Source organism: Mustela putorius, unplaced genomic scaffold (genome assembly GCF_011764305.1).
Source record: "Mustela putorius furo isolate JIRA1106 unplaced genomic scaffold, ASM1176430v1.1 tig00000827_pilon_pilon_pilon, whole genome shotgun sequence".
Taxonomy (NCBI): domain Eukaryota; kingdom Metazoa; phylum Chordata; class Mammalia; order Carnivora; family Mustelidae; genus Mustela; species Mustela putorius.
Genome location: NW_025421489.1, coordinates 198,743 through 664,050, shown reverse-complemented (window position 1 = coordinate 664,050; position 465,308 = coordinate 198,743). Strand labels below are relative to the sequence as shown.

Sequence of the window (465,308 nt, the reverse complement as noted above, 5' to 3'; positions counted from 1 at the left end):
TAAAGGACGGCCCAGGGAAGGGGTCTAATTGCGAAGTTTCCCAACAATTCCGGCAGGTGGCGCTATATGGTGACGCTAAAGAATAAAATCCTTTCCCGGAGAAGGCTGTGAAAATTGGCAGAATTTGCTTGATCAGGTAACGTCAGTGAATCAGAGATACCAATTGTGATACGGGATTAAGAATAGCTAGAACATGAAGAAATCCAAATATTTACTTCCTCTGTCTCTTAGACATAAGACTCTGGCTTTACTTTCTAAACTTCCTATATCCTCAAATTTTCATTTAAAATTTAGCATTTATCATTGACAGTTCTGCACCAAGCGATGTACTAAATATTGGGGTATGAGTTGAACAAGGATACTCCGTACCTGTAAAGACTTGCAATTTAAAAGTAAATACACATTTCAGTGTTACCCGTCCTAATCGCTTTTTCTTGGACTCTTCTTTGCAAATCTCTCCCTGAAGTTAGGTACGCATTGTTCATCTAGGCTACACAAAATCCTTTTATCTCTTTTAATCAACTGTTTTGTAATAGAGTAAAAGGCCCTATATTTCAATAGTTTCGTTTAACAAGAACATTAAATGCTTTTGATATAATGAGCTATGAAAAGTGGTGTTCAAAAGCCGAAAAGCAAACTAATTTAAAAATCATTTAAAAATCTACATTTTCAGCTCTCCACTAAGTAATTTCAAATCATAATAACTATAGGAATAATAACATGACCCAATCACATTTTTTTTAAAGATTTTATTTATTTATTTGACAGACAAAGATCACAGGTAGGCAGAGAGACAGGCAGAGAGAGGGGGAAACAGGCTTCCCGCTAAGCAGAGAGCCCGATTTGGGGCTCGATCCCAGGACCCTGGGATCATGACCCGAGCCAAAGGCAGAGACCTTAACCCACCGAGCCACCCAGGCACCCCGACCCAATCACATTTTTAAAAATTGACCCATCATGTAAGCCTGACGATTCACAGACCTGTACCCCTGGGGCAAATAATACATTATATGTTAATAAAAATAATTAATTAAAAAATGACCCATCAATAGGTATTTATTAAATATTACCTTTACTAGGGGCCATAAAATGTTCAGTTGTAAAAGGAAAGTCTCCTACATGAAAAAGAAAACTACCCCCCAGCCACGGGATTCCCAGATCCATAAATCAATAAATAGCTTACTTTCCATAATTACCTGGAATAGACATAATAGTCTTTCTTTAATATTTTCATTAATCCAAGCATTATTTTATCCGAGTTCTTGAAATGTGATATATTTGGTGTCCAAATGGGGTGTCTCTGCATCAGATGGGGGTCCCCAAATGTGGGGCCACAATCAGGTGGAAGCTACTAGCAGCAGCAGTTAAAGAATTCACCTGAGGCAGATAAAAGGAGATAGAAGTTTATTGAATACCCCTCAAGGGAGTGGGGGCAGGACAGCAAAGGAGAGGAGGCTGTCTGCAAGGGAGCAGTGGGTTGGGGCTGTTTTTAGAGGGGGAAGGTGAGGAGGTATGGAGACATATGGAATTTTCCCTTTTTTGAAGACTGTGTCCAGTTGTAAGTAGTCGTTTGGTTAGCTAGGGCCTATGGATATTTTGAAGTGGGTCTCCTGGTGGGCTTGTCTGTAGATCTAGCCAGGTGGTCACTATGCCCTTTCTACCTGCCATTGCTCAAACCTTTTTGCCTAAAAACAGCCTTTACAATAAATTCTTTTTTTTTTTTTAATGGGATATACTCTTAAATTTGGTCTCCACATGAACCAGATTTAACCACAGACATCACTAAACTTGCTTATATCCACAGATTGACATCTTTCTTTAAGCTTGTTTCTTTGGTTTTTTGTTTTAGCAATCTCTATACCCGGCAGGGGGCTCCAGCTCAGGACCCTGAGATCAAGGGTCACATGCTCTTCTGACTGAGCCGCCAGGTGACCCCATATATTGATACCTTTCAACAACACGGGGGAGGTAAACAGGTGCCCTTGCTTTCCTATTTTTCAAAGTACTACCAGATTTCTCTCATGCCACAACACTGAGAGATAAATGACCTAAAGATTTTTTTCTATATTTACCAAATAAGGAAATTTAAGCTTAGACAGCAAAGGGATTTAACTAAGGACACTGAAAATAATAATCAAGTTCTCTGGGGCACCTGGGTGGCTCAGTGGGTTAAGGCCTCTGCCTTCGGCTCAGGTCATGATCCCAGGGTCCTGGGATCAGGCCCTGCATCGGGCTCTTGGCTCAGTGGGGAGCCTGCTTCCTCCTCTCTCTGCCTGCCTCTGCCTACTTGTGATCTCTGTCAAATAAATAAATAAAATCTTTAAAAATAATAATAATAATAATCAAGTTCTCTGACTTGTAGATCTGTGCTCTTTCCTACTGTCCAGTTAAAACTGTCTGTCCAAATACTCGTGATTCATATAAAATCCAAAGAAGTTATCCCTCATATCTTTAAGGTAATTGAGTTGAGTATGCTATCCTTTGTATTTTTTTTTTAAGATTTTATTTATTTTTTTGACAGAAAGAGACACAGCGAGAGAGGGAACAGAAGCAGGGGGAATGGGAGAGGGAGAAGGAGGCTCTCCACTGAGCAGGAGTGCTCCATATCCTTTGTATTTTTATTAAAAAAAAAAAAAAAAGCTAGTTCCCCTAATAATTATAGTTTATAATCAGGCAGTATTTTTTTTAAGATTTTATTTATTTGAGGGGGGGGGGGACAGGGGAAGAGGTGAGGGAGAATCCCAAGCAAATTCCAGGTTGTATGTGGGGCCCGGAGCCGGGCTCTATCCCATGATCCATGACATCAGCCCCTGAGCTGAGACCAAGAGTTAGGACACTTAACTGAGTCATCCTGACACTCCCTAATCTTGTCTTTTGATAGGACCCAGTCATACTAGATTAGGGCCATAACCTATGACCTCATTTCATCTTAATTATCTATTTAAAGACTCTATCTAAGGGCGCCTGTGTGGGTCAGTTGCTAAGCATCTGCCTTCAGCTCAGGTCATGATCCCAAGGTCCTGGGATCAAGCCCTGCGTCAGGCTCCCAGCTCAGTGAGCCTGCTTCTCCCTCTGCCCATGGCTCCCCCTGCTTGTGCTCTCTCTCGCTCTCTGTCAAATAAACAAATAAAATCTTACAAAATAAATAAATAAAGGCCCTATCTCCAAATACATTCACATTCTAAGATACTTGAGATTAGGGTTTCAATACATGAATTTTGCAGGGGATACAATTCAGTTCCTTACATGTCATTCTAGGATTAACTGACATCCTAGGATTGTACAACCCTCCATTATACACCTCTCTTTGCTTCTTTGCAAATTAACAATACCAATCCTCAGAGAAGAAGGAGGGTGAATGGAATGCTCTGTTTAAACAGTTTAGCAAAGGGACGCCTGGGTGGCTCAGTTGGTTGGACGACTGCCTTCGGCTCAGGTCATGATCCTGGATTCCTGGGATCGAGTCCCGCATCGGGCTCCCAGCTCCGCGGGGAGTCTGCTTCTCCCTCTGACCTTCTCCTCGCTCATGCTCTCTCTCGCTGTCTCTCTCTCAAATAAATAAATAAAATATTAAAAAAAAAAAATAAAATAAACAGTTTAGCAAAGCCCACACAAGCCAAGAGGATTTCAGGAGAGTGAACAGATTGCAAATCTTCCTTCAAATTTTATTATAGTTGATTGTGGAAATTCTTTGATATAGAGTCATCGTATTTGTAGCAGGCCAGACCTGCAGGCTAGTTTTCAGGCAAATCTGATTGATTATTCCTTTAACATGGGGGGAAGATCTCCCTTAGGCACGTTAAGTTAAGGCCACTGCAGAATGCCAGTATTATTTTAGAGTGGAGCAAGCTGCTTTCATGAAATACTTAAAAATTAGCAGTGGCTAAAAATGCAAAGTACCTGGAGTCCCGTGGGGGAAAATAGAGCCTTTAAGAGTAATCTCATGTTGTTTTTTCTCCTTTTCCGGAAGCTGTAATATTTCCAGGACGGTTTGAATGAACTAAATTACTTGTTAATTTCGGAAGCTGCTGAATCAACACAGCCTCCTCCACCTCTCCTTTCGAACTTCAGTGAGATGCTGCCGGCCTTTGTGACAACAGAACTGTTCCCAGAACAGTTGACCCCACCAGCAAAAACAAATATCTCAATCTTTGAACCTACCCTCAAACTGGCTAATCATGGCCCTTCTGTGAATTTTGTCCTCCAACCCTTCCAATGATTTTATAAATCCCTTAATATTGGAAACACCTAGAGTCATTTCTCTTTTCTTGACAAATGAACTAAATCATATTTAAAAGTTCTAAAGACAATTGGCAACCCATGTAAAGTCAGTATTCCTTCGGTTGGGAGTTACAGAAAACAACACCCAAGGCAGCATTAAGAAAGAAAAAGACAGGGGTGCCTGGGTGGCTCAGTGGGTTAAAGCCTCTGCCATCGGCTCAGGTCATGATCCCAGGGTCCTGGGATGGAGCCCTGCATCTGGCTCTCTGCTCAGCAGGGAGCCTGCTTCCCCTTCTCTCTCTGCCTGCCTCTTTGCCTACTTGAGATCTCTATCTGTCAAATAAATAAATAAAATATTTTAGAAAGAAAGAAAGAAAGAAAAAGACAGAAGGGGAAAAGAGAAAAAGAAAAAATAAGTTCTCATTATGAAAATTCAGGCTCACTCACAGAACTCAAAACTTCAAATGCAATCAATCAGTCCTAAGAAAATTCTAGTGCAAGCCATTGGGAAGGCCAACAGGATTCCAGGCAGTACTCACATTTAGTGCCCTGTTTCCCTGCAAAGGTTTTTTTGTTTGTTTTGTTTTTATTTATTTGACAGACAGAGATCACAAGTAGGCAGAGAGGCAGGCAGAGAGAGAGGGGGAAGCAGGCTCCCCGATGAGCAGAGACTTGGGACTCGATTCAGGGCTCAATCCCAGGACCATGGGATCATGACCTGAACCAAAAGCAAAGGCTTTAACCCACCAAGCCACCCAGGTGCCTCTCTGCAAAGGTTTTGTTTTGGTTTTGCTACCCTTTGTAAATGGCAGAGACCATGGCAAATTTGTGTCCCAAATTTTTCATCTCGACCATTCAAGAAGCCAATCATCCTTTCAAATCCCACAGCTCCAAATCCACATTCCTCACAAGGAAAATCTGATTAGTCCACCTGGAGTTGGCTCTTCTTCATCAGCTTTGGCGAGGGAGGCATGTTCAAACAGCATCCGCGTAATTACTTGAACACCCTGAGACTGGTGTGGGAAGTTTCCAGAGGGAGTGAATAAATAAAGAAACCATGAGTGTTAGGTGTTCACTACAAGTGGGGAAGCTTTTGCAATACATAGACATGTGGCCTGGGTGCTACCTCTACGATTGTACAAGTTACTCAAACACAAGGACATCGGGATTTCTCCCCAGGATTTGATGCCATTCTTGTTTGTTGTTGTCATTTGTTTGTTTAATACTTTCCTGAGCTAGTTCTGTAATGTCTGTATTCTTTGTCATCTGTAGCCAGGGAAGTCCCTACCCAGTGTCTCAAAGTCTTCTGGGCACGTGTACAACTCTGCATATATTCGTGGTATTCTGGATTTCCAAATATATATGTTGCTGCTTTTCAAAACCCTCTGTGGATATCTCATTCTCCAGATTTTCCTTTAAAATTTGTTTTCAATGTCTTATTTGCCCTGTTATTTTTGCCACAGCCACTGCAATGGTAAACAATGAAAACTATCCCTGAGGATAGAATTGTTGGTGCTAAGTGAGTTCTGAATCACGCGAAAGGTAAGACCTGAGAATGGGGCTTTTCCAGGGAGCTGCCAGCAAGGTCAAATACGATAATTCTCCGGGGATCGGAGTTTTGGGGGCTTTCCCAACTTGTTTTTCCCCCCTTCAGAAGCTGCTAGGATGATGCTTTTCAAAGTACTATGATTTTAAGACAGTTTGTTTTCAAGACTACTGCAGAATTACAGAGAAAGGGATAGAAATTAGGCAAGTTCAAACACTACAAAGCTTACGGTTTTTACTGAGATTTAGCTGTTTTTCAAGATTTATTATGTGAGGCACCCGGGTGGCTCAGATGGTTAAGCGTCTGCCTTTGGTTTAGGTCATGATCTCAGGGTCATAGGATCGAGCCACACATTAGGCTCCCTGCTCAGTAGGGTGTCTGCTTGTCTCCCTCTCCCTCTGCTGCTCCTCCTGCTTGTGCTTGCTCTCTCTCTCAAATAAATAAAATCTCAAAAAAAAAGAGAATTATTTATTTGAGAGAGAGTGTACACACAAGAGAGGGAAGGGCAGAGAAAGAGGGAGAGAGAGAATCTCAAGTAGACTCCTACTGCGCTCCAGCCAAGAATCCAGCTGGAGGTTCAAGATCATGACCTGAGCCGAAATCAAGAATCCAAGGCTTTACCAACTGAGCCATCCAGGTGCCCCTCAGCTTTTTTCTTGAATCAATGCTCCTTTATTTCCATGGTTAATTTTTTTTTTTTGAAGATTTTATTTATTTGGGGGCACCTGGGTGGCTCAGTTGGTTAGCGTCTGTCTTTGTTTGGCTCAGGCCATGATCCCAGGGTTCTGGGACTGAACCCCCACACCAGGCTCCCTGTTCAGTGGGGAGTCTGCTTTTCCCTCTCCCTTTGCTGCTCCCCCTGCTTGGGCTTTGTCTTGTCTTGAGCTCTCTTCCCAGTATCTGTTGAATGGATAAATAAAATCTTAAAAAAAAAAAAAAAAGCAACTGCAAATACAAGAAAAATTGCAAGTGACCACACACGCCCAGGGAAAGGCTCAGAAAAGACTTGAAAAGACATTCAGTTTATACCTCAGGCTGATCCTCAGCACAGAGAGCCTACAAGAAACAATCAAGAAACAATAACAATAAATAAAAACAGTAACAAAAAATAGGAAACCCTAGGGACAGGGGAGAATCTGATACCCAGAGTTATAACATTATTAGATTCAAATGCCCAGTATTCAATAACAACAAAAAAATCACAAAGCATACAAAAAACAGTAAATATGGCCTATGCAATGAAAAAAAACCCACAATGGCAAGTATCACTCATAAAGATCTAATTAATGGAGCATATTCTAGAAAAAGATTTTATTTTTTTTTTTTAAGATTTTATTTATTTATTTGACAGAGAGAAATCACAAGTAGTCGGAGAGGCAGGCAGAGAGAGAGAGACACGGAAGCAGGCTCCCTGCTGAGCAGAGAGCCCGATGCGGGACTCGATCCCAGGACCCTGAGATCATGACCTGAGCCGAAGGCAGCGGCTTAACCCACTGAGCCACCCAGGCGCCCTAGAAAAAGATTTTAAAACAACTCATTTCAAAGATGCGAGAAGAACGAAGGAAGAATGTGGAGAAAGTAAAAAAAGCACTGTGTGAACAAAATGAAACAAAATGAAAATATCAATAAATAGAAAATCTAAAAAGAAACGAAAAACAACTGATTCACATTTCCCTATTGATTAATGATGTTCAGAATCATTAATGTGCTTACTGACCATTTGCATATCTTTTTTAGAGAAACATCTATTCAAGCTTTTTGCCCATATTAAAATTTGATTTTTTTGTTGCTGTTGAGTTATGGGACCTAATATTTTAAGAGGAAGCACTTCAAATCAGGGGGGAAAGATGGATTATTCAATAAACATTGGAGGGCAATTAGGTAAAATTCTATAAAAAATTTTTAAAATTGTTACAAATTTCCATGTTTGTGTTTTTTTCTTAATATTATTTATTTATTTATTTATTTATTTATTTATTTATTTATTTATTTGACAGACAGAGATCACAAGTAGACAGAGAGGCAGTCAGAGAGAGGAGGAAGCAGGTTCCCTGCTGAGCAGAGAGCCCGATGCGGGACTCGATCCCAGAACCCTGAGATCATGACCTGAGCCGAAGGCAGCGGCTTAACCCACTGAGCCACCCAGGCGCCCCCATGTTTGTGTTTTAAAGGGAAATGAAATATTTGAAAAAAAAGTAGACCTTTTATGTACCATAACCAGTCCCTCCACCCACCAAGGCAATCACTAGCATAAATTTATTTTCTCTTTTTATTGAAAAGTAACTTGATATACTAAGTTGGTATAGACAATTTATAATTGTTTTGTGTGTTTTGTATATTCTAAAAATTTAGTTTTATATAAAATATATTTATATAACATAACATTATATTCTCAAGAGTCATATAGTCTAGTGTAGTTTATTCCTTTTCATTGCTATATAGTATTTCATCACTCTTGTATTCCACATTTCATTATGTATTCTCCATTTGAAGGTGTTTGGGGTTTTTCAAACTGCTTAATACTACAAATAGCTCTCTAATAAATATCCTCATATCTGTGTCCATGCAGACATGGGTGAAAGTTTTCTAGAATTTATGCTAGCAAAGGAAATTGCTTCATTATTAGGTATGTGTATTTTCATTTTTAGCAGAAAATACAAAATTGGTCTCCAGTAGGTTGTATCAGTTTACATTCTCATTAGGAGGGTATGAGATCTGGGCACCTGGGTGGCTCAGTCGGTTAAGCACCTGCCTTCAGCTCAGGTCATAATCCCAGGACTCCTCAGATGGAACCTGGCATTGGGCTTTGCTTCTCCCTGTCCTGCCTGCTGCTCCCCCTGCTTGTGCTCTGTCTGTCATATGAATAAATAAAATCTTTTTTAAAAAAGTTAAAATAAAAGGGCTGTATGAAAGTTCCATATATTCGTATTCTCGCCAGCATTTCATATTGTTAGACATAAGATCATTAGCAGGACTGAGGAATAAAAACTGGTATTTCATTGTTGTTTTAATTTGCATTTCCCTGATTACTAGAGTTTATCTCCCCATTTGTGTTTTTGGCCATTTATTTTTCCTCTTCTGCTATGTGCCACTCTTTTCCCTGACCCATTTTTCTATTGAGTTTTTTTGTCCTTTGGTTTTAATTAACTGGAAGAATTCTTCATTCTGTACAAAAGGTTTTTTGTCTATTACAGATTGTTTCAGTTAGAAATTCCATTTTACTTCAAGCAATAAAACCATACAGAAGGACAATTGTGTATATTTTTCTTGGATCAGATTTTGCGCAGATCATGCTAGGCTGGTTTAAGTGTTCATGAAGCTACCAAGGACCCAGTCTCCTCTCCTCTTTCAGTTTCTACCAACTTGGTGCATGACTTTCATCATTATGGGACAAGATAGCTGCTATACTTCCATCTATTTCAACATTTCAAGAATAAGAAAGGTGAAAAGGCAAAGGATAAAAAGGGCAAAGTAGTGCTCTAGCTAAATCCTTACCCATTAAAAACCTTCACGGAAACACTGTCCAGGAGTGTCTATTATATACATAAGCCAGAAAGGTGACACATGGCTACCTTTAGCTGTAGGAGAGCCCAGGACATTGAACTTTGGACTTTTTATAATCTCCACAGAGACAATGGAGAAGGAAGATGGATTTGGGAGACTGTATCACTCCACATGTGTTGAAAGTACTCTCTCGAAATCTATAACATACTTTAATTTTATATATGTATCTTCTTGGGGTGCCTGGGTAGCTCAGTGGGTTAAACCTCTGCCTTTGGCTCAGGTCATGATCTCAGGGTCCTGGAATGGAGCCCCGCACTGGGCTCTCTGTTCAGCAGGGAGCCTGCTTCCCCTTCTCTCTCTCTCTCTCTCTGCTTGGCTCTCCACCTGCATGTGATCTCTGTCTGTCAGATAAATAAGTAAAATCTTTAAAATATATATACATATTTTAATATATATATGTGTGTGTATACATATATGTGTGTGTGTGTGTGTATACATATCTTCTTCCACACCAAAGTTTTCCATCTGGATGTAGTCAAAAGTGTTAGTATGTATTGAATGTATTTATGTCTACTATAAATTCATATCCTAAAACTCTTTTCCCCAATGTTAATGCTGTTTGGAGGTGGGAACTTCCAGGAGGTATTTAGGCTTAGACTAGATCATGAACCTGGGACTCTTACTAAGATGAGTGCCCTGAAAAGAAGATGAAGAGACAGATCTCTCTTTTCTCTCAAGGAACATGCATCACATCTAGGAGAAGACATGGGAGAATACAGCAAAAAGAGGCCACCTACAAGCCAGGTAGGGGTCCCTCACCAAGAACAACACCCTGCTGGCCTGTTGATCTTGGAGTTAGACTTCAGAATTATAAGAAATAAGTAACAGTCCACCCAGTTCATAGCATTTAGTTATTGCAGCCTAAGCTAAGAGAGGTATCTGTAGTTTCTTTTTGCAATTCTATTTTGGGGGCTTAAGTCATCTTTCCTTAACACTTAATCATAAACAAGATCATTGTGCTACTCAACTTCCGGGGGCACTAATTAATATAGATTACAACGTGAATGGCGTACCCTGGAGTTGTGTAATGCGGAAGCTCTATTTTTCTTCTAATGACTTTAAAGATGCACCTTATACATTAGGGCCTTAATCTGTGCCATCGGTGTGGAATTTATTATGTGTCTATTTGAGATAAGGATCTCATTATCCTTGCTTTCTATATAGTTTTTTCTGTTGCTATTTATGAAATAGTTCATACTTTCTCCAGTAATCTTTAATTCCTGTCTTTCTCTGAGTCCCCTCTCCTGTCCCATTAAGCTAAGTGGCTTTTCTTCAGTCAGTATCACACACTTACTAATTACTAATGATTCCTAAGTATGCTATGTGGCGGGACTGATCTTTTGTGGTAGAGACTGCCATTTGTTCACCAAGTTTTCTTCTTCTCTACAAATTTAGCTAGACTAGAATTTCTCAGTCTCGCTTGAGGTTAAGTGGGACCAATGACATGCTGGTGGAGAGCAGTCTTTGCCACTTCCAGACCTGGCTCCTAAAAATCTCCCTTGAGATTCTCCATGCCTTCCCTCTAACCTCTTCTTCCAGCTGGATGCAGCAGATCCAGTCAAGGACTCTGAGGTCCTATGGGATGAGCGAGCCACAAGACAGAGGATCCTGCATTCTTAGAAGACTCAGCGGAGCAGAATCTGTCCTCCCTTTGCTCTTCTGCTACTGACTATTACTGGACTGTGATCTGAATGAAAGACAAACTTTATTATGTTAAGCTTCTGAAATACAGTAGCTGTTAATTGTAGCTGTTAGCCCACCCTAACATTCCATCCGATTCTTTTGGGAATCATCTTGACTGTTCTGGGCTTTTCTTTAGTTTTTTTTTTTTTTTAATATTTTATAATGTTTTTCGGAATCCTACAGGGATTATAATTGGAATTGTATTTATGGAAAATTTGGGAAGAATTTTCATCTTTATAATTCTGGATATGACTATCATATGTCTATCTATTCAGATTTTTTATGTCCAGATAAATTTTATAGTTTTTCTCCATAAAGATATTATACATCTTCTGTTAATACTTTGGAATTTATTGCTATTGTGAATATTTTTTCTATTACATTTTCTAATCTATTACTATTGTTTTAAATGATCATTATTGATTGATCTTATGTTCAATGACCTTGCTGAACCCTTTCTTAGTTGTAATACTACTATTATTACAACTAAGAAAGGGTTCAGCAAGGTCATTGAACTTAATAAATAATAAATAAATAAAATCTTTAAAATATATATATAAAAATATATATAATATATTTATATGTATATATAAAAGATATATATATCTTATATATATAAATATATAAATATATGTATATATAATATATAAAATATATTTATGTGTATATATAAAAGATATATGTATCTTATATATATAAATATATATATAAAAGATATATTTTTTTAAAAGATTTTTTATTTATTTATTTGACAGGCAGAGATCACAAGTAGGCAGAGAGGCAGGCAGAGAGAGAGGAGGAAGCAGGCTCCCCGCTGAGCAGAGAGCCCGATGTGGGGCTCGATCCCAGGACCCTAGGATCATGACCTGAGCCGAAAGCAGAGGCTTTAACCCACTGAGCCACCCAGGCGCCCCTATAAAAGATATTTTTAAAGATATTTTATATATATATAAAAATATATTTTATATATAAAATACATTATATATATTTTTAAAGATTTTATTTATTTATTAATTATGTTCAATAAATAAATATTTAAATATATATAATATATTATATATTATAATATATAATATTATTATATAATAATTATATTATATTATATATAATTATATTATATATAATATTTTATATAATATATAATTATATATAATTATATATTATATATAATATTTAAAATATAATTATAAAATATAATATTTATATAATATATATATAATTTTATATATAATATATATATAATATATATATCTTTTAAAATATATATTTTAAAGATTTTATTTATTTATTATTTGACAGAGAGAGACACAGTGAGAGAGGGAACCCAAGCAGGAGGAGTGGGAGAGGGAGAAGCAGGCTTCCCACTGAGCAGGGAGCCAGATTCGGGGCTTGATCCCAGGACTCTGGGATCACCACCCGAGCCGAAGGCAGATACTTGACGACCAAGCCACCCAGGTGCCCCTATTTCCCTTAAATTTTCCATGTGGACAACTTATCCACAAGTAATGAAATATTTACTTTTTCTTTCCTGGTTCTTTTTTTTTCTTGATTCTCATATCTCATTCATTTTTCTTTAATTCTGTTGCATTAGTTAAGACTGTCATATCTTCTGAAAGTTTGTAGTTTTGGGTGGCCTGCATGGCACAGTTGGTTAAGTGCCTGATTCTTGGTCATAGGCGCCCTACGTTAGAATTTTTAATGTTCACCTTTCCGTATATTTCTGGAATAAACTCTGGTAACTCTAAAAGTAGAAATTAGAATGGCGTGCCTGCATGGCTCAGTTGGTTAAGTCTCTGCCTTCTGCTCAGGTCATGATCTCAGGGTCCTGGGATTGAGTCCGACATTGGTGAAAAAAAAAATCCCTGCTGGGGTGGGGGGTTCTGTATCTCCCTCTCCCTCCCAACTCATGCTCATTCACTCTCTCTCTCAAATAAAAAAAAATAATAATAAATAAAAGTAAAAATGAGAATAATTGTGGTGAATTTGCATTGGGTCATTATTCTTAGAGAAGCTACAACTCTATCTGCCAGAATTCCCTTCCTTGTATTGTTCTAAATTAGGGTTGACCAGAAGAATTTATATGAGATTTGGCAGGTAGGAATGAAGCATCTCTGAAGGGTACCAGGCATGGAGTAGCACCTTGACCTACTTTCCTAAGTCTTAGGTCAGGCATGAATTCAGCTTCATGAAGACTGGTATCATTTTGTTCTGAAGGCCATCCAATGTTATTGACTCTAAAGGCAGTGACAGAGAACATAGGATTCAACTTGTCCTCATTGCTTTCAGTTTGTTTTTGTTCTTCTCTACTTCATGTAAGTTCTTGACTATAAGACACACTGACCTATAGCAATTTTAAGCTCCCCTCCAGACACAGAGGCAATAGTTTTCTAAAGACTCTTCAGTAGCTCCCACAATTATATAGTAATTGATGTCTGATACCACATCAATCATAATGGTTGTGCTTTGTGTTCATGCAAAAGTATAGTGTCTTTACAAATTTATAAATAGCATGGCATGTATATGACCTTTGCATGGCATGTATATGACCTTCGAGTGGCCTCAGCCAAGTTTTCATCCAGTATCTTGTCCCACCTTCCCTCATATGGATGGTCCCAGTACATGAACAAACGCTGCTTATCACATATGGTGTGTTTTAGCTTTTTTATTTCCTCATCTCTGTCACATAGATTTAATTAGTCTATCTTGTTCCCATGTCATATACAATTTTTTAAAAAGATTTTTTTTGTTTATTTACTTATTTTTAAGTAGGTTCCATGCCCAACATGGGGCTCAAACTTATGACCCTGAGATCAAGAGTCACATGATCTTCTGACTGAGCCAGCCAGGCACCCTTAAAGATTTTATTTTTTTATTTCTTATTTACTTGTTTTTTTTTTTTTTTGAGAGTTTATTTATTTGACAGAGACACAGCGAGAGAGGGAACACAAGCAGGGAGAGTGGAAGAGGAAGAAGCAGGCTTCCCACTGAACAGGGAGCCGGATGTGGGGCTCGATTCCAGGAACCTGGGATCATGACAGGAGCAGAAGGCAGACATGTAATGACTGAGCCACCCAGGTGCCCCTATTTTTAAATATTTAGATTTCTTAAATGTGGTGATAGATTATGAAGGTTAAGAGCAGTATATATACAATGGAATATTATGCAGCCATCAAAAACCGAAATCTTACCATTTGCAACAACGTGGATGGAACTAGAGGGTATTATGCTAAGCGAAATAAGCCAATCAGAGAAAGACAATTATCATATGATCTCATTAATATATGGAATTTGAGAAACAAAGCAGAGGATCACAGGGGAAGAGAAGAAAAAAATGAAAAAAGAAGGGCGCCTGGGTGGCTCAGTGGGTTAAGCCGCTGCCTTCGGCTCAGGTCATGATCTCAGGGTCCTGGGATCGAGGCCCGCATCGGGCTCTCTGCTCAGCAGGGAGCCTGCTTCCCTCTCTCTCTCTCTGCCTGCCTCTCTGTCTACTTGTGATCTCTCTCTGTCAAATAAATAAATAAAATATTAAAAAAAAAATGAAAAAAGAAGAAACCAGAGAGGGAGACAAACCATAAGAGAATCTTCATCTCAGGAAATAAACTGAGGGTTGCTGGGGGAGGGGGGAAGGGGTGGAGGGAATAGGGTGGCTAGGGGATGGAGACTGAGGAGGGTATGTGTTGTGGTGAGTGTTGTGTATTGTGTAAGACTGATGAATCACAGATCTGTACCCTGATAATACATTGTATTTTAAAAATTAAAAAAAAAAAAGGGGGTGCCTGGGTGGCTCAGTGGGTTAAGCCGCTGCCTTTGGCTCGGGTCATGATCTCAGGGTCGTGGGATCGAGTCCCGCATCGGGCTCTCTGCTCGGCGGGGAGCCTGCTTCCCTCTCTCTTTCTCTCTCTGCCTGCCTCTCCATCTACTTGTGATTTCTCTCTGTCAAATAAATAAATAAAATCTTTTAAAAAAAAAAGATTTTTTATTTCCTTTCTCCTTACGCTATTCTCCTTTTTTGGAAATCAGTACTACCTGCAAATGGAAATTCCACATAAATCACTGACAGGAAATTCCTATTCATCCCGTACCTAACGACCAACATGCTATACATTTGCTTAATACTTAATGAAGACTTGCCAAAATGAAGACTTAGAAATACTAACACCCAAGCCCTTTTTTAAGTAGGCATGACTGAACAGATTGGAACTGAAATGAATATAATAATAATAATAAAAACCATAGAGGAGAAGCAGCAGATATTAAAACAATTAATTCTTCCTAGTTTGAGTAAATTACAAAACTGTTAGTTTCTTAAACTTGGGCGTCAGTCTAAGATGTAAAGTAAGAGTTTTTTGGACGGACTCCTGGCTCTGCTACTTACTAAACTGTGGGACCTTGGGCCAATCAGTTACCGTGAGCCTCCATTTCCTCATTCGTACATACCCTACAGCGGTTTTGGAACATGTTATTCGCCTGGCAAACACCTGGCACATAGGAAAGCGGTAGTCTTTATTACCTACACGGCGCCTGCCTTCCTACACCTGCCCCCAAAGCTACTAAGCAAGCAGCAGCAAAAATTAGACCCCAGTTTTCCGATTCACACCCGGTCACATCAGGATACCTCTGAAGGCACCCCGGAGGGTCTCTTTTGCTGGGAGCGGTTGTGGCATTGTGAATTCGCCCCACAGCGCGACGCAGCGGGAAAGAAGGGATTTCCGCCGCAACGGCCGCAGCGGCGGCGGTACGGAGAAACCGAACCGGAACTGGTGGGAAGAACGCCAGCCGCCCAGGGAGGTATCCGGAAGCGCCGCGGAGGGGGTGGGGGAACTACATTTCCCACAAGTCCACGGGGGCAGGGCGAGGGGCGGGCGTCGGGGACAATACCGGACGGGCCTTGCCGGGTAATGCCAAGGTAAATGCCGGCAGTGCGGCTCGGAGGGAAGAGTGGCTTACAGTCTGCGCCTGAATATCCGCTAGTAACGCTCCTAACCCACCCCGAAGTGACAGAGAGGCCCTGGCAACTCGGGGGTTTCCGGGCCGCAGGACTCCATCCCTGAAACCCCTGCCTGTCCCCTTGCGGTGGGGCTGGGGGCTCTTCGAGGTGCCTGAGGTCGCGGGGCGTTATAGCAGACAACCTTTTAGAGTTAACAATCCGTAGTGGGTCTTCAGTGCTCTCTCCCCCGAGCCCTGTGGCCTATTAAATCGGGCTGAAGCTGGGCCGTGCCCGGCTCCTCGGGGCAAGATGTTAGTGGTGGTGCTGGGGAAGGTGCCCTCGCTCCCCGCGGCCCCGTCCAGGGGTCGGCAACCTTCCCACACACCTTTGGTTACTCTCAGACGTTCTTGGCTCGAGGCGGCTAAAGCTGCCAAACAATCGCGGCCCGAGCACTGCTGAACACTTGGACCCAGCACCTCAAATGCTTCCATCTACTCTTTAGGACACTGTCAAGATCGCCAGAACTCGAATGGCAGAACATAAGGTTCGCACTGAGCCTATCCTGACCTAAAGCCCTTTCTTAGGTCCCATCACATTCCTCAAACCTAAACCTAAGAGGGCAGTCGCTGTGGACCTCAGGGCCCTGTCGCAGGACCCAACCCCGCGTCCCCTGTCCCCCGTCCGGCTGCACCGACGCGGCGGTCCGGCCTATTCAAAAAGCGAGAACCTCCCCCCCCACTTCCCCCACCCCCCCCAAAAAAGCGAGATCCCGATCCGTCCGCATCTCTGCCTCTCCTTCCTCTCTGGCCCTACCCAGGCAACCCACAGCCGCGCGCGTCGTCGCCTCGGACGCGGGCGGGTGGGTGGAGTCCGCTGAGCGGCCGCAGTGGCGGCGGCAGCTAGTGGGTCCTTTAGAGGCTCTGGGGCGGGGCCGTGGGGAGCGCGCCTGCTGACCGACGGACCCCGCCGGGATGGGGAGTGTGGCTGCTCCGCTAGGGTCCTGCGGGTGCAAGAGCGGCTCCGAGATCACGGGTGGCCGGAGCCCCTCGGTGTTGTGCTAGAGATGCTCTTCCTCTCGGTGAGTTGTTTTTGTGTGTCGGCGGGCCGGCTTCTCGGCCTAGGTCACGCCCCGGGGAGGAGGAACGAGCTGGGCCACCTCGTTCTGTGTGTCCTGGATAGGGCAGGGCGACGGGGCAATGACCAGCTGCGTGGGCCTCCTCCCTTTGGGCATGTTGATCCGCGGCTGCGCTCCATGTTCCAGTTTCATGCAGGCTCCTGGGAAAGCTGGTGCTGCTGCTGCCTGATTCCTGCCAACAGACCTTGGGACCGGGACTGGGGCCGGCGTTGGCGGCTGGAGATGGCGGACACGAGATCCGTGCACGAAACCAGGTTTCAGGCGGCGGTGAAGGTGATCCAGAGTTTGCCGAAAAATGGTAAGTGCGCCGGGCCCCCACTCCTGCAGAGGCCCGAGGCCCCAGTTTCCTAACCTCGCCTCCTTTAATCTTCTTTCAGCTTGTAGCTTGGCTAAATACAGCCTCCTCGGTTGCTGCGGTTGAAAGGAATGTAATTGGAGGAAAGGTAAAGGGTGTTAATTACCTGCTGATCTTTCAAGCACAAGACAAATATATTACTCCGATTTTGAGCAGTGTTTATTGCTGAAAACAAAAGTCTGTTACTTAATGACTGCGGATTTGGATATGTTAAAAACAAAACAAAACAAAACAAAACTGGGTTGGGGATGCTTGGTGCCGCATCCTCATAAAGAGTACTATTTGAGCCGTTCAGAAACTTTTGATGTGCTATATTCATTTGTAAAATTATTTTTTAATAAATACATATTTTTGTGACTTTTTTTGTGTGTGCTAATCTCTTGTTCTCGTGCTCTCTTTCTTATTCTTACATTGGGCCTTCCTTGCAGCTTAAGGAAAAAGTCCTTCCAGTTGTTCCTTTGTATTTAATGTGTCATTTCTCAGACTACCTTTAATTCTTTTATCATTGGCTTTTAGCAATTTGACCGTGATGTGTCCAGGTGTGTGGTTTTCTTCAAATTCATCCTGTTTAGCGTTTACAGAGCTTCTTGTAATTTTATGTGTTTGACCGAAGTTGGGAAGTTTAAAGCCATTATTCAAATATTTTTTTTTTTTTCCTGTGGAGAGGCTTGGCAGGGGGAACTTTGATCTTTTACTTCTTATCCTTCATAATATGAATTATTTTCCACAGTAAACTTGTGTTTTTTTTAATGATGCTTTTAAGCACGATTACTGTGCCAGAGCATAAAACTCAGTGAATGCTCACGGAATACACCGTTATTGCAGCATTTAATATGTTCTCTATTTTAATTAATCATGAATTGACTTGGTAATGAATATTCAACACTTGAATAAAAATTCATTAATTGCAGATTCAAAAGGTTTTGAAAACATATACACAAAATAGTATTCCTTTCGTAATCTCAAACATAGAACAAGGGGAGGACATATGAAGGGGTTGTTATTAAGAGTGAATGAACAGGGGTGCCTGAGTGACTTAGTTGGTTAAGCGTAGGCCTTTGGCTTGGGTCATGATCGCTGCATCCTGGGATCCAGCCCCAGGATGGGGTTCTCATATATTATGTGAGAGCACCTTGAGGACAGATTGTACTTTATCTGGTGTCTTACTCACAGAATATATACAATATGTTATCAGTTTTTGCTGTAATCTATTCTAATGTATATGTCACTCACCTTAACAAATAAACTTTTAAATCCTATTTTGATTTACTGAAGATACAATGAGATGAGGCTCTTGGTGTTTCAAATTTAGTTTGTTTTATTTAAACAGGTAACCATCTTAAAAATATTTTCTCAAAACTTTATTTCAGACCTTAAAAAAATAGGTAACCATTTTAACTGTAATTTCCCCATTTTTTTTTTACCTCTTACATAAAGGAGGACCATATTATTGAAATAATATATCTGATACTCCAAAAGGAGCATATATTATATATAGATCTTTGTTACTGTGATTTTGGACTTAATTATTCATTCTTGGCCAAACCTGAAACACCAGCTTTCAGCTTCTCTATGTTGTAATTTTCACAACGTTTATAAACTACTCATTTTTGATTACTATACATTATCTGTTTATTATCCAATCTGTGAAGTTTTTTTTTTTTTTTTTTTTTTTAAAGATTTTATTTATTTATTTGACAGAGAGAGATCACAAGTAGTCAGAGAGGCAGGCAGAGAGAGAGAGAGGGAAGCAGGCTCCCTGCCAAGCAGAGAGCCCGATGCGGGACTCGATCCCAGGACCCTGAGATCATGACCTGAGCCGAAGGCAGCGGCCCAACCCACTGAGCCACCCAGGCGCCCCCAATCTGTGAAGTTTTAAAAATATCTTTTTACAGTTTTATTTTTATACTGATTATGGTATAAAAGTAATATACAAACACACCGAATATCAAACATTTTAAAACACAAGTAAGCAAAAAAGAAGATAAAAATAATCTCTGTGCTTACTATCTCCAGAGATATCTTCTTCAACATTTTGATGCATTTCCTTCTATTTGCTTTTTAGGTACATACTTATTTTGCAAAAATGGATTATACTGGATATGCTATTTTTAAACTACTGTTTTTTTCTCATTTTATAGTAGGTAGTGAAACTTTTCTCAAGCCATTGTTTATATTTTCATACCATATAATTTTTAAGGGCTGTAGTTATAAACTATCCTGTTGTATATATGTATCATAATTATTTAGGTAGTTATTATAAAACATTTGCATTCCAGTTTTCCATGTTCTTAAGTATTGCAACTTATAGTACTCATGCATACAATTTGAAAAAAAAATTTTAAAGATGTTATTTATTTATTTATTTATTTGAGAGAGAGAGAGAGAGAGGATGAACAGGGGGAAGGGGCAGAGAGAGAGGGAGAAGCAGACTCCCCACTGAACAGGTAGTCTGATGGGACTGGATCCCAGGACCTTGTGATCATGACCAGAGCCAAAAGCAGGTGCTCAACTGACTGAGCCACCCAGGAGTCCCAAGAAATCTCTTTTTCTTGGATTAACTCTTTTTCTACCACAGCACACACTGGTTGACTTTAGCAAAACTTCTTTATTCATCAAGAAATTGAAATTTGGCCAAGAGGAAATTTGAATTTCTTTTTTTAATATTTTATTTATTTATTTGAAATAGACAGAGATAGTGAGAGGGAGAACAAGTGGGCAGGAGGGGGAGAAGCAGAATCCTGGCTGAGTAGGGAGCTTGACCCAGGGCTCCATCCCAGAACACTGGGGTCACAGCCCAAGCCGAAGGCTCAACTGACTGAGCTACCCAGGTGCCCCGAAGAGTTGAATTTATTAAGATTGAGGTTTTCATAAAACAGAGTGTACATTTAACTTTTTCATTTGTTTCATTCAGTTTGGTTTGTCCAGTCTTTGAATAAAAATACCTCATTAAAAAATACCTTATTAACTTGGGGCACCTGGGTGGCTCAGTGGGTTACAGCCTCTGCCTTCGGCTCAGGTCATGATCCCGGGGTTCTGGGATCGAGCCCCCCATCGGGCTCTCTGCTCAGCGGGGAGCCTGCTTCCCCCTCTCTCTCTGCCTGCCTCTCTGCCTACCTGTGATCTCTGTCTGTCAAATAAATACATTAAAAAATCTTAAAAAAAATACCTTATTACTTGAATAAAAATACCTCATTAAAAAATACCTTATTGGGCGCCTGGGTGGCTCAGTGGGTTAAGCCGCTGCCTTTGGCTCAGGTCATGATCTCGGGGTCCTGGGATCGAGCCCCACATCGGGCTCTCTGCTCAGCAGGGAGCCTGCTTCCCTCTCTCTCTCTCTCTGCCTGCCTCTCCATCTACTTGTGATTTCTCTCTGTCAAATAAATAAATAAAATCTTTAAAAAAAATACCTTATTATATTCTGTATTTTCATATATTGCTTTTTTAAATGACTTTTGCCGGTTATTTTAGTTATACCTACAGCATATTTATTCATTTATTCTTTTATTTATTGAGCTATGTTGGGCATTGTTATTAAAGTGTAAAAACCTCAGAGTTTTTTTGTTTTTAAGATTTTATTTGTTTATTTCAGAGAGACCATGAGTGAGAGAGAGCATGAGAGGGGAGAGGGTCAGAGGGAGAAGTAGACTCCCCACTGAGCAGGGAGCCCAGTATGGGACTCCATCCCAGGACTCTGGAATCATGACCTGGGCTGAAGGCAGTCACCCAACCAACTGAGCCATCCAGGCGCCCCTCAGAGTTTTTTTTTTAATCAAAGGAGTATAGTTGGGTCGCCTGGGTGACTCAGTCGTTGGGCATCTGCCTTTCAGCTTAGGTCATGGTCCCGGGTCCTAGGATTGAGCCCCGCATTGGGCTCCCTGCTCAGTGGGGAGCCTGCTTCTTCCTCTCCCACTTCCTCTGCTTATGTTCCCTTTCTCACTGTGTCTCTGTAAAATAAATAAATAAAATCTTTAAAAAAATTAATCAATCAAAGGAGTATAGCAACTAACAGAGCCATAATGTTTGTTTCTATATCACAGAAATAAATGATTATCTGAACTATTAATGAAATATTTAAAAATCACTATTAGTATAGCTAAGCTGATTTGTAACCTTATATTATTGATTGTATTCTCCAGGTGATCTGTATTTAATATGTTTCCAATAGGTTCATTTCAGCCAACAAATGAAATGATGCTCAAATTCTACAGCTTCTATAAGCAGGCAACTGAAGGACCCTGTAAACTTTCAAGGCCTGGATTCTGGGATCCTATTGGAAGATACAAATGGTAATTTCATATAGAGAACTATGAAAGGAATTTTACTTTAGTGACATAATTATCATATGACTTAATTATGTGGTTATGTATAATTCTGAGCAGAAGTGTTCTAACATGCTAGATCCAGTTTTTATCCTCCATGTGCTTTTAACACAATTTCATGCAAATAGAAAAGTCTTGGAGGGGCGCCTAGGTGGCTCAGTGGGTTGGGCCACTGCCTTCAGCTCAGGTCATGATCTCAGGGTCCTGGGATCGAGTCCTGCATCGGGCTCTCTGTTCAGCGGGGAGCTTGCTTCTCTCTCTCTCTCTCTGCCTGCCTCTCTGCCTACTTGTGATCTCTCTCTGTCAAATAAATAAATAAAATCTTAAAAAAAAAAAAAAGTATTGGAGAAGAGAGGAAAACAATAAAACCAAAAAGTATATCAAAGATTAAAAAAAAAATCACTTTCAGTTAGCCATTCCTGATGGAGTTTTTTTCATTTCTTGTTAGAAGAGAAACTCCCAAAGTCAATTAAACAAACAAATTCTCTTGCCTCTCATACCTACTAAGAAAAATAGTGACTTGACTTGCCAAGTGACAGTTTGCTTTGAGCATTTAGATGATAAGTAACTAGGCACATGACTAAGGGACTGCGATGCTAACTTTTTATCTAGGCTGTCCTTCCTGTTACGCTGTACTTGAATAGAAATTTGATTTTTTAAAAAAGATTTTATTTATTTATTTGACAGTCAGAGATCACAACAAGTAGGCAGAGAGGCAGGCAGAGAGGAGGAAGTGGGCTCCCTGGTGAGCAGAGAGCCTGATGCGGGGACTCAATCCCAGGACCCTGGGATCATGACCCAAGCTGAAGGCAGAGGCCTTAACCCACTGAGCCACCCAGGTGCCCCAGAAATTTGATTTTTAATATACTTAAAATCATAAAATAGCCAGAGATACCTCTGTAACATAGATGGTACATTATGAACAGAGTATACTAATTGGTTAAGCATGTCTTAAAAACCACACATTTTGATGGTTCAATTTCTCTGTTTTTTTTTTTTTTTTAATTCCATTTATTTATTTGAGAGAGAAACCACACAAGCAGGGTGAGGGGCAGAGGGAGTCTGATGTGGAGCTCAATCCCAGGTCTCGGTGATCATGACCTGAGGTGAAGGCAGATGCTCAACCAACTGAGCCACGTAGGCACCCAAAGGCTAAATTTCTTTACACTGAATTGGAAGTCCTTAAACTCCTTTGAGGACTTCTCAGTACTGTACTTTCCTCAAAGTGCTTTATGAACAGTCATAGATAATAGGTTAAATGTAATAGCAGTATGTTATTTAATCTGTTGTAAGAAAATTGATTTACTTTATGATTTTTTCCTCAGAAATGACCATTGGTGGATTTAAACTGCTTCTGGAAAAAATATGTAAAAAGAAAGGTTTTCATTTTAGGCAAAAATTTCAAAGGACTCTTCTTATTATCTATGAGGTTAAAAATGTCCTGTGCCTCACATTTTTTTTTATTTTTAAAAATTTTTTAAAAGATTTAATTTATTTATTTGACAGACAGAAATCATAAGTAGGCAGAGAGGCAGGCAGAGAGAGAGAGGAGGAAGCAGGCTCCCCGCTGAACAGAGAGCCCGGTGCGGGACTCGATCCCAGGATCCTGAGATAATGACCCGAGCCAAAGGCAGAGGCTTAACCCACTGAGCCACCCAGGCACCCCACATTTTTTTTTTTTAGAGTAGGAAACCACTTTTATTTTTTGTGTGTCAGCTAGACTCTTGTTTAAATTAATGGAAACTTTTTTTTTTTTAAGATTTTATTTATTTGACAGAGAGAGAGAGAGATCACAAGTAGGCAGAGAGGCAGGCAGAGAGAGAGAGGGGAAGCAAGCTCCTTGCTGAGCAGAGAGCCCGATGCAGGGCTTGATTCCAGGACCCTGGGATCATGACCTGAGCTGAAGGCAGAGGCTTTAACCCATTGAGCCACCCAGGTGCCCCCAAATTAATGGAAACTTTTTATTTTTATTTTTTATTTTTAAAAGCTTTTATTTATTAATTTGACAGAGAGAAATCACAAGTAGACGGAGAGGCAGCCAGAGAGAGAGAGATAGGGAAGCAGGCTCCCTGCTGAGCAGAGAGCCCGATGCAGGGCTTGATTCCAGGACCCTGAGATCATGACCTGAGCCGAAGGCAGCGGCTTAACCCACTGAGCCACCCAGGCGCCCATTAATGGAAACTTTTAACCAAAACTTCTGTTCATTTAAAACATGGCTGTGATAGTTCATTTCATGCAGAGTTCTAAAATGTTCATTTCTATTACTGTTCTTTTTTTTTTTTTAATATATTTTATTTATTTATTTGACAGAAGGAGAGACCACAAATAGGCAGAGGCAGGCAGAGAGAGAGGAGGAAGCAGGCTCCCTGCAGAGCAGAGAGCCCGATGTGGGGCTCGATCCCAAGATCCTGGGATCATAACCCGAGCTGCAGGCAGAGGCTTTAACCCCCTGAGCCACCCAGGTGCCCCCTGTTACTGTTCTTTATAATATAAAGTTTTTGAAGAGTTCTTAGCAAATATTTTTTAACAGTCTATAGTGTTTGCTCTACAGTGTGTATAATATAGTCTCTGTAATCTATAGTCTAAATTTTATAGATGGGCTATATGATTACTAGTTTTATTTTTTTTTCTTTATTTTTTTTAAAAAGACTTTATTTATTTACTTGACAGAGAGAGATCACAAGTAGGCAGAGAGGCAGGCAGAGAGAGAGGAGGAAGCAGGCTCCCTGCCGAGCAGAGAGCCCGATGCGGGACTTGATCCCAGGACCCTGAGATCATGACCTGAGCCGAAGGCAGCGGCCCAACCCACTGAGCCACCCAGGCACCCTGATTACTAGTTTTAAATACTGTTTAATTTGACAGCTTATTTACTTTAATACTTTTAAGATGATATATTTAAAGTGATCCTTTGAGAGCATAATTTTTTTTTAAAATATTTTTATTTATTTATTTGACAGAGATCACAAGTAGGCAGAGAGGCAGGCAGAAAGAGAAGAAGGGAAGCAGGCTCCTTGCTGAGCAGAGAGCCGGATGTGGGGCTTGATGCCAGGACCCTGAGATCATGACCTGAGCCAAAGGCAGACGCTTTAACCCACTGAGCCACCCAGGTGCCCCAAGAGAGCATAATATTTTTGTGTAGGCTTTAAGAAGAGAGACTGTTTTAAATTAATGACCCTATAGCATTTTGACATAATGTTGTATTCTGGGCAATTGGAAAACGTGTCTTTTTGTTACTTGGATATTCTCATTTCTAGGGATGCTTGGAATTCATTGGGTGATATGACCAAAGAGGAAGCCATGATTGCATATGTTGAAGAAATGAAAAAGGTAAGGAAATCATTCACAGCAGAAAATGAAAATATTTCATGGGACACCTGGGTGGCTTAGTCAGTTAAGTGTCTGATTCTTGGTCTCCGCTCAGATCTTGATTTCAGGGTTATGAGATTAAAAAAAGAAGGAAAATGAAAATATTCAGAGCAGCTCTAATTTAATTTGTTATCAAGCAAATTAGCAAACAAAGAGATTATAATATATTAGAATATAAGATCTGTGTTATTGAATTTATTAGGATTTTATCTGTCTCCTAAATGTTCATCTTAAGGTAACTGTTTTTTCTTTGAGATCACATTGTAATGATGTGGTTTTTTTTTTTTTTTTTTTTTTTTCATTTTCCCTGTCTTTCTCCATAGTGAACTTCTTCAGAAAGTTGTAGAAATAGGAATTCCTTGAAATATTGAAGTCCCTTTCTCAGGAATCTGGGAAGTACCTTGGCTGTCTTGAGAACATTTCTGCTTTGGAACTTTTTATTTAGGAGAAACAGTTAACAACCCTGGCCATCAGTGTTCTCATCAAGTTTGACCCACAAATTGAGATATTCCTGTCATGGGACTTTTTTTTTTTTGGTCATGGGACTTCTTAGTAACAAGCATTTTGCTGTGAATGCAGAGATCTCAGAAGCAGAGTAAGATAAGGATGCTTTTAATTTCTCTGGTAGTTAGTAAGGAGGGCATTCCTTTCACTAGCTCTTTTAAGTCCGTTCAAGGGATTGTTTTGAGGAGCAAATTTCTGAAGAAATCTTGGATTTTAAAGAACTCTTAGTATCTTTTTATATCTTTTATATTTTGGAACTGGATCAGAAATTGTGAAATTTAGGTCCGTTTGGTAATCTTTTATTTTTTTTTTTTTAAAGATTTATTTATTTATTTATTTGACAGAGATCACAAGTAGGCAGAGAGGCAGGCAGACAGAGGGGGGAGCAGGCTCCCTGCTGAGCAGAGAGTCTGATGTGGGGCTCGATCCCAGAACCCTGGGATCATGACCTGAGCCGAAGGCAGAGGCTTTAACCCACTGAGCTACCCAGGCGCCCCTCCGTTTGGTAATTTTATATAAATGATCTGTGAACATAAAGAAAAATCTGTGAAAAGGAATAGTTCTTTTGCCAGATTGTTTCACAGTGTTCATTTCTAGAAGTAATTTCTGTTTAGTCAGTTGAGATTCATTTATTTTGTTTTATTTTGGTATCTCCTATACTGTTCAAAGTTGTGCCCTTTGTTAAATTTTCGCAGTTTTTATTTAGTGGGCCTAGTTCATCTATGACATAAGTCAGAATTTAGTCCTTTTGGCTTTTAACTATATCAGTAGCACAACAAGAAAGGAGCCTTTCAAAAGCAGAGAAAATCTAAAGCCTTTTTAGTTTGGTAACTATTCCTTTTCTTTCTTTTAAATATCATTCTAATTTTTAAGACACACTTCCATCATGTAAAGTTGAATTGACCCATTAGGTGAAATTTACCCATTTTCCCTATTGATTAATTAATGATGTAGCCACAGTTTAAAGTGGGAGGGAGATGGATTTAAACTAACTTGCTGCCTTTTAGCTGTCTTAAGATACTTCTACTGTACCTGTAGATTCTATAACTACCTCTCTGAAAGACTAAACTATTTCCAATCAGACTTTTAAAATTTCATTTTTCATCTCGTGAATATAATAAAATTTATAGGAACCTTTTAGAGATAAATCTAACACTGTTAGGATTGAAAATTTGATTAGTTTTTGAAAATAGTTTTAGAGATTTGCCTTCTGGATATCAGCAGATAAAATTATATGCTTTTAAGTGATGATGTGGCAGCAGGTGGGAGGTACCTGACTGGCTCAGTTGGTAGAGTTCTATACTCTACCAACTGAGGTTGGTAGAGTATATCACAGGGTTGTGAGTTTGAGCCCCAAGTTGGATATTTCTTAAAAATATATCTATATATTAAATAATGGTGTTTGGTAGTATATTGTCCCAAAGATTTGATTACTGAATTTGGGAGATTTTTTTTAAAAGATTTTATTTACTTATTTGAGAGAGAGAGAGAGGCAGAGGGAGAGGGAGAAGCAGTCTCCTCGCTGAGCAGGGTGCCTGATGCTGGACTAGATCCTGGGATCCTGACATCATGACCTGAGCTGAAGGCAGGCAGATATTTAACCAGTTGAGCCACCCAGGCTCCCTGAGACTTTTTCTAATTACAGTAGTTCACTAACTGAACCATTTGTTAAATTATATTTGTAAATATAGTTCATTGTGCTATTGCCCTTTAGAATTACTCTTTTAGTATAAATCTCATTCTGTGCTTTTGCATTCAAATGTTTAAGGAATTACCAGTTTATTAAATCTTACAATAGATAATGTTCTCTGGAAAATTGCTTTTTGTAATTTATAAACTATCCAGTAAAATATCACTGAAAAAGTTGCTGGAATCAAAAATTAGAATAATTTTTAAAAATATTTTATTTATTTATTTGACAGACTGAGATCACAAGTAGGCAGAGAAGCAGGCAGAGAGAGAGGAGGAAGCAGGCTCCCCGCTGAGCAGAGAGCCCGATGTGGGGCTCAATCCCAGACTACGGGATCATGACCTGAGCCAAAGGCATAATTCTTTAAATAAAGTTAATTTTGATTCAAAACCAAAACATAATATAAAATTCTATTTTCTGTACAATTTTACAGGCTAACTCTTTTTTTGTTTTAAAGATTTTATTTTTAAGAATCTCTACACCCAGTGTGGGGCTCGAACTTAAAACCCCAAGATTAAGCGTCGCATGTTCTACTGACTGAGCCAGCCAGCCGCCCCCAAGTTATATAGGCTTTCTAAATGAGGATTCCTGGAGAATTAACCAGAACTTGAATAATATGCATTATGTCTGTTAGATTTATGGAGAGGTCAGTGTACTCAACTCTGGCTACACATTGGAATCACTAGGGGAAACTTGTTAAAAAAAAAAAAAAAAAAAAAAAGCTAGTATAACGCCAGACTAATTATTTCAGGATTTTTTTTTTTTTTAAGATTTTATTTATTTGTCAGAGAGAGCGAGCGAGAGCGAGCACAGGCAGACAGAGTGGAAGGCAGAGTCAGACGGAGAAGCAGGCTCCCTGCGGAGCAAGGAGCCCGATATGGGAATCGATCCCAGGACGCTGGGATCATGACCTGAGCCGAAGGCAGCTGCTTAACCAACTGAGCCACCCAGGCGTCAGAGGGAGGATTAGAACAGACTCTCATAAAGGATGGAACCTTTAAGTTACCATGGCTGAGGGTCTGGTCCATAGCTCTATAAGTCCAGAACATTGGCTTTCTCTTTTTAAGGCTTGACTGATGATAATCGTCTTCTGGAAATGTAGAGAAAAGCCAGAATGCCAATTTTTTTTTCCTCAGAACGCTAATTCCTTAGCTTACAGTGGGTGTTCTACTCTTCTAGTGCACAGCAGGCTCAGAATTAAGATGTAGGACACCCTTCAAAATGTCAGAGGCACTTGGGAAACTGTAAGATTGTCTATAGAACAGCATAGGACGCTGAGATTTGGGTGACATTAAGAGATGTGTTCTGGATGCCTGGGTGGCTTATCAGTAAGGCATCTGCCTTTGGCTCAGGTCCTGGAATCGAGTCCCACATTGGGCTTCTTGCTCAGCCAGGAGCGTGCTTCTCCCTCTGCCTGCTGCTCCCCCCTGCTTGTGTCCTCTCTCTCTGACAAATAAATAAAATCTTTAAAAAAAAGATGTGTTCATCTGACCAAAACAAAACAAAACAAAACCAAGGAATTTAATCTTTGCTTTATAATACTGTGTATCTGTACCTTTGACAGGATATTTTCATCAGACAGAATTGATATTTCTTACCAAGGAAATGTGCTGGAGAAACCTAGAAAAATTATTGTACTTTGGATGCTGCTTTGAGAGTCCTTGTAGCTCACCAGTCTTCATTTGGATAGGTTACAGTCCAGTTGATTTGATTTAGTTCACTTACATTGTAAATAAAATCTTTGTGGTTAAGGAGTAGTTACCTAGACTGAGATTTACCTGGCTCTGCTGGTCTTTCTGTGTCTTTGTCTCTGCTGATGATCTCGTGTGTGTGTGTGCACACGCACGCACGCCCAACCACCTGCATACCATTTCTTTGATTTCAGCATTGGAGTGAAGGAGAGAATTTTGCAGAAGGTCATTCTTCTTGGGTTTTGTATTTTTAAAGTTTCTTCTTCAGAGAGTAATCTCTTAAATTCTGGGTGTATCTTGCTGTGACCATTATGTGTCCCAACTGTATTGACTACTGAAATTCTAGCTTATTGAAAGAAAAATTACTCTGCTTAGATTTGCTTAGAAATGCACACACTACATTTATTTATTTAGCTAGTTAGTTCTGCTCTTTGGAATCCATAATTCAGTCCATTACCTATGCGATATGAGAAACCGAAGCATTTGAATAGCCCTACTTAAGGACAAATTAGAGCGACTTTTTGGGAGTGACTTGACATTGAGAGATAACTAAAAGAGATCTGGTTTGAAAGAGGAATCAAAGAAGGTGTTAGTTGGGGTCAGTCAAGATGGAATGTATGGTTGGCTAACTAGATTCTGTTAAGTCTTTACATACGTACACTATCTCAGTACAGGATAGGGTAAAGGGTGCTGACCTGTGTTTGAATTATATCTCTGCCATGTAGTAACTGTGACTTTGGTCACGTCAAAGTAAACATCACCAAAAATAAATAAATAAATAGAAAAACAACTAAAGAAATAAATAAACATTGCCTAATAGTTTCAATTTTTGTGTCAAATCTAATTCTTAGAATTATTGTTGTAATCCATACATATTACAGATCATGTTTATATAATAAGCTATAAAAATGCCCTCCCTAATGGCCCCAGCCTTGCAATAACAAGTACTTCCTTCTAAAAAAGACATTTTATGGTTAAAACAATTTTTTGCCCTGCTATCCATTGAGAGGAGCAGCAATTAGATAATTTACAATGAGCTCTAAAATTGTAATCACTACCACCAGTTATTTTTAGCATAGTTCATTCTGTATGATCTCTCAACACACCCCCGCCTTGTTTATTAAATTCCTTGTATGTACTAGACACTGGAAATACAGAAGTGGTCAAAACAGATGAAGGCCTTGTTCCACTGAGCTTACATAGTGTTGCAAAAGATAGGCAGTAAGCAAACAATAAAGCAGGGAGAGTGACTAAGTCTGAGGTTCTTAATTTTAAAGATGTAAGTGGCCACTTTAAACTGTGTAGAAGCTGAAAAATATGCAAAAATGATAGAGGATTTTGATTGCTTAAAGTAATAAATGTGTTCACCTTAGTGATAGAAGTAATATATGTAAATGAAAAAAATCCAAACATCAAAAAAGTATAAAACGAAAAGTGAATCTTCTCCATTCCCTCCATTTTAATTGTTTAAGTGATAATTATTTTTAGTTCTATTTTGCAGATTGAGGAAACACATTTATTTATTTATTTATTTATTATTTATTTTTGAGGAAACACATTTATGTATTTATATCTATATCTTCTCATTTAAAAAGAGAAAAAAACCAGTAATGGCATCATACTGTTACTGTTTGCTAACTACTTTTTTGCCTGTAAAAAAAAATTCAGATGTTTTCCCTATCAGCACACACAAAGCTAACCTTAAATATCTGCAGAGTATGTTCTGTATGGAAATATTTCCTTTTATCTCTTACCAGTTGGTTGCTACTTATATAGTATGCCTTTTCAGTTAATTTACCTTGCTCTTTAGGGACGCCTGGGTGGCTCAGTTGGTTAAGCAGCTGCCTTCGGCTCAGGTCATGATCCCAGCGTCCTGGGATCGAGTCCCACATCGGGCTCCTTGCTCCACGGGGAGTCTGCTTCTCCCTCTGACTTTGCCTTCCACTCTGTCTGCCTGTGCTCGCTCTCCCTCTGAAAAATAAATAAATAAAATCTTGAAAAAAAAAAAATAATTTACCTTGCTCTTTAAATTTGGTGATTCTAAATTGGCCCATAGGTGTGAAGGTGTCTGAAAGTGATGACTACCTTAAAGTATAGACAGAATAATATTACTCTAACCCCAGAATTTTCTATTGTATTTAACATTAGTGCCCTCAGTTTTTAATGTACAATTTATAGGTGATTGGGTAAAATTTCAAAAGGAGCTTATGTGAAACAGACTTCAAAATTAAGACACTTAAAAAAAAAAGATTTTATTTATTTATTTGACAGAGAGAGGGGGAACACAGCAGGGGAGTGGGAGAGGGAGAAACAGGCTTCTTGCCAAGCAGGGAGCCCGATGAGGGACCCGATCCCAGGACTCTGGGATCATGACTTGAGCCAGCCAGGCGCCCCAAGGCACTTTTAAATCTTTAATATACATTATACTTTTCTAGGAGAATATACACTTTAAGTATGTAATTAATACAGATACTTTGGAGAATCTATAAATGAATATCAAATCTCAAAAATATTATTGGGGCGCCTGGGTGGCTCAGTGGGTTAAGCCTCTGCCTTCGGCCCAGGTCATGATCCCAGGGTCCTGGGATCGAGCCCCACATCGGGCTCTCTCCTTGGCGGGGAGCCTGCTTCTCCCTCTCTCTCTGCCTGCCTCTCTGCCTACTTGTGACCTCTCTGTCTCTCTCTGTCAAATAAACAAATAAAATCTTTTTTTTTTTTTTTTTTTTTTTTTTAAGATTTTATTTATTATTTATTTGACAGAGAGAGATCACAAGTAGGCAGAGAGGCAGGCAGAGAGAGAGGAGGAAGCAGACTCCCTGCTGAGCAGAAAGCCCGACATGGGACTCGATCCCAGGACCCTGAGATCATGACCTGAGCCGAAGGCAGCGGCTTAACCCACTGAGCCACCCAGGCGCCCAACAAATAAAATCTTAAAAAAAAAATTATTAAATAAATTGTAAATATTATATTATGTGGTACTAGTGTAGATCCGATTAGTAGTTTATGATTTCACAAGATTTGTTTCTTTTGATTACAGATTCTTGAAACTATGCCGATGACTGAGAAAGTTGAAGAGTTGCTACATGTCATAGGCCCATTTTATGAAATCGTAGAAGACAAAAAGAGTGGCAAAACTTCTGATTTAACCTCAGGTTGGACTGTCTTACCTTGTTTTTAATCCAGCAACTGATCTATCGTGTATGCATTAATATTTGTATGTCTAATTTGTTTTTTTACTTTCACATGCCAGTCCGACTGGAGAAAATCTCTAAATACTTAGAAGGTAGGAAAAATGACATCCACTTAAACATTTTGTTTAAAATTTACATGCCAAAAGGGTTTTGCCCAAATATAATCCTCAAGAGTTTTTATTCCAAGCAAATACATTGCATAAAATTCAAAAATATTATAAATGCTGAAGTTTTAACCCTTCAGTTATTAAAATATGACAGGTGGCTCACTGAGTATATACAAAATTATAACAGAATTCATGATTTTATTTTGATAGATCAGACTTTCTGGTTCACTTTCTGAATTACATTAACAGTGCCATGGCTGAAATGATTTTTAATAAGGATATGTTTATAGTATGGTTTAACTATATAGTGTAGCAACCTAAAACAAGAAATCAGTGAATTCACTTAGCTTGGTCTTTTTTTTTTTTTTTTTTTGGATTTTGATTTTGTGTTCTCAGGAAAGAATTGAAAGGTTTATTTTTTTACATATGAGCAGGAGTTGAATAATAGGCAAATTTCCTGGCTTTAACTATAAACATTTGCTCTTTAATTTTTTTTTTTTTTAAGAAAGCAGAGTGAAATGAGCCTGTAAGAATTACTTCAAATGAAAATTATATATGTTTTATTTTCTTGGCATCCCTATTTACAAAGTATCTTTTACTAATTGATAGAAATTAGAGGTTTCAGAACTGTTACCTTCCCTGAGGTCTGCAGTTTGTGTCTGCGATAGAAGGCCCACTGAGCGTAACACTCATATAACCACACCCCCATCACTGATCTGCTTGTAGGAACCAAATTTTAACAAATAATTTTCCATATGAGTCATGCTAGTCAATGCAGAAAAAATATCATGTCCTCTACGTGAAGCATGTTTCCAGGATTCAGAGGGGAATAAATCTGGACCTGTTTTTTGTCGTATTTAAGCTGGCTGGAGGCAAATGTTTAAACAACTAATTATAAAGACAAGGAAGAGTGAATAACGATAATAAAGGCTCAGGTTCATAATCCCTAAGCTATAATTTAAAAGTTCAAAAAGCTTGATGAACCAGATACTGTTTTGACAACTCACTTGAGAGCAAAACCTTTACTTTAAACAACCAAAATTCTCTATCACTTTTGCCCGTTTTTCAGCTTATACACAATTTTAATGTGGCCTCTTGTGTCTTTAAAATCTAAGAACTGAATATGAACTAATTTAGCAGTAGACCCTGACCTGAAATGACATGAGGCTATTTTAAATAAATCTTTATTCTTTTAGAGTGACTATGCATACATTTTGCTGTAAAAACTTTATTATTGTTTTTTAGCGGGAGCTGCCTTAAACTCTGTTGAAAGTGTTACATAATGTGTAGTACATTTAGTATATGACATTTGCAATATTAGAAAACTGGATTTTAAATCATATCTGGATTCAAGGGTAAGGGATGTGGACGTGTACCATAATTTATTTAACCTATAACATTCTAATGGACATTTAGATTGTTTCCTCCTTTTTTTGTATTAAGTTTTTAATTTTAATTTCAGTACAGTTAACATACAGTGTTATATTTGTTTCCTCTTCTATCTTCAAAGAATGCTGCTGATGGTAACCCTGTACAAATGTCATCTAATATATAGGAAGGTATATCTGTAAGAAATAATATTAGAAATCTAATAGCCAAGGTCAAAATATATGGGTGTTTCATAGTTTGCAGTCTTGACTTTTCTTTTAACTAAGAATGGTATTAAAAGTAGCCACTTAGGGGGGCGCCTGGGTGGCTCAGTGGGTTGGGCTGCTGCCTTTGGCTCAGGTCGTGATCTCAGGGTCCTGGGATCGAGTCCCTCATCGGGCTATCTGCTCAGCAGGGAGCCTGCTTCCTCCTCTCTCTCTCTGCCTGCCTCTCTGCCTACTTGTAATCTCTCTCTCTGTCAAATAAATAAATAAATAAATAAATTAAATCTTTTTAAAAAAGTAGCCACTTAGGCCCAGTAGAACAGATGTTATCTGTGTCATATGTACTTCTTCATAGTATACATAGATAGTAAGTTTTGAAATCCAAAAGTATGAACTCTCCAACTTTTTCCTTTTTCAAGATTGTTTTGACCATCCTGGATCCTTTGCATTTCTCTATGAATTTTAGAATCAGCTTGTCAATGTTTTGCAAAAAAGGTCACCAACATTCCAATAGAGATTGCAGTGAATTGTGGTGCATTTTGAGGAGTATTGTCATCACAACAATATTGTCTTCCAGTCCATTTATTTTGTTCTTTAATTTCTTCCAACAGTGTTTTGTCATTTACACAGTGAAATACATATACCTTCTTTTGTCAAGTATACTGCTGAGCATTTTATTCATTCATTCTATTATAGATTATTTTCTAATTTCATGTTTGGATTATTCATTGTTAGGTTGTAGAAATATAGTTGATTTTTGTTGATGGATGTTGTATTCTGCAGTCTCATCAAACCTTTTGTTCTAGTAGTTTTTGTTTTTATTTTTTGTAGATTTCCTAGGATTTCATGTATACAAGAGCATGTCATTTGCAAACAGACTTTTTTACTTTTTCCTTTTCAATCTGCATGTCTTTTATTTATTTTTCTTGTTTAATTGCTGTGGCAAGAATGTCAAGTATCATATTAAATAGAGATGGCAAAAGCAAACATTTTTGTCTTAATATAGGAATAAAAAAAATGTTCAGTCATTCAAGATTAATTTTGATGCTCATTGTGAATTTTTGTAGATACCCTTTATCAGATTGAGGAAATTCTCTTGCATTTTTAATTTTTTCAGCATTATTATCATGAAAGTATTTTATTTTTGTCAGATGCTTTATCTGCATCTATTATGATAATCATGTGGCTTTTGCCCTTTATTCTGTTAGTTTGGTATACATCATTAACTGATTTTTGGATGTTGAGTCGGGTTTGCTAGTAATTCTGTGTGCTTTCTACACCTCTCACAGAACTGCTGTGATGATGCTTTTGCTGTGGTCAAGTAGTTTTGCTACAACTATCCATTTGATGGGGGTTTAGGAGATTCCCTGTTGCTTAGTTTTATTGTAGATGTCCGTGAGTGGTAGGCCTTTTTGTTTCTCGTTTTTTTTTGTTTGTTTTGGTTAGCTTTTTTTCCCCTTGTTTTTTGTTTTGTTAGTCTTGCTTTTTCTGGTTATCAGGGGAAAAAACAAGGAGGTTCATAAACCATGATGCTGCATGGTTCTCGAAGAGAGAGTAGAACACAATGGCAATGGTGGAGTTGAGTTCTTACTCTTTTGTTCCTGTTTAAGATGTATGGAGATTTTGAAATTTGATGTTCTTTGGGATGCAGGGAACCATCCAAAATGCATTTGAGTAAGTAAGAATGAGCCCAAAAGTTTATGGAGGGAGACCACTGTTCTTGACCAGTAGCCATGTAGAAGGCCTTTATTATCTTAAAGAGTGATGGAAATGGAATTCCCTGTATCTCAAAATGAGGTCCAGTAACCAACAGTATTGGCATCATGGGAAGCTTTACAGAAATGCAGAATCTTACATCACTTCAGACTTACAGATTCAGAATCTGCATTTTAACTGGATCTCCCATGCATGTTAATGTTTGAGAAGTTTTGATGTATTTACTCTCAACATATGACTGGCCAGTAGGACAATGTATGTGCCTTTTTAAGTGATTGATTGTATTAACTGATGCTTTCAAAGAAAGATAAATATAAAGCCTTAGAGGTAATAAAAGGATAAAAATTTTTAAATGTAGCTCAATTATAATATTGGTGAGATTATTGTATTTACATTTTCAATATGTCAGCAACTGTCTCTTCATTTACTATGTATAAAGAAGATTGCTCATCTCTAACTTTACTATTTTGATTGATAATTATCTTAAAAATAACATTATGTTCTGTCTTGTTTAGGAAGAATTTAAGATAGCCTTTTTGTAAACTGATTTTTTTGTTGTAAACTGATACTTGAATAAGTTTATTTATGTAATATATGTATACTTCTAGTCAAAGAAAAGAATACTGGTAATTATATGTCAAAATTTTAAGTCTTCAAAATTATTGTAGTAGTTATTTGTAAATGACAGTATTATTTGTAAATTACAGCTTTCTACTATGTTAGAGCACTAGCGATTAAGTCATCATTTCGTATTTTAGATCTTGGTAATGTTCTGACTTCTACTCCAAATGCCAAAACTGTTAATGGTAAAGCTGAAAGCAGTGATAGTGGAGCTGAATCTGAGGAAGAAGAGGCCCAAGAAGAGGTGAAAGGAGCAGAACAAAGTGATAATGGTAATCTTTGGATGATGAGCTAATAATTTAACAATATGGAGTGGTTTGGGCTGATCTGGTGTTGTATGAGAATAGTGTGTATGGTGGGATGTGGGCTGTTGATCTTATAACCAAATTCTTTGGGGGCCAAAAGTACAGGGACAGTCAGCCTCATGTGTAGACAGAATAGATGGACTTGAACACTAACAATAATAGACTACTTCTCTAAAGGTGCTGCCTGAAACGCTGTGTTAGAAATGTACTCATTTTATGGAGGGCCTGGCTGACTCAGTCAGTAGAGCATGTGACTGCTGATCGCAGAGCCCTGAGTTCAAGCCCCATGTTGAGCACAGAGTTTACTTAAACAAACAAAAAGAAATGTATCTGGGATGCCTGGGTGGCTCAGTGGGTTAAGCCTCTGACTTTGGCTCTGGCCATGATCCCAGGGTCCTGGGATCGAACCCCACATCGGGCTCTCTGCTCAGTGGGGAGCCTGCTTCCCCCCCCCCTCTCTCTGCCTACTTGTGATCTCTCTCTCTCTGCCAAATAAATAAATAAAATCTTAAAAAAAAAAAAAAGAAATGTATTCATTTTAGGTATTTTTCCAAATATGACTATCTATACATTACCAAGGAGAGGAGACAGGTTAAACTCTCAAGACCTTATCAAGAATAGAAAGGACTCTGGGGTGCCTGGGTGGCTCAGTGGGTTAAACCTCTGCCTTTGGCTCAGGTCATGATCTCAGGGTCCTGGGATCAAGCCCCTCATCAGGCTCTGAGCCTGCTTCCTCCTCTCTCTCTGCTTGCCTCTCTGCCTACTTGTGATCTCTCTCTCTCTGTCAAATAAATAAATAAAATATTAAAAAAAAAAAAGAATAGAATGGACTCCAGAGAATTGGATACAGGAAGAAGTTTTGATGAAGAGGGAACATTGGAGTCATGGCGTACTGCACTGGGGGGCCTTGTTAGTAAGAGTACCAGTAATTCTTGGGAAGACTATTTGAGAAAGGGGAGGCAGGAAGGCACTAAAACAAATGGCACAACTTAGTTTTGCCTTTACTTTCTAGTAAGATGTGACAAATAATACCTTCTTTGAAGGATATTTTTATTGACTGCTTTGTACTGCTGCATCTTGTAGGGCAATTTGCCTATACTTGAGAGAGTGTAAAGATCTTGAGAGGTTGTTTTAGGGAAGCGTCACTGGCTCAGTTGGTAGAGCATGTGACTCTTGATCTTGGGGTTGTGAGTTCTAGACCCATATTGGGTGTGGAGCCTACTTAAAATAAAATAAAATAAAATAAAATAGCTTCTAGAAGACTGACAGGGAACTGAAGCAGTTTTGAGTGTGCTCTCAGCATACAATAAACTCCTTTTCACAATAAACTCCTTTTCATAGAGTACGCCATCTCTCTGATCCAAGTCGGAAACTGATCAAAGGGATTATGCTGGGTTGGAGAAATGATTACTTGCTATTAGGACATGTATACAGAAGTTGACCTGCTATGAATTTTATGAATCTCCCTACTTTCTTATAGTAGATAAGAAAATGATGAGGAAATCTGCAGACCATAAGAATTTGGAAATGACTGTTACTAATGGCTATGACGAAGACAGCTCTGCTCGGGATACACAGAATGACATTCATGCCGGTTCTTCCTTGAGTGGCAGAAGTGCTGAAGAAATAAAGGCTGTAGATGAAAACTTGGAGCAAACTGGAAAAACTGCTGTCTGCATTCACCAAGGTATTGTCCCATAATAGTTATGTGTCTAGCCTCTTTCCTGTGAATGGCATATTGTTTTCATGATATTAGGATGTTTAGGAGTAGTTTTGAATTTAAAAACCTCTTATTCAGGGGGGAGCTGAGTGGTTCATTCATTTGAGTGTTTGACTCTTGATTTTGGCTTGGGTCTTGATTTCAGGGTCATGAGCCCACATCGGGCTCTGTACTGGACATGGAGCATATTGAAGAAAAGAAAGAAGGAAGGGGGAGAGAGAGAGAGAAGGAGGGAAAGAGAGAGGAAGGGAGGAAGGGAGAAAGGAAAGAAAAAATTCCTATAAAAAACTCTTTTTGGGGGCACCTGGGTGGCTCAGTGGGTTAAAGCCTCTGCTTTCGGCTTAGGTCATGATCCCAGGGTGCTGCTCAGCAGAGAGCCTGCTTCCTCCTCTCTCTCTGCCTGCCTCTTTGCCTACTTGTGATTTCTGTCTGTCAAATAAATAAATAAAGTCTTTAAAAAAAAAAAACACCTCTTTTTCAATAGTGTCTTAGGGATTATTAATATTATAAGGGTGAATAGCTTTGAAAGGTAATGAATTAGGGGCAACTTTTATATTTATTGAGACATTTGTTATTGTGTTTTCATATGGCATTTTAAAATAAAAATTTGAAATTATTTTACTTTTATTCCTGATGTTTCTTTTAACCTAAACATATGATGCCTTTGCTCTCCATTCAGCAAGATAAGTCATAGTCTTTTCATATCTTAGGACTCTAGAAGTGAGCCTATGGTATGTATTTGATGAATTATGAACATTGCTGCAATTCAGTTAAGAAAGTGGAAATATACTCATCGACTATAACAACTGAACTTGAATAGTTGCATACCAGTTTAGGCCTCCTAGCTGGTAGTCAGTTTTCTCTTACAAGGTTATTAAGTTTAGTATGATTCAATATGGACAGTAATTGCATGATAAACTACTTTATAATCTTTTCAAATAAAAGTTATCAACTAAATTTAAAGTTTTGTCAAGTTAAAAGAAAAAATATGGCTTAATAAATCAAATTTGTCTCTAGTATGAAAATAAGAGCTGATAAATTTTGAGAATGGAATAAATGCATTTTTCTTCAATTAGAGAATAATAATTCCACCTGGACATTTGTTCATTTTTAGAAATAAATGATGATCATGTTGAAGATGTTTCAGGAATTCAGCATTTGACAAGTGATTCAGACAGTGAAGTTTACTGTGATTCCATGGAACAATTTGGACAAGAAGAGGTAAAAATGACATCTTTTAATTGGTAAATTATCAAAGTGATATATCAGAATTCAGTGCATAACTTCTATTATTTATTTATTTATTTAGAATTTTTTTTTTTTTTTTAAGATTTTATTTATTTATTTGACACAGAGAGATCACAAGTAGGCAGAGAGGCAGGCAGGCAGAGAGAGAGAGAGAGGAGGAAGCAGGCTCACTGCCGAGCAGAGAGCCTGATGCGGGACTCGATCCCAGGACCCTGAGATCATGACCTGAGCTGAAGGCAGTGGCTTAACCCACTGAGCCACCCAGGCGCCCCTATTATTTATTTTTTAATTCTAATTTTAATTTTTATTAAAAAATTTTTTTGAGAGAGAGAGGACACATGTGCTAGGTAAGGGGAAGGGGCAGGCAGAGAGGGGAAAGAGAGAACCTCAAGCCGACTCCACACCCAATGCAAGCCCGACACGGAGCTCAGTCTCACCATCTTTAGATTATGACCTGAGCCAAAACCACGAGTTGGACCAATAGCTGACTGAGGCACCCAGGCACCCTGTATAACTTCTTTTAATAGCACAGGTACATGTTCTTCGTCACTTTGAAAATAACCCATAAAATATTTAAGCATTTCTATTTAAATTATTTTTGTGACTTTAAAAATACATAATATTCCTGAATATTCAAAAATATTTAAATATTATAATCTGTAACATATTTGTATTTTAAATATTCTGAGGGAGGTGGGATCGGGGAGGCAGAGGGTAAACTCTTAAAACTAGTCCCTATGTTTGAAACGTTGATTGACAGTCAAGAAAAGTGCATAGGTTTCAAATAAATCTGTCCTTCACCCTGACTTTTTTTTTTTTAAGATTTTATTTATTTATTTGACAGACAGAGATCACAAGTAGGCAGAGAGGCAGGCAGAGAGAGGGGAAGGGAAGCAGGCTCCCCACTGAGCAGGGAGCCCGATGTGGGGCTCGATGCCGGGACTCTGAGATCATGACACGAGCCGAAGGCAGAGGCTTTAACCCACTGAGCCATTCAGGGGCCCCTGACTTTTTTTTAAAAGTGTAATTATCATACAATACTATATTAGTTTTAGTGTACAACATGTTGATTCGGTGATTCTATACATTACTTCCTTGGTGCTCACCATGGTAAGTGTAGTCACCATACAACTCTATCACAATATTATTGACTCTATTTCTTAGGCTATACTTTCTACCTCTGAGACTTATTTATTTTATAGCTGGAAGTTTGTACCTGTTCATCCCCTTTATCTATTTCACCCATCCCCGCCACACCTACCTCCCCTTTAGCAACCACCAATTTGTTTTCTGTATTTAAGAGTTGTTTGGCTTTTGTTTTTGTTTTTGTTTTTTAGATTCCATACATAATTGAAATCATGTGATATTTATCTTTCTCTGTCTGACTTATTTCACTTAGTCTGATACCCTTTAGGTCCATCCATTTTGTTGAGAATGGCCAGATTTCATTCTTCTTTAATGGCCAATAGATGTTCCATTGTATGTATGTGTATATATATACACACCATATTTTCTTTATCCATTCATCTTATTGGACATTTGGACTGCTTCTGTATCTTGGCTTTTGTAATGCCGCCATAAAATAGAGGTGCATATATCTTTTCAAGTTAGTATGTTCCTTTTCTTTGGGTTAATACCCAGTTGTGGAATTACTGGAATGTTTGGTATTTCTATTTTTAGTTTTTTAAAGAAACTCCATACTGTTTTCCATAGTAGCTGCACCAATTTACATTCCTACCAACAGCGCACCAGGGTTCTCCTTTCTCCATATCCTCACCAACACTTGTTACCTCTTGTTACCCAGCCATTCTCATTGGTGTCAGGTGTGTAGTGCTTTTTGGATACAGTAATGTTTGGATACAGTAATGTCTGTCCTTACCTAGGGTGTAAAAGCATTGCATCTAATGGGTTTAAGACCTCATGCTTTCAAAAGACCTCATGCTCTCACTTAAAAAATTATTGTTTGAAAGAAAGTCAGTTTTTTATTTCATAGTTTCTGTTTTCAGTTCAGTTTAAATAAGTTATATAGCTTATAGATCCCTTTCTGAAAGGTTGAAATTTTGAAAGATTGAATAATTGCTTTGTAGAAGCTAAAAATAGAAAATGATTCTAGAATAGCCATTTAGTGGAATAGAGATTAGGTTGGAAGTGCTGTTCTGAAACTGAAAAAGGTATTTGAGATAGGAAATATTTTTTATATATACATATACTCCTGACATCATTGCAAACAAGCAGACCAATACAGACAGGTTTACTTGGAATTTTGTTAGGTGGATTAGATTTCCAAGATTCTTTTTTTTTTTTTAAGATTTTATTTATTAATTTGATAGAGAGAAATTACAAGTAAATGGAGAGGCAGGCAGAGAGAGAGAGATAGGGAAGCAGGCTCCCTGCTGAACAGAGAGCCCGACGCGGGACTTGATCCCAGGACCCTGAGATCATGACCTCAGCCGAAGGCAGCGGCTTAACCCACTGAGCCACCGAGGCGCCCCTCCAAGATTCTTTTTAATGGTAACAAATGTTTTATTAAATTTCCAATACGCTATGTACAACTTAGAAATATTTGCCATATACATCATTCTGATACATTCCTCCCTTTGTATAATACCTTGATTTCAATTTTTTCATCCTCTTTTGACCCCTTAAATTTGGTGTCAGGGATATATCCCTAGTTACTACTCCCTTGCTTTCTGCCATCAGCCACATGCTGCTGATTCTAAACCTGTTATCTCCAACATATATCTCTGAATTCTAACTGCCCTATTAAACATGTTGCCTAAGCACCTCAATTTATAATTATCTGTAACTATACCATTATTTCTTTCTGTTCCCCTGAAACCTCTTTGTCCTCTGTATTCTTCTCTTGGTGAGGATCACAAAACCATCTGGTCTTTTCCTTTCCCTTACTTCCCACATTCAGTCTTCAACTCCTGTTGATTCTGTAATCTCAAAAGTTCTCAAATCACCCTCTGTCCTAACACTACTCCATTGGTACAGGCTGACATCATTACTACACCTTCATATCATTTCTTCAAGGAAGCCTTCACTTAGCCCCAGGAGGGCACCCCTCCCGTGGGCTCCTGTAGCAAACACCCCTTGTCTATCTTTTTCGTAACACTTAACCCAACTATGCTGTAATGATCTGACTTCTTTCACTCCCTTTTCAAGACTAGGAGCCTCTTGCAGACAGAGATTTTATCTCTTTCTCCATATTATCCTTAGAGTTTAGCATAGGAAGTAAAATAAGAATCGACAGGGGCACCTGGGTGGCTCAGTGGGTTAAGCCTCTGCCTTCAGCTCAGGTCATGATTTCAGGGTCCTGGGTTCGAGCCCCGCATCAGGATCTCTGCTAAGCAGGGAGCCTGCTTCCTCCTCTCTCTCTGCCTGCCTCTCTGCCTACTTGTGATATTTGTCTGTCAAATAAATAAATAAAATCTTTAAATAATAAAAAAAAGAATAAGAATCGACATTTAAAAAAAGTCTTTTGGATGAACACTGACCCATTAGAAGAGTTCATTGCCAAAATTCCTCACTTCTTTGCTCATGGGTAAATAATTTCTGTCCCATTTCTTTCCTATATAAAAGGCAGAAGATGAATTGAGTAACTCTTTAGAAAAGTATTTCCTGTCATAACATGAAAAAAGTTTTTTTTTTTTTTTTAAATATTTTATTTATTTACTTGAGAGAGAGACAGTGAGAGAGAGCATGAACGAGGAGAAGGTCAGAGAGAGAAGCAGACTCCCCATGGAGCTGGGAGTCCGATGCGGGACTCGATCCCGGGACTCCAGGATCTTGACCTGAGCCGAAGGCAGTCGTCCAACCAACTGAGCCACCCAGGCGTCCCAACATGAAAAAAGTTTTATAAGAACAGTAATTCTTCTATTATCATAGAAACTTATGTTTATAGCTTTTAACTAAGTGTTGTTTTAAATCTGTAGTCTTTAGACAGCTTTACGTCAAACAATGGACCACTTCGATATTACTTGGGTGGTGATCCCAATCAGCCCTTGGAAAATTCTGCTTTTCCTGAAGAAGGATCTCCTGGAAATGGCAACATTGGGGATATGCAGGTGGTAGCAGTTGAAGGAAAAGGTGAAGTAAAGCGTGGAGGAGAAGATGGCCGAAGTAACAGTGGAGCACCACACCGAGAGAGACGGGGTGGAGAAAACGAGGAATTCTCTAATGTCCGAAGAGGGAGAGGTGTGTATTGTTTTCTCTTCTCACTGAGTCTCTTTATAAACTATAGTAAAACGGGAAAAAACGGGAAAGTTTCAGGTAGGAGAGACATTAAAACTATCCATTTACAAAGGGAATGTTATAAATTATCCTTACATAACATCTGACCAATTTTTCTTAACTCCTAGTTCTCTCTTTTGACTTTACGAGGCATAATATTTTGTCTCTGAAGGTATGAGTTGAGGGGCAGGGAATATTCCTATTGCTACATGTTTTACACAGTTTTTTGAGGTAGCCATCTTTATGTTCTGTCACTCCCTCTTCCCCCCAAAAATCACTAATTGGTTCCTCCAGTTGCATTTCTGCTTTTATTTGCTACTGTAGGTAAAAATGTGAATTCTGTCTTTTCCTCATTTCCCTACTTAAATCAAACTATAGCATTTAAAGCTAACAAATCAAGTAGTAAAAATAAAAGAACATTTTAACAATACGAAGGTAAACATTAAGAATAATGGGATCAGGTAATAGAATAGAGTTGAATGGGGAAGAAAAGTAAGTATATATTAATTTAGAATTGTTCATAGTTAGGAATGAATAGGTACTGTCACAAAAGAGAATTAATAGAAAGACAAATACCATATGATCTCATTTGTAGAGTCTTAAAAAAAAGACCAAGCTAAAAAAAAAAAAGAAGACAAGACTTATAGAGGATAGATAGATTGATGATTGCCAGAGGCAGAGGTGGGGTGGGGGGATGTGAAATGCATCAAGGATCAAAAGGTAGGTTGCCTGGGTGGCTCAGCTGGTTAAGTAACTGCCTTCGGCTCAGTCATGATCCTGGAGTCCCGGTAGGTATCGAGTCCTGCATCCGGCTCCCAGCTCCATGGGAGTTCGCTTCTCCCTCTGACCTTCTACCTCCTCATGCTCTCTCTCACTCTCTCTCTCTCAAATAAGTAAGGAAAATCTTTAAAAAAAAAAAAAAAAGGTAAAAACTTGCAGTTATAAAAGAAATAAGTCATAGAGATATAATGTACAGCATGGTGACTGTAATTAATCATACTGTATTGCATATTTGAAATTTGCTAAGATAGTAAATCTTGAAAGTTATCATCACAAGAAAAAAAATCTGTTACTGTGTGATGACAGATGTTAACTGGATTTATTGTGATTATTTTGTAATATATACAAATATTGAATCATTATGTTGTACACTTAAAAAAAGGAGAATCTGTATATAATTTTATGAGGTCATAAAATGTTGAAGGATTATCTGTGCATCTGGTTGAAAAAAATCTATATAAAACAAATGAAGACATGGGGGAAAAAAGAGAGAATTAATGGTATTAAGGAAATTATCATTTAGGACACCTGGGTGGCTCAGTTGGTTAAGTGTCTACCTTTGGCTCAGGTCAGGATCCTGGGGCCCTGGGATGGAGTCCATGCTCAGTGGGGAGTCTGCTTCTCCCTCAAGCTTTGGCCCTCCCATCTGCCCCCCTCCCCCCTGCACCCCTCTCCCCTGCTCTTACACTTTCGTGCACACACTCTCTCAAATAAGTAAATAAAGTCTTTAAAAAAAAAAAACGAAAATTATTGTTTAAACAATAGCCATTTACACATGCGCCAAATTGTACATATTTAACAAAGAAGAGAAAGATCACAACATATTTTTAGAGCCTTGGATTCAAGTGCCTTCCCTTAAGCAATTTACCAAAATTGTATGTGTGAAGGGCTTCCTATTTATAACCTGACTTCACCCAACCTATAAAACAGCACAACTCCAGGCAAATCACAGGGGTCCATAAAGTGCCAGACCCTGAAGTTAAACTTCATGAGCTTCGCAGTAAATCTGCCTCAGTATTGAAGAAATATTGAGCTGTTCTGTGTCAGGCTCTGTTCTGGGTTCCTGGGGATGCTGAAGAGAATGAGACTGTCTCTCCTTCCACAGAGCTCCTATTCTAGTAAAGGGGAGCTGACAGTGAATAAGTAAATAATTCAGATTGGTTGCAAATGATGAAAAGTGCTGCGAAAGAAAAAAAATGAGTAACTGGGTCAAATGGCTGGAGGTGGAGATTACTGTAACTTGGGAATGGTCTGATTGATCCTGTCTTTGTGAGGGCTGGTTTGAAAGCTAATATAGTAAAGTGAGCAGAGACGGGAGTAATTCTCTAGGGTCTTGCATAGCCACCGACAGGCCCTCACAGAATATCTTAATCTCTTAAGGATGTAGGAAAAAAACCAAGCCTCTGATCAGATTTCCCACTTTTTTCCCCCTTATAAATTCCATTCCCTTTCTTGAAGAACCACTTCAAAACTTACTTCCTTTCAACACAAGAGTAGAAGTCTTCTTGAAATGGCATCAAGCACCTCAGTGTTCTCTTGGGGTTTAACCTGGCAAACAGCCCCAATTCTGTTTCTCTAACAAGTCCACTTTTACAAAAACACTGCTGGATGCAAGCTTACCTTTGGGAATCCTGCTTCAGGGCAACGAGATAAACAGGTTCCTCTTTATTGTTTAAAACAAAAGGAAACTGGGTGCCTGGGTGGCTCAGTGGGTTAAAGCCTCTGCCTTCAGCTCAGGTCATGATCCCAGAGTCCTGGGATCGAACCCCGTTTTGGGCTCTCTGCTCATTTGGGAGCCTGCTTCCTCCCCTCTTTCTGCCTGCTTGTGATTTCTCTCTCTGTCAAATAAATAAATAAAAAATCATAAAAACAAACAAACAAATAAACAACAACAAAAAACCTCTACAAAGTTGTCATCCTTTGACCCAGTAATTCTTTTTTGATTCTCTTTTTCCTAAAGAAGTCAGTAGAAATTTGGGCAAGAATTTATATAGAAAGGCATTCATGACAGTGTAATCTATAAGCACAAAAATTGGAATCATCCTAATTATCCAAACTTGGATAATAATTATGTAAATTACTTCATGGTCTTATGGGGAATTAATTTATGTAGCTGTTGTAGTGTTTTTGAAATAAAATTTAATGATGCAGATAAATGTTGATGATTTTTTTTTAAAAGAACCCAAAATCTTGTGTTAGGGGTAATATCATGCCAATTCTATAAATATATGTAGAGGAAAAATAACGGATGGTTAAATAACAAAGTCTTAATAGTAGTGACAAGTAGAATTTATAACAAGAAAAATACATTAAAAAACCTCTTGAGAGATTTACAATGCAATAAAATAAAAAATGACCAAAAAGGAAAATATAGCTATTTAGTGTAGCTTTTAATACTCTAAAAAAGTAGTCTTCAGGGACTCCTGGGTGGCTCAGTCAGTTAAGCATCTGCCTTCGGCTCAGGTCATGATGCCAGAGTCGTGGTATTGGGCCCCTGTCGGGCTCCTTGCTCAGCAGAGAGCCTGCTTCTCCCTCTCTCTCTCCCTGCTGCTGCCCCACTTGTGCTTGCTCATGGTCTCTCTCTCTCTGACAAACAGATAAATAAAATCTCAAAAAAAAAATGCAGTCTTCAAATTTTTTCCATCTTGTTACCTTATTAGTAAGGAATTTTTGAGAATGCACCCCAAATATGTAAATTATGTGTGAATTATATGCATTTAGTCATGTACTGGTGTACTAAGTACATTATAAAACCTTAGCAAGGAAAACTTCGGGTATATCAATATAAATAGAAGCTTATGTATCTACTATTTTGCTCCCGGTATTTTGTGTACGTCCTGATTGCTTGTACTCCGCTTTGGAGATTTAGACCTCAAAGAAATAACAGAGGAAAATGAGTAAAGTGCACTGCTGCTTCTTTTATAAGAATTATTTAAGGCTACCTTGAGGCTCCTGGGTGGCTCAGCTGGTTGGGCATCTGCCTTCGGCTTGCGTCATGATCCCGAGATGGATCCTGAGATGGTCCCGAGATAGAGACCGCAGCGGGCTCCCTGTTCACGGGGAACCTGCTTCTCCCTCTCCTTCCTGCTCGTGCTCGCTCTCTCTCCAATAGATAAATAAAATCTCTATCTCAAATAGATATCTTTAAAAAATCTTAAAGAAATCTTAAAAAAAATAAAACTACCTTATTTTGCTCTCTTAAAATAGGGCATAGAATGCCACACATGAGCGAAGGATCCAAGGGTCGGCAAGTAGGAAGCGGAGGTGATGGGGAACGCTGGGGCTCCGACAGAGGGTCAAGAGGCAGCCTCAATGAACAGATAGCTCTTGTCCTCATGCGCTTGCAGGAGGACATGCAGAACGTCCTTCAGAGACTTCATAAACTGGAAACGCTAACGGCTTCACAGGTGAGCTTTCAAATTTGTCTTCTTTTACTGCTGATCCTGTAAAATACCATGTAAGTGTAACCTGTGTTGATCAGATTTACACAAATCAATGTAATGTAATGATTAAAAATAAAAAGGCCCTAGGGGCGCTTGGCTGGCTCAGTCGGTAGAGGATGCAATGCTTGATGTCTGGGTTATAAGTTCAAGTCCCAGGTAGGGTAGAGAGATTACTTCAAAAAAATAAAGTAATTTAAAAAATTAAATAAAAAGGATCTACCTTTGAAAATATTGTTTACTTAAGTAAGAGCCTGACCCGGGGTGCCCATGTGACTCCTGATCTCAGGGTTGTTAATTTGATCCCTATGTTGGGTGTAGAGATTAGTTTTAAAAAAAAAGTCTTGAAAAAAATAAGACGGGCCTGGGACGCCTGGGTGGCTCATTCGGTTAAGCATCTGCCTTTGGCTCAGGTCGTGATCCCAGAGTCCTGCGATCGAGCCCCACATCAGGCTCCCTTTTCAGCATGGAGTCTGCTCTTTCTCTCCCTCTGTCCCTACCTCTGCTTGTGCTCTTTCTCTCAAATAAATAAATAAAATCTTAAAGAAAAAAAAAGGATTTTATTTTCAAGTAATCTGTTCATCCAACTTGGGGCTCGAACCCTCAACCCCAGCATCAAGAGACCAACACTCCAATGACTGAGCCAGCCAGGGACCTCTTATCAGCTCTTTTTCTCTTATTCTTCCGATACTTAATACTCTACTTTGCCTCCAACATAGTTACTGGTAATTTTACACTCGAAAAATTTTCTATTAAGTGGCACTTAGCTTTTGGGTCAGCCTTTAAAAATTTTTTTTTCCCCAGATATTATTTATTCATTTGTCAGAGAGAATGAGTGAGCAAGCAAAGCAGGGGGAGTGGCAGGCAGAGGAAGAAGCAGCCCCTAGTCTATGACTTTTTTAGAGTATTTTGTAAATGTTTAATGTCTCTAATGGTATTGAAATTCTGCTAAAAATCCTTTGGATTTTTTTTTCTTTAGTTTTCTTTTATATTCTTAGCTTACATAAAGCAATTAAAAAAAAGATGCTCACATGTTAAGGACTTTTCTCCTAAAATTTGCATATTCATTTGGATGAATAAAAGAAATAAATTGATAGAACTAAAAGAAACTTAGTTCAGTACCCCTAGTTCAGCAGACAAAGAAGGTGACATTAGTGGCAGAGCCAGCTCTGTAACTAAACTTTTCAGATTTCTCATACAGTGCACTTTCCATCACAGTAAGCTGTCTGAGGTTCATTCACTCAATAAATATAGTTAGACATATAAATTTTTTATAAAGATTTTATTTATTTGGCAGGGAGATAGCACAAGTAGGCAGAGTGACAAGCAGAGGGAGAGGGAGAAGCAGGGTCTCCGCTGAGCAGGGACCCTGACGTGGGGCTTGATCCCAGGACCCTGGGATCATGACCCCAGCTGGAGGCAGATGCTTCATTGAGTGAGGAACCCAGGCGCCGCATAAATAGTTGTTGAATGGGTACACGCCAGATACTTTCCTAGGCAGTAGACATGTAAAGGAAAGGGGAGACAGCACTATGTGGCAGAGCTTGGAACAAACTACCTGCATTCAAATCCTGGCTCCACTGTGTGGTCTTCAGTCAGGTTTCTTTACTTCGCTGTGCCTCAGTTTCCTTATCTATAAAATGGAAATACTAGTGATGCCTGCTTCATAATGCCTGTCTCAAAGTTCAGAAGGTGAAGTAAAATGCATAGTACAGTGCCTGGAACACTCCTGTGACATTTACATATTGTCCCATGAGATAATGACTGTGACCGTAATAGCAATTATACCGTAAGCCAGCATGGTTTTTTCTTCCCTCAGGAAGTTCACAGCTTGAGAGAGGTCCTCACTTAAATAATTCTCTGTCTTCATATTTTCTTTGCAATGGTTACAGCTATCTGGGATTTTTCCTTTCAAAAATCTTTAAAAAAAATTCAGTAATTCTTACTTTAATCTAGCAATAGAATGGTGAATAGAACATCTAAATTACGTGAAAGCCAGTGATACTGACAAAGGTTCATTGCTCGACGGAACTTGAATCAGACTCCTGAACGTTCCTTAGGCCCGTGTCTTCTCTTCTTCCATGTACAATTCGGTTTTATCAAGAACCTTGCCCAGTCAGTTTAACCAGCTGGGCTCCTCATCCTCCACCAGCTCTCTGGTCATGTCTGAGATCACTCTGGCCCGACTTCAGCAACAATCCTGTTAGGTCGGTTTAGCTAGAATCTACCTTACCCCTGATGTTTCTTATTAGGAATTTTTCATCCACTGATCCCAGCCCTACTCGCTGACATGGAACTCCCCTAGCCCGTGCTGCACTGGGCGTTGAGCCCCTTCTGTCTCCTACCGTAGAAGCCCCCTGTACCCATGAAGAAAGTCCCTTGAAGAAAGTCCTCTGTACTGTGCTTTCACACGTGTCACTGACTTTTTTTTTTTTCAACAACATGTATGGATAAATATCATTAAAGCAAAAAATCACAATGCTTGTTACACAACTAGTCCCAGTGCTACTTAGATGGAAGCAAGGGTCCTTAGGAATCTTCATTTGCCTTTCAGACCTTTTATTACTTTGAAAAAAAATCTGCTAATAGTTAGCATTTAATAGTTCTGGCTCTACCTTAGTATTTGTTAGTAATTGCTGCTTTTTTTTTTTTAAGATTTTTTATTTATTATGTATTTGACAGAGATCACAAGTAGGCAGAGAGGCAGACAGAGAGAGAGGGGGAAGCAGGCTCCCCCGATGAGCAGAGAGCCCGATGCCGGGCTGGATCCTGGGACCCTGGGATCATGACCTGAGCTGAAGGCAGATGCTCAACCAACTGAGCCACCCAGACACCCCTCATACCATTTCTATTAAATTATAATAAATGGAGAAACTAGAGTAATACATTTCTAACAATTAGTGTAAGGAAACTTGTTTTCTGGGTGAGCCAAGTTGGAATATAAGTTTCCTAAATTAATTTGAAAATTTTCTGCTTAGTTTATACATCTAATTAAAAAACCGACAGTTGTTTCTCCCCTCAGAAAATGTAACTATGTGAAGTGAGGAATGTGTTAATTAACTTGATTATAGTAATCATTTCACAATGTATATATGTACCAAATCATCACATATATATGTATTAATTATAGCTTAAATTATATCTTAATAAAGCTGGAGAAAATTTAAAAACAAACCTATAACACTAACAGTTCATTTCTCATATTTATCATACCTCTTGTGGTGTAACTTAACATGAATTTTCAAAACAGATCTTCAGATATGATTTATAAATTTCATAATAAGGCTGTGGTTCTCAGATGTGTTTGTAAATTGGTAATTTTTTTGAAATTAAAGAATAAGAAAAATTGACTAGGTAATTTAATAACAATATAAAAGAAGTAATGGTTTAGATAAGTTTGAGGTTTTATTTTGATAATTTTATATAATTTGAACTATTAATATAAAATGTCAAAGGTGTTAATTTGGCTAGCAATTTAGGGACCTTGTTATTTTGCCAGTATGGGTTTCAGGACAACAAAGCATGGTTCACAGAATGAACTAATATTTTAGCCTTTAAAAAAAAATTGGAAATAGAAAAATTAATATTTTTTTCTCATTATTGTCAAAGCTGAATCACTTTCATTTGTATTTATAGGCAAAATCATCAACATTACAGAGCAGTAATCAGCCTCCCTCACAGGTAAGAAAGTCTTTTCTTAAATCTAAGTCCCAAGGTTTCAAATAACTTAAAATGAATTTAGATTATATGAGGTTCTTAAAGTATTCCAAATGAAATCTACCCTGAAGAGCTTTGAAGTGAAACTATATTTGCTGTGTGTTTAAGTCTAAAGTATTCCTGAAAGTCTGCTTACTGAATTATGCTCTAAGATACAGAATATCTCCCTTCTGTTTAGCAGGACTGAGGTTTGTTATTAAGTTTTATATTTTTAAAACTAGGAAATATCTATGTTTTTATGTTTATACATGCAATGTGTAATAGACTTGTGACTAGCTTATTTTATTTCCTCAGAGACCATCTTGGTGGCCCTTTGAGATGTCTCCTGGTGCATTAACTTTTGCTATCATATGGCCTTTTATTGCCCAGTGGTTGGTGCATTTATATTATCAAAGAAGGAGAAGGTAATTTAGTTTTATAATTGACAATAGTGTGCAGAGTCTTAAAGTGTATAGCAGACAGAGCTTTTAATAGCAGTGAAGAAGATCGCTCCATATGGATGTTGTCATACTGAACATTCTGTACCAATCCTGAGACCCAAACTATCTTGGAAATGATATCTAGTGGATTTCTAGGTATCTGTTAGGCTTAAAAAAAAAGAAAGTCTGATGCTTATTTTGGCCCTTTGCTAACTTTAAAGGATTATAGACAATGGGTAGGGAGACGAATAATGCCTGGATGCATTATTTCATTTCATTTCAGAGAATTTTTAGCCTGATGGTTGACTATCTAGAAATAGACTTTTCTTTCCTTTCTTTCTTTCTTTCTTTCTTTATTTATTTACTTGACAGGCAGAGATCACGAGTAGGCAGAGAGGCAGGCAGAGAGAGAGAGGTGGAAGCAGGCTTCTGCTGAACAGAGAGCCCGATTCGGGGCTCGATCCCAAGACCCTGGGATCATGACCCGAGCCAAAGGCAGAGGCTTTAACTCACTGAGCCAGCCAGGCACCCCTAGAAATAGAGATTTTTCTAACTTGAAGGCCAAAATTCCAGTTTGGGATGCCAGGAGATGCCTCAAATAGATCTGAGAACATACTGGGACCCTTGAAAGAACTCTTGAGATTGCCTAGGTTAGGAATAACCTGAGGCTCAGTCTCTTGGGTTCAAGAAAATCCTTAAAGCATTTTTTTGAAGACACTATGTAAACTGAATTACTTCACATGGGTGGGCATATTGATCACCGTACCGCTTAACCCACTCCTGGCCTTACTTCCTTTTTGGTGATTTCATCACTATTTCCCATTAAGTAACAACAGACAGGGGAGAAGAAATGGGATATTTGATCATTTTCAGTGCTCTCTAATATATGTGCAGTCAAAACCCATTTTTAAAAATCTCTAAGTTTAAATAATTATGGGGAATGTGGTTCTTCTACCAAAGAACCCAGCTCCCTAGTTAACTATTAACTGTACTCCCTACCAAAAGCCAAAAGGAGACATCTGCCCTTTTCTTCTCTGAAAGGGATAAGCAGCACACTAGTTAGTGCTAATTAGTTAAGTGCTCCTGTGATAATACCTGATGGCAGAGAAACCAAAATGCATCGGGGTTTGGGTGAATCCTTTCAGTCTTCCTGCTTTCTGCTTACGTTAAGACAGTTTGACTTATGTTCGTAAGAGAACTAAAGTTCCGTGGTACATTCACGTTCTTGGAATACACACGCCCACTTGAAAAAACTTGAGTAGGAGTTCAGAAACAAAAACTGCTCTCACAGTGTTATTTACCTCTTTTCTAAGTCATTTGTATAGCTGTCATTTAAGCTGTGTGGAAGGTGGGTGTCAGGGTTCGATAAACCTTAGTCTAAGTCCTTTCTTTTCTTCTTTTCACACATTTTACATCTCCCATGATGGTTGGGTTTAGTGATACACTGTGTTTTTTTGTTTTGTTTTAAGATTTTATTTAGGAACACAGAGAGCATGGGGGTGGTACAGGCAGAGGGAAAGGGAGAAGCAGGCTCTCCACTGAGCAGGGAGCCCGACATGGGCTTGATACCAGAACCCTGAGATCATGACCTAAGCTGAAGGCAGATGCTTAACCAACTGAGCCACCCAGGTGCCCCTCACACAGTGTTTTAAATTTTAATTTCCCTGATAAATAAAGGGAAAAAGAAGCCAGTCTCTTTTCACTATGTAGTAAGAGTGCTAGACTCAAGCAGCACGACACAGTGGCACTAAAGTTAGGTGTTGACATATTTTGCAATGTATTTCAAAGTGCCTTTTCATGTTTCCTTTGTTGAAAGTTGAGGATTGGAGACTAGAGGAATTTGGCACAAGACAAAAACCCTGAAGCTTACTTGGGTTAATAATTTGTGTTAGGCTAAAGTTTGTAATAGCTTGTCACTTTATTAAAGACAGAAAAAACAAGGACTGCTTCAGCAGTCACCAAAAACTATGGTTTTTCTGTAAGCATTCTTTTAAGATCCTCCTTACTGATAGACATTTATACCATTTCTCCTAAGTATCCCTTTCAGTTGCTTCCAGATGTCTCTGAATGGAGAAACTCTCCCTATTAATATTCTACTTTGTTTTCGTTGAATCTTCATTAAGTTTTCAATGTGTTAAGTGTTTATTTTATTTTATTTTTTTTTTAAAGATTTATTTATTTATTTGACAGAGATTACAAGTAGGCAGAGAGGCAGGCAGAGAGAGAGAGAGGAGGAAGCAGGCTCCCTGCTGAGCAGAGAGCCCGATGCGGGACTCGATCCCAGGACCCTGAGATCATGACCTGAGCCGAAGGCAGCGGCTTAACCCACTGAGCCACCCAGGCGCCCCTCAATGTGTTAAGTGTTTAGTCTTTCCAAATTACCAATTATTTACCACTGTGCAACTGCATTTTGATGATAGTTGTTTTTTTTTTTTTAAATATTTGTTTATTTGAGAGAGAGAGCACGCAGAGGGGAGGGGCAGAGGGAGAAAGAGAGAATCTCAAGCAGACTCCCCACGGAGTCTGATACTGGCCAGTTGAGCTCAGACCCTGAGATCATGACCTGAGCCAAAATCAAGTCTCTGATGCTCAACTCACTGAGCCACCCAGGTGCTCCCGATGAGATAGTTTTTTACCTATTTGTTTATATACGTAACAAATTAACTGGGGTTGAAGGTAGAGTCATTGATATGCAAATATGTTTCAGCCTTGAGGGGACTTAGACATCTTTTCATCTGAAAGTGTGTAGCAATTTTTTAATCTGACAGTTACAGGAATGAAAAATAGAAAACAGTGTGTATGGTTTGGAGGAGATGGGTTCTGTGTTAGAGATGAGGAGAAAGATCCAGAAATCCAGTTAGAGTGGCAAAGGTGTGGAAAGGAGTGGGTGTGCCCTATTCATAATAGGGACCGTCCTGTGCCTCGACCTCTCAGTGTCTGGCATGTAGTGGGTTCTCAGTAAATGTGTGCAGAGTGCTTGGCTGAATGCCCACTATTTGTAGGAGTTCACATTGAAGTACTGTATGATATAGAAAGCTTTGTTTTATTTAATTATTTATTTATTTAAAAAAATTTCCCCCCATTTTATTTAATAAATAGGCATCTGGGTACAGGTACCCTGAGAATGTTCCATATATATTTAAAATAAGCAGCTGTCTATTTGTGGTAAACTTTTTGAAAAGATTTTTTTTTAAATATATTTTATTTATTTATTTGACAGAGAGATAGATTATAAGTAGGCAGAGAGGCAGGCAGAGAGGCAGGGGGTGGGGAAGCAGGCTCCCCGCTGAGCAGAGAGCCCGATGCAGGACTCGATCCTAGGACCCCGAGATCATGACCCCAGCTGAAGGCAGAGGCCTAGCCCACTGAACCATCCAGGCGCCCTGAAAAGATGTTTTCTTAAATATCAAAAGTAGTGCGTGAGGTCCACTGCTTGATTTTCTTTTCTCCCCAGTATAGACAAATCTAAATTCAAAGTAAATTGCTCACAGGGTGCCTGGGTGGCTCAGTCTGTTAAGCGTCTGCCTTTGGCTCAGGTCATCAAAGAGGGTCCTGGAATCGAGTTCTGCCTCGGGCTCCCTGCTCAGCGGGGAGTCTGGTCTCCCTCTCCCTCTGCCTGCCGTCCCCCTGCTTATGCACCCTCTTTCTCAAATAAATAAAATCTTAAAAAAAAAAAAGTATATTGCTTGCATTATCACTCTGCAGTGGATCAAGAAAAAAAAAAAAAACCCAAAACCAGAAAAGACATTTTTTCTGAATGTGGCATGAACAGTAGCACCTGCAGACTTGTTCAGAAGTTGGCCCTGCGGAGCCTCCTGTGTTTCTGCCTCTTCCCAGGTCCCCAGCCTGACCATTCTAGTAAAATTATCCTAAGTAAAATACTAAAAGCCACCCTATTAAGTCCAAAAGACTACTCTTGAGCTATTACTTTGAAGGGAAGGATGTTTGTAACCACTTTTCTTTTTCATTCTGCCCAGGTCCGTAAATACACATGTAAAGTCTTTGGAGCACTGAGCTTTCAGTAGAGAGGTTCTAGAAACAGAGTAGGTGTAGGGAGGATCTCTGCATGAACACTCTTCAGGTGGAGCTCAGGGAGGTGGTCCTGCCTGGAAAAGTCAGGCTTCTGCTTCTTAGGAGGGGAGAAGACCTCATCAGTACCGCCAAGCAGATCCTTGAGCGGGCCGGGCGAAAGGCATGATGTTTCCTTCTACCCTTAATCAGGTGTTTTCTGTAACTTTTCTTCTCTTATCACACATATCCTACATTTTGCAATTTCATTTAAAAAGAAAGAAGGACACAAAGATCTCAGGAAGAGCCTTGAAAAACATTCGAAAGTTCCGAAAATACGGATGGCGATTTGTGTCTATTTCCTTATTACAGGAGAAGATTGAGGGTTCAGAGAGTTGTGTGCTTTTTTGTAAATCTGCAGAGGATTTTGCTTAGTAATCTACATCACATGGGTTCTTAGTAAGTGTTGCTAACTGTTCACCTTCCTGCTAAGGTTTCGCTAAAGCCTCCCTCAGGCTCTTAGTCTTTGGAACCAATCCGCAATTCTGGGGGTGCCTGGGTGGCTCAGTCAGTTAAGCATCTGCCTTCAGCTCGGGTCATGATCTCGGGGTCCTGGGATCCAGTCGCAGCCCCATTTGGGCTCTTTGCTCAGCGGGGAGTCTGCTTCTCCCTCTCCCTTTGTGCCTCGCCCCAGTTCAGGCATGCACATGCTCTCTCTCTCTCTCTCTCAGATAAAGAAATAAAATCTTCTGGGTGCCTGGGTGGCTCAGTGGGTTAAGCCGCTGCCTTCGGCTCAGGTCATGATCTCAGGGTCCTGGGATCGAGTCCCGCATCGGGCTCTCTGCTCAGCAGAGAGCCTGCTTCCTCCTCTCTCTCTCTCTGCCTACTTGTGATTTCTCTCTGTCAAATAAATAAATAAAATCTTTAAAAAAAAAAAAAAAAAAAAAAGAAATAAAATCTTCAAGGAAAAAAAAAAAAGGGCCACGCACAATTCTGTTCTAGCTCCAGGGGCCTTTTTTTCCCTTTCGTGCCTTGAGGGCTCTCCTTATGTTATGTGAAAATTGATCTGATTATTTAAAATATCATGCCCGCCAAGGAAGTATACCTAAGAGACTTTCTACAGAAGATAAGGGATGATGGTATTATCTAAAATATTACTCCCGCCAAGGAGTTGCATAAGAGCATTTCTCCCAAGGTGAGGAATGAATGTGTGCTGAGAACGTTTCAGCCATTTTGGCATCTTGAGTTCTGAGGAGGGAAGAGAGATTTTATAGCTGTGGGACCTTTCTCAGACTTCCGATCATACGTGAATTGTTTCGACTCGTGCTAATACGCCTAATAAGCCTACCCTTCTCCAGTCACTCATTCACTCTGCTATCAATAAAACTGTTATACTTTGCCTTCCAAATTGTTAGTTTTTATGTCTCCTCCCGACCCCCAAGCTAACCTGAGAGCTCTCTTGAAAGTTGAGAGCCTGACTGACTCATTTATGTTTGAATCCCTAGTGCTTGGCACAGTGCCTGGAAAGTAACAGACACAAAATATATGTTGATTTTTTAAAAAGATTTTTATTTATTCATTTGACAGCGAGAGATCACAAGTAGGCAGAGAGGCAGGCAGAGAGAGAGGGGGAAGCAGGCTCCCTGCTGAGCAGAGAGCCTGATGCGGGAATTGATCCCAGGACCCCGAGATCATGACCTGAGCCGAAGGCAGCGGCCCAACCCACTGAGCCACCCAGGTGCCCCTATGTTGATTTTTTAAAAAAAAGATTTTTATTTACTTATTTGACAGAGAGAGAGAGTGCATCAGTAGGGGGAGCGGCAGTAAGAGTGAGAGGGAGAGACAGGCTCCCCGCTGGGCAGAGCACCCTATCCGGGACTTGATTGTAGGACCCTGGGATCATGACCTGAGCTGAGGGCAGACGCTTAACTAGTTGAGCCCCCTACGCGCCCCAGTATGTGTCGATTAAATGAATAGTCTAGGTTATACATCTATCAGGCTTTTGTAATCTTATTCAGCTTTTTTGTTTCACAGCGTTTTCAAGTTATAAAATAATTCCCAGAACTCTGAATTGCATTAAGCAAACTTAGAAAAGGATGAGAAGTAATTTCTTAAAGACTGTTGGTAATTTTATGGTTTGCTACTGAATGTGAATATTATTATATGTGATTGTTCAGAGAATTCTCTGGCATGGATGTGTTTTGTATTCAGGTTGCATTTATATTTATAGGAAATTGGTTTTTACTTTCTTTTAAAAGAAAACTGAACTGAAGGAAATGGTATTTTACCCAAGAAGACTACTGGGCCTGAATGACCTCAGAATGAAATGGAATGTGGAGCTCACGAGAAATCTCAGTTTGTGATGATTACACTTCATTTTGTCGTCCAATAGTTTGGTTTGTGTACATATATACATATATATATTTTGCACTACACAAATGATAACATTTTAAGGACTAATATTGCTGATACTTGAATAATTAATCTCAACTAGGTTATAAGTAGCATACATAGATTTGCCCTACCCTTGAACTTGAAGGACATTAAATTATTAATTATTGTTTGGTAACATGTTTACCTGATTATCTCCCATAGAGAACTATAAGCTGCTTTTCCAAGGTACAGTTGTGATAATGAGATGAGATTTATAACTGGATATTTTTAATTTTCTAAATTAACTATGAGGAAGAATGCAAACCAGGCGTGAATTTCAAATGAGATTAAATCAACTTTCTATCTTAGTCACTGAATTGCCATGCCAAGGAGTAGAAAACTGCTGGAAGAATGTTCTCCACATCCAGTCTGTGGGCTGCCCCTCATCTCTCCTGGCATTCATAGTGCTGACTTAGTGTTCAGGCATCGTTATTATAGAGTAGAGCCCTACGTACGAGGCTTACTTTTTACACATGAACACAAACTAGACATTACTCGCTGACAGGGATGATGAAGAATTGGCTTCAAGTAGGTCTGAAAGTATACTCTGAGCCTGTAGATCATTGATAAGATTTTATTCTATCATATACATTTATTCCTTTGTAATTGCTTTTCTTTAACTGAGGATATCTTGTTTCTGCTTCATAGGGTGCTTTGAAATATAAAATGAAAACTTATTTATACTGTTTTTACAAAGGTCAAAAAGGAAACACATGAAAATCACTTTTCTGCAACTGGCAAACTACACAGACGGGACTCTTAACCTCCTAGTGCCTCCGTTTTTCCTTCGGGGTATAATATTTGAGATACACCTATTTCACAGGGGTGATGGAAGGATTTGCAAGTTGACAGGCTCTGTGCTTCCATATGAGTAAGGCACACCCAACTAATGTAAACCTAAATGTCCCCCCCACCCCATTTAGACTAAAAAGACTGTACTTTAGATCCGTGAAGGCTTTGTTTGGGATCACTCCTCCTGTAAACCTTCCAAAACTCCACTCATTTAGATGTACCTTGTACCATAAAGATGTCTCTCATTCGAAGGCATAGTAGCAAATAATTTTTAAGCATTCTCGGTATGTATGATGTTGGGTTAAGCATTGTGTGTTCAGAGTGTTTTCAATAAGAAAGTAATCCATCCCTAGGATAGAGGGTGGTTCTGTGTTTGCTTGAAGAAAAAAGTATAAGAATACAATTTGCTTTCCCCAGACTCTTTTTCCTTATTTTTTTTCATGTAACTTGGTATTTTTAATTTTTCAGTCACATCTTGATTAAAATGCATCTATCTAAAGGGATTACTAATATTTGCTTTTTAAAAACTGTTCTCTAGTTATTTAGGGGAAAAAAATGAAGCAAGTAACTGAGTTATATGTAAAAATAAGATTTAGACCTGTGGATCAGGGATTATTTTAAAAAATTAGATTATCAATTTGGTATCAAAATGGTGGCTTTTCTCATTAGTAAATAAATTAACTAAATGTAAATTAAGAATGTAAGCAGTTGTAATTTATTACAGGCAGTGGGAGGTGACTAACTTCTAGGGATAACCATTTGTATCCTATTCCAAAGTCTTATTTTATAGTTTGAACAGCACTTTGCACACAGTTCTTATATATATAAGTAAAGATGTAATTATAGGATATAGCGTTACTGCTTTGTTTAACAAGAACCTCATTTAAAATTTTAAATTGACAGCTGGTATTTTTTTAATGATCTACTTCTTTTCTGTTTCTTTATTGTAAAACTATGTTAAAAATAAAAGGTTAATGAGAAATGTCATGGTTTTTATCGCTTGTTACTGGGAATTCATAGAAAGTAATCATGCCCTTTCAGAATAGAGCCACGCGGGGGTATAGCTCAGTGGTAGAGCATTTGACTGCAGAATAGAGCCACGCTATTAGATACAATTTTATAAAAGTCCAAAAGTGGGATAAAGCAGAACTCCTTTAGTCATGTGGTTGAGAGTGTTATTGATCCAGTCAAAACCTTAGTTTCCGTTCTTTGACCAAATGGATGGCTTCCACCAGCCACTCAGTGCACCTGTACTCAGCCGAGGTATCTTAAATATAAACAGTTGGTCCTGGGTAGAATATTTTGAGAAGATTTGTGTTTTTTTGGTGTGTTCTTTTTTCTTTAAAGATTTTATTTATTCTTTTGAGAGAAAGAGCACAAATGGGGAGTTGGGGGAGAAAGAGGATGGAGAGCAGGAGCCCCAGTGTGGGGCTAGTCCCAGGACCCTGGAATCCCAACCCAAGATGGAGGCAGATGCCTCACCAGCTGAGCCACCCAGACACCCCTGTGTTTGTTTTTTATAGAATTCTTTTTTTTTTTTTTTAAGATTTTATTTATTTATTTGACAGAGAGAGATCACAAGTAGGCAGAGAGAGAGAGAGGAGGAAGCAGGCTCCCCCTGAGCAGAGAGCCCGATGCGGGACCCGATCCCAGGACCCTGAGATCATGACTTGAGCCGAAGGCAGCGGCTCAACCCACTGAGCCACCCAGGTGCCCCCCTGTGTTTGTTTTTTAAAGATTTTATTCATTTATTTGATAGAGTGAGAGAGAGAGAGCATTAGCAGGGGGAAGGGGAGAAGCAGATTCTTGGGGGTTGATACCAGGGTCCTGGGATCATGAACTGAGCCAAATGCATACGCTTAAACCACTGAGCCACTCAGGTACCCCAGGATTTGTGTTTTTAATACAAATACATAACTTACAACTTCTACAGATGGTGGTAAAAGTGATGTTAGCTATTTGTATCATTTAAGATCCCAGCGTTCTGCAGCACGTCCTAAAAACTGCAGTGACTCTGGATTTTTTTCTCATATATAAGAAGTACACAGGGCACCTGGGTGGCTCAGTTGGTTAAGCATTTGACTTGGGGTCACGTCAGGGTCCCTGCTCAAGGGAAACTCTGGGCTTCTCCCTCTCCATCGGCCCCTCCCTCCACTCATGTGCTCGAGTTCTCCCACCTCCTCTCTCTCAAATAAATAAATAAATAAATAATCTTAAAAGAAAAAGAAAAAAGTCCAGAGGTAAGACAGGTCGCTTCCACAGTTCAATTAGGGACACAGCTTCCTTCCATTGTCCTGTTCTGCCCTCTTCTTCATGTGGCTCGTGTCATTCTGCTTCACAGATGTCTGCTGCCTGTTAGGTCTGATGTCTGTTGTACAGGCAAAGGAAGATCTTTACCTGATCAGGAACCAGTAACTTCTTGGAACTCACACAGGACACTCTGTCTCCCTATCATTGGCTAGAGCTGGTTTCCTATAGTTACACCCGCTTCTCCCCATGCCTGCCAATCCCCCTGCTTGTTCTCTCTCTGTCTGACAAATAAATAAAATCTTAAAAAGAAAAGAAAAGAAACTGCCAAAATGTCTTCTGGAATGGCTGTACTATTTTGTATTCCCACCAGTAAGGAAAAGAGTTCTTGTTTCATGTCCTTACCAGCATTTGGTGGTGTCAGTGTTTTGGACTTAAGCTGTTCTTAAGTGTTTGGATTTAAGCTGATGGGTGTGCTGTGGCATCTTGTGATTTCATTCTCTTTCTCTTTGAATTATAGCTTGTAAGTTTGATATGGTAGAGATTCTGGGTCATCTGTCCTGCATCTTGGAGAAGGCTGAGATAATAAGGCCAACATCTGGACCTAAGAACTTAGACCCGAGTCACAGTGAATTCAAGTTAACTCTGAAAACACTACTCTTTTCTTAATACAATTTGCTTACATGGATTAATAAATTTCCCTCGTTACTCAAGGTAGTTTCAGTTAGGTTTTGAACATTTGCAGCAGCCAGGGGCCTGACTACTATAGACACCTCTTGTTTCTCCAGATGGATGTGGGGTGCAGGCTTTGGAGCCGCACTGTCTAGGTTAGAATTGTTGTGTTTCGGTTTCCTCATGTATAAAACTTGGATAATAATATCATAGGGTTAATACATGTAGAGAACAGTGCTCAGGATACAGTAAGTACTTAGTAACTGATAGCTATTGTGATGGTAATACCATTTTTGATCATTTCACTATCAGTCCTTTTATACAAGTAGGACAAGAAGACATAAAATCCAATTCCTGTTCACAGGTTTTGAAAGTGCTATAAAAAAGATAGACACTGCAAATGTCAGTGCAAGGGTACTTTTTTTTTTTTAAAAAACAAGAGCCAGTCTTCTTCATTTATCCTCTGGATGTTATCCCTTTCTTCAAGGATTTTTACCATATTTTTCTTCCCTGGAAGCAGCTATTTTCATCACTTTTGGTTGATTTTTTTTGGAGGGGTACTTACCTCCAAGGTTCTAAATACTATTTTTGAACCGGTACTCTTTGATCCTTGTGTGAGGAATTATTTGTTTACTTTCCACCACTGAAATCGAAGATCTCATTGTTTTTCCTTCCTTTACATTCATTGTATGTCCTTTTCATTTCCCCACCTTTGAAATATAGCTTGTCAAAACTGAAGGGTCTAAGATTGTGTGCTACTTGGAAGCCAGCAAGTTTGCCTGGCACAGGCTTAGGGATGCTAGTAGAGCGAAGGAGGGTTTATTACACAGAGCAATGTAGCAGCGAGAGTACTGGCATCTCAGTACTGGTACTCCCAGCCCCAGCCTCCACAGGGCGACACGGGAGGCCATGTGGCACCTGTACATGCAGTGGGCGTGCTTTACAGGAGGGGAGCCCTGACTTGAGGGAACCCGAATCTTTTGTAAGGGGTAGTAAGCAGGCCTGAGCTTTACTCCAGATAGAGACCTATCTTTATTATATTAGTAACTACTCTGCATATACTGCACAAGGAGATACAATCTCTGTCTTCCGAGGCTGTTCGGCATACAAACATCCTTGAAAATACAGTCCAGAATAAAGGGCGTTTCTCATGTCCTTATTCACACGACATGAGAAATGCAAGAGCCATGGAGAATTTTGGTATTCTCACACCTTTGTATTACAATACATTTGTACTACATTACATTTGTGTTATAATTATGGTTAGATCAGTATTTATGGTTCACATTATTAGGACCTTATCAACGTTTTTCACAGGTGAGCAATTTATTAAACTGTGATCATTTTCCCTTTCTTGCACAGCTTTTTGTTATTGCTGGAGATAATAGTCTTATTTTTAAGTAGGTTCCATGCCCAATGTGGGGCTTGAACTCATCACCATGAGACTAAGAGTCACATACTCTACTAACTGAGACAGCCAGGTGCCCCAATAGTCTTCCTCTTTCATTTGTTTAGTTTTCTTTATGTTTATCAAAAATTCAAACCCCCAATTCTTCCCTAGTTGTCTAAATAACCTTCAGGTACTGAAGCTGAAAGGCTGTGCCCTATGCCTGGCATACAGCTTTTATCCCAGCCTCACACTTGACCATCATCTGTGAGGGGCCATTTTACTTCTCTCCTCTGTTGGATAGTTGGCTTCCCCTATTCCATGTGTTATCTTGGTTTACCACCCCATTTTGATGGAGCATGATTTCCAGAATCTTCCTGAGAAAGGGTTCACAAGAGCTAAACATTTGGAAACTCTGTACATGTGAAAATGTCTTTATTCTTCTGTTTCTAAAGTTTGAAGACATTGCTTGGTTGACTTTTTGTTTGCAGTTGTAACGATTAAGAAGCTTGAAGACACGTCAGATGCTTCCTTTTTTCCCCCACTCTCACACCCCTACTATGCTCACAACGCTTCTGACACAAGCTGGGTGTCCTACAATTGAACTCAATTCTGACTTGTTCTCCCTGGAGGTTGTGTCAGATCCTGCAGCATAAGGGCTCAATCCCAGAAGACTGCCTTCCCCCTTCCCCTTTAGATGCCAGTCCCAAGTCCCAAGTTGACATCTGTGCTTCAGAGTGTTCAGCCATAAACTAGACATTCCTGTGACCACCTCCTCACCTTTGATTCATTTGCTAGCACAGCTCACAGAACTCAGGGTAACAGTTTACTGCTTACCAGTTTATTATGAAAGGACATGGTGAATATACAGATGGAAGAGATGCATAGAGGACAGTGGGAAGGGGTACAGACATCCCACGCCCTCTCTAGACATGCTGTTCTCCCAGCAACCACCACGTCTTTGACCCAGAAGCTCTCTTGACCCTCTACTTCTGAGATTTTTTTTTAAAGATTTTATTTATTTATTTGACAGAGATCACAAGTAGGCAGAGAGAGAGGAGGAAGCAGGCTCCCCGCTGAGCAGAGAGCCCGACGTGGGGCTCGATCCCAGGACCCCAGGATCATGGCCTGAGCCGAAGGCAGAGGCTTTAAGCCACTGAGCCACCCAGGTGCCCCTACTTTTGAGATTTTTATGGAGGCTTCACTATATAGCCATGATGGATTAACTCCATTTCCAGCCCCTCTTCCCTCTCTGGAGAATGGGGGTGGGACTGAAAATTCCAAGCTTGTAATCATGGCTTGGTCTTTCTGGCAACCAGTCCTCACCTAGGAGTCATCAGAACAGAAGACACTCCTGTCACCCAGGAAATTCTAAGGGATTTAGAAGCAAAAACTGGGGCCAAAGACCAGATACGGGAACAAAAGGTGCTCTTACTGCTCTTATCACTTATGAAATTACAAGGATTTTAAGAGCTCTGTGCCAGGAACCAGGGACAGTGGTCAACATATATATATTTTCTATTATTTCACACCAGTCTTATGTCTTCCTTTTTTTTTTTTTTAAGATTTTATTTATTTATTTAACAGAGAGAGAGATCACAAGTAGGCAGAGAGGCAGGCAGAGAGAGAGAGGAGGAAGCAGGCTCCCCGCTGAGCAGAGAGCCCCATGTGGGGCTCGATCCCAGAACCCCAGGACTCTGAGATCATGACCTGAGCCGAAGGCAGAGGTCTTAACCCACTGAGCCACCCAGTTGCCCCTTATGTCTTCCTTTTTGAATGCTTATAAGGTCTTCTGCTCCAGTGTCTGAAATTTCATTGCTATAACTTAGTATCCAAAGGAAAGGTATTTGCTACAATGATGCTGTGTAACAAATGACCCCAAAGCTCATTGCTCTATAAGCCTTTTTCTCTTACTCATGGGTCTCTGGGTAGGCTGTGCCCAGGCCAGTGTCATTAAAAAGGTTTGTCAGAGCAAGGCTTTGGTTTGAGTTCAGTTCTCTTCCATGTGCCTCCTCTTCCTACCTGGACCAGCATGTGTAATGTCTACTAACCTTCTATCGACCAAAGCAAGTCATGTGGCCACGCCCAGTTTTGGAGTAAATTTATTCCAACCCCTGTAGTGAGAACACTGCACTTTTACATGAGGAAGGGTGTAGAGTGGATTGGAAACAATAATGCAATCTACCTCAGTAGATTGTTCTTTCTTTGTGCTGGGCATTCGCTCTCCCAGTCTACAAATTTATGACCTTCAGTGCTGAACATGTTCTTGGTTGATTTCCTCAATAATTTCTTTTCTATTTCTCTGTTCATCTCTCTGGAGCTCCTATTATTTGGATATTGAACCACTAAACTAAACAAGTACTTGAAATTTATCGTCTCTCCTATTTTCCATCTTTATCTTTTTACTGTTCTGGAAGATTTCTTCAACTTTGAACTTTTCTATTTAGTTTTTATTTCTACTCCCATTTTTTTTTTTTAAAGATTTTATTTATTTATTTGACAGAGAGAAATCACAAGTAGATGGAGAGGCAGGCAGAGAGAGAGTGAAGCAGGCTCTCCGCTGAGCAGAGAGCCCGATGCGGGACTCGATCCCAGGACTCTGAGATCATGACCTGAGCCGAAGGCAGCGGCTTAACCCACTGAGCCACCCAGGCGCCCCTACTCCCATTTTTTTTTTTAATGCTTTAAATTATTCTTTTCTTTATAGTATACAGTAAGCCATATCCTTTAAAAATCTCTCTGGGGATACTAATGATAATACTTTTAAAGTTTTCTCTGTTTTTGTAGACTGTTGCCCTAAATACTTTTTCTCCAAATTGTTTTGGTCTATATATTTAAAAAGACTTTCCTCAGGCATCCAGGAATCTTTGGTGGTTTGTTCATATTTGTAAGAGACTAAAAGCTGATTAGAGGCTCTAAGTGGGGCTTAGATACAGTAGGGTTTCACTGAAGGGCTTTCTGTATAAGCTGTTTAAAGTTGGGGAACATCTGTGACACATCTTTGGATTTCTTTCTTTCTTTTTTTTTTTTTTCAGTAAGCTCTGCATCTGAGGTGAGGTTCGAACTCATGACCCAGAAATCAAGAATGCTCCACTGACTGAGCCAGCCAGATGCCCCATCTTTGGATATTTTTAAAGATCTCTTGAGATGGTTAAATTCCCGAGAACACTCTACTAATCTACTAATCTCTTGTCTAGAGGTTTAGATCCTTCCTGTCTGCATTCTGGGAGCTGACAGAGTGTTGGGGTTAGAGGGCTGGGGCTCTTTTTGTCTTTTTTTTTTTTTTAAGCTTTTATTTATTTGTCAGAGAGAGAGAGAAAGAGAGAGAGCATAAGCAGGGGGAATAGCAGGCAGAAGGAGAAGGAGAAGCAGGCTCCCCACAGAGCAGGGAGCCTGATGCTGGGTTCCATCCCAGGACCCAAGGGTTATGACCCGAGCTGAAGGCAGACACTTAACTGACTGAACCACTCAGGTGTCTCACGGGCTGGGAGGTCTTGGCATTTGGTCTACGTGTTTGTTTAAAGCCCATTTTAGTAATATTTTTGTATTAGATGCCCAACAGAAATGGCAAATTCATTTGGGTATGTTGAGGAGAGTATTTAGAAATAGGCTCTTAGTTAGAGCAGGGCATAAGGAAACCACGAGAAATAGTTTAGTACGATACCAGTTTGCTAGGGCTGCCACAACAAAGTACCATAGGCAAGGTGGCTAAAGCAGTAGTAAAGCAAATTTAGTAGTAAAGCAAATGTATTTTCTCACAGTCTGCAGTCTACAAGTCCAAGATCAGCATATGGACAGGGTGGTTTCTTTTGAGGTCTCTCTCCTTGGCTTATAGATGGCCATCTTTAACCTGCAACTTCACAGTCTTCCCTCTGTATCTGTCCTAATCTACTTTTTTTTCTTTTTTTAAGATTTTATTTATTTATTTGACAGAGAGAGAGAGAGAGAGATCACAAGAAGGCAGAGAGGCAGGCAGAGAGAGAGGAAGGGAAGCAGGCTCCTGCTGAGCAGAGAGCTCGATGCGCAGTTTGATCCCAGCACCCTGGGATCATGACCTGAGCCGAAGGCAGAGGCTTTAACCCACTGAGCCACCCAGGCGCCCCCTAATCTACTTTTCTTATAAGGATGTAGTCATTTGGTACACGGCCCACACTAATGGCCTCATTAAACTCAAGTATCTCTTTAAAAGACTTAAAATACACTTACAGTCTGAGGTACTGAAGGTTAGGACTTCAACATTTTGGGATGACACAGATCAGATCGTGTAACAGGTACCTTGGGAGGTTGTAATAGTGGGTCTCTGTTGCTACCCCCTAGGTCTCCAATGATGAGGGGAAGGGGCATTATCAGATGCCACAGACAGACTGGGACTGTGGAGACCATTAGTTTATACAAGAGGCAGCCAGCCGACCTGGACCCACCTGTGGGAATTGATATTCCAACCTCGGTTTCTTTCCCTCGGTTTCTCCTGAGATACTCCCAGCAGCGAAATCTAACTGGAAACCAGAGTCTAGGGGAGTGTGTTGATGTAGTCAACACTGGTCAGCTTCCCAGGACATAAGCAGGCTGGAGAAGGGTGCCAAGGGATCTGGAGGGGCAAATGAAAGATCTACAGCACAGTCGGTACCTCTCCTGGGCATGCTCCGTATCCTGTTTACCTACAAAGAGGAAAAACCTACAATATTTGGCAAGAGGGAGGGAGGGCATATTCAGAAGGGTGTGTGCAGTTGTGGGGGGGGGGGCTCTAGTATTCTGCTTCTGATATGGAATTCAAGGAATTATTTTAACCATTCCTTTTGACCGTTACTTTGAGATGTTTCTGGTCCCTACTCCTGACTGAACCTATTTGAGGACTTTTGTAGTGTAAACTGGATTTACTTTTAGCTATCTCCAAGACTCCCTGAGGATTTCATTTCCTATGTTTTTACTACTCACCCATTTGTTTTAAAAAATTTTTATTCAAATTCCAGGTAGCTAACATACAGCGTAGTATTAGTTTCTGCTGCACAAAGTAGTGATTCAGCATTCCCATTCATCACCTAGTACTCATCAGAGCAAGTGCCCTCCTTAATCCCCATCACCTGTTTCCCCATCTCCCCACCCATCTCCTTTCTGCTAACCAGCAGTGCGTTCTATACAGTTTAGAGTCTGTTTCTTGGTCTATCTCCCTTTCCCCTTTGCTTGTTTGTTTTGTTTCTTAAATTCCACATATGAGTGAAATCATATGGCATTTGTCTTTGACTGAGTTATTTCAGCTAGTATAATACTCTCTAGTTTTATCCATATCATTGCAAGTGCCAAGATCTCATTCTTTTTGACGCTGAGTAATATTCCTACACACACACAGGCGTGCGCATGCGCACGCCCCCCTTCCCCACCTCTCGCATTCATCAATAAGTGGACACCTGAGCTGTTTCCATAATTTGGCTATTGTAAATGATGCTGCCATAAACATAGGGGTGCATTAGCCCTTTAAATTAGTATTTTTGTATTCTTTGGGTATATACCTAATAGCACAATTGCTGGATCGTGGGATAGTTCTATTTTTAACTTTTTGAGGAACCTCTATACTGTTCTTCAGAGCTGTTGCACTAGATTGCATTCCTACCAACATATAAAAGGGTTCCCCTTTCTCCACATCCTCACCAACATGTTGTTTTAGTGTTGTGATTTAGCCATTCTGGCAGGTGTGAGGTGACATCTCTTTGTAGTTTTGATTTGCATTTCCCTGATGATGAACGATGTTGAGCATCTTTTCATGTGTCTGTTGGCTATCTGGATGTCTTCTTTAGAAAAATGTCTATTTGGGTCTTCTGCCCATTTTTAAATTGGATTATTTGTTTTAGGGTACTAAGTTGTATCAGTTCTTTATATATTTTGAATACTAACCTTTTATCAGATACATCATTTGCAAATAGCTTTTCCCATTCGGTAGGTTGCCTTTTACTCTTGTTGATTGGTTTCTTTGGTAGGTTGCCTTTTACTCTTGTTGATTGGTTTCTTTGCTGTGCAGGTTTTTATTATGATGCAGACCCATTAGTTTATCTTGTTTTTGTTGCCCTTGCCTCTGGGGACATATCTAGGAAAAGTTAGTACAATGGTCATCAAAGAGGATACTGCCGATGTTCTCTTCCAGGATTTGTATGGTTTCAGGACTCACATTTAGGTCTCTGTTCCATTTTTAGTTCATTTTTGTCTAGGATGTAAAAAGGTCCAGTCTCACTGCTTTGCATGGTGCTGTTCAGTGTTCCCAACACCATTTATTGAAGAGACTGTCCTTTTCCCAGTGGATATACTTTCCTGCCTTGTTGAAGATTAGTTAACCATATGGTTGTGGGTTCATTCTGGGGTTTCTATTTTATTCCATTGATCTGTGTGTCCATTTTTGTGCCAGTACCAGTACATGTTTGATTGTAATATAATTTGAAATCCAGAGTCGTGACGCCTCCCACTTTGCTTTTCCTTTTCAACACTGCTTTGGCTATTTGGGGTCTCCTGTAGTTCCATTCATATTTTAAGATTGTTTGTTTTAGCTCTATGAAAAATGCTTTTAATATTTTGATAGGGATTGTATTAAATGTGTAGCCTGCTTTGGGTAGTGTAGATATTTTAACAGTATTTGTTCTTCCAAACAGTGAAGATGGAATATCTTTCCATTTCTTTTTTTTTTTTTAAAGATTTTATTTATTTATTTGAGAGAGAGACAGTGAGAGAGAGCATGAGAGGCGAGAAGGTCAGAGGGAGAAGCAGACTCCCCATGGAGCCGGGAGCCCGATGCGGGACTCGATCCCGGGACTCCGGGACCGTGACCTGAGCCGAAGGCAGTTGCTTAACCAACTGAGCCACCCAGGCGCCCTATCTTTCCATTTCTTTGGTAATCTTCAAATTAATCAGTTTTGTAGTTTTCAGAGTATAGGTCTTTTATCTCTTTGTTTAGGTTTATTTCTAGATATCTTTTTGTCTTTGGTGAAACCGTAAATGGAATTGATTCCTTAATTTCTCTTTCTGTTGCTTTGTTATCGGTGTATAGAAATGCAACAGGGGGCTCCTGGCTGGCCCAGTTAGTTAAGCATCTGCCTTCAGCTCAGGTCTCGATCCGGGGTCCTGGGATTCAGCCCCACTGGCTGCTCCCTGCTCAGCGGGGAGCCTGCTTTTTCCTCTCCCTCTTCCCTTGCCTGTGCTCTCTCTCTCTCAAATAAATAAAATCTTTCAAAAAAATTCATTTTTACTGCTTTTATACTAGCACTTTTGATCTCTCCTTTCCAATTAGGGTACCCTTTAATATTTCTTTTTTTTTTTTTTTTAAAGATTTATTTATTTATTTATTTGACAGAGAGAAATCACAAGTAGATGGAGAGGCAGGCAGAGAGAGAGAGAGGGAAGCGGGCTCCCTGCTGAGCAGAGAGCCCGATGCGGGACTCGATCCCAGGACCCTGAGATCATGACCCGAGCCGAAGGCAGCGGCTTAACCCACTGAGCCACCCAGGCGCCCCCCCTTTAATATTTCTTGCATGGCTCGTTTAGTCTGGAAATTCTTTATCTCTCATTCTATTTTGAATGATAGCCTTGCTGGATAGAGTAATCTATTTTTTTTTTTAAACATCACAAATAAGGTTTTTTATTTGTCACCATTAAATGTCTGAATTTTAAACAGATTCCTGGACTGGTAGCTCATATCCATCAGCTTGTTCAATTTGAGCACCTGTATCATCCCCAGTAGCTTTTCCAGAACTACTACCTTCATCATGAAGCTCCATGTGCTTTCCCAATTCAAACTTGGGCTTCTTCGGCGTTTTTTACTTTTTTAACGAAGACATCATGGAGTGGATAAACAGACTGACAACGTTTTTCTCTATCTTTTCCAATGCTGTCTGGAATCAATTTATTGACCACTACTTTCAAGTCATTCGTCTGAACCTCTTCAGTCATGATCTCCATCATCTTTTTCCGAATTTGGCGGACCTGTTGGTGCTGAGCATAAGAGGTCTTCTGAATCTGATTATTGCGTTTTTTAATAAAATCAACACAAAACAGATGAAGTAAATAACCATTGGTAGTCTTGACATCAACATGAGCTTCAATCATGGTCTGCCATTTTTTGACCATGGAGCACATTTTGTCCTGGATGAGATCCGTGCCATGGAAATTGGGCAGTTTTTGCCCTGAACATCCTCAGTAATTAGCTTGAATTTTCTAAATGCAACTTCATCATTCTGCAGATCAGTAAGGCTCACTTCAAAAACACGACCCTTGCAGCCATCAGATACAATTACGTTCCTTGAGTTCTTATGACTAATGTTTTTCCAATATTTCTTATATTGAACATAGCTGGTGCTTTCACCAAATCTTTCTTAGAAAACAGATCAACCACTTTCTTCCTGGCTCCCTTTTTGCTGCCTTTTGTAAGGCGCTTGTTCTTCCCGACCACTAGGGCACTGCTCAGGGTGGATAGTTTTCTTGACTGCAGATTTTTCTCCGTTCAGCACTGGAATATAGCACACCACTCCCTTCTGGCTTGCCAAGTGTTTTTTTGGGAAAATCTCTGGCTACCCATATGGGTTTTTCCTTGTAAGTTAATGACTTCTTTTGTTTTGTTGCTTTTATGGTTTTGCAAATTTAATTACTGTATTTTTTTTAAAATATTTTATTTATTTATTTGACAGAGACCACAAGCAGCAGAGAGGCAGAGAGGCAGGCAGCGAGAGAGGGAGAAGCAGGCTCCCCGCTGAGCAGAGAGCCTGATGTGGGGCTCGATCCCAGGACCCTGAGATCATGACCTGAACCAAAGGCAGAGGCTTAACCCACTGAGCCACCCAGGTGCCCCTAATTACAGTATTTTTAAAAAAGATTTTATTTATGACAGACAGAGATAGTGAGAAAGGGAACACAAGCAAGGTGGGGGAGCTGGAGAGGGAGAGGGAGGCTCTCCGCTGAGCATGGAGCCTGATATGAGGCTCAATTCCCAGGACCCTGGGATCATGACCTGAGCTGAAGGCAGATGCTTAACCGACTAAGCCACCCAGGCACCCCGTAATTACAGTATTCCTTGATGTGGGGCTCCTTTTATTGATTTTTTAAAAAGATTTTATTTTTTCATTTGACAGAGAGAGATATCACAAGTAGGTGGAGTGGCAGGCAGAGAGAGAGAGGCAGGCAGCGAGAGAGGGAGAAGCAGGCTCCCTGCTGAGCACAGAGCCGGAGGGGCTCGATCCCAGGACCCTGGGATCATGACCTGAGTCAAAGGCAGAGGCTTTAACCCTCTGAGCCACCCAGCGCCCCTCCTTTTCTCTTTTTCTTCTGGGGATCCTATAATACAAATATTATTACATTTGGTGGAGTCAATCAATGAGTTTCCCAACTCTATTTTCTTTTTCTTTTTTTTTTTTTAAAGATTTTATTTATTTATTTGACAGAGAGAGAGATCACAAGTAGGCAGAGAGGCAGGCAGAGACAGAGGGGGAAGCAGGCTCCCTGCTGAGCAGAGGGCCCGATGCGGGGCTCGATCCCAGGACACTGAGATCATGACCTGAGCCGAAGGCAGCGGCTTTAATCCACTGAGCCACCCAGGCGCCCCCCAACTCTATTTTCATTTTGCATAATTCTCTCTTTTTGTTCAGCTTCCTTGCTTTCCACTGCTTTGTCTTCTAGGTCATTAATTCATTCCTCTGCTTCTTCTAGCCTTTTAGAAGCACATTTCTAATCTCATGGATTGCACTCTTAATCTCTGATTCTTTTTTAACTTTTCTCTATGGTAAGGATCACACTGATGCCTTCTATTCTTCTCTCAAGCCCAGTGGGTATCCTTATGACTATTGTTTTAAATTCTAACGGGCATGTTATTTTTATCTATTTTGTTTAGATCTTTGGCGGCGGCCTTACCTTGTTTACATCTGGGATAGATTTCTCTGACTTCTCATTTTGTCTAAGTCACGGCCTTCTTGTCTGTGTTCCAGTTTAGGTCTCCTGCTCCTGACAGTAATGGCCTTATGAAGATGTCCCATAGTGTCCACAGCCTGGTGCTTCAGGGAGTGTCTCTGGTGTGTGTTGTGTGCACTCTGCTGTTGTATTGTTTTGGCTGCTTTGTCCTTGAGACCAGTCATCTGCAGAGGCTCTTTGCCTGCTGTGGGCAGTGTTTGGTACCATGTGGTGAGTTTTAACTAGGTGGGCTTCGGTCTGCTTGTAAAACGAGCCTCCACTGGAACTGACGTCCTGCAAAACTCTGGTCGGGAGATGTGGCATAGGCTGGGCTTTGTTCTGGTCTGCGGAGGCGGGGGGGGCCCACAGTGGGACTCAGGCAAGCGTGACTGAGAAGGGTGGTTCCACCAGAGTGCAAGGGGAAGGTGCTTGGTGTAAGCAAGTTACGTAGTCAATATTGGTGCCACAGTGCTTCCTGCGGGGGCTCGGCTCTGTGTATATGCTGGGCTGGGGGTGGGGGAAATGGCACTAGGTGGCTCCTCTGTCCCTGGAGAGGTGTCTCCATGAACTCTGCCTTTCAGGGACAGCTCCAAGGAGAGGGGGTGTTCTCCCCACCATGTGCCCCGGCGCTCTTCAGATTGCTCTTTTCAAGCTCTCTGCTCCCGGGGTTGTTTGTCTTCCCTCGAGGAGCAGCACAGTGCCTTTGGGCTCTATCCCAATCAATCCTGCTGACTGGAAAACTCCAGGCTTTACGGCCTCCTAGTTGCAAGAACTCATGAAATTCAGCCCCCTCTTGTTTTCCAAGCGAGTGGCTATGGGGAAAACTTCTCCTTGTGCAATCTAGTGTACTCCTCTCTCTTGCCCTACTCCGTGACCACAGCTCCCGCCCCTCCACAGCAACCAGGATCCATTTTCTCTCCTAAACCTTGTCTCCATACTTCCTAGCTTCTTTGATGTGGCTTCTTTTCTACCTTTAGTTGTGTAGTTGGTCTGTTCGTCTTCAGGTCTATTTCCGGGGTATTTAGGATGATTTGATAGTTATGTAGTTCTGTTCACGGGACAAGGTAAGATTAGGGTCCTCCTACTCTGTCACCATCTTCCTTTGTCTCTGACTACTCACTCACTCACCGCTGGGTAATGAATTATAGTGAAGTTGAATCTTAGTATGTAAATATAATTAATAGAAGGATATTGACAGATAATATACTTGAAGTATTACATTTATTAAGCAAAAATAAATTATTTATTTTTAAGGATCAGGTTGTTTCTTGTAATGATGCATGTGTTTTAAACAAATTCTTTTAAGATGTAAACAATCACATGTTTTATTAAAATTGAATAAACTGTTAAAATTGCTATAGCATATCACAACTTAAGCTCTCCAGTATAGTTTTAAGCAAATATATATCATAAAGAAAGAACCAGAAGCAGTCAAGGCAGCAAGACTGACTTGCTGTAAGACTGTTTCATAGTAAAGTAAGCTAAAGCCTCTATCCTTTTTATTCCTCATTCCCTAAAGGAGTTACACTACCAAGTGAAGGAATTTCCCAGCCGCAGTTTTGAGGCCACAAATGCAAGCTTAAATGATTGCTCTTGAGACTTCCACTTTTGTAGGCAATCATGTCCACATAAATTACAAAAAAACAGTATGATTTTGTTATTTTAACACCAAAATGAATGGTGGACTGAAATCAACATGTGAAAGAAAGGCTCAAAGCTTGTTCCTCTTTTAACAGAGTAGTGTCATTCTAGTTTTACTGATGCATTAATTTTCATAAAGTGCAGCAACAAAATAAATAAAGTGAAAAAAGTTTTGAAGATTTATATACAACTCTGAGATTAAGATAAATTACTGTGTTCTTGCGAGACTTTTAACTCTGTGGAAGCTCATTGATCCAAGTAACATAATGATTCTTTTTTCCCCTTAAATCAATCTGCTATGAAGGAGTATATGACAGCTCATAAAACAAGATTAGATTAAAAGGAAAATTTATGTGCTATAGACTAAATCCAGATACGGTCAGGTGCTGAGCATTATTTCTGGCTTCAAAATAGGAAGTATCTGTCTCACCATCTGGTTGGGGTATGAAAGGCATAGTTTGATGTTGCAGATTTTCCCAGTCCACATCACTGAAGAGAGGATGACATCTCAGCTCTTGGGAAAAATATAAAACAAAATAGATTATTATGACACCATCACCTAAGTAAGTACTGCTTTACACATATGTCTGTCTCTCTGCAACCATGTATTACATATTGGCACACATTGTCATTTTGTCTAACACTTGACACATGACAGGTGCTTGGTCTGTATTTGTCAAATGAGTGAATGAATAGTTTGCCTTATCTTTCTTCTCCGTACTCTCTCCTAGATGTCATGATGTCATGGTTGTATCTCATTACCTTAGGTCTCTCCCCTAGAGAGTAAGTTGTACAAGCACATGGATTTTAGTCTGGTTCATCCCTAGGGTACCTCCAGCACCACAGCAACATTGCCTGGCACCTAGAAGTCACTCTATAGGATTTGTTAAATAAATAAGAAAACTGTTAATCTTATTAGAGGGAACACCTAGAAGCTGATACAAGTGACACATTACTAAATCTCATTTTTCTAAATACCTTACAGCACATAGAAATGCATTTGGGGACATAACTCCTTCTTTGTGTCTTTGTATACTTCATTACAAAAAGGATTTTAGGGCAGCTGACATTAAACCTAATTTGAATCTAAATTAAAGCCAATGAGTTCTTCTAGTTTCAAAATTGGAGTTTAAAATACGCCTACATTGGTAAAAACTATTGAAGGGTCATAAATATATCAGATTTATCTTATTTGAAACAATCTAGCAACTGATACATTTCTTAGTCAACAGTGGTATCAGAAATGAAGCAGTAAGATATTTCAGAAGAGAGTTTTTATAAAAAAATTTCCTCTGTTGGTCAATGAATAACTTTATCAGGCTTAAAAAAACCCAAGACACTGACAAGATAAGATTGCTTTAAGGTACCTGTTTGAGATTAAAAGAATTAATGAATATTAATTCAGTGAATGAATATCCTAACCTGATATACTGAATTTTAATGCAGAATAAGGACAAATATATCAATGCATATTTAGCGGCAAAAGTAAACCGAAGAAATGTTTAACCAACTTAGCAGTCAGATTGTTTGTAGTATTGTATTAGTACTTGGTATCATTATTACCATTCTTTTTTTTTTTTTTAAGATTTTATTTATTTATTTGACAGACAAGATCACAAGCAGGCAGAGAGGCAGGCAGAGAGAGAGGAGGAAGCAGGCTCCTGCGGAGCAGAGAGCCCGATGCGGGCCTCAATCCCAGGACCCTGGGACCATCTCAATCCCAGGACCCTGGGACCATGACCTGAGCCGAAGGCAGAGGCTTTAACCCACTGAGCCACCCAGGCGCCTTATTACCATTCATCTTAAACAAATCAAGGATAAGAGTTTGTTAACACAAAACCTTACCTTTCATTCCAGCTCTCTTTGCATTATCAATAGTTAAAAGTATTTCTACTGCATTTTGAGCATTATCAGATAACTTTTCTTCACCTTCAGGCCAAGGGATATCTATAAATACAAATAGCTTGTTAATCATTGTTCAAATATTACACAGAGATAAATACATCTATCTTAATAGAAAAAGAATCACCTCTTTTCAGAATATTCTGGAATACTTGTTGTGGTGTTTCATCATTGAAAGGAGGAATTCCTGTTAGAAACTCAAACAAGCAAACTCCAAGTGCCCACCAGTCTACTGCAGCACCTGGAATTTAAGAAGGAGTAGTTGAACTTGTAAGCATTTTGTACAAATATTTCATCAACTAAAATGTTAATATATGGATATTTGGGCACAGTCAAGGCATTCATTTCCTAAGGGTTTCTTCTAGCTCCATAAGGTGCAAAACCCCAAATTATCTTTATTTCCGTAACATGGCAATTACTTTCCTTCTCTATTCTCCAAGAAGTTTAGATTAGTAATTATCACTAATTACTGGGTGTAGCTCAGTGGGTTAAGTTGCTGCCTTTGGCCTGGATCATGATCTCAGGCTCCTGGGATCGAGCCCCGAATCGGGCTTTCTGCTCGCCAGGGAGCCTGCTTCCCCCTCTCTCTCTGCCTGCCTCTCTGCTTGTGATCTCTCTCTCTGTGTCAAATAAAGAAATAAAATCCTTAGAAAAACACAGCTAGTCAAAGAAAAGTTAAAGCTATCTTTCCTTTGTTACTCACTAATGACCTCTGGTATTCTGGATATTTACTTGTTCTAAATCCTAAAACACAACAAAGAAATACATTTAATCTTAAGATTACTCTCTAGGGACGCCTGGGTGGCTCAGTCAGTTAAGCAGCTGCTTTCGGCTCAGGTCATGATCGCGGGGTCCTGGGATCGAGCCCCATATCAGGCTCCCTGCTCAGTGGAGAGCCTGCTTCTCCCTCTCCCTCCCACTCCCCTTGCTTGTGCTCTCTCTCTCTGTCAAATAAATAAATAAAATCTTAAAAAAAAAGATTACTCTCTAAAATAGAATACTTGTCAATTTCAAATGGAGGAGGATAATAACATTTAGATGATTTTGTACTCCACTAATTTCACATGGGTATGAGATGAAGTAGAATATTTATACTATTTGGAGGACAGCCTAGTTAACAAGGGAAAACCTTAAAAACAGTGTTTTAATGTTCCCTTACTCCTTTCAAAAACAGAGAAGGGCAAATTAGTTTAACAAAAAATATGCACTTAAACTGGCTCGAGAAGGTAATTAAGAGGTAAATCTTAATAAATACGTAAAACTGATTTCTAAATAAGATCTTTACTGGAGGCATCATCTATACGCAAAGATGTTTCAATCAATTATTTTAAACATGACCTTATAATCTGTTTTTTTATATGTTTGCTTCGTTCTATGAAAAAGTATTTCCTAAGCAAAGCTTAATTTTAGTCAAAAAAATATTAACTTCAATATAAACTTAAAATAGGGATTCTAGTTTAGTACTAAATGTGTTTGAAAATTACTCTCTAAAATGAATTTCATGGGATGCCTGGGTGGTTCCATCAGTTAAACTTCCGCCTTTGCCTCGGGTCATGATCCCAGCAGCCCCATGCTGGCTTCCCCACTCAGCCCGGAGTCTGTTTCTCCCTCTCCCCCATTGCCCCTCTCCCCTGCTCGTGCTCTCTCTGCTTGCTCTCTCTCTCTCAAGTAAATTTAAAAAGAAATCGAATAAAAAAATAAACTGCTATAAAATCAATTTCACAAAATTTATCACTATGGTTACGTAACTGCCACCAGTTTATTTATTTATTTTTTTTTAAAGATTTTACTTATTTATTTGACAGAGATCACAAGTAGGCAGAGAGCAGGTAGAGAGAGAGGAGGAAGCAGGCTCCCTGCTGAGAAGAGAGCCCCATTCGGGGCTCCATCCCGGGACCCTGGGATCATGACCTGAGCCAAAGGCAGAGGCTTTAACCCACTGAGCCACCCAGGAGCCCCTACACCATTCCATTTTAAAACAAGTAGGAAAGCACTGTAGAATCTGCCATTAGGAAAACAATCGCATGCATTTACAGTGTGTCTTCATTGTAAGCCATGTAATCCCATCTTCCCTAAGGAACAGAATATAAATAGTCTATACATTTCTATTTTTTAATAATCACTATAAAAAAACCCACACAAACCACCTCAGTTAGTAGGCCTTTTAAGGAGCACTGAGAAAGAATAGATAGTGTAACCAAATAACAGAAAAGTAGGGGAGAAGTCAGGAAAAAATATCCATCTTCATTATTTTACTCAGGTTAGAAATTAGAACCCTTTTCCCAGCTCAGCCAAAATATACTCATGTCAAAAACTTCCATGATTTCTCCATGGATATGTCACACATACCCATATATTTGAGTCAAAGTCTAATAAGATCACATATGATGATAAATTGTAGGAATTATAATACATGCCATTAGCCAGAAAAATAGAACAAACTTGTTTTTCACTATCGGTTTTCTAATACAAAACCCCAATCTGTAATTTTTCCATTGGTACTGTTATGCCTTTTTGTTATCAAACAATAATGGGATTAAATGAGTAGGAAAATTTAAGCCCTTTTGTTGGTGCTAATATTAATATTTTTTATTAAGCCTGTTTTCTGGGTTGCAATAAAAAGGCTGTATCTTTACGCTCTGACACTTGAAACGTTATTTTAAAAATGCTACTGCCTACATGTGTTTTCATAGAGAACATTCTCTCTGGATGTCCTCCTGCTTAGAAGACAGAATACATTTGGTATTTCCTAAGATGAAAGGGAAAAATTTTTTTCATGCAATGTGATCTAGTTATACTTTGACCAGTTTAATTTGCTTTGCCGTATTACTTTATAGAGAAGCTTACTCACCGGAAGGCAGAAATCCTGCACAGTAAGAAAAGAGTAGTTAGGTACATTGTATTAAAATCATGAGTTCATTCTCACATCATTCATCCAACTAGATCCTAAATATTATGCAAGACACAAGGGTCACAAAGATAAAGAAGAAAGAGAGCTTTCTTCCAGAAGAAAACACCCTACTCAAGGAGGGACAAAACAGATAATTTCGACACAATGTTAAGAGAAAAGAAGTAAAAACAGCCTAAAAAGCCATGGGAAACTCTGGCCAGAGTTCCTAAGTAATTGGCAGTGGGGGAGGGGGGAGACCATGGAGGGCTCAGAGAAGTCTTAGCTGTCCGCAGCAAGATCTTTAGAAACAGAGAGGTGAATGTAAGAAACAAAGTTGTTACAGAGACTGCCCTTGAGGCCTGGGATTTGGGAAAGAAGTATAAAGCAGTGATTTTTCTTTTTCAGTTATAAATTGCTTTGTACTGGGCTCAGTGGGTTAAGTGTCTGCCTCTTGATCTCAGCTCAGGTCTGGATCTCAAAGTCGTGAGTTCAAGACCTGCGTTGGGTTCCAAGCTGGGTGTGGAACCTACTTTAAAAAAAAATTGCTTTGTATTATTTGTTGTTTTAAGAATGGTGTATCAAATATTTTATAGAAAATGAAAATCTTAAAATAAATCACTAGATAGCTGAGATAACTAGATGTCCCATTAAAATAGAGGCAAGATCCTAAAAAGCAAATCTTTATACTTGAAGCTTACTTTTATACTGTATCCTAAGCAGAGAAAACATATGTTATAGGAAATGAGCTAACAAACCTGTGACTTAGCAACAGAGACACTGTACAAAAATCAGTTAAGTGCTCAGAGGAACTTAGTTGCTTTGGCTGATAAAGGGGAATTTGAAATGTGTCTCAACACATTTAGAGATTATTAACAGTTTTTAGTGAGTGCTACCAAGGAATCCTTCTGGATTCTCTCGTCTTGAGAAATTTTCTTAAGCTTTTATAGTGGAGACAAATATAATAACATAGGTAAAATGACATATGCTTTAAACAGTTTCTAATAAAGTGACAGAGACTTGAACAACTGCTTCTCCATAACTGACCAATGGATGCTCTGTGAAAAAGGTAACATTTGAACTGATGATGAGATGAGAAGAAATTTAATGGGAAGAGGATTGGGTTCTGGCTTTTTTCAACTAAGGCAAAATACTTGCACAAAATAAGGAAAACCTGAAAATAAATGTGTCTAAGAAGTGGAATGGGAACATAAGACCTATAAAGGGATTCTTTGAATCTGCCTATGCCTCAATCGTAGACCTCCCAGACTCCAGAACTATGTGTGCGAAATACATTTTTGTTCTTTATAAAAGAAATAGAGATTCCTTGAGAGACAAGGCTGGTATAAGAGCTGAGAGCCTCCGATGCCGTGATCAGTAATCTGGATTTTATTTTGCAGGTAGGAAGGAGCCAACATGGTTTTCAAGGAGAGTAGATGGACTGACCACTTTATGTTTTAAGAGGGAAAGTCTGGTGGCAGTGATTAGAGACAAGAGGATGAAGTTGATGGCCCAGGAAGAAAGCTAGTAAACTAATGAAAGGGAAAGAGGACATTCTTACAGAGGATAGTGGCAGAGATGAAAAGATGAGAAGAAATTCTGCAGGGACAGAACCGACTAGATTTAAATGCTTAAAGGTAGGGGCAATGTCTGTGTCATCACAAAGATGGCAGATTTGAGAGAGTGAACGGAGGAAGAGCAAGCCGGACCTGTCCCATTTTGACATACAGCACTGAATCACCAGTGAAATGCTGAGTAGGTGCTTTCCCCATGTGTATGCAGCCTAGAGAAAGTCAGGAGTAGAGGCAGGTCTCTGGGGAGTATTGACAGGGTCTGACGGCTGAAGTCATGGAAGAGATGACATTGACCGGAAGCGGGGGTAGGGAAAAAAGGGAAAGGGCAGGATCATGAAGAATCTCCATATACTGAAGAGCTAAGGAGGCGGCAACAGAGGTAAAAGGAAGGAAGGAGACTGAGAAGAGGCTGGTAGATGTGACAAGAATGACAGCATTGATGACTGTTAAAAAAGTGCCAGTTAGGGGCACCTGGCTGGCTCAGTTAATAGAGTGTATGACTCTTGATCTTAGGGTTGTGAGTTTGAGCCCGATGTTGAGTGTAGAGATTACTTACAAATAGAAATTTTGAAAAAAAGAAAGTGTCAGTTAAATAGTTGGGATAACAATCAGATTGCCAGGGCAAAAATAATTAGGCAAAGGAAAAAGTCAACCTTTGAGAAGTTAGGTGGTAGGGAAAGACAAGGGTGGAAGCCTATTTGCAAGCTAAAGAGAAAAGGCAGCATAGAAATAAAAATAGAAGAGGCGTGTGTGTGTGTGTGTGTGTTTGTACACGCGCGCGTGTGTGCGTGTGTGGGATGGAGGGGTGGGGTGAAGATGAGACAGTTGGATCACGGGAAGGAGCCCCAAGAATAGGGAAGTACCTGACAAGATCAAGAAGATGACCACATTATGGACTGAATTATGTCTGCCTGAAAAGACATGTTCGAGTCTTAACCCTGAGGTCCTCTGAGTGTGCCATTTGGAAATATGGTCCCTGCAGAGATCACAAGGGAGTAGGGTGGGTCCCTAATGCAATATGGCTGGTGTCCTTATAAAACACAGCCACAGTGACCATGGAGCCAGGGGGAATGCAACATGTTGGTTAGAGTGAGGCCCCTGCAAGCCAAGGGTTGCTCGCAAACCAACAGAAGCTGGAAGGGCAAGGTCGTTGCCCTACACATTTCAGAGGGAGCATGGTCCTGTCAACACCTTGGTGCCAGACTTCCGGCTTCCAGAACTGTCAGGCAATCAATTCCTGTTGCTTTGAACCATCCAGTTTGTGGCACTTGATGATGTAGCCCTAAGAGACCAATCCAGTTCACTGCAGACAGCAGGAGGGGAAAATTCTTCAGAGAGAGAAAGGGGAATAAAGAGGCTAGGTAGAAATGCCATCCTGGTCTTCCTCTGCTGCATCCCGAAGATGGCTCACTTCTGGCTTGACCTTTGTGGTGAGGGGATAAGTGAGGGTAAGCTCTAAACAGGAATGCGCTGCTGCAGACTGAACAGAAGTTCTTGTTCAACTTTGTATTCCCAAGCCAAAGCTGGTGAGATGTTTTGAACTAAGATAGCAGAGCCACTGGATGGTGGGGCTCACTGAGAGTGAGCAGGAATGCAAAGGACAAATGGCTGCATGTCTTCTTTTACCATAAGAAATGCCATATTTATGAGAAAAACAGTATCACATGAGTTCCTTTTCTTTTACTCTCTACAGGTAATCCAAATACCAAAGTAATTTAGAATAATTTTACCTCAAAAGAAAATGTAGTGATAGAGAACACTTCAGAAACTCAAAGACATGGAAGCCTTACCATGGGCCCTGGCCAGTAAGAGCTCAGGTGCGAGGTAGTCCGGTGTTCCAAGAATCCGCCCATCATCCATGGGGGCCGCCCCTCGCCTCACACTCTTCGGAGTTCGATATGGAGTTCCTGATTTGACCTGTTTCGGGGTCTGCTAATTTAAAAATAGTTTACAATAAATATCTTCTTTCCTCTTCCAGTGAACAGAAATGCTAAAAACAAAATCAAAGCTAGGCTGCTGGGCATAAAAGACCTACGCAAATTCCTGATCGGTTTTGAAAACGGACTCATGACTAATATTTCGAACAGTCTTGATATCTGGTGAAATGAAATAGCTTAGATAAGACCAATTATTTCAGTAACATCTAGATATGCAAGAATGAATGAAGAAATCCGTAAGGAAAATTTCTTTCTCAATAGCATGGACTAATATGAACTTCAGAATGGTCACTAAGGGATGATGTTGTGGCTTACAAATGATTGAATTATTGGGACAACACATCAGCTGGTACTAAATATAAATAACTTCTTGTGCTAATTGGTATTTAAGTTTTAAAAATATTCTGTGGTTGGAGCGCCTGGGTGGCTCAGTGGGTTAAGCCTCTGCCTTCGGCTCAGGTCATGATCCCAGGGTCCTGGTGTTGAGCCCCGCATCGGGCTCTCTGCTCAGTGAGGAGCCTGCTTCCTCCTCTCTCTCTCTGCCTGCCTCTCTGCCTACTGTGATCCTCCTCTGTCTGTCAAATTAAAAAAAAGAAAATCTTTAAAAATATTCTGTGGTCTTACAAGGATTCTGTGAGACAAGCAGAACAGGTGTAAGCATATTCTACAGAGAGATAAGAAACAGGCTCTGAAGAAAAGGGACTTCTACATCACTCAGCATCTTCTGAATAGAAAATCCCAACTCTTGTGACCCTAAATCAGGGTTTGTACTTTCAATTTTATGTTGCCTCTCCAAAAAAAAAGGGAAAAAAATGAAACTTTGGGTTTATTAAGATAAAGGTTTAGAAAATAAAAACAATATAAGATTTGAAATATCTATTTTCCAACTATTTTCTATAAAGAAAAGAGATAATCTATGAAAGTCCTTAGAAGGGACTAAAGATAGAGTTAACTTTAATATTGTATTTTAGAGTTGCTATTTTCAAGTGAAAATACGTCACTGTAAATATGTAAATATGTGATTGAAAATATGTGAAAGACTAGGGTTCCCTGGGTGGCTCAGTCAGTTAAGTGGCTGCCTTCAGCTCAGGTCATGAACCTGGGATCCTGGGATCAAGCCCCAAATTGGGCTCCATACTCAGTGGGGAATCTGTTCCTCCTCTCCCTCTGCCTCTCCCTGCTGCTTGTACATGCATGTGCTCTCCCAAATAAATAAATAAAATCTTAAAAAAAAGAAAAGAAAATATGTGCAAGTCTAGAGCACAAATGAAGAAGGTGCTATAGTTAAAAATAATAAATTGCTACCAGCTTTACCTTTCTCCAGCAAAACCTCCAACAATCCAAAGATTCCCAACCAGCAGAACAGAAAATCTCAGATGGTCTAGGTAAGAAGATAAGTACCTGGCCTTTATAGTTTACTGTCATAAAATCAATAACAAAGTGTTAGAAAGGGGTGCTTGGGTGGCTCAGTGGGTTAAGTGTCTGCCTTCAGCTCAGGTCATGATCCCAGGGTCCTAGGATCGAGCTCCGTATGGGCTCCCTGCTCAATGAGGAGCCTGGTTCTCCCTCTCTCACACCCCTGCTTGTGCTCATTCGCTCTCTCTCTGTGTCAAATAAATCAACTTTAAAAAAAAACAAAACCAAACAAAGTGTTAAAAAGTTGGAACATACCTGATATGGCTTATAGGATGCTCCTTTTTGATTAGGGGTTATAGCCATGGGATATGAACCACTATAAACGCAGGAAATATCCATTGCATCTAAAGAGGTAATGCTCATTTTGGATGGTTCTGAGTTATTGGATGCATTGATATGGCTGTTAAAACTTCGAAAAGCTACAGCATTTCTTTTAGATAAGGTTAATGTTTTCAGCACCTCTGAAGATGGAGCTAACATTTTTTGGCTACTATCTTGGACAACAAGATTCTCATCGCCTTTTGGCAAGGTATTTTCTTGCCAGCTGGGTGATACGGTAAGTAGGTCTTCAATGTTTGATTCTTCAAAAGAGGATTCTTTAATGCTTTTATCTGGATCCAAGGACTGCCTTTCTAATGAACTCTCCATGATAGAAATTCCAGGAAAAGATGAATCGGAGTCCATACACATACTTTTAGAAGCTCTCTCGTCATCGGAACATAGAAAACTCGAACTTAGGAGGTCTTTCTTATTATTCTTGTCACAATCCTCATCCAGTTCACATAGAAGGTTTTTTGCTATCATTGGGATAGGTGATTTTTCTGGGGTTTGTGGTTTATCAGTGAAAGAATTGACCATGTTCTCCTTATCAGCACAGTCACCTTGCTGACCTCCGCACTCTGATAGCTTCAGGTCTTGGACTTCCATTGTTATGCCTGTCCTTTGGTTTATATAACCATCGTTCATTTCATTTCTAGACTTATGCTCTATACAGTTTTTTTTATTCTGTATGATGGTCTGACAAGGACTAGAGTCAACTAACTCAAAAGTTCTTTTAAAACTTCTTTTTTCAAGGTGCTCTGCAGTCCTATCACCAGGATCTACAGCCCACTGATCTGACTGGTGAAAACCAGAGTGTGCTGGGTCAGTGGCCACATGAATATTATTTATATCCAGTTCTCTTGCTTGCCAAGAAACTTCCTTGGGGAGGCATTTTTTGGCCAGGTTTACACAAGAGCTTCCAGTCTCAGAAATGGTACTGCTGTTATGAATGGGAGAAAGGGCTAACTCAAGATCCTTTTTATTGAAACCTTGGGTCTCGATGGCATTGGTTGATTTTGTACATGAAGGCTTTTCTATTATATTCCAACTCATCACTGTAGAGCCCGGTGCATTGTCACTTTCCTGAGAGGGAGGAAAAAACACTTTTTTTAGTGTATAATGCTGAGATTCTTGAACCTTTTAAAACCTCTGTTGACTTAGGTTGAATAAATGACCCCATAAACTACTATGCTACCTAGTCCCACTTTCCCCTGGAACAAAAGAACAATAACAGAGAATTAAAGAGCAATATAAACAATTAAAGCATGTTTTTATATATATTTTAAGTGAAACACTAGTCTAGAATTCAAATAAACTAGTCTTTAATATGTCTTTTCATTATTTAATATGTATCTGTATAATATGTATTTGATATCCTAGAATACATATTTGATACACATTCTTTAAATAGGACAAATTAATAGGCAACATTTTCAGGCAAAATCAAGGGTAAGGCTATATTATGTTTATCTCTGCTTTGCAATAGGGGTATAGATGATTCTGTTTTGAATTACAAAATGCACAGGACTTAAAATATAGTTAATGGAAAATTACAGACAAAAATTTTGTTAATATACCTTATACAAGGTATCACCTTGTATAAGTATAATAAAACCAAACTGATAAAGATGAAGCTAAATTAATCATAATTTATAGTTAAAACTCCAAAATCATAGGAATTAAAATCCACTGTCAACAAGATGAAATGATGCATTAATGACAAAACTTTTTTTTTTTTTTTAAGATTTATTTATTTATTTGACAGACAGGGACACAGTGAGAGAGGGAACACAAGCAGGGGGACTAGGAGAGGGAAAGCAGGCTTCCCCCGCTGAGCAGGGATCCCAGGATGCTGGGATCATGACCTGAGCCGAAGGCAGACGCTTAATGACTGAGCCACCAAAACACTTTTCTTAAAATCTGTTTGAATTCCAACTATCTGCAGGTGCTTTTCTGTGATCAGAGCTTTTTACAGAGTATCAGAAATTGGTGCATGGTAATCAGGGTTTTTACAACATTACTCAGTAAGAGTGTGTCTTCAATAAACTCTAACCCTGCCTGTTTTTGGTATGTGAAAAATCAAACTTTATTAACTTACTTAGTAATAATAAGGAATGCTTATTAATGAATAACAACAATCCCTAAATTACAACTTATAGATCTACAGACAGAGACCATCCAGGGATAACGCCAGGGTTTAGAGGGTCGGGTCCATTCTCACTCCCTCATCATAACTTGAGAAGCACCACTATACTGCAATCATTGCATTCCGCCTGGATACAGAAGTAATAGGGAGAAGGTAAGGGTATGTGTGGTTTGAAATATTATATAATATGCTTTCTTGAACAGGAAGGAGGTGAAATAACAGTATTAGGAAAGGAAATCTGCTTATCATGTAGCATGTATTACCTGTAGAGCAGCCTATAAGAGAAGGAGAAAAGATCGAGAAACACTGCCTTGACTAAAAAATAATCTGACCTTACTTCTAGAACACAAATATCCAACAATGAAGAAAATCATATTACTGAGAATAAGGAGTAAATACAATCCAAATTATTCACTTGAACAGAAGGTTTATTCTTTGTGTATTACCATTATTCTAACCTAACATTATTTTATTTGCACTCTATGAAGGAAAGTTCATAATTTAAAACCTCAGTTCAAAGGCACCTGGGTGGCTCAGTGGGTTAAGCCTATGCCTTCGGCTCAGGTCATGATCTCAGGATTCTGGGATCCAGCTCCACACTAGGCTCTCTACTCAGCAGGGAGCCTGCTTTCCCCTCCTCTTCGGGCCTCTGCTTAGTTGTGATCGCTCTCTCTGTCAAACAAATAAATAAATTAAATAAATAAATAAATTAATTAAATAAGTAAAACTTCTGTTCCTCTCATCTGTAATACTTACCAGTTTTAATAGCTTAAAAAAGGCAAAAGCAGAATATATACTTAAGTAAATAACTTTAAGTAACTCCATTCACTTAGCAAGCAAATGTCCTTAAAATAAATACTTTTAAAGGCACACATACATTACCCTGTGGTCTACAAGTTATTTCTGATCTGAAAGAGTTATCATTCCATTAAATGAGAAATAGGAGGAATACCGTATAGAAGGAGGTAATATAAGTTTTAAAATAATACTTTAAAAAAAAAGCACAATAAACTAGTGTTTATGTCATGGTAGGGAATTAAAAAAAAAAAAAAAAAAAAAAAAAGACCATCTAGATGCCCTGAACCAAACGTTTTCTATCAATTTTCTGCAAGCTCACTATATATTAATTATGAATAATTCTGCATTTGAATGTGAAATGAAATATTTAAAAATAATTTGACTGCTGGGTGATATACCAGCAATCAAATTATTTTTAAATATTTCAAATTATAGTTATTATAGTCAGATAAATAGAATATACAGGCAAATAAAGACTACCTTCACTGCCATTCATGTAACAGTTTCATTTCCTTACAGAATTTACATGGCAAAGTGTAAAGCATCTCCATTGTAAATGTGATATACGAAACTCTCACCTGGCAGTCCTTCTCCCATCTGGGACTGCTGTGGCTCTCAGACTCCACACTGGATACGAAGGTATGCGACTGGCTGCTGGTGCTGGATGTAGCCAGCCTTCTCCTGGACTGCAGGAGATTAGACGTTAGGCACTTAACGGGCATCCCGGGATTGGAGGCAACTGTTTCCAGACCTGCAGGGAAGAAAAAATATTGGAGCAATGTCACATTTTTCTGAGTTCCTCACTGAGCCTGAATCTTTCTGGATAATTAGGCAAAGTCTTAAGTATTGTACATCAGAGTTCTGTCTGTGCAAATATTATCCAATCTGCAAGGACAGCTCAGATAAACATTCATACATACAAGTACTTTCATGGATATTTAGGGAAAAAACAAACCTACCTCAACATTCACAAGTGAAAATGAGGACAAAAAGGAACTAAGTTATAATTAGGAAGAAATTCATTATCTACTTAGAAACTCCTCTTGATAACAGAACATTATTGATAGGCTATATCCAGATATGATATAAGATTGGAATGTGACTAAATTTACTCAGTTCAATTTGTATTTAATTAAAACCATTGCTTTAGGGGCACCTGGGTGGTGCAATCAGTTACGGGTGTGACTCTTGGTTTCTGCTCAGGTCCTGGTCTCAGGATTGTGAGATGGAGTCTTGTGTCGGGCTCCACGCTTAGCACAGAGTCTTGAGACGCTCTCTCCCTCTCTCTGCCCCTCCTGCCTGTGCGCTCGCTCTCTCTCAAATAAAAAACATAGCTTTATTCTAATATTGAGGTTTATGTGCTCACAAGTATGTTGTGTTTTATACTACTGGGTAAGATACCTAATAGTGAATTGCTAACAGCAGGCCAGGACAAGAAAGCAGCAGCACCTACATGATACATGTGTATCATATAATGATGTTAACAACTGTTGTTCCTGAACTTATGAGACAAAACAGGCAATGATGCTTTTATGAAAGATCAGAATATGTGCATATATAGATTTTCTATGTATATAAAAATATGTTTATTTTATTTTTTCTTTCCCTAAGAGGGTGAACACACGACTTTAATTTCAAGTAAATTCCTACAGTTTTTTGATTTAATGAATCTTGGAACTTTAAAACTAGAAATAGAATGTCAGTGGCCATCCAGAACGTTTTTTTGATACATAAACCCTCTCAATGAAATTCCTGAAACTCACTGGACACTGACCTTGATATTTGACTAAACTGCTCAGCTTGCCTCCCCCTAGTAATATGGAAATTTGTTTCTACCCCAATGCCATGTGCATACTGTATATTGGCTAAGGAGTTCTTTCTATATCAGTGATATGATCAGACCATTCCTTTCTTTGGAACTTGTGTGTGTGTATGTGCATGTGTGTGTATGTTTTAAGATTTTTTTTTTATTTGACAGAGAGAGATCACAAGCAGGGGCAGAGGGAGAGGGAGAAGCGGCTCCTTGCTGAGCAGGGAGCCCAATGCAGAACTCAATCCCAGGACCCTGGGATCACGACTGGAGCCAAAGGCAGATGCTTAACCATCTGAGCAACACAGGCGCCCCTCTTTGGGACTTTTGATGATTCCCTACAGCTTCTCGATTCCCTGTAATGACACTTGATCCTTGCCCATCTTCTTGCTAAGCTTCCTTTCCCATTGCACATGCTTCCCATTCTCACATTACACATTTAGTCCCCATTGTCTGAAGATTGAATACTTCCAAGTGTCAGTGCCTTTGGTCATAACTCTACCTAAATGCCCTTTTCCAATACACTTGGAACTACTACTATATCTTTACTGAGAACCATTCCTGATTTTCCCAGTTAGCATTTAACACTTTCTGTGTTGTATCACAATATCCTCCTTATGATTTTATTGTAGAGGCTTGCTATTGTTATTCCTTTACACATGTAATCAACACAGAATTATAAGCTCTTCTGAGAAAAGGACTTCTCTTACTCATCTTGATATCCACTGGGTGACCAGTGCAGCACCTTGCCCCGGTTGACTTGATTAAAAAAAAAAAAAAAAGACTAAGGGAGATGTAATTATTTTCACTTAAGAGTAAGGCTATAGGGACGTGTGGGTGGCTCAGTTGGTTGAGCGGCTGCCTTCAGCTCAGGTCATGGTCCCGGCGTCCTGGGATCGAGTCCCACATGGGGCTCCTTGCTCGGCGGGGAGCCTGCTTCTCCCTCTGCCCCTGCTGCCACTCTGCCTGCCTGTGCTCGCTCTCTCTCTCTCTTTCTCTAGCAAATAAATAAATAAAATAAAAAAAAAGAGTAAGGCTATTAAAAAAAAGAGTAAGGCTATAGTAACACCTGCATATTCTGTATTTTAGTAGTTTTGTATTTATCAAAGATATATATGTTTTTCAGCCATTTTGATTTCCACAGAAGTGATTTTGACAGAAGAATTAAGACTCAATGACTTTGGAAGAAAGGGTCAATGGACAGAAAATTGTAGTTGAAATCAGGGATTGGCTTTCTCACTTACTAGTGTAGAACTAAACATTTTCAAACATTAGTTTTCTCATTTATAAGTGAGATATCCTGGATATGTGCGGATTTGAGGACCAAACTGAAAATGAGGTAACATCCATGAAAACATGTAACCCTAATTGCTCTATAAAGCATCGTTATTCACATTCCCAAGATAAAGAACATTAAGTGCAGGGAACTAAATCATCCACCATTGCTAAGTTATGAAAGGGGAAGTTAAGTGCTCTCCAGATGTCTCATTCTCTTCCTCTATTACTTAACTTCTGTTTTTTATTGTGTCCTAATGAAAAATTTTATCTTTACTTCAACTATTTTATTTCAAAGTCTTTTGGAAATAATTTTATAAAGACAGACACAAAATATTATATATATATATATATATATATATATATATTCTCAACATAAAGATTTCCATAGACCCAGTACAATGAAACTTACCCAATGGTCATTCTAATACCAAGCTAACGGAAGAATCTCTCATTAGCTAGGGATTTTAATCCATTGACTTAAAGATCTAAGTCTTTAAGTCTTTAAGCACCACGCTGGTTCAGTTAGTTGAGCATGTGACTCTTGATCTTGGGGTTATAAATTCCAGGCCCATGTTAGGTATAGAGATTACTTAAAATAAAAATAAAATCTTTATTTAAAAAAAAAAAAAAAAAGATCTGTAACAATCTGTGTCAAAAATGGCATTTACATGAGGAAATATAGGAATGCCACAGATTGTTCAAGTATTTGTATCTCATACCTATACTAGAAATTTAAAAGTTAAAAAATACTTTTTTCCTCAAAAGACACATTTAATGGAATAAACTACTTTTTCTTTTATACTCACATGAATTTAGTAGTTTGCTAGAGTAAGGAGTAGCATCCCTGTGATCTACAGACATAGGACAAACTAGTCCTTGAGAAAGCTGCGATGTTTCAGATACATGGGGTGAAAGAATATTTGCAGAGTCTTTGTTTTTTTCTGCAACTGGTGTGTACTATTAAAGAGAGAAAAACAAAAACAAATGCTAAGATTTACCTCTACAAAAACACCACTTAAATACATAAACTGTTATACCACCTAAGTAGATAATGTTAAAGTAACTCAACATGCTTGATACTTAAATTTATTTTGAACATTTATTTTAAAAAAGGATTCAGTTTTAAACGGCAATCATGAAAGGGCATGTTATGTGACTTTTTTTCTAATCAAGTACTTACAAATCCCAAAGAGCTGATGAGAGATAACACTTGTCCTGGGGTTCTTGAGTAGTCTTGTCTAGGTTTAGCCATTGATGGTGTTGTAAGGATATCCATCATATTGATGTCTGTGTATAGAAAGAAAAATATATGAAATTCTTCAAAAACTTCAATGTCATTGACTTACTAGTCGAAAATCATCTATTCAGAATTTTGTCCCCCACAATATCTATAATACTGCTTATGTAAGATGAACATATCCAGAGAAGCCACCATGCCACAGTATAAAAATACACAACCAATCAGAAAGAGAAAGACAAATAATGTATGATCTCTATTATATATGGAATCTTAAAAAACAAAACAAAACTAAGCTTACAGGTACAGAGAACAGACTGGTGGAAGCCAGAGGCAAGAGGTGGGGACAGGAGAAATGGATGAAAGGGGTCAAAAAAAAAAAAAAAAAAAAAAGAAAAAAAAAATTTTTCCCTATTTAAAAAAAAGCAACTGATTGAAATCATGAAACTTTGATAGAACAGAGTCTTGCTCTGGAATGACTAGAACACAGTGTAATGACCTAAATTAGGGAGTACTCAGTCACTAAACAAGAGTATTAGCTAACTGGCAAAAAAATAATTCTTGATAAATCAAATACTAGAAGAGGATGCGGTAAGAAAAATTAAGAAGGAATATTAGGAATATAAATAAAATTCCAACATCACAATCTATTTAAGGAATTAGTACAAACTACGGGCTCCCCTGTGAACTAACATGTGCAAGTATAGGTCAAGATAGAAACTGATACAGAATTTTTATCAGTTTCAGTACATAACTTTGTAAAATAATTCAACATTCACACATAAGGTACTGTTTTCTCTAGACATCAAAAATGGTGGGTGTTGGCTGGCTCAGGCAGTAGAGCACGTGACTCCTGATCTCTAGGTCATAAATTAGAGCCCTACCTGGGTATAGAGATTACGTTAAAACTTTATATATGTATTTATTTATTTACTTCAAGATTTTTAAAATTTACTTGACAGAGAGAGAGAGAGGGAGAATATGCACAAGCAGGGGGAGTGGCAGGCAGAAGGAGTAGTGAGCAGGGAGCCTTATTCGAGGCTCAAACCCAGGACCCTGCCCTGGGATCATGACCTGAGCTAAAGGTAAATGCCCAACTGACTGAGCCACCCAGGCACTCCTTAAAAAATAATTTAAAAAATAATCACCCCACCCCACGCCCCACAAATGGTAGGAAAAGTGTGATATTCTATGTGGTGTCAGACTTTTTTAAAAAAGGATTTTATTTTATTATTATTTTTAAAGATTTTATTTATTTTTTTGACAGAGAGAGGGAACACAAGCAGGGGGAATGGGAGAGGGAGAAATAGGCCTCCTCTTGAGTAGGGAGACTGATGCAGGACTGGATCCCAGGACCTTGGAACCATGACCTGAGCTGAAGGCAGATGGCTAATGACTGAGCCACCCAGGCATCTCTAAAGATTTTATTTTTAACTAATCTCTACACTCAATGTGGGGATTGAACTCACAACCCCAGCATCAGTATCCTCCACTATGTGGAGTCACTATGAAAAACACAATAGAGGCTCCTCAAAAAATTAAAAATAGAATCACTATATGACCCAGGAGTTCCACTACCGACTATATATAGGTAAGAATTGAGAGCAGGGTCTATAAGAGAGATTTATACACTCATGTTCGTTGCATACTTCACAGTAGTCAGGAGAAGCAACCCAAACGTCCACTAACACATAAATAGATTTAAGAAGTGGCATATATACATGTAACAGAATGTTATTCAGCCTTTAAAAAGAAGGAAATACTGTTACCTGCTATGATGTGGATGAAACTTGAGGACATTATGCTAAATGATATAAGTCAGTCACAAAATGACAAATAGTCTATAATTCTACTTATATGAGGTACCTAAAGTAATCAAACTCACAGATAAAGAAAAAAGAATTGTGGTTGCTGGGGCTGGGGGGGAGGGGAATTTAGGATATAGAGTTTCAGTTTTGCAAGATGAAAAAGTTCTAGAGATCTGTTGCACAACAATGTAAATATAGTTAATATAAATATAGTTAATACTACTGAAATGTATACTTTTTAAAAATGGTAAATTTTATATTATGGATTTCTTAACACTATCAAAAAAAAAAGGACAGGGACGCCTGGGTGGCTCAGTTGGTTAAGCCGCTGCCTTTGGCTCAGGTCATGATCCCAGGGTCCTGAGATCGAGTCCCACATCGGGCTCCTTGCTAGGCAGGGAGCCTGCTTCTCTCGCTGCCTCTGCCTGCCACTCTGTCTGCTTGTGTGTACTCTCACTCTCTGACAAATAAATAAAATCTTTAAAAAAAAAAAAAAAAGGACAAAAACCAAATTCAGAATCTGTATACTTAAAATGTTTCTCATATTACTATTTATAGTAATACAAATAGAGAATTATTTGGGAGGCAAATTTTATTTTATTTTTATTATTTTTATTTTTCATGTAAGCTATCTACTACTCAGTGTGGGGATTGAACTCATGACCCCAAGATCAAGAGTTGCGTGCTCTACAAACTGAGCCAACTTTCCTATGGGAGCCAAATTTTAAATAAATTATCAGGTAGGAAAAAAATAAAATAAAAAATATTAAACTGTTATATCACCATATAAAATTTATCGGATATCACCACAAAATTTATTGGATTTATGACTTTTTCAGTATCTTACCTGAATCCCAGGGGGTTATATTTGCCTCACAATTTTAAAATGTTTAGATTTTAGAAAGGGAAGGTGATGAATATATAGTGATCTTTTTAGTTTTTTTTTGTTTTTTTATTGAGATATGACACATAATTTTACCTTGGTTTCCGGTGCACAACCTAGTGATTCAACAACTCTATATGTTATACCATGTTTGCCACAAGTGTAGCTACTGTCTGTCACCATACAATACTATTATAATATTATTGTCTATATTCACTATCCTGTACTTTTCATCCTCATCACTTACTCATTCCATAACTGGAATAATGTGGAATATATATCCATAACTGGAATAATTCCATAATGGAAGCCTATGTCTCTGACTCCCTTTCACCCATTTTGCCCTTTTGCCTTTTCTCTCCCACAATCATCAATCTGTTCACTGTATTAATGGGTCTGTCTCCACTTTTTTTGTCTGTTTTGGTTTTTAGGTTCCATGATATAAGTGAAATCACAGGGTACTTGTCTTTCTGTATGACTTCATTCACTTAGCATAATACCCTCTAGGTCTGCCCGTGTTGTCACAAATGACAAGGCCTCATTCTTTTTTACGGCTGAGTAATATCCTAGTGTGTGGGTCTGCACACCATATCTTCTTTATCAATTCATCTATTGATGGACGCTTGGATTTCTTCCCTATCTTGGCTATTGGAAATACTGCTGTAATCAACATAAGGATGTGCCTTATCTTTTCAAATTAGTACTTTTGTTTTCTTTGGGTAAAAACCCAGTATACTGTATAGTAAGGAACATCTCTTGTGGCATCTCATCTAGCCACCTGTACTAAAATATTATTATTGCTGCTGTGAAGAATCTGAGTAGTTATGTGAAATGGGACAAATAAAAACCATAAAGAGCCCCCATCAGCTCAGGTCAAATTTTATCAAACTAAAAGAAAATCCTTAGGTATTCAAAACTTTTGAAGTGTGTACTTGCAAATAAAGAATTATAGGTGTGTATTTATTTTCCAATAATTATAATCCTATGGTTTATAATTTATAAGCCCAATTTTGTGCTCTCCTGTTCATTTATTTCTATCTGCTACCATTTTAATAATTTAATATGCTACCAAGTCGGTAAGCTCTCATAGAAACATCTCCATGTTTCTATGATAAACTTAAGGAATTTCTAGTTTCTCCCTATTAGAAACAATCCTGCTACAAAGTTTTATTCATATATTTTGTTCTCTTGAACCATTTCCTTAGAAAAACTCTAAGATAGACTAACTAGGTCAAAAAGAATTAAACTCTTTTGTTTCTTTTCTTAAATTCTTAATTTTATTTATTTATTTGAGAGCAAGAGCGAGAGCAAGAGCGAGAGAGAGAGTATGACAGGGGGATGGTCAGAGGGAGAAACAGACTCCCTGCTGAGCGGGGAGCCCGACAAAGGACTCTATCCCAGGACTCTAGGACCATGACCCAAGCTGAAGGCAGTCACTTAACCAACTGAGCCACCCAGGCATCCTAAACTCTTTTGTTTCTTAAAACACACTGGTTGATAACCTTTGGAAAGCACTGTGTTAATTTACAATGGTTCTGGAAAAACTAACTGTGGTTTTGCAGTCTCATTAATTTTAGATCTTCAGTTCTCTCTCCCTCTCTCTCTCTCTTTTTTTCTTTTTTTGCCTAGTTTAACAGTGAAATGACTCATTTATTATTTTTTAAATTAGCATTTCTTTCATTACCTAGAGTGAAATTAATATACTCCCATATACGTGTGTGTGTGTGAATTGTGCTCATTTTCTTTGCCCTTGTTTATCAAGGTCTTGGTTGTGGTTCTGTCAGTTTGAATAAGTTCTGTAGGTATCACTGTTTATCATTGTATAGTTATTTTAGTCACTTTACTGATGTTTAATTGGTCAAACCAGTTTCGGTAGACACAAAGTCAGAAGAACAGAAATTTTGACTTCCTCTTTGAGGATCCAAAGAACTTTGAATGTCCTTGATGATTTAGGAATGATTATTTCCATTTCTCATCCTTTCTTTCCCCCATTTTTCTTTTTTTTTTTTAAAAGATTTTATTTATTTTAGTGACAGGCGGAGATCACAAGTAGGCAGAGAGTCAGGCAAAGAGAGAGAGAGGGGAAGCAGGCTCCCTGCCAAGCAGAGAGCCTGACAGGGGCCCAATCCTAGGACCCCGAGATCATGACCCAAGCCAAAGGCAGAGGTTTAACCCACTGAGCCACCCAGGTGCCACTTTTTTTCATTTTTCATCTTCAGTTGAAAGGAAATACCATTATACCTTTCTAGTCTCTTTTGAAACAAATAATCATCAAATTTTAGCATTATAAGCAAACAAAATAGTGTAAGTTAATAGTAAGTAGTTGTTGGGTTTTTAAAAACGTACTTACCTCCTGTTTTTCTTACCTCTATTCAAAGTAACTTTGGAAAGGCCAAAATCTGTTAATTTAATATGACCTTCATTAGAAATAAGCATATTGTCTGGTTTCAAATCCCTGCACATACAAAAAACAAATAGTAGACAATTAAAAAAGAGCTAGTGTTGATGTAGAATTAGCAGGGGAAAACCCAGAAATTTCAGAAGACTCAATCTCTATTTATTTTCACTAAAACAAGGCACTTACTGCTGGCTTTGAGAGTGCAAAAAACCACTCTCAAAAGTAAATTATCTTCTGTATATTTGAACCAACGAGAAAGTTAACCAATTTAATACTAGATTATCTTTGGCATTATTCAGTAGATAGTCCATTATAACAAATAAACCTCATTAGATAAAAAACAGTTTCAGGCTACACCAAATTCATATTTACCTCTTTCATGGAGGGTAAGATTAAATCTTAATAGAGAAGAGCCACTTAGAACATGACTTCCTTTGCACAGAGTAAAACACCGCAAATCAGTTGGCATTATAAAATACAGCACTTTTTATTTAAATAAATAAATTTATTTTTTATGATTTTATTTATTTGAAAGAAAGAGAGAGAGAACAGCAGGGGGAGCAACAGGCAGAGGGAGAGAGAGAAGCAGGCTCACTGAGCAGGGAGCCCAATGCAGGGCTCAATCCCAAAATACAGATATCACAACCTGAGCCAAAGGCAGATGCTTAACAACTGAGCCACCTTGGCACCCCAAAGTATAACACTTCTGTATGATGGTAAGGGGGTGGAAAAAAGGTTCAATATTCTTCACAACAAAATGGTGTACCCATGTTCAAAGCAACATATTCAAAGCATAGGGAGGGGGGAGGAAACAAGAATTGATGGAATTTATACATTTTTAAAAAACTTAGTGCTTTTATTTACTCTTTAAAGAAAAGATTTTATTTGGGCTCCTGCGTGGCTCAGTGGGTTAAGCCGCTGCCTTCGGCTCAGGTCATGATCTCAGGGTCCTGGGATCAAGTCCTGCATTGGGCTCTCTGCTCAGCAGGGAGCCTGCTTCCCTCTCTCTCTCTCTGGCTGCCTCTCTGCCTACTTGTGATCTCTCTCTCTCTGTCAAATAAATAAATAAATAAAATCTTTCAAAAAATGTTATTTATTTATGAGAGAAATAGAGAAAGAGAAAGCACGAGCAGGAGGAGGGGCAGAGGGAGAGGGAGAAGGAGACTCCCCACTGAGCTGGGAGCCTAACATGGGGCTCGTTTCTAGGACCCTGGGATCAGGACCTGAGCTGAAGGCAGATGCTTACCTCACTGAGTTACAAAGGCGCCTCAAGCTGATGGAATTTTTAAACTCACACTAGTTACTACCAAACTTTACATGGGCAAATGCTTATGCAAACATTTCAAACTCAAATATTTAATACATAATTTGATTAACTGTGGTTTTAACTAATAGTTTGTAAGAGGCAAAGGATTTATACTTAACTAATAGTTTGTAGAAAAGTCCGTCTTTACCTGTGGATGATTCCATGTCTGTGAAGGTAGTCTAGAGCCAAGGCTACTTCAGAAATATATTTCACGGCCATCTCTTCATCAAAATAACCATATATATGTAGGAGAGACTTGACATCACCACCAATAAGATATTCCATTACCTATCAAAAAGGAATACAAATGTTATAAAATAAAAACAATATGGTTTGATTACCTCAAAAATAATTTTTGAGTATTATAGTTATCTATTTTTAGCATGGCTCTGTAATAGATACATTTTCTTGATCTTACTCAGTACACATTAATATGAAGTTTGCTCATGTTGCCATATCTTTTTTTTAAGTTGAATTTGAACTGCTTAATCTGAATAAAAATTCAGACTTCCAGAAAGGTATAAGAACAGTCCCTTGTACTCTTCATCTAGATTCACCACTGTGAGCATTTTGCCCATTTGCTTTCTTCCTCTCCAAATGTATGAATATAAAATAAGTGTTTGTTAATAACATAATTATATTACATAATAAACAAAGGAACATGATTATTAGCATAAATGCATGATTTTTATTCAGACTAAACAGTTTCAAAGTGTGGCAACATTAACAAATGATATTTGTAGCTTTAACGTTTTTACTAAATAACCAGAGAATAGAGTTGAGATCATGACCGGTCGCCACAAAATTCTTCATCGTGTCTCTCCTAACAAGAATATTCTTACCTAACTACAGCATAATAAAATTCAAGGAATTTAACACTAATACTATTATCTAATTGATAGTTGTATTCAAATTTCTCTGAGTATCTAAATAAATATCCTTGGTAAGATATCTTACCACCCTGCCCTAGCCAGGACCTCCATGGCATTTAGTTATCATATCTCTTTAGTCTCCTTTAATCTGGGACAGATTTTTGCCTTGTAGAGGGGGGCAGTCTTTCCTGACATCCGATTATTTCCTCACTATTCAATTCAGGTTTGCATTTTTGACAGGAATTCTAGGTAAGTAATGTCGATTCGTTCTTGGAGACACTCCCACTAGGTGAGACAACTACTGTCAGCATGTTCCATTACTGGGGATGTTGACTTTGATCACTTAGTTCAGGTGGTGACTTCCAGATTTCTCCAATGAAGTACTTTTTTTTTTTAAGCCCCTGGTAATTAAGAAGTAATGGAGGAAATATGTTGAGTGTACGTAAATAACCTGTTTCCCAACAGATTTCAAGCACTGATCTTAACATCATGTGACTGTAGATGATTCTTGTCTAACTCCAATATTGCTAAGTGGTTGCAAAGCTCTACTGTTCCTTTTACATGCACTGTCATTATTCTTAAAAATCTGTATCGTTTTTAAGATATAAAATACTGCCTAGTAAGACCTTCATAAAACAAAGTCCTTTCTTTCCTCTTTAGGTCAGTAGTTTCCCTGGTATATAGAGATTAGTCAGTTTTTGTTGATGACATCAATCATTAAAACATTTACTAAGCCCCAAGTCTGTGCTACACACGGTGCTAGCACTGGAAATATAAGCAAAAATAAAATGTCTCCTCAGTGAGTTTATAATTCAGTAGTACGTAAATAAATAAGTAAACATACTGCACTTGAGCTCATGAGAATGTTTCTTATGTCCTCATCAACAATAATTACTGATCCTTTCTCTCTTTGTCAATCTAAGAACAAAAGGACTTGTTTAGATGTTTATTGACTTGTAGGGAGATTTCGGATCTTTACACTTTTTTTTAAGATTTTATTAAGTAATCCCTACACCCAGTGTGGGGCTTGACCCCACAACCCCTAGATCAAGAATCACATGTTCCACTGACTGCGCCAGCCACGTGCTCCTATTTTTGGTCTTGCATGTATCTTTTGTGAATCACTTCTATTCTTTGCCCATTTTTCTACTTGGGTATTTAATTTCTTCTTATTGATGTATAAAATCTGTTTACATAGTAGTAAAATTAGACTTTTCTGTATTTTTCTGAACAATATTTTCTCCAAACTTGTTATTTGACTATGTAAATGGTATTTTGTATCAAAATACCATTTGCATTAAAACATTTTGATACAAAATGTTTTATTTTGTACTTAGTAAGACCTGTATCAATTTAAGATTATAAAAATATTCACATCAATTTTCTTCTAGTACTTTTTTTGGGAAAGACTTTATATTATTTATTAGAGGGAGCACATGAGAGAGAGAGAGAGAGAGAGTATGAACAAGGGTAGGGGGAGAGGGAGAAGCAGACTCCCTACTGAGCAAGAAGCCAGATGGGGCTCAATCCCAGGACCTTGGGATCATGACCTGAGTGGAAGGTAGACGCTTAACTGACTGAGCCGTCTAGGTGCCCCTTCTTCTAGTACTTTTTTTTTTTTTTTTAAGATTTTATTAATTTACTTGAGAGAGAGAGAGAGAGAGATCACAAGTAGGCAGAGAGGCAGGCAGAGAGAGAGGGGAAAGCAGGCCCTCTGCTGAGCAGAGAGCCTGATGCAGGGCTTGATCCCAGGAACCTGGGATCATGACCTGAGCTGAAGACAGAGGCTTAACCCACTGAGCCACCGAGGCGCCCCCTCCTTCTTCTACTACTTTTATGGATTCTCTTTTTTAAGTAGAAATCTATGATACAAAAGGGGAACAAATGACACTAGCACCATCTCAAGTTTTATAACCAAGCAGAAATGATTTCAAGTGACTTCAAAAACCAGAATTTTAATACTATATCCCAAGGACAAAAAGAACAGGAAAAAAAAAAGTCCTAAATTGACTCTAGTTGTTTTAGTGTTAGTAAAACAATATTGATATTTGTTATTTTGAAAATATTAAATATATAATGTTATAAGTTAAAGCAAACGAGGGGCACCTGGGTGGCTCAGTAGGTTAAAGCCTCTGCCCTCCGCTCAGGTCATGATCCCAGGGTCCTGGGATCGAGCCCTGCATCAGGCTCTCTGCTCAGCAGAGGGCCTGCTTTCCCCTCTCTCTCTGCCTGCGTCTCTGCCTACTTGTGATCTCTGTCAAATAAATAAATAAAATATTAAAAAAAAAATCAAATGAGTATTTACATTAATGTTTTTAGGAACCCAGATTGTCAGGGTAAAAGAATACATTGTTTCCAAAATATTTTTATATGTTATACATTTTTTTTAAAAGATGCTGGATAAAATTCTATGATTTCCCACTGAATTGGAAATTTCAGCATCAAGAAGAAAGAAATTTCAGCATGAACTTATGTTATATTTTTTCTTTCTATAAAGATGTTATGGGGTGCCTGGGTGGCTCAGTCAGTTACGTGGCCGACTCTTGGTTTCAGCTCAGGTCATGATCTTGGGGTCGTGAAATCGAATTTGGTGTTGGGCTCTGTGCTGGGCATGGAATCTGCTTAAGATTCTCTCTCTCCCTCTGCCCCTGTCCCCTCTAAAAAAATAAAAAGTTATAAAATACTTAAGTTACAGGGATGAAAAAAGTATAACACAGGAAATAGAGCCAATGACACTGCAATAACTTTGGTGACAGATGGTAACTAGACTTATTGTGGGGCTCATTTCATAATGTATAAAAATATGGAATCGCTATGATTTACACCTGAAACTAACAGGATATTGTTTTAATCCTTTAAGTCTTCCTGGTGCTCTCTAATGCCTTTACTACATACTGTTCTGTATGCCGTGTGTGATTAAATAGTCCCCTACCTTCTTTGGGAACGGAATATGTCAGTGTTTCCTTCTTTTTCTGTGAAGAGCCAGATAGTAAATATTTTAGGCTTTGCAAGCCATATGGTCTGTGTGGCAACTACCTCAATCTTCTGTTGTAGCCCAAGAGCAGCCATAGACAATAAGTAAACAAAGAATGTGGCTGTATTCCAATAAGATGTATTTAGTCACTGAAATTCAAATTTCATATAGTTTTCACTTATCACAAAGTATTATTCTTCCTTAGATTTTTTTCAACATTTAAAAAATGCCAAAACTATTTTCAGCTCACAGGCTGTGCAGAAACAGTGGACTAGATTTGGCTTACCACAGGCTTAAAAAAATGGAAAGTCAATTATTATTATAGTATTTGGTTTTTACCTTCTTACTGCTACTCTATTTTTTTCAACACTCTCAGACAGTGAATCGTCCTATAAAAAGTAGACCCACATATCTGGGTTTCTTAGAACCTAGGCGGTCTCCTGAAGGGCTGCCCTTAATGTTGTCCTGAGGGTGAATTCCCTCAATACAAATTTGTATCCTTGCTCCAATATCCTTCCCCATAGTATTGCCAGGTCTTGTTGCTTACAGAGAAGGTCATTACAACTAGCTACTACCATTCATGCTAAGCTATTCGTTGGACTGTTGTTTATTTTATTTTATTTTTTTGAGTATTGTCTAGAATAGTCAAAGAACCCAAACCAACTCATTAATAGGGCGTTTGTTATAAAAATTATGGAATTCCTTAATAAATCCATATAATTCTGTGTAGCCATTAGAAAGGATGTGGTCACCAGTATAGAACAATAGTATAATATGATCATAATTCATGTACTTAAACTGTGTAAAAAAACTTTTATTGATCCTGAATTAGTCCAAATGAAAAAAAAGTGCTCACCACTCTCCTAGAAAAACCTCTTATTCTCCAAAGTTTTCTAGTCTTCCCATTTAATCTTTGAAGTCACATTTAATGTCAGTCTAAATATACTCATAGATTTTCTGAAAGGCTAAAAATGGATATAACCATGAGGTACCAAAAGAGTTTTAGACTCTATTTTTATAATCTACCCTGAATTTTCAGGTGTACAGCTTGAAGCTGGATATCATGTTCTGTTCAGTTTCAAGCTTTTGATACAGCAAAAAGTTGAAGTGTCCCACAATTATATTCCACAGACTTACAGAAAGCTTTAGCATATCAAGGATAAAGGTATTCCACTCCTGAAGGCAAATCATTATGATGAAATGAACATTCTGTTGATAAACTACAAATTCAGGGCCAAAAAACTACATCCTAAGGCCAACCATCCATAGAAAACCATTTGTGCATACTGAACAGAAGCTATTGGAGACGCTAAACGTTTAATCCACACTACCTCAGGAGTCAGATCTCTATAATTTGTAGTTAAAATATCCTCACCAATTCTCGCTCCTGCAAATTCTTCATTAGAAATGAAAAACAAGCAACTCTCAAAGTCCGCCTGCTCAAAATCCACCACTTCCCAATACTTGCCTTATTATACACCAAACTTTATAGTATTCCTAGTATATATCCTTTACTTACCAAATATTTTTAGCACTATGTGTCAGATATTATTCTACATGCTTTATATTTACCTATTAAAATTTTATAACAACCTTTGAGGTAGGTGCTATTATTATCTCCATTTTGCAGATGAGGAAACTAACATGGGATAGTTAATTTTATGTCCCATTTGGCCAATCCCTAGTACTCAGAGACTTGGCGAAATATGAACCTAATTGTTGCTCTGAAGTTGTGTTTTAGATGAGATTAACATTTAGGTAAACTTTTTTCTTTTTTTTAAAGATTTTATTTATTTATTTGATAGACAGAGATCACAAGTAGGCAGAGAGGCAGGCAGAGAGAGGGGAGGCGGGAGAAGCAGGTTCCCCGTCGAGCAGAGAGCCCGATGCGGGCCTCCATCCCAGGACCCTGGGATCATGACCTGAGCTGAAGGCAGATGCTTTAACCCACTGAGCAACCCAGGCACCCCACATTTAGGTATACTTTAAGTAAAAGCTGATGACACTTCATAATCTAGGTGGGCCCCATCCAGTCAGTTGAAAGCATCAAAAGAAAAAAAGATCAAGGTGTTTTCCTCCATACCCCCTATCCCCACCCCACCCCAAGGAGAAGGAATTCTGCTTCTACACTGCTTTCAGTCCTGAGTTACAACATCAACTCCCTGGGTCTACAGTCTGCTGGCTTACACTGCAAGATTACAGACTTGCCAACCATGACAATCCCATAGAACAATTCCTTAAATCTCCACCCTACACACACACACACACACACACACACACACACACACACACACACACTGTTAGTTCTTGGCCAAAGTCATAAAGCTAGTATGTGCAAAAGTTGTAATTCAAACCAAAGTACTCTAAACACAGAGACTGGATTCTTTTTTTTTTTTTTAATATATATTTTTAAAGATTTATTTATTTATTTGACATAGAGAAAGAGGGAGAGGAAGTGTACAAGCAGGGGGAGCAGCAGGCAGAGGGAGAAAGAGAAGCAGGTTCTCTACTGAGCAGGGAGTATGATGCAGGGCTTGAACCCAGGACCCTGGGATAATGACCTGAGCTGAAGGCAGACACTTAACCCACTGAACCACCGATGCATGCCTTAAAAACTTATTTTGGGGGTCCCTGGGTGGCTCAGGGGGTTGAGCCTCTGCTTTCAGCTCAGGTCGTGATCTCGGGGTCCTGGGATCGAGCCCCGCATCAGGCTCTCTGCTCAGCGGGGAGCCTGCTTCCCCCTCTCTCTGCCTGTCTCTCCGCCTATTTGTGATCTCTCTCTCTGTGAAATAAATAAATAAATAATCTTTAAAAAATTATTTTTAAGTACTCTCTACACCCAGTGAGGGGCTTGACTTCACAACCCTGAGATCAAGGGTTGGATGCTTTCCTGGCTGAGCCAGCCAAGTGCCACCCCTGCCACCTCAACAGTATTCTTAATTCAGTGAATTTGGTGATTGCTAAATGACGAAAAAAATGTAAAATTAATTACTTACCAAGTAGACATTGTTTGCTGACTGTAGGGAATAGTACAAATGGACAATGAAAGGACTTTTGCTTAGGGCTAAGGCATCCCTCTCAGCTTGTACCTGATGAGTCATATTTTTGTTGATCATATCGGCTTTTTTGACAACCTATGGGAGACAACATAACAATATATTCATTTTCTTTTTTTATTACAAGAGTGTTCTCAGGTTTCAGAGTTGCCTTTGTGAAAACAACCAGACATAGAAAGAACATAGATGTCATTGTCATCGCCCTCAGGAAACGGTCAGAAAAAGAGCTAATATGGTAAACAGAACTAAAATTTCTTCAGAGAACTGCTTATTTTATTTATTTATTTATTTTTTAAAGATTTTATTTATTTATTTGACAGAGAGAGATTACAAGTAGGCAGAGAGGCAGGCAGAGAGAGAGGAGAAAGCAGGCTCCCTGCTGAGCAGAGAGCCCGATGCAGGATGATACAGGACTCGATCCCAGGACCCTGAGATCATGACCTGAGCCAAGGCAGCAGCTTAACCCACTGAGCCACCCAGGTGCCCGAGAACTGCTTATGTTAGCATCAAGTGGCATCGCATCCCTTTTGAGAAGGAACAAGAAGTAAACACATGCTCCCCTAGTGCCCTACATTTTAGTAGAAAAATAGTTCCATCCTACTAGTCTTTTAACAAATTCAAAGGTAGTAATGTTCCTAACAAGCCCCCAGATAATCAGGAACCTAGGCAAAGATAATTAGGAGCTAATAAATTTTCTTTAACTTCTGATTCTTTGATGGGTGGGAATTGAATCAGAAAGAGGAAGAATACTGGAAGTTTGTTTGCCTAAGAAAAAAACCTTAATAGTTAAAACTACTGAAAGTTAACAGTCTCAAATGCAGTCTTACAGAAAATAACAAGAAATGCTCTTTTCAAGTTGACAGGTAACTGGTACAGAAGCAAAACTGTAGTATAATCTATATTAAGATTGGAGCACTAAACTGAACAGACAGTAACATTGAGATCAATTGTCAGAAAGATTACTAAAAGACATATTTCTTCCAGGGACTCATTAAGAGTAATAAAATCAATATTAATGTGTATAATTAATACACCATAAATTCCAGCCTTATATACTTTCCATAAGAAAACTGAGGGAAATTGACAAAGCCAGTCTGTAACATGATTTTACCTGTCATTCCACTAGATTGGAAGCTCTGTGAACGCATGTTTGTGTGCAACACTGGACCCTAGACCCTACACACAAAGGGGATACTCAACAAACATTCATCGAAAAAATGAATTGGTATTTTTATTTCGACAACTAATAATGACTGATTAGGAAACAGAGTAGAAAGAAAAGCAAAAAACTGGTGGAACATATGAAGCAAGGAAGAATTAATTTCAATGGAGTGGGTCTTAAAGGTCAGGTAAGGTTTGAAGAGGAGTGAAGCGATATTTGGGACTCCCAGGACTCCGGGATCAAGACCTGAGCGCTCAACTGACTGAGACATTTAGGCGCCCTATGATTGTTTTTCTAAGAAGTTTGGACTTTAGCTTGCAAGTCACAGCCTAAGGAGTGGATGAAAAAAGTAGCGATTCTACTTAGGGGTTTACTCCAATAGTCTAGGTATGTAAATGAAGGTCTGATGAATCTCAAAAACACTGGTAAAAACAAAACCAAAAAACCTAGATGCAAAAGACTATCTGTTGTAAGATTCCATTTACATGCAATGTAGAGAAAAGGCAAATCTGTAGAAATAGAAAGTAGATTGCTGGTATCCTGGGGCCAGGGGTGTTAAGGGGGAGGTACTGAAGACAGGCAGCAGATCTTTTTAGAGTGATGGATATATTCTAAAATCGGAGAGCGGTGATAGTTACCCAAACTGTAATTTACCAAAAGTACTTTTAAGGAGGAAAGAGGGAGGGAAAGTAGGAGGGAGGAAGAAAAAAACAAAGAAAAAATGAAGTCCTGTATTTGGGTAGTCTTCGGAATGGAAAGGAAGGGATGGTAAGAAGGAATAGGAGATAGAATTGACAGGACTAGCTGAGACACTGGTTATACAAATGAAGTAGAAGAAAGTTAAAATGACTCAAGTTTCTAGCCTGAATGACAGCGATGAAGGTGATTTTACTAAACGGAGAGAGGAAATACAGAAGATTCAGTGTTGAAGCCTTTAGGCAGAGAGTACTGTTCAAAGTCAGGCAAGTACAATTCCAAGAGACCTGACAGATATTCACATAGCAAGGAAGGTGAAAATGCATCAGCTCTCAGCCTGCCCGTTTCTTTCCTTTCTCATGTTCACTCAGTGCGGAAATTGAGAGTAATCCGAAACTATGGAGTGGGTGAGGACCAAGGGAGGCCAGGAGAGGCTCAAATACACTGAAAGCTCTTGAGTGCTTTCCTAATGATATATGCTGCTGCAAGGATAAAGGAGTGAGATGTTCTAACATGTTTCAGTCTTTATTTTATTTTTTTTTTAAGATTTTATTTATTTATCGGGGGGCGGGGAGAGCGAGCACAGGCAGACAGAATGGCAGGCAGAGGCAGAGGGAGAAGCAGGCTCCCTGCTGAGCAAAGAGCCAGATGTGGGACTCGATCCCAGGACGATGGGATCATGACCTGAGCCGAAGGCAGCCGCTTAACCAACTGAGCCACCCAGGCGTCCCACATGTTTCAGTCTTTAAATAATTGTTTCAAATTTAATGTTTCGAACTTAATCCCGGTAAAGATCAAGATGGTAAACATGATTCAGAAATCCTGGCTTCTCCTCAGCATTGGCGGAGTGAAAGGAAGGGAAGGGCGGGGCAGAGGCGAGACACCCAGCCTGCCGGCGCTCAAGTCACCCCAAGTAAGAAGTCATGTCACAGCGCTCTATAGGCTCCTGCGGCCCTGGGGCCTGCCCAACCCGGAGGCAGGAAAGAGGGCCGAAGGTCCGGACTCTTTCCCTTTCTTTTCTCCCCGACTTCTTACCTTCACTGCGTACAACTTGCCGCCTTTCTGCCCGAGATACACTTTCCCAAAGGCGCCACGGCTGATGGGCTTCACTATGGTGAATTCCTCAATGGAGGGAGGTCTTGGCACTGGGATCCTATTCACGCACTCTCCTGTAACCGCGTCTTCTTCACACTCCTTCTCGCTTCCCGCAGTGGGCTCCATCGTAAGCCAGCCCGGATAGAAGCCTGCAGCATCAGCCAAGGCCCCTTTGCGAGCCACAACTCCCGCCAACTGAGTTCAAAGTAAGACCCCGCCCACGCACTCCGCCGTCAGTGACGCCACCGCGTTGCGGCGCTTGCCGCGCCGAGCCCAGCGCATCCCCGCCCCCAGCGCATCCCCGCCCCCAGCGCAGCCCCGCCCCCGTCGTCTCTGGTTTGTAGGCGCGGGCGGGGACCTTGGGAAATTCTCCAACCAACCACAGACTCTTCGAGGGCGGGGACCGCGGCCCAATCACTTCTTTTGTAATAATGGGGGAAGCACAGTTTTTGGTCTACAAGAGAAAGGGGCTACTCGGACTGGAATCTCGATCGCAGACCTGAGGTTTCTCCTGACTCTCCAGTCGAGGTTGACGGGACCCTGCCCTCGTCTCACTTTTGCTTTCTTTGTTTGGTTTTTACTCCTTCGCGACCTCGCACCCTGGCGGGAAATGTCAGCCAGTTTGGTCTGGCTAGTGCAAATCCGAGAATGTGGAGAAACTGGATGAGCAGGAAGCCAGTGGCTGGCCCTGTCATCCGACATAGAAACACGATGTAACTTGCCGGACTGAAGCGGATTAGAACGAACAGGAAGAATTTTCGATTTATTGTGGGGAAGATAAAGAGCACCAAATCGTAGCAAAAGAGGGAGGTGATAGTTACCCAAACTATCGTACCGTCCGGCCCCGTCGGAAAAGGAGACTAGACTGGAAAGTTTGATAAATTCGGTGTACAAAGAAAGACTTAAGAGGGTCGATGCCGTCGCCCCTTAAGAAAGAAATACGGCCAGAGAGCTTGAGGATCCCGCACTTGTATCATTCAACGTGGACATCAGCTAGTTTCGGGGCCAGGGGACCTCAGCTGCGGCAGTAGATACGTCAGTCCGGGAAAAGGGAAGCGGCAGACGTACGCCCCCGAGCATTGCCCACCTGCCCCGGAAGTACTGGTGCGTTGGAACCTTACCTTCCGGGGCAGATTGTCTGTCGTTGCAGCAGCTGTGAGAAGGGGAAGCCATTTTCTGGTTCTAGGAAGAGTAAGGGGTAAGGGGAGAGGGGAAAAGAAAAGGAAAGAAGGGCTCAGCACCTCCCCGCCGAGCCGTGGACAGAGGGGCACTTTCGGCAGGCTGGCGAGGTAGCTGAGAGCCCGGAGGAGATGTTTTCCCTGTCGAGTACGGTGCAGCCCCAGGTGAGTCTGGCATCGGTCCCTTTTTTCCTCCCTTCTTGCCCGCGGCTGTTTGCCGTTTGCGTTCTGTAGAAGCTGTTTCTCGTTTGGGATCCTAGGAGGGAAGCCATCTACCCAAAGCGAGTCCTAGGATTGAGAAGGGATCCGCGGCTACGCTGAGAGTAGAAGGCGGACGCTGTAGTAGAGATCGGTATGATGGAGACCTTGGTTGATAGCGTGATAGCGTGGAATTTTTCCTAGAGAATCCATTAGGCATTGTTCAGCGCCGGACATTCTGGGGTGGGGGGTGCGGAGTGAGGATGGAAACGCCTTTGCCTTAGATGTAAAGGGAGCAAGTAATGTTTTCTATCTTATCACCTCTCCGGAGATTTACTGTAACAACCCCGATACCCAATTCTTTCTTTCCTTTTTAAATGGAATTTAACTCAAACACGTTGTAATAATTTGAGTACCACGAATGCTTGCTTGCTTGCTTTTTTTTTTTCTTTGTTTGGGCCAGAAAAGACCAATAAACACATTTTTAAGTTATTGACTGCTTGCGTTACTATTTTTGTTTAGCCCCTGTCCCGTTTTTTTCATAAAGCAAAAGATAGGGCAGAAAAAAAGATTCCCAGGGTTCTTAATTATCTTCTTTCAGGAGTAATCACTTGTGACAATGTTTTGTCTTTGGTTCATTTAATCATCTTTTTTGGATGGTAACATTTTGATAGGGTTTTTGTTTGTTTGTTTGTTTGTTTTGTTTTTTGGGGGGGAGTTCTCAGTTTTGCAAATAAACAGGTTTTGGACATATTTAGATTTTAAAATAATTTTAATACTTTCAAGTTTCAGGAACGTATAATTACGTTCCTTTGTGTAATCCCACTCTCTTGGTTTTTTGTTTGTTTGTTTTTTGGCTAGTACTGGCTGGATAATTGAAAATGAAGTGATTAGCTATTTATTGAGTATCAGTAATGTGCCTGTCAGGTGGAGAAGACAAATGTGGAATCCTGATGGACATATGAAGAAAAATGGAATGGGAGTTAGCCAGGTAAAGAGTGAATGGAAGAAAACAGTTATCCCAGGTATCTGCAGGTCCTGAGATAAGGAAGAGCTTAGCTGATTGGGGGAACAAAAATAAGGCCAGCGTGGCTAGAATGTAGTGATTAAATGGTGTGATGACAGAAATGAGGTGGGGGAGAAGCAGTGAGGCAAATCATAGAGGAAGTTATAATAAGGTAACTTACCTTTTTTTTTTTTTTTAAGATTTTATATATTTATTTGAGAAAGAGTGAGAGAAAGGGGGAGGGACAGAGGAAGAAGGAGAAGCAGTCACCCCCACCAAGCAGGGAGTTGAGTAGGGAGCCCTGCCATTGGAGGCAGGGCTTGATCCAATCCAGGGCTCCATCCCAAGACCCTGGGATCATGACCTGAGCTGAAGGCAGATGCTTAACTGTCTGCTTATCCAACTGAGCCACCCAAGCACCCCTAATAAGACGGGACTTTGGATTTCATTTTAAGTTTATTGGGAACCATTGGATGTTTTTAAGCACAGAATGCTATGATCAGATTTACATTTTCAGTAGATCACTCTGGCTTCTGTGGAGAATTAGAAGGGCAAGAGCGGAGGTGTTTTCAGTTAAGGATGTTATTGCAGTAATCCTGGAGGGAGGTAATGTACCACTAAAGTGGGGACAGTGGTTATGGAAAGAAGGGGATGAGTTAGGTTTTGTTTTTTGTTTTTTTGGTTTTTTTTAGAATTTTTATTTATTTGACAGCACAAGCAGGTGGAGTAGCAAATAGGAGAGAGAGAAGCAGGCTCCCTGTTGAGCAAGGAGCCAGATGTGGGACTCCATCCCAGGACCCTGGGTTCATGACCTGAGCTAAAGGCAGTCGCTTAACCAACTTGCCCCACGAGTTAGGGATTTTTTGGTTTGTTTTGTTTTGTACAAGGAGTAGAATTTAATGAGAGATTGGATATGACGGATGATGGAAAGAGATGTTTCTGGTTTGATCAGCCAGATGCATGGAAATGTTATTTACCAATATGACAGTGTCCGTGTAACCAAATTCAAGGGGTTTGCCACTTGAGATGCATCAAGTTGAACACAACTCAAGGAACTGTTGAAAACAAAGGACTTGATTACTTCTTACAAGTAAGGGGACAGACGGCGCTCTGTGGGATTAGTATAGGGAAGCTTTTATTCAGTGTGTTAGGGGGTGGGGCAGGGAGCACTTCAAGTCAGTTGCTCAGGCCCAGCATGTCAGCATGCTATTGCACACATTGTATGTTCAAAAAAATGGTGAGAAGTTCAGCCTCTAGGGGATCTTGGCATTATCATGTGCTAAAGGTAACTTCAGGACAGCTCAGAGGGGCTTCAGGGAGACCCACCTAGCAAGGGGCTCACATAAGGGGCTGTCAAGGAGACACACCTGGCAAGGGGCTCCCAGGTGAAATATGTCTCCTTGGCTGGAATTGTTGGTTCTATAAAACAAAACATATTCCTTCCCTGCCTTTGTCCCTTTCCTTCCTCTCTTCTAATAGCTTTCTACCCTCTTACTTGAGTAACTTCCTATTGCATCCTAGCTTACATCTAGAGGAATCCTACCAGTTATTTGAAAAAGAAGTCTGACTTGGCCTGTTGGAAACAATATTAAACCCTTTAAAACTGAAGTTCAAGAAGTTTGTATCAAGAAGACTCAATTTTAGGAGATTTATCATCAGCTGGATGGAGAGTTAGGGGTACATGATGTTGGTAGAGATGGTGAAGGTATTTTGTGTACTGTAGGCAAGCTTAACTGGGCTCACAGAACCCTTACACATTTTACGCTGTGAAAGATGGTAAGCATTTGTAATTCCTGGCTGCTTAATCGGTGGAATATGCCTGAATTTAAACTGTGAAGTAAGGAAAGGTACAAAAAGTTAACTTTTTCATTGAGAAGAGATCAAACCATCATTTAGTAATTTTTTTTTTTAAGATTTTATTTATTTACTTGACAGAGATCACAAGTAGGCAGAGAGGAAGGGAAGAAGGCTCCCTGCTGAACAGAGAGCCTGATTCAGGGCTTGATCCCAGGACCCAGGGATCATGACCTGAGCTGAAGGCAGAGGCTTTAACCCACTGAGCCACCCAGGCGCCTCCATCTTTTAGTAACTTAAATCCATTTTTGAATGAGAAGCGCTATAACTAATTGAAATAAAGCTTTTCAAAGAAATAGGCAGAAAATACGTATCTTAAAATAATTTTGTTCCTGTAGTTTTAAAAGAGCTTATTGTTTCTTTCTCATCCTAAAAATAATACATGCTCACTGCCAAAAATGCTGAAAAGAATACAGATAAGAAAATAAAAATCCGGAGCACCTGGGTGGCTCAGTTGGTTGAGAGGACTTCAGCTCAGGTCATGATCCCAGGGTCCTGGGATCAAGCCCCACATTGGGCTCCTTGCTCAGTGGGGAGCCTGCTTCTTCCTCTGCCTGCTACTCTGCCTGCTTGTGCGCTCGCGCTCTCTCTCTCTCTCTCTCTCTGTCAAATAAATAAATAAATATATTTTTTAAAAACTCCATAATTTCATGGTGCAGACATTGTATTTTAGAATATATTCCTTCATACTTCTTACCTCGATACAAATATGTGTACGCATGCTTTTTTAAAAAAAGATGTAGTTTTACATTTAACAATTTTTTAAAAGATTTTATTTATTTATTTGACAGAGAGAGATCACAAATAGGCAGAGGGCAGGTAGAGAAAGAGGGGGAAGCAGGCTCCCTGCTGAGCAGAGAGCCTGATGTGGGGCTGGATCCTAGGACCCTGAGATTGCGACCTGAACTGAAGGCAGAGGCCTAACTCACTGAGCCACCCAGGCGCCCTTACATTTAACAATTTTTTTAAATTTTACAACATATTGTCAATTTATTTCTGTTTCAGTAAAAGTCTAATTGGAATCTGGAGTCAGCGTATCTTGGTTAGAATCTTTGTTCATACACTTGACTTGTTGAGTGTGACTTTGAACGTGTCCCTAAGCCTGTCTAAATTCTTAAATGAGAAGTAAAAATATTGTTTATGCCTGTTTTAAGGATTAAATGAGATGTTATAAATGAAGCGCATAGTACAAAACCTGGCAGACAAGCATGCCCTGAAGATACTTTGGGTTTGGTTCAAGACTACCACATTAAATAAAGCAAGTATTAACAATAACAAAAGTCAAATGAATTTTTGGATTTCCCAGTGCATCTAAAAGTTATGTTTGCACTATACTATGATCTATTAAAAACAATGAAACGATGTTATACTTTAATTAAAAAATACCTCATTGTTGAAAAATGCTAACCATCACCTATGCTTTTTATTTTTTTTTAAAGATTTATTTATTTGACAGAGACACAGAGAGAGGGAACACAAGCAGCGGGAGTGGAAGAGGGAGAAGCAGGCTTCCCGTCAAACAGGGAGCCCAATGCGGGGTTCCATCCTAGGACCCAGCAGATGCTTAATAACTGAGCCACCCAGGCACCCCTGTCCCTGTGTTTTTAAAATTTTTTTATTTTTTGTTTGTTTTTAAAGATTTTGTTTATTTGTCAGAGAGAGGGGGAGAGAGAGCACAGGCCGGGGTGGAGGCAGGCTTCTTGCCGAGCAGAGAGCCAGATGTGGGATCATGACCTGAGCCAAAGGCAGACACTTAACTGAATGAGCCACCCAGGTGTCCTGTGCCCTTTTTTTTTTTCCCCCTAAAGATGTATTTTAGAGATAGAGTGTACACACACACACACATACACACACGCACACACGGGAGCAGAGGGAGACGGAAAGGGAATCTCAAGCAGACTCCCTGCTGGGTGTGGAACCCCATCCTGGGCTCCCATCTCTTGATCCTGAGATCCTGACCCGAGCAGAAATCAAGAGTTGGACACTTAACCTACTGAGCCATCCAGGCTCGCCTATCATCTGTGCGTTCATAATCTTTTTGCGGATGGAGGGTCTTGCCTCACAATTGTTGGCTGGTGACTGATCATGGTAGTGACTGCCGAAGGTGAGAGGTGGCTGTGGCAATTTCTTAAAATAAGACAACACTGAAGTTTGCAATATCGATGGACTCTTCCTTTCATGAATGATCTCTCTGTCGGATGTGGTGCTATTTGATAGCATTTGACCCACAGTAGAACTTCTTTCATTATTGAACTGAATCATCTCAAACCCTGCGCTTCCTTATCAACTCAGTTTATGTAATACTCCAAATTTTTTGTCATTTCAATAGCCTTCACAGAATCTTCACCAAGAGTACATATCATCTCCAGAAACCACTTTTTTGGGGCACATGGGTGGCTCAGTTGGTTAAGCATCTGCCTTTGGTTCAGGTCATGATCCCAGGGTCCTGGGATCGAGCCCCAAATTGGGCTTCCTGCTCAGCGGGGAGCCTGCTTCTCCCTGTCCTTCTGCTTCTGCTCCCAGCTTGTGGCTTGTGTGCCCTCTCTCAATCGCATGCTCGCTCACACACACTCTCTCTCAAATAAATAAAATCTTAAAAAGAACCCACTCTCTTGGCTCATCTATAAGAAGCAACTCATCCGTGTTAGTGGGATCATGGAATTGCAGTGCTTTCCTCACATCTTCAGGGTCTGCTTCTAATTCTCGCTATTTCCACCACATTTACAGTTACTTTCTCCAGTGAAGTCTTGACCCCCTCAAAGTCAGCCCGTGAGGTTTGGAATCCGTTTCTTCCAAACCCCTGTTAATGTTGATATTTTTACCTCTTCCTGTGAAAATGTTCTTAATGCCATCTGAAATGGTGAATCCTTTTCCAGAAGGTGTTGAGTTTACTTTGCCCAGATCCATCAGAAGAATCACACTCTGTAGCAGCTGTAGTCTTTATAAAATGTATTTTTTTTAAAAAAGATTTTATTTATTTATTTGACAGACAGTGATCACAAGTAGGCAGAGAGGCAGGCAGAGAGAGAGGGGGAAGCAAGCTCCCCGTCGAGCAGAGAGCCTGATGTGGGGCTCGATCCCAGAACCCCAGGATCATGACCCAAGCTGAAGGCAGAGGCTTAACCCACTGAGCCACCCAGGCACCCCAAAATGTATTTCTTTAATAAGACTTGAGAGTATAAATTGCTTCTGACCCATGGGCTGTAGAATGAATGTTGTGTTAGCAGACGGGAAAGCAACATTAATCTGGTTGTACACATCCAGTAGAGCTCTTGGGTAATCAAGGACATTGGCAATTGGCAATGTCCTTGATTACTCAGTACTGTACAGTGAGCAGTAATATTTTGAAAGAATCATTTTTTTATGAGCAGCAGGTCTGGTAACAGGGGGCCTAGAGTATTGACTAAATCATATTCTAAATAAATGTGCTATCAACCAGGCTTTGTTCTTCCATTTATAGAGCAGAGGCAGCGTAGATTTAATACTATTCCTTTTTTTTTTTAAAGAGAGAAAGTGACTTTCTCTCTTAAAAAGAGAGAGAGTACACACACAGGCAGAGAGGCAGGCAGAGGCAGTGAGAGAAGCAGGCTGTCTGCCAAGCAAGGAGCCCCATGTGGGACTCGATACCAGGACCCTGGGATCAAGACCTGAGCCAAAGGCAGTGGCTTAACCAACTGAGCCACCCATGCATCCCAATTTAATACTATTCTTAAGGGCCTAGGATTTTCGGAATGGTAAATAAGCACTGGTTTCAGCTTAAAATCAGCTATCATAGTCCCTAACGAGAGAGCCAGCCTGTCTTTTGAAGCTTTGAAGCCAGGCATTGACTTCTCCTCTCTAGTTATGAAAGTTCTAGATGACATCTTAGACTAGAAGGCTGTTTCTTGTACACTGAAAATCTGTTTTGCATAGTTATTCATTAGTCATCTGTGCCATCTAGATCTTCTGAATAATTTGCTGTAGCTTCTGTATTTGCTGTTTTACCTTGTGCTTTTACGTTATGGAGACGACTTCTTTTTTTTTTTTTTTTTTAAAGATTTTATTTATTTACTTGAGAGAGAGCATGAACGAGGAGAAGGTCAGAGAGAGAAGCAGACTCCCCATGGAGCTGGGAGCCTGATGCGGGACTCGATCCCGGGACTCCAGGATCATGACCTGAGCCGAAGGCAGTCGTCTAACCAACTGAGCCACCCAGGCGTCCCTATGGAGACGGCTTCTTAAACCTCATGAACCAACCTCTGCTAGCTTCAGAATGTTCTTCTGCAGCTTCTTCACCTTTCTTAGCCTTCATAGATTTAATACAGTTAGGCGGTTGCTCTCAGTTAAGCTTTGGCTTAGGGGAATGTTGAGGTTGGTTTGATCTTCTAGCCAGACTACGAAAACTTTCAGCAAGAAGGCCTCATTTTGCTTTTTTATCATTTGTGTGTTCACTATAATGGTACTTTTAATTTACTTCAAGAACTTTTCTTTTGCATGTACAACTTGGCAAAGTACAAGAGGCTTAGCTTTCAGGCTACCTTGGCTTTCGACGTGCTTTCCTTACCAGGCTTAATCATAAATAAATCTTGATTGGAAGGGAGAGATGTGTGACTCTTCCTTTCCTTTGAACACTTAGATGCCATTGCAGGGTTATTAATTGCCCTGATTTTGATGTTGTGTCTCCGCAAATGGGGAAGCCCAAGGAGAGGGAGAGAGATGGGAAGGACCCATGGGTGGAGCAGTCAGAAGGCCCACGACAGTTACTGATTAAACTCAGTGTCTTATATAGGTGTGATTCATGGCATCCCAAAACAATTACAGTATTAACATCAAAAATCACTAATCATAGGTAACCATAACAAATACAATAATAAAAAAGTTTGAAATACTGTGAGAATTACCAAAATGTGACAGAGACGTGAAGTGAGCAAATGCTATTGGAAAAATGGTGCCAAAGACTTGTTGGATGCAGTGTTACCGCAAATCTCCAATTTATAAAAAATGCAGTATTTGTGAAGTACAATAAAATGAGATATGCCTGGATGGTAAGAACCCATTTAATTTATTCATTTACTCAAGAAATATTTGTTTGGCGGGGTGCCTGGGTGGCTCAGTGGGTTAAGCCTCTGCCTTCAGCTCAGGTCATGATCTCAGGGTCCTGGGATCGAGCCTCTGCTCAGCAGGGAGCCTGCTTCCCCTTTCTCTCTGCCTGCCTCTCTGCCTACTTGGGATCTCTCTCTCTGTGTCAAATAAGTAAATCTTAAAAAAAAAAATATATATATATATATATATATATATATATATATATATATATATTTGGCATCTACCATGCGTTATTGTTGCACTGGGATACAGTATGAATAAAACAAAAATAAAATCTAAAGTATGTAGTCATGTAAGTATTGTATAAAAACATTTTGTTACTGAAAACTGGGTTTGTCTCTTGGTGACTATCAAGCCAAAAGATACAGCCAAGTCAAAGAATAGGAAAAGGTCTTGGCAGCAAATAAAGGAGAACACTAGGCTTTCCCAGAGAAATGTTTCCCTGAATAACAAAATTGGGAAAGTTTTATGCTAAGGTTTGTACATATTCATGACGAGGCTTGTGGGATGGGGAATACATCATGGAATTGAGGCAAAAGTTGTCTTAAAGTGCCTGAGCCCAGGTCAGTGGGGGGGGGGGGTGGGGGGGTACAGCAAGGGATAGAATCAGCAGTTTTCTGCCTCTAGTTGGTGAGGGCTAAAGGGATTTAGATCCTGAAAAGATAACTGGAGATCTTACCACAGATTTATTGCCCCTGACATGATTAGGCTTCTGGCCTGAGAGTGGCTGTTTTACATCCCCCCCCACCTAGTCCATTTTATGGGGCATTAGACAACATTCCCCAGTTTTTCTCAGTTGTGACATGTAGATGGTGTTACGTTGTTTTTGCGGTCACCCATGCTGAGCAAGGTTATTCAATCTTCAAAACACTCTGCATTTCACATCAGTTCGTAAGTCCAAGTGTATCTTCCCATTTATTGGAGTTGGCATAGATTCCCTTCTAGGGAGAAAGGTAGAGACGAAGCCATTATCTTTAAAAAACAGGTTTGTTCGCAATTTCGTTTATGCCATAAAAATCAGATGAGAGCACGCTGTTAAACTGTTTTATATTCTCTCACAAGATGGCTGGGTGCCTTATGTCAAGAAAGCTATGTCTGTCTTTTTCCAGGGACACCTAACTTTGTTAACAGTTTTACATTAAATAAGTACAGAAATAAAATAAACTAGAGAAAAAAAATCCCTTGCCACATCAAACTTAGATTTTAGTGGAAGACTGTGGTATATAATAAAAGGTAAATATTTGGTCTTTGTTCCCATTTCTTGTCATGAAGCTCCTAAAGCCCTTGGAATTTCCCGTGTGGTAGGAGTGTGGTATTTCTGAGGCACCCCTTTGGATCACACCTGGATTTAGTGCTTATGAGGTGATTTAGGATAGGGTCTTTGGACAGCCTGAAAGACCTAGTGATTAGAAGGTGGGAACTCTCAGCCCTAACTCCCCAGGCTTTTTGGAGGGGAGGGCTGGCCTAGGGATTGATCTCTTTAGAAACCCTTAAGCAATGAGATTCAGTGCAAAGACTCACCATTCAGAAGGGTGATACACTCCACATCTTGGACCCTTCTGGCTGTACCTATTCATCTGGCCCCCTTCCTTCCTTCCTTCCTCTCTTCCCTCCTTCCTTTCTTCCAAAAGATTTTTAATTACTTAATTGAGAGAGCGTGAAAGCAAGAGTGATCACAGAGGAAGAGGGAGAAGTAGACTCTGTTAAGTGGAGAGCCTTATGCAGGACTCCATCCCAGGACCCTGAGATCATGACCCAAGCTGAAGGTGGATGCTTAACCGACTGAGACACCCAAGCACTTCCCTTCTTTCCTCCTTCCCTCTTCCCTTCCCTTCCCTTTCCCTCTTTCCTTTCTTTTCCTTCCTTACTCCCTCCCATTGTCTCCCTACCTCCTCCCCTCCTCTTCCCTTCCCTTCCTTCTTTTCTCCCTCCCTCCCTTCCTTCCTACTTACCTACCTACCTTCCTTCCTTCCTTTCTTCCTTAATAGACCGGTAAATGTAAATTATATTCCTTAGTTCTGTAAGCTGTTCTAACAAATTATCAGACCTGGGGAGGAGATTGAGGAAACCCAGATTTATAGCTGGTAGATCAGAAGTATGAATGGCTTAGAACTTGTGACTGGTATCTGAAATGAAAACAGACTTGGGGGGCGGGGCTGAGCCTTTAACTTGTGGGTTCTACACTAACACTGGGCAGTTAGTTTGAGAATTGGATTGTTGGACAACCAGCTGGTGTCAGAATTGGTTGAGAGAGAAACAAGAGAAACAATGTATAGATAAATAAGTAGATTATGTATAAAGTATGTTAGAGACCAGAACTGTCAAGAAGAGAGCATGGAGGGCGCCTGGGTGGCTCAGTGGGTTAAGCCGCTGCCTTCGGCTCAGGTCATGATCTCAGGGTCCTGGGATGGAGTCCCGCATCAGGCTCTCTGCTCAGCAGGGAGCCTGCTTCCTCCTCTCTCTCTCTGCCTGCCTCTCTGCCTACTTGTGATCTCTCTCTGTCAAATAAATAAATAAAATCTTTTAAAAAAAAAAAAAGAAGAAGAGAGCATGGAGTAGTGAAAAGGGTAAGGAATATTTTTTTAGGGGAGGGTTGTTAAAATTTTGAATAGGTTAGCTAGGGAAAAGAGAAGATGACATTTGAGTTAAGAACTAAAGTCAGAGAGCAAACTAGACAAAAGGGAATAAAACAAAGTCCTTGAGGTGAGAGCTTGTTAGGTGTTGTTCCAAGAACAGGAAGGAGGCCAGTATGACTAAAATAGAGAGAATGAAGTAGAACATGGTGGTGGGTAGATTTGGAAAGGTGATAACCGTAGAGGGCTTTCTGTGTCATAATGCTTAGGACTTTTGCTTTTATTGTGAGTGAGAAGAGAAGCTGTTGGAGGGTTTTAAGCCAAGGAGTGATGAGATCTGACTTTGTTTTTAATAGAGCAGGTTCAGAGAGAGTAATTAGGAGGGCTGTTGCAAAAGTCTTTGTATAGATGATGGTGACTTAGAATAGGGTGAGAACAGGATGGTGCAGTGAGGAAGTTGAGAAAAATAAAATTCTGGATATATGCTTACTTTTTTTTTTTAAAGTCTGAAATATTTCATTTTGTGGTGGTATCGTTTATTTAGCCCACTGTCTTAATGGTGGGCATTTCTACCTTCTGCTGCTTTTTAAATGTTTTAATGAAAATTGTCATCTATGCATATACAAGCACTTTTCAGATTTTTTCCCTTAGAATAAACTACTAGGAAATAGATTAATGGGGAATAAAATACATATTTTTAATACTTTGGATTCATATAGCCAGAATACTGTCCTGGAAGAATTTACCTGGTTTTTTCTTACTAGCAATAAATCTGAGTATTTATATTTTTTAATATATAGTTCTGATGCACAGTGCATTTTTTTTTAAGATTTTATTTATTTATTTGACAGACAGATCACAAGTAGGCAGAGAGACAGGCAGAGAGAGATGGAGAAGCAGGCTCCCTGCTGAGCAGAGAGCCCGATACGGGACTCGATCCCAGGACCCTGGGATCATGACCTGAGCCGAAGGCAGAGGCTTTAACCCACTGAACCACCCAGGTGCCCTGTACAGTGCATTTTAACTTTTTACAAATCCCAGATCCTGATGATAAAAAGATTTTTTTCTGTTTTAATTTTAAAAAGCACACTACTTAATTTCAACTTTGATCTTCTTTTAGGTTACAGTTCCTCTGAGTCACCTCATCAATGCTTTCCATTCACCAAAAAGCACATCTGTTTCTGTCAGTGCGTCGGCTTTGCAAAACCCCCATCGAGATGTAGTTCCTGAGCATGAGGCTGTTGGCAGTGAGGTAATAGTTTTTACCCTGATTATGTGAGAAACAGTGTTTTTGATTTAGTATGTTGTAAAAATGTCTGAAATGTCTCTCTGTGGATAGACAAGGTCTATCCTTGTAACAAGGTCATTTCTATCTTTAGCTTATGTCCTTTATGATTAAAGATGTCTAATTCTGGCTTTATTGTACCCTTTTTTAAGATTTTATTTATTTATTTGACAGAGATCACAAGTAGGCAGAGGGGCAGGCAGAGAGGGGGTGGAAGCAGGCTTCTGGCTGAGCAGAGAGCCTGATGCGGGGCTGGATCCCAGGACCCTGAGACCATGACCTGAGCTGAAGGCAGAGGTTAACCCTCTGAGCCACCCAGGCACCCCAGTCCATTGTCTTTCTACTGTGATGATAAGCCTCTCCCAAATTATAGTCCAAGAGAGCCTGCATGATGAAAATACATGTATCAGAATTGCTGCCTACAGCAATATTGTGTTACTTTTAGGAATTTTGGAAAATACTGTATGGGTGGAAGAAATAAAATTCTCCTGTGATCCTGTTCCCCAGAGATAATGCTATTAACATTTTGTATTTACATGTCAAGTCTCTTTTTCTCTTACACTTTTTTGGGGGGGGCTTGAACTCACAACCATGGCATTGAGACCTAAGCCAAGATCAAAAGTTGGATGCTTAACCAACTGAGCCACCATGGCGCCCCTGTACTTTTAAAATTTTATGATTGGGTCATTATGTATATGCTGATTTAAATTCTGTTTTGTTCATTTAATGGTCTTCGTGGACTTGTTATGCTATACATTTTCTATATATATATGTTTTTTTGAAGATTTTATTTATGAGAGAGAGAAAGAGAGAGTGAGCGAGTGACTGCACAAGCAGGGGGAGAGGGAGAAGGAGAGGGAGAATCCAACTTCCCGCTGAGCAGAGAGGCTGACTCAGGCAGGACTCAATCCCAGGACCTGGGATCCTGACATGACCTGAGCTGAAGGCAGATGCCTAACCGACTGGGGCACCCAGGAGTCCCCTTCTATATTTTTAATGACTTCCAAGTGTTTATTGTATGCTATCCCATTGTTGGATATTGTTTCCAGAATTTTGTTGCTATAAACAACATCACTTTTACTGTCTGTGTTGCTAAAGAGTATTTCGTTAAGTGAAATTGCTAGGTCAGGGCCTTGAAAAGTAACTAAAACTCTAGAAGCCAATGTTGAGCTTTTGAGTAATGGTCTCAGATAATAGAATTGGGGCCCTTTTGATACACCCTCATTAGTCCTATTTGCCTTTAGTGAGTGTTCTTTATTGCTTTACAGAACTTTTTCTTTCTCCTTAATTTCTCCTCATCTCTACTCTCTACTCTTAACCTCCTTTGCTATGTGGTGGCCTTGCTTTCATCAGTCAAGTCTTGCTTATCCAAATATCCACTCCACAATGTAATTTTGTTAATTAATTTATTTATTTAAAAGATTTTATTTATTTATTTGACAGATAGGTGTCACAAGCAGGCAGAGAGGCAGGTGGGGGGTAGGGGGAGGCAGACTCCCTGCTGAGCAGAGAGCCTGATTCTGAGCTGGATCCCTGGACCCTGGGATCATGACCTGAGCCGAATTCAGAGGCCTTAACCCACTGAGCCACCCAGTCGTCCACACAATGTAATTTTAAAAACTCTCTTTCAACTTCCTTCAAAAGCTACTGACTTATTTTCCTTTTGATTTCAGACTTCTTGAAATAGTCGTTTGAGCTTGTAACTGTACTTGCTAAACTTTTATTCTTATACTACATATCATCATAGTTTGGCTTACTTTGTACCATTTTATAGACTTATTTTGCCAAAGTTATTGATTTCCTTTATGCTTCAGTGCAGACCTTTTTAAAAAGCCACATCTTGTTCAACTTACCTTAGCATCTGGTCTTGCTGAACATTTCCTACTTTAAGAATACTCCCTCGTATTGAGTGATGTTACATTGAGGATGGTTTTTCTCTTTCTGTTTTGCTGGCTTTTTTTTTTTTTTTTAATTGTTGTTGTTGCTAGCCCCTTAAATACTTGGTGTGCTTTGCATTTATCCTTGATCTGATATTTGTTAATGCACATTCTCCCAGGTCATGTTACCCATTTTCATGTATGTATGTATGTAAATGTGTGTATGTGTGTGTGTGTATAATATGCTGATGACTCCCAAATATATCCCCAACCCTAAATTTACTTTAAATCTTTGAAGTCACGTATTAATGCCTTGATAAATACCCCTCTGAAGGGGCACCTGGGTCCTGAGTGGCTCAGTGGATTAAAGCCTCTGCCTTCTGCTCAGGTCATGATCTCAGGGTCCTGGGATCAAGCCCCACATCTGGCTCTCTGCTCAGCAGGGAGCCTGCTTCCCTTCCTCTCTCTCTGCCTGCCTCTCTGCCTACTTGTGATCTCTGTCAAATAAATAAAAATCTCAAAGAAAAAAAAAAGTTAAGCACCTTGAGAAGAATGTATTTAAAAAAAAAACAAAACCCGCTGAAGAGAATTTCAGGGACCTCAAAATTAAGATGTCCAAACTTGGCTATTCTCACATTACATTGTATTTGAACTTGCAGTGGGTTTGGCCCTATCAGTCTGGTTCCAACCAGGATAGAGAAACCACATAGTTATAATGCTAAAAATTAGTGTAATTTTTTTAGTTTAACATTTTTAAAACCCTGTTTTTTTAAGGGATTGGAATAGCTAGGAATTGGCTAGTAATAAGTAAACTCTAAAACACAGAGTACTAGCAGATTTAAGGAGTAGCTAATACTCTTAGGACTGAGATGGCGCAATGGCAGGAAGAGTTCTTCACCCACGGCTGAGGTCCTGACCTTCTTGGAAGAGGGCATGGCTTTGGCTCATCGACTGGCTAAGTTGGTGTGTCACGCTAGCTGCACTTGATGGAAATCAGTCATGCAGGGTAGCAGGGAAAGCTGTTCATGGGAATGTCTCTTACTGGAAAAGCTACTACTTGTTTACTGTAGAAGCCACAGTTTACTGTAGAAGCCAAGTTTTGGAGAAGCCGTACAAGTGGCAGGCAGATGCTAGAAACATCATGGGTGCTGCACGTAGGACCCTGCTGAACGAGCACACCGGAACCAGATACAAAAACACTTTTCTCTTACAGTGTCTCCTGTGCTCTTTACTGACAAAGTTTACATTGTCCCAGCTGGCAAGGGAAAAATATTTAAAGAGCCCAGATCATTGTTCATGGAGCCAACAAAAAGGATGAAGAGGAGCTATGAGATAATAAATTGATAGAGTGTCCACCCAGAAGCCTTCTTCCTCTCAGTCCTCTTGTTGATTTTTCCAAATGTCTGTTGTCCATGATTTGTTATTTCTGTCTTTCTCTTGGGCTTGGTTCAGGCTCATACCATTTTTTCTCTTGTTCCGTCAGCCTTTTTTCATCCAGTTTATTATCTTTGTCTTCTATTTTCTAGCTATAAAACAAAACTAATAAATTAGCTATGGAATTAAATTCAGACAGGCTTTTTACAATTTGACCTTAGCCTATCTAGTTCATTCTGTCATCACTGATCTTTGGACTACTTCTGAAACATTCCAGGTGCTTTGATGACATTTTGTTTGTCCCTTACCCTCAGGTTTCCCATATTTTGGAAATAAGGTGTTACCTTAGTGAAGCTGTATCTGACTTTGGAAATTAGTTGCTCTCTGTTCTCTCTCTCTTTTTTTAAGATTTTATTTATTTATTTGACAGACAGAGATCACAAGTAGGCAGACAGGCAGGCAGAGAGGGGCGGGGAAGGAGACTCCCTGCTGAGCAGGGAGCCTGACGCGGGACTCAATCCCAGGACCCCGAGATCATGACCCGAGCCGAAGGCAAAGGCCCAACCCACTGAGCCAGCCAGGCGCTCTTTACCACTTTTTGTTTTAAATATCTCTATAATAGCAGTTATTATGTTGTATGATAATTGCTGTGCTTTTATGTACCTTATTCTTACATTTCAAGGACCTGACAGCTAGTAAGTAAGGGAAGTAATTTTTAGTTAAGAATCTGCATTTCCCTTTTGAAGTCTTTGCATTATAAATAGATGTTTTAGCTTCCCATTTTAAAAGATAGCTTTTGAGGAGCACCTGGGTGGCCCCGTTGGTTAAGTGTCCAACTCTTGATCTCAGCTTAAGTTCTGATTTTAGGGTCATGAGTTCAAGCCCTGCACAGGGCTCCATGTCAGACTCCATGCTGGGCGTGGAGCCTATTAAAAAAAATAATAATAAAGGATAACTTTTGAAAAGTAGCTTTTGACTATTATAGTGCTGTTTTCATTGTAATGATACACTTTATATTGTGTAGTTTTTAATAAAGAGCACTTTTAAATATTTTATTTCATCATGCCTTTAACTATGCTTGCCTTGGTGTTTGGATGTCAGATGAGCAACACGTCATCTTTTCCATTGATCCATACCACCTTGTTGTGAAGTTGGCAGGGCATGTTTCATAGGCATTTTACTAATGAGGCAATTGATTCTGAGAATATGAATGACTTGTCCTAAAGCTAGTAGCTGAGAAACCCTGGACATCAGTCCAGAACTATATAATCCATGGATCTAACTTCATTCATTTATTTTTGCATGTGTGAAATTTTTATGAATCTAACTTCACATCAGTCATCAGAAGCTGATACTTTACTTGTTCTGTTCATTTTTGCTTCCTGTGCTAGAACTTCTGGCTGTCTGGGGCTAATTTTTATTTGTCTTTCATGACAGCTCCTTTGGACAAGAAAATAACTCAATTCTATCCTATTTGTAGTTAGTTTAGAACTATTTTAATGCGAGTTATTTTCTTCCCTGGTTTTCACACATTTCTTTGAAAAATTTTTATTTGACAGAGAGGTCACAAGTAGGCAGAGAGGCAGGCAGAGAGGCGGGAAGGGAAGCAGGCTCCCTGCCGAGCAGAGAGCCATCCCAGGACCCCTGGGATCATGACTTGATCCGAAGGCAGAGGCTTTATAACCCACTGAGCCACCCAGGTGCCCCCACACATTTTTTACTTTGTTCAGTTTTCCTCTTTATTAGATAAGTTAGGTATGTGTAATTATAGAACCTCTCAGTTCAAAGTAGGATCTCAGGAATGAGACCAGAGGAGTGAGATGTCCTTTGGTAACAGCATATCCCCCCTTTTTAAAAAATCAAATGTGCTTTTGTTTATGGGCATTAGAGACTGAAGGAAGCTTTAAAAGTCCATAACTTAGAGGCACTATTGGGAATATATTTTTAACCTTTGTCAAACCTCATATGACTAACCTCCATAGAACCAGAACTATAAAAATATTTGCACCAGGGATGCCTGGGTGGCTTAGTTGGTTAAGTGTCTGCCTTCACCTTGGGTCATGATCCCAGGGTCTTGGGATCCAGTCCCAAATCAGGCTCCTTGCTCAGCGGGGAGCCTGCTTCTCCCTCTGCCTGCTGCTCCCCCTGCTTTTGCTCTGTCTTCTCTGGCAAATAAATAACGTCATTTTAAAAATAAATATTCGCTCCAATTTGTTTTTTCTTTTTTTTCGAATTTAGTTTTTAAATACTAGAAAAAAAGGACTTAATACCTTTGTTAGATTTTTTGAATCTATAATTTTTCAACTAGTAAGAACTGTTTTAAGTTAAATATCTTGTTATTAATTGCTAACTTGGTTGACTCACTCTTTTATAGCCTGTACTTAATTTAAGAGACCTTGGATTATCCGAATTAAAACTTGGACAGATTGATCAACTAGTAGACAGTCTACTTCCTGGATTTTGTAAAGGCAAGCGTGTTTCTTCCCATTGGCATACATCTCATGTCTCTGCACAGTCCTTCTTTGAAAATAAATATGGTAAGTTGGCTTATTTTTTGTTCCAATTTAAGTAAGCCGTTGTAGTTACTAAAAATTTAACAGATAGCATTTATTTATGCTTACTGTGTGTTAGCTTCTTTCCTGAGTTCTGTTCATTCCTTTCCTTTTTCCTTTTCTCTTTCTTTCCTTCTTTCCTTTCTTTTCCTTTTCTTAATTATCTTTCGTATTGGAGTAATTTTGGATTTACAGGAAAGTTGCAGAGATAGTACTGAGTTCCTGTATGCCCTTCACCTGGCTTCCTCTGATGTTAACTGCCTGCTTAAACATGGTGCATTTGTCAACACTGAGAAAATAATATTGGGACAGTACGTTTCACTGAACTATAGACTATATTTAGACCAAATGAAATTTCATCTTCCTAAATTACTGGTTTTTCCACACGAGGCTTCTTTCTTTGTCCCAAGATCTACTATAGCACATTACATACATTGTGTAATAGTGGAATATTGTTTTAATTTTAGGTGACAACTTTTATTGGATTCCAAGAATCATGTTAGTTTCTGAAAATACATTGAAGTAATAATCATAGTCCTTTTTTTATTTTTATTTTTTTAATTTTTATTTATTTATTTATTTATTTGACAGACAGAGATCACAAGTAGGCAGAGAGGCAGGCAGAGAGAGAGAGAGGAGGAAGCAGGCTCCCCACTGAGCAGAGAGCCTGATGTGGGGCTCGATCCCAGGACCCTGAGATCATGGCCTGAGCCGAAGGCAGAGGCTTTAACCCACTGAGCCACCCAGGTGCCCCAGTCCTTTTTTTAAAAAGAATGTATATTTTCTTATTTAAGTCTTGTAACAATCTGGTGTTAAAATAAGTTGGTAGTTTGTAGAAGGGGTTTCACTTCATGAGTTTCTTTTTGGATGATGCTTAAACAATAAATGTTAGAACTTATCAAAATACTTTTTTTTTAAATGATGGAAGAGCAGATTTAAATAATCAGTATAAGCTATAATAATAGCCCAGGAACATGCAAATTTAATTCATTTTGTGATAACGTTTTGATTGAAGTCATACTTTGTATAAATTTAATTCATTTACTAATTATTCTATTGCTTTTTTTTCATATATGGATTGTAGTATAAGTAAAGAATTCAGGAATGAGAAAAATGAAGTTTTTGAGCTTGGGGGCTTGGACTGAAAATCTGCTTCTATTTTAATGTTATACTGCCTCCTTCCTGAGAGAAGTCCTCAGGCTGAGTGGTTAAGGGTGAGGAGTAGACTAGTATCAAACTCATTCCTGCCACTGAGTGGCTGTGCCATTTACTTTAGTCCCCAGACTGCTGTTTTCTCATGTGAAGCATGAGGAAAAACTCCTTTTCTTACTTTGCAGGATCAAATGAAATAGTCTAAATAGTTTATTTAGCCCATACTGTGCTATTTGGCTCATAGTAAGTGTTCAGTAGAGTAAAATTTTTGTTACTCTCATAGCTGTGTAGTTCAGTAGTATTACTGTTGGTCTTCTGGTCGGCATATTTACATTACCTTTTAAGGTTCCTTGCCAGCTGTTTTCTTGGCTTAGGCAGGCAGAGGTATTAGGATGGGCTGTGTTGATTCCTAGGAAAATCCCCGCATTCTGTCTAGGGTATTGGGATAGAGGAGAACCAGTTTCTGTTGGTCCTATTTACTTCCTCCCGAGGATCACGAATGTAAAGTAGGATGGGCCCCATTAGTCTACTTGGGGAATTCGAAGGACCACCAAAGATGATGGCTTCCAGTTATGGGAGGAACTGTCTTCGAACCCAGTGATCAGAAGCTTTGAGAGAGAAAGATGACTGCTTCTGGTTTACAGTGTTAAATCACATTATTTATTAGCATTTTTAAATGGTCCCTAGGAAGTAGCAGTTTTTCATCTCTTTGTGCTCTCTACTAAAAGTAACTTTAGGTAAACATGTGTCTTTTACCTTGTCGTTTGAATTTAATTTCTTTGGCAGCTGTGGTCATATATCAGATCAAAAAGATAATCTGTTGGACAACTGGTAGATCATAGTAATGCGATGAAGAACTGTAATTAGATTAGCAATATTTTTAAAAACTCCTAAAAGCAAAGCCATATGAACAAATAAAAGGCTAAGCTCATACTTTTGCTTTCTAATATTTGATATAATTATTATATTTTGTGACCTTTTTTTTAGCTGGGTAAATGGAAAATTTATTTTTCTCAATTTTCTTCCAGGTTACTTAGATATGTTTGGTACTTTACGTTCCTCTTGCTTATACAGACAACATTCAAGAACTCTTAAAAGTATTTGTTCAGATCTTCAGTGCTGGCCAGGTATGAAACAACAACTGCATGTATTTTGGGAAAAAAAAATAGATTTCTTTAACAGATTCTTATTTATCTTTCTTAATCATATTAATGTTTATAAACAGTCATTTATAGCTCATAGTTCACAGTAGAACTGATAGATTATTTGGAGTCAATTAGTTTGGGTATGTCCGATTTTTGGTTGGGAAAATACGTAGTAGCTGAATTTTGAATGTGAGTGATAAGTGCCACAGTAAATCAAACTTTAGGGAATTTATCTACACCTTCAACGTAATTAAGCGTGTTTGTTTACTTCCCTGTATTCTTAAAATTTCATTTTTAAAATTGTTCCAATCAATTGCAATGACAGAAAAAAAATTTAAAGTGTAGGAAAAGTCAGGGCAACAGCAGAGGGGTTTCATCAGTGGACCAGAAATTTGAGAACTTTCTATTAGGTAAGAAATAGATGACATCACATTGATAGAAAAATCAAATATGCATGCATTTACATTTATTTAATACCAGACACTAGTGAAAGCTGTTAGGTAACAGTGATAATTGTAGATGAAAAAGACATATGTTACCTACCTTCATGGAACTTAGTAACACAAAAGAGGTGTGTGCTATTATTTCCAGTAGAAGTTAGGGAAAAAACCCATTTCCAAGTCAGTAATAGTGGATGATTTGTGAACAGTTGAACTGAAAGATTGCCAAAAGCGGGCCAGTCCCAGAATAGATTGGGCTTGTAACATTTATGCCACAATTGGCAAAAGACTTGTTGTTAATAAAGGGGGTGTGTGTGTAGAGAAGTCTGTCTCTGAAGATTGTGTGTGAGCATTGAGGCCAAGGAGAGAAATAATGGATTTGAATTAGGCACTAAATGTACCCTACTCACTCATTATAAGTCCATATTTTGTAGTATAAATGTATTGACCACCTAGCTAGTTTTGAGGAAACTTATCTACAGTCAGTATTGATTACTGTATTTTCTTTGCAATTATAACTGGAACAGCAAGATCTTCACATGTTCAAGAAAACTTGTAGCATGAAAGAGAGGTGCCACGTAGGGCACAGAGACCAGTAATGCCCTAAAGAAATGGTCAATGCAGAAGACAGAAGAATTCTTAAAGAAGGATGATATATTTTTAAATATTCATGGAAGACTTAGAAAAACTGAGCATTCATTAGGGAATAAGGAGGCTCTTCATTTTTAGAAAGTTATAACCCAGGGTCAGCTGCTCTGATCATATAATATTGAAATCAAATAACAGAAAGGATAACTTAAAAAATTCCCAATTCTATGGACATTTAAAGATACTTTTGTAAGTGTCTTGTGGCTGAAGGAAAGAGAAACAAATTACAGACAATTAGTAATGAACCACAGTGAAAATCAGCATCAAAGTCTTTGAGTTGAGGGCCAGCTGATGGCTGAGGGCATTGTGTAATTTATTAGGATGTAAGAAAGAAAATAAATCGATTAAACATTCATTTTGAGAATACTCTAAATAAATTTAGAGAAATTAAGATGTATAAAACAAATGAATACAAGAGAGTTTTACTTAGTTAAATGAATAACAGATTTAATTTAAGAAAACAAGAGAATAGAATGGTCTAATTAAAAACACTGAGAAAATGTTAGAAGTGTTAGAAGTAAAAAAAAAAAAGTGATAACAGCCACATATAGGGAAGATTTAAAACTTTGAATAGTGTGTATAAATAAAAATGTGTTGAAACAGCAATCCAAGTTATAAATGAACAACACTGACTCAGGAGATAAGACAGTAACTATGAAATTTGAAATATAATAGTGTCCCAGAGGCACTTCGGCTCAGATGGTTTTTATGGTTTATGTTCTGTTTTCCAGGACCAAAATCAAGAAAAAGGTAGAATAGGTTTTCCTGTTTATTCCACGAGATTAGTAATACTAAAATGTTATCGTAGAAAAGGATATAATAGATTGCAGTTTCACCTAATAATGTAAATACAGAAATTGTAAATAAAATCTGAAAAAGGAATTATAGAAATGGGCTTGAAAATATGATAAGGAATATGAGTGATTTAATATTAGGAAGTATGTTAATTTATGTTAATAGATTAGAAAAGAATAATACTATTTCAATGTATGAAAAAGGCATGTGATAGATTTTAATGGTCACACCTCCTACAAAGTTGTCAAGAACTATAATAGAAAGTTTTAAAATTTATTAAGGAACTCTATTAGGATCTTAGGAATACAGGAAATAAGATAGTAGTAGCCTGTTTTTGTTGAGGAATTTGGAAGTTTTAAACAATATAATTAAAAAGGAGTTTAGAAGTTTCGGGACAAAATTATGATTGTTCTTTGTTTACCAGGTAATATGTTTCCAGAAAACTTTAAAAAATCAACTGAAAGGCTACTCTAGTATCACATAAGATAAATGCATAAAAATCAATATCTTTCTTATATTCTAGCAATAGCTTTTATTTATAGTTTCTTCCAAACCCATTTAATCTTTGTCCTCACAAGAAATATTCAACATAATGTACATACATATATGCATGTGTATACACACATATATGTGTACATACTTGTATACACATATATGTATACATATGTGTACACACATACATGTATATACATTATGTTGAATATTTGTATCAATATTCGAGTATTATATTGAATGTAATATATATACATATGTTTGTGTGTGTGTATATATATATGCGCACCTGTGAAACTTCACAGAACAAAATAAAAGAGCTAGGTAAACTAAAATGAGAGAATACCATAATCCTCTTTGAAAGGACTCAGTACTATGATAGTTTTAATTTATGCCCAGATTTATTAATTCACTGCAACCTTGTTCAAAACCCTAAACACTTGCTATGAAAACCAAGAAGTTGATTTTAAACTTGACAGTAAAATGGGGCACCTGGTTGGCTTAGTAAAACATCCGTCTCTTGATCTGGGGTTGTGAGTTCAAGCCCCAAGTTGGGTGCAGAGATTACTTAAAAAAATAAAATAAAAAAATAAACTTGGACATAAGAGAATCTTAATTTAATTTAATTTAATTTAATCTTAGTTTAATCTTAAATAAGTCCCAAATAGGTAAAGGTCTGAACAAAGTTAAAAGTCAGTAGACTCCAGGGCGCCTGGGTGGCTCAGTGGGTTGGGCCGCTGCCTTCGGCTCAGGTCATGATCTCAGGGTCCTGGGATCGAGTCCCGCATCGGGCTCTCTGCTCAGCAGGGAGCCTGCTTCCTCCCCTCTCTCTCTCTCTGCCTGCCTCTCTGCCTACTTGTGATCTCTCTCTGTCAAATAAATAAATAAAATATTAAAAAAAAATTAAAAAAAAAAGTCAGTAGACTCCATTTTTTTTTTTTTTAAGATTTTATTTATTTTATTTGACAGATAGAGATCACAAGTAGGGAGAGAGGCAGACAGAGAGAGAGGGGAGGAAGCAGGCTCCCCGCTGAGCAAAGAGCCCGATGCGGGGCTCGATCCCAGGAGCCTGGGATCATGAACCGAGCCGAAAGCAGAGGCTTTAACCCACTGAGCCACCCAGGTGCCCCCATTTTTTTTTTAATTGTTTTATTTGGAGAGGGAGAGAGAGAGAGAGGAGGGCCAGAGGGAAAGGGAGAGGTAGAATCTCAAGCAGACCCCAAGCTCAGTGTGGAGCCTGATGCAGGGCTCGATCCCATAACCCCGAGACCAGGACCTGCGCCAAAACTAAGAATTGGACAACTTAACTGACTGAGCCACCCGGGGGGGCTTCTCTTAAAATCACAGTTTGGGGGTGAGGCGCTCTAATCAATACAGTGCAGAAAACACTAAAGATTAAAAGATAGGAATATTTTAACCTTTAAGTTGCTGTATCAAAAGACAAAGACATTAAATATTTCAAATATATGTGACTTAAAGTTAGTTTACATAACATGCATCCTTTTTATACATGAAAATGGGAAAGGTTATGAGTGTTGACAACTAAAGAAAATATTGAATAAAAGTGGAAGTTTTTCAGAAATTACCCCCATTTCTAATCTGAAATGCAAATTAAAACAAGACAGTGCTTTTTGTCTATCTGATTTGTACAAATTAAAAAATTTATAGGGATGCCTGGGTGGCTCAGTTGGTTAAGCTCAGGTTGTGAACCCAAGGTCCTGGGATCGAGCTCCGCATTGCACTCCTTTGCTCAGTGGGGAGCCAGCTTCCCCTTCTGCCTGTCACTCCCCCTGCTTGTGCTCTTTGACAAATAAAATCTTAAAAAAAATTTTTTTAATTAAAAATTTTTATTAATCTGATTGGAAAGGAGGTGGAGAAAAGGATACTCCTTTTCATTGGTGGTGTATAAATCAGTAACAGCCTTTTAGAGGGCAGTTTCTTAGTGTTAAATAATTCAGACCTCACATTTCACTTTTAAGAATTCAGTCTACAGGGCGCCTGGGTGGCTCAGTGGGTTAAGCCGCTGCCTTCGGCTCAGGTCATGATCTCAGAGTCCTGGGATCGAGTCCCGCATCGGGCTCTCTGCTCGGCAGAGAACCTGCTTCCTTCTCTCTCTCTCTGCCTGCCTCTCCATCTACTTGTGATTTCTCTCTGTCAAATAAATAAATAAAATCTTTAAAAAAAAAAAAAAAAAAAAAAAAAAAAAAAAAGAATTCAGTCTACATGTGCTGAAAGGTGATATGTATAAGAATTTTAACTGAAGCATTCTTAGCAATAAGAAAACAGGAAACAACTAATGTCCATGGTAGGAAAGTGTTTGAATATTCAAATCTGATAAATTGGGAAAATATTAACAGCCATTAAGTTGAATGTAGTCTGATCTGTTCTAAAAAATGTCCATGATATATTGATTGTTCAGTGCAAGAAGATAACTGCAAAAAATTATGTATTATTTTTGTAGAAAGAGCATGTATTTAAATACATAGAAGTTTAGTCATGAAGTTATTTTCCAAAGCTTTCATTCTTTTATTTTTCATTTTTTTGAATTAGGCTCTATGCCCAGTGTGGAGCCCAATGCAAGCTTGAACTCAAAACCTTGAGATCAAGACTTGAGCTGAAATCAAGAGTCGGATGCTTAACCGACTGAGCCACCCAGGCGCCCCAGTCATGAAATTAACAGTGGGCACTTCTGGGAAGTGAGATTGGGGTTTGAGGAATTAGACACTGACTTTTATTTGATATTCATCAGTGGGTGTTTTTTTCTTTTCACATTTTAAAATTACCAAGAGGCTATAAATTATTTTGTAGATTCAATCCATTTTAATGACTTTAGTGAAGTGTCAGATGAAGAACTATGTTAAAAAGTGAGATAATAAACTTAGGATGATGGGCTTGGAGTCAGTTTTGAATCCAAGGTATTTTTCTTATAAGCATTTGCAACGGGGAGTAAATCTGATACTGTTCCATTCAGTTTTCATACAGTCTCGGGGTTTTAAAACTTTGAAATCAAGAACTCGACGTTTACAGTCCACCTCTGAACGATTGGCAGAGTCACAGCATATAGCACCATCATTTGTGAAGGTAATTAGACATTTTGTTGTTTGAAAAAGCAGTCTTTTAAAAATTATTAAAATGAGAACATTCAATATCTGATTTCTTTTACTGGTCAGTTGATTTTCTGAAGGATTAATAACCTATGTAATCATTACACCTCCAACTCTCGTGAGTGTCCTAGTCATGTCTCTCCTTTGGCCTGTTAGACATCTCCTTTTGTTTTTTGTCCCTACACACGTACCTGTGTGTTCTCTGTGTTAATGAGTAGCATCTGCCCAAGCTAGAAACCTGGTAATCAACTTGGATTTGTTCATCTTTTCTCTCCTGTCACATCCATTAATCACTAAGGTCCTATCCATCTAGCCTCTTAAATATTTCTTAGATCTGTCTCTTTTCATCCCCAGTTCTACTGCAGAGATAGACTGTAACAGTTTCTTGCCTTAAAGGACTCTAATAATCGTTCATTTAGCCTCTTGCCTTTATTTTTTTTGAAGAATTTATTTGAGAGAGTGTGCGTGGGAACGCATGCTGGTGGGAGGGGTAGAGAGAGGAAGAGAGAGAATCTCAGGCAGACTGCTGAGTGTGGAGCCTCATTGAGCATGGAGCACAGCGGTGAGGCTTGATCTCATGACCTTGCTGTCATGACCTGAGTGGAGGTCGAGTTGGCTGGTTAACTGACTAAGCCTCCTTAGCCTCCTGGTTACCTTTAGTCCAGCCTCCAGATTGCCACCAACCCAGCATCTGTCTAAAATGTTTTTATTAATAATTGTCTTGTCAGTTTCCTGCTGTAGTATCCATTTGGCCTCTGCCAACCATTTTTCTGTTCTCATCTTTAAATATGGCACCCCCTCTGAACCTCTACTCCGCTTGTTTCTTGGCATGTAAAGTCCTGTCATACAAGATCGCTTGCCATTCCCGACTTCTAAGGCCTGTTATTTCATGGCTCTGTCAGATTGTTTACGCTTTGTGTTCTCTTCTCTGTGGTTTAGAAATCCTATTCTCTGGGATGCCTCTCTTGACTTCTGAGGTAGTATTTATTTTACCACCAGACCTAGAACCTCTTTTTTTTTTTTAAGATCTTCTTTCTTTGAGAGAGAGAATGCATGCGACCAGATGAGGAGCGAGGTGGGGGAGGGAAAGAGAGGGGAAAGAATCTTCAGCAGACTCCTTGCTGAGCTCAGAGCCTGCTTGACCCCATGACTCTGAGATGATGACCTGACCTAAACGCAAAAGTCGAATGCTTAACCGACTGCGCCACCCAGGTGCTCCCAGACCTAGAACTTCTAACATAATATCAAAATGATTTCAAAAAATTAATTACTTGTTTATCTCTCCCAAGTAGACTGAGGACATTCTTTCTGATCATTGGTTATTTATCTTTACATTTTCACAACTTACACAAGTCCAAGTTTGTAAAAGGTACTCAGTAAACATTTAATAAATTAATGAGGTTTTTCCTCTAGTAGAGATAAAGGAGTGTGAACATGAAACCATTGGAACCCTGAGTCCACAGGCAACCTACTGTTTTCAGTATAGTGTTCTTACAGAGAGTTTCTTTCATAATCGACTGATGGAAGTGTGAATTCCAGGGTTAGTTTCCTTGCCATTGATTAAGTAATTTATTTTTGAGTCTTAGTGTAATTCTTCTGATAGTCAACAAAAACTAGAAATTCTAGAATTTTTGAAAGGATTTTTTTTGGTAAGTGATCATTATATTATTGGGCAGTGTTATCTATATAGTAAGTCAGTACTGATGCCTTGTTTGTGGATTTAGGGGTTCCTGTTGCGGGACAGGGGATCAGATGTTGAGAGTTTGGACAAACTCATGAAAACCAAAAATATACCTGAAGCTCACCAAGATGCATTTAAAACTGGTTTTGCAGAGGGTTTTCTGAAAGCTCAAGCCCTAACGCAAAAAACCAATGGTAAGTTGATTGGACACCATCCATATTTGGGAATAATACCTAAAAGGAAGTCCTACCTTTAAGTGGTTACACATACTTTTTCTAACACATATGCACCTTTTCATTGGTTATATTCCATTATATTTGTAACTTAAGCTGTGTCAAAATGGAAATACCTGTTGACACTCTCCCTTTTCTCAAATGAGAACCAGAGTCAGGGACAGAAACAAGAGTGCCTTCATGAGGTTTTTGATAACAGGGTGCTGAAAGGAAATCATGGCAACTATACAAAAGAATGTCAGGTTCCAAAATTGCATTTGATGGAATATGATTACCGTCAATAACCTAATTTTTGCTTTTCATCAAGGTGTCATTTGTCATTGTTGTTATTTGATTTAAGTTTTTTTTTTCCTTTTCCTCCTCCAGATTCTCTGAGACGAACTCGTCTGATTCTCTTCGTTCTGCTGCTGTTTGGCATTTATGGACTCTTAAAAAATCCATTTTTATCTGGTAAAGGCTCTTTTTATTTATCTGACTTTTATTTTTAATCTTTTAAATACGCAACTTTTTTTTTTCATAGTCTGCCTTAGGCAGGAGAGAAGAAGCATTTTCTGTTTTGTTTTTGTGTTTTAAAGATTTTATTTATTTATTTGACAGAGAGAGAGAGAGATCACAAGTAGGCAGAGAGGGAGGCAGAGAGAGAGGGGAAAGCAGGCTCCCTGCGGAGCAGAGAGCCTGATATGGGGCTCCATCCCAGGACCCTGAGACCATGACTTGAGCTGAAGGCAAAGGCTTAATCCACTGAGCCACCCAGGCACCCCAGCATTTATTGTTCTGGTGTGTAGGCCTTTCTTTCCTAAGTCAGCACTTCAGAGATTGGGTCAATTTGAGGTGGTTTTTTTGCATTGAAGTAGAAAAGTTTTAATCTGTTAGGGTTACATGCCAACTGCATTATCACGGCTCATTATATTTACATTGCTTTGTGGGTTACAAGAAAAGTTCCTTCAGACACTGTACGAATTTCAAGTTTCATTTTGAGAAAATAATATTTTGTTAATGTTCTAAGGATTATGTTAGAGCAAAAATGTTAGCTTAGCTTCTGTTAATGGTTGGTTTTCCAGACTCCTAGAAAATTACACCTGTCCAATTATAAAATTTAAAAAACATGTGGAATAATTTTATAATAGCAATACAAAGTGAAGTAGTCCCCTATTTTAAAGACACACTAGTAAATTTATGAAAAATTTATATATAATACATAAATATATAAAAATTTGGGGTTCCCGGGTGGCTCAGTTGGTTAAGCATCTGCCTTCAGTTCAGGTCATGATCTCAGGGTCCTGTGATTGAAGCATCTGCACCGTCCCCCACTTGTGTGCTTTCTCTCTCCCCCTCTCAAATAAATAAAATCTTAAAAAAAAAATACATATATACACACATACACACACACACACACATAAATTTAGTATACAATTAAGAATTGCCTCAAGCAGTTCTCATAGTTCTCAGTTTACCAGTCTAAAATGAAGTAATAATGCCCATCCTAAGTAGTTCCTGTTGCTTTCTCAGCTATTCAGTTTTTACCTCGTGTTTTCTATGTTCTTTATGATTGGTTACCTTGAGAGAAAAAACTGATAACAATTAAAGAATAACAGTTTGTCTGAATTAGGACTTCATCTCAGAACTTGTGTGTTACCCCAGATATTTTAAGTTTTTTGTGGCATCAAGCCTTAGATGAGATTTTAACATCCAGGAATAATCTTTTTTTTTTTTTTTTCTTAAGATTTTATTTATTTGACAGAGAGTGAGTGCAATCATGGGGAGCAGCAGACACAGGGAGAAGCACGCTCCCCATTGAGCAGGGAGCTGGATGTGGGGCTTAGTTTCAGGACCCTGAGGTCATGACCTGAGCCAAAGGCAGATGCTTAACCGACTGAGCCATCCAGGCACTCCCATAATACTTTTTTTATAGCTAGAGTCACCTTCTTTTGTCTCCTTATTTTCAAAACACAACCAGTGTAGGGACACCATATGATTGATATTGGAGGGTTGGGGTTAGCTCTGGCTATTATTTTATGTTTCTTAATTTCTTATATTAAACAAAAATATATATCAAAATGTGAAGTGCCTTGCAATTTTTATAAGGTTCAGGTGGTTTGTCTATAAATTAATTTGCATAATTTATTAAGTCCCTCTATGTAGATCCTTAAATAAACAATGTAGTGGGCTAAAACTTAGTGTCCAGTGTAGAGTTACTATATTACATTTGCTCTGCCAACTTTTGTATTCTTGGTATGTTAAGTGTTTTCAACAAAACTCTAGTTTTGCTTACTGATCTTTTTTTTTTTTTTGCATCTAAATTTCTGTCTTAAAGATAATATTTTTGTCTTTTTCTGAGGAAATTAGAAATTGCTCTGTTTACTCACTTACATCTGTTCAGTAGGGAAGTTTAACCAAAAGGAAGAGGTTTTAAGAAAGTTTTGTAATAGTTCCCTGTAGTTGATCTGAAGAATTTTACTGTCTTTGCAAGCTTTCGCTGTCATTCTTAATGATGTCATTACTGATATATATCATCTGAGGGCAAGTAATAACAGTCGCTAGAGGAGGAGGCCGCATGAAAAGTGAAATAATCTTTTTTTTAAGGTTTACCCTTTTTTAAAAAAAATGCTAGTGCCAGTTTTTATGCTAGATTTAAGGCAGTGTATCTCATGGTGTGCATCCCTGACTAGTTGTATCAGGATAATGGAGGGTGATTGTTAAAAATATAAACTGTCCTGGGCCTTTTTCTAAATCTACAAACCAGAAGTTCTGGGCCATGGCCTGGGAGCTTGCATTAATACATTTCTGAAGTGATTTTTATGCAGAGTTGAGTTTGAGAATGATTGGTTTAAATTTCTCTTATTAGGGGCGCCTGGGTGGCTCAGTGGGTTAAAGTCTCTGCCTTCAGCTCAGGTCATGATCCCAGGGTCCTGGGATGGAGTCCCACATCAGGCTCTCTGGTCAGCAGGGAACCTGCTTCCTCCTCTCTCTCTGCCTGCCTCTCTGCCTTACTTGTGATCTCTCTCTCTGTGTCAGATAAATAAGTAAATAAATAAATTTCTCTTGGTAGATATTATAGAAGAGGGAAATAATTTTTCATTTTAACCAACTGAGCCACCCAGGTGCCCCTATAATTTTTCATATTAATTGGAAGGTGTAAAGATGTCATTTTAGGGCCGTCTGGGTGGCTCAGTCGCCAAGCGTCTGCCTTTGGGTTTGGTCATGATCCCAGAGTCCTGGGATTGAGCCAGTATCAGATGCCGTGCTCGGCGGGAAGCCTGTTTCTCTTCTTCCATTCCCCCTGCTTGTGTTCTTTCTTTCGCTGTGTCTCTCTCTGTCAAATAAATAAATCTTAAAAAAAAAAAAAAAAATGTCATTTTAATGTAAGTCATTTATTCCTTGAACATGATCTAGAAATCTGGAAGATGTAGTTTTTTACTTCATTATGAATTAACATATGTAAACTTAGATATAATTTTCTGTACTTTCCTACGTCTGAATAATATGGTGGTTGAAATTTTATGTGAAACCATCAAATATATAAACAATTATTTTTTTTCTCCTTAGTCCGCTTCCGGACAACAACGGGGCTTGACTCTGCAGTAGATCCCGTCCAGATGAAAAATGTCACCTTTGAACATGTTAAAGGAGTAAGTTAAAAGTTTACCCTGCAGTCTTCAAGTATTATCTAATTATATAAGGCCAATATTTGATTTTAAAGGTATAAAATAGAAAATATATATATTGATCTCTACCTCCAGTACTAGACACTAAAACTCTTGTAATTCCCTAAATGACAAGAGTACTAAGTGCATCTTTGCTTCTGCAGTTTGGTCTTTGATGCTGATGTCTGACACAGGGCTTCTAAATCCCCAGGAATTTCCTGGGCGATGGCACTGTCATTTGTATGAGGCCACTCTGGTGGGCTCCTGGGTGGGGCTGGACCCTAGAAAAAAAATGAAGCCGTGATTAGAACCTTGGAAGTTTTAGCTTCACTGCGTATTCTCCAGCCCTCTTTTAGGTATTGGGACAGAAGAAATAAATCTCTGCTGTCATTTCTAACAGAAACTAAACCATGATATTTCATATAAGGAAATAATATGTATGTTCAAATGTGATGAAGTCTTATGGGAAAAATATGGAGTGGCGTGAGGAAGATTGGGAGTTTTGAGGGAAAGATCACAGTTTTAAATGGGGATATTCAGTGTCTCATTGACTGAGAAGGTGACATTTGAGTGAAGATTTGAAGGTGATGGAGTAAACCATGCATGTAATTATTTTTTTTTAAAGATTTTATTTATTTATTTGACAGAGAAAGATCACAAGCAGACAGAGAGGCAGCCAGAGACAGAGTGGGGGATGCAGACTCCCCGCTGAGTAGAGAGCCCGACATAGGGCTCGATCCCAGGACCCTGAGATCATGACCTGAGCCGAAGGCAGTGGCTTAACACACTGAGCCACCCAGGCGCCTCCATGCATGTAATTTTTTTTAGGATTTTATTTTTAAGTAATCTTTACACCCAACATGGGGCTCAGACTAAACCCTGAGATCAGGAATCACATGCTCTACTGAATGAGCCAGCCAGCTATGCCTAAACCATGTATGAATTTGAGCAAAGGACACTTCTAGCCAGAGGAAGAGAGAGCGCGCAAAGATCCTGAGAATTAATGTGCCTGACTTGTTTGACCAGTCAAAAGTCCACTTTAATATGGAGCAGAATGAGAGCACCTACTCTTTCCACATTCTGTTCCCTATCTATGCATAAATATTTTCCACAACCTCAACTATTAGGGAATAAAGTATCAGGAGTCACTATGATAATTTTATACCAAGTAGTCCTTCCCTTCCATTGGCAATTTAAAAAGCTGTGAACCGTGTTGGAATTGTGAAAAGAGAATAATTGAGGAAGAGGTTGGTGCGGTGAGTATTTGAAAACTGATGAGTGCAGAGGGCCCTGCCCATTTTAAGATGCGCAGTCAGCCTGCTCTCCATTGAACCTGTGCTGAGATTATGGTCAGTGAGGCGTTCTTCCTTTCTCCCTGCAGTGTATATACTTCAGTACTCAATAGACTACACTTCTTTTGGAATGAGTCCAATTCTGATTGTGAAGCTAAAGAAGATGTATTGATAATACTAGAAAGGGCTCATCACAAAGTTTATAGATTATCACAGTTTTCTGTGCTAATCTAAACAAACATTATAATTACTGTTTAAATTTTATATTGCTATCATCGCTATAGAATCTAAATTTATATAGAACAATGTAATTTATAACATTTACCAAAATAGGTGGATCAGTAGGTGGTACCTGTGATCAGTTTTATAGACTCTTAAAGAGCTAGTATAGGAATTTCATTTCCTTACCTAGAATTTCTGGTTATAGAGGAGTAATTTTATATATAGTTGCCATAAAAATACTAATAAGGGCATTTATACCTTCATTTATTGCCTTGATCCCTAAACTATATTCTTCTGTATAGATTTTATATACCTCAGTTGGGAATTTTCTTGACACAAAGTTTGGGCAGAGGAAGTATAAGTTTAGTTTTTACCTTGACCAGAGGTCTTTGGCCTTCTGTTAGTATATGGATATCTTTGAATATTTAAAAAATGTATTTTAATAGATAAAGGGCCAGGTATCTTTTTATATATGTAATTTTTTTTCTATATTTTGGAGAGGACGTTACCTTTTTTTAAGATTTTATTTATTTATTTGACAGAGATCACAGGCAAGCAGAGAGAGAGGAGGAAGCAGGCTCCCTGCTGAGCAGAGAGCCCAATGCAGGGCTCGATCCCAGGACCCCGGGATCATGACCCAAGCTGAAGGCAGAGGTTTTAACCCACTGAGCCACTTAGGTGCCCCAAGATTTTATTTATTTATTTATTTGAGAGAGAGTGTGCGAGAGAGTACAAGCAGAGGGAGAGGGAGCAGCAGGCTCCCTGCTGAGCAGAGAGCCTGATGTAGGGCTTGATCCCAGGATCCTGAGGTCGTGACCTGAGCTGAAGGTAGCCGCTTTACTGACTGAGCCACCCAGACGCCCCCCAGATCTCTTATAAACATAAATTTTGAAGCTTAGCATTTACACAGAACTGTACAAATCACAAATCTGTACCTTAGTAAGTTTTCACACAGTGAACTCAGTATATTATTGGCACCCAGCTCAAGAAATAAAATATTACCAGAAACTTCCTAGTGTTCCTTTCTTCCTACTGCAAGAGTATCGTTGTTCTGTCTCATAACACACATTAATTGGCCTGTGTTTGAACTTTACATAAACATAATACATGTAGTGTATATGGCTTCTTTCATTCAACATCATGTTTATGAGATCCATCCATGTTTTTACATGAAGCTTTACTTCATTCATCTCCATTGCATAGTATTCTGTGAATCACAGTAGTGTGTATTCTCCATTAGGTAGACATTGGGTTGTTTCTAGTTTTGGCCTAAAGGGTGGTCTTGTGAATATTTTTTATGTTTCTTGGTGAACATATGTATGTATTTCTCCTTAGGGGTGGACAGAGCTTTACTTAAAAATGTTAACTTTACATTTTATTAAGTTTTAATAATTTAATCAGTGTCTTTCGAAGACCATTCTAAGCTTAATTAAAAAACTCATTTACTCTTTGATTGTATACTTCCTAGAGAAAGTCCTAGAAAATGATCTAGGAATCTAAGAGAGTCATGAGTTTAATTCTGAGTTTTCATAATGCCCTTCAGCCCAGAGATGTTTCATGTTTTAGTACACTTTTTGTCAGGTAGTTTCTTTTTAACCGTGACTGATGTACTTGAGTTCTTTTTTCCCCCACTGAGAACTATTTAAAGTTGTCTAATATAGTGTTGCAAATTGGCTGCAAACCTATTATTACACCAGTGTCATTTAAAAACATGAAAGTACACACATAAATGTGCTTTTAATTTAAATTGATAGCTAACATTTTTAATGATGTCTGGTTTTGTTTTGTTTTGTTTTCCTTGAAAAATTTAAGTTTGGAACACAAGGTCTATATTCCGTGGTAGAGCCAGTCAAGGTGGGTTCTCCTCTCTTAAGGGTCTTTGCTTTCCAGTTCAGCATACTGCCACCACTATTATTTAATATCTGGTCTTCTGCACTCATCTTTGATACCATTTGGCTCTAGATATTTGTATTTGTTACTTCTTATTGTATGCTAACTAATTTCTGATAGGCAGCTTTTTTTTCCTTTTAAGATTTTATTTATTTGAGAGAAAGTGAGCAAAAGACAACTAAGCTGGAGAGGAGCAGACCTCCCCACCGAGCAGGAGCCAGATGTGGGAGTCAGTCCTGGGATCCTGAAATCATGACCTGGGCCAAAGGCAGACGCTTAACTGACTGAGCCACCTGGACAGCCCTGACAGGCAGCTTCCTTAATCTTAAATCAGAGTTTTTAAAGTTGAGCTAATACTCTGCATGCCATCTTTGTTGACCAATTTGGGCTTTATTCTTGCGAGAGATCTTAATTCTACATGATTTCTGTATTGGGGGTATTAAATCTTTTTTTTTTTTTTAAGATCCTATTTATTAGAAAGAGATACACAGCAAGAGAGTAAACACAAGCAGGGGGGGTGCAAGAGGGAGAAGCAGGCTTCCTGCTCAGCCCCATGCGGGGCTTGATCCCGAGATGCTGGGATCATGACCTGAGCTGAGGGCAGACGCTTAATGAATAAGCCACCCAGGTACCCCGGGATTAAATCGTTTAAACTTTTTTTTTTTTTTTTGCTACAACCATTTGCAAAACAATATCCGTACACTATAGCTTAATTTTAGCTTAATTACAGTCTCCATCCTTTGACATTTTAAGGAACTAAGTCATTTTACGATCTAGTCGTAATTCTTTATAATGAAAATAATCTAATAGTTAATCACAGAGTAATGTTATAACTTAAACACACAGACTCCCTTTTCATTGATATATATTAAGCCCACATAATTTGCCCTGAAGCTTATAAACCAAGTCAAAAGTTCTGGATTTGAAACTTATGAGTCTTTCTGTTTATGTCAAATGCTGCTGACCCATGTAACTGGAGTTGTGAATGTAAGTCCTTGTTAACTGGGGAAACACTGTTTCGCCAACAAAAATTTTTTTTTTAAAGATTTTATTTATTTGACAGACAGAGATCAAAGTAGGCAGAGAGGCAGGCAGAGAGAGAGAGACGGAGAAGCAGGCTCCCTGCCGAGCAGAGAGCCTACTCGGGACTTGATCCCAGGACCCTGGCTGGGATCATGACCCGAGCCGAAGGCAGAGGCTTTAACCCACTGAGCCACCCAGGCGCCCCTGAAAACCCTTTTGTGTATGCATTTGTAAGGGAATCTTCTAGTTAATTTCCAGTTCGATTTAGTATTTTCAAAGAGGAGGACTTGATAATCTAATCATTATTTATAATTTGATAAATTGTGTCATTTTAGGTGGAGGAAGCTAAACAGGAATTACAGGAGGTTGTTGAATTCTTGAAAAATCCACAAAAATTTACTGTGCTTGGAGGTAAACTTCCAAAAGGTAAGGTCCCTTCCCTTTATCCATGACTTGACATTAGCAATGGAATATAGTATTTTTTTTTTAATTTAATTTTTACCAACTTAAAAGCTTAAAGTTTAGTTCTTCATGGCTATTTTACAAATAAGTCTTCATTCTGAACATAGCATTGTATAACCTGTTTTTGAGAGGAGGAGGATTTTGAATTTTATTACAATTTCAGATTTTAAATTGTGAGAATAGTGCAGAGAACTCTCTGTACTCTTAACCAAACTCAGTAGTTTTTTAGGACTTTGTCTCATTTGCTCACTTTCTTAAATAAATGTATTTTTAAACTGTTTAAGAGTAAATCGTAGATATCATGCTCCTTTAATCCCAAATACCTTGTTATGTATCTCCTAAAGTATAAGAATATTCTATTACATAACTCCAGTATAGTTATTAAAATCAGAAAATTTCACACGGTTCCAGAACTAATTATGAAATTTAGTTATATTCAAATTTCTGCATTTCTCTTATTAATACCTTTTGTAGTGAGGTCCTCCTGTCCCCCACCCCAAATCCAGGTTTAAGACTCAATCCAGGTTTACACATTTAGATTTTTCTTTAATCTTTTTGAAAAATCTATTTTAGAGAGGGAGATAGAGGGAGAGCAGGCAGTGGGGAGGGGCAGAGGGAGAGAGAGAATGAGAATCTTCAATCAGACGGATGATGACCTGAATCAGCATCAAGAGTTGCTGCCTAACTGCCTGGGCCACCCAGGCACCCCTTGATTTTTCTTCAATCTGAAAAAGTTGTTTAGCCTATTCATTTATTTACTTATTTATTTATTTGAGAGAGAGAGTGTGAGCATACGTGCAAGTGCAGGAGCCGGTCAGGGGGAGGGCAGAGGGAGAGACTCTGAAGCAAACTGTGCACTGAGTGTAGAGCCCCACGCTGGGATCAGTCTCACGACCCTATCATGAGGTGAGCCGAAGTCTCATGTTTAACTGATTCAGCCACCCAGGCTCCCCTCCTCACTCTCTTATGGGAGTGGGTGTGGATCTTTCATGACCTTAAAACATATTAATTTGTGGAATAGTCCTGTTTGTCTTTGACGTTTTCTCTCTTAATGACTGTTGTGATTTATGTATTTATGTAGAAATACATATTTAGTCTTAGTCCCATTGCTTGTAGTGTTATACTGATGACAGCAATAGATATCTCTTCCATTAATGAGACGACTTTTAGAGCACACCTAAGGTTAGCAGCTGGTTGCCAGGAGAATCGACCATGTGATAAGAGGGCCGGAACTTTCCACAAATAAGTATGTGTTCTTCAGTCTTTTGGAATGAAGTCCTTAACTTACTATATTTGATGCTATCTCCAGGTGGGTAGCATCAGAATTGATTGGAATGTTAGGGTGCCTGACTGGTGTTGGAGAATTATTTGTTGGTGTGAGGGAAAACCATATGCTGGAATTGGGTACAAGATTGTAATGACTTTGTGGTGTTTGGACTATGTGATCATGCTATACTGTAATCACTTACATTAAACTTTTACGGTTTCCAGTGTTTTGCAGTTTCCAGTGTTTTGTGGTTAAAATTAGCAGTGTGAGGGCTGGGCAAAATGTATGAAGAGGAAACAGAAACATGCTTTCAGTTGTCAAATGAGTAAGTCAGAGGAGTAAAAGGCATAGGAAATACCGTCAGTGATACTGTAATAGTGTTATATGGTGTCAGAGGGTAGCTACACTTGTGAGCACAGCATAATTAAACTTGTCAAATCACTATGTTGTACACCTGAAACTAATGTAACTGTGTGTCAACTATACTCAGACATTTTTAATTAAAATAATAAAATCAGCACTGTGGTAATCATCTTATTATCTCAAGGCTTTGCCTACATCCTTAATTATCTCTTTAGAATAAATTCTAGGTTAACTCATTTATTTAGTCATTATTCTGGATTCTAATTCTAGAAATGGATTTGGTAAGTTAAAGGTGGCACTCATATTTAAGGTTTGTTTCTAAACCGCCCACTATCTCTACCGACAATGTTCAGCAATGTATAAAAGTGTTGGTATAAATCTCTGCTAAATTAGGATTCATTTATTAAAATCAGTGCCATAACATCAGAAAGTTAAAAGTTTAAAGTCGTAGAATAGTTAAACACTTTTATTTCTAATCACAAGGGATATTTTATAAAATTGTGGGAAAATTCTCAGTTACAATAATATATTCTACCATTTAAACCAGTTAAGAATGACAACATGGCAATACAAGGGTAGTCTTAAGGGTATTTTTCAACAACTTTCCTTTAAAAAGGGTTTTTTATGTTAAAATATAGCAGTAATACAGGGTTTTTTTTTGCCTTTTTAAATGAAAAATGAAAAGTCGTGGAGACCAGAGAAATCGGTTATTCCAGCTTATGAAAAACGTACTGCTGTTAAGAAAATTTTTGAACATAGGAAAAGTTACAAAGGTGTAGAAATGAACTACTTTACCTCTGCATACTTTGTTTTGTGTCACCTAAGACTAAGGACATTATCCTAAAGAGAATAATTTATCCTACCAAATAAAATTAAATACTATTTCCTTAATATCTTGTACTCTGGAATTTTTTCAAATTTTCATCAGATGTCCAAATCAAATTTTCATCAGAGTTTCTTAAATATGTTTTTTATGGAAGAACGTGAAGTCAAGGGGTCATGTGTCACATTTGGTTGCTTAACCTTTTAATCTGTGTTTATGTGAATTTTATCTTACTTGTTTAATGACAAGTTTATTATGTTACATTCTCTCAAGTTATGAATGGTAGAGGGAAATTAGTTTTGAAGAAGTTCTGAAGTGAATCATAACCAGAGACATGTTTTGCTTTGTTTCAAAATAATAGTCATGTGCTTTCAACCTCAAAACTATGTATACATTAATTAATAGCTATTTGTTTCATAGGCTCACATCAGGTTTTATTTTTATTTTTTAAGTTGAATCAGTGAATTTGTTTTCTCTTTTAGGAATACTTTTAGTTGGACCACCAGGGACAGGAAAGACACTTCTTGCTCGAGCTGTGGCTGGAGAGGCTGATGTTCCTTTTTATTATGCTTCTGGATCAGAATTTGATGAAATGTTTGTGGGTGTGGGAGCCAGCCGTATCAGAAATCTATTTAGTATGTTTTAAAGTATCTTTCATACAATACAAAATTTTGTTAATTTTAGGGGAAAAGGGATTCTTACCCTTTATTTCCTATTCAATTATGAGTGATAGCTGACCTCACCATTGTGGGGTTTTGGTTTTAGGTAATTTAATGTGTCATCTAAAACAGAACTGTACCTACCCCCAATAGAGGAGCTAGAAGTGTTAGGTGAGGTTGGGGCCTGTTGAAAAGCTGGGTTTTCTGTTGTTGTCCTTTTTATCTTATTCATTAATTCAGTAGTATGTAATTAAGGAATAGTTAGCCTCACATCTGATTGTGGCTTATACAGTTAAAAGAATGAATACTCAGTTGTTTTTATTATATATCATTTTGTATGGTACATTTTTTTCCCTGAGGCTACCGTTCTTAAATCAGTTTTAAAAGAAAGAAAGAGATATCATTTTATGTACTTTCTCCTTAATGAATGTCTTTTGTTGCCTTTGACAGTCTTACAGGTTTTTAATACTTACATGATTTTGTTCAAAAAACATTGATTTCATTAAACTTACTTGTATCTTTTCTCTTTTCCTAGGGGAAGCAAAAGCAAATGCTCCCTGTGTTATATTTATTGATGAATTAGATTCTGTTGGTGGGAAGCGAATTGAGTCTCCAATGCATCCATATTCAAGGCAGACTATAAATCAGCTTCTTGCTGAAATGGATGGGTAATTGAATCTTCATTTGTCTTTGGGATATGGTAATATATTTGGGAACATTCGAGAAATAGCGGGGCATCTGGCTAAGTCAGTGGAGCATGCAGCTCTTCCTCTCAGAATTGTACATTTGAGCCCCAAGTGGGGTATAGAGATTACTTTAAAATAAAATCTTAAAAAAAAAAAGAAAGAGGAAAAACTGTAGGCAACAGAGTAGTCCCTGTGCAGGATGTCAAGACAAGCTGGATTCTCTGTATTATGTTTCCATTCCTAATGGGGTGACTGAGGTATCAACTCTTCTTAATTGGTGATCTCTATACCTTTTTTTAATTGATGGTAGCACGATAGGAAAGTGATGGTTCCTACTGAGAATACTAGTCTGGAGACGTAAAGAGTGTTTGCTGGTTCCTACAGTTTATGACTCGATTTTAGTGTTGTGGTAGATTAAAAGTTTCCATCAGGGGCTCCTGGGTGGCTCAGTGGTTTAAAGTCTCTGCCTTGGGCTAAGGTCATGATCTCAGGGTCCTGGGATCGAGCCCTGCATTGGGCTCTCTGCTCAGCAGGGAGCCTGCTTCCCCCCCTCTCTCTGCCCGCCTCCGGCCTACTTGTGATCTCTCTGTCAAATAAATAAATAAAATCTTTAAAAAAAAAAAAACCCTCTAAAAAAATAAAATAAAAGTTTGTATCAGTTCTTAAAATATAAAGAGCAAGAGGTGGGGTTGCTTTGAGAGAAGGAAGGACTTCTTAAAACCACGTATGACCTTTTGGAACCAAACGGGAAGTCTAGGAGCAAATAATTTGAATTGGTTAGCTTGAGAATAATTTTTCACAAATTAGTCAGGTTCCCTAGCCTTTTCTGTCAGGTCATGTCTTCCTAAGTAGAACAAATACCGTGAAGGAATGTAATCATAGATGACTTTGTGATGTATTGTTAGCAGTTTTATTAAAGTGTACTAGCGTAGTTACATTGTTCTTAGTAAAAAATAGAGATGTCTTACCACTTTGAGTATAAAAAGGATCAGTCGCTTTTCTTTACTGTTACTAAATTTAATGATAGTTTTGTGTAGAGCATTTCTAAATGTGTGATGTATTAATTTTGAGTGAAATGTTACTTTTCTTCTTTTTTACCAGCTTTAAACCCAATGAAGGAGTTATCATAATAGGAGCCACAAACTTCCCAGAGGCATTAGATAAGTATGTATTAAAAGACTTTTTTTGACACGTACCAGTGTGTACTGAAACGTAGATGAACTTTAAAAGAGGAGGCCCATCACCAAACATCACATATGATTCTACTTATGTGAAATGTCCAGAATAAGCAAATCGGTAGCCACAGAAAGTAGATTAGTGGCTGCCAGAAGGAGGGAAGAATGGAGAGTGACTGTTGGTGGCTGTGGGGTTTCTTTTTGGAGTGGGAGAATAAAAATATTCTTAAGTTAGATTTTTGGTAATTGCACAACTCTGACTATATTAAAAACCACTGGATTATCTACTTTGAAATCTGTTATGTGTGAATTAAATTTAAAAGAATCTTCTGACAACTTCATATCACAAAAGTTTGGGGGTGGTGGAGAACATTTTTAAAATAAAATTTATTATAGTTTTAAATTTTTGATTTTGCCATAGAAAGTATTCATATTTTAATTTGATCTAATAGTTTTTTTTTTTTAATCTTTGCCTAAGTCTGTGGTTTAACATTCTGTACTTAACAGCAGTTGTGATAGGAAGCTATCAAAGTGTAGCTCTCATAATAGACTGCTGTAGAATTATTGTTCCTAGAGTGACTAGCTTGCATGTTTTTGTTTATGAGGGTTGCCTGCTATCTATCTCTATCAACCTTGTTCTGCCTTCCGGTTATTGAAACTGTTACTTGAGCCATGTTTTACAAGGAGTTCTCTGAATATTTATATTCAGAATGCCAGTCTAGGCTGGAATAGGTGATGGGGATTAAGGAGCACACTTGTGATGAGCAGTGGGTGACGTGTGGAATTGTCGAATCACTGTACTGTACACCTGAAACTAACATAGCACTGCATGTTGGCTGTCCTGGAATTAAAATAAGAAACAAAACTCCATCCAACTTCTAGTTGCCATTATCTTTCCATCTTGTCTTCAGAGCATCAGTCCTATTTAACTTGACCTTCAGTACTCAGAGTATTAATTTGTATTTTCTTCTCATAATCTCCCTTTAGTGCCTTAATACGTCCTGGTCGTTTTGACATGCAAGTTACAGTTCCAAGACCAGATGTAAAAGGTCGAACAGAAATTCTGAAGTGGTATCTCAATAAAATAAAGTTTGATCAGTGTAAGTCTAATTCTAGTAACAAGCTTTATTATTATCTCTATGTAATGGTAATGTTTCATTCCGCCCTATTTGTGGTCCTTAGTTGATGTCTCAGAAGACCAGTTTTTTCTATGTCCTCTTTTCTCTCCAGTTGTATTTTCTTTTTAAAAAGTTTATTACTTGATAATTACCTATGGTAGGACATTCTGTCATTTGAATCCCCATTCTAAAGGATGTCTTCTGGGGGCTTCTGGGTGGCCCAGTTGGTTGAGGGGTTGCCTTTGGCTCAGGTTGTGAGGGTCCTGGGATCGAGCCCCGCCATTAGGCTTCCTGCTCAGCAAGGGAGTCTTTTTGTCCCTCTCCCTTTGCTCCTGCTCATGTGCTCTTTCTCGCACACTCTCTCAAAAATATTTAAAAATTTTAAAATTAAAAAATAAATCTAATTAAATAGGTAATAAATTTAAAATGATTAGATATAAATAAATTATTATAAATAAAACTATTATAAATGACTAGATATGAAATAAGTAAACATAATTAAAATAATAAATTGAGTGAATTTAATTAAAAATATAAAATTTTAAAAAATTCCTTTTTTAAAAGAAAGAATGTTTTTTTGAGAGTTTTCAGATAATACTTGCAGGTAAATATAAGTGTTTTTAGATGAATGTAAAATATGAAATAGTAGAAAAAGCCCATAAAATATCATCACATTGGGCCCAAAAGAGCCAAACTGTAATACAAACGTACGAAAATATTATGGACCCACTTGAGTAATAAATGCAGCTATTAAATTAAGCTGTAGTATTTTCAAGGATAGGTGAATCATTTTATAAAACCTGATATGTTGGGGCTCCTGGGTGGCTCAGTTGGTTGCCTTCAGCTCAGGTCACGATCCTGGAGTCCCAGGATTGAGTCTCAAATCGGGCTCCTAGCTCCATGGGGAGTCTGCTTCTCCCTCTGACCTTCTTCCCTCTCATGCTTTCTCTCTCTCTCTCAAATAAAAATAAATAAAAATTTAAAATAAAAAAACCCTGATATTTCCTCTAATAAGGGAAGCTTTGATTAATGTACATATAATACTAAATACTTATGTATAAAGTATTTCAAGATGAAATTCAGAAACCAATGTCTATGAGTATACATTCTCAGTTGTCCTTAGGCTAGTAACAGTTTAGGTCATAATTTGAAGATTTATAAATCATGTCTGGCAACTCTGCATTTTTAAATTTTTCACAAAGTTATTTAAATTTAAGAACTTTCGTTGTGATGTATCCCAGTGGGATTTTAATAATCTATTTAATGGCAGTTTTGGTTTTCCTTTAGAAAAAGTAAGTTTATTTTGTAGTTATAGTGATGTAAGTATTTTAAGTTCTAGTTCAGGATAGCTGTTTTCTGTTTGCTTTCGGAATATGAGTCATTTGTGAAGAGTCATTTTGGAATTTTAATATTATTTTTATCTATGTAGCTGTGGATCCAGAAATTATAGCTCGAGGTACTGTTGGCTTTTCTGGAGCAGAGTTGGAGAATCTTGTGAACCAGGCTGCATTAAAGGCAGCTGTTGATGGAAAAGAAATGGTTACCATGAAGGAACTAGAATTTTCCAAAGATAAAATTCTAATGGGTAGGTTTTCTCTCTCTTTTTTCTTTTCCCTTTCTTACACTGTTCATTATGCTAAAGAATATCTTTTTGAGAAAAATGTTACAAGAAAGAAAGGTACAGGAGCAAGAATATATTTACTCAAAAGTAGCCACACATTTGGGCCTCTTACAGAACAAATACAGTTTATATGATTATACTGTTTGGGGGTAGAGGGTACCGTACCCTATTTTACTCTTACCTGGTATGGCTGATAAAAGAATAATTATACAGATAAAAGAAAAATTTTGCTAATTTTCAGTATTTGATTTTAAATCTTGAATTGGCTTCAGAACAATTTATCTGTGACATTTCTTGTTTAAATTTATTTTCTGAAAATAGAATTAAACTTTCCTGGTTGATAGTAAGGAGTAAGAGGACAGATCTTACAATTTTGTTGTCAGTTGGCAAGTTATTTTGGTTTAAAATAACTTAATAACGATATTAAGTCATGTCACTCTAAGAATTACTTAAAGGCAAGTGGGTTTCATTCATCTAAACATGCCTTCCTAATGGAATAATTTTATTCAATAAATTTTTATCCTTAGGGCCTGAACGTAGAAGTGTGGAAATTGACAATAAAAACAAAACCATCACAGCTTATCATGAATCCGGTCATGCTATTATTGCATATTACACTAAGGACGCAATGCCTATCAACAAAGCTACAATCATGCCAAGAGGGCCAACACTTGGACATGTAAGTATCTTTTTTTTTCTTTTCTTTCAAATAACACTCTCCAAAAGGTTATATAGGAAACTGTTAAGGAAAATAATTAAAAAGAAAATTCAACTAAGTCCTAAGATTGCTGATAACTTTCTTCTTTAATGTTCTGAACCATTGTGAGATCAGAGATACTTGTGAAACTTACCTGCTAATAAATACTAATAGCTCAAATATTATATATTTACATGATGAAATTTAAGTCTGGAATGACAACAAAGTATCATTCTTAAATATGTCACTGCTTTTTTTCCTTCCACAAAGAAACTAGGTTAGTGGTTCAGTAGTCTTTCTAAGGTTTTTCTCGCTGAACACAAGTTTCATTTTCTTATCTTCCTTTTTTTTTGTTTTTTTAAAAGATTTTATTTATTTATTTGACAGACAGAGATCACAAGTAGGCAGAGAAGCAGGCAGATAGAGAGACGGAAGCAGGCTCCCTGCTGAGGGTAGAGACCTATTCGGGGCTTGATCCCAGGACCCTGGGATCATGACCTGAGCCGAAGGCAGAGGCTTTAACCCACTGAGCAACCCAGGCGCCCCTTCTTATCTTTCTAACGATAGACATTTTAAGCCTTTCTTTTTGGCACCTGGGTACAAGTCCATCCTATTGCAGCATTATCCTATTGCAGGGTTATAGAGCTATGACATGTAAAATGAACTTTTGCTTTATAAAGAATTTTTCTTCCTTTGCATAATGCCAGTTTTTTCGTTAGTCGCCTGAAACCACCTCTACAAAATTCTTTGAGCTGTCAGCATCATGACATTAAGTGCTATAGCAAGAGCCAGATGATAATTCTGATCATTAATGTAAATATTTCCAACTGTGTCTGGAGTTATTCTTTGTTTCCAATTGTCTAGGTGTCCCTCTTGCCTGAGAATGACAGATGGAATGAAACTAGAGCTCAGCTGCTTGCGCAGATGGATGTTAGTATGGGAGGAAGAGTGGCTGAGGAGCTTATATTTGGAACTGACCATATCACAACAGGTTAGCTGTAAAGAGTGGCATTAGTTCAGATTGTACTTGCTGATATAAAAATATTTTTAAATACTGAGTCTATGTATATTTTTAAATTTTAGGTGCTTCCAGTGATTTTGATAATGCAACCAAAATTGCAAAGCGGATGGTTACCAAATTTGGAATGAGTGAAAAGGTAATAGCTAATTTTACCCCTCCCTCATGTATCAAATGATGATTTGCGAAGTGTCTCCTTATGAGACAGGGTTCTTTTTTTATTCTTAAGACTTTATTTTTTTATTGGAGAGAGCGAGCATGAGAGGGGTTATGGTCAGAGGGAGAAGCAGACTCCCAGCTGAGCAGGAAGCCCAGTGCAGGACTTCATCCTAGGACTCTGGGACCATGACCCGAGCTGCAGTGAGTCTCTTAACCCACTGAGCTACCCCAGGCACCGTAGGAGAGAGGGTTCTCATTATAAATTGGTAACATTTACTTTTCTCCTGTCTCATTCTGAGTAGATTTGTCACAGCTCATTCGAAACTAAACTTTTTTTTTTTTTTTTTTTGAGTGCTAAAGTATAATATTCAGTTTCCATTCTAGCTGCTTGGACAAAAATAGTATGTCATGAATTAAGCAAATGATAAGATACTCCATTTCCGTTCATATGACCTAAAACTTCTGTTTGCTGAGCTTGCTTACTTTGCCCTTCCCATGTATTTCACTCTCCTACGTTATCACTGTGGCATCACACAGCACTTCTAATACACTACATTGTGGATTTCTGGATTTGGAATAGTGGCAAAGGTTTTCTAAGAAGGTACTCAGAACCATACTGTAGGATTTTTTTTTTTTTAAAGATTTTATTTATTTATTTGACAGAGAGAAAGATCACAGGTAGGCAGAGAGGCAGGCAGAGAGAGAGGGGGAAGCAGGCTCCCCACCGAGCAGAGAGCCCGATGCAGGGCTCAATCCCAGGACCCTGAGATCACAACCCAAGCCACCTGAGCCGAAAGCAGAGGCTCAACCCACCAAGCCACTGAGGCGCCCCCATACTTAGATTTTAAAGTTTCTCTCTTGTTCATGCTTTTTAGTCTTACACTTTCAGAAGAATGATGAAATTTCTATACTGAATTTCTTCCTTGCCCTTGATGAGGTTTTCTTACGTATAGGATAGTACTTGCTCTGTTTACATTTATGAGTGGCTTGGGGTGTTTTTGTTCAATTTCTTTTTTTTCGTTTGTTTTAGCTTGGAGTTATGACCTACAGTGATACTGGGAAACTGAGTCCAGAAACTCAATCTGCTATTGAACAAGAAATTAGAATCCTTCTAAGGGTAATAATTCTGTTTTTCTGTGCTTATTCATCTGTCTAGTCATTAATGTGCCTAAATAGTTAGGTGCTACCAGAAGATAATAGTTATCCCCTGTGTAGAACTGTCGTTATATATAATCAAGAGAATGAGTGCACCATTGATGCCATGATTTCAGTATGTAGTTGGGAGCCTCTGGTCATAGACTGAATCTTTATTTTATTCTGGCCATAGGCTAGGAACAGTTAGTATCAGTAATTATAAATATTCTACTTCATTTATAAAACCATAGTGTTGTTAGAATAGGGAGGATATTGATTATTTGAGTCTTGATTAGTTTTTCACTCTGACATACATTTTATTCCACAAATATTAGTTGTTTTGTGCCTCGCTGTGTACATACGCTGAGAATGAAGCATAAAGGTCTTTGAAAACAAAAGTCTTTTTGATTGCAGGGTCCAGTACAGAGTATGTGAACGTCGATTCAGTGAGATGAGTGAGTAGGTTCTGTGGAATCCCCTTAAGGCACAGCAGATGCTGGATTAGGGCAGTGAGAGGGGAAATTGAGGAAAAATAAATGCATTCAAGAGATGCTGATCTAGTGGAATCGAATGCCTTTCTGATATTTGGGTGAGAGTGCAGCTAAATTAAGTAACAAAGCTGTGTTCTCGATTTCTGTCTGGTGCAGCCATCTAGTTGTGTGTGCCGTTGACTGAGAAACCACTGATGATGGCCCAAGGTGGGGAAGTGTGTAGATTATAAGCTGAGTTTTATACATATTGAATTTGAAGTGTTTTCTTTTTTTAAGGTTTTACTTGTTTATTTGAGAGATAGTGAGAGAGCCTGAGCATAAAGTGGGGTGGGTGAAGGGCAGAGGGAGAAGCAGATATCCCTGTTGAGCAGGGAGCCTGATGGGGGGCTCGATCCCTGGTCTTTGGTATCATGACCTGAGCTGAAGGCAGATGCTTAACCAAGTGAGCCACCCAGGTGCCCCTGAGTTTGAGGTATCTTAGTGAAGATTTCACATGGGGAGGGATACGTGGGTCTGGTGCTTAGTGCAGAGGTTGGATATGTGCATTCCATTTGGATGTACATGAAGGCAGGTCTTAGAATGGAAAAGACTGAGCTAAATGGCAGAAAGTCTAGTGAACGAGAACTGGAATTAGGGTTGTAGATGGCCGAATGAAAGATGTTGAAGTCAGATGGTGTAAACTTCAAAGGAATCATGCTTTATAGAAGAGGCTCATAAAGTAATCGTCTGTCAGCGGTGAGGGGAGCAATGGTCTCACCTCTTTACTCTGAAAGATCTGGGATAGGAGGGAATCAGTAGCTGTCAGTCGAGGGATTCGGAGTGTCCCTAGGAGGGCCAGGTTTTGATTAACTCAAGGAGGTAAAAGCTTTAAAATCATTACGTTTATGAAAATTTTATATGATGGAAAGGTTTAGAAGGTGTTTTACAAGAGGAAATCTCTCTCCCTTGCCTGAATCTTCATTCTTTTTTTTACTATTTATGTTATCTTGAGTAAATTATCTCTTCTAGTATTAGAGCATTGGAAATACTCTTTCTTTGCTCTTAATCCTTTTCTGAAATGTTAAGCTTGCGAGGGCGTAGGTACTCTTTCCACTAGATGGCACACTTACATTGTTATTAAGGAAAATGATGCTTAGCTAGTATACATTTTAGGTTCAAATGTATATGAAACTTAAAGATATAAAAACCTTATCATAGTCTTACTTGTTACAGTGTAAGGGTTTCGTTCCAATGGAGTTTTAAAAATTAATAATAATTTATCCTTGGATATTAATTTCAATATTCCATGACATATTTATAATACTTAATATGTTTTCTTTAATTTGTTATTTCACTTGACCATAACAGTTTTGTTCAGAATGTCTAACGATGTTTTTTTTTTTAAGATTCTTTATTTATTTATTTATTTGATGGAGAGAAATCACAAGCAGGCAGAGAGGCAGGCAGGGGGGGGGGTAGCAAGCTCCCTGCTGAGCAGAGAACCCCATGCCGGGATCGATCCAGGACCCTGGGATCATGACCTGAGCTGAATGCAGAGGCTTTAACCCACTGAGTCACCCAGGTGCCCCACGATGTTTGTTTTTAATAGTTGTGTTATTTTTATATGACGTGTGCTTCTTGGTGTTGGTAAACTCATTTTACAGTAGTATAGTTTTAACTGACTGACAGGTAAGTTGTTAGCAAATAAGAGAATAGATAAGTAGATCTTTTCTGGCCATTTACAGTGAATAAACTGGTGAAATCTCACAAGGCAAAGGGAGCAAACCTGCCTTTCCTTTTTTACATTTATATTGAATAGAGAAATAGATTTTTTTTGTTCGCAGACCTTATTTAAAAAGCAGATAAGTATAATATATACTTACATATCTTTAAGTATAGCTGCCCAAGTAGTCCTCACTTATCCATGGGATAGATTTTGGGTTAAAAATAGAACGTTCGTAAGTATGAAACTAATCTTTGAGAACCAAGCTTGCCTTATCAATCAATCAATCAATCAATCAGTCAATTGGGTAGGCTCCATGCTGGGTGTTTAAAAGCTCCATGCCTTAAGAGACTCTTAATCTCACAAAACAAACTGAGGATTGCTGTGGGGAGGAAGGGGGAGGGATGGGGTGGCTGTGTTACCGATATTGGGGAGGGGAGGGTAGGTGCTATGGTGAGCACCGAGAAATGTGTAAACCTGATGATTCACAGACATGTACCCCTGGGGCAAATAGTACATTCTATGTTAATTTTTTTAAAGAAAGCTACATGCTTTTTTATCTTCTATAAATAGAAATGAATATAGTTCACTTTTTTTAAGGCATTTACTTTTTATGGTTTTTGCTTCTACTACGTTTTCTGCCTCTTAGATACCTGCTTTTTTTAATTTCAGGACTCCTATGAACGAGCGAAACATATCTTGAAGACTCATGCAAAAGAGCATAAGAATCTAGCAGAAGCTTTACTAACCTATGAGACTTTGGATGCCAAAGAGATCCAAATTGTTCTTGAGGGAAAGAAATTGGAAGTGAGATGAGAACTCTTAAAATGGATGCATTGCCGGTTTTGCTGCAGGAATATATAAGTAGCATTTCAGTAGTTTCTTTTTGCGATGCTTTTCTCCCATTCTTGCCTTGGTATCACTCAAGAGTGTGAAACACTTTGTCTCTCTTTTGTCACATTTAATCTCATTCTGTTTATTCTCATGATGGCACCTATGGTAAATTATCAACCTAGCAAATATGTTAAAGAAAATAAAGAACTATTAGGATTGGAAACAGCTTGTTTGAAAAATGTTAATCAGTTATTCACTTGAAAATAAGTAATGATTTTATGGTTGGTTCCTCTACTAGATGTGAATAAAAATTGTGCCTTTAGCTCTTGGGAAGTACTTTTACTTGGCAACGTAAAATTATCGAAGGATTATCTTTGTTTTTAGATAGTACCATTTATCTTTGACGAAGAAATGCTGCCGTTTGGCTCAAGTGAAGCATATTTCTATATAGGTCAGTGGAAACTTCATTAAGATGCACTTAATTAATGTGCTCCCGATTGTCCATACTAAAATAGTTCTGTTTTTGTCTGTCTAAGAGAGAATTGTAAATGTACAGATTTAATCAGAATTTAAATGATTACAACCTCTTAGAAAAGCAGCTTGCATTTTCATGGTCTTTTTTTTTAAAAAAACATCATCATTCTTACTAATGGAATTTATTTCAGAGTAGTAAATATTTTGTTAAATAAAAAGTGAGTCACTTCAAAATCTGAATAACTATATAATTATGCTTGTTATTAAAAGAAAGATTAGCCTCAAGTCTCAGTCCTTTCAAAGTGAACTTTGAATTACCCTCCTGGTTTTGCGAAGTCATGTTTGCTTTTCATTCAGATTTTGTGAACATGAACATGTTGTTACAGGATTTACAGATGACTTTATTTAACTGAACAGAGAATTATTTTAGAGCTCATTGTATTGGCTTTACAACCAGATTATATTCTTGAAGTGATTTTATTAAAATTACCTACAGTTTTCTAATAACTTTTAAGCTGTATATGGTCTTCATTGAAGAAGTTGATAGAGGGAGTTTGCTATACAGTATCTTGCCTCTAGTTTTTTTTTTTTTTTTTTTTTTTTTTTGGTAATTTTAAATTTTGATCTAATTTCAAACTTACAGAAATGTTACTTGAATAATACAAGGAACACCCGTGTATCCTTGATCCAGATTCATTATCCCATTTTTTAATTGGCCACTTCCCTTTCCCCTTTCTCTCCTCTTTCATCCTTCCCTGTCCCTCTCTCCTTCCTTCCTTCTCCCTGTGTGTATACATGTCTTTGTGTGGACGCAGGTTTTTATTTTTCCTAGATAGACTTCTGGGGTAGAAATTGCTGGGTCATGTAGTAAGTTTCTGTTTACCTTTGTATGGGCCTGATGAAATGCATCATTCTCCATATCTTCTACAGTATATTCTTAGAGTCTTTTTGATAAAGTCATTCTGGTGTGAATGAAATATTATCTCATGGATTTACATACGTTTATCTACACTAGTGATTCCTCTTCAGTTTTATTGGCCATGTGTATATTTTCTTTAAAGAAACGTCCATTCAGAGCACCCTCACTGTCACTTTTGGGTTCTTACTATGTGGTGTAAGATACCATATATTCTGAACGCAAGTCCCTTTTTTTTTTTTTTTTTTAAGATTTTATTTATTTATCAGGTAGAGATCACAAGTAGGCAGAGGGGCAGGCAGAGAGAGAGAGAGGAGGAATCAGGCTCCCTGCTGAGCAGAGAGACTGATGTGGGGCTTGATCCCAGGACCCTAGGATCATGACCTGAACCGAAGGCAGAGGCTTTAACCCACTGAGCCACCCAAGCGCCCCTACTTTGGTTAATTCTTAAAATCATTAGCCAATGTAATAGGAATAGCAAATGTAATAGGAATCTGGCAATTTGCGGAAAGCTGATTTTGTATTAGCTGTTGTCATGGGTCTACTCCCATTCCTGTCTGTCTGCTTCACCCACAATATCAGGTATAGTCCAGTTGTAATTACTGGATCAAGCACCACATTAAAAGGATTTTCTGTAGACTCTCAGTATACAGCCCATATGTATATATGAGCCACACAGCCATCTTGTTTGCATTTTACTTGATTTTTTTTTTCAACTGCATCATACCATTCTTTAATATTCGTTCTTTCTGGTGAAATCTTTACCGTCCAATTTGTGCCTTCCCTAAGTAGCTGCCAGAAACTGCCAACTTCTGTTAACAAAAGTGTAGCTTAAAAAGTTCTTCACTCTTTTGCCAAATAGATACACAGATATCAAAACAATAACCATTTACAAATTATAATGGAAAAATATGCTATCACAGTAGAAAAATGAAAGAGCCCAGATATAAATATATCAAGAAGTATGCAAAAAAAAATAAGCAGGATTTATATAAGGGAAAAGACTACCCGGAAGCTCATAAGACTTAAATTGAAAAACATAATATGTATCTAGATACACTGAAATGGAAAGACGTAAGAGTTAAAAAATTGAGAGACATAACATGTTTCTAGATACACTGATTCAAGATTAATTCTGTTAAGGTTAATTCTCTTAAACCAAATTGCAGACAGATTCTCACTGTGAATTGTTTTAAATATGATATAGTGATGAAAAATCCATCTCAAATAATGTAGAGGTAAATATTGCCAAGACAATACTGAAAGAGAAGATTAAGAAAGGGGACGATGGACTTGTAATGGATTTTTTTAAAAAAGATTTATTATTTATTTGACAGAGATCACAAGTAGAGAGGCAGACGGGGTTGGGGGTGGGGGGAAGCAGGCTCCCTGTTAAGCAGAGAGCCTGATGCGGGGCTCAATCCCAGGACCCTGGGATGTACCTGTAATGGATATTAGAACATATTTTATAAAGAGGTTAAAAATAGTACAGTAGGGATACAAGAAGAGTAATAGTCAATTGAACAGAATGTTAAACCCAGAATCCGGGAAAAAAAAAACACCTGAGAATTTAATTAACGATGAAATGGTATTTTAAACTAGGTGAGAAAAGATGGATTAGTTATGACAAGCAAATAACCCTTTTTTTTTTTTTTTAACTTAGTTCTTAAATGTTGGGGCACATGTGTGACTCTGTGTGTTAAACTCTGATTCTTCATTTCAGCTCAGGTTATGAAGTCAGGGTCCTGAAATCATACCCACCCCTCTGCGCTTGGGGTGGAGCCTGTGTAAGAGTCTCCTCTCTCTCTATCTCATTGCCCCTTCTCCCCATTATCTACCCCACCCATCTCTCTCTAAAAAAACAAAACAAAACAGGGGCGCCTGGGTAGCTCAATGGGTTAAAGCCTCTGCCTTCGACTCAGGTCATGATCTCAGGGTCCTGGGATCCAGTCCTGCATCAGGCTCTCTGCTCAGGGGGGAGCCTGCTTCCTCCTCTCTCTCTGCCTGCCTCTCTGCCTACTTGTGATCTCTGTCTGTCAAATAAAGAAAAATAAAATAAAATCTTAACAAAACAAAACAAACCTTAAATGTTGCACCATGCTCCAAAATAAAGCTTAAAGATTTAATTGGGAAATAACAGCAAAAAATAAAAGTAAAGAAAATATAAGTGTAAGGGTGGGCCTAATGGGAGCATTAAGACGCAGGCAGAAATGCATTTTCGTCTGGAGAACGTGCCTGGTTTTCCCCTCATAAGTTTGCACTTGATACACATTCCCAAGTCTCTGACCATGAAAACAGGTATTTTAAAAACTTATTTTTTTGACAGACAGGGAGAGGGAGAGAGAGAGAGAAAGAAAAAGAGAGAAAAAAAAGAGAAGCCCGCTCCCCGCTGAGCCAGGAGCCCAGGATCATGCCCCAGGGACTGCAGGCGCCCAACGAACTGAGCCATCCAGGCGCCCCTGAAAACGACTTTTTATTACTGCATCTGCTCAATTCCTTGGGAGACCAGCTGGGACCCGGAGGGATATAGAAGAGGAATAAACTAAGGGATAGCCTTTTTTTAGGGACATTTTCTGGGGGAGGAGGCATTCAGCATCCTGAAGTTTCATGCACTCTTGACCCAATATTATATAAGGACTGCTTTTCCACACCGGCGATTCTAACCTCTGCGGATATAGTCAGAAAGGGTCAGCCAACTCCCACTAACGTTTGAAGGGAACCCTCCCCGCGTCACTGAAATTTGAGAGATTTAGGCCTCGCACATGCGCTTTGCGCACCTTGAGTCGCCGGCCCTTTCTATGCAGGCGCAGGCTCTGCGACGCGGGATTCAGAGGTGCGCAAGCGCATTTGTGCTTGGCGTCATGGTTACGGTTGTTAGGTGCTCCAAGATTCCAAACCCTGGCGAGGTCGGTTTGGCTTATCTCTAGCGCTAGTGTTGGCGTCTAGAGGCGGCGAAAAGCCGAGCGGAAGGTGAAGTGTTGGTGAAGCCTCTAGGCTTTGCGATGAAGAAGTTTTTTGGTTTCGGGGCTGGGAAGGGGCGTTCATCCCCGACCTTTCGCACCGAGCCGATGAATGGCTTGCGGGCCCGGGCTGACAAGAATGAAGAAGTCAACAAGTCGCAGCGCGGGTACGACGTCCGCGTGAAAGATCTCAAAAAGATCCACCGAGCTGCCGCCGTGGGCGACGTAGCGAAAATGCAGCGGTTGCTACTGCTTGGGAAAGACGTGAATAAAAGAGACAAGATGAAACGGTAATAGGGACTTGGAAGCCGGCGGCGCCAGACGGCGGGGAGGCGTGGGGGGACCGGGAGAAACGCGCACCTTCCCGGGCTCAGCCCGTGGAGCGGAGCGGTCCTGTCACCGAGGGCGCTTGGCGGCCTTCCCTCCTGAGGCGGGCAGCAAGGGGTCTAGCGCCCAGGCCGGCTGTCTGAGCAGCAAAACAAAATCCTCAGCTGCCTTTGGCCCCATCGTAAGTGTCCGTATAGGTCACTTAAGAGACAGCTTTGACGTGATTGAACCACATTTCAGTAGTGTTAGAAAAGAAATGAAGTATATAAAGTATTTTACTTTATTTTTTAAGATTTTATTTATTTGACAGAGAGAGGGAGGGAACACAGCAGAGGGAGTGGGAGAGGTGGAAGCAGCCCCCCCACCCCCAGCAGAAAGCCCGATGTGGGGCTTGATCTTAGGATCCTGAGATCAGGACCTGAACCCAAGGCAGATGCTGAATGACTGAGCCACCCAGGCGCCCCCAGTATTTTATTTTTAATGGGCATCTTTTTATACGATAATGTCATTAAGAAAAGGTCTATTCCCATAATAGATCAACTTCTGGGCTACAAATTGCTTTGATAAAATCCAATATATAATTTTTATCTGTGTCCACTTTGTATGTATGTTATTTACTGACTGGCTGTCGAGGGAAATTTTGAATTGGGAAGATGGTTCTGTTCGTGATTAGGAAGATGTATTTCTCAACATGTGTACTCTTCCTGTATTTATGGACATTCCATAAAGCAAATAAAATCATCATGGTTTTAAGAATTTTGGGTTTCACCTGCTCTCTTTTATCATTGTGATGACATTAAGCAAATTTTTGGAATCACCATAGTGTACCCCTGAGAGTAATAGAACACTGCATGTTAACTGGAATTAAAAGCTTAAATTTTTATAAGTAGACAGATTTGCCCTTCCAGATACCAAATGTATCTTAAATTTCCACAAATTACATGGTTACTAATAGCTGAAAAAAGACAGATGAATTAATGGGGCATAGTAGAAAATGCCAAACACCCAAATATGGTGACATTTCATATTAGTAGGAAAAGGTGAATCATTCATAAGTCGTGGAGAAATATCTGCTATTTATTTATTTACAATAGTATTGATGAAGTTCCAGAACCTAGGTGAGGTTCGGTGGGGTGAGGTCCGGAGCCGATGACCAAGAAAGAATTCTTGAGTCATCTTTGGTGCAAAATGGTGGTTTATTAAACAGGACCCGTGGACAGAAAGAGCTGCTGCATCAGGGATGTGAGGAGTGGCTGATTATATTCACAGGATTGGGTAGGTGAGGACAAAGGGGCTGTTCAGAACAGCTGTCAGGGTAAAGAAGACAGGATATTGAAGGCCTGGTGTCTATCAAGCCAAGGCTGTTTTTCCCTTTAACGAGGCACTAGCATGAAGACAATTGGGAGTTTCCTGGTGGAATGTCACATTCCTCCTATCAAGCATTCTTGTTAGTGAGATTTCCTTCTGCTTTAGCCTCCTTCAGTTTTTATGGACGGGAGGGTGATGTTAGGGCTTGAGGAACGGAGTTATGTGCCTCTGGAAATTGGGCTATTGATAAGGTAGGACATTTGTAAACCAAGGGAGACTCCTGTCTTGCAGGATTGTGATCTCTGCAAGTTAACTATTTGTTTTTCTTTTAGGGCAGTGGGGGTGCCTGAGGAACGTCACACATATTACTGAGGGGAGTTGGTGGAGAGGGGGTGCAAGGTGCCAGCTTTTGCTTTGTCCTCAGCCAGCCTCCTGCTCCCTCATCATTCCCCCCTGAACAATTTTGACCCTTAAATCTTTAAGGTAGTTGAAGGTGGAAGGTCTCATCTTCTATAAGTTCTTCCTGCTGAAAAGGGGCGTTGAGCTGTCCCTACCTACTTGGGTCAACATTGATCAGTTGAGGAACGTATAGGGGAGTTACGAAAGACGGAGGCAGCTGAATCCAGCGCTGACAGTGAAAAGGTGTCTTTGCGCGTGGTGAGGATCATCTGTTGTGAAGTAATTGCAGTAATGGAGTTTTGGCACCAAGTAGAGAAACATTGAATAGATTAATAAGGCTATAAGAATAAGAAGCCCAAAAAGGGAGATTTTTAATTGTTGGCCATAGTCCTCCTTTAAGCCAGGAACTTAACCAATCACTGGAGAGAGAGAAGGGTCTTGTAGAGCCTTAATCTGTATATTCATATCTTTTATTAGTCCTGTGACATTTTTGTGATATCTGGGATGTACACGCAACATTCTGCTTTGATAATTGCACATGTGCCACCCTGTGCTGTCAGGACATCTAAGGCCATTCTATTTTTAGGACTGTCTTGCATATCTGAGAGACTTCGATATTAAGTAAGGAGATGCTATTTAGTGAATCATTGAGTGCCTTTGCAGTATATTTATTAAGGACTTCTACATGCCACATGATACCCTCTAGTCCCACAGATGGAGCAAAAATGGATGTTAAGTGATCATACCATTTAAAAACAGATCATGTCCATCTTTGCTTTAAATTGGGGAGATTAGCTGGAGTGGTGATGGTTTTAGTAATGGGCCCATGAGTCCAGGCAAATCCTAAGGTAAAGCAACTTATACACCCTGGAGGAAGTCAGGGCCACAGGTTAGTTCCACATATCCAGTGAATTCTATTTGGAGCTGACCATCTAATGCCAGGTCGCCTTACCCAATCAGTAGCAAACCAGTCAGTAGCCTGGAGTATTATTATTTGGGAACACATTTTTAATGATAGCCATCCTAGATGTCGTGTGTTATTTGCCCAAGTATCATATGTATGATTTTTTTGTTCTGGGCATTAAACTGCCTTTCGACTGAGCTGTCCAATAGTGGGTGTGAGCCACAAATATGTATCCCAGATTTGATATATGCCATCCTCAGTATAGCGATAAGGAGGGTTTTGTAACTTAGGCCCATATTTGATTGGGGAGTTATGACTTGACAGCAATCCCCTTTCCTTCCAAATAGCTCCATGAGCATGTAGTACCAGGAAGTCATATTTGGAGTCAGTGTTAATGTTTATTTTTAGGCTTTGGCAATTGCAAAGTGCTAGTGAGCACTATGGCATACCTAGCTTTTCTTATTCTTTTTATGAAAACTATTGTCACCAGTAAACCAACTGTCATTTGTATTTTTAATAGGAGCATCTTAAATCTGGCCAACTAGAGTAAGCAAGACTGATAACTTCTGAACAGTTTTGCTCTATAGAGAAAGAAGTACAATGGTCAGGTTGAGGCATTGGGTACCTAGGTTTAAAGTTTGACAAGATTTTAAGGATTATTTTTGGCATATCTGTAAGTGTAGCCCAGTATTTAATAAATTGGCCTCCATCATCCATTGGTGACCTTTGGCTTTTAAGACAAATCTAGACCTGATGTGAAGTCATTACAGTCAGGGACTGTCCTATAGTGAGCTTTGAGGCTCTTTTTATGAGGAGGACTGTTCTATGCTTCGCTAAAGCATTTGTTTGCAATTGCACTTCAACAGAGGTGACTTCTAGGAAAATATGACTAAAGGATGAAACCATTAAGAAGCCCTTTGAGTCATGATCTCAGGGTCCTGGGATCGAGTCCCGCATCGGGCTCTCTGCTCAGCAGGGAGTCTGCTTCCCTCTCTCTCTCTCTCTGCCTGCCTCTCCATCTACTTGTGATTTCTCTCTGTCAAATAAATAAATAAAATCTTTAAAAAAAAAAAAAAAAAAGAAGCCCTTTGAGTGGTCCAGGCTTAACAATATCCTGTACAGAGGATCATTGGCAAGTGGGAGAAAACTTGTTGAGAGACAAGGGGAGTTCCCATGCATCATCCAATCCAATCGTAAAGAAAGTGGAGTCATCCATTATCTCCACAAGTCCATAGTTAATCCTATGAAGTGCGGTATACTGGCTTTTAGGCAATTTCATATTCCAGCCACACACAAGGTGATAGTTAAGTTATACAGTTGTTGGGGAATCAATCCCATTTTCTAGTTGTTTAATCATGTGCCATGGAGTCTTGTTATTATCCCCTCAGAATAAAAAAACAAGAAGATGGTCTAAATGAGCTATTGTGCAACTTTTCTGAAGTTTACCTCAAATTGTCTAGCTTAAGTAAACAAATATCTAAAGACAATCAAATCTAGAATTTAACATCCATAAAGGTATGTTATTAAAACATAATTTTTCTCTCCAAAATAACCCTCATTTCCAGAGATAGCCAAATCAGGACTAATTTATTTGAGAGACAAGTCCAGTTTTAACAAACTTGGCCTAATTATTTACATAAGCTCAGCAAGAAGAGTGAGTGTGATCATATATATCTTTTAGAATCTGCACTGCTGGAACTTCTTATAAGGAATCTCTAGGTTGAACTTTTAGTAGCGTCTCCAGGCCAGAAGAAGGCTCTCCATGCCATCAAACATGCCTGCAATACCTGCTGATTTGGGCAAATTCCTCTTCCTGAGGCTCTGCACCTACCAGGGAGTGACATTCTTTACTCACCTGGTGAGGCTGCTGAGAACTCTGTAAGCAAGGTCTCAGGCCACAGTTCCAAGTGGCTTTACGGCTCCAGGTTTCATAAAGTCAACCTTAGTTCTTTTAAAATGTCTGGTCATATCTGAGTCTATGCATGTCTTTCTCAAATATGACATTCCAGTCAAAGCCTTGGTAAAATAATCCATGTTTCCAATGGTGTCCTGTTACAAGGAGAACAGATTCTTATTGAACTTATGCAAATGACTGATTGACATGGAAGAAAGAATACTTACTGAGACCTTTTGATTTTCAGGGTGCTCAGATAGAAAAGTTGAATGCTTTGATTTGTTTGCAAATATTTTTACATTTCTGTAAGTCACAGACATCTTAAGAAAAAAGTATCCCTAGTCTGGAAGAGCAAACATTAGAGAACCAGCAATGTTTAAAATAAGACAAAACATTAAGAGACACAACACTATAATCTTGTAGTTCATTTAGTCCCATGTTACTAAATCTGGTGAATTCAGCTTCAGTTAGTTCTGGAAATTCTTACCCATTTCAGTTTTAGGATTTTCAAGTATATCAAATATCTGTATTTGTCTTGAAAGTCCTTTATATGAATCTGCTTGAAGAAAAAACTCATTTTACAAGAGAATTAAAACAATTATAAATGACAAAAACTCAGAATGGATATGGTTAGAGCTGATGAGACAAGAGTTTACAATTTAGCTGGCAAGGAAATCAGGTGATTTCTGTGACACATAACACTTCCATAATTACAATATCAAGTGATGATTTATCAAAACATTAAAACTTTAGGAAATGCATAGAATCTCTTGAATAGTTATAGCATTTACCCAAATGAAACCCAAGGTATATCATTGGTTTAGCAATACTTCATGAGTAACTTAGTATACCAAGGAAAAGCCCGAGTTAAAGAGATTTACAACTTAAATCTTGTCAACATTTGCTAAAATCTTATAAAGTTTTAAAGCACATGCCGAAATATAATTAGGGATATACTTATCCCTGATATAGGCAAAATGAGAAAGTGGTTTTTCTGGACAGGAAAAGAGAAAACCATTTACATTTTCTTCTTCACAGCAGATCAATTAATCTAAGAAAACTTTGTCCTTTTTGAACAGAGAGAATTTCAGTCCTATACCAATGTACCTTTAAAACCCATTCATTTCAATCTTAGTCCGTCCTGACCCTACCTAAAATTCCTCTTCTGAAGATTTCCCTTCACAAACCTTCTACAACTTTCCTTTGCATTCAGGTTTTGTCCCAAGCCATTTCCTTCCAAACAACCATTTCATTTAGGACAAAATTACCTTCTTTTACTTTTAAAAAGATGTATTCTAATTTTTTATTTTTTTACATTTCTTCTACTTTCCTACATACAGAGTTGCTTCTTTTATTTCCATCAGTCTTAGTTACACTTAGCATTTTGTACTCTTAGAAAGACCTTAACCTCTAGTCAGTTATTAACCAATTGTGGATGGTTACAACAGAATTCTTTAGATGCCAATTTATGAATCAGTTAAGCACAAAACACGTTTACCAACAGATTTAAATATTCTTATTTTCTTTGTTGAAAGAAGTCAAAAACACAAACCTACAACCAGTAATTAATGACTTAGCATTTTATCCTGTTTGGTTAAGACCTAGATGTCCATAATTTTTTTTTTTAGATTTTTTTTTTAGATGTCCATAATTTAATTCCAACCAAAACTTTAAAGTTTCAGGTTACCAAAGACTTTGAAAGCTATCTCAGCAATTACCCGTTAAAACTTTGAGACAGACAACCATCAGTTTAGTCATCTCTTTGCTAACGGATTTTAACAAATAGCACGAGCTTATTTGACTTTCAATAAACTTTAAAGTTTCACATTTACTGCTGATAACTTAGAAGGCATGTCTATCTTAATTAAACCAACAGACTTAACTTAGCTCAGATACTGATTTACGTTCCACCTGGGCCCACTCCACTTTGAATATTTACCTGAGACGCGGGTGGAAAGATCCAGAGTGGGGGGTGTTGGGTCCAGGGACTGCTCTTCTTGCTCCTTGACAGTGTGGAGAGGAGGAGCCACTGTGCATGATCTAGAGATTAGTCATGCAGGCTGCATGCACGTTGGTGCAGAAACACGAGAAGGGGGAAACAGAAGAAACAAAGTGCTGCCAGGAGGCAGAGAAAGGACTCCCGGTTTTAGAGCTCATCAGCCCCAAGAGAGGAGCAGATGCCATGCTTTCCCACCAACAAAGGGAAAAGGCTTAGGCAGTCCCTGTCAGGCCAGAGAAAACAGGGAATTTCCCTGAAACAAAGGGAGTTTCGGCAGCTGCTTGGAAATATTCCTTAAGGTCTCTGTCTCGAGTTAGACTAACCCCAGTTGGCTCCAGTTATAGCCATTAACACGGGAAATGAGTGAGGGAGAAGCCCCCACATCTATTAGGAGGAACAGAGAGAGATAAATTCAGAGTCCCCTTTGCTAGGGATGGCCCAGCAACCTGGGTTTACTAGAAGGCTTATTTACGTAATTATCATCCAGTGTGTCAAGAGGAAGTTTACTAGCTGACTCATTAGGGCAAACACATTCTGCAAAGGCTCCTTAGTTCAGGGTCCTGGTGTAGAGCACTGAAGGCCTAGGTGTGAGCAATGAAGGTATCTTAGGTCCACTTGCCCTGTTTGCTGCAGAGGAAATCTAACTGATAGTTCCCTTTGAGGCCATGCAGTGTTAGAGCAGCTCAGTGCTTTCCTAAGTTTTGCAATTCAAATTATTTCCAGTGGGTTAAAAGGCACCCCACGGTAGAGTCCTTGGGAACTGAAGAAGCCTACTGAGGCCATGCTCCCAGAAAAGGAAAGAAGGTCCATTACCAAATCCCCCCTGACTCCTGGGTAGTGTCCCACGCGGGATATGTCAGAGGTTCCTGTCTGTCAAAAGCGACCAGAAGCATCCCTCAACAAAAATCGCTATTGATCACCATCCTGCCTTCCCCAGGAAGGCATTCCTGCTGTAAAAGGCCCTGGAGGGGAGCCGGCGTCCCTCCTCTTCCCCATCGCGTCCTAGGCTGCTGATGGGTGCCTGGTGAATGGACCAAAATACTGTGCCATGCCATGCCATCGTCTGTCCTGAAAATTTCATACTGTTTTGCCATTTTAATCCATGGAAATACTAGAAAAGTTTGGCAAGGGGGAATTACCCAATTTTGTAGCTTTAAGAAGTCTGTAGAAGACACTGACAAGAAATGGTAGAGACTGAAATCCATCATGGTCTATGCGACATTCCAACACATGTGGTCCTTGCAGTCAACTTCCCCAGGAAACGGTCCCTGGTTGTATTTTAATTCAACTTTATTTATAAAGTATTTGAAATTTAAAAACCTGTATATAAAATTTTTTAGCCACAAAACATTTATTTACATATTTATTTATATATGTAATAAATAATAAGTACTGAATTCTATACATCAAGTCCTGTCAACAGGGAAGCAACTCCAAAGCCAGGGCAGGGAGAACTAGAGAACGATGAAGCCCACGGAAAGGGCAGAGTTCTGTTTCCCAGCCGCCCTTCTACCCCAGAGGAGAAGCTCCCCATTAGTGCTTGGGAGTGGATGGTGGGCTCAGAGCCCACAAAGGCTTGAAGGCCTGAGGGGAGTGAGGTGATGCTGGAGGCTGGGTGCTGTGCAGGGGCTTAGGAAACGGGTGCAGCTGGGAAGGGGTGGCAGACCATGACCCAGTGGGGTAACTTGGGTGAGTGCGAGTGGGAGGAGAAAGCAGCAGGTTGCAGGCCCCGGGCACTGCAGGCCCCAAGGTTCTGAAGATGAGAGCACGGGGATCGGGTCATGACATCCTCCAGGGGCATCTACTTGTGCTCATAGCCACTCTGCCTGCCATGTCCCGCACTGGGGTCTCCCATTTCACAGAGTAGTTCCTGCTCAGCGTTGTGTAGGTCCTCAGGGGGTAGTAGCTGTGCATGGGGAGTCGAGGGGGACCGCACTCACTCTTCCATTTGTTATTTCTTTGACATATCTTACCTCCTACCACTGCCCTTAAGGAAGCACTGTTGTTTGACATAGATAGGGTCAAATTTTCAAACGTAGAAGCTCGAGCTTTCCCTGAATGCAAATATTTTGAAATAACTTCATTGTCTAAGATTTCACTTTATTTTTATTTTATTTTTTTGTTTTTCTTGAGAGTACTTTTTGGAAACACACTTTTGTCGGGACTGTAAAGAAAGAAAGCAGGAAGAAAGCACATACACAGACTTATAAGAAGAGGAGCATGTTCTTCACATAGCAAGAATTTTTATGCCTTGACTTCTAACCCAAATAGTAATTCTGAGTAATTTTACATGGAATATGCCTTATTCTGCTCTAAGACCATGATCTAGTTATAGGGATAGAGAAGTGATCTATGTCTCTGTGATTCAGTTGATATTAATACTAGTCTTTGATTCATTTTCATTCTTAAATGCAGCAATTATCTACAATTGATTATAATTAAGTTTTCATTGACCCAAGTGTTGGTTTTCTTCAAGTTTTGAAAGAGATTAGCTTTGACTAATGGTGCTGTAAACTGTCAAGTCAGTTATTCAAAGTTTTAAGATTTCACTTTAATGAAGTTTTTTTTAAAAGAAAGATTTTATGTATTTGAGAGAGAGCGTGAGAGAGAACACACATGACTCGGGAGGAAGGGCGGAGGGAGAGGGAAAAGTAGGGGAGCCCGAGGCAGGGCTGGATCCCAGGACCCCGGGAAAGCATGAGCCAAAGGCAGATGCTTAACTGACTGATCCACCCAGATGCCCCAGAGCTGCTCTTTTAATTCTGAGTCCATCTCCTTAGTGACCATTTGGAGCAAGAGTGCTTTATGTTGACATGTGGGATCCTGATACCATTGAGAGAAGAGAATCAAGCATGTTGGTATAACCTGGAGAAAAGCTTCACCTTTATTGGAAAGCTCTCGACACTGTATCCCTGAAACTCTAATTTCTGAAATGTTAATGTTTGCCACGAAAAGTCTTGTCAAATGGGGATAAGCAAATTTAAACCGATTTCTTTTGCACTAGAGATAATGTGCAGTTCTGTAATATTACTTAAACATAGAGGATCATTGAATCTTTCTGTTGAGGCACAATCCTCCCCTTCCAGCAAAGTATATGTTCTTTGGAATATAATTTAAGAAACACTACTGCAGAGATAATCATGTAGGCTGTTAACTCAGTAAAAATACTTTAAGCTCTTCCAGCTATGTTTTAGAGTTTGGAGATATAGGGATAAAAAATAGTCCCTTCCCTCAAGAAACTCTTGGTTTCGATGGGTGCAATAAAATAAGTGGAGTATACAGTGATAAATGCTGTGCTAGAAGCCGAGATTCTTGGAACCAGTCAATGTTTGAAGTAAGTTTTGGAGAATGAGTACAGTTAATCTGTTGAAGAAGGGGAGAAGGGCTATTTAAGTAATTTAATTTATTTTTTTTAATATTTATTTATTTGAGAGAATGAGAGTGGAAGAGAGAGCAGGAGCAGAGGGGTGGGGCAGAGGGAGAAGGAGCAGCTGACTCCCCACTGAGCAGGGAGCCTGACCTGGGGCTGGATTCCAGGACCCTGGGCTCATGACCTGAGCTGAAGGCAGAAGCTCAGAGGGAACCACCCAGGCCCCCTGAGGAGGGCTATTGTAAAGATAAGGAGCAGCTGGTGAAAGCACTGGCGTGGGGGGTGGGTAATGGGAGTTATGGGGAGGATGGGGAGTGGGGAGGTTGTGGGGGGTGAGTGTACTTATATATGTGCTTAGGTTTAGAGGATCCTTTATAGGTTTCGATTTGGTCCTCCGTTTTACTTCCATGCTTCTGCCCTACAGAAGCATGTGTGCCTGTGTGCCTGATCCCCTCCACCGTGAGGGTATAGAGCATTGTGCTGGTTCAAACCATTCCCACTCGTGTCATTCTTTCCTATAGGGAAAGTACATACTGGTAGTACACTTTCTCATGACTACAGCTGATCACTTGAAATTCCTATTTTCAACAGAAAAACGAGTGGGCATCTCTACTTGATTAAATTTTAAAATATTTATTTGTGTGCCAAACATAGGAGTTGGCACTAAATTTCATAGGGAGTCGGTGCCCAGAGAGTTGTTATAGGTATCCTCTTTGTTGCCAGACTTTTTCAACATAAGCAAATTAAGTAGCTCAGTCTCCAACCTGGGACTCACGTGGGGACTCAAAAGCCCTCCGGTGGGAAGGAGGTAGGCGGTAACTTAGCATCACCCCTCAGATCCTTGCATGTTGGGGAGCCAATGTTGGGAGACTGCCAGGGATTAAGACCACTACATACTTATTTCCTTATTTATATTTTCTGATTTTTCAACGATAAATTGTGTGTTGCTTTGCACATAGTAATTTGTTTCTAGTTAAAATAATAAAATAGCTTTAAGTGTGTTTAAAGATTGGGGCACCTGGGTGGCTCAGTCGGTTAAGTGTCTGCCTTTAGCTCAGGTCAAGATCTCAGGGTCTTGGGATTCTTAGGGTCTGTGATCAAAGGAACAAGACTGACAGAAAGCGAAAGTCAAGCAAAGCTTTATTTCGCGCCAAGCATTGAAAATCAAACTGACCAGTTGGGGCTGTCTCTTATAACGAGGCGATGATGACCAGGACACTGACCCCAAAGACTTCCCTATCCAAAGATTCCCCTTCGTGGCAAGACCACTCCCTGGCGATGCTCATGACGCTCCCAATGACCCCGACGCTATCACTACTCCTCCCCTGCCTCACAGACTAACCTTTATAGAGGTGGTTGAGCCCGGCTCACACACAGGTGGCCAATGAGACTGCAACACACATGGAAAACTGCACAGTCATGCTTGGTCAGCAATACGGGTGGCCAATCGAATTCCAATTCACCACAGCAAATATATGCGCGCCCCACTGATTCGATGTCTCCATCAGGCCTGGCCCGCTCCCATATCTGGGGCCTGCAAGCAAGTTCCTCCTGAAGGGGCAGGGTCAACCCAAGCTCACAACAAAGTGCCTCCCTCTGGCCAACCTGGCCCTTACAGGGATTAAGCCCCATGTTAGGGTCCCTGATCAGTGGAGAGCCTGTTTCTCCTCCTCCCTCTGTCTCTCCACTATAACCTCCCCACAATACTCTCTCTCTCACTCACTATCTCAAATAAAAATCTTAAAAAAAACATGTGTTTAAAGGTTAACAAAGGAAGCTTTCAGCATTAGATAATAAAGTCTAAAATATATAACTCACAAATCTTCCCCATTGTTACAATTTATGTAAGTCTTTTTCAAAAAACAAATCAGCATTATCCATTTAGAGAAATACTTCCCACAAATTGAGCACAAATTCAAGATACCGCTTTTGTGTCACAAGTGATTGATAAAACATGTTAACCATATAATCAGTTCTAAGAGACCAAAAGCTCTGGTGGATAAAACTACACTGGGGACTTGGGATAGGCATGAGTAATATCTCACATTTGGACATAGTGTATTTTCATGAAGCCTAAACAAGAAAAAATTAGTGAGCAGAACCTACCTACACACTTTTTCCTTCTATTTATTCCTCTAATAACTCTTCACATTTTATATAAGAAGATCTGAAGATCTTTTATAACACCAAGAAGCATTAAACTTAAGCATCTTAAAATCTAACAAAAAATTTAAAAACTATACAAAAGGCATTAGCTTATGTGGAGAGAGGGTACAGGCAAACACGTCTGCCTAATTTCCCAAACAGGAAAAAAAATTGGTTATATGATAAAATATATGATATCAGCTGCATAAATTCTGAAGTCTGTCGTTTTCTGCTATAATAGCATGAAACATGATTTTTCCTCCAAATTTTTAAAAATTGAACCTTTGTCATAGCAGAACTAATACTGGCAATTTGCCATTCTAACTAGTGAGGGCTGTGTTTCCATATCCATGAAGATTTTACACCAGGCTTCACATTAGTTGAACCACTAATTTCTTATCATCGCTGTCATTTCATATTTTTTCCAACTGATTATGGCTTTTTAGCTAATTGTGATTATTTCAAAATAAGAAAAAAAGTCTCCCTTTTGTTCTTCTTCTTGAAAATCCTTTAGCTACCAAGTTCTCCAAATACCTTTCTATTTTGTCTCATTTCCTTACTTCTGACACCTCTACCTTTGTCAGCACCTAGTTCCTAATTTCTAGGAGTTACATAGACATAACATCTCAGGTTTAAGAACAGTTGGTCTTTAACATACTTTCAGGACTGTGAAGGGTGGCGAAATTTGAGGTGAGAGCCTAAAATTATTTCTGCAGCACAAAAAGGATAAAACATGAAGGATAATCTCATCAAGTGAAATGTATTCACTTAAACACAGTAAGATGGCAGCTCCAGAGAGGCTCTCACTATACATCTGTTTCCTTGAGAGTTCATGTGATGTACACTTAAAAAAAAAATATTTTATTTGTTCATTTGCCAGAGAAAGCAGAGCACAAGCAGGGGGAGCAGCAGGCAGAGAGTCCGATGCGGGACTCAATCCCAGGACCCTGGGAATTGTGACCTGAGCCAAAGGCAAATGCTTAACTGACTGAGCCATCCAGGTGTCCCACACATACTTTTCTTTTGGAATTTTGGCCATATCTCTTTACACCCAGGACCTATTCAGGAGATGCCCATCTATCACAAAAACATCCTGATTTATCTGATCACTTGGTAAGTTCACAGGATAACATAAGAGAAACAAAGGTTCTGGAAAATGGGAGATTTTTCACTTCTTTGTAACAACAAACAATCTATTTCATTATTTTTAACTCCCCAAAATGACTTCATCTGATTACTAATGGTACAATTCTCCCCAAGGGAAAATAAGAACACGGTCACACACTTTACATGGTCCTAACTCATAATTAATGGAACCTGTGGCTTTTACTTGTGCGAGCATGGTGAGTAAAGAATTTGGCAAGGATGCGATTAACTACCAGAGAAAGTATTTTTTTAATATAGGAGAAGATATTTAATTTCACTCCATATTAATTAATGAAAATGCCAATTACAGCTCCATTATAGTACGTCTTTTAAAATCTGACATAAAAACATCAACATTCTAAAGACTGGTTTTGCAGTATGGCATTTCCTCAAGATGTTAAAAATAACGACCCAATGACCCAGCAATTGCACTACTAGGTATTTATTCCTAAGATACAAATGAAGTGAGAAGAAGCTCCATGCCCAGTGCGAGGCTTAAACTCATAACACAAGATCAAAAGTAGTAGTCTCTAACAAATGAGCCAGCCAAGGGCTCCTACTTTGGTTAATTCTTTTTTTTTTTTTTTTAAGATTTTATTTATTTATTTGACACAGAGAGATATCACAAGTGGGCAGAGAGGCAGGCAGAGAGAGAGAGGAGGAAGCAGGCTCCCTGCTGAGCAGAGAGACTGACGTGGGGCTCGATCCCAGGACCCTGGAATCATGACCTGAGCCAAAGGCAGAGGCTTTAACCCACTGAGCCACCCAGGCACCCCTACTTTGGTTAATTCTTAAAATCATTAGCCAATGAAATAGGAATGTAATAGGAATAGCAAATGTAATAGGAATCTGGCAAGTTTGGGGGAAGCTGGTTTCGTATTAGCTGTTGTCATGGGTCTACTCCCATTCCTGTCTGTCTGCTTCACCCACAATATCAGGTATAGTCCAGTTGTAATTACTGGATCAAGCACCACATTAAAAGGATTTTCTGTAAACTCTCAGTATACAGCACATACATATATATGAGACACACAGCCCATCTTGTTTGCATTTTACTTGATTTTTTTTTCAACTGCATCATACCATTCTTTTTTTTTTTTTTTTAAAGATTTTATTTACTCTTTGGCAGAGAGAGAAGGATCACAAGTAGGCAGAGAGGCAGGCAGAGAGGAGGGGGAAGCAGGTTCCCCGCTGGGAAGTGAGCCCAATGCAGGGCTCCATGTGGGGCTTGATCCCAGGATCCTGGGATCATGACCTGAGCCGAAGGCAGAGGCTTTAGCCCACTGAGCCACCCAGGCACCCCGCATCATACCATTCTTTAATATTGATCTTTCTGGTGAAATCTGTACCGTCCAATTTGTGCCTTCCCTAAGTAGCTGCCAGAAACTGCCAACTTCTGTTAACAAAAGTGTAGCTTAAAAAGTTCTTCACTCTTTTGCCAAATAGATACACAGATATCAAAACAATAACCATTTACAAATTATAATGGAAAAATATGCTATCACAGTAGAAAAATGAAAGAGCCCAAATATAAATATATCAAGAAGTATGCAAAAAATGCAGGATTTATATAAATAAAAAGACTACCCAGAAGCTCATAAGACTTAAGTTGAAAGACATAACATGTATCTAGATACATTGAAATGGAAAGACATAAGACTTAAAAAATTGAGAGACATAACATGTATCTAGATATACTGATTCAAGATTTATTCTGTGAAGGTTAATTCTCTTAAACCAAATTGCAGACAGATTCTCACTGTTTTAATTTGGTATATTGATGAAAAATTCATCTCAAATAATGTAGAGGTAAATATTGCCAATACTGAAAGAGAAGATTAAGAAAGGGGACAATGGACCTGTAATGGATTTTTTTAAAAAAAGATTTATTTATTTGACAGACAGAGATCACAAATAGATGGGGGTGGTGGTGGTGTCGGGGGTGTGGGGAGGGAAGCAGAATCCCTGCTAGGCAGAGAGCCTGATGCGGGGCTCAATCCCAGGACTCTGGGATGTACCTGTAATGGATATTAGAACATATTTTATAAAGAGGTTAAAAATAGTACAGTAGGGATACAAGAAGAGTACTAGTCAATTGAACAGAATGTAAAACCGAGAAACAGGGAAAAAAACACCTGAGAATTTAATTAACGATGAAATGGTATTTTAAACTAGGTAAGAAAAGATGGATTAGTTATGACAAGCAAATAACCTTTTTTTTTTTTTTTTTGGTTCTTTAATGTTGGGATACCTGTGTGACTGACTCAGTGTTACTCTGATTCTTCACTTCAGCTCAGGTTATGAAGTCAGGGTCCTGAAATCATACCCTCCCCTCTGCCCTTGGGGTGGAGCCTGTTTAAGAGTCTCCTTTCTTGGGACGCCTGGGTGGCTCAGTTGGTTGAGCAGCAGCTGCCTTCAGCTCGGGTCATGATCCCAGTGTCCTGGGATCGAGTCCCACATTGGGCTCCTTGCTCGGCAGGGAGCCTGCTTCTCCCTCTGCCTCTGCCTGCCATTCTGTCTGCCTGTGCTCACTCGCTCTCTCTCTCTCTGACAAATAAATAAATAAAATCTTAAAAATAGAAGAGTCTCCTTTCTCCCTCTCCCATTGCCCCACTCCCCAGTATCTCCACACTCTAAGAAACAAAACAAACCTTAAATGTTGTACCATGCTCCAAAATAAAGCTTAAAGATTTAATTGGGAAATAACGCAAAAAATAAAAGTAAAGAAAATGTAAGTGTAAGGCTGGGCCTAATGGGAGCATTAAGAGGCAGGCAGAAATACGTTTTCCTCTGGAGGACGTGACTGGTTTTCCCCTCATAAGTTTGCGTTTGATGATACACACCGCCAAGTCTCTGACCATGAAAACAGATTTTTTTTTTTAAAGATTTTATTTATTTATTTGTCAGAGAGAGAGTGAATGAGAGCGAGCACAGGCAGACAGAGTGGAAGGCAGAGTCAGAGGGAGAAGCAGGCTCCCTGCGGAGCAAGGAGCCCGATGTGGGACTCGATTCCAGGACGCTGGGATCATGACCTAAGCCGAAGGCAGCCGCTTAACCAACTGAGCCACCCAGGTGTCCCAAAAACAGATTTTTTAAAAACGTTTATTTTTTTGACAGACAGGGAGAGGGAGAGACAGAGAGAGAAAGAAAAAAAAAAGAGAGAAAAAAAAAAGAAAGAAAAGAGAGAAGCCCTTCTCCCGTTGAGATGGGAGCCCGACCTGTGTTCCACCCCAGGGCCCCAAGATCATGCCCCAGGGAAGGCAGGCGCCGAACTGAGCCACCCAGGCATCCAGGCACCCCTGTAAACGACTTTTTATTGCGGCATCTGCTCAATTCCACGGAGACCGGCTAAGACCCGGAGTCATATAGAAGAGGAATAAACTAAAGAAGAGCATTTTTTAGGGACATTTTCTGGGGGAGGAGGCATTCAGCATCCTTAAGTTTTGTGCCCTCTAGCCCCAGTAGTATATAAGGACTGCTTTTCCACACCGGCGACTCTAATCTCTGCAGATACTTTAGAATGGGTCAGCCAACTCCCACTGACGTTTGAAGGGAACCCTCCCGGCTACACAAGCGATCACTGAGATTTGAGAGGCTTGGGCCTCGCACATGCGCTTTGGGCACATTTAATCACGGCCCTGTATGCTCAAGCGCAGGCGCAGGCGCAGCGACGCGGGTTTCAGAGGGGCGCAAGCGCATTTGTGCTGGAAGTCACCGCCTGGTTACGGTTATTTTGTGCTGGAAGATTACGAACCGCGTACCTTTGCTGCTGTGATGTAGTGGCGAGGTCGGTTTGGCTTATCTCTAGCGCTAGTGTTGGCGTCTAGAGGCGGCGAAAAGCCGAGCGGAAAGTGGAGTGTTGGTGAAGCCTCTAGGCTTTGCGATGAAGAAGTTTTTTGGTTTCGGGGCTGGGAAGGGGCGTTCATCCCCGACCTTTCGCACCGAGCCGATGAATGGCTTGCGGGCCCGGGCTGACAAGAATGAAGAAGTCAACAAGTCGCAGCGCGGGTACGACGTCCGCGTGAAAGATCTCAAAAAGATCCACCGAGCTGCCGCCGTGGGCGACGTAGCGAAAATGCAGCGGTTGCTACTGCTTGGGAAAGACGTGAATAAAAGAGACAAGATGAAACGGTAATAGGGACTTGGAAGCCGGCGGCGCCAGACGGCGGGGAGGCGTGGGGGGACCGGGAGAAACGCGTACCTTCCCGGGCTCAGCCTGTGGAGCGGAGCGGTCCTGTCACCGAGGGCGCTTGGCGGCCTTCCCTCCTGAGGCGGGCAGCAAGGGGTCTAGCGCCCAGGCCGGCTGTCTGAGCAGCAAAACAAAATCCTCAGCTGCCTTTGGCCCCATCGTAAGTGTCCGTATAGGTCACTTAAGAGACAGCTTTGACGTGATTGAACCACATTTCAGTAGTGATAGAAAAGAAATGAAGTATATAAAGTATTTTACTTTATTTTTTAAGATTTTATTTATTTGACAGAGAGAGGGAGGGAACACAGCAGAGGGAGTGGGAGAGGTGGAAGCAGCCCCCCCACCCCCAGCAGAAAGCCCGATGTGGGGCTTGATCTTAGGATCCTGAGATCAGGACCTGAACCCAAGGCAGATGCTGAATGACTGAGCCACCCAGGCGCCCCCAGTATTTTATTTTTAATGGGCATCTTTTTATACAATAATGTTATAAAAAAAGGTCTATTCCCATAATAGATCAGCTTCTGGGCTACAAATTGCTTCGATAAAATCCAATATATAATTTATATCTGTGTCCACTCTGTATGTTATTTACTGACTGGCTGTCGAGGGAAATTTTGAATTGGGAAGATGGTTCTGTTCGTGATTAGGAAGACGTATTTCTCAAAATGTGTATTCTTCCTGTATTTATGGACATTCCATAAAGCAAATAAAGTCATCATGGTTTTAAGAATTTTGGGTTTCACCTGCTCTCTTTTATCATTGTGATGACATTAAGCAAATTTTTGGAATCACTATAGTGTACACCTGAGAGTAATAGAACATTGCATGTTAGCTGGAATTAAAATAAAAACTTAAAAAAAATTTTTAAAAAGGTTTTATTTATTTGACAGAGAGATCACAAGCAGGCACAGAGGCGGCCAGAGAGAGAGAGGGAAGCAGGCTCCCCGCTGAGCAGAGAGCCCGATGCGGGGCTCGATCCCAGGACCCTGAGATCATGACCTGAGCCAAAGGCAGCGGCTTAACCCACTGAGCCACCCAGGCACCCCAAAACTTAAATTTTTATAGGTAGACAGATTCTCCCTTCCAGATACCAAATGTATCTTAAATTTCCACAAATTACACGGTTACTAATAGCTGAAAAAAGACAGATGAATGAATGGGGCATAGTAGAAAATGCCAAACACCCAAATATGGTGACATTTCATTTTTGTAGGAAAAGGTGAATCATTCATAAGTGGTGGAGAAATATCTGCTTTTTATTTATTTATAATAGTATTAAATACTAATATTGATAATTGGTAATTCTTGATTTTCATATGATCTAAAAATCTAAATATCTGGGGTGCCTGGGTGGCTCAGTGGGTTAACCCTCTGCCTTTGGCTGAGGTCATGATCTCAGGGTCCTGGGATCGGGCCCTGCATTGGCTCTCTGCTCGGTGGGGAGCCTGCCCTCCTCTCTCTCTCTTTCTACCTGCTTCTCTGCCTGCTTGTGATCTCTGTCAAATAAATGAAATCTTTTTTTTTTAAAGATTTTATTTATTTATTTGATAGAGATAGATCACAAGTAGGCAGAGAGGCAGGCAGAGAGAGAGGAGGAAGCAGGTTCCCTGCTGAGCAGAGAGCCCGATGCGGGACTCGATCCCAGGACCCTGAGATCATGACCTGAGCCGAAGGCAGCAGCTTAACCCACTGAGCCACCCAGGTGCCCAAATAAATGAAACCTTAAAAAAAAAAATCTAAATATTTAATAAAATGAGAAAAATAATTTCATTTATCATTTAATATAATGTATATAAAAATATATAACAAAATATATAAATATATATTTATAAGATATATAAAACATAAATATATAAACATATATAAAATACATAATGTATAAAAATAAAACTGTTCCCGTTTATTTGAATCCTGCGCTTCCTTTGGCTTAAAGTTTCTTGAAAATCAGAGTGAAGAATTACTTAAAAAGAATTCTTTCTTATTTTAGTCCTCTTTTCCCATAATTCTTTCAGAACTAAAATTTATTTAAATGCAAACCATGTGACCAGAACTGCAGTCAAACTGTTGTATGTACATAACATCATTTCATTTAATGTAAGGCACCATAGATTGTGTGATGCCCCACCATTTTATATACGAATAAGAAATCTTAAAAAATTCTCCCAGTTATAGTTGTAAGAGATTTTTAATTGCAAATCGCATTCTAATGTCAGAGATATTAAAAGGTAACAAAATGACCCTCCTAGAATCATTGAAATATAGTATTCTTATGAATCCTTAAAACGTATCTGAGAAGTAGGCATAATTGGATCACTTTACCTAATTGGAGTGTTGTCTTTGTACGATAGTAGCAAAAGTAATAGTTATAATAATAATATGTAACAAACTTTGCATAGATCCTCATTTAGCATGGTGCCGAGGTCTTGTGAGATAACTATTCTTTATTTTAATTAGTTTTTAGTAATCTCTATAGCCAACATGGGGCTTGAATTCATGACCCTTGAGATCAAGAGTCACATGACCTTCAAACTGAGCAGGGCAGGGGACACGAGATAACTATTTTTATCTCCATTTTTTTGATGAGGAAATTGAGGATAAGGCTGAGGGATAACTATTAAGTGACAGAGTTAAGTAGGATTTAAACCCAGGTTGAGCTGAATCCTGAGGTCATGCTCTACCTGGTCAGATAGCCTGCTCTTTTACTAGTATGGTGATAATCACTAATACATATTGTTCTTTCTTCAAAAGAAAACGAAATCTTTGTTTTTGAGTCAAAGGAATAAGATGCTATTTAAAATTTACAATTACATGAATTAATTCCATGTTTTGAAATAGTGCACTATAATTTCCTAAAATGTTTTTTCACTTTCATAGGACGCCTCTCCATCTGGCCTGTACCATCGGCCATGCCGACATGGTGACTCTTCTTGTAGAGAGGAAATGCCAGCTTAACCTCTGTGATAGAGAATGTAAGACTCCTCTAATGAAGGTGTGTGGTAGCAGCTGTGTCTGCCTGAGATGGATATGATTTAATTACTTAGTATGAAAATCTATTGCAATTAAGTGTAACTAATTGTTTGTAGCAGGCTTGCTTTTAATTCCCAGAATTTACACTCTGTTTCTTGGGATACTACTGACAGGCTGTACAATGCCAGGAAGAGGCATGTGTAACTATTCTTTTAGAACACGGTGCTAATCCACATCTCACGGATAACTTTGGCAATACTGCCCTCCACTATGCTGTTGCTGGTGAGAACACATCAATAGTAGAGAAGCTGATTTTATTCCATGCAAATATTGAAGCAAGAAACAAGGTATGTCAACTTTATTTATAAGGTATTTGAAATTTTAAAACCTGTATATAAATTTTTTTAGCCACAAAACATTTATTTACATATTTATTTATATATATAATAATAAATACTGAATTCTATACATCAAGTCCTGTCAACAGGGAAACAACTCCAAAGCCAGGGCAGGGAGGACTAGAGAACTATGAAGGCCACGGAAAGGGCAGAGTTCTGTTTCCCAGCCGCCCTTCCACCCCAGGAGGAGAATCTTCCCATTAGTGCTTGGGAGTGGATGGTGGGCTCAGAGCCCACAAAGGCTTGAAGGCCTGAGGGGAGTGAGGTGATGCTGGAGGCTGGGTGCTGTGCAGGGGCTTAGGAAACGGGTGCAGCTGGGAAGGGGTGGGAGACCATGACCCAGTGGGGTAACTTGGGTGAGTGCGAGTGGGAGGAGAAAGCAGCAGGTTGCAGGCCCCCGGCACTGCAGGCCCCAAGGTTCTGAAGATGAGAGCACGGGGATCGGGTCATGACATCCTCCAGGGGCATCTACTTGTGCTCATAGCCACTCTGCCTGCCATGTCCCGCACTGGGGTCTCCCATTTCACAGAGTAGTTCCTGCTCAGCGTTGTGTAGGTCCTCAGGGGGTAGTAGCTGTGCATGGGGAGTCGAGGGGGACCGCACTCACTCTTCCACTTGTTATTTCTTTGACATATCTTACCTCCTACCACTGCCCTTAAGGAAGCACTGTTGGTTCACATAGATAGGGTCAATTTTTCATACGTAGAAGCTTGAGCTTTCCCTGAATGCAAATATTTTGAAATAACTTGTCTAAGATTTCACTTTATTTTTATTTTTTAATTTTTTTTTCTTGAGCGCACTTTTTGGAAATACATTTTTGTAGGGACTGTAAAGAAAGAAAGCAGGAAGAAAGCTTATATACAGACTTATAAGAAGAGAAGCATGTTCTTCACATAGCAGGAATTTTTATGCCTTGGCTTCTAACCCAAGTAGTAATTCTGAGTAATTTTACATGGAATATGCCTTATTCTGCTCTAAGACCATGATCTAGTTAGAGAAGTGATCTATGTATGATTCAGTTGATATTAATACTAGTCTTTGATACATTTTATTCTTAAATGCAGCAATTATCTACAATTGGTTTTAGTTATTAAGTTTTAGTTAACCCAAGTGTTGGTTTTCTTCAAGTTTTGAAAGAGGCCGGCTTTGGCTAACAATGCTGTAAACTGTCAGGTCAGTTATTCAAAGTTTTAAGATTTCACTTTAATGAACCTTTTTAAAAGAAAGATTTTATGTATTAGAGAGCGTGAGAGAGAACACACATGAGTCGGGAGGAAGGGCAGAGGGAGAGGGAAAAGTAGGGGAGCCGGATGCAGGGCTGGATCTCAGGATCCTGGGAATCTGACCTGCGCCAAAGGCAGATGCTTAACTGACTGATCCACCCAGATGCCCCAGAGCTGCTCTTTTAATTCTGAGTCCATCTCCTTAGTGACCATTTGGAGCAAGAGTGCTTTATGTTGACATGTGGGATCCTGATACCATTGATAGAAGAGAATCAAGCATGTTGATATAGCCTGGAGAAAAGCTTCACTTTTATTGGAAAGCTCTTGACACTGTATCCCTGAAACTCTAATTTCTGAAATGTTAATGTTTGCCACGAAAAGTCTTGTCAAATGGGGATAAGCAAATTTAAACCGATTTCTTTTGCACTAGAGATAATGTGCAGTTCTGTAATATTTCTTAAACATAGAGGATCATTGAATCTTTCTGTTGAGGCACAATCCTCCCCTCCCAGCAAAGTATATGTTCTTTGGAATATAATTTAAGAAACATTATTGCAGAGATAATCATGTAGACTGTTAACTCAGTAAAAATACTTTAAGCTCTTTTAGCTATGTTTTAGAGTTTGGAGATATAGAGGGAAAAAATAGTCCCTTCCTTCAAGAAGCTCTTGGTTTTGATGGGTGCAATAAAATAAGTGGAGTATACAGTGATAAATACTGTGATAGAAGCTGAGATTCTTGGAACTGGTCAATGTTTGAAATAAGATTTGGAGAATGAGTACAGTTAATCTGTTAAAGTGGTGGAGGAGGGCTATTTAACTTAATTTAATTTATTTTATTTTTTTAAAAAAATATTTTTTTATTTGAGAGAGTGAGAGTGGGAGAGAGATAGTGAGCAGAGGGGTGGGGCAGAGGGAGAAGGAGAAGCTGACTCCCCACTGAGCAGGGAGCCTGACATGAGGCTGGATCCCAGGACCCTGGGCTCAGGACCTGAGCTGAAAGCAGAATCTCAGACTGAGCCACCCAGGCCCCTGAGGAGGGCTATTGTAAAGAGAAGGAGCAGCTGGTGAAAGCACAGGGGTGAGGGGTAGTGGGGGGTGGGGGAGGATGGGGGAGGGGAGTGTGGGGGGGTGAGAGTACTTATTTATGTGTTTAAGTTTAGAGGATTCTTTATAGGTTTTAAAATTCAGTATGGAAATATGTAATTTTATAAATTATAAATTGTTTTTACACTTTTACAGTTCGAACTCACACCTTTTTTGCTTGCTGTAAATGAAAACAAACACCAAATGGTGGAATTGTTAATTGGAAAAAAAGCAGATGTACATGTGGTTGATAAGTCGAAAAGGTATAGTAGTTGTTTTTTTTTAAACCTTATATTGTTCTAGGATGGTAATAATTTAGTCAGAAGGATTAACTTAATAAGAAGAGGATTAATTTATAATTATATAGTGAAAAATGTCGACATGTCATCAGTTAGGCAGAAAGCAATTATTCTGATGGGGCAACATGAAGAACAGTATACGCAGAATTTATATTCCTTCCTATTATTGACTGATGTGATCTGTAGTCCTTTTTTTTTTTTTTGCCATGTGATTTTATGTTAGCTAAATGGGTTTCATTAGTTTTATTACAAAGTGTGGACTCCTTTTATTTTATGAAACAATACTGAACTTCTTAACCCCTTTATAGTTTTTTTGGAAACGTCTATTTCATACATATTTTCCTTAAAAGATGCATATTAAACATAAATAGGAGTTGTTTTATCTTTTGAATGATTCCTTGCTTTATTTATTTATTTTTAAAAAAGATTTTATTTATTTATTTGACAGACAGAGATCACAAGTACAAGTAGGTAGAGAAGCAGGCTCCCTGCTGAGCAGAGAGCCTAATGTGGGGCTCAATCCCTGGACCCTAGGATCATGACCTGAGCCGAAGGCAGAGGCTTTAACCCACTGAGCCACCCAGGCACCCCTAATTCCTTACTTTTTTTTTCTTTTTTTTTAAAGATTTTAGTTATTTATTTGACAGAGAAAGATCGCAAGTAGGCAGAGAGGCAGGCAGAGAGAGAGGAGGAAGCAGGCTCCCTGCTGAGCAGAGAGCCCGATGCAGGACTCGATCCCTGGACCCTGAGATCATGACCTGAACCGAAGGCAGCGGCTTAACCCACTGAGCTACCCAGGCGCCCTATTTCTTACTTTAAATTGCCTTTTTTTTTTTTTTAAAGAATGCTGATGTTAGATGATCCCTAAGTGATTATTAATTACTATTATCAGATAGTGTGGGCTTATCATCCTTTTTCATGTTGCATATATATATATATATGGGATATATATATATATGGAATATACATATATGGAAAAAATATATTTTTCCATTGGTAAGGGTGAAGGATGAAAGATAACTTTAATTGAATTGATTTTACTTTTAATGAGGACAAATCATTGGTGGGTGATAAAGAGAAAAAAGATGGACTTTAGATAGACACAAGACTAGGTTTAATTCCTTTCCTACTTGCTGGGTATGTGACTCTGGAAACATTATTTATCATCACCAGATACGTTCTCTGATATGAAAAGGAGGATAATAGATCCTTCAATGGTTGTTGTGTGTAAATAATATCTTATATATATAGTATTTAATTTAATGCCTTACACATGCTTATCTTATCATTAATTGCAACTATGACTCTTTTATTACTGTTAGTATGAATACTGTTATTTTGAGACTGCAAATAGCTTTTTTGTTTTCTTTCTTTTTTTTTTTAAGATTTTATTTTTTGAGAGAGAGAGCATGGGCAGGGCAAGGGGTTAGAGCAGGGAGCCAGACGTGGGGCTCAATTCCAGGACTCTTAAGTTCATGACTGAGCTGAAGGCAGACGCTTCAATGACTGAGCCACCCAGGCACCCCTGCAAATAACTTTTTATACAGACCTGTCCTCTAGAAGGCTTGGAAGTATACTGAATCAGCTTAAGGAAGAAACGGGGAATTCTTTTTTAAAAGAATTTAGCAACTTTTTACACAGACCTGTCCTCTAGAAGGCTTGGAAGTACACTGAATAGCTTAAGGAAGAAATGGGGAATTCTTTTTTAAAAGAATTTAGCATAGTTTCTTGTTCATCAGATGACTTTAAATTAGCAACTTCTACTATCATACCCAGGTGGGACAAGAGGCTTCTTTTTTGTCCTTTAATTTTAGCCATGGAGGGAATTTACAAAGATAAACACTTGAATATGTTAATGGTCAATTCTGTACCGGCAGGCAAGATATTAACCTGGTAAAGTATGTGAAATTTGCTGTTTAGATACCTCTGAGTTCCTAAGGGTGAAGTTATGTCTCTGTTATTTTAGAACAGCCCTCATGCTTGCTGCAACTTCTAAATCTCCAGATGTAGTCAGGCTTCTTCTTCAGCAAGGTGTTAATACCTCTTCTCGAGATGAATGTGGATGGACAGCAGAAGACTATGCTGTTTTTGGTGGATTTGATGTGTAAGTGTGTACATTAAAATGTTAGTTATCACTAGACTGAAGTTTAAAATAATTTAACTCTTAGTTCTTTTTTTTTTTTTTTAATAAAGATTTTATTTATTTATTTGACAGAGAGAGATCACAAGTAGGCAGAGAGGCAGGCAGAGAGAGAGAGGAGGAAGCAGGCTCCTGCTGAGCAGAGAGCCCGATGCGGGACTCGATCCCAGGACCCTGAGATCATGACCTGAGCCGAAGGCAGCGGCTTACCCACCGAGCCACCCAGGCGCCCTAACTCTTAGTTCTTATGTAGTGGTTGAGAGTTCATAGTTTGATTTGGGCAACGTTGGGATGGCAGTGAGTTAGCCCACGTCATTTGCCAGAAACCAAGACAAAGGCTAGACTAGTTAGCAATAACAACGGGTGCAGGATTCTTTATCTCAGGACTATTGAGACATTTATCTTTAGGGTTATCTTTACTGTATTTGTGTCATTCCAAGGATAACTGTTATGCATGGGGTACAAAGAATGTTACCTTTGGGGTTTTTTTTCCTTCCTGTTTCCCTCCCTCCTTCCCTCTCTTCCTCCCTTCCTTTCTTTGTAGATTTTATTTATTTATTTCAGAGATGGGCAGGGTAGGGACAGAGGAAGAAGCAGATTCCCTGCTGAGCAGGGAGCCTGACATGGGGCTCAATCCCAGTCCCCCAAGACCGTGACCTGAGCTCAACGCAAATGCTTAACCAAGTGCCAAGTGAGCCACCTGGGTGCCCCAACATCCGACATCTTCTTTTTTTTTTTTTTTCCTAACTAGTTACTTGGGTCTTGAGATGTTCAGTTTAGTAGAAAACCTTTCCCTTGAGGGTTATCTCCTATACTTTCCCGCTTGAATTTTCCAAGAACCTAAGGAGTTCCCTAAGACCAAAGAGACCATCCTCTTTGGCAAGTCATTTGGAGGGAAAAAAAGGACATTCTTATCGATCCCTTGTTTCCTTTGATTCTGTTGCTGCAACATTGCTGTGTAGCACCTTGGTGACTCAGTGGTTATGCGACTGTCTTTGGCTCAGGTCATGATCCTGGAGTCCCAGAATCGAGTCCCCCAGCTGGCTCCCTGCTCAGCAGGGAGTTGTCTTCTCCCTCTGAACCTCCCCGCTCTGTTTTCTCTCTCCCTCTCTCATGCTCTCACTCAAATAAATAAATAAATAAATATCTTTAAAAAAAGAAAGAAAAATGAAGATTTTATTTTTTGAGAGAGAGAGTGAGAGCATGAGCAGGGGGAGGGCTTAAAGCAGGGAGCCAGACGTGGGGCTCAATTCCAGGACTCCAAGATCATGACGGAGCTGAAGGCAGACACTTAAATGACTGAGCCACCCAGGTACCCCTGCAAATAACTTTTTATACAGACCTGTCCTCTAGAAGGCAATTTTTTTTTTTCCTGCCGTCTGGTTATGATTGACCTTTGCTCCCAGGAAGCCCTAGCTGATCCGCATTCCTGTCTTCATGGTGACTCACAATGAGACTTCAAAGTTACAACATTTTTTAGTTTACAACATATGCTTATATGCTCAGCTGCTATTCTGTCCGCTGGGCCCCCTGACTTTAGCCACACACACCCTTCCCTTCACACTCAAAAGTCTTACGTGAAGCCCATATGTTCGTGCAGACCTTCATAATGAAGTACCACTTGAGGATTTTGCTTGTCTATCACGCTAGCAGATGATAGTTGGGACCCTTCTAAGCTCTTAAAGAGGTTCAAATAATGCTACAGGAAGAGCCTGGACTTTCCTTTCTCCTTTGTTACTAGGCCTGTATCTCAAGCCTGCTTTAAATCCTGTGGAGTGCCTTTTCTTATGAGGTGATGAAAGGTCTCATACTGACCTTCCCAGAGTGGTGGGCGTCACCTTTCCCGAGAGGCCATGTTTTGGGTATAATATTTCATTAAATCCTCTTAACAACCTTGTTAAATAAGGCAGTTAGATGCCTGTTTTATAGAGGAAGACTTCAAGCCAAAGAGAAGTGGCTCGTCCAAGAGCAAATAGCTGTGGTTATAGAGTTAGGACCACTGAGTTCAAGACACGTTCCATTATGGCAAGCTAACACTACTAATTGCTAAATTACTACTTCATGACTGGTTCACCTTACTTTGAAATATATGGGGTAATTTAAGTTTTGATATTAGCTCTGATATTATTCAAAATACTCTTATGAATTTTATATATTTGGTAAATGTTTTTCATATCAGTATTAAAATAGTAACATTGTTTATCATCCCTTTTTATATGTAGCAATCGCCAAATAATTGCCCAACATAGAGAAGAAAGAATTAAAAATTTTTCGCAAAATAACAATCCAGGTAAGACTTTTCAGAGTGAAGTACTTTTGGTGGTCACATAGATGAAGTCAGAGCAAGGAAGTTTTGATTATGAAAGAGCAGTGGGAAAAAAAAAAAACCCATTGTGTAAATTGCATAAGCTCACTTTCTTGCTTTCTTCCTTTCTTTCTCTCTCTCTCTATTTTATTTATTTATTTGACAGAGAGAGTGAGAGAGCACAGGCAGAGGGACAGGGAGAAGCAGGTTTCCCACTGAGCAGGGAGCCCCATGTTAGATTCAGTCCCAGGGTCCAGGGATCTTGACGTGAGCTGAAGGCAGATGCTTACCCAACTGAGCCACCCATGGGGCTCTATTTTTTTCTTTCTTAATTTCTTTCTTAATAGTCTAGTATTCAGAATTATTTAAGAAGTTCAATACTGTCATGAACAATAGGAACAAATCCATGAGAGAGACTGGACTCCAGGAAACAAACTGAGGGTTACGGAAGGGAGGGGTTGGGGGTATGGGGGAACCGGGTGATGAGTATTAAGGAGGGCACGTGTTGTGATGAGCACTGGGTGTTATATGCAGCTAATTAATCATTGAACACTACATTCGAAACTTACGATGTAGTATATGCTGGCTAACTGAACACAATTAAAAAAAAAAGGTACCTCAGTGTGAACAACAACGAAAAAGGAAGTTAATTGTAGGTAACTTAAAATATAAGACATTATTGTCTGAAAAGGAAATTTATTATTTTAGTTATGACCCCTAAAATCCCTTATATGTTTGTGTAAATAAGAGAAATTTTTAAGTTAGTATGTTTTATGTTTCCTCTATAAGCATATTAAAACAACTTGAACTTGTTATGAAAATGGATCTTTTAATTTTTACAAGTGGATTACATTTAGTAAGTATTATTACATACTGATTTGTCTCAAAAAAAAGGAGCTATCCTTAAAACTGGGAACTCTACAATACCTTCCTGGTACCATAGACAAATGGCAAGCAAAAAGAACTGGAAAAGTTAGCTAGTATGCAGCACTACCAGTGAGACTGTTTTTTTTTTTTTTAAAGGTGACTGTCTGGTACAGAAATCAGAAAAGAAATGCCTTGAGAAACATAGGTTGTTTTACATATTGTTATGTCAACAAGATATCACAATTAACAACTTCATTTCTCATTAAAGAGAATGAGATATGTTGACTTTATTAGAACAACGTTTTCTTCTGTTTGTTGCACAATTGTCATAATACGATAATTTTGTTTGAACACATTACTCTGTTGCCATTAGTAAAAAGATTATCATAATAAAAATTCAAATGGGGCAACTCTGAGGCTCAACAGATTATAATAAAAGCAGACAAATGGTTCACAATAACAAAAATGCTACCATTGCTCCCTAGGTGTGGCACCTAGTGCATTGTACAATCTGAAATGTATGAAGAAACCTTTAACTTAGTAGACTTTTATCAAAGAAAATCTGTATCAAGAAAATCTGGTTTGGTTTTGCAATTTACTCATTTTCATTTGTTCACTTAGCAAATAACTATCAAGTATCTTTAGCTACTGTCACTCTGATGTAGAATACAGACATTCAAAAAACACAATCCTTGCCCTCCAGGAGTTTGTTATTATCATTGTCATTTTATTATTTACTCTATTTTTACTACTTGATTTTTATTATTTACTTTACTTTATTCCATGCTTACTATGTGACAGAGTACCCTAGTGCTTATAATTATGATTGTTATGTTTTTATTGGTACTTAATATGTAAGTTGGTAGTGAGGAATTAGAGTTTTAGGAGAGTGGGTAGAATTGAAGGTAAGTATGCAGACTGAGTAGTAAGTTTGCCAGGTAAAGAGGCAGAAGAACCATGTTTGGAAGGAGGAATGTCCATCAAGATTACATGTTTTGCAGAGGGAACAGCAGTGTGGACGCTCAGATGTATGAGTGAAATTTGGAGCACTTACGAGCAGTTCAATTTTACTGGTGCAAAAAGTGTGCTATGGGAATGGTTGGAATGAGTGAATACTTAGCTAAGGCAAGCTAATGAAAGTTTTTCAGTACCATAGAAAGGTGTAGATCTTACCATGTAGACCTTGGGAAATTTATCAGGTCAAATGCTTTAAGCTGCAAATAACAGGTGACTTATAATAGTGACTAAAACAGGGCCGCCTGGGTGGCTTAGTCAGTTACACGTTGACTCTTAGTTTTAGCTCAGGTCACAGTCTCATGGATCATGAGATCAAGCCCCACATCCCACAGGGCTCCATGCTCAGCATGGAGTCTGCTTGATGATTCTCTTCCTCTGCCATTCCTCCCATTTGTGCACTCTCTCTTGCATGCGTTCACTCTCTGTCAAATAAATAAATCTAAAAAAAGCAAACCAAACCAAACAGTGACTAAAACGGTAGGAACCAGAATTGGTTTTGATGGTTTAGTGATGTCTCCAGGATCCCAGTTGTCTCTTTTTAGCTTTGAAGTTGGCAATATTTTATATGCCCTTTCCTGATTGGCTAATTAGCAACAGTTCGAGGCATATTCTCACATGACAATATCCAGTGACTGGAAGGACTGTTTTTCTTTATATGTTTCTTTTTTTTTTTTTTAAAGATTTTTTTTTAAATTTATTTGTTAGAGAGAGAGAGAGAGATACAGAGCGCAAGCACAGGCAGACAGAGTGGCAGGCTAGAGGCAGAGGGAGAAGCAGGCTCCCTGCCGAGCAAGGAGCCCGATGTGGGACTCGATCCCAGGACGCTGGGATCATGACCTGAGCCGAAGGCAGCCGCTTAACCAACTGAGCCACCCAGGCGTCCCTCTTTATATGTTTCTTTTCTTTTCTTTTTTTTTTTTTAAAGGTTTTATTTATATATTTGACAGAGGGAGACAGGCAGAGAGGGACAAGCAGGGGGAAGTGGCAGAGGGAGAAGCAGGCCTCTTGCTGAACAGGGAGCCTGATGTGGGGCTGGATCTCTCTGCCTGCTTCCCCCTCTCTCTCTGCCTGACTCTCTGCCGAATCATGACCTGAGCCGAAGGCTAACGCTTAACAACTGAGCCACCCAGGCACCCCATATGTTTCTTTTAAATAGGAAGAAAACTCAAGAGGCTTGCAGTAAATTTCCTCTAATATCTTATAAGCTAGGTTATATCACGTGCATGTTCCTAAACCAGCCGCTGGTAAATCAGGTACTGTGATTAGCTTAGAATGATAATTTCTCCTTTTGAAGCTGGGGTAAGGCCACGTTCTTCATGTTTGGGCCAATAAATATCTAAATAAAGTTGTGGTTCTCCAGCAAGAATTAAGACTGTGGCATGGTTATTGGGGAGTATTTGATGCAGGGATTCACTGGAGAATGTGAAGCAGAAGGGTAACAAGATTAGATTTGAATTAGTGCCTTCTGGTTGTGGCACAAAATAGGCATCACCAAACTTTTTCTCTAAAGGGCCAGAAAGAGAATATTTTAGGCCCTGTGGTTTTTCAACTATAACTACCATTATAGTGTGAAAGCAGCTGTAGCAATACGTAGGTGAATAGCAAGAGCCAACCATCTGGTTCTGTAAATAAAGTTTTATGGGGGCACAGGCACATGTGACTGGTCCAACTTGGCCTGTGGCCATAGTTTGGTCACCCCTCATGTGGAGGATAGTCCATTATGAAATGTTCACTCTTCTATATTGAAAAAGTCAGGAGGCTCAATTTATTCAATTTACAATGTTGTTCTTTTTCTAGACCTTATGTGTTTTTTAATTTAAACCTTAATTTTAATTTAAAACTTTTAAAAAGATTTTATTTATTTATTTTTAAAACTTTTTAAAAGATTTTATTTATTTGAGAGAGAGCACAAGTAGGGCAGAGGGGCAGAGGGAGAGGGAGAAGCAGACTCCCCATTGAGCAGGGAGCCTAGTACGGGGCTTGATCCCAGGACCCTGAGACCATGACTTGAGGTGAAGGCAGACGCTTAACTGACTGAGACACCCAGGTGCCCCCTTTCTCATTTTTTTTGCTTAAAAATTTTTTATCCATTTAATAAATAACAATATTAGTTGGTGGCTTTTTTTTTTTCCTTCTGGAAGTCATCACTTAAGAGCTCATGTTTGAGTGGGGCAGTTGCAGGGGAAATATAAAGCAGAGATAGAAAAGAGGTATAGTTAGTACAATTTCATGATTATTAAATGTATAAAGGGGAGAGAGGGGGATGCCTGGGTGGCTCAGCCATTTAGTGGCTGCCTTCAGCTCAGGTCATGATCCCAGGGTCCTGGGATAAAGCCCTGCATTGGGCTCCCTGCTCCATGGGAAGCCTGCTTTTCCTTCTCCCACTCCTCCTGCTTGTGTTCCCTCTCTCACTGGGTCTCTCCCTGTCAAATAAATAAAATCCTAAAAAAAAAAAGGGGCACTTGGGTGGTTCAGTGGGTTAAATATCTGCCTTCAGCTTAGGTCATAATCCCAGGGTCCTGGGATCCAGCCCCACATTGGGCTCTGCTCAGCAGGGAGCCTGCTTCCCCCTCTCTCTCTGCCTGACTCTCTGCCTACTTGTGATCTCTCCCTCTCTCTGTCAAATAAATAAAATCTTAAAAAAAAATCTTAAGAAAAAAAGGGGAGAGAGGAAATCTTAGAAGAGTTATAAGTTTCCAGGTTGTACACTAACATTTAAATTGGCCACAAAGAGGGCGCCTGGGTGGCTCAGTGGGTTGAGCTGCTGCCTTCGGCTCGGGTCATGATCTCAGGGTCCTGGGATCGAGTCCCGCATCGGGCTCTCTGCTCAGCGGGGAGCCTGCTTCCTCCTCTCTCTCTCTCTCTCTCTCTGCCTGCCTCTCTGCCTACTTGTGATCTCTCTCTGTCAAATAAATAAATAAAAAATCTTAAAAAAAAATAAATTGGCCACAAAGAATGAGTAGGGCTTTATCGGAGTGCAGTGGGAATAGGGAAGACCAGGTATTTTCTGTATATGTTGAATTTGATGGAATATCCATGTAGTACATTGTATAACCAATGTAGTATATTTTCAGTAATTGGATAATTGAATACTAGGAGTTTCTAGCTGGAGATAGAGCATCAAGTTTGGAGGCGCTGATTTGAAATAATCGATTAGAATAATTAGGCAAAGTCATAGCTTGGACAATGATTGAGCTTGTCCATGATGGAAAAGATATAGAAAGAGATGAAGGCCAGTGAGCAAAAGCCTGGGAATACCAATATATAAGGGGTGGATGGAGGTGTAAGACTTAGTAGAGAAGATTGAGGAGTGGCTGGGGAAACATAGGAGAGGAATTAGAGGAAATGTTTTAGAAAAATTAAAAAAAATTTTCAATACCAATTAATTTTATCAAATCACTAAAGTAAGTTGGATTTAACTTTTAAAAGCTCTTTGGTGGTAACCTTTTCAAAAGAACCATTTTTGAGTTGTAAGTTCTGTTATTTATGTGATTGGTATGTTCTTTGTCCAAATGTGGAAAAGTAACACATCAAGTAAGGTCCTCCCTAACTTTTTTGTAACTGCAGTACCTACCTGGACAGGGTCAAGTCAAGTCAAGTGGAAATGGTCTAGCCTGGTGAGTAGACTGGCCAACATTTTTCCATAATTGTCAAAACCTAGGGGTCAAGTGTGAGGAAAAGTGTTGTCTTTCTTACCTGTTTCGTGTAGAGATAGTTGAGCCTTTCTTCACGTCCTTGGTACACTCTCCTGAATGAATACTAGAACAAAAATCTGGAAGCAATAGGCAGGAAGCCACTGTCAGGCCCTATCTCTGATATGGAATCATGATGCAGCTATATTTTGACAGTTAAAAATTTTTTTTTTTAATTTTTTATTTTTTATAAACATATATTTTGGGCGCCTGGGTGGCTCAGTGGGTTAAGCCGCTGCCTTCGGCTCAGGTCATGATCTCAGGGTCCTGGGATCGAGTCCCGCATCGGGCTCTCTGCTCAGCAGAGAGCCTGCTTCCTCCTCTCTCTCTCTCTGCCTACTTGTGATTTCTGTCAAATAAATAAATAAAATCTTTAAAAAAAAAAAAAAACATATATTTTTATCCCCAGGGGTACAGGTCTGTGAATCACCAGGTTTACACACTTCACAGCACTCACCAAATCACATACCCTCCCCAATGTCCATAATCCCACTCCCTTCTCCCAAACCCCCTCCCCCCGGCAACCCTCAGTTTGTTTTGTGAGATTAAGAGTCACTTATGGTTTGTCTCCCTCCCAATCCCATCTTGTTTCATTTATTCTTCTTCTACCCACTTAAGCCTCCATGTTGCATCACCACTTCCTCATAGCAGGGAGATCATATGATAGTTGTCTTTCTCTGCTTGACTTATTTCGCTAAGCATGATACGCTCTAGTTCCATCCATGTTGTCGCAAATGGCAAGATTTCATTTCTTTTGATGGCTGCATAGTATTCCATTGTGTATATATACCACATCTTCTTGATCCATTCATCTGTTGATGGACATCTAGGTTCTTTCCATACTTTGGCTATTGTGGACATTGCTGCTATAAACATTCGGGTGCATGTGCCCCTTTGGATCACTACATTTGTATCTTTAGGGTAAATACCCAGTAGTGCAATTGCTGGGTCATAGGGCAGTTCTATTTTCAACATTTTGAGGAACCTCCATGCTGTTTTCCAGAGTGGCTGCACCAGCTTGCATTCCCACCAACAGTGTAGGAGGGTTCCCCTTTCTCCGCATCCTCGCCAGCATCTGTCATTTCCTGACTTGTTGATTTTAGCCATTCTGACTGGTGTGAGGTGATACCTCATTGTGGTTTTGATTTGTATTTCCCTGATGCCGAGTGATATGGAGCACTTTTTCATGTGTCTGTTGGCCATCTGGATGTCTTCTTTGCAGAAATGTCTGTTCATGTCCTCTGCCCATTTCTTGATTGGATTATTTGTTCTTTGGGTGTTGAGTTTGCTAAGTTCTTTGTAGATTTTGGACACTAGTCCTTTATCTGATATGTTGTTTGCAAATATCTTCTCCCATTCTGTAAGTTGTCTTTTGGTTTTGTTAACTGTTTCCTTTGCTGTGCAGAAGCTTTTGATCTTTATGAAATCCCAGTAGTTCATTTTTTCCCTTGCTTCCCTTGCCTTTTGCGTTGTTCCTAGGAAGATGTTGCTGCGGCAGAGGTCGAAGAGGCTGCTGCCCGTGTTCTCCTCAAGGATTTTGATGGATTCCTTTCGTACATTGAGGTCCTTCATCCATTTTGAGTCTATTTTTGTGTGTGGTGTAAGGAAATGGTCCAATTTCATTTTTCTGCATGTGGCTGTCCAATTTTCCCAGCACCATTTATTGAAAAGGCTGTCTTTTCTCCATTGGACATTCTTTCCTGCTTTGTCGAAGATTAGTTGACCATAGATTTGAGGGTCTATTTCTGGGCTCTCTATTCTGTTCCATTGATCTATGTGTCTGTTTTTGTGCCAGTACCATGCTGTCTTGATGATGACAGCTTTGTAATAGAGCTTGAAGTCCGGAATTGTGATGCCACCAACGTTGGCTTTCTTTTTCAATATCCCTTTGGCTATTCGAGGTCTTTTCTGGTTCCATATAAATTTTAGCATTATTTGTTCCATTTCTTTGAAAAAGATGGATGGTACTTTGATAGGAATTGCATTAAATGTGTAGATTGCTTTAGGTAGCATAGACATTTTCACAATATTTATTCTTCCAATCCAGGAGCATGGAACATTTTTCCATTTCTTTGTGTCTTCCTCAATTTCTTTCATGAGTACTTTATAGTTTTCTGAGTATAGATTCTGTGTCTCTTTGGTTAGGTTTATTCCTAGGTATCTTATGGTTTTGGATGCAATTGTAAATGGGATTGACTCCTTAATATCTCTTTCTTCTGTCTTGCTGTTGGTGTGTAGAGAAATGCAACTGATTTCTGTGCATTGATTTTATATCCTGACACTTTACTGAATTCCTGTATAAGTTCTAGCAGTTTTGGAGTGGAGTCTTTTGGGTTTTCCACATATAGTATCATATCATCTGCAAAGAGTGATAATTTGACTTCTTCTTTGCCGATTTGGATGCCTTTAATTTCCTTTTGTTGTCTGATTGCTGAGGCTAGGACCTCTAGTACGATGTTGAATAGCAGTGGTGATAATGGACATCCCTGCCGTGTTCCTGACCTTAGCGGAAAAGCTTTCAGTTTTTATCCATTGAGAATGATATTTGCGGTGGGTTTTTCATAGATGGCTTTGATGATATTGAGGTATGTGCCCTCTATCCCTACACTTTGAAGAGTTTTGATCAGGAAGGGATGTTGTACTTTGTCAAATGCTTTTTCAGCATCTATTGAGAGTATCATATGGTTCTTGTTCTTTCTTTTATTGATGTGTTGTATCATATTGACTGATTTGCGGATGTTGAACCAACCTTGCAGCCCTGGAATAAATCCCACTTGGTCGTGGTGAATAATCTTTTTAATGTACTGTTGAATCCTATTGGCTAGTATTTTGGTGAGTATTTTCGCATCTGTGTTCATCAAGGATATCGGTCTATAGCTCTCTTTTTTGGTGGGATCCTTGTCTGGTTTTGGGATCAAGGTGATGCTGGCCTCATAAAATGAGTTTGGAAGTTTTCCTTCCATTTCTATTTTTTGGAACAGTTTCAGGAGAATAGGAATTAGTTCTTCTTTAAATGTTTGGTAGAATTCCCCCGGGAAGCTGTCTGGCCCTGGGCTTTTGTTTGTTTGGAGATTTTTAATGACTGTTTCAATCTCCTTACTGGTTATGGGTCTGTTCAGGCTTTCTGTTTCTTCCTGGTTCAGTTGTGGTAGTTTATATGTTTCTAGGAATGCATCCATTTCTTCCAGATTGTCAAATTTATTGCCGTAGAGTTGCTCATAGTATGTTCTTATAATAGTTTGTATTTCTTTGGTGTTAGTTGTGATCTCTCCTCTTTCATTCATGATTTTATTTATTTGGGTCCTTTCTCTTTTCTTTTTGATAAGTCGGGCCAGGGGTTTATCAATTTTATTAATTCTTTCAAAGAACCAGCTCCTAGTTTCGTTGATTTGTTCTATTGTTTTTTTGGTTTCTATTTCATTGATTTCTGCTCTGATCTTTATGATTTCTCTTCTTCTGCTGGGCTTAGGGTTTCTTTCTTGTTCTTTCTCCAGCTCCTTTAGGTGTAGGGTTAGGTTGTGTACCTGAGACCTTTCTTGTTTCTTGAGAAAGGCCTGTACCGCTATATATTTTCCTCTCAGGACTGCCTTTGTTGTGTCCCACAGATTTTGAACCGTTGTATTTTCATTATCATTTGTTTCCATGATTTTTTTCAATTCTTCTTTAATTTCCCGGTTGACCCATTCATTCTTTAGAAGGATACTGTTTAGTCTCCATGTATTTGGGTTCTTTCCAAACTTCCTTTTGTGGTTGAGTTCTAGCTTTAGAGCATTGTGGTCTGAAAATATGCAGGGAATGATCCCAATCTTTTGATACCGGTTGAGTCCTGATTTAGGACCGAGGATGTGATCTATTCTGGAGAATGTTCCATGTGCACTAGAGAAGAATGTGTATTCTGTTGCTTTGGGATGAAATGTTCTGAATATATCTGTGATGTCCATCTGGTCCAGTGTGTCGTCGTTTAAGGCCTTTATTTCCTTGCTGATCTTTTGCTTGGATGACCTGTCCATTTCAGTGAGGGGAGTGTTAAAGTCCCCTACTATTATTGTATTATTGTTGATGTGTTTCTTTGATTTGGTTATTAATTGGTTTATATAGTTGGCTGCTCCCATGTTGGGGGCATAGATATTTAAAATTGTTAAATCTTCTTGTTGGACAGACCCTTTGAGTATGATATAGTGTCCTTCCTCATCTCTTATTATAGTCTTTGGCTTAAAATCTAATTGATCTGATATAAGGATTGCCACTCCTGCTTTCTTCTGATGTCCATTAGCATGGTAAATTCTTTTCCACCCCCTCACTTTAAATCTGGAGGTGTCTTCGGGCTTAAAATGAGTTTCTTGGAGGCAACATATAGATGGGTTTTGTTTTTTATCCATTCTGATACCCTGTGTCTTTTGACAGGGGCATTTAGCCCATTCACATTCAGGGTAACTATTGAGAGATATGAATTTAGTGCCATTGTATTGCCTGTAAGGTGACTGTTACTGTATATGGTCTCTGTTCCTTTCTGATCTACCACTTGTAGGCTCTCTCTTTGCTTAGAGGACCTCTTTCAATATTTCCTGTAGAGCTGGTTTGGTATTTGCAAATTCTTTCAGTTGTTGTTTGTCCTGGAAGCTTTTAATCTCTCCTTCTATTTTCAATGATAGCCTAGCTGGATATAGTATTCTTGGCTGCATGTTTTTCTCGTTTAGTGCTCTGAAAATATCATGCCAGCTCTTTCTGGCCTGCCAGGTCTCTGTGCATAAGTCAGCTGCCAATCTAATATTTTTACCATTGTGTGTTACAGACTTCTTTTCCCGGGCTGCTTTCAGGATTTTCTCTTTGTCATTGAGACTTGTAAATCTTACTATTAGGTGACGGGGTGTGGGCCTATTCTTATTGATTTTGAGGGGCGTTCTCTGAACCTCCTGAATTTTGATGCTCGTTCCCTTTGCCATATTGGGGAAATTCTCCCCAATAATTCTCTCCAGTATACCTTCTGCTCCCCTCTCAGTTTCTTCTTCTTCTGGAATCCCAATTATTCTAATGTTGTTTCGTCTTATGGTGTCACTTATCTCTCGAATTCTCCCCTCGTGGTCCAGTAGCTGTTTGTCCCTCTTTTGCTCAGCTTCTTTATTCTCTGTCATTTGGTCTTCTATATCACTAATTCTTTCTTCTGCCTCATTTATCCTAGCAGTTAGAGCCTCCATTTTTGATTGCACCTCATTTATAGCTTTTTTGATTTCACCTTGGTTAGATTTTAGTTCTTTTATTTCTCCAGAAAGGGCTTTTATATCTCTCGAGAGGGTTTCTCTAATATCTTCCATGCCTTTTTCGAGCCCGGCTAGAACCTTGAGAATTGTCATTCTGAACTCTAGATCTGACATATTACCGATGTCTGTATTGATTAGGTCCCTAGCCTTCGGTACTGCCTCTTGTTCTTTTTTTTGTGTTGAATTTTTACGTCTTGTCATTTTGTCCAGATAAGAGTAAATGAAGGGGCAAGTAAAATACTAAAAGGGTGGCAAGAACCCCAGGAAAATATGCTTTAACCAAATTAGAAGAGATCCAAAATCGTGAGTGGGGAGAAAGGGGATAAAAAGATGTTCAAAAAGGAAGAAAGAAAAAAAAAACAAAAAGAAAAGAAGAAAACAAAAAGAAAAGAAAAGAAAAGAATTTTTTAAAAAAGAAAACACCTAAGAAAAATGTAAAAAAGAAAAAATATATATATTAGATAAACTAGTAAAAAATCGTTAAAAAAGAAAAAGGTAACAGTTAAAAAAAAATTTTACCCGAAGGCGAGAAAAAAAAAAATGAAAAAGAAAAAATTAAATTAACTGCAAGACTAAAAAAAATCACAGGAAAAAAGCCATGAGTTCCGTGCTTGGCTTTCTCCTCCTCTGGAATTCTGCTGCTCTCCTTGGTATTGAAACCGCACTCAGAGATAGTTGAGCCTTTCTTCACGTCCTTGGTACACTCTCCTGAATGAATACTAGAACAAAAATCTGGAAGCAATAGGCAGGAAGCAACTGTCAGGCCCTATCTCTGATATGGAATCACGATGCAGCTATATTTTGACAGTTTTAAATTTTGATCAGATATACTTTATACAGACCAGCAATTTGGGAGAAGCTGACCACTTTTAAGTATTTTATTGCAGGAAACTAGTATAATATCAAGGAGAAAATACAAGGTAACATGCTGAATATACTAGTTCAACGTTGCTAGGGATTCTGTGTCAGTAAAAAACGTCAGTACTGGACTATTTTTGTTAGTGCTGTCTCTCTCCATCCTCTTTCATTTGCCTTCTTCTGATATCTCCACTTTTACCGCTTTTTTCTGAATATCATCTCTAAAGAAAGTGCTAAGGAAAACTGTCTTGGAATCTATCACTATTGGAACATATTTCTACTATATGTATATTTCCTTGTAACAGGCTACTGCATCTAAAATGTATTTCATATTTTGTTGTTTCTTATGCTAAACTTCTGTCACTGTACCACAGTGACAGAGTTAGTGATGATGTTTGGCCAAGATCGAAAGCATTTTCTGGATTGTCAGAAATTTTTACCTGTTAACAGTTTTAATGTGACATGCTTTTATATTTTTTCAGAAATTGGTAAACTGTGGCTTAACAAGAAGATGTGGCCAATTAGATTGACAAGTTTTTAATCCTCTCTCTATATAAGATAACTTCCTTTGTTTTCCCCCAAATGAGTACTGTTGATCTTTAATGATCAAATCCACTATTTTCAGAGTAGAGTGGATAACTCATCCTACATTTTGAATGTAGTATTTCTGACTTTTTGACCAGTTTGTCAACCAACTGCCTTTAATAGGTGAACTGTTTTTAATTCTATACGAAATTAAGAAAAAGAGTCGAAACAAAAAACCTCTATAATCAATAGTTGTTATTATACTGTGTATGATAGTTACATATTTTTCTATAATTATCCCAGTTACCTTAATGATTCATAACCACAATAAAAGTGAATTAAGCCCTATTTAGTTGGAGAAAATTTATGTGTCCTTTTAGGTTTTTTATAGGAAATTTTATACTATAGAACATATTGGTAATCATCAGAATTCTCTTTTTTTCCCAATTAAAAGAAGATTGTTGCTTGTTTCACATTATTTTCTGACATTATTTTGTCTATTCCTCTTAAGCCTTTATTCAAATGGATAGAGAAATACAGGAATCTCCCAGGCACATCCTAAGAAAAACAGATTCAAGGAAAGGTGTTCTGTGAAATAACCTTCTAACTGTAATCGTGTGTTAATACATCAACCTTAATCATAAAAATTGCATATGATGCATTGGTATTAGTGGCTCCCAAAATGACACCCAGGTTTGGTTATTCACTGGAGGAACTCGCACGTCTCAGCATATTTGTACGCATGCCTGCGGTTTATTACGGTGAAATGATACAAAGCAAAATCAGCAGAGAAAAGGTGCATGGAGTAAAGTCTAGAGGAAGCCAAGTGCAGGCTTCTAAGAATCCTCGGCCTATGGGTGTGCTTAATTCCTCCAGCATTAAATCACGACAACTCGTGTGAGATGTTGTCTGCCAATACAAGAATCTTATAGATACTCATTGCCTGAAGTTTTCTTTAATTGATAATCATGTAGGCATCTTCTCCCTAGCATATATCAAAATTCCAGGTTCCCAGAAGGAAATCAAGTAATAAGTACTTGATAAATCACTTGGTTTGTACCAACACTTAGCAGTCTCAATGGATACCTTTTTTTTCCTTCACAGTAAATAGACCTTATTTTTTACAGCATTTTCAAGTTCATTGCAAAATATTAGCAGGAAGTACAGAGTTTCCATTTACCGCATGTTCCTCTACACGTGTGACCTTCCTTGTTATCAACATCCTGAACCACAGTGGTACATTGTTATATTTATATTAGCTCATCTTTATCATCCACAGCCCATAATTTACATCAGGGTTCATTCTTGATGTCATACATTCTATGGGTTTTAACAAATGTGTGATGACATGTATCTATCATGTGGTATCACATAGAATAGTTTCACTGCCTTAAAAGTTCTCTGTGCTGTGCCTGTTCCCCTTGTCACAAGCCTTGTCTCCTAACTTAAAAAGTTTTACTTTTACCAGAATGTCATATAGTTGCAATCATACAGTGGATATCTTCTTGAATGTTTAAAAAATTAAAATTCTGAGGTAATTGAATATAGTGATTCAAGATAATCTTTGTCCTTTGTTATGTTCATCAGTATAGGATCTGATGACATATGCCTTATAGACTGAAAAAGTGTGATTTCTACAAACGTTTGTCACGTAGTGGGGAGGGTTGAGAACAATGACATCATATCCTACTACCTAGCACTAATCATTGGTACCATTCTGGTCTAAGAGGTAGATCCAGATAGACTCTCCAGTAATGAAAGTAGGTTGTCTCAAGAGGTTATACTTTATAGAACCAGAATCACTAAAAGCTTTCATACTTACCTTGCAATTGGAAATAAGGCCAGACAGAGTCTGTTTGTTATGTTTTGCCATGCTGCAAAGTAGAGTGGCTGTAGACCAAACTTTGTGACGAGGTGTTTCACCCCAAACTTAACAGCCCCTGCTGGAGATCTGGAGAAGTTCTGTTGTGTTACAGCAAAATAAGTATAGTCTCTTTTAACTTTGCCTCATAGTAAAAGTCCTGAAGAATCCAGAAGAATCCTGACATTGTCAGTCTATGATGATGATTCTGCTAATGACACCATTTTCTGTCAGTCCCAAGGGTTTGGTTAAAATTGTGGTCATTATAAACATCCACTTGTAGGTATCAAATTCTGATGGATACCATTCTTTTCTTCCATTTGGTAAATGTAGAGGAGAAAGTAAGATTTCTTAGCGAGTTAATTGCCTACCAATAGTATAATTAATATTCACTCCAGTGTGGTTGCCAGATTTGGTCCCGAAGAATACTTTTTAACACAACATCAGTCTTACACTTTGAATATTCTGTATTTTTCTGTTGTTGATTTAAAATGTACTTTGCTTTTTTCTTTAGTGACAAATAAGAGTTTTGAAGAAGACTCTTTAAGCAGGTAGGATTTTTTTTTTTTTTTTTTTTTTTTTTTTACAAATTCTTTGTTAACAAGGGAATGCAGAGAAAAGCATTTGTTGAGAGTTCTACTGTGTGTTAGGCACTATATTATATGCTTGACATTTATTACTTATATAGTCATTACAATAGCATCACAAAGTAGATGTGCTGTTACAGTCTATTTTTTCATTAATTAGCTGTGGTTCAGGAATTTGATTAATTGACCTATGATTCTATAGTTAAAGAGTAACAGACCCAGAAACTGCCACTGCTGCTAACAAGAGCTTGAACACTGTGAATTTTCGGTCTTTGAGGGGGCCATGGTGCCCCCCATGAGGCATAAGAAACTAGTCAGTTTGAAATTTCTGGCAGCGATGATGACTTTGTTTCTGCAACCACACCTTTGAATAAGAAGCCCAGAACAACACCAAAGGAGTTAATACTAGAAACAAGGAAACCTAAACTGAAGAATGTCCAGAAAGAAGATATCCCACTACAAGAGAAAACCCCTAAAAAAGGATGGCTTTAGGTGAGGAACTCTACCAGCGAGACTTAGAAGTGGCGCTAGCTTTATCAGTGAAGGAACTTCCAGCGGTCACCATTGATGTGGGAGAGGCTCGAGATACAAGCACCAAAAAATGTGGCAGCAGCGAAATTGGGATAATGACTAAGGCTCCCCATCTCTCCGATTGCAGTGTAGCCAGTGATGATTTAGATTGAGATAAGCTTACCGAGGGAGATGATGTGTGCGGTGCTCAAGGGAAAAGAAAAGCAGCATCAAAAGCTGTGGTACAGCAGAGGAAGAGTCTTTAGGAAGGCAGTCATGGCGGTAGTGCTGACGACTCTGAACCAACCTGCTGGTGGAGAGTCTGAGGATGAGTCTGATTTTAGGGAGTGTGAAGATGATGATGTGAACTTCACTCTGGGAGAAAATAAAGTGGAAGAAATTAAAAAGAAAGAAGTGAAGGTAAAATCCCCAGTTGAAAAAAAGGAGAAGAAACCTCAATCCAAACGTGATCCAAAGTCACTTTGGAAGTGACTTCAAGAGACTGTGCTCCAGCTGCCCTGAAATCAGAATCTCAGCCTTTACCAAAAAAGGCTTTATCAGTGAAGAGGCCATTCGGAAACCATTACAAATATGCAAACCTTCAGCTGGAAGCAGAAAACCTAAGTAGATGCCACCAGCGCTGTCTGGAAGCAGCAGCAGCAGCAGCAACAGCAGCAGGAGCCCACTGGCAGGGGTGTCTGTTAAGTCTCCAAATCAGAGTCTCTGCTTTGGCTTGTCTAGATTAGCACAAGTGAAACCTTTGCATCCAAATGCTGCTAGTAGCTAAGTGTGGTAGTCAACAAAGGTTTGATTAAGAGAATAAGAGTTTTACAAGTGTGTTTATTTTTGAATTGTGTTTCTGTTTAAGAAGTATCATAATATAAAGGATTCCTTTAACGTAAAAAAAAAAAAATGAGTAGTAGACCCACGATTTGACTGTCAGCCTGCGTGACTCCCACATCAATTCTTTTGTCCCTCAGCAGCACTGAGGTTAAGGTACAGATCCTAGTCAGACCAGCTCAGAAAGTCAAATTTAGTTATGTGTTTGCTGATTTAGAGTTTTCCTAAGAAACCAGGTTAGTCCAAGCATTTGTTCTAATATATTTGACAACTAGTGATAACTAGGGGTAATTAGTGCAGTGGCAACTAGTCTCTTGTTTTTACTGTCCAAGATTTTAGGATGGCTCTCATTACTTATGGCCATAGTATATAGCTTTTACATAAGCAAGACCTAATCAGGCAAGTTCTTAGAGATAGAGATGTCTGCTCTCCTTGAGATGAATGCTTTTTCCAGAAGTGATGGATATGTAATCTAGGTGTAGGCCATGATACGTTAATTAATTTTATCATCTATTTAGAGGATATTTCTAAATGGTTCTCTATTTACTGACTTCCCATTCTAGTTTTCCCTTTAGGCTAGTTCCTTTGACCAGTTCCTTGAAGTTTTTTCTTTTTTTGTAGATTTTTTTCCTTTTCTCCATTGACTTTTCTTGTTCTTTTTTTTTTCTTTCTTCTCTGCTTTTCTTGATGTTCTTTTATTCCATTAACTTTTTCCCTTTCTGCCAGCTAAGTATTTTCTGTTTTTCTATAGACAAAATCAAAAGCACATAGAATTTCATGATTTTAGGGCATCTTAGAGATGAATTAATCAAAATACCCTCTGGTACTACAACCTGTGTTTAACATCCTCACCAAGTGATTATTTAAATGGAGAATTTGAAATGCAAGAGAGATTAAAGTGACTTATTTGGATATGATAAGTGACAGAAATGAGATTTACATTCAAGTTTTTTCCTTTTTTTCCTTATCTTAATAGGTGAATGTTTTAATAATAGAAAGATGGGGAGTGGGTCTAGTGAACACAATGAAGGTGCGTAAGGAAGGAATTGGCAGGAGTGGTCGAGTTTCAAGAATAACGACACTGGGTTGGATGGGAATAAGAGTTTTAGAAAGGATGTCAGAATATTTGGGCTTACGATAAGTTAGATCAAGATGTATTACAGAAATGAAGGATATACACACACAGAAAGGAATGAAGGACACAGGATATTGGGAGTTGTTTAGAAAAGCACATTAAAATAAAGGGTTCAAGAGAATCATGAGCAGTTTTTTTGTTGATTGGTTGAATTGAATGAACTAGCATACTTCAGGTTTTCTGTTGAGAGGTATTAAAATCATTTGAGCCACGTGGAAGGCTTTTTACAGCATATAGGAATGTGATATCATCTACTTCCAGCCCAATCTTGGCTTAGATCCTCTCGAGTAATGGGGGAATGGAGATTCTGAACCACACAGATATATGGCCCAAGGTAGGGGTCTCCTCACTCCACCTCTTTTTCTAATTCTCTGATGTCCTTCCCATGTACATGTTGGGTTTGGTGGGCTAGGACTGGCTATCAAATCAGTAACAGAGCTTCATTTGGGTAGTTGGTAACATGTCTACATTGAGATGATTACATGGATGACTTTCAGTTTAGCTTGTCCTCCAGGAGCAGGAAATGGCTCCTACTCTTGGTCATTTGATACTATGCTTGTTTTGGGAATCTGCTTTCATAGGCTAAAGATTTAAAAGTTTGGAGGGTACTACTAAGCCCTGCAAAAGAATGATCTAAGAGCTCACAGAAAGAAAATATTAGGCTGTGTATAGGGAAATAGAGGCACAGCTACCAGGACTCTATTTTTATAGCAGTCTCTCTTCTTGGGTATCTCAGTGCTTATGAAGGTTATTAAGGTCTTGCTAGTTCATATAGACCTAAATAAGGCAGGACCTGTGTAGGGGAAAAAGTTGGACCCTATAGTTTTTAATCTCTCTGGGAACAGTATTCCCACTAATAACATAAATTTGTTCATATTTGTTTGTTTATTTATTTAAATTGAAGCATAGTTTATCCATACTGTTACGTTGTGTTTCAGGTGATTTAAGAACTCTGAATGTTATACCATGCCTACCACAAGCGTAGCTACTATCTCTTACTGCATGATGCTATTACAATACCGTTAACTGTATTCCCTATGCTGTACTTGTATCCCTGTGACTTACTATAACTGGAATCCTGAACCTCCCATTCCCCTTTACCCATTTTGTCCATCTTCCCACCCCATTCTCTTCTGGCGATACAGAATTCTCTGTATTTCTGGGTCTGTTTCTGTTTATTTTTGCGTTTACTGCTCTTGCCTCAGGAGCAATAAAAGCAAAAACAAACTGTTGCGACTACATCAAAATCAAAAGCTTGGCTCACGTGACTGGTTGGGCGCCGACGTGGGCAGCAGCCCCCGCGGGCAGCAGCCCCCGCGCCCGCCCTCTCGCCTGCCCACTCGTCCGCCCTGCGGACAGTCCCTGCACTGTCCACTCCCATCGCCTGCGCAGAACCAGGTCCGTGAGCTGCCTGAGTTGCCGGCGAGGGGCGAGCGGGCTTCAGCGAGCCCGAGGAGGCGCAGGCCTGCCCGGGCCCCACAGGTCTGTCTGTCTGTTCCCTGCACTCTGCAAGGCTTTCTAGAAAAGGAGGAAGAACCTGTTTAGAATCCCTTCAGGACAAGGAAAAGAAGGGAAAATTCAACATGGAAAATCGCTACAATGAAAATGAAGGAAAGCTGGAAGTTGAGGGAAAGCCTGAAGATGAAGTAGAGGCTGACGATGAAGGAAAATCAGATGAGGAAGAGAAGCTGGAAGTGGAGGAGAAGCCAGGGCATGAGGGAAAGCTCCAGAATAAGGGACAGCCAGATAATGGGAGACAACCAGAAGATGAGCGAAAGCAAGAAAAGCAGGGCAAGTCTGAAAATGAGGGAAAACCACACAGTGAGGGCAAGCCAGAATCCCTGGCAAAGCCTGAGAGTGAGCCATGGGCTGCTGAAAAGTGCCCAGCTGAAGATTATGTGCCCAGGAAAGCAAAAAGAAAAACAGACAGGGGGACAGATGATTCCCCTAAGGACTATCAGGAGGACTTACAGGAAAGGCACTTGGGCAGTGAGGAGATGATGAGAGAATGTGGAGATATGTCAAGGGCTCAGGATGAGCTAAGAAAAAAACAGAAAATGGGTGGTTTTCATTGGACGCAAAGAGATGTACAGGATCTGTTTGCCCCAAGGGGGCAGCGGGGTTTCAAGGGCATGAGGGGCGGAGGTAGGGGCCAAAAGGGTTTACATGATATCCCATATCTTTAATGCCTTTGGCCTTCAATTTTAACTTCTCTAATGAGAATATTGCTGACCATGCTTTCCCTGACAGGCATTTGCCAGGCTATGTGCTTTAACCTTAAGCTCATACTTTGCTTTAGGTGTCACTCTTGTTACCAGCAGCCTTTTGATACAACTACAATGTTCTCTGTCTTTCAGTAGGGAATTTTCACCCATGTGCATGGAAGAAATGTTCATGGTACACTGTAAAATAACAATAAAGAAAATACAGTTTTCAGAACCACACACACAAAAAAATCAAAAGCTTTTACACAGTGAAGGGGTCAATCCACACAATGAAAAGGCAACGTATCGAATAGGAGCAGATATTTGCAAATGATATAGCCAATAAAGGGTTAGTATATAAATAAAAAGAATTGATAGAGCTCAGCACCCAAAACACAACCCAATTTAAAAATTATCAGAAAACACGAACAGACATTTTTCCAAAGAAAACACAAAATGACCAACAGGCAGCTAAGAAGATACTCAGCATCACTCATCATTAGGGAAATGGAAATCAAAACTACAATGAGATACCACTGCCTACCTGTCAGAATGGCTAAAATAAAAAACATAAATAACAATGTTGGCAAGTATGTGGAGAAAAAGGAATCTTCTTGGATTATTGGTGGGAATGCAAACTAATGCAGCCTCTGTGTTAACAATATGGCGTTTCCTCCAAAAGGTAAAAACTGAACTACCCTACAATCCAGTAATCATACCATTGGGTATTTACCCCCGAAAATATGAAAATACCAATTTGAATGGATACATGTACCCCTATGGTTACTACAGCATTAGTTACAATAGTCAGCCCGTGTGTCCATTGAGCGATGAATGGATAAAGAAGAAGTGGCACATATATATACAATGGAATATTCAGCCATAGAAAAGAATGAAATTTTGTCATTTGCAGTGAAATAGAGGGAACTAGAGAGTATTGTGCTAAGTGGAATTAAGTCAGAGAAATACAAATACCATATGATTTCACTCATATGTAGAATTTAAGAAACAATAGAAATGAGCAAAGAAAAAAAACAACAAAAAGCGAGAGACAGACAACCAAGAAACTGACTCTTAACCATAGCGAACAAGTTGATGGTTACCAGAGGGGAGATGGGTAGGGAAACAGGTGAAATAGGAGCTAAGGGTTAAGGAATGCACTTGTCGTGCTGAGCGCTGGGTGATGGAATTACCAAATCATTATATTGTATACATGAAACTAATACAGCACTGTGTGATACTGGAATTAAAATAAAAACTTAATAATAAAAACAGAGGCTAAAGTTAATTACATCAAGAAACTTCATTCAATAAATAAATAGATGACCTTTCACTTGATTTTTCTTTTTCATTAACTTGTTTTTGTTGTGTATTTTTGCTCTAAAGTATTTCCATTAAACCTGGTGATGATAATGCTTCATGGCCTACATCAGATGATGAAGACTTAAGTTTCAATATGAAGGTAATTTACTCTCTTGTGAAATTAATTTTTCTGCTCTGAACGTAGTTTTGTGTATTATTTACTCTTAAAATTTAGCAGTGGCCTGCCTATCATCATTTTATGTTTGAAGTGGAAAGTTGGTCAGAACAAACCATTTTATAGAAATATGACAAATTGAATTTTTTTTAAACTCTGTTAAATATCAAAGGTAGAAATAATGGGCTGGAAATATATAATGACAGGAAAATTATATTGGGAAAAGCTTTCCCATGATGGAGGAAATATGGCATTTGGTCAAGGATAAGGATTCTTACTGTGAGTTTTAAATTATCATGACTTTTCTTTCTTTTCTTTTCCTTTCTCTTTTTCTCTTTATCTCTCTTTTTCTTTTCTTCTAACATGACTTTTATAATACTCATGCCTAAATGAATCTTTAGTGGACCCAGTTATTTATTACAGATTGTTTTTTCTTGGACATTTTTAATTTTGGTAGCATACAGTTTTATGAAAGAAGATTTTTTTTTTTTTGCTATTTCTGTCCCTTGTTCTACATTTAGACCAAAATAAGATCGGAAATTGTGGAAATTTAGAAATTTAAATTGCCTCTCAAAATTTATATTGCAAAGGCATTCTACTGTGTTTTCAAAATAATTCCATAAAGAGTATAGTTAAAACTCTTTATCTAAGTGAAGAATACATGTTTTGCCTAAAATAATAATTAACACTAGAAGCAGAGGCTTTTCACACCCATATGGTAAAATGTCTAATTTCAGAAATCTTTTATATTATAGTTTTTAAAAAATATCTACTCGTAATCTTTGTATCAGATTCTAAGATTCAAACTTTTTTTTTTTTTTTAAAGATTTTATTTATTTATTTGACAGAGAGAGATCACAAGCAGACAGAGGCAGGCAGAGAGAGAGAGAGGGAAGCAGGCTCCTGCTGAGCAGAGAGCCCGATGCGGGCCTCGATCTCAGGACCCTGAGATCATGACCTGAGCCGAAGGCAGTGGCTTAACCCACTGAGCCACCCAGGCGCCCTAAGATTCAAACTTTTATTCACTTTATATTTATTTAAATATTCATGTTAAAGCTCCTGCATCATTATAAGCTATTGGATGTTAGGAAACATAATTGTGCATCTCCTAGAACACCTAGAATAAAACCTTGCTTGAAGAAGCAATTTTAATATTTTTTGAATGTGAATTAATGAGCAGACAGATGGAATTCTGTATAATGGAATGTTATAAGTAATGTAATGTGCATAATATGTCATAATTAAATATAAAAAATTTTTGAAATACATAATTTAAAAATTTATATTCCCTTTTCATGTTTAGGATTTACAAGTGCAAATGAATTATGTTGAGGAAATAAATAAGAAAGAAGGTTACAATATATTTCTAACTATCCTTTAGCTGTGAGCTTAGAATTTTAGATAGAGAGACTGTCTTTTTTCTCCTGTATTTTTTTTCCTGCTTTGTTTATTTGACCATAGAATTGAAGGTCCATATATGGACTCTATTCTGTTCCACTGGTCTATGTGTCTGTTTTTGTGCCAGTTCCATATGTTCATCATCATTAGCCATCAGAGAGATTCAAAGCAAAAACACATTGAGATACCACCTTACACCAGTTAGAATGGCCAAAATCAACAAGACAGTAAACAACAAGTGTTAGAGAAGATGTGGAGAAAGGGGAACCTTCTTACAGTCTTGGTGCAAATGCAAGTTGGTGCAGCCACTTTGGAAAACAGTGCTACCCTATGACACTGCAGTTGCACTACTGGGCATTTACCCCAAAGATACAGATGTAGTGAAAAGAAGGGCCATCTGTACCCCAACGTTCATAGCAGCAATGGCCACAGTCGACAAACTGTGGAAAGAACCAGGATGCCGTTCAACGGATGAATGGATAAAGAAGTTGTGGTCCATATACATTATGGAGTATTATGCCTCCATTAGAAAGGATGAATACCCAACTTTTGTATCAACATGGACAGGACTGGAGGAATGCTGAGTGAAATAAATCAAGCAGAGAGAGTCAATTATCATATGGTTTCACTTACTTGTGGAGCACAAGAAATAACATGGAGGACATAGGGAGATGGAGAGGAGAAGGTAGTTGAGAGAAATTGGAAGGGGAGAAGAACCATGAGAGACTATGGACTCTGAAAAACAATCTGAGGGTTTTGAAGGGGCGGAGCGTGGGAGGTTGGTTGAGCCTGGTGGTGGGTATTAAGGTGGGCACATATTGCATGGAGCACTGGGTGTGGTGCATAAACAATGAATTTTGGAACACACACATCTCTCATAATCCTCACCCCAGGAGAAAATGTAGGCTAGTAAATGGCAGAACTGAGATTTGAATCTACATTTGAATGATTCCAAAACCCATGTTCTTTGTGTAATGGTGCTCATTTGACAATGGTGAATATTATAATTATTTTACCAAATGTGTTATTTGTAATCCTTAATACTATTAATTTTTTTCCAGAATACCTCAAAACCAAACTTAAGAAAACTAATGAATGTTTCTCAGCGTTTCAAGAACTGTAAGCTGTTTGAAGACTTGCGTTATGCACTGATTTTTGTCCATTCTTATGTTAGTAACTCGAAATTACAGCTATTTTCATATACTCTTTATTTTGTTTTTTACTAAGTGGAAACAGAACTTGGCCTTGTATCACCACAAGATGAAACTTTATTTGAGGATGATAATTCTGATAACAAATGTGAAGATACGTTTGGCGTTCCTTCCAAACCATCTGGTGACATCTGTGACTCTTCTCCTCCTGCTTTGCCATCGCCTGATTCTATTCTAAAACCTCCTTTCACATCGTTAGGCCTTGGTCTTACAAAGGTAAGTTGTTTCATTTTAAACTTTTTCCCTATGTTTTTTCACATTTCATCCTCTTGAGCTTTCTTTCTTTCTTTCTTTCTTTTTTTTTTTTTTTTAAGATTTTGTTTATTTATTTATTTGTCAGACAGATACCACAAGTAGGCAGAGTGAGAGGAGGAAGCAGGCTCCCCAGGACCCTGGGATCATGACCTGAGCTGAAGGCAGAGGCTTTAATCCACTGAGCCACAAAAGCGCCCCCTCTTGATCTTTCTAATGAAAAGAATCTTAGGAAGAAAGGGAAGTCCTCAAGATCATAAGAGAAAGCAGTGTCATACTGGTAGAGAGGTAATTGGATTGAGATTTATAAAGGTTGGTGGGAGTGAACAGTTCTTAGGTATGCCATTATGGGAGGAAAGAATTACAGAGCAACTGGAAAGAACAGCTATAGATGGAATATGAAGATGAGGGAGGAGGTGAAGGGAAAGAATTCATTTAAGAAGGGCTAGATGACTGTAAAGCTTGCAAAGTTCAGAGAGATTATTATAAAAACACAATAGCAGTTGTGGGGCTACGGGAGAGCAGATACTCTACATTATAAAATATGGTAGAAATTATTTTAAGTGCAAATTAAGAAAATGGAGTCAGGTAATAAAAAAAATGCTCACTCATCTGAATGACTTACAGCTTATTTCTATGAAGAAGTGGAAGAAAATTTTATTCTTACTTTTAAGTTGATGAAGTGTGATATTGTATATTTAATTTAGCAAAACCTGTGGTTATAGATTAGCCTTAATCAGATTTATTATGAATTTTGAATTTTGGCCATTATCTTTCTTGTTTTTTTTTTTTTTTTTTTAAGATTTTATTTATTTTTCTCTGTGTGTGAGAGAGAGTGTAAGAGCAGGGGGAGGGGCAGTGGAGAAGCAGACTCCCTACTGAGTAGGGAGCCTGATGCAGGACTCAATCCCACAACCCTGGGATCATGACCTGAGCTGAAGGCAGATGCTTAACCAACTGAGCCAACCAGGTGCTCTTTCTTGTGGTTTCTAATTTATTTACTGTGCGGTATAATCTTGGTAAGTTTTAGATCTTTTTGAGAATAAAGAGAGGAGATAAGTAAACACCTTACGTAGTCTTTTCATTACTTAAAACTGAAATTTATGACTATGTAAGTGAGGTTCTTAATCTTTATCCATTAAATGAAATAAATTTTAAGCTGCAACACTCTTAAAGAAAAAATATAAATTTTTTTTTTAAGATTTTATTTATTTATTTGAGAGAGATCACAAGTAGGCAGAGAGGCAGGCAGAGAGAGGAGTGGGGGGAAACAGGCTCCTTGCTCAGCAGAGAGCCTGATGTGGGGCTCGGTCCCAGGACCCTGGGATCATGAGCTTAGCTGAAGGCATAGGATTTAACCCACTAAGCCACCCAGGTGCCCCTAACATCTTGTTTTTTGATTCTGATTTATTTTTAATTGTATCTGCAATAGACACATACACACACATCAAATGAATGAACTCACAATTTATAGTTTTTTTCCTAATATGAACTAGTTGTCATTATAGAATCGTAAGGAAGGAAAGGTTGCTAACAGAGTATACAGAATTATTTCTGGAAGATGATTTTTACTTTTTCAAATATCTCCAACAGTGGATACATTTTATATTATCAGGAAACTTTAGTATTCATAGCTATTAGTTTTGGGTTTTTTTTTTTTTTAATTTTATTTATTTATTTGTCAGAGAGAGAGAGAGGGATCACAAGCAGGCAGAGAGAGAGGAGGAAGCAGCCTCCCCGCGGAGCAAAGAGCCGGATGTGGGGCTCGATCCCAGGACCCTGGGATCATGACCTGAGCTGAAGGCAGAGGCTTAACCCACTGAGCCACCCAGGCACCCCACTGGGGGGTTATTTTTAAATTTAAAAAATTTTAAGTAATCTCTATACCCAGCATGGGGCTTGAACACACAACCCTGAGATCAAGAGTCACACTCTCTTCCCACTGAGCCAGCCAGGAGCTCCCATAGTTGTTAAATTTAACACGCGGGGACGCCTGGGTGGCTCAGTTAGTTAAGCAGCTGCCTTCGGCTCAGGTCATGATCCCGGCGTCCTGGGATGGAGTCCCACATCGGGCTCTTTGCTCAGCAGGGAGCCTGCTTCTCCCTCTGCCTCTGTCTGCCATTCTGTCTGCCTGTGCTCGCTCTCTCCCTCTCTCTGATAAATAAATAAAATCTTAAAAAAAAAAAAATTTAACACGTGAATTCTTTCATATCTGAAATTCAGAAATACTGGTGATTTAATTAATTAATTAATTAATGTCCCTTTCTTCTTTCCTCATGTGAATATTGGGTCCTACTTGATAATGACACATGTATTTGGAGACTTTAAAACCTTCAACTTGGATGATCATGATTATTTTTTAATACTAGATTCTTTCTCTGGTCACTACCTACTGGTGAAATATGCTGTTCACAGTGGAATAAGAAAACCATGTGAATTTTAAAATAGAGTTTTATATTTTTCTCAGATATCATAGTAGTAATTAAAAATGCCTCAGAATTTTAAAATCCCATATTTCTCTTATATAATAGAAATCTTTTAAGATTAATTTTTAAAAATGAGTATTCCTACGAAAATCTTGGTGTTTTGCAGTTAAATATTTATTAATCTTTTTTTTTTTAAAAAGATTTCATTTATTTATTTGACAGACAGAGATCACAAGTAGGCAGAGAGGCAGGCAGAGAGAGAGGTGGAGGCAGGCTGAGCAGAGAGCCCGATACTGGGCTTGATCCCAGAACCCTGGGATCGTGACCTGAGCTGAAGGCAGAGGCTCAACCCTCTGAGGCACCCAGGCACCCGATATTTATTTTTTAGCATCATGAGTAATGTCAAATTAAACCCACTGAGCCACCCAGGTGCCCCTTGGGTTCCTTTATGTTCATCTCTACATTGCTGTCAGAGTGACCTTTCTAGAATATATTTGTGGTGATGTAACTCCTCTGCTTCTTTAGTGGATGCCCATTACCTGAAGGAGAAAGTTCATATTCTAGCATCACACTTGCCTTTTTTGTTTCAGTCCTGGTTTTCCAATTCTGTCTCTCTATCCCACTCCCAAAAATTGTGTTTCAGTTTTGCCACCTTCTGTAGCTATCGTCACTTACTGTGTTATTCCATACGTCATCCTTTTGCTCATTCTACCTTTTCTAGAATGCCCTTCACACTATCTTTGTGTAGTCTCTCTCTCAAGATACAGCCCTACCTTTGCAGCATTTCCTGAGCTTCCCATATACAACTGTTTTCCCCTTTGTGCCTTCACTGTGCTTTATTCACTTCACCTGTAGAACTAGTAAATGATACTCTTCTGTTCTCGTTTTTGTCCATCTCTACCCCTACTAGTATACATGGCAGTCTCTTTTATTTATATTTCCAGCTTCTCCCAGGATAGTGCCTATGACTTGACGGACGCATTTGTCTTTCTGAGTGAGTGGGTGAGCATGTGAATTGATGTGATGTTTTCTGAAGTCGGGTTTTTGTTTTGTGTTGTTTTTATAGGAAGGAGAGGAGCAGCCAGTGATTGAAACAAAGGACGATGGTATCACTGAAAGTGTTCCACAAGCGCAAACAGTTAATGACTGTTTGACTTCTGCTGACAGGGCAGATAAAAATGATAGACATGGTAAGTTAGTGAACATCTCTGCATTTTTTTTTTAGGCTTAAATGCTAGTATAAAAAAATATCACAGTATGTAGATCCAGTTATGTTCCCCATTTCATTAAGATATTTTTTGTTTTCTTTTTGCTGTCTTTCTTTTTAAGTATACCAGCTTTTTCTTCCTGAAAATTCTTCAACCTCTGAAAATCTTTACTGCTTTTACTTTTATTTTATTGAAGTATTCATGAAGGGGGGGGCTTGTATATACGTTTAAAATTCATAATACGTGTGACTATATTTTATATATCTGTGTATCTGTGACTATTTTATAGTTATGCTGTCAGCATTAGGATTTGCAGAACAAAATGAAGAATCACCTTGGGATTCTGAGGTACCATTTTATTATTATTTTAAAATAAAAGCAAGGAGTGATTTTAAAAGGGATGCTTAGACTTTACTCTCTCATCTCTGCATTTGTCCATGCAAACTATTTCCTTATACTTTTTACCTGTAATTGATAAAATATTTATGTGCTAAATATAATAATCAGCATAATACAGTTCTATTAATTTACAAACTTAACCTAATGAAAGCTGTGTAGTATTATTGCAGAAAACAGAGGCTTAGAAGTGATAAGGAATTAGTTTGTGTTTTGAAATTAAGTTATCTAAATAACCAAAGAATTACTGCAGGCCAGCTTATGGCCAGATATATGATTCTGTGGTGTATATGGATGTGCAAAACTCCTAATGAGATCTAGAAAGAGTTTGGATTTTAGTGTTTTACAAGTTGGAATTTGAAAAGATAATGCCTGGGACTTGAAAGTGTATCTATCTATCTGTCTATCTATCTATTTATCTATATATATGTATATGCATATGTATATGTATGGCTTTTATTATACACTTTTGCTATTTTTAAGTCTAATTGCTTTTGAAGTAGGAAGTTCAATAGGAGATGAGTAACGTTTTTGGGGAATCCAAAGTTATATGTGGAGTTTGGACTGCACGGCTATCAATGCCCTTAACCCTTGCATTGTGCAAGGGTTGATACCTAGTATAGTGACTTGGTACTTGAGACCTTCTCAGTGAGCTTGTTGTTGTTATTTTTTAGAGAAAAAGAAAGAGAGAGCATGTGAGAGGGGTGGGGAGGGGCAGAAGAAGAGGGACAGAAAGATTCCCAAGTAGGCTTCGTGCTCAGCATGGAGCCCAACATGGGGCTTAATCTCCCAACCCTGAGATCATGAACTGAACTGAAATCAACAGTCAGTTGCTTAACTGACTGAGCCATATAGATGCCCCCTCAGTGAGATTATTTTAGGTGTTTTGACCTTAAATATTTTTGTTATTGAATACCAGCTATGTACCAGGCTGTACAAGTTGAGGGTTAGGCTGTAGTGGTTGAAGCAGAAAAATGAGGAAACAACAACGCACTGTAAGTCACTGTTAGTGGTTCATATAAAGAAGATGGAAATGTTAGGTTAGGGAACAGTGGGGGAGTTTGCAGTTAGAATGGGGATGAGAATGCCAGTGGAATTTTGTTGGTCAGAAACGATCTGAGTGTGGCAAGAGCTGCCAAGTGAAAGATGAGAAGAACCAGTTGTGTGAAAGTCTTGGAGACCTTCTAGACATTCTAGACATACAGAACCGTGGATCACACCTATTCATCATTTCACTCTAATGTCTTAGAATGACCAGGAAGCAGGAAGATCTACCCCATTGTCATAACCATTGGTATTATTGTTGTTTGTAGAACAGAAAATGGCATACTAAAATAGTGCCTGGTACCTTTTAGGTAATTAATAAATAAATGTTCTTATGAAAGCTTATTTTACTCTTTGGAGAGTTTCATACCTATATCTAAAACTTTTTGCTATTATTTAAACATAATTTCAAGAAAAGTTTTTCTTCCTACTTTGCCATTGCATTTAACCATTAACCTGTCAATAATGTTTCCAAGTCTTTGTTTATACAAATGAAGCAGCAGTTACCACACTGTATTCTTTATATTCAACATGATCTACTCCAAGGTTTCTTATGTCAAGTGTCCTATTTTAACATGGAAAAAGGTTCTGCTGTTAGGAACAGTTTAAATTTGTAGGAAATATACTTACTAAAGAATTTATTTAAATACATATTTTTAATATCCTTTTATTTTGGTGGGGAATGCAAAGGAGAGTTAAGTGTTTTGTTAGTTACTGTTGAAATGTACTTATAAGTTAATGTTCTATCCAAGAAAATACTTACTCTGGCACTTGATATTCAGTTTACAGTCAGTGGCCAAATGAAGGTTAAACATTACACTTAATTTAGAAAGCACATATGAGGTGTTTAAATGTTTCGGTTTTTAGTACATGTTTTTCGTATTTGTGAGTCTGATTACTGTTGAAGTAGGAAATTCAGATATTTTCTTAGAAAAGGATTAGGAAATCTTCATATAACTCATTTTTGTTGTTGTCCATTTTAACAGAGTAATTCTGAGAGTCTTCCAGAGAAATATATTGATCATTTATCTGGAAATGCAGATCAGAAAGGGACAAGTCCATTAAATGAACAAGTAGAAGGTAAGAATTGTATTTTATTAGAAAGTCACTTGATAAAATATTGATGTAAAATGGGAATACTGATACATTTAAATATTTGAAGAAAATCACCTATTGAATAGATAGGAGAAAGATTGAAAAGGAGATAAGTTGAAGTCTTATCAGGTGTCAGTAATAGTGAAACTGAGGGTGCCACAGAGGAGCTAAATTAGTGGTTCCATTTCAAGATACTCTAAGACCAGACCAAAGGAACATCAGGAAATAAGTGGAAAGGATCAAAAGAGTGACTGATGAGAAAGTCAAAGATTCAGGGAGTAAATGAAGGATAATAAGCAGCTCTTAGAGTGGAAGGTGATAAAATAAAAACAATTCTTTATTTTTTTAATTTTTTTTATTTTAAAATTTTTTATTAACATATAACATATAAAAACATATTTTTTATTTTTCATTAACATTTTTATTAACATATTAACATTTTTATTAACATATGTTTTATTTTTTATTAACATATTTTTTATTAACATATTATTAGCTGCAGAGGTACAGGTCTGTGAATCTCCAGGTTTGCACACTGCACAGCACTCCCTGTAGCACATACCCTCCCCAATGTCCATAACTCCACCAAAATAATTCTTTTAAATGAGGAGCAGACTATTTGAAATGCAGGAATAATATCAGGTGAGCTTCCAGTACCAAAACCTGTCAGAGTGGGATACCAAAATTTTCCTGCTCTTACTGCTTTTCTCATGGTTGGGAAGACATTCAGGACTGCCCTGGTTGATGATGCAGAGCTATGTTCTAGTCAGCGATAAGTGTGCGTATCTTAATGGCATAAAAATGGTGGTACTTCATAAATAGTATCATTGAGTGCAAAGTAAGAGTATTGGAAGGAAGAAGGGAGGAGGGTCAGTTCGGGGGAAATCAAGGAAACTTTAGCCATGATAAAAAGTCCATTAGAAAGCTTACGACTTTTAAGACATTTCCAGTTTCGAAGAATTGATAGTGACGAACGTGAGGCTTGCTTCTAGAAGGTGAAGTTAAGGTAAAAGAATGTGGTAGCAGACATGGTATGGACTAGAATTTCTCCAACTTAAGTAAATCATTGGAGACATTGCTAAAAATGGAGATTGTGAGCAGCAGGTCTGAGATTCTGCATTCTGACCTCTCAGGTGATGCCAATATCTGTGGTCCCTGTGTCATGTGCTCTGAAGCAAGGGATTTCTATAGAGAAATCTGGAAGTACCACTGGATAGTTCAGGACACCACGGGATCAAGGAAAAGCATTATTTTGTTTTTATTTGTGAGCATGTTTTTAGCTAGAGGGGAGCGAGGAGATGCAGAAAGAGAGATTATAGATGTGAGATACTAGTGCTAAATAAAGAGGAAAGAAGTGGTGAAGATAAACACTAATAAAAGGGGAGTAAAAGCAGAACAATCAAGACCATAGATCCAGAAATAACTCTGTTTTAAGGATTTCTTTCTTTATTTTAGGGAGAGAGAATTAGAGAGACAGTGAGTGATTAGGGGGACGGGCAAAGGGAGAGGGAGAGAGATGCCTCAAACAGACTCACTTCTGAGCCCAGAGCCTAATGCGGGGCTCAATCCCAGGACCGTGCCATCATGGTGTGAGCCAAAATCAACAGCCAGATTGCCAATCCGCTGCTCTAGCCAGGCGCCCCCAGAAATTACTTATGAAGAAGAGGGATAGTGACGGGAAGGAGGGAAAAAAGAAAAGCACATTAGCTGAGAAGTTTTGGAGTTGAGGAGGAAACTCAAGAGAATTCACTTGAGATGGCCTGAGGGGTTTTGCACTAAACAGATTAAATCACAGCAGCACCACAAAGAATACTGAAAGCAGATGGAGTGCTAGACATGAGGTAAATCATAGCCACGTATTCATCCTCCTCAGGTCTACTGGACATCAAAGATATATGTTAGATCGTTATTCATTATTTAAATGAGATATGGAAGCTATAGCTTTTTATTTATTTATTTTTTAACATAGGTAATTTATTGGTACTATCACTGATTCCAAAAACCATTTAAATACTGACATTATCTACCAAATCAAACTACTTTTGGAAACAAAAGTAATCATAGGGTTGTTTCCCTACATGCTAAAATTGTTAGTATCAGTAAGTATGATACTGATTCTGAAATACAAAAGATTTTTAGTGTCTAAGTACTCTGAGGCAATTAAATAGAAATCTTCCATTTTGATAGTCATATTTCCATATTGAAAGCTTATTGTACATTATTTCTTAGATGTGTTTTATATACCTTCTTGCATGAGTGGATCAAGAAACTTTAAGATGGCTAAACTAGAGGATACAAGAAATGTAGGCCTACCAGTAGCCCACATGGGTATGGACAAAATGAGTACTTTTATTAACCATTATCCTACAAGTATATATCCAAGCCAATCAATTCATAATGTTTCTCTGATGAAAACTCAATTATTCATTCAGTTGAGCTATCATTACAAACGTGGACTGCCTAAATTACAGGACAAATGGAAGAACATGATTAAATCTTGTAGTATAATGGTAAAAAGGATTCTGCTGTACTGCATTAAGGATGTAGTGTTGCATTCTATCATTGGCTTTCATGTTTGTCCACTCAGGGTCACAATTTATTCCTCTCATTAAAAGTTGCTTTTCTCCCCATCACTCAGCATGTTAACATTGGTTTATGTGCAGTCTTCTCTATTAGTTATGCTCCTTTGAAATATCATCTGACTTTTGAAATACTAAATGCATGTTCTTTTGAGCGTATATTTTGTATTTTTGTTCAGTACTTATAATGGGTTCATATTTCTGTCTTCTCTCTGTCCTAAGCCACCTTCGTATCTCTAGAAGCGGAAAATGAAAACCTAATGTAATCACAGCCAGGCATGAAGATTCATCTTAGTACTAACTGCATGAATATTTAGTTGGCTTTCATATGTACACATAATTAACTATATGTCCCTTTTGCATTTTAGACTCTCCGGAAAAATATTCTTTCTTGAAGGTAAAACTTATACTTTTATTTAGAATTTTTAACTACAGATTGTATGATATGTACTTTACTAAGTACTAATCATATTATTTCAATACCTTTTCAGCCTACTGTCGAGGAGAAAGATTCTGTTCCTAAGAAAGGAGGAGAAATGGAAGAAAAACAAACATCCAAATCAGGTTTTTTAAAATAGAAATCTAACAATGGAAAGAAGTACATTTAAATATTTGAAATGCTCACAGTCTTCTTCTTCTGAATTATTATTATTTTTTTGGCCAAGTTTAAGTGAAGGATTGGACATAAATTAGGTCAATGTTATTGCTGATATCCATGTTAGAACAAAAGATATTCACAAGCCTAAGAAAAAGAGCTTTTGAAAAATGTAATTCTTTAGCCGAATTCTTTTAAAAGGAGGAGCAGACTATTTGAAATGCTGGAATAATATCAAGTGAGTTTCCACTACCAAAACCTGTCAGAGTAGTGTACCAGAATTTCCCCCCTCTTCCTCCTTTCCTCGCGGTTGGGAAGACATTAAGGACTTACGTGGCTGATTATTCAGAGCTATGTCCTAGTTAGCAGTAAGTGTGTGTGTCTTAATGGCTTATATAATGGTGGTACCTCAGGGCGCCTGGGTGGCTCAGTGGGTTAAGCTGCTGCCTTCGCCTCAGGTCATGATCTCAGGGTCCTGACGGGCTCTCTGCTCAGCAGGGAGCCTGCTTCCTCCTCTCTCTCTTTCTCTGCCTGCCTCTCTGCCTGCTTGTGATCTCTCTCTGTCAAATAAATAAATCAAATCTTTAAAAAAAAAAAATAAAATGGTGGTACCACATAAGTAGTATCATTGAGTGCAAAGTAAGAGAACTGGAAGGAAAAATAGAGCAGGGTCAGTTCGGGGGAATCAAGGAAGCTTTAGCTGTGATTTAAAGTCCATTAGAAAGTTTATGACTTTTAAGTCTTCCAGTTTTGAAGAATTGATAGTTACGAACGTGAGGCTTACTTCTAGAGAGTTAAGGTAAAGGAATGTGGTAGCAGACACAGTATGAACCAGAATTTCTCCAATTTTACTGAATCATCAGAGACCTTCTTAAAAATGGGCATTGTGAGGGACACATTGTGTGTGGCTCAATGCATTAAGACTCTGTCTTCGGCTCCACTCATGATCTCAGGATCCTGGGATTGAACCCTGTATCTGGCTCTCTGCTCAGCAGGGACCCTGCTTCCCCCTCTTTCTGCGTGCCTCTCTGCCTACTTATGATCTCTCTCTGTCAAAGAAAGAAATAAAATCTTTAAAAAAATTAAAAAAAAAATGCACATTATGAGCAGCAGGTCTGGGATCCTGCATTCTGACCTGTCAGGTGATACGAATGTCAAGGTCCTGGGTCATGTGCTCCGTAGCAAGGGTGTAGACTTCCACAAAGAGACATCTGGAAAGGCCACTGAATACTTCAAGACACCATAGGATCAAGGAAAACATTATTTTGTTTTATTTGTGAGCATGTTTTTAGCTAGAGGGGAGCATGGAGATACAGAAAGAGAGATTATAGATGTAAGATACTAGTGCTAAATAAAGAGGAAAGAAATGGTGGGGATAATCCCTAATAAAAAGGGTGTAAATGCAGAGCAATCAAAACCATAGATCCACAAATAAGTCTTTTTTTTTTTTCCCCCACAAATAAGTCTTTTATTAGGGTTTATTTTCTTTATTTGTTTTAGGGAGCCAGAATGAGAGAGACAGAGAATGATCAGGGGGAGGGGCAAAGGCAGAGGGAGAGAGATTCCTCAAACAGGCTCACTTCTGAGCCTGGAGCTCGATGCTGGGTTCAGTCTGAGGACCCTGCCCTCATGACCTGAGTTGAAATCAAGAGCCGGATACTCAATCCACTATTCCATCTGGGTGCTCCCAGAAATTACTTTTTGAAGGGGCGTAGTGAAGGGAATAAAGGAAAAGGGAAAGGCACCTTAGCTGGTAAATTTTGGAGTTGTGGAGGAAACTCAAGAGAATTCACTTTGGATGTCGTGCGGGTATTTGCACTAGAGCAGATTAAATCACAGCTGCCCCACAAAGAATACTGAAAGCAGATGGAGTGCTAGACATGGGGTCAATCATAGCCACATGTTCATCCTCCTCGTGTCTATTGGACATCAAAGATACAGGTTACATCGGTATTCATTATTCAACTGAGATACAGAGGCTATGGCTCCCTTTTTTTAAGATAGGTAATTTTTTGATATGACAGTTTTTTCCAAAAACCCTTGAAAGACTGACATGATCTACCAAATCAAACTACGTTTGGAAACACAAGAAATTATAGGGTTGGTTCCCTAAATGCTAAAATTGTTATTATCAATACATATGACACTAATTCTGAAATACAATTGTATTTCAGTTCTTAGGAATTCTGTGGCCATTAAATATATTTTTTTCCATTTTGGTAGTCATACTTCCATGTTGAAAGTTTTTTTTTTTTTTTTTAAAGATTTTATTTATTTATTTGACAGAGAGAAATCACAAGTACACTGAGAGGCAGGCAGAGAGAGAGAGAGAAGGAAGCAGGCTCCCCGCTGAGCAGAGAGCCCGATGCGGGACTCGATCCCAGGATCCTGAGATCATGACCTGAGCCGAAGGCAGCGCCTTAACCCACTGAGCCACCCAGGCACCCCCATGTTGAAAGTTTATTGTTCATTATTTCTTATATGTGTTTTATGTACCTTTCTGCATGAGTAGGTCAAGAAATTTTAAGGTGGCTAAACTAGTGGATACAGGAAACGTAGGCATACCAGTAGCTCACGTGGGTATGGACAAAAATGAGTACTTTTAGTAGCTGTTATCCTACAACCGTATATCCAAACTGATCAGTTCATAACATTTTCTTTGATTAAAACTCAGTTATGCATTCAGTTGAACTATCATCACAACTGTAGACTGCCTATCATCACAACTTTAGACTGCCTAAATTACAGTACAAATTGAAGAAGGTGGTAAATACTTAGAGTCTAATGGTATAAATGATTCTGCCGTACTGCTTCAAGGATGTGATGTAGCATTGTACCACTGGCTTTCACGTTTGTCCACTCAGGGTCACGATTTGTTCCTCTCAGTAGAAATGGCTTTTCTGCCCAACCCACTTTCCTGTCCGCAGAAATAGAACACTAAAACCTAATGTAATCTGAGCCAGGCATGAGGATTCAGCTTAGTACTAACTACATGAATGTTTAGTTGGCTTTCCTATGTACCTATAATTAACTATATGTCTCATTTGCTTTTTAGATTCTCCAGGAAAATGTTCTTACTTGAAGGTAAAATTTACATTTTTATCTTGAATTTTTTACTACAGATTGCATGAACTATTCATTATGTCTTAATCATATTGTTTCCATACCCATTCAGCCTGCTGTGGAGGGGAAAGATTTTGTTCCTAATGAACCTGGGGAAATGGAGGAAAAAGAAGCATCCAAGTCAGGTAAGTTTTATAATACAAATTTAATGGTGTAAAGAAGTCCAGTAAAATATTTGAAATGCTCACAATCTTCTTTTTCTGACGTCTTTCTTTTTCTTTTAGCAGGGTTAAGTGAAGGTTCTGACATAAATAACATAGGTGTTATTGCTTATGTCCATGTTTGAATAAAAGTTATTTACAAGCCTAAGATAAAGGGCTTTTAAAAAACGTAAGCTTTAGCTCAATTCTTTTAAAAGGTAGAGCAGACGATTTGAAATGCCAAAATGATATCAAGTGAGCTTCAGGTACCAAAACCTGTCAGTGTAGCATATCAAAAATTTCCCCCTCTTCCTGCTTTCCTCACAGTTTGTGAAGACATTCAGGACTGCCATGGCTGATGATGCAGAGCTATGTTCTCGTCAGTGATGAGTGTGTGTATCTTAATGGCATAAAAATGGTGGTACTTCATAAATAGTATCATTGAATGCCGAGTAAGAGATGGGAAGGAAGAGAGCAGGGTGAGTTAGAGGGAATTCAAGGAAGCCTTAGCGGTGATAAAAAGGCCATTAGAAGTTTTATGACTTTTTGGAATGCCTGGCTGGCTCAGTTGGTTAAGCGTCTCCCTTCTGCTCAGGTCGTGATCCAGGATCCTGGGATCGAGTCCCATATCAGGCTCCATGCTCAGCAGGGAGCCTGCTTCTTTCTCTGCCTCTGCCTGCCACTCTGCCTGCTTGTGCACGCTCTCTCTCTCTGACAAATAATTAAATAAAATCTTTTTTAAAAAAGTAAAAGAAAGTTTATGACTTTTAAGACATTTCCAGTTTTGAAGAATTGATAGTGACGAACCTGAGGCCTGCATTTCGATGCTTAAGATAAAGGAATGTGGCAGCGGACTCAGTATGGACCAGAATTTCTCCCATTTTAGTGGATCGTCAGAGACCTTGTTAAAAATGCACATTGTGAGCAGCAGGTCTGGGATTCTGCATTCTGACCTGTCAGGTGATGCAAATGTCAAAGGTCCTTGGGTCATGTGCTCTGTAGCATGGGTGTAGACTTCCACATAGAGACACCTGGAAAGGCCCTGGATACTTCAGGACTCCATAGGATGAAGGGAAAACATTATTTTTTTATTGTGAGCATGTGTTTAGCTAGAGGGGAGCGTGGAGATGCAGAAAGAGAGGTTATAGATGTAAGATATCAGTGCTAAATAAAGAGGAAAGCAATGGTGGACATAATCCTAATAAAAGGGGTTAAAGCAGAACAATCAAGACCATAGAAATAACTCTGTTGTAAGTATATTTTTCTTTATTTGTTTTAGGAAGAGGGAATCTGAGACACAGTGAGTGATCAGGGCGAGGGGCAATGGGAGAGAGAGAGAGAATCCTTAAGCAGACTCACTTCTGACCCAGAGCTGCATGCGTGCCTCTTTGTGAGGACCGTAAATTGCCACGTGAGCCGAAATCAAGAGCCGGATACCCAATCTGTTGCTCCATCCAGGTGCCCCCAGGAATTACTTTGAAGAAGGGGGATAGTGACGGGAACAAGGGGAAAGGGAAAGGCACACTAACTGAGAAGTTTTGGAGTTGATAAGGAAACTCAAGAGAATTCACTTGTGATGGCCTGAGGGTATTTGCACTAGAACAGATTAAATCAGAGCAGCTCCACAAAGAATACAGAAAGCAGATGGAGTGCTAGACTTGGGGTAGATCATAGCCACGTATTCATCCTCAGGTCTTTTGGGCATCAAAGATACAGGTTACATCGGTATTCATTATTCAAATGAGATATGAAAGCTATGGCTTTTTTTTTTTTAAGATAGGTAATTTTCGGATACGATAGCTGTTTCCAAAAACTCTTGAAAGACTGACATGATCTACCAAATCAAACTATGTTTGGGATCAAAAGAATTACAGGGTTGGTTCCCTGAATGCTAAAATTGTTATAATCAATAAATATGACAGTGACAAAAGATTTTCAGTACCTAAGATTTCTGTGGCAATTAGATTTTGTTCCATATACATAGTCATATTTCCATATTTAAAGCTGTTGTACATTATTTCTTAGATGTGTTTTATACACCTTCTTGGGTAAGTGGATTAAGAAACTTTAAGGTGGCTAAACTAGTGGATACAGGGAATGTAGGCATACCATTTTGTCCATATCCACCTGGGTATGGACAAAAATGAGTACTTTTAGTAGCTGTGATCCTACAAGTGTATATCCAAGCTGATCAGCTCATAAGGCTTTGTTTGATGAAAACTCAATTATGCATTCAGTTGACCTATCATCAACACTGTGTACTCCTACAACACAGGACAAATTGAAGAAAGTCGTACCTACTTAGAGTCTAATGGTATAAATGATTCTGCGGTACAGCCTTAAGGATGTGGTGTAGCATTCTACCATTTGCTTTCATGTTTGTCTGCTCAGGGTCACGATTTGTTCCTCTCATTAGAAATTGCTCTTCTGGGACGCGTGGGTGGCTCAGTTGGTTAAGCAGCTGCCTTCAGCTCAGGTCATGATCCCAGCGTCCTGGGATCGAGTCCCACAGCGGGCTCCTTGCTTGGTGGGGAGCCTGCTTCTCCCTCTGCCTCTGTCTGCCACTCTGTCTGCCTGTGCTCACTTTTGCTCCTCTCTCTCTGGCAAATAAATAAATAAAATCTTAAAAAAAAAAAAAAAAAGAAATTGCTCTTCTGCTCAACCCACCTTCCTGTCTGCAGAAACAACCCCAAAACAACCTCGTAATCTGAGCCAGGCATGAGGATTCAGCTTAGTACTAAGTGCATGAATGTTTGTTGGCTTCTATATTTACATGGAGTTAACTATATGACCCTTTTGCTTTTTAGATTCTCCAGAAAAATATTTTCACTTGAAGGTAAAACTTATATTTTTATTTTGAAGTTTTAACTACAGATTGCATGAAGTGTTCATTATGTCTTAAGCATATTGTTTCAATACCCATTCAGCCTGCTGTAGAGGGGAAAGATTTTATTCCTAATCAACCCGGAGAAATGGAGGAAATTCAAGCATGCCAGACAGGTAAATTTTACAATACAAATTTAACGGTGTAAAGAAGTCCAGTAAAAATTTGAAATGCTCACAGTCTTCTTATTCTGAAGTTTTAAAATTTTATTTATTTATTTATTTGGCGAGCTTCAGTGAAGGTTCTGATATATATAAGGTAGATGTTATTGCTGATATCCATGTTTGAACAAATGATATTTACAAGGCTACGAAAAAGAGCTTTTGAAACATGTATGCTTTAGCTCAATTCTTGTAAAAGAAAGAGCAGACTATTTAAATGCCAGAAGTGTTATCAGGTGAGCTTCCGGTACCAAAACCTGTTGGAGTAGGATACCAAAATTTTCCCCTTCTTTCTTCTCTTCCACTGTTGGGAAGACATTAAAGATGTCGTTGATTATGTAGAGCTATGTTCTAGTCAGCTATAAGAATGTGTGTCTTAATGGCATGTATATGGTGGTGGTACTTTACATATAGTATCATTGAGTGCAAAGTAAGAGAATTGGAAGGAAGAAGAGAGCGGGGTCAATTCGGGGGGAATCAAGGAAGCCTTAGCCGTGATAAAAATCCATTAGAGATTTTATGACTTTGAAGACAATTCCAGTTTTGAGGGACGCCTGGGTGGCTCAGTTGGTTGGACGACTGCCTTCGGCTCAGGTCATGATCCCGGAGTCCCGGGATCGAGTCCTGCATCAGGCGCCCAGCTCCATGGGGAGTCTGCTTCTCCCTCTGACTTTCTGCTCACTCATGCTCTTTCTCACTGTCTCTCTCTCAAATAAATAAATTAAAAAAAAAGATTAAAAAAAAAAGACAATTCCAGTTTTGAAAAATTGATAGTGATGAACGTGAGGCTTGCTTCTAGAGGGTTAAGTTAAGGTAACGGAATGTGGCAGTGCACTCAGTATGGACCAGAATTTCTCCCATTTTAGTGAATCGTCAATGACCTTGTTAGAAATGCACATTGTGAGCAGCAGGTCTGGGATCCTGCATTCTGACCTGTCAGGTGATGCGAAAGTCAAAGGTCCTTGGGTCATGTGCTCTGTTGCAAGGGTGTAGACTTCCACATAGAGACATCTGGAATGGTCCTGGATACTTCAAGACACTATAGGATGAAGGGAAAGCATTATTTTGTTTTTTATTGTGAGCATGTTTTTAGCTAGAGGGGAGCGTGGAGATGCAGAAAGAGAGGTTATAGATGTAAGATATCAGTGCTAAATAAAGAGGAAAGAAGTGGGGGAGACAATCCCTAATAAAAGGGGTGTAAAAGCAGAACAATCAGGATCATAGATCCAGAAATAACTCTTTTTTAAAGGATTTCTTTATTTGTTTTAAGGAGAGAGAATGAGAGAGACAGTGAGTAATTAGGGAGAGGGGCAAAGGGAGAAGGAGAGATTTGCCTCAAGTTGATTGCCTTCTGAGTTGGAGCCTGATGTGGGGCTCTATCTCAGGACCATGCCATCATGACCTGAGCTGAAATCAACAGCCAGATGCCCAATCTGCTGCTCCATCCTGGTGCCCCAGAAATTACTTATGAAGAAGAGGGATAGTGATGGGAACGAGGGAAGAAAGAAAGGCACGTTAGCTGGGAAATTTTGGAGTTGAGGAGGAAACTCCAGGAATTCACTTGACATGGCTTGAGGGCATTTGCACTAGAACAGATTAAATCACAGCTGCTCCACAGAGAATACTGAAAGCAGATGGAGTGCTAGACATGAGGTAAATCATAGCCACGTATTCATCCTCCTCATGTCTACTGGACATCAAAGTTATGTGTTACATTGGTATTCATTATTTAAATGAGATTAGGAAGATATGGCTTTTTTTTTTTTTTAAGATAGGTAATTTATTGCTACTATTGCTGATTGCAAAAACCGTTTAAAGTCTGACATGATATTGGGTTGCCTGTGTGGCTGACTTGGTTATGCTGCTGCCTTCGGCTCAAGTCATGATCCTAGGTTCCTGGGATCGTGTCCCACATGGGACTCCTTGCTCAGCAGGGAGCCCGCTTCTCTCTGTGCCTTTGTCTGCCTGCTTTTGGGCTTTCTCTCTCTCTGACAAATAAATAAATAAGTAAAATCTTTAAAAAATAAAAAGAGACAAGATCTACCAAATCATAGTAGTTTTCGAAACAAAAGAAATTATAGGGTTGGTTCCCTAAATGCTAAAATTGTTCTTATCAGTAAGTGTGACACTGATTCTGAAATACAAAGGATTTTCAGTACCTAAGAGTTCTGTGTGTCATTTAAATAGATTTTTTTTCCCGTTTTGGTAATCATATTCCCACAGTGAAAGCTTATTGTACATTATTTCTTAGATGTGTTTTATATACCTTCTTGAGTGAGCGGACCAAGAAACTTTAAGATGGCTAAACTAGAGGGTACAACAAATGTAGGCATACCAGTAGCCCACATGGGTCTGAATTAAAATGAGTACTTTCAGTATCTATTATCCTAAAAGTGTATATCCAAGCTGATCAATTCATAATGCTTTCTCTGATGATAACTCAATTATGTGTTCAGTAGAACTGTCATCAGAAGTGTGTACTGCCTAACTTATGGAAGAAATTGAAGAACATGGTAAATACTTAACGTCTAATGGTATAAATGATTCTGTTGTACTACCTTAAGGATGTGATATAGCATAGTACCATTGGCTTTCTCATTTGTCCACTCAGGGTCATGATTATTCTCTCATTAGAAATTGCTTTTCTTCCCAACCTACCTTCCTGTCTCCAGAAACAGAACACCAAAACCTAATGTAATCAGAGCCAGGCACAAGGATTCAGCTTAGTACCAACTGCAGAAATGTTCAGTTGGCTCTCATATTTACATATAATTAAATATATGTCCCTTTTGCTTTTTAGATTCTCCAGGAAAATATTCTTACTTGAAGGTAAAACTTATACTTTTATTTTGAATTTTCAACTACAGATTGTATGAAATGTACATTGTCTTAATTGTGTTCTTTCAATACCCATTCAGCCTGGTGTTGAAGTAAACCATTCTCTTCCTAATAAACCAGGAGAAATGGAGGAAAAAGAAACATCCGAATCAGGTAAATTTTACAATAGAAATTTAACTGTGGAAAGTAGTACAGTAAAAATATTTGAAATGCTCAAATGCTCACAGTCTTTTTATTCTGAATTCCTTTTTATTTTTGGCAATTTTAAGTGAAGTATTTGATATTAATAAGGTAGATGTTGCTGATATCCATGTTTGAACAAAAGATACTTACAAGTGTAAGACGAAGAGATTTTAAAAATGTAAGCTTTAGCTCAAGTTTCTACTTTTATGTTTTAAATTCCTAATGTTCCCAGTTTGGAACCCCTTTAATTCCTAGGGCTTCCAGAAGTTAATTATTAGACTCTAACCTTTTTCTGGTGTTTACAATGTTTATCTGAATTCTGAACTTTACTTAGAGTCTAGCTTCATTTGCTAACGTGAATTGTGTTTTAAGTTTATTTCATCTTAGTGTCGATGTTCATCATCTAAGCCAGACAGATATTCTGATTAGCATATTTGTGTGTGTGTGTGTGTGTGTGTGTATGTATCTGTGGTGTGTTTGATTATTGGAAATGCGGGAAGTAAGTAGTTTGTTTTTTTTTTGGTAGTTCTTTCTTAATATTTGGTAGACATAATCCTTTACAACAGAAATTCTGAAACTCATTGGCCTGAGGGTCCTTTTACACTTTTAAAGAATTATTGGGAATTCCAAAGAACTTCTGTTTAAGTGCGTTCCATCTGTTGATATTTACAATAGTAGAAATTAAAACAAACATTTATAAAGAAGCAAATACGATCATACTTTGTTAGCCATTAGAGCTATGGCCCATTAATCATGCAAGTTGTGATACTATCACGTATCGTACGTTCAGAAAACTTCAGCATACACTAAAGAAGGGAATGAGTGAAAATGTCAAATATCATTTATCATTGTTGTGAAAATAGTTTTGACCTCTTGGATCCTGTGAATGGATGGATCCTGGAACTCTGTGGATTCTCAGATGACCTTGGAGAACTGTTTTAAATCATGTACAGGCTTCATGAATTCAAAGTGATAACGGGGCCCTTTTGATGAAATGGGCATTAAGGTTTCATTCCTGCATTTCTTGCTTTTTACCTTCACTTAAGAGGTATAAGTCAGACAATCTTGTTTTAAAAAAAGGAAAATATTTTTATTATATATTCATTTTCTGTTTCATGGCACTGTAGTTTTTGGATGTAGTGTGGCCTGAGACTTGGCCTGTCTTTACATGGAAATGATTACATTCCCCAAGGCTTTCTTTTCTCATATAAACTTAGTTTGTCTAAGACTTAAAGATTTCTGAAGATATTGGTGTATTGAGGAAAGACAGTCTCATTGTAGTTTAAGAAGTACCATTCATTAAAAGTTTTTTTTTTAAATGCATGTCTTTGGAATAGAGAGTATGTATTTAAACATAAAATAAAGGGGCGCCTGGGTGGCTCAGTGGGTTAAAGCCTCTGCCTTCGGCTTAGGTCATAATACCAGGGTCCTGGGATGGAGCCCTGCATCAGGCTCTCTGCTCAGCGGGGAGCCTGCTTCCCATTCTCTGTCTGTCTGCCTCTCTGCCTACCTGTGATCTCTGTCAAATAAATAAATAAAATCTTTAAACATAAAATAAATGGTTAGAAATAAATTTTGTTACCCACAATTTTATAACCTGGTAAATCTTAGTCATTATTGAACAAAAACTCTTATGGAATACTGAATATGTAATAGAGCATGGTGAGTAAATTAAACTATGTAATACTAGAGAATACAAAAAATGAAAGGCAGCTAAATTCATCTGTGTGAATGGCAAGTGTAGGACATGTAAAATACAATAAGCTATGATGAGTAGTAATAAGTCTGGGAGAAGAGCAGAACATGGGACTGCTTCTCTGACAAAAGAATTTATACAAATTAGTCAAGTTTGTATTATTATTTACATTCTAATAAATCAACTTTGCTTTTTAGATTTGTCCAATTGGAAGTCTACTGGTTTGAACCAAAATAGTGCAATTTGTCAAAGATCCAGGGATTTGAAAGTGATGATAAACACCCGTCTGTATTACAGTCGGTGACCAAAATGTGGTCGGCATCCACAGAGTTTAAACAGATACCCTTAATAGATTAAAAAAAGGATTAATAAGGGGCTCCTAGGTGGCTCAGTGGGATAGGGCTTTGCCTTCGGCTGGAGTCATGATCTCAGGGTCCTGGGATCGAGCCCCACATCGGGCTCTCTGCTCAGCAGGGAGCCTGCTTCTTCCCTCTCTCTCTGCCTGCCTCTCTGTCTTGTGATCTCTGTGATCTCTGCCTGCCTCTCTACTTGTGATCTCTCTCTCTGTCAAATCAATAAATAAAATATTTAAAATAAAAGAAAAAGGATTAATAATATTGGAGTTGTGTTTATGTTAGAAAATTCTAAACTCCATCATGTGTGCGAATCACAGCTACCAGGAAACAGAGCACAAAGAAGGTAATGAAGAAGCATAGAGAATTCAACCTCTCCATGACCTCACCATAGTTTTGATATTTCAAAAATAATTTTGTGACAAAATTTACTTTGTGTTTACTCCTTTTATGCAACCTACAAACAGTCTCTTTTAGCAGGACATTTGCATTCTTCGTCTAACCAAAGCAATTTAGGAATAAGAATTAGGAGAAAGTTGGGTGCCTAGGTGGCTCAGTGGATTAAAACCTCTGCCTTCGGCTCAGGTCATGATCTCAGAGTCCTGGGATTGAGCCCTGCATCGGGCTCTCTGCTCAACTGGGAGCCTGCTTCCTTTCTCTCTCCCTGCCTCTCAGCCTACTTGTGATCTCTGTCTGTCAAATAAACAAATAAATAAAATCTTAAAAAAAAAAAAGAATTAGGAGAAAGTAATTTCTTTTAGGCTATTTTTTAACATTCACTTGAGAGTGGGTTGCAGGATTATATTTAGAAGTTTGTGCCCAGCTGAGAATACTAGGTAGAGGTCTAAAGATTGCTTATTGAAAACACAGTTTCTTAGCTTTATTTTTATAGCTTTAAATTCACAAGTATTGGTCAAATTATATTCAATGTAACTAGAAAAAGCAGCTTCCCAAACCAAATATTAAAATATTTCCTATATTCTGTATGACTTTATTTTAGAGTTGGCTTTCCCAGCAATAATGGGAGTCTTTGAGAATTTACTATATAGTACCATCTTCTCAACTGTGTATGCAGAGTCTGTCTCCTTGTTTTATTATTTTTATTTTATCTTTTTACAGAGCAAGAAAGTGGGGAGTGAGGGAGGGAAGGCAGAAGGAGAGGGAGGGAGAGAACCCCAAGCAGCAGGCTTCTTTCTTAGCATGAGGTCTGATGTGGGGCTCAATCTCATGACCCTGAGATCATGACCTGAGCTGACATCCAGAGTCAGACACTTAACTCACTGAGCCACCCAGATGCCCCTTTATTATTATTATTATTATTATTATTACTTAATGATTTTATTTATTTGAGAGAGATTGAGAGAAAAAGTGGGAGGAGGGGCAGAGGGAGAAGCAGACTCCCCACTGACCTGGCAGCCCGATGCAGGACTCCATCCCAGGACTCTGGGATCATGACCTGAGCTGAAAGCAGCCACTTAACTGACTGAGGCACCCAGGCGCCCCCCCTTCATTAAGTTTGATGAATAGGTGAAATATTGGTTTTAAGGAGTACTATACCATTTAAAAATAATATTTTCCTGATATACTCAGTCTGTTGATTAACCATATCTAATGTGTGCTCTACTTTATGTACCAGTTAACTCAGTGGCTTTTATCAGTCATATGATCAGATCGGTACTAATAAATTGTAGAGAATTTTTTTCACCCCTGTAGTTTTATGTTCTTTCTTTACTTGTAGAATTAACAGTATATTTTTCAAAAGATTTTCAATTATCTCCTAGACTAGTGAATGCAGACAATAAATTCAAAGTTATTTACCTATACAAGTGACTTGTTCCTGTTACTTCCTCATGAGCTTGGTGGATCCAAGAAGCAGGGCTTTTAAAACAAAGCACCCACAGGTTCCTGTAACACAGGAAGATATGGAACAGAAAAGTTACAAAATAAATACTTAAAACAGTTCATGTAGAATAATTCCCACTTGATGCCTTTTATAAAGTAATGAGCAAAGTTGGGACCCAAGATTGTGTGTTTATTCATTTAATATAGATTTATTCCATACTGGCCCTGATAATTTTATATCCTCAATATTTCTAGAATGATTCTGTCAGTTCAGGTGTGCTTCATCTTTATTTTGCATTAGTGCCTTCTCATTTATCTCCCATCTTTTATTACAATGCCCCTCAAATTCATCCCTCCCCACAGCATTTAGAGTGATCTGTCTCAAATGCAAATATGACTGTGAACCATTGTTGAAAATATGTTTGTGTCCAGGTATCTTAAAATTACATATAAAGCTTTCATAATTTTGAGTTCTGCTAAGCTCTCCAGCCCTTTCTACCATCTATCCTTTTCTCTGGCATTCTGAACTGCTTTTGATGTCTTCCTCTTTGATTCCTGTATTTTAGACAGATATTTACCCTGTTGTGTGCTTCTCTCCCTTGTCTTACTACGGGCTTGTATACTCCCCCCATTTTCCGCCCTTTAGCCCTTTTGAATCTGTCTGACCTCAGTGTTGCTGTCTCAGTTCAGGCATTGTCTCTACAAAATCCATTCCTGACATCTTTTATCTACATGCTTCTTTAAACCTGGGTACCTAGCACTACTGGGTACTCAGTAAATAATTACTGAGTAAAATAGAGAGTGTTTACACAGAGATGATTTATGAGATTGTCCCATACAGGGACCCCTGGGGGGCTCAGTCGGTTGACTGTTGAACTCTTGATTTTGGCTCAGGTCATGACCTCAGAGTTGTGAGATCAAGCCCTGTGTGGGGCTCAGTGCTGTGCGTGGAGCCTGGTCAAAATTCTCTCTCCCTCTTCTCCTCCCCCCCTTCTTTTTTTAAGAGAGAGAGATTGTCCCATACAGTCTAGTAACAAAAGAAAAGAAAATATATGTATATATATATGTAACTTACAGTTCAGGTGGTAAAGATACACTAGAAAAATCTGTATGGTACTAACATAGCCCCAAAGAAAGAGATCTGTTTATCTAGGGAAGGGTAGCCTTAATCAAGGATGACTTTATGTAGCAGTCTGTGTCCTATAAGATGTGATAAAATTTGTCAAGTAGTAGAGGAAAACATTTTAGGAATGTTTACACTCATCAGGTAAATACATCTGTAGGAAGATTGTACACTGATAATGGCATAAAAAATACTAGTAATTTTGGAAACCATGAATAATGTTGTAGTTGAAGCTTAGAGTGTTGTTTAAGAGGTACTGTAACAAGGTAAAGCATAGTCTGTTTTGATTTTATATCTTTCTGCTGCATTTTAAAATTTTGTTTCTGATTGTTTTGTTCATTGGTGTTAGGTGGGTGAATTTGTGAATGAGTCTTTGAGATGTTTGTATGCCTTTAACCTAGTGACATTTAGTATTTCCCAAATGGTTTGTTGAAGTTTTTGATAATGAAAAGTATTTCTTAAAGTAAATATTCAGCTAAAGATTAAGTTTAATTTAAACTCTTAATTGATAAGATGTTTTCTATTTTTATGAAGGTTATAGCTTTTATCTAACCATTCTAATTTGTCCATTTTAATTAAACATATAGATTTTTCAGCAGAACTAGACTTAGAAATGACAACAGAAGAAGAGGAAGAAAGTCTTAGTGAAAGTGAAAATAAACACCTGCAGGTATATACAAATTTAAATTTAAATTTCCAGTTTTATATTGTTTTCCCTGCTTTAAGAATGTAACATAGTTTGGGGTGCCTGGGTGGCTCAGTGGGTAAAAGCGTCTGCCTTTGGCTCAGGCCATGATCCCGAGGTCCTGGGATCGAGCCCCGCATCAGGCTCTCTGCTCAGCGGGGTGCCTGCTTCCTCCTCTCTCTTTCTCTGCCTGCTTCTCTGCCTACTTGTGATCTCTGTCTGTCAAATAAATAAATAAAATCTTAAAAAAAATGTAACATAGTTCAATTGAAATTACCTTTGAACGTATTGAAGTTGATAGATTATAATTTAATATTTAGTTTTTATAAAATTTTACAAGTTACCAAATTTAAAATATTGTTAGAATTTATAGTAACTTATAGTTAAATTTTATCTTTGGAATTGGACCAAAAAAAATTCCTGAATATTGTTTGCTTCTTTCATTTTTGTAAGTTTTTACATGCTAAAAAGGTAACATCAAATACTGAACCGTATGTTTAAGCAGTTGAATTTATGAGCAGTATAACAATGATGACTACTGACTTAGACTCATGTAGAAGGAGTGGTTCTTGGTGGTTCTTAATGTGCAGTTCTCAGTGGTTCAAAATGTGCAGTTCTGTATTGCCTGTCAGTAATGCCAAGATTAAAGATTTATTTTGCCTTGTGATCTCTGTGTAGTTGACTTCAGAGAGTAGGGTCATAAAATCAACACAATTGCCTATTGCAGAATCACACCTTCCAGGATGGGACCTTTGTAATTGGGTAATAAACAGGTACTTTTTCAGTTATTTCATTTCAGTATAGGGAATCTGTAAATATTATTTACATTTTTCTTATCCACTCTCAGTGGACGTTACAATCTAGATGCAGGCAGATAATTTATAGTGATGTATAACACTATCATAGTATATAATTTGAATTAAAATTTAGGAATTTATTTTTCTTTCTGATTGATGTTTATTGATTTTTGGCTCCTAATAATAAGTTTGCCTATTCTTTAGTTATTAATCTTTTTTTTTTTAAAGATTTTATTTATTTATTTGACAGACAGAGATTACAAGTAGGCAGAGAGGCAGGCAGAGAGAGAGGAGGAAGCAGGCTCCCTGCTGAGCAAAGAGCCCGATGTGGGGCTCGATCCCAGGACCCTGGGATCATGACCTGAGCAGAAGGCAGAGGCTTTAACCCACTGAGCCACCCAGGTGCCCCCTTTAGTCATTAATCTTAAAAAAAAATTTCAAATGCACTATTGGGGCTCACTGTTTAAGATATGGAAAGATAAAATGTTTTTAAGTTTGTAACATTGAAAATCATCTAATTCATTTTTTGGTAGATGTAACATGTAATGAATTGTTTAGCTTAAAAAAACTGACAAAGTTGTTTATGGATTTATGTTTTTCTTCTGTTTCAGGCTAGGGCAAGTTGTTTTTTGCTTCTTAGTTATAATCCAGTGACTTGGGAGCAGTTTAACATAGATTAAGAAATTTAAGTTAAATTTTAATTATTTTCTAATTTTTTCTTTGTCCATACTTGATTACTTAAGGATAAAGTTATTTTACAAACATGTATGCTGACAGAAAGGACATTTGAAAATCAAACACAGCAATTTAACTTTCGTATCTGTCAAAAATGGCTTAAGAACCAGGAATGAATAAGGAATGTGATTGAGAGGATGATATATTTTTATATTCAGAACATCCTCTGTTCAAAAGTATGAGGACATGTGGACCAAACAAGAAAATTAGAGTGGAAAATAAGTTAAAACTCATCACCAGAGAGTTAAAGCAGAAGTGTGGTGAAATTTTTGAAAAAAAAAAAAAATTACTGCTTATCCTAAAGAAGAGTCACTATATGGTCCCTTTAAAGAAGGAGCAAACTTAACGCAAATACCTTCTAATTTGACAAGTGATAGATTTGATTTTGAGAAAAAAGAGGTATTTGCAGTGCCTGTCTTTGTCACACTTCGGGCATTACCTGAACAGAAAGAGTCTAGACTCAAAAATGTCGTTCTTTCTCATTCATCCTCGGATTGTAGTTGCCGGTCATCTTCTGATCTTTCCTTAAGTGAAAATAAATCAGACTCTGAAAATGATAACAAATCAGACTTTGAGCAGATTTTTAACAAAAATGAGAGTTTTGATGGTGATAGAGAAAAAAGTAAGGAACCCATGGGTTACATTTGAAGTGAAAGAAGACTGAGAGTTTGACATGCAGATGGCAAAAAGTGTAAACCAAACTAGCACTGGTTGTAAATCAGACATTGGGTGTATACCTCAGTCTAGTAATCCAGGAAGCCGTTTTGATTCTTGGCTTGTCTGCTTCAGTGAGATAAGACGAAAGAGTCAAAAGGCACAGTATTTCTGCTGTTACAAACACTTAGAAGAAAACAAAAGACCTATTCTAGAAGCCATTATATGCAGCTAATGACAGTACTAATAACTATAGAAGTATGGATCCCAAATTAGAAAATGGGAGTTCTCCAGCATGTAGTCACAGAACAACAGAAGCGTATCTAAAGGAAGATTTACAGCAAGATGTGAAAAAGTTTAAGAATGAGATAGGCACACGGTCGCCAAATTGTGGAAAGAACCAAGGTGCCCTTCAACGGACGAATGGATAAGGAAGGTGTGGTCCATATACACTATGGAGTATTATGCCTCCATCAGAAAGCATGAATACCCAACTTTTGTAGCAACATGGACGGGACTGGAAGAGATTATACTGAGTGAAATCAGTCGAGCAGAGAGAGTCGATTATCATATGGTTTCACCTATTTGTGGAGCATAACAAATAGCATGGAGGACAGGGGAGATGGAGAGGAGAAGGAAGTTGAGGGAAATTGGAAGGGGAGGTGAACCCTGAGAGACTATGAACTCTGAAAAACAATCTGAGGGTTTTGAAGGGGCAGGCAGTAGGAGGTTGTGGGAACCAGGTGGTGGGTATTGGAGAGGGCATGGATTGCATGGAGCACTGGGTGTGGTGCAAAAACAATGAATACTGTTACACTGAAAATAAATAAAAAAATAAATAAATAAAAAAAAAGAATGAGATAGGCACGTTGCAGATAGAGTTCCTGTCTTTGGAATGGAGAAACATTGAACTTCAAAAAGAGGTAGAGGTTCACTTTGAGCTGCTCTTTTGTTCTTTTCTTTATCAATGATAGCCATTTTGATTTTCCAGTTATGAAAAGGTTCGTGTATCATATAGGGTTGTCTAAATATGTAATTGTGTTCAGAAATAGATTTCTGCTGTCTAAATGGTAGAAGTGCAGGAAAAGCATTCTTATGATTTGTTTTCCTTAAGTTTCTCTGTCAGTCTGCCAAGTGGCATATGAACTGGGAAACTAATTTAGCTCTGTACCTTGTGACTTCATGAACCAAAAACTGTAAAGAAAATTGCTTTTAAAAATACAGTTATCTTGGAGCGCCCAGGTGGCACAGTCAAGCATCCGACTCTTGTTTTTGGCGTGGGTTGTGATGTCAGGGTCATGAGATCAAGCCCAGCCTTCGGCACTTAACTCAGCGTGGAGTCTGCTTTAGTTTCTCTCTCCTTCTCCCTCTGCCCTTCCTCCTTATGATCTCTTTCCCAAATAAATACATTTAAAAAAAATATATAATAATTTCTAGATTTTTTTCTTAAGCTTAACTTATTTGAGAGAGAGAGCGTGCATGCGCATGTGTGTGCGTGTGAGAGCATGAATTGAGAAGAGGCAGAGGGAGAGAGAAAGGGAGAAGCAGACTCTCCTGAGCAGGGAACCTGACCTGGAGCTCTATCCCAGGACCCTGGGATCATGTCCTGAGCCAAAGGCAGAAGCTTAACCACTGAGCCACCCAGGTGTCCCATTTCTAGGGTTTTCATTTCTATCTATTGGCTTAAATATAAATTGCACTTACATCAACAATAAAATGGGAAAGAAACAAGGACAGGAAAGAGGATATAAACAAAAATTTCAGCTAAACCAATCTATTTATTGCTTCTTTTTATTGTTTCAGTATGTGCGGTCTTCTCTGCTTCACTCACTCTTGGAATTTAGAATTCCAACACGATCACTTTGAGATTTTTTTTTTTTTTTTTTTTTTTTTTTTTTTTTTTTTTTTTTTTTACAGCTCAAAGGCCTCACGTTTATTACCAAACCAACCCACTAGTGCAGAGCTATAGTAACAGAAAAATCTTTCGCTGATAAATGGTATCTATTGGCCAGGCAGAAAGGTGTTTACAGGGTGATGGAATAGAACACATGATCCTCAAGTAGCTTAATTAAATACGTGGTGCCAATTAGGTGTGTCATCGCATGATGTGGGACGCCTTAGAGACCCAGCTTGGTTCTCCTCCAGTGCCTCCTCTTGGAGTTGTACCTGATTTTATTACCAGTTTTCATCCGAATCCACTGGGGAATGGGACGATTCTGCTTTTGTTTCTTGGCCAGGAATCGCTTGATCCTGAAAGTCTTGTGAGAAGACATGGTCAATTAACAGCGCGCAGCACACAGCAGGATGGCGGCGAAAAAGAGAAAGGACCACTTTGAGATATTTTTAATAACAAATATTTGTATGGTCACTTTTTTTCTCCACATGTTTTTAAAACAGATTCTTTTTTTTAAAGCTTTTTAAAAAATTTAATTATTTGACAGAGAGATAGAAAGAGACTACAAGTACGCAGAGCAGCCGGCAGAGGAAGAGAGAGAGACGGGCTCTCTTCTGAGCAGGGAGCCCGATGTGAGACTCTATCCCAGGACTGCTGGGATCATGACCTAAGCCAAAGGCAGCCGCTTAACAGACTGAGCCACCCATGTGCCCCTAAACAGACTCTTTTTAAAGATTTATTTATTTATTTAGAGAGCGCATGAGCAGGGGGAGGTGCAAAGGGAGAGATAGGGAGGAAGAGAAGCAGACTTCCTACTGAGCATGGAGCCTGAGGCAGGACTCCATCCCATGACCCGAAGATCATGACCTAAGCCATAATCAGGAGTCAGAGGCCCAATTAACTGAGCCACCCAGGCACCCCCTCCATATTTTTTTCTTTTTAATCACCATTTTCACACGTTTCTGTTGAGCCAAACCTTCATATTATGTTTAATAAAGTATGGTCCATTTTGACATGTAGGATTTTTATTATGTAAGTAGCATAAACCTTCAACAAACCTTCAGTATTTAACTGGAAGGGAGAAAACTGACTTTTGAGGTGATTCGAATTTTAAAAAACAGATATAAATATAGAGATATCCTTTTTTAAAAGAAAAAGTAGCTAAGCACCTCGTCCCCAATTCAGGTATTAAATTACTGTGCCAGTGTCACACTTTTAATGTATCTGAGTAATTTAATGAATTTGGTAACTTATCTGATTCGGCATTAAAGAATTACATCATCTCTTTTGGTGCCATAAAATGCTAGGTAATGCCACTTTAGGAACTTTGGACAAATCATTAACCTCTTTTGGTTTTACCCCCACCATCAGTAGAAAATGGGATTAAAGTTGATAATTACTTTTATACCCTCTACCTATAAAATTTTATGGTTACTAAATGTGGAATTTGGGGAGCATTACTTAGTTACCAGAATTCTGCACTAAGAGCAGATTCACTCTGGTTTTTTTTTTTTTTTGGTGTGTTGTGGTGGACTTTGGATCATATATTTTAATGAACACTGTCACTTTACTGGTAACCCTAGGGACCAAATGGAGAAAGGATTATAAGAGGCAGTTGGGGGAAAGAATAGCTCAGTCCAAAAAGAGGAAAGCTTCCTGTTTGTTCCTGGAACACCAAAATGTCACAGCCTTTAAATCTGACTATTTATGCAAAATCCAGATGGTAAAGACAGAAGACCACAAATTTTGTGTCTTTGTCTTTTTATTTCTTTTTATCTGCTGATCAGATAGGGTAGGGTGGGGAATGTTAGGTAGAAAAGCATGGATGTGAATACAAAATTAAGAAAGCCCTTTTTTGAAAATTTGGAAAATTCTGCTACTTTAATTTTATTTATTTATTTTAAAGATTTTATTTATTTGTCAGAGAGAGAGAGTGAGAGGGAGGGAGAGAGTGAGAGAGCAGGTGCACACAAGCAGGGGGAGGTACTGGCAGAAGGAGAAGCAGGTCTGGACTCCAGCATGACCTGAACCGAAGGTAGATACTTATCTACCCATGCATCCCAGTTCCTCTCTTTTTATTGAAATAGAAATGAAGCAGAATTTATAAAAATTGCAGTTACTTGTAATGATAACCACAAAATATTTTTGTGAATTAAAGTTACGGCAAACTAAGAATCAAATGATATAATTATTGAAAAAAGTTCTAGGATGCCTGGGTACCTCAGTTGGTTAAGAGCCTGCCTTTGGCTCGGGTGATGATCCCAGGGTCCTGGGATGGGGTCCTGCACTGGGCTCCCTGCTCAGTAGGGAGCCTCCTTCTCCCTCTGCCGGCACCTCCTCCTGCTTGTGCTCTCTCTCTCTCTGATGAATAAATAAATAAAATCTTTAAAACATGAATAAAAAATGAATAAAAAGTTCTTTTTAATGAATAAACTAGTAACGATTATCCTTTGTACCAAACTTCCATTAAAGATTGAAGAAACGAAGAGGCACCAAAATGATGAAACGGCAGTATTAGAAAGCATATATGCTTCTGCTGCTGCTGGACTAATGCATCCAATAGGGAGTGGAAAAACTGATAACAACCTATGTCCTATTACGGAAAATGAAGAATCTGATGGGTAAGCCTATAGCAATATTTAAATAGTAGGTAATAATTATTTTCCTATAAAACAAACTCTAGTTGGAACTAACATTCATGATTAACAAATTTTATGGTTTTTAGTAAGACTGTTTCAATTTGGGTGCTAATCAGAAAAATTTAAATAATGAGATGCCATTTTTGTAGTCATAGTGATAAATATTCTATTTAAAAATTAACAACCAAAGTTAGCAAATGTGAGGAAAAGGGCATTCTTATATACTGTTGTTAAATAAAATTGGTAAATCTTTTCTAAAGGGTGATTTAGCATTGTGTTTCAAAAACTTTAAATATTCTGTCTCTTTATGCCAAGAGCTTCATTGCCAGGACTAGATCCTATAGGAAAACATGACTTGTGTAAACACACACACACACACACACACACACACATTCTAAGGGAATTTATTATATATTGTTATATATAAAAAATATGATATGTTAAGGATATTTATTATAGCATTATTTCATATAAAAAAGTTGGAGATAGTCTAAGTATCTGTCAATAGGGAAGTAAATTTTCACCCCTGTAAAACAATGTAGTATGTGACTGTTTGAAAAAATGAGTTTAGGTCTACAAGTACTGATTGTTTTTTTTTTTTTTTTTTTTTTAAAGATTATTTATTTATTTATTTGACAGAGAGAGATCACAAGTAGGCAGAGAGGCAGGCAGAGAGAGAGGAGGAAGCAGGCTCCCCGCCGAGCAGGGAGCCCGATGCGGGACTCGATCCCAGGACCCTGAGATCATGACCCGAGCGAAGGCAGCGGCTTAACCCACTGAGCCACCCAGGCGCCACATAAGTACTGATTGTTTAACAAAGTATATTTAAAGTTTTTGGTTTGATGTCATATTTTATGCAAATTTTGGAATACTTTTATCTACTTATTTATTTTTCTATCCCAGCATTTCTTTTTCTTTTCTTTTTTTTAAATTATGCTATGGTAGTCACCATAGCCTCATTAGTTTTTGATTAGTGTTCTGTGATTCGTTGTTTGTGTATAACACCCAGGGCTCCATGCAATGCATGCCCTACTTAATACCCATCATTGGGCTCACTCAACTCCCCCACCCCACTCCCCTTTAAAGGCCTCAGTTTATTCTGCAAGTCAGTCGACATGCATAAACCAAGCGTCTCATGTAGATGCTGGGAAAACTAAATGAGATAAAGGGTGGTTCTTGTCCTGAAGATGCTTCCACACTTTCCTTCCTATTCCTTGGGGTTCCCGAAGAACAGACGCGTCCCTGTATGTGTTATTCAGCCTCCTCTCTGCTGGTGCAGGTGCAGGAGAGAAGAGGCTCAGAGCAGCGGCCTTGGAAAGAGACACGTCATCACTAAACCAAAGGCCAGGATGACCTCTAACACCCAAGGCCCCCAGCTATGCCAGACTCTGATTCTGACTTGCTTTCCGCATTTGCTTCCTCTACTCATCTACTCAACAGGCCTTGCTCAGACTCCAGAGTGTGCTCAGGGCTGGGGTGGGGGAGTTGGGGGACTATGTCCCTGCCCCGGAAAGCCCCCCTGCTTGAGGAGAAGGATGCATGTGGACAGGCCTGTGATGGGCATCTCCAAGCTACAGAGGTGGGAGGGAGAGGGCGTCCTCCAGCCTAGACTTGGGGGCAGAGGGGTGATGCTAGGCGAAGTTTCTCAATCTTTAAGGGGGATAGGTGAGTGGAGTCAGGGACAGGGACAGGGCAACAGGGCAATTCAGGTGCATTAAAGAGATGGATCAAAGTAGCTTTCATGTCTTCACTGACACTCCTATTGTTAACATAATAAGAGCACTGGACCTCAGTTTCTTTGTCAAATGGGAATAATGAAGCCAGCCTCCTAGAGTAACATCCTCGAGGAGGAACATGTCATGCACAATGTAAAGCATTCTGGCAGTTCCTACTGTGGAGTAAAATGCTCAAAATGTCCTTGTTAATAATGACAATGATGATTATTGCTTCTAGCAAGTAATAGTGTTTTCCATATACATAGCAGCATGGTAAAGATTTTTTTTAACGTACTGGATTTTTCAAAGTGAGCTAAGAAGTAGCATGCTCCCAACAAGTTTAAGCTAATATCCATATCCCCATGTTTGTTCTCATGTGCACACACCTAGGAGTTTTACAAATACACATTAAAATTCCGCTCCCCCCCCAAAAAAGCCTGTTTGATTCCCAGAGTCCATAGTCTCTCAGGGTTCATCTCCCCCTCTGATATCCCCCCTTCATTTTCCCCTTCCTTCCAATGTTCTCCATGTTATTCCTTATGTTCCACAAATAAGTGAAACCATGTCGTAATTGTCTTTCTCTGTTTGACTTATTTCACTCAGCATCATCTCCTTCAGTTCCATCACATTGATGCAGATGTTGGTATTCACCCTTTTTGATGGCTGAGGAATATTCCATTTTATATATGGACCATATCTTCTTTATCCATCGTCTGTTGAAGGGTACCTCTGCTCCTTCCACAGTTTGGCTATTGACATTGCTGCTATGAACATTGGGATGCATATGGCCCTTCTTTTCACTACATCTGTATCTTTGGGGTAAATACCCAGTAATGCAATTGCTGGGTCTTAGGGTAGCTCTGTTTTTAACTTCTTGTGGAACCTCCACACTATTTTCCAAAGCTGCTGCACCAACTTGCATTCCCACCAACAGTGTAACAGGGTTCCCCTTTCTCCACATTCTCTCCAACACTTGTTGTTTCCTGTCCTGTTAGTTTTGGCCATTCTAACTGGTATAAGGTGGTATCTCATTGTGGTTTTGATTTGAATTTCCCTGATGGCTAATGACGATGAACATTTTTTTCATGTGTCTGTTAGCCATTTGTATGTCTTCTTTGGAGAAGTGTCTGTTCATGTCTTCTGCCTGTTTTTTTAATATAACTTTCTATTTTTTTATTAACATATGATGTATTATTAGCCCCAGGGATACAGGTCTATGAATCACCAGGTTTACACACTTCACAGCACTCACCATAGCATATACCTTCCCCAATGTCCATAACTCAACCACCCTCTCCATACCCCACTCCCGCCGGCAACCCTTAGTTTTGTGAGATTAAGAGTCTCTTATGATTTGTCTCCCTCCCGATCCCATCTTGTTTCACTGTTTCTTTTCCTACCCCCCGAACACCCCGCATTGCCTCTCAACTTCCTCATATCAGGGAGATCATATGATCATTGTCTTTCTCTGACTGACTTATTTTGCGCAGCATAATACCCTCTAGTTCCATCCACATTGTTGCAAATGGCAAGATTTCATTTCTTTTGGGCGCCTGGGTGGCTCAGTGGGTTGAGCCGCTGCCTTCGGCTCAGGTCATGATCTCAGGGTCCTGGGATCAAGTCCCGCATCGGGCTCTCTGCTCAGTGAGGAGCCTGCTTCCTCCTCTCTCTCTCTCTGCCTGCCTCTCTGCCTACTTGTGATCTCTCTCTGTCAAATAAATAAATAAATAAAATCTTTAAAAAAAAAAGATTTCATTTCTTTTGATGGCTGCATAGTATTCCATTGTATATATATATATATACACCACATCTTCTTTATCTATTCATGTGTGGATGGATATCTAGGTTCTTTCCATCGTTTGGCTATTGTGGACATTGCTGCTATAAACATTCCGGTGCACGTGCCCCTTTGGATACCTACATTTGTATCTTTAGGGTAAATACCCTGTAGTGTGATTGCTGGGTCGTAGTGTAGCTCTATTTTCAACTTTTTGAGGAACCTCCATGCTGTTTTCTGAAGTGGTTGCACCAGCTTGCATTCCCACCAACAGTGTAGGAGGGTTCTCTTTTCTCCACATTCTTGCCAGCATCTGTCATTTTCTGACTTGTTAATTTTAGCCATTCTGACTGGTGTGAGCTGGTATCTCATTGTGGTTTTGATTTGTATTTCTCTGATGCTGAGTGATGTGGAGCACTTTCTCATGTGTCTGTTGTTCTGCACATTTTTTGACTTGATTATTTGTTTTTTGGGTATGGAGTTTGGGAAGTACTTTATAGATCTTGGATACCAGCCCTTTATTTGTAGTGTCAGTTGTGAATATCTTCTCCCATTCTTTGGGTTGTCTCTTTGTTTTGTTGACTGTTTCCTTTGCTGTTCAGAAGGTTTTTATCTTGAGGAAGTCCCAAAAGTTCATTTTCACTTTTGTTTCCTTTGCCTTTGGAGACATGTTTTGAAAGAAGTTGCTGTGGCTGATGTCGAAGAGGTTACTACCTGTGTGCTGCTCTAGGATTTTGATGGATTCCTGTCTCACATTGAGGTCTTTCATCCATTTAGAGTTTATCTTTGTGTATGGTGTAGGAGAATGGTCGAGTTTTGTGAAAAATAGAATACTTTTAATATCTGCTGTGTTGCAAAAGGAAGTTACCTGCTATTCTGGCACTCTTATTACCAACAAAATGGCTAGTCACTAGGTTTTGGTTTTGGTTCCTAATGCATGAGTGCTCAAATGTTGGACCCTCAAATTGATCTGAGTATTACCAAGAGATTTCATATGTCAACTTGTCCCATGTTCTATACAAACATTTGATTTGATCCCTGTGCTATAAACCAAGATGTCACTAATGCATTGAATCTTCTTCTTAAGGTAACTTGCACACGTGTTATTATCCTTCCTTTTTAAAGAGAATCTATTTCTACATGTGCCACACCAAAATTTTCAATAGTGACTTCATATTATAGAATTTATGAGAATTCAGTTTACAAAATAGGAATATTTTCTGCATTCTAAACCCCTTGTACTTCTCTTACAGAATTTTAATATGACGAATTATTTTGGATAGTAGAAGATATCCTAGAGTTAGATGATTTTTATCAAGCATGAAATACTGCTGTTGGAACTTAGAGTTTTTCTGTGGTCTTTCTAAGCATAAAAAAAGTGATAATCAGATTATATAATATTATATATCTAGAAAAAAATTTTTTTTTAAAGATTTTATTTATTTATTTGACAGACAGAGATCACAGGCAGGCAGAGAGGCAGGCAGAGAGAGAGAGAGAGAGAGAGGGAAGCAGGCTTCCTGCGGAGCAGGGAGCCCGATGCGGGGCTCGATCCCAGGACCCTGAGATCATGACCTGAGCCAAAGGCAGCAGCCGAAACCACTGAGCCACCCAGGTGCCCCTATCTAGAAAAATTTTTAAGGAGTCTTTTACTTATATAATTTCATGAATTATTTAATGCCTTGGTCTGGCTTCTTTTTAAAGATTTTATTTGTTTATATTAGAGAGAGAGTTGGGGGTGAGGTGTGGTGGTGGGGAGAGGGACAAGCGGGCTTGGCACTGAGAGCAGAGCCCTGTGCAGGACTAGATCCCACAACCCTGAGATCATGACCTGAGCCCAAACCAAGAGTCGGAGACTTAGCAGACTAAGCCACTCAAGCGTTCCTTTTGTCTGGCACTTCAAAAAAACAAAACAAAACAGAGAAACAAACAAAAAAAAATTTAGTGCTACATGTATGTAATTTAAAAAATTTCAAAATATTACAAAAGTACTTGTGTAAGGATTGAACTAAACAAGAAAATTAAGTCATCTGTGATCATTCCACTTAGCTATGAAATCCTTAAAAGAACCATGTACACTCAGTGATCCTTATTTCCCTCCCATTCACTATTGAATTCTCACTAGTAATTTCCAGTCCCATTACGCCAGAATTGAGTTTTCAAAGGTTACCACTGATTTTCATTTTTTTTTTTTAAGACTTTATGTATTTGACAGAGAGAAATCACAAGTACACTGAGAGGCAGGCAGAGAGAGAGAGAGAAGGAAGCAGGCTCCCTGCTGAGCAGAGAGCCCGATGTGGGACTCGATCCCAGGACCCTGAGATCATGACCCGAGCCGAAGGCAGCGGCCTAACCCACTGAGCCACCCAGGCGCCCACATCATTATTGTTTTGATATGCATTTCCCTGATGAATAGTGATGTCGAGCCCATTTTTTGGTCCTGTTGGGCATTTGAATATCTTCTGAGGAAAGCTGTCTATTAAGATGCCTTGCCCAGTTTTTAATTGAATTGTTTTTCTGCTGTTGAATTGTATGAATTTCTTATATATTTTACATATTAACCTTTTTTCAGATAGTGTGGTTTACACATATTTTCATCCATTCTGTAGGTTGCTTTTTCATTATGTTCTTGTTTCTGCTTTGTTTTTTTAGATTTTATTTAAATTCAACTTAGTTAACATATATTGTATTATTAGTTTCAGGGGTAGACTTTAGTGATTCATCACTTGCATGTAACACCCAGTGCTCCTCACAAGTGCCCTCCCTAATGCCCACCACACAGTTAGACCATCTTCCCACCCACCTCCCCTCCAGCAGCCCTGTTTTTTTCCTCTCCTTGAGTCCTTACAGTTTGCTTCCATCTCTGTTTTTATCTTATTTTTTCCTTTCCTTCCCCTATATATTCAGCGTAAATGGAACTAGAGTGTTGCTCGTTTCTTTTGCCGTGCAGAAACATTGCTTGTTCCACTGTTTTTGCTTTTGTTGCTTGTACTTTTGATGTCACATCCAAAATCATTGCCAACATCAATGTCAGGGAGATTTCCCCCTGTTTTCTTGTAGGAGTTTTATGGTTTACGGTTATATATTTAAGTCTTTAACCCAGTTTTGGTTAATTTTTGTGAGTGGTATAAGTTAAGGGTCCAGTTTCATTCTCTGCATGTGAATATCCAGTTTTCTCAGGATCATTTATTGAAGAGATGATCTTTTCTTCCTTGAGTTTGCTCAGCTCCATCATCAATTTTAGTTGATTAGATCCATGGGTTTATTGTCCGGTTCTTGATTCTGTTTTTTTAGGGTTTTTAAATTTTTTTTTTTATGAACGGTTATCCTATTTTGATTACTATACCTTTGTAACAGTTTGAAAACAGGAAGTGTGGTGCTTCCAGCTTTGTTCTTTCCCAGGATTGATTGCTTATTTGGGGTGTTTTTTGTTCCATGTAAATTTAAGGATTCATTTTCCTATTTCTCTGAAAAACATTACTGGAATTTTGACAGGGATTGCGTTGAATCTACGAGTGGCTTTGAGTCATAAGATATTTAGTGTTGATTTTTCTAATCCATAAATAATGAGCTATCTTCCTATTTGTGTATCTGATATTTCTTTTATCAAAGTCTCATAGTTTTAGTGTATATATCTTTCACCTCATTGGTTAAATTTATTCCTAAGTATTTTGTTCTTTTTGATGCTTTTGTGAATGGCATTTTAAAATTTCTTTTTCAGATTTTTTTGGTTCATGTATAGAAATGTAACGGATTTGTATATGTAGATTTTGTATGCTTCATCTTTGCTAGTTTTAACAGCTTTTTGGTGGTGTCTTCAGGATTTTCTATATGTAAGATCATATCCTCTGCAGACAATGACAGTTTGATTTCTTCTTTTCTGATCTGGATGCCTTTCATTTTTTTATCTAGTCTGATATTGAATACGAGTGGTAAATTGGACACCTTTGTCTTATTCTTGAACTTAGAGGAAAAACTTTCAGTGTTTTGCCACTGAGAATGATGTTAGCTGTGGGTTTTTGTATGTGGCCTTAATTATGTTCAGGTATGATACTTTGGTACCCACTTTATTGAGAGTGTTTATCATGAAAAGATGTTGAATTTTGTCAAATGTTTTTTCTGCATATATTGAGATGATCATATAATTTTTTTTTCATTCTGTTAATATTTATCAAACTTACAGATTTGATTTGATTTCTGTAGGATAATTTTGCTCAGTAAAGTATTCTTGGTTGGCAGTTCTTTTCTCTCAGCATTATTTTTTAACGATTTGATTTATTTATTTGACAAAGAGAAAGAGATCACAAGTAGGCAGAACAGGAGGCCTAGAGAGCGGGGGAAGGACGCTCCCCACTGAGCAGAGAGCCCAATGTGGGCTTAATCCCAGGACCCTGAGATCATGACCTGAGCTGAAGGCAGAGGCCCAGCCCACTGAGCCACCCAGATACCCCTCTCTCAGCATTTTGGAAGATACACTCCCATTCTTCTCCTGGTATGTAAGGTTTCTGCTGAGAAATTGCTAATAGCCTTATGGGGGTTCACTTGTAGGTGACAGGATTCTTTTCTCTTGCTGCTTTTGTGATTCTCTCTTTGATTTTTATTTTCAACAGTTTTATTATAATGTGTTTTGGAGAAAATCTCTTTACGTTGAATTTATTTGATGACTGAGCTTCAAAAACTTGGATTCCAAATGTTTCTCCAAGTTTGAGAGTTCTTACCCATGACTTCTTTAAGCCTTATGTCTTTTTCTCCCTCTCTTCTCCTTCCGGTACTGCAGTAATTTACAAGTTGTTTCTTTTAGTGGTATCCCGTAGTCACATAGGCATTTCTCACTCTTTTTCTTTCTTTTTTCTTTGTTCTCCACTGATTGGATAATTTGAAAGTTTTAAAATTTAAAAACGTTAAATTCACAGTAGTTTTTTTGGATGCATTTTCATCTCAATGATTTCTTTTCTTTTTTCTCTCTTTTTTAAAAGATTTTATTTTTATTTGTTTGACACAGAGAGAAAGATCACAAGTAGGCAGAGAGGCAGGCAGAGAAAGAGGGGGAAGCAGGGAGCCTGATGCCGGGCTGGATCCAAGGACCCTGAAATCATGATGGGAGCTGAAGGCAGACGCTTAACCAACTGAGCCACCCAGGTGCCCCCTGTCAGTGATTTCTATTGCTTTTTTTCATTTCATTCACTGTATTATTCAGCTCCAGAATTTTGTAGTTCTTTTTTAACTATTTCCAGCTCTTTTTTAAAAAAGTACATATTTTATTTATTCGAGAGAGAAAGCGAAAGAGATCAAATTGGGGGAGGGATAGAGAGAAGGAGAGAGAATGTCAAGCAGACCTGGGGCTTGATCCCACAACCCTGAGGTCATGACCTGGGCTGAAACCAAGAGTCAGACACTTAACTGACTGAACCACCCAGGTGCCCTTCCAACTCTTCATTAACTTCTCATTTTGTTCATCTAGTATTTTTCTCACTTTATTAAACTGGCTTTTTTTTTTTTTGAAAGATTTTGTTTGTTTATTTATTTATTTATTTTAGAGCATGTGTGTGAGCCAGGCGAGTAGCAGAGGGAGAGGGACATGCAGACTATGAACTGAGCATAAGCCCGATGCAGGGGTGGATCTCATGACCTTGCGATCATGACCTGAAACAAAATCAAAGGTCAGGCGCTTAACAGACTGAGCCACCCAGGCGCCCCTGAATTGGCTTTTTGTGTTTTCTTGTAGCTCACTGAGTTTCCTTAAAACTGCTATTTTGAACTCTTTTTTGGATAAACTATTGATCTTCATGTGTTTGAGATCAATTACTGGAAGATTATTGTGATCATTTCATGGTATCATATTTCCTTGACTTTTTATATTCTTTGAAGTTTTACATTGCTGTCTTTGCATTTGAAGTAGTCTTTAATGACTACGTGTCCAAACCCGATTTTTTTTTTGTTTGTTTGTTTTTGTTTTTGTTTTTTTTTTTTTTTGCTCTGGTGGTGTGCTGGAACTTTACTGTATGAAATCTGGTTTTCCAAAAAGACCCTCTCTTCAATGGGTGATTATCTAAGACAGTGTTTTCCAGGGGCTCCTAGATGTGGTTGAGAGGAAGGGGCTGGAGCCAGTGTATGGCTGTATGTATTGCTGAGTCCACAGCTGGGACTCTAGTGAGTGTGCCTGTTATCTGATGCATGGGTAGACAAGAATTTTCCTAGGTCCCTTGTTAATGGTGCTTGGTTCCACAGCTCCTACAAAGAGGTCCACAGCCATTTTGTCACCACAAAGACATTGTATTGTAATTGTGTATTTATCTGACTTTGAAGCAAGGGATGTGTATTTTCTTACATATGGCTGGACTTGATAACTGTTCTGTGAAGTAATAAGTGAATTGAGATGGATAGCAGAATTTTACAAAAAATTGTTTTTTTAAAATTCTTTGCCAGTAAAATTATTAGAAAACATTGGCTTTTTAAAATTTTTTTTAAAAGATTTTTTTAAATTTAATTTTTTTCCAGTACTACAAGATTCATTGTTTATGGACCACACCCAGTGCTCCATGCAATATGTGCCCTCCTTAATACCCACCATCAGGCTCAACCAACCCCCCACCCCAACCCTCCAAAATCTTCAGTTTATTTCTCAGAATCCACTGCTCTCATGGTTTGTCCCCCCTCTGATTTCCTCCAACTCATTTTTCCTCTCCATCTCCCAATGTCCTTCATGTTATTCCTTGTGCTCCACAAGTAAGTGAAACCATATAATTGACCCTCTCTGCTTGACTTATTTCACTCAGCATAATATCCTCCAGTCCTGTCCATGTTGATACAAACATTGGGTATTCACCCTTTCTGATGGAGGTGTAATATTTCATCGTATATATGGACCACATCTTCTTTATCCATTCATCTGTTGAAGGGCTTTTTGGCTCTTTTCCACAGTTTGGTGATTGTGGCCATTGCTGCTATGAACATTGGAGTACAGATGGCCCTTCTTTTCACTACATCTGTATCTTTGGGGTAAATACCCAGTAGTGCAATTGCAGGGTCCTAGGGAAGCTCTATTTTTAATTTCTTAAGGAATCTCCACACTGTTCTCCAAATTGGCTGCACCAACTTGCATTCCTACCAACAATTTAACAGGGTTTCCCTTTCTCCACATCTTCTCCAACACTTATTGTTTACTGTCTTGTTGATTTTGGCCCTTTTAACTGGTATAAGGTGGTATCTCAATGTGGTTTTGGCTTGAATCTCCCTGATGGCTAGTGATGATGAACATTTTTCATGTGTCTGTTAGCCATTTGTATGTTTTCTTTGGAGAAGTGTCTGTTCATGTCTTCTGCCCATTTTTTGAAGTGATTATCTGTCTTGTGTGTGTTAAGTTTGAGGAGTTCTTTATAGATCTTGGAAATCAGCCCTTTATCTGTAGTGTCATTTGTGAATATCTTCTCCCAATCCGTGGGTTGTTTCTTTGTTTTGTTGGCTGTTTCCTTTGCTGCGCAGAAGTTTTGATTTTGATGAAGTCCCATTTTTGGTGAAATGATGAAGTTCATTTTTGCTTTTGTTTCCTTTGCCTTTGGAGACCTGTCTTGAAAGAAGTTGCTGTGGCCGATGTCGAAGAGGTTACTGCCTATGTTCTCCTCTAGGATTTTGATAGATTCCTGACTTACATTCAGGTCTTTTATCCATTTTGAGTTTATCTTTGCGTATGGTACCAGAGAATGGTTGAGTGTTTATTTGAGAGAGAGAGAGAGAGAAAGAGAGAGCAGGAGAGGGGGAATGGTCATAGGGAGAAGCCGACTCTCTGTGGAACTGAGAGCTTGATATGGGACTTGATCCTGGGGCGTTGGGATCATGACCTGAGCCAAAGGCAGTGGCTTAACCAACTGAGCCACCTGGCACCTGAAAACATTGGCTTTTTAATGGATATTTTAACTCGATTTTTAAAAATAGTGATCCTGCTTTGGATACAAAGGAATTAATGAAAGGGGAAAAAGAAAAACAAACATCAAAAGAATCTGTGATTATACCAAGGTTTGAGAAAGCCCCTTCTCTAACTTCTCGTCCACTACAAATGAATGATGACAGCACTTCAAGTGGAATGGATCAGGATGAAGGAAGGTAAAATCTACAAATTCTTTATTTTCCTCTGAAGGAATTTTAACACTGATTACTTTTTATGGAAATAAAATGCTATAGTGTAGGGATAGGAGAAGACAAGAAATACTCAAGTATATCAGACACATTGCTTGAAAGGTTAAGATGAGGACAAGTGATTTTGACAAGGAGCAGTTTCAACAGTCACCGTGGATGCTGGACTGTAATCAATAAGTATAAAGAACTCCCTCGAGAATTTTTTTAAGGTTTTATTTATTTATTTGACAGATGGAGATCACAAGTAGGCAGAGAGGCAGGCAGAGAGAGAGGAGGGGGAAGCAGGCTCCCTGCTGAGCAGAGAGCCCGATGTGGGGCTTGATCCCAGGACCCTGGGATCATGACCTGAGCTGAAAGCAGAGGCTTTAACCCACTGAGTCACCCAGGAGACCCTCCTTAGAGAATTTTTATGGGGAAAGGTAATAGAGAAATGGATGATAACTGAAAAAGACTGTGGAGTTCAAAGGAATTTTCTCTATTTTTTAATTTTAAGATGGGAGCTTTTTTTTTTTAAAGATTTTATTTACTTATTTGACAGCGAGAGATCACAAGTAGGCAGAGAGGCAGGCAGAGAGAGAGGAAGGGAAGCAGGCTCCCTGCTGAGCAGAGAGCCCGATGTGGGGCTCGATCCCAGGACCCTGAGATCATGACCTGAGCCAAAGGCAGCGGCTTAACCCACTGAGCCACCCAGGCGCCCCTAAGATGGGAGCTTTTAGAGTACATTTGTATGCTCCTGGAAATGATCCAATAGTGATAGACATGGTTATTTGTTTTAATTTTGTTCACATTTCCAAGTGTTACAAAGCTTATTGATTGTATTATATTCTTTTAAAGATTATATAGTAATTGTCCTTAGTACTCCTATTCATGTACTTTTTTTTAAAATTTATTTGACAGAGAGAGATCACAAGTAGGCCGAGAGGCAGGCAGAGAGAGAGAGGCAGGCAGAGAGAGAGGATGGGAAGCATGCTCCCTGCTGAGCAGAGAGACCGATGTGGGTCTCGATCCCAGGACCCCGGGATCATGACCTGAACCCACTGAGGCTTAACCCATTGAGCCACCCAGACGCCCCCTATTCATGTACTTTTGTGTGAAGAAGTTGTTTATTCAGAATTGGTTCCATAGTGGAGTATTCTCATATAATTGAATATGCATATACTATCATTTGTTGATTTTAAAATATACGTATAATAGTAAGTATACAAACCATAGGCCATTCTGAATAGAACTAATCATTCCTTGATAATTTTAGATATTCAGTGCCTTTGACAGTATCATGAATAGCTATGGTTTTATTAGATACTTTGAAGTGTCTGCTTATATTAACTTAATATTTGTTTAGATTCTGGGGGAAGGGGAAAGATTTTATTTATAATTGAAAAATAAACTATTAATCTGTCATAGATTATTACTTTTGTTTTATAAAGTTCTAAATTACAAAAGCCATGATTCCTGTGCCAACAGTGTCGTTGGCACATATATAGTGTGCTCACTAAATGTATGTTCGTGAATAAACAGTTGAATGAATATATGAATGCCCATTGATCAACTTCTTTAGAAGAAGCAAATCTTTAGTTGTTTGAAAGTAGATTTTCAATATTGTGTATGTATGGAGTCTTTTTATTTAAAAAAATTGGTTAACATCCTTAGTTCACCTACCAAGGAGTGCGGTTTCAATTCCAAGGAGAGCAGCAGAATTCCAGAGGAGGAGAAAGCCAAGCACGGAACTCATGGCTTTTTTCCTGTGATTTTTTTTAGTCTTGCAGTTAATTTAATTTTTTCTTTTTCATTTTTTTTTTCTCGCCTTCAGGTAAAATTTTTTTTTAACTGTTACCTTTTTCTTTTTAACGATTTTTTACTAGTTTATCTAATATATATATATATTTTTTCTTTTTTACATTTTTCTTAGGTGTTTTCTTTTTTAAAAAATTCTTTTCTTTTCTTTCTTTTTTTTTTCTTTTTGCTTTTTTTTTCTTTCTTCCTTTTTGAACCTCTTTTTATCCTCTTTCTCCCCACTCACGATTTTGGATCTCTTCTAATTTGGTTAAAGCATATTTTCCTGGGGTTGTTGCCACCCTTTTAGTATTTTACTTGCCCCTTCATCTACTATTATCTGAACAACATGACAAGACGTAAAAATTCAACACAAAAAAAGAACAAGAGGCAGTACCGAAGGCTAGGGACCTAATCAATACAGACATCGGTAATATGTCAGATCTAGAGTTCAGAATGACAATTCTCAAGGTTCTAGCCGGGCTCGAAAAAGGCATGGAAGATATTAGAGAAACCCTCTCAAGAGATATAAAAGCCCTTTCTGGAGAAATAAAGGAACTAAAATCTAACCAAGTTGAAATCAAAAAAGCTATTAATGAGGTGCAATCAAAAATGGAGGCTCTCACTGCTAGGATAAATGAGGCAGAAGAAAGAATTAGTGATATAGAAGACCAAATGACAGAGAATAAAGAAGCTGAGCAAAAGAGGGACAAACAGCTACTGGACCACGAGGGGAGAATTTGAGAGATAAGTGACACCATAAGACGAAACAACATTAGAATAATTGGGATTCCAGAAGAAGAAGAAAGAGAGAGGGGAGCAGAAGGTATACTGGAGAGAATTATTGGGGAGAATTTCCCCAATATGGCAAAGGGAATGAGCATCAAAATTCAGGAGGTTCAGAGAACGCCCCTCAAAATCAATAAGAATAGGCCCACACCCCATCACCTAATAGTAAAATTTACAAGTCTCAGTGACAAAGAGAAAATCCTGAAAGCAGCCCGGGAAAAGAAGTCTGTAACATACAATGGTAAAAATATTAGATTGGCAGCTGACTTATCCACAGAGACCTGGCAGGCCAGAAAGAGCTGGCATGATATTTTCAGAGCACTAAATGAGAAAAACATGCAGCCGAGAATACTATATCCAGCTAGGCTATCATTGAAAATAGAAGGAGAGACTAAAAGCTTCCAGGACAAACAAAAACTGAAAGAATTTGCAAATACCAAACCAGCTCTACAGGAAATATTGAAAGGGGTCCTCTAAGCAAAGAGAGAGCCTACAAGTGGTAGATCAGAAAGGAACAGAGACCATATACAGTAACAGTCACCTTACAGGCAATACAATGGCACTAAATTCATATCTCTCAATAGTTACCCTGAATGTTAATGGGCTAAATGCCCCAATCAAAAGACACAGGGTATCAGAATGGATAAAAAAAACAAAACGCATCTATATGTTGCCTCCAAGAAACTCATTTAGCCCAAAGACACCTCCAGATTTAAAGTGAGGGGGTGGAAAAGAATTTACCATGCTAATGGACATCAGAAGAAAGCAGGAGTGGCAATCCTTATATCAGATCAATTAGATTTTAAGCCAAAGACTATAATAAGAGACGAGGAAGGACACTATATCATACTCAAAGGGTCTGTCCAACAAGAAGATTTAACAATTTTAAATATCTATGCCCCCAACGTGGGAGCAGCCAACTATATAAACCAATTAATAACAAAATCAAAGAAACACCTCGACAATAATACAATAATAGTAGGGGACTTTAACACTCCCCTCACTGAAATGGACAGGTCATCCAAGCAAAAGATCAGCAAAGAAATAAAGGCCTTAAACGACACACTGGACCAGATGGACATCACAGATATATTCAGAATATTTCATCCCAAAGCAACAGAATACACATTCTTCTCTAGTGCACATGGAACATTCTCCAGAATAGATCACATCCTCGGTCCTAAATCAGGACTCAGCCGGTATCAAAAGATTGGGATCATTCCCTGCATATTTTCAGACCACAATGCTCTAAAGCTGGAACTCAACCACAAAAGGAAGTTTGGAAAGAACCCAAATACATGGAGACTAAACAGTATCCTTCTAAAGAATGAATGGGTCAACCAGGAAATTAAAGAAGAATTGAAAAAAATCATGGAAACAAATGATAATGAAAATACAACGGTTCAAAATCTGTGGGACACAACAAAGGCAGTCCTGAGAGGAAAATATATAGCGGTACAAGCCTTTCTCAAGAAACAAGAAAGGTCTCAGGTACACAACCTAACCCTACACCTAAAGGAGCTGGAGAAAGAACAAGAAAGAAACCCTAAGCCCAGCAGAAGAAGAGAAATCATAAAGATCAGAGCAGAAATCAATGAAATAGAAACCAAAAAAAAAACAATAGAACAAATCAATGAAACTAGGAGCTGGTTCTTTGAAAGAATTAATAAAATTGATAAACCCCTGACCTGACTTATCAAAAAGAAAAGAGAAAGGACCCAAATAAATAAAATCATGAATGAAAGAGGAGAGATCACAACTAACACCAAAGAAATACAAACTATTATAAGAACATACTATGAGCAACTCTACGGCAATAAATTTGACAATCTGGAAGAAAATGGATGCATTCCTAGAAACATATAAACTACCACAAACTGAACCAGGAAGAAATAGAAAGCCTGAACAGACCCATAACCAGTAAGGAGATTGAAACAGTCATTAAAAATCTCCAAACAAACAAAAGCCCAGGGCCAGACGGCTTCCCGGGGGAATTCTACCAAACATTTAAAGAAGAACTAATTCCTATTCTCCTGAAACTGTTCCAAAAAATAGAAATGGAAGGAAAAATTCCAAACTCATTTTATGAGGCCAGCATCACCTTGATCCCAAAACCAGACAAGGATCCCACCAAAAAAGAGAGCTATAGACCGATATCCTTGATGAACACAGATGCGAAAATACTCACCAAAATACTAGCCAATAGGATTCAACAGTACATTAAAAGGATTATTCACCACGACCAAGTGGGATTTATTCCAGGGCTGCAAGGTTGGTTCAACATCCGCAAATCAGTCAATGTGATACAACACATCAATAAAAGAAAGAACAAGAACCATATGATACTCTCAATAGATGCTGAAAAAGCATTTGACAAAGCATCCCTTCCTGATCAAAACTCGTCAAAGTGTAGGGATAGAGGGCACATACCTCAATATCATCAAAGCCATCTATGAAAAACCCACCGCAAATATCATTCTCAATGGATAAAAACTGAAAGCTTTTCCGCTAAGGTCAGGAACACGGCAGGGATGTCCATTATCACCACTGCTATTCAACATAGTACTAGAGGTCCTAGCCTCAGCAATCAGACAACAAAAGGAAATTAAAGGCATCCAAATCGGAAAAGAAGAAGTCAAACTATCAGTCTTTGCAGATGATATGATACTATATGTGGAAAACCCAAAAGACTCCACTCCAAAACTGCTAGAACTTATCCAAGAATTCAGTAAAGTGTCAGGATATAAAATCAATGCACAGAAATCAGTTGCATTTCTCTACACCAACAGCAAGACAGAAGAAAGAGATATTAAGGAGTCAATCCCATTTACAATTGCATCCAAAACCATAAGATACCTAGGAATAAACCTAACCAAAGAGACACAGAATCTATACTCAGAAAACTATAAAGTACTCATGAAAGAAATTGAGGAAGACACAAAGAAATGGAAAAATGTTCCATGCTCCTGGATCGGAAGAATAAATATTGTGAAAATGTCTATGCTACCTAAAGCAATCTACACATTTAATGCAATTCCTATCAAAGTACCATCCATCTTTTTCAAAGAAATGGAACAAATAATGCTAAAATTTATATGGAACCAGAAAAGACCTCGAATAGCCAAAGGGACATCCTTGAATTATTATTTACAATTATAGCTAAAATGGTATACTAAAGATTCATTTGCTATCAGATACTTAAAAAACACTTAAATATTACTTTCATCACATACTGTAAAACATGTGTTTTGAAGGCACATTTCCTGGATTTGAATTCTGGGTCTACTCCTGACCACCTGCACTGGCTTTGGGAAGTTACTTTTTTCTGTGCCTCATTTTCTTCCTGTGTAAAATACCTAATATAATTACCTCCATTTATAAGATTATTGTGAGGTTTAAAATACCTTTAAAACATTTAAAGTTTTCATAATAATGCATAGTATTTACACAGTAGATCCTCAAAACACTAATATCATGATTATTAAAAAAGGATTTCATTCATATAAGAGCTTAACTTGCACTTCTCAAATAGTTTTTAGAGCCAGTAAAAACTTGTTTTTATTGAAAATGACAACAAAAAATGTGGTATATTTCTTCGTATCAAATAATGCATGTAACATTATGATTTTCCTTTGCTTTTTGTCTGTTTGATCTAAATTTAATGCTCTGTTAAGATTATTAATAATATAGATATGATTTAGATATTCTTTGTATTTTAAGTATTTAATATTTGCCTGAAAAGAATTTTTTTTTTTTTAGACCTGGAAAGAAAACATCTAGTGAAGAGGAAGAGGTAAAAAAAAATACACACACACACACAATTTTATTTCATTTATTAATTTTTAAATTTTTATTTTATTATGTTTTTTTAGCATCAGTAGGTAATTCTTTTATTTATTCATTCATTTATTTATTTATTTTTATTTTTATTTATTTATTTTTAAAAAGATTTTATTTATTTATTTGACAGATCACAAGTAGGGAGAGAGGCAGGCAGGAGAGGAACAGAAGCAGGCTCCCCACTGAGCAGAGAGCCCGATGCGGGGCTCAATCCCCGTACCCTGAGATCATGACCTGAGCTGAAGGCAGAGGCTTTAACCCACTGAGCCACCCAGGCGCCCCTATTTTTATTTCTTTTCAGCTAACAGTATTCATTGTTTTCGCACCACAAATCATGTTTATCAGAAATATTATTCCATGGTAAAAAATCACTTTCGGAATGGTATAGTAAAAAAAGAGAACATCTGCCTTTGTTGTACAGATATTTACTTTGAAAAAGTTGTTCAGAAACACTAGTTACTGATAAAGGTCGTTTTGATAAAAATCAGTCCTTTTGAAAGTACCTTTTCTTTGCTCTTATAAAAAGATACGGCTGTTTATCTAATCTCTCTACACTTACTATATTTTATCAATATTTAGGGGACATTTTGAAGTAGTATTATTTATTTGTAGGTCAAAAAGCAAATTGATTCTGTGGATGACCTTGATGACTTAACTCCGTCATCTGAAACAATTTCAGAGGATTTCCACATGCCTTGCTCTAATTATATGATTTGCATGTCGCTAATTGAGCAGCATGGCATGGATTGTAAAGGTAAGACCATTGTGAAGCCTTTGTATGTACATTACTATAGTAATATGTGCACTTTTTTCTAGTGCTGTACCATACAACACTGATGTGTTATAGAGCTACTCATCTCAGAAATACATTTTATATGAAAATAGAGAAATGTTGAATACTTATAGCCAAAGAGCTGTAATTTCCACTGTGTTTTTCGTCATGGGAATGGCACACCTGATATGTGTTAAACTCTCCTCTTCTGTGCCTTCACCCAAGGTCAGGTTACCACTATATTTGTCCTAGAATACTGAAACAACCTCAGGACTGTTTTCCCTGTCATTCCACCTCCCAGAATCTTGGTCTACTCTGCAACCATAGTTACCATATATTTTTAAAAATTTATATTTCATCACATGACCCACTTGCTTAAAGCTTAGCTATTACTTCTCATCGTTCTAGGGTGAAAGACCACAATTTTCAGCTTCATCTTTCATATCCTTCTGTCTGTATCTCAGCCACTGTTTTAGATATTTTTTCTTATAATAGAGCTTTTCCTCCTTAACAGCTTAAGTTAGGGCAACTGCACATGTATGAAGTGTATAATTTGATAGTTTTGACATATGTATATGCATATGAACCATAACTGTAATTCAGACAGGTAATAACCCTTAAGTCTCATGTCTCTTTGTATTCCCTCATTATGAAACTGCCGAATGGTTTTCTAAAGTAGTTGCACCATTTTCAGTTCCCACCAGCAATGTCTGAGAGTTCTGATTTCTCCCTATATATTCATGAACACTTAGTATTGTCAGTTTTTTAAATCTTTGATGTTCCAATGGGTCTATAGTATATGTATCATTATGGTTTTAATAGACATTTCCCTAATAACTTACGATGTTGAGCATATCTTTGTGGGCTTATTTGCTATCTGTTTATCTTCTTTGAACTGTCCAAATCCTTTGTCATTTTAAAAATTAGACTTTCTTACCTGTTGAGTTTTGAGAATTCTTTTTATATTCTAGATATACATAGATATACATATTCTAGATAGTTCATTTATCACCTGTAATTTTTTTGCAAATATTTTCTCCCAGTCTGTGACTTTTCATTTCTCAGCAGTATCTTTGGAAGAGCCGTTTTTCTTTTTGATGAAGTCCAGTTTCTACCTTTGTTCTTTTATGGATTTTTGCTTTTGGTGTTCCTATCTGAGAAATCTTTGCCTAACATTAGGTCAGAGGTTTTCTCTCATGCTTTCTTTTAGAAGTTTTGCAGTTGAAGAACAAAGTTTTATTGTTTTAGATCTTACATTTAGATCTGTGATCCATGAGATCCAGTTTGTATTCTTTTTTTTTTTAAGATTTATTTATTTATTTGACAGAGAGAGAGAGCATGAGCAGGGGGAATGGCAGGCTGAGGGAGAGGGAGAACCAGGCTCCCTGCTGAGCAGAGAGCTGGACATGGGACTCGATCCCAGGACCTGTCATGACCTGAGCCGAAGGCAGTCACTTAACTGACTAAGCCATGCAGGTGCCCCCATTTTGAATTCTTTTTAAATTTATGATACAGGGTATGGGTCCAGGTTTATTCTTGAACTTGGTAAGTTTACTTATTAGTTTTAGTAGCTTCTTAAAACATTCTGTCAAAATTTTCTACATAACCAAAGTTTATCAAACTTTTTTAAACTACTGTTTTACTAATTTTTTAAGGTGGAGCTAGAGGTCATCAGTTTGAGACTTTTCTTCTTTTTTAGTACATACATTTAGTGCTATAAATGTTCATGTGAGTGCTGCTATTGCAGGATTCCAGAAATTCTAATGTGTTATAAGTTCATTTCCATTCAGTTCAGAATATTTTCTAATTTCTTTTTTCTTTACCTCTTTGACCCAGGGGTTATTTAAAGATTTTATTTATTTTAGAGAGAGAGAGAGAGAGCGAACATGAGCTGGGGGGAAGCAGACTCCCCTCTAAGCAGGGAACCCAGTTGGGGCTTGATTCCAGGACCCTGAGATCATGACCTGAGCCGAAGACAGACACATAACTGACTGAGCCACCCAGGCTCCCTGACCCAGGGTTTATTTAGATGTGTGTTAATTTGTTTGCAAATATTTGAGTATTCTCCAGAGATATTTTTATTCTTGATTTCTAATTTGATTTCTTTGTGATCACAAAACACACTCTTATGACTTTAGTTCTTTTGACTTACTCCTTTTATTATAATTTATTTTATGACCCAGAATATAGTCTTTTTCGGCAAGTGTTCCATGGATGCTTGAGAAGAATGGTGGCATTCAAGTCTACTATGTCCTTGCTGATTTTCTGCCTACTGAAATCTCAGACTGTAATTGTGAATTTGCTTGTTTCTCTGAAGTTCTGTCAATTTTTACTTTATGTATTTTGAACCTATTAATAGATGCATAAACATTTAGGTTTATTATGCTTCCTTTAGTTGACCCTTTTATCATTATTAAATGAACTTATTTATTGCCACTGATGTTTTTTGCTTCGAAATCTATTTTGTCTGGTATTAATGTAACCGCTCAGGCTCAGCTTTCTTTTGCCAAGTGTTCGTGTGGTCAGTTATATTTCTGGCCTCTTAACACGTTTGTAGTTTTTACAATTAAAGTGCATTTTTTATAGGTGGCAGATAGCTGGGTCTTCCTTTTTTTTTTTTTTTTTTAAAGATTTTATTTATTTATTTGTCAGAGAGAGAGCGAGTGAGAGCGAGCATAGGCAGACAGAGTGGAAGGCAGAGTCAGAGGGAGAAGCAGGCTCCCTGCGGAGCAAGGAGCCCAATGTGGGACTCGATCCCAGGACGCTGGGATCATGACCTGAGCCGAAGGTAGCTGCTTAACCAACTGAGCCACCCAGGCGTCCCAACTGGGTCTTCCTTTTTTATCCATTTTGACAGTCTACCTTTTCATTGAGGCTTTTAGACCATTTTCATTTAATGTGATTATTGATGTAGTTAATTTGAATCTGTCATCATGTTGTTTGACTTCAATTTGTCCTTTCCGATCTTCATTCCATTCTCTTCTTTTTCTGATTTCTTTTGGATTAATCAAGTAATTTTTATGATTTAGTTTTATTTATGTATGTATATGTATGTATGTATTTTGCTTACTAGCTATAACTCTTTAGTTTTGCTATTTTGGTGATTAGAACCTAAAGTATATGACTTAAGCCTCATAGTCCTCCATCTAGTAATGTTATAACACATCATATGTCGTTTAAGAAAATTATAAAGGTTTACTTCCTTTGCCAGATCCTTCTGGATCTGTGGGTTTATAGTTTTCATTAAGTTTAGAAAGTTTTTGGCCATTTTTTCTTTTCTTTTTTTTAAAGATTTTATTCATTTATTGGAGAGAGAGAAGGAGGGAGAGAGAGAGTGCAGGAGCCAGGGGGGAGGGGCAGAAGAAGAGGGATAGGCAGACTCCCCTGTAATCGGGGAGTCCAACACTGGGCTTGATCCTAGGACCCTGAGATCATGAGATCATGACCTGAGCTGAAGACATATGCCCACTGACGAATCCACTCAGGTGCCCCGTCATTTTTTCTTCGAATGTTTTTTCTAGTTCCTTTCCTCTGCCTCTTTGGGGAATTGTATATTAGCTACTTGAAGTTTTCTCACAGTTTTCTTTTCTTTTTTTTTTTTTTTAAAGGTTTTATTTATTTTATCAGAGAGAGAGAGGGGGAGAGAGTGAGCACAGGCAGACACAATGGTAGGCAGAGGCAGAGGGAGAAGCAGGCTCCCTGCCGAGCAAGGAGCCTGATGTGGGACTCGATCCCAGGACGCTGGGATCATGATCTGAGCCGAAGGCAGCTGCTTAACCAACTGAGCCACCCAGGCATCCCTTCTCAGTTTTCTGATGTCAAATTTCAGTCTTTTATTTTGAGCTGTCTAATATGTGTTTATTTCAGTCCACTGTCTAATACGTGTTTTTCATGTCTGACATAATTTACATCTCTAAGTGCTATTTGGTTTTTTAAAAATTAGCTTGTATGCCTCTGCTTACCTTTTTATGCTTTCTTTGGAGTTCTAGCTCAGTTAATGACAAACAGTTTGATCCTTTCCCATCCTGCTCTTATGAATTGTTAGGTGAATCCAGAGTAGTGTTCAGCCTAGAGCTCATAATTCCCCACTGCTGAGGCACGACCTACTTACTCTATTCATTGTGCTGCGGGTTATGAGTTTTTACAGCATGGATAATGGGGATAAGATACTGCCCCTGGTGCCATATGAGCTCCAGGCAGGGTTTCCTCTGCTCTTTCCAGATGGATCTTTCCTCTGGTCACAGGAAATTTCCTTACGTGCATGCATTGGTTATTACTCTTCTGATCTCCAGGATTCTTTCTTTGTTCTGCTTTCTCTCGCCAGTGCTTTGACCTCTGGTCTCATCTGTCTTAGTTTCACCAGACTCAGTTTCATCACCTGAACTTGGGGAGTCTGGTAGAATCTATCTCAGTTTTTTCACCTGTGTCATGGCCTGGAAATTGTCCCAAGGCAGTGAGCTCAGGTATGTGTTAGGCTAACTTGTGTTTTCAGGGATCATTGTCCTTCATTGCCTGAATTCCTTTTTCTTGAAAATGATTTTAAAGTGTATTTTACCTGTTTTTTGTTTGGCTTTTTTTGGGTAGGAAGATATATCAGTACCTGTTACTCCATCTTGGCCAGAAGCAGATTGCAATAGAACTTTGGCACATGCTGTAGACTGTCTTTAATGCTCTCCTTCCTCGTTTGCTCACATGCTTCCTGCTCCTCCTTCATTTCTCAGAATAGTTCCTCAGGGAAATCTTCCCTTCTTATCATAGATCAAGTTATGTTATGTGGTCATAGAACTCTTTTATTATAGGAACTATCTGAATTTATAATTGTGTTCTCCTTCACTAGACTTTAAGCTAAATAAAAGCCAGAGATCTGCAGAGCTTAGTGTAATATGTTTTGCTTTTTAAAAAATTTTATTTATTTAAGAGACAGAGTGCATAAGCAGGGGGAGGGGCATAGGCAGGGGGAGAAGCAGACTCTCCACTGAGTAGGGAGCCCAATGTAGTGTTTGATCCTAGGACCCTGAGATCATGACCTGAGCTGAAGGCAGATGCTTAACCAACTGAGACACCCAGGCATCTCAGTAATATATTTTATATTGAAATCATTCAATATATATTTGTTTAATGTATGAATGAGTGGATGTGAAAGCATATAGTCCTTCATATGCAAGAAGTACTCATATATTTTATTTCTTTTTCTTTTTTAAATATTTAACTAATTTATTGGAGAGAGAGCATGACCGGAGAGTGGGAGAGAACAGAGGGGGAGGGAGGGTAGGGGGAAAGAATCTCAAGCAGACTCCATGCTGAGTGGAGCCCGATGCAGGGCTTGATCGGACAACTCTGGGATTATGACCTGAGCTGAAACCAGATGCTTAAACCAGCTGAGCCACCCAGGTGCCCTATATATTTTATTTGCTTTTGTTTTTTCTCTGATATAGATTCTGTCAGTTTACTGAAAATCCAGGATACGGTACTTTCATATGAAAGATTAATAGAACTTAAAAAAAATCACTGTGGACAACTTAAAAGAAAAAATAAAAAAATGGAAAATAAGGCTAATAGACTACAAAAGGAGCTGTCAGAAACAAAAGAAGTGATATCGAAGTTGGAGCTTCAAAAAGTAGAATGGGAGCAAGAACTCTGCAGTTTGAGGTATGATATCTTGGTTTTAAGGAAATACTTGAACTATTTTCTTTTTCTTTTTTTTTTTTTAATAGGCTCCACACCCAATATATGTGGGGCTTGAACTCAAGAGTCGCATGTTCTACCAGTTGAGCCAGCCAGGCACCCCTTGAATTATTTACTTTTATCTACAGATGCGTAGAAGTTTTGAAATTGCTAACTTACCTTCTGGGATTTTATAGGGAAGAAAATGTCTTTAGTATTGTGAAGTATGAGATTCTTCGTAATAATACAGCAAGTTCTTAACAGTGAATACTTTTAATAATTTAATGAATATTCCAGATCACAATTTTAATGACCATATAGAAATCCACCATGTGGAAACCTCATTATTTACCAAATTGAATTTTGGATCCCCCTCCATTTTCTATACTTCAATTAATGCTTTAAGGAATGTCTTTTATATAAATCTGTTTCTACATTTCTGGTTACTTGGAATAAATTCTTCAATGTAGTGTTGTTTACTTAAAGTATAAAAATTTTTAAAGAAGGTCTTTGATCCTATTTTTAAATTGTTCTCAGGGAATTTTATATTAATTTTTATGGTCATCAACGGAGTATAAAATGGCCATTTTTCTCAAGACAGAAAAATTTTTAAAAACTAGTTTTAAACATATGCAGTGATTAAAAGGTGAAATAGAAAATGATTACTGCTAAGTTTTCTCAGCATCTCTCTTATATGTTGATGAAATTAATTCAAAACTCCATGCTGCAAACACATATTACTCTTTATTATTTACTTAATATATATCCTGTGTTGTTATAAAAGGGGTTTTCAAATGATTTATTAAATGGATAATAGGGGAAGAAAATAATACATTATATGTTAATTTAAAAAAAGAAAACGGATCAGGGGCACCTGGATGGCTCAGTTGGTTAAGTGTCTGCCTGGGGCACCTGGGTGGCTCAGTGGGTTAAGCCTCTGCCTTCGGCTCAGGTCATGATCCCAGGGTCCTCGGATCAAGCCCCACATCGGGCTCTCTGTACTGCAGGGAGCCTGCTTCCTCCTCTCTCTCTGCCTGCCTCTCTGCCTACTTGTGATCTCTGTCAGATAAATAAAGAAAAATCTTTAAAAGTGTCTGCCTTTGACTCAGGTCACTATTCCGGGGTGCTGGGATTGAGTCCCCCATTGGGCTTCTTACTCAGCGGGGAGCCTGCTTTTCCCTCTCCCTCTGCCTGCTACTCCACCTTTTTGTGTTCTCTCTTCAAATAAATAGATAAAATCTTTTAAAAAATGAAATGAATAATAATCAACAAGGTAAATTGAGAATATTGCAGAAGAAGAAACATAAAAATCATAGGGCAACAGATATTTGACTCCCTAGCCTAGTCCTGAATCACAGTAATCTGCCCGTGTACGTTGTGTAAATGCATCTACAGATGCTATCTTTACACTGCTGTACCTGTGATGTTTCGTGAAGTAGCAATCTACTTGTAATAAATTATAACTTTTTTATAAACAAGAACTGTACTTTTTAAATAGTAACTAAATTATCTTTTCTAATGGAGGAGTAATTACGAGTATGTGGAAAAAACAATAATTTTCCATTCTTTCTTGAATAATTTAAAAATTCCTTTCCCTACAATATCTCCTAGAGATGTCTCCCAGAGATATTAGTACTAAGCAGCATAATGCTTTTTCATTGCTTCTTTTCAACTATATATATATCTTTTGGAAGAGATTGAAGTGAGAAATTACAAACATGAGCCCTAGAAAGGAAAAAAAATTGAGTACATAGAAATTTCATTTGGATAATAAACCAGCATATGTGGCACGAGATCATAACATGAGATTTTTATTGTTTACAAAACAAATTTTAAAATAAGCACATTTATTTGCAGATTTACTTTAAAACAAGAAAAAGAAAGAAGAAGAAATGCTGAAATGTTATATGAAAAGATTCAGGAGCAACTAATAAGAAAAGAAGAGCAATATAATAAAGAAGTTGAAATGAAACAAGAACTTGAACTTAATCTTAGAACACTAGATATGGAACTGAGGACTGTAAAAAATGATTTCAATCAGGTAAGTCTGATAAAAGTTGCATATTTCCATCAGTATTATTTATAATATCCCTTTGATTTAATGTATATTACTTAGTTATAAAATAGATTAAAAATTGGTTTTATACTAAGGAACTATGATATTTATAGCTAAAATAATTAATTTATTGGAGTTCTTGGCTTCTCATATACACCTTATGTATATTTTCTGAATGAAGGGATGGAGGGTAAATTGAGATAAATATGCATGTTGGCTTTTTTTTTTTTTTAAGATTTTATTTATTTTTAGAGAGAGAGGATGAGTATGGGAATGTGTAGAAGGGGAGGGAAAGGAAGGGATAAGAATCTCAAGCAGACTCTGAGTGCAGAGCCTGACTCAGGGTTGGATCTTAAAAACCTTGAGATCATGACCTGAGCTGAAACCAAGTTAACCAACTTGACACTTAACCAACTGAGCTACCCAGACACCCCAGTTTTGGATTTTTTATATTAAAATAGAGGCTAAATCACCTTGAGACTATGTTTGAGCTAGTTAAATGTTTTGTAAAGAAATTTTATTTCACATACTACATCTACCTGTATTTTTACTCTATGACAAATGTAGCTGTCATTTAAGTTAAAATTTGAGTTACTCGTGTAGGATAAAAGTGCTTGTATTTAAAAAGGCTACTTCTTTTGAACATTTTTTTAAGTTCTCTTAAGCTTTTGACTTTTTTTTTTAATGGTATCAACCAAAATCCTAATGAAAATATGTCTTTAGGTTGTGGAAGAATGGAATGATACTAAGAAACAACTTTGTCGAGAACAGGATGCCAGAATATTACAAGACGGAATTCTGAACAATCACCTTTGCAAACAAAAGGAGATAGAAATGGATAACAAAAGGAGTTCTGGGGTATTTTCTTTAGTTATTTTGAAGTACATGTGTGTATGTTTTGTATGTATATATATTTGATTTCTAAAATTATTATTTTTTCTCTGTGTGTGTATTTTTTTCTCCGTGTGTGTGTGTGTGTGTATTTGGGTCTTTGTATATATATATTTTATCCATATATATATGTATATTTTTAAAACCAACACTGCAGATCATGGAAAGCATAGAGGATTTTTAAAGCATATATATCTATCTATATATAGATATGTCTATATATAAATGTCAGTGGCATTTTGGGTCCTGTGGATAAAGTAATATTCTTATTTAAATGCATTTGTCTGCAAGAATCAAATAGTGACATTCTTAATGTCTTCATCCAAAGGGAGAGGCTTTTTTTATTTTCCATAACCATAAGCTCAAAACTGTTGCAACTAACAACATATGTTTCAGTTTTCTGCAGTTATTTCCTCACCTCTCTCTCAGTAGTTTAGCTTAACACTTCCGCTGATGAACAGGAGGAAATGTATATAGCCTGTTCAGAGACTTTATTTTGGATGTTAGTCTCTTACTTTTGAGAAAAGTAGCAATTTGCTCCAAGGAGTATCCTATTTCATTATAAGGTGCCTTTGAAATAATCATATGCTAATGATAATTTATTGATGAATATTTTATTCCTAATAAAATAGCTTAGTGTTTTTCCCTATTTTGTATTTATTACCATTTTAAACATCATGATGTGGAAAAAAATTTATTGCGGCAGCAAATAATCTCATGACTTTTCTTTTTTTTTTTTTTTCTTTTAAAGATTTTATTTATTTATCAGAGAGAGAGGGAGAGAGACTGAGCACAGGCAGACAGAATGGCAGGCAGAGGCAGAGGGAGAAGCAGGCTCCCCGCCGAGCAAGGAGCCCGATGTGGGACTCGATCCCAGGACTCTGGGATCATGACCTGAGCTGAAGGCAGCTGCTTAACCAACTGAGCCACCCAGGTGTCCCTCTCATGACTTTTCTAAGAGCTGTATAAATTTTACCTTATTTACCATTGATATTTTATGTGAAATATGAGGCTTCCTTTGTCTTTATGATTTACACTGGAGAAGAGCTCCGGTTTGGTGCACGAGCACTGATAGTGGACTTAGAAGGCCTGCGGGAAGTTCTGCAGCTCACTTAATATTTTGAACCTCTCCATTCTAGAATTGTGGTAACTAAAAGAGTTCATTGATGTATATAGAAGTGTTTATAGTACAGGGCCTAGATTTGTCAGTGATCAGTAGATTTATCTCTTAAAATTGACTATAGAAATGTTAGAAAAGTAGAATTTCTATGGACTATTGTGAGGGAAAAGAATTTTAGGAAATTTAATCTGTCCAAATATATGCAGAGCTAAGGATTCTACTGTGGCATACCTGTGTTAGATGTCAGACTGTAAACTTGATTCTTAGTATAGTCAGATTTATTAATCTTTTTTTCAGGCTTTCTGGGTTTGTTATAAATCGGAGAAAGACCTTTCCAATTCTGAGAGTCTTAAAAATTTTGTCTTGCTTTCTTTTTTCCTTTCATGCGTTCCTTGTCTTCAATTAAATTTTTGAAGCTTTGGGAATTTATGCTTGTAAAAGTTTGAGGTGTGGACCCAACTTTACTTTTTTCCAGTTCAATATCTATTTACTGCAATCTAGTCATTGTATAAAAGTAGTTTATTCTTTAATTTCAGAGAAAATTCATCATAATGTCATTTTATTGTGTTACAACTAAAAGTCTCCTTTGTTTTACTTAGATTTCTAATAGTCACGAAAATGAAAAATATCTGTTGCATAACAAATACATTTTGGAGGATCAAATCGCTATGCTAAGACTGGAAATAGACACAATAAATAACCAGAGCCAGGAGAAGGAAAGGAAATACTGTGAAGACATTGAAATTTTAAAAGAAAAGCATGTCAGTCTTCAGAAGACCATAAAACTGAATGAGGAAAGATTAACAAAAACAGAACTCCAACACAGTGGACAGATTAATGCTCTGAGCATTGAGAACACAATGCTAAAGTCTAAACTGGAGAATGAAAAGCAAAACAAAGAAAGACTGGACGAAAAAGTTGAATCGTACCGTGCTAGATTAGCTGCTGCTATACAGGATTATGACCAAAGTCAGACATCAAAAAGAGACCTAGAACTTGCTTTCCAGAGAGCAAAAGGCGAATGGTTTCGTGTACAGGACAAATTGAATTTTGATGTGTCTAAACTAAAAGAAGATAATGAGCTTCTTTCTCAGAACCTTTCTGAAGCTGAAAGTAAATTTAATACTCTGGAAACTGAGCTCCATCGCACAAGAGATGCTCTCAGAGAAAAGACTTTGGTTTTAGAACGTGTACAAAGAGACCTAAGTCAAACACAGTGTCAGAAAAAGGAAATTGAACACTCGTATCAAAGTGCACAAGATAAAGTGAGTAAATACATTGGGAAGCAGGAATCCTTAAAGGAGAGATTATCTCAACTACAAAGTGAAAATATGTTGCTTCAGCAGCAACTAGATGATGCTCACAACAAAGCTTCCAGTAAAGAAAAGGTGGTAATTAATATCCAAGACCAGTTTCAGGATATTCTAAAAAAACTTGAAGCTGAAAGTCAAAAGCAAGCTCTTATAATAGAAGCAAGCAAGCAAGAGTTAATCAATGAACGTAATCTTTTAAGAGAAAGAATGTATGTGTATGAAAAGGAGAAAGTAGAAAGAGAAGTAAGTATTCAGAAAGATAAATATTTTTCAAGCTTCCTGAGAAAATTCAAAGCAATATTTGATTATGGATTATTGTTGTTAAAATTATTATTTTAGAAAGAGTGCACCTACACATGAATGGGAGTGGGTCAGAGGTAGAGGGAGAGAGAATCCCAGGAGGGCTCCACATTGGAGAGCTCCACCTCATGACCCCGAGATCATGACCTAAATGATTATAGCTGAATTTTGAATCTAGTTGAATATAAAAAATATATAGACTGTAAGTCAGCATAACTCGTATCCAGCCAATAAAAATTAGACTTGAGAGGTGCTTTAATTTGAATAAAATTGTTCTGTCTTCTATGAAAGTTTAAGAAGTTAAGTTACAAATTGTTACTAGATAGTAGGCTGATATTAATAATTTAGTCTTATACTGCTAAAATAATTTTAATTCTTGTCATCACGTTAATACCATGATGAACAGATAAATGGAAATGCTCAAAATACTAAAATGAATATTTTGAAATCGAGATTCAATTAAGCAGATTAACTTGACAGTTAGCTCCAGATTTCCCAAATGAACTGCTTAAAAAGTACGGTATCTCAGTACTTTGTATACATATATACATAAGTATAAGTATGTATTTATAAGTATAAATATATGTATATATGTATATACATATATACTTTTATACATTTATACATTTATGCAAGCTATACATGGTAGCTTTTAATACATTTTAGGTTGGCATAATTTTATTCTTATTTATATAATTTTGAATTTTTAGTCTATAATCATGTATCCTTATGACCTTTTAATCCTTTGAAGGCACTTACTTTCATTAAATCATAATTTGGGACAACTGTGGTGAGCTTTAGCAAAACTATATTTGATTTAATCTTGCCACTGCTATTTATAATTTTTAAAGCAATTTTACAAATAATTTGCTCATTTCAAAGCTCAGTTACTATCATTTGGGCCTAAGTTTGTCCAACACAAAGAGAATTGTATCTCTGTAATTTATTAATTGGGCATTGGATCTCCATTTTCAGATTAATGAGGGGTGGCAGGATTCTTGTGTAGCAGGAATGGAGGTCAGGGAGAGAGGTGAAAGCCAGGTCATCTAGGGTCTTGAAGGCCTTAGAATGACTTCACTTACGTTCTGAGATAGTTATCTATTAAAAGGATTTGAGCAGAGGATTGAACATGTGAGGAACTCTGACATTAATTGAAGCCTCTAATAAAAAAGAAGGAAAACATTTCATACTGTAGAATTTACCAATGCTAGTCCCACCTATATACCCATTTCTTTTTGAGACTTCAGTCGATTGGGAAGCTTTGGGAAAATTCACCCACAAGGAAAGGATAGTGGGGCTGAATTATCTAAGTAACAAAATACTGACTAGGCAGGATAACATCTTTTCGTGTCTTTAACCAAATTCATTAAACATCCATAATGTGTACATGTTAGGAAAAGGAGATGAATTGATGTTTGTAGTGAAATTTTCCAAGTACATAGGTCAAAGTTAAATATTGTTAACATAACTTAATAGTAAGATGATTTTATAAAACCAGTAACAGAAATGTCTTATTAGGTAGCTGTGAGACAACTTCAAGAAGAACTGGCTGATACCCTAAAAAAACAATCTATGTCAGAGGCTTCACTGGAGGTGACATCACGTTGTCGTATGAATTTAGAAGATGAGGTACAGGACTTAAAGAAGAAACTGGCTCAGATTAGGAATCAGGTATGTATGAAGTGTCATGTATCAAGTTAATCTGTAGTTGGTTAAATAATATGAAGTGTTTTAGGATGCTTACTTCCATGGACCACTTCGTTTTGTATTTTCATTATAATTAATTTAGTATAATTTTAGTATCTTCACAATGTACTTATTTCTTAAACTTTGACTTTCATTCTGCTATTTTTGTTACACATTTTTTTTCTGATAGTAGTTACCCTTAGGAAAGTTGAAAATTACACATCATTCCCCACAGAAATTGGTTTTTTTTCCTACTAAATAATTTCTTTAAAGATTTATTTATTTATTTATGGTGGAGGTGGGAGTGGAGAGGCAGCAGGAGATGGAGAGAATTTCAAGCAGACCCCTGCCCAGCACAGAGCCCCACACTGGCTTGACTCCATGACCCATAAGATCATGACCTGAGCTAAAATCCCGAGTTGGATGCTTAACCAACTGAGCCACCCAGGTGTCCTAAACAATGTTTTTTAATGACATCTCTGTTACCATGATGAGCTAAGCCATGTAAAAGCAGAAGATAATGTTTAATGGAATGTTTCAGAAAATTATCTTATTTCTCATCTTCACTTTTTTGAATGGATACAGAATCTACTGATTTCAGGATAACTTGTACAGAAAAGTGATTTCACAAACCAGTTGAACTTAGGCATTGCCTTCATTTTCTTTTCCTTTTCAATATATAATAAGTGTGCAGAAATATTTAGATCAGGTATACTTTATACATCCCAAAGAGAGAATTAAGAAAATTATGTAGGTCTTGCCATTGGATTTTTAAAAGCTTTATTGAGATAGAATGCACATTCCACACAATTCACCCATTTAATATGTGTAGTTCAGTGTTTCTGAGTATATTGATAGAGTTGTGCAACTATTACTGCCATAAAGTAGAACATTTATTTTTTAAGATTTTATTTATTTACTTGACAGAGATCACAAGTAGGCAGAGAGGCAGGCAGAGAGAGAGGAAGGGAAGCAGACTCCCTGCCAAGCAGAGAGCCCGATGTGGGGCTCAATCCCAGGACCCCGGGATCATGACCTGACCTGAAGGCGGAGGCTTTAACCCACTGAGCCACCCAGGCGCCCCTAAGTAGAACATTTTAATTACCCTGAAAAGAAACCCTTGCCCCCATGCTCAGGCAACCACCAGTCTACTTCCCGCCTCTATAGAGTTGCCCATTCTGAATATTGCATATATAGGGAATCACACAATGTGTGGTCCTTTGTGACTAGCTTCCTTCGCTTAATATTTTTGGGGTTCATCTGTGTCATAGCATATATCAGTGCTTCATTCCTTATTATTAAACAGTATCCACTGGGGGCTAAAACCCTTGTTCATTCATCATTTGATGCACCTTTGGGTTGTTTCCACTTTTTGGCCATTAATAATGCTGCTGTGAATGTTCATTTAGTTATTGTTGGGACATTTGTTTTTATTTCCCTGCCATCACATTTTTTTTTTCCTGCCATCACATTTTATCCTCTCAGTTTGGGTTGATTTCACCATCTCTCAGTCTTTTTTTTTTTTTAAATTAACATATAATGTATTATTTGTTTCAGGGGTATAGGTCTGTGATTCATCAGTGTTACACAATTCACAGAACTTAGCATAGCATATACCCTCCCCAATGTTCATCACCCGGCCACCCCATCCGTTGCACCTCCCTTCCCTCAGTTTGTTTCCTGAGATTAAAAGTTTGTCTCCCTCCCTCGTCCCATCTTGTTTCATTTTTTCCTTCCCTACTCCCTAAACCCCTCACATTGCCTCTCAAATTCCTCATATCAGAGAGCTCATATCATAATTGTCTTTCTCTGATTGACTTATTTCGCTCAGCATAATACCCTCTCTCTAGTTTCATCCACATCATTACAAATAGCAAGAATTTATTTCTTTTGATGGCTGCATAGTATTCCACTGTGTATATGTACCACATCTTCTTTATCCATTCATCTGTTGACGGACATCTAGGTTCTTTCCATCATTTGGCTATTGTGGACATTGCTGCTATAAACATTCGGGTGCATGTGCCCCTTCTGATCACTACATTTGTATCTTCAGGGTAAATACCCAGTAGTGCAATTGTTGGGTTGTAAGGTAGCTCTATTTTCAACTTTTTTGGGGACCTCCATGCTGTTTTCCAGAGTGGCTGACCAGCTTGCATTCCCACCAACAGTGTAGGAGGGTTCCCCTTTCTTCGCATCCTTGCCAACACCTGATGTTTCCTGACTTGTTTTTTTTAGCCATTCTGACCAGTGTGAGATGGTATCTCAGTGTAGTTTTGATTTGTATTTCCTTGATGCCAAGTGATGTTGAGCACTTTTTCATCTGTCTGTTGGCCATTTGGATGTCTTTTCTGCAGAAATGTCTGTTCATGTCTTCTTCCCATTTCTTGATTGGATTATTTGTTCTTTGGCTGTTGAGTATGATAAGTTCTTTATAGACTTTGGATACTACCCCTTTATCTGATATGTCATTTGCAAATATCTTATTCCATTCTGTCAGTTGTCTTTTGGTTGTGTTGACTGTTTCCTTTGCTGTGCAAAAGCTTTTGCTCTTGATGAAGTCCCAATAGATCATTTTTGCTCTTGCTCCCCTTGCTTTTGGGGATGTTTCTAGGAAGAAGTTGTTACGGGTGAGGTTGAAGAGGTTGCTGCCTGTGTTCTTTTCAAGGATTTTGATGGATTCCTGTCTCACATTGAGGTCTTTAATCCATTTGGAGTCTATTTTTGTGTGTGGTATAAGAAGATGGTCTAGTTTTATTCTTCTCCTTGTCGCGGTCCAATTTTCCCAACACTATTTGTTTTGAGGAGACTTTTTTCCATTGGATATTCTTTCCTGCTTTGTTGAAGATTAGTTGACCATAGACTTGAGGGTCAATTTCTGGGCTCTCTATTCTGTTTCATTGATCTATGTGTCTGTTTTTGTTACAGTACTATACTGTCTTGATGATGACAGCTTTGTTATAGAGCTTGAAGTCTGGAATTATGATGCCTCCAGTTTTGTTTTTCTTTTTCAGCATTCCTTTGGCAATTTGGTGTTTTTTCTGATTACATACAAATTTTAGGATTATTTGTTCCAGCTCTATGAAAGCCTTGATGGTATTTGATAGGAATTGCATTAAATGTGTAGACTACTCTGGGTAGCATCGACATTTTAACAGTATTTGTTCTTCCAATCCATGACCATGTAACATTTTTCCATTTCTTTGTGTTTTCCTTCATGAGTATTCTATAGGTTTCTGAATATAGCTGCTTTGCCTCCTTGGTTAGGTTTATTCCTAGGCATCTTATGGTTTTTGGTGCAATTGTAAATGGGATCAACTCCTTAATTGCTCTTTCTTCTATCTTGTTTTTGGTGTATAGAAATGCAACTGATTTCTGTGCCTTGATTTTTATATACTGTCTCTAACTGAATTCCTATAGGCGTTGTAGCAGTTTTGGAGTGGAGTCTTTTAGGTTTTCAACATAAAGTATCATATCATCTTCACAGAGTGAGATTTTGACTTCTTCTTTGCCGATTCAGGTGCTTTTTATTTCTTTTTGTTGTCTGATTTCTGAGGCTAGGACTTCTAGTACTATGTTGAATAACAGTGGTGAGAGTAGCCATCCCTGCTGTGTTCCTGACCCATGGGAAAAGCTCTCAGTTTTCCCCATTGAGAATGATATTGGCAAAAAAAAAATAAAAATAAAAAAATAAAAAGAGAGAATGATATTTGCTGTGGGTTTTTCATAGATAGTTTTTAATTTTTTATTTTTTATAAACATATATTTTTATCCCCAGGGGTATAGGTCCAAAAATCGCCAGGTCCACACACACCACAGCACTCACCAAAGCACACACCCCTCCCAATGTCTGTGGGTTTTTCATAGATAGTTTTTTTTAAAATTTTTTATTTTTTATAAACATATATTTTTATCCCCAGGGGTACAGGTCTGAAAATCGCCAGGTCCACACACACCACAGCACTCACCAAAGCACACACCGACCCCAATGTCCATAACCCCACCCCCCTTCTCTCAAGCCCCCTCCCCCCAACAACCCTCAGTTTGTTTTGTGAGATTAAGAGTCACTTATGGTTTGTCTCCCTCCCAATCCCATCTTGTTTCATTTATTCTTCTCCTACCCACTTAAGCCCCCATGTTGCATCACCACTTCCTCATATCAGGGAGATCATATGATAGTTGTCTTTCTCCACTTGACTTATTTCACTAAGCATGATACGCTCTAGTTCCATCCATGTTGTCACAAATGGCAAGATTTCATTTCTTTTGATGGCTGCATAGTATTCCATTGTGTATATATTACCACATCTTCTTGATCCATTCATCTGTTGATGGACATCTAGGTTCTTTCCATAGTTTGGCTATTGTGGACATTGCTGCTATAAACATTTGGGTGCACATGCCCCTTCGGATCACTAGGTTTGTATCTTTAGGGTAAATACCCAGTAGTGCAATTGCTGGGTCATAGGGCAGTTCTATTTTCAACATTTTGAGGAATCTCCATGCTGTTTTCCAGAGTGGTTGCACCAGCTTGCATTTCCACCAACAGTGTAGGAGGGTTCCCCTTTCTCAACATCCTCGCCAGCATCTGTCATTTCCTGACTTGTTGATTTTAGCCATTCTGACTGGTGTGAGGTGATATCTCATTGTGGTTTTGATTTGTATTTCCCTGATGCCGAGTGATATGGAGCACTTTTTCATGTGTCTGTTGGCCATCTGGATGTCTTCTTTGCAGAAATGTCTATTCATGTCCTCTGCCCATTTCTTGATTGGATTATTTGTTCTTTGGGTGTTGAGTTTGCTAAGTTCTTTATAGATTTTGGACACTAGTCCTTTATCTGATATGTCATTTGCAAATATCTTCTCCCATTCTGTCAGTTGTCTTTTGATTTTGTTAACTGTTTCTTTGCTGTGCAAAAGCTTTTGATCTTGATGAAATCCCAATAGTTCGTTTTTGCCCTTGCTTCCCTTGCCTTTGGCGATGTTCCTAGGAAGATGTTGCTGCGGCTGAGGTCGAAGAGGTTGCTGCTTGTGTTCTCCTCAAGGATTTTGATGGATTTCTTTCGCACATTGAGGTCCTTCATCCATTTTGAGTCTATTTTTGTGTGTGGTGTAAGGAAATGGTCCAATTTCATTTTTCTGCATGTGGCTGTCCAATTTTCCCAGCACCACTTATTGAAGAGGCTGTCTTTTTTCCATTGGACATTCTTTCCTGCTTTGTCGAAGATTAGTTGACCATAGAGTTGAGGGTCTATTTCTGGGCTCTCTATTCTGTTCCATTGATCTATGTGTCTGTTTTTGTGCCAGTACCATGCTGTCTTGATGATGACAGCTTTGTAATAGAGCTTGAAGTCCGGAATTGTGATGTCACCAACTTTGGCTTTCTTTTTCAATATCCCTTTGGCTATTCGAGGTCTTTTCTGGTTCCATATAAATTTTAGAATTATTTGTTCCATTTCTTTGAAGAAGATGGATGGTACTTTGATAGGAATTGCATTAAATGTGTAGATTGCTTGAGGTAGCATAGACATTTTCACAATATTTATTCTTCCAACCCAGGAACATGGAACATTTTTCCATTTCTTTGTGTCTTCCTCAATTTCTTTCATGAGTACTTTATAGTTTTCTGAGTATAGACTCTTAGCCTCTTTGGTTAGGTTTATTCCTAGGTATCGTATGGTTTGGGGTGCAATTGTAAATGGGATTGACTCCTTAATTTCTCTTTCTTCTGTCTTGTTGTTGGTGTAGAGAAATGCAACTGATTTCTGTGCATTGATTTTATATCCTGACACTTTACTGAATTCCTGTATAAGTTCTAGCAGTTTTGGAGTGGAGTCTTTTGGGTTTTCCACATATAGTATCATATCATCTGCAAAGACTGATAGTTTGACTTCTTCTTTTCCGATTTGGATGCCTTTAATTTCCTTTTGTTGTCTGATTGCTGAGACTAGGACTTCTAGTACTATGTTGAATAGCAGTGTTGATAATGGACATCCCTGCCGTGTTCTTGACCTTAGCGGAAAAGCTTTCAGTTTTTCTCCATTGAGAATGATATTTGCAGTGGGTTTTTCATAGATGGCTTTGATGATATTGAGGTATGTGCCCTCTATCCCTATACTTTAAAGAGTTTTGATCAGGAAGGGATGCTGCACTTTGTCAAATGCTTTTTCAGTATCTATTGAGAGTATCATATGGTTCTGGTTCTTTCTTTTATTGATGTGTTGTATCACATTGACTGATTTGCAGATGTTGACCCAACCTTGCAGCCCTGGAATAAATCCCACTTTGTCGTGGTGAATAATCCTTTTAATGTACTGTTGAATCCAATTGGCTAGTATTTTGGTGAGAATTTTCGCATCTGTGTTCATCAAGGATATTGGTCTTTAGCTCCCTTTTTGATGGGATCCTTGTCTCGTTTTGGGATCAAGGTGATGCTGGCTTCATAATATGAGTTTGGAAGTTTTCCTTTCATTTCTGTTTTTCGGAACAGTTTCAGGAGAATAGGAATTAGTTCTTCTTTAAATGTTTGGTAGAATTTCCCCGGGAAGCCGTCTGGCCCTGGGCTTTTGTTTGTTTGGAGATTTTAAATGACTGTTTCAATCTCCTTACTGGTTATGGGTCTGTTCAGGCTTTCTATTTCTTCCTGGTTCAGTTGTGGTAGTTTATATGTTTCTAGGAATGCATCCATTTCTTCCAGATTGTCAAATTTGTTGGCGTAGAGTTGCTCATAGTATGTTCTTATAAGTTTGTATATCTTTGGTGTTAGTTGTGATCTCTCCTCTTTCATTCATGATTTTATTTATTTGGGTCCTTTCTCTTTTCTTTTTGATAAGTCTGGCCAGGGGTTTATCAATTTTATTAATTCTTTCAAAGAACCAGCTCCTAGTTTCGTTGATTTGTTCTATTGTTTTTTGGTTTCTATTTCATTGATTTCTGCTCTAATCTTTATGATTTCTCTTCTCCTGCTGGGCTTAGGGTTTCTTTCTTGTTCTTTCTCCAGCTCCTTTAGGTGTAGGGTTAGATTGTGTACCGGAGACCTTTCTTGTTTCTTGAGAAAGGCTTGTACCGCTATATATTTTCCTCTCAGGACTGCCTTTGTTGTGTCCCACAGATTTTTGAACCGTTGTATTTTCATTACCATTTGTTTCCATGATTTTTTCAATTCTTCTTTAATTTCCCGGTTCTCCCATTCATTCTTTAGAAGGATGCAGTTTAGTCTCCATGTATTTGGGTTCTCTCCAAACTTCCTTTTGTGGTTGAGTTCTAGCTTCAGAGCATTGTGCTCTGAAAATATGCAGGGAATGATCCCAATCTTTTGATACCGGCTGAGTCCTGATTTAGGACCGAGGATGTGATCTGTTCTGGAGAATGTTCCATGTGCACTAGAGAAGAATGTGTATTCTGTTGCTTTGGGATGAAATGCTCTGAATATATCTGTGATGTCCATCTGGTCCAGTGTGTCATTTAAGGCCTTTATTTCCTTGTTGATCTTTTGTTTGGATGATCTGTCCATTTCTGTGAGGGGAGTGTTAAAAGTCCCCTACTATTATTGTATTATTGTCGAGGTGTTTCTTTGATTTTGTTATTAATTGGTTCATGTAGTTGGCTGCTCCCACTTTGGGGGCATAGATATTTAAAATTGTTAAATCTTCTTGTTGGACAGACCCTTTGAGTATGATATAGTGTCCTTCCTCATCTCTTATTATAGTCTTTGGCTTAAAATCTAATTGATCTGATATAAGGATTGCCACTCCTGCTTTCTTCTGATGTCCATTAGCATGGTAAATTCTTTTCCACCCCCTCACTTTAAATCTGGAGGTGTCTTTGGGCTAAATGAGTTTCTTGGAGGCAACATATAGATGCGTTTTGTTTTTTTTATCCATTCTGATACCCTGTGTCTTTTGATTGGGGCATTTAGCCCATTAACATTCAGGGTAACTATTGAGAGATATGAATTTAGTGCCATTGTATTGCCTGTAAGGTGACTGTTACTGTATATGGTCTCTGTTCCTTTCTGATCTACCACCTGTAGGCTCTCTCTTTGCTTTGAGGACCCCTTTCAATATTTTCTGTAGAGCTGGTTTGGTGTTTGCAAATTCTTTCAGTTTTTGTTTGTCCTGGAAGCTTTTAATCTCTCCTTCTATTTTCAATGATAGCCTAGCTGGATATAGTATTCTTGGCTGCATGTTTTTCTCGTTTAGTGCTCTGAAAATATCATGCCAGCTCTTTCTGGCCTGCCAGGTCTCTGTGGATAAGTCAGCTGTCAATCTAATATTTTTACCATTGTATGTTACAGACTTCTTTTCCCGGGCTGCTTTCAGGATTTTCTCTTTGTCACTAAGACTTGTAAATTTTACTATTAGGTGATGGGGTGTGGGCCTATTCTTATTGATTTTGAGCGGCGTTCTCTGAACATCCTGAATTTTGATGCTCGTTCCCTTTGCCATATTGGGGAAATTCTCCCCAATAATTCTCTCCAGTATACCATCTGCTCCCCTCTCTCTTTCTTCTTCTTCTGGAATCCCAATTATTCTAATGTTGTTTTGTTTTATGGTGTCACTTATCTCTCGAATTCTCCCCTCATGGTCCAGTAGCTGTTTGTCCCTCTTTTGCTCAGCTTCTTTATTCTCTGTCATTTGGTCTTCTATATCGCTAATTCTTTCTTCTGCCTCATTTATCCTAGCAGTGAGAACCTCCAGTTTTGATTGCATCTCATTAATAGCTTTTTTGATTCCAACTTGGTTAGATTTTAGTTCTTTTTTTTTCTCCAGAAAGGGCTTTTATATCTCCCGGGAGTGTTTCTCTAATATCTTCCATGCCTTTTTCGAGCCCGGCTAGAACCTTGAGAATTGTCATTCTGAACTCTAGATCTGACATATTACCGATGTCTGTATTGATTAGGTCCCTAGCCTTCGGTCCCAAAAAGAATTCGTTTTCTTTTTTTTCGTGAATTTTTCCGCCTTGTTATTTTGTCCAGATAAGAGTATATGAAGGAGCAAGTAAAATACTAAAAGGGTGGCAACAACCCCTGGAAAATATGCTTTAACCAAATCAGAAGGATCCCAAATTGTGAGGGGGGAGAAAGGGGATAAAACGAGGTTCAAAAAGAAAGAAAGGAAAAAAAAAAAAGAAAAAATTAAAAAAAGAAAACAATAAAGAAAAGTATAAAAAAATATATTAGATAAACTAGTTAAAAGACGTTAAAAAAGAAAAGGGTAAAAGTAAAAAAAAATTTTAGCAGAAGAAGAGAAAAAAAATGGAAAAGAAAAAAGTTAAATTAACTGCAAGACTAAAAAATCACAGGGAGAAAGCCATGAGTTCCGTGCTTTGCTTTCTCCTCCTCTGGAATTCTGCTGCTCTCCTTGGTATTGAAACCACACTCCTTGTTAGGTGAACTTGGTCTTGGCTGGATTTCTTTTGATCTTCTTGGGGAGGGGCCTGGTGTAGTGATTCTCAAGTGTCTTTGCCCCAGGTGGAATTGCTCCACCCTTACCAGGGGCCGGGCTGGTAAGGGTGCTGTACTTTGTCAAAAATTTTTTTGCATCTATTCAGAGTATTGTATTGTTCTTGTCCTTGCTTTTATTAATGTATTGTATCACACTGATTGATTTGCATATGTTGAACCACCTTGCAGGCCAGGAATAAATCCCACTTGTTCACGGTGAATAATCCTTTTAATGTACTGTTGGATCCTATTGGCTAGTATTTTGGTGAGAATTTTTGCATCTGTGTTCATCAGGGATATTGGTCTCTAATTCTCCTTTTTGTCTTTGTCTTGTTTTGGGATCAAGGTAATGCTGACCTCAGAAAATGGGTTTGGAAGTTTTCCTTCCATTTCTATTTCTTGGAACAGTTTTAGGAGAATAGGTATTAATTCTTTAAATGTTTCATAGAACTCCCCAGGAAAGCCATCCGGCCCTGGAGTTTTGTTTGTTGGGAGATTTTTGATTACTGCTTCAATTTCCTTTCTGGTTATGGGTGTGTTAAGGTTTTCTATTTCTTCCTGGTTCGGTTTTGATAATTTATATGTCTCTAGGAATGACCCATTTCTTGCAGATAGTCTAATTTGCTGGCTTATAGTTTCTCATAATATATTCTTATAACTGTACTTCCTTGGTGTTGATTGTGATCTCTATTCTTTCATTCATGATTTTATTAATTTGGGTCCTTTATTCTATTATCAAAGTCTGGCCATGGGTTTATCAATCTTATTAATTCTTCCAGTGAACCAGCTCCTAGTTTAATTGATCTGTTCTGTTGTTCTTTTGGTTTCTATTTCATTGATTTCTGTTTTCATCTTTATTAATTCTCTTTTCCTGCTGGATTTAGGCTTTCTTTGCTGCTCTTTCTCCCCGTCCTTTAGGTGGAAGTTTAGATTGTGTACTTGAGACTTTTCTTGTTTCTTGAGAAAGACTTGTATTGCTCTATTCTTCCCTCTTCAGGACTGCCTTTGCTGCATTCCAAAGATTTTGAACTGTTGTGTTTTCATTATCATTTGTTTCCATGAATTTTTTCAATTCTTCTTTAATTTCCTGGTTGACCCATTCATTCTTTAGAAGGATGTTCTTTAGTCTCCACGTATTTGGGTTCTTTCCAAATTTCCTCTTGTGACTGAATTCTAGCTTCAGAGCATTGTGATCTGAAAATATGCAGGGAATGACCCCAATCTTTTGATACTGGTTGAGACCTGATTTATGACCCAGGATGTGATCTATTCTGGATAGTGTTCCATGTGCATTAGAGAAGAATGTGTATTCTGTTGCTCTGGGATGGAATGTTCTGAATATATCTGTGATGTCCATCTGGTTCAAAGTGTCATTTAAAGCCTTTTATTTCCTTGTTGATCTTTTGCTTAGATGATCTGTCTATTTCATGGGGGGGGTGGTTTAAAGTCTCTTGCTATTAGTATATTGTTGATGTGTTTCTTTGTTGTTGTTATAAATTGGTTTATATAGTTGGCTGCTCCCATTTAGGGGTATAAATATTTACAATTGTTAGATCTTCTTGTTGTACAGATACTTTAAGTGTGATATAGTATCCTTCCTCATCTCTTATTATAGTCTTTGGCTTAAAATCTAATTTGTCTGATATAGGGATTGCCACCCCAGCTTTCCTTTGATGTCCGTTAGCATGGTAAATTGATTTCCACCCCCTCACTTTAAATATGGAGGTGTGTTGGGTCTAAAATGAGTTCCTTGCAGGTAGCATATTGATGGGTCTTGTTTTTTTTTATCCATTCTGATACCCTATGTCTTTTGATTGGGACATGTAGCCCATTTGCATTAAGGATAACTATTGAAAGATATGAATTTAGTGCCATTGTTTTGCCTGTAAGGTGACTACTACTGTATATTGTCTGTATTTCTTTTTGGTCTGTTACTTTTAGACTCTCTCTTTGCTTAGAGGACCCCTTCCAATATTTCCTATAGGGCTGGTTTGGTGTTTGCGAATTCTTTTAGTTTTTGTCCTGGGAGCTTTTTATCTCTCTTAACTTTTGATGACAGCTTAGCTGGATATAGTATTCTTGGCTGCATATTTTTCTCAGTTAATGCTCTGAATATATCATGCCAGTCCTTTCTGGCCTGCCAGGTCTCTGTGGATAGTTGTCCTGCAAACTCACTATTTCTATTAGAATATTTCTATTCATTGTAGATTATAGACCTCTTGTCCTAAGCCACTTTCAGGATTTTCTCTTTGCCTCTGAGACTTGTAAATTCACAAGATGACAGGGTATTGACATGTTTTTATTGATTTTGATGCAGTTTCTCTGTGCCTCCTGGTTACTGATGCCTGTTTTCTTCCCCACATTAGGGATATTCTCTGCTATAATTTGCTCCAATATACTGTCTGCCTCTCCCCTTCTTCTTCAAGGATCCCAATTATTCTAATATTGTTTCGTCTTATGGTATCACTTATCTCTCAAATTCTCCCCTTGTGATCCCGTAGTTGTTTATCTTTATTTTTTTTTTCAGGTTCTTTGTTTTCCATCATTTGGTCTTCTATATCAATAATTCTCTCTTCTGCCTCATTTATCCTAATAGTCAGAGCCTCCATTTTTTATTGTACCTTATTAATACCCTTTTTGATTTCAAGTTGGATAGAGTTTAGTTCTTTTATTTTTCTGAAGGGGATTCTCCAGTATCTTCTATGCTTTTTTCAAGCCAGCTATTATCTTTATAATCGTCATTCTGAACTCTAGTTCCTACACCTTACTAATGTCCTATTGATTAGGTTTCTGACAGTCGGTATTGCCTCTTGTTCTTTTTCTTCTTCTTTTTTTTTTTAGGTGAGTTTTTCTTCTATGTTATTTTGTGCCAGAGAAGAATAGATAAGTGAGAGAACAAAATGCTAAAAGGGTAACAATGACCCCAGAAAATGTATGCTAAATAAATCAGAAGATACCCAAAACTTGGGGGAAAAAGAGGGGGGAATATATCAGACTGGTGAATAGAATAGAGCCTCACACTTGATTTTGGGTATAGTTTGGTCTGTTAGAAGAAACTGCCTCCCAAAATTTTAAAGAAAGAACAAGTTATATATATACAAAAGTAAGGGTGGATATGATGAATGCGTGGAACATGAGTATAAGGATGAAAATTTTAAAAGATTTTTTAAAAGGAAATGGTATGAAGTTGCTTGAAAAAAGAAAGAAAAGAAATTAAGAAAAACAAGGAGTGTGATCGACTAGATTTAGGGTATATTTTAGTCTGTTAAAAGAAACTGTATCCCAAAATTTTAATGAAAGAAAAACACAAGGGATAGAATATGACTATAAAAATGAAATTAAAAGATTTTAAAAATATCTTGTTAAGATAAGATGTTGATTGAAATAGGAAAGCGAAAGAATTCAAAAAAAAAAAGAAAGAAAAAGAAAAAATAAAGGTGATTAAAAAAATTTAACTTTGAAAGAGTTGAGAATCATGGGGAAAAAAGCCATGAGTTCTATGTGCTGTATGTATTCTCCTAATGCTGGAGTATTTCAGTTCTCGTTGATCGTTAATCTTGGTCTTGGATGGATGTTCTTGTTGATCATCTGGGGGCGGGGCCTGTTGCAGTGATTCTCCAATGTCTTTGCCTGAGGCAGAATTGCATTGCCCTTGTCAGGGGTCAGGCTGTCATCTGCTTGGGTTTGGTTTTGGTAGCTTTTGTTCCCTGAAAGCTTTCTGTATAGCTTTGGAGGAGGAGAATGAAGATGGCAGCTTCCCATTCTCCAGACAGAAGAGCCAAGAACTTCGGTCCTCATTCCTCATTGTGCCCTCAGAGAAAAGCAGTCAACCATGCCTGTCTCCCTGGTCTCTAAGCTCATCTAGCCTATGACTGAGTTTTTATCTCTGGTGCATGGCCCCATTTGGAGTCTCCAAACCCAGTAGATTCCTGCAGTGCACTGCTGCACTTCTCCTCCTGGTGGAGGCAGAGTTGAGGGGGAGTCTCCCCAGATCTGCTGCTTGTTGGGTTCCTGTTTGAAGAGTAGTGCCCAACTGTGCCTTGAATTATGATTCATGGCAACCCCGAGCTGAGAGCCCACTCCTCGGATCTGTCTTTGCAGCTGGCTGCCCTGCTCCAATACCTGCGAGCTCTGCCACACTCAGGAACCCTTGGTCTTTCTGTGATCCAGAAGGTCCTGAGTCCACACTGTCCCTTCGAGGATTCCAACCCCCCCCGCTCCCACCCCCCAGGCCACTGAAGCCATTTCCCTCCGTGGAGCAGACTTCTAAAAGTTCTGATTTCCCACTCTGGTGTTCTGTCACTTGCCGTTAGTCGGCTGATGGGGGCTTTCTCCCACTGTGGTCTATCTTCCCAAATATAGCCTTGGATTCACTTCTCCACGTGTCATCCCTTTGAGAAAGTGGTCACTTTTGTGTTCATAGAATTGCTGCTTCTCTTTGATCTTCTATTGAGTTTATAGGTGTTCAGAATGGTTTGATAACTATCTAGCTGAATTCCTGGAACCAGATGAAATTAACCTCCTCTGCCATTTTGAGGCTAAAATCTTACTGCATTAAAAGTAAGACTGTTTTTCTAAATATGTAGTAAAGGAAGTACTAAAACATACTGCAACTAGACAGAAAATATTTGTCCTATACATATGTTACTGACGAGAGAGATTTACTCTCTTGGTAGGTAACAGCAGATTTTTCTAATGGACTAAATGTTTGCATTCTCACCTCTCTCAGCCTTTTACTCATCCTCTTCTTTCTGTCCTTTTAGTTGCCCTTCCTCTTGCCTAGTCCTACACTATAGAGACCTGAGTCATTGTCTCTCATTCTTCATGAAGCTCTTTCTGATTGTTCTGATTCCCACTGACCTTACGCTCTTCACACTTGTCATCTAGTCTGTGCAGAACAGTTTAGTCCTTTATTTTACATTGTTTTCATTTTTTTAAATGAGAGATAATTTTGTCTTTCTATGTACACATTTATCTAAATTGAGAATGTACACATTTATGTAAATTGAGAATATTTTAACTCAACAGTTTTTAGGATAAAATTAAGTACTTTATACCATATCAATAACTTCTGATTGAAAATATTGACATCACAAACTTTTATTCTAAATATATTTTAAGCAATTGAATGTAAAATTGTGAAAGCATTTAATCTGATAGAGGAGAAGTATTCAGTCAAATGCTTGTTTCTTCCCCCACTCACTATGGAAAAATAGTCTAAATTTGTCTTTCAGCATTTTGCAGCCAGAACAGGTTTACAAGTTTATAGCAGTTTACCAACTATGAAGCTCTGCAGACAGCTTTTCTTTTTTAAAGTTTGTTTGTTTGTTTATATAATTTCTACATCCGTTGTGGGGCTTGAACTCAAGACCCCAAGGTCAAGAGTTGCATGTTCTTTCAAATGAGCCAGCCAAGCACCTCTGGGGACAGCTTTTCTGATATGCCATACCACATAGCCTTAATATATTCATCAGCGTACTTGCCAAAGCAGTGTAACATAAACAGTTACTAAGGTAAACAATATAAACATGAAATGATTTGGGAACATTGATTTAGTGTCCATTAATTCCATGTCAGTTGGCTTTACTTTGCCTCTGATGGTCATGTAAATTATTTATTACTCAGCCTGGGAGGTACTATTTGCACTGTAGTCCATGAACATTGTCCATAGAATAGTATAGAGTGGAAGAAAGTTAAAAGTATTACAAGTGGAAGAAAGTACTCTTGGCTAGGGGAATTGGTAAAATTTTTTTGAAGTACTGAGGGTATACTGTGGGTCTCATGGTCCCTATTTGCTGCCACTTCTGGTGTTATGAAGAACAATTTTGGTATATCTTGTATAAGAGACCACTTTCACTGGCCTTCCATTTGCCTAAAATATCGAATGTTATTAGAACATAGCATACAGGGGTGCCTGGGTGGCTCAGTGGATTAAGCCGCTGCCTTCAGCTCAGGTCATGATCTCAGTGTCCTGGGATCGAGCCCCTCATTGAGCTCTTTGCTCAGCGAGGAGCCTGCTTCTCTCTCCCTCTCTGCCTGACTCTCTGCCTACTTATGATCTCTCTCTCTGTCAAATAAATACATAAAATCTTAAAAAAAAGAATATAGCATACAGCAATAATAATAATGCTAATTGCAGACACTTAGAATTTGTTGTATACCATATACCCTTCTAAATAGTTCATGTATATTTTCTAATTTAATCTTCCCAACATCCCAGTCTGGTAGATACTATTACTATCTTTTTTTTTTTTAACAGAAGAAGAAACTGAGACACAGAAATTTTAAATAATTTTTTCCAGGTCACACAATGGAGTCGGGAATTCAGATCCCAGGCGTTCTGGTTCTTACGAAGATGTTGCTTCTCATTCTATTCTATGAAATATATGGTTGTCACTGAAAGCATCATGTTAACTTTTATAATCACTGGAATAGCCATGGTCATTCACATATGTGAATATTTAAAATTATAGTTGATGTGGTGCTTAGAATACAAAAATAGAAATGTCTACTATAAGCTTATTTCCTATCTTTCCCCTTTTAACCAATAAATAAATTTGCTGGTTTATATGATGAAATATAATTTAAATCATTAAAAATGTTACATTTTAGTTCTAGAGAAGTCAGTAAACTATTCTGTAGGGGGACTTTATGTATTTTAAGATTTTATCTATTTGTTTGTGCGCTCGGGAGAGAGAGAAAGAGCAGTGGGGAGGGATAGAGGGAGAGAGACAGAGAAAGATAGAAGCAGACTCCCTGTAAATATTTTAGGCTTTGTAGGCCATAGGTCTCTGTTGCAGCAGCTCAGCTTTGCTGTACCCATAAATCAGTATGTGGAGGAGAGTGTGGCTGTGTCCAGTAATATTTTATTTACAAAAACACCCGATGGTGGTTTCTTACTAGATTGCCAGTACTTAAAAGTATTTCTTTCTTTTTTTTTTTTTTTTTTAGTTGCAAGATGCTCAAGAACGACATGCAGAGGCTGTAACGCGTATTGAGACATTGAAAGATCACGTGCAAAAGTACAATTTAAAGCAGCACAGAAAATAACTTGAGTATTTATAAAGCAGATCAGCGGTGTAGTATGAGAAATGTATCATTTATGATAATAAATGCATCAGTGTTAACCTGGATAAAAATTTCAGCTTTGTGCTATTTTGAAATGCATACTTTTTGCAAATTATCTTTAAATTTTACATATTAACTGCAAAGCACAACCATAAAAATGACACAATTGCCAAATCTACTTTTAAAATTTTTAAGAATTTATGTAGGGCCTTCAGATGTTTGTTTAGAAATTATACGGTGTTGGGACGCTTGGGTGGCTCAGTTGGTTGGGCAGCTATCTTGGGCTCAGGTCATGATCTTAGAGGCCCAGATCACGTTCCAAGTCAGGCTCCCTGTTCCATGGGGAATCTGCTTCTCTCTCTGACCCTCTCCTTCTCATGCTCTCTCTCTCTCTCTCTCTTAAATGAATAGAATCTTTAAAAAAATGAAATTATACAGTACTTTTAAAATTTATGTGTGTGAGAGAATAATTTTAAAATACTTTTTAGGCTTGAAGTTGAAAATGCCGAGTTAAAAGATACCATCACAAAGCAAGTGGAAAAAATTGAACAGCTTCAGGAAAACACGTTAAGTACATGTTCAGTAAGTCTCTTAATTTCTGTCCTATGGAAAAGGAATTTTTTTCTGTATTAGTAGTATATAAGAATATTTTGTGTAATATGAAAATTCTCACTGATAAAAATGTTTATTCATATTGTTGGTACTTGGTACTAGTATAATTCCTCTTTATAGGTGAAGTTGTATTAATTCACAAATTAATAATTTTTATAGTAAGATTATAATAAAAAATGTTGTGTTGTGATAGTCTAAGAAAAGAAATATTTTATTTACTTGTCAGTGGACATTGGGTTTTGCCACGTTTGGGCTATTGTTAGTAATGTTGCCATGAATTTTGTTATACAAATGTCTGAGTCCCTACTAATATTTTTCTGTATGTTTAAAAATTACCAAACTTTGAGTAATAATTTGATCTTGAATTCTGACTTTCTCTTGTAATCTAAACCCTTCAATGATATTTGACGATGGATTACTTTAGTAATTGTTATGATTTGTAATTATAAATTTTTGAATTATTGTCTTCATCAAGAATGACTAGAGGTCATTATGCATACATTTTTCTTAAAGGAATATATTTTTCTTTTTGTTAATTATGAAAAGAAAAAGAGATTCCAGTGAAAAAGTAGAAATGACTATTCAGTTAGGGCCTTACATAGTAGCATCGTGCTCCTAGCATTCCTTGTAAGTTCAGGAACTAATTTTTTTTTTCATTCACTTGAGTTAATCAGCCTTTCAGAGATTTAACAATCCAATCTCAGGAAAGATTAATATACAATCCAGGATTCCAACTTACTGATACATAGTGAAAACTGTATAACTAATATCAAGCAGAACCGGATTATCACCCCATTTATACCCTCCTTTGTAGGAGAAGCTACCAATGATTTAAGCTGAGAAGACTGCATTGTGAATCTTTTTTTTTTTTTTTAAGATTTTATTTATTTATTTATTTGACAGATCACAGGTAGGCAGGCAGAGAGAGAGAGGAGGAAGCAGGCTTTGTGCTGAGCTGAAGTCAGAGGCTTTAACCCACTGAGCCATCCAGGTGCCCCTGCATTGTGACTCTTAAGTTGGAACAATGAGGTAGATGCATGTATCATGAGTTTCTTTTAGTCACAAAAGCTGCATACTTGCAAATTTTATTCTGCAGCTATACCTCTCAAGGAAACTAGCCCATTCTGTTGACTGCTCCATTTTGTGGCCAAAAAAACACTGAAAATTATTTTTTTCTAGATTTCATATAAATTAGTCACATTTTTTACTGTACTTTTCATTGAGCAAGTAAGGTGACAATATGTAGGTAAGTGGTCTTCTGTGAATGAGAATGCCAGGAGTTGTCCCCCCTATAGTGTCAGGCAGAAATCTATTAAGGAAGGTAACAAATACTATAAAGTTTGTAAGAATATTGGTAGATAGTCTGTAGATTCCAATGGAAATGAATTATGGTTCTGACATAAAATTATTAGCCACTTTAAGGTCTACCCTGTGAAACAAAAACTTAGCTTTCAACCTACTCAGTCCATAGTCCTAACTTCCTAGAAGGTTCCTATCTCATGAATCCCCAGGCCAGAGACTACCTGGGTTAAGATATTTAATAGACACAGTTTTGAGGTGAAGAATCTGAATTGGGAAGAAGAGGTAGTTCTAGGCTGACTTAAGCTTCCGAACAATATAGTCAAATATGTGTCTGAAAAGAACTTCAGAAGACTTCCATAAGATCAAGTCTCTATGGAATAGGCAATTATTCAAAAGAAAAGAGGCAAACAATTTATAATCACCCTTGCGCAGAACCTTTGCATCCTAAAAGAAAAGCAAGACAAAATATAATGGTCAGCAACCTAAGGGTAAGGGTGCCTCATGAAATGATAAAGTAACAATAAACTCAGTAATACCAAAAAGAATCAACATGAAATGAACAAGACTAGCTATCTAGGGGCACTTGAGTAGCTCAGTCAGTTCAGCACCTGCTTTCAGCTCAGACCATGATCTCAGGGTTCTGGGATTGAGCCCTGCATTGGGCTCCCTCCTCAGCTGGAAGTCTGCTTCTTCCCCTCTCTCTCCTCACCCCATTTGTGCACTCTGTGTATATTTCAAATAAATACATTTTTAAAATCTTTTAAAAAAATTAGCTGTCTATAAGGGTAATCCACATCAGGTAATGGTTTTTGAATGTGTGGTTGAGGTTCCTTGCCTACAAGGAACTAGAAGGAAGTACAGATGACTTCAGTAAAGGGTTTAAGGCTGGAGATGTATATTAGAGAATCTGGTTTTGAAGTCTTGAGATTTAAACAACTCAGAGGATTTGAAAGGAATAGCAAGGGTCAGGGACTAAATATATGAACTTGCTGTCATTTAGAAATAAAATGGGATAATAATTCAAGCAGAGAGGGTCAATTATCATATGGTTTCACTTACTTGCAGAGCATAAGGAATAACATGGAGGACATTGGGAGATGGAGAGGAGAAGTGACTTGGGGGAAATTGGAGGGGGAGACAAACCATGAGAGACTGTGGACTCTGAGAAACAAACTGAGGGGAGGGGTTGGAGGGTTGGTTGAGCCTGGTGGAGCGTATTAAGGAGGGCATGTATTACATGGAGCACTGAGTGTGGTGCATAAACAATGAATCTTGGAACCCTGAAAAAAAAAGTATAAAAAAAAGCGCAGAGGGGGAGGGTAAAGTCATTGCTTTCAGCTGCTGCTGAGAAGTAAAGCAGGATAAGGACTTCAAAAAAAGATCCTTGATGACTCTCAAAAATTTTGAGTTTCCAGGATTGAAACTCAGATTTTAATGTAAAAGAAGAAAATAAGTGATGAAAAGATGAATCTGTGGATGAGATGATACATTAAAGAATGTTCAAGTCCAGTGAAAGGGGGGAAGCAGGGTGATAGAAAAAGCTGCAAGAGTTAAGCTAAAATTTTTATATAATATCAAGAAGACTTTATTTGACAAAAAACGTAGTTAATAGAAAAGAAGAAATTGCAATGCTTGGAGAGAATGAGAGTATCTCATCCTAAAGTCAGATGACCATCAAAACTATAATGGGGACTGCATGGGAATTTTTCAGAGATTGTCTTAAAAAGGTGTGATCTCACAAAACCCAGAGTCTCTTAAGCTATGGATGAAAAAGTTCCTAGGGCATCTTTGGAAACTAAAATGTAAATATAGCCAGTTTTAAAAAATTTTTCATTAACCCTTAGTATTAATATGGTTAAGAACCTCTGTAGTGAACAAGTAAATTTTGGCAATTTACTATATATTTCTACAAAAAATAGTGATGAAAATGTAAAACCAGTTTAAGCTGTTTGAAGAAAGGTACTTATATTTGAAATATGTTTTTATTGGCATCAGGTTTATAAAACTACCTTATATTAAATTTAAAATTATAAATTGCAAACTACATTATATAAATTTAAAATTATAATTTATAAAATTTATAATTTTAGTTTTAGATAATATAGTTTTATAAACCTTTATATAATTATAAAATTTAAAATTATAAGTTATAATTTACAAAATTTATAAAATTTTAAACTTTTGTTATGAACCTGTCTAAATATGTGTTACTCATGAATGCATGAGAAATAATATTTTATGGAAGAAGAATGTGTACTGAGATTTTTAAAAATAACTTTCTTTAAAATTTTTCTTTCAAAGTCTGACGATGAAAAGGGACAGATAAAGAAATTTATTGAGTTAAAACAATCTCTTGAATGTAGTTTGAATCAAGAAATGAAGAAAAATGGTGAATTAGAAAAAGAGATTGCTAGGTAAGACTAATATTTCAGATCACTTTAACCATTAATTACTTGATTTAACTGTAATTTTACTTTATTAAAACCTAAATACAAATTATTGCCAGAATGTTATACTTAATATTTAATGATTCCTTACAGTTCCTTTAACAGTAACAACTGCACTTTTTATTGTCTACCTTGAATAGTTTCTGCAAGTTATCTTTGTTTTTTGGTAATCTTTCCTTTTAATAATGTTCTTCCCTTCAAACAAATATTTTAATGTCGAAAAACCTAGATGTGTTTTTGTTTGATCACATCAAAAGTTATCTTGGTTTAGCTTATTTTTTTAAATTTAAATTTTATTAATCAACATACAGTATATTATTAGTTTCAGAGGTAGAGTTCAGTGATTCATCAGTCTTCTAGAACACCCAGTGCTAATTACATCAGGTGTCATGTCCGTAATCTGGTTACCCCATCCTCCTCCCCTCCTCCCCTTCAGCAACCATCAATTTTGTTTCCTATAATTTAGAGTCTCTTGTGGTTTGTCTCCTGCTCTGATTTCATCTTGTTTTATTTTTCCCTGCCTTCCCCTATGCTCCTCTGTTTTGTTTCTTAAATTCTACATATGAGGGAAATCAAATGATAATTATCTTATTCTGATGGACTTCTTTTGCTTAGCATAATACCTTAGTTCAATCCATGTCATTGCAAATGGCATGATTTTATTTTTTTAATGGCTGAGTAATATTCCATTGTATATATTTATGCACCACATCTTTGGCTATTATGGACATTGCTGCTATAAACATTGGGGTGCAGATGCCTCTTTGGATCACTTTATATCTTTGGGGTCAATCCATAGTAGTGCAATTGCTGGGTCGTTGGGTAGCTCTATTTTCAGCTCTTTGAGGAACCACCATACTGTTTTCCAGAGTGGCTGCTCCAGTTTACATTCCCATCAACAGTGTAAGAGGCTTCTGCTTTCTCTGCATGCCTGACAACATCTGTTGTTTCCTGACTTGTTCATTTTAGCCATTCTGACAGGTGTGAGGTGATATCTCGTGCTTTTGATTTGTGTTTATTTCCCTGATGCCAAGTGATACTGAGCATTTTTTCGTGTCTGTTGCCCATTTGTGTGTCTTCTTTAGAGAAATGTCTGTTCGTTTCTTCTACCCATTACTTGACTGGATTGTTTGTTCTTTGGGTATTCAGTTTGATAAGTTCTTTATAGATTTTGGATACTAGCCCTTTATCTGATATGTTACTTGCAAATACCTTTTTCCATTCTATAACTCATCTTTTGGTGGTGTCAGTTGCTCCCTAAGATGATAATTTATTTAGTATGTTCTCAATGTGAGATTGGAACAAATGAGAGATCATAATTTATAGACTTCCTTATATGATAGAACATATAATCTATTTAAATAATAAATCTTTACTCTTAAAGAACCTGACTTACTCATTCTATACTTTCCACAGATTTAAGAAACTTTTAAAAGTGACAAGAAAAAAGTTAAGTGAATATGAAAATGAAGATCTTAGTTTCCACGGAGATTTAAGAACCAGTCATGCTGAAACGGATATTCAGATTAATATGCTAAAACATAAGGTAATTTTTAATTAGTTTTGGGACTTCAGAATCACTTGATTTTGGGAAATAAGTTACTCAGTGCTTTGAGCAGTGAAATACAGATTTGTTCTATTAATTTTATATACCTCCTACATTTTTTGGTAACAACTTTGAGATAAAAATGAGCATAACATACATATTCAAAGAGTACCACCATCAATTTTAGAACATTTTGTCACCCTAAAAAGAAACTTGTATCTTTTACCTGTTTCCCTATGCTAGTTTCCCCTTCCCTACTCTTGTTAGCCCTTGGGAACCACTATTCTACTCTCTGTCTCTATAGATTTGCCTATTTTGGAAATTTCACGTCAATGGAATCACACAATGTGTGGTCCTTTGTGACTACCTTCTTTCATTTAGCATAATGTTTTCATTTCATTTCATTTCATTTCAATACCTATTTTGTAGCATGTGTCAGTACTTTTTTATTTCTTTTTATTGCCGAATAGTATCCCACTGTATGGACGTGCCGCATTTTATTTATTACTTATTAGTTGGTGGACCTTTGTGTTTGTTTGTTTTTTAAGATTTTATTATTTATTTATTTGACAGAGACAGAGAGAGAGGGAACACAAGCAGGGGGAGTGGGAGAGAAAGAAGCAGGCTTGTTGATGAGTAGGGAGCCTGACACAGGACTTGATCTCAGGACTAGGATCATGACTTGAGCTGAAGGCAGACGCTTCATGACTGAGCCATCCAGCCACCCTGGGTTATTTTGGTTTTTAGTTATTGTTGATAATGTCATTGTGGACACACATGTACAAGTTTTTATGTGAACATGTTTTCATTTCTCTTGCATATATACTTATAAATGGAATTGCGGGGTCATATGGTAGCTCTCTAACCCCCCCCCCCTTTTTAACCCTAACACTGTTTTCCAACATGGCTGCACCATTTTACATTTTCATTAGCAGTGTTTGATGGTTCTCATTTTTCCTTTTTTTTTGGGCCAATATTTGTTGTTATCTGTTGTTTTTATTATAGTCATTCTAGTGGATGTGAAATGCAATTTTGTGGGGTTTTATTTGTTCATTTGTTTCAAGATTTATTTAAATTTTAGTTAGGTAACATATTGGTGTCAGGAGTAGCATTCAGTGATTGATCACTTACATACAACACCCAGTGCTCATCACAAGTGCCCGCCTTAATCCCCATCATTCATCTAGCCTACCCCCTACCCACCTACACTACAACACTGTTTTTTCTCTTTAGTTACGAATTTTTTATGGTTTGCTCCCTTTCTTTTTTCTCCCCCTTCCCTATGTTCATCTGTTTGTTTCTTAAAGTCCACAGATGAGTAAAATCTTATGGTATTTGTTTTTCTCTGACTGACTTGTTTAGTTAGGTATCATATACTTGATGAGTTCCATCAATCTTGTGGTTTTGATTTGCATTTTCCTTAAAACTAATGATGTTGAGGGGTGGCTGGGTGGCTCAATTGGTTAAGTATCTGACTTTAGCTCAGGTCGTGATCCCAGGGTCCTAGCATCAAGCCCTTTACTAGGCTCCCTGCTCAGCTGGGGGCCTGCTTCTCCCTCGCCCTCTCCCTCTGCATCTCCCCCTGCTTGTGTTCTCTTTCTCTGTCAAATAAATAAAATGTTTAAAAACAAACAAACAAACAGAAACTTAATTATGTTGAGCATCTCATCTTTCTATGTGTGTAATTATCCATTTCTATATCTTCCTTAAAGAATGAATCAATTATTTTGCCTGTTTGTTTATTGGATTGTCTTTTCATTATTGTAAGAGTTATTTACATGTCCTATATACAGATCCCCTATCAGATATAAGATTTTCAAATCTTTTATTTAGTAGCTTGCCTTTTCACTTTATTGATGGTGATGTTTGAAGCAAAGATGTTTTTAATTTTGATGAAATATACTTAATCTTTTTTTGTCTTTTGGTGTCATATCTAAGAAACTGTTGCCAAAGCCAGTCACAAATGATACAACTATGTTTTTTTCTAAGAGTTTTATAGTTTTAGCTATTATGTTTTGAGTTAATTTTGTATATATGCTATGAGGTAGAGGTCTAATTTTATTACTTTGCATGTGGATATCCATTTGTCCCAGTACCATTTGTTAAAAAGACTATTTTTATTCCATGTAATTGTTTTATACCCTCATTGAATGTCAGTTCACCATAATGTAGCAATTTCTCTTTAGATTGCCAATTCTAATGCATTGATCTATATGTCTATCCGTATGTCACTGTCTAAACAAATTTTATGAGACATCTCCCCTAGTTGTCTTGCAAATTACCACTTATAAAATAATAAAAAAGTCACTGTAGTGGAACTTAACTTTACCTCTGTAGACATTTTTTCTTCTTAAAAAGGAGACTTTTACCAACTTATGCCTTGCTGACTCCATGATCTGATGAGGAGTTAGGCTCAGAAAGATAGAGTCCTGTTTCTTTTCTCCATTCATATCTTTAGTCTCTCACTCAGTGCCTCCCATAACCATTTTCATCAAATCTTGGTTGTAGGATCTGCTCTCTACTATTTACTTTATTATGTTTTATGAACTTGTTATAAAGTGTAGACTTATCCATACATTTCACCATCTAGGGAGGAAAAGATGAACACTGGGCCTTCAGCTTTCCTGTTTTGAAATCTTGCTAATCCAAAATTACAACTCACAATTAGATACTCTTTTAACCTGGTTCTTGTGTATAACACTGGTGTTGATCCTGTTCTTGGCAGAGATCCTACATTCTCAGAAAACACAGTTGTTTTTATCTGTCTTCTTTTAGTTTAAATAGAAAGATATGTACTTTAATAGCTCAGTATGTAATTAATGGAATAAACATTTATTACATTATTTCAAGAATACAGCTGTAAATTATCAGGTTTTATTTAATGGAGTTATCTGAGACAAATAGTAGGTAAGCAGTTTGAATTCCAAAAAAAAAAATTTTTTTCAAAGCCTATTTGTATGATATGGGAAAGCTCTGTGGCACAACATAAAGATGAGATGGTCTTACTTAACTCCCCACATAAACAAGGTTGGAGTAAGATAAAGGAGAAGTTATATTCAATTTAAATAGTGCCAAAGGACAGTACCTTTGGTTTTCTACTGAAAAGATTAAAAATGATTTCATAATATTCTCTTTATTTCCTCACTGATGAAAGTAGAATAATGATTGAGTATTGGATTGATTAAAAAATACTCAAAGCTGCCTATTTCTTTTAGAATTTCAGTTAATGGAGATCAGGTAAAAGGTCAAATTTTGGTAGTTTTTCTAGTATTTCAGCTATTATAGTTCAAATCATATTGTCTCTCTGCTTGTGAGTTTTTCTTTTCCCCTAACTTGAGGGGAAAGTCTGTAAAGGTGTTCCTGCCAGTTGTAATAATTTGAAATTGAAGGGAATCTTAGAAAAATATCTTAAGAGAAAGGAAGATGGTGGCAGAGTAAGAGGAGCCTAGGTTCACCTAATCCCTGAAGACTAATAGAAGAAAGTCCACTAATAGAGAGAAGAGGCCACATCAAAGAAGGTAGAAAGTACAGAGATGTGGTTTAGGAGAGAAACAGATCCTGGTTGCTGCAGAGGAGAGGGAGTCGTCATGGAGAAGGGCAGGAGCGAGACATGGGACTGCACAAAGAGGTTTCCCTGTAGCCACTGGCTTGGGAAGTGAGAGGAGCTTAATTTCACGAGTTCTTACAATTAGGAGGGCTTAAAACCTGGAATTCTAAAGGTCATTTGCTTGGCTGGGATAGAGCCTGTATAGGCACTGTGCTGCTCTTGGAGAGAAGGCAGGCAAACAGCAGGGAGCATACAGCAAGGAAATGGTGATCTGAACAGTGTCTGGGGTATACAGTAGGGAAATTACTCACTCTTCTCAGAGCATTTCCCTGAGAGTCAGTGTTCACAGAGATCCCTCTCTAGGAACAAAGGAACCAGCTGGTACCTCAGCACAAGTTTACAGAGCCATCTGTGGGAAGTAGTGCAGCTCGGACACTGGCTGCCTAATCTGCCGAGCACCATCCCCTTGCACTCCAGTGGAACTGCCCTGCTCAGTCATTCTTGCTTCAGTTACACCACAGCAGGCCTTTCCCCGAGTAAATCAGCACAAGCCCCTGTCACACCACATCTGACCAGATTCAGGAGGGCCTCAGTTCCAGTGGAGGCAGTGACAGGTCTCATTTCACAAGCACACCAGAGCACACCTAGTTAAAAGTAGCTACATTCAGGTCCAGGTATCAAACACTGCCCACAGCAGTGAGGGAGAGCCTCTGCAGATGTCTGGCCTGAAGGATAGAGCAGCCAGAACACAACAGCAGAGTGCATGCTGCACACACTAGAGATACTCCCCTAAGCATGAGACCCTGCGTGCTACATGACGTCTTTTTTCATAAGTCCATTACTTTGGGGAGCAGGTGACATAACTGGCTTTTCTAACACAGAGAAGCTGGTAGATACTTAGATAAAATGAGAAAACAGAGGAATTTATCTCAAGTGAAAGAACAGGATAAGGCCACGGGTCCAGAGATTGAAGTGAGACAGATGTAAATATCATGCCTGATGGAGGATTTAAAGCAGTGACCATACGGATACTCTCTGGACTTGAGAAAAGAATGGACAAGATCAATGAGACCCTTAAAGACCCTAAGAAAGAATCAGAGATGAAGAGTGGAATAAATGAGATAAACACACCTAATGAACAATGAACAGCAGGCTGGAAAAAACAGAGGAACAAATTAACCACTAAGAAGTCAAAGGAATGGAAAGCAATGAAGCCAAAGAAGGGGGAGAAAGAAGAATTATGCAAAATGAGACCAGACCTAGGGAACTCAGCGACTCCATCAAATGTAATAACATTCATGTTATAGGAATCCCAGTAGAAGATGAGAGAAAAAAGGTGTAAGAAAATTTATTTCAAGAAATAATAGCAGAAAACTTCCCTAATCTAGGGAAGGCAACAGACATCAAGATCCAGGAGACACAGAAAACTATCAAAATCAACAAAAGTAGGCCAACACCAAGACCTATTGTAATTGAATTTGCAAAATATGCTGATAAAGAAAACATGTTAAAAGCAGGAAAGCAAATCAGTAACTTCCAGGGGAAACCCCTTAAGGCTAGTGGGAACTTTTTCAGCAGAAACTTTGCAAGCCAGAAGGGAGTGGTATTATCTATTCAACGTGGTGAATGGGAAAAATCTGGAGCCAAGAATACTCTCTCCAGCAAGCCTATTACTCAGAATAGGAAAGAGAGAGTTTCCCAGATAAAAACTAAAGGAGTTTGTGACTACTAAACTAGCCCCACAAGAAATATTAAAGAGGACTCTTTGAGTGGAAAGAAGAGACCAAAAGTAACAATATAAAGGCAGGAAACCCAAAAGTAACAAAAATGAACATTTATATAAAAAATAAATTAAGGAACTCAGGAAAAAAGGATATAAAAGTATAATACCTTACCTAAAGCATGGGGAGAAGAAGAGAAAAGAATGGGGTCAAACTTAAATGACCAGGAGCTTAATATAGACTGCTATATGCAGAAGAGGTTATATACAAATTATATATCAAAACCCACTAATAGTGGTGTCTGTGTGGCTTAGTTGGTTAAGCATCTGACTTGATTTCAGCTCAGGTCATAATCTCAGGGTTGTGAGATTGAGCCCTGCACTGCACTCTATTCCAGTCATGGAGTCTGCTTAAGATTCTCTTTCCTTCTCCCCACTCCGCTTGTGCCCTCTCTAAAAAGAAAACAAAACCTTCGATAAATACTCAAAGAGGAGAAAGAAATCCAAATATATCACTAAAGAAAACCAGTGAAACATCAAAGACACAAAAAATGATCAGAGACAATCTCCAGAAACAACCACAAAGCAAGCAGTAAAATGATAAATACATATCTATCAATAATTACTTTAGACCTGGGGTAAGTGGTCCAATCAAAAGACATAGGATGTCAGAGTGGATTAAGAAAAAAAGAATAAAGCAAATCTCAACCGGTATCAAAAGATTGGGATCATTCCCTGCATATTTTCAGACCACAATGCCCTGAAGCTAGAACTCAATCACAAGAGGAAATTTGGAAAGAACCCAAATACATGGAGACTAAACAGCATCCTTCTAAAGAATGAATGAGTCTAACAGGAAACTGAAGAAGAATTGATAAAATTCATGGAAACAAATGATAATGAAAACACAGTGGTTTAAAATCTGTGGGACACAGCAAAGGCAGTCCTAAGAGGAAAATGTATAGCAATACAAGCCTTTCTCAAGAAACAAGAAGGTTCTCAAACATACAACCTAACCTTACACCTAAAGGAGCTGGAGAAAGAACAAGAAAGAAAGCCTAAACCCAGCAGGAGAAGAGAAATCATAAAGATCAGAGCAGAAATCAATGAAATAAAAGCTAAAAAAGCAATAGAACAAATCAACGAAGCTAGGAGCTCTTTGAAAGAATTAATAAGATTGATAAGCCCCTGGCCAACTTATCAAAAAGAAAAGAGAAAGGACCCAAATAATAAAATCATGAATGAAAGAGGAGAGATTACAACCAACACCAAAGAAATACAAACAATTATAAGAACATACTATGAGCAACTTTACGCCAACAAATTTGACAATCAGGAAGAAATGGATACATTCGTAGAGACATATAAACTACCACAATTGAACCAGGAATAAATAGATAACCTGAACAGACTCATAACCAGTAAGGAGATTGAAAGTCCTCAAAAATCTCCAAATAAGCAAAAGCCCAGGGCCAGACGGCTTCCCAGGGGAATTTTATCAAACATTTAAAGAAGAATTAATTTCAATTCTCCTGAAACTGTTCCAAAAAATAGAAATGGAAGGAAACTTCCAAACTCATTTTATGAGGCCAGCATCACCTTGATCCCAAAACGAGACAAGGATCCCATCAAAAAGGGAGCTAAAGACCAATATCCTTGATGAACACAGATGCGAAAATTCTCACCAAAATACTAGCCAATAGGATCCAACAGTACATTGAAAGGATTATTCACCACGACCAAGTGGGATTTATTCCATGGCTCCAAGGTTGGTTCAACATCTGCAAATCAATGTGATATCATACATTAATAAAAGAAAGAACAAGAACCATACAATACTCTAAATAGATGCTGAAAAAGCATTTGACAAAGTACAGCATCCCTTCCTGATCAAAACTCATCAAAGTGTAGGGATCGAGGGCGCATACCTCAATATTATCAAAGCCATCTATTAAAAACCCACCGCAAATATCATCCTCAATGGAGAAAAACTGAAAGCTTTTCTGCTCAGATCAGGAACATGGCAGGGATGTCCGTTATCACCACTGCTATTCAACATAGTACTAGAAGTCTTCCTCAGCAGTCAGAACAAAAAGAAATTAAAGGCATCCAAATCGGCAAAGAAGAGGTCAAACTATCAGTCTTTGCAGATGATATGATACTATATGTGGAAAACCCAAAAGACTCCACTCCAAAACTGCTAGAGCTTGTACCGGAATTCAGGTAAGTGTCAGGATATAAAAATAAATGCACAGAAATCAGTTGCATTTCTTTACACCAACAACAAGACAGAAGAAAAAGAAATTAAGGAGTCAATCCCATTTACAATTACACCCCAAACCATAAGATACCTCGGAATAATCCTAACCAAAGAGGTAAGGAATCTATACTCAGAAAACTATAAAGTACTCATGAAAGAAATTGAGGAAGTCACAAAGAAATGGAAAAATGTTCCATGCTCATGGATTGGAAGAATAAATACTGTGAAAATGTCTATGCTACCTCAATCTACACATTTAATGCAATCCCTATCAAAATCCCAACCATTTTTTTTCAAAGAAATGGAACAAATAATCCTAAAATTTTTATGGAACCAGAAAAGACCTTGAATAGCCAATGGAATATTGAAAAAGAAAGCTAACGTTGGTGGCATCACATTTCCAGACTTCAAGCTCTATTACAAAGCTGTCATCATCAAGACAGCATGGTACTGGCACAAAAACAGACACATAATCAATGGAACAGAATAGAGAGCCCAGAAATAGACCCTCAACTCTATGGTCAACTAGTCTTCGACAAAGCAGGAAGGAATGTCCAATAGAAAAAAGACAGCCTCTTCAAAAAATGGTGTTGGGAAAATTGGACAGCCACATATAGAAAAATGAAACTGGACCATTTCCTTGCACCGCAGACTAAAATAGACTCAAAATGGATGAAGGACCTCAGTGTGAAAAAGGAATCTATCAAAATCCTTGAGGAGAACAGAGGCAGCAACCTCTTTGACCTCAGCTGCAGCAACTTCTTCCTAGGAACATCGCCAAAGGCAAGGGAAGCAAGGGCAAAAATGAACTACTAGAACTTCATCAAGATCAAAAGCTTTTGCACAGCAAAAGGAAACAGTTAACAAAACCAAAAAACAACTGATAGAATGGGAGAAAATATTTGTAAACGACATATCAGATAAAGGGCTATATCCCAAATCTATAAAGGGCTCAGCAAACTCAACACCCAAAGAATGAACAATCCAATCAAGAAATGGGCAGAGGACATGAACAGATGTTTCTGCAAAGAGGACATCCAGATGGCCAACAGACACATGAAAAAGTGCTCCACATCACTCAATGTCAGGGAAATACAAATCAAAACCGGAAAGACATACCACCTCACACCAGTCAAAATTGCTAAAATTAACAAGTCAGGAAATGACAGATGCTGGCAAGGATGTGGAGAAAGGGGAACCCTCCTACACTGTTGGACTGAAAGTTGGAGCAACTACTCTGGAAAATAGCATGAGGTTCCTCAAAAAGCTGAAAATAGAGCTACCCTATGACCCAGCAATTGCACTACTGCATATTTACCCTAAAGACACAAATGTAGTGATCCGAAGGTACACGTGCACCCGAATGTTTATAGCAGCAATGTCCAGAATAGCCAAACTATGGAAAGAACCTAGATGTCCATCAACAGATGAATGGATGAAGAAGATATTATGTGTATATATATATATATATATATATATATATATATATAAATAATGTATGTATATATATGTATGTATGTATATATGTATATATATGTATGTATGTATATGTATGTATATATATATATATATATGTACATACATACATACACACACACTATGGAGCCATCAAAAGAAATGAAATCTTGCCATTTGTGACGACATGGATGGAACTAGAGGGTATTATGCTTAGTGAAATAAGTCAATTGAAGACAACTATCTTATGATCTCCCTAATATGAGGAAGTGGAGATGCAACGTGGGGAGTTTGGGAGGTAGGAAAAGAATATATGAAAGAAGATAGGATCAGGAGGGAGACAAAGCATAAGAGACTCTTAATCTCACAAAACAACTGAGGGTTGCTGGTGGGAGGGGGCTCAGGAGAGGGTGGTGGGGTTATGGACATTGGGGAGGGTATGTGCTATGGTGAATGCTGTGAAATGTGTAAACCTGGCAATTCACAGACCTGTACCCCTGGGGATAAAAATACACTATATGTTTACAAAAAATTAAAAAATCAATTGAAAAGAAGAAATAAATAAATAAATAAAATTAAAATAAATAAAAATAAAAATGATTTTAAAAGAAGAAGAAGAAAAAACAAGACCCATCTATAAGCCACTAGCAAGAGTTTTATTTTTGTCATAAGGACACCTGCAGATTGAATGTCAGGGGATGGAAAAACATGTATCATGCAAATGGATATCAAAAGAGCCAGAATAGTAATACTTATATTGGACAAAATAGAGTCTAAAAGAAAGAGTGTCATAAGAGACAAGGGCACTATATCATAATAAAGAGGACAATCTGACTGGAAGAAGAGCTATCAATTGTAAATATTTATGCACCCAACGTGGATCACCCAAGTTCATAACACAATTAATTAATGACTAACATAAAAGAACTAATTGATAATAATATAATACTAGGGTGCTTTATTTTTATTATATATGTTTTAAATGAAATTCATTGCTTTTATTCCTAATTGCAAAAGTATCCATGAAGACAATGTACAATTTGGATATTTTAGGAAGGAATAGAAATAATCAATAGTTGGGTACTTTAACATACCACTTATATCAATGGACAGATCAGAAAGCCAAGGAAACAGTGGCTCTATACTGGACTAGATGGACTAAAGAGATATATTAAAAATATTCCATCCTTAAACAACAGAATCCACATTCTGGAACATTCTGTAGAATAGATCACATATTGGGCCATAAAGCAATTCTCTATTTTTTAAAAATTTAATTTAATTTTTTTAAGTGTTCTAAAATTCATTGTTTATGCACCACAGCCAGTGCTCCATGCAATAGGTGTCCTCCATAATACCCACAAAACCGATCTTAATAATACAAGAAGACAATACAATACAATACAAGAAGATTGAAGTCATACCGTGCACCTTTTCTAATCACAGTACTATTAAATTAGAAGTCAGCCACAAGAAACAATCTGAAAGACCATAAATACATGTTGTTTAAGTAACAGTCTACTAAACAATGAATGGACCAATGAGGAAATAAAAGAATAAATTTAAAAATACATGGAAGCAAATGAAAATGAAAACACAATTGCCCAAACTTTTGAGACACAGTAAAAATGGTTCTAAGAGGGAGGTATGTAGCAATACAGGCCTACCTCAAGAAACAAGAAAAATCTACAACAACTTATCCTTCACCTAATGAAGCTAGAAAAAGAACAACAAATGAAGCCTAAAGTCAGTGGAAGGAAGGAGATAATAAAAATTAGAGCAGAAGTAGGGGTACCTGGTAGCTCATTTGGTTAAGCAGCAGACTCTTGATTTCAGCTCAGGTCATGATCTCAGAGTCCTGGGATTGAGCCCTGCTTCTCGCTCTGTACTCAGCGGGGAGTTTACTTGAGGATTCTCTCACACCCTCTCCATTTGACCCTCTCCCCACTCTCTCTCTCAAATAAATCTTTTAAAAAATCAGAGCAGAAATAAACACTATAGAAACTTTAAAAAGATAAACATAGAAGAGATCAATGAAACCAGGAGATGGTTCTTTGAAAAAATTAATAAAACCGGTAAGGCTTTAGCCAGAGTTACCAGAAAGAAGAGAAAAAGGACCCAAATAAAATCACAGATGAGAGAGGAGAAATAACCAACACCACAGAAATGCAGACAATTATAAAAGAATATTATGAACAACTATATGTCAACAATTTGGACAATGTAGAAGAAATGGATAAATTCGTAGAAACATATAAATTACCAAAACTGAACAAGAATAGAAAATTTGAACAGACTGATAAGCAGCAAAGAAATTGAATCATTAATCAAAAAACTATGAACAAACACAAGTCTAGGACCAGAGGCAAATTCTACTGAGCATTTAAAGGAAGAGTTAGTACCTATTCTTAAACTATTCCAAAAAACAGAAAAGGAAGGAAAAACTCCAAATTCATGCTATGAGGCCAGTATTACCTGACACCAAAACGAAACAGACACCACAAAAAGAACTCTAAGCCAGTATCTTTGGTGAACATGGATGCAAAAATCCTCAATAAAATACTTGCAAACTGAATCCAACAATACCTTAAAAAAAATCATCACCATGATCAAATGGGATTTATTCCTAGGTTATGGGGGTGTTTTAATATCTGCAAATCAATCATTGTGATACACCAAATTAATAAAAGGAGAATCACCTGATCATTTCAAAAGATGTAGGAAAAGCATGTGAGGGGCACCTGGGTGGCTCAGTGGCTTAAATCCTCTGCCTTTGGCACAGGTCGTGATTCCGGCGTCCTGGAATCTAGCCCCGCATTGGGCTCTCTGCTCGGTGGGGAGCCTGCTTTTTCCTCTCTCTCTCTGCCTGCCTCTTTTCCTACTTGTGATCTCTGTCTGTCAAATAAATAAATAAAATCTTAAAAAAAAAAAACGCATTTGACAGAGTGCAACATCCATTCATGATAAAAACCCTCAACAAAGTAGGTTTAGAAGGAACATACTTCAACATAATAAAGGTCATATATAAAAAAATGCACAGGTAATGACATCCTAAATGGGGGGAAATGGAAAGAAAATCTCATTAGATCTTGCTTCTAGTTATGGGCTTCTTCTCATTAGCACTGTTTGTTATTATTAAATTAATCTTAGGGGCACCTGGGTGACTCAGATGGTTAAGTGTCTGCCTTCGGCTCAGGTCATGATCTCCAGGTCCTGGGATCGAGTCCCATGTCAGGCTCCCAGCTCAGCAGGGAGTCTGCTTCTCCCTCTCCTCTGCCTCTCTGCCTGCTTGTGCTCTGTCTCTCTGTATCTCTCCCAAATGAATAAATTTTTAAAATAAAAATAATCATAACATTTATTACTTCCCACTTTAATGGAGACCAATTTCTAATATATAAATTATGTGTCTTTTTAACTCTTTCTGTCATCCATTTTTGTTTATATTTTTGTTTTTTTCTTAACAAACTCCCCAAAGTTTAGTGGCTTAAATAAATAACATTTATTTTCTTCACAAATCTACTGTTAGGAAAAGTATGGCTAGGACAGCTTGTTCTCTTCCCCTAGCTTCAGGTGGGGCAGCTGAAAGGCTTGGAGCTGGAACTGTTTGAAGATTTGTTCACTCACATCTGGTGGTGTTGATGCTGGCTATTGGTGCTGGACTATAGCTGGGACAGGCAGCTGAAACACTTATACTGGCACACCTAGACTCTTTGTGGCCTGAACTTTGAAGATGGGGGGCTCAATTCCAAGAAAGCTGCCTGAGCTGCAGAGCAAGGAGGAAGCTCTGTTGTCTTTTGTAACCTAGCCTTGGAATACACAGAGCATCACATTCACCATATTCTGTTAGGAGAAAGTCACAAAGGTAGGCCCATGGTCTTTTTTTAAAAAATGGAATGAATATTTAAAAACCTATGGACACATTTTAAAAGCAGCATGATTTACCCACCGGCCACAATTTTTTGTATTCCTCCCACATGAAAAATACACTCACCTCCCCGCCATACCCCCCACAAATCTCAGTTCTCCTGGCATTGGGTTAGGGCTTGAGTCCAAGATCTTACCATCTTAATCAGGTACAGCAGGAATAAGGTGTCTGAAGTAGAGTCCCTTGAGTGCAAGTCCTCTCCATCTGAACACTTGGGAATTAAGGAAGACAGTTCTCTACCACTCAAAATGGAACACTCTGGTAACCTGCTAAGGACTCTCCCATTGAAAGAAGATGGGAGGCACACTAGTCCATAGCAGTTTTGAAACACAGCCTGAAGCATGCTGTCAGTTCTTCAGTGAGGACTTAGGCCTAACCATGGGAATGCTTCTCCATGGCTGTTTGCTTTACTTTTTGAGCTCTTGGTTCTGTCCTTTTCATAAGGAATGACCCGTGTTTGTAGCTGCTTTTTCAGCCTGCTTCCTCCTGGTGGGAATTCTAAGACTCAAAGGACTATTTTTAGTTCATACTATCTTGGTCTCTTTTAGTCCAAGCTCGCAAACAGTGTTTTTGCTACTATAATTCTCTTAGTTTTTTGAGTTTTCCGTGAATACAATTGGATTTCATGCCATTAGAAAAGCCATTCTCCTGGGTCTTTTGAAATAAGCTTTCACCTCAGGTTTCCTGTGCAGCTCTCATTTGACAATGCCTTTCAAATTCTCACACTCTTAAGATCCTTAAAGAAATTTGAGGCACACCTTAAGTCCTTCTCAGGGCATATAAAGGGTTTATAGTTTTGGCTTCATCCATAGGCCATGTCTTCCTGGATTTGCTTTTAACCCAGAAGCCATTTCTTTATTTTAGCATTATTTGACAATACAGCATGTGGAGAGGCTGTAAATGAGGAACAGATAGGTGAACCCAGTAAGTCCTGGTTCCTTCATATTGAATCATCTTTCTTTAGCTTATCTCTCCTACCAGATTTACTTTCATGTGGTTTGTGGTACGAGTTCCTTTTCCCTCTAGTGTCATTTTCTTCACTTGTCTAGAAGCCTTTGCTGTAAGCCCCTTCAAGGGCCATCAGGTTTCCACTCACAGTCTCTTGGAAGCCCTTTTGGTTCATTCTTACTCTTCTCTACTTCTCACTCTTACTCTTCTTTCAGGTTCCACCCACCTCCTGGTTCAAAGAAAGTTTAGTTTCAGTTTTTTGGTTTTCGTTTTTAATGGCAGCACCCCATTTTAATGTCAGTATCTGTGCCAGTTATTTATTGCCGTATAATAAACCGCTCTCAAAACCTAGCGGCTCAAAACAGCATTTACCTTGTTCACAAATCTTTGGAAAAGGCTGAGTCAGGCCAACTCATTTCTTCATTTGGCATCACCTGGGATGACTGGAAGCTGGGAACTAGAATCATCTAAAACCTTGTTCGTGCACGTTTGGCTGTTGAGGCTGGCTTTTGGCTAGGATGTTAGCTAGGGCAGTCTCAGCTGGAATATTTGCATGAAGACTCACTAGGTACCCTGGGCTTTTCCACAACAGCTGGATTCTAAGGGTTGAGGTTTCCTAGAAGAAGAAAGTCAGATGGAAGCTATATCACATTTTCTAACCTCACCTTAAAAATCACACAGCTGCTCTGCTATATTTAGTTCACTAGGAACCAGTTACTAAGGCCAGCACATATGAAGCGGAGAGTTTGTCATGGGAGAAGTGTCAGTTTATAAAACCACCACATCCACTTGTCTTTCCAGTCATATCTAAAGGAAAGGAGTTCTTCCCAGCTCAGCATCACTGAGCTCCAGCAAGTTTTTTGGTTGTTTTCATTGCTTAGTATATTCTCTTATTTTGTGGGAAGTAACAAAGGATTGTAACATTGTTGAATTAAGGAATTTTTTTTTTTTGGCCCAAAAATATATGGATCATCTCACTAAATTTTTTCTCCTTACGAAATTTTTTTACTGAGAGATGTGATTTCTTAACCTTGTGAATCATTTCTCTTCAGAATGCAATTGAAATTAGCATAAAACATTTGTAATTCAGAAAAAGGCTGATGGCAATAGAATCAGTATTTATAGATTCATTAATTAGAGTCTTATTTTCAAAGTTTTATTTTGGTAAGCATTTATTGGCTCAGACCTACATAAGTCAATACGGTATTTCTAAAATTTCTTTAAAAATTATGGAGTACAAGGGCACTTGGGTGGCTCAGTTAAGTGCCTTTGTCTTGGGTCGTGATCCTGGGATGCTGGGACTGAGCCCCATGCTTGGCTTCCTGATCAGTGTGTAGTCTGCTTCTCCCTCTCCTTGTTCTTGCACTCTCGCACTCTTGCTCCCTCTCCTTCTCAAATAAATAAAATCTTTAAAAAAAATACAGAGTATTAAGATGAGGGAAAGGTCAAGAGACTTTCTACTAAGAGGTGACTTACAGTTATTTTATGGAGGAAAAATCTGAAACAATCATAGAAAAATAAAAGTATAAAAATCAAATACAAATGTGTGGCAAAGAGGGTGACAGCAGAGATCGATTTTAGCAAGTCCTGGTGGTTTGAATTTTGTTCTTGATTTTCTGAGTTATTTGAGGTTCCATGTTCTAATATACTATAGCTACAATATAGATAACATTTTGTTGAAAATGAATTTATTTTAAAATCTGAGCACCTTGCTGGAGCTGTCAGTAATGTATGTGACATTTTGGGGTTGTGATTTCAAGCCCCATGTTTAGTGCAGATATTTAACATCTTTTAAAAAAATTTTGGGTCTTAGTTTTGTGTTAGACTCTTTTCACTCTACTTCCAAACTGTATTATTTTGTTCATGCAGGTTGATGATCTTACAGCAAAACTGGAAACTCTGTCTTCAAAAAACCAGGTTCTTACTCTGGAATTGTCATCTATGAAAGAAATACAGACAAAATGTGAAAAACTAGAGAAGAATAAAAAGAAGTTGGAACAACAAGTAGTAAACCTCAGAAGTTGTGTGGAAGTCAATATGGTAGAGTACAGTAAAATAGAACAATATAAACGGGAGCTTGAAGAAAGGACAAGATTGAACATAGAAGAAAAATTAAAAGAAGTCGATCTATTTTTACAGGTTAATTTATTCATCTATAAAATGCTTTCATTCATTTCATTGCAAATTACATTTTGGTTATATGCAGTGCAGAGTTTTCCTCTACTTTCTTTATAGCAAATTGGTAAATTTCTGGAAGCATTTGTTCCTTCCCTTTAAAAATTTCAGTTTTGTTCATTATTCACACTAAATTGATCTTTCAGTGGAAAATCATTTTATTTTTTAAGACTAGTTAGTATAAAACAAGGCTATTGAGAGGAAAAGAAAAAAATGTGGTGAGTGCTGTGAAGTGTGTAAACCTGGTGATTCACAGACCTGTACCCCTGGGGATAAAAATATATGTTTATAAAAAATAAAAAATTAAAAGTAAAAAAAAAAAAGAGCTGAAGAAATTGAAAGTTGAAAATAAGAATTTTAACCACTGTGCCTTGAACAGAGGAGACTCTTCTGAATTCTTATTGAGTTGTTACCTCTATATTGGTACTTTTTTGTAATATGGGCATTCCCCTCTAGGGGCATAGATTCAAATTATGGATTACATTAAAAATATCAGAACCTTAAAAAAAAATTTGCCATGGGGTACGTGGGCGGTGCCATCAGTTGATTGTTTGGGCTCCATTCTGGGCATTCCTACATAAAAGAAATGGTACCATACTTGGATTATTCCTTTTTTTATATTAAATATTTATTTATTTGGAAAGCACGAGTGGGGGATGGACAGGTAGAGAGAAAATTCCAGGCATATTTCATGCTGAGTAGGATACAGGGCTTTATACCAGTACCCTGAGATCACTATCTGAGCAGAAACCAAGAGTCAAGCACTCAGATGACTGAGTCAGCCAGGCACCCCAGGTACCTTGATTATTCTGAAGTTGTATTGTTCACTTTTAAAAAATTTATTTTATTATTCTTTGAATTATCAGGTTGCATGAGTTCTAACATAAGAATGAACATTATTCACATTTGATTCAGTTTCACATTGATGATAAATATTTTACATTTCAGCTTTTTTTTTCCAAAAATTTGCTCTCCGAATCATTAACACAAAACTAAAAGAAAGAAATATACTGTAATTACCCAGGTTGTAACAATTTTGAAACTATGCTTTTAATTTGCTTCAGACACAAGTAGCATCTCAAGAAAGCTTGGCACAGTTAAGAGAAAATAATAATGCTTCACTAAGAAGTCAAATGGAACTCAGAATTAAAGAGCTGGAATTTGAATTACTCAAAATGAAAAGTTCTCAAGAAGATCTTACTAAAACAGAATTGGACAGATACAAGCACCTCTACCTAGAAGAAGTAACACATCGAATGTCATTGACAAATGAACTGAACAAGTAAGTTAAAACAATCATAGGAAGTAGAATTAGCTTATTAATTTGCCTCTAAACCATAATTTTTATGGAGCCACGTTCATGAGATCAGTAGTAAGTGAAAGCCAACTAGATAGTATAATTTTGAAAAATGATGTTTGTAAATGAACTTACTCTTGAAATGTTAGTCCAAGACAATTTGCATCTCTCTCTATTTTTTGGTTTTAGATGATTTTATTTTTTTCCCTTGAATATTTTCAGTTAATCTGATCTCCTAGTCTTTAAGCTAATTGTTTGAAGGTTTATAATTTAGACAGCATATTATTAAAAATTGTCAGAATTACCCTAAATAGAAATGAGTTTATTAATATTTATTTATTAATGTTAGTTCATTTTTGGAAGACTGCACCTTTAACCCAAAAGGTCAAGACAGAAAGGGCAGATTCCACCTCCAGTACCCTGGCATCTCTGTTATAACTTAATTGCCTCTGGAGCTGTTTCAGTTCTTTCTGATCACAACTCTGCCATCTACTTCTCCCCTAGCAATTGTTCATCTAAATTATTCCTCAGTGCCAAATGCTCAATTTCTCTGAGGTAATGTTTGAAGTGTACAAGAGTGGTGAAAGCCAGTGCTTGTAAAATGTCTTTGAGGGATTTATTTTTATTTTTATTTTCCTTTAAATATTTTACATATTTACTTGACAGAGAGAGAGAGACCAAGTGATTACAAGCAGAGGGGAGCAGCAGGCAGAGGGTGAGGGAGAAGCAGGCTTCCCGCTGAGCAGGGAGCCCAGTGTGGAGCTTAATTCCAGGACTGTGGGGTCCTGACCTGAGCTGAAGGCAGATGGTTAACTGACTGAGCCACCCAGACCCCCCAGGATGGTTTATTTTTGCAGCTCTAAACTGGTTTACTAAATGTAAGTATGTATCATGGCATCCCCAAGAATCTTAAGTACAACCATTCCAGAAGGCAGCAGGTATAACCTGTTAGACCATGGATATCACTGATAGCCATTTCTCTCCCTCCTTAATTTGAATTACTTGTTAGTTAGGAACCCTAGAGATACATGGACTTCTTTAGAACAGTTTTAAACCTATAATTATACATAGTAGGTCTGCTCTGTCACATTTACCATGTTAAAACACTATTTAATGGCACATTTTGTTTACTATTATGAAGACTTAAAAAAATGCAAGTAATTTAGGACTGATTTGGGGAGAAATGAAATACTAAGTATTGTGTTTTGTAATCCTAACAGGACTAGTGAGAGGCTGGCAGAGACCAGTACCAAACTTCTGGTGGAAAAACAGCAAAAGCAAACTTTGCTTGACACTATTAATATGAGGCCATCCCTAGATCTGCCTTATGGTAGAAATGTTAATAATAGTTCACTATTCAATAGAAACGTTACTCTAAGAGAAAACGTGGTGATTCCTACCTCAAACTCATGGCGTTCAAGTAAAGACATCGGGACTTTCTTGACCAAGGTTAGTTACATTATCTTACCTTTTTTTCCTTGGGTTTCAGATTTCTGATATAATTTTTGTTTTTAATTTGGTAATATTCTGAGTTGCTTAGCTAACTAATACACACTAAGTAAAAGTCATAATTATTTTTGCTGATAAAGAAATGAGACATAAATTTTGATTTTTTTTCTTTGTTCCTAGAGCTCTTACTTTCAGTAGATACCTATTATTACCTTTATTCAATAATTATAACTAAACTGACATATTTATTATTTTTTCAAGATTTTATTTATTTTAGAGAGAGAGTGTACAAGGGGGGAGAGAGTGTGAGATTCTCAAGCAGACTTCCTGCTGAGTGTGGAACCCTGCATGAGGCCCAGTCTCACAACCCTAAGATCATAACCTGAGCCGAAAACAAGAGTCAGATACTTGACTGAGTTACCCAGGCACCCCAAAATGGACACATTTTAAATTTCTTGAAAACCTACATCTAAATTCGATTTTAGAAAGTAAATATTATTGCTCACGAATGAAATCTATACTTAGATGCTTTGACTAATTTCCTGGTTGGCAATTGTTCATAACAATTTTAAAATTCGCTGTTACCCATTTTTCCCACCCCTATGTATAAGTCAACAATAAGAATCCAAACACTTAATCACATATGGGTATTTATTATTTAAAAGAATCCATGATAAATCCTTTTTATGAATTAAATAAACTTGTAATGCTAAAAAGATTAATTTTTTCTTTAGGTTGTAATTGTTGTCATTTTCTTACCTGAGAGTACATCCTTAATTGTTGTCTTACTTGAAGCTTATAACACTTCTATTTTTAAAACTTATAACACTTCTATTTCAATGTTTACAAAATGTCTTATAACACTTCTATTTCAATTTTTACAAAATGTCTTGCTGAGCAATTGTAGAGCATTTTCTAAATGGCTAAATCAAGCAAATACTGCATTTTTTTTTTTAAAGAGAGAGAGAGGGGGAGAGAGAGTGTGTGTGCAAGCTGGCGGTGGGGGATGAGGTACAGAGGGTAAGCAGGCTCCATACTCAGTGCAGAGCCTGATGCAGGGCTCAGTTTCAACGATCCTGAGATCATGACCTGAACTAAAGTCAAGATCAGATCCTTAACTGACAGAGCCACGCAGGAGCCCCACAATGGGAATTTTTAAAATGAAGTTCACATATATCTACCCTGCCATCATTTTAATGATTGATGACTAAGATGGGAATAATAGGGAGTCTTTAAGTAGCAGCTAGTTTCCATTGTATATCATTGTTATTCAAATATCCATTTCAATCAATGTACATAGGTTTATGGTTTTGAAGGTATATTCATGTTCTTACTAATGTAGAGAAAAGTAGCATAGACTCATGGTTAATGAGGCCTCAATCTTGTTCTTTCATTTGGTTTCCTTATTGTCTTGCTCTCTTCCCTCCTAATTTGAGGACTTTCTTTAGTGTTATGCTTGGTTACCTTTCTTTTTCTTTTTTGTATATTATAGATTTTTGTGATCACAGTGAAGTTCATATATAACATCCCATATATATAGAAGTCTTTTTTAAGTTGATGGCTACTTAAGTTCAAACACATTTTAAAAACACTACATTTTTCCACCCCACCTTGTTTTATGTATTTGATGTCTTAGTTTACACCTTTTTATTTTGTGTATCCCTTAACTAATTACTGTAGATACAATTGTTGTTACTACTTTTGTCTTTTAACATTCATACTGGCTTTATAAAAGTGATTGATCTATTACTTTTATTGTATGTTTGCTTTTACCAATAAAACTCTTTCTTTCATAATTTTCTTATTTCTAGTTTCGGCCTTGTCTGTCTGTCTTTCTTTCTTTCTTTCTTTCCTTCTTTCTTTCTTTTAATCTATTTTTGAGAGCAAGCAAGAGAGAACACAGATGGGAGGGGAGGGCCACAGAGAGAGGGAGAAGCAGATTCCTTGAGCACAGGGCGTGGTGTGGGGCTCGATCCTAGGAGGTCTCTTAACCTGTCCTCATTTTAGAAATTCTTTTATCTTTTTGTTTTTTGGCTTGGATGATTTCTGCTACCCTGTCTTGTAGATCACTGATCTGTTTATCTGCAGCTTTTAATGTGCTGTTGATCCCTCTGGAGTATTTTTCATTTCAGTTGTTTTATTTTTCAGCTCTGATTGGTTCTTCTTTATATTTTCCCTTTCTTGAAGTTCTCACTGAATCCATCCATTCTTCTCCCAAGTTTGCTGAGCATTTTTATGACCATTACTTTGAACTCTTATTCAGGTAGATTACTTATCTCTATTTCATTTAGCTATTTTTCTGAAGTTCTGTATTGTTCTTTCATTTGGAACATATTCCTCTATCTCCTCATTTTGTCTGACTTTCTTTGTTTATTTCTGAAATTGTTTTCAACGTTTTCCCTCTTTAAAGTATGTCACTTTGAACAATAAATAAAGTCAAGGAAGAAGAAACCGTTTCTAAATATTGTCTGATCATTTTTCTTGTTGGAGCTGTGGTGGAGTAGGTGGCAGATGACATTGCTCTTCTTTTTCTGAGTTGAGAACACAGGAGTCAGGCAGATGGAGATAAGCTTAGTAACTGTAATACATACTAACAGATTGGAGGATGTGGCTTAGGTATGTAGCCACTGCCAACTTCCTAATACTTTACTCCTTTACTCCAAATTAGGCACTTCCACACACAGTTGTAAATGGAAGGAAGAGATGTTTGATGCCCATCCCACAAAGATGAAAGCAGACCTCAATTCATGTTACTATGTCAGGCATAGCTTTTCAAAGAAGAGATTTGGAAGCATGTAGGCACTGCTTAGTGCCTTCTCCCAAATTCACCCATTAGACAAATCTCTTTTCCTGTCATGAAGAAGGTAGAGAAATGTTCTCACATGGAAATGAAGGTTTACCTATAAGTTCTGAGCGGATTTAATTTGTAATTAAAGTTAATCGTGTCTTTTGTACATGTGAACTAATGGGAAGGCTAGATGGCAAAGAGAAATCTGTTCAGTGTTTTAGATTTTGCAATAAATAACTCACAACATAGGTAACCATTTGTTGATTGACTTTGATAAACCAAGTTTTATTTGAAGGAAATGAATAATTCTTTCAAGGAAGAATTTCCTCAGTTTCAGGTTCTTTGGTTCAACCAAAGATTTTCTCCTTCAAGTTCCCTGTCCCTTCAAGTTAAAAAAATTTTGCTTATAAATTGAGCATATTGACTGTTACTAATAGGAGTTAAGATAACTCCTCGTCCTTTATTTTTGTTCATGACTGTAAAAATTTATAGTTTAGTTAGAAAGCTGTTTTCTGTCTAATACCTTAACTTTATTGAGCCACAGGACAAAGTTTTATGTATTCATTTTCTCTGAGTTCTAGTTAAAAATGCATGTATTTTTCCTGAATATGAGGAAGTAACTAAAACACATTCCTGGCCTGCAACTAGGTGGTTTTTTGACCTCAGGCAAACTACAATCTCTCTGAGGCCTTTTTGTCTCTTATGTGAAATTAGGGATGTTGACTAAGTTCGTGACTTTTATACCTCTGGGGAAAAATTGTTTTTTCCAAAGAATAGAACTTATCTTTTTTTTTTTTTTTTGCATTAAACTGTATTATATAAAACAGAGACAAGTAGAGCTGTTTAGCTAAATGCGAGATAAGACTACACCTGTAGACTTCCTTGTCCCTCAATCCTGCTGTGTCCCAGGAGACCCTTAGATTTCTATGAGCCATAGTTTGAAAACTAACATTTATGAGAAAATCCTTCGTTAATAATTCTTTGAATTAAAATTTGCTGATACATTGCATGTTGTTTTTCTGTATATAATTTTCTTATCCTATTTTTTTGATAAATGGAAAAGTATAAATAAAATTGCAAATGCGTTCTCCTTATTAGTGGACTTCAAGCTATTTCCACCATCTAAACACACTTCTCACTTGGAAATAAAGGTCACAGAAGTAAATATTTAGGAAAAGCTTTTGGGGAAAAGACAATACATCACATTGGTAATTCCTTAAGTCATGTCATATAAAAAAGTGTCTTATATTTTACATAGTATTTATTTATTTATTTTATTTATTCATTTTTAAAAAAAGATTTTATTTATTTATTTATTTGACAGAGAGAGAGAACACAAGTAGGCAGAGAGGCAGGCAGAGAGAGAGGAGGAAGCAGACTCCCTGCTGAGCAGAGAGCCCGATGCGGGACTCGATCCCAGGACCCTGAGATCATGACCTGAGCTGAAGGCAGCGGCTTAACCCACTGAGCCACCCAGGCGCCCTTACATAGTATTTATTAATGCTTTATAAAATTGCTTCAATAAAAGTTTCTCCCATCAAGTGGTATTGAGTTATTAATTTTACAAGGCTGTCTAGTAATGTTGTCATATCATTAATTTTATAAGGCCTAAATATAATGATATTGTCAAAAAGTGTTATGATTCCTCAAAAAATTAAAAATAGAAATGCAGTACCATTCAGCAATTCCACTACTGGGTATTTACCCAAAGAAAATGAAAACACTAATTTGAAAAGTTATGTGCACCCCTATGTTTTTTGAAACATTATTTACAATAACCAAAGTATGGAAGCAACCTCAGTGTCCATCAATAGATGAACAGATAAAGAAGATGTGTGATACATATACAATGAAATATTTATTCAGCTATAAAAAAGAATGGGATCTTGCCATTTGTGACAACATTGGTAGACCTAGTATTTTGCTAAGTGAAATAATGCAGAGAAAGGCATATACCATATGATTTCACTTCTGCATGGTATCTAAAAAACTAAACTACTAATAGCCTACTAGTGACTGGAAGCCTTACTGATAACATAAATAGTTCATTAACACAGTTTTTCTTTTTTTTACATTACATGTATTTTATACTATATTCTCATAATAAAGCTATATAAAAATGTTATTGATAAAAACATGAGAAAATACACTAACATACTGTATCAAAAAAAGTCCATGTGTAAGTAGAGTAGACCTGCACCCTTCAAACCCATGTTGGTCAAGGGTCAGCTGTATATTACAAGTATTCCCATCTAGAATTTTCTTACTTAGAGCTTTCTTATAAAAGGTACCCTCTCATTGAATGCCCCAAATGGGGTCTAATGTAGGGTACCGAGGGGTGCCTGGGTGGCTTAGTTGGTTAAGTGACTGCCTTTAGCTTAGCTCATGATTCCTCGGTCCTGGGATAGAGTCCCACTGCAGGTTGTCTGCTAAGTGGGGAGTCTGCTGTTTCCTCCCCCTCTGCCTCTTCCCCCACTCGTGCTCATTCTGTCTCAAATAAATAAATCAATAAAATTGCTGATATAAACATTGGGGTGCAGATACCTCTTTGGATCAATATATTTATACCTTTGGGGTAAATCCATAGTAGTCCAATTGCTGGGTCATTGGGTAACTCTATTTTCAGCTCTTTGAGGAACCACCATACTGTTTTCCAGAGTGCCTGCACCAGTTTACATTCCCACCAACAGTGTAAGAGGCTTCTGCTTTCTCTGCATGCCTGACAACATCTGTTGTTTCCTAACTTGTTCATTTTAGCTATTCTGACAGGTGTGAGGTGATATCTCATTGTGCTTTTGATTTATATTTATTTCCCTGATGCCAAGTGATGCTGAGCATTTTTTCATATCTGTTGCCCATTTGTGTGTCTTCTTTGAGAAATGTCTGTTCATTTCTTCTACCCATTTCTTGACTGGATTGTTCTTTGGGTATTGAGTTTGATAAGTCTTTATAGATTTTGGATAATCACCCCTTATCTGATATGTCAATTACAAATACCATTTTCCATTCTGTAGGTCATCTTTTAGTGTTGTCAGTTGTTTCCTTTGCTATGCAAAACCTTTTTATCTTGATGAAATCTTTGTTTCTCTTGCCTTTGGAGACCTGTCTAGCAAGAAGTTGCTTTGGCCAAAGCCAGAGAGAATACAACCTGTGTTCTCTTCTAGGATTTTGATGGGTTCCTGTCTCACATTTAAGTTTTACATCCGTTTGAATCTTATTTTTATGTGTGGTATAACAAGATGGTCCAGTTTCATTCTCCTGCTTGTGGCTGTCCAGTTTTCCCAACACCATTTGTTGGAATGACTGTCTTTTGTTCCATTGGACATTCTTTTCTGCTTTGCCACAGATTAGTTGACCATAGAGTTGAGGGTCCATTTCTGGGCTCTTTATTCTGTTCCATTGATCTATGTGTGTGTTTTTGTGGCAATACAATACTGTCTTGGTGATAACAGCTTTGTCATAGAGCTTGAAGTCTGGAATTGTGATGCCACCAGCTTTGGTTTTCTTTTTCAACATTCCTTTGGCCATTTGGGATCTTTTCTGGTTCCATACAAATTTTAGGAATATTTGTATCAGCTCTGAAAAAATGTTGATGGTATTTTTTTTTTAAAGATTTTATTTATTTACTTGACAAAGAGAGCAGGCAGAGAGAGAGAGGAGGAAGCAGGCTCCCTGCTGAGCAGAGAGCCCGATGCGGGACTCGATCCCAGGATCCTGAGATCATGACCTGAGCTGAAGGCAGCGGCTTAACCCACTGAGCCACCCAGGCACCCTGTTGATGGTATTTTGATAGGGATTGCGTTGAATGTATAGATTGCTCTGGGAAGCATAGACATTTTCACAGTATTTGTTCTTCCAGTCTATGAGCATGGAAGGTTTTTGCCATTTCTTTGGGTCTTCCTCAGTTTCTCTCATGAGTGTTCTATAGTTTTCAGAGTACCAATCCCTTGCCTCTTTGTTTGGGTTTATTCCTAGGTATCTTAATGGTTTTTGGTGCAATTGTAAGTGGGTTTGACTCCTTAATTTCTCTTTCTTCTATCTCATTGTCGGTGTATAGAAATGCAACTGATTTCTGTGCATTGATTTTATATCCTGCCACTTTGCTCAATTCCTGTAGAACTTCTAATAATTTTTGGATGGAGTCTTTTGAGTTTTCCACGTAGAGTATCACATCATCTGCGAGGAGAGAGTTTGACTTCTTGCTGATTCAGATGCCTTTATTTCTTTTTGTTGCCTGCTGAGGCTAGGACTTCCAGTACTAGTTGAACAACAGTGGTGAGAGTGGCCATCCCTGCCGTGTTCCTGACCTTTGGGGTAAAGCTCTCAGTTTTTCCCCATTGAAAATGATACTCACTGTGGGCTTTTTGTAGATGGCTTTTATGATATTGAGGTATGTTCCCTCTATCCCTGTACCATGAAGAGTTTTAATCAAGAAGGGATGCTGTACTTTGTCAGGTGGTTTTTCTGCATCTATTGAGAGTATCATATGGTTTTTGTCCTTTCTTTTATTAAAGTATTGTGTCAACTGATTCATTTGCAGATGTTGAACCACCCTTGCAGACCAGGGATAAATCCTACTTGGTCACGGTGAATAATCCTTTCAATGTATTGTTGGATCCTGTTGGCTAGTATCTTGGTGAGAATTTTTGCATCCGTGTTCATCAGCAATATAGGTCTGTAATTCTCCTTTTTGTTGGGGTCTTTGTCTGGTTTTGGGATCAAGGTAATGCTGGCCTCATAGAAAAGGTTTGGAAGTTTTCCGTCCTTTTTTATTTTTGAGACAGCTTCAGAAGAATAGGTATTAATTCCTCTTTAAATGTTCGGTTGAACTGTCCAGGGTAGTCATCTGGCCCTGGAGTTTTGTTTGTTGGTAGATTTTTGATGACTGCTTCCATTTCCTTGCTGATTATGGGTCTGCTCAGGTTTTTCTCTTACCACTTCTTCCAGATTGCCTAATTTGTTGGCAAATAGTTGTTCATTATATGTTCTTAAAATTGTTTGTGTTTCCTTGGTGTTGGTTGTGATCTCTCTTCTTTCATTCATGATTTTATTAATTTCGGTCCTTTCTCTTTTCTTTTTGCAAAGTCTGGTCAGGGGTTTATTGATCTTATTACTTCTTTCAAAGAGCCAGCTCCTAGTTTTGTTGCTATATTCTACTGTACTTTTGGTTTCTATTTCCTTGATTTCTGGTCTGGTCATTATTAATTCTCTTCTCCTGCTGGATTTAGGTTTTCTTTGCTGTTGTTTCTCCAGCTCCTGTAGGTGGAAGGTTAGGTTGTGTATTTAGGACCTTTCATGTGTCTTGAGAAAGGCTTGTATCGTTCTATACTTCCCTCTTCAGGACTGCCTTGGCTGCATCCCAAAGATTTTGAGCAGTTGTGTATTCATTTTCCTTTGTTTCCATGAATTCTTTTACTTGTTTGTTAATTTCCTGGTTGACCCATGCATTCTTTAATAGGATGCTCTTTAGCGTCCATGTTTTTTAGTTTTTCCCAAATTTCCTCTTGTGATTGAGTTCAAGTTTCAAGGAACTGTGGTCTGGAAATATGCAGGGAATGATCACAGACTTTTGGTACTGGTTGAGACCTGATTTGTGACCCAGTATGTGATCTCTTTTGGAGAAAGCTCCATGTGCACTGGAGAAGAATGTGTATTCTGTGGCTTTAAGATGGAATGCTCTGAATATATCTGTGAAGTCCATCTGGTCCAGTGTGTCATTCAAAGCCCTTGTGCCCTTGTTGATCTGCTTAGATGACCTGTCCATTGCAGTGAGTGAGGTGTAAAAGTCCCCTACTATTTATTGTATCATGCTCGATGTATTTCTTTAATTTTGTTATTAGTTGGCTTATGTAATTTGCTGCTCCCATGTTAGGGGCATAAATCTTGACAATTGTTAGATCTTCTTTTTGGAGAGACCCTTTAATTATGATAGCGTCCTTCCACATCTCTTATGACGGCCTTTGGCTTAAAATCTAATTTGATAAAAGGCTTGCCACCCCAGCTTTCCTTTGATGTCCATTAGCACAGTAAATGGTTTTCCACCCCCTCACTTTCAATCTGGAGGTGTTATTGGGTCTAAAATGAGTCTCTTGCAGACACCATATTGATGGGTCTTGCTTTTTTTTTATCCAATCTGATACCTTGTGTCTTTTGATTGGGGAATGTGGCCCATTGACTTTCAGGCTAACTATCGAAAGATATGAATTGAGTGCCATTGTATTACCTGTAATGTCATTGTTTCTGTATATTGTCTCTATTCCTTTCTGGTCTATGACACTTTGGGGCTCTCTCTTTGCTTGCAGGATTCCCTTTAGTATTTCTTGCAGGGCTGGTGTGGTGGTCACTAATTTTTTAGTTTCTGTTTGTCCTGGGAACTCTTTATCTCTCCTATTTTGAATGACAGCCTTGCTGGTAATGTATACTTGGCTGCATATTTTTCTGGTTTAGCACCCTGACTATACCATGCCAGTCCTTTCTGGCATGTCCTGAGCTGCTTTCTGGATTTTCTCTTTGTCTCTGAAATTTGCAAGCTTCACTACTATATATCAAGGTGTTGGCCTATTCTTACTGAAATTGAAGGGGGTTCTCTGTGCCTCCTGGATTTGAATGACTTTTTTCTTCCCCAGATTATGGAGGTTCTCTGCTGTAATTTCTCAGATATACTTTCTTCCACACCCCCTTTCCTCCTCTTCTGGGATTCCAGTTATTCTAATATTGTTTTGCTTTATGGTATCACTTATCTCTTGAATTCCCCCTCCCCTTGAATTACTGATCCAGTAATTTTTTATCTCTCTTTTTCTCTCAACTTCTTTATTCTCCATCATTTTGTCTTCTTTGTTATACTTCTCCTTTCTGTGTCATTTATCCTAGCATTTAGAGCCTCCAATTTTGAAAATTTGAAATAGCTAATATTTATTAGTTAATTATAGCTCAGTAAGTCTGCAAAAGATAAGTAGGGTTTTATTTCTCCATTACCCATTATGTACGTGATGAATTTTTTAGAATTTCTATTCAATTAGCTGATATATGATATATGTTTCAGATATAGTGTTCAGTTAACCATCTGTTGTATGTAATACCCAGTGCTCTACACATCACATGCCCTCCTTCATGCCCTTCACCCAATTACCCCTACCCCCATCCCACCTCCCCTTCAGCAAACGTCTGTTTCCAATAGTTAAGAGTCTCTCATGATTTGTCTCCCTCTTTGATTTCTTCCATTTAGTTTTCCCTCCCTTCCCCTATGATTCTATGCACTTTTTCTTATATTCCCCATATTTATGAAATAATATGATAATTGCCTTTCTGTGATTGACTTATTTCTCTCAGTATAGTACCCTCCGTTTCCATCCACATCAATGTAAATTGTTAAGAGTTCATCCTTTTTGATTGCTTTGTAATATTCCATTTGTAATACACCACATCTTCTTTATCCATTCATCTGTTGATGGACATTTGGGCTGTTTCCACAGTTAGTCTATTGTGGAGATTGCTTCTATAAACATTGGTGTCCAGGTGCCCCTTCAGATCAGTATGCTTGCATCTTTGGGGAAAATACCTTGCAGTACAATTACTGGGTCATATTTTTAACTTCTTGGAGAACCTCCATACTGTTTCCAGAAGTAGAACCTCTATTTTTTTTTATTGAATCCCCTTAATAACCTTTTGATTTCAACTTGGTAATATTTTTATTCTTATATTTCTCCAGAAAGTGATTCTCCAGTGTCTTTTGTGCTTTGTTCAAGCCCAGCTAGTATTTTTATACTTGTTATCCTAAACTTTAATTCTGCCAACTTAGTTATATCCATACTGATTAGGTCACTGACAGTCAGTAGTACCACCTGTTCTCTTATTTCAGGTGAGTTTTTCCATCTAGTCATTCTGTCTAGAGAAGAATAGAAAATGAGAGAACAGAATACTAAAATAACAACAACAACCCCAGAAACATATAATTTCTATAAACCAAATCTCTATAATCTCTATAAACCAAAATAAATAAATAAAATAAAAATGTAAAAAGTGAGAATATAATCAGATGATGAGAACAGAGCTATTCACTAGATTCTGGGTATATTTTGGTCTGTTTCTTAGAGGAAACTACATCCCAAAATTGTAAAGAAAGAAAAAAATATATATATGCAAAAATAAAGTTAAACACTGTGAAAGGATAGAATGTAACTATAAAAATTAAAATAAAATAAGTTTAAAAACCCGAGTTGATAAAATGAGAAATTGGTTGAAATGGAAAAGAAAAAGAAAATTAAACTTGAAAGTTTAAGGAGCCATGAGTTCTGTATAGTATTTTCCCCCAGCACTGGAGTTTTTCAGTTTTCTGTGATTGCTTAAACTTGATCTTAGCAGGAAGTTCTTGCCGATTTTCCAGGGGAGGGGCCTGTTGCGCTGATTCTCAGAGGTCTTTGCCCTGATGGTATTGCACTGCCCTTGCCAGGGGTCCAGGCTAAGTTAGGGCCTCCAGATTCCTCTTTGTGGCTTTTGTTCCCTGAAGGTTTTCCACACTGCTTGAGAGGATTAGAATGAAAATGTGAGCCTCCCAGTGTCTAGCCCTAGAGCTGAAAGTAGGCACCCTCCACTCTTCAGTGTGTCCTCACAGAGGAGCTGTCAATCACTCTCGTCTCCCTGGTTTCTGTATGCACTCTGTGTACACCCAGCCTTTGAGCATTTTTATCTCAGCCATGCAACCCCCTTTGGAGTTTCTAAACTCTGCAGTCATCTGTGGCTGCATTCATGCCACTCCTCCAGGGGGAGGAAGGAGGTCTTGCCCTGGTTTTTCTGCATGTTTGGTCCCTGCTATGAGACCCTGCATGTTTGGTCCCTGCTATGGGGTTTGTGATTAATGGCAACACTGAGCTGAAAGCCCCCTCCTCTGCTCTTTGATTGCAGCTGGCTTCCCTGCTGAAACTCCTGGGAACTCTCCCATACTCAGGCACACCATTCTGTGTGACCCTGGGGATCCTGAGATCAGGCAGTTCTACCTAGGATTCTACCCCACTTCTCCACCCGAGTGCTTTTCAAGCAGGGATGTCCCTCACCAGATTAGACTTATAAAAGTTCCTGTTTGCATACCACTGCTGTATCACTTTCTGATAGGCAGTTTATGCATCCCCCCCCCAACAGTTTATCTTCCCATGTATCACCTTGGATTCATTTCTCCACTCCACACCTCCTACCTTGCAGAATGTGGTCACTCTTCTCTTTGTAGTATTAGAGCAGTTCTTTTCTCAGATCTCAGGTTGAGTTCACAGGTATTCAGAATGATTTGAAAGCTATCTAGCTGAATTCCAGGGACTGGACAAAGCTATGGCCCCCTATGCCTCTGCCATATTCCTCTTATTCCAGAAATTATGTATATTTAATAGACCAATATTAATTGTACTTTTTATCAGATTTATCTAAATAGTGTTACATCTCTTTCTTCCATTACCTAAGATTAAAATAAGTAGGGATTTATTTTATTTATGTGATTATCTTTCTATTTAAGCAATCCCTAACTTAGTTTTAGTCTCTAATAGTGCTATTTTAAGTTCACATTTCATAAGCTATATATAATTCCTACAATTATGTGTCTTGTTTAACTTGAACATTATAAATATTTGACTTATTTCAGATGCAGCAGGAGTTGGAAAAAAATATAACTAGAGAACTAGAAGAAGGTATGTTGCCAAATTTCCGAATTAAGATGGTCATTGATTTCTGAAATAAACTATGAATGGTAAATGGCATTGCTTTCTATTGTTTGGATAATAGGTACTATATTAATTTTTTAAATATATATCTAATAAAAATGTAAAACATAAACATAATGAGGAACATACTTATTCCTCATTTAGTCATCGTTTTTCAGACTTAAAAAAAAATCTCCAAATGTCTATTTATCTGTTATTTCAAGCTGTAATCTTCCTTCACTTCTGCCATCCCTCTGGAACTGTCAACCTGAATATGCGGGCTTTCTTAAATCCTTGTTTCTGCAAATGATATAAAACCAAAATTAAAAAAAAAAGAAAAAAGCAGTCTTGTCTTAGGTGATACTTAGTTAAGCAATTATAGTTCAAATAGCTGTCACTTGACAGGTGGCATTTAAACCTCCAGTTGTTGATTTTGTCATTGATTTACCTTTTGCCATTGGGTAAAATTCCAGGCCCCATAAATGGAATAAAAACACCCAAATCAGTTTGGTTCTTGCCAGATTTTTCACCCTTCTCTATCGCTAACATTTACCCTACTTTGCTGCTTTGCTCTTGCACCTCTTCAGCATTGACTACTTGCAATTCCACAAGTGTTCTTCCTCACTCTCTGTGTATGTTCTTTGTATATGCGTCTTCCCTCCACCTGGCATGCTTCTTCCCTGCCCTTCAGATATCAGCTTACATATCCCCTCCACCAAAAAGCAGAAAATATTTATAGAAAACTAGGATTTTCCTTCTGTGTGTTCTTATGTTCAACTCTGAAAATTGCCTGTTTGATTTTTCAGTCTGTCGTACATGATTGTTCACGGGTGGGCTCTGTTATCATCTTGTAATGAGAAAAACAGAAGCTCTGATATTTATCCACAATAGCAATTACCTCAGTGGGCAACTGTGAGCAAAATATATTTAAAAGTAATCTTGTATTTTATATTGTAGCTGTATTAGATGTTTTTCATTCTTCATAACACTCATAAGGCTTCAACTTTGTTTTCTTACTAACTTTTAGTTAAGAATGAAGTATTTTAGATAAAGACTATATTTCTTTTTCTTTTCAGTTGCTGCTGAATTTGAATCAGGCTCATCTGGTGGGGCCACCTCTTTAGAATCTACTTTTGAAAGACATATAAATTGTGACGATGTACTGAAATCATACAGAGAGTACTCACAGTTTCTGAAGAAAAAGTATACCATCTAAAAGATAAATAGTAGAAATTTATTTTCTGGATGTTTATACAACATTTAATAGTTTCCTATTAAATGGATGAGGAAAATATTTTTGGATCATGTGTGTAATGAAAGTTTATATAATATTTTAAGCTATGTTTCTTGGTAGCTAATTAACTTTTAAGCAGATTTTTTTTTTTATGGGAAATCAGTATTATTGGGTTTTACATGCTTCAGGCTTCCCAAATACCAGCTTTCTAAACAGCACCCAACCAACCAAGTTTTCATGAATACTTCAGTCATGTTAATTGATAACTTTTTGGTATTTTCCAATTTTTATTACTACATATGAACCTGAAGATTTAGAAGACATTAATTTTAAGACAGTCTTAAAATTAGAAGGAAAAAAAAGAACTTTTACCCCAGAACCATTTGCAAGGCAATTGTTAAATTATGCCTGATTCCCATAGCATTTATATCCAAGTCAGTACATTCCACATAACTACTGTATAACCTTGACAATCAGACAATTAATTCTAATTAATTCTAATAAAGTTGACCCTTGAATAATTGCAGGGATTATGGGCACTGACCATTTGCAGTCAGAAATATGTGAATAACTTTTGACTCCCCAGGCACTTGAGTACTAATCTGCTATTGACCAGAAAACTAACTTTTACAAAAACAGTTAATTAGCCTTTGTTTTGTTTGTTATATGTATTCCATATTATATTTTTATAATAAAGTAAGTTAGAAAAGAAAGTGTTATTAAAATCATAAGAGAAAATACACTGACAGTACTGTCATGTATTTATTGAAAAAATATGCATATAGCTGCACCCATTCAAACTGTGTTAACTATACATTCTTTTTAAGATTTTATTTATTTATTTGACAGAGAGAGAGAGAGAGACAGAGCACAAGTAGGTAGAGTGGCAGGCAAAGGGAGATAGAGAAGCGAGCTCCCTGCTGAAAACAGAGACTGATACAGAACACCATACCAGGACCCTGGGATCATGACGTGAGCCCAAGGAATTTGCTTAATCAACTGAGCCACCTAAGCACTCTATACGTTCTATCATTTAATCATTTAATTATCATGCTCTTTTTAAGTTTTGTCACTTGTCTGTAATATCCTTTACAGCAAGGAAGGTCCTGTTCAGAGCCATGTATTTAATTCCGATGTTGTGTCTCTTAGTCTCTTTCAGTTTTGAACAGTTCCTTAGTCAGTCTTTCCCGGATTTTCATGACATTTAATTTTTTGAAGAGTTAATTCCAATAATGTAGAATGTCTTTCAGTACAGGTTTTTCTTATGTTTCCTTATGATAAAATTGAGATCAGGGATGCCTGGGTGGTTCAGGTCATGATCCCAGGGTTCTGAGATTGAGTCTTGCATCGAGCTCTGAGCTCACTGGGGAGCTTGCTTCTCCCTCTGCATGCTGCTCCCCCTGCTTGTGTTTTCTCTCTAATAATACTGAGTTTTCCAAATACTATTTTAATTGATTAACTCTCAATGTTTAAAAAATTTCCTATAAGGATCTTGCAGATATTTTTTAGATTTATTCCCAGTTATTTGATACTTTTGATCCTATTATAAATATTATTTTAAAAAGTCAATTTCATTTCCTGTTGCTAGGTTATAGAAATAAAATTATTTTGCATATGGAGCTTAGATTCACCTATCTTGCTAAACTATCTTATTACGTTGTTTCTCACAATTCTGGAGGCTGGGAAGTCCAAATTCAAGGCAGTAGCAGATTCAGTGTCCAGTGAGGGCCTGTTTCCTGGTTCATGGATGGGGGTCTTCCTCCTGTTTCTTCGTATTGCATAGGGCCAAGGGAGCTCTCTCAGGACTCCTTTATGAGTGCACTAATCCCATTCATGAGGGTTCCACCTTCACGAGTAATCATTTCCCAAAATCTCCACCTCTAAATACAATTACATTGAACACTAAGATTTAACACACTAATTTGGGAGCTGGGGGGACAGAAATATTCAGTCTGTAGCAAGGCTGTTCCTTGTTCTTTGCCATGTAGACCTCTCCAATATGGCTTTTTACTTCATGAGGCCAGTAAGGAGAATTTCCATGCAGAGAGGGCTCAGTGGTTTTTTAAGGATTTCACCTTCTTCAATCAGGCTTACATAGAATAATCCCTTTTTGATTAACTCAAAATTAACAATTAATTATATCTGCAAGATTTCTTTACAGTTGCCATGTTCTGATGGCTAGAGTCAAGTCACAGATCTTGGCTACACTTAAGGGAAAAGGATTATAAAAGGTGAGAACACCAAAGAGCATTTATTATGGGGTCACCGAGGGTCTTTATTTTACAATTATATTAACAGATCCCTTATACTACTAGTTTTCTAAGTTTTATCATGGATGAATGTTGAATGAATGTTTCTTTTGCATATATTGAGATAATTTTTTAAATTTGTCAGTGTGTTGAATTACATTATGTGCTCATGTTAAACCAACCTTGCATTTCTTAGGGAAACTGAATTTCATTCATTTCGTTGTGATTTCATTCATTTGTTTCATATATTGCTACTATTGATATGCTAATATCCTAGTGAGGAATTTCTCCTGTCCATGGATAATGTTAATACAAGGAATTTTGAATACATTTAACTCAATTTTTTTTAAAGATTTTATTTATTTATTTGAGAGAGGGACAGTGAGAGAGAGCATGAGAGGCGAGAAGGTCAGAGGGAGAAGCAGACTCCCCATGAAGCTGGGAGCCCGATGCAGGACTTGATCCTGGGACTCCAGGACCGTGACCTGAGCCGAAGGCAGTTGCCCAACCAACTGAGCCACCCAGGCACCCCATTTAACTCAATTTACTTGGCTTCAAACTTATGTGTATTGATGCTTTGTGTTTTCTGTCTTGTATCTTTAAAAAATAATCGACCATTTTTATAACTTTTATATGATACTCTCAATGTTCATTTAAATTAAACTATATATTTAAGTTTTTTCTTTTTTCTTACATCTCAGAATTTCTATTTGGGATTATATACATATGTTCTGTACATAATGTACATACTTTATGTACATACTTTAGGTACATACATTATATACATACTTTAAAATTTTCATAAGTGAGAACTGCCAGGTAATGAACCTCTATTTAAAAATGTCTTTAATGGGCACCTGGATGGCTCAGTTGATTAAATGTCTGTCTTTGGCTCAAGTCATGATCCACGTGTCCTGGGTTTGAGCCCCACTTCAGGCTTACTGCTCAGCCTGGAGTCTTCTTCCTGTCTATCCCTCCCCACTACTTGTGCTTCCTCTTTCTCTTTTCTTCTCTCACTCTCTTACAAATGAATAAAAAATTTTAAAAAATAAGTAAATGTCTTTATTTCCTCTTACTTTCGATACACATTTTCACTGCATAGAAAATCCTAGGTGAATAGTTATTTTCTTTGATCATACAGAAAATGTCATTCCACTGCCCTTTGTCTTTCATAATTGCTCTATAGAAATCAGGTGTCTACCTATTTCTCTATTGAACATAATCTTCCCCACTCTGTTCCTTTTTCCCACAATTTTTGGTTACTTTAAAGATTTTACTTATGGGGAAAATTTTTTTGTTGTTGTTTACTGCAGGTATGCTCTTATGTATCTAGATTTGGATGTCTTATTATTTAATAATGTTCCATAATTAGAATTGCATTTACAACAGCTCCAAAAACCATGATATACCTAGGAATAAGCCTAACCAAAGAGGTAAAAGATCTATACTCTAGAAACTACAGAACATTTTTGAAGGAAATTGAGGAGATGAAATCACATCCCATACTCATGGATTGGAAGAATAAACATCCTTAAAATATTTATGCTGCCCAGAGCACAATTTACACTTTCAATACAATCCCTATCAAAATGTCATAGCCATTTTTCATAGAGCTAAAACAAATAATTCTAAAATCTGTGTGGAATCAGAAAAAAATCCAAATAGCCAAAGGAATGTTGAAAAAAAAAATCCAAAACTGAGGCATCACAATGTCTGACTTCAAGCTATATTACAAAGCCATAGTCATCAAGACAGTATGGTATTGGCACAAAAACAGACACACCGATCAAAAGAACAGAATAGAGAGCCCAGAAATGGACTCTATGATCAACTTATCTTCGACAAAGCAAGAAAGGACATCCAATGGAAAAAAGATATTTTTTTCAATAAATGGTGCTGGGAAAACTCTACAACCACATGCAGAAGAATGAAACTAGACCATTCTCTTACACCGTACACAAGGATAAAATGGATGAAAGACCTCAACATGAGACAGGAATCCACCAAAATCCTAGAGGAGAACATAGGTAGTAACCTCTTTGACACTGGCCACAACTTCTTTCACGATGCCTCTCTAAAGGTAGGGGAAACAGAAGCAAAATGCACTTTTGGGACTTAAACCAAGATAAGTTTTTGCACAGCAAAGGAAACAGTCAACAAAACTAAGAGGCAATCCACAGAATTGGAGATCTTTGCAAATGACATTTTGGATTAAGGGCTGATATCCTAGATCTATAATGAACTTCTCAAATTAAACACCCAAAAAAACAAACAATCCAGTCAAGAAATGGGCAGAACACATGAACAGACACTTCTGCAAAGAAGACATCCAAATGGCTAACAGACACATGAAAAAATATTCAACTTCACTAGCCATCAGGGAAATTCAAGACCACAATGAGATGCCACCTTACACCGGTTAGAATGGCCAGAATTAACAAGATAAGAAACAAGTGTTGGTGAGGTTATGGAGAAAGGGAATCCTCTTGTGCTGTTGGTGGAAATGCAAGCTGGTACAGCCACTCTGGAAAACAGTGTGGAGGTTCCTCAAGACGTTTAAAGTAGAGCAACCCTGTGACCCACCAATTGCACCACCAAGTCTTTACCCCAGAGATAAGGATGTAGTAAAAAGAAGGGGCAAGCACCCCACTGTTCATAACTGCAATGTCCATAAGAGCCAAACAGTGGAAGGAACCGTGATGTGCTTCAAAGATGAATGGATAAAGATGTGGTTTATATATACAATGGAATATTACTCAGCTATCAGAAAGGATGAATACCCACCATTGCATTGACATGGAACTGGAGGGGATTGTGCTAAGTGAAATCAGTCAGGCAGAGAAAGACAATTACCATATGGTTTCACTCATATGTGGAAGATAATGAATAGAGTTGAAGACCACAGGGAAGGGAGGGAAAATGGAATGGGATGAAATCAGAGAGGGAGACAAACCATGAGAGACTCTGGACTCCGGGAAACAAACGAGGGATTAACTGGGTGGTGGGTATTAAGGCAGGCATGTGTTGGGATGAGCACTGGCTGTTATGTGCAACTAATAAATCATTGAACAGTACAACAAAAACTTATGACATACTATATCCTGTCTAATAACATAATAAATTTCATTTGGCTTTTTGAATCTATTATTTGGTGTCTCAAAAGATATTTAGACTTTATCTAAACTTCATATCTCTTAACCTCTTTTTCATGTTTCCATAGTTGTTTTTTGGTCTTTCTCCTTATATTCTCAATTATTACTCCTTTTTTCCTAATTGTCACCTATTATGTATCCAGGCTGCTGTCTGACCTATCCATAGGAATTTAAATTGGGGTAATTCTATTTTAAAATACATTTTCTTTGGGTCTTTAAAAAATCTATTAAAATAATTAGTTTTTCATTATTTGAGAATATGGGTTTTTTTTAATTCATTAACTGAGTTTTTTTTTTTTTTAAGAATTTATATATTTATTTGACAGAGAAACAGTGAGAGAGGGAACACAAGCTTGGGGAGTGGGAGAAGGAGAAGTGGGCTTCTCGCAGAGTGCGGAGCCCGTTGTGGGACTTGATCCCAGGACCCTGGAATCATGACCTGAGCTGAAGGCAGATGCTCAAGACTGAGCCACCCAGGTGCCTGAGGATCTGCTTTTAAAAAGAAATAAAAGTTAAGGGTAGGGACCACTAAACAGACAATAGGAATGACTATATTTTTGTTCTTTTTAAAAAATTTTTTAGCTTTAAAATGTACAGTGTGAAAGCCAAACACCCCACTAAAAAGGAGAACTACAGGCCAGTGTCTCTGATGAACATGACTAGCAAATCAAATTGAATAATACATTGAAAGAATTGTTCACCATGATCAAGTGGGTTTATTCCTGTGTTGCAGGAATGGTTCAATATTCACAAATCAATGTAATACACCACATTAAAAGGATAAGAACCACATGATTCTCTAAATGGAGGCAGAAAAAAACACTTTACAAAATACAGCGTCTGTTCTTGATAAAAACCCTCAACGAAGTAGAGATAGATGGATCATACCATAATATGATAAAAGTCATATAAAAAAGACCCTCAGCTAATATCATCCTGAATTGGGAAAAACTGAGAGCTTTCCCCCAATGGTCAGGAACAAGATGAATATCCACTCTCACCATTACTATTTAATAGTACTGGCCATCTTAGCCTCAGCAATCAGACAACAAAAAGAAATAAAATGCATCCAAATTGTCAAGGAAGAAATCAAGCTTTCACTATTTGCAGATGACATGGTACCCTATGTAGAAAACCTGAAAGAGGGTTGCCTGGGTGGCTCAGTGGGTTAAAGCCTCTGCCTTCGGCTCGGGTCATGATCCCAGAGTCCTGGGATCAAGCACTGCATCAGGCTCTCTGTTCAGCAGGGAGCTTGCTTCCTCCTCTCTCTCTGCCTGCCTCTGTCTACTTGTGATCTCTGTCAAATAAGTAAATAAAATCTTAAAAAAAAAACAAAAACAAAAACCTGAAAGACTCCACCAAAAAAATTGCTCTAACTAATACATGAATTCAGTAAATTCACAGGACATAAAATCAATATATAGAAATGTGTTGTATTTCTATACACCAATAAAGCAGCAGAAAAAGAAATTAAGGAATTGATACCATTTGCAATTGCATAAAAATAGATACTTACGAATAATCCTAAACAAAGAGGCAAAAGGTCTGTATTCAGAAAACTACAGACTGTATACAGAAAACTACAGACTGTATACAGAAAGCTACAGAACACTTATGAATGAAATTGAAGAAGACAAAAATAATTGGAAAAACATTCCATGCTCATGGATTGGAACCAATGTTGTTAAAATGTCTATGCTACCAAAAGCAATCTACACATTTAACACAATCCCTATCAAAATAACACCTGGGTTTTTCATAGAACTAGAACAAATAATCTTAAAATTCATATGAAACCACAAAAGACCTTGAGTAGCCAAAGCACTTCTGAATAAGGAAAAGCAAAGCTGAAGGCATCGTGATTCTAGATTTCAAGCTATATTACAGAAGTGTAGTCATCAAGACCGTATACTACTGGCACAAAAACCAGATATGTAGATCAATAGAACAGAATAGCTAACCTGGAAATGGATCCACAACTACATGGTGAACTAATCTTAAATAATGCTGGAAAGAATATCCATAGATATTCAACAAATGGTTTGGAAAAACTGGATAACAATATGCAGAAGAATGAAACTGGAGCACTTTCTTGCACCCTACATAAAAGTTAATTCAAAATGGTTGAAGGACTGAAATGTGAAATAGGAAACCATCAAACTCCTGGAGGAGAACATAGGCAGGAACCTCTTTGATCTTGGCACCAGAGGCAAGGTAAACAAAACCAAAAATGAACTATTGGGACTTCATCAAGATAAAAAGCTTGTACACAGTGAAGGAAACAATGAAACTAAAAGGCGGCCTATGGAATGGGAGAAGATATTTGCAAATGGCATATCTGATACAGGGGTAGTATCTAAAATCTATAAGGAACTTACAAAACTCAATACCCAGAAAACAAATAATCCAGCTAAGAAATGGGAGGAAGATATGAATAGACACCTTTACAAAGAAGACATCTGGATGTCTAACAGACACATGAAAAGGTATTCAAGATCATTCTTCATCAGGGAATTGCGAATCAAAACCATATTGAGATACCACCTCATACCTGCCAGAATGGCTAAAATTAACAATGGACAATATAACAGGTGTTGGCAAGGATGTGGGGAATGGAGAAACCCCTTGCACTTTTGGTGGGAATGAAAACTGGTGCAGCTACTCTGGAAAACAGTATGGAGTTTCTTCAGAAAGTTAAAAATAGAGCCACCCTATGATCTAGCAATTGTACTACTTGTTATTTACCCAAAGGATACAAAACTACAGATTCAAATAGGTAGAGTTCTCCTGATCTTTATAGCGGCTTTATCAACAATAGTCAAACTATGGAAAGAACCCAAATGTCCATTGCCTGATGAATGGATAGAGAAGATGTAGTATATATGTATAATGGAATATTACTCAGCCACCAAATAGAAAAAAATCTTACCATTTGCACAGATGTGGTTGGAACTGGAGTGTATTATGCTAAGCAAAATAAGTCAGTCAGAAAAAGACATACCATATGATTTCACTCATATGTGGAATTTAGGAAACAAAACAGATGAACATATGGGAGGGGAAAGTAGAGAAGGAACCAAACCATAAGAGACTCTATTTTTTTTTAAGATTTTATTTATTTCTTTGAGAGAGAGAGACAGAGCATGAGCAGGGGGGAGGAGGCAAGGGGACAAGGAGAAGCAGGCTCCCCACTGGGCAGGGAGCCCAATGTGGGGCTCCATCCCAGGACCCTGAGATCATGACTGGAGCTAAAGGCAGGTGCTTAACCAAGTGAGCCACCCAGGTGCACCTCCAACCATAAGAGACTCTTAACTATAAAGAACAAACACAGTGGTGATGGAGGGAGATCCTATGGTAGTTCTATTTTTAATTTCTTGAGGAACCTCCGTATGGTTTTCAGTGGTAACTGTAACAGTTTACATTCCCATCAACAATGAATTAGGGTTTCTTTCCTCCACATTCTCAGCAGCATTTGGTACTTCTTGGGGGTTTTTTTTTTTGTTTGTTTTTTGGTTTTGGGTTTTTTTTTTTTTTTTTTTTGGTTTGTTTTGGTACTAGACATTCTAACAATATAAAGTTATTTCTCACTATAGTTTGATTTCATTGCTCTGGTGATTAGTGATGTTGAACATGTTTTCATGTATGTGTTTTTATCTTGGGAAAATGTTCAGGTCTTTTGACCAGATTTCAATTAGGTCATCTAGCTATCTATTGAATTGCATGAGTTCCTTGTATATTTTAGATATTAACAACTTACTGATTATGGTTTGGAAATATTTTCTCGCCATTTCATAGGTTGCCTTTTTTTAAAAAAAAAAATTGTTATCACCCAGTGCTCATCACAAGGCCCCCCCCTTTTTTTAAATTTCTTTTCAGCATAACAGTCTTCATTGTTTTTTGCAGCACACCAGTGCTCCATGCAATCTGTGCCCTCTCTAATACCCACCACCTGGTTCCCCCAACCTGCCACCCCCTGCCCCTCCAAAACCCTCAGATTGTTTTTCAGAGTCCATAGTCTCTCATGGTTCACCTCCCCTTCCAATTTCCCTCAACTCTCTTCTCCTCTCCATCTCCCCTTGTCCTCCATGCTATTTGTTATGCTCCATAAATAAGTGAAACCATATAATAATTGACTCTCTCTGCTTGACTTATTTCACTCAGCATAATCTCTTCCAGTCCCATCCATGTTTCTACAAAAATTGGGTATTCATCCTTTCTGATGGAGGCATAATACTCCATAGTGTATATGGACCACATCTTCCTTATCCACTCGTCCGTTGAAGGGCATCTTGGTTCTTTCCACAGTTTGTCGACCATGCTGATTGCTGCTATACACATTGGGGTACAGATGGCCCTTCTTTTCACTACATCTGTATCTTTGGGGTAAATACCCAGTAGTGCAATTGCAGGGTCATAGGGAAGCTCCATTTTTAATTTCTTGAGGAATCTCCACACTGGTTTCCAAATTGGCTGCACCAACTTACATTCCCACCAACAGTGTAAGAGGGTTTCCCTTTCTCCACATCCTCTCCAACACATGTTTCCTGTCCTACTAATTTTGGCCATTCTAACTGGTGAAAGATGATATCTTGATGTAGTTTTAATTTGAATCTCCCTGATGGCTAGTGATGAACAAGGGCCCTCTGTAATTCCCATCACTTATTTCACCCATTTCCCTACCTACCTCCCCTCTGGTAACCATCAGATTGTTTTCTATACTTAGGAGTCTGTTTCTTGGTTTGTCTGTCTCTCTTTTTTCCCCTCTTTGTTCATTTGTTTTGTTTCTTAAGTTCCAAAAATCATATGGTATTTGTCTTTCTCTGACTGACTTAATTCACTTAGCCTTATACTCTGTAGGATTTTTTGTCTGTTTGTTTGTGTGTGTGTGTGTGTGTGTGTGTGTGTCTTTACATATATTATTTGCTTCAGGGGTACAGGTCTGTGAATCATCAGTCTTATGTTATTTACAGCACTCACCATAGGACATACCCTCACCCATGTGCATAACTAAGCTACTCTATCCCTCCCGTCCACCCCCCAGAAAACCTCAGTTTGTTTCCTGAGATGAGTCTCTTATGGTTTGTCTCCCTTCCAGTCCCATCTTGTTTCCTTTTTTTTCCATTCCCACCCCCCATAAACCCCTGCCCTGCCTCTCAAATTTCTCATATCAGATAGATCATATAATAATTCTTTCTCTGATGGGCTAATTTTGCTTAACCTAATACTCTCTAGTTCCATCCACAGCATTGTAAATGGCAGGATTTTGGGCTTTTGATGGTTGCATAGTATTTCATTGTATATACCTCATCTTCTTTATCCATTCATCTGTTGATGGACATCTAGTCTCTTCCCATAGTTTGGCTATTTTGGACATTGCTGCTATAAATATTTGGGTGCATGTGCCCCTTCAGATCACTACACTTGCACCTTTAGGGTAAATACCCAGTAGTGCAACTGCTGGGTCATTTCCCACCAATAGTGTAGGAGTGTTCCCCTTTCTCCACTTCCTCCCAACATCTGTAATTTCTTGTCTTGTTAATTTTAGCCATTCTGACTAAATGAGTTGGTACCTCATTGTGGTTTTGATTTGTATTTCCCTGATGCTGAGTGACTAAAAAAAAAAAAAAAGAAAATTGATAAGATATGTTGGTTGAAAAAAAAAAGAGGAAAGAATGTGAGCAGGCTGGAGACTAAAACAAAGCCATGTACTAGATTTAAGGTATATTTTGATCTGTTAGAAGAAACTGTATCCCTGAAGAAAGAAAAGCCTATATGTATACAAAAAGTAAGGTTAAATACAATGAAGGGATAGAATATACCAATGAAAATTTAAAAATTAAAAAAAAAGGTATAGATAAGATAAAATAGTTTAAAAAGTTTAAAATAGGAAAGAGGAAAAATATCAAAAACTGAATAAGAAGAAAATAAAATTAAAATTATTTAACTTTGAAAGACTAAAGAATCATGGGGGGAAAGCCATGAATTCTATGTATTGCATTCCCTAGATCCGAGTTCTGCAGTTCTCACTGATCTGTTAACATGGTCTTGGCTGGATGTTCTTGCTGATCTTCTGGGGGAGGGGCCTGTGGCCAGGATTCTCAAATGTCTTTGCCTGAGCCGGAATTGCACTGCCTTTGCCTGGGGCCAGGCTAACTAATCTGCACAGTTTTGGTCTCGGGAGATTTTGTTCCCTGAATGCTTTCTGTAGAGCTTTGGAGGACAGGAATAATGATGCCAGTCTCCCAATCTCTGGCTGGAGGAGCCAAGAGCTCAGGGCCCCACTCCTCAGTGTGCCCTGAGAGAAAAGCAGTCAATCTCTCATATCTCTCTGGTCTCCAACCTGTGTTCAGAGCATTTCTATCTCTGGCATAGGGCTCTGTTTGGAGTCTCCAAACCCAGCAGATTCCTGCCGTCCTGTTCCTCCCAGAAGAGGAAGGTGAGTCTCCCTGGATCAGCGACTTGTGGGGTCCATGCTCTTTGAGATCATAGTTTAAGATAACCCCGAGCTGAGAGCCCCTCCTTGGTCTCATCTCTGCTGCCAGCTTCCCTGCTTTGATACCTGGGAGCTCTGCCACACTCAGACACCCTGGTCTTTCTGTGACCACACTGTTTCTGCGAGGGCTCTAACCCCTGTTTAGCTTCTGGAGTGAGGTCCCTTAGTGGAGCCAACTTCTAAACGTTCTGATTTTGTGCTCTGTTGCTCCACCATTTGCTGGGAGCCAGCCTCTCCCCCCCCCCCCACAGTCTATCTTCCTGTATATTGCCTCAGAATCACTTCTCCATACATCCTACCTTGCAGAAAGTGGTTGCTCTTCTGTTCCTAGAATTGTTGCTCTTCTTCTCTTCAATCTCCTGTTGAGTTTATAGGTGTTCAGAATGGTTGATAACTATCTAACTGAACTCCTGGGACCTGATGATTTTAGGTCTCCTCCTCCTCTGTCATCTTGTTTCTTCTCCCTCTATACACCCTTATACTCTCTAGTTTTAACCACGTTTGTTCTTTTTTTTAAATGGCTGAAAAATATTCCATTTTATATATACCACATCTTCTTTATCCATTCCTCTATCAATGATCACTTGGGTTGCTTCCATATCTTGGCTATTGTTAAGTAATTCTGCAGTAAATATAAGGTGCATGGTCCCTTTGAATTAGTGTTTTTGTAATCTTTGGTTAAAAACTTAGTAGTGCAAAAACAAAAACAAGAACAACCCCCACCCCCCCAAAAAAACAAACCCCAGTTGCGCAATTACTAGATTGTGGGGTATTTCTATTTTTAACTTTTTGAGGAACCTCCATAGTGTTTTCCACAGTGGCTGTACCAGTTTTCATCCCCACCACCAATATTGCAAGAGTTCCTTTTTTTCCACATCCTCACCACTCCTGATATCTGGTGTTCTTTATTTTAGCCATTCTGACAGGTATGAGGTGATATCTCATTGTAGTTTTGATTCACATTTCCCTGATGATATATGATAATGAGCATCTTTTCAAATGTGTGTGTTGAGCGTCTGTAAGTCTTCTTTGGAAAAAATGTCTGTGTCTTCTGCACATTTTAAAATTGGATTATTCATTTTGTGTGTGTTCAGCTTTGTAATTTCTTTATAGATTTTGGATTCTAACTCTTTATTACGTATGTCAACCCTTTATCAGGTGTGTTATTTGTAAATTTCTCCTATTCCATAGTTTGCCATTTAGTTTTGTTGATTGTTTCTGTCACTGCACAAATGCTTTTTATTTTGATGTAGTTCCCATAGTTTATTTTTGCTTTTGTTTCCTTTGTTTCAGGGACCTATCTAGAAAAAAAGTTGCTATAGCCAATGCCAGAGGAATTATTGTCTTTGTTCTTTTCTATGATTTTTGTGGTTCCGGGTCTCACATTTAGGTCTTTAATCCATTTTGAATTTGAATTTATTTTTGTGTATGTTGAAAGAAAGTAGTCTAATTTCATTCTTTTGCATGTTGCTGTCCAGTTTTGGACACCATTTGTTGAAAGGACTTTTACTCATGGGTATTCTTTCCTGATTTGTTAGAGATAATTTAATTGGCCATATAATTGTGGGTTTATTTCTGTTTTCTACTCTGTTCAGTTGATCTCTGTATCTATTTTGTGCCAGTACCATACTGTTTGGATTACTACAGCTTTGTAATATAACTTGCATTTCAGAATTGTGATGCCTCCAGATTTGCTTTTCTTTTTCAAGATTGCTTTAGCTACTTGAGGTCTTTTGTGATCCCATAAAAATTTTAAACCTGTTTGTTCTGGTTCTGTGAAAAATACTATTTCTTTTGATAGGATTGTGTTAGATGTGTAGATTGTTTTTGGTATCAAAGGAATTTTAACAATATTTGTTTTTCCAGTCCATGAGCGTGGACTGTCTTTCCATTTCTTTGTGTCATCCTCAGTTTCTTTTATCAGTTTTTTTTTTTTTTATAGTTTTCAGAGTACAGGCTTTCACCTCTTTGGTTTATTTCTAGGTATCTTATTATTTTCATTGCATTTGTAAGTGGTATTTTTTCTGTAATTTCTCTCTCTGTTGCTTCTTTTTTGGTATGTGGAGATAGAACAGATTATTGTGCATTAATTTTGTATCCTGCAACTTTACTGAATTTGTTTATCAGTGCTAGCAGCTTTGTGGGGAGTCTTTTTGGTTTTCTATATACAGTATCATGTCATCTCCAAATAGTGAATGTTTTACTTTTCCCTTATCAATTTGGATACCTTTTATATGTTTTTGTTGTCTGATTGCTGTGGGTAGAACTTCCAGTAATATGAAGGATAAAGGTGGTGACTGGACATCCTTGTCATGTTTCATAGCTTGCCTTTTGCTTTTGTTGTGGTTTTCTCTGCTGCATAGAGCTTTTTCTTTTTTAATTTTTTAGAAAAGATTTTTTTAAGTAATCTCTATACCCAAAATGGGGCTCAAACCTACAACCCCAAGATCAAGAGTTGCATGCTCTACTGACCAAGCCAGCAAGGCACCCTTGCACAGAGTTTTTTAGTGTGATGCCGTTCCATACATGTATTTTTCATTCGTTGCTTTTGTTTTTGGTTTAAAAAAAAAAGTCATTGCCAAGACATTAAAGAGCTTACTTCTTATATTTTCTTCCACGAATTTTGTTGTTTAAGGTCTTACCTTCAAGTCCTCAATATATTTTGAATTGATTTTTGTGTATGATGAAAGGAGTCTAGTTTATTCTTTTGCATATGGATATATAGTTTCCCCAGTATCATTTTTTGAAGAGACCATTTTCCCCTATTTTATATTCTTGATGTTTTGTCAAAAGTTAGTTGACTTTAACTGTATGGGTTTATTTCTTTATTTTTATTTTTATTTTTATTTACTTGACAGACAGAGATCACAAGTAGGCAGAGAGGCAGGCAGAGAGAGAGGAAGGAAAGCAGGCTCCTGCTGAACAAAGAGCCCGATGCGGGGCTCGATCCCAGAACCCTGGGACCATGACCCGAGCCAAAAGCAGAGGCTTAACCCACTGAGCCACCCAGGCATCCCTGTATGGGTTTATTTCTAGGATCTCTTTTCTGTTTATTTAAATGCCTGCTTTTATGAACAACACTACACTGTGTGATTACTATAGCTCTATTACTACATACAGTTTAAAATCAGAAAGTATGATGTCTCCAGCTTTGTTCTTTCTCAGGATTGCTTTGGCTATTCACAATCTTTTCACCTCCTTTGTTAAATATATTTCTAAGAATTTTATTGTGTTTGATGTTATTAATGGATTTTTAATTTCTTTTTCAGGTAATTTGTTGTTATTGTATAGAAACACTACTGATATCAGGATGTTGATATTGTATCTTGCAAATTTCCTGAATTTGTTAATTACATCTAAAAGTTTTTTGGTGGAATGTTTAGGATTTTCCATATATAAAATCATGTCATCTGCAAATAGACAGAACTTACTTTTTCCTTTCTTTTTTTGTTTTTTTTGTTTGTTTGTTTGTTTTGTTTTTTTACTTTTTCCTTTCTGATTTAGAAAACTTTTAGATTTTTTTTCCCTTGCCTGATTGCACTGAGTCAGTGTGGTAAGAGTGGGCATCTTTGTCTTGTTCCTGATATTAGAGGAAAAGCTGTTAAGCTTTTGTCATTCAGTATGAAATATGGGTGCTTATCCAGTATGGCTTTTATTATTATGTTGAGGTATGTTTCTTTATCTAGTTTGTTGAGGGCGTTTATCGTGAATGGATGTTGAATTCTGTCAATTGCTTTTTATGAATCTACTGAGATTATCATATGATTTTTATCTTTTATTCTATTAAAGATGTTATTTTTTTTTATTATTATTATCATTATTATGTTCTTCTTCTTCTTGTTATTATTATTATGTTTTTTTTATTGATTTGTATATATTGAAACATCCCTGTATCACAAGGATGAATCCTGCCTGATCATATTATATGGTACTTTTATTGTGATTTGAATTTTGTTTGCTAATATTTATTGTGAATTTTTCATCTATGTTCAGAGAAGATATTGGTCTGTGGTTTTTTGTTTTTTGTTTTGTTTTTACTTGTAGTGTCTTTATCTGGCTTTGGTATCAGGACAATGCTGGCCATGTAAAATGAATTTGGGAGTGTTCCTTCCTCTTCAGTTTTTTGGAAGAGTTTGATAAGGATTGATGTTAATGCTTCTTTAATTTTTTTTAGCTTTTTCAAATCATTTTAATAACCTAGCAGTGATTCAAAATAGGAAAAGAGAATTCAAACTTGTTCCCTTAAGAGGGAGGCTACCATGACTGCTCTGCACAAGCACGACCAAGGGAAACGATGAAACCGGATTCCAAACAGCAAGGGTGGTAAGAAGGCTTCAAGGCTCATAGTTTGAAGAGTTTGGTTTCGGAAAGTCTCTGAGGGGCAGCAGAAGAAACGTGAAGCTTAAGGGACCCTCAGAGGACAGAGCGCGGTTGCTGGGTCATGAGCACCTTGAAGCATTTCTTGATGGTGATTTAGTGTCCAGAGTATTTGTCATCTGGGTATAACTGAGCAGGATGCACCGAGCAGGTCTGTTGTCCCATAGGGTCAAGCTTCTTCAGAGTATAGACTTGGTCTCCCTGCTCATTGAGGTAATACTGGAGAAACATGACAATGCTGAAAGGAGATGTTCCCAATGCTTCTTTAATGTTTGTTAGAATTCAACCAATATAATTATCTGGTCTTGTCATTGAGAGGTTTTTGATTAATGATTCAGTGTCTTTACTCATTCTTGGTCTGTTCATATTTTCTATTTCTTCATGATTCAGTCTTTATAGGTTATATGTTTCTATGAATTTATATATTTCTTTTTGGTTTCCAATTATTGCCATATAATTGTTCACAGTAATCTTTTACGATATTTGTATAGTTGTGGTGTCAGTTATGTCTCATTTTTCATTTCTGATTTCATTTAATTGTTTTTTTCTGTTTGAGTAGAGTTAACACAATGTTCTATTAATTTCTAGTGTACAACATAGTAATTCAGTTTCTCTATATGTTATGCTATGCTCACCACAAATGTCGCTACCATGTTTTTTTAAAATCACTTAAAAAAGAAAAGATTATTTATTTATTTGAGAGAGAGAGAGCAGAAGCCAGGAGGGAGGGGCAGAGGGAGAGAGGGAGGGAGACTCCCTGCTAGGAAGGGATCCAATGCTGGTCTCAGTCCCAGGACCCTGAGATCATGATCTGAGGTGAAGACAGAGGCTTAACTGATCGAGTCACTTTGGTGTCCCTGTAGTTTTCATGTTTAACTATACAATGCATAAAATTCCATTTTCCCTATGCTGTGGCTTTTATTTCCATGACTTATTTGTTCCATAGCTAGAAGTTTATATCTTTCACTCCCCTTCATACGTTTTCGCCCATCCCTTCACTCCTACTGCCCTGGCAGCCATCAGGTTATTCTCTGTATTTATAGGTCTAATTCAGCATTTTTTCTGTTTATTCATTTGAGTTTTTTAGATCCCATATTTGTCTTTCTCAGTATGACTTAATTGACTGGGCATATTACCATCCAGGTCCATCCATTTTGTTGTATATGGCAGGATCTCATCCTTTTTAAGGCTGCATAAAATTCCATTTTCTTTCTTTCTTCCTCCCTCCCTTTCTTTCCTCCTCCCTCCCTTACTTCCTTCTTCTCTTCTTTCCTCCCTCCCTCCCTCTCTTTCTTTCTTCCTTCCCTCCTTTCTCCCTTCCTTTCTTTTATGTTTTGTTAGTCACCATGCAGTCCATCATTAGTTTTGATGTAGTGTCCCATGATGCACTGTTTGTGTATAACACCCATTGTCCTCCTTAATACCCATCACCATCCCCTCACCCTCCTCTCCTCTAAAACCCTCAGTTTCTTCCATTTTCTATTTTTTTCCCTATCTGTTTGTCTCCTGATAGAAATGTAGGTTGCTTTCATATCTTGGCTATTGTCAATAGTGCTGCAATAAATATAGGGATATATATGTCTGTTCAAAATTAGCATTTTCATTTTCTTGGGCAAATTGTCGTGAAATTACTGGGTCATATGGTATTTCTGTTTTTAATTTTTTGTGGAACCTCCATATTGTTTTCCACAGTGTCTGTAGCAGCGTGCACTCTCACCAACACTGCACAAGAATTCCTTTTTCTTTTTTTTCACATCCTTGCCAACACTTGGTATTGCTTGTGGTTTTGATTATAGCAATTCTGACAAGTATAAGATGATATGTCATTGTTATTTTGATTTGCATTTCCCTGATGATGAGTGATGTTGAGCATCTTTTCATGATCTTTGGTCATCTGTATGTCTTCTTTGAAAAACTCCTTTTCAAGTCTTTTGCCCATTTTGAAACTGGAATTTTTTTAAGTGTTGAGTTATAGAAGTTCAATATGTATTTTAGATATTAACCGTTTATTGGATATGTCTCTTGGAAATATCTTCTCTTATTCTGTAGGTTGTCTTTTTGTTTTGTTTATGGTTTACTTTGCTGTACAAAAGCTCTTTATTTTGATGTAGTCCCAAAAGTTTGTTTTTGCTTTTGTTTCCCTTGCCCTAGGGAACATATCTAAAACATATCTAAAAAAATGTTGATATGACTGATATCAGAGAAATTACTGCCTGTGTTCTTTTCTAGGATTTTTATGGTTTCAGGTCTCATATCTAGGTCTTTAAGCCATTCTGAGTTTATTTTTGTGTATGGTTTTAGAAGGTGGTCCATTTTTATTCTTTTATATAGCTGTCCTGTTTTCCTATACCATTTATTAAATAGACTCTTTTCCCCATTTTGTAGTCTTGTCTCCTTTGTCATAGATTAATTGAGCTAATGAGTATAGGTCTAATTCTGAGCTCTCTTCTGTTCCACTGATCTTTTTGTGACAGTACCATAATGTTTTGATTATGGAAATCTGGTATGGTGATATCTCAAGCTCTGTTTTTCTTTCTCAAGATTGCTATGTCTATTTGAGATATTTTGTGACCAAGAAAAAAAGAGAAAGGACCCAAATAAACAAAAACAGAAATGGAAGAGGAGAAGTAACAACTGATACCACATAAATACAAAGTATTCTAAGAGAATACTGTGAAAAATAATATGCCAACAAATTGGACAACCTAGAAGAAATGGATAAAATCCTAGGAACATATAATCTTCCAAAACTGGATCAGGAAGGAATAGAAGATCATTTCTGATTTTATTTATTTGAGTCTTCTTCTCTTTTCTTCTAGTGTAGCCGAAGATTTGTTTAGTTTTTTTTTGTTGTTCTTGTTTTTGTTTTTTTTTTTTTAAAGATTTTATTTATTTTACAGAGAGAGATCACAAGGAGACAGAGAGACAGGCAGAAAGAGAGAGGGAAGCAGGCTCCCTGCCGAGCAGAGAGCCTGATGTGGGACTCGATCCCAGGACCCTGAGATCATGACCTGAGCTGAAGGCAGTGGCCCAACCCACTGAGCCACACAGGCACCATGTTTTTTTTTTTTTTTTTTTTTTTTTTTTTTTTTTTTTTTACAGAGAAAGATGACAAGCAGGCTCACTGCTGAGCAGAGAGGCAGTCAGAGAGCAGGGCAGAGGCTGGGGGCAGGGGGGCAGGCAGAGAGCAGGGGTGGGGGCACAGGAGCAGCACTCCCTGCTGAGCAGAGGGCTGGATGCAAGGCTTGATCCCAGGACCTTAGGATCATGACCTGAGTGGAAGGCAGATGCCTAATCCACTGAGCCACCGAGGTGCCCCTTGTTTAGTTTTGTTAATCTTCTTTATTATATTTCTTGTCTCTGTTTTATTTGTTTCTGCTCTGGTATTTACTATTGCCCATTTTACCCCAACATTTATTCATTTGTTGGTTTTCTGCCTGGATGGTTTATCTACTATTGAAAATAGGGTATTAAAATCTTCCACTCTTATGGTATTGTTTGTTTCTCTCTTCAGACTTTTTAAAAAAGATTTATTTATTTTTTTAAGATTTTATTTACTTTTATTTTTATTTTTCACAGACAGAGATTACAAGTAGGCAGAGAGGCAGACAGAGAGAGGAGGAAGCAGGCTCCCTGCTGAGCAGACAGCCTGATGCGGGGCTCTATCCCAGGACCTGAGATCATGACCTGAGCTGAAGGCAGAGGCTTTAACCCACTGAGCCACCCAGGTGCCCCAAGATTTATTTAGTTTAGAGAGAGAGCATGGGGTAGGGGCAAAGGCAGAGGGGACGGGGGTCTTAAGCAGGCTCTGCATTGAGTACAGAACCTGATGCAGGGCTCCATCTCATGACCCTGATCATGACCTAAGCCAAAACCCAAATCTGGATGCTCTACCAACTGTGCCAGCCAGGCGCCCCTCTCTTCAGATCTAGTAGTATTTGCTTAAATTATTTCGGTGCTCTCGTGTTGGATGCATATATGTATTTATGATTGTTGTATCTTCTTGATCAGTAGATTCTTGCATCATTCTATGATGGCCTTCTTTGTCTTTTGTTACTATTTTTGGCTTAAGGTCTCTTTTGTCTAATGTAAGTAAAGCTACTCCTGCTCTCTTTTGGTTTCCACTTGCATGGAATATCTTTTTCCATCCATTCACTTTTAGCCTATGTGTATTAAAGCTGAGGTGAGTCTTTTGTAGGAAGCATATATGTGGGTCTTATATATTTTATCTGTTCAGCCACTCTGTGTTTTTTTTTTTTCCTGGAAGAATTCAGTGCATTTTCATTTACAGTAATTATTGATAGGTAAAGACTTACTTATGCCATCTTATTGTTTCCTAGCTGTTTTATAGTTCCCTTATACTTTTCTTTTTCTTTGACTTCCTTCCTTTCTGAATTGATGATTTTCTATAGTGGAAGCTTTTTTTTTTTTTAAGATTTTTATTTATTTATTTGATAGAGAGAGATCACAAGTAGGCAGAGAGGCAGGCAGACAGAGAGGGGGAAGCAGGCTCCCCGCTGAGCAGAGAGTCCGATGTGGGGCTTGATCCCAGGACCCTGAGATCATGACCTGACCCGAAGGCAGAGGCTTAAACCACTGAGCCACCCAGGCGCCCCAATAGTGGAAGCTTTGATTCTCTTTTATGTATCATAGGTTCTCTTTTATCTATCATAGGTTTCTGCTTTTTGGTTACCATGAGGCTTACAAGAAACTTCTATATGTATAGCAGTCTATTTCATACTGATAACAATTAAACTTCAATCACATGTGAAAACTCTACACTTTTGCTCCCCTTTTGTATTTTTAATGTCACAGTTTACTTCTTTTTATATTGTGTATCCATTAATAAATCATTGAAGGTGTAATTTTTAATTTCATTTGATTTTTTTTTCAGTGTTCCAAAATTCATGGTTTATGCACCATACCCAGTGCTCCAGGCAATACGTAGCTGTAGTTATTTTTAAAAACTTTGCTCCTTTAACTGTTAAACTAGAGTTAAATGGTTAACATACCAGTGTTGCATATTTATGTGATTTCATGTTACTAATTATCAAACATTCACTTAAGTTTCAAGTACTACTTTCAGCATTTCTTGAAAGGCAGTTCTAGTGGTAGTGAGCTCCATCAGCTTTCGTTTTTTTAGGCTAAGTCTTCATTTTGCCTTCCTTTTTGAAGGCAACTTTGCCAGGTTAAGGTATTCTTGGTTGGTAGTTTCTTTCTCTCAGGATTTTAAATATATCATCCCATTCTCTCTTTGCCTGCAAGGTCCCTGCTCAGGAATCTGCTGTAGCCTCATGTGGCTTACACTGTATGATAGTTTTTTCCTCTTGTTGCTTTTGAAATTTCTTTCTTTGTCTTTGATTTAGTGAGTTACATTATATTGCATCTTGTAGATCATTTTGGGTTGAAATTTTATGGTGACTTATTATTACCTTCATTAACTTGGATCTCCAAATCTCTCCCCGAGGTTTGGGAAGTTCTCAGCCATTATTTCTTTAACTAAGCTCTTTACCACATTTTTCTCTCCTCCTTCGGGGACTCCAGTGATCCTTATGTTGTTTTTTGTTTTGTTTTGTTTTGATGGTGCCCCATAATTTTCATAGATTTTCTTTATTCTTTTTCATTCTTTTTCCTTTTTGCTCCCCTATTTGGATAATTTCAGTTAATCTCTCTTTTATGTCACTGATTCCTTATGCTGCTTTGTCAAGTTGATATTGTAGCTCTCTATTGAACTATTCAGTTACTGTATTCTTCAGGTCCAAAATTTCTGTTTGGTGTTTTAAAAAAATGTTTTCTCTTTTTTGAGCTTTCCTTTTTTTTCTTGTATTGTCTTCCCAATTTTGTTGTTTATATGTGTTTTTTAATAGTTTCCTGAACATCCTTAGAACAACTGTTTTGAATTATTTGTTGTGCAATTCTTGGATCTCCATTTCTTTGGGACCGGTTCCAGGAGATTTACTCTATTCCTCATGTTTTCCTAATTTTTTGTGATTCCAATAGCCTTTTGAAGTAGTCACCTGAACTTTATGGCCTGACTTGGGTAATATAAGACTTTGACCTCAGAGGGGGGCATGCTGATGCAGGGCACCAAGTGTGGGGTGTGGGTGGCATGGTTCTCTTTGGCTAAGGCCACGAGGGTCCACAGCATTGACAACACTGTTGTCCTTGGTAAGCCTTGAAGGAATCCATAGTGGTTTCAAGGGCACCTGGGGTCCTCAGTGACACTTCCTGGTACAATGGTTAGGGACCAGGCATGTAGTGGTTGTGGCCAGAACTTGTGGTGGCATACTTGGCTGCAGAGTCCAGCTGCAGGTGCCTGTGTCATGTCATGTGTCAGTTGGGCATGTCATGCAGTGGTGAGGTCATGGAAGGCAGCAAAGGACAGGCCCAGCTACAGGCTCACTGGCATGCACTACTGTGGCTGTTGGGTATTACCATGGGTGTACAGCAATGTAGACTCTTGACAGGATTCAAACCTGGGATGTGTGGGTGCACAGCTGGTGGGGCTAGTGACAGAAGACAGGGCCTAGTCCAGGCCCACAAGCAATTACAGAATCCCTGGCTGTTGGTGTGCTCCCCTATGCCTCCACAATCGTACTCCAAGGCCTGAAAATGTCAGCAGAGGCCAGTGACAATTATCAGGTTTGTCAGGGTTACAGTGTGTGATGGGCTGTCCCTAAGTGCACACATGTTGGTGGGGTCAGTGTCGGGGGTCTAGACTGGCATCTTACACTTGTGCAACAAAAGAGGCCTGTGCTGCCTGCTGGTGTGGTTTCCAGGCTCTTTTCACAGCCAGAGAGGGGAATTAATGGGAAGAGACCTTAATTCCATTGAGGCTATTGATTTTTTTTCACTGGCTAAACCTGCCTGGCTTCACTGCAGTGGGTCCTGCTATGTGGCTGCTATTAGTAGCTACTGTGTTTCTTCTTGTTCCTAGTCATCTCTGTATATCTTACTTTTGTTGGTCTCTGGGTGGGGTAAAACTGAATCGGGACCTTTGTGTAGTACCCTGAAAGCCTGGAGAAGCTGGTCACTCACTCTGCTTTTCCTTTTTTGGTAAGTGGAACTCTCTCTGGCTGGGGCCCTTGGCACTGAGCAGTTCCAACTTGAGGGGTGAGATGCTGCAGGCAAAATGAAATGTTCTTCTTTTCTTGTGTAATTATTCTCAAGTGTTTTTGCTTTACTGTGTTACTAAAATTTCTTAAGAGGACTCCTGAGCTCTCCCAGAGCCATTTTTATTCATGGATAGCTTTCTGATTATTGATCTTTGTGAAGGGATGGAGGTCTCCTACATTGATATTTTGGTGATGTCACTCCCAACTTTCCCAGATTTTTAAATTCACTCCAAAATTTGTGAATCATTGTGCTAGATAGTAACAGAGGGAGAGGTCAAGAACCATGTTTTATTGATCCTGAGTTAGCACAATTCCTTATATTGACAGTCATTAAAAATTTACATTATTTACTTATTATCGCTGTTACCCTTGTAATTAATTTTGGAAATAAAAGCTATAATATTTTTATTATTTCCTTTATCAAGCTCTAGAAGGCCATACCACAGTCTGGGGAATCATCAGTGGCATCGCTGTCCATCAAAGTCAGCTAGCTTATCACCAGACCATCTCAGAAGAGCAGGAGAGGCCCCTGCAGAGCATCTATTTGACTCATGTTGACCCATTAAGAGTACAGTACAAGACTCACAGCATGGGGATGTCTGCTGGAGATCCCACTGAAGTGGAGACCTTGGCAAACACCATTGGAAGAAATAAGCAACAGGGGACTCCTGTTCTGAAGGTGGTTCAGTGAAAGGCAGCAGTGGCCACACCGAATCTGCATTGGGAATAGTGGGCCTCATTAAGCTGCACTATGTAAAGATCCTTCCATATTTGCACTATTTAGACAGTGCCAGCAGCATAAACACTAAGAGTTTGAATCTGTCCATTCCAGCAAGACTGGAGGCTTGCAAAGAGTCCCAAGAATTTATCAGGGGAGCTAGGGTTAACAATTTTAGATTTGGGGGGAACCAATGTTCATGTTGTCATTAGATGGTTGAAGCAGTAATCTTACGAAGCTAAATGAAACATTTCTACTGTCTATAGGTTCAAGGAAGTTCCTATAGCTCCCAATGGAAGACATGGCCAAAGAATTTGGATAGATCCTTAATTGGCCATACTTTTATGAAGGTTTGAAAACAACTCCCATAGGTTATCTAAAGTATTGGTTTGGTCAAAAGAATCTCGACTTATTTAAAAATTCTTCAGTTGTAGCACAAAAGTAAAAGGGGAAAGTGCAAAGATCTGAGGTAACAAAGAAATATATTTAAAAAATCAAATATATGGATATATAGTAGAAAATGAAATTGTAAACTAGATCATACAGGGTGCTTTGTAGACTATCTTTAATAATTTGTGTTTTAAGTATGATAGGACATCACTCAAAGATTATTTTAAGATTTTATTCATTTATTTGAGAGAGAGAGAGAGAGAGATCATGAGAGCACAAGCAGAAAGGAGAGTGAGAAGCAGGAAGCCAGAAGTGTGGCTCCATCCCAGGACCTTGGGATCATGACTTGAGCTGAAGTTACACTCTTAATTGACTAAGCCACCCAGTCGCCTGTCATTGAAAGATTTTAAGCAATAGAGTGGCATTATCTAAATTTATGTTTTCAAACTTTGCCTTTGGGAACATAAGGAGGCCAGAATGTAAAGTGAAAGATCTTTTAGAAGACAATTGGAATTTTCCAGTTAAGGTATGTTGATAGCTTGGACTAGGGTAGAGATAAGATATCTTTTCAGGTCTGAGTCAACTAGACAGTGCTAGATTGGACTGGGAGGCCCAGGAAAGGGGGAATCAAAGATGACTCCTAGGTTGGGGCTTGAATAGCTGAGTATGTAATGGTATCATTTGCTGAGGTGGTGAGGAATAGAAAGGAACATATTGAAATGGGAAAAAGAAAAAGAGAAAGGGAGTGTTCCATTAGGGACGTAGGAAATTTGAAATGCTCGATAGACAGCCAGTTGGGGGTGTTGAGTAGTTTGGTCCATGAGACTGGAACTTGGATGAAAAAGTCTGACCCAGAAATATAAGTCAGTGTCTGTATATGGTCTTCCAAGATATGCAACTAGATGAAGTCATTTGCAGAGAATTTGTATAGGGAAGAGGACCAGAACTGAGCCCTGAATCCCTGAAGCCCTGAAACATTCATTGTTTCGGCAGTAGGGAAGCCAGCCAAGGAGCCAGGAAGAAATTTTCCAAAAGGGAGGAGGAAACCAGGACTATGTGGTGGCAGAAAGACAGTGGGGTCAACATTGAATACAGTTGAGGGCAAGAAAGTCCCCATTGAATCTGGTAACCAGGAGGGCAAAAGCAGTTTCAGTGGCTTGTTGGGGAAAGCTAAGGAGGGACAAGGGAGATGAAGAAGAGACAGTGGGGTTGGAGGCAGGCCCGTGCCTCTCTCCTCTCCTTCAGGACGCTTACAGAAGAGGGAGGGCTGGTTTACCCATCAGTGGAGGGAAGGGAATTTCAAATTATTACTTCAAACTGCTTTTCTTACTAGGTGATGGGGAGATGACTCAATTTTTTTTTTTAATCCATACATTGATAAACATTGAATGGGGCTGTGTATGTGCATATACCGCATGTTGTACATCATGCTGAGTTCGATTTAGTTTGACCAAATATTCTTTTAACTTTAAAATGTATCTTTATAGACTTCACCATGACAGTAAACATCTATTTAGTGCCTGCTGAGATTTCTTCTAGTTCAGCTAATGCTCTAAATTGAAATTGATCATAGCCCCATCTTGTGAACTTGTTTAGCGAGTGAAGGTACAACTGTGTCCTGTTCTCTGTTCTCTATCACTCTCTCTCTGGGAAGACAGTCAAGGCTTTAGTGAGCTTACTGGCTATCTGGTAAATGAAGACAAATCCAAACATTTGGCCACTTTGCTTTATTTTTGTTTGGCTTATAATTTCAGAGATTCTATGTTAAACCCATAATTTCGTGGGAGAAATAGAGGCTCCTGAGCTAGCGGTGATACACAGTGTGAAATCCAGACTCATTCCAATGTCAGGAGGCTGTAGCAGTTTCTAGGAAGTGTCAGAATTCTAATCATCCCTTGGTTTCTGAAGGTAGAAGCAGGAGGTGTGGCCCTTCCATGACACAGTCAGTTAGGGAATTTTCTGATTGTGTAAATGATTGAAACTTTTATAGAAAAATTTTAGAGATTAAAATTAGAAAATAGAAATCATTCACCATCCAATCACTTGAAGACAGTTGTTCTTATCATTTTTGTATATTCTGTTTTGGAGCATAGGATTTTGGTGCTTATTTTTAAAGCCATTGAGATCATTATATAGAGAGAGCTATGTGTTTGATTAAGATTTGAGGGCTTTGAGGTTATGTAGGAAGTTAGAGATAATCTATCCATTTCTGTTTGTGAATCAGGAACACAATGATATTCAGACCGGTTTCTCTAAAGCCAGACCATGAGGATTCATATCCTTAGGAGTTTGCAGTGGCCTATTTTGTGCAGTGAGATTGTAATAAGTTTTTGCTTTCTAACTTCTCATGGACCCTGGCAAACACTTAAAGTCTTAGGCAACCTGAGATTTTGACTTTGATGAGTCACTGTGATTTATGGCCACTCTGACCAAAGGGAAGTGGTTGTTTTTAGATGTTGGTCTTGAACTAACTGGTGGGTGGTCATGGTGCCTTGCAGGGGCTGGCTTTAGAATTTGAATTACAACAGTTTTATTTTGAATGACACTGGTATTTAATAGCTTTACATGGTCTCACTGCCTGCAGACAGGGGGCCATCAGAACCTCAGTAACAAGTGCATCTGAGCCAAGGGTCACTCAAAAGGACAAGAGCATCTTGATTGGGGATAATTATTTGCTGCTTTTACAATCTGATCTTCAACCAGGACCACAGGCCAAGAATTTAATGCAGCTAAATCATGTGTATGAGCTTGGTAACTAGCAAGCAAGGGGCTTGTGCAGGTGTGGGTTGGCTGCTCTCCTTTTGTGCTTTTTTTCCCCTTTAGATTGTATTTGCTAAGATTTTATTTATTTGACAGAGGGAGAGCACAAGCAGGTGGAGCTGCAGGCAGAGGGGAAGGGAGGGGGAGAATCTGGCTCTCAGCTGAGCAGGGACTCAAGCTCAGGACCCTGTGATCCTGACCTGATCCAAAGGCAAATGCATAACCAACTGAGCCACCCAGGCACCCCAGTTAATAGTGTTTGAACTGAATTCAGAGCCAAGGGAGGAATCTGTGGAGGGACTAAGCCATGCATATGCATGGTTTATAAAAGCCTTTAAGATTCATTCCCCACTTTGACATCTAGAGCCTGTAACATCTCAAACCCTAGAATGCGCGGTCTCCAGTAGAAATGACACAGGGATTTGTCCCACAAGGCCTCTAGAGGCACACTTCACCAATAGCCCCTTTATTTCAGGAACTTGCTGAAAGTGGTTCTCCTGCTGAAATAGTTCTGGCCATGAACATTCCCTGGGAAGCTGGGTTCACAGACCTAAGATGTTCCATACCAAGGGGCAGTCTCCACTGTGGCTCGGGACTAAAAATACTGGTTCCTGGGAGAGAGTGCAGGCCCTGTCACCACGTGGGAGCCCACACTGATGCAGAAAGATGGCCCTCAAGGGGAAGTGGAAACTGAATGGGAAGAGCTGCTTCTCAGGGTCTGATGCCAACTGCTTCCCTTGCCAGTTTAAAGGAAAAAGAGAGAGAGAGAGGATTATCTCAAATGACAATCCCTGAGAAAAGAAATGAGTGACTCCCAGCCCCTACCACATCCTTGTCCCACAAAAGTGGTAAATCTCATAGTATCAAATTTAACCTCTTTTGAGATATTCTCCCAAGGGTTTTAAAAATTGAGATATAAAAGGACTCGTTTACAAAAACTAGGCTCTGAACTGTAGAGAGCAATCAGATGGTTACTAGAGGGGGGATGGGTGGGGGGATGGGTGAAATAGATGAAGGGGATTACGAGTACACTTATAAAATTAAAACAAAAAAAGAAAATGCTTAGCGAAATAAGTCAAGCAGAGAAAGACAACTATCATATGATCTCCCTGATATGAGGAAGTGGTGATGCAACACGAGAAAGTGCACTTATGATGAGCACTGAGTAATGTATAGAAGTGTTGAATCATTATCTTATACACCTGAAACTAATTTAACACTATGTTAATTACACTGGAATTAAAATTTTAAAAAAATAAAATGATTGAAATTAAAATGACTGAGCCACCTAGGTGCCCCAATTAAAAATGAATGAATGAATAAAAAAAATGAATGAATGAATGAATGAATAAATAAATATAAATAAAATTCATGGTTTAAAAATGTACACATCAGTAATTTTTAGTATATTAACTATCACTATTGCCAGTTTACCATTAACTAAAGCCAGTAACAAATTCCAGAATATTTCCATCACACCAAAAAGAAACCCCACATTTATTAGCAGTCAGTCATATTTCTCTCCACCTCCACCACCTGGTAATCATTAATCTACTTTTTATCTCTACAGATTTGCCAATTCTGGATAGTTCATATAAATGGAATCATACAGGGTGTAGCCTTTGTGACTGACTTCTTTCACTTCAGCATAATGTTTTCAAAGTTAATCCATACTGTAACATGGAGCAACTCCCATTGGTTTTTAGCAGAATAATTTTTCATTGCATAGATGAGCCACATTTGTTTATCCATTCATCAGTCGATGGCATTGGATTGTTTACATTTATTTTTAGACATTTATTTATTTATTTATTTGAGAAAAAGAGAGACTGCAGTGGGGAGGGACAGAGGGCGAAGGTGAAGGAGAGAAGCAGACTCCCTGCTGAGCACTGAGCCTAGCTGAGCTCAGTGTAGTGACCCTGAGACCAGGACGTTAGCTGAAAGCAAGAGTTGGGTACTCAACTGAGCCACCCAGGCACCCCTGGATTGTTTGCATTTTTTTTTTTGGCTGTTATGCATAATGTTATGAACATTCTTTTTTTTTTCAAAGATTTCATTTATTTATTTGAGAGAGAGAGAGAGAATGCATGAGAGAGAAAGAGCATGAGAGAAAAGACGTCAGTGGGAGAAGCAGACTCCCCACCGAGCTGTGAGCCCAATGTGGGACTCAATTCTGGTGTTCCAGGATCATGACCTGAGCCAAATGCAGTCGCCCAACAAACTGAGCTACCCAGGGGCCCTGCTATGGACATTCTTGTGCAATCCTAATTGGTTTATTTAGGGTCATAATCATGGGCCTCAGACAAACAACATAGGTTGACTAGTAAAGTTGAAAGAAATATTTTTCAGCTCATTTTGAGTTTCTATTATGACTTTTGATGACACTAGGTGCTGAGATTTGGAGCATAATTATGTTTGGGTTAACTATCCTAAGATTTGGGGATTGTTTTATTTTTGTTAATGTGTAGGTATGAAAAACAATTGCTGTGTAATTTTATATGCTTTAGATCCTTCATAGTGAGGCTGCTGAGCTGTGTGGCAAGCAAACAGACACAAAAACTGAGGTCCTGAAGTGCAGCCAGTCTAGAGAAGGACTGTCCAGGCTGCAGCGGCTTAAAGAATGAAGACATGGAAAATTCATCTAACCGAAATTGAGCAAATGAGCAGTTAAAGAGAATGATTACTTAGACTTTAAACTGAAATTGGGGACTTTAATTTTTGGATTCGTAATGCACATGGACAGCAGAATTTTTTCACACTTTACCCCTTTGGGACTTCAACTAAAAGATTTTGGATTTTAATTTTTTAAGATTTATATCTTTTAATTATATCACTGTGAAATTAACAATGGGAGGTTTTTTTAAATTGAATTTAGGAGTATCACGGTATGTTGATATATGATTTTTGGAATATTTTAATTCAATTTGGAATATTTGATTTCATTTTAATGTTTTAGTGCTGTTATCTGACCTCATTGCAGAAGGTCTGACAGGCTACGTTAGACCATATAGCTGGGCAAAATTTGGAATAGGAAATAGAAAAGAAGTGAACATTCATCTTTAAATTCAGAACAGCCACTGAGATCATTCAATTAATATACCATTCTGTCCCATTTCAGAGCCTAGAGAAAAATCCAATTCTATTAGCAGTAAGAAAGGTCCTAGAAAGTCCCAGAGAGATCCACAAATGAGTATGGAAGGGCAGTTATTTTCTTATAACAAATATTTTCTTCACTATGATAAATGTGTAGTAGTTCTATGCTAATAATGCCTCATTGACTAATTTTTAGAAGAAATCTAAAAAAAAAAAAAAAATCAGAGACCTGCATTTAGAATACAATTTTTAAAAAACAGCGAAGTTAACTCTTCTATCCAAAGGTAAAGGAAAAATACAAGGAATGATGATTATATTATCAATTACTCTTCCCCATCTGGGAAATGGAAAATTTCTTTTGCTGTAGTTTTTAAGCAGTTAGATTACAGAGACATTCAAATGTGAAAAAAATAGTTCTGAATTTTCCTCTCCTAGCTGAATCACTGCTACTTCCACTGCCAGGAGTGTAAAAACAGTGATTGGACTTTGGCCCTTCAGTTTTTTCTCCTTGGGCCAAAGTGGAAGGTAAATTTGGCCATTCTTACAAGCATAGGCCTTGAGCCATTTCCTGCCAGCATGGGAAAGAGGATGGAAACCAGCTATGCTCTTTCTGCCCCTGAGCTGTTAGCACTGTGGCCCAGAATTTCCCCATTTACTGCTACTTTGCATACTCTTCTCTGGAAAGGAAGTCAATTTTCCATTCCTGACATTATATTTTAATTTGGTGCAAGGTTGTGGTATAAGATTGGACCTTTTGTTTGTTTGTTTCATCATGAAAGACCTGTTCTTTACTGTTTTTATTTTTTAATTTCATGTCATTCACTTTTGAGAGAGATTTCGAAAGGGATTTCAAGAAGGGCACCTGGGTGGCTCAGCTGGTTAAGCATCTGACCCTTGATTTCGGCTCAGGTGGTCATCACATGGGTTGTGATCTCATGGGTTGTGGAATTGTACCCCATGTCAGGCTCCATGCTCAGTGGGAAGTCTTCTTGAGATTCACTCTCTCCTTCCCTCTCCATCTGCCCCCCCCTTGCATGGATGCTTGCTTTCTCTCTATTTATTATTAAATAAATAAATTTTAAAGAAAGAGAGAGATTTCAAAAATTTGTGCATATATGGCCATTTTATCCTGACTTTAGGACACTTAGAAATGTTTCAAGTTTTCTTTAAAAAAAGTCTGGAATATTTGTTTAGTTAATGTATGGACACCATGCAAGGTTATGAAGCAGAATGTCATATACATTAAAAGCCATCTCTGGAATTTTGAAGTTAGAGAAAAATACTGCAAAATATCCCACGTAGCTGTCTAATTCTAGTAGTGTTAGGAAGCTCACCTACTTTTTTTTTCTTTTTCAAAGATGATTAAATATTACACAGTCAGAATTTCACATTCTACCTGGCATATGGTTGAGTGTTCAACAAATGTTGGCTTTTATTGTTACTACTCTTTAATTTGCTCAGACACATGTGATCATCACAAAACAATTTTACCCTATGCTTATGTAATACTTTTTTGCTTTTCTTCTCTCTCCCCAACCTGGCTCTTTCATTCTTCACTTTTTTTCTTTTCTTCTTGCTCTGGTCAGTTCCACAATCATCCTCTACGTCTGCTACTATTTCTATTCTCATTGTTCCTGTCAATAACTCCCATCAGGCAAATAGTGCAGATTTGTGTGTTTACATAAAAAAAAAAGATTCTATTTATTTATTTGAGAGAGAGAAAGAGAGCACATGAGTGGTGGGGGTTGGGTCAAGGGAGAGGGAAAAGCAGGCTCCTGTACTTTATAGAAGCTAGTCCTATAAAGTACAAATATGTTTCTTCTTCTTTTTTTTTTTTTTAAGATTTTATTTATTTATTTATTTGACTGAGAGAGACAGCAAGAGCAGGAACATGGCAGGCAAAGTAGGAGAGGGAGAAGCAGGCTTCCCAAAGAGCAGAGAGCCCGAAGAGGGACTCCATTCCAGGACCCTGGATTCATGACCTGAGCCAAAGGCAGATGCTTAATGACTGAGCCACCCGGGCACCCACGAACATGTTGAGGTATATTATTAAATTTAAACATGAACTATTTAAATTACTGTATCAACTTATACTAGGAGGTCCTATAAGTTTAAATGCAGACCACCCAAATATTATTGCTTATGGGGATATCCCTTTAGTCTTCATGGACAGATGTGAAGTAGCAGAATGCCTTTACAATGCAGAAGGTCTGCTTCTGCTTTCCATGGCACATTTTGTATTCAAAGTAAGGATGCTTGTTAGTTAGCTCATGGCATTTTCCTTTAGTCTATAAGATGTGCAGCATTTGGGAGGACATCTTAGATCATGCTCATCTTATTTCTTTGGTCAACCCAGACATTTCTGGGAAGAAGGATTTTAACACTTTTTATAGCATTACGTTTTCTGGAAGTCAACCTATACTTTCATGGACTCTTAAAAAATCCAGTCATGTGTTGTTTCCAGTGCTTGGAATCATCTCTCAAAGACATTTGCTGATTACCATGTTAATGCCTAAAAAATGTCTTAGAGCTCTTTTGCATGAATGCATTACCTTAGCATTCAGAATTAAGATCTGTCTCTGATTCAAAAATCAAAATATAATCATGGAAACTATTTTTTCCAGGAAATTAGATTTTCCTGGCTGAGATAGCAATAAGTCTGATTGACAAGGAAAACTCTCCACATGAACAATATTCTAAAGGAGGAGGAAGAGGTTTTATCTGGGAATTTCAGAACACTGAGAGAAATGATTGTTTAAGGTGGGTCTGATTTTGGCAATGCTTCTTTAATATATTGAAAAAGTGAGATAAAATTTTTATTTTTACTTCTTTGTAACCACAAGATGGCACCAGTTTTCTATTTTTAAACGTTTGGCATTGCTATTTTTCATTTTTTTTTTTTTTTTTTACATTTTTTAAAGATTACAAGCTGTTTAGGGACATTTGGTTATAACTTTCCCTCAAATACGGGCTCATAGACTATAAGCCTAGAGTTACGGTATTAAATAAGAATTTGTAGGTAGAATAAGGTTTATAATATGCATCGCATATGCATGGGATTAATTGGTTTAAATGGTTGAAATCTCAGCCCAAGGGAAAGGAGTTTCTCTGGGGGTTTTGTAAGTGAAAGGGCATTGGGCAACTTAAACTGGGTCACACCACGAGAAGTCAGATGTAAAGTGGTCTTGGCCAGGAGTTCCCTGTCTAATCCAAGGGTATGAGCTGGCAGAGAATATAGGCAGGAGAAGAAGGAGGCTAAGAATGTCAGCTGTGCTGAGAGTTGAACTCTCCTAGAAATGATATTTTGAAGTGAGGGGAGTACTGAGGTTGTGTTTGAGGAAGGAGAAGGAAGAGATCAGTGTGCCTAAGCGTGCCTAAAGCAGAAGCAAAAAGTAGAAGGCAATTCCACTCACTTTTCAGCTCTGACCTAACTCTGTTAACATATTCTGGTTTAGCAAACTGTCCTGGGCCTACAAAAGACAAATGAAGGGAACCAATGGGGAACCAGCTACCTTCCTGTCATAAATGCTGTTGTAAGGCTTTAGTCTAGCTATAGTTCTAAGACCTTCCTGTCCTCACTGTCCCTTCATTCCCTGTTCTTCTCTTCATCAGTCCAATTCCTTTTGGTTATAAGTCGTAGAGACCCAGTGCAAAGTAGCTTAAACACAAGGGAATTTATCCACACATGAGACTTAAAAGTTCAGGGTTTGAATAACTTCCAACAGCTGCATGTAGATGTTCCACTGTTGGTTCTGTTGTTGTTGATTTTCCCCTGTTGTCTTCATTCTTCCTCACATCTGTCCAGGTTGCAGGACAGACTGCCCCAGCTGCACTAGATGTTCACAATTTTCATAGCCATCAATCTCGGAAGCCATTAGTTTCTCTCCCAGTATTCCTTCAAAGACCCTCATTGATGGGTCTGGGTTGTGTGTCCACTTGGCACAAGAATTATATGGACCACACAAGGTGAAATACTCAAAAGAAAAGGTTTATGGACAGATTTTAAATGTAACCCATGTCCATTATATCGTCCTAAGAAAGTATCTGGATAGTAACATGGCCCCAGGCCAATGTTCCCAATGTAGTAAGAACTAATCTACTAAATGCAGGGAAAATGCACAGCTTATAATTATGGATAAAGACTAGATCTAAGTTTGGAGATCTTCAACCTAGGAGGAAAGTCTCTTAGAGAGAATCAAAGGTTTGATCTGTTGTTACCCTCTAGTATTTTCTGTTCTTTTTAGTCATTTACTTCTCTGGTAAGCGTAACGGTGGGCAGGTTGACTTGAGAAGAATTTCTGGTCTCAGAGTCTCCAGAACTAAAATCAGTCTTTTCCCCTCTCCCTCCTTCTATCCCTCCCTCTGTACCTTCCCACCCCATCACCAAATGTGACTGGATTTCCTTTGACCCATTGTATGTAGGACTCGTTCGGAATCCTGGAATGAGACATCCAACAGAAATCTTAGGACTAAAATTTTTGTGTTCAAAGCAGGGAATTGGAGATGTTTCCTTATACTGATGTGTGGTTATGTAATTGTGCCAATAATGAAAGCTCTAGGTGTAGTTACTTCCATTAATTTCCATCTCACAAAGTTGTGTAATAAGTGTTCTGTAGTGAGTGTCTGGGAAGATGGCTCTTGCCAAATCTGGAGAATATAAGAAAAGAAGTGTTCTTCTGGGTAAACATTCTTAGTGCCAGGTATTAGAAGCTTTTGTAGAGGTCAACAGAATACTGAGAAGTTTAATTATATAGTCATATATTTTAGGTTAAGTTTATTTTATAATGGGTTGACCCATTATATTAACATGATGACTGTGTTTTCTTGTGGAAAACTTGGAAACAGACTTATAATAAAATGTCCCCCTGCCTCCCCCTCACTATGAAAACTAGATTGCTTAGTTTGAAAGAATTGATCATAGTCTTACAATGATAGTTTCTACACTATTTTACACAGCATTCTCAGAGTATTTAACATTTACTCTGACAGCAAAGCTGTGGAAAGGTTCTATCTGAGTGGTATGAACCAAAACCAGGTAAGAAGCCTGACTTTAAGGACTAATTTCTACCCTGTTAATTGTCCTATTGGTCTTAAGGAAATGAGATAGACAATCATCCATTTTTAGTGGACTAAGAAGGCACAATGTCTGAAACGTTGGCATGTATATTAGAAATTCCTTCATTAGGAATGATGTCCAACATCTTTTCAAGCTTCCGAGATCAGACGAGATCGGGCGCGTTCAGGGTGGTATGGCCGTAGACCAACATCTTTTCAAGTACCTGTTGGCCATCTGTATGTCTTCTTTGGAAAAATGTCTATTCAGAGCCTCTACTCATTGTAAAATCAGACTGTGTTTTGTTTTGTTTGGCTATTGAGTTGTATGAGATCTTCATGTATTTTTGATATCCGCTCTACTCCAAGTCCTGTTTCTATGTTCCCTTTTCATTGACTGGCACCACCATTCATTTGGACAGGCTAGTTTTTCACTTATCCTATCGACGACTTAATTCTATAATTTTTACTTTCGAAACATCTTTTGAATTCTTCTGTCAGTTTCTACCATAGTCTGAATAACATTTTTTTTTTAATGTGGAATACTGCATTATTAGCCTTAAAAATGGCTTTCTTGGATGCAATCTGACCTTCACCCTGGCAGAATAACCCTTTCAAATATGAATCTGTTGATACCACCGCTTAGAATTTCCCCTTTACATTGAAGATAAAGACTCAGTTTCTAAACATAAGTCACCAGTGCCTATATGATCTGGCTCCTCCCTTATACTCTGGCTTTCTCCGGCACCACCTCCCTCACTCCTCTATGCTCCAACCTCTCTGGCCATGCTCTCTCTTGCCAGAGAGTCTTCTCACATGAGGCTTTTTCTGTCTGGATTACTCTTCTACCTCTCCACTACTTACCAGGTGGATTCCTATCTTTCCGTGATATAAGCTCAAGCTTTAGCTCCTCAAGTCTGCCTTTGTGGACCTGCCTTGCAGCTCTTTCTTGGTGCTTATCACTGATAATTTTACATTTGCTTCTATTATTGTTGTTGGTCAATAATGCCTGTCTTCCCTCCTCAACTCAAGCTCTACAAGGTCATGACTTATGTCTGCCAATCATTAATTCCATAGTCCCAGGCAAGAGAATGTAATAGGAGCTCAATAAATAGTTAGATGAAAGATTTCTTATATTGCTTTACACTTACTTTTCTATCTAAAAGAAAGCAGTGTGTGATTACTGTTAGGTTTGGGCTGTCTTGAGCATTGTTGTGAAGTGGTCAGCAGAACCTTCAATGGCATACATGAAAGGGATGTAGCAGGCTCCTGGGTATGTTCTTCCAGAAGAGGTTGTGGATGGAGTAGCCCAATTTCTCAGAAGAAATAGATGTTGCTCCCACCTTATTTCCTCTCTAGCCACGTAACAAGCAGACTAAATGGAGCAAGTTAATTTAGCACAGTTTCAGATGAAGTCTCACACTATTCCTGGGATGGGATAGCATTATAGGATAGTCAAGGTGGTCTGAGATTGGCTGTGGACAGTTGCAATTAATGTTCTTCCATACACAATGGGAAGCATGTCGAAGTTTCCAGAAGTGTTACCCAAAATAAAAATCTTGTTTGCCTACTTAAAAGCTGTTCCCACCTTTTCTGGGGATGTAGAGCCTTTATTGCATTCCAGTGTGTAACCCTAACTCATGTGCCTTGAGAAAGATACAGTATCCAGACCCCAGCAAGAAATTCTAATGGATCTAAGCCAGTTACTGTGACCCGGTTTCCTTGTCAGTTATTGAATCTGATGCGGGCATGCCACTGCATGTGAGAGGCCTTCGTGTTCTTGGAGAAAAGGCTCTTCTGTTGTTATCAGTGCACCTGGATAAGCAGTCCCCCTCCTTCTGCTCAATGCTGTTGTGTGTGAATGGGGTCCTGAGAAGGCTACAGCCAGCTTGTCACGTGGGAACTAGTCTGCAGATGAGAGACATGCTGAGCATGGCAGAGAGGCAAGGTAAAAAGCTCTGAGCTGCAGCCTAGTTCTCCAGACTCCAGCCTCCAGACTGCCACCAACCCACCATCTGTCTAAAATGTTTTAATGTAATAATTGTATTCCCCTGCTTTCTTTTTATTTTTTATTTTTTATAAACATATAATATATTTTTATCCCCAGGGGTACATGTCTGTGAATCGCCAGGTTTACACACTTCACAGCACTCACCATAGCACATACCTCCCTAATATTCATAACCCCACTTCCCTTCTCCCAACTCCCCTCCCCCCAGCAACCTTCAGTTTGTTTTGTGAGATTACTAGTCACTTATGTTTTGTCTCCCTCCCAATCCCATCTTGTTTCATTTATTCTTCTCCTAGCCCCTTCCCTGCTTTCTTGTCCATTTGGCCTCTGCCAACCATTTTTCTGTTCTCATCTTTAAATATGGCACCCCATCTGATCCTCTGCTCCGCTTGTTTCTTGGCATTTAAAGTCCTGTCATACAAGATCGCTTGCCATTCCTGACTGCTAAGGCCTGTTATTTCATGACTCTGTCACAGTGTTTATGCTTTGTGTTCCCTGTGGTTTAGAAATCCTATTCTCTGTGATGCCTCTCTTGACTTCTGAGGTAGCATTTATTTTACCACCAGACCTAGAACCTCTTTTTTCTTTTCTTTTTAAGATCTTTACTTGAGAGATGGAATGCATGCAATCAGAGGAGGAGCAAAGTAGGGGAGGGAACGAGAGGGGAAGGAATCTTCAGCAGACTCCTTGCTGAGAGCTCACAGCCTAATGTTGGGCTTGACCCCATGACTCTGAGATGATGACCTGACCTAAAACCAAAAGTCAAATGCTTAACTGACTGAGCCACCCAGGTGCTCCCAGACCTAGAATTTCTATTCTTTTCTTTTCTTTTTTTTTTCTGTTTTTAGACCTAGAATTTCTAACATAATATCAAAATGATATCAAAAAATTAGTTATTTGTTTATCTCTCCCCAGTAGACTGAAAACATTCTGATCATTGGTTATTTATCTTTACATTTTCACAACCTATACAAGTCCAAGTTTGTAAAAGGTACTCAATAAACATTTAATAAATTAATGAGGTTTTTCCTCTAGTAGAGATAAAGGAGTGTGAACATCAAACCATTGGAACCCTGAGTCCACAGGTGACCTATTGTTTTCAATATTGTTTTCTTACAGAGAGTTTCTTTCTTAATTGACTGATGGAAGGGTAAGTTCCAGGGTTAGTTTCCTTGCCGTTGATTAGGTAATTTATTTTTAACTCTTAGTGTAATTCTTCTGATGGTCAACAAAAACTAGAAATTCTAGATTTTTTGAAGGGATTTTTTTTGTAAGTGATCATTATATTATTGGGCAGTGTTATTTATATAGTAAGTCAGTACTGATGCCTTGTTTGTGTATTTAGGGGTTCCTGTTGTTGGGCAGGGGATCAGATGTTGAAAGTTTGGACAAACTCATGAAAACCAAAAATATACCTGAAGCTCACCAAGATGCATTTAAAACTGTTTTTGCAGAGGGTTTTCTGAAAGCTCAAGCCCTCACGAAAAAACCAATGGTAAGTCGATTAGACACCATCCATATTGGGGAAGAATACCTAAAAGGAAGTCAGAGTCCTACCTTTAAAATGGTTACACATACTTTTTCCAACACATATGTACCTTTTCATTGGTTATATTCCATTATATTTGTAACTTAAGCTGTGTCAAAATGGAAATACCTGTTGACACTCTCCCTTTTCTCAAATAAGAACCAGACTCAAGGACAGAAGCATGAGTTACTTCATGAGGTTTTTGATAACAGGGTGCTGAAAGGAAATCATGGCAACTATATAAAAGAATGTCAGGTTCCAAAATTGCATATGATGGAATATGATTACCATCAATAACCTAATTCTTGCTTTTCGTCAAGGTGTCATTTGTCATTGTTGTTATTTGATTTAATTATTTTTTTTCTTTTCCTCCTCCAGATTCTCTGAGATGAACTCATCTGATTCTCTTCGTTCTGCTGCTGTTTGGCATTTATGGACTCTTAAAAAATCCATTTTTATCTGGTAAAGGCTCTTTTTATTTATCTGACTTTATTTTTAATCTTTTAAATACTCGACTTTTTTTTCATAGTTTGCCTGAGACAGGAGAGAAGAAGTATTTCCTGTTTTGTTTTTGTTTTTTAAAGATTTTATTTATTTATTTGACAGAGAGAGAGAAAGATCACAAGTACTCAGAGAGGCAGGCAGAGGGAGCGGGGAAAGCAGTCTCCCTGCTAAGCAGAGAGCCTGATGGCCTTGATCTCAGGGCCCTGAGACCATGACGTGAGCCTGATGTGGGGCTTGATCCCAGGACCCTGAGAGCATGGCTTGAGCTGAAGGCAAAGTCTTCAGGTGCCCCAGCACCTGGGTGCCCCAGCATTTACTGTTCTGGTGTCTAGGCCTTTCTTTCCTAAGTCAACACTTCACAGATTAGTTCAAATTGAGGTGATTTTTTGCATTGAAGTAGAAAAGTTTTAATCTGTTATGGTTACATGCCAAGTGCATTATTAGGGCTCATTATATTTACATTGCTTTGTGGGTTACAAGAAAAGTTCCTTTAGACACTGTATGAATTTCAAGTTTTATTTTGAGAAAATAATTAATATTTTGTTAATGTTCCAAGGATTATGTTAGAGCAAAAATGTTAGCTTAGTGGTTGGTTTTCCAGACTTCTAGAAAGTTAAACCTGTCCAATTATAAAACTTAAAAACATGTAGAATAATTGTATAATAAGAATACAAAGACATACTAATAAATTTATGAAAAATTTATATATAATACATAAGTATATAAAAATTTGGGGCTCCTCGGTGGCTCTGTTGGTTAAGCATCTGCCTTCAGTTCAGGTCATGATCTCAGGGTCTTGGATCGAGATGTCTGCACCTTCCCCCACTTGTGTGCTTTCTCTCTCCCCATCTCAAATAAAATCTTAAAAAAAATATATGTATCTATATATATACACACACACACACACATATAAATTTAGTATATAATAAGAATTGCCTCAAGTGATTCTCCTAGTTCTCAGTTTACCAGTCTAAAATGAAGTTGTAATGCCCATCCTAAGTAGTTCCTGTTGCTTTCTCAGCTATTCAGTTTTTACCTCGTGTTTTCTATGTTCTTTATGATTGGTTACCTTGAGAGAAAAAACTGATAACAATTAAAGAATAACAGTTGGTCTGGATCAGGACTTCATCCCAGAACTTGCATGTTACCCCAGATATTTTAAGTTTTTGTGGCATCAAAACTTAGATGAGATTTTAACATCCAGGAATATTCTCTTTTTTTTCTTAAGATTTTATTTATTTGACAGAGAGTGAGTGCAAACATGGGGAGCACCAGGAACAGGGAGAAGCAGGATCCCTATTGAGCAGGGAGCCGGATGTGGGGCTCAGTTTCAGGATCCTGAGGTCATGCTTAACCGACTGAGCCATCCAGGCACCCCCAGAATATTCTTTTTATAGCTAGTCACCTTTTGTCTCCTCATTTTCAAAACACAACCAGTGTAGGGACACCATATGAACGATATTGGAGGGGTGGGGTTAGTTCTGGCTATTGTTTTATGTTTCTTAATTTCTTATATTAAACCAAAATATATATCAAAACATGATGTGGACTGCCTTATAATTTCTTATAAGGTTCACGTGGTTTGGCTATAAATTTAATTTGCATAACTTATAAAGTCTCACTGTGTAGATCCTTAAATAAACAATGTAGTGGGCTAAAACTGTTAGTGTCCAGTGTACATTTGCTCTGCCAACTTGTGTATTCTTGGTATGTTAAGTGTTTTCAGCAAAACTCTAGTTTTGCTTACTGATCTTTTTTTTTTTTGCATCTAAATTTCTGTCTTTTTTTTTTTTTTTAAGATTTTATTTATTTATTTGACAGAGAGAAATCACAAGTAGATAGAGAGGCAGCCAGAGAGAGAGAGAGAGGGAAGCAGGCTCCCTGCTGAGAGCCCGATGCGGGACTCGATCCCAGGACTCTGAGATCACGACCTGAGCCGAAAGCAGCGGCCCAACCCACAGAGCCACCCAGGCGCCCTAAATTTCTGTCTTAAAGACAATATTTTTGTCTTTTTTATCAGGAAATTAGAAATTGCTCTATTTACTCACTTACATCTGTTCAGTAGGGAAGTTTAACCAAAGGGGAGAGGTTTTAAGATAGCTTTGTAATAGTTCCCTGTAGTTGATCTGAAGTGATTTACTGTCTTTCCAAGTTTTCACTGTCATTCTTAATGATGTCATTACTGATATATATCATCTGAGGGCAAGTAATAACAGTTGCTAGAGGAGGAGGCTGCATGAAAAGTGAAATAATCTTTTAAGGTATACACTTAAAAAATTCTAGTGCTAGCTTTTATATTGGGATTAAGGCAGTGTATCTCGTGGTGTACATCCCTGACCAGTTGTATCAGGATAATTTAGGGTGACGGTTAAAAATGCAAACTGTCCTGGACCTTTTTCTAGAACTACAAACCAGAATTCTAGGCCATGGCCTGGGAACTTGCATTTATACATTTCTCAAATGATTTTTATGCAGAGTTGAGTTTGAGAATGATTGGTTTAAATTTCTCCTGTTAGATATGATGAGGGAAGATATTTATTTATTTGACAGAGAGAGAGAGAGAGAGAGAGATCACAAGTAGACAGAGAGGCAGGCAGAGGGGGAGGGGAGGCAGGCTCCCTTTCTGGGCAGAGAGCCTGATGCGGGTCTCAATCCCAGGACCCTGAGATCATGACCTGAACCGAAGGCAGAGACTTAACCAACTGAGCCACCGAGGTGCCTAAAGATCACAATTTTAAATGGGAATATTCAGTGTCTGATTGACTGAGAAGGTGACATTGAGTGACGATTTGAAGATGATGGAGTAAACCATGCATGTTTTTTTTTTTAAGTTTTATTTTTAAGTGACCTCTACACCCAACACGGGGCTCAACTTGAAACCCTCTATGCCCAACACGGGGCTCAGACATGCAACCCTGAGATCAAGAATCACTTGCTCTATTGACTGAGACAGCCAGGTGTGCCTAAACCATGTATGTATTTGAGCAAAGGACACTTCTAGCCAGAGGAAGAGAGAGAGCAAAGATCTTGAGAATTAATGTGCCTGACTTGTTTGATCAGTCAAAAGGCTACTTTAATATGGAGTAGAATGAGAGCACCTACTCTTTCCACACTCTATTCCCTAATAGTCAAGGCTGTGAAAAATATTTATGCATAGATAGGGAACAAAGTATCAGGAGTCATTATGATAATTTTATACCAAGTAGTCCTTCCCTTCCCTTGACAATTTTTTAAAAAGATACTATTTATTTATTTGACAGAGTGAGAGATCCCAGTAGGCAGAGAGGCAGGCAGAGAGAAAGGGGAAGCAGGCTCCGTGCTGAGCAGAGAGCCAGATGCGGGGTTCAATCCCAGGACCCTGGGATCATGACCTGCGCCAAAGGCAGAGGCTTTAACCCGCTGAGCCACCCAGGCTCCCCTCACTTGCCAATTTAAACAGATGTGAACCCTTTAGAAATGCAATAAGAGAATAATTGAGGAAGAGATTGGTGCGGTGAGTATTTGAAAACTGTTGAGTGCAGAGGGCCCTGCCCATGTTAAGATGCACAGTCAGCCTACTCTCCATTGAACCTGTGCTGAGATTATGGTCAGTGAGGCGTTCTTCCTTTCTCCCTGCAGTGTATACACTTTAGTACTCAAGAGACTACACATCTTTTGGAATGTGTCCAATTCTGATTATGAAGCTAAAGAAGACATATAGATAATCTTAGAAAGGGTTCATCCCAAAGTTTGTGGATTATCACAAAATTTTCTGTGCTAATCTAAGCAAATATCATAATTAATGTTACAATTTTATATTGCCACCATCTCTATTGAATCTCATTTATATAGAGCAATGTAATTTATAGCATTTGCCAAAAGAGGTGGGTCAGTAGGTGGTACCTGTGATCAGTTTTACTGACTCTTAAAGAGCTAGTATAGGAATTTCATTTCCTTACCTAGAATTTCTGGTTCTGTAGAAATAATTTTACATATAGTTGCCATAAGAATACTAATAAGGGCTTTTATAACTTCATTCATTGTCTTGATCCCTAAACTCCATTCTATAAAGATTTTATATACCTCAGTTGGGAATTTTCTTGACAGAAAGTTTGGGCAGAGAAAATGTAGCTTTAGTAGTAGATGACATCTAATCTGTTTCCCTTTTCCTACAGTTCAAAGTTATTGATTACCTTGACCAAATGTCTTTTGGCCTTCTTTCAGTATATGGATATCTTTGAATATTTAAAAAATGTATTTTAATGCATAAAGGGCTAGATTTCTTTTTATATACATTTTTTTTTATTTTGGGGGGATGCTATTTTTTTTAAATTTTTTTAAAATTAAATTTATTTATTTTCAGCATAACAGTATTCATTATTTTTTCACCACACCCAGTGCTCCATGCAATCCGTGCCCTTTAAGATTTTATTTATTCAAGAGAGAGCCTGTGCCAGAGAGCACAAGCAGAGGGAGTGGCAGAGGGAGAGGGAGGAGCAGGCTCCCTGCTGAGAGCCTGATGTAGGGCTTGATCCCAGGATCCTGAGATCATGACCTGAGCAGAAGGTAGCTGCTTTAATGACTGAGCCCCCCAGATCTCTTTATAAACATAAATGTTGAAGCTTAGCATTCACACAAAACTGTACAAATCACAAATCTGTACCTCAGTAAGTTTTCACACAGTGAACTCAGTATATTATTGGCACCCAGCTCAAGAAGTGAAATGTTACCAGAAACTTCCTAGTGTCCCTTTCTTCCCACCACAAGCGTATCGTTGTTCTGACTCATAACATAGATTAATTGGCCTGCATTTGAACTTTACATAAACATAATACATGTAATGTATATGGCTTCTTTCATTCAAAGTGATGTTTATGAGATCCATCCATGTTTTTACATGAAGTTTTACTTCATTCATCCCCATTGCATAGCATTCTGTGAATCACAATATTGTGTATTCTCCATTAGGTAGACATTGGGTTGTTTCTAGTTTTGGCCTAAAGAGTGGTCTTGTGAATATTTCTTATGTTTCTTGGTGAACATATGTATGCATTTCTCCTTAGGGATGGACCGAGCTTTACTTACAACTGTTAACTTTACAAACATTTTATAAGGTTTTAATAATTTAATCAGTAACTTTCAAAGACCATTCTAAGCCTAATAAAAAAACACTTGTTTACTCTGTAATGATTGTATTCTTCCTAGAGAAAGTCCTAGAAAATGATCTAGGAATCTAAGAGAGTCATGAGTTTAAATCTAGATTTTCATAATGCCCTTCAGCCCAGAGATATTTTATGTTTTGGTATACTTCTTATCAGGTAGTTTCTTTTAAACCCTGACCAGTGTACTTGAGTTCTTTTTTTCCCCATGGAGTACTCTTTAAAGTTGTCTAATACAGGGTTGCAAATTGGCTGCAAGTGTATTATTAAACCAGAGTAATTTAAAATAAATACATGAAAGTACACACATAAATGTGCTTTTAATTTAAGTTGATAGCTAACATTTTTAATGATGTCTGTTGAATTCTTGACAAACCCACAAAAATTTACTGTGCTTGGAGGTAAACTTCCATGGGTAAGGTACCTTCCCTTTACCATGACTTGACATTAAAAAAATACAATAATCCATTGCTGATTGAATTTTTACTGATTTAAATGCTTAAGGTTTAGTTCTTAATGGCTATTTTACAAATAAGTCTTCATTCTGAACATACCATTTATAACCTTTTTTTGAGAGGAAGGGGATTTTGAATTTTATTACAATTTCAGATTTTAAATTGTGAGCATAGTGCAGAGAACTCTCTGTACTCTTAACTAAACTCAGTACTTTTTTAGCACTTTGTCATTTGCTCACTTGCTTTACATAAATGTATTTTTAAACTGTTTAAGTGTAAATTGTAGATATCCTCCTGCTCCTTTAACCCAAATACATTGTTATGTATATCCTAAAGTATAAGAATATTCAATTACATAACTCCAGTATAGTTATTAAAGTCAGGATATTTCACACGGTTCCAGAACTAATTATGAAATTTAGTTATATTCAAATTTCTGCATTTCTCTTATTAATACCTTTTGTAGTGAGGTCTTCCCATCCCCCACCCCAAATCCAGGTTTAAGACTCAATCCAGGTTTACACATTTAGTTTTTCTTTAATTTTTTTTAAAAAACTATTTTAGAGAGAGAGAGAGAGAGAGCAGGCAGTGGGGAGGGGCAGAGGGAGAGAGAGAATGAGAATCTTCAATCAGACGGATCATGACCTGAATCAGAATCGAGAGTTGCTGCCTAACTGCCTGAGCCACCCAGGCACCCCTTGATTTTTCTTCAATCTGAAAAAGTTGTTTAGCCTATTTATTTATTTACTTATTTATTTATTTGAGAGAGAGTGAGTGAGCACACGTGCAAGTGCAAGAGCTGGTGAGGGGGAGGGCAGAGGGAGAGTATCTGAAACAACTGTGCACTGAGTGTAGAGCCCCACACTGGGATTAGTCTCACGACCCTATCATGAGGTGAGCCGAAGTCTCATGTTTAACTGATTCAGTCACCCAGTCTCCCCTCCCCTCTCTATTATTATGGGAGTGGGTATGGATCTTTCATGACCTTAAAATTTGTGCAATATACATACTAATTTGTGGAATAGTCCTGTTTGTTTTTGATGTTTTCTCTTTTAATTACTGTTGTGATTTATAATTAGAGATACATATTTAGGGGTGCCTGGGTGTCTCAGTGGGTTAAAAAGCCTCTGCCTTCAGCTCAGTTCATGATCCCAGGGTCCTGGGATCAAGTCCCGCATCGGGTTCTCTGCTCAGCAGGGAGCCTGCTTCCCTTCCTCTCTCTCTGCCTGCCTCTCTGACTACATGTGATCTGTCTGTCAAATAAATAAATAAAATCTTAAAAAAAATGAAATACATATGTAGTCTTAGTCCCATTTCTTGTAGTTTTATAGTGATGATAGGAATAGATTTGTCTTCTGTTAATGAGTCAACTCTTACAGCACACCTAAGGTTAGCAGCTGGTTGCCAGGACAATCAACGATGTGATAAGAGGGCTGGAACTTTCCACAAGTTAGTATGTATTCTGCGGTCTTTTGGGGTGAAGTCCTTAACTTACGGTATTTGATGCTATCTCCAGGTGGGTAGCATCAGAATTGATTGGAAAGTTAGGGTGCCCAATTGGTGTTGGAGAATTGTTTCTTGGTGTGAGGGAAAACCGTATGCTAGAATTGGGTCCAAGATGGTAATGACATTGTGGTGTCCCTGGACCAAATGATCATGCTATGCTGTAATCACTTACATTAAGCTTTTATGGTTTCCAGTGTTTTGTGGTTAAAATTAGCAGTGTGAGGGCTGGGCAAAATGTATAAAGTAGAATGAGAGAAACATGCTTTCAGTTGTCAAATGAGTGAGTCAGAGGAGTAAAAGGCATAGGAAATACCGTCAGTGATACTGTAATAGTGTTGTATGGTGACAGAGGGTAGCTACACTTGTGAGCACAGCATAATGTTTAAACTTGTCAAATCACTATGCTGTGCACCTGAAACTAATGTAACTGTGTGTCAACGATACTCAGACATTTTTAATCAAAATAATAAAATCAGCACTGTGATGATCATCTTATTATCTCAAGGCTTTGCCTACATCCTTAATTATCTCTTCAGAACAAAGCCTAGATTTGCTCATTTATTTATTCATTATTCTCGATTCTAGTTCTAGAAACGGAATTGGTAAGTTAAAGGTGGCACTCATATTTAAGGTTTGTTTCTATACCGCCCACTATCTCTACTGACCGTGTTCAGCAGTGTATAAAAGTGTTGGTATGAACCTCTGCAAATTTAGGATTCATTTATTAGAATCAGTACTATAACATCAGAATGTTTAAAGTCATAGAATAGAATAGTTAAACACTTTTCTTTCTAATCACAAGAGATCTTTTACAAAATTATGGGAAAATTCTCAGTTACAAAAATACATTCTACCACTTAAACCAGTTAAGAATGACAATAACATGGCAATACAAGGGGTAGTCTTAGGGGAATTTTTCAACAACTTTCCTTTAAAGATAGTTTTTATGTTAAAATATAGCATTAATTAATAAAGGGTTTTTTTACCTTTTTAAATGAAAAATGAAATGTTGTGGAAACCAGAGAAATCTGTTATTCCAACTTATGAAAAAAGTACTGCTGTTATGAAAATTTTCAAACATAGGAAAAGTTACAAAGCTACAGAAGTGAACCACATTACTTCTACATACTTTGTTATGTGTCACCTAAGACTAAGGACATTATCCTGAAGAGAATAATTTATCCTACCAAATAAAATTGAATACTATTTTCTTAATATCTTGTACTCTGGAATTTTTTCAAAATTTCCTCAGATGTCCACATCAAAATTTTCATCAGAGTTTCTGAAATATGTGTTTTTTATGGAAGAACATCAAGTCAAGGGTTCATGTGTCACATTTGGTTGCTTAATCTTTTAATCTGTGTTTATGTGAATTTTATCTTACTTGTTTAATGACAGATAAGTTTATTATGTTCCATTCTCTCAAGACTTAAATGGTAGAGGGAAATTAGTTTTAAAGAAGTCCCTGAAGAGAATCATTACTAGAGACATATGTTTTGCTTTGTTTCAAAATAATAGTCATGTGCTTTCAACCTCAAAACTATGTATGCATTAATTAATAACTGTTTGTTTCATAGGTTCACATCAGGTTTTATTTTTATTTTTTAAGTTGAATCAGTGTATTTGTTTTCTCTTTCAGGAATACTTTTAGTTGGACCACCAGAGACAGGAAAGATGCTTCTTACTCGAGCTGTGGCTGGAGAAGCTGATGTTCCTTTTTATTATTCTTCTGGATCAGAATTTGATGAAATGTTTGTGAGTGTGGGAGCCAGCCATATTAGAAATCTATTTAGTATGTTTTTATTTCCTATTTTTTTAATATTTTTATTTTTTATAAACATATATTTTTATCCCCAAGGTTACAGGTCTGTGAATCGCCAGGTTTACACACTTCACAGCACTCACCAAAGCACATACCCTCCCCAATGTCCATAACCCCACCCCCCTTCTCCCCACCCGCCTCCCCCCAACAACCCTCAGTTTGTTTTGTGAGATTAAGAGTCACTTATGGTTTGTCTCCCTCCCAATCCCATCTTGTTTCATTGATTCTTCTCCTACCCACTTAAGCCCCCATGTTGCATCACCACTTCCTCATATCAGGGAGATCATATGATAGTTGTCTTTCTCTGCTTGACTTATTTCGCTAAGCATGATACACTCTAGTTCCATCCATGTTGTCGCAAATGGCAAGATTTTGTTTCTTTTGATGGCTGCATAGTATTCCATTGTGTATACATACCACATCTTCTTGATCCATTCATCTGTTGATGGACATCTAGGTTCTTTCCATAGTTTGGCTATTGTGGACATTGCTGCTATAAACATTTGGGTGCACGTGCCCCTTCGGATCACTAGGTTTGTATCTTTAGGGTAAATACCCAGTAGTGCAATTGCTGGGTCATAGGGCAGTTCTATTTTCAACATTTTGAGGAACCTCCATACTGTTTTCCAGAGTGGTTGCACCAGCTTGCACTCCCACCAAAAGTGTAGGAGTGTCCCCCTTTCTCCGCATCCTCGCCAGCATCTGTCATTTCCTGACTTGTTGATTTTAGCCATTCTGACTGGTGAGAGGTGATATCTCATTGTGGTTTTGATTTGTATTTTCCTGATGCTGAGTGATATGGAGCACTTTTTCATGTGTCTGTTGGCCATCTGGATGTCTTCTTTGCAGAAATGTTTATTCATGTCCTCTGCCCATTTCTTGATTGGATTATTTGTTCATTGGGTGCTGAGTTTGCTAAGTTCTTTATAGATTTTGGACCCTAGTCCTTTATCTGATATGTCGTTTGCAAATATCTTCTCCCATTCTGTCAGTTGTCTTTTGATTTTGTTAACTGTTTCCTTTGCTGTGGAAAAGCTTTTGATCTTGATGAAATCCCAATAGTTCATTTTTGCCCTTGCTTCCCTTGCCTTTGGCGATGTTCCTAGGAAGATGTTGCTGGGGCTGAGGTCGAAGAGGTTGCTGCCTGTGTTCTCCTCAAGGATTTGGATGGATTCCTTTCTCACATTGAGGTCCTTCCTCCATTTTGAGTCTATTTTCGTGTGTGGTGTAAGGAAATGGTCCAATTTCATTTTTCTGCATGTGGCTGTCCAATTTTCCAAACACCATTTGTTGAAGAGGCTGTCTTTTTTCCAGTGGACATTCTTTCCTGCTTTGTTGAAGATTAGTCGAGAATAGAGTTGAGGGTCTATTTCTGGACTCTCTATTCTGCTCCATTGATCTATGTGTCTGTTTTTTGTGCCAGTATCATACTGTCTTGATGATGACAGCTTTGTAAGAGAGCTTGAAGTCTGGAATCGTGATGCCACCAACTTTGGCTTTCCTTTTCAATATTCCTTTGGCTATTCGAGGTCTTTTCTGATTCCATATAAATTTTAGGATTATTTGCTCTATTCCTTAGAAAAAAATGGATGGGATTTTGATAGGGATTGCATTAAATGTGTAGATTCCTTGAGGTAGCATAGACTTTTTCAAATATTTGTTCTTCCAATCCATGAGCATGGAATATTTTTCCATTTCTTTGTGTCTTCCTCAATTGCTTTCATGAGTACTTTATAGTTTTCTGAGTATAGATTCTTTGCCTCTTTGGTTGGGTTTATTTATAGGTATCTTATGGTTTGGGTGCAATTATAAATGGAATTGACAAAATTTAGCAATTTTCAAAAAATTCCATTTTAGAAAAGGAATGTTTTCTTGAGAGTATTTGGATACTTCTTGAAGATAAATATCAGTGGTTTTAGATTAATGTAAAATATGAAGTAATAGAAAAAGCACATAAAATGTCACCACTTTGGACCGAAAAGAAGCAAACTGTAAAATAAAACATAGGAAAATATTGTGGACCCACTTGAGTAATAAATGCAGCTATTAAATTAAGCTCTAGTATTTTCAAGGATAGGTGAATCAATTTATAAAACCTGATATGTTGGGGCACCTGGGTGGCTCAGTAGGTTAAGTGACTGCCTTCAGCTCAGGTCATGATCCTGGAGCCCCAGGATCGAGTCGCACATTGGGCTCCCATTTCCATGAGGGAGATTCTCCCTCTGACATTCTCCCCTCTCATGCTCTTTCTCACTCTCAAATAAAAGTAATTAAAATATTTTTTTAAAAAGCCTGTTTTTTTTCCCTCTAATAGGGGTAGCTTTTATAAATGTACATATAATTTCTAAATACTTAAGTATAAAGTATTTCAAGATGAAATTCAGAAAACAAAATGTTTTCTGAATGTTTTCAGTTGTGCTTAGGCTAGTAACAGTTTAGGTCATCATTTGAAGATTTATAAGTCATGTCTGGCAACTCTGCATTTCTTTATTTTTCACAAAGTTATTTAAATTTAATAAGTTTTGTGATGTGTCCCACTGGGATTTTAATGATCTATTTAATAGGAATTTTGGTTTTCCTTTAGAAAAAGTAAGTTAATTTGTAGTTACAGTGATATAAATATTTTAAGGTCAAGTTCAGGAGAGTTGTTTTCTTTTTTCTTTTGGAATATGAGTCATTTGTGAAGAGTTGTTTCAGAATTTCAATATTGTGTTTATCTACGTAGCTGTGGATCCAAAAATTGTAGCTCGAGGTACTGTTGGCTTTTCTGGAGCAGAGTTGGAGAATCTTATGAACCAGTCTGCATTCAATTCAGCTCTTGATGGAAAAGAAATGGTTTCCAAGAAGGAACTAGAGTTTTCCAAAGATAAATTCTAATGGATAGGTTTTTTCTCTTTCATTTTCCCTGTCTTACACTGTTCATTATGTTAGAGAATAAATTCTTTTTGAGAAAAATGTTATAAGAAAGAAAGGAATAGGAGCAAGAAAATACTTACTCAAAAGTAGCCACACAACTGGGCCTCTTGCAGAACAAATACAGTTTATATGATTATACAGTTTGGGGGAAGGGGGTACCCATGTGTTTACTCTTGTCTGGTATAGCTGATAAAAAAATAATTGTAACAATAAAAGAAAAATTTTGCTAATTTTCAGTATTTGATTTTAAATCTTGAATGAACTTCAGAACAATTTCGTTGTGACACTTCTTGTTAAAATGTATTTTCTGGAAATAGGATTAAACTTCCTGGTTGATAGTAAGGAGTAAGAGGACAGCTCTTACAAATTTGGTTGTCAGTTGGCAACTTATTTTGGTTTAAAATAACTTATTAATGGTATTGGAGTCATGTCACTCTAAGAATTACTTAAAGGCAAGTTGGTTTCATTCATCTAAATATATTTTCCTAATGGGATAATTTTATTCAACTAAATTTTTATCCTTAGGGCCTGAACGTAGAAGCATGGAAATTGACAATAAAAACAAAACCATCTCAGCGTATCATGAATCCGGTCATGCTATTATTGCATATTACACTAAGGACGCAATGCCTATCAACAAAGCTACAATCATGCCAAGAGGGCCAACACCTGGACATGTATCTATTTTTTTGCTTTTCCTTCAAATAACACTCTACAAAAGCTGTAGGAAACTGTTGAGGAAAATAATTAAAAAGAAAATTCAACTAAGTTCTAAGTTTGCTGATAACTTTCTTTTTTAACATTCTGAACCATTGTGAGATCAGAGATACTCATGAACTTATATGCTAATAAAGAATACTAATAATTCAAATATTATATATCTACATGATGAAATTTAAGTCTTGAATGACAACAAAGTATCATTCTTAAATAGGTCACTGCTTTTTTTCCCTCTGCAAAGAAGATAGGTTAGTGGTTCCATAATCTTTCTAAGATTTTTCTCACTGAGTACAAGTTTCATTTTCTTATCTTTCTAATGATAGATATTTTAAGCCATTTTCGGCACCTGGGTACAAGTCCATCCTATTGCAGCATTATCCTGTTGCAGGGTTATAGAGCTATGATATGTAAAATGAACTTTTGCTTTGTAAGGAATTTTTCTCCCTTTGTATAATGCCAGTTTTGTCGTTAGTCTCCTGAGACCAACTGTACTAAATGTCTTTGAGCTGTCAGCATCATGACATTAAGTGCTATAGCAAGAGCCAGATGATAATTCTGATCATAAATGTAAATATTTCCAACTCTGTCTGGAGTTTTTCTTTGTTTCCAATTGTCCAGGTGTCCCTCTTGCCTGAGAATGACAGACGGAATGAAACTAGAGTTCAGCTGCTTGTGCAGATGGATGTTAGTATGGGAAGAAGAGGGGCTGAGGAGATTATTTTTGGAACTGACCATATCTCAACAGGTTGGCTGTAAAGAATGGCTTTAGTTCAGATTGTGCTTGCTGATATAAAAATCTTTAAAAATACTCAGTCTATATATATTTTTAAATTTTAGGTGCTTCCAGTGATTTTGATATTGCAACCAAATTGCAAAGTGGATGATTACCAGATTTGGAATGAGCGAAAAGGGAATAGCTAATTTTACCCCTCCCTCATGTATCAAATGATGATTTGCCAAGTGTCTCCTTATGAGACAGGGTTCTTTTTTTATTCTTAAGACTTTATTATTTTTTTTTTTTTACTGTAGAGAGCGAGTATGAGAGGGGAGATGGTCAGAGGGAGAAGCAGACTCCCAGCTGAGCAGGGAGCCCAGTGCAGGCCTTGATCCTAGGACTCCAGCACCATGACCAGAGCTGAAGTGAGACTCGTAACCCCCTGAGCTACCTCAGGCACCTTAGGAGAGAGGGTTCTTGTTATAAACTGGTAACATTTACTTTCCCCCTGTCTCATTTCGAGTAGATTTGTCACAGCTCATTCTAAACTAAATTTTTTTTTTTGAGTGCTAAAGTACAGTATTCACGTTCCATTCTGGCTGCTTGGACAATAGTAGTATGTCATGAGTTAAGCAAATGATAAGATACTCTTTTTTTGTTCATATGACCTAAACTTCTGTTTGCTGAGCTTGCTTACTTTGCCCTTCCCATGTATTTCACTCTCCTACGTTATCACTGTATCTTCACACAGCACTTGTAGTAACTACTTTGTGGATTTCTGGATTTAGAATAGTGGCAAAGGTTTTCTAAGAAGGTACTCAGAACCATATTTCGGATTTTAAAGTTTCTCTCTTGTTCATACTTTTTGTCTTATACTTTCAGAAGAATGATGAAATTTCTATACTGAATTCCTTCCTTGCCCTTGATGAGGTTTCCTTAGGTATAGGATAGTACTTCCTCTGTTTACATTTATGAGTGGTTTGGGGTGATTCTGTTCAATTTCTTTCTTTTCATTTGTTTTAGCTTGGAGTTATGACCTACAGTGATACTGGGAAACCAAGTCCAGAAACTCAATCTGCTATTGAACAAGAAATTAGAATCCTTCTAAGGCTAATAATTCTAGTTTTCTGTGCTTATTCGTCTGTCTAGTCATTAATGTGCCTAAATAGTTAGGTGCTACCAGAAGATAATGGTTATCCCCTGTGTAGAGCTGTCACTATATATAATCAAGAGAATGAGTACACCATTGAAGCCATGATTTGAGTATGCAGTTGGGAGCCTCTGGTCATAGACTAAATCTTTATTTTACTCTGGCCATAGGCTAGGAACTGTCAATATCAGTAATTTTAAATACTCTACTTCATCTGTAAAACCATAGTGTTGTTAGAATAGGGAGGATATTTGATTATTTGAATCTTTATTAGTTTTTCACTCTGACATATATTTCATTCCACAAATATTAGTTGCTTTGTGCCTCGCTGTGTACATATGTACATATGCTGAGAAGGAAGCATAAAGATCTTTGAAAACAAAAGCCTTTTTGATTGCAGGGTCCAGTACAGAGTATGTGAGTGTCGATTCAGTGAGATGAGTGAGAGGTTCTGTGGAATCTCCTTAAGGCAGAGCAGATGCTTGGATTAGGGGAGTGGGAGGGGAAATTGAGAAAAATGAAAGCATTCAAGAGATGCTGATCTAGTGGAATCGAATGCCATTCTGATATTTGGGTGAGAGTGCAGCTAAATTAAGTAACAAAGCTGTGTTCTCGATTTCTGCCTGTTGAAGCCATCTAGTTGTGTGGCCGTTGACTGAGAAACCACTGATGATGGCCCAAGGTGGGTTAGTGTGTACATTATAAGCTGAGTTTTATACATATTGAATTTGAAGTGTTTTCTTTTTTTAAGGTTTTACTTGTTTATTTGAGAGAGATCGAGAGAGCCTGAGCATAAAGTGGGGTGGGTGAGGGGCAGAGGGAGAAGCAGATATCCCTGTTGAGCAGGGAGCCTGATGTGGGGCATGATCCCTGGACTCTGGGATCATGACCTGAGTGGAAGGCAGACACTTAACCAGCTCAGCTCCTGAATTTGAGGTGTCTTAGTGAAGATTTCATGTGGGGAGGGATACGTGCGTCTGGTGCTTATTGCAGAGGTTGGATATGTGCCTTCCATTTGGATGTACATGAAGGCAGGTCTTGGAATGGAAAAGACTGAGCTAAATGGCTGAAAGTCTAGTGAACGAGAACTGGAATTAGGGTTGTAGATGGCAGAATGAAGGATGTTGAAGTCAGATGGTGTAAACTTCAAAGGAATTATGCTTTATAGAAGAGGCTCATAAAGTAATCATCTTTCAGTGGTGAGGGGAGCAATGGTCTCATCTCTTTACTCTGAAAGATCTGGGATAGGAGGAAATCAGTAGCTGTCAGTCGAGGGATTCAGAGTGTCCCCAGGAGGGCCAGGTTTTGATTAACTCAAGGAGGTAAAAGCTTTAAAGTCATTAAGTTTATGAAAAGTTTATAAGTTGGAAAGGTTTAGAAGGTGTTTCAGAAGAGGAATTCTCTCTCCCTAGCCTGAACCTTCATTCTTTGTTTTACTATTTATGTTATCTTGAGAAAATTATCTCTTCTAGTATTAGAGCATTGGAAATACTCTTTCTTTGCTCTTAATCCTTTTCTGGAATATTAAGCTTGCTAGGGCGTAGGTACTCTTTCCACTTGATGGCAAACTTAAATTGTTATTAAGGAAAATGATGCTTAGCTAGTATACATTTTAGGTTCAAATGTATATGAAACTTAAAGATATAAAAGCCTTAGCATAGTATTTTTTTTTTTTTTTAAAGATTTTATTTATTTGTCAGAGAGAGTGAGGGAGAGAGAGTGAACACAGGCAGATGCAGAGGGAGAAGCAGACTCCCTGCCGAGCAAGGAGCCCGATGTGGTACTCGATCCCAGGACGCTAGGATCATGACCTGAGCCAAAGCAGCTACTCAACCAACTGAGCCACCCAGATGTCCCGCCTTAGCATAGTCTTCCATGGTACAGTGTACGGGTTTCATTCCAATGGAGTTTTTAACGTTAATACTAATTCATCCTAGGTTATTAGTTTCAATATTCCATGACATATTTATAATACTTTATATGTTCTCTTTAATTTGATATTTCACTTGACCATAACAGTTTTGTTTAGAATGTCTAAGGATGTTTATTTTTAATACTTGTGTTATTTTTATATGACGTATGCTTCTTGGTGTTGGTAAACTCATTTTACAGTGGTATAGTGGTCACTGACTGACAGGTAAGTTGTTACCAAATAAGAAGAGAAAAGTAGATATTTTCTCACCCTTTAAAGTGAATAAATTGGTGAAATCCCACAAGGAGAAAGGAGCAAACATGCCTTTCCTTTTAACATGTATATTGTATAGAGAAATAGATTTCTTTGTTCGCAGACCTTATTTAAAAAGCAGATAAGTTTAGTATATATTTATATATCTTTAAGTATAGCTGCCTAAGTAGTCCTCACTTATCCATGTGATACATTTTGAGGTTAAAATAGAACGTTTACAAGTATGAAACTAATCTTTGAGAACCAAGGTTGCCTTATCTATCAATCAATTAATCAAGTAGGCTTCATGCTGGTGTTTAAAAAAAAAGCTCCATGCATTAAGAGACTCTTAATCTCACAAAACAAACTGAGGGTTGCTCAGGGGAGGTGGGGGGATGGATGGGGTGGCTGGGTTCTGGACAATGGGGAGGGTATATGCTATGGTGAGTGCTGTGAAATGTGTAAGCCTGATGATTCACAAACCTGTACCCCTGCGGCAAATAAGACATTCTATATTAATTTTAAAAAAGAGATTCATGCTTTTATCTTTGATAAATAGAAATGAATAGAGTTCACATTTTTAAGGGATATACATTTTTTTTCTTATTTATGATTTTATCTTCTACTAAGTTTTCTGCCTCTTAGATACCTCCTTTTTTTCATTTCAGGACTCATAAGAACGAGCGAAACGTATCTTGAAGACTCATGCAAAAGAGCGTAGGAATCTAGCAGAAGCCTTACTAACCTATGAGTCTTTGGATGCCAAAGAGATCCAAATTGTTCTTGAGGGAAAGAAATTGGAAGTGAGATGAGAACTCTTAAAACGGATGCATTGCCGGTTTTGCTGCAGGAATATATAAGTAGCATTTCGGTAGTTTCTTTTTGCGATGCTTTTCTCCCATTCTTGCCTTGGTATCACTCAAGAGTGTGAAACACTTTGTCTCTCTCTTTTGTCACATTTAATCTCATTCTGGTTATTCTCATGATAACACCTATGGTAAATTATCAACCTAGCAAATATGTTAAGAAAAATAAAGGACTATTAGGACTGGAAGAAGCTTATTTGAGAAATGTTAATCAGTTATTCAGTTGAAAATAAGTAATGATTTTATGGTTGGTTCCTCTACTAGATGTGAATAAAAACTGTGCCTTTTGCTCTTGGGAAGTACTTTTACTTGGCAAGGTAAAATTATCGAAGGATTATCTTTGGTTTTAGATAGTACCATTTATCTTTGATGAAGAAATGCTGCTGTTTGGCTCAAGTGAAGTATATCTCTCTATAGGTCAGTGGAAACTTCATTAAAATGCACTTAATTATTGTGCTCCCGATTGTCTACATATAAAATAGTTCTGTTTCTGTCTATCTAAGAGAGAATTGTAAATGTACAGATTTAATCAGAATTTAAAACCTGATGACAACCTTTTAGAAATGCAGCTTGCATTTTCATGGTCTTTTTGTTTGTTTGTTTTAAACACCATCATTCTTACTAATGAAATTTATTTCAGAGCAGCAAATATTTTGTTAAATAAAAAGTGAGTCACTTCAAAATCTGAATAACTATATAAGTATGCTTAGTATTAAAAGAAAGATTAACCCCAAATCTCAATCCTTTCAAAGTGAATTTTGAATTACCCTCCTGGTTATGGAAAGTCATATTTGCTTTTCATTCAGATTTTGTGAATATGAACATGTTGTTACAGGATTTACAGATGACTTTATTTAATTGAAGAGAATTATTTTAGAGCTCATTGTATTGGCCTTACAACCAGATTATATTCTTGAAGTGATTTTATTAAAATTACCTACAGTTTTCTAATAACTTTTAAGCTGTATATGGTCTTCATTGAAGAAGTTGATAGAGGTAGTTTTCTATACCGTATCTTGCCTCTCTCCTTTTTTGTTTTTTGTTTTTTTTTTTGGTAGCTTTAAATCTTGATCTAATTTCAAACTTGATCTAAATTCCAAACTTTGGTCCAGATTCATTATCCCATTTTTTAATTGGCCACTTCCCTTTCCCCTTTCTCTCCTCTTTCATCCTTCCCTGTCCCTCTCTCCTTCCTTCCTTCTCCCTGTGTGTATACATGTCTTTGTGTGGATGCATGTTTTTATTTTTCCTAGACAGACTTCTCGGGTAGAAATTGCTGGGTCATGTAGTAAGTTTCTGTTTACCTTTTTACGGACCTGATGAAATGCATCATTCTCCGTATCTTCTACAGCATATTCTTAGAGTCATTTTGATTAAAATGTCATTCTTAGAGAGTCATTCTGGTGTGAATGAAATAATATCTCATGGATTAACATACGGTTATCTACACTAGTGATATCCTCTCCTGTTTTATTGGCCGTGTGTATATTTTCTTTGGAGAAACATCCATTCAGAGCACCCTCACTGTCCCTTTTGGGTTGTCTTTTTTTTTTTTGAATATTATAAACATATATTTTTATCCCCAGGGGTACAGGTCTGTGAATCACCAGGTTTACACACTTCACAGCACTCACCAAAACACATACCTTTTGGGTTGTCTTATTATGTGGTGTGACAGATCATATATTCTGAACACAAGTTCTTTATCAATCTTGCTTTTTTTAAATCCAATTGACAATCTCTGTTGAGTGGAGTGTTTAGTTAATTCAGATTTAGTTTTGATATACTTGTTTCTACACTTCCCATTTTGCTTTTTCTTTCCTGTTTTTCTCATATCTCAAGAGATCCTTCTGTTCGTCCTTTTTTGAGTTACGTCTTAGTGATTGATCTAGGTATGACTGTGTGCATCTTGTCAGTCTACTCTAATTCTGGTCAAATGTAGGAACTTTGTTTCAGTAGATCTCATTTTCTTCTCTCTTATATCTGTGCATGTTACAGCAGCTCAACAATACAGTGACATAACTAGTGCTTTATAGACTCTTATTTCCACAGTCTTTTTTCTGGAAATGTCATTTATTTTTGCCTTTGTTTTTTTTAAGAATAGTTTTACTGGATATAGAATACATGGTTGCCTTTTTAAAATCTTTAATCATTTAGATTATGTTTTCCCAAGACTCCTAGCTTCCATTATTTTTTTTTATTTTGACTGATGTTATCCCATAGACTCCTAGCTCCCCTTATTTTTTTGTAAGAAGTCAGCTGTTAATCATAATTTTGGTCTCCTTTTGTGATAGATTGGTTTTTTTCTCTTGCAGATTTCAAGGTTTTGTTTTTGTTTACTTATCCTTGATTTTAGCAGTTTGAACCCATGATATGTTTAGGTGTGGATGTGCTTTTCTATTTCCTAGTTCGGATTTACTGGGCTTAAAGGACCTGCAAATTAGATTTTCATCAAATTTAAGCAATTTTTGGCAATTACTTCTTCCAATATATTAATCCTTTTCTGTCTTCCTTCTGGGGGTCTCCTTACATGTGTGTTGGTACACTTATCGTTGATCTGGTCTCTGGCTTTGTTCATTTTATTCATTGTTTTTTTCCTCCCTCTCTGCTTGAGATTAATTTCTGATTCTTCAAGTTCACGGATTCTTCTGTCATCTCAAATCAGTTGCATTTTCGATTGCAGGTGCTGTATTTTTCAGCACTAAGTTCACATTCAATTCTTTACTTTGTATCTTTTTATTTTTTATTTTTTAAACATTTTTTTATTTGACAGAAAGATCCTAAGTAGGCATATAGACAGGCAGAGAGAGAGGGGGAAGCAGTCTCCCTGCGGAGCAGGAGGCCCAATGTGGGCCTCGATCCCAGGATCCTGAGATCATGACCTGAGCTGAAGGCAGAGGCTTAACCCACTGAGCCACCCAGGCACCCCTGTATATCGTTTTATTGAGACTCTTCATGTGTTGTGTCATTTTCATCATGGTTTTCAACACTATTTCCATTAGTCTTTGACCATGTCCATGTAGCTGCTTTTCAATCTTTTAAATCTTTGCTGAATCTACCATCTGGAAATACTTAGATGGGTTTCTCCTTAATGCTTTTTGTAGTAAGGGTCACCTTTCTTGTCTTTTTATAATCTTGTTAAATTTCAGGTGATGTAGCAATTAGGGGTTCTGATTTCCACCCCAGGGGGTTGTCTTGTTTTGCTTAATAACTTGCCTCCAGGAAATTTATGAAGTCTCTCTCTCCTGCAGTCTGCAGCCATTGATGTCTCTGTTCATTTCTTAAATTTTTAAGTCTTGCTTCCTACATGTTGCTGCTGTGTCTGCATCCTTTCACATTTAGCCAACGATTGGGCAGATGTTGTGTGCAGACCCCGTTATTCATGCTTTCTCTTCTGCTGATGGATCTGTGTGGGCTTCTAAGTCCATTCAACATTTGGGTCATTTTCAAGGCTGCCTGGTTTTTGCTTTCCAACAAGCTTTTTGCTTCTTTGCGTGTATGCACATGGCTTGGCAACCATGGGTATGTGGGTGGCTTGAACCAGCTTCAGGTTCAACTGCATGCCCTGGGTAAACCTGGAGCTTCTGTGGAGTGCTTATCACATTGAGATGGCTCTCTGACCTCTCAGAGCTTACAGTTGAGTATCTTGCTACTCTTACCTTGTTTTCCCCCAACAGCATTGCAACCTCAGGCTAGAGAACCCTGTCTGCTTAGCATGGAGGCCACCTCTTAGACTAACTCTGTCTCAGGTCAGGCAAGTCCCTTCTCTAAGTGACAGGTTTCTGGCATGGGAACTGAGAGCACAGCACAGACTCACACAACTCTAATCAAACTTCAGTAATTTTCATGAATAAACACTTCTTAGTTTGTTATAGGTGTTCAGAGTCTTTAAAATATTATTATCCAGATTTATAGCCCCGGAGCGGCGAGCCGAGCGGAGGCCCCGCCGCCCCTAGCGGCGAGCCGAGCGGAGGCCCCGCCGCCCCTAGCGGCGAGCCGAGCGGAGGCCCGGCCGCCCCTAGCGCGAGCCGGAGGAGCCGGGCCGCCCCTAGCCGCCCCTAGCGGCGAGCCGCCCCGCCGCCCCTAGCGGCGAGCCGAGCGGAGGCCCCGAGCGGCGAGCCGAGCGGAGGCCCCGCCGCCCCCAGCGGCGAGCCGAGCGGAGGCCCCGCCGCCCCTAGCGGCGAGCCGAGCGGAGGCCCCGCCGCCCCCAGCCGCGAGCCTAGCGGAGGCCCTGCCACAATGTGATCTGAGAGGCTTGGGCCTCGCACATGCGCTTTGGGCACCTTTAGGCGCTGCCCTTTATGCGCAGGCGCAGGCACGCGGGATTCAGAGGTGCGCAAGCGCATTTGTGCTTGGCGTCATGGTTACGGTTGTTAGGGGCTCCAAGATTCCTAACTGTTGCTCGGTACCTTTGGCTTATCTCTAGCACTGGTGCTGGTGTCTAGAAGCGGCGAAGAGACGAGCGGAAAGTGGAGTGTTGGTTAAGCCTCTAGGCTTTGCAATGAAGAAGTTTTTTGGTTTCCGGACTGCGAAGGTGCGTTCAACCCCGACCTTAGACATGGAGCTGATGAATGACTTGAGGGCATCGGTTCACAAGGAGGAAGTCACGGAGACCCAGCCCCGGTATAACATCCGCGTGAAAGAGCTCAAAAAGATCCACAAAGTTGCTGTCATGGACAACATATTCAAAATGCAGCGGTTGCTACTGCGTGGGAAGAACGTGAATAAAAGAGACAAGAGGAAAAGGTAATGGGCATTAAGGGCCTGCTTAGCCAGAGGGAGTCATTTTGTGTTTATGTAGTGAACTTAGACTGACCCCGCCCCTCCCAGAGGAAATTACTTGCAAAGTGTAGATACAGGGGCAGGTCAGGCCAGGTGAAGAAATCCAATCAGTAGGGTGCGCATATATCTACTAGGGTAAATTGAAATTCAGTTGGCCATCCATATATCTACTAGGGTAAATTGAAATTCAGTTGGCCATCCATATATCTACTAGGGTAAATTGAAATTCAATTGGTCACACATAGAAAGCCCGGGCAGTTTTCTCTGTGTGTTGCAGACCTAGCATGATTGTGCAGTTTTCTCTGTGTATCACAATCTCATTGGTCACCTGTGTATAGCCCAGCTAAACGATCTCTAGAAAAGTCTGTGAGTCTGGGAGGGGTCTTCTCTTTGCAAGAGACAGCCCTGATCGGTCAGTTTGATTCTCCAAGCTTTGCTTGACCTTCGTTTTGTATCATTCTTGTTCCTTTGATTACGGAATTGTCCGGGAACAAATAATGAGCACTGAGCCAGCATCAGGATTTCTGGGAAAAGCCTCTGGAAGCAAGATCACGGGATCCTGTCTGTCTGGTTGTGGAGCTCCAGGGTATGGCCCACCGGGGAGAAGCTGGAGCAGCCATGCTCCCCAGGGCTAGGGTGGATGCGGGGATGCCCCTTCCCTCCACTGGTAGGTCGCCAGGGGGTTTGTGTCCCCATAGGCAGCCAGGGGGTTTGAGTCCCCCTAGGTGTCCAGGGGCTTCAAGTCCCCCTAGAAAATCCCCACCTGTGTCAGGACCACAGGCCTGCAGTTGTCTTTGTCTTGTTTTGTTATTGTTGTTGCAGTAGCAGAAATATCTGTTATTTATTTATTTCTAATGGTATTAAATACTAATATTGATAATTGGTAATTCTTGATTTTCATATGATCTATAAATCTAAATATCTAATAAAATGAAAAAATAATTTCATTTATTATTGAATATAATGTATATGAAAATATGTCATATATAAATATATATTTATGTATAAGATATATAAAATATATATTATTTCATATATAAAATATATATAATATACATAGTGTACACAAATAAAACTGTTCCTGTTTATTTGAATCCTGAGCTTCCTTTGGCTTAAAGTTTCTTGAAAATCAGATTGTAGATTTACTTAAAAAGAATTCTTCGTTATTTTAGTCCTCTTTTCCCATAGTGCTTTCAAGAACTAAAATTTATTTAAATGCCAACCATGTGACTAGAACTGCAGTAGAGCTGTTGTATGTATATACCATTATTTCATTTAACGTAAGGCACATTGATTGTGTGATGCCCCACCATATTGTATACCAATAAGAAATCTTAAAAAATTCTGCCAATTATAGTTGTAAGGCATTTTGAATGATAAATCACATTCCAGTGTCAGAGATACTAAAAGGTGACAAAATGAGCCTCCTAGGATCATTGATATATAGTATTCTTGTGAATATTTAAAACATACCTGAGAAATAGGCATAATTGTATCACTTTGCCTAATGGGAGTGTTGTCTTTGTACAATAGTAGCAATAGTAACAGTCATAATAATAATATGAAACAAACTTTGCATAGATCCTCATTTAAGCATGGTGATGAGGTCTTGTGAGATAACTATCCTTTACTTTATTTTTATTAGTTTTTAGTAATCTCTGTAGCCAACGTGAGGCTTGAATTCATGACCCTTGAGGCCAAGAGTCACATGACGTTCAAACTGAGCAAGGCATGGAACATGAGATAACTGTTTTTATCTCCATTATTTTGATGAGGAAATTGAGGATAAGGCTGAGCCATAACTATTAAGTTTAAATCCTATTAAACCCAGGTTGAGCTGAATCCTGAGGTCAAGCTCTACCTCGTCAGATAGCCTGCTCTTTTATTAGTATGGTGAATGGTCACTAATAAATATTGTACTTTCTTCAAAAGTAAATGAAATCTTTGTTTTTGAGTCAAAGGCATAAGATGCTACTTAAAGTTTACAATTACATGAATTAATTGCATGTTTTGAAATCGTGCACTATAATTTCCTAAAACATTCTTTCACTTTCATAGGACGCCTCTCCATCTGGCCTGTACCATCGGCCATGCCGACATGGTAGATTTTCTTGTAGAGAGGAAATGCAAGCTTGACCTCTATGATGGAGACTGTAGGACTCCTCTAATGAAGGTGTGTGGTAGCAGCTGTGTGTGTCTGCCTGAGATGGATTTGATTTAATTACTTAGTATGAAAATCTATTGCAATTAAGTGTAACTAATTGTTTGTAGCATGCTTGCTTTAAATTCCCAGAATTTACACTCTGTTTCTTGGGATACTACTGACAGGCTGTACAATACCAGGAAGAGGCATGTGTAGCTATTCTTTTAGAACATGGTGCTAATCCACATCTTACGGATAAGTTTGGCAATACTGCCCTCCACTATGCTGTTGCTGGTGAGAACACATCAATAGTAGAGAAGCTGATTTTATTCCATGCAAATCTTGAAGCAAGAAACAAGGTACGTCAACATTATTTATAAAGTATTTGAAATTTTAAAACATATATATATATATATATATTTTTTTTATCTACAAAACATTTATTTACATATTTATTCCTATATGTAATAAATAATAAATACTGAATTCTATACATCAAGTCCTGTACCAGGGAAACAACTCCAAAGCCAGGGCAGGGAGGACTAGAGAACTATGAAGGCCACGGAAAGGGCAGAGTTCTGTTTCCCAGCTGCCCTTCCACCCCAGGAGGAGAATCTTCCCATTAGTGCTTGGGAGTGGATGGTGGGCTCATAGCCCACAAAGGCTTGAAGGCCTGAGGGGAGTGAGGTGATGCTGGAGGCTGGGTGCTGTGCAGGGGCTTAGGAAACGGGTGCAGCTGGGAAGGGGTGGCAGACCATGACCCAGTGGGGTAACTTGGGTGAGTGCGAGTGGGAGGAGAAAGCAGCAGGTTGCAGGCCCCGGGCACTCCAGGTCCCAAGGTTCTGAAGATGAGAGCACGGGGATCAGGTCATGACATCCTCCAGGGGCATCTACTTGTGTTCATAGCCACTCTGCCTGCCATGTCCCGCACTGGGGTCTCCCATTTCACAGAGTAGTTCCTGCTCAGCATTGTGTAGGTCCTCAGGGCGTAGTAGCTGTGCATGGGGAGTCGAGGGGGACCGCACTCACTCTTCCATTTGTTATTTCTTTGACATGTCTTACCTCCTACCACTGCCCTTAAGGAAGCACTGTTGGTTGACATAGGGTCAATTTTTCATACGTAGAAGCTCAAGCATTCCCTCAATGAAAATATTTTGAAATAACTTCATTGTCTAAGATTTCACTTTATTTTTATTTTTTAATTTTTTTTCTTGAGTGCACTTTTTGGAAATACAATAAATGCAATAAATGCAATAAAATAAGTAGTGTATACAGTGATAAATACTGTGATAGAAGCCGAGATTCTTGGAACCGGTCAATGTTTGAAGTAAGATTTGGAGAATGACTACAGTTAATCTGTTGAAGAGGTAGAGGAGGACTATTTAACTGAATTTATTTTATTTTTTTCAAAAATATTTATTTATTTGAGAGAATGAGAGTGGGAGAGAGACGTGAGCAGAGGGGTGGGGCAGAGGGAGAAGGAGAAGCTGACTCCCCACTGAGCAGGGAGCCTGACATGAGGCTGGATCCCAGAACCCTGGGCTCATGACCTGACCTGAAGGCAGACCCTCAGATTGAGCCACCCAGGTCCCCTGTGGAGGGCTATTGCGAAGAGAAGGAGCAGCTGATGAAAGGGGGGGTGAGGGCTGGGGGGGGGGGGGGAGGGTAGGGGTGGTGGCAGGGGGTGGGAAAGATGGAGGGCTGGAGAAGGTGGGGGTTTGAGAGTACTTATATATGTGTTTAAGGTTAGAGGATTCTTTATAGGTTTTAAAATTCAGTATGGAAGTATGTAATTTTGTAAATTACAAATAGTTTTTTCACTTTTACAGGTCGAATTCACACCATTTTTACTTGCTGTAATTGAAAACAATCATGAAATGGTGGAATTGTTAATTAGAAAAAAAGCAGATGTACATGTGGTTGATAAGTTTAAAAGGTACAGTAGTTGTGTTTTTTTTAACCGTATATTGTCCTAGGCTGGTAATAATTATGTCAGAAAGAGTAACTTAATAAGAAGAGGATTCATTTATAATTATATAGTGAAAAATGTCGACATGTCATCAGTTAGGCAGAAAGCAATTATTCTGATGGGGCAACATGAAGAACAGTATACGCAGAATTTATATTCCTTCCTATTATTGACTGATGTGATCTGTAGTCCTTTTTTTTCTGCCATATGATTTTATGTTACCTAAAAGGGTTTCATATTAGTTTTATTATAAAGTGTGCACTCCTTTTATTTTATGACACAATATTAAACTTCTTAACCCTTTTATAGTATTTTTTAGAAACTTCTACTTAACATACATTTTCCTTAAAAGATGCATATTAAACATAAATAGGAGTTGTTTTATCTTTTGGATGACTCCTTGCTTTAAATTTTTTTTTAAAGAATACTGATGTTAGATGATCCCTAAGTGATTATTAATTACTATTACCAGATAGGGTGGGCTTATCATCCTTTTTCATGTTATATATATATATATATATATATAGAGAGAGAGAGAGAGAGAGAGAGTGTTCATTGATAAGGGTAGAAGGATGAAAGATAACTTTAATCAAATAGATTTTTCTTTTTGTGAGGACAAATCATAGGTTGATGATAAAGAGAAAAGAGATGGACTTTAGATAGACACAAGACTAGGTTTAATTCCTTTCCTACTTGCTGGATATGTGACTCTGATACATTCTCTGATATGGAAAGAAGGATAATATATCCTTCAAGGGTTGTGTGTAAATAATATCTTATAATATAGTATTTAATTTAGTGCCTAACCATGCTTATTTTAGTACCATTAACTGCAACTATGACTCTTTTATTACTGTTAGTATGAATGCTATTATTTTAAGCCTGCAAGTAGCTTTTTTGTTTTTTTTTTTTATTTTTTAAGATTTTTTTTTTTTTTTTTTGAGAGAGAGAGAGAGAGAGAGAGATGAGCAGGGGAAGGGGTTAGAGCAGGGATCCAGACATGGGGCTCACTTCTAGGACCCCAAGTTCATGACTGAGCTGAAGGCAGACGTTTAAATGACTGAACCACCCAATCACCCCTGCAAATAACTTTTCTTTAAAAAGATTTTATTTATTTATTTGACAGGCAGGGATCATAGGTAGCCAGAGAGGCAGGCAGAGAGGGAGGGAAAGCAGGCTCCACACTGAGCAGAGAGGCCAATGTGGGGCTCGATCCCAGGACCCTAAGATCATGACCAGAGCTGAAGGCAGAGGCTTAACCCACTGAGCCACCCAGGCACCCCTGCAAATAACTTTTTATACAGACCTGTCCTCTAGAAGACTTGGAAATACACTGAATCAGCTTAAGGAAAAAAATGGGGAATTCTTTTTTAGAATCTTCACTCGTTCTGTTAAGTGACCTCAGCATAGTTTCTTGTTCATCAAATGACTTTAAACTAGCAACTTCTACTATCATACCCAGGTGGGACAAGAGGCTTCTTTTTTGCCTTTTCATTTTAGCCATGGAGGTAATTTACAAAGATAAACACTTGAAGTTGTTAATGGTCAATTCTGTACTGACAGGCAAGATATTAACCTGGTAAAGTATATGACATTTGCTGTTTAGATAACCCTAAGTTCCTAAGGGTGAAGTTATGTCTCTGTCATTTTAGAACAGCCCTCATGCTTGCTGCGCCTTCGACATCTCCAGATGTAGTCAGGCTTCTTCTTCAGCAAGGTGTTAATACCTCTTCTCGAGATGAACGTGGATGGACGGCAGGAGACTATGCTCTTTTTAGTGGATTTGATGGGTAAGTGTTCACATTAAAATGTTAGTTATTACTAAAGTGAAGTTTAAAATAATTGAACTCTTAGTTCTTATGTAACAGATGAGCGTTCGTAGTTTGATTCCGGCAATTTGGGGACTGCAGTGAGTTAGCCCATGTCACTTGCCAGAAACCAAGACAATGGCTAGAGTAGTCAGCATTAGAAATGAGTGCAGGATTTTTTTTTTTTTTTTTTTTTTTTTTATCTCAGGACTATCGAGACCTTTATCTTTAGGGATCCTAACTGTATCTGTTTCATTCCAAGGATAACTGTATGCATGGGGTACAAAGAATGTTACATTTGTGTGTTTACTCCTTCCTGCCTCCCTCCCTTCCTCCCTCTCCTCCCTCCCTCTCCTCCTTTCCTTTCTATGTAGATTTCAGTTATAATTATTTCAGAGAGGGGCAGAGTAGGGGCAGAGGAAGAAGCAGATTTCCTGCTGAGCAGGGAGCCTGATGTGGGTCTCAATCCCAGGACCCCAAGACTGTGACCCGAGCTGAATGTAGATGCTTAACCAAGTGCCAAGTGAGCCACCTAGGTGCCCCAACATCAACCCCCCCCAACTAGTTACTTGGGTCCTGAGATGCTCAGTTTAGTAGAAAACCCTATCCCTTCCCTTGAGATTTATCTCCTATTCTACCCCTTTGAATTTTCCAAGAACCTAAAGAGTTCCCAAAGACCAAAGAGACCATCCTCTTTCTTCAAGTCATTTGGAGGGAAAAAAGGGCATTCTTATCATTGCCTTGTTTCCTTTGATTCTATTGCTGCAATATTGCTGTGTGGTGCCTTGGTGACTCAGTTGGTTAAGCGACTGTCTTTGGCTCAGGTCATGATCCTGAAGTCCCAGGATTGAGTCCCCCCAGGTGGGCTCCCTGCTCAGAGGGGAGTCTGCTTCTCCTCCTGACCCTCCCCCCTCTCATCTTCTCTCTCTCCCTCTCTCATTTCTCTCTCAAATAAATAAATAAATAACTATCTTAAAAAAAGAAAGAAAAATAAAGAATTAATTCTTTGAGAGAGAGAGAGAGAGAGCATGAGCATTAGCATGAGCAGGGGGAGGGGTTGAGTAGGGGACCAGACGTGGGGCTCAATTCCAGGACCCCAAGATCATGATGGAGCTGAAGGCAGACACTTAAATGAATGAGCCACCCTGGCACCCCTGCAAATAACTTTGTATAGAGACCTGTTCTCTAGAAGGCAATTTTTCCCCCCTGCAGTCTGGTTATGATTGACCTTTGCTCCCAGGAAGCCCTTGCTGATCCACATTCCCCAGTCTTCATGGTGACCCACAATGAGACTTCAAAGCTACAACATTTTTTAGTTTACGACATATGCTTATATGCTCAGCTGCTATTCCAAGGCACCAGCACCCTGTTCTGGCTGCCGGGCCCCCTGGCTTTAGCCACACACACCCTTCCCTTCACACTCAAAAGGCTTACGTGAAGCCCATATGTTCGTGCAGACCTTCATAATGAAGTACCACTTGAGGATTTTGCTTGTCTATCACGCTAGCAGATGATAGTTGGGACCCTTCTAAGCTCTTAAAGAGGTTCAAATAATGCTACAGGAAGAGTCTGGGCTTTCCTTTCTCCTTTGTTACTAGGCCTGTATCTCAAGCCTAATTTAAATCCTGCAGAGTGCCTTTTCTTATGAGGTGATGAAAGGTCTCATACTGACCTTCTCGGAGTGGTGGGCATCACCTTTCCCAAGAGGCCATGTTTTGGGTAAAATATTTCATTAAATCCTCTTAACAACATTGTGAAATAAGGCAGTAAGATGCCTGTTTTATAGAGGAAGACTTGGAGATAGAGAGAAGTGGCTCCTCCAAGAGCAAATAGCTGTGGTTAGAGAGTTAGGACCACTGAGTTCAAAACACGTTCCACTATGGCAAGCTAACACTACTAATTGCTAAATTACTACTTCATGACTAGTTCACCTTACTTTGAATTATATGGGGTATTTTAAGTTTTGATATTAGCTCTGATATTATTTCAAATACACTTATGAATTTGATATATTTGGTAAATATTTTTCATATTAGTAACATTGTTTATCACCCTTTTTATATGTAGCAATCACCAAACAATTGCCAAACATACAGAAGAAAGACTTAAAAATTTTTCGCAAAATAACAACCCAGGTAAGACTTATCAGAGTGAAGTACTTTTGGTGGTCACATAGATGAAGTCAGAGTAAAAAAGTTTGGATAATGAAAGAACAGTGTGAAAATTAAAAAAAAAACCTGAATGTGTAAATTGTATAAGTTCACTTTCTTGCTTTCTTTCTCTTTCTCTCCCTCACCTCTCGATTTTACTTATTTGACAGAGAGAGAGAAAAGTGAGAGAGCAAAGGCAGAGGGACAGGGAGAAGCAGGTTTCCAAATGAGCAGGGAGCCCAATGTGGGACTCAATCCCAGGGTCCAGGGATTTTGACCTGAGCTGAAGGAGGATGCTTACCCAACTGAGCCACCCAGGAGCCCCTATTTTTTTTTCTTTCTTAATATCTTTCTATTGTGTTTTAAATTTCTTTTCAGTATAACAGAATTCATTGTGTATGCACTCTACCCAGTGCTTCATGTAATACGTGCCTTCCATAATACCCACCACCTGGATCCTCCAACCTCCTACTCCACACCCCTTCAAAAGCCTCAGATTGTTTTTCACAGTCTATAGTCTCTCATGGTTCATTTCCCCCTCCAATTTCCCTCAACTCCCTTCTCTCTGTATCCCCATGTCTTCCATGTTATTTGTTATGCTCTAGAAATAAGTGAAACCATATGATAATTGACTCTCTCTGCTTGACTTATTTCACTTAGCATAATCTCTTCTAGTCCCGTCCATGTTGCTACAAAAGATGGGTATTCATCCTTTCTGATGGAGGCATAATACTCCATAGTGAATATGGACCGCTTCTTCTTTATCCATTCATCCATTGAAGGGCATCTTGGTTCTTTCCACAGTTTGGTGACTGTGGCCATTTCTGCTATGAACATTGGGGTATAGATGGCCCTTCTTTTCACTACATCTATATCTTTGGGGTAAATACCCAGGAGTGCAATTGCAGGGTCATGGGGAGGCTCTATTTTTAATTTCTTAAGTAAACTCCACACCATTTTCCAAAGTGGCTGCACCAACTTGCATTCCCACCAACAGTGTAAGAAGGTTCCCCTTCCTCCACATGCTCTCCAACACACGTTGTTTCTTTTCTTGCTAATTTTGGCCATTCTAACTGGTGTAAGGTGGTATCACAATGTGGTTTTAATTTGCATCTCCCTGATGGCTAGTGCTAATGAATATTTTTTCATGTGTATGATAGCCATCTGTATGTCTTCATCGGAGAAGTGTCTGTTCATATCTTCTGCACATTTTTTGGCATGGTTATCTGTTTTGTCTGTGCTGAGTTGAGAAGTTCTTTATAGATCCTGGGTACTGTCATGTGCAAATATCTTCTCCCATTCCATGGGTTGCCTCTCTGTTTTGTTGACTCTTTTCTTTGCTGTGCAGAAGCTTTTGATCTTGATGAAGTCCCAAAATTATATTTGCACTTTTGATTCCTTTGCCTTTGGAGACATCTTGAAAGAAGTTGCTGTGGCCAATGATGAAGACGTTACTGCTTATGTTCTCCTCTAGGATTCTGATGGATTCCTGTCTCATGTTGAGGTCTTTTATCCACTTTGAGTTTATCTTTGTGTACGATGTAAGAGAATGGTTGAGTTTCATTCTTCTACATATAGCTGTCCAATTTTCCCCCAGCACCATTTATTGAAGAGACTGTCTCTAAGCCAGCATTAATCAGATCCCCAAAGCCAGCAAAGACCCCACCAAAAAGGAGAATTTCAGACCGATATCACTGACGATTATGGGTGCTAGGATTCTCAACAAGATCCTAGCAAATAGGATCCAACAGCACATTAAAAAGATTATCCACCATGACCAGGTGGGATTCATCCCTGGGTTGCAAGGATGATTCAACATTTGCAAATCAATCAATGTGATAGAGCAAATCAATAATAGAAGAGGTCCTCGCAGTTGATGCAGGAAAAAGCATTTGAAAAAACTCAGCATCCATTCCTGATTAAGACGCTTCAAAGTATAGGGAGAGAGGGAACATTCCTCAACTTCATAAAATCTGTCTATGGAAAACCCACAGTAGATATCATCCTCAATGGGAAAAAGCTTGCAGACTTTCCATTGAGATCAGGAACACGAAAAGGAGGCCCACTCTCACCACTCATGTACAACATAGTATTAGAAGTCCTAGCAACAGCAATCAGACAACAAAGAGAAATAAAAGGTATCCAAATTGGCAGTGAGGAAGTCAAACTCTCTCTCTTCGCAGATGACATAATACTTTGTATGGAAAACCCAAGAGACTCCATCCCTAATCTACTAGATCTCATACGGCAATTCTGTAACGTGGCAGGATACAAAGTTAATGTACAGAAATCAGGGGCTTTCTTATACACTAACAATGAAAACACAGAAAGGGAAATTAGAGAATCAAATGCATTTACTATAGCACCAAGAACCATAAGATACCTGGGAATAAACCTAACCAAAAAGGCAAAGGATCTGTACTCAAAGAACTGCAGAACACTCATGAAAGAACTCGAAGACACAGAAAGATGGAAGACCATTCCATGCTCTTGGATCAGAAGAATAAACATTGTTAAAATGTGTATACTGTCTAGAGCAATCAGAGGTCCATTCTGATCAAAATTCCATCAGTATTTTTCAAAGAGCTGAAGCAAATAATCCTAAAATTTATATGGAATCAGAAGAGACCCCAAATTGCTAAGGAAATGTTGAAAAAGAAAAACAAAACTGGCTGCATCACATTACTTGATTTCAAGCTTTACTACAAAGCTGTGATCACCAAGGCAGCATGGTACTGGCATAAAAACAGACACATAGACCAGTAGAACAGAGTAGAGAGCCCAGATATGGACCCTCAACTCTATGGTCAATTAATCTTCGACAAAGCAGGAAAAAATACACAGTGGTAAAAAGACACTCTTTTTTTTTTAATTTTTTCAATTTATTTTCAGAAAAACAGTATTCATTATTTTTTCACCACATCCAGTGCTCCATGCAATCCGTGCCCTCCATAATACCCATCACCTTGTACCCCAACCTCCCACCTCCTTAATATCTTTCTTAATAATCCAGTATTCAGAATTATTTAAGAATTTAAATACTGTCATGAACAATAAGAACAAATCCATGAGAGAGACTGGACTCCAGGAAATAAACTGAGGGTTACGGAAGGGAGGGGGTAGGGGTATGCGGGTACTGGGTGATGAGTATTAAGGAGGGCACATATCGTGATGAGCACTGGGTGTTATACGCAGCTAATTAATCATTGAACACTATATCCGAAACTTACGATGTAGTATATGCTGGCTACTGAACATAATTTTTTAAAAATGTACCTCAGTGTGGACAACAACAAAAAAGCAAGTTAATTTTAGGCAATTTAAAATACAAGACATTATTGTTTGAAAAGAAATTCATTATTATAGTCAAATAAAATCCCTTATATCTTTGTGTAAATAAGAGAAAGATATTTAAGTTAGTATGTTTTATACTTCCTCTTTAAGCATATTAAAACAAATGAACTTGTTATGAAAATGGATCTTTTAATTTTTACAAGTGGATTACATTTAGTAAATATTATTACATACTGATTTGTCTCATTAAAAAAGGAGCTATCCTTAAAAACTTGGAACTCTACAATACATTCCTGGTACCATAAACAAATGGCAAAAAATACGAATGCAAAACTTAGCTAGTATGCAGCAATACCAGTGAGACTGTTTTTTTTTTTTTTTTTCTTTAAAGGTGACCATCTATGGTCCAGAAATCAGAAAAGAAACGCCTTGAGAAGCATAGGTTTTTTTTACATATTGTTGTATCAACAAGATCTCAACATTAACAACTATTTACTCATTTCTCACTACTGAAAGAGAATGAGATCTGTTGACCTTATTAGAACAATATTTTCTTCTTTTTGTTGCATAATTGTCATGATAGTGTAATTTTTTTAAAAAAGATTTTATTTATTTGACAGAAATCACAGGTAGGCAGAGAGGCAGGCAGAGAGAGGAAGGGAAACAGGCTCCCTGCTGAGCAGAGAGTCCAATGCAGGACTTGATCCCAGGACCCTGGGATCATGACCCGAGCCGAAAGCAGAGGCTTTAACCCACTGAGCCAACCAGGCGCCCCCGGATAGTGTAATTTTGTTAGAACACGATACTCTGTTGCCATTAGTAAAGAGATTATCATAGTAAAAATTCAAATGGGGCAGCTGAGGCTCAACAGATTATAATAAAAGCAGAAAAATGGTTCACAATAACAAAAATGCTACCATTGCTCCCTACATGTGGCACCTAGTGTTGTACAATCTGAAATGCATGAAGAAACATTTAATTTAGTAGACTTTTATCAAAGAAAATCTGTAGGTTGGTTCGGTTTTGCAATTTACTCATTTTCATTTGTTCACTTAGCAAATAACTATCAAGTGTCTTTTAGCTACTGTCACTCTGATGTAGAATACAGACATTCAAAAAACACAATCCTTGCCCTCCAGGAGTTTGTTATTATCATTGTCATTTTTATTATCTACTCTATTTTTACTACTTTATTTTAATTATTTAGTTTATTCCATGCTTACTATGTGCCAGAGCCCCCTAGTGTTTATAATTCTCATTGTTACGTTTTTATTCGTATTTAATATGTAAGTCGATAGTATGCAGACTGAGTAGTAAGTTTGCCAGGTAAATAAGCAGAAGAACCATGTTTAACAGGAGGAACGTCCATCAAGATTACATGTTTTGCAGAGGGAACAGCAGTGCAGACGCTCAGATGTATGAGTGAACTTTGGAGCACTTATGAGCAGTTCAGTTTTGCTGGTGCAAAAAGTGTGCTATGGGAATGGTTGGAATGAGTGAATACTTAGCTAAGGCAAGCTAATGAAAGTTTTTCGGTACCATGGAAAGGTGTAGATCTTACCCTGTAGACCTTGGGAAATGTATCAGGTTGAATGCTTTTAGCTGCAAATAACAGGTGACTTATAACAGTGACTAAAACAGGGCCGCCTGGGTGGCTTAGTCAGTTACACGTTGACTCTTAGTTTTAGCTCAGGTCACAGTCTCATGGGTCATGAGATCAAGCCCCACATCCCACAGGGCTCCATGCTCAGCATGGAGTCTGCTTGACGATTCTCTTCCTCTGCCATTCCTCCCATTTGTGCACTCTCTCTTGCACGCGTTCACTCTCTGTCAAATAAATAAATCTAAAAAAAGCAAACCAAACCAAACAGTGACTAAAACGGTAGGAACCAGTATTTTGATGGTTCAGTGATGTCTCCAGGATCCCAGTTGTCTCTTTTTAGCTTTGAGGTTGGCATTATTTTATATGTCCTTTCCTGATTGGCTAATTAGCAACAATATCCAGTGACTGGAAGGACTGTTTTTCTTTATATGTTTCTTTTCTTTTTTTTTTTTTTTTTTTAGATTTTGTTTATTTATTTGACAGAGAGAGACAGACAGAGAGGGAATACAAGCAGGGGGAAGCGGCAGAGGGAGAAGCAGGCCTCTTGCTGAGCAGGGAGCCTGATGTGGGGCTGGATCCCAGGACCCTGAAATCATGACCGGAGCTGAAGGCTGACGCTTAACAACTGAATCACCCAGGCTCCCCTATATGTTTCTTTTAAATAGGAAGAAAACTCAGAGGCTTGCAGCAACTTTCCTCTAACATCTTATAAGCTAGGTTATATCACATGCTTGTTCCTAAACCAGCCACTGGTAGACCAGGTACTGTGATTAGCTTAGAATAATCTTTTTTTCTTTTGAAGCTGTGGTAAGGCAGCTTCGTGTTTGGGACAATAAATATCCAAATAAAGTTGTGGTTTTCCAGCAAGAATGAAGACTATGGAATGGTTATTGGGGAGGGAGCCAGCAGTACTTGATGGAGCAGTACTTCACTGGAGAATGTGAAGCAGAAGGGTAACAAGATTAGATTTGAATTAGGGTCTTCTGGTTGTGGCACAAAATAGTGATCACCAAGATTTTTCTCTAAAGGGCCAGATAGTGAATATTTTAGGCCCTGTCGTTTTTCAACTACAACTACCACTATAGTGTGAAAGCAGCCTAGCAATACGTAGGTGAATAGCAAGAGCCAACCATCTGGTTCTGTAAATAAAGTTTTATGGGGGCACAGGCACGTGACTGGTCTGACTTGGCCTGTGGCCATAGTTTGGTCACCTCTCATGTGGAGGACAGATTGGAAAAAAATCCATGTAAAGAGACTGGAAGATAAAGGACGCTTATATTTCCTTAGTCTAGTATCAGTCCATTATGAAATGTTCACTCCTCTATACTGAAAAAGTCAGGAGGCTCAATTTATTCAATTTACAATGTTGTTCTTTTTCTAGGCCTTATGTCTTTCTCGTTTTTTAAAAATTTCAAACTTTTCAAAAGATTTTATTTATTTGAGAGAGAGCACAAGTGGGGCAGAGGGGCAGAGGGAGAGGGAGAAGCAGACTCCCCATTGAGCAGGGAGCCTGGTATGGGGCTTGATCCCAGGACCCTGAGACCATGACTTGAGGTGAAGGCAGATGCTTAACTGAGTCACCCAGGTGCCACCTTTCTCATTTGTTTTGCTTAAAAACTTTTTATTCATTTAATAAATAGCAATACTAGTTGGTGGGTTTTTTTTCCCCTTCTGGAAGTCATCAATTAAGAGGTCATGTTTGTGTAGGGCAGTGGCAGGGGAAATATAAAGCAATGATAGAAAAGAAGTATAGTTAATACAGTTTCATGATTATTGAATGTAGAAAGAGGAGAGAGGGGGATGCCTGGGTGGCTCAGTCATTAAGTAGCTGCCTTCAGCTCAGGTCATGATCCCAAGGTCCTGGGATAAAGGCCCCACATTGGGTCCCTGCTCCATGGGAAGCTTGCTTCTCCCCCTCCCACTCCCCCTGCTTGTGTTCCCCCTCTCGCTGTCTCTCTGTCAAATAAATAAATAAAATCTTAAAAAAGGGGAGGGGGAAGAAGAAATCGTAGAAGAGTCATATATTTCCAGGTTGTGCACTAACATTTAAACTTGCCATGAAGAATGAGTAGGACTTTATCGGAGTGCACTGGGAATAGGTAAGACCAGGGATTTTCTGTATATGTTGAATTTGATGGAATATCCATGTAGAATATTTTTAGTAACTGGATAATTGAATACTAGGAGTTTCTAGCTGGAGACAGAGCCTCAAGTTTGTAGGTGCTGATTTGAAATAAACTGATTAGAATTATTAGGCAAAGTCATAGCTTGGACAAAGATTGAGCTTGTCCATGATGGAAAACATACAGAAATAGACGAAGGCCAGTGAACAAAGCCTGGGAATACCAGTATATAAAGTGTGGATAGAGGTGTAAGACTTGGTAGAGAAGACTGAGAAGTGGCTGGGGAAACTTAGGAGAGGAATTAGAGGAAATGTTGAAAAAATTGAAAAAAAATATTTCATGGAGTATTAATTGTATCAAAACCACTAAAAAAAGTTGGATTTAACTTTTAAAAGTTCTTTGGTGGTAACCTTTTCAAAAGAACCATTTTTGAGTTGTAAGGTCTGTTATTTATGTGACTGGTATATTCTGTGTTCAAATATGGAAAAATAACACAACAAGTGTTATTTTTTCTAACTGCCGTATCTACCTGGACAGGGTCAAGGGGAAATGGTCTGGCCTGGTGAGTAGACTGGCCAACATTTTTCCATAATTGTCAAAACCTAGGGGTCAAGTGTGAGGAAAAGTGTTGTCTTTCTTACCTGTTTTGTGTAGAGATACTTGAGCTTTTCTTCAAGTCCCTGGTACACTCTCGTGGATGAATACTAGGACAAAAATCTGGAAGCAATAGGCAGGAAGCCACTGTCAGGCCCTATCTCTGAAATGGAATCACGATGCAGCTGTCTTTTGACAGTTTCAAATTTGATCAGAAATACTTTATACAGACCCGCAGTTTGGGAGAAACTGACCTCTGTTAAGTATTTTATTGCAGAAAACTAGTATAATATCAAGGAGGAAATATAAGGTGATATGCTGAATATACCAGTTCTCACTTGCTAGGGATTCTGTGTCAGTAAAAAACGTCAGTACTGGACTATTTTTGTTAGTGCTGTCTCTCTCCATCCTCTTTTTAATTTGCCTTCTTCTTATATCTTTACTTTTACTGCTTCTTTCTGAATATCATCTGTAAAGAAAGCACTAAGGAAAACTGTCTTGGAATCTATCACTATTGGAACACATTTCTACTATATGTATATTTCCTCCTAAGGTAACAGGCTACCCCATCTAAAATGTATTTCATATTTTGTTGTTTCTTGTGCTTAACTTCTTTGTACCTGTACCACAGAGACAGAGTTATTGATGATGATGTTTTAGCCAAGATTGAAAGCATTTTCTGGATTATCGGAAATTTTTACCTGATAACAGTTTTAATGTGACATGCTTTTGTATTTTTTCAGAAATTGGTAAACTATGGCTTAACAAGAATATGTGGCCAAATAGATTGACAAGTTTTTAACCATCTATGTATATAAGATAACTCACTTTGTTTTTTTTTTTCCCAAATGAATTCTGTTGATCTCTAACGATCAAAAACCACTATTTTCAGGCTGGAGTGGATAACTCATCCTACATTTTGAATGTAGTATTTCTGAGTTTTTGAGCAGATTGTCAACAACTGCCTTTAATAGGTGAACTGTTTCTAATTCTATAAGAAATTAAGAAAATGAGTGGAAACCAAAAACCTCTAGAACCAAATAGTGTGTTATTATACTGTGTATGATATATTTTTCTATATATTTTATATATATATATATATATATATATATATATTTTTTTTCTATAATTATTCCTTACCTTATCGATTCATAACTAACTACAATAGAAGTGAATTAAGCCCTATTTAGTTGCAGAAAATTTATGTGACCTTTTAGTTTTTTTATAGGAACTTTTGTACTATAGGACATATTGGTAATCATCAGAATTCTCTTTTTTTTTTCCAATTAAAATACGATTGTTGCTTGTTTCACATTATTTTCTGACATTATTTCATCTATTCCTTTTATGCCTTTATTCAAATGGATTCAAATACAGCAGTCCCCCAGGCAAATTCTAAGAAAAACAGATTCAAGGAAAGGTATTCTGTGAAATAACCTTCTAACTGTAATCGTGTCTTAAAACATCAACCTTAATCATAAAAATTCCATATGATGCATTGGTATTAGAGACTCCCAAAATGATACCCAGGTTTGGTTATTCACTGGAGGAACTCGCATGTCTCAGCATATTTGTACGCATGCCTGCGGTTTATTACGGTGAAATGATACAAAGCAAAATCAGCAGAGAAAAGGTGCATGGAGTGAAGTCTAGAGGAAGCCAAGTGCAGGCTTCTAAGAATCCTCGGCCTATGGGTGTGCTTAATTCCTCCAGCATTAAATCACGACAACTCGTGTGAGATGTTGTCTGCCAATACAAGAATCTTACAGATACTCAGTGCCTGAAGTTTTCTTTAAGTGATAATCATGTAGGCATCTTCTCCCTAGCATATATCAAAATTATGGTTCCCGGAAGGAAATCAAATAGTAAATGCTTGATAAATCACCTGGTTTGTACCAACACTTAACAGTCTCAATGGATACCTTTTGTTTTTTTCCTTCACAGTAAATAGACCTTATTTTTTACAGCATTTTCAAGTCCTTTGCAAAATATCGCAGAAAGTACAGAGAGTTTCCATTTACCGCATGTTCCTCTACACGTGTAGCCTTCTTGTTGTCAACATCCTGAACCACAGTGGTACATTGTTATATTTATATTAGCTCATCTTTATCCTCCACAGTCCATAATTTACATCAGGGTTCATTCTTGGTGTTGTACATTCTATGGGTTTTAACAAATGTGTGATGACATGTATCTACCATGTGGTATCACATAGAATAGTTTCACTGCCTTAAAAGTTCTCTGTGCTGTGCCTGTTCCCCTTGTCACAACCCTTGTCTCCTAACTTAAAAAGTTTTACTTTTACCAGAATGTCATACAGTTGCAATCATACAGTGGATATCTTCTCCAATGTTTAAAAAAAAATAAAATTCCGAGGTAATTGAATATAGTGATTCAAGATAATCTTTGTCCTTGGTTATGTTCATCAGTGTAGGATCTGATGACATATGCCTTACAGACTGAAAAAGTGTGATTTCTACAGATGTTTGTCACATAGTGGGGAAGGTTGAGAACAATGACGTCATATCCTGCTACCTAGCACTAATCTTTGGTACCATTCTGGTCTAAGAGGTGGATCCAGATAGACTCTCCAGCAATGAAAGTAGGTCGACTCAAGAGGTTATACTTTATAGAACCAGAATCACTAAAATCGCTAAAAGCTTTCATACTTACCTTGCAATTGGAAATAAGGCCAGAGAGAGTCTGTTTGCTATGTTTTGCCATGCTGCAAAGTAGAGTGGCTGTAGACCAAACTTTGTGATGAGGTGTTTCACCCTAAACTTAACAGCCCCTGCTGGAGATCTGGAGAATTCTGTTGTGTTACAGCAAAAAAATAATTATAGTCTCTTTTAACTGTACCTCATAGTGAAAGTCCTGAAGAATCCAGAAGAATCCTGACTTTGTCAGTCTATGAGGATGATTCTGCTAATGACACCATTTTCTGTTAGTCTCAAGGGTTTGGTTAAAATTGTGGTCATAATAAACATCCACTTGTAGGTATCAAATTCCAATAAATACCATTCTTTTCTTCCATTTGGTAAATGTAGAGGAGAAAGTAACATATTTAGCGAGTTTCCTGCCTGCCAATAGTATAATTAATATTCACTCCAGTGTGGTTGCCAGGTTTGGTCCCGAAGAATACTTTTTAATACAACATCAGTCTTACAATTTGAATATTCTGTATTTTTCTGTTGTTGATTTAAAATGTACTTTGCTTTTTTCTTTAGTGGCGAATAAGACTTCTGAAGAAGACTCTTTAAGCAGGTAGGATTTTTGTGGATTTTTTTTTTTTTTACAAATTCTGTGTTAACAAGGGAATGCAGAGAAAAGCATTTGTTGAGAGTTCTACTGTGTGTTAGGCACTATATTATGTGCTTGACATTTATTATTATATAGTCATTACAATAGCATCACAAACTAGATGTGCTGTTACAGCCTATTTTTTTTTTATTATTTAGTCAGCTGTGGTTCAGAAACATTGATTAATTGACCTATGATTCTATAGTTAAAGAGTAGCAGACCCAGAAACCGCCACTGCTGCTAACAAGAGCTTGAACGCTGTAAATTTTTGGTCTTGGAGGGTGCCATGGTGCCCCCCATGAGGCCTAAGAAACTAGTCAGCTACTCAGTTTGAAAATTCTTCAAATTTTCAAATGTGATGATGACTTTGTTTCTGCAACCTCACCTTTGAATAAGAAGCCCAGAACAATACCAAAGGAGTTAATACTAGAAACTGAAGAATGTCCAGAAAGAAGATATCCCACTACAAGAGAAAACACCTAAAAAAGGATGGCTATAGGTGACGAACTTTACCAGCGAGACTTAGAAGTGGCGCTAGCTTTATCAGTGAAGGAACTTCCAGCGGTCACCATTGATGTGGGAGAGGCTCGAGATACAAGCACCAAAAAAATGTGGCAGCAGCGAAATTGGGATAATGACTAAGGCTCCCCACCTCTCCGATTGCAGTGTACCCAGTGATGATTTAGATTGAGATAAGCTTACCGAGGGAGATGATGTATGCGGTGCTCAAGGGAAAAGAAAAGCAGCATCAAAAGCTGTGGTACACCCCTGGGGATAAAATATATGTTTATCAAAAATAAAAAATTAAAAAAAAAAAAAAAAAATAGCAATAGTTAAAAAAAAAAAAAAAAAAAAAAAAAAAAAAAGCTGTGGTACAGCAGAGGAAGAGTCTTTCGGAAGGCAGTCATGGCAGTAGTGCTGACGACTCTGAACCAACCCACTGGTGGAGAGTCTGAGGATGAGTCTGATTTTAGGGAAAGTGAAGATGATGATGCAAACTTCACTGTGGGAGAAAATAAAGTGGAAGAAATTAAAAAGAAAGAAGTGAAAGTAAAATCCCCACTTGAAAAAAAGGAGAAGAAACCTCAATCCAAACGTGATCCAAAGTCACTTTGGAAGTGACTTCAAGAGACCGTGCTCCAGCTGCCCTGAAATCAATCTCAACCTTCACCATAAAAGGCTTTATCAGTGAAGAGGCCATTTGGAAACCATTACAAATATGCAAACCTTCAGCTGGAAGCAGAAAACCTACGTAGATGCCACCAGCACTGTCTGGAAGTAGCAACAGCAGCAGCAACAGCAGCAGGAGCCCACTGGCAGGGGTGTCTGTTAAGTCTCCAAATCAGAGTCTCTGCTTTGGCTTGTCTAGAGTAGCACAAGTGAAACCTTTGCATCCAAATGCTGCTAGTAGCTAATTATGGTAGTCAACAAAGGTTTGATTAAGAGAATAAGAGTTTTACAAGTGTGTTTATATTTGAATTGTGTTTCTGTTTAAGAAGTATCATAATATAAACGAATCCTTTAATGTAAAAAAAAAAAAAAAAAGGAGTAGTAGACCCACGATTTGCCTGTCAGCCTGCATGAGTCCCACATCAATTCTTTTGTCCCTCAGCAGCACTGAGGTTAAGGTACAGATCCTAGTCAGATCAGCTCAGAAAGTCAGATTTAGTTATGTGTTTGTTGCTGATTTAGAGAGTTTTCCTAAGAAACCAGGTTAGTCCAAGCATTTGTTCTAATATATTTGACAACTAGTGATAACTAGGGGTAATTAGTGCAGTGGCAACTAGTCTCTTGTTTTTTTACTGTCAAAGATTTTAGGATGGCTCTCATTACCTATGGCCATAGTACATAGCTTTTACATAAGCATAAGCATGACCTAATCAGGCAAGTTCTTAGATAAAGAGATGTCTGCTCTCCTTGAGATGAATGCTTTTTCCAGAAGTGATGGATATGTAATCTAGGTGTAGGCCATGATACGTTAATTAATTTTATCATCTATTTAGAGGATATTTCTAAATGATTCCTGTTTACTGACTTCCCCCCTAGTTTTCCCTTTAGACTTGTCCCTTGACCAGTTCCTTGAAGCCTTTTCTTTTTTGTAGATTTTTTTCCTTTTTTCTCTTGACTTTTCTACAATCTTTTCTCATTTTTTTTCTTTTTTTTTTTTTCTCTCTCTGCTTTTCTTGGTGTTTCTTTTGTTCCATCAATTTTTTCCCTTTCTTCCAGGTAAGTATTCTCTGTTTTTCTGTAGACAAAATCAAAAGCACATAGAATTTCATGATTTTAGGGCATCTTAGAGATGAATTAATCAAAATACCCTCTGGTACTACAACCTGTGTTTAACATCCTCACCAAGTGATTATTTAAATGGAGAATTTGAAATGCAAAAGAGATTAAAATGACTTACTTGGATATGATAAGTGACAGAAATGAGATTTACATTCATGTTTTTTTTTTTTTTTTTCCTCATCGTAATAGGTGAATGTTTTAATAATAGAAAGATGGGGAGTGGGTCTAGTGAACACAGTGAAGGTGCGTAAGGAAGGAATTGGCAGGAGAGGTCGAGTTTCAAGAATAACGACACTGGGTTGGATGGGAATAAGAGTTTTAGAAAAGATGTCAGAATATTTGGGCTTATAAGTTAGATCAAGATGGCTTACAGAAATGAGGGACACACACACACACACACAGAAAGGAATGAAGGATACGGGATATTGGGAGTTTAGAAAAGCACATTAAAATAGAGGGTTCAAGAGAATCATGAGCAGTTTTTTTTTGGTTGGTTGAATTGAATTGAATGAACTAGCATACTTCGGGTTTTGTTGTTGAGGTATTAAAATCATTTGAGCCACAGGGAAGGCTTTTTACAGCATATAGGAATGCTGTACTACTACTACTTCCAGCCCAATCTTGGATTAGATCCTCTCGAGTAATGGGGGAATGGAGATTCTGAACCACACAGATATATGGCCCAAGGTAGGGGTCTCCTCACTCCACCTCTTTTTCTCATACTCTGATGTCCTTCCCATGTACTTGTAGGGTTTGGTGGGCTAGGACTGGCTGTCAAATCAGTAACAGACTTCATTTGGGTAGTTGGTAACATGTCTACATTGAGATGATTACATGGATGACTTTCAGTTTAGCTTGTCATCCAGGAGCAGGAAATGGCTTCTACTCTTGATCATTTGATGCTGTGCTTGTTTTGGGAATCTGCTTTCATAGGCTAAAGATTTAAAAGTTTGGAGGGTACCACTGAGCCCTGCACTTGTTGTAGGGCTATGCTGTACTTGTATCCCTGTGACTTACTGTAACTGGAATCTTGAACCTCCCATTCCCCTTTACCCATTTTGTCCATCTTCCCACCCCATTCTCTTCTGGTGATACAGAATTCTCTGTATTTCTGGGTCTGTTTCTGTTTATTTTTGCTTTTACTGCTCTTGCCTCAGGAGCAGTAAAAGCAAAGCAAACTGTTGGGACTACGTCAAAATCAAAAGCTTTTACACAGTGAAGGGATCAGTCCACACAATGAAAAGGCAACCTATGGAATAGGAGCAGATATTTGCAAATGACATAGCCAATAAAGGGTTAGTATACAAATAAAAAGAACTGATAGAACTCAGCACCAAAAACACAACCCAATTTAAAAATTATCAGAAGACATGAACAGACATTTTTCCAAAGAAAACACACAATGACCAACAGGCACCTAAGAAGATACTCAGCATCACTCAGCTTCAGGGAAATGGAAATCAAAACTACAATGAGATACCACTGCCTACCTGTCAGAATGGCTAAAATAAAAAACATAAATAACAATGTTGGCATGTATGTGGAGAAAAAAATCGTCTTGGATTATCGGTGTGAATGAATGCAAACTAATGCAGCCACTGTGGAAACAGTATGGCGTTTCCTCCAAAAGGTAAAAACTGAACTACCCTACAATCCAGTAATCACACTATTGGGTATTTATGCCCCAAAATAGGAAAATACCAATTTGAATGGATACATGTACCCCTATGGTTACTACAGCATTAGTTACAATAGTCAGCCCGAGTGTCCATTGAGAGATGAATGGATAAAGAAGTGGCACATATATATACAATGGAATATTCAGCCATAGAAAAAAAATGAAATTTTGCCATTTCAGTGAAATAGAGGGAACTAGAGAGTATTGTTCTAAGTGGAGTTAAGTCAGAGAAAGACAAATACCATATGATTTTACTCATATGTAGAATTTAAGAAACAATAGAAATGAGCAAAGAAAAAAAAAAAAAAAAAAAAGAGAGAGACAGACAACAACCAAGAAACTGACTCTTAACCATAGTGAACAAGTTGATGGTTACCAGAGGGGAGATGGGTAGGGAAACAGGTGATAGGAGCTAAGGGTTAAGGAATGCACTTGTCGTGCTGAGCGCTGGGTGATGGAATTACCATATCATTATATTGTATACATGAAACTAATACAGCACAGTGTGATACTGGAATTAAAATAAAAACTTAATAACAAAAACAGAGGCTAAAGTTCAATTACATCAAGAAACTTCATTCAATAAATAAATAGATGACCTTTCACTTGATTTTTTTTTTCATTAACTTGTTTTTGTTGTATATTTTTGCTCTAAAGTATTTCCGTTAAACCTGGTGATGATAATGCTTCATGGCCTACATCAGATGATGAAGACTTAAGTTTCAATATGAAGGTAATATACTCTCTTGTGAAATTAATTTTTCTGCTCTGAATTTAGTCTTGTGTATTATTTTCTCTTAAAACTTAGCAGTGGCCTGCCTATCATCATTTTATGTTTGAAGTGGAAAGTTGGTCAGAACAAACCACTTGATAGAAATATGACAAGTTGAATTTTTTTTAACTCTGTTAAATATCAAAGTTAGAAAAAATGGGCTGGAAATATATAATGACAGGAAAATGATATCGGGAAAAGCTTTCCCATGATGGAGGAAATACGACATTTGGTCAAGGATAAGGATTCTTACTGTGAGTTTTAAATTATCTCATCATGACTTTTCTTTCTTTTCCTTTCTCTTTTTCTCTTTATCTCTCTTTTTCTTTTCTTCTAACATGACTTTTATAATACTCATTCCTAAATGAATCTTTAGTGGACCCAGTTATTTATTACAGATTGTTTTTTCTTGGACATTTTTTATTTTGGTAGCATACAGTTTTATGAAAGTAGGTTTTTTTTTTTTTTTTTTTTTTTTTTTTTTTTTTTTTTTATTTCTTTCCCTTGTTCTACATTTAGACCAAAATAAGATTGGAAATTGTGGAAATTTAGAAATTTAAATTCTACTTAACACATTCTACTGTGTTTTCAAAATAATTCCATAAAGAGTTTAGTTAAAACTCTTTATCTAAGTGAAGAATACACGTTTTGCCTAAAAAAATAATTAACACTAGAAGCAGAGGCTTTTCATACCCATATGGTAAAATGTCTAATTTCAGAAATCTTTTATATTACAGTTTTTCAAAAATATCTACTCATAATCTTAGTATCAGATTCTAAGATTCAAACTTTTAGTCACTTTATATTTATTTAAATATTCATGTTAAAGCTCCTGCATCATGGGACGCCTGGGTGGCTCAGTTGGTTAAGCAGCTGCCTTCAGCTCAGATCATGATCCCAGCGTCCTGGGATCGAGTCCCACATCGGGCTCCTTGCTCCGCAGGGAGCCTGCTTCTCCCTCTGACTCTGCCTGCCATGCTGTCTGCCTGTGCTCGCTCTCTCTCTCTCTCTCTCTCTCTCTCTGACAAAAAAAATAATAAAATCTTTAAAATAAAATAAAATAAAAAAAAAGCTCCTGCATCATTATAAGCTATTGGATTTTAGGAAACATAATTGTGCATCTCCTGGAACACCTAGAATAAAAGCTTGCTTGAAGAAGCAATTTTAATATTTTTTGAATGTGAATTAATGAGCAGACAGATGGAATTCTGTATAATGGAATGTTATATAAATAATGTAATGTGCATAATATGTCATAATTAAATATAAAAAATTTTTGAAATACATAATTTAAAAATTTATATTCCCTCTTCATGTTTAGGATGTATAAGTGCAAATGAATTATGTTGAGGAAATAAATGAGAAAGAAGGTTACAATCTATTTTTTACTATTCTTTAATTGTGAGCTTAGAATTTTAGATAGAGAGTCTATCTTTTTTCTCCTGTATTTTTTTTTCCTGCTTTGTTGAAGATTATTTGACCATAGAGTTGAGGGTCCATATATGGACTCTATTCTGTTCCACTGGTCTATGTGTCTCTTTTTGTGCCAGTTCCATGTGTTCATCATCATTAGACATCAGAGAGATTCAAAGCAAAAACACATTGAGATACCACCTTACACCAGTTAGAATGGCCAAAATCAACAAGACAGTAAACAACAAGTGTTGGAGAAGATGTGGAGAAAGGGGAAACTTCTTACAGTGTTGGTGGGAATGCAAGTTGGTGCAGCCACATTGGAAAACTGTGCTACCCGATGACCTTGCAGTTGCACTGCTGGATATTTACCCCAAAGATACAGATGTAGTGAACAGAAGGGCCATCTTTACCCCAACGTTCATAGCAGCAATGGCCACAGTCGCCAAACTGTGGAAAGAACCAAGATGCCCTTCAACGGTTGAATGGATAAAGAAGATGTGGTCCATATACACTATGGAGTATTATGCCTCCATCAGAAAAGATGTGTACCCAACTTTTGTATGAACATGGATGGGACTAGAGGAGATTATGCTACATGAAATAAATCAAGCAGAGAGAGAGTCAATTATCATATGGTTTCACTTACTTGTGGAGCATAAGAAATAACATGGAGGGCATAGAGAGATGGAGAGGAGAAGGGAGGTTGAGAGAAATTGGAAGGGGAGAAGAACCATGAGAGACTATGGACTCTGAAAAAAATTGGAGGGTTTTGTAGGGGCTGGCATGGGAGGTTGGTTGAGCTTGGTGGTGGGTTTTAAGGAGGGCACGTATTGCATGGAGCACTGGGTGTGGTGCATAAACAATGAATTTTGGAACACACACATCTCTCCTAATCCTCACCCCAGGAGAAAATGTAGGCTAGTAAATGGCAGAACTGAGATTTGAATCTACATGTGAATGATTCCAAAACCCATGTTCTTTGTGTAATGGTGCTCATTTGACAATGGTGAATATTATAATTATTTTTTTACCAAATGTGTTATTTGTAATCCTTAATACTATTAATTTCTTTTCTAGAATACCCCAAAACCAAACTTAAGAAAACTAATGAATGCTTCTCAGCTTTTCAAGAAATGTAAGCTGTTTGAAGACTTGTTATGCACTGATTTTTGTCCATTCTTGTGTTAGTAACTTGAAATTAAATTACAGATATTTTCATATACTCTTTATTTTGTTTTTTTACTAAGTGGAAATAGAACTTGGCCTTCTATCACCAGGAGATAAAACTTTATCTGAGCATGATAATTCTGAAAACAAATGTGACGATACAGTTGGTGTTTTTTTTTTCAAACCATCTGGTGACATCTGTGACTCTTCTCCTCCTGCTTTGCCATCGCCTGATTCTATTCTAAAACCTCCTTTCACATCGTTAGGCCTTGGTCTTACAAAGGTAAGTTGTTTCATTTTAAACTTTTTCCCTGTTCATATTTTATTGTCTTGATCCTTCTAATGAAAAGAATCTTAGGAAGAAAGGGAAGTCCTCAAGATCATAAGAGAAAGCAGTGTCATACTGGAAGAGAGGTAATTGGATTGAGATTTATAAAGTCTGGTGGGAGTGAACAGTTCTTAGGTATGCCATTATGGGAGGAAAGAATTACAGAGCAACTGGAAAGAACAGCTATAGATGGAATATGAAGATGAGGGAGGAGGTGAAGGGAAAGAATTCATTTAAGAAGGGCTAGATGACTGTAAAGCTTGCAAAGCTCAGAGAGATTATTATAAAAACACAATAGCAGTTGTGGGGCTACGGGAGAGCAGATACTCTACATTATAAAATATGGTAGAAATCATTTCAAGTGTCAATTAAGAAAACGGAGTCAGGTAATAAAAAAAATGCTCACTCCTCTGAATGATTACAGCTTATTTCTATGAAGAAGTGGAGGAAAATTTTATTCTTACTTTTAAGTTGATAAAGTGTTATATTGTATATGTAATTTAGCAAATCCTGTGTTTATAGATAATGCAAAGTGAAATCTGTTTTAGGCCTTAATCAGATTTATTATGAATTTTGAATTTTGGCCATTATCCTTTTTTTAAAATTTTTTCAATTTATTTATTTTCAGTAAAACAGTATTCATTATTTTTTTTACCAACCCAGTGCTCTATGCAATCCGTGCCCTCTATAATACCCACCACCTGGTAACCCAACCTCCCACACCCCCCTGCCACTTTAATCCCTCAGATTGTTTTTCAGAGTCCATAGTCTCTCATGATTCACCTCCCCTTCCAATTTACCCCAACTCCCTTCTCCTCTCTAACACTCCTTGTCCTCCATGATATTTGTTATGCTCCACAAATAAGTGAAACCATATGATAATTGACTCTCTCTGCTTGACTTATTTCACTCAGCATAATCTCTTCCAGTCCTGTCCATGTTGCTACAAAAGTCGGGTATTCATCCTTTCTGATGGAGGCATAATACTCCATAATGTATATGGACCACATCTTCCTTATCCATTCGTCCGTTGAAGGGCATCTTGGATTTTATTTATTTTTCTGTGTGTGTGAGAGAGAGTACAAGAGCAGGGGGAGGGGCAGTGGAGAAGCAGACTCCCTACTGAGTAGGGAGCCTGATGAAGGACTTGATCCCATGAGCCTGGGATCATGACCTTCATGAGCTGAGGGCAGATGCTTAACCAACTGAGCCAACCAGGTGCTCTTTCTTGTGGCTTCTAATTTATGTACTGTGTGGTGTAATCTTGGAAAGTTTTAGATCTTTTTGAGAATAAAGAGAGGAGAGAAGTAAACACCTTACGTACGTCTTTTTTTACTCAAAACTGAAATTTATGACTATGTAAGTGAGGTTCTTAATCTTTATCCATTAAATGAAATAAATTTTAAGGTGCAACACTCTTAAAGAAAAAATATAATTTTTTTAAAGATTTTATTTATTTATTTGACAGACAGAGATCACAAGTAGGCAGAGAGGCAGGCAGAGAGAGGAGTGGGGGGAATCAGGCTCCCTGCTCAGCAGAGAGCCTGATGTGGGGCTCAATCCCAGGACCCTGGGATCATGAGCTTAGTTGAAGGCATAGGCTTTAACCCACTAAGCCACCCAGGTGCCCCTAACATCTTGTTTTTTTTTTGATTCTGATTTATTTTTAATTGTATCTGCAATAGACACATGCACACAGATCAAATGAATAAACTAACAATTTATGGTTTTTTTCCTAATATGAACTAGTTGTCATTATAGAATCATAAGGAAGCAAAGGTTGCTAACAGAGTATACAGAATTATTTCTGGAAGATGATTTTTACTTTTTCAAATATCTCCAACAGTGGATACATTTTATATTATCAGGAAACGTTAGTATTCATAGCTATTAGTTTTGGGGGGTTCTTTTTAAATTTAAAAAATTTTAAGTAATCTCTATACCCAGCATGGAGATCAAGAGTCACACTCTCTTCCCACTGAGCCAGCCAGGAGCTCCATAGTTGTTAAATTTAACATGTGAATTCTTTCATATCTGAAATCCAGAAATGCTGGTGATTTTTTTTTTTTAATTTATTTATGTCCCTTTCTTCTTTCCTCATGTGAATATTGGGTCCTGCTTGATAATGACACATGTATTTGGAGACTTTAAAACCTTCAACTTGGATGATCATAATTATTATTATTTGTTAAAGATTTTATTTATTTATTTGACAGATGGAGATCACAGAGAAGCAGGCAGAGAGAGAGAGAGGAAGGGAACCATGCTCCCTGCCGAGCAGAGAGCCCGATGCGGGGCTCTATCCCAGGACCCTGAGACCATGACCTGAGCCAAAGGCAGAGGCTTAACCCACTGAACCACCCAGGCGCCCCGATCATGATTATTTTTTTAATATTAGATTCTTTCTCTGGTCATTACCTACTGGTGAAATATGCTGTTCACAGTGGAATAAGAAAATGATGTGAATTTTAAAATAGAGTTTTATATTTTTCTCATATATCATAGTAGTACTTAAAAATGCCTCAGAATTTTAAAATCCTATTATTTCTTTTATATAATACAAATCTTTTAAGATTAATTTTCAAAAATGAGTATTCCTACAAAATCTTGGTGTTTTGCAGTTAAATCTTTATTAATCTTTTTAATAAAATGTTATTTATTTATTTGACAGACAGAGATCACAAGTAGGCAGAGAGGCAGGCAGAGAGAGTGGAGGCAGGCTCTCTATTGAGCAGAGAGCCCAATGCGAGGCTCGATCCCAGAACCCTGGGATCGTGACCTGGGCTGAAGGCAGAGGCTCAACCCACTGAGCCACCCAGGCACCCGATATTTATCTTTTTCACATCATGAGTAATGTCATTTTTCCTACTCCAAATGTATTTGTCTAGAAATTTCTTCATAAGTCTTCTGGGTGCTTCAGGATGTCTGGGTGGCTCAGTTAGTTAAGCATCTATCTTTGGTTCAGGTTTTGATCCCAGGGTGCTGGGATTGAGTCCTGCATTGGGCTTCTTGTTCAGCGGGTAGCCTGCTTCTCTCTCTGCCTGCCCCTCCCTCTACTTGTACTCCCTGTCTCCAACAAACAAATAAATAAAATCTTTAAAAAAAACAAGGCTCTGGGGTGCTTCAAATTTGGTATGTCCCAGATTGAAGACATTGTTTCTGATGCTTTCTTCTTCCCTGGCTTTTTGTAATCTGCTCTGTCATTTGTTTTCCCCATCCTAGTAGATAGCACCACTGAAACACTGAAGTAGGAAAAATCCTGGACTCCAAACTTCCCTGAAATTACTACATCCAGGGACACTTTGGTGGCTTGCTCGGTTAAGCATCTGACTGTTGGTGTTGCTCAGGTCATGATCTCAGGGTCCTGGTATGAAGCCCCTGGTCGGCCCCCATACTGAGTAGGGAGTCTACTTGAGGATTCTCTCTCTTCCTCTTCCTCTGCCCCTCCACCTGCATGCACACCCTCTCCTTCTAAATATAAATAAATTATATCTTTTTAGAAAAAAAAAACATCGCATCTCTACCTTTGAATCCAATAATACATTATATGTTAATTAATTGAATTTAAATTAGAAAAAGGGACACCTGGGGGTGGCTTAGTCAGTTAAGCGTCTGCCTTCAGCTCAGGTCAGGATCTCGGGGTTCTGGGCTTGAGTCCCTCATTGGGCTCCTTGCTCAGCGAGGAGTCTGCTTCTCTCTCTGCCTGCTTCTCTTCCTGCTTGTGCTCTCTCTCTCTCTGACAAATAAATATAAAACCTTTAAAAAATATTAAAAAGCAAAAAAAGAAAAAAAACACATTCAGTCACTCTCTCTCATTCACTATTTTGTATCTGCTTCCCATTTTTCATATCTTAATATAATTCCCTCTCTCTCTGTCCTATAATTTGAAATCCTCTTCTGGCTTGGGTTCCTTTTTTTTAATTCAAAGATTTTATTTATTTACTTGACAGACAGATCACAAGTAGGCAGAGCGAAGAAGAGAAAGCAGGCTCCTCGCTGAGCAGAAAGCCTGATGCGGGGTTCGATCACCCGCATCAGGGATCATGACCTGATGATCCCTGAGCCAAAGGCAGAGGCTTTAACCCACTGAGCCACCCAGGTGCCCCTTGGGTTCCTTTATGTTCATCTCTACATTGCTATGAGAGTGAGCTTTCTAGAATATATTTGTGGTGATGTAACTCCTCTGCTTCTTTAGTGGATGCCCATTACCTGAAGGAGAAAGTTTATATTCCAGCATCACACTTGCCTTTTTTGTTTCAGTCCTGGTTTTCCAATTCTGTCTCTCTATCCCACTCCCAAAAATTGTGTTCCAGTTTTGCCACCTTCTGTAGCTATAGTCACTTACTGTGTTATTCCATACGTCATCCTTTTGCTCATTCTACCTTTTCTAGAATGCCCTTCACACTGTCTTTGTGTAGTCTCTCTCTCCAGATACAGCCCTACCTTTGCAGCATTTCCTGAGCTTCCCATATACAACTGTTTTCCCCTTTGTGCCTTCACTGTGCTTTATTCACTTCACCTGTAGAACTAGTAAATGATACTCTTCTGTTCTCGTTTTTGTCCATCTCTACCCCTACTAGGATACATGACAGTCTCTTTTATTTATATTTCCAGCTTCTCCCAGGATAGTGCCTATGACTTGATGGACGCATTTGTCTTTCTGAGTGAGTGGGTGAGCACGTGAATTGATGTGATGTTTTCTGAAGTCGGGCTTTTGTTTTGTGTTTGTTTTTATAGGAAGGAGAGGAGCGGCCAGCGATTGGAACAAAGGACGATGGTATCACTGAAAGTGTTCCACAAGCACAAACCTTTAATGACTGTTTGACTTCTGCTGACAGGGCAGATAAAAACGATAGACATGGTAAGTTAGTGAACATCTCCACATTTTTTTCTAGGCCTAAATGCTAGTATAAGAAATATCACAGTATGTAGATCTAGTTATATTCCCCCATTTCATTAAGATATTTTTCTTTTTCTTTTTGCTGTCTTTCTTTTTATGTATACCAGCTTTTGGTTCCTGAAAATTCTTCAACCCTCTGAAAATCTTTACTGCTTTTACTTTTATTTTATTGAAGTATTCATGAAGGGGGGATAGGCTTGTATATACGTTTAAAATTCATAATACATGTTCTCATTAATGTATCTTTGACTGTATTTTATAGCTACGCTGTCAGCATTAGGATTTGCAGAACAAAATGAAGAATCACCTTGGGATTCTGAGGTACCGTTTTATTATTATTTTAAAAATAAAAGCAAGGAGTGATTTTCAAACGTAAAAGGGATGCTTAGACTTTACTCTCTCATCTCTGCATTTGCCTATAAAAACTATTTCCTTATAATTTTTACCTGTAATTGATAAAATATTTATGTGCTAAATATAATAATCCAGCAAATATAGTTCTATTAATTTACAAACTTAACCTAATGAAAACTGTGTAGTAGTAGTATTGCAGAAAACGGAGGCTTAGACGTGATAAGGAATTAGTTTGTGTTTTGAAATTAAGTTATCTAAATAACCAAAGAATTACTCCAGGCCACTTATGGCCAGATATATGATTCTGTGGTGTATATGGATGTGCAAAACTCCTAATGAGATCTAGAAAGAGTTTGGATTTTAGTTTTTCACAAGTTGGAATTTGAAAAGATGATACCTGGGACTTGAAACTGTATCTATCTATCTGTCTGTCTATCTATCTATCTATCTATCTGTATGTATGTATATGCATATGTATATGTATATTTTAAAAATATTTTGTGTATCTATGTAGTTGAGAGAGAGAGTTAGTTAGTGAGTGGGAGGGAGAGGGAGAATCTGAAGCAGACTCCAGTCTGAGCACAGAGCTCAACTGAACCATGGGGGGCCCCTGAAACTATTATATTTGGATTGTTAAGTAGATTTACAAGGAGCATTGTGATTATAATAAAAATTATAGTAATATAATGGTATTAGTGGTATTATTACCACTGGTTTAGTGGTGTTTTATTTATTTTTTTTTTTAAGATTTTATTTATTTATTTGAGAGAGAGAGAGAGAAAGGGAGCATGAGTGGGGGGAGGGGCAGAGGGCAAGGGAGAAGCAGGCTCCCCACTCCCCATTTCTGGGGCTCTATCCCAGAAATGCCTAGGCATCCCTGGTTTAGTGGTGCTTTCAATAGGTAAAAACTATTTCAGATAGTTAAAATAGTATGCCTTGAGTATCTTTGTGGCAGCCTTACTTACAGAAACGTAAGTGTAAGGTAACGATGACCTTTTCTAAGGTGACAGACTATGGAGGGAGCTTAAAGGGGCCTGATCTCTTAGGACAGGTAGGTGCTATACAGTACAGCAAGCACTGTGTTTGAAGTCAAAAGATACAGTGGCATCCAGGTTCTGTCACTTGGTAGCTGTGGGATCCCAGAAAAAAACTGTTTAACCTGTTTGAATGTCACAGAACTCATTCATAAAAATGGTTCTAATACCTACCTCTCAGGTATGTGTAATGAACAAGTATGAAAACACTTTGTAAACTGTTAAGGGCACTATAGAAACATGAGACAAAAATGATCACAGCAGTATTAGTGATTTACTAAATATCGAGGACCCTTTTTTGAAATGTGAAGATTTCTGAAGGGCAATAAAATAAATAGCAGTAGTGTTAAGAAAAGAAGGGGAAAGTTAGAATGGGCAGGTGGATTTCTAATTTGGGGGCTATGTTAAATTTCAGTGACATTGTGTAGGTATACAGTTGACCCTTGAACAAGATGGGTTTGAATTGTTTGTCCACTTACACTCAGATTTATTTGATACAGTACAGTACTGTTAATGTATTTTCCTCTTCCTTATGATTTTCTTCATAACCTCTTCTTTAGTTTATATTGTAGGAGTACAGTATATAATATATAGGACATACAAAATGTGTTAATTGACTTTACGTTATTGGTAAGGTCAGCATTAGGTTATAATTTACTCTGACCTTCCGTGCTTAGTTTACAGAGTCAATATTCAAATGAGGATTAAGAAGTAGATGAGATCTACAGATCTAATGATCTCTACTCTAGAGATCTAAGGTCTTCTATTTAAATATCTTGGTTTTTAATATACACTTTTTCTATTTTTAAGTCTAATTGCTTTTGAAGTAGGAAGTTCAATAGGAGATGAGTAAAGTTTTGGGGGAATCCAAAGTTACATGTGGAGTTTGGACTGCACGGCTATCAATGCCCTTAACCCTTGCATTGTGCTAGGGTCGATACCTAGTATAGTGACTTGGCACTTGAGACCTTCTCAGTGAGCTTGTTGTTGTTACCTTTAGAGAAAAAGAAAGAGAGAGCATGTGAGAGGGGTGGGGAGGGGCAGAAGAAGAGGGACAGAAAGATTCCCAAGTAGGCTTTGTGCTCATCATGGAGCCCAACATGGGGCTTAATCTCCCAACCCAGAGATCATGAACTGAACTGAAATCAACAGTCAGTTGCTTAACTGACTGAGCCATATAGGTGCCCCCTCAGTGAGATTATTTTAGGTGTTTTGACCTTAAATACATTTGTTATTGAATACCAGCTATATACCAGGCTGTACAAGTTGAGGGGTTAGGCTGTAGTGGTTGATGCAGAAAAATGAGGAATAACAACCCACTGTAAGTCACTGTTAGTGGTTCATATAAAGAAAATGGGAATGTTAGGTTAGGGAACAGTGGGGGAGTTTGCAGTTAGAATGGGGATGAGAATGCGAGCGGAATTTTGTTGGTCAGAAACAATCTCTCTGAGTGTGGCAAGAGCTGCCAAGTAAAGGATGAGAAGGACCAGTTGTGTGAAGGTCTTGGAGACCTTCTAGACATTCTAGACAGACAGAACCGTGGATCACACCTGTTCATCATTTCACTCTAATGTCTTGGAATGACCAGGAAGCAGGAAGATCCACCCCATTGTCGTAACCATTGGTATTATTGTTGTTTGTAGAAAAGAAAATGGGTATACTAAAATAAGTGCCTGGTACCTTTTAGGTAATTAACAAATAAATGTTCTTATTATTCCCTTATGAAAGCTTATTATACTTTTTGGAGAGTTTCATACCTATATCTAAAACTTTTTACTATTATTTAAACATAATTTCATGAAAAGTTTTTCTTCCTACTTTGCCATTGCATTTAACCATTATCCTGTCAATAAAGTTTCCAAGCCTTTGTTTATACAAATGAAGCAGCAGTTACCACACTGTATTCTTTATACTCAACATGATCTACTCCAAGGTTTCTTATGTCAGGTGTCCTATTTTACATGGAAAAAGGTTCTGCTGTTTGGAACAGTTTAAATTTGTAGCAAATATACTTACTAAAGAATTTATTTAAATACATATTTTTAATATCCTTTTATTTTGGTGGGGAATGCAAAGGAGAGTTAGGTGTTTTGTTAGTTCCTGTGGAAATGTACATATAGGTCAGTGTTCTGTCCAAGAAAATATTTACTCTAGCTTTTGATGTTCAGTTTACAGCCAGTGGCCAAATGAAGATTAAAAATTATATTTAATTTAGAAAGCATATATGAGTTTTAAAAATGTTTTGGTTTTCAGTATATGCTTTTCTTATTTGTGAGTCTGATTACTATGAAAGTAGAAAGTTCAGATATTTTCTTAGAAAAGGATTAGGAAATCTTTATGCAACTCATTCTTGTTGTTCATTTTAACAGAGTAATTCTGAGAGTCTCCCAGAGACATACGTTCATCATTTATCTGGGCATGCAGATCAGAAAGGGGCAAGTACATTAAATCAGCAAGTAGAAGGTAAGACTTGTATTTTATTAAAAAGTCATTTGATAAAATATTGGTGTAAAATGGGAGCACTGACATATTTCAATATCCAAAGAAAATCACCTATTGAATTAGAGATAAAGAGAAAGATTGAAAAGGAGATAAGTTGAAGTGTTATCAGGTGTCAGTGTCAGTAACACATGAAATTGAGGGTGCCACAAAGGAGCTTACTTAGTGGTTCCATGTCAAGGTACTCTAAGACCAAAGGAACGCCAGGAAATAAGTGGAAAGGATAAAAAGACTGACGAGAAAGTCAAGAATACGGGGAGTAAATGAAGGACAATAAGCAGCTCTCAGAGTGGAAGGTGGTAAAGTAGTAAAGTAGAACAATTCTTTATTTTTTATTTTCTTTTTAAAATTTTTTATTTTTTTTTATTAACATATAATGTGTTCTTAGCTACAGGGGTACAGGTCTGTGAATCTCCAGGTTTACACACTGCACAGCATTGACCAAAGCACATACCCTCCCCAATGTCCATAACTCCACCAAAATAATTCTTTTAAATGAGGAGCAGACTATGTGAAATGCAGGAATAATATCAAGTGAGCTTCCAGTACCAAAACCTGTCAGAGTAGGATACCAAAATTTTCCTGCTCTTACTGCTTTCCTCATGGTTGGGAAGACATTCAGGACTGCCCTGGTTGATGATGCAGAGCTATGTTCTAGTCACCGATAAGTGTGCGTATCTTAATGGCATAAAAATGGTGGTACTTCATAAATAGTCTCATTGAGTGCAAAGTAAGAGTACTGGAAGGAAGAAGGGGAGGAGGGTCAGTTCGGGGGAAATCAAGGAAACTTTAGCCATGATAAAAAGTCCATTAGAAAGCTTACGACTTTTAAGACATTTCCAGTTTCGAAGAATTGATAGTGACACTCATAAGGCTTGCTTCTAGAAGGTGAAGTTAAGGTAAAGGAATGTGGTAGCAGACACAATATGGACTAGAATTTCTCCAACTTTAGTAATCAGAGACCTTGCTAAAAATGCAGATTGTGAGCAGCAGGTCTGGGATTCTGCATTCTGACCTCTCAGGTGATGCCAGTGTCTGTGGTCCCTGTGTCATGTGCTCTGTAGCAAGGGGTTTCTGTAGAGAAGTCTGGAAGGGCCAGTGGATAGTTCAAGACACCATGGGATCAAGGAAAAGCATTATTTTGTTTTTATTTGTGAGCATGTTTTTAGCTAGAGGGGAGCAAGGAGATGCAGAAAGAGAGGTTATAGATGTGAGATACTAGTGCTAAATAGAGGAAAGAAGTGGTGAAGATAAACCCTAGTAAAATGGGTGTAAAATCAGAACAATCAAGACCATAGATCCAGAAATAACTCTGTTTTAAAGATTTCTTTCTTTATTTTATGGAGAGAGAGAGAGAGAGAGAGAGACAGTGAGTGATTAGGGGGACGGGCAAAGGGAGAGGGAGAGAGAGAGATGCCTCAAACAGGTTCACTTCTGAGACTAGAGCCCGATGCGGGGCTCAATCCCAAGATGGTGCCATCATGACTTGAGCCAAAATCAACAGCTGGATGGCCAATTCACTGCTCCACCCAGGCGCCCCCAGAATTACTTTACTTAATGGCTTTAAAATGGTGGTACTTCCTAAGTAGTATCATTGAGTGCAAAGTAAGAGAATTGGAAGGAGAAAGAGAGCAGGGTCAGTTTGTGGGAATCAGGGAAGCTTAGAAAGTTAATGACTTTTAAGACATTTCCAGTTTTGAAGAATTGATAGTGACGAACATGAGGCTTTCTCTAGAAGTTGAAGTTAAGGTAACAGAATGTGGCAGTGACTCAGTATGGGCCAGAATTTCTCCAATTTTACTGAATCATCGGAGACCTTGTTAAAAATGCACATGGTGAGGGGCGTGTGTGTGGCTCAGTGGGTTAATACTCTGCCTTGGACTCAGGTCATAATCTTAGGATCCTGGGATTGAGCGCCACATCTGGCTCTCTGCTCCGCAGGGAGCCTGCTTTCACCTCTCTCTCTGCCTGCCTCTTTGACTACTTGAGATCTCTGTCTGTCAAATAAATAAATAAAATCTTTCAAAAAATAATGAACAGTATGACCACAGGTCTGGGATCCTGCATTCTGACCTGTCAGGTGATGCGAATGCCAGTGGTCCTTGGGTCATGTGCTCCATCACAAGGGTGTAGACTTCCACCTTCAGACACCTGGAAAGGCCCTGGATACTTCAAAGCACCACAGGATGAAGGAAATCATTATTTTCTTTTTATTTGTAAGCATGTTTTCAGCTTGAGAGGAGCAAGGGGATGTAGAAAGAGTTGTCATAAATGTAAAATATCAGTGCTAAGTAAGGAGGAGAGAAATGGTGGAAGTAATCCATAATAAAAGGGGTGTAAAAGCAGAAAAATCAATACCATAGTTCCAGCAGTAACTCTGTTGTAAGGATTTCTGTATTTATTCTATGGAGAGAGAATGAGAAAGGCAGAGAGTGATCGGGGGAGGGGCAATGGGAAGGGTAGGGATTCCTCAAGGAGACTGGCTTCCAAGCCTGGAGGCAGATGTGCGACTCTATCCAGGGACATTTAGATCATGATGGGAGCTGAAATCAAGAGCTGGATGTGCAATCTGAGGCTCGATTCACGTGTCCTCAGAAATTACTTTTTTTTCTTTTTTTCAGAAATTATTTTTGAGGAAGGGGACAGTGATGGGAAAAGGGAAAAAGAAAGGCACGTTAGCTGAGAAGTTTTGGAGTTGAGCAGGAAACTCCAGAGAATTCACTTAAGATGGTTTAAGGGTATTTGCACTAGAACAGATTTAATCACAGCAGCACCACAAAGAATACTGAAAGCAGATGGAGTGCTAGACATGGGGTAAATCATAGCCACATATTCATCCTCCTCAGGTCTATTGGACATCAAAGATACAGGTTATGTTGGTATTTATTATTCATTGCGATTCGGAAGCTATGGCTTTTTTTCTGTAAAGATATTTAATTTTTTGATAGGATAGCTGTTTCCAAAAAACCTTGAAAGACTGATATGATCTATCAAACCAAACTCCTTTTGGAAACTATAGAATTACAGGATTATTCCCTAAATGTTAAAATTTTTATTATCAGTAAGTGTGACACTAATTCTGAAATACCTATTTTTAAAATTTTAATAAATAGAATATTTTTTAAGAAAAGAATTAGGAGAAAATAATTTCTTTTAGGCTTTTTTTAGCATTCACTTGAGAGTGGGTGGCAGGATTATATTTAGATGTTTGTGCCCAGCTGGGAATACTAGGTAGAGGTCTAAAGATTGCTTATTGAAAACAAAGTTTCTTAGCCTTATTTTTAGAGCTTTAAATTTACAAGTATTGGTCAAATTATATTCAATGTTACTAGAAAAAGCATCTTCCCAAGCCAAATATTAAAATATTTCCTATATTCTCTACAGCTTTATTTAGAGTTGGCTTTCCCAGCAATAATGGGAATCACTGAGAATTTACTATACAGTACCATCTTCTCAACTATGTACGCATTGTCTATCTCCTTGTTTTATTATTTTTTTTTTTTTTTTTAGAGAGCAAGAAAGTGGGGAGGGAGGGAGGGAAGGCAGAAAGAGAGGGAGGGAGAGAACCCTAAGCAGCAGGCTTCATGCTTATCATGAGGTCTGATGCAGGGCTCGAGATCATGACCCTGAGATCATGACCTGAGCTGACATCCAGAGTCAGACACTTAACTCACTGAGCCACCCAGATGCCCCTTTATTATTATTGTTGTTGTTGTGTTGTTGTTGTTGTTATTTTTCATTATTTTATTGATTTGAAAGAGATTGAGAGAAAAAGTGGAAGGAGGGGCAGAGGGAGAAGCAGACTCCTCACTGACGTGGGAGCCCGATGCAGGACTCCATCCCAGGACCCAGTCATGACCTGAGCTGAAAGCAGCCGTTTAACTGACTGGAGCCACCCAGGTGCCCCCCTTCATTAATTTTGATGAATAGGTGGAATATTGGTTTTCAGGAATACTATATCATTTAAAAATAATATTCTCCTGATATTCTCCTATCGATTAACCATATCTAATTTGTGCTCTACTTAATGTACCAGTAAACTCAGGGCCTTTCATCAGTCATATGATCAGATTGGTACTAATAAATTGTACAGTATTTTTTTCACCCCTGTAGTTTTATGTTCTTTCTTTACTTGTAGAACTAACACTATATTTTCAAAAGATTTTCAATTATCTCCTAGAGTAGTGAATACAGACCATAAATTCAAACTTATTTACTTATACAAGTGACATGCTCCTGTTACATCCTCATGAGCTTTGTGGATCCAAGAAGCAGGACTTTTAAAACAAAGCACCTACAGGAAGATATGGAACAAAAATACTATAAAATAAATACATGCAACTTAAAACAGTTCATGTAGAATAATTCCCACTTGATGCCTTTTGTAAAGTAATGAGCAGAGTTGGTTGCTAGGGACCCAAGATTGTTTGTTTATTCATTTAATATAGATTTATTCTGTACTGGCTCTGATAATTTTATAGCCTCAATATTTCTAGAACGATTCTGTCAGTTCAGGTGTGCTTCATCTTTCTTTTGCATCAGTGCCTTCTTATTCATCTCCCATCATTTATTACAATGCCCCTCAAATTCATCCTTCCCCACAGCATTTAGAGTGATCTGTCGCAAATGCAAATATGACTGTGAACCATTGCTGAAAATATGTTTGTGTCCAGGTATCTTAAAATTACATATAAAGCTTTCCTAATAATTTTGAGTTCAGCTAAGCTCTCCAACCCTTTCTACTGTCTGCCCTTTTCTCTGGCATTCTGAACTGCTGGTGATGTCTTCCTCTTTGATTCCCATATTTTAGACAGGTATTTACCCTGTTGTGTGCATCTCTCCCTTGTCTTACTATGGGCTTGTATACTCCCCCCATTTCCCGCCCTTTAGCCCCTTTGAATCTGTCTGACCTCAGTGTTGCTGTCTCAGTTCAGGCATTATCTCTACAAAATCCATTCCTGACACCTTTTATCTACATGCTTCTTTAAACCTGGGTACCTAGCACTTACTGGGTACTCAGTAAATAATTACTGAGTAAAATAAAGAGTGTTTACACAGAGATGATTTATGAGATTATCCCACACAGGGACTCCTGGGGCCTCAATGGGTTGAGTGTCCAACTTTTGAGTTTGGCTCAGGTCAGGATTTCAGAGTTGTGAGATCAAGCCCCATGTGGGGCGCAGTGCTGGGCATGGATCCTGGTCAAAATTCTTGCTCCCTCTTCTCCTCCTTCCCCCTTAAAAAAAGAGAAAGAGAGAGAGAGAGAGATTGTCTCATACAGTCTAGTAACAAAAGGAATATATATACCTAAAGAAGTATCTTACAGTTCATGTGGTGAAGATGCACTAGAAAAATCTGTATAGTACTAATGTAGCCCCCAAAGAAATTGATCTGTCTATCTAATGAAGGGTAGCCTTAATCAAGGATGACTTTACATAGCAGTCTGTGTCCTATAAGATGTGAAGAAATTTGTCAAGTAGTAGAGGAAAACATTTTAGGAATCTATACATTCATCAGGGAAATACACCCCTAGGAAGGCTGTACACTGATACAGGCATAAAAAATACTAGTAATTTTGGAAACCATGAATAATGTTGTAGTTGAAACTTAGGGTGTTGTTTAAGAGATACTACAACAAGATAAAGAATAGTCTCTTGTGATTTTATATCTTTCTGCTGCATTTTTAAAAAATTTACTTATTTGACAGAGAGAGAGAGATCACAAGTAGACAGAGAGGCAGGCAGAGAGAGGAAGGGAAGCAGGCTCCCTGCTGAGCAGAGAGCCTGTTTTGGGGGCTTGATCCCAGAACCCTGGGATCATGACCTGAGCCAAAGGCAGAGGCTTAACCACTGAGCCACCCAGGTGCCCCTCATTCTGCTGCATTTTAAAAATTTGTTTCTGATTGTTTTGTTTCTTGATATTAGGTGGGCGAATTTGTGAATGATTCTTTGAGATGTTTGTATGCCTTTAACCTAGTGACATTTAGTATTTCCCAAATGGTTTGCTGAAATTTTTTTTTAATTAATTTTTTATTTTTTATAAACATATATTTTTATCCCCAGGGGTACAGGTCTGTTAATCACCAGGTTTATACACTTCACAGCACTCACAAAGCACATACCCTCCCCAATGTCCATAATCCCACCCCCCTTCTCCCATACCCCCTCTACCAGCAACCCTCAGTTTGTTTGGTGTGCTGAAATTTTTGATAATTAAAAGTATTTCTTAAATATTCAGCTAAAGATTAAGTTTAATTTAAACTCTTAATTGATAAGATGTTGTTTTCTATCTTTATGAAAGTTATAGTTTTTATCTAACCATTCTAATTTGTCCATTTTAATAAAATATATAGATTTTTCAGCAGAACTAGACTTAGAAATGACAACAACAAAAAAAGAGGAAGAAAGTTTTAATGAAAGTGAAAATAAACACCTGCAGGTATATACAAATTTAAATTTAAATTTCCAATTTTATATTGTTTTCCCTGCTTTAAGAATGTAACTTAGTTCAATTGAAATTATCTTCTGAACAGAATGTATTGAAGTTGATAGATTATAACCTAATATTTAGTTTTTGTAAAATTTTACAAGTTACCAAATTTAAAATATTGTTAGAATTTATAGTAGCTTATAGTTAAACTTTATCCTTGGAATTGGACCAAAAAAATTCCTGAATATTGTTTCCTTCTTCCATTTTTGTAAGTTTTTACATGGTAAAAAGGTAACATCAAATACTGAACCCTATGTTTAAGCAGTTGAAATTATGAGCAGTATAACAATGATGACTACTGACTTAGACTCATGTAGAAGGAGTGGTTCTTGGTGGTTCTTAATGTGCAGTTCTCAGTGGTTCAAAATGTGCAGTTCTGTATTGCCTGTCACTAATGCCAAGATTAAAGATTTATTTTGCCTTGTGATCTCTGTGTAGTTGACTTCAGAGAGTAGGGTCATAAAATCAACACAATTGCCCATTGTAGAATCACACCTTCCAGGATGGGACGTTTGTAGTTGGGTAATAAACAGGCACATTTTCAGTTATTTCATTTCGGTATAGGGAATCTGTAAATATTATTAACATTTTTTCTTATCTACTTTCAGTGGACGTTACAAGAGCTGGATACAGGCAGATAATTTATAGTGATGTATAATACTATCATAGTATATAATTTGAATTAAAATTTAGGAATTTGTTTTTCTTTTCTGATTGATGCTTATTGATTTTGGCTCCTAATATTAAGTTTGCCTATTCTCTAGTTATTAATCTTTAAAAAACATCCTCCAAGGCACTATTGGGGCTCACTGTTTAAGGTATGGTAAGATAAAAAATGTTTTTAAGTTTGTAACATTGAAAATCATGTAATTCATTTTTTGGTAGATGTAACATGTAATGAATTGTTTAGTTTAAAAAACTGACAAAGTTAAGTTTATGGATTTGTGTTTTTCTTCTGTTTCAGGCTAGGGCAAGTTATTTTGCGCTTCTTAGTTACAATCCAGTGATTTCTTTTTTTATTATGGTATGGTATTCACCATACAGTACATCATTAGTTTTTGATGTAGTATTCTGTGATTTGTTGTTTGTGTGTATAACACCCAGGGCCATGTAACATGCAACACATGCCCTACTTAATACCCATCATTGGGCTCACTCAACTCCCCCACCTCATTCCCCTTTAAAATCCTCAATTTGTATCCCAGAGTCCATAGTCTCTCATGGTTCATCTCCCCCTCTGATTTCCCCCCCTTCATTTTCCCCTTCCTTCTAATTCCTCCATGCTATTCCTTATGTTCCACAAATAAGTGAAACCATGTTATAATTGTCTCTGTTTGACTTATTTCACTCAGCATAATCTCCTTCAGTTCCATTACATTGATGCAGATGTTGATATTCACCATTTTTGATGGCTGAGGGATATTCCATTGTATATATGCATATTTCCATCACTATTATTTATAATATCACTTTGATTTAATGTATATTACTTAGGTATAAAATAGATAAAAAATTTAGTTTTATACTAATAGTAACTATGATATTTATAGCTAAAATCATTAATTTATCTTGGCTTCTCATATAAACCCTATGTATATTTTCTGAATGAAGGGATGGAGGGTAAATGGAGATAAATATGCATGTTGGCTATTTTTTAAAAAAAAAATACTTTATTTTTAGAGAGAGAGAGCATGAGTAGGGGAATGTGTAGAGGGGGAGGGAAAAGGAAGGATAAGAATCTCTAGCAGACTCTGAGTGCAGAGCCTGACTCAGGGTTGGATCTTAAAACCTTGAGATCATGACCCAACCTGAAACCAAGAGTAGGACACTTAAGCAACTGAGCTACCCAGGCACCCCAGTTTTGGATCTTTTATGTTAAAATATAGGCTAAATCACCTTGCGACTATGATGGAATTAGTTAAATGATTTGTAAAGAAAGTTTATTTCACATACTATATCTACCTGTATATCTATGACAAATTTAACTGTTATTTAAATTAAAATTTGAGTTATTCATGTAGGATAAAAATCATTGTATTTAAAAAGGCCATTTCTTTTTAACATTTTTTTTTAAGCTCTCTTAAGCTGTTGACTTTTTTTTTAACAGAGTCATCCAAAATCCTAATGAAAATATGTCTTTTGGTTGTGGAAGAACGGTATTATACTGAAAAACAACTTTGTCGAGAACAGGATGCCAGAATATTTTTCAGAGTCCATAGTCTCTCATGATTCACCTCCCCTTCCAATTTACTCCAACTCCCTTCTCCTCTCTAACACCCCTTGTCCTCCATGATATTTGTTATGCTCCACAAATAAGTGAAACCATATGATAGTTGACTCTCTCTGCTTGACATTTTTCACTCAGCATAATCTCTTTCAGTCCCGTCCATGTTGCTACAAAAGTTGGGTATTCATCCTTTCTGATGGAGGCATAATACTCCATAGTGTATATGGACCATATCTTCCTTATCCATTCATCCATTGAAGGGCATCTTGTTCTTTCCACAGTTTGGTGACCTTGTCCATTGCTGCTATAAACATTGGGGTTTAGATGGCCCTTCTTTTCACTACATACCCAGGAGTGCAATTGCAGGGTCATAGGGAAGTTCTATTTTTAGTTTCCTGAGGAATCTCCACACTGTTCTCCAAAGAGGCTGCACCAACTTGCATTCCCACCAACAGTGGAAGAGGGTTCCCCTTTCTCCACATCCTCTCCAACACATGTTGTTTCCTGTTTTGTTAATTTTGGCCATTCTAACTGGTGTAAGGTGATATCTCAATGTGGTTTTAATTTGAATCTCCCTGAGGGCTAATGATGATGAACATATTTTCATGTGTCTGATAGCCATTTGTATGTCTTCATTGGAGAAGTGTCTGTTCATATCTTCTGCCCATTTTTTGATATGTTTGCCTGTTTTGTGTGTGTTGAGTTTCAGGAGTTTTTTATAGATCCTGGATATCAACCTTTTTTTTTTTTTTTTTTTTTTTTTTAAGATTTTATTTTCCATTGGACAGACAGTAGTAGTAGAAACAAGTAGGCAGAGAGGCATGCAGAGAGAGAGGAAGGGAAGCAGGCTCCCCACTGAGCAGAGAGCCTGACATGGGGCTCCATCCCAGGATCCTGGGATCATGACCTGAGCCGAAGGCAGAGGCTTTAACCCACTGAGCCACCCAGGCGCCCCTGGATATCAACCTTTTGCCTGTATTGTCATTTGCAAATATCTTCTCCCATTCCGTGGGTTGCCTCTTTGTTTTTTTGACTGTATCCTTTGCTGTGCAGAAGATTTTGATTTTGATGAAGTCCCAAAAGTTTATTTTTGTTTTTGTTTCCTTTGCCTTTGGAGCCATATCTTGAAAGAAGTTGCTGTGGCTGATATCGAAGAGATTACTGCCTATGTTCTCCTCTAGGGTTCTGATGGATTCCTGTCTCACGTTGAGGTCTTTTATCCATTTTGAGTTTATCTTTGTGTACGGTGTAAGAGAATGGTCGAGTTTCATTCTTCTACTTATAGCTGTCCAGTTTTCCCAGCACCATTTATTGAAGAGACTGTCTTTTTTCCACTGAATTTTTTTTTTCCTGTTTTGTCGAAGATTAATTGACCATAGAGTTGGGGATCCATATCTGGGCTCTCTACTCTGTTCCACTGGTCTATGTGTCTGTTTTTATGCCAGTACCATGCTGTCTTGGTGATCACAGCTTTGTAATAAAGCTTGAAATCAGGTAACGTGATGCCCCCAGCTTTATTTTTCTTATTGTTATTGTTTATTTTTATATTTTGTTTTATATTTCCTTAGTGATTCAGGGTCTTTTCTGATTCCATACAAATTTTTGGATTATTTGCTCCAGCTCTTTGAAGAATACCGGTAGAATTTTGATCAGAATGACATTAAAAGTATAGATTGCTCTAGGCAGTATAGACATTTTAACAATGTTTATTCTTTCCATCCAAGAGCATGGAATGGTCTTCCATCTTTTTGTGTCTTCTTCAGTTTCTTTCATGAATGTTCTGTAGTTCCTCGAGTACAGATCCTTTACCTCTTTGGTTAGGTTTATTCCCAGGTTTCTTATGGTTCTTGGTGCTATAGTAAATGGAATCGATTCTCTAATTTCCCTTTCTGTATTTTCATTATTAGTGTATAAGAAAGCCACTGATTTCTGTACATTGACTTTGTATCCTGCCACGTTGCTTAATTGCTGTATGAGTTCTAGTAGTTTGGGGTGGAGTCTTTCGGGTTTTCCATATAAAGAATTATGTCATCTGCCAAGAGAGAGTTTGACTTCTTCATTGCGAATTTGGATACCTTTTATTTCTCTTTGTTGTCTGATTGCTGTTGCAACGACTTCTAATACCATGTTGAACAAGAGTGGTGAAAGTGGACATCCTTGTCTTGTTCCTGATCTCAACGGGAAGGCTGCAAGCTTTTTCCCATTGAGGATGATATTTGCTGTGGGTCTTTCATAGATAAATTTGATGAAGTTCAGGAATGTTCCCTCTATCCCTATACTTTGAAGCATTTTAATCAGGAACGGATGCTGGATTTTGTCAGATGCTTTTTCTGCATCAATTGAGAGGACCATGTGATTCTTCTCTCTTCTCATATTAATTTGTTGTATCACATTGATTGATTTGCAAGATGGAATTCTAAAGAATCACCTTTGCAAACAAAAGGAGATAGAAGTGGTAACAAAAGGAGTTCTGGGATATTTTCTTTAGTTATTTTGAAGTACACTTGTGTATGTATTTGTACACATATATTTTATTTTCTGAAATTATTGTTTTATTTATGTGTGTGTGTACATATATGTGTGTGTATGTGTGTGTGTATATATATATCTATACTTCATGTGTGTGTATATATATATATATATATATATGTATATATATATATATATGTCTTTGTATATATATATTTTCTCCATGTATATATGTATATATATTTTAAAAGCCAACACTGCAAGCATAGAGGATTTTTAAAGCATACATATTTTGAAATTGAGATTCAATTAAGTGAATTAACTTGACAGTTAGCTCCAGATTTCCCAAGTGAACTGAATAAAAAGTACAGTATCTCAGTACTTTTTATATATATATATAAGTATATATTTATAAGTATAAATATATGTTTATACATATATACTTTTATATATTTATACATTTATGCAAACTACACATAGTAGCTTTATATACATTTTAGGTTGGCATAATTTTATTCTTATTTATATAAATTTGAATTTTTAGTCTGAAATCATGTATCCTTATGACCTTTTAATCCTTTGCAGGCCCTTCCTTTTCATTAAATCATAATTTGGGCCAATTGTGATGAGCTTTAGCAAAACTATATTTGATTTAATCTTCCCACTGCTATTTATAATTTTGTAAGCAATTTTACAAATAATTTGCTCATTTTAAATCTCAGTTGCTATCATTTGGGCCTAAGTTTATCCAACACAAAGAGAGTTGTATCTCTGTAATTTATTAATTGGGCATTGGATCTCCATTTTCAGATTAATGAGGGGTGGCAGGATTCTTGTGTAGCAGGAATGGAGGTCAGGGAGAGAGGTGAAAGCCAGGTCATCTAGGGTCTTGAAGGCCCTTAGAATGACCTCACTTACATTCTGAGATAGTTATCTATTAAAAGGATTTGAGCAGAGGATTGAACATGTGGGGAATTCTGACATTAATTGAAGCCTCTAATAAAAAAGAAGGAAAACATTTCATACTGTAGAATTTACCAATGCTAGTCCCACCTATATACCCATTTCTTTTTGAGACTTCAGTCGATTGGGAAGCTTTGGGAAAATTCACCCACAAGGAAAGGATAGTGGGGCTGAATTAATTAACTAAGTAACATAATACTGACTAGGCAGAGAACATCTTTTTTTTTGTGTCTTTAGCCAAATTCATTAAACAGCCATAATGTGTACATGTTAGGAAAAGGAGATGAATTGATGTTTGTAGTGAAATTTTCCAAGTACATAGGTTCAAGTTATATATTGTTAACATAATTTAATAGTAAGATGATTTTATAAATCCAGTAACAGAAATGTCTCATTAGGTTGCTGTGAGACAACTTCAAGAAGAACTGGCCAATACCCTAAAGAAACTATCTATGTCAGAGGCTTCACTGGAGGTGACATCACGTTGTCGTATGAATTTAGAAGATGAGGTAAAAGACTTAAAGGAAAAACTGACTCAGAGTAGGAGTCAGGTATGTATGAAATGTCACATGTCAAGTTCATCTGTAGGTGGTTAAATAATATGAAGTGTTTTAGGATACTTATTTCCATGGATCACTTCTTCCCTTTTTCATTATAATTAATTTAGTATAATTTTAGTATCTTTACAATGTACTTATTTCTTAAACTTTGACTTTCATTCTGTTATTTGTTTTATATATTTTTTTCTTATAATAGTTACCCTTAGGAAAGTTGAAACTTATACATCATTCTTCACAGAAATTGGGACTTTTTTCCTACTAAATAATTTTTTTTAAAAGACTTACTTATTTATTTGTGGTGGGGGTGGTTGGAGAGGCAGAGGGAGATGGGGAGAATTTCAAGCAGACCCCTGCCCAGCAGAGAGCCCCATGCTGGCTTGATTCCATGACCCATAAGATCATGACCTGAGCTAAAATCCTGAGTTGGATGCTTAACAAGCTGAGCCACCCAGGTGTGCTAAATAATGTTTTTTAATGATCTCTCTGTTACCATCATGAGCTAAGCCATGTAAAAGCAGAAGATAATGTTGAATAGAATGTTTAAGAAAATTGTCTTATTTCTCATCTTCACTTTTTTGAATGGATACAGAATCTGTACTGATTTCAGGATAACTTGTACAGAAAAGTGATTTCACAAACCAGTTGAACTTCGGCATTTTCTTCATTTTCTATTCCTTTTCAATTAATAAATGCACAGAAATATTTAGTTCATGTATACTATATACACCCAAAAGAGAGAATTAAGAAAATTATCTAGGCCTTCCCATTGGATTTTTTTAAAGCTGTATTGAGATGGAATGCACATTCCATACAATTCACCCATTTAATATTTGTAGTTCACTGTTTGGGCATATTGATAGAGTTGTGCAACCATTACTGCCATCAAGTAGAACATTTTAATTACCCTGAAAAGAAACTCTTAATCCTTGCCCCCAGGCTCAAGCAACCACAAGTCTACTTTCTGCCTCTATAGAGTTGCCCATTCTTAATATTTCATATATGGGGAATCACACAATGCGTGGTCCTTTGTGACTAGCTTCCCTCGCTTAATGATTTTGGGGTTCATCTGTGTCATAGCATATACCAGTGCTTCATTCCTTATTATCAAACAATACTCCATTGTGGGCTAAAACCATTGTTCATTTATCATTTGATGCACCTTTGGGTTGTTTCCACTTTTTAGCCATTAATAATGCTGCTGTGAACGTTCATTTAGTTATTGTCTGGACATATCTTTTTATTTCCCTGGCATCACATTTTATCCTCTCAGTTAATTGTGTTGATTTCACCATCTCTCAGTCTTTTTTTTTTTTTTTTTATTGACATTCACAGAAACCACTCTCTAGGAACAAAGGAACCAGCTGGTACCATTTCCCTCCAGTGCCCCTCAGCACAAGCACAGAGCCATCTGCGGGATGCAGTACAGCTCTGACACTGGCCGCTTAATCTGCTTACACCAAGCACCATCCCCTCGCACTCCAGTGGAACTGCCCTGCTCAATCATTCTTGCCTCAGTTCCACCACAGCAGGCCTTTCCCCCAGAAAATCAGCACAAGCCCCTGCCCACACCTCATCTGACCAGATTCAGGAAGGCCTGAGTTCCAGTGGAGGTTGTGACAGGTCTCATTTCACAAGCACACAAGGGCACACCTAGTTAAAGGTTGCTACATTCAGGCCAGGTACCAAACACTGTCCACAGCAGTGAGGGAGTGCTTCTGCAGATGTCTGGCCTGAAGGATAGAGCAGCCAGAACTCAACAGCAGAGTGCATGCTGCACACACTAGACATACCCCCCTAAACACGAGACCCTGGGTGCTACATCACGTCTTTTCTCATAAGTCCATTACTTTTGGGAGAAGACGACATAAATGGCTTTTCTAACACAGAGAAGCTAGCAGAGACTTAGATAAAATAAGAAAACAGAGGATTTTATCTCAAATGAGAGAACAGGATAAAGCCACGGGTCCAGAGATTGAAGTGAGACAGATGTAAACATCATGGCTGATGGAGGATTTAAAGCAGTGACCATAGGGACACTCACTGGACTTGAGAAAAGAACTACAACATCAGTGAGACCCTTACAACAGATAAAAGAGTTAAAAAAGAATCAGAGTTGAAGAGTGGAATAAATGAGTTAAGAAACACACCTAATGCAATGAACAGTAGGCTGGAAAAAACAGAGGAACAAATTAACAACTAAGAAGTCAAAGTAATGGAAAACAATGAAGCCAAAGAAGGGAGAGAAAGAATTATGCAAAATGAGACCAGACCTAGGGAACTCAGTGACTCCATCGAATGTAATAACATTCATGTTATAGGAGTCCCAGTAGAAGAAGACAGAAAAAATGTGTAAGAAAACTTGTTTCTAGAAATATAGCTGAAAATGTCCCTAATCTAGGGAAGGCAACAGACATCAAGATCCAGGAGACACAGAAAAAAAAAAAACTATCAAATCAACAATAGTAGGCTAACACCAAGACCTATTGTAATTCAATTTGCAAAATATACTGATAAAGGAAACATCTTAAAAGCAGGAGAGCAAGTCAGTAACTTTCAGGGGAAACCCCTTAAGGCTAGCAGGAACTTTTTTCAGCAGAAACTTGGCAAGCCAGAAGGGAGTGGTATTATCTATTCAACGTGGTGAATGAGAAAACTCTGTAGCCAAGAATACTCTATCCAGCAAGCCTATTACTCAGAATAGGAGAGAGAGAGTTTCCCAGATAAAAAAAACTAAAGGAGTTCGGACTACTAAACTAGCCCCACAAGAAATATTAAAGGGGACTCTTTGAGTGGAAAGAAGAGACCAAATGTGACAGTATAAAGGCAGGAAACACAAAAGTAGCAAAAATGAACAATTTATATAAAAAAAATAAGGTAAGGAACTCAGGAAAAAAGGATATACAATATAATACTTTACCTAAAGCATGGGGAGAAGAGAAAAGAATGGGCTCAAACTTAAAGACCAGCAGCTTAATATAGACTTCTATATGCAGAAGAGGTTATACACAAATTATATATCAAAACCCACTAATAGTGGTGCCTGTGTGGCTTAGTTGGTTAAACATCTGACTTGATTTCAGCTCAGGTCATAATCTCAGGGTTGTGAGATTGAGCCCTGCACTGTACTCTATTCCGGCCATGGAGTCTGCTTAAGATTCTCTTTCCCTCTCCCCACTCCACTCATGCCCTCTCTAAAAAGAAAACAAAACCACTGATAAACACTCAAAGAGGAGAAAGAAATCAAATATATCACTAAAGAAAACCAGTAAAATATCAAAGACACAAAAAATGATCAGAGAAAATCTCTAGAAACAACCACAAAGCAAGTAGTAAAAGGACAAATACATGTCTATCAATAATTACTTTGGATATAAATGTGGTAAGTGCTCCAATCAAAATACATAGGATGTCAGAGTGGATTAAAAAGAAGAAGAAGAAGAAGAAGAAGACCCATGTATAAGCCACTTGCAAGAGTTTTATTTTTGTCATAGGGACACCTGCAGATTGGAAGTCAGGGGATGGAAAAAACATGTATCCTGCAAATGGATATAAAAAGAAAGCCAGTATAGTAATACTTACATTGGACAAAACATAGTCTAAAAGAAAGACTGCAGTAAGAGACAAGAGCACTATATCATAATGAAGAGGACAATCTGACAGGAAGAAGAACTATCTATTGTAAATATTTATGCACCCAACATGGGATCACCCAAGTATATAAAACAATTAATGACTAACATAAAAGAACTAATTGATAATAATACAGTAATACTAGGGTCCTTTAATTTTATTATATATGTTTTAAATGAAATTCATTTCTTTTATTCCCAATTGCAAAAGTATCCATGAAGACAATGTACAATTTAGATATTTTAGGAAGGAATAGAAATAATCAATAGTTGGGTACTTTAACTCACCACTTACATCAAAAGACAGGTCAGAAAGTCAACAAAGAAACAGTGGCTTTATATGATGCACTGGACTAGATGGACTAAGGAGATATATTCAAAATATTCCATTCTTAAACAACAGAATACACATTCTGGAACATTCTGTACAATAGATCACATATTAGGCAAAAAAACAAGTCTCTTTTTTTAATTTAATTTTTTTCAGTGTTCCCAAATTCATTGTTTATGCACCACACCCAGTGCTCCATGCAATATGTGCCCTCCATAATACCCACAAAACCTGTCTTAATAAATACAAGAATATTGAAGTCATACCATGCACCTTTTCTGATCACAATACTATTAAATTAGAAGTCAGCCACAGGAAACAGTCTGAAAGACCACAAATACATGTTGGTTAAGTAACATTCTACTAAACAATGAATGGACCAATGAGGAAATAAGAGAATAAATTTTTTAAAATACATGGAAGCAAATGAAAATGAAAACACAATTGCCCAAACTTTTGAGATACAGTAAATATGGTTCTAAGAGGGAAGTATATAGCAATGCAGGCCTACCTCAAGAAATAAGAAAAATCTACAACAACCTAACCATCACCTAAAGAATATAGAAAAAGAACAACAAATGAAGCCTAAGGCAGCAGAAGGAAGGAGATAATAAAAATTAGAGCAGGAGTAGTAGTAGTAGGTAGCTCAGTTGGTTAAGCAGCAGACTCTTGATTTCAGCTCAGGTCATGATCTCAGAGTCCTGGGATTGAGCCCTGCTTCTGTCTCTGTGCTCAGCGGGGAGTCAGCTGGAGGATTCTCTACTCCCTCTCCATTTGACCCTCTCCCCACCTTCTCTCTCTCTCAAATAAATTTTTAAAAAAATTAGAGCAGAAGTAAACACTATAGAAAATTTTAAAAGACAAAAATAGGAGAGACCAATGAAACCAGGAGCTGGTTCTTTGAAAAAATTAATAAAACCGATAAGGGTTTAGCCAGAGTTATCAGAAAGAAGAGAAAAAGGACCCCAATAAAATCACAGAAGAGAGAGTAGAAATAACAATCAACACCACAGAAATGCAGACAATTATAAAAGAATATTATGAATGACTGTATGCCAACAATTTGGACGATGTAGAATAATGGATATATTCCTAGAAACATATAAATTACCAGAACTGAAACAAGAATAGAAAATTTGAAGAGACTGAAAACCAGCAAAGAAATGGAATCATTAATCCAAAAACTATGAACAAACACAAGTCCAGGACCAGAGGCAAATTCTACAGAGCATTTTAAAGGAAGAGTTAGTCCTATTCTCAAACTATTCCAAAAAACAAAACAGGAAGGAAAAACTCCAAATTCACTCTATGAGGCCATTATTACCTTGATACCAAAAGTAGACAAAGACACCACAAAAAGAACTCTAAGCCAGTATCTTTGGTGAACATGGTTGCAAAAATCCTCAACAAAATACTCCAAACTGAATCCAACAATATATTAAAAAAATCATCACCATGATCAAATGGGTTTTATTCCTAGGATATGGGGGTGTTTTAATATCTGCAAATCAATCATTGTGATACACCAAATTAATAAAAGGAGAAGAATCATCTGATCATTTCAAAAGATGTAGTTAAAGCATTTGAGGGGCACCTGGGTGGCTCAGTGGGTTAAATCCTCTGCCTTTGGCTCAGATCATGATTCTGGCGTCCTGGGATCTAGCCCCGCATCAAGCTCCCTGATAATTGGGGGAGCTTCCCCCCCCCACTCTCTGCCTGACTCTCTGTATACTTGTGATCTCTGTCTGTCAAATAAATAAATAAAATCTTTTAAAAAAAGCATTTGACAAAGTGCAACATCCATTCATGATAAAAGAGTAAAAAATCCATTCATGATAAAAAACTTCAAAAAGTAGGTTTAGAAGGAATATACTTCAACATAATAAAGGTCATATATAAAAAATGCACAGGTAATAACACCCTAAATGGGAAAAAACAGAACAGAGTTTTCCATGAATACGACTGGATTTCATGCCATTAGAAAATCCATTCTCCCGGGTCTTTTGAGATAAGCTTTCACCTCAGGTTTCCTGTGCAGCTCTCATTTGACAATGCCTTTCAAATTTTCACACTCTTAAGATCCTTAAAGAAATTTGAGGCACACCTTAAGTCCTTCTCAGGGCATATAAAGGGTTTATAGTTTTGGCTTCATCCATAGGCCATGTCTTCCTGGATTTGCTTTTAACCCAGAAGCCATTTCTTTATTTTAGCATTATTTGACAATACAGCATGTGGAGAGGCTGTAAATGAGGAACAGATAGGTGAACCCAGTAAGTCCTGGTTCCTTCATATTGAATCGTCTTTCTTTAGCGTATCTCTCCTACCAGATTTACTGGTACGAGTTCCTTTTCCCTCTAGTGTCATTTTCTTCACTTGTCTAGAAACCTTTGCTGTAAGCCTCTCAAGGCCATCAGGTTTCCACTCACAGTCTCTTGGAAGCCCTTTTGGTTTTCATTCTTACTCTTCTCTACTTCTCACTCTTACTCTTCTTTCAGGCTCCACCCACCTCCTGGTTCAAAGAAGGTTTAGTTTCAGTTTTTTGGTTTTCTTTTTTAATGGCAGCACCCCATTTTAATATCAGTATCTGTGCCAGTTATTTATTGCTGTATAATAAATAATCTCAAAACCTAGTGGCTCAAAACAGCATTCATCTTGTTCTCAAATCTTTGGACAAGGCTGAGTCAGGCCAACTCATTTCTTCTTCATTTGGCATCACCTGGGATGACTGGAAGCTGGGAACTAGAATCATCTAAAACCTTGTTCATGCACATGTTTGGCTGTTGAGGCTGGCTTTTGGCTAGGATGTTAGCTAGGGCAGTCTCAGCTGGAATATTTGCATGAAGACTTAACTAAGTACCCTGGGCTTTCCCACAACAGCTGGATTCTAAGGGTGAGGTTTCCTAGAAGAAGAAAGTCAGATGGAAGCTATATCACATTTTCTAACCTCGCCTTAAAAATCACACCGCAGCTCTGCCATATTCTGTTCACTAGGAACCAGTTACTAAGGCCAACACATATGAAGTGGAGGGGTTGTCATGGGAGAAGTGTCAGTTTATAAAACCACCACATACACTTGTCTTTCCAGTCCTATCCTAAAGAAAGGAGTTCTTCCCAACTCAGCATCACTGAAACCCCAGCAAGTTTTTTTGTTGTTTTCATTGCTTAGTATATTCTCTTATTTTGTGGGAAGTAACAAAGGATTGTAACACTGTCGAGTTAAAGAATTTTTTTTATCCAAAAATATATGGATAATCTCACTAAATTTTTCCCCACTATTTTTTTTTTTTTTTTTTTACTGAGAGATGTGATTTTTTAACCTTGTGAATCATTTCTCTTCAGAATGCAATTGAAATTAGCATAAAACAGTTGTAATTCAGAAAAAGGCTGATGGCAATAGAATCAGTATTTATAGATTCATTAATTAGAGTCTTATTTTCAATGTCTTATTTTGGTAAGCATTTATTGGCTCAGACCTACATAAGTCAATATGGGATTCCTAAAATGTCTTTAAAAATTATGGAGTACATGGGCACCTGGGTGGCTCAGTTAAGTGCCTTTTGCTTGGGTCGTAATCCTGGGATGCTGGGATTGAGCCCCATGCTGGGCTTCCTGATCAGTGGGGAGTCTGCTTCTCCCTCTCCCTGCTCTTGTGCTCTTGCTGTCTTGCTCTCTCTCCCTCTCAAATAAATAAAATCTTTAAAAAAATTATGGAGTGTTAAGATGAGGGAAAGGTTAAGGGACTTTCTAGTAAGATGTGACTTACAGTTATTTTATGGAGGAAAAATCTGAAACAATCAGAAAAGTAAAAGTATAAATATTAAATACAAATGTGTTGCAAAGAGGATGACAGCAGAGATCGATTTTAGCAACTCCTAGTGGTTTGAATTTTGTTCTTCATTTCTTAGTTATTTGAGGTTCTGCATTCCAAGACTGTACTACAATATAGATAACATTTTGTTGAAAATGAACTTATTTTAAAATCTGAGCACCTGCCCGGAGCAGTCAGTAACGTATGTGCCTCTTGATCTTGGGGGTGTGAGTCAAGCCCCATGTTTGGTGCAGAGATTTAAAATCTTTGAAAAAAATTTGGGGTCTTAGTTTTGCATTAGACTCTTTTCACTCTGCTTCCAACTATATTATTTTATTCATGCAGGTTGATGATCTAACAGCAAAACTGGAAACTATGTCTTCAAGAAACCAGGTTCTTATTCAGGAGTTATCATCTATGAAAGAAATACCGACGAAATGTGAAATTCTAAAGAAGAATAAAAAGAAGTTGGGGAACAACAGGAAGTAAACCTCAGAAGTTGTGTAGAAGTCAACGTGGTAGGATATAGTAAAATAGAACAATATAAATGGGATTTTGAAGAAAGGACAAGATTGAATGTAGAAAAAAAATTAAAAGAAGTCGATCTATTTTTAGAGGTTAATTTATTTGTCTATAAAATGCTTTAATTCATTTTACTCCAAATTACATTTTGGTTATATGCAGTGTAGAGTTTTCCTCTACTTCCTTTATAACAATTTGGTAAATTTCTGAAAGCATTTGTTCCTTCCCTTTAAAAATTTCAGTTTTCATTATTATTCACACTAAATTGATCTTTCAGAATGATTCACAGTAGAAAGTCATTTTATTTTTTAAGACCAGTTAGTATAAAACAAGGCTATTGAGAGGAAAAGAAAAAACTGTGCTTTAAAAATTTTGACTATGGGGTCCATGGGTGGCTCAGTCAGTTGCTTGTTTGGGCTCCATTCTGGGCATTCCTACATAAAAGAAATGGTACCGTACTTGGATTATTCCTTTTTTCATATTAAATATCTTATTTATTTATTTGGAAAGCCCAAGTGGGGGATGGACAGGTAGAGAGAAAATTCCAGGCATATTTCATGCTGAGTAGGACACAGGGCTTTCTCCAAGGACCCTGAGATCACTATCTGAGCAGAAACCAAGAGTCAAGCACTCAGATGACTGAGTCAGCCAGGCACCCCAGGTACCTCGATTATTCTGAAGTTGTATTGTTCACTTTTTAAAAATTTAAATGATTTTATTATTCTTTGAATTATCAGATTGCATGAGTTGTAATGTAAGAATGAAAATTATTCACATTTAATTCAGTTTCACATTAATGATAAATATTTTACATTTCAGATTTTTTTTCCACTTTAAAAATTGCTCTCGGAATCATTGACACAAAACTAAAAGAAAGAAATATACTGTAATTACCAGGTTGTAACAATTTTAAAACTATGCTTTTAATTTGCCTTAGACGCAAGTAGCATTTCAAGAAAGCATAGCACAGTTAAGAGAAAATAATAATGCTTCAGTAAGAAGTCAAATGGAACTCAGAATTAAAGAGCTGGAATTTGAATTATCCAAAATGAAAAATTCTCAAGACGTTACTAAAGCAGAATTGGACAGATACAAGCACTTCTACCTAGAAGTAACACATCGAATGTCATTGACAAATGAACTGAACAAGTAAGTTAAAAACAATCATAGAAAAAGTAGAGTTAGCTTATTAATTTTCCTCTAAACCATAATTTTTTGGAGCCACGTTCATGAGATCAGTAGTAAGTGAAAGCCAACTAGATAGTATAATTTTGAAAAATTATGTTTGTAAATGAACTTATTGTCAAAATGCTAGTCCAAGTCAGTTTGCATTTCTCTTTTTTTTTTGTTGTTTTAAATGATTTTATTTTTTTCCCTTGAATATTTTCAGTTAATCTGATCTCCTAATCTTTAAACTAATTGTCTGAAGGTTTATAATTTAGACAGCATATTATTATAAAATTGTCAGAATTACCCTAAATAGAAAAGAGTTTATTAATATTTATTTATTAATGTTAGTTTATTTTTGGAAGAGTACATCTTTAACCCAAAAGGTCAAGATGGAAATGGTAGATTCCACCTCCAGTACCCTGGTATCTGTGCTATATCCTAATTGCTTCTGGAGCTGTTTCAATTCTTTCTGATCATGTCTCTGCCATCTACTTGTCCTCTAGCAATTGTTCGTCTAAATTTTTCCTCAGTGCCAAATGCTCAATCTCTCTGAGGTAATGTGTGAAATATACAAGAGTGGTGAAACCCAACGCTTGAAAATGTCTTTGAGGGATTTTTAAAATTTTTATTTTCGTTTAAAGATTTTACATATTTATTTGGCAGAGAGAGAGAGAGAAAGTGAGCATAAGAAGAGGGGAGCAGCAGGCAGAGGGTGAGGGAGAAGCAGGCTTCCCTCTAGCAAGGAGCCCAGTGTTGGTCTCAATTCCAGGACTGTGGGGTCCTGACCTGAGCTGAAGGCAGATGGTTAACCGACTGAGCCACCCAGACCCCAGGCTGGTTTATTTTTGCAGCTCTAAACTGGTTTACTAAATATAAGTATGTATCATGGCATCGCCAAGAATCTTTTAAGTACAACCATTCCAGAAGGCAGCAGGTATAACCTGTCAGGCCATGGACATGACTGATAGCCATTTCTCTCGCTCCTTAAATTGAATTACTTGTTAGTTAGGAACCCTAGAAATATATGTACTTCTTTAGAACAGTTTTAAACCTATAATTATACATAGTAGGTCTGCTCTGTCACATTTACATGTCAAAACTCTATTTAATGGCACATTCTGTTTACTGTTATGGAAACCTTAAAAATGCAAGTAATTTAGGACTGATTTGGGGAGAAATGAAATACTAAGCATTGTGTTTCATTATCTGAACAGGATTAGTGAGAGGCTGGCAGAGACCAGTACCAATCTTCTTTTTTTTTTTTTTAAAAATTTATTTCTTTTCAGCATAACAGTATTCATTATTTTTTCACCACACCCAGTGCTCCATGCAATCCATGCCCTCTATAATACTCAACACCTCGTACCCCAACCTCCCACCCCCCCACACTTGAAACCCCTCAGATTATTTTTCAGAGTCGATAGTCTCTCATGATTCACCTCCGCTTCCAATTTCTCCCAACTCCCTTCTCCTAACGCACCATATCCTCCATGCTATTTGTTATGCTCCACAAATAAGTGAAACCATATGATGATTGACTCTCTCTGCTTGACTTATTTCACTCAGCATAATCTCTTCCAGTCCTGTCCATGTTGCTACAAAAGTTGGGTATTCATCCTTTCTGATGGAGGCATAATACTTCATAGTGTATATGGACCACATCTTCCTTATCCATTCATCCGTTGAAGGGCATCTTGGTTCTTTCCATAGTTTGGTGACTGTGGCCATTGCTGCTATAAACATTGGGGTACAGATGGCCCTTCTTTTCACTACATAGGGAAGTTCTATTTTTAATTTCTTGAGGAATCTCCACACTCTTCTCCAAAGAGGCTGCACCAACCTGCATTCCCACCAACAGTTTAGGAGGGTTCCCCTTTCTCCACATCCCCTCCAACAAATGTTGTTTCCTGTCTTGTTAATTGTGGCCATTCTAACTGGTGTAAGGTGGTATCCCAATGTGGTTTTAATTTGAATCTCCCTGATGGCTAGTGATGATGAACATATTTTCAAGTGTCTGATATCCATTTGTATGTCTTCATTGGAGAAGGGTCTGTTCATATCTTCTGCCCATTTCTTTATATGATTGTCTCTTGTGTGTGTTGAGTTTCAGGAGTTTTTTATAGATCCTGGATATCAAACTTCTGTCTGTACTGTCTCGAATCACTAAGGAAATGTTTAAAAACAAAAATAGAACTGGGGGCATCGTGTTACCTGATTTCAAGCTTTATTACAAAGCTGTGGTCACAAAGACAGCATGGTACTGGCATAAAAACAGGTGCACAGACCAGTGGAACAGAGTAGAGAGCCCAGATATGGACCCTCAACTCTATGGTTAATTAATCTTCGACAAAACAGGAAAAAATATCCAGTGGAAAAAAGACAGTCTCTTCCATAAATGGTGCTGGGAAAACTGGACAGCTATATGTAGAAGAATGAAACTCAACCATTCTCCTACACCGTACACAAAGATAAACTCAAAATGGATAAAAGACCTCAACGTGAGACGGGAATCCATCAGAATCCTAGAGAAGAACATAGGCAGTAACCTCTTCGATATCAGCCACAGCAACTTCTTTCAAGATATGTCTCCAAAGGCAAAGGAAACAAAAGTGAAGATGAACTTTTGGGACTTCATCAAGATCAAAAGCTTCTGCACAGCAAAGGAAACAGTCAACAAAACAAAGAGGCAACCCACGGAATGGGAGAACATATTTGCAAATGACAGTACAGACAAAAGGTTGATATCCAGGATCTATAATGAACTCCTCAAACTCAACACACACAAAACAGGCAATCATATCAAAAAATGGGTAGAAGATATGAACAGAGACTTCTTCAATGAAGACATACAAATGGCTATATCCCTTTCTGATAGGCAGTTTATGTTCCCCACCCCACCGACAGTTTATCTTCTCATATATCACCTTGGATTCACTTCTCATTGCCAGACCTCTTACCGTGCAGAACGTGGTCACTTTTCTATTTGTAGAATTATAACAGTTCTTTTCTTAGATCTCAGGTTGAGTTCACAGGTGTTCAGAATGATTTGAAAACTCTAGCTGAATTACAGGGATGGGACAAAACTATCATCCCCTATGCCTCTGCGATATTCCTCTTCTTCCAGCAATTTTGTATATTTAATAGACCAATATTAATTGTACATTTTATCAGATTTATCTAAATAGCGTTACTTGTATTTCTTCTGTTACCTAAGATTAAAATAAGTAGGGGCTTTTTTATTTATGTGATTATCTTTCTTTCTTTCTATCTTAGTGGTTTTTTTATATTAAAATTTTTTTATTAATTTCTTTTCAGTGTAACAGAATTCATTGTTTATTCACCACACCCAGTGCTCCATGCAATTCATGTCCTCCATAATACCCACCACCTGGCTCCCCCAACCTCCCACCCCCAGCCCCTTCAAAACTGTCAGATTGTTTTTCAGAGTCCATAGTCTCTCATGATTCATCTCCCCTTCCAATTTCCCTCAACTCCCTTTTCCTCTTGAGTGTCAATTATCATATGGTTTCACTTATTTGTGGAGCATAACAACATGGAGGACATAATAGTGTTATTTTAAGTTCACATTTCATAAGCTATATATAATTCCTACAGTAATGACACTTTTTTAACTTGAACATTATAAATAATATTTGACTAATTTCAGGCGCAGCAGGAGTTGGAAGAAAATAAAACTAGAGCAGCAAAAGAAGGTATGTTGCCAAATTTCTGAATTAAGGTGGTCATTGATTTCTGAAATAAACTATGAAAACTAAATGGCATTGCTTTCCATTGTTTGGATAATGGTACTATGTTAAAATTTTTAATATATATCTAATAAAAATGTAAAACATAAACATAATGAGATATATACTTATTCCACATTTAGTCATTGTGTTTTAGACTTTAAAAAAAATCTCCAAATGCCTATTTATCTGTTATTTCAAGCTGTAATCTTCCTTTACTTCTGCCTCTGGAACTGTCAACCTAAATATGTGGGCTTTCTCAAATCCTTGTTTCTGCTAATGATATAAACACCCCCCCCCCAAAAAAAGCAGTCTTGTCTTAGGTAATAGTTAAGCAATTATCGTTCAAATAGCTGTCACTTGACAGGTGACATTTAAATCTCCAGTCATTGATTTACCTTTTGCATTGGGTAAAATTCCAAGCTCTGTACATGGAATAAAAACACCCAAATCAGTTTGGTTCTTGCCAGATTTTTCAGACTTCTCTATCGCTAACATTTACCCTACTCTGCGGCTTTGCTCTCCCACCTCTTCAGCATCAACTACTTGCAATTCCACAAGTGTTCTTTCTCACTCTCTATGTACATTCTTTGTATATGCGTCTTCCCTTTACCTGGCATGCTTCTTCCCTGTCCTTCAGGTATCAGCTTACATATCCCCTCCACCAAAAAGCAGACAATATTAATAGAAAACTAGGATTTTACTTCTGTGCGTTCTTATGTTCAACTCTGAAAATTGCCTGTTTGATTTTTCAGTTTGTCCTATATGATTGTTCATGGGTGGGCTCTGTTATCATCTTGTAATTAGAAAAACAGAAGCTCTAATATTTATCCACAACAGCAATTACCTCAGTGGGCAACCGTGAGCAAAATATATTTAAAAGTGATCTTGTAGAAACAATCAAGTGGCTTGTTGGTCTGGAAGGCTCCCCTCTCTTCCTAAAGACAAGAGATTTTTCTGCTAGTCTTGACCATAAAAATCCAATGGATCCTGCTATACTTGACCACAGAGATAAGAATAAATGAATGAGGTAAGCAGGATGTCCAGGAAGTAGGAGCGGGTGCCATTTTAACCTGTATCCTAAAGTGAGCTGATTACCTTCCAAAGAAATCCAGTCACCCACAAAATCAGCCTGAGATCAGAATTATACACGTAGGGATCTCTCCCAGAGCAGAGGATGCCAGTGGGCGATCTTTTTGTTTATCTATTTTTGTTTGTATACTTCATCAATCTTACCTTGGGCCCATTTGGGCTGAACCTTCTCTTTTATCTTCCCTTTCTTTCCTCTCTCTCTCTCTGTCTCTTCCTTTTCTTTTTTCTCTCATTTGGATGGGGAACCCTGATTGCTCAGAAGCATTCCAGGGTGCACATTGACTGTACCACGGTCAATATATCCAGCTACATCCATTCAGCCATCTCTCACCAAAATGACTAGGAGGAGGAATGCCCAACAGAAGAAAAATACAGAGGATGGGCCTTCTGCAACAGAGCCAATGGCTATCAACATAGACAATATGTCGGAAAGAGAATTCAGGCTAACAATTATCCAGGCAATAGCTAGGTTGGAGAAAGCCATGAATGACCAAATGGAATTGATTATGGCTGAGCTGAAAGTAACCAGAGATCATGTTTTCAATGTTAGGGAAGAGCTGAAAGCTACCAGGAGTGAGCTTCACAATGCTCTCAATGAGTTCCAATCTAATCTAAATTCTCCCAAAGCTAGGGTAACTGAGACAGAAGATAGAATTAGTGATCTGGAGGACAAACAGATAGAGAGAAAGGATCAGGAGGAAGCCTGGAACAAGCAGCTTAGAAGCCACAAAAACAGAATCAGGGAAATAAATGATGCCTTGAAATGTTCCAACATCAGCATAATTGGAATCCCTGAAGGGGAGGATAAAGAAGTATAGAAGATATAGTGGAACAAGTTCTTCATGAACATTTTCCCAGTTGCATGAATGGAACCAGCGTTCATGTCCTAGAGGCCGAACGGTCTCCACCCAAGACTATAGATTCCAGAAAAACATCAAGGCACCTGATAGTCAAATTGAGGAATCATAATTGTAGATATAATCTCTTGAAAGCTGCTAGGTAAAAGAGGCTCCTTGCTTACAGAGGAAAGCCCATCAGGATAATGTCAGACCTGTCCACAGAGACCTGGAAAACCAGTAAGGGCTGGCAAGATATATTCAGGGCACGGAGTGAGAAAAACATGCAGCCAAGAATACTTTATCCAGCAAGACTGACATTCAGAATGGATGCAGAGATAAAGAGTTTCCAAGACTGGCAAGGCTTAAAAGACTATGCAACCACCAAGCTGACACTGCAGGAAATATTAAGGAGGGTTCTATAAAAGAGGAAAGATCCTAAGAATAGCATTGAACTGAAATATAGAGACAATCTACAGAAAGAAAGACTTCAAAGGCAACACAATGTCAATAAAAACATATCTATCAATAATCACTCTCAATGTGAATGGCCTAAATGTGCCCATAAAATGGCACAGGGTTGCAGATTGGATAAAATGACAGGACCCATCCATATGTTGTCTACAAGAGACCCATTTTGAACGTAAAGATACACCCAGACTAAAAGGGAAGGGATGGAGAAGCATCTTTAAGGCCGGGATAGAGATTCTCAAATAAGACAGATTAGATTTTAAACTAAAGACTGTAGTCAGAGATCCATAAGGACACTACATCATTCCTAAAGGGACTATCCACCAAGATGATCTAACAATTGTAAATATCTATGCCCCCAAAATGGGAGCAGCCAATTACATAAGAAAACTGTTAATCAAGATAATCAGATTGATATGAATACACTAATCGTAGGAGATCTTAACATGCCTCTCTCAGAAATAGACAGATCATCGAAGCAGAAAATCAATAAAGAAACAAGAGCATTGAATGACACATTGGACCAGATAGACCTCATAGATATACACAGAACATTCCACCCTAAAACAACAGAATACTCATTCTTCTCAAGTGCACATGGAACCTTCTCCAGAATAAACCACATACTGGGTCACAAATCAGGACTCAACTGATACCAAAGGACTGAGATTATTCCCTGCACATTCTCAGATCACAATGCTTTGAAACTGGAGCTCAATCACAAGGGAAAGTTCAGAAGGAACTCAGACACCTGGAAGCTAAAGACCACCTTACTTAAGAATGTTTGTATCAACCAGGAGATCAAAGAAGAATTGAAACAATTCATGGAAACCAATGAGAATGAAGACACTTTGGTCCAAAAGCTATGGGATACAGCAGAGCTGGTCCATATATGTATGGACCATATATGGTCCATATATGTATTATGTATCCCATACATACATATATGTATGGGAAATACATAGCCATCCAAGCCTCCCGCAAAAAAATTGAAAAATCCAGAACACAGCAGCTGTCTCTACACCTTAAAGGACTGGAGAATCAACAACAAATCAAACCAACTCCACACATAAGAAGGGAAATCATCATGATTAGAGCTGAGATCAATGAGGTAGAAACCAGAGAAACAGTAGAACGTATCAATGAAACTTGAAGCTTGGTTTTTGAAAGAATCAATAAGATCGATAAACCATTGGCCACACTAATCCAAAAGAAAAGAGAGAAAGCCCAAATTCATAAAATTATTAATGAAAAGGGAGAGATCACAACGAACACCAAGGAAGTAGAAACAATCATCAGAAGTTATTATCAACAGTTATATGCCAATAAGCTAAGCAACCTAGATGAAATGGATGCATTCCTGGAAAACTATAAACTCCCAAAATTGAACTAGGAAGAAATCAACAACCTGAATAGACCGAGATCTAGTAATGAGATTGAAGCAGTGATCAAAAACCTCCCCAAAAGCAAAAGCCCAGGACCTGATGAATTCCCTGAGGAATTCTACCAAACGTTCAAAGAAGAAATAACACCTATTCTCCTGAAGCTGTTTCAAAAATGTGAAGCAGAAGGAAAACTTCCAGACTCTTTCTATGAAGCCAGCATTACCTTGATCCCCAAACCAGGCAAAGACCCTACCAGAAGGAGAATTTCAGACCAATGTCACTGATAAATATGGATGCTAAGATTCTCAACAAGATCCTAGCAAACAGGATCCAACAGCACATTAAAAAGATTATCCACCATGACCAGGTGGGATTCATTCCTGGGCAACAAGGATGGTTCAACATTTGCAAATCAATCAATGTGATAGAACAAATTAATAAGAGAAAAGAAAAGAACCACAAGGTCCTCTCAATTGATGCAGAAAAAGCAGTTGACAAAATCCAGCATCCATTCCTGATTAAAATGCTTCAAAGTATAGGGATAGACGGAATATTCCTGAACTTCATAAAATCTATCTATGAAAGACACACAGCAAATATCATCCTCAATGGGAAAAAGCTTGCAGCCTTCCCTTTGAGATCAGGAACACGACAAGGAGGCCCACTCTCACCACTCATGTTCAACATAGTATTAGAAGTTCTAGCAACAGCAATCAGGCAACAAAGAGAAATAAAAGGTATCCAAATTGGTAATGAAGAAGTCAAACTCTCTCTCTTCGCAGATGATAAGATTCTTTATATGCAAAACCCAAAAGACTCCACCCCCAAACTACTAGAACTCATACAACAATTCAGCAATGTGGCAGGGTACAAAGTCAATGTACCAGAAATCAGTGGCTTTATTACACACTAACAATGAAAATACAGAAAGGGATATTAGAGAATCAGTTCCATTTACTATAGCACCAAGAACCATAAGATACCTGGGAATAAACCTAACCAAAGAGGTAAAGGATCTGTATTCGAGGGACTACAAAGCAGTCATGAAAGAAATTGAAGAAGACATAAAAAGATGGAAGACCATTCCATGCTCTTGGATAGGAAGAATAAACATTGTTAAAATGTCTATGCTACCTAGAGTAATCTATACTTTTAATGCCATTCCGATCAAAATTCCACCAGTATTTTTCAAAGAGCTGGAGCAAATAATCCAAAAATTTGTATGGAATCAGAAGAGACCACGAATCACTGAGGAAATGTTGAAAAACAAAAATAAAACGGGACATCACGTTACCTGATTTCAAGCTTTACTACAAAGCTGTGATCACCAAGACAGCATGGTACTGGCATAAAAACAGACACACAGACCAGTGGAACAGAGTAGAGAGCCCAGATATGGACCCTCAACTCTGGAGTCAAATAATCTTTGACAAAGAATGAAAAAATATCCAGTGGAAAAAAAGACAGTCTCTTCCATAAATGGTGCTGGGAAAACTGGACAGCTATATGTAGAAGAATGAAACTCGACCATTCTCCTACACCGTACACAAAGATAAACTCAAAATGGATAAAAGACCTCAACGTGAGACGGGAATCCATCAGAATCCTAGAGGAGAACATAGGCAGTAACCTCTTCGATATCAGCCACAGCAACTTCTTTCAAGATATGTCTCCAAAGGCAAAGGAAACAAAAGTGAAGATGAACTTTTGGGACTTCATCAAGATCAAAAGCTTCTGCACAGCAAAGGAAACAGTCAACAAAACAAAGAGGCAACCCACGGAATGGGAGAACATATTTGCAAATGACAGTACAGACAAAAGGTTGATATCCAGGATCTATAAAGAACTCCTCAAACTCAACACACAAAAACCAGACAATCATATCAAAAAATGGGCAGTAGATATGAACAGACACTTCTGCAATGCAGACCTACAAATGGCTATCTGACACATGAAAAAATGTTCATCATCACTAGCCATCAGGGAGATTCAAATTAAAACCACATTGAGATACCACCTTACACCAGTTAGAATGACCAAAATTAACTAGACAGGAAACAACATGTGTTGGAGGGGATGTGGAGAAAGGGGAACCCTCCTACACTGTTGGTGGGAATGCAAGTTGGTGCAGCCACTTTGGAAAACAGTGTGGAGATTCCTCAAGAAATTAAAAATAGAGCTTCCCTATGACCCTGCAATTGCACTACTGGGTATTTACTCCAAAGATAACAGATGTAGTGAAAAGAAGGGCCATCTGTACCCCAATGTTTATAGCAGCAATGGCCACGGTCGCCAAATATGGAAAGAACCAAGATGCTCTTCAACGGACGAATGGATAAAGAAGATGTGGTCTATATACACCATGGAGTATTATGCCTCCATCAGAAAGGATGAATACCCAACTTTTGTAGCAACATGGACGGGACTGGAAGAGATTATGCTGAGTGAAATAAGTCAAGCAGAGAGAGTCAGTTATCATATGGTTTCACTTATTTGTGGAGCGTAACAAATAGCTTGGAGGAGAAGGGGAGATGGAGAGGAGAAGGGAGTTGAGGGAAATTGGAAGGGAAGGTGAACCATGAGAGACTATGGACTCTGAAAAACAATTTGAGGGTTTTGAAGGGGTGGGGGAACCAGGTGGTGGGTATTAGAGAGGGCACAGATTGCATGGAGCACTGGGTGTGGTGTAAAAACAATGAATACTATTACATTGAAAAAAAATTTAATAAAAATGTAGGCAGGAAAAAAATAAAAATTAAAGTGATCTTGTATTTTATATTGTAGTTGTATTAGATTTTTTCATTCTTCATAACACTCATTAGGATTCAACTTTGTTTTTTTACTAACTTTTTGTTAAAAATGAATTATTATAAAGACTGTAATTCTTTTTCTTTTCAGCTGCTGGTGAATTTGAATCAGGCTCATCTGGTGAGGCCACCTCTTTAGAATCTACTTTCGAAAGACATACAAATTGTGACGACATAATGAAAGCATACAGAGAGTACTCAGAGTTTCTGAAGCAAAAGTATAGCATCTGAAAGATAAATAGTAAAAATTTATTTACTGGATGTTTACACAACATTTTAATTGTTTCCTATTAAATGAATGATATGCGAAAATACTTATTAAAGGAAAATATTTCTGGACCATGTGTGTAATGAAATTTATATAATATTTTAAGCTATGTTTCTTAGCAGCTAATTAACTTTTAAGCAGATTTTTTAATGTGGAAATCAGCATTATGGGTTTTATATGCTCCAGGCGGCCCCAATACCAGCTTTCTAAACAGCACCCAACCAACCAAGTTTTCATGAATACTTCAGTCATGTTAATTGATAACTTTTTGCTATTTTCCAATTTTTATTACTACATATGAACATAGATATTTAGACATACATTATTTTGATATATTGCTGCTAAGTTTATTGTCAATGTTTTCACATATTCTAATTTTTATAGTGCCATAAAACCTATGTATAATTTTAATTTTAAATACTGATGCTGGGTCGCCTGGGTGGCTCAGTGGGTTGGGCCTCTGCCTTCAGCTGAGATCATGGTTTCATGATCCTGGGATTGAACCCCACATCAGGCGCTCTGCTCATCAGGGAGTCTGCTTCCATCTCTCTCTCCATCTATCTCTCTGCCTACTTGTGATCTCTCTCTCTCTCTCTCTCTCTCTCTGTCAAATAAAGAAATAAAATCTTTTAAAATATTTAAAAAATAGATAAATAAATACTGATTCATAGCTCTTCCCTCATGTTGAAATAAGATTTGCCTAAGGCTTTTCACCTTTTCTGTTTATTTTTTACTTTTATAGAACAGTCTTAAAATTAGAAGAAAAAAAAGTACTTTTGCCCCAGAACCATTTGCAAGACAATTGTTAAATTATGCCTGATTCCCATAGCATTTATATCCTACAAGTCAGTACATTCCGCATAACTACTGTACCACCTTGACAATCAGACAATTAATTCTAATAAAGTTGACCCTTGAATAATGCAGGGGTTAAGGTCACTGACTCTTTGCAGTCAGAAATATGTGAATAACTTTTGACTCCCCAAGCACTTGAGTACTAATAATCTGCTGTTGACCAGAAAACTTATGTGCACAAAAACAGTTATTTAACCTGTGTTTTGTGTTATATGTATTCCATACTATATTTTTACAATAAAGTAAGCTATACAAAAGAAAATGTTACTAAAATCATAAGGAAGATGAAGCCCCCAAAGTTCATTTTCGCTTTTGTTTCCTTTGCCGTTGGAGACATATCTTGAAAGAAGTTGCTGTGGCTAATATTGAAGAGGTTACTGCCTATGTTCTCCTCTAGGATTCTGATGGATTCCTGTCTCACGTTGAGGTCTTTTATCCATTTTGAGTTTATCTTTGTGTACGGTGTAGGAGAATGGTCGAGTTTCATTCTTCTACATATAGCTGTCCAGTTTTCCCAGCATCGTTTATTGAAGAGACTGTCTTTTTTCCACTGGATATTTTTTCATTCTTTGTCGAAGATTATTTGACCATATAGTTGAGGGCCCATATGTGGGCTCTCTACTCTGTTCCACTGGTCTATGTGTCTGTTTATATGCCAGTACCATGCTGTCTTGGTGATCACAGCTTTGTAGTAAAGCTTGAAATCAGATAACGTGATGCCCCCAGTTTTATTTTTGTTTTTCAACATTTCCTTAGCGATTCGGGGTCTCTTCTGATTCCATACAAATTTTTGGATTATTTGCTCCAGCTCTTTGAAAAATACTGGTGGAATTTTGATCAGAGTGGCATTAAAAGTATAGATTGCTCTAGGTAGCATAGACATTTTAACAATGTTTATTCTTCCTATCCAAGAGCATGGAATGGTCT

General features: G+C 38.2%; 7 protein-coding genes, 1 long non-coding RNA gene and 5 pseudogenes across 26 annotated transcripts; 9 read left to right on the top strand and 4 right to left on the bottom strand.

Moving 5' to 3' along the window:
- The first annotated feature begins 15,837 nt into the window (after positions 1–15,837).
- Positions 15,838–58,461, top strand: ACBD5 (acyl-CoA binding domain containing 5). Of its 9 annotated transcripts, none has more exons than XM_013058952.2 (14): positions 15,838–15,920; positions 17,203–17,374; positions 21,600–21,720; positions 25,008–25,080; positions 32,042–32,156; positions 32,255–32,287; positions 36,369–36,503; positions 38,017–38,223; positions 39,371–39,477; positions 43,443–43,704; positions 47,728–47,927; positions 51,597–51,641; positions 51,972–52,081; positions 58,335–58,461. In XM_013058952.2, the coding sequence occupies exons 2-14, from the start codon at positions 17,299–17,301 to the stop codon at positions 58,357–58,359; spliced, it is 1,509 nt and encodes a 502-aa protein (XP_012914406.1). In that variant the 5' UTR covers positions 15,838–15,920; positions 17,203–17,298; the 3' UTR covers positions 58,360–58,461. The 9 variants fall into 9 exon arrangements, with proteins under 9 accessions (XP_012914406.1, XP_012914408.1, XP_012914403.1 ...); XM_013058954.2 differs by having other exon boundaries at positions 15,904–15,920; positions 17,213–17,374; XM_013058949.2 differs by lacking the exon at positions 15,838–15,920 and adding an exon at positions 16,733–17,019 and having other exon boundaries at positions 38,020–38,223.
- Positions 58,462–71,174: 12,713 nt separating this feature from the next.
- LOC101678381 lies at positions 71,175–72,114 on the bottom strand (annotated as a pseudogene).
- A 2,642-nt stretch (positions 72,115–74,756) lies between these two features.
- On the bottom strand, positions 74,757–109,863 carry MASTL (microtubule associated serine/threonine kinase like). 2 transcript variants are annotated; one of them, XM_045084953.1, is made up of 12 exons: positions 108,688–109,863; positions 105,735–105,872; positions 99,041–99,180; positions 97,555–97,643; positions 92,441–92,547; positions 92,067–92,217; positions 88,751–88,923; positions 85,163–86,311; positions 83,345–83,486; positions 77,221–77,334; positions 77,037–77,138; positions 74,757–75,705 (listed from the first exon to the last, which is right to left on the bottom strand). In XM_045084953.1, exons 1-12 carry the CDS (start codon positions 108,871–108,873, stop codon positions 75,548–75,550), a joined length of 2,649 nt encoding a protein of 882 aa, XP_044940888.1. In that variant the 5' UTR covers positions 108,874–109,863; the 3' UTR covers positions 74,757–75,547. The 2 variants fall into 2 exon arrangements, with proteins under 2 accessions (XP_044940888.1, XP_044940889.1); XM_045084954.1 differs by having other exon boundaries at positions 83,345–83,483.
- Positions 109,864–109,869: 6 nt separating this feature from the next.
- Positions 109,870–160,677, top strand: YME1L1 (YME1 like 1 ATPase). Of its 2 annotated transcripts, XM_004757663.3 has the most exons (19): positions 109,870–110,090; positions 121,759–121,890; positions 127,549–127,711; positions 129,907–130,005; positions 135,370–135,479; positions 137,227–137,377; positions 137,783–137,866; positions 140,963–141,045; positions 145,823–145,913; positions 148,885–149,037; positions 149,597–149,729; positions 150,849–150,911; positions 151,910–152,022; positions 153,470–153,625; positions 154,189–154,340; positions 155,223–155,349; positions 155,442–155,515; positions 156,566–156,652; positions 159,535–160,677. In XM_004757663.3, exons 1-19 carry the CDS (start codon positions 110,058–110,060, stop codon positions 159,676–159,678), a joined length of 2,148 nt encoding a protein of 715 aa, XP_004757720.1. In that variant the 5' UTR covers positions 109,870–110,057; the 3' UTR covers positions 159,679–160,677. The 2 variants fall into 2 exon arrangements, with proteins under 2 accessions (XP_004757720.1, XP_004757721.1); XM_004757664.3 differs by lacking the exon at positions 121,759–121,890 and having other exon boundaries at positions 109,897–110,090.
- Positions 160,678–163,100: 2,423 nt separating this feature from the next.
- Positions 163,101–336,957, top strand: LOC101678988 (ankyrin repeat domain-containing protein 26). 9 transcript variants are annotated; one of them, XM_045084945.1, is made up of 42 exons: positions 163,101–163,992; positions 181,326–181,669; positions 184,602–184,716; positions 184,868–185,041; positions 187,557–187,663; positions 189,666–189,803; positions 192,062–192,129; positions 206,737–206,773; positions 212,885–212,960; positions 215,435–215,492; positions 215,601–215,800; positions 219,329–219,452; positions 219,760–219,818; positions 221,897–221,990; positions 224,235–224,333; positions 224,953–224,981; positions 225,076–225,148; positions 228,235–228,263; positions 228,355–228,427; positions 231,250–231,278; positions 231,370–231,442; positions 234,288–234,316; positions 234,406–234,478; positions 240,110–240,192; positions 246,760–246,908; positions 258,351–258,518; positions 264,873–264,906; positions 265,566–265,707; positions 271,161–271,374; positions 273,247–273,430; positions 274,169–274,303; positions 276,056–277,012; positions 278,588–278,740; positions 295,152–295,222; positions 295,757–295,850; positions 299,484–299,596; positions 301,046–301,175; positions 316,900–317,169; positions 318,270–318,487; positions 319,723–319,951; positions 332,365–332,410; positions 333,499–336,957. In XM_045084945.1, exons 2-42 carry the CDS (start codon positions 181,422–181,424, stop codon positions 333,636–333,638), a joined length of 5,535 nt encoding a protein of 1,844 aa, XP_044940880.1. In that variant the 5' UTR covers positions 163,101–163,992; positions 181,326–181,421; the 3' UTR covers positions 333,639–336,957. The 9 variants fall into 9 exon arrangements, 8 of the variants coding, with proteins under 8 accessions (XP_044940880.1, XP_044940885.1, XP_044940886.1 ...); XM_045084946.1 differs by lacking the exon at positions 163,101–163,992 and having other exon boundaries at positions 181,201–181,669; positions 258,432–258,518; XM_045084944.1 differs by lacking the exon at positions 163,101–163,992 and having other exon boundaries at positions 181,202–181,669.
- Positions 206,821–208,244, top strand: LOC101672813 (annotated as a pseudogene).
- On the top strand, positions 210,239–211,738 carry LOC123386887 (transcription elongation factor A protein-like 3). The gene has a single exon (XM_004757665.3). The coding sequence runs from the start codon at positions 210,878–210,880 to the stop codon at positions 211,478–211,480; it is 603 nt and encodes a 200-aa protein (XP_004757722.1). The 5' UTR covers positions 210,239–210,877; the 3' UTR covers positions 211,481–211,738.
- LOC106006315 lies at positions 241,395–242,828 on the top strand (annotated as a pseudogene).
- LOC101672250 (60S ribosomal protein L39) lies at positions 244,312–244,718 on the bottom strand. Its single transcript, XM_004833876.3, has one exon. It carries the CDS (start codon positions 244,664–244,666, stop codon positions 244,511–244,513), a length of 156 nt encoding a protein of 51 aa, XP_004833933.1. The 5' UTR covers positions 244,667–244,718; the 3' UTR covers positions 244,312–244,510.
- A 13,006-nt stretch (positions 336,958–349,963) lies between the features above and the next one.
- Positions 349,964–350,158, bottom strand: LOC101673092 (annotated as a pseudogene).
- A 7,312-nt stretch (positions 350,159–357,470) lies between these two features.
- LOC123393336 lies at positions 357,471–391,593 on the top strand. The gene is made up of 5 exons (XR_006608095.1): positions 357,471–357,721; positions 372,412–372,561; positions 372,973–373,056; positions 381,837–381,989; positions 390,353–391,593. It is a non-coding gene; the product is annotated as an uncharacterized LOC123393336 (long non-coding RNA).
- A 3,205-nt stretch (positions 391,594–394,798) lies between these two features.
- LOC106003353 (ankyrin repeat domain-containing protein 26-like) lies at positions 394,799–463,597 on the top strand. The gene is made up of 16 exons (XM_045085035.1): positions 394,799–395,296; positions 397,391–397,505; positions 397,661–397,834; positions 399,305–399,411; positions 401,097–401,234; positions 403,320–403,387; positions 414,244–414,280; positions 418,941–419,016; positions 421,549–421,606; positions 421,719–421,921; positions 426,704–426,827; positions 427,129–427,187; positions 443,300–443,452; positions 452,689–452,900; positions 456,589–456,634; positions 463,350–463,597. The coding sequence occupies exons 1-16, from the start codon at positions 395,052–395,054 to the stop codon at positions 463,395–463,397; spliced, it is 1,863 nt and encodes a 620-aa protein (XP_044940970.1). The 5' UTR covers positions 394,799–395,051; the 3' UTR covers positions 463,398–463,597.
- Positions 414,462–415,989, top strand: LOC123393335 (annotated as a pseudogene).
- Positions 463,598–465,308: the final 1,711 nt, after the last annotated feature.

Excerpts from the sequence above, each read along its gene's own strand:
- LOC123386887 (XM_004757665.3), top strand. The coding sequence starts at position 210,878 with ATGGAAAATCGCTACAATGAAAATGAAGGAAAGCTGGAAGTTGAGGGA.
- LOC101672250 (XM_004833876.3), bottom strand. The coding sequence starts at position 244,666 with ATGTCTTCTCACAAGACTTTCAGGATCAAGCGATTCCTGGCCAAGAAA.
- LOC106003353 (XM_045085035.1), top strand. The coding sequence starts at position 395,052 with ATGAAGAAGTTTTTTGGTTTCCGGACTGCGAAGGTGCGTTCAACCCCG. Across the intron at positions 443,453-452,688 it reads TGACTCAGAGTAGGAGTCAG|ACGCAAGTAGCATTTCAAGA; the intron begins GTATGTATGAAA and ends AATTTGCCTTAG. Across the intron at positions 456,635-463,349 it reads AACTAGAGCAGCAAAAGAAG|CTGCTGGTGAATTTGAATCA; the intron begins GTATGTTGCCAA and ends TTTTCTTTTCAG.
- ACBD5 (XM_013058948.2), top strand. Across the intron at positions 36,504-38,016 it reads AGCAGAACAAAGTGATAATG|TAGATAAGAAAATGATGAGG; the intron begins GTAATCTTTGGA and ends ACTTTCTTATAG. Across the intron at positions 52,082-58,334 it reads TATTATCAAAGAAGGAGAAG|GAAATTGGTTTTTACTTTCT; the intron begins GTAATTTAGTTT and ends TTATATTTATAG.
- YME1L1 (XM_004757663.3), top strand. The coding sequence starts at position 110,058 with ATGTTTTCCCTGTCGAGTACGGTGCAGCCCCAG. Across the intron at positions 137,378-137,782 it reads CCTAACGCAAAAAACCAATG|ATTCTCTGAGACGAACTCGT; the intron begins GTAAGTTGATTG and ends TTCCTCCTCCAG. Across the intron at positions 137,867-140,962 it reads AAAAAATCCATTTTTATCTG|TCCGCTTCCGGACAACAACG; the intron begins GTAAAGGCTCTT and ends TTTTCTCCTTAG.
- LOC101678988 (XM_045084945.1), top strand. The coding sequence starts at position 181,422 with ATGAAGAAGTTTTTTGGTTTCGGGGCTGGGAAGGGGCGTTCATCCCCG. Across the intron at positions 228,428-231,249 it reads AAAAGAAGCATCCAAGTCAG|ATTCTCCAGAAAAATATTTT; the intron begins GTAAGTTTTATA and ends TTTGCTTTTTAG. Across the intron at positions 231,279-231,369 it reads AAAAATATTTTCACTTGAAG|CCTGCTGTAGAGGGGAAAGA; the intron begins GTAAAACTTATA and ends ATACCCATTCAG.
- MASTL (XM_045084953.1), bottom strand. The coding sequence starts at position 108,873 with ATGGAGCCCACTGCGGGAAGCGAGAAGGAGTGTGAAGAAGACGCGGTT. Across the intron at positions 105,873-108,687 it reads GCAAGTTGTACGCAGTGAAG|GTTGTCAAAAAAGCCGATAT; the intron begins GTAAGAAGTCGG and ends TGTCTCCCATAG. Across the intron at positions 97,644-99,040 it reads AGACATGGAATCATCCACAG|GGATTTGAAACCAGACAATA; the intron begins GTAAAGACGGAC and ends TTGTATGTGCAG.